We start from the raw sequence: 576716 nt of genomic DNA, 5'->3' as shown, positions 1-576716 counted from the left end.
CTGCCTCAGGGTTGCTCACTGGACCTGGAGGACAGGGCAGTGTCTGTGGATGTTTCAGAGGCAGGGGATAATGTCCCTGCCAGGTAAGCTGCCTCAGACATGTATTTCAGTGTTTGGTCATGATGGTATCATTCTCTCCCATCAATTTTCCCAGTAAATATAATGACATGTGGTTATTTTGTTGTATAAACCAACGCATTACTATACTGAAATCTCTTTTCTCCTCCACTTCCTGGCTGTAGTAATTCATATGGTTTTATTACAACCTGAATTTTAGCAAAAACTGGATATTTGACGATTTCTTGTAAAAAACAGTTCCAGACAGTTTGAGGCTAGTGTCATTGCAAGTACTGCCTAACCTGTGATCACTCTTGCACCCCATTTCCAGCTCTTTTCCCAGTAACCTTTCCTTTGTCAGTAGTCAGGTTTCTTCCAGGTGAAACATGAATCCCAGGCCTGATCCTGCAAAGACTTCAGTGAATGAGCATTTAGAGAGAATGTCTACCAGGCTGGCTTCTAAGAAGCAAGCTCCCTATAAAGACTGTAGGAATTTAGGAAGTAGGTTTGTTCATCAGCTGCACCAAGTTAACTTGATTTTTTGGAAGCTCATCAAAGTTTGTCTACTTATAACTTCTATTTTTTGCTGAGACATCTGGTAAGGGAGACGATCCTGCGTGTGGTTCAATCGAACACTAAACAAGCCATCATCATTAAGGATTATAAGGAAATTATCTGCACATGTGGTAATCTAAGGCAGCTGAAAGCGCTCCTGTAAGCAAGAGAAAGGCTTAGGTTCGGATGATGGAATTGCATACTGATGACAGTATATAGTAAAATAAATGTTAAGTAAAAGGTAGTGAATCTATTTTTTTTAACAAATAAAATAGTTCTTGCCACTTTGGGGAAAGCTGAACTGTTCCTTGTTTCCTGCCTGCATTGATGGGGGCTTGACTCAGGTCTGTTCTTGCACCTACCATCCCAAACAAACACCTGAGATACCCCAGGGGACCTCAGGTGGCAGTAGGAACCTGTAGCTGGGCACACAATAGGCCCTACAGGCAGTGGAGTGGGGCACCAGGGGCATGGGTGCATTGACTAGTCCGTAGGAGGAGGTCACACACCCAGCTTGTATTGTACATTTGGGTTCAAACTTAAACGGGAGAAGTGCAGGTTAGATATAAGGAAGAAGTTCTTCTCTTTGAGGGTGGTGAGGCACTGGAACAGGCTGCCCAGAGAAGTTGTGGTTGCCCCATCCCTGGCAGTGTTCAAGGCCAGGTTGGACAGAGCCTTGGTCACATGGTTTAGGGCGAGGTGTCCCTGCCCATGGCAGGGGGGTTGGAACTGAATGATCTTAAGGTCGTTTTTAACCCTAACTATTCTATGATTTTACGATCCACAAAACCAAGGTGTCCAAATCTGGAGCTGAATTTGTCCCTTTTCAATTCTTTCTGTGGCTTCACTGTATGACCAAGCTACAGTAATAATAGTGTCCTAGTTGCTGCCAGCAGACATTCTCCCAGTTCTCCTTTTTGTTTTTATCTTTCCCACCCACAGCAGGGCACTTGACCCTGCTCTCTTGCCTTGTGTTTATCTTGTAAGCTCTTTGTGGAGTTAATACAGACTATAAAAATAAAATACAAATACCTGTTACCACTCAGTCGTGGTTACAGCAGCCTTTGGTAACTGGTTTCCGTGCAGGCATGACACAAATTACAGCCTGATGTGAAAAGAGCTTAGGACTCAAGAATTTTTGGCTTGCCTGTAGCTTTATGTATGCATTTGATACTAACAGCTCAATGTGACAGTCACGTACAGCCTTCCCTCACCTCCTTCCCCATCGCTGGTGTGTTAGGAGAAATAATTCTCACTCTGTGGCTGCAAAAGATAACAAAAAAGTCTCAGTAATGCATGAACCAGGCACCCTCTCACCATTTCAAGCTCAGTTATGCTGACAAGCCATGACATTATGCTGCAGGGTGGTCTCGTGGGTGACCTGCAACACCACCTGCCATATGGACCACTGCTCCATCACACAATTTCATAAGGATGCTCACAGGCATGGTTTACAGGAGGCAGGAATTGTTAGTGTTCTGCCAGTTGTAATACCTGCTCAAGTGTGTATCAGTGATGCTTGGGGTTTCTTCTGCATGCTGGAGCCTGAAAGAAACAAGCTGTTTGCTGATTATAGGGATCTGAGCTACATGGATATTGTTCTCAGTTACGCAGTGTGTTTGATTACTAACATTTTGGAAATCACACACTGTTCTTCTGGCAAAACAGATTCTTTTCTGCAGTCTCACAGCATGAGCATTGTTGTCACTTGAAAATGACTTTTCCAAGATTGTGTTTTATACCATAGTTTTCTTCTTGCCTTAAATTAGCTTTCATCTGTGTTTTTCACAGATGCAGCTAGAGCGCATGCTGGAAAGCACCGACCAGGGCATCATTCTGCTGCTTTCGGTATTAAGCATGTTCCCGTTAACTGTAGCTGCTGCGATAGGCAGGAGCCCTGACTCTGGAGCAGGTTTCCACTGAGTTAGTGTCCCCACAAACCCAGAAAGTAATGACACCATGGGAGTTTACGGCTGAAGTGTATATAATAGGTATATATGAAGTACATGGGTACGAGGAAGTCTATATAATATGGTAAAGGAGGAAGTAAGACAACCTGAGTGAACATGGCAGAGAGTGTTCTTGGCACATGAGCAGCCTAACATTTTTGGTCAAGCGTTTTAAGTGGTTCAAGGTCATAGTGGGAAGGTTTGTAAAGCTGTGCAAGAAGATATTATCTCTGTGCAAGAAGTTGTTATCTCTTTGGACATATTGACCTTTTTTTGTGCCTGTGTAGCCACAGTGGCTAACAAGTGGGAAGAAGAGAATGGAAGTAGCTCCATAGGTGGAAACAGGGAGCTTTCTTCCCATGGGAAGGGCAGCAAAGAGGAGGTAGATGGGTGAAGAGAGCTGGTATCTGAGTAATGGCTGGAGGGTAATATTCAATATTATCCAGTTTTGGAGCCTCCTGGTTCAAAAGAGCTATGGAACAACTGGAGAAGGTCCAGCAGAAGGTTACCAGGATGGTCGGGATCTAAAGCACACAGCCCAGAAGGAGAGGTTGAAGGACCTGAGCTGGTTTACTCTGGAGAACATGAGGCTGATTTAACAGCTGCCTAATACTGCCTACAGCTGCCTTAAGGGCTACTCTGAAGACCTTGGAGTAAAATTCTTCCTTAGTAGTGTCAGACAATGAAAGAAGAGCCATGAGTTGTGGCCTGGAAGTTTTATGTGGAACATACAAGTTTTACAGGAGCAGTTATCCAGAGAGGCGAATACCCATTCCTGGAGATTTTCAAGACTTCGCTAGACAATGCAAGGCCTGATCCAGCTTTGATGACAGTCCTGCTCTGTGCAGGACATTGGACCAGAGTCCTCCAAAGGTCCCTTCCAGCCAACATGTCTGTAACTGCAGCCATGTTCTGCTTGCATCCAGCGCTTCAACATAACTTTGCTGACAAAACATGACCAGTATACAGCAGCACCTACTGCTCATGTAAGGTGTGATCTGCCTCATCATCCCATCCCAAAGGTTTAGGTGTTCTATCTCTTCTCTCAGATTATCTCCTACTGCTAAATAAATGAAGGGTAGGGAGCATGCCACCTTCACCACCCACTGCCCATCATGCTTTCCTGCAGCTGATTCTGACAGGGTTATGAACAAGCTCCACAGCCCACCAGCCACAGGACACACTGCACCTCGAGTGCCTCAGCTTGTCTGGGAGTCCTCAGGCTGTGAGCTGCATCTCCTGCCCACAGCTTCGGGGGAGCAGCCCAGGAGGACGGCTCTCCCCTCCCCAAATGACTGGTGAAGGAGGCATGGAAAGGGCAGCAAATGGGTAACTGCCTTGGGTTCGTGGTAAAGTTATCAGAGAGTGCAAGTGCTCAGCATCACTTCAACCCTGCAAAGAGCCTCTGGGAGGGAAAGGTGGGATGAACAGCGCAGTGTCCATCCCTCAACTCCTAATTGTTTCTGCTGTGAACAGGATTTGGCAAAAAGGAGCCAGGCAGCCAGACATGAGCTGTCACTGGCGATTTGGGAGAACCTAATTACCCGGTATCAAGGAAAAAACTACTGTTTATGGCATGCTGAATTACATGGGAAGCTGTTCAGCTTGATGGTAGAGTACGAGCCAGCCCAAAACATATCCAAGTGACAATTCAAACTCCAAATAGTGCTAGCTACTGGCTTTGCAACAGGCAGCTCTAATCTGACAGAGATATCAAACCTCTCATCTTCATAGCGTGAGCTCCCAAATCGAAGTTTGCTGTTCAGACAAGCTGTTCCCAGACACTCGCCTGCGTCAGCCCAAGCCAACAGTGAACCCCACCAAGTGTGGAGCTGAGGTAAAGCTCTGTTTTTAATGACTGAGCTCAGCCTTCAAGTGATGAAGGAGAAAATACAAGAACATGTGGGTGGGAGGTAACACTGATGAAGAGATGTTGGGATGCTGAAGCCTACAGGACCGCCTGAAGAAAGCTAGTGGGATATGAAGCCTCTGCAGCAGATGCAGATAGACAGGTGTAGGATAAACAATTAACCAGAGGAAAATTCTGTACATGAGTGTTGGCTGATTTGTCTTCTGAGTAGGGCTGGATCTTTGAGAGTACAAAGCAGCATGTACTGCTTATTGGGGAATGACAGTGCTTAGGCTATGTGCAGGACCCAAGCGTGCATGGCATGAATAGCAGATTTCCACAAGCCCCATCACCCTGAATAAAGAAACACCATCTCTCACATCAGCCAAGTATTTTTTGACTTTCAGGAAAGCCGAAGGGGGTGGGGAGAGAGGCTAGCAGCAGATATTGGTATTCAGGAGCAGAATTAGAATTTTAATCTATGTCTGCTACTCAGGAGGCAAAATTCTCGATATAAATGCTAAGTATTGCATGCTCTATTATGATGGCTGCATGAATATGCATTGTCGCTGCTGGCATGGGGAGTCTGTCTGGTCGTCCTTTGGCTTTGCCACGGTATGGGAGTGCAAAAACCAGTGGTAAGGAAGCCAGCCACAGACTCCACATGAGGAGGTCAGCAAGAGAAGGAGCCAAGGCTGGGATGGGGATAAAATAGAGTCAAAGTCATGTCTGGCTGAGATCTCCCAATGCAGGAGAGATTCCTGTGCTTCCCCTGCTCTGGAAAACATGAACCTAGGGCTCATCCCCTTCCTCTCCCCTGCCATGTGGCAGTGGGAACAAAAAGGATGAGCTGCTGGGGAAGCCAGATAGAAATGATCCCTAACAGGAGCGGAGGCTGGAGCTGCCGGGACTGGGGTCTCCGATCACTTGGAGATGTCTGTGCAACCCACCTGGGATTGTCTCTGAAAGATGGAGAAGCTGAGCAGCTGAGCAGACTTGTATCACTTCCAGTATTGCCCCTCTTACGTCTCCCCAACTCCCTTCACAAAGCTTTCCTGTGCTCGACACAAACATGTCTGCTGTGGCCATTCGCTGCTCTCACTCTACTGCCTCTCTTGTAGGACCTGCCCAGTGCCCTGCTCAGCGGTTGGACCCTGGCTCTTGGCTGTTTGTACAGTGCCAATTATATGACAGCATGGCTCTGGATCAATCCCTGGCTGATGCCATCAGGAGTATATATACTGATAATGAAGCAAAATGCTGCTCTGTCCCATCACTTACCATCTAAGGATCTTGTTATTACTTCTGCTCAAGGAGCATTATTTATGCAATAAATTATTGATGAAGGCAACTCTGTGAAAATCTGAAACTGTTGCCTGTCATTCTGCTGAATGCATAGTAGTATGTGGAGCATTTGCGGCAAAAACTGTGTCTCCCTGAGCTGAAGAAAGTGGGGGGGGGGGGAAATAGGCAGAGCCACTTTCTTTGGACAGCTGCAAAGGTACAGAAAATATTTTAGTTCTCCATAACGATGTTTGATTTTACTGGGAACTATAGACAGGTTAAGGAGTGTAGTGAGCTCCCAACAGCTATCACACTTAGCTTGCAATGAGTAGACAGCAGTGGATTAAAAATAGGATGATCCCTTCAAAGGTAGTGTTGAATCTGCATTGTCTTCAGCAGGTACAGGGAAGATTTTTACTTAGGGAATATGTAATAAATGGAATCTTGTTTGCATAGATACAAGAAAATAATCTGAGAGGGAAAGAAGTGTCTACTAATTAATTCAGCCCTGTCCCTTCTGGAAGCATGCACTCCAGGCTCCAAGGCAATTCACTGCACAGTGTTACTGTGAGCATGACTAATAGCACCGTGGGTGACTTTTTTCTTTAACACCTGCTTTCTTTTGTTCATTTGCTAGATTAAACAACTAATGACTCTTAAAATACTTCAGAGGCTGAACTCTGTATTTCGGATATGGGTTTGCCAGCAAAACTGTTATCTCTACAAAGCAACGTTCGCAGTGACTGGATCCACTAGGCTACTCAGATCCACTCAGAATGAGGCCAAGTGGTTGTGAGAGGCGCAATCCCTTGGCTGGAGGGATCTCCTTAACTGGCATGAGGTTTAGCTGAAGGAAGAAAAGGCTTCGCAGCACAGAGCGCTTAGCCAGCCTGTGCCTGCTGGCAACACATGCGCTTTACTGGTGATAAATTTACTCTCCTTCAGCCTGATTTCCTGCTGTCTGGCTCTGGAGGAGGAAACAGCTTAGGAAAAGGAAGGGAAATGGGAGCTGTGTTCCACGATTAGTCTCCAGCTCCTTTTGGGAACTTGTAACAGGGAAAAAGCCAAGGGCTGTCAGAAGGGAAAGATCTGTTCTGCTGGAGGAGGAGACCTGGCACCCACTTAGAAAGGCAGCTGTGGGTTGGGCAGCCTACACAAAGCGGGCTGCAGCACAACAAAAAAGGCAGCACTGTTCATTTACTCACGCTCCAGAATGTTTGTAACCAGGCAGCTAAATACATCTCTTCTCCTGCTGTGTTCATGACATGAGAGGCTGGAGTCGTGCCGGGAGGTGCTCGGCATGGCTGCGGGTGGTGGGAGCAGGGGTGATTGAGGTCTCTGCCTGTGCTCCCACCTGTGCTCCAGGTCAGGATGCTGATCCAGCATGGGAATTTTGGCAGTATTGAAAAGAGCAGGGTTTTAGGTTAGCAGATTGCTAGCTGTGGAGTCAAGGGTCCAGCTGCAGAAGGAGGTGGGCTCTGCAGACGAAACACCCTGCCAGCAGTACAAGACTTCCCAGGTGGCTGGGTTCAAGTTCTGGGAATAGTGCTGTGACCATTTAAGTAACAAATAGACAGCCCTGGTTTCTATATGACCTGGTGTGATCACACCTCCCAAAACTGGCCCAAGCAGTCATGGCTCAGGCTGCCCTGATGGCCAGGAGGGACAGCAAAGGAAGGAGGAGACCATGACTGTGTGAGGAGGTGACATGGCTCGGGCAGAGGGCACAGCTGTGGGAAGGAGACACAGCGCTTGCCTGGCTTCTCTACTTCTTCCATAGGAATTCCAATGTGGGATGGACTCTGCAACAGGATGAGCCTTGGGAAGGAGAAGAGGAGGTAAATGAGGACTTGAACAGGGGAAAAGTAGAAGAGGGATCAGGGAAAGAAGCAAGCCAAACAGATGGGGGAAGGAAGTGTCAGAAACAGGGAAAGATACACAAGATGAAAATCAGCCCAAATCAGGCAGCAAGGTTCAGAAGAGAGGAAAAGTGTGAATGAGTTGGCCACTCGCAGGTTAGAGTCTCCTGATGAGCACGTATTCGTATTGCCAAAGGGTCGAGACGACTGCAGCGGATCCAGGACTGCAGTGGGGACACTGGTCTGCACTCCCAGGTACCTGGGGACACGGCTGACCTGCCAGCCACTGCATGAAAGCTGCTCTCCACCTTCACCTCACAAGCCCCAGGAGGCCACAGGGGATATCCATCTCCGTAGAGGCTTCAGAGGAATTTCTGTCTTCCTGCCCCATCTACTGCCCAGGCAGATGGCAAACACCACCAGGCACCTCCGTCCTGGTCCCCTTTGCCGTCCTCTGCTGTTCAGGCAGGCCACACTAACACATTACACCTTTCTCAAGACCAGGGAATGGACGATCAGGATGTCTTAATCCAACTTTATAGCAAAAATCTTCATCCTTCAGGCCTGAGTGCTGTTCAGATAGATCTACTCTGGCCTGTAAGAAAGGAGTGATGGAGGTCTCCATTCTGGAGGTGGCAAGAGGACCACTTTTGTATATCCAGGAAAAATTGTCCCACATTGTACTTGGTATACAAAAGACCCATAGTTTAACCCGATCCATAACATTTTAAAAACATTTTTCCATACTTACATAGACTTTCCACAAGCTGCAAGCTATGCTTCTCTCAACAATGTATTTTAAGGCACCTGAAATTACCATAATTTGTTTTGTAGTGCAGAGAAAGCCCTGGGCTTATTTCCTGGCTTTTGTTTTCCTTCATTACTTAACAATAAGTATATCACTATACCCAGATGACTAAAAAGTAGCCAAATGGGTTTTCATTTTATTAAATAATGTAGCCAGGCTGCAAAAAGCACAACAGATTTAAGCCCAGTTGCTGTGATTTGCTGGAGCCAGGTGACAGGTCCACCCCAAGGTGCTAAGCTAATGCAAAGCTAGATTTTCTCGACTACTGGAATAATGAACTCGTGCTGGATTTAAGAAACTTATTATATTTCTAGACAAAATTGTCCAGAAGCGTGGGCTCACATTAACACACTTGGTAATGAATGATCTTTAAGCAAACCAAATAAAATGTTTCTCAGCAACGTTATGTTGTTTCTTCTACTCCCAGGGGTTGGAAAAGACGGGTTATGAATCAAAGCATGTAGAGAAGTTCAAGTGGGTCTTGAGGAAGTGTGTGAGTCCGCATAGCACAGTACAATGCCTGAACAGCAAAACTGCGTTTGTTAAAGTGTACCTTGGCTCTATGGACCTAATCCTGCTGCATCTGTGCTGTTGTAGCCATTGAATTTCCCAGAATATTCTGAAACTCACGGTATTAGAAGCTGAAAAATACGGAAAAGCTATATTCTAAACATATAGTTTGTCCCTGTGTTTGCCTGAAGTAAAACCAGTAGGAGAGTAGGATAACTGCAAACAAAACTGAACAGTATTTGGGCCACATTCATTTTTACTCAGTCATGACGGATTTGGCATTTTTATATAAAATGAATCTGTAATAGATTAATCTGATCCATATTTGGGAAAAAAGTTATTCCTGAAATTCTAATACTTGTCCAGAAACCAATGTGGAAACCGAGAGTGTAAAACCCTATTTCCAGCTGAGTAAAAATCTGTTAAGAAAATAAAGCATTCTGATTCAGTTACTCTTCACATCACAAGTTTGTCTCAAAGTCGTATCTTACACAGTTTGCAGAGTCAGGAGCAAGCTGAAAAATCTTCACGAAAAAAGTCTGTGTTGCAACAGGAAGAGTTCAGTGGGTCAGTGTGCATGTGGGGCAGCTCTAGAGCTTTTCGTTTGTTTCCTCTCACTCGGAGAACAAGTCTTTCAGGCAAAAACATGAGTAAGAACTGCAGCCTCAGAAGTTCATTAATCAGATTTAAGTCATAGTTTACAATCTATTAAAGAGAGCAAGTATTAGGTGAGATTCAAATTTTCACATTAAAATTCTTCAGTAAAATGCACTCTATTGTTCTATTTTAAGTGACACTTTGCATGGTACAGGATGCAAGCTTCCTTCTTGGGTTTTATACAAGTTGAAGAAGAATGGAGGAAAACAATCCTAATACTCTAATACTGGTCAAACTGACCCAAAGGCAGGCTCCACACCATTCTCCCTCCTCCTCTCCCTGTGCAGCAATCAGCGCGTGCTGGAGACTCTTCCAAAACCCATCCAAGCCTCGTCACAGCACTCTCAAATGTGGCCATACGTTATGAAGACACGAGGCAAGGGTTAGCCCTACCAACAAGAAAAGATGCTGTAGAATAATTGGTCAGTGCTACAGGTGACAAGCAAGGGGCTCATCCTGGGTGGGATCTGGTGGCTCTTCATTCTTCACTATATTTAACAGGATGCAATCTACCCCACACTCAGTCTGGTGGGGGTCAAATAATACTCAATCTCTGAAAGGTGTCTGAGGTCCTTGGAGGCATCAGAGAGCAGCCATGCTCAGAGACCAGACCTGAGTGCAGCACCTTGTCTTCTCATGCAGTATAGGGATGGCAACATCCTTGCATGTTTTTTAGAAGACCATCAAAGAGAAGCCTAAGTGGGTGCTGAATTTTACCAACATGACGCAGTACAACAAACTCCTCTTCGGAAGAGCATAAGTGGTTCCTGCTTGCACTATTGGCCTTGACAGTAATTAGTCTCATGTGATATTTCTCCACAATATCCTGTTGGATGTACAAAGCTATATCATTAAATAGGTCACTTTGTCGCTCTTCATTATAATCTTAATTTTATTAATCTACCCACATTATGTGCTTGGGTGTTTATTTGGCTTGAAGTCAGACATAAATGGTAATGTATGGGGACATCCTGCCCTTGATGGTGAGTGAACATGAAATGCAGCTAATGCCTGTTGAGGACCTGCCTCCAAAATATTTGGCACTAAGAAATATTCTGTACAAATGAGAGGTGACACTGATTGACAATGTCGTGCAATTTAGCCAATGACCCCAAAGCTTCCTTATTCCCTTTAGCTTTACACTGGGGATAGGGGACAATGTATTACATCTGCAAGAGGAAGGCACAGGATCATGGAATCATAGTATAGTTAGGGTTGGAAAGGACCTTAAGATCATCTAGTTTCAACCCCCTTGCATCATGCAGGGACACCTCACACTAGACCAGGTTGCTCAAGGCCTTGTCCAGGCATTTTGCCTTCGGCTGCAGGAGTTAGGGGCCATTCACCTCAGGAGAGTGTTGAGTAAAGCGGTTTAGTCCTGCTTCCTACCAAGCAAGAAAAAGCAGGGTTGGACCTGGTGCAACAAAATGTCCTCGTTAATTACTGTGTGGTGTACCAAACGGCCTGCTGTTGCAATAAAATATTTATAACTAATCATTTTGTTAAATGAAACATGTACTTTACAGCACCTTTTATAATTTACAAGCCATGTTCCAGTTAATTTTGCACATGGTGTTTCACAGTTTATTACCAGGTTCTACAAGGATGCATAATAAGTACTTACAAATAACCATCCATATTAAGGTGTAGTATTGCAAACAAAAGCAATTAAGCTCCTGGGAAGCTTAGCATTATTTGTTTGTAAACAAATATAAAGGTAGGACCTTTACCAAAGAAGGTCTGGGTTAGTGGAATGATATAGCAATAAACCTTGCAATGCATGAACATGTTATTGTGGAGCTACAGTAATGGAGTAATAAGGGTGTTTTAGCAGGGACTTTAATGAAGCTGGATTTTGCTGACAGATGATGTTCAAAGATACTGGTAGTGTCAAGCTGTACTTAATGATGCATTAGATGACCTGAGTGCTGGCATTAGCATTGAAATAATGGCTTATGATCCAAGTAAGGCATTCTCGGTGGATTATGGCCACATGAACATATCAGCACTTACCATTAAGTTGTCTATTTTGCAAATTAGCGACTAAAAGAAGACATTTGAGGGGTTTGTGCTGAAGTGAAACTTTTAATACCCGCCATTCATCTTGTTCTCAACAAGCCAGAGGTTGTGGATATAAGGAACTCTCAGAGATTTGTTCTAATCTAACCAGAGAGCAGAGGTGTTCCATTCTTAGTTCACTGACTTGATCACAGCAATGCAGAGTGCTAAGCCACCTCCTATTTGTTTCTGCTGTGCAAGCATAGAACAGCCATTACAACCATTTCCCATGGATGTCCGGTAGGTCAAACCTAGTCAGGATGAGGTTACTCGCTGGGCATCATCCTGCAATCAAAAGCAAGAGTAGGCTTAAAACAGCTAAACATCAACATTTTCATATTGCAGATGTAGTCTGAGGACATAACTTCAAATGTTTATTGAAGCATCTTCTGAGGAAGAATTATCCCTTGGTGAGAGCTAGCAAAATGGGGATCTTGCCCCTTTTATCACTGCCTGGCAGTGGTGTACAGGAACAAGCAGGGTGTACAGCGCTCAGACAGAGTAAGGCAGGAGGAAGCCTGGTCAGGTGCACCTGAGCAAGCCTCCCTTCCCAGCACAAAACCCAGTGCTCCCTGGGGAGGGATGGTGTGCGAAATTCCCCTCTGATGCACACAGACACCCTTTGTCTCTCCCAAGCTGCTGCATGCTGGCCCGGCCAGTCCATGCAGACCCCATAGTATGGGGACAAGGCACCTTGCCCCAGGGAGGCACCACCTGGGTCAAGCCAAGGAAGGGCTGGGATCTCCAGACACCCACCATCGGGGACATGATGTAGTCTTGGGCCCCAGTGCTGCAGGATGAGGCCTTTCCATGAATTAACTGTGAACGTGGCATTTTCTGTCTCACTCCAAATGCAGAAGGCTGGCACTGGCTCTGCTGGTTATTTGGAACCTGGCAATTCTGACATATCTGTAACTTTTACTGGTGCTCTGGGTTCAATTATGGCAAATTGCTGAGCAGCTTTGCGAAGCCAATGAGCGCCTTCAGCTCTCACTGGCTTAATCACTGGTTCTTTGGTAACCAACATCTACAACACGAATTAGCCATCTGCAAAATGCTGCTCTGCTCTATTTGTGCCAAATACCCACATCCTTATTTGAGATAAGGGACAGGGGAGAAAATGAGCCTGTGCATACAATTCTCTTGCAAAACATTTCTTGGCTGTTTTGTTTTTTAAGGCTGTGTCAATATTTGGCTCATGTCCTCTGCAGAGGTAAGCATTTATGTTTCAAATATAATGTAAACCAGGTGAGAAACGAAGGTCTTTAATGATGCTCAGCTTGAACACTGACAAATCTATTGTGAACTGTCACTGCATTTAACTTTCTTCTTTTTAGCCTATATTATCTTGGTCTGTCTGCAGGGTAACTGAAGTTGCCCCTGCAGTCTTGCTCTGGTTAGGAATACCCATCCTCGTTGCTCCAATTTTGATGTTGTTGCACCAGTTTCTTTGCCCTAAAAGGGAAGGCAGAACCACCAAAGAGACATGCAACCAAGCGAAAAATTCCTGGTTTCCTTTTCCATGCTGAAGCCAGCAGATGGTGCTTACTGCCTTTTGCTTCTCAGAGAAACCCTTCTCTACTCGCTAGTGTATTCATGGTATTTACCAGGGAACAGCTATAAGGCTGACAGATACTTGACGCTTTGCAGAGAGCTGAAGGATTGGGCTCTGAAAGCAAAACACATCCCACAGTGTTGGGAGCTTTAGGATTTCAAACCCCTACGAGTTTGGTTGTTTTCATGGACTGTTTTCTCAAAATGCTGCTTTGCTGCCATCATAATAACTTGGGGTTTTTTTCTTTAAAACTGGAAGATGGGAGGAGGAGAGCAAGTTGTACCATCTCCTGGGGCAGGTTTCAAAGTGGAGATTGCAGAAACAGGCTGTAAGAGGCAGCTTATGCCACTGGCACTGGGCTGCTGAGGCCCAGGGAGCCTGTTTGAGTAAGGATTATTTGCAGAAAATACTGAGTAGCATGTGCTTCCAGGAGGGATGCTCTGAGACTGCTTCAGCCTGGAGGACAAGGGTGATAAGCCCTCAGAAAAGTATCTTTCCAATCCACTCCCAGCACTAGTAGTGTTGTCAATCCTCATTGCTAAGGGGAAAAAGCTGTTGGGTTCCCATGTGTGCTTTGGGAGACCTTTATGCCTTGAAGAACTACAGCTGTTCTTTCTCCCAGTGAGACTTACCTGGGCTGGGAGGTGCACAGAGACTGGGTTACATGGATTAAAAAATATAAAAATAAAAAATGCATCAGAGCTGGTAATGAGCATTTGGTGATGGAAAGCGTGAGCAGCGGTGTGCTGACGATAAAAAGGCTCAGATATACATTTACACCATTCATTCCTGTGCAAAGAGCTTAACTTGTTCTTATTTATTTGCCTATATATTTCCTTTCTACAAACACAAAACCAGAACGGAAACTCAGCTGGCAGACTGCACCTTCCTGTGAGCACATCTTTTATTCAATATTATTCTCTTTCTCTTGCTCTTTGTAACTGAATTATTATGACTCCATTAAAGCAGTGACTTCTACCTCCAGCCACAAGTTGACAGCTTTAGTAATATGTAACAATTTTGCTTATCTTTCAAACCAGTAGGAATTTCTTTCAAGATAATGTGTGTCCAACCAGCTCTCCTGCTTCCTCACCACAGTGTCAGTGCTACCTGCATTTCCAGAAGTAGCCTGAGGGTTAAATTTTTCCTTGGACAATGGAAGCAGAAGCAGTATTGTCTTTCGGGGTTCTTGTTTTGATTTTGTGTTTTGCTTGTCTGTTTAGATTTGGGTTTTATGGATTACCTGCTGCAGAAGCACAGCTAGGTTTCCTACACGTGAGGGCCATTTCTAAACCCACCAAGGCTGGTCAGAAAAGGCAGCAGCCTTGCAGCTGAGCTGTGCTAATTTCCTGGCCAGTCTTACCAGCTTTGGCAGCTAACACAGGGGAGAAAGATTGGGAAGGAACCTGTGCTGCTCAGTACCCTACTCCTGCAGCCTGGACCTGCATCCTCAGGTTTTCTCCAAACAACATTTTTTTCCCCCTATCTCTATGTTTACACTGGAAACTTGGTGAAATCTCAGGAATACTAGTGTTTTCCTGAGGCTGCCAGCTAGTTCTTTTTATCTCACTGAAAATAATGCATGATAAAAATCTCTGATGATTAATATCTGTATCATTTGATCATATGTGGGTAGTGTGAATCAAAGATTTTCTAAATTGTATGGTAGAGGCATGTGTCTGGGCTTGGGCAGAGGAACCAGGTAGGGTCTGGCCCAGTTTGAATCCTAGTTGGGGAATTAGTGTTTTTCAAATACCTGGAGCTGACATCCATGGCATTAACTCTACATTAATCAAGATAATAACATAAAAGTAAACATATGGAGTAACTTTTTAGCTTTCAACTGTGTCCAGGATTTCCAAGCACCTTCCCTCTAATCTAAATTTCTATCAACCGTTTAAAAAATGGATATTGAAGACAAATGCTAAGTGGTTATGAGGTATTATCAGGCTTCCTAATTTTTGGTTTATGTCACGTGCAGGCTGACTAGTTAAGGACTTTTGCCCTTAAATAACCAATCTACAAGAAAAAGGCTTCCATACTGAGTTTACTTTCTGTCCTATTTCTGGGACCACGGTGCAAGCACGGGTCTTGTTAGTGAAAGCAAAAAGCGCTCAGCAACTCCGTGACCCCATTTTAGCCGTGCACAGGCAGCTGCCAGACACTGAGCTCGATGAGAGACGTGCAAATGTGCTTCTTTGCTTTGATGGATTGAAGACACAGGAAGGTCTCTAAAATCTGCTTTGCTCCTAAAGAAGTCATTTGCAGAGCTCCTATCGATTTCAGTAAGAGAAACCCTCTTTCAAGGGTAAGTAAATAAATCTATTTCACCAATACAGAGATCAGCAGTCACACAGCTTTGCGATGTGAAACGCTGAGCATCTCTAGCATCATGGTGAGCACCGTGCTGCCTTGCTGCAGTGTGCTTTATCACCGAGCCCAGACCTGCCCCCACCCAGGCTGCCTTCATCTGCCCGTAGGAGCAGAGCGAGAGGAGTCATGTCTCCTCCAGGTCACCTTGGGTTTCCATAGTGACTATTTCAATGTGATTGTCTTATCAATCAGAACCTCCTTTACTCTCATAAGCAAGCATAAAATCTCTTCTGGTTTCTATAGCAACCATCTTTAAACCCATACATTTATTTTCCTTAGGCTTAGCTGAATTGATGGAAATAGTGCAAATTAACTGCTGGGGCAATATTTCTTACATTTTATCCCTTAAGCTATCCTTTACTGTCATCCAGAACAACAGTTATGATGAGGCTACTGTCCTTTCGTATCAGTTACTTAGAGATCCTCTCTGTTGCCTAACCACATGAACAAGGCCTCATAAAAATGATCATTTTCGTGAGGAACATTGAAAACCTGAAATCTCTGGAGTTCAGTCTTTCCCTTTCCAATTCAGGCTCCTGTGTCATTCTGTCCCCAGGCACCTAGAAGAAAAAAATGGTGCCATTTTGTCAGCCCAAATCACTTCTTGTAGTAACATGCAAGAGCAGCACCTTCCCTCCAGTAACCCCAACACAAAGTACAGTTGTTACTTAACAGCTTAACTGTGAGTTAGTCCAATATTATTATCAGTGTAGTATGAAGAATGTGTGCAAGGATAATGGCTCATCTACACTGCAGACCCAATAAATGTCAAGATGTTTAGGGATTTTTTGAACCTAAATGGGGTAACTGCAGACAAGGCTGATACCACATTGTCTGTGGTTTCCTTTCACCTTTCAGTAGGCAGACACAAAGTTATCTAAAAGAGCTGGCCCTGGCACAACCACGACTGTGCTCTTACCTCATGATCTGACTATAAACATGCATTGCTTTTCAGTCTCAAAGTCCAGTTTTTCTGCTGTCTTGGTTTAACCTGGCAAGGAAGGGAGGGCTTCAGCTCCATCTGTGGTGCTGGTTTCTATCTGTCCTGGGCTTTTCTTATTCCTCTTCTTCTGTATCAGGAAAACAATTTTGGTTTTGGAGCAAGATGACAGAATTGTTTGTTTTTCTCTTAATATCTAAATTGTCTTAGAAACCTCTGGTTCCTCCAATGTTTTCATTATCTCCCCCTTGCCCAGAGCTGCGGGGGGGTGACACAAGGAATGTTTGTGCCTGTGCAATGGGATGAGCAGCACGTGCAGACACACCAGCAAAGCTGCAGTAAGTCCAACTTACTCCTTAGGAAGAGGGTTGCTAACAGACTGGAAGAAGGAAAGGTGAAATAATAGCCAGGGGGCTGGCGTTGTGGTCACAGAGTAGAGAAGAGCAAAAGAGCTCTGCATCAGTTAGTGGGCAACTCAGTAACTTTCATCGGGAGTTAGGAAATTTTACAGGTATGGGAGGAGGAATAAATTGAGATGATGGAAAGGAGATGAGCTAGCTACTTCTAAAATTAAAAAGAGGAAAATATAGTGACTCAGGATCATAATGCTGAATCACAAAAGGTGTTTGGTGCTGCAGGGGCTTGGCCCCCCACAGCCGCCCTGCTGTGCTGAGGGAGGTTTCGGTGTTTCTCCAGGGTGCACCATTGACTCATAGTTGAATCATAGAATCAGGGAATGGTTTGGGTTAGAAAGGACCTTAAAGATCATCCAGTTCCAACCCCCTGCCATGGGCAGGGACACCTTCCACTAGACCAGGTTGCTCCAAGCCCCGTCCAACCTGGCCTTGAACACTGCCAGGGATGGGGCAGCCACAGCTTCTCTGGGCAACCTGTTCCGGTGCCTCACTACCCTCATAGTAAAGAATTTCTTCCTAATATCTAATCTAAATCTCCCCTCTTTCAGTTTAAAGCCATTCCCCCTTGGACTGTCATTACATGCCCTTGTAAAAAGTCCCTCTCCAGATTTCTTGTAGCCCCTTTGGGTACTGGAAGGCTGCTCCAAGGTTTCCCTAGAGCCTTCTCTTCTCCAGGCTGAACAAGCCAACTCTCTCAGCCTGTCTTCATAAGAGAGATGCTCTAGTCCTCTGATCACTTCTATGAAGAAGTCCTTTGCAGAAACAGAAATTGTTTTCAAGGGGATCTTGGCTGGAGCTGTTCCTCATCCCTAAACTTTCAATCTCACAGTGGTTTCTGCCCAGATACCCCCCAGAGGAGCAGGGCTTTGGGCTCTGTGCAGGATCATGCCACATCACTGTATGCTACCAATGCTCTTTCAAACCTGCTTACAAACCTGCTGGGTACTGCTCAGAGAGTACCAGCTGACTCTGGGTCTGCAGGACACATGGCAGCAGGCAGAGATGAAGCCATGAAGGAAGATGCAGAGCGACACTAACCAGCAGGAAAAGCTGCTTTTTCAGGCTAATATTCACAGTAAAGGGTTGCTATTGATGGCTAAACTTTCCTGCGAAAACTCGTGTTAATAGATCTGGGCCCTGCATTTGACTTGGAACAATAAGAAACTCACACATGGAAACGGCTTAACATGAAGCTTTTCTTATCTAAAATTCAGGCAATGCACAGGCATGCTCAGAAGCCATACAGTACCAATCTTTTACCTTCACGTATCTGAAGAAGATGCTAAAATATTTTCTATGTCCTTGGTGAGGTCTGTAGAAGCTACTGATAAAACACACTGATTGTTTCTATGTAAAGTTGCTGAAATTGTCTCGTTTCCTAATATGCAGCTTATACACAATCTGTGCAAAACAAACATGTGCCCTTTGCTGGCATTAGAAGAACATTTACAAATCTGAAGTCAAATACTCAGGAACTGGGAAATGCCGGAGTTGAAGCTATCTCTGTATACCTCAGGTACTTTCAGTAAAACACCCTGCAGAAGCAGAGCGCTTCTTGCTTGACTTCCTGAGTCCCTCCCCAGGCAGGCTGAGATGTTCTTCCTTCTCTTTTGCCCATGGATTTGGGATGCTGAGGACCAGAGCTGCTGGGTTTTGACTTGCCCAAGCACCCTGCTGGCCTCTATGTACCCAATTTATGCTACTGTATATACACTTGCTCTTCTCCACCTAAAATTGAGGAGAAGGGCAGCTGGAGAGAAGGGGTGAGAGAGGTGTTTTGCTTTGTGATTTTCTTTCTGAGGCCAGTGGTCAGGCTCGTGTGAGGCCCATGAGAGCACAGTTCAATAAGGATGGCCGGAGTGCCCTAATTGGTTTGCATAAAGAGCACATTGCTTGTAAGGACTAAAAGCTTAATTCTCCTTGCCTCAGTTTTCAGAGCAAATTAAGTCTTTCTTTCCTTCTTTCCCCTGTGTGGCTGATACAGAGGAGCTCCACTGGCTGATACAGAGGAGCTCCACATGTTCCTGACTTCCCTGGGGCTTGCTCAGCGTGGCTGCAGTTCCCCCTCCCTCGGGAGCACGAGGGATGTGGGCTGTGCGTGTTTAACACCCCACTCTTTACACAGCACGCAGCTGCACATCTCTGTTGTCTACTCAGCAGCCGCCCCCAGGAACATGACTTTGTTATGTGTGCTGCTCCCACTCCCATTGCACTGTGTGGGACCAGAGCCCGCAGTGGGTGTTCCCTTGGGTGGGTGACTCAAGAGGCAGTAAGACCCAGCAGCAGGATATTCCCCCAGCTGTTTCCACTAGATGAACCCTGGAGGACAGCCAGTGAGGCAGACAGGTATTGGAATAGCAGACAGGGTTTGGAATACTGCTCACTGGGCTCTCCTGTCCCTGCTGGGTGGCCTCAGACCACTTGACTTCCAGGCCTCCTCTGAAGCATCTGAGCATCTCCCATACAACCAGGAGCAGCTTCTGTAGGAGGGACTGCAGCAATCACTGGATATTGGGTTATAACACAGCTGTCAACATTACTGTCTCCAGCCGTCATGTGAAGGGGGTGGGATGTGCTCTGAGCACAGGCAGGTCCTGCAAATGAGGTGGCGATGGTTGTCCTCTCCTGCGACTCCCACTAGTGCAGAGTGTCCACCCAGCAGTGGCTGCTTAAATGCAGCCTATAGACACCCCGATCCAAGTTCGTTCAAAGGGACTTTAAGTACTAAAACCCACCCAAACATCCTCTGGCCCCCATTGCAGTATTGGTGAGATACCTGAGATTTCAGTAAAGGTGAGGTAAGGACATGCCTTTTCCATGCTGTTCAACAGAAAAGAAAGCTGGGGCACAAAGGTGGGCATGAGGAGTGGCGATTTAAGTGGAAAGTTTGAGCTACTTTTCAGAGTCCAAACTTTCTTTGTCTTTTTGTTGTTGTTCTTTTGTTTTCCTTTAAAGACAGCTGAAGTGTGGGATTTTGAAACAGGAAAGCACTTATGTGAGTTCACCAATACTCATGGAGAGGCAGCACCACATAAAATCATCATAGAATCATAGAAACATAGAATGACAGAATGGTTTGGGTCGGAAGGGACCTTAAAGATCATCCAGTTCCAACCCCCTGCCATGAGCAGGGACACCTTCCACTAGAGCAGGTTGCTCCAAGCCCCGTCCAACCTGGCCTTGAACACTGCCAGCAATGGGACAGCCACAGCTTCTCTGGGTAACCTGTGCCAGCGCCTCAGCACCTTCACAGGGAAGAACTTCTGCCTAATGTCTAATCTAAATCTCCCCTCTGTCAGATTAAAGCCATGTAGATGCAGATTACTGATTTTTCAGCATCTTAAAACTAGCCCATCAAATTGATGATGGTACAACACACCTCTCCTATGGGGTAAAATCTTCAGGACCTCTGGTCCTTATGTGACACAGTGATCTGTCCTGTGGGAGAGCTCTGAGTTTCCCTCATAACAGGACTTGCTTTAATCCTTTTTAATTGTTTTGAGGTTGGGTTTTTTTTTCATTAAATGTGGATATTTAATTGATTCTGCCTTTTATGTTAAAGTTTTGAATGAAAGTAAACATTTGCTCAGAACACAAATACCCAGAGAATACTGGAGGTGAATGATAAAAATGACAAAGCCAGCATGTTATGGAGTACTAGTAAATAAACACCCTGTAAGCGTGATGATCAGTGGAGGAAGGCTTGGGGTCACTGCTTCTAACTCTAATGTCATCCCCTGTGTGTTCCTCTCCCAATAGACTCACATTCCACCGTTACTGAAAAATGGTTTTGCCATCACCATTTTTCTGCAGGTTCCTTCTACTCCTGGAGCCTGTTGGCTTCATAGCTGTAAACTTGTCCACCAGCATGTACACACCATGCAGAGCCGAGCTTGGCATCGTTTGTGCAGCTCCAGACAAACCGTGTGGAAGGAAGGAGGGAAAGCATATTCTCTCTGGTGAGCTGCTGCAGCCACACATCCCCTCTCTGGGTTTGCTAGACCCCTGCATGACACAGTGTGTGTCCATTAAAACAGCCCACACTGTGTTATCACAGACGGTAAATTACTGGTTAATCACACAGCCTGGATGTCCACCTCAGTCCGGAGCACAATGACAGCTCAGCTCAGCCCTCACTCCCTGCAAGCCGGTTCTACATGCAGCCAATGGTGATGGATGTGAGCGTGCCGACAGCACCAAGGACTATGCCCATGGGAATCCAGACCAGGACCCACCACAGTATGATACGGATTGTTCCTACCTAGATAAACTGTTTGAGAGGTTGTACGTATGCATGTGTCTGAGCAAACACGATAAGAGAAATTAAGGATTTAAATGAGCAAACTCCTGCCTGTGATTTGTAGTTATATTGAAATAAAAAGCCAAACCAAACAAATCAAAATCCCCTCTCCTCCCCCATGTTAATCTCTTTTCTCCTCTTGCACGTTCTCATAAATCTGTCCTTGGTATTGCAGCGGCTTGTTTTCAGCACTGCTAAGTTTGCCCCTGTGTAGCATTTCAAGTAAAGCAATTTAATGGCCCATTGGCTAAATGCTGACAAACCTACTTTGAATTCAGTAGGAGGTAATGGCTGAGCAAAATCTCAGCAAGGACTTTGGCATAGCATCCTGCGACACTCACATCCTTGCAGTTTTGTAGGAGCTATTTACCCACATGGGTCTGTTTCACGCTCTGCACGAGAACTATTTTAACATTTTGTTGCATTGAAACAGCATTATGAGGAAATTACTTTTCATTTGTTAGACTTTGCGCTTGGCCCTGAACAAAGTGTAGCCTCTTTGCAATGTGATGCAGTGACACGTTCATCTCTATTGACCTCTATCTGCATATTACTGCAAATTTTATGGGATGTTACAGACTCATTCTTTATTTTCCTGCAGATATGTATAAATAACACATAAACACAGTTGGATTGTTAAGTATGATCTTAGATAGCTCAGTTCAGACTGTGGAAATAGCCACAAAGTACACAGGCCTATAACTATCTGCTTTTCATTATGTGGAAAGCGATGTGATTAGGCCACTTAATTACCATTCCCCTGGCAGCACAGGAAACCTCATCTCTACCCTCCGCATGGTCCAGAGGTCACCAGCAGTGATCCCTTCTCAGATCACATGAAGTGCCATTCTACGGTACCATTTCTACTTCAGCATTGCTCGGATGTGTCTGATCCTCCCTGCAGCCTCAGTTCCTCAAAACAAGCAGCAGCACTGGGCACAGGTACCGTACATGCAGTCAGAGCTCCTTGATCAGAGAGTACCAGTGCCTCTGGCCCCTCTGTAGTCCGATCCCTCAATTCCCTTTCTAAATCTCTCTTTGGTAGATCCCTCTCCTCCCCTTTCTCTCGAGCAGGATCTAGAGAGGGATCACTGGCAGTCCAGTATCCTCATCTACGGAATTAGGGCTACTGGTTCTCTTCATCCACATGAATGAAGAACCAGGAGTCAAAGAGCACTCACAGCAATGCTTCGGAAGTCCCTCTTTCCTCTATAGCTTGTCTAAAACAGCAATGCTTTCCTTTGCTTGAGCTTTCTGTTATGATCCCACTTTCTGCTCTTCCTCAACCTAGCAGTTAACTGAAGACATCCTACCAGGTTTACCCTGAGCTTTGAGGCAAGTCCTCCTTGTGCACGTCTTCACAGAGTCACACTCCCCCAGGACCTCTGGCCAGGCTGAGCCCTGGGAGGTTTCCACTTGTGCCTGCTGGAAACACCCCTGGGTTCCCTAGGAAATACCAACAGACCCACTGCCCATTCACCTACTGCTAGAAGGAGAGACTTTGTCCTGAAAGTCACCGACTGAAGCAACCCAAAGCTTGGGAGAAGCCTATGCCTGAGGTCTGTGCACAGGCAGCAGCTTTTCTTTGTGCACTGGGCAAGGCCTCCCATGCCTCTGCTTTGCCTCCTCCAGCAAAACAAGTGATGGAAACACAATAGTGCACTTCAGGCAAGTCTTTGCCTTTCCTACAACAACCTGAGGAGCTGAAGGACGAAATTCAGCATGAGATACACTATCATAGAATGGTTAGGGGTGGAAAGGACCTTAAGATCATGCAGCTCCAACACCCCTGCCATGGGCAGGGACACCTCACACTATTAAGACTACAGTCTGATAAATGAATTTATAAGACTATATATTATATATGCAGCAAGTGTATTTGGTACTCCAGAGAGATTATCTTACTTGGCTCCATCATTTTCATCATGTACATTGATGAAGGTAAAACCTACTGCAAAAATGGGAGAAGCAGTAAATAAAGGAACATTTCACTGAGGGGCAAGATGCCGAAGTGTTAAAATGCATCATTTAAACTTTAAAGGTAGTCAGTCTATGCACTGATAGGCCATCAAAACATTTTAGATCAAACCTTTATGAGAGGTTATATAGTAGATAAAAGTAAATTTAAGATATTACCTTTTAAATTATTTTGTCCTTATCCTTTTGTAGTTCTAAACTTTTAGTGGCTTAAAATATTTAACAATTTGATTTAAAAAATAATTTCTTAGACTGTACATCATTTCAGTGTTTAGTTCCATTGAACCTTTAAAAAAAACCCATAATGGCAAAGTAATGTACAACAGTCCTGGTAAGTCTTAGGTATTTTATATAACTTAAAATCATCCAAGATTCAGAATTACAGAAAAAAATCTGAATTTCAGGCAATTTTACGTGTGTTGTGAGCTTATAAACTTGATTTTAAAGCCAGTGTTCATTCACAAGTCTTACGTCAGGAAGATAATGGCAGTTAAGGAATATTTACATATGTAACTACAGTTAATAATGACCCAACAAGGCAGTCTGAGTAAGTGCTTTTTGAGCATTTTCCTCTCACCTAATCATAAACATTTTTAGTAGGGATTTGACCTCCTTGTGTACTTCACACAGATTTCTGAATAAGAAATAAATGTTTGTATTTATTACAACACTTTTCTAGGATCTTTGAAAGAAGCAGAGTCCAAAGAACCTTGGAAAACAGCTGAAGAAAGCCATCCCTCAAAAATAAAAATACATTGAATACTCATGTAAATTCTCCTTATTAGCAATGTCACTATAGAAATCAAGTTGTAAAGACTTAGGTAAAATTGGGAATTTAAGAGAAATGCATAATAAGTAAATTCAATGACTTAACAGACACTATCCAAAATACTCCATCAGAATCATTTCAAAAGGTTGTTTTAGAGTGAAGACTCAAAACTTTGTACAACATTTTAGACAGTAAGGCCACTACACCCCCATGCCAGTAAGATTAAACTGGCCAGCAATCTATGCCTTGCACTGCTGAGTGTTCTTCTGGTCTGTGGCAGCATGAAGGAATCTGCTATCCTGAACATCCTCACCTCCCTATGCTGATGCTGGGATCAAAGTGAAAACATATGTGATTTTCACATGTGTGGGATAAAAGGTAAATTAGCCAAGAATTCATTACACTGGGGGAGGACAGAGGAGGTAAACTTGAATCCCTGATTTCTGCTTTCATTCCCTCCCCCTAGATACAAGCACTGTAAGAATATAAGCCACTTAATCATAAGAGATCGACCATTTACCACACCATTAGCTGCTATGAAAATAGTTAATGTTCCAGAAACCTGAGAGAGGCAAAAAAAGGAACAGACGAAAAGAAAATCTGTCTGTTCTCAGTACAGACTTCTTTTATGCAGGTTCATTAGAGGAAAATTAGAGCAGTACCTTCTATAGAGGTAACTGAGCACAACAATCCATCACTCCAGGGCCAGCACAGCTTCCTTTTGTAGATCCAGAACTACGTGTTCTGACAGAGTTCTCCTTTAAATGTCTGTACAAAATTTTCCTCTGATCAGGCTAAGCTTCCTGCTATGGCATCCTACTGATTTTGCAATGTAAGTTCAGATTTTTTATGGTGCTAGAACTGTAATTTCCATTTCAGCAATAATCTAAGCAAGCAATAGCCTGTTACAAAAATTTAATCTTTGATGCTGCCACTCTAACAGTACTAAACCAGAAATCCTCTTCTATACTCCAAACATGGTTTTGAAGTCTGGTTTGACTTCCTATACCTTAGCTCTAGGAAAAGGATAGGGAATAATTAAAGTATTCTTGGTGTTGCTGACTGTACACAACTGCCTGATGGATCAGCAGACGTAAAGAACAGGCAGCAGTTACAGGATCTACATTTTGATAATCCAGCTGTTTATACTCAATATAGAAAACTGGGCACTACTGTGGGAAGCTGCACACACTGTAGTATTGCTCCTGCCCTGACTGTGAGAAGACTTAACATGCTGCTAAAAGCACTGATTAGAAGAAAAATACTTGTTATGAGCAGGATTAACTGTCCCTAGAAAGCACCAGTCGCCCCACCTGTACTCCCTCTTCAACAGTCAAGTAGGACTAATTTCTCTTTTCTCCTTTTTGTTCTGTTGTTGCAGGCAAAATACTGCTGGTGCCACACTAACAGTTTAAAACAAACAGAACACAAACCTTTGCCTTTAGTGACACTGATCTTCCAGCATCTGGTGTCACATGCTTATGATACCTGGGGTCTATGCTCCAACATTATCAGTACACCCTCTGGAATATGCTTCCAAGAAAAATCCTTCCCCTCAGTACTTCAGGTGTCCAATCCCCTAGCGTAATCTGATGTCTAAAGCAGAGGATACAAGCAGTCTCTGTCAGCATCCTCCCCTACTCCAAGTACCTAAAAAAAAAAAAGCTTCTTCAACAGATGGAGATTTACTTGAGAGGAATTCTTGATTTTTTAGAACTTTCACCAAGGTCTAACCAGAGACACTTGCTCAGAAGAATGGGCTGAAATCTCATTTGCCATTTCAGTTCAGCCTGTAACAAAAGGCAGCAGAGCATGGCCTAAGTATTCAATCAGGTTTTAACATCTTCTTCTGAACTGCAGATTATTGTCTCTAAGATAAAGGGTTGTGTGTTACAAATTTCACCCTATGCCTTAACATCTGTGAAGTTTCCAGATTTTTTCAGGTTTGTACAACCCTTGGGGCAAAGAAAAGAAAAGCAGCATAACAGCTGAGTTACTTTCAATTCGCTGCACAACTGTTTTGTGCTAAGTGTGATAGTTTTAAGCCTTTTCACGATTCTCACGCACAGAACAAAAAGCCCGTAGTAAACTGTGAGAAGGGCAATACTTACACCAGAAGTACTGAAAATTATCAAACCCAACAAGCCAGGAGATACCAGTAAAATGAACTTTATTTTAAAGCTCATTAAAAAGCTTCACAATAACACTAACAGAATTAGCATTTCCTTCATTTTATGTACCCCACATGAAAAATGTATTTTTTAGCAAGAGATGAAACATAAGCGTTTCTGCATGCTACTAACACATTTCACCATCTTATTATCTGATAAGTGCTTGAACTGCAATAATCAAAAACCCTAAAACAGAGGATTTCTTCTGGAAAGTCCTTATGAATGGGACAGACACTGGCTTTTTATTGACATACCCAATTAGATGTCCAGACGAAAGAAAACTACCTTGGCATCTACAAATGCCTACGAAGGTTTCGATTACAACCTTTTGAAGGAGCAGTGTATATCAGAGCAAGGGCTTCTTTTCATCTTTAAGTGATGCAAATGGTTAAATACTGCACAGAAGCTTAGTATGAACTCACAATTCCACAGGAATCTGAAAGTTACCAAGGCAATTTTCCTTTTAGGATAGTCATGACCAACACTATTACTATTCTTCCTCCCTTAACACAACATATCCCAGACAAGTCTTAAGAAAAAAAATATAAATAGTTCCCAAAACAATGCATTCCCACCCCCCCATCACATACGACAGCAAAAATATCTTCTGTCATGGGATGAAATAACTTGCTGCAAGTGCAGTGGGTTAGTCCAAGTCCATGCTAATGGTGTTTTGATCACTCGGATGACATTCACCGTTTTGTTGAGGCATTTCGGAATTTTTGTCATCTTCTCCCATGTCTTCAGTTTTATAATCACCCCGGTCACTTAATGGGTTTTCTTCCTTAGGAGAGTCAACTTTTGGTTTTGGTTGTGTCACGATAGGCTCGCAGACATTGTTTAACTCCTAAAAGAAAGGGAAAAGATGTAGTCAGAATATATGTTAAAGGACTCATCAGCTTTACTAGCGTGAAGAGTCCTGTGCCCAAAAGACTTTAAAATTTGCTTCTGTATGTTTCCCAAGTCCAAACTATCAAGTACTTATTGTACCCTGAAATAAATCAGCTGGTCTACTTTCTGGAGATCTGTGGGCAAAGTTCTTCAACCCACTATTTTGGATTTCACATGGGGTTTTTTCAAGACTATTTTGTGCCTACCAGTAACACTCAAAACAACCCAAGTTTTTAAGGTGACTGGAAGACATAAAATGCCAATAAGCTCCACAGGTTTGTGTATTTTATAGTGCAGCTCTTCTACCAAATCTCTTTCTGTCCACACTAACCACCTTTTAAGAACACTGGAACAGTTAAGATGAAACTGGGGGAGAGGGACAGTTATTAGCCTAGCTTTTGCACTAGCCTCTAAAATTGGTCTCTTATGGTACTTACCTGTAGCTTTGCTTTAATTTCACTTGAATGCACAGCTGGATCCTGATCTAAGCTCTTCTTAGCCTGTGCACTCACAGCATTATTCATCCACTCTACCACTTCACTAACACACTTCTCTACTTTCATCATTTCCATTTCATCGATATGGATGTATTTCTCATCCTGCCCAAATACAAATGTTTTGTATTAGTTAATAATGTCAAATTTTCTGTCATCCAGTTATGCCAACAAGACTTGCCCAGTTATTTACAGCTTATAATCTTTATTTATTTTCAAAATAAATAGAAGTTGTCAACAAGCCAGATCTGTTGCAGCCCACAAGAAGAAATACAGATGTTAAAATAAAGCTTCCTTTGCCCAATAACCAAACAAGAAACCTAGTTCACAGAGGGAATAGAAGCTTCTCAAAATATAACATTCTTAACAGAGCTGATACAAAAACATCCCTTCTCCCCTGGAGTCTTACATGGGGGCCCAGGGTAGTCTGCTGTACACAGAAGGGAAACAGAGTTGTTCATCTGCATGTGCATTCCCTACAATCTCGCAATTACATAATTAGCTGGTATCAGGAGAAGAACCTACCCAGCAACACAGCCTATGATTTAATTCAGAATTCTAAATACGGATTCAAGTCTTAAATGTACTATTTTCAATGATGCTAGTTATTTAAAGACTATGTAATAGTGAATGTTAATATTTCAATACTGAATGACTTCACTTAACAATTTTGTAATCTATAGCTGTGAGGACATACTTGTTTCTGATGCAAGTCTCAATCTTGAACTGAATTGCCTCGAATTATGTGAGCTGCCTTATTACAATTCATTAAATTGAAACCCATGGGGTAAATTTTTAAAGCAGGAATGCTCATCAAAAAAGTAATCTTCAAATACCAATGGCAAAAAAACCCCAAACAAAAGCAAGCAAATAAAACCCATATATAATACAGCTGGATATTTCAGTTTATCCTGAGTAGCTTTTTTACCAATGCTTCTCATCATGGCACAAATCTTGTTCCCCAAAGAACTGGAAGAGAAGCACACTTATAAAAAAAGTCAATTAGCTTTTAACAGGTCAAGAATCACAGTTTAACCCTTGCTCTTTATAAGAATGTCCTTTTTAGCCTGAAAGCATCCAGAAGTATCAAGCCACTGAAGATACAACACACTGTGCAAGAGTTTTGAGTACTGGGAAACATTTGCCATGTTAAATTTGTGACCTATATAACAGTAGATTGCAGCTCATCTGAGAGGTGTATTTGAAGCCTCTGCCAGCTGGCAAGCCTCAGTGAAACTATGTGGTAAAAAGAAAGATACTTTGAGGCCACTTACTTTTTTCCTGAATTCCCCAGCTATTGTAGCATAATACTGGAGCCTGTGTCCCAATTCTTCTAACAGCTTCGGTCGTTCTTCTGCTTCCTGATAGCGCATTTCAATTGGAGTACCTAATTTCTAGAAAAAGCAATTCCTATGTGTTATGTGATTCATTAACAGCCATTAATGTTGTTTTGGGCAATGTTCTGGAAATTTTGCATTTTTGACATACTAACAGACCTACCTTTAAATCCTCTAATTTGTCCACGTACACCTGCTTAGCTTCATCCTCACCCTCTTCATACAGCCAGCCTTCTGTCTCTGTTAGGAGTGCAGAGAATCCCTGCAGATCCTATGCATCAATATAATTCAACAAGTCAAGCATAAAAATATGCACCAATTGACTGTAGTTTGTCTTGCAGTATCAAGACACTGGTAAATACATTAATTCTTAACCTCCTACATAAAAACTACATTTCTACTGCAGCTTTTGCCTAATTAAGTCACTTCAACTACACCAGCTTCTGAACTGAGAAACACATTTATGACACAGGTAGCATTTATAGCCTTTAGTCCTTGATTAGGCCAGTGCTTGGGGTGCAGCTCTAATTCATGTTTTTGGTTACGGATACAGCAACACAGCTTCCCCTTCTAATCACCAACTTTATTTGAAAACAAAACTTTACTCTATTTGTGACAAGATTTATTTTCAGGGCTGTGTACTATTTGCTAAGCCTGAAACTAATTCTGAATTGGTCCCAGCCATCATTCAAATGAGTTATGCTTTTCAACTCTTTCCAGGGTGGCTATAAGAAAGCGGAACCAAGGAATACAAAACAGATATTTGATACCATTATTTTCAGAGAAGCTCCTGAAGCCATAACCTACCTTTTCACAAACAAACTTTTCATATGGTCCAGACAACTTGTCCCTGAACTCATACACATATTCCTCCACTGCATTCTTTGCATCATTTCTTTCTTTCTCCAGTTTATCTTGCATAATCATCTTTCCCTGTATAACCACAGAAAATAACTTAATTAAAAATAAACACTATGTTCAAACAGCATTCTTCAGTGCCCATCTCCTGTAAACACAGTAATCTCCCAAAGGCCCTGGCTGACAGAACTGTTGGAATTCTCATTACTATGCAGTGGACTCATCTGAAGAAATAGGTTGCAGTTCTCTAGATCACAACAGCTTGAATCAATCTGTGATGTCATGCCATGGATCAGTGCTCTCATGTTACTGCCATAAACCGCACTTCAATCTTTTGATTGTCAGTTTTGTGTTAAAGTTGGACTGCATATTAGCTCATTGTAAATTATGTGTGTTCATGCTCCAGGGTTACAGTAAAAGATCAGAGCTTGCCTTCAGAAGCAGATGAATGGTTAATAACTGCAACCAAGAAAGCAGTCTAAATCACACTCTAACTCACCTCTGTTTCAATATACATATTGAGGAGATCTTTTCCTAACTGCCAAACCAAGTTAGCTTCAATAGGTAGTTCCACATTCTTCACTTTTATCTTGGGTTTTTTAGCTTCTGGGGGCTGATCACCTTTCTTCTCATTTGTCTGAGTTGGAGAGAAGAAAAATAAGATAATTTCCCTGACTTCCTTCTGATGTAGCAGCACCGATGGAAGAAACATTCACAGGAAGAACATGCAGAGATTTTCTGTCTTCTTTCAGAAACTTCCAAATACACTTGCAAGGCACTTTCAAGGAATTCCACCTCCTATCCTACTCTCCTTACAGTCTATTTCATGGGCAGTAAATACTGAGCTACAGGAAGGATGTTTCTCAGATATATAGTGTATTTGCAGGTTTTCCAGAAGTGTGCATCAATAGCTTAGCACTATACTAGTGATGCTGACAGTGGTAAAATCTTAACCCAAAACATTTCTCATCTTCTACAGATGAAAAGAGCAAACTACCAACAATATCATGCAGGTTTATGTTTTTCATATAGATTATTTCCTCTTCGGTTCGTGAATTCCTGATCCCAACTTCCTTCAGCAGGCTTAATAACCTTAGCCTTTAACAGCCGTTAAAGAAATTGAGATGTTTGCAACCAAAACAAATTAGCTGCATAAAGACAGGGAAGTGGGAGAGAGAGACTTCTTGCAGGAATTCTTTTGCAAACTCTGTACAAAAATCATCATGAGATGTATGTATTATTTTTCACAATAGAAAAGGTATAGAAATGAAAAAGGTTCCAAGCACCAAGTTGCTTACTTTTTCCTGGAATATGTTACTATTTTAAAAGCCACCATTATAGAGCATAACATTTTCAACAGAGTTAAAGGGTCACTCACTTTCTTGACATCTGGGATTTTGTTTTCTTCAGAGGGAAGTTCTGATGAAGGGGGAGACTGTGACGTTTGCTGACCATCAGTTTGTACCTGGGACTGTGTTCCAGCCTCACTGTTCTCTTGCTGGATATTTTTCTGAAATGAAAGCCCAGGCACAAAGGATGTAGAAGGCATGTGCACTTGTATTTAATAAAAATTATAGAGCACTTCACTTCTGGTGCACATACTGTACAAAGTGCCCTACAGAGCATTCTGTGCACACGCGGTAACACACACGCTTTAACTAACGGAGATAAGGACTAGGTGCAAGTTCAGAAGGACTTCTTAAAAATGCTACGAATGCCAGGCTTGGCAGCATGATACCTGTGTGCGTGTGTGCGCATGCTACCACTTTCTCTTACAAAAAGTGGCTTTTAGTTTATTGAGTCATAGCTTTTTAAGTTTCCCCCCCTCAGAAAACTATTAAAACATCAAGTACACAATAACAATGCTGCATTATTTCCCCAGTGCTCCCCTTCCCTTCAATGCTGTAGAGAACAATCATAGAATATCAGGTTGGAAAGGACCTCAAGAATCATCTTGTCCAACCTTTCTATGCAAAGCATGACCTAGACTAGACGTCCCAGCACCCTGTCCAGCTGAATCTTGAAAGTGTCCAATGTTGGGGCAATCCATCTCTCTCTTTCACAAAAAGTTTCAAAAAACTTACAAAGGACTGCACACAAACCCTTTTAACAGAGAGCATGGATGACCAACAATTCAAACCAAGCTCTCCTATATAGAATGGTCTAATAACTACAGCAGCTGTAAGCAACCCCACCCTCAAGCAACCCATCTGCTGCTATTTAGCACTCTGTCCAATAGCTGATTTTGAAATCCACACTTTCAAGATGCACAAGTTTTCTCCTGTTCTTATAAAGGCACTGTATTTCCTGAAAGCTATGCACACCTCAAAGTTAACCTCATTTAGAGGCTAACTTCTCCTTAGAAGAAGGTATTTTTCTTCCAAAGTATGTAACAGCAGAACACGCTTTCATCAGTAAGGACATTCACACACAAGTGAGGTCAACTTACATCACTTAAGGTTTCAATAGGCCTCTGGTCCTGAGATTCCACTTCAGTCTCAACACTGACATCTTCACTGTCTTCACTTTTAACTGGTTCTACCATGGACGCAGTAGACACACTGAAAATGCCATGAGTATTGACACGGACTTTCACTTTGACTTTAGACTTCTCTCCATCTTTCTGGGCTGCCACGTTCTGGATAACATACCTACCTAAATACAAAGGAATCAATACTCATACAGTGGAATTACATACGTAATATTACAGAGCCAGGAAAATACATCCCTTTTTCATAGGGGACACTTTCTAAATATTTGACACAGCCTCTGTGCCAATCTCATGGCCCCCAAAACAAGGATGACAGGGAAGGGCAACCAAAACTATGCTACTTTTCAGCCAACGTTACCTTACAAATCAAAAGGGAGAATTTTATTATAGGGTAGTTTTTCCTGACACTAGTAATACAGGGTAAATAAAAAAAGCTCACTCCCCCTTAGTCGTCTTGTCTATGATGCTATAGCAGGATGAAAGAAAACTACACAAACATTTAGTCCAATACCAATGTTAAGTGGTAAGTCTTTCTATTGCAAGTTACTGCCCAACATAGAGTATTTCTAGAAGTGCTCTTCGCAGCTTCTAACATCCATGAAAGTCTGCTATTACTTTTTACTTTAGGGCAGAATGTAATTATTTTGTAACTCTTGTAATACTTGAAAGTAGTATTATGAAACTCAGAAACAGACTGACAGCTAGTTTAACAGCAAAGAAGAATCGGATCTTCTTGACATTAAGAGCAGACATGTTTTTCCGGCCTACTACATGGTTATATGTCAATAACCAAAATGACCTGGAGATTATGATGCTCATATAGCCACAAAGTCCACCGATTTCATCACAGGCTGGAATTACACATGCTCACACATGTGTAATTCAATAGATCTAAACCACAAGCAGACAAGCTTTTACCTGCTTACTTTACAGGCTGAAGAATGTAATTCCCTCCCCCCCTTCTCTGGTAAATCCAAGAATACTGGAGTTTTGACTTGTCCTCCCTTTTGGCATTCTCATCAGAACTACTGCCTCACTCATTAGGGCTACTAACAATTCTGTTCTGAGCAAAGAGTTAATGTGTGAGCGAGCTGAAACCACTCTGATTCTCATTTCTGTTCTTACAAGTCTGCAGAACATTCTTGTTTGTTAAAGCCATATAAATTGAACACTCACAAATCCCACCATCAGTCTTTTATGGCAAGAGTTAACATGAGAGGAAGTCTCCTTTTTCTGTAACTACAAAATATTCAGGTGGTTTCTAAAGTCATATGGTATTTGAACTTTGTGACTCAGTGAGACAATCACATCATTTGCTTTGAAATAGAGAAAATAACTGATGCCTCCTGTCAGGATAATAGCTTTTGTTAACTTTGCAGTGCACTAGGCATTAGCTGAAATATTAGTAAATCAGATGGAGATGTTTTTGTGCTATATATTCTCCCATGTATTTTAAGAATATTTATAAAGCTTAACACCACAATTCTGGTGATGCTGCATTTTAAGTGCATTGTTAACCAACAAGACAACCATATTGTCAAACATTTAACCAAGATTTGTCAATTCTTCTACAACTCTGAGAAATAAAAAGTTGAGCTTTCTAACAAAACCTAGCAATTACTTGACAACTAGTAATAGCTTTATCTTAATTTTACATGCAAACATACAACATTTAATTGCATGCTTAGAACTCAAGAGCAATTATTTAATTTGCCTGTCTTTACAATCACAATCTTTTTCTAACTAACCACAAAGTAAACTCTTTGTAAGACTGTCAATGTTGTAATTTGTCAAAAAGGATGAAAGAGCTGCTTATAAACGTTACCTAGACAATTCAGATCAATGCTGTAGTCTTGCAGCTGCCACTATTTCAGGCTGCCTTGATAAAAACTTATTCAGCATTAAGTCAAACCCAGAAAGTATAAGAGAAAAACAACAAATAGTTACTCCAGACATGTTCAAATTTTTTACATGCAGGAGATTTTTCAAGCATTCCCAGCTTGCTTTAGTGATATGCAGAAAAGAAGCTAAAAAGTTATCTTTTGTAGTGATAGCCCCATTCTAGCACTGGGCATTCAGCTGTAGTTTCCCCCATTTCTTCACTGGACTGAAGCAACATATAAAGTCCAAATTCAGTTATCTGTTGTGGAAAGTTGAAAATTGAGTCCTTAAGACACAAGAAAACTAAATACATAAATCATATAACCATACTGTAACACACAGCAATTACAGGACTGATTTAAGACCAAACAATGTGAGACGACACCATTTCCTGGACAATTACTTACCAATTTTTGACTCAGGATATGGCACTCCATTAGGATCAGAATAAAAAGCTTCTAACTCAAATGGACCTTTCCTATAGAATGTAAGAACCTTGGAGAAAGGTGCTGCATGATTTCTGCTGAAGACCTCATGAACCCTATAATTAAGACGAATAACACTTTTAGCAGAATATTGGAACTGAAAAACTTTGATCTAGGGTCAGAACTCTTCAGAGAAACATCATATTTTGACACATTTATCTGTCTGAACAATTCCAAGAAGGATACTTCACTGCTGTATTGAAGGGAAAAAAAAAATACTGTTGTGTACTGTACTGGGAAATTGACCTATTCCATTAATTTTGAGTCTCAAAAGCAAGTTTAGATGTAGATGGCAATTCAGTGACAGACTATCAGTAGACCTCCAAAACCTTTTTCCTCCAAAGACATTCTGAGCTTAGAATAGCATAATTTAAATCATAATTTGCACCCTTCCTCAGTTCGTCTCAAAAGGCTAATTATAGGCCTGTTAATTCCATACTCATTTACTTCCTGTGGCTCAGCTGAGAACCCTGACACCAGATTATTATTCATTCCTTTGATTTGACAGAAAGACAACCAGCTTTATTTAGTGTTCTTCCTCTAGGGTCTGTCCGTTACTATACCAGTCTGATTCTAATTTCCAACTAAGTTTTGTCTCTTAACTATGGAAGGATCTCATCTAATAACCTAAATGTGACAAAATAAGAGCTTCACCTAGAATGTGAACTCACAGGTTAGTCTCAGAAGCATGTGACAGAATAATTAAGTTCTGCATCTACAAAGAAGACATAAAAAAGGGCCAAATTACAAAGAATATGAGAAAGGTATGAATAGGTCCCTCTAGAACAGATGACCTCTAGAACTCAGACCTCTTTACATCCTAGACAGCTGCTGCATTTCCTACAGGCATGGCATAGTTAATATAATAGCAGAGAGGTCTGAGTCTTAAGACACTGCAAGAAATTTCTCTTATGGAACCCTAAGAGTTAAATCCTCGAGTCTGTTTTTAGCCAGACAAATAGCATCCACGTAAGCTCACAATACTTCCATGGTGTACTATGTTGCTACTAAAACAAGAATCCAGATAGGTCTTAGGAACACCATGAGTAAAAAAGCCAGAAAGTAAAGTGGGATCAGGAGCCAGCAGTTGCTCTAGTTCGTTTCATATTCCAAAACCTGACAACCAGGTAAGGGCAATGCAAGACAAGATACTGGTTGGTAGCTCATTCAATCACTTGTTTTTTAATTTTTTTTAACATATGAAGAGTTATGGCTAAAATTTCAGTGCATGCCTTTACACATGCCTCTCCAATGTCAACAATCTCTAGTACATGGTCTATGGACTTTCAGCATCAGAATGCCAAGATCCTAATTTACATGCAACCAAGAACTTTACCCTTGAATTATGAAGGCCAAAAGCTTCACAGAACTGTAGTTTGAGCTACCTACCCTTCAGTGTCCTCTGCTTCCATGTTCCACAACAAAGATATTGGGAATGGCGTAGCATCTGTCACTGAGAATTCTCTCACTTTAAAAGCTGGAGAAAGAATTGCACACTAAACAAAGAACAGACATGCATTAAAGTTGGTTAACTGCTCTACTCCACCCACCCCCAAGACAACTAAGCATATTTAAAATCTGTTGACATTACTAAAACAGAGCTAGGCAAGTTGCTTGATTTCAATGGAGTATGGTAAGAAAACAGAAATCTCATGCAGAAGTGTTTATATTCTTTGGGTTAGTGGGACTTTTGGCCTTATTCTTACCTTAGCTTGTGAAAAAAAGGTAGCAGTCTAAATGAATACCAGGACTGGAAAGAATGGAAGTGCTGCATTAGTTAGTCCTAAAAGAAGTGGTGTTTATCTTACAGCTCCTGCTTCTTTCCCTAGAGATGACTGACTGATAGTGATGGAAAGCAATTAGTGGAATGGAGTAAAGAAACAAGTTAAAGAAGAGGGGGAAGTAAGAGAATAAGTAAAGGAGAAGAGGAAGAAGGTGAGTGGTTTGCTTGTAAAATACAGTTCACCAGTTGGAAACTGTAAAAATGAGGGGGAGATAGAATAAGTCTGTTTCACACAGATGGAAAGTTGGATACCAGAAAATGCAAACTTGCAGTGTTCTGGGCTCCCCATAGATATTTCTCATACAGTTTGTTGATTAAAAATGTCTCTTCCCTCAGCTTCACAGCAACTTAAATTTTACTCATTAAAGATCCCTAGATCCTGTGGACTATTTACAGAATACACCCAGTATCAGCACTTTCAGTAAAGTACTGCAACACAGAGGAGTACTCTGAACTTTTTAATCAGCATAGTCCCATAAAAAGACCCAGCACATACATCTGTTCCCTTGCACACTTTAGAACAGACCATTTCTGCCATTTCTCATAACTGCTTGGCTAAGTCTTCACAGAAGTGCCCTCAAGAAATCTACCTTTTAAGTTTACCAAGCATTGCCAGTACTATACCTGCAGAGCACAGCCCCTAGCTATGGCCTCATCTGCATTCAGAGTTGTACTGACATCCTTGCCAAAGAATTTAGCAATCCTCTCTTTGACAGCAGGAATGCGGGTTGCTCCTCCCACAATCTCTACAGCAGTTACATCTTCCACTTTCAGTTGTGTTTGTTCCATTAATGAAAGCAAAGGTATCTCTATCCTTTGCAGTAGGTCAGCACATAATTCTTCAAACTGTGACCTAAGGAAAGAATCAGAATTAACCAAAGAATGCCTGTCCCACCAAGATTTCCTGGTATTGTTTCCAAACTGATGCTGATCAGGCTTGTTAACTACACTGCAGAGAGACTTAAAGCTAAACCCCTATGAGTAGACTGAAGTGACAACCATGGACAAGGTAGTACACGAACTTACAGATGTTCCTATGCTGCTATCAATGTAGTTATGCAAGACAAAGGTATTTTTGGGAAAGGTACTATATATTTGCCTCACAGCAGATATTACAGGTAAGAAATCAGAAAACACTGATATTTCCTTTACAATGAAAAACTGTTGCCTAAATATTGGAAAGGAAAAAAAAAACCCCACCCTTTACTACCCTCTTGGTAGTAGTTACAGGACTAACAGTGACTACAAATTAAGTTGTCCCTGTGAGTGTGTCCAGTAGAGCCAGACACATACACACACACGTAGACTTCATTTACACTCAGACCATTATCAAGTCACCCCTCACTGTTTCTGTCCTCCATTTCTCTGCCAATATCCACAGTACAGTAAAAACAGTAAAAAGGAACAAAGCTTCAATTTTTGTTATCTTCAGAGCACTATGGGATTTAGGTTACCTACGCAGGAGGCCTAAATATGCAGCCAATCCCCTGGGTCTGGTTTGCATGCATCTATCCATGGTTTTAAGAATATATTAGTCTACAAAAAGAATCCAAGCTTCTTATGCATGCATTATTACACTGAAACATTGCTCAGGTAGCTGAGCATTACATTTCACAGCCTTAGTTATTTTAACATTACAAAAATGCCACAGCTATTCAGTAGTTGTGCTTAATTTTTCAGCACAGTAAGTTTCTTTCAAATATGGAAAGAAACACTTAAGAAATACAGCCACCAAAGCTTGTCTTGTACAGAACTCACCTGTTCATTTTTCCAGATACATCAGTATCATTCATGAAACACTCAATATTTAGGGGAATGTCTGTGCTATTTGAACTCATTAGTTTCTTCAGCTTCTCACATTCCTGATACAGACGAAGAAGAGCTCGAACTTTTGCTTTTGGATCCAGTTTGTACTTTGATTTTATTTCTGCACAGAAGTAATCTACCAGCTTTCCATCAAAGTTTCTTCCACCTAGGAAAGGGTCAAAAGCTGTGCCAAGCACCTGGTTTCAAAGAACACAATTATTTAGTCTTATACTCAGTAAAAATCAAATGCAGTCTTCCAACCTCAGCAAGTCTTTGCTTCAAAAAAGGTTGGGGACAAGTGCCATCTGCCAGTGCACAGGCTTTAAGCACTTCAATCAACCACAGCAGCCAAAAATTGCTTTTCACTTTTACAGTGGAAGTAAGACTAACTAGGTGACAATCCTAACCATCCAGTTTTAATCCATACACACATTCATTTAGAGAAAACTAAATTATAGCAGTTAGACTATATATCTTACATTGGTATATTGCAAAGAATTTACAGCCTCTATTTTAAACCATCTTAATGAAATGAAGAATACTGATAAAAATCTTCACCTTTTGACTTGTTACCCCTCCCCATGCATTAAATTATTTCAGAATTTTAAAACCAAGGCAGTTTTACAGGCTATTTTATTCTAACATCTGATAAACCCTTTCATTTTCATTTAATCTTATTACCTTTAGTTTACTCTTGTTGAATGCACAGGCTGATACTTGAAATGCAGAATGTCCCATATCAACAAACACAACTATCCGTGGCTTCTCTTCAGGAGCTGGAAGGTCTTGTTTATAAATTCCATAATTCAGAGCCACTGCAAGAAAAATAGCATATTATCCATGCAATCTCTAGTGAGTCTCCAATTGCATGCCATCGCATCCCTGTGAATATTAAGCTACAGGATCAAGAGCAGCAAGACAAATCCAGACACATACCTGCGCAAGGTCTTATTTCCACAGAACCTTTATTCCATTAATACATGTTTTAGAATCTGAGAAGTATAACATCCTTCCTCAGTCATGTATATGCTCTCTAAGTGTTTAAGCATGCAAAAATAAGCCACAAACTTTGATCTCTTTATTAACGGTTTTTTTTTTCTGCTTTGCATAGTAATCAAAACCAAGGCATCTTTACAACAAAACCCAAACTAAGCTTTGTATTTACAAGGAATACCTCCCAGGCATGAAGGTTTTATATGAGAATGGTATAAATGGTCAGCAGAGGTTACAAAAGGTAAGAACCTCAGCCTATACAGAATTAGCAGGGACAGACAGTTCATGAAGTGCATCAGAAGTATAAAACAGAAGCCAGTGGGGCATGAAAACACAGGTTGATGAAGTCATAAGACAGAACACAGCTTTGCAGCAGCATTCATTCTGGACGGATAGCAGTGTCAAAGCTAGGCAAGAAGCTGATGACATAACTGAAGATAAATAAAACCCTAGAGAGTCTTGGTTACATGGTTATGTAGGAAAGGCTGAGATTTTCACATGAGAGAGAACATGCAAGAATATACATTTGTGTAGACCAAAAAAATCCCAAGATGAAGATAACAGCCAGGATACTAGACAGATTATCAGGCAAGAGAACTAGAGCATTAGAGAAGATCATAAGGAAGGCTGGGAACACATGCTCTGAAGAGCAATGTTTTACAGTCAACACTGACATTCTCCCACTTCAGGAGACAGGGACACCAATTCCTCCTCTCACATCAAAAGCACTAGTTCCAGACCATGTGGAACAAGGACAGCCAAGTTTCACACTGATCAGAGACTTCGGATTTATGGATTCTGGTGTCTAACAAAGTTCCCCTGCAGTTGGTGCACTCATTCTTATCTGTGTGGATGCTTTGGGGTCTATAAAAACACAGTACTAGTGCACATTAATCCCTGCAACAAGCAGTCATTAAAAGGTGGTTAATTAAAAACAGAAACTATTCCACAAAATGTATCTGTTATATCCTTGAGATCTAGATTTGACTGAAATTGTGTATTGGTCTGTTCTTTCACATAAGATTTTTATTTCTGAGCAAACTGAATACATTGCCTTTGTTTCCAAGCTAAAAAATAAATTTATGAACTTCGTAAGTCTCAGCAGAATGTGCCTTTCATTAAAAACAAACAAACAACTGAGTATTTTTCTTTTATGCCCTACTGTACTTCAGGATCCCTTCCCCAGAGATATAATCAAAGATTCTTACATTTAAAATATCAGAAAAACTCAGATGGCACTCACTAGCCTTGCAAGGTAAAGAAAAGAAAATCAGAAATGCTACATGCTACACAGTAAAGAAAAGCTGCTGGTGCTGCTAAGGAGAGGAAAGAGCTATCTCCTTTTCTGATGGCTTGATATGCTCTGACAAACAAAAAGGAAGTGAAAATGCCTTTTTTTTGCAAGGCCTAGGCCTTTAATTGGCTTGTATCATGAGAGGTCATCTCTGAAGGATTACTTTTGCTTCAATACAGAAAGAGGTTGGAAAAGTACTTTTTGGGGACTGCTAAGGTCATAAACACCTTCTCCCCCAGTGCTAAACTAACTTCTTTTTTCTTTATGGATACAGTTTCTTCATAAACATTTTGAAAATGGAATTGAAAGGTTAAAAATAAAGGGCTGGATATGTTTACTTCCTCCCCCCTCTCCATAGTCACCCTAGAGATGTACAAGCCTGTAATTCAGAAGAATCCAGGCACATGAGACAAAGTGTACCTGCTGTGGGGTCCACACTTAACCCAGCTCAAGAATTCACACTACCACACGTTCTCTGTAGCACACTCTGCTATATAAACAAAAAATGAAGCTAAAGCTAAATTACAGAAACATGTAACTATGGCTTTTGCAATCATACTGTCAGATTTGCTCTTCATTAGGTGCAAATACAGCGTTCAATGCAGAGACCGTAATACTGATGAAACAACTATATTTACTAGAAATCCTATACATTACCATGTAGGTACTCATCTGAAACTGATTCTGAAAAAACATTTTAAGATACTACTCAAGCAATGCATATTTAAGATTGCTTTACTCCTAAAAAAAAAAATATAATACAAAATTCAAAAGCATAATTCCAGCTGATGTGCACCAAACATGCTCACACGGGACATTCTTCTGAAGTAAGCTTTTCCCTACTTATCTAGCTAATGTGGACAGTAGGAATAGAAAAGTAATTGTCTTCTGGCACAGATCTCTACTTCCCAAGCCTTGCCCCGGGAAACAAGTGCTGGTTACCATGCCATTTAAAAAACACAGCACAAATGCTCTCTCACTAAACGCAAATAGAAAGATGCAGGTAAAAATGCTTGTTTTAAGAAAGACCAAACAAACTCTTGGTTCTGTCAATGTGTTTTTAGAGTTCCGAACAGATTAGCATAGGAGATTAACTGCCTTTTGTGTGTGTGTGTGTGTGTTTTAAAACCACAACTATACTGACTGAAGCCTTGGAAATTACTAAGTGTTGATGCTTAATCAAGGAGCTTCCTTTAAGAGTGCCTAAATCCCACAACTGTACATCACAAGGTTTCTTTCATGAAATCTGGACAGTAAATGGACAAGTAGTCCAGATACACGTCGTGACTCCTAAATAAGTACTCAGTGAGACAACTATCAGTGCATCTTTATTTCTTCTCCCCCTTCACACAGAAGGCATTAAATAAAAGACTGTAAATTAACAGAAAAGCAACAAGCTTTTAGAATGTTCATCTCATGTCTGATCTTTCAAGTCAGTCCTGTTTCTTAAAGTAGCTAAATGCACCCCCCATCACACCTTTCATTTACAGAAACTGCTATTTTACCCTACTTACCTGCTGTCATGTCATTCATTAATCTAAGACAATTTAATCCAACAATCTGAGCTGCATCTAGAAGGGACCTCCTTTCAGCATCTGTGAAAAAAGATGGAACCTGAATAAAGAAAGAATGGGAAGTTATTTCCAGAAAATGAGACATCACACTATTTATTTGAAAGTATTAATTTAAACATTGTATCTATCTCTCCTCTTCAAGGAAGACACTTGATGACTGCAAGTCTTCTGACATGCAACTACTGTACTGAATTGAGACTTCAAATATTCTACTCAATCAAGCTGAGATGGAATTAGACAAGAGGAATATGTTGTTGAAAACTCGCTACAGATCTCTAGCACTGGGATTGGAAAGTGACCTCTGATATCCTCAGGGACAGAAACTACATACATTACAAGACACTTTTCAGGTATTGACTGGAGAACAATCTCTTTTAATAACAGAACTAAATATTCCTAGATGCAACATGAGACAGTCTTATTCAAAGAATCATTGAGAACCCAGAGACAGATGTAATTTTATACTCAGGCTTTGCAATGGAATGACTGTTCGGTATCTAAGGTAATTTTCTGTGCAGTCATAAATTGAAGAACAAATTAACTTACTGAGAGGATGAACATAAGCAGGACAGAAACTAAGGCTTTCAGCTGCCAGAGGGCAAACTTCAATAAGAAGAGGTGCCTTTTATAAGTAATTAGTGTGTTTAGTCATGGAAACAAACTGCAGCAGAAGGGTATGTACCTGGATCCCAGAAATGTTCTGGGTCTGAAAGTTCAAACATCTCCAAGAGAATAAGTTAATGAAGTGGGTCAGTGTCTGGAATACGGAAGCGGCCCTGGGATTTCTTTAAGCCAAAAGCTCTAAAGCTAGTTAGGATTAATCCCTTTCAAAGTGCTTATGCAGTGTTCTTTTTCAATCTACATGAATAGAAACTAAATGTGCTCAATAGCAGATGTTAAAAGACAATGTTCCTGTGCGCTACCATTACTTACAGAAATAACACAGTCTGTTACTGGCTTTTTCAGGTTACTCTCTGCTGTCTCCTTTAATTTAGTCAATAACATAGCTGAAATCTGTTCCACACTAAAAATATGCTCCTCGTCCATGTACATGACCTGGATAGAAGAAATAGGTAAAATAATTCCATTATTTCAACTGGAGGAAAAATTACTTATGTTTAATGTTGTTTGATACACCACTAATACTCTATCAACCATGACACGCTTAATTATTTCATTATAGAACTTCACTTTCCAATTTAATTTCCCAGTTGAGTGTCTAATAATTCCATGTTCAGATTTACAGCATTAAGAACTGTATCAAGTCTACAGACAAAGGAAATGGCTAGGAAGTGACTTAAAAAGTGGCACAAGTCTAAATTGTAACTAAAGCTAGACATGGTCACACAGCATTATGCCAAAGTAGTAGTAAAAATAGCTATCCATTTTCAAGCTGCTGCCAACTGCAAAAAAGTCCAGAATTTCTTGCTATTTTCCTGACATGTTAATGCTTCTGCTCAAATATGTGAAGAACCTCTGAAAGGAAGAACTACACCACAAAAGTTTACCTGTGCATGTAAAACAACTAAAAGCTTAAGGTGAAGCTCAGCAAAAAGGTCATTTGTTGCTCCCTTACCAAGAAATTATTTGAGTCACCATTTTAGTGTGTAATAGAATAAACAGCAATGATGAAGTGAAGGAATATGTTACAACTGACTCTTGAAAACAGCACTTGCCTTTTATTTACAACAGTCCAACTTGGGGAGAAAAAAAAAAAAACTCTGACCATTTCAGTTTTAATAGAAATTGTTCTCTAAATATCTCAGTATTACTGAATGTTACTTAAAACTTTTTACCAGTTAAATAGAAAAATTTTGATTTGTTCTCCAAATAGCCAGAGAACAAAGAAATACAAAGTAGCACTGTCTCCCAATACTAGACTTTCTCATACAGTAAAAGACTCCTACACGCGCTGTAATTAAAAGAAAACATTCATTTCTGTCTGAATTTACCTGTTAATTTCACAAGAGTATAGACAGCATAAGAAAAAACATCTCCTCTTTTGTAAAGCTTGACTACCCTTCCAGTCAATGGAATAACTGTATCATCTCTTCTGTAATCTATTTGTTACCTAGGCCTGATCTATACTGAAGTTTTGGGGCATCAGTTCAAGGTATGGAGAAAGGCAGCAAACTAAATTCACAGCCCTAAGCTAGGGTCTCCATTAGTGAAACAGCACTGCCCGTTATGCCAGCAAGGCTTCATTATCAGTATTTTCGTATACTTCTGTAAATGAATATGCTGTTATTTAACTGTACCTATTCCAGGAAAAGCTGATGTTGTATCAGCAAACTCCTTGAAATGTAAGCAATTTGTACCTGCAATGTGGTACAAACTGCTTTTGAACATCTGTTGCAAGTAACTTATACCAGGCAGTCCACTAAAGACAGACATGTCACTCATTTACAGCAATTATTCTGAAGAAAAGTTCCTGCTACTTTACAAGGAATTTGTAACCATGTAATTAGATTGTTGCAATGCATTCCACGCATGAGTGACAGAAAGGTTAATAGTTTGAAGTAAAACCATACGACCTCATAATTATCCTAGCAGTGTTTTTTCTGGTATGTTTTGAGATGGATGTGCAATTTGCCAACAGCAAAGCTCACATTTCAGCAATTACTTGCAAATGAACCTTAATTTGATAGTTAACATCTGCTAGTTCAAGATGAAGCTGTCTATTCATACAAAAGCTCTTCTTTAACAGAAAGGTTAAAGAAAACCTTTAGGGTAATTAAACAAAACCTGTAGTTTCATGAGTAGGTGCTGAAGTGTAAACTTTTAAATTTAGCTATAAAACCCCAAAATATATACTGCAAATTTACCTTTACTCCAACTCCACCATTCTTCATAGGAACCAAATCATAGCTCAACTTCTCTTTTTCCTTTTGAACAAAAGGATCATTAAATGCACGGCCATGGAATCTCTTGAAGTTAGAAACTGTGTTATGCGCATGAGTAATTTGCTGTAAAGAAAAACAGGAAATTTAGAAATCCACTGTTAATCAACCTGCAGCATTCAGTGCTGTTCTGTATGACCCCAAGCATCAGTCAAGTTTTAAGCCAACTGCTTGCTCACTTGTCACATGTTTATGCAACACCTGTAATTACTATCTGGTTCTTTGTATGAGCTCATTACTACAGAAGATTATACAAGTTGCAGACACAGATACTTATAGACCATTATATATTAATGATTATAAGGATTATAGAAGCATCTCTAAAACCTTGGAGTAATCAGGCACGCAGTAAGAGGATCTTTAGTATCTAGTACTATAGTTGCCCAATTTAAAATCATAGAATTGTTAAGGTTGGAAAAGACTTTTATGATCATTGAGTCCACCTGTTAACATAGCACTGCCAAGTCCACCACTAAACCATGTCCCTAAGCACCACATCTACATGTCTTTTAAATACCACCAGGGATGGCGATGCCACCACTGCCCTGGGCAGCCTATTCCAGTGCTTGACAACCCTTCTAGCGAAGAACTTTTTTACTAATATCCATCTAAACCTCCCCTGGAGCAACTTGAGGCCATTTCCTCTTGTCCCATCACCCATTACTTTGGAGACTGACACCCACCTTGACACAACCTCCTGTCAGGTGGAGAGCCAGAAGGTCACCCTGAACCTTCTTTTCTCCAGGGAAACAACCCTCAGCTGCTCCTCACAGGACTTTTTCCCCTAGACCCATCACCACCTTCGTTGCCCTTCTTTCGATACACTCGAGCACCTCAATGTCTGTCTTGTAGTGAGAGGCCCAAAACTAATACAGTATTCAAGGTACGGCCTCACCAGTGCTGAGTACAAGGGGACAATCACTTCCCTGGCCCTGCTGGCCACACGATTTCTGATACAGGCCAAGATGCTCCTGGCCTTCTTGGCTGCCTGGGCACAAGCTGGCTCATGTTCAGCCATCAATCAGCACTCCCAGCTCCTTTTCTGCCAAGCAGCTTTCCAGCCACTCTGCCCCAAGCCTGTAGCATTGCATGGAGTTGTTGTGGCCCAAGTGCAGGACCCGGCACTTTGCCTTGTTGAACCTCACACAGTTGGCCTTGGCCAATCGATCCAGCCTGTCCAGATCCCTCTGCAGAGCCTTCCTATCGTCTGGCAGATCAACACCCCCAGCCAACCTGGTGTCATCTGCAAATTTACTGAGGGTGCACTCGATCCCCTTGTCCAGATTGTTGACAAAGACAAAACAGAACTGGCCCAAATACCGAGCCCTGGGGAACACCACTATGACCAGATGCCATTTAATTGCATTTAACTGCATTCCCCACCACTCTTTGGGCTTGGCCATCCAGACAGATTTTTACCCAGCAAAGACTACACCCATCCAAGCCATGAGCAGCCAGTTTCTCCAGGAGAATGCTCTGGGAAATGGTGTGAAAGGCTTTATGCTAAAGTTGAGGTAGACAGCATCCACAGTCTTTCCCTCATGCACCAAACGGGTCACGTCATAAAAGGAGATGAGATTTGCCAAGCAGGACCTGCCTTACATAAATCCATGCTGACTGGGCCTGATCACCTGGTTGTCCCATACATGCTCTGTGATGGCACTCAAGACGATCTGCTCCATAACCTTTCCTGGCACCGAGGTCAGGCTGACAGGCCTGTAGTTGCCCAGATTCTCTTTCCAGCCCTTCTTGTAGATGGGCGTAACATCTGCTACCTCCAGTCCACTGGGTCCTCCCTGGTTAGCCAGGACTGATGATAAACAATGGAAAGTGGCTCAGTGAGCACTTTAGCCAGCTCCCTCAGTACCCTTGGGTGGATCCCATCTGGCCCTAATAGACTTGTGTGTGTCAAAGTGGTGTAGCAGGTCACTGACCACTTCCCCTTGGATTATGGGAGCTTCATTCTGCTCCCTGTCCCTGTCTTCCAGCTCAGGGGCTGGGTTCCCAGAGAGCAACTGGTATTACTATTAATAGTAATAATTACTGCCACATCACACCCTGTTCACCCACTGTAGCCACTGGCACTTCCCAGCAGCTTTTTCTTTGGGGGAGCAGGGGGACAGACACAGGGGATGGCAGGGCTTGGCCACAGTTGCTCCAGGACTGAGATCCCATCAGCTGCTCTAGCCTGAGCCACAGGCTCCAGGTGTCTCTCCTAGATTCCCAGAGGTCCTCCTAGTTCAGGAACACCCCCCGCCATGCACCTCACCAGAATGCTCTGCTGCCAACTGTACTGGCACCAGAGCTGCTTGCCCCAGCAGCTGCATGACAGAATTTAGACAGAATTCAGACAGAATTCAGACAGTTAAAGACAACAGCCAGCTTCACAAGTAGTTGCAATGCTTGTAAACTGGCACTCCAAGCCCAGCCACCTCATCCCATTACTTACATGGCAAACAACTGCTTTTGCAGTTACTAAGTTCCTAGCTAAGTCTCTCCATACATTTCAATATGCACTTTTTTCCCCCCTGAGCTACTTTTAAACCATGTCATTCCCCTGTTTATGTTCACCTAGCAGCTACTCAGATTCTTGCACCAGACTGAAGGCTTCAGTGCACTAACAGCAAGAAGCATGAGACTCTCTTTTGGCAACGATGTCGGCTTAAAGCATATACTTAAAAGTATATCCACAGAACCAGCTGACCTAGAGAAACATTCTTTATCAGGAATACAATGCAAAACAGAAATTAGACAACTAGCCTGGCCCAAAAGACATACTGCAAGTATCTCAGAGCAGAATGAATCCTATTCTATTGGAGAGAAACTACAGAAGTGCATTGTTCTCTCCAGAACAGATTTAGACAGGCACCAAGAGAATGCATGATAACTCAAACTATGAGCACACCCAGAGGAAGATTTCTAGCATTCACTACCCTCAAAGGAAAGCATCAGTTTCTTACTGCACACAAAATTTTCCATCATGGAATCAAAAAATTTGAGCTACATCCGATATTAGAAAGCTATGCGACTATGACAGTTCTCCAACAGAAAAGCACCCTGACAAAGGAGCAGGCCATACTCATACTATTCAAAAGTACTTTTGGAAAGTTCTTTGTGTGGAGAGGAAGATGTCACACCCGAATTCCCTACTGGGAATCATCCTTGGTCTAATTGGCAAACAGTGCTCAGCAATTGTTAGTAAGAGCATGAGTTAGTACAGGCCAAAAATCAGCCAGGAGCTATTCCAGTACTTTAATGCAATAGAGTATTTAGGTTCCTGTGTCCAAGATCATTTCCCGACATGGTTTCACTTATTTTTATAGCCACAACTTCAGAGTACTTCTATGCTACGTAATTCACAGCTGTATTGCTGAAGAACATAGAAACAAAAATTATTACCACGCAGTGGTCAGAGAAGCACAAACACTCTAGTAGCTTTTATAGCCTAATTTAGAATTAACCTCAGAGCCTTTTCTAAGAGAACAATCTTCAAATATTTTTAGATTAACTGTATGTCATTAAGTCTGTAGCATGTTTTGATATCTTCCTGCTTAGTCACAATAAAGCAAGCTGAGAATTACAGTCTATTAACTAACATACTGTTCTCAATCCAGACTTACCTAAAGGAAACAAATTCTTTGAAAATTCACTCCAACAGCAACTCCTCAAGTGATAAAGCAAGAGAGCACCTCTGAGTATTATGAGCTTTCTCACACAATCAGATTGTTGGAAGTCACCAGTCAAAATCTTTTTGTTTCCTTTTTTTTGGGGGAGGTGGTGTGTTGGGGTTGTTTTTTTTTATTCTTATTATTAGTTTTGCTTGTTTGTTGGGGGCTTGCCTTTTATTAACCAAGAAACTTGTTCAAATGAAAGGGATCATTTTACTCGTTTTAAGTAGTTATTACACCTTAGGACACTGAAAATATAATGCACTTGTCCATGTCAAGAAATTTCTACATTTACAAAAGAAACATTTGCATCTAAGGTGGTCAGCCAAACTGGACCAATTACAGCAAGAGAAATAAAATGATAAAAGACATCAGAACATTTAAGTATTACATTCCTTTCTTCGACTAAAAATACTTGGTTTCAACAGCTAGGACAACCAAGCATGAAAGAATCAATACAGTAACATCTTATAAAGGTTAGTCTGAAGACAACTGAAGTCAGAGGTCTTCATCGCTGCAAAGACATGCTTTTAAATTCAATTCAAGAGATAGACTCTACTTCACTTTCAGCTTACTTCACATTTTCAATGGCATTTACTAGAATAATCTAACGTTACCGGAACACACCCGAGAGTACATAGGATTCAGATCATTTGCTGTTTTGAGTAACAACTCATTTCAGCACACTGATGAATCATACTAGTTTCCAACTTGAACCTGGAAGCAGCCAAATAAACAAAACCAATGCTAAAATTAAATTTAAGAAAAAATATAGACACATGCATTGATTTTTATTATTACTCCAAATGTTAACCTGTAACCAAGAGTATGTGTGCTTGTGAAGACATAACCTATCTGCATTGCCTCGGCTGATCAAAATTAAGAGGGGAGCTATTACAGGGTGGGGGGGAAGTCTCTTTTAGTGCTCTCTCCATGGAAACCCACTGCAGTCCTTTTACTACAGAGATCCGCACAGGCCAGCGGGGGCTGCACGTTCGGCCTCCACCAGCAGCAGTTATGTAACAACCTACCACACAATACCTAAGGGTTTATTTAACCACTACACTTAGTTATTTCAAGACTTGTCAGAATTAAAATCCTTATAAGCTGAAAATACTACTTTAATAAAGAAGAGATTCAACCTTTCAGAGCACTTCAATAAGAGGGAAAAAAAAAACCAACCCACCACAAAAAGCAGAACTAAGGACTTACACCTTCAAAACCACAGGCATTTACCCTCCAGTGAAACCAAAGGTAGTAAGGTACCCAAGTAGCTTTAAACAGTCTGAGCCAAGACTCTCCCTTTGCATCTAATTTTAAGAAACTATACACAGCATTTAAAATGTTTTCCTTCAAGTACAAGGAAAATTCTACACACAACCATTAGGAAAAGCAACCCGATGACCTGAAGCTGTCAGAAAAGGAACGTGTTCAGCCGAAAAATATTACCGTAAGTGGAAGAGAGAGCAGTAATGATCTAACAAAACCATCCTGCATCTCTCTGGAGGAAGCATGGCAGCATAGTGCCGCATTTCTCAAGCAAAAGGCTTGACAAGGAGAATGAAGTTTTTTGGTTTAACTACAGCGAGCCAACTCTCTTTACACCCACTGGCACTTCAACAGTTTGCACTGGCCAATTCACTGTTGTGAACAAATGGCAGAAAACGACCTACCTGGTTTTTAGCCGAGACACCAATAGCTCTGTTTTTGGATCCAAACGAAACCACCGATCTGAAAAGAACAACAGGATAATTAACTCAGTACTGACAATAAACGTGGCTGAGGACTGTCATGGATACATTTTCTCAACTGCAAAGTCTTTCTGCTGAAGTGCCATTCTTCCAGCTTGTGCCAAAACGCTATGACAAGGATCTTATCCATCTTCAAGCCTTTGCTCGAATCTAAGATTTCTCACAAAGATTTGTGCAAACAGTTAAACATGAAGATAACAATTCAGAGCTCGTACCCAGACTAGGTCCTGCTCATCCGTGCTTGACTGCTCATAACTTCATAACCCACTCCTGCTTTGAGCCTGAGGCTTTCTCTACCCGACCTCACACTGCAGAACCGCTCCGGGGAAGTTGGAGCCCACACGAACACGGAGAGACAGAGCAGCGTGTGTGCTGTCCCCGTGTCCCGTTTACACCCGCCTGCCCGGCAGGGATCCGCCTCGCAACCGCCGGCTTTGCCGCACCACTATCGCATAAACCTTCCCGCCGCGGGCCACCCCCATATCCATGTCCGTGCCCGCAGGACACATTCCTGCCCCGACTCGGGGGGACGGAACCCCGCCGCCGAACACTGCCCCCCCTCCCCAACCCCCCCGCTTGGAAGCTTCCAGCATGTTCCAGCGCGGGTCCTCCGCCGGCCACGGACGGGCTGCCCCCCAGCCATGAGGGACCCAGCCGCCGCATCCCATCACGCCGCCCCCCGCCCCGCTCCTCACTCACGGCGTGCACCGGTCGCTGAACTCATTGGCCACAGTCTCGATGCCGCCGGCTCGCGCCACAGCGATGTAGCAGCTCTGGCAGCCCAGGTCAAAGCCCACCACGGCCATGGCCCTGCCGTGGGAAGGAGGCCCCTGTCCCGTCCCGCCCTGCCCCGGCTCGACTCGCTGCCGGCGCTGCTGCCGTCGGTACCGCGCGCAGGCGGGAGGGGCGGGAGCGGGGCCGGCGCCGCCGCTTTAAATATGACAATGAGACGAAGTTTCCAGAAACTGCGGCAACCACTCACCGGCTCCACGTGCGACTTCCGCTTCCGCCTTCGGCCGCCTTCTCGAACAATACCCGCCAATCGGAGCCGCCGACTCCCCGTGACGCGCTCCGTTGCCGTGGCGACCGCGGACGCCGCCGACGCCGCGAGGGGAGGAGGCGGGGCGGGGCTGCGCTGGCCCCAGGCAGAGCCGGCCGCCAGGGGCGGGGCCAGGCGGGAAGGGGGCGGGCGGTGGCCGTTAAACGGGTCCGCCGCGCGGTGAGGGGCGAGTCCCGGAGTTGCTCTCTCGGTGTGCTGCCTTGGTTGCCTCGCCTGTCCTTCCCAGCCCTTCTGCTCGCTGCCTCCTCTCCGCTGTTGCTCCCGAGGGGTGGGGGGGCTTTCCCCCCTCCGAGGGTTGCCCAAGAGCGGTCGCGGGGCCGGTCTGCCAGAGAGCTGGGGTCGTGCGGAGAGCCCTGCTGCTGCGGTCTGGCAGAAAAAGTGTTGGTCGGGAGGGTGGCAGGGACTGTGCGGGCGCTGAGGCCCCGTTGAAGTGCTGTGGATGGTGGTACGCGTCTGTAGCGCCTGCTCTACCGGCGGCGGGGCAGAACTAGCCCGGGTCTAGCCGCGGGTGGCGGGGGAGGGCTCAGCCCGGTTGAGCGGCACGGAGGAGGCAGCCCGCCAGCCGCGGACGGAGCGCGGTGGCAGCGGCTGCGTGAGGAAGCTGCTGGGGCGCAGGGGAAGTGCTGGGTGCTCCGCTGTCCTCCGCTGCCCAGCTCCACTGGTCAAGGAGCTGCGTTTTGTTGTGCCTACACGTGTGGCAGAGTAGAAGAGAAGCGGTTACCGGTGACAGTATCCACACTCCTGTAATACACTGGGGAATGGGCTGTAGAGCCGACTATCACGTTGTTACAGGTATCTCCCCACTGTGCTGTTGGGGTGCTCTTGGGGCTAGCAAAAAGTAACAGCACAGGTTAAATATATTCATGCTATAGATCACTTGCTCTCATTAAAAGGACTTTTAACTCTGTGTCCAGTGCCATAGTCTGCTGTAATATAAATGTCCTGTTGCCTTGTAGTTGTCTTTCCCTGTCTATTTAGTACTCCATCCCCTGCTACAGGCAGGCCTTAACCTCCTTCATTCCATACAGAGGCATGGCAGGTATAGATCTTGATTTTGCTTGTCAGTAGTACATTTGTTATATGCTGCCCTTCTGGTCGTGGCTGTTAGAGAGGGGAGAAATGGTTGCATTCAGAGTCCCAAATGTTCCTGTGTAGAACAGGCAAAATGTCAGTATTTTACCCCTACTTACTTCATAGGTACTGTGCTATAGCAATCTATCTCTCCTGAAGCTTCACTCCTGAGTTGGGTAACGTTTAGCTCTGTATTGGATCTTGACCCCTCCTGAGTATGTATGGGGAGAAGTTGGTTCCCTAAAATAATGCTTGCCTGTTTCAGAAGAGCTACATAGCTGAAAAATCCACTGGGATCAGTGTGTGACTAGCTGAGGATCCAACTTCTAACTTCAGAATGAGCTGATAGGTTGGCCAAGCACTAGCGTGTGTGTATGTTGATGAGGTTTCCTGTCCCTCCTCAACATGGTAAATAGTCCTGATAATACACTTCCCATTTTAAATGAGGAGGTAAACTTTAAAATATTGAGGTGCTTAAATATCCTGCTTTTTCCTGGGTGATAAGAAAATGCTGGAAATGCTTCTGCTGCCTTCGTGACCTAGTATTTTCAGTGATTGTTTAGAAAATCCTGTTGTGGCAAGTAATGAGCATACAGCATACCCACTAGTTTAAGTGTCACTGTAGATGATGAAAGTAGATACCAAACATTCCTTTTGCTTTTTCTGTTTCGCTGTACATTGTTTATCCTTGAATAGAAATAAGTAGAACTTGACTGTTTGCCCAGATTTGCAGCTGGTCTCTAAAGGGAGAAAAATGTTAAGCTCAGCAGTGAGTTTGGAAGTTACTCTGCTGGCACCATCTGTCTGATGGTGCCATACAGCGTTGTGCAGTGCAGTGGTGGAGCTTCCGTGAACTGGGATCCCAGCATAGGAGTAATTGTTTCTTCAGTGGCAAAGAGCAGAAGCACATATTGATAGTGACTTGCTACCTGTGAAGTCAATTCCCACTGTGGAACTGTAAGTGGTGTTGAGGGTTCGGGAAAAGTAAAAGGGAGAACTGGTGAGGAACATAATAGCGGTAAGATGCTTGCTTCAGATGGTCTCTAAGGTTGGGCCAGGGGCAGCTGAAACAGTGGTGAGGGTCCTTCTCGAAAAGTAGCTGGTGCTATGTGTTGCCAGCAGTTCTGTAAGCTGGAAATGCTGTGGATGCAGCCTGTGTGTCACCAGAAAGTGCTCTTGGAGGAATAAGTTTGACCGTTATGATGTAAGAACCCTGTTTTTCATCACTGATGAAAGCCAACAAACATAAGATCAACGAGCCATTTCAGCCAGCGGGGCATGCCGCAGTGGCAATGTTAAGTCCTGTGGCTGAGTGCTGGATCGAGGTGGATTGGGGGGTTCGCAGAGCCAGTAGAGCCTGAGCAAAAGCTAAGAGACCTGACAGGAGCCAGCAGTGAGGCTGAGCTGGCTTGGGCATTGCCAGGAGCAACTGCAGCAGATTTGAAGGGTCCTGGGGAGCACAAGCAACCAGGACATGGCACAGCAGTTGGCACAGGAGGATGCGCAGGGAGGGCCTTGCACCCTGCTTGTAGGCCCACAGCCCAGGGAAGTGCTCTGCCAAAATGGTGGTCACTCTCCTCACGGTTAAACCCAGGGTTTCTACAGAAAAAGCCCCTGAGATGTCTGAAGCTCTTACCCAGATGGAGCTGAAGGAAGGAGACTTCAGTATAGGAGGTAGATTGCAATGAGTGCCCAGCCCCTTCTGGAGAAAAGGAAGTACCTGCACAAGGTGTGCACAGGTTGATGACCTGTTGTGTCAGGTGGCCGAGTTGCAGGAACCAGTTAAAAGGCTGCACAGTAGTAGAGGGGCTGAGAGACAGACAGATACATGGTTTCAGAACCATGTTGGTGTGGCAGACACCACAGAGAATGAGGTACCTTGGACTCTGGTGACCCACAAAAGCAGGATTCCAGCTCAGTCCCCACTCTCCAGCATTACAACCAAAACCAGATATGAAGCTTTAACAGCAGTAGACACCCACAAGCAAGGTCTGCAGGGAGAAACTGTACCAGCATGATTAGTGCTCGTGGTGGGTGACTGTTAAGGGGCACTGAGGCATCCATCTCTCATCTGACAGGAGGCATGTGAAATGTGCTGCCTTTGGGAGCTAAGGTCCGAGATACTGTGAGAGGGTGCCACAACTTCTGAAGAGCATACACTACTATCCACTGCTGCTCCTTCACATGGGCATGAATGACGCCGCAAGCTGGAACTTGGGCAGAATCAAGGAAGACTACAAAGCCCTGGGGGTGCAAGCGAAAAGTATTGGTGCCCAAGTTATCTTTGTTCTGTTTTACCAGTGAGAGGAAAGGATGCAGCCAGAAATAGATGTATAATGCAAATCAGCTCTGGCTTTGTGGCTGGTGGTGCCAACCACCTCAAGCACATCTATAGCTGCAGTGGATCCTCTTGCACCTCTCCTGGGAAACCTGCATGCTCGATTACCTCTCTGAGTGGAGACGGGGTGTCTCTCCTTTCTGAACCAGAGATAGGCAGGGTTGCTTAAGGACAGTTAACTGGCTTGTATGGGTGGTGGGGAGACCCTGTAGCTATCTTCTGCTGAAGTTTACTTGTGTTGGAAAGCTTGTGAGCCCAGGAACTGCAAATACCAGTGTGCTGCCCTTAGTTTGTCACATCAGCCTTTACTGAATGGCCATGTGGATAAATATGCTGGTCCGGTGCAAAATTTATGTTAATGTTCTCCTTGGTAGCTGTCAACTAGTCTGGGATTTTAATGCTGCTGGGAAGAGGAAGGTTCTGCTGTTCCTGCTTTCTCATTGTTCAGTGGGATATTGGATCTTTACACATGGATACTCTATTTCAAGCTTTGTGTCTTGCAATGCACCAGCTATTGCAGCTTGTTGCCAGAATAAAATGATTGACCCATGTTTTCCAACTTTTTAAGGTTGTCTTGCGCAGTTAAGATGATTGTTGCTCAGTCTACTCAAGTTTTCTATTTAGATGTTTAGCTTATGGTAAATAAGGAGAAACCTTGGTGACAAAAATTTATCTGTTGTGGATTTTCCTTTACTCCTCAGCATGCACAGGGAGTTCAGCTATGTCAGTGCTATTACTGTCTGTGATAGTTCAGGGCTTCTTTAAACATGTCCGCATTCTGATTTCTGGAAATGAGCAATCTGGCCTTCATCAGTGCAAGCAGTGCTTTAAAATGGTAGCTGGTTAGGCCTTCAAATAATTTTTCCTATTTGTTTTGGATGTGCTATGTTGTGGCCTCTACCAGAGCGTTAATAAGGGTGTTAAGAAACTGAATTTCACATGGGAACAGGAGTTACCTCATCTGTTAAACCAGTCCTAATGTTGGTAAATTGTCATGGGGTGTGGAGGTAGAATGATATTAGTGTCCGTACAGGGAATATTACCATTGTAAGCCATGACCTAAGTGAACTAAAGAGGTGTGGAAGGCCAGTCATCACAGAACATAACATAGGAATCTATTGAGTACTTGGGATTTCTACTGTGTTGCTAGGGGCCCAAACAGAGATGTACAGGAGCTCTGCTGGGACAGCAGAGGCAGCACTCTTTGTATGTAATCATCATATTTTATTTATAACAGAAACCAGGAAAGCCCATCCCTGCATAGGCAGGCAACAACTAAACACTGCATTACAAGTAAATAGGTCTTTGTATCATTTCTCTGGGGACTTTATATATATTCTCACTTTCCATTTGTGGGTTGAGCTGTATTCCAGCCCATGCTATCATTCTAATCTATTTGGAGTTTGCCTGTGCCAGCTTTACTGCATCTGGCATTCCATAACCATGAGCAGTTGTCTCTTATGATAGTGCATGACAGACATGCTGGTCAGTCTAAGCTTCTGCATCATTTCTGTCTCTCCTCATTTGAGAAGGCCTTTAATGCAAACCTAATGAGATTATGGTTCATTTGTTCTTGGGTTCCAGGCTAAGTTTGCAAGGGTAAAGAGCATTTGAGATCGTTGCTTATTCCAAAGAAAGGCTGACATTCCTATCAAGTCATAGTTCTCTAGAAATATGAATTAGTTCACTAGATAGTTCCAGCAGTCTCACCCTTGCTGTACAATGCTGTACTGCAGTTCTTTTTTTTTCTTCTTTCTTCTACTCATTTTCATACCACTTTGTTACCACTGTATGATATTTATTTTCATGTATACAAACATCTTGTAAATCAAGTGAAAAATAGGATAGTAGTAAGGAAAATAATATGAAATGCCAAGTGTTTATTCAACTATATGAAACAACAGGTAACAGATTATGCTTGTAAAATAGCTGAATTTTGATTTGGCCTTTTTTTGGTTTCTTCTGTATAGGAAGTGTTAATGATAATGTTCAACAGTATTATCTTTGTTAACACGTTGATCTGCGTACTTACCCTGGAGAAAGAAACAATCCATGAAGAGGGTATGTCACCAGTGCAGTAGTGTAAGCAGTCTGAAGCATAGCAACTAATGGGCACTGCGTTCTAAAGGTCTCAAATCTGGGCTGTGCTGTTCGGAGCACCTCTACTGTGGGGAATATCCACTTTAAACAAAGTACGTGGCCTTTCTGGTCAGGCAAATAAACTTCACGTGACAGATTTTTGCATGCTTCCTGATAAAAGCCTCAGCACTTGGCAAATTCTAATGTGACTCTTCACAGCTCTGGCCATGTCTCAGCATACTTTAGCACATGGCATAACATCGATTTAAATCCCAGAGTAACCAAGGGAGTGATTCTTTGTCTTCCTGACACTATGAATAAAAATCTTAACCCAAAAGGAACTTTTTAATCCGAAACAAGGCTGCCTTTTTCCTGTTTGGGTTTTTTTAAATTTATTTATTTTCACACCTGTTACTAGATCTGTGTGCTCATAAAACATGAATTAAAATGGAGCAGGCTTTGCTTTTGAGGTTAAAGTGAATTCCTCAAAAATTCTGATTGTGAATGTTTGCGTGGATTGCTGGGAAACGACCATTACTGTCTGATGTTGATGAAGCATTCTTAGGATTTATTGAAACACAGATCTAAGACTGGAACTAAATAATGCAAAGGTGGAGAATGTAAGCTAAAAGTGACTGTCAATGTTATTGTAAAAATTATTAGTTCTATTCACTTAGATGTACAGATGTTTTCATTCTCTCACTTAAACAACTGCATTGTCCTATTGGAAAATGTGAAGACTTTAGGAACAGAACACTTACACTTTGTTTACTTTGTATTTAGTAAACTTAGTACAGCAAGGTAAGCTTACCATAAATGCTTTCAGATCCAAAATTATGGAATTCAGAAAAATTCAAATAATACTAAACCTTAAGTGTTCATGAATCTGAAATACTTGAGTGATTATGTATTTATAGTTCCCTCATAACCTTTTTTATTCCCCTGGTGCTTAAACACAAGAAGTGTTTTGAATAAGAAAAGAGTGGAAAACAAATTGAATGTAGGTGACCAGCTGCAAGGCACTGACTGGAAGTAGTGAAGAGTTGAAAACAGTTAAGTAAATATGGAATCAGATTGCATAATCTCTCTGATGCCTAAGTGCCATTAATAAAATAAATGCACTTGTAAAAGCAAAAAGATTGCAAAGCAAAGGAGTCAGTCTGGATTAAAAAAAAAAAAATTGGATTTTTGACTGGTTTGTGTATATAAAATCAAAGGAACTGAATGTTATTTTTAAGTGGAGAAATAAAAATGTATGTAAATGAAAATTGGGGAGGGGGGAATGGAGAAAACAAAGCCAAGTTACTACTGCTTGATCTGATAGCAAACCATCTGGCAATATGCTGCCAAGTCATTATGTATCATTTATATGACTCAGTGCTAATTAGATATGCACAGATTATGTAGACTCCTTGTGCTTTCAAGACTGGTAGAATGTTAAAAAAACCCCCAAACTTGCAATATTAGCATGACATGTACTTGTTAAGAATTTCTGACAATAATCCAGGCCATTTTTTCACTAGAAAATATCCCATGCACTGCAAAGACTTATTTTGACTTATTTAAAGAAAAAAACCAAAAAAAAAGAATCCTCCCGCCCCAATATTAATATCAGTTATCTTCTGTATAGACACTAAGAAATTAATTTCCTTCTTTTTCACTAACTTACTGAAAATATACTGACTAAGCAGTTAGGCCTGAACAGCGCAAAAATGTAACTAACTAGATAGATAAGCATACACTACAGGTTACATAAGCATGCTTTGAGAGAGTGTGTAATAAAACATCTTTTAAAAGTGTGTGTGCTGGTACTGTGCCCAGGCACACACAAATCCAACACTTGCATATTTTTTTTCTAAAAAGAAATGTATGTTATTTCTCTCTTTGCATTGTCACGAAGTCGACAGTTGCCACAAATGGAGTACTAGAAAAGCTTCCTTTGAGTGTTTGCAGCATGTCTGTAGTTAGAATATAGCACAGCTATAGTTAGAATAAATTGGCTTTTTAAACATATGACAACCTTAAACGTGCTGCCACAGAAATCTGTTAATAAAATGTATTTTGAGAATTTCAAACTTCAAGCTGTCTTCATGTGAAACCTACAAAAATCTGTCCATATAGATATTCTATCCATATAACTTACCTATATGAAGAGTTAAAAATCAACAGGCTGAGTAATTACTCCAGCTCCTTTTCCTCAAGGAATGTCTCAAAGGTGGTACGTACAAAACTATGGAAATGATTCTTTTGAGGAAAATAATATCATAATACTTATGATATAAGAAATATCATAAGTATTCTGGAAATTTAGGGCCTATGAAGGAAGCTTGTTTATTTGTTAGGCGACCGTAAGATTCAGTTATGAATATGGTGAAAACAAGGCAGCACAAACCCATAGTTGTCTAAAGGACTAACAAGCAGGAAGAAAGAAGTAATATTTGAATAGCTATCAGAACATTCCGCTACAGGGATATAGATCTTAACACAAGGCTACATTTTGTGATGTGGATACTTGTGCAAATGTAAGTGTGACTTGCTGTGTGTTTTTCTTGTATTGCTGTGTGTAGTTTCTTGTATTTACATTTATGGATGATTCAGAAGAGTTGAAGCTAACTCTAAGAGCTGGCAGTATGCTTTTTAGTGTGGAAAGCATGCTCTGCAAAGTGGTATAAATAATCCATTTATACCATAATCAGGTTTACTTATAGGCTTAGAATTACTTATACAAGAAAGGGGTATATGCTTATAAGAGCATTTTTTATTATTATTTTGGGCATAATAATGTAATATTCTTGTAGCAGAAAGATGAGAGCTGAGATCAGAAGAAAACTGAGATGTATGCTTTTAACAGTGACTGTCATTAATGAGCTCCTGGTAAACTTTTCCAATAAGATAAACTCGTTTGAATTCGTTATATTTACAAATGGTTGCCCTTCTAAAAAGTTACTGTCCTTTGAACATGGGCTAGATTCAGGGCTCCATGGATGAAAACTGCATTGTTGTGCTAGAGATTTTATTTCAGTAGTGTTATAGTAAAGTCCATGTACTGCTTGGGACAAGCTGAAGACTGGTCCCTATGAGAGGCCCCAACTGGGTGGGCCCCAAAAGTGTGAAACTAAAATAATGAGGACCTTAGGAAAATGCGGGTATATGTGTTCTGACAGCTTGTCTAAATTTACCTGGGCTGTGCTAGTATCTATTTTACAGAGAATTCAAGCTGGAAACAAAAAAGAGATGAGAAATATTTACCTACTTTGAATTTTACCACATCTGTTAATCTTACGTCTGAGCCAAGCCGTGGCACACAGGTATGATTACTAATAAGCATTACAGGAGTTTGTTGGGAGGTTTCTAGTTGTTGGTTGGTTTGGATTTGGGTTGGGTTTTTTTGTGGGGTTTTTTTTTGTTTTGGCTTTTCTTTCTTCTTCTTGGATCAATAAAGAAAAACAAGCTCATGTATAACTTCTGGACATTGGGTGGCACCATTGCCTCATGTAAGCTACCATATAGATGCCTCCTAGCTTAAGTATTACAGGGTTGGCTCAGCTCCCTTTTTGCCGTTGGCATAACTATATAAGGCAAGTCAAAAAGCAGAACTACTAGCCTTTTTTTTTTTATTTTTTTAGCTTGATTTTAAGTAATCATCTTGCTTTAAATGGTAGTGGATTTTTGGCCAGGAACTGATGTTGTTTAGTTTAAGGAACTGCTGTTTGATTTCAAGTGCTGATCTACAGATCTGCGAAGCTCTTAACTGAAATAGAAAGATACTCTTTACAGGCAAGCTGCCATTGCGTGCGTGTGCCCCAGCCAGCCTGTTGGGAAGCTCTGCACTAATGTAAAAAGCAGGAATAGCACCTGTGGGTTGTATTGTTTCTAATAAAACTTAAGTTTAAAGTTATCTTTTAATTAAGAGCTGATTTGCTCAGTGCCATGGCTGTTTAGACTCAGTCCATTGTGTCTTCTGGCTGGAACTAGGAAGGAGGCGATAGAGGAGGATACTTAGGATTGGTGGTGTTCTGTGTAAAGCTATGTAAAGAGTTATTGCTGTTCAGCAGCATAGCATACTGGGCATGTCCACAGTGCAGTTTGTCTTAAATGAAGGGGTTTGGTTTAGAACTTTATATTTTGGGGGTTTTGGTAATACTTTTCTTTATGATTTTGACATCAATCTCCTAAACTTCTTTTGACTTGTATTTCTTCTGTGTCATGTTCACTTGATGTTGCTGTATTTGAATGGTTCTGTACCACATGGGACATTCTGTGTTTGGTTTCTTTCTTTTTTTTTCCTATCTTTTCAGCCAGTGCTATTTGACTTTCTGTATCAACAGCAGAATGAAATAGTCCTAAGTGAGCAATTGCTGGTGGTCATAATCTAAAACTGCTTTGAGGCAAATACAGGCTGTGATGGGTGCACTTGCTGTGAAGTGGCTCCTAAGGGCCATTTCATAACTGAAAATTATGAAATTTTCTGGTTCCTACTGTCAGTTTTGCTCAAAAAGCTCCTCACCCAGTTAAGTGTCCCAGCCCTTGTTTCCCCTTCCCCTTGTTAGCAGGACAAAGCAGATGCCCACCTCTGAGATCAGGATGCAGAAGTGCTTTTCAGATACAATGAAAAACTGTTTTTATTGCACAGGGATGTTTTTGTGATTTTGTTCATGTCAGGGATTGGTTGTTAGGTGACTTTTTTCATGAGCAAGGATGGTTGGCAAGCTCAGAATTGAATCATTTTACTTTTAATGACTGACCTTTCTGCCAAATACTTTAAAATGCTGTTTTTCATTAAGTGGGGGGCCTCAACAGGCAGCAAATACCAACTTCTGTCCTTGGATATAGTTTATAAGCCCAAAGTTATAGATTGATTTGGTAGGTATGTGTCACAGAAGGGTCATGTCATTTGCTATTATTCTCCCTACCATCACAAAATAAGATACTAATTTAGCCTGGGAAGGACCTCTTGAGATCACCCGGTCTAATGTCCAGCTCAAAACAGGACTACCTCTGGAGGTGCTCAGGCTCCTATCTGGTAGATTTGGAATGTCTCCCAGGATTGAGTTTCTTCAGCCTCTCTGGACAAACTTGTCTCAGTGTCATTTACTGTGAGAATGAAGACCTTAGGCCCACTGTAGGAGAGGATCAGGTTTGAGATCGTCTTAGGAACCTGAATGTGCACAAGTCCATGGGACCTGATGAAATCCATCTGCAGGTCCTGAAGGAGCTGGCGAATGAAGTTGCTAAGCCACTGTCCATCGTATTTGAAAAATCCTGGCAGTCAGGTGAAGTTCCCGACAACTGGAAAAAGGGAAATATAACCCCATTTTCAAGAAGGAGAAAATGGAAGACCCAGGAAACTACAGACCAGTCTCACCTCTGTGCCTGGCAAAATCCTGGAGCAGATTATCTGGGAAAGCATGCTAGGGCGCATGAAAAACAACAAGGTGGTTTGTGGCAGCCAACATGGCTTCACTAAGGGGAAATCATGTGTGGCCAATTTGGTGGCCTTCTGTGATGGGGCTACAGAACTGATGGCTAGGGGCAAAGCAGCTGATGTCATCTACCTGGACTTGTGCAAAGCGTTTGACACTGTCCCACATGACATCCTTGTCTCTAAGTTGGAGAGACATCAATTTGATGGGTGGATCACCTTGTGAATAAAGAATTGGCCAGATGGCTGCACACAGAGAGTTGCAGTCAACGGCTCAATGTCCAACTGCAGATGGATAATGAGTGGTGTCCCTCAAGGGTCAGTGTTGGGACCGATCATGTTCAACATCAACATCATGTTAGTGACATGACAGTGGGATTGAGTGCGCCCTCAGCAAGTTTGCTGATGACACCAAGCTGTGTGGTTTGGTTGATACGCTGGAGGGAAGGGATGCCATCCAGAGGCACCTTGACACACTTGTGAGGTGGGCCAATGCCAACCTCATGGAGTTCAACTAAGCCAAGTGCAAGGTCCTATGCCTGGGTCAGGGCAATCCCAGGCACAGCTACAAGCTGGGCAGAAAAGACATTTAGAGCTGCCCTGAGGAGAAGGACTTGGTGGTGTTGGTTGATGAGAAACTGAACATGAGCCGGCTTCAGTGTGCGCTCACAGCCCAGAAACCAACCGTATCCTGCATCAAAAGAAGCGTGACCAGCAGGTCAAAGGAGGTGATTCTGCCCCTCTACTCTGCTGTCGTGAGACCCCACTTGGAGCACTGTGTGCAGTTCTGTTGTCCTCAACGTAAAAAGGACATGGAACTGTTGGAGCAAGTCCAGAGGAGGGCCACGAGGATGAGAAGGGGGCTGGAGCACCTCCCATATGAAGACAGTCTGAGAAAGTTGGGGCTGTTCAGCCTGGAGAAGAGAAGCTGCATGGAGACCTCATAGCAGCCTTCCAGTATCTGAAGGGGGCCTGCAAGGGTGCTGGGGAGGGACTCTTCCTTAGGTACTGTAGTGATAGCACAAGGGGTAATGGGTTCAAACTTAAACAGAGGAAGTTTAGGTTAGATATAAGGAAGAAGTTCTTTACGGTGAGGATGGTGAGGCACTGGAATGGGTTGCCCGAGGAAGTTGTGAATGCTCCATCCCTGGCAGCGTTCAAGGCCAGGTTGGATGGAGCCTTGGGTGACATGGTCTAGTGCAAGGTGTCCCTGCCCATGGCAGGGAGGTTGGAACTAGATGATCTTAAGGTCCTTTCCAACTCAAACGATTCTGTGATTCTATGAAATTGGCATGTCATAACAACTTTTGAGTTGGTTCCTGGACTGTCATATGCAGCTGTAATGAGGTAAAACAAAATATGTGGAAGCCATTTGTGAGATGTAGGACATCTTGAGGCAATAATCCCAACAGCTGATGTAGGTTAGTCAGTGCTTGAGTGAACATGTTATTTACAGTCCATCAAAACAGCAGAAAAGTTGAAGACATTCAGAGAACATTGTTTGACCACTCACTCCTAGTGTTCCTTGAGCAGTTCACCTTTTTTCCCTGCCACTATGACTTAGCACATAGTGGAGAAGGGCAGGTGATTCTCCACGCCACTGTTTCTTTGCTTGTAGGAATAGAAGCAAGGATAAGTAGTCAATAAGGCCACTAAGCTCTTTAAAATATACAGACGCATTCTATTCCTATATGGTTTTGCTCCATTAAATCCCTTGCTGTTCATCTACGCACTCTCAGTTGGCAAGGTAATATTTTCATAAATTGAAAAAAAGATGCTCTCAGGTAGTTTAGGACTAACATTTTGTATTTTCAAACAGCTGCACTTGCAAGGAAAATATGAAGAGCTCAGACATGCTTGGTAGAGGCAGTTCTGTGTCAGATGGAAGCAGTAGGAGACCAAACAGGAGAGAGTATCTGACAGTTCTTTTAGGCAAGCTGTTCATTTGACCAAAGGAGTGGGCAATATGCCCGTGGCTTATAATTGAGACTGAAAAGTGTTATTCTTGCTTCTCCTTGGCTGCAGTACAAAGATAGGAGCATAAATCATCTTCCTCTCCTCCCCTGACAGCCACAAGAAATCAGACTAATACATTTCCCCCCTAGTTCTAACCTGGCAGCTATTTGTCTGCATATACTGATTCTGAAAAGAGTTTATACGATAGCTTTTCAGGAGTGTTGTACTAAAAATACAAATAAAAATATAAAATTTATAAAATAAAAATACAAAAATAATTTATAACTGAACCTTCTTGTCAGTATCATATGGGATTAAATAATTTCAGTCAGTTCTGAACCTAGATAAATCTAGATAAAATGATTTGATTTTAAAAATAATCTCATGAAGTAAAACTGGAGACAAACACTGAGCTTCCAAAAGTAGAAAAGGAAAACTTTATCATTGCACGTAATTGAATCTGACAAAATACTAACATGAACTTAGGGATAATACGGTCCTTTCCACAGGACTCTGACAGTCCGAATTCCTTCTCTGATATCATCGGTTAGTACAGTAATTTTCAAGTAGACTGGATAATCTTGTAGTAAGTTTTTTTTGACAGGTTAGAGCTACTGTAGTTAAAACAAAGCTGAAAAGGAGGTACAATTTTAGGAGTGCAGAATGACTAAAGCCAACATGGTGACTTTGTGTAGAGAATACAGAGCTGTGGAAAACATCTGAGGACAATCTAAGATCTTGTCAGTGAAGGTTAATGTCTAACCAATGTGGCAAGAAAGAGTAAGAATCAGATTCTGCAACTTAACTACAATTCTGTGGGAAGGAGGGATAGAGTTACTGATTGAAGTCTAGGAAAAGAAGTGGGAAAGGTTTTAAGCAGGGTAGGAGGGAGAGAGAGGGAATTTAATTTCTAGATTCACCTTCCAAAGGATTCCAGATTCTGAATACCAAGCTTGCATCTCTCCCACAGACCTATTGATTTATTGCTACTGTGTGTTTTAAGCCACAAATTTAATAAATACGAACTTGACAAGGCTGCGCCTATAGGTTATATTCTTCATGCTACCTGAATAATAAGCATAACCATTTTAGACTTCCTTCAGAGCTGAAATTATCCGATCAGAAATTTCAAGGTGTGGTCTAGAAGGGAGACTGAAACACTGATGTCTAAGCATCTGTCTTAAGGCACTCTGTGGATCTGTGTCAAGTTCCACAGTTTGACAGGTCTCCTGTTTCTCATCTGTGGCTTAGTCTGTAATGGCTCAAAGATGTTAAAATACCTGTGTCCCCCTGTGCTACCCTGACTGTATACACTCTGCCTCTTGGACAATTTTATAAACCTCAGAAAATATGCTACCTAAGGTGTTTTCAGTGTTTCTGTGCCAGATGACACAGAGGAGCTGTTAGGCAGGCATTATTTGCCCTGTCTTTTATCTATCTTTACAGTCTTCTAAGAATTTGGGACTCATCACTTCATGCCCAGTGGGTTTCCAGGTCCTTTCTAAAGGGTGTGTAATCTAATAACAGCAGTCTCTACCATGAGAAATTGCTTGGTTGGACTCTGTCCCCAGGACTCTCTGCTACAGCCCCAGACTTGTTCTCCATAAAGCTTTGATTGACTGCCCTAAGACTTGCCTCAAGATGGAGTTTTCAAATTTCAATTAAGAGCAAGTACTCCCCCAGATTAACCCAGGAAGGAGGGAGACTAAACTCAGACTATGTTGTGGGCTACCACAGGGGTTGACTGGAGCGCTGATCTCCCTCAGTGGTTTGGTTGTCAGGCTTATAGCACGCATGTGCTCTGATAGTGCAGCTTTATCAATTCTTCTGAACAAGGAGGGGCAAGTCCCAGGCCAAGTGTCACTGACCGAGTCCTGTCTACAGGACTTCTCCTGGGAAGAGCTATTTAGAGTGGTCTGAGTGGACAAGGGAGTGTAGTTAAGAGCTGGGCAATGGGGTCTATGAGAGGTCCCATGCTCAAGCTCACTGCCTAGCATTTGAGAAATGTAGATTGGGTATTAGCTGGACAGTGTGTTGTTAATGGGATGGAACTATCATCAAATTACATTCTGGAGTAGCTGAAAGCTGAGAAACTCTGTTACCAGATGCATGTTGTGATTCAAAAAAGAATTGTGTGATTCTGAACCCATTTGGATTGGTTTTGCTGATTTCTGCAGGATTAGTCATTGCTTAAAGTTATGGCCCTGCTTACGTAACTTGTCAAGTAGGACAGAGAGGTCAAACGGCAGTAGCCTAAGGAGGAGCTGGAACAGAACTTGACTCCTGTGATTAACAAGCCTGTCTCTGCCGAAAGGGCTTCTCTGCGCCCTCCATTGAAAGAAACTGTACAAGTACACAGTCATTCTTGGATTAGTTAAACATTTTTCAAATGGCTAACACCACAAAGTAGTTCAGTCAAGTTCTTTAACTCAGAAATTGCCATTGTGTCTGGTTCATAATTTCCCTCTTCTCCCATACTAAAGTCCTTCTACAGGGACAGATGACCAAGCCATCAGAGTATCCCGAATCGCTGCTGGCTTCCTGCACACAAGAGCAAACCACCTCTGAACCATGTGCCAGCCTGGCTAGTCTCAAGTGTTGTCACCTGTCTCTGAGCTTCTCCCACTGTTCTCTTTTTCTCTGACATGGTAATCTGAGTATTTTGTTCTGAGCCAGAAAGTTTGCTTGTCCCTTGGTTGATGTAAAGGGATGGGTGAATAACACAGCCCAAATGGCACAGTTGGAATACAAGTAGGGTTCGTAGATATTGTGGAAGTTTATGCTTGGTAAAATATAAATACTTGCCATAACTTCAAGCTTATCCTTCCACTGGGACTCCAGATTCTTTGATTTCTTGTAGCCATTTGATTCATGAAAAAGGCTAAAATAGTGACACTGGGCCTATGAAAAGGTGTAAGGACTTACATTTACCATGCAAATAGTTCTGTTGATCTCTTAACTGCTTAAGCACGTAAAGTGTTTTCAGGACCAAAATCATAGGTGAAAATTTGTCCCCATTCCAGTCACTGACAATTTTCAGTTACTGAAACATTGCTTTGTTTCTTGCATCAAATTGTCAAGCTGAAGTAAATCAGCAAAGCTTCCACAAATCCATAAGAAAAAACAACCTCAGAAATTCTACAGGCCTCAATCCCACAATTTAGGATACCACACTAAATGTTATTAACTAAAATGTAGTAACTTGATACAAACCTGCAGTAATATGCATGCTATTATAAATACTTCAAAGGACATAGTCATTTATTTTAATTACTCTTTGTCCAGTAAGTCCAGGTTCACTTTTTATTCTGGAAAAAAATGCTGTTTTTTTTCTTTTTTCTTATGAAAATCTCACCTATGATGAATAATGAATTAAAAATGTTTAATTTTATTTAATATCTGTAAAAGACTCCCTACCAGGAAAAAATAAATTTGACCTGCATAACTTGATGTATCTGATAGAATTTCTTTGTATTTGCAGCCTCCTTTGTTAGTCTGAGAGGTGGGACCACAACAGTGCTACATGAGTTTTATTTGCAAATGGAAGATATGTATACTGTAAAGAAAGGAAGCTTGGTGGTGTTCCGAAACTCTGTGTTCCTTATCAGAAAGCTGATTATTTTCATCTTTTCGGAGATGGAAATTCTCAGTGGGGCAGTTAGAACAACAAACAAACACAATCTGAGTTCGTATGTACAATAGAATTCAAGATAAAGATTTATTTCCTCCTTCCTCCTCCCAGCCCTGAATATAGGATTATAGCGCTATTTTTCTTAACAGTTGGAGAACATTAGGTTTTGTGGTGGAGTTCCATATTTCTAGGGAGGTTGTTACAATGAAATTTCTCTTCTATTTGTGAGAAACCAAAACACTGATTACATCTCAGCAAAAGGTTGGAGGTTTGTTTTTTTCCTTACTGACTTGCTGCATAGGGAAACATTTGAACATGGGTGTATCTTAACCATTTTGAAAGTGAAAAGCCTTATGTTAATCCCAGCTGTTGTGCGCATGATCTTTGTGACGTGAATACTTCTGGAAACTAGCACAGAACAGGGAAATGGGAGAAAGGGCAGGAAACGCTGCTGAAACTTACAAAGGAAAACAAATGCAGATGTACATGTTAAACAGGAGGATTCATAGCTTTTATATTGTTATAGGCATAGAAATGGAAGGATAACTTAACACTTTTTGTTCCTGGTAATGAGCATGGACATAGAATCAGAGAGAGAAATGTAGCATAAAAGTTTTTATTTAATTTGCACTAGAATTATTTTTTTTGAGGCCAGTAACTTATTCGGTGATTCAGAATGTCAGCAACAAGCAGTTGTTCTCTGAGGCAAAAAACAAGCTGTGGTTGCTCACTCTCATCTCCTGTTTTTCCTCTCTTCAGCCCCCTGCAATATAAGGGAGGTAGCAAATACATAAAATAAGTCTAACACCCCAAGGCAGTCTGGCTGATCTATTTCTGTTGAGAAAGTTTTAAAGTGTGAAGTCTGCTACCAGGTTACAGTGATAATAAATGTGCTTGCCTGAACTTGGAGTGAGAATGATCATTTATCACTCTGAAAAGATTTCCATTCATTTTCAAAATCCCCTCTCTGGCATGCCTAAGGTACCCTACTGTATCCGCTTCATCTGTCAGGAAGAAATGCAGGAGATCTAAAAGCTGCAGAGCTTTGAGGAAAGGTTCAAGCTGGGTTCCATGCTCTTGGCCTTACTGGCTTAAAAATACAGGAAGTTTATGGCTGACCTGGACATTGCACTGTTTGTCTCTAGTGAGATCAGGGCGTACCGAATGGCTGGGCTGGTAGGAGGGCTCTGTGTGGAAAGTATTTGATGGGAAAATACAGACCTGGCTGGGATTCAAGTCTACGCATACCCAGTGTGTAAGGAATCGTTACCTATGGCACTGGCTATTATGCTAAGAATCAGTTTTAAGGGCAAAAAGGCATGCCTTACATGTTAAGTAAGGCCAAGAATTTGTTGCTATAGTTGAAATGTGAAGAATCTGTAATTATTAATACAGGTCTAATTGCTGTGGAAAGAGTGACAGTGCAGTGAAAATTTTATACAGACTGCTGGGTTTCTCCTCCTTTTCCTGGTCACCATTCTGTGGCTCCCTGGCATCTAGAGGTCGAGTTTCAGTCTGGGGTGTACCGGTGGATATCGCAGCCAGTTGTCAGACCTGCCCCATGCTTCACTGGGGCAGGTCTGACATTCCTGTGGATGGTTTCTTCTTCCTTGCTCCAGGATCCATGTGGGGTAATATTTTTCTTTGACAACAGGTTTTACGGTCTTGATCTTTCTTTGTTGGTATGCAGCAATATTATGTCCAAATTTCCTGTCTGTATTGTGACATTTATGCATGTTAGATACTACTTCTTTGTTCCCTAAAGCCAGTTTTGTGCAGCTCCCGGTCTGCACTTCTTTGTGGGTGATGTTCCCGACGGGTGAGTTATGTGTAGCTGTGGAGTCTTTGGTGCCAAGGCTGTGCCCCGCTCATGTCACACACCTGCACTCTGGCACCCTGTGTCTCCACTCCTGGTTGCACAGATTTCAACCTAGGAACCCTGTCCGCGGACTTTCTGTGAAGTTAATTTACCATTAAGAATTACAGACGTTATTGGTTTGGTAACAACTGCTGGATGATCGGTAACGGCGGCGTGGAGCTACGCTCGCCATGCCTGTTCGGGCTGGGCTGATCAGTCCGTGACCGTCCGGGGCTGCCTGAGCTCCGAGTGCCCGGGGACCGCCCGGCACCGGGGAGCCGCCGGTGCAGCTGCCGCCCGCCAGAGGGCGCCGCCGCGCCGCTCCGCCCCGTCCCTCCCCCCGGCGGTGGCGGCCGGTCGTGCCGGGCCCTGGCGGGGGGGCGGCACCGCCAGCAGCCGGAGGCCGCTCGCCCCGCTCCTGCGGCAGAGGCGGGCCGCCGGGCGCACCGAGTCCCGCTTCTTCGGACCCCGTCGTGCGCCTCGGCGGCCCGTGGCGACATGTCTCGGGAGCCCGGCTGCAAGCGCTGGCTCCTCGCTGCGTGCGCCCACCTCTTCTTCCTTCTCCCGCTGCTCCGCACCCGGGGTGAGTGGCCAGGGGCCGGGCCGGGCCGGGCCGCCATGGCGAGGCGAAGGGAGGAGACCCGGGGCGCTCGGCCCCTCCGCGGCGGTGATGAGGGGAGGAGGGCACGGGACGGAGCTGGAGAGCTGGGGGTGCGCCGGTGCCGCCGCTTCCTCACCCGTCCGTCCCGCCCCGTGGGGGAAGCGGGCGGGCAGGCGGCGGAGCCCCTTCGCCGAAGTTTGTTGGAGAGCCGGGCTGCAGCGCGGAGCGGGCGGCGCGGGCTCCCCTCAGCGGCCCCCGCTCACGGAGCCGGTGCTGGCAGCGCCCGGACCGCTCCCCGCCCTCCGGGCCCCCCTGCGGGTGGTGCGCGGGGAACAGGGCGGCCCTTCTGCCCCGGGCGGCGCGGGGCAGCCCTCGCTGTGGAACCCTCGGGAGACAGCCCCTCGGGTCAAGGGGATCTTCTCTGAACAGCCAGCTGAAGCCACTCGTGCTCGGGTTGGGATTAGCGCCTCGCTGGGCGGAGTTGCTGAGGGTGGGTGGAAAGGTAACACCGCCTGGGTAAAATGTCAGCGTAGAGAAAAAATACTGTATTACTGTGTCCTAGAGATGGTTCTAATGTGTCTGGCCAGGTGGGAGAAGATAAGGGTTAGTAGCGTGTTGGCAGTTGGATCGCTACAGGCTCTTGGAGTTAGGAGCTGTTGCCGTGAGTGTAGGAAACAGAAATAAATGTTTATATCTGTTCTATTTCTCATTATTTCTGTTCCTGAATGTTTCCATCTCTGTCAGTAGAGGCTTGTCAGTTCGTTCTGAGCCTTTGGATTTGATTCTCTTCCTCTGCTGTGGCTTGTGGATCAAAATCCTGCAGGGGAAACTTGGTACAAGTAAATCCTGATTCCAGGAAAGTAAAACTGTGATATTTTTATTTTTCTCATGTAAACCCCTTTTTATTTTACCTGTGCAGCTTGGGCTTTGGAGGAGATCTTATACTCCACTGCTCTTCCTAAAGCTGTGTTTCATTCCTTCTGGGGTGAGTAGTTTTGCTCCAGTGCTTCAGCAAGGTACTGTAGCACTGGTAACCTTGAACAGACTGTCATCACAGTCAGAGAATAGCAGCTTCAATTTTCCCTCTGTGTGTGTGTGTATGTGTATTTATTGTACATACATACCTACCTTCCCGCAGGTAGAAGGCAGCAATGGTGAAACTTGAGTTTTTGCTTGTGCAATTACCTCTTGTTTAGTACGTCTCAATTAATGCTGGTATACAGTTTGTTCACAGGACATTTATTGCAGTATCATGGCTTTCTTGTAGTTTTAAAAATATCTTTTTAAATTAAAGTCTTTTCTTTCCTAAATACCCCATGCTTTTGAGAGGACCAATCAGCCTTGCTCTTGGAAAACAGAAATAATTTGGATTACATTTTGCAGAACAAAATAGCTTGTCTGATGACAGTTAAGTCATTTCATACATTCTGGCTTGCAGGTGGCAGCTTGCAGAATGGGAGAATGTATTCAGATGATTTTGTTTGGTCTAAATTCTGGACAATCATAAGGGATAATGATGATACTTCTACTGCTTTTCTTTGCTTGCCTTTATAATAAAGATACTAGTGCACACAGCACTCGTTTAGACATTTCAGTGGTTTGCAGTGGTGATTTCAGCTGCCTTCTTCCCATATGTACCATTAGTGTAAAGAAATTTAGTAAAGAAATAAAATGAGTTGCCTTTATGACAAGCTTCAGATGCTGGAAATCTTGCATCACCCCCTCCACTTTCTCCTTTCCCCTTTCTTTAAATTGTAATTAGAAATATAAAGAAATTCTATTTTAAATATTTTGTCTGTTTGTACAACATAATCAGTGGCTTTTATTATTTGAAGTGGTTATTATTAGTCGGGGGTTTGCCATACGTAAGTCACAGAATCATCACTTTTTTGTAGCTCATTTAAACTGACCCACAGCCCAGTGAGGTGACTGGAATGACTCTGGGGTCAGTCAGCCTCAAATAAGACTGTAAAAGAGGAAGATAACAGAAGTGTTGCCTTTCTGCCTCAAATGGATTTCATCTGTGAAAGGGAAAGAATGAACTCCTCAGTTTTTAATATCCTTTGCACTCAAAGGGTGTAAATGTTTGGAAGTTCTTTACACTCAAATGGGTAGTACTGAAGAAAGGATTACATGTACATTTATAATGTGGTATTATATCACCATATATGTTTATACAGTATATTGTATTTTAATACTACAGTATTTACATCCATTTTCCTAATAGTTTGTTGGCACATATTCCTGCAGTTCTGCTGCTAAACAATGGTAATAAATGATTGAGTTTTACATTCTTGTGTTATAAGCAAGTCTATTTACTTGAGAAAAAGAAATAGCAATTGAAGCTGCTTATATTACATTCTCTGATAAAATTTCCAGATTTTAAATGGATCCAAAATGTTGTCTAGCTTTTTCAGTGGATTTTAGTTCTGCTTTCAAAAGAAATAAAGATAAGATTGATGAAGATAAAGAGCTTTATTTCTAAAATGTCTTTCCTTTTCCTACTTATCCTCAGTTCTTGAGCATTTAGCAAAAGGAGGGGAGGACTGGCAGTTGATACATTCAGCTTCTCTCTGCTTGTGCCAGATGATGTGAATAGCTGTGTGTGTTAGCAAACTTCAAAGTATGCAATGCATCAAATAATGAAATAACAAAAACAAAATTATGGGGTGCGTTTAAGACAGTGTCTTGCTGATTTTTTTCTGCTTTAGAAAGCTTTGTTTGCACGAAATCATGCAGTTAATCATTCTAGCCTTTTTGGTTACTGTGGTGCCTACGCAGTTCAAACTTCTACCAGCTAATCAGTTTCTTCTCTCAATATTTATTTTCTCTGTGCTCTGTGGTAAGTCAGTGGTCCCTTTGAGGTATGCTTGCACTGCATCAAAAAACTCTGAGGGACGAGAGGAAATTCTGCATTTAGCAAAGGTACCTCTAGCTCCAGAGATTGATGTGTGTCTTGGGGAATTCTGTTCTGAAAGAAATCTGTTGCAGTTGTCTGAATTAATGATGATGCTTGGACATGCAAAGTTACTGTCTTGTTATAGGAGCACCTAATAGCTCCTGGGCATAGGCCATCCTTGTTTGTGCATGTGCACTGTATGCGCAACAAAAAGATATGCTTGCCACAAAGAGTTTACTTTTCTACCTGCGTTGTACAACTGATCTGGTCACTAGCTGCATGTGCAGTTAGAATTTTTCTATCCGAGGTCCGGTCCTGGGCACACCTTTCTCTTGGGAGTGGATTGTGGGTGGATGAATTAATCTTAGAGATGTCCAGTTGTGCCCAGGCGCTGTATTTCCTGCCTATCCTGTGGCCCGTTTGTTGATTAGTTGTATGCCAGCCACATTTACCAGATTCTTCTGATGCCACCCTTTTGCAGGTAAATCCTTAAAAGAGGGTACTTATTTCCAGGCTGAGTGATCAGGTTGCTCAGACAGAACAGTCCTGGGCCATATGTTAATAAGACTTGAATTTACCCCACAAGTGCATCCCAGTTTACTTGTGAAGACTGCTTTACTTGTATCAAATTATGCGTGCATAACAGATGTACTAATAAGGTAGTAGAGGGGCCACAGCATATTTGTTACTAAAATAAATTCATACAGTCTGCCTTAGTGAAAAGCTTGGTTGCTGTTGAGTGAAGACTGGAGGCTTTTCTTGTAGTGTCTTCAGGGGTCTGCTAATCTGTTTAGCGAATGGTTCTTCAGTAGTTTAAAAATAGTTCTTGTCTTATTAAAATGTGCTAGGTGGAAAAAGTCTTCCTGGAATATTTTATGTAAAAGATAACAAGTTATTTTAATATGTTTATTTGTTGGAAAAGAAGGGGAGGCTGCATGTCTGAAATCACTGGAAGTAAGGATAGTGGTATATAGAAAGACTTCAGCGTTCATCAGGGATATTGGTTTGTTTAATAAATGATACGTGTGAGTGTTGAGGTTGCAGTCTATGTCAGGGCAGCTGCAACAAAAGTAATTTTTAGCCAGGCATGTTTGGCCTCCCACTGTCCTCAATGATACAGAAAGATTGATGTGGGAGGTGGTCCAGGACAGCTGGTTGATTTTCAAGGTTCATCTCCTACAAGCTCAAGAATGGTCCATCCCCATGTGCAGGAAGGCAAGCAAAGATGGCAGGAGGCTCACGTGCATGGACAAGGAGCTCCTGGCAAAACGCAGACATAAAAAGAAAGCATGCAAGAGATGGCAACAGGGTCTGGTCACCTCAAGAGTAATATGGAGAAACTGTCTTGAGAGTGCAGGTATGCTGTTAGGAAAGCCAGAGCCCACAGGAAGTTGAATCTGGGAAGGTATTTTACTTGTGATAAGCAAGAAAAAGGGCTTCTACAGGTGCATCAGCAGCAAAGGGAGACTAGAAAAGATGTGGGCCTGCTTCTGAATGTGGGGAGGGACTTGGTTAAAAGAAGGACAGGGAAAAGGGCAAGGAACTCAAAACCTTCTTTGCCTTGGTCTGTACTGCTAAGACCCACCTTCAGCAATTCCAGGCCCCTGAAACACAAGGGAAAGTCTGGAGCAAGGAAGAGTTACTCTCACTGGAGGAGGACCAGTTCAGGGGACATTAAAATAAACTGGACATACACAAGTCCACAGGACCTAATGGGAAGTACCCACGAGAGCTTGACAGTGTCAATGCAGGCCACTCTTGGTAATCTTTGAAAGGTCATGGCTGAGGGGGGTTCCTGAAGAATAGAAGAACGCTAATGTCACTCTTGTCTTCAAGGAGGGCAAGGAAGAGAATCTGGGAAAACTATAGGTTGGCCAGTGTCATCTCAATCCCTTGGAAGGTGACAGAGTTCTGGATACTATTACCAAACAAGGAAGGACAAGACAAACATATGAAAGGATAAGAAGGTGATTGGGAGACATCAGAATGTTTTTATGAAGGCTTGACTAATCCAAAGACTTCTGTGATGAGAGGACTGCTTCATGAATGTGGGGAAAGCAGTGGATGTTGTTTATCTCAACTTTAGCAAGGAGTTCAATACTGTATCCTGTAGTGTCATACACAAATTGATGAAGTATGGGCTTGATATGTGATCAGTGAGGTGAATAGGAAAATGACTTGCTAGGCTCATGGGCTCTGATCAGTGGCATGGTGTATTCTAGGGGTTGATAATGGCTGCAGTAGTGTTTAGTCTCTTCATTAATGGCCTGGACAGTGGGACAAAGTGAACCCTCAGCAAGTTTGCAGATGATATAAAATGGGTAGGAGGGGTTGATACATCAGCTGGTGGTGCTGCCATTCAGAGAGAACTTACTGGGCTGGGGAAAAGGGCAAACAGGAAACTTGGAAAACTAAGTTCAACGTAAGGAAATGCCAAGTCCTGCCCCTAGCAAGGAGTCACCCCATGCACCAGTGCACACTGGGGGCACACTGTCTGGAAAGCAGCTTTGCAGAGAAGGACCTGAGGGTACTGGTTGGCAACAAACTGACTGTGAACCAGCAGTGTGCCACTGTGGCAAAGATGGCCAGCAGCCTCCTGAGCTGCGTTAGGAAGAGTGTTTCCAGTGGGTCGAGAGACGTGGGTCCTTCCTGTCTGCTCAGCCCTGGTGAGACACATCTGGGGTGCTGTGTCCAGGTCTGGGTTCCCTGGTACAAAAGAGACATGGACATACTGGAGTGAGCCCAGCAAAGAACCATGAAGATAATTAAGGGGAGCACCTGATATATGAGCTGGGGCTGAAGGAGCTGGGACTGTTCAAGCTGGAGAAGAGAAGATTTGGGGAGGATTTTACCAACATGGGGGCAGTAAAGAAGACAGAGCCAGACCCTGTAGTGCCTGACAGCACATGAGGTAGTTGGTACAAATGGAAATACAGGAAACTCTGTTTAAACATAAGAAATAATTTATTTTTCTATTTTTTCTTTTAAGAGTGATTGAACACTGGAAGAGATTGCTTAGAAAGTTTGTGGAGTCTCTGTCCTAGGAAATACTCAAAACCTGACTAGACAAGGTCCTGAGCATCCTGCTCTGGTGGGGGTTGAACTAGATTATCTTCAGGAATCTTTTCCAACCTCAACAATTCTGCAGTTCTGTAATATGAAGATAAAGTAGGTTGTTAAAATAATCCCCTGAAGAGGAATTATCTGTGCTCTCAAAGACATAATATGCAATAGGTCGTTTTTTTTCCCCGGGTTATCTGAGTCTGGTATGATTTGTTTCAAGGATCATGTGCATTAATATTTTATAAATCTTAGAAGCAGTGTGGCACAGGTTTTTGAATGTTGCAGTGAGAGAGGCAGCATCTTTGAGCAACCCTGGTCTAGTGGGAGGCATCCCTGCGCATGGCAGGGGGATTAGAACCGGATGATCTTTATGGTCCTTTCCAACTGTAACCATTCTATAATCTCTTGTGAATCACAGTTGTTTCAGGTCTCTTGTGCTGTTGCACAGCTACGTATCAAAACCTGAAAGTTTGGAAAATTCTGCTTGTGTTCAGTTTTGCAAATAAGCTGAATTTATGAGGTAATATTTCTTCAGGTTAATACTATGTAATTAACACATTTGCTGTGGTAAACAGTGTTTTGTGTTGATCTTGTAATTAGGATTGTGTCAAGTAGATGATGAGGGTCTGGTTTGTGTAGGGGAAGATATTCCTTATTTGGAGCTGTAAGTCCTGTTACATTGGAAGAGGAGGAAAATGATCAGAACATGCTGTCAGCAAGGGATATGATAGGCAGATCGAGGTTTTCTCTATGCACTTTTGAAGTTCAAAACATTTATTTGAGGACAACATTGGGGGGAACACTCCTATTCATACTCTGTTTTCTTCTTCCTGTCTAAATGCCTTACTGAAATGTGACTATGGTCAACGTGAGTCTAGTGTTTTAGAATTTTGGGATGTCTGGATCTAGTGGTGTGATTTGAGATTCAAATTAGTCAGGACCTGAAATGTAATTGTGAAACTCAACTCCTAGACACTTGATGAAATTTGGTCTCCAGTTGAAAGAGCATAGGGATATAGCTAATGAGAGATGGAGCGTCACAGCCTTTGGACAATCTTGTCTTCTTGCTTTCCTGCATTCCAGGTTTCTAGCCTCTCAAAGGAATTGACAGTTGCTAGTAATTAACTTTAAATTATTACTGCTTGAGATTGCTTTCAAACTTGCAATGAGACACTTCACTGAATCTGTTGATTTTCTTCCTGCCCCAGTTTTTAAGAAACCCATCAACTTGACCATGATGAGTAGTATCTTCAGTTCCTTCCGAATTATAGCAACTTACTTGCATTTGCATCTCTTTAGTACCTTTAAGAAAAAGATTCCTTCTGAAGACCCTTAGCAAACCTTTCCTATGTTAAATGGAACTACTTTTACAAATGAGCAAGCTGAGTCAAATGGATTAGATGACTACATCAACAAGAAAAGACTCACAACCCAGAACCCTTTTATATGATTATTTTTCTAATACAAACCAGAAGTGTATGCAGAAGGTGATGTCAGTATAAAAGGTTTAAGATAATGCTCAGACTGTACAAATAGCTCTTTGGGGTCTCTGTTCTTTTTCTAGGTGTTTATTTTCTTACACATTAACAAGGTTGACTGTTGTTCAAAGATGGTATTCCAAGCATGTGACAGCCATCTTAAAGCTTGACAGAAATTTCTGTCAGGTGCTGTCAGTTTCTGTGGTTCCAAATGAAGCTTTGGTCCTCCAAATTTAAACCTAAAGATAGAGTCAAGTGTAGGTGTCCCTTTATGCTGTCGTCAAGTGAACTACTGGACTGAACAGATTTTATTGTTTTGTTTTGTTTTTTTAATGGGATTTATTTGTCTTGAAGCCAAGATAAATTGGCTTCACATCAAAGAGTGATCTTTTCAGCAGTGTATAGGAATAGAATTGTCAGGCAGCAAAAGTATAAATTCTGTAAGAACGGACTGCCTTATGTTCATAAAGATTATTACAAATATAGTAACATTGAATGTGAAAATATTCCTAAATTTTTTTTCTTTTGCTGCAGAACTTTGTCAAATGTGAAAATGAACTCCTATAAAATGAAAAAAGTCTGCTTTTTCTTTCAGCTTTTGCTGTAAGTGTAATTCCTGAAGGTGCAGAAGATGAGACTGAACTACCAGTGCTGCAGGTAATAAATTTTAATTGCCGGAGCTGGAACATTTTACAGACATTATAAAATCATCTAGAAGATACCAGAGCAGAAGGCTCAACATCTGTGACATTGATTATTTTGATAATTGACTTCAGTGGTACTATATGTCATATAATGTCTTTCTGTTCTGTGTACCATGAGAGAGACATTTAAAGGGACAAAAGTTGCGTGTAGCACTACTCTTCTAGTATTACTAGGATCTTAATTTATACCATGGATTCTTAGCATTGATAGAATAAACTTACACTTGGCATGTTTGATTTCTTTCCTATGCTAGATTTTCTGGCGTATGCTGACATTTGTGTGAAGAGAATTGGGTTTGAAGGGTTTTGTTGTGGAACAAAATTATAATTTAGAAAACAATTTATTTTCTTTTTTTCTAGGGTCAGCTGAAGAGTGCATTGGAAACTTGTAGTTAAAAAAGACCATGGCAATTTTGCCTTGCTTCTGCAAATTGATAGTGTTATTGCTGTTGAGAATAGGTTTTGAGTAGTTTTTATTAATTAAGATATGGGGTTTCCTTTCTTCTTGGTTTTGTTAAATATGTAATACATTGAGAGGAAAATGGCTGCTTCTCTGCTAAATCAGCATTATTACATTTTTCTGCCCAAGCCATGGCTCAAATAAAGCTTGCATATGAAATTTCAAACGAACAGATTAGAAACTAATGATCAGAAGTAGCCTCAGCGTTAAATAACATAATAGGTGTTAGGTGTGTATGCATGTGTGTCCTTCAACAGACTTCTAGCTAACTTTTTTTTTAATATATGTATATATGTGTAACAGATACGTATGTACGTATAGAAGAGGCTTAAGGGAGGAAAATAGAAGTCTGGAATGAATCAAGAGTTAGAATCTAAAAATGCCATTCAGATCCAGTGATCTCGCAACAAATGCAATAGAAGTATGGTCAGAGATACATGTTTCTAAACAATTTTTGGTTTTGATTATTGCTATATCTACAGTAATTTTCATAGATGAAAAAGACCTCTGTTGCAAACTGCTGATCTGCTGCAGTGTCTGGGAGACTACATAATGTGATTCTGTTTTCATTATTTGTAAGTTGCTGCTTGTCAAATTCCATTACTGTCTTAATCTAGCTGTTTAATGTTATGATTCCTATGTAGGATGTAATTGATGAAGGCTTTCCTCCTATTTGAGAGTTTCAAACCTTTTCTTAGATGAAATCAGAACTCTTAAGGCCAAAATACTTTTTTTTTCCTCTCTTCCCCCCCCCCCCACTCTCCCCCTTAACAGGGATGCAATAATGGGCAACAATTGTTTTGCCTTAATAAAGGTAACTGTAAAATACAGCTTGTTCATTACACTGTGTACCACAAAACACATACTTTTTTTTTAAACTAATTTTTGCAATTAATTTTTGCATAGAAAATTAATCTTCCCCTTTTTTGTATTATACAGATTAACTTTAAAATGTGTGTATATTATGCTGTAAGATGGCAGTACTGTGTATAGTCATCAAAATAACTTAGTCTTATGAGAATTTTTTTCAACTTTATTGATTTCAACCATATTTCATCAGCAAAAAAGGGTCATAAGCATGGATGCAGTGCAGTCACTCTTGAAAAGGTTTTGCAGATGAGTACCAAGGAAGTTGGAGCTTAGGCATTTCAGCGTACAAGTTCTGAACAGAGGAAGAGATCATCTGATGCAAGTAGGACTAAAAGGATTAGATGTATATGATATTTTAAAAAAGGGGGAAGGAAAAAATGTGTTTATAAATAGAAATTAAGTCACAAGGCTAGGAAAACTGCAAAAGAGCTTATTACTGAGGAGTGCCTTGTATGGCATTTCTATCTGAAGGTCTTAAAACACTTGAACCAAGATAAATCCCACAACATCCTTATTCAATTAGTAAAGATGATCTTGATTTTTACATGTGGAGAAAGCAAAGCACTGAGGTGCTGTTACCAGGGAGAAATTGGGCAAGAAATGAAGGCTCTGTTTTCCTTCCTGTGATTTTTGTAGGAAGCTATTTCTCCAGTTCTCTCTCTCTACCAGTAAGCAGTTCTTAAACAACACCTTTCCACCCAGCCTCAGTTACGTAGAAGCAATTGAGTATGCTTCTAGGATATTTTTGTGTGTGTCTTGGTTTCCTGGTTAACAATGCAGATGCAGTGTCATTGTTGTCTGTTCCTCAGCACTCTGCTGAAATTCCATCACAAATGTATGTAGATGATACCTGAGTAAATCCCAGTGAAATCATGTTATGTGCAACAACCTTTTCATACTTATTTGTCTTGATATGTTGATTCCTTTAGGAGTTGTGTTTCAATAGATGCTTGATAGTGGATCAAATGAGTAAGAGTGTGCTGGGGCTTTTTACACACTGTAGTATAAAGCTTCATATTCCAAACTTTGTGCTCCGGAGATACATGTGTATATATATATATATTTATGTATATATAAAGACATGGCATTCTCTTTTTTTTTTCTTTTTATTCTCTTACTGTATTGTCTAAGTAATAGTATATAAACATGTAGAATATCTGTTTCAATTCTTGATGATGAAAAGCTTTTTACGTTAGTTTTTATTAGTTTTTGAGTTAAAACCTCTGTGTATGCATTTACAATCTGGCGAATGCTTTGACTCCCTGTGCGTGTTTGTAGGAATATTTGAGGTTTTGTTTGTGTCCTTATTTTGCTTTTTCTCCTTTCTTCTAGAAGTCTAAAAAGAGTGGAACAATTAGTAAAATAAGCAGAGGTAAGTACTGTATAGTCTGTATTTGTTTTCAGTTGTGGCTGCCGTTTTAGTGTAAATAAAATATGGTTATGCTTTGAAAAGTGACTGTGTGAACAGTGCCTAAATGCTCAACAGCACTGTTAGTTAATTGCTGATTCCCAAATACTTCATTTTTTTTTCTTTGCTCATGTAGTCTCATCAAAAAGAAGCTTCTTGATCTTTATGTTTGCAATTCTTGTAGTTAACCAATTTTCTGAAAATGTGCACTTGCACTGTGAAACTGATTTATTGCTTTTTGTGGTCCACAATATTTTAAAATCAAATTTCATGATACTTAGTAGCTGTTCTTGTAGAAAAAATTAGTACGAAACTGAATTTTACCATACTACTGGGCTTTCATGGTACTTGTAATAACTAGTGTTACTATAAATTACTTGTAATAACTTGTACTAACTTTGTAATATCTAGAAGCAAGTACTTAAATATTTTATGTATATTTAATAAATTTTTACTGGACATATGAGAGAAATTATGAGAAAAAAATTCTTCAAGCTTCTGCCTTTTCTGAAAAGAAGTCTGATGCCCTTCCAGCAAAAAGTTTACAGACCTGAGATAAGGACTTGCAGTCTCTGCACTGTAGCCTAGGGCCACCTCTGCTTTACTATAGCAGCTCCAGTCTTAAAGCAACTTGGACTCTTATGGTACTTCTCATTCTTCTAAAACCTGGGCGCTTGGTTCTGCTTGTTCTTAAAGAGCCAGCTTAACCCCATCTCTGTTGTAGCAGTTCCTGAGTAGTTGTGTGTTCATTCTGACGTCAAAGCTGAACACCGAGAAGATTTGGCATACTTTTAGTGCAGTTGCTAGCAGAACTTTGAATGGTTCTGAGAAGATCTGGTTTTTGTTTGTTGGCTTTTTTGAACTCAGTTGCAAGCTATGGCCCTGACACAGATAAGGACTTTTGTGGAAAATAACGAAGTCCTTTGTCCCATTTATGTTCCATTTTACCATTGAAAGGTCAGGACCTGTCAATGGAAGCTTTATTACTTTGTTTCTCTGTTAACCCAACCTTTCCTGGTGTCAAAGACCATTTCCTCTTCGTGTTCTTTCATTTCTTTCTGTGCAATCTTATAGCCAGGTGTTGGTTACTGCTTTTATTGCTCCCAGCAGACCTGCTGTGTCTCAGTTCGTAAAACACCCAGGGAGGCATTGACAGACTTTTTTTTTTTTTTTGGCTTTTGACAATACTAGGTTTTCATCAGTTTCAATATGATCGCTTTACTTAGGAAGGTTATAGTTACGAATGCAGCAATCTAGAATTGTGGAATCAGAATGGTTTGAGTTGGAAGGGACCTTGAAGATCATCTAGTTCCAACCCCCTGCCATGGGCAGGGACACCTTCCTCTAGACAAGGTTGCTCAAAGCTCCATCCAGCCTGGCCTTGAACACTGCCAGGGATGGAGCATTCACAACTTCTCTGAGCAACTTGTTCCAGTCCTTCACCACCCTCACAGTAAAGAACTTCTTCCTAATATCCAATATAAATCTACCCTCTTTCAGTTTAAAACATTTCCCGTTGTCCTATTACTACATGCCCTTGTAAAAAGTCCCTCTCCAGCATTCTTTTAGGCCCCCTTTAGGTACTGGAAGCTACTCTAAGGTCTCCCCGGAGCCTTCTCAAGACAAGGGTGTAATGTGGGACAGTGTCAAAATTCTTTGCACAAGTCCAGGTGGATGTGACTTATAGAATGGTTTGGACTGGAAGGGACCTTATAGATCATGTAGTTCCAACTCCGCTGCTTATGCCACTGTCTTGTCATCTTTGTGGAAAGTTACCTTGCTTAATGTTTCCACAGGCAGCGTCACATCCATCCCCAGATGGTAGGCTACATTGCTGACCAACAATATTTTCAGGTTTTAGAACATTTGAATAATAAAAGCAAATCTTTTCTTGAAGTGAGGCACTGGCTATTTCAGGCTAGTGTACAATGATTTTGCTTTCTTTGGAAACTTAGTGAAATACTAAGCTTGGGAGTGCAAGTTCTCTAGATTTATCTGCAGTCTGTGGAAAGAGAGGGGCGCTTCCAGAGGACTGCTGAGATCCAAGGTAGGTTGAGTCATTCCTTCACGACAAGAGTATCTACTAGCTTTTGGCTGTGGGTTAAGGGGGTATTTGGTTAGGGGTTTTTCTTTTCTTTTTCTTTTTTAAATGAGTATGTTAAATGAGTGAAGAAGAATGAAGTAGTCTTGAGGATTATTTTTTTTTTCCTTTGATTCTTGCAAATACGGTGATGTTACACTTCCTCTGATCTGCAAATACCTGCAATATTCTGAAAGGATTAAAAGTACTTTTTGCAGTTACATCCTTTTAATGTCCCACCTGGCCTAGTTCTGCATTTCATCTAGGCTCTCTAGGAATTCGTGAGGGAAGTTTGGGTGGAAAGGTGAGAACAACATGCATGGTTTAAATAAGTTTTTTTTCTTCAGTATCAGAAGATACTGAAATGTGTAGGTGATGAACCTTTTTTGTAAGTGAGTGTTAAGATGCATCATGAGTTCTGAAGTGGTAAGCAACATACTTTATCTATTACAAAAGTATGAAAGGGTGTGCAGTTGATGGAGAGACAACTGGATACTATTATTTCTAATTTCAAGAAGCAAACAAGTGTACTAAAATTGTAGTGTGTTTGGATTTGATTTGGGATTGATTAAAGGGTTTTTTGGATGTTATTAAGTTTACTAAAATTCAGGAAATAGAAATACTGGAAATACTCAAACTGTGTTGATAGGGAGTGTTTGAATTTTAGAATGACTTTCAGTTCTTGTGCTGCAGGCCATAAACAGAAATAAGTCATTACAATGCTTATGGCATATATGATAAATAAGTATGCACACAGAGATGCGATTGTGTGTCTATGTATGTGTCTGTCTATATATATGCATACACTGCCTTTAATCCAGAAGGTTCCCGGTAACTTTATATAAACACAAATTATTCTTCCTAGAGTGAGAAAAGACATGTCTTTACTTTTAACTGTGGAAGCTTTATACTAGGCTATAATGATCTGCTCAAAATATAAGAGCTAAAAGATTCTGATCTAGAGTTTCAGGTTGATTTTATGGTTGGCATAAAAGGAGGGGAAGGCCTACAGAATATGCAAATGGCCTAATTTTTTTAAACTCAAATTGGAAACAGTTTTCTGACCTACACAGTAGAGTCTGGTTTGTGAGTTAAATCATCAGTGCTTCTGCAGTTTAGGTTTTGTCTGATTTTTTTCATTGTACAAATATTCCATTTAGCCTTAAACAAATGAATTTTATTTCCATTATTTCTTAGGAAAGAAGAACCCAAAGAAAAGAGGATCTAGATTTACGCACCATTGATAGAGCTGCAAAGATGTCAGTGGCATTCTATTACCAGTGGTTAGACTGCATCCTAGTTCTTTTAAAGTCATTGTTACAATTGTAATTTTTGTGAAGATGGTTTGGACCACGTCACACATGGTGAAAGCATATGAATCATCATGGAATTCTGTTTTTATCGTTGATACATGTTCTACCTTTTTAATGTTGTGTTCAAACACTCAGGGAGTCATAGACACGGTTCTAGATGCCCCCTGTTTCAGGAGACTCAGGCAATTAGGAAGCTCAGGAGTCATTTTCACTCTTCTTCAATTCTAGAACAATAGAAGGGAATGGGGAAAACCCACTCACAATGTACTTGCAACCTGGAAATTAAGAGAGTGGAAACCAAAACCTACATTCAGGCCCAAACTGCCTCATGGATGAGATTTGGGGTTTCTTGCATTCTAGGTGAACGCTTTAACCTCTGGGTAGTAGAGAAAGGCTATCAGGCATCATCATTATCATATGTTCTAGAACCACTTCTTTTTTTCCTGACATGTTTGTTTGATTTTTTTTTTATTAGTTTTCAGTTGACTAAACCAGCCTTTTGTAAAGGTAAATAAATTTTGCAAAAAACCCAACCCAAATCATACAGGTTGTTTATTCGTGCTGGTCATTATACTGCAATGCTTATCTTCCAAATAGCAATATTTCACCATTGCCATCTTTTGAACTGATTTAGTGAAAATTCCTAAGGAGGAGCATTTTGCATAGGATCTTCGTATACTTGCTAAAACACATTACTATTAATGGCTTGTTAAAGTAAATTAAGGTTCCATTCTGTTTAGCAATGAGCCATGGTTGTGGTAAGACTGAGGAAGTTTCAGCATTCCTATTTTTATTTTATTTTATTTTGTTTTGTTTCATTTTATTTTGGTTTATTTTATTTTAATTTTTAATGGAAATTGCAGTATCTTTCCAATCAATGAGCATTTGAGATTGTTGAAGATATTTTCCAGATGTGTAAATGTCTTAGGGAAACAAAAATAAAAGAAGACAACAATAGAAATAACATATCTGCATATCATAGTTCTTTTAGATATTAATCCTCCAAAAGACTCCATTCTTTGTCTTGCTTGGTTGACTACTTCGCAACCTGAGAAACAATGTAGGTGTTTAAAATTATGCCTATTTTCTGTTGAAATCTTAATACAGTGAATATTTCTTTTTATGAACTATTTTAAAGTGCCTATAGCAGAGGAAAGTATTTCTATTGGATTAAAGCAGTAACACCGAAGTAAGTGTTAGATTACTTCTAGAAAGTATTCTACTGTAGGATATCACAGCTGTTGTTAAATGTACCATAAATGAAACTGAGTGTAATTCAGATGCTTGCATTCTGTTAAATGTACTGATACTAAACCAGTAATTATATAGAGCAGTGTAGCTTTTGCTTTTTATCTCTGGGGAGATTTGCAGTGTTGTGTGTTTAGATTTAGCCCTTTGACTCTCGCTAGCATCAATGAAATGTAGTTTTAATTTTTGCCCTAATTTTAGTTTTCACACAGGAAATCTAGCATATAGCGTGCTATTCAGAAGCTTATATTGTGCATGGGTGTTTTTAAGCAGTTTGTTTGGTGGGGCAGAGCATGAAGGAACGCTGCGTAGGAAAAAAGTGAAATCAAAGCTGATAGCTATGTCAGTGCTTATGCCATCTCCTCAACTTTATCACCAGAAATCTCACACAATTTGACATCTTCAGAGCTTGTCTCGGTGACTAAGCAAGGGAAAATGAATTTCAAGGGAAAAATAGAAAAACATTTAACTGCAGCTTTGAGCTGTTGTAGGTCTAAATTAAGAAGTAACTGTTCAGAGGAACAAAGAAATGTAATAGATCCTCAGGTTTTGGACATGGTAATATTCTCATAATCCTAGCAAGAATATTTGTGGTTAAAGCTCTGTTTATTGCCACTGTTTTTCTTGTGATCCTACTTCGTGTGCTCAGTTTTACTCTTTTTCCTTGAGACTTTTTCCTTCTTTGGACATTTGTTTTCCATCTTTGTTCTACTGTTCTTCACTCGTTCTACTCCACTTGCCAAGTTTGCATTCTTAATATAGAGGTCAAAATACTGATCTTTTAGGTTGACTTGATCTATGATGCAAGAATATACTCTTTAAATATTGCATGATGTAAAACTTGAATTTATACTGTAGTGAAACTGCAGATTTAAAGTATTGAAATAATCTGCTGCCAGACAAGAAGCTTCATGTGCTTCCTCTAAGGTCCTGTGTCTTTGGGATGTTTGTCTTCACAGACGTTGCTTGTAGGAAAATCTGGCAGCTTTCACTCAGCCGTGACTCTAGTTCTCTACTGAACTTTCATGCTGGGCTGTCGTCAGTTTGACATCTGCTCTGTCTTACAGTTTGGTTTCAACGGAGTAGCAGAAGGTGTTCTTAGGAAGCTCTCCTAGAGGTTTTGTATCTTTATTTTCCTTTTCATATTTCATAATATTGCTAAAGATGGTGGTCTCGAAGTATTGCTTTTCTGAAGTTTGACTCCTACATCTTTTTTGTTACCTATATATTTTTTTTGGTGTGTACTTCATTCCTTCTCCGTGTTTTTTGACATTCTGAACCGATTCCACGTGACTTTAATTTCTTTCCTTTTCGTACTGACTTGTCTTGGAGTGATGTGATCTGTAGACATTAACTGAGCAGCCTTTTCTGTGCTGTCTCCTTGCTGAATTAACGAGAATCTGTTATCCCTTATGCCTGATATGACTGTCACCTCGAGTGACAGACTTAATGCAGTTCTTGATCCTCCTATTCTTTATTTATCTCCTTGAACACTGGACAACAGCACTGCTAACTTTTTTTGTTTCTTATGCAGTAATCGGTGGGTCATTGACTTGGACCTCTTCAATTACATTCTGAGTTTCCTCGTCTGCACACTTTCTGCATAGTATTTATAAAGTTTGACCTTTTCTGGCCAAACAAACAAACCGCAGTATTGCGCAGTTCTCATCTTATGCCTCGATTGCTGCTTAGTTATGGTCTTGGGTGGGTTATACAGCAGAGGTCAAACTTGTTTAGAATTTTTGAAGAGGCATGTGTCCTCATCCTTTCACCTTCTCATCCTCTGTTGTCCTCTGCTGTGTTCTCTTTCTGAATGGGGTCATATCTGCCTGTTTTTCTTAGCTTTCAAAGTGTTGAGGGATTATTCTGTATATTATGATCAAGAAAATTTGGCTATCGGCTTCATCACCTACTTGTATTTCTTAATAAGCACTTTCTCTATCCAAAAATGCTTGCAAAGCTACTTCATTATTTTCTTTTAAACTTCTCACCGTCTCCTGTCCCATTGAAAGTTCTTAACTGTGGCGCCTTTAAACACTGTAAACACACGTGAGATGTTGATGCTGTCCTGTCAGATAAAAGAGTATTACCTCATTCTTATGTGTGTTTCTCTCTATCTGATGTTTGTTTCTGGGTAGGGTTTTAAAGTCTTTATTGAGGAAACATCTTTTCTGTTTCATGTTTATGCCTCGCCTAGTGAGGGGAGATGCTGGTCTACGATTAACAGCTTTTAACTCTGGTAATAGGAGTGCTGGTGATTTGGAGGAAAAGCAACTTCATGAATATGGCGACTATTAACTGTGGGCATAAGATCTGCTGCCGATCTTCTAGTCGTGTCATGCTTTTTATATGTTAATCCTTAAAAGGGCCATTTTGGATTTATTTTTGTGATCAATTATGCCTTTTTACTATTTCATTAAATATTTGTAAAACTAAAGAAAAATTGCTATGTAATAGATTCCCCCCTTGACACCTGGGTTCTCACTAGCTTTGGAGAAAAAGTGAAAATAAGCTCTTCTGTCTTTAAATCTTCTTGTTTTCTGGTTTACAGAACTAAAAGAAATTGTATTTATCATCCAGAGTCAAAGTAATTCTTTTCATTCCAAGAGAGCAGAAGATCTAAAAAGAGATATTTTAAAACAGGCTGCAGATCTTGGAAAGGTATGTTTAGATAATACAGTTTGCACCTTGTTATGCATGCTTTTACTGCATTTTACTAGAAATATTGCTTTTTATTGTGCCTTTTTTCAAATCCATTTTATTCCTTTTGTTAACTGTCTTCTGTGTGATTATAAGAAAACTGTTTCAGTGGGTACTTACTGGTTGTGTGCTGTGATTTATCACTAATTTTAATTTTAACTGTCTACCTTTTTGTGTAACAGCTTTTTTTTGTTTGGGTGGCATTTGATAAATACAGTTTTGTGATATTATTGTAGTGTGTTTAGGAAAAAAAAAGAGATGCTTTAGGGAATGAAAACCATAATAATTTAAGTAATGGAATAGTTTTAGGTGAGTACTTCATTTTATTAGAGCTGATGAAACTTAAATGGCTTTAAGATGACAGAGGGGAGATTAGGATTAGACATTAGGAAAAAATTCTTTCCTATAAGGGTGGTGAGGCATTGGCAGAGGCTGCTCAGAGAAGCTGTGGCTGCCCCATCCCTGGCAGTGTTCAAGGCCAGGTTGGATGGGGCTTGAAGCAACCCAGTCTAGTGGAAGGTGTCCCTGCCCATGGCAGGGGGTTGGAACTGGATGAGCTTTAAGGTCCCTTCCAAGCCAAACCATTTTAGGATTCTGTGATTCTATGAAGGTGCTGCAGTGTAGGTTTTGTCAGAATTTCATTGCACAACTGTAGCATTGTAGCAGTAGAGGAGCACGTGTGTGGACATTAAAATCCTAACACAGGATTCCCTACTTCCTACAGCAAGGGTCTTCCACACCTTTCTTGCCTACATCTGTACCGGCTCCCTTCGTGGTGCAGTACCTTCCCTGACTACTTGTTCCTCTGCCACCTCCACTGCAGACTGAGCCCTGTGCCTCGCACCTGCTGGGTGGGCCATGCCGGCCTGGGAGCTGCTTGGAGTTGTAGAAGTCTGGTTTTGGCTTAACACTAATATATTTTACTTGTGAAACTTTAGCCTAGAGAGAAAAGGTTTTTAAGAGACTTAAATTGAAAGTCTTTATTGAAAGTTACATGTACATAAACAATGTTTTATTTTCTTTGTCTTTAATAAAAATCAGAAAAAAGTAAGAGGGGCATACATCCACTGATATGAAATAGCTTGCTGTGAGGTTATTGGACCCATTTTTCAATTCCAGGTTCTTTGTTGCAAAGTAAGAAGTCTGATTTAGATTGCCTTACGTATCTTGGTCTTGGAATGCCTAAATCAGATTCCTGGATGTTTTCGGCTTCATTTATCCAAGCTTATCAAACCTTTTGTAATTAAATCCATTCTAAATGCAGTTTTTAATCCTTTAATGAAATCAGTCATGTGAACAGCCTTTGTTCGGTGGAGTTCTGCTCTTTCAGAGTCCTCTTTGGGATTGAGACAAGTGTTCAGATACAATGTCTGCAGAGAGGATTATGACTTCAGTTGTTAAAAACAAAGATTTTAGTTGAGCTCTCTAATTGATGTTGCAGAATATGAATTATGAAAAGATCAGTAAGTGGAAGTATGAATAGTTTCAGCGAGGCAGGAGTATAGGAATGTTTTATAGGAGAGGGGTAAAACCTATTTTGTAATCGAAGAGTTGTACCTGTGAGTGTACTTCTGCCATGAGCAAACTGAACTGGCTTTTAAAAAGCCTAAATGCTGAAATGGTGATGCTTTTCCAATATTAAGAGGTACCTGTTGAACAACATTCAAAGCATCTCAGAGAAGCAGTGATGGAAATACAGCACACCAAAAATCTCATACCTGAAATCTGGGAACAGGGAAAAGCCATCAATGTACAGGAAAAAAATGAGCATAGCCAGAATGTTCTTGGTGTGTCTTGATTGTTTATGTCAACTCGCAGTTCCACTGTTGGCCACTGTGAGGCATGACCCTGTAATACTGGTTATGGAGAACGTACTGAGATCTCTGAAATCCTGCACACCAGCATTTGAAATTCATGTGGAATACATATGGAATTATTACTTGCAGGCAAAGGAAGTTAAATCCTTATGTTTTAAAGGACAACTGTTGTATAGAAGGAAAGGACTGGATCAACTGAATCATCAGGTTCACTTGCTTGTTCTTACAGGACCAAACAATAGATGTTTACAGCAAATTAGTGCTATCCATTACGGGGTTAAAAAAAACCAAATAAAACCAACCAACAAACCAAGAATGTAAGAATAAGATGTTAAGACTGATACCATGAAGTACTGGAAAATTAAATGAGCATCACATACTTCCATATGAAAAATAGATGATATGAAGTATGACCTCTGTTTTATAGAAGTGTTGTAACTATAATTTGCAGTGTTGTTACTATTAGGCTTACTCTGTTTTGAGCAAAATCCTGTATTTTGTATGATCTCATAGAAATGAAGCTCCACAAATTTAAACTATCCCTGCATATAAAGGGGTATATTGCTCTTTTGTGAGTTCAAGGACTGTTACTGTAGTGACTATTAATACTAGTTTGAAAGAAACAAATACAGTCAAAAGTATGAACTGTACATAGAAAACCGCTGTATTATGTTGCTTGAGTAAATATTTGCTTTAGTTAACATAGTCATTATATTTTCTTAATATGTAATTGACAAATTCTCTGTCAATCTTCCAGTTTCCAGTTAGACTAACGGATGACAGATGTTAGGAGCGTCCTATAGTTGTGTTCCTGTTTATTTAAAACTATTTTGCAAAATCCTGTTTCCAGCAGGCACAAAATGATTGGAAACCCATCTGGCTGATGCCAGTGGTCTGTACCTCAGAAGTTCAGTCTCTTTGTTATCTAAGAGGATCATGAATCCTACAGGAGGTTCTATTTTTCTGCTTCCAACACAAATTGACTAACTCAGTGTGCTAGCTGCTGCCATCTATAAGGTTGGAAAGCCTCTTGGTGCCTGTCTCAGCTTTATTTTATAATGTCATTAGATTCATGGCCTCAGTATCTGTTGCCAAAGTGCCAGTTGTTGTTGAGCATGGCATATGTAGTTTAAATATCTGTTATTTTAATTGCCTAGGCTGTGCTGATGGCAACATTGCACTATTGCAATAATATGGAAGATTTCTTTCTTAAAGTGTTGAAAAGGGGAAAAGAGTATATAATTAGTTGGCTTGAATTTTAATGTGTATCTGTTAAGCCATTGCCATGTTCCTGTCTGAAATGATCCGTCTCCAAATTGTTCCTGCTCATGTTTTGGCCATCTGTGAGAGACTCCTTTCGGGGAATTTGTACACTGTGTCTTTTTTTTTTTTTTTTTTTGCTCAGTTCACCAGTGGATTGTGCATTCCTTTCCTGGATGAATGAGTGTTTTCTGAAGTTCTTCCTAGCTCTACTTCCACATCTGATTTCAGATGCTGAAGTTAGCTGAAGTTCTGCTGTCCAAAAGCCTCTTTAAATATTCCTCTGATATTGTTTGATACTATTCCCACGGTGAATTCTGACATCCATATCTCACCTGAAAGAGATTTTAAAGTAGTATCAGGCTGTGATGGAAACAAGTCTCAAAATATATCTAGGCTTTTCTTGGGCTGTAGTAGTTCTTTCCTTACTTTATTCCTTGTTAGATGTATTCACAAATGAACAAGCGTACATTCCTCAACTTGACCTACAACAAGCTCTATAGCTAAAATTTTCCAGTGGTTCTTGGAGTAGATCTGAACTGTTCCCTTACTGTAAAACTCACATTCATGTTAATTATTTTGTGGTTATAAAACTTTGTGGAAGGATTGCTTGTTCACTGCAACTGAGTTGTTTTTGAACTGATTGGTGTATTAGGCTGAATATTCATAGACTTAATTTGCTTGAGACCTTTCAAAATTAATGCCATAAATGCAGTGCAATTCCATAATATAGCTGTTGCTTCAATTTTAGATTACTTACTCAAATTCTAGATTCTAGCCTGAAAACCCCATTTTCTCCTCTCCCTCCTATAATGGCTTCCCATGCCATGGAAGCTGTTTTCCAGCTGAGACTGACCAGATGATTCTTTTTGGATCTTGCAGTTTTAACAAGGTTTAACTGCTTATATGTAAGTGAAGAGCTGAGCTACATTCTGTCCTGCCCCTCCATCTCCATGACTACAAAAGTTTCTTTATGGCAAGGTTTTCCACAGTATCAATTCAACCCTATTTTTTTTTTTTTTTAATTGTATCAGGTATGTTTTATGCATAACTTTATTTTATTTTCCAGTCTTATTAGATCTAGTATCCTTTTTTTGTGTGTGTGCAAAATGTTCATGTGCCATCTGTTTCCTTCTTAGCAACAGCTTTCTTTTCTTCCGCAAGGATTTATTCATGTCAAATAAATCCTGTAGCCTCATGAAATGTGCTTATCATCTTAATTCTTAAAATGCTTATTCCTCAAGATCTACGAGCTTATCTTGCCAGGCAGTGGACAATTTTTGTTGACTTTATTTAAGAAAAATAAGGCTCTTAGGCATGCCTTCTCCATCAGCTTTCCATTGTTTTTTCCCTCTTTGTAGAACAAAGATCAGATGCAGTAGACTGTGTAAAGGTATCTTGCTGAGAGGGAAAGTCCTGCACTCCTCTGTGGTGAGAGCAGAGAGCATCTGGCACTCTATCAAAGAAGTGAAGTCTTTGCAGCGGGTCCCTCATGGACTAAAAAAAATTAATTAGGGAACATGGTACTACAGAGAAAGAGAGGGAGGAAGAAGTTCCAGCTGTTATCAGTGGCTGCCTGAAACCACACAAATCCTTGTCCAAATGTTTTGAGTATCATAGTACCCAGTATGTGGTGTTCTTGTAATGTTTTTTTCTGTTTGTATTGCTTGAGTCAGAGGATAGTACCAGTAACTACTAAAAGCCTTGTTTCATCTCTGGTCTATGAATAGAAAATTCTGGAAATGACATTTCTTTGTCCTTTTTCTCCCACTTAAATCAACATTTAGCATTTAGGTAACGAACACCTGAATATTGCCATACTAGTTGAATTTTCTCCTAAACTTGCATATTTGTACTTGGCATAATTTAGGTTTCTTGTTTAAAAGACAGAAAACAAATTGATGGATTAATTTAATATTTCAGACTTGCCCTCATTTTCAGATTTCTCTATGAATTTTGGTTGCACCTTCATTTTAATCCAACCTTTCTCTCTTCCCCCTTTGCTTTTGTATTGCCTGACTTCCATCTGTAACGTCATCCAAAACTGTCATATTTATAGGTATGTTCCTAATCTGTCCATAAAACTTCACTTCTGTTATGTGGGTAGAGCTTGCAGTACAAAAACCTTGTCTCTAATGAGTGTGTTCGTTTAAGTGCCCAGTGTATGAAGTTCATATTTCCCTTTCCTTATCTATGTTAACATCTGCATTTGTTTTCTGATGCATTACTTACTCTGCTTACATACATTGCCTGATATCAGCATGTTCTTGGTAATTTTCTTTCCTGTTGAGTTCATAGTTTGTCTTCATAATGCTTAATTTCTTCTAGGATTTGCATTTGAAAATGCAGCTGCTCGCTTTGGGGCCTCAATGTTTGGGTGCTCAACTTCTGAAATGCTTTTGAACTCTGATCTGTTGAAGGGTGATATGTCTTTAAGTTCTAAAAATCAAACCTTTTGAAAGTGTTTCAGGAAAAGTGTACAAAATTACTATTTAGTTTTGAAAATGTACTTCAGAGTAGTCTTGAATCACTTCAAGGTTATCTTACAGGACTTTACAGATTTGACTGACTTCTGTTTTATCTTTGCATTCCTCCAGCTGTTTTCTTGGCTTTCTGATTTGTTTGATCTCTGACTTTCTGATATGCCCTTGCTTCTCATTCTGCAAAGGTACCAGAATCCTTTTGGCAATTACTAGGCTTTATTATTAGCAAAATTGGTGTCTAGCCCATTAACTGTTGAAACTGTAAGAGTTACCTATGCTGTAATGCTAGAAGGTGAATAAGATCATCTTCCCATAATAGATATTCAGTAGATTTGAAGGAATGTGTAGAAATTGGCTAATTCAGCACTAATGAGATCCTCTAAATGTTTTACTAGTGATGAATAGGCTCTTCTTGGCCCTATCTTACACATCATACACTGCTGTTATATAGCTGCTTTCCCCAGTCAAATGTGGTAATTGCATTGCCTTTTAATGCAGATAATGGGACCTGTCACCTCACAGAGATGGCTTCTCATGTCAGGGCAAAATATATACATGAAATTGGGAAGTTTAAAGACCTTTAGGCAAAGGTGCCCCTCTCAGCCTCTTCTGCAGCAATCTTTGCATACATAATAGGATCTGAACAAAATCATTTTGCTAATGTATATTTTCATTAGAAAAGTAGAAGAAATTGATCTGAAGTTTCCTCTTCCACAGTGGCTGCTGTCTCTTATGTTAAAATTGCTCAGTCATCTTTGTATAGAGCGCCGTATTCACTGCTCTCGCATATACACGAGACTAGAATTTCTAAATCATCAGTTTTAAACCCTTAAAATCAGAACCTGTTGACAGTTTAATATGTTCTTGTAAGTTTTCATGATCATTTCTGCTAGTATTTCAAATACATCTACTAAATTTCTTGTCTTGTGGAAGCTTTTTTTTCTCCACTGCTGTCCCTCTGCCTTCTCTTCTTCCTTTTTTTCTTCCTTAGTTAGAAAACTTATTTTAGGTTTAGTTGGTAAGAGACTGTTGGGGGAAAGGGACCTGCTGCCCCATGTATCACTTTAAGTTAGCTAGGGAGATGGCTGCTTCAAACTCGCTGTCAGTCAAAGATACTCGTGATGTATTTGTCTGTTAATATAAAAATCTACTAAAAGATGGAAATCCTTAAAAGTTTCTGTGAGGTTAAGAATTTCTGTAGATAATTGCACTAAATAGAAGGATAATGAGCTTATATTGTTTCCATAGACTAAAGGAAGAGAAGAGCAGAAGACACAAGTAAATCATTGCCTGTGTGAGCGTATGACACATGGAATTTGCGAACCATCCAGTGTTAGTATAGACTTCATAGATTTTGAAAAGACAGTTTGCTAATACAAGAATCAGCCCCATAAATAGCTTCATTTCGTTGTTTGAAATCATGTCATAGAATCATAGACTGATTTGGGTTGCAAGGGATCTTAAAGATCATCTAATTTCACCCCCTGTCACAGGCAGGGACACCTTCTGCTAGACCATGTTGCTCAAAGCCTCATCCAGCCTGGCCTTGAACGCTGCCAGGGATGGGGCATCCACAGCTTTTACGAGCAACCTGTTCCAGGGTCTCGCCACCCTCATAGTGAAGAATTTCCTCCTAATGTCTAACATAAATCTACCCTCTTCTGGTTTAAAGCCGTAAGTTTTTTCTTTAGTTTTCATTGAGAAAGATTTTGCTTTTAAGTAAAAATTCACTTTACAAGCTGGTATTGTCAACCACAATACTAAAATCCTACCTTAAACACATTCTAAATAAAGAATCTTACTCAAATCAGTTTGCAACAAAATTATTATGGCTCACCACCAGTGCTTACTTTCATGAATAATAGCTGTGTACTGTATACCACATGTCTGTCTTTTGTATGATTGCTTTTATTTAGAATTCTTATGAACTGTGAGCTGTGAAGACAGTATTCCTCACTGCTTTTTATCCGCACAAGTGATAAGCAAACAAATGGCACTACTGCAATACATTGTTGTCCTTCTAGACTACTATCTCATTATATGTATCTCTGGTAGCATTTACCATAATAAGCACTCAAAGTTTTTCCATTTTTTTCTACATCTTTTTTGTCTTGTTACAAAATAGGATTATTACAGGTTTTGGATACAGAAATGTATTGTAGTAGAAAGCTTTCTTTTTGATGATGAAATAAATTATTGTGTAAGGATTAATATTCCAGCTAACTGCCTAAAAAGGTCACTTCTGATACAAATACTTATTGTAACTCTTACCAGGCCATGAGTCGTTGGATCTAGTGTGCAAGCACTCAGGAGACAGGGCTTGGTTATGCATTAAAATGTATTTTCTGTCAGCTAAGTTGTGTTCTGAGGATTTGAATATAATGTACTGTAGGAAAAAGGAATAAAATTACTTCCTGTTCATTAAAACTCTGACTATTTTTTTGCCTCTGAAGTTATAGTCAGGAACACTTCAAATCACTTTCTTAGGCAGCAGTTATTACCTCCATGTGATTGGATAAATGCTTCTATCTTTTCTTTAATGTAAGATTATTTGAGAACAGACTTGCACGCAGCATCTTGCTCTTGATTTATGAAAGTAGAGTACTGTTATGGCCGTTCTCTGAACCCTTTAAAACTGCATATAACATATTAGGAAAACTCTGTTGGTTTTTTAAAATGGTCTGAAAAAGTGATTAAATTATTTTAGTTAGAATAAATTTGACTTGTGTCATATGTAAAGTGTCGATATGTGCAAAAGCATATGGGCTTTGTAACTGTGGAAACAACAACTTCAAGATAAAATTACCCGTGTATACAGTACAGGGTATGAATGCATTTGTAGGAGAGTTTATGAGGTACGCAGATGCACTGTGTGAGTTATTTATCACTATGTTGAGTATCTAGCAATCCCTGGATGATCTATACTGCACATGCCTTTTCATTTCCAAAAGCTTTTTTTCAGGTGCTTTTTGCCTTTCTTTTGTCTTAATACTGAAGGTAAAATAAATAAAATTAATAGGTCAGCCCAGTTCCACTAGGTTCCGAGTGAAAATACATAAAACGAGAAAGAAAAAGCCACAGAGATCCTCCTGTATTTTTGAAGAGGTTATTTTACCTGTACAGTGTTTTTTAAGCACCTCCTTTATTAAGTCAGAATTGATGCATTTGTTAGAGATGAGTGGAAGTAAGGGGTATATGCAGGACATGTACATTCATGTTTTAGAGGAGGTTGGGTAGAGAAGGAGAGCAGGCATATGAGAATTTCAAAAAGAATACTTGCAAAAGTATCAGATTAGCTCAAGAAAGAGTGCTTTTTCTTTATCATCACTCCTTCGATCTGCACAAAGGAAAGAGATGGGGTGTTTTGTTAAAGAGGAGATACCTGGTGTATGGTACAGCTACTTAGATTATGTAATTTACTTCATACCTTTTGCCATGGGATAATGTTACTGGTAGCTAAAAGGAATCCAACTTCAGCCTTTAGAGTGATACAGACACTGAATATATTGTGGTTAACTACTGTTATCTCTGTCAGGCTCCTATTGTACATGAAATACGTGGCCACATACAGATACTGGCATAACCGCAGGGTTTGTATGCTTGTAAAAACAAATGTTCTTGTAAAGACAGAAGTTCGTGCTTTTATCTTCCTGTCTGCAATCTTGTAAACAAATGTATTTTTATGGTTTTACCATGAAGTGGGTACATTTTATTGAAATACCAGATGTTGAGCATACTGTTACTGAGATTTGCCACTTCTGCTAAAATCCTCTGGATGCCTTTGGTTTTACAATAAATCGAAACTAACCAAAAACATACTTGATAGATTGCTTGAACTAGAACCATGAAGCAGAACCACTAACATTTTAGATGCAGGTGAATATCCTGTTCCAAGTTAGAGTTTTGGAATTGTTTCATTTCAGTGTGGATCATTCACAATAGCATAAATAATTTTTAAACCAGTAGATTGTTATTTTTTGATTGGCTTAATGCACTTCTCAGAGACAGGTATTCTTTAGAGTACCATGTAGAGAATCATTTAGAAATGATTTCTTTAGTGTATCGCACTTTTAGCATGTATTATAAATTATGCAGTTTCGTTTATCAGAGGGTCATGTTTAAAGGGTGTTTTCTTAGCTACCCCAGAATGATAGCTTGTCTGCTAGACACTGGGATCTGCCATACCAGAGAGATTTCAAATCAAAAAAGAGAAAAGAAGTGTATGAAAAGCTTTTTACTCTGTAGGAAGCTGCTTTGAATTTTCAGGAAGAAAAGATGCGAACTCCTCATTTTGATTTTTGCATGAACCCATGGGGTTTTGTCATGGTGTTAGTGTGACAGGTCAAAGCTGAGTTCAGCAAAGTAAAGAGTGTCAGAACTTTCATATAAGGTCTGTGTAATGTGATTGTCCAATGGAAGCTTTTGTAGAATACCCTCCATTATTTGTAAGTTTTTCTTTACAGTGTGGGATTTTTATGATATGGAGAAGAAATGAGTATGCTATATTGCTTACTTGCTTACATGGGCCTATATGAAACATTTAGCTGGAAGTGTATTAGCTTTGTATCTAATAGAGAATTAGGAAATCATAAGTTGGAAGAAGCATTTTCCCTAAATTGCAGGCCACACTTGTTTCATCTCATCCAAAGTCACCTGTTCTGCAGGGCTGCTTGCTGGTGAAAAACCAAGGAAGAACCAAGTAATCATTCCAGAGTAAATTTTTTAGATTAGTTGGTGTTTAGGGAAAAAAAAGTATGTACAATTCAAGTTTAATGGGAATATTTTTATTTTTCTTAAAGGAATTACCTACAGTTCTGCTTATTCATCAGATGAACGGGCATGAAGGTGCATGGACAATATTACCATTAATGAGAGAGTAAGTCTAGCCAATGCCAGTTATTATCAGAAGTTTTTTGTAACCGAGAATATAAATATTAATTACTAAGACCTCTCTTTTCAGAAGCAAAGTTTTTGAATGAGAGTTGAAATCTTTGCACTTGCTTACTCCTGTTTTGGTTTTCCAAAGCAATTTTCTGTTAAATTTCATTATATCAGAGAAAGCTGTTTTAAATAAAAGAACAAAAATAATATAATGTAACTGAACAACTACCTTCTTCAAATCATCGTGGGGTTTAAAATTATTAGGGAAGTAAACTAGTCAAATACCATTTTTTAAATGTTTGTTTTTCTATATGGTCTCCACTTCTCACAGTGTAAGGTGTGAGGTATTTCAGAACTTTGACCTTTCAGATTACTTGGCTCAATGAAGTGGATAAATATTTTTTTCTTTTAAAAATAGATGTTGATACCTATTTGGTGTTTCTGTCTTTCACTGCTTACAGTGTTTTTGAGAGGTGGTATTCCCTCTGTAGTGAAAAGGTTTAGGTTTCAACATCTTTTTAGAAGCTTATATGGCCAGTTTTTATTTTAGCATGGGCAGAGAAGGCAGATAATCTCAAATACCTTTTCTTCTTAGTTTTTGCAGATGACTCCAAGGAAAGCATGCTCCATTTACATGGTAGTTTGTAGCAAACTGTCAGGAAACAGTGATTCTTGTTTCAGAAAGTGCTTAAGCTCCACAGTGCTGAAGGCTATCCTTTGCCTAAAACTTGCATCTGAAATTGATGCCAGAGGCTCTGGAGCCTCTTGAGGTTTCATGTAGTTAATATAATTTATTAGAGTTACTCAGAAGGATGTTTTTTTTTTTTTGGTTTGAGGTTTTTGCATCAGAGTAGTTGCAGGATAGGATGCTTTTCCATCTGCTTTCCATTGCTTTCTGTGTACGTAGAAACAGGAAAATAGGGCTTGTATAGTAGATATCTTTGAGATACATGTAAACTGCGAAAGGAAGCAAAAGGAGAATTAAAGTAAATGGAAAAACTGAAAAGATTATGTTCCAACTACCAATCATGTTCGGTTTTCCTTCTTAACTCCTGTTTCAATGACCTAGTAGTTTGTCTTCTGAATTATTTATGTCTCAGTGACAGGGTTTACAGTTACAGTTCTTAAAAGCTGGCAAAACTCAGAAGCAAAAATAGAAATGCTCATTTGTGTGATAAAGCAGAAGAAAGTCATTCAGGAATCAGAAGAGGATTCTTAAGCAGAGATTTCCATCTTGAGAATTCTAGAATATGGATTTCCTTGCCTACTGTTTCTCTTATCGCTTTTGGCAGAATGGAGACATGGCGTAGTTTAGAAGTATGTTGATGTTGTGAGACTTGTACTGTTTAGTTTTCTCAGTGGACAGAAGAGGAGGAAGGGAGATCAGCCCATTCTGCAGCACTGATGATGCTCAGAATTGTGAATTAAGATGCATTCTTGTCTGAAAACTACTTTCAGAGAATGGCTTTCCTCAGTTCTGTAGTTGTCAGCATTTTTAAGGAGGCCTCCAAACAGTTCTTAAGTTTTACTTCTTGAGCACATGTTAACTTGGACGAAACACTCTATTTCAGAAGGTGTAATCATAAGACATCAATGGATGTCGTATGATACACTATCCTTACTGTCTCCAGAAGACCCACTACATTTCTTCTCAGTAACCATGTTCATTAAGTACAGAAGAAATCTGGTTTTTTAAATTACTACCCCAAAACTGTTTTTTATGTGAGTATCTCCAATGGCTCCTTGCAATCTGAACTCCAGAGTTGTGTGATACAAGGTCTACATAGACTCTCTGCAGGCCTTAAATACTTTGCCTTGAAAATTGTTCTGTTTGTCCAACAATAGCTAGAGGGACAGATCATTCTTTTTGTGAACTTGTATCTGCTGTATTCACGAGATGCAGTAATTCTTTTTGTCAGGGTCATTCTAGTGTTTTTTTTCGTGCCCTTCACCCGCCTGCTTTTATGTAAATCCAGATACTTCTCTCCTGAGTTCTAGCTGAGAACAAAAGTGTGAGAGAGAAGCTTTCAGTCTTCACAGGGTACTTAATACTGTACATATATAAAAATGTACATATATATACATATATACTGTACATATACAAAAATAAACATATGTACATGTATATAAAAACATGATACCCTTTCTGTACTTGTTTGGTAAGTTTTAGAAGGAACAGCTAGGAATTGTCTTTCCCAGCTTATCATATCTTGTTTGCTTGCCTGAGTGGGCAAGAGTTGCCCAGATTTCAGTTTTGAGTACAAATCCATCTCACCAAACATCATCTCCCTGTCCTTCTTCCCCCAGCTTTTATTGCTGAGCATGATGTTGAATGGTATACCAGCTACTATGAAGAAAATTAACTTTATCGCAGTCAAAACCAGGCTGGAATAGGACTTATAATCACAGAATTGTTTAGGTTTGAAAAGTCCTTTAAGATCATGGAGTCCAACCATTAACCTAACACTGCCATGTCCACCACTAAATCATGTCACTAAGGGCCACATCTACATGTCTTTTAAATACCTCCAGGGATGGCGATTCCACCTCTTCCCTGGGCAGCCTGTTCCAGCACTTGATAACTCTCTTGATGAAGAAATTTTTCCTAATATCCAGTCTAAACCTCCCCTGGTGCAGCCTGAGGCCATTTCCTCTTGTCCTATCACTTGTTATGTGGGAGAAGAGACCAACTCCCTCCTCACTACAGCCTCTTTTTTCAGGTAGTTGTAAAGAGCAGTAAGGCCCCCCCTGAGCCTTCTCTTCTGCAGACTAAACAACCCCAGTTCCCTCAGCCGCTCCTCGTAAGACTTGTTCTCCAGACTCTTCACCACCTTCGTTGCCTGTCTCTGGACCTGCTCCAGCACCTCAATGCCTCTCTTGTAGTGAGGGGCCCAGAACTGAACACGGGATTCGGTCCAGCCTCACCAGTGCCCAGTACAGGGGGATGATCACTGCCCTGCTCCTGCTGACCAGTCTGTTTCTGATACTTGTACCAGATGAAAAAAGGACTGATCTAGTTTAGCCACTACCTGGTCCTTCTAGTATGTAATTGAGAGACCCGCAGAGGCAGGTACCACATGTTCTAGCGTACGTATTTCTCAGTAGGTTCAGGTTTTTTGTTGTTTGGTGGTTTTTTTTAGGCACATACCATTCCCTAAAACATAAAGGATCCTATCACCCTCTTTTACTTATTTTTGCTGACTTACATGTCTGCTGTTTATTTTCATTGCTGGTTTTGTAAGTAGACAAGTAGACAATGCTGGACAGGAAAAAATCTGCGATGTTCATAGGTGCTAATTTCTTATCCTTCTCAGATGATTTGTTTAATTAAATCAGTGTAAAAGCTATGCCAAGGAAACTGGATAAGTGAAGATTGGTTGGTTTGTTTTTTTCCATCAGGACGTAATGAATTAATAAGGCTTTGTTTTGATAAATAGTAGAAGGATTAAGCTTGGCGGAGTAGAAGAACAAGGAATGAGAATTTTCTGAAGGAGTCAGGAATCCTGCATTGAAATTAGTTAACTTTGAGGAAGGTAGAGGAGTAATTCTAAAGTAGTAGTAAAAGTTTCTGTTTCTGTGTAAATGAATAATTGATTGCAAAGTACTTATATTTAGGGAATGTGGGTTGAATCTATCATTCTCTTCATAAGCTGGTGTATTAATAAAATATTAATTTCTTTTGTTAGCTTCTCTGTTACCTATGGTAGGAACTCCTCATGGATTTTCTTCTGTGAAGAAGATACAAGAATACAAGTTGTAAAGCTGCTAGAAACACTTGGAAGATTTGATGGGTCTAAGGTGAAATAAAAATTTAGATATTTAACTTTCTTTTGAATGTGTTTGAATGGATTTTTAGATGAAATGTGAAATTATTTTAAGTACAAAATTATAAATACAGAATTTTAGAATTTTTAGTTACTGAACAGTTTCTGTGGTCCAGAATTTTATAAGACTGCCTGGATGGGTCAGAGCTCCAAACATTGGAAAAGATATATCCAAAAACTTACAATATGGGGTTAGATTTCTGTTGCTGGGTCTGAGAGTGAGCAAGGTATTTTAACATGAAGCAGTATGAGCACCTATTTAGCTGTTGAACTGTAAAAATAGAGCAGAGAAAAGATTCCTGCTGTGGATAGCCTGAAAATCACACAGTGTCAGTAAAAAGGTGAATATAGTCTGCTGTGTGGTCCACTCTCCTCATTTTCCTGTCTGTCATCAAGTTCTCATTATTATCAGAGAGAAGGACTGATGTTAATTTGACTGACTGTCTCTGTTTCTGAACTGTCTTGGTGATGAGACAGTTTTCTTTACCTGCTGGAAAAGAAACAGCACCAAAAGACTCCCAGAACAAAAGAAAAATACAGTCACCAAGGAACAAAGTAAATTTGGCAATGCAACCGAAATGAAAGGTGTTAATGTGTAAAATTCTCAGTGTTAAGAAAAAAAAATCAGTCCTTTGCCTGGAATAAAAGAAGCCAAAACCTTCTGTGTAAAATATATTTTGCCTCTTTATTGTTGCCTTGACTGAGTATTGAACTCTGCTTCAGGTCTCACTTTAGTGTTTTTACTTCTTTTGCAGGCACATGGCCTTCTTGTATTTTCTCACAATTCTTTTCTAAAATAGTAATGATAATGATAATTCAGAATTCCTACATTGTTTAACACTGTTTTCAAAATGGCTGACTGAATATATGCAGGCCTTTGAAATATCAATTTATTTCTGCTTCAGAAACACCTACTCCTAGTTGATGTTTTTAGAATAGAAACACGAAAATTTTTGTTCTGGATGCTGCTCTTATGCCAATTTTAATCTCTCTTTGCATTGCATATGAACTCTATTACAAATTATGTTCCTGCATTAAAAAGAAAATAAAATGTTTTGCTTTTATACATAGTAATTGTCATCTTAGTGTAACAGCCCATAACTGATTCCCGTAACAGCCCATATGCAGTAGTAGTCCATCCGTCAAAAAAAATTAAGATAAGTTAGACCAGAATGAGCACATTTATTATTCATTTTAAAATGTCGGCAGTCTGCATAATAGAATTGTGGTATACATTAATCACAGTAAAAAGTCTACAGTGGAGCATGCGAATAGTTGATCAATCTGCAGCTTTTTGATCTGGATATGTAGAGATTAGTAACAAAACTATTGAGACTGATCCCAATGTACTATTGAGTGAAAGCATGATAAGAGACCGTGGAGAAATGTTTAGAGAATGATCTGCTTTGACAACCGAGGACATTATTGACTGCAGTAAAACTGAAGAACAGTGAGGAATGTCTGATTTACGTAAAGACCTCAAGGCAAGCACTCAGATGGTGAGTTATATCTGAATACCAGGAAACATTTTTTTTTACCATGTGGGTGACTGAGCATTGTCACAGGTTGCCCAAAAAGGTTTTACAGTCTCCATTCTTGGAGGTAACTCACAAGCTGCCTGAACATTGTCTGGGGCAACCTGCTGTATAGGTGGCCCTGGTTGAATAGGGGAAGTTAGACCAGGTGATCCTCAGAGATCCCTTCCAACTTCAACCCCTCTGTGATTCTGTTTCAACAGCAGATGGATTCAACTTGTGCTTTCATAATGGAAGACAGCACCAAGATTAAACCGAATTGTATGTGCCACTCCTCTTCCTATCACCCTAACAGGATGATAGACAACAGCCACAAAGATATCCAGAATGAGTAAACCAAGCTGATGGGCAGTAATGACTTAGTAGCTGTTGATACCTAGTGGGTATAAAAGATCTGTCTAAAGAACAGTTTGTCTTTGAGAATCGTAAGAACTCATGTTGTAGCAAGATGCAATGAGGATGTGACAGATGAAGTCTTCTGTCTTCTTCGTCAGATGCAAGTCCTGAACAAATGAACTCGGTGCACTGTCTTGGTATTTGTAAGTGAATGCAAAAGAGAGTGAAAATCAACTTGATTAAAAGTTAGGTAAAGTCACCTCTGCTCTCTCTGAGATCTGGTGTTGAGTTTTGTTGCATCACATTCCTTTAGCTATTAGTTTAAAGTGTTCTAAAGACTTTGGAGTGCTCTTATTAAAGGTAGGTGATCTTTGCCATTTTTGAAGCAGCTATCCATAATGCAATAAATCACTTTTTTTTTTTATCCACCTTTTTGTCTATATGCCATTTGCTTACCACCATTCCTTAAGTTGTAGGTTCCTTTGCATATAACTAATTTAATCTTGTAAAGCCAGATTTTAGTAATTTAATTTTGTAAAGCAGGGATTGACTCGTCCTACATATCAGTGTTGCAAATAAACGATGTTATGACCAAATAAGCTTGGAGAGTATTGGCTGTCACCAGGAATGGCTTCACTGTGATTTGTGGCTTAATATTACCAGGAATAATATGATGCAAAAGCCTGAGGAGGGTGTATGTATGGGTTTAATTTTCTGTGTTTTATAGAGAAAGGAAAGCAAGGTTGGTTTGTTTGTTTGTTTGTTTGTTTTAATCCATAGACAAGCATCCCTGGCAGCTCCTGGAGGCTGTCCTTTTATTGCCTTTTGGGGAGCCAGGCTGAGTCCTGGCTGGAAGCAGAGGGGTTGCCAGGCTGAACGTCCTCTGGGGCAGCCACGTCTGCATGCTCCTGCCGGGCTCAGCCTGTTGGTTTTGGCTTTGGGTTTCTCTTAGTGCATGCAGACCTCTCTTCTGCTCTTTGCTGACTCTGCTGTGCTCTGTCCAAATCTCACTCATTTCTCCTCAGCGACTCTGGGAAGCTGTAAAATTTTGCTCAGTCTATATAGCAGCTTCTGCTTGAAGTTAGAAAGATGGGTACTGAGACACAAGGTCCTCTTGGGCTTAGGCTGGTTTTTGGACTGGATATTTCTACAGTACTTCTGCTTGAATATTTTCCCTTTTGTCTTGAATTTTGTGTAAATTATTTATTTCTCTCATGTGAAGTGTATAGAATGGTGTATATAGTGTATGAACTGTGCTAGTGCCTTGAAAGAATTTTCCATTGTTGCTGATAGCTGCCCCTTTAAAGGGGGGGGGAAATAAAATATGGCAGGGAGTATGGAGAAAAAGAATCTTTTGCGAAAGAACAGTTGACAGTTGCCCTAACTTCGAATCTGTTTAGTGATGAATTATTGGGAATTGATAAGTTGTCAGGAAAGAAGAAAATCCTGAATTACTCTCATAATGCAAAGAACTTCACATTTTAAAATGTAGGTGGTTTAGAATTCTGATTCATGGTTGTACTTCTGGCCCGAAAAGCAGTTTATATATATTTATATTTAAAATTATATAAATACACATATATATTCTTTTTTCCCTTCATTACAGTCTCTATTCTGCAAAAAAATTGGGGGTGTACTTGTTTTATATCCATTCTAAACAGAAAGATTAAGACAACTAACTGACAGTATTGTTAAAGTAGTAGTATTTAAGTCTGTTAATTATTTCAGAGATACCACAGTCAGTAGTAAATTCTTGCTGTTACTTAAACCCCTAATAATAATACTACTACTTAATTTTTTATGTTACAAATGCATACTTGAGACCTAACTGTTTTGAAGATCAAGGTGCTTAAACTGCATTTGCCTTTTAAGTTCCCTAGTGTAAAAGAGGTGAGACAGATGGGAATTCAAAATGTATATATATAAAGATCCTGAATGCAGTGCTTTTGAGTGTCTCATCTAGTCAGTAGTCAGTTTGGGCAGTCAGACATTGGAACAAGTTGCCTAGAGAGGTCGTGGAGTGTATTCAAAACATGACTGGACAGTCGGGCAATCTGCTCTGGCCAACCTGCTTCAGCATGGGGATTGGACCAGATAATCTCAAGAGGTCCCTTCCAACCTCGGCCCTTCTGGAATTCTGGGATTCAGTGCTCTTTGAACAGGTGGAATCTAGAGCATGTGCTGGAGTTTGAAAATACAGTGTGTATTTGAAGTCAGAGAATGCTTTTAGTTTAATTGCTTGCCAAGTACAATTTTTGTCTGGATTATTGTGAACAATATGCTTCCCTTGTTTTTATTTTCAGGTTTGCTTTATTCAGCATGAATGCAGTCATTATCTTCACTAAAAGGATGCTGTAGATCAACAAAATTGTTTCCTATATTCCTTTACAGGAGTGGTTTTTAGGTAAAGCACTGTATGATGAAGAATCTACAATAATTCACCATTATGCCTTTGCTGAAAATCCTACAGTCTTTAAATTTCCAGATTTTGCTGCTGGTTGGGCACTTAGTATTCCACTTGTTAACAAGTAAGAATTGAATTTTTAATAACTTCTTGTTTACTGATAGTAATTAAGAATGTTCAATTTACACATCTTTTCTAGATGCTAATCAATATTATTTTAATGAGTTATGATTTCATATGGATTATTTTCTATAAAAGATGAAGGTGTTCCTGCAGAACAGTTGAAGGTCTTATTGCTGATCATGTAGATATGCAAAGTCAAATTTTAATTTTGAGCTGTCTTTCAATTGAAGCTGCTGTTTGCAGTTCAGAGCCTACACTGAGCTGCTCCTGCTGCCACCTTTATTATAAGCAGCCATGCTGATACATGTAATTCTACATTAGTTCAAGGATCAAAGGTGCATAGCAAACCATTCAACCAGGCACAGCAATGTACAACTAGCTCTGGGTATGCCTGCATAAGTTCCCACTATAAACTTTCCCAGAAAATACTCCTTTGATAAAATTCCATTTCTTCCTTATTCTACACATTCCAATTATAATTACTATGAGTAAACACATAAGAATTCATTAGTAGACAAGGCTACAGAAATAGATTTCTGTATTATTGCTGTGCATGTGATTTGTTTTGCTTCACTCCGCCTGTCGAAAAGTTAACGTCATCAGCTGGTTAGCAGTTGTGCAACTACTAGTCGTTCAATTAATTCAGTACCATCTCTTGTCATTTTAAAATTCTCCACCGACAGCAGTTTTGTTCTTGGATCTTAAAGTGACTGCATTGCCCTCTAGAAGTGTTTCTCATGCTGTAGAGACAACCTAGATATTTATTTCAGATTAGATGCTTAGTTTTTAATTGAGATTTGAAAAGATCATAGATTTCAGAAGTTGAATGCATCTTGCTGTAGCAAGGATAGACGTTTTCACAAATTGAAGGTGCCTAAATACTCTTCTTTGGAATACACAAGAAGAGAATATTGTCTGAAGTTTACGATGCTGGTCAGTATTGAGCTTCAAACGCTCTGCTGCCTTTAATCTGTTGAAAATATTATGTCAGGCTCTTTATTTACTCTAGATGAGAATTTTCTTCTTAGGCAGGAAGAGTATATCAAAATGTGTGTGCTGAAAGCTAATATTAACATCATCACACTGTGATGAGATAAAAAAAAAAAAGGAAAAAAAAAACCCCAAATATAAGTTGCTTCTTGGGGCGTAAATACAGAAGTGTGATTTATTTTTTTCCCCTTCTAACATGGTCAGTATCACCAGCCACACTTTGCTGCATACACTAGTGATTGATTTTTTTTTTTTTTAATATGGGGAGTTTTAATAAATTTCTTCATCTTTAATTGTGTAGGCTTGCAAAGAAGTTGAAAAGTGAACCACTCAAGTCAGACTTTACAATAGATTTAAAGCATGAGGTAAGTAGTGGTGTGATGAAATGAAAAATGTCTCAAATCTGTATATTTGAATGATCATAAATGATAATGCAAATAACGGTTTTTTCTTAGACATTGCTAAAATGTTTGACTGCAATGGCATGTTTAATTTCTTTCTCTTCCTTTAGAATATTGTAGTGCTTTAAAGTTATATTTCAAGCATATAAGAATTCATGAATAAAAATGCATTCATATAGGAATACATACATGGTTGATACAGTAAGGTATCTTCTAAGGCTTGCTCTATAAAGGAGAGAGACTTCCAATGCATGAAGTTTAAGCTGACATGAATTCCTCAGATATTAGACAGCCTCACTCATTTTCTAAATCTTTTTTTTCCTAAACTCATTTCTAGACTCTTAAGAGCTAACTATGATGGAGTTTGGATTCAGTACTCTGAGGAACCTACCTGTTGTATGAGTAATCAAATCTGCAACTGACAGAAGTCTGATATATATATTTTTTTTGCCTCTGGTTTGCAACAGCTTTAATAGGTAGCCACTAGGTCTTTCAGAGGATGAGTTTACTAAAAGGAACATGAGAAGAAAGGAGGGGAGGGAATCAGCAAGAATATCAGCGCTACATTTTCTGAAGCTTCTTCATATCTTCTGCCGTCAAAATGTTTCTGCAGTGCAGGGTTTTGTGCTGTCACCAAAGTGAACTCCTAAGCCAGGGTGGAAGGGGAGAATGACTCTGCAATAAGCTTGCTGATTTTGGCCTGAAATTATGAGTGATATTGAATTTGTTTAAATTTTTTAAAGCTCCTGAAAGTCAGCTATAAATTGTGGTTCCAGCCCAGGGAGAAAAAAATAAAAATCACACCTTACTTAAAACTATGCCTGCTGTTCCAGGTCTTTATTTTGTAATGGTTATAAACCTCCTAATTTCCAACATAAATCTACAGTGTCTTTATAGAGTATAAATTGCTAGCATATTTAAATGAATTTGGGCTGGTGCCAACACTATTCTTTCACATAGTTTCCCCTCCTTGGGTGATGTATTTCTCAAAAGCAGTTGGACACCTCTCAGCTTTCATTTTGCTACATGAAACAAGCCAACAAGCTGTTTCTTTCCTCTCGTTAATTTGTCTAAATACAAAACCTTGCGCTTCACACTGTTAATCTTCTTACTGTAAATTACCTCAAAGTCACTTGTATATTCCCAGTATTGCAGTCTACCTCAGCACTGACAAAGCCTCTAAATATAGTGTCATATAAAAAAGAAATATCATTGGCAGACATTCCTTTTATGTGCCGCAGATTGCTTAATGAAAAACAATTGATCATTTGATTAGCAAAATGACTTCCATCCAGTTCTTATTCTGCTGGCAGTTCTTTGCATATGTTTCATTTCAAATTTATTGCTATTGATGACCTACTTCAGCTCTGTAGTTATTCTTTCTGTAGTCTTGAATGTCCCTAGAGACAGTTCCATTCCCCCTCATTTATTTTATAAATCACGAACTTATCCTCCTTAAATCATTTTTATCTCTACGTCCTTCTTGTGTGAGTCAAGATTGACAACAAATCAAATGATATAATCTGTGATCTTTAATGATTGTGTGTAGCTTTTAACTTTATAAAGGATGATAAATGCTTTAGGAAATGTTTTCCTTGACAGAGTCCTAATAACATGTGCTTCTAGTCTTTGGTATTTTATTCTGCTCTGTATCAGGGATTTTTCACCCTACTTCTTTCCAAATCCCTGTTTCTTATATCTATAACATTTATCTCACTTTAGAGCTGGAAGGCCTATCTTGCAAATATGGTAAAGGGTTTTTGTCATGCTGCTGCTCATTCGTAGTTTGTTTTTTAGACTTTTTGTAATTGCACAACGTATAGGAAATTCACTGATGCTTATTCAAAACTGGAAATGAATAATGGATTTTTGTGTATCTAACATTAGATTTGAACTAGGACTATTTTGGGGGGGGTTGGGGTTTTTTGTGGGGTTTTTTTTTTTTGGTTGGTTGGTTGGTTGGGTTTTTTAATTGTAAATACATTTCCATTGTTTTAGGAATAGTCTGTCATCCTGTCCTATAACCCAAAATGGCACTCTCACCTCTCTTCTGAAATATATGGAGCTTCACTCCGTTCTAAGGCTTTCTATTGAAGATTTCATTATTCAGTGGGAAATCATAGCCCATTATGGACTTTCATAAATAATTTATATTAAGTTACAATTGTTAAATACACTTTGTGCTGAAGGAGCATTGCTGCTTTGCAGGTTCATGTGATAGACATTAATTCTGAATAGCTGAATTCTGAAGTGATACAGGGACAACTGAGTAAGAGATCAGGAGTACAAGTAGCGTTCTTCTCTATCCTTCCAGTTGCAGGGAATGATGAGGGAGGAAATGGGAAGAGCCAGCGGATCAATATCTGGCGTCAAGCCTGGTGTCACCAGCAGAATTTTGGTGGTTTTGATCGTGGGTCAGTTTACATGACACCAGACCTGCTGGTGACAGACAGGGTACAGCTGTCCCAAAGGGGGAAAGGATCTTTGCACAGTTGGGATTTTCTGAGGATGCTGAGACCTAAATGAGATGGGCAGGAAAATAATCATCTGTAAGAAGTCTGTAGCTGGTTTGGTGAGTTGGGCTTGTTCAGACCATATTAAAGCTCTTGGTTTGCACTGAGTTGTTCCTGAACACTGGGGAGAAGGAAATATTATGCCCTCTTGATACTAGCTTAATGATCACATTATTTACTAAAAGAGGAGCTGAATTCTGGCCCTCAGGGGAAGATAATGGATGTGGTGTAAAGCTAACTGTTCCTAAGCAGGTATAAAACAGTGAAAAGGACACTAATTTCCATTGCCTTTAGTGTGCACTGAGTCTGGTCCCATATTCCAGTGAAGCACTTTTTTTTCCATGCAAGAGCCATTGGAAATATGTGTAAATAACATGGGAAACAGGAACTAGAACCCAAAACTGATTTTTCCCCCGTTTCCCCCTGTCCCATTCACCCTGTTCAGTAGAGTCAGGCTCCCCTTTGCCTCGCTGTCTTGTTAGTTCCATGAATCTTCTTACTTTTTGCACAGTAACTCAGTTTCATGAGTTACTGTGCAATATAGCGTGAAATAGTGTGAAATAAATTTTAAAACTTGCCTGTCTATAGAATTTCTTTTATAGCAAAAAAAAAATCTCATGTTGGCTCTAGAAATGGGAGCAAGATGTAAGATATGCAGCTAGATAATCAACTAAGGGACAAATCATTTACAGCATCCTATATTTTTCAGTTTTCCTGTTAAGTTTACCCTCTAATATGGTTTCTTTGTGTACCCTGAGAATTTTTATCCAGTTTCATTACTGATATAACTGTTCTCTTTTTTGATAGATTGCCTTGTATATTTGGCAGAAAGGGGAAGGACCACATCTTACTCCAGTGCCTGAGTTCTGCACATACGATGTGAACTCATATAAGGTTGATCATTGTGCAACAACATTCAGTAATTTTCTGCCACTTTGTGTAAGTACCATATTTTAAATACTTGCTTAGTTAAAGTAAAACTCTTACTAAAATGCATAAAACTTAACTTTAATAATCTCAAACCTTAAGAAAATATTTTTCAAGAAGTTAAAAAAAAGTTTGTTCTGGCATTTATCTATTTCTGGGTATGATTTCAGCCTTCTGTGGCACAGGATATTTAGTGGCAAACAAATACTGCATATGCCTTAATGGGTCTTTCTACCACAGTGTTTGATCCATGCGTGATTTATAAAGTATTTCTCTTTACATTTCTGTGAGATACTGAAATACAGATAATCTTTTTTTCACAGATGGGAATCTGAAAATTCTTGAGACTAAAGATAAAATGTGATACAGTATTCAGTGCATTAAAGTACAACCCATCTCTTCCACATCTAGGAAAATACATTTATGATATTATGGGTGAAGTGTTGTTAGAGGCCAAAAAGTGTTCCGTGCTTCCAGGAGAGGAAAATTCTAGGTGCCAAAAGGAAAACAAATGAAAGTGGTTAAAATATTTTGTTACGCTTGAGGAAATTCAAAGATTTTTAGTGTGTAGCATTTAAGCTTCTTTTTCTAAGTATGATACAGTTCAACATATTCTCATATTGATTAATTCCAAAGAAATTAAGAAAGCATTCTTTTTCAGATTAATCTTTCATAGTTCAACAAGTTCTACTACTCATTCTGTTTTCCCAATGAGTTCACATTAGAATACTACATCAATGGAAAAAGTATTTCAGTTATGTTATTTCAGGCATTTTAAACAACTAGTGACCTTTATTCAAGAAACAAAAATGTACTTTCAAGTCTATTACTAGTACATTATTTTACTTGTCATGCTATGCTATTAAAAGGTATTTTCTGTTTTATTATATGTATGGACAAACATACCCTATAAAATGTTACAGGTAGAACCTGCAGTTAAAATATTAATTTTTGTTCATTCTTATAGGGAGAGCCAGTGAAAAAAGAAGATGTTTTTGTTGCTGTAAAAACATGTCAGAAATTTCATGGTGACAGAAGTAAGTTGTTGATTGGTCAAGGTATTATTATGCAACATAATTTCTGAAATTAATATTTAAAAACCAAGCTGGTATATGCTGTCTCTGTAGCCCTTGGGACTAAATGTTTGCAAAACCCCGTGGGAAACATGAAAGTTTCAGAATTGTGAACACTGATTCTTTAGGTAGGTGTTTTGGTTTTTTTTTTGCTATTCACAGTTCTTCAAGGTTGCTGTGAAACATTTAAAATGAAAAGTTGTGGTCGTTTGATGTTTCAGCATTAGTGACATGTGACTAGTGGCAAAATTCTTGAATATCTAAATTAAAAATATGCATAAAATTAGCTTATATTGTTGTAAATTGGAGCTGTTGCAATAGTAATTAATATAGCAACTATTATCCTTCAGTGTGTTTCCCCCAGCTAATTGGTTCACTTTGGGTTCTTGTGCTAGCAGTGACAATTGTGCAGCTCTGTGGTGGCTGATTTAGAAATTTGAACAAGCTGAAAGGTCTCTCCTGTCCTCTTTCCTTTTCTCCTGCCCTCCTCTCTTCAGCAGAAGATGGAGCAGCTTATACTGTCATATTGCTTCTATCTGTTGGCAGCCTATGTAATTGGATGTGCACATGTGTTTTATAGTGCTTGGAATGGGAAATTTTGTCTCATGTAGAAATCTGGTCATCTGTACTACTTTATCCGAGCCATGGCCCAGATCAGGAGTCTCTCAAGTGTGCAGCACTAGTGTGTTTCACATGGCAATTGTAGTGTTATACCAGTAATGGTAGTCACCATGAAAATATGACTGTGGTATCCATGGTAAAAACAACAAACCAAAAAAGGCTAGCACAGCCCAAGAAGATACATCCAATAAGTATTAACTTCCTTCTCAGAGGCACAGAAAATAGAGACACAGATTGATACTCACCTTCAGGTAATACACAGTAAGGCTCAGCTAAATTGAGATAGGTACGGTGTCTATGTAACTTGGAAGGAAAAATTCCAAATCCACTGATTTAACAGAAGACACTCCACCTACTTGATGCCACCTACCGATCCATACTAGTTTACTGCTAGACATTTTGATAATAAGGAAATTCAGGAATGGATTTATTTCCAGGAATTTACGTGAGTTTCGTGTGCCCTTGAATACTCCAGATACGTAATATTGTCACCATTAGGCTTAGGGTTTGGGTTTGTTGTTTTTTTTTTTGCTGGGGTTTTTCTTCAAAGTAAGATTTATGGAATTTTTTTCTTAATGTTACTGCACTTGATGAAGGCACATTTCTAATATTTTAATCGCTTAATCATTAGGCTATCTTTAAAGTAGCTTTTGACAAAACAAAATTGACTGTCGTGTAATTGGAGTTCACTGAAGAGTTCTCCTTTCTGGATCCATGTTTATTTTCTTGCATCAAAATTAAAACCCAAAACCACCAAACCTAGAAAGTCAGAAAAGAACATAAGGCTTCAAAATGATAGCATAAACATGCTTCTAGAAACACTTGTTGAAGACTGAGGAAAATTCTTGAACTTTCCTCACAGCTTCCAGTGTTATGAAATAGAGGATAATCTTACCCAAGATTTTGACAGATTAATGGATGCCAGCTTCAGAGAGCTCTTTTTACCTGGTAAGTCATCTTTTATTGTATGCCAAAACCTACATTAGTGCAACATTAAGGCTTGGAATTCCATGTGCAAAAGCAGGTAAATTTTACTTCAGAATTTATTTCACATAGAACTCTCCTTACAGATACCATATATGGTTGTATAAGAAAATTTCAAGACTGCAAACATGGGTCAAGGTTCTAGAAGTAGCACAAAGAAAATATAATTAAGAACTCAGAGCTGTCCTTCTATAAACATCTCTGTAGTGTGGTATTAAAATTTCCATCTAATCACAGGTGTTAATACATATTGATAGATATTTGCATCAACAGCTAGTCTGAAATTTCATATAGTTTTTCTTTCTTTGGAACATATGAGTTGTTAGAAATTAAGAATTATTGTGGGATTCAGTTGACAATAGATATTAGTCTGGATGGTGACACTTCTGTCAAAACAAGCAAGGAAAAGAGAAAGATACTTTAGCTAGTAGCCCCTTGTTAGGCCATTTAACATAGGTGAGATTTGGGTCCTTGTTACCGTGAACTTTCTCATTTACACAAAGCAGGGGGATTCCACTGAAGAAATTGAGAGGCTCAGCCCATAACAGCAAATAGTTCTGTATGTTAAAGCACACTGCTGAGGCTGAGATCCTTGGTTGCAGGAAGGTGAAACAGCCTTTACATGCACGTCTCTTCTGCCAGGTGAAGGTTGGAAGTTCTGTGCTGGCGCCTTGTTTTCTGAAAGCTTTCTGGTTTTGTTCGTCTGAGAAACATTTTTTAATTAGAACATTTTCACAAAATAAGAAAACAATTTCCTGCCTACTTGTTCTCTTATTCTAGTTGGGGGAGGAGAGAGGAGGGAAGTCTACATGGCATTTTCTGCCAACTAATGCCTGATTATGCAATCTTACATGATGTAATGTGACTTTTTATTACATAGGAGGTAGAGTTAAAGCATTGTGAAATGCCTGGGTTTGCATTTCAAAACTCCACCATCATGTCGTATGAACGCATATTTTGTACATAATTACCTTTGAATTTTTTTATGCAAAAGTTAAGAGCAGTTTTACATTTCTTTAAAATATTTGAGAGCAATATTGGCCACTGCACAATGCAACAGAAGTGAAATTATATTTTTCCAAATATTAAAGCCTTTCCATTAGTGCATTGAGTTCTGATCACTCTGTCTTAACAGTTACCTTTCACTGTAGTGTTACCAAACTGACTGTTGATCAATCAAGAATTATAAATCCTTCAAGTCCCTGTGAGATCAGAGTAGAGGAAAGTGAGCAAATAGGTAGGCAGCAAACATCAAGTTAGGTGATGGATGATTCCAGCAAGGGGGTAAAATGAGTTGTTCATAAGCATCAAAGTTACATAGCAGCAAAGAGGAGTTATACAAATATTTCCTCCATTTCGAGAACTAGTGGGTTGCCCCTGGCTGGACCCCAGGTGCCCACCTCAGCTGGACAGGGGAAAGGAAATATAAGGAAAGGCTTATGGGTCAAGATAAGGACAGGGAGAGATCACTCAACAATTACTGTCATGGGCAAAACAGGCTTCACTTGAGGAAATTATTGCAAATCAAATCAGAGTAGGAAAATGAGAAAATAAACAGATCTTAAAAACACGTTCCCCCCACCCTTCCCTTCTTCCCAGACTTAACTTTATTCCCAATTTGTCTACCTCCTCAACCCCAGTGGTGCAGTGGACAGGGAATGGTGGTTGGGGACAGTTCATCACACGTTGTCTCTGCTGCTCCTCAGGGGAGGACTCCTCACACTCTTCCCCTGCTCCAGAGTGAGGTCCCTCCCATAGAGATAGTCCTGCAGTGAAATTCTCCAATATGTGTCCTTCCCATGGGGTGCAGTTCTTCAGGAACTGCTCCAGTGTGGGTCCCTTCCATGGGTGCAGTCCTTCAGGAATAGGCTGCTCCAGCGTGGGTACCTTCCATGGGTGCAGTCCTTCAGGAACAGACTGCTCCAGTGTGGGTCCTGTGCGGGGTCACCAGTCCTGCAGCAAACCTGCTCCAACGTGGGCTCCACTCTCCATGGGGCCACAGGTCCTGCCAGGAAGCTGCTCTAGCATGGGCTTCCCACGGGGTCACAGCCTCCTTCGGTCATTCCCCTGCTCCACTGTGGGATCCTGCATGGGCGGATATCTGCTCCATCATGGACCTCCACGGGCTGCAGGGCACAGCTGCCTCACCATGGTTCTGCACCACGGGCTGCAGGGGAATGAATCTCTGCTCCAGTGCCTGGAGCACCTCCTCCTCTCCTTCACTGACCTTGGTGTCTGCAGAGCTGCTGCTCTCACATACTCTCACTCCTCTCTCCAGCTGCAATTGTGCAGGACTTTTTTTTTTTCCCCTTCTTAAATATGCTGTCTCAGAGGCACTACCACAATCACTGATGGACTCAGCCTTGGCCAACAGCAGGTCTGTCTTGGAGCTGGCTGGCATTGGCTCTGTCAGACATAGGGGAAGCTCCCAGCAGCTTCTCACAGAAACCACCCCTGTAACCCCCCTGCTAGCAAAACCTTGCCACGCAAACTTAGTACAGCAGCAAACATCAAATTAGGTGATGGATGATTCCAGCAAGGGGGTGAAATGAGTTGTTCACAAGCATCAGAGTTACAGAGCAGCAAAGGGAAGTTACATAAATATTTCCTCCATTTCAAGAACTAGCTGCTACCAACAAGACCTACTGGATGGTTTCAAAGAACATAAAGCAGACAGTTAATGACAGTAGTTAATGACCGTTTCAGAGTAGTTGCTCATTTAAGTCCTTTTGTTCATTTTTAAAATGAACAAAAGATCATTATTTTAATCTGATAGTTCTCTTCCAAACACCCTGCAGAGGCTTTTGGCTTTTTTTTGTATTACCCATGATTTATTCACTTCTGGCTATAGTTTAAACATTCATAGAATCATTATTAGAATTTCTTATGATCAGTTTTGAATGTTCATGTGGAGTGGCAGTCTAATAAGAAGAGGATTGCTTTTGTAGAGAAACATTAAGCATTCTTCCTTTCGATAGAATCTCCATGGGATCAAAATTGACTGTATGATAAATGTCCTTCTGTGAGTGTGTCTCCAGAGACAGGTGCTTTTGAACATTAATACGGTGGTGTTGCCAGATATGATGTATATAACACAAGTGTAGTATTTCAAAAGGTGCATTTGGTCTGTTTCTGATTCAGAATACTTTATACACTCTACAGTGGATGTGCTCTTTTAAAAATGCAACAGTTTCAATACTGGAAGAATGATTGATCTCTGATAGTGTTCATGCTGATGTGTGCTATAAAGTCTACCATAGCAAGTGTAAAAGTAATGAATTCCTTCCTTTGGTTAGCATAAATGTAAACATCACAGTTTTGATGTAATACGAATAAAACTGTAATCATATTTTAAAAGAAAATTTATTACTATATGAATAAACCAACCCTGACTGGCTTTCATAAAAAATGTAAAATCGTTTCTCTCTAAATATTGTAGGAAGGAAAGAAGAATGAACATTTAAACTATGATGCTGTATTTGAAACATTTGAACAGCATATTCCATGCAAAGGAATATATCGGTTAACAAGGTGCATAAATGTTTTGATCAGGTACTTATTTTTATCAAGTTATGTGTGTGTTTAAATGTCAACAATTGTTTTGCAGTACCAGTTGTGAAGCAGACTTGGGAAAGAGAAGCTGCCCTTATTGAATACTACAGTGATTATGCAGACATCTCCATTCCTACTATAGATTTAGGCATACCTAATACTGACAGAGGTGAGCTATTGATTGTTGTCAGTTTTGCACAAATAATTGTCTGAAGATGATGAGTTTTATGGATGATACCTGTATTTCTTGTGTAGTATGAAGTTCAGAAATTCTGTATTTCTACGGCACGTTTGACCAGCCTAAACTAAAAAATGCTTTTGCCACACAGGAGATGGATGGAGAGTACAGTTCACCTGTGTAATAAGATTGTCCTTTTTAGTAGAAACCTAAGTATGCTGATATACACCAAGCAACAAAAATTGGTATTATTACTTGGAGTAAGAGTAATAACTCTTGAGTTATTGACGATCTTGAATAACATTATCACTAGCAGTGGAAGTCATAGATTTATTTCAAAAGACCTCAGACAGTGCCAACTGGTTACTGGGCATAAACTACAATGCCGTATGATATACAAATATTACATGCTTTATATTTATATATATTTATATATATTATATATATATTTAATATATATTTATTTTTATCTATATAATATCAAATATTATATTGATTTAAGCTCAAAACCTAAATGTTAAGATTGGAAGATCTTTTCATGAAAAAATAATGTTTTAATTTACTTTGTGTTTGAATAGAAAAAAGGCTATGGATGTGATGGCTTCCATGAGTTTATTAATTTTAGGGGTTTTTTTCTTCCATATGATCGCTTGCTCTTAGGTTTATAGTCTCTGCTACAGGCTATTATGCACCTGCTGAATTAGAAGTGTCCAAGCTGTGGCCTATTAGCTTTACCTGGCCCACTTGGTCAGTTGTTCTGATCTCTGGATTATTCGCAGCTTTCCAGCTGCCCTTTATTTTTTTATCCTCCACAGGGTCTGTTAGAGGCAGAGAGAGAACAGGCAGGGATTTCCATCTTCACATGTGCAGTGTGACTTGTGCAACCAGTGAGTGTTTTCAGGAGGTAGCAGACCTTCCAGGCATTTGTGGATCACCTGTAGAAGCTGTGCCCAGTAGTTCTGGTCACACCAGGGGGAAGGAACCTTCCATGTTTGGCCTTTGAGCATTGCTGTGGGGGGCAGTGGGCAACTGGCATTCTAAACTAAACAAATCGTGCTGAGTTTGCTCTAATACTATTTTTGTCCATCTTTCTTGTTGGAATATAATATAGAAATCTTGGTTTTAATTTTGTAAATATTCATATATCAGTCTGCATGGTTACAGTTTCACTAAATCAGTAAGTCCATTTCTTAAGCATAGAGTTACTGCATTTTCTCAAAAAATATTTTAACTGGAAGTAGCTTCAAATATAGTATCCTATCCTTATTTTTTAATGATTGTGTAGTAATTGTAATATTGATAGCAATAATTGCTTTAGATAATCAGCTGTAATATAGATGAATAAAGACTATTTGCAATTAGATTTTTCTGAGATCTAAAGAAGAGTCAGTAGAAGTCTGAAATTTCTTGTTTCTTTTGTCCTGCTCATCCTGAACAAGGGTGTTTTACTCCTAAATTCCCAGTAAAGGGTGTTTTACCTCTCAACTTCGTTATAGTCTTGTGATAAATGTTAAGGCCTTTCCTTTGAGGAAGTTACCAGGACCTGAGTTGCTGATGATGAGTACAGTAGATTAATGTAAACTTAAATATTTATATAAAAGCAATGGACCTGCCTGATGCATGATGAAATGCTATGAAAATATCTTGAAGTATTTTGCAGAACATGTTTTTATCAGTCTCCTCATTTTACTGTTTTACAGAATAAGAGTAGTAGTTTGATGAGTATTTGTTCAACATCTTAACAGGATAGCTGGAATAAAGCTTGTTTTTCAGGTTTCCATAATTCAAAGAATTTCCATGCTTCAGCATTCTTCAAAAATACATTCTTGCTTAGAAAGCAATGGTTGCATTGGAACAATTTGTACAAATACCACTCAGCACAACAAAGGATGTAATTTAAACTTGCATCTCAAATATTTTGCCAGTCGTTACCAAAATGTTTTGTATAGTGCAGCAGAATACTGATTTAATTCATGAAAAATGGTTTATTATAAAATCTCACTTTATTTAAATGTATATTCTGTTTTTTTCTCTTTCTTTAGGTCATTGTGGGAAAACATTTGCCATTTTGGAAAGGTTTTTGAATCATAGCTCTTCCAGAACTCCTTGGTTAGTCATAGTGGATGATGACACACTGATAAGGTATACACTGCAATACTTCAGGAATTACCACTGTTCATGTCAGTAGGAGTTTTAGCAATCTTCATCTCTTATGTATTTATGTTCTATTATGTAGCTTTATATTTCTTTAAAGAAAAAAATTGTAACTTTCCTTCAGCATTCCTTGACTGATATTAAAACTAATGTAAACTCGTAACTTGATAAAAACTATGCATATTAGTGTTATTATGCAACCATGTATTCTGAATATGATTACACATTGTGATTCTTCAGTATAGGTATGTCTGAACTGATTGGTTTTAGTCATTTGCTAATACACTTTCTAAGATGTATTCCTTACATAAATGTGCCACAAGAAAGGTTCCATAAGCTAGGGCCTGTGTCAGGCACACAGACCCGTGTCCAGGGACTTGCCTTTGTTAGAAATTTAGACCCTGTTCACATGAAAACTGACACTGCAGTGTAAGTGAAATAAGGCACAGCAGTCAACCAGCAGGATCACAGGGTCATGACCATAAGTGCTTCAGGACAGTACTTCACATTAAAGCATGTGACAGAAGAATAATTTGGAAGAGGCTGTAACTGTAGATAAATCAATAGTCATATAAGTAAATCTGCCTGTTTGCTTTTCAACTGCTGGGGAGAAAAGATCATTTGCAAAGATCTTACCATCGTTTGGAAAAAATAATTTCGTGTTTTCTCTGAGATGAGACTCAGTTTTGCTGATAAACTTTGCTTTCTTCAGAAAAATATTTTAAGCTAATTGGTTCGTCATTTGACCGAATTCAGCAACATAAGTTTCATTTCTGTTTTTTGTATAATTTCTGAATTTCTCGTATCATTTTTGTGCTGTTTCTAGAATGCATTTAGGCTAGCAGTGTCTGTTGCAAATTGAATGTCTAAATGGGGGGGGTTTAAATTGTTTTTTCATATTATAGTATCTTCAGGCTCCGAAAATTGCTCAGCTGTTATGACGCAAATGAACCGGTATTTCTTGGAGAGCGTTACGGTTACGGCTTGGGAACAGGAGGATATAGTTACATCACTGGCGGAGGAGGGTAATTTATTTAAACTCCTACTGAGATCTACATCAGTCCCTGCTTTGACTGCAAATATTTCAAATTACAACACAAAACAGTTTCAGCAGAAACAGTGATGTTTCCTGCTATAGTTAAAATGTAATGATGCTCCAAGACCCAAATGTCCTAACTAGTAAGAAGTTGTGCTGCTGGGAACAGATTTGTAGAGCAAAACAGTTGGTTTCAGAAGGGATAATTTTGGCTTGATTGGTCCTATAGGTAATTAAAACTAACTAAAATAAAGTAATTATTTTTCAGAAACTGCCTCTTGCACTACTTGTCGACACTGATTTCTCAAATTCTGAAATTTCAGATCTGTTGTACCAGAGGGCCGCATTTTGTCGTGCAGTTGTATCATTTATCAATATTTAGTGATTATAGTCATTTGGCTTCTCTAGTACTTACTGTCTTATATGTTTCATTTGCCTTTGTTTTTTTTAATCCAGGATGGTTTTCAGCAGAATAGCTGTTCAGAAACTACTTGCTAGTAAATGCCAGTGTTACAGCATGGATGCGCCTGATGATATGGTCCTTGGGATGTGTTTCAGTGGCTTAGGAATCCCGATAACACATAGTCCACTTTTCCATCAGGTCAGAGAGTTATTTTTACTAGTATTTAACGTATGTTTCATATTTCAAGTATGCACATAAAGCAGGACTCATAAATATTTCAAACTCATAAATAATGCAAACTCAATCAATGTATAATAACGATGACCAAGATGCTGCTCCTATACCTTATTTCTCTACAGAGCAAGCAAATAATATTCTCAAAGCATGGAGTACCATAATGCTTTAATAGTTTAAAAGGTATTTCAGTTACCCTAAGACTACATTTTGTAAAAAATGCAACCAGAAGTGGGTATTTTGAAAAAGAAATAGAATCAGGAGCCACATGCTTTGAATACTTGTGATATGTTCTCTAAGAAAAGAAAAAACCCTGCACCACAATACTTTTTTCTTCAGGTAATGGAGAACTGACTGTGAAATACTTCAGTAAATTTTTCTTTTCTACTTACCCATTTTTTCTGGTGATGCAGTGTTTAATATTCTGAAATATCTCATTAGTGAAAATATAAAATGTAAAATTATTCCCAGAATTGTTGCTTTTGTGGTGAATGCTGAAGAATGGTATAAATATGATAAATTGTCCTATGCTAGCACAGGAGAAAAAGAGGTCACAAAACATAATTTTCTTATGACTATATTCTCCAGTTTGGGAAAAATGGATTGGAATAGATTAGAATCTTGTTTCTGTCTTCCAGAATATTTGACAATCTAACTGCAGCATTACAATTGAAAATACAATGCCAGAGAGATTTGCTGCCTCATAAACCACTTTACCTTCCTCCCATGGCATTAAAGAGAAGAAGCACTTACCGTTTTTTCCCAACAGCACACTGTATTTTTAAAAATCAGCATTTAAGTCAGTGTGGTGTTCGATGATTTTCAGGTGTTCATCTAGTTTAAAAACTGGAAAGACCTGTGTATCTCGGCATGAACTGAGATGAAGATAATAGGCTACTTGAAAATTAGTAAATTGCCATGTAATTCAAAGCAGCTGTCAGTGGGGGGGAAGGTTTGCTATTTAAATTATCAGGTTTTCCTGTATTAGGATTCTCTTTCTGATTACATTTACTATTTAGAGAAACGGGAAGGCTGAGAAAGCACTATTGAATATTTTAGTTCCTTGTCCATATAAAAAAATCGTAGCTGTTTACTTTCCTGTTTTGCTCATCATCACTTACTACTTTCAGTATAGAAAGCAAGTAATGCATCTTATAAAATCAACAGAGTTATCGAATAATTTGTGCTGGCACAGGTGTTTGTTTAAAAAAACCCCAACACCTAACTAAAGGAGAGTCAGAAAGAACAGAAGTCATTTTACAGATATGTAGGAATGGCCCTTATACAACAAGACAAAGCACTTCCTTGTAATCCTTAACAGTGTGCATTTGCTACTGAATCACTTTGAAAGTGAAATCCTAGCAGTTTGATTTTCCACATAGAAAATTGCACTTGAATTATAGTTCATCTTTACTGTTGCTTACAACAAATTCTAATTTAACATACCTTGAACAAAAATTAACCTGGGGAGGGGGGGAACTACTGAATAAAAACTGAGTGGGCTTATTCTACAAATTCCACTATTAGGCAATAAATATTTTAAAAATGAGAAAAACAAAATTGGATATTCTGTCAACCAGAAAATTATTTTTTAAAGACTTGACTGAAATACTATGATGTACGGTGTTCCTTGAGGTACATGAATCCAAAATTGTACTGTGTATATCCTGTGAAGCAGAAGCAAAAATATCTTCATCCCTGGAGACATTCAAGGCCAGGCTGGATGTGTTTCTGAGCAACCTGGTCTAGTTGAAGATGTCCCTACTCATTGCAGGGGGGTTGGACTAGATGACCTTTGAAGGTCCCTTCCAACCCAAACTATACTATGATTCCATTTTACCAAGAACTACTACAGGTGGGGCTTTTTTATATATTGGTGCACTTACATGCTCTCAGAGGAAATGAAACATGCTTGGTGCATTAAGAAGTCAGCTGCATTGTGTAGCTATGTTGTAATTCTGTCTCTTTTGATATAACCTGATGAAGAATAACAATGCAGTTTTCTGGCACCACAGTGTTTCCTGTGTTTGGTAACCTTTCTCCATCATAAAACTTCATATATTTTGGCTGCTTACAGCCTTCTTAGGATCCTACAGTTGCACTGGCAGTGCTGGCAACTCTCATTAATAGGAGGAGCAAGACAATATTATTTAAAATCATTCTGTTGTTATGGAAACAAAACTGTATATTTAAAAAGATGCAATACAAACTATACTGTTTATCATTTGCTTTCATAGATGGTAGCGGTTTCATCCTGAGAAATAGGGCATGTTTAATGTCAGTGTACTTCATAACATGATGACTGCAGTGCGAGTTGAAGATCTAAACTAATGCCTATCAATTGATTTACTAGAATGATGTAAAAACCCCTTTCTTATCATCATGTATATTTTGTCAATGCCACATTGCTTTGTTGTGATAGGCACACCATTGGACAACAGTACTTTCTTGTTGTAAAATTATTCTTCATCACTGAGTACTAGTGGTTTTGGTTTATTCTTCCACCTTAGGCAAGGCCAATGGACTACCCAAAGGGCTACCTTTCTCACCAAATTCCAGTATCATTTCACAAGCATTGGAATATTGATCCAGTGAAGGTATATTTCACATGGCTGGCACCAAACACAGAAGAGTCACTTAATGGAAAGAAAGTTGGATATAATAGAGAGGATTTATAAGCAGTAGAATGTAAGTGTTGATTGATGTACTGCAGAGGAGACAGTCACTACTGTGATTTTTGTGGTGTTCTTGCGTTGTTCATCATCTGTTCATGACACAGAAGACAAGGTTTGTTCCTGTTTGTTACATTCCTTCAGAGCAATGGAAGAAGGCACCTAATTGACTCTTGGATTCTTTTGTCACACTTGGTTTCTTTTTAAAATGTCTTGGGGTTTTGTATACCAATGAGCTTGAAACATGTTTAAAATGTCTCATACAACTTTGTGTTTTGGTTTGGACTTCAAGTCAGGCAGCATCAATTTACATCTCCTTCCTTTGTTCTGTCACAAGCTGAACTTACATATTTGGGAGCCTAATACTGAATGTGTTAAGTATCTATTGAACATCACCTCTCATTGGCCTACAGAAAAAACACAGTGCTCAAAACTGTTCTGGAACAGCTTCTTTGGTGGTAGATCAGAGAGGAGACATGACTTTGTTTCAGTGACCAGGGGCTAGCTTGTGATTGTGTGAAGGCTGTGTTCCTTTATACTCATTTCAAATGGAAGTACTGACCTTTCCTGGGATAGGTGGACCAAGCATGAACCACTGTTTTAAGTTTATTAGCATTTGTGAGCAATGTCATGTTCAAAAGGGAGAAACAGGATTTCTTTAGTGGCCACGGGAGGTCACTGTGGCTCCTTTAGAAACCTAAGTCCCTGTATATCTGTTTGGCAAGTACAAATGTGACTCTAAAGGATTTTTGCAGAACTAACACTGCAGTATTTCTGATGTGTGCATTTCAATAGTATGTGGATGCCAGCTTTAAAAAGTTTGTAGTATTCCTAATTTATATCATCAAGGTAAGTAATTTCATGCATACATGTAGAGAGTGATTCATATTTAAAATGTTCTTGATTTTTTGTTTCTTTGAGTACTTCAGTTTTGTAAAAATATTTGTACAAAAACTGGCTTTAGTATGTTCTAAACTAATTTTTATATTGTAAAACTGCTCCTTTTAAGATGGACAGTATTTGGCACTTGTATGCTGTTATTTAACTTTGCTTGCTATATTGTAACCAAATACAGGGTCTTAAAGCCATACTGCTGAAGTAATTTGTGGTTTGTTTTCTTTTAGTAAGTTAAAACCTGATTCCACTCCAAAGTAATGCAGTACTTGCTCTTAAGTCGAAGTAGGGGAGCCACTGATTCCTGTGTTTCAGCAATTACTGAAGTTGTATAAACATTTGTTTGTGAATGTAGCTTGTGGAATTTTAAGCGTTTGAATAGGAAGCACATATTCGTAACAGATTCAGATTCTGATTAAATAGGAGCAATCCATGTTATGTCTTTTTATTTCCCACTACCAGTGCCTTAACAGTAGACATTTTACTGACACCAGGACTATGTTCTCCGGTACTGTGGGTGAATTGTTAATTATGTTTGCTGTTTAGAACTGTGAGAGCTGAAAGCTGAATAAAAGCATTCTTCTTTAACCTTTTGTGCCACCTTCCTCTTTGCAAACCAAGTACAGGATTATTTAGGCACTTATGTCATAATGTCATCACCTGAATAGTATTCTATGCTCTGTTCTACTAAGAGGCAGTTTAAACTTTTTTTTTTTTCATATTCCTTCCTGACCTGCTTATGGAATCATAGAACAACTAGGTTGGAAAAGACCTTTAAGATCATCAAGTCCAGCCTTTACCCCTGGACTGCCAAGTCCACCACTAAACCATATCACTAGATTAGGTTAATTTTCAAGTCTCTACTTTTATGCAAATGAAAAATGCTTTTGCAATGAACAGATGTGATTGGGAATCTTGATGCCGTCATAAAATACATGTCAATATCAAATTCTCCGAAGGTCTTGCAGCGTAGTCCAGTCACTTCCAGATTCGAACTGGTGATAGTTCACATGTGCTCTGGCCCTGTGGAAGCAGAATAGATCAGGCAAAACCAATCAGCTTTCGATCCATGCTGTGTTACACTTGTAGACTTCTGTCTTATTTAGAGATTGGGCGCCATCGACTCATTCATTGATTGCTTACTCGGACTTTAACTTCTGGCCTGACACATGTAATAGTAGCTGACTGAGATTCCATCTTTTCTTTTGCTGTTAGCTCTGGGTTTTACTGGATGATTCTGGAGGTATTAGTAAGCATTAGACTTCTGATTCCCATCTTCCTAGTGTTGAAAGCAGTGGAGCAATAATTTACTCAAGCATTCTGCCCCCAAAACTCTGACTTTTGGGTCATAACTAATGCTATGCAACCCTAGCAGCAACATGATAAAAGTAACCTTTATTCCATGAACTAAAAAAAATAAGATTGCTCTTTTCAAGCAGACAATTGCAGAGAGTTTCTGAAAACAAGATGTGAAGCCTTCTATATTAAATTCAGTTTTCGAAGACTCGGGAAGGCTGTTGTTATCTGAAATCTAAAGACAAAATTGCACATTAATGAGCCTCAACAGTACTCATGTTTCTAAGGAAAATCAAGGGGATTATAAATCATGTAATGTTAAAGCAAAGCAAGAGAAGGGGAATTCACAACTCACTTTTGTAACAGGCAGATTAAAATAGGACTGCAAAGTTGATATTCATTGACTACTTGAAGTTCTTGAAATTCCCTTTTCTGGGACATTCCAGAATTGTGGTGTGAAAAAGAAAATCTGTGGATTATTATTGACTGATTTTAATGTTTATAATATAGAAAATTGCCATGTATTAAGATACTTCTTTTGTGGAATTCTCTTGATAATTTGTTTGGTTGGTTATCTGCTTTCAGGAGCAAAAAATAAAATCTTGAAATACTTCAGCATAGCAAGATATGTAAATGACAAGTGATGAAGTATTTGGGTCCTGCATTTGATCACATGAGAGAATGAGGACTGTGAATCTATTCTTATTTCCTTACATCTGCAGATGGCCCAGGCATGGAGACACCCAAAAGGAACTGACGTTCTCTCTTCCTTGGTTAGCAATAAAAATGGTCAGGAGGCAGAGGTAGCTTGCCAGCTGGGTAACTTCCTTTTTGTGCAGGAAAACTACCCTAACAGCAGCTCTAATGACTGCTGACCGGAGGAAAGAGTCTGAATTACTTTATTTTCAGTTCCTTAATTTCGCATAGTTTAGGACTCTTTATTATCATGGCTGGAACTAAAATATGTTTTGGGAAGAGACCCAGGATGCTATTCCATAAGATGGTACAAAGCATTTTGACACTGTCACACATGACATCCTTGTCTCTAAACCGGAGAGGCATGAATTTGATGTGGATAAGGAATTGGCTGAAGGGTTGCACTCAAAGAGTTGTGGTAATGACTCCATGTCCAAGCAGAGACTGGTGACAAGTGGAGTTCCTGAGGGGTTGGTACCGGGACCAGTTCAACATCTTTGTTGGTGATAGGAACAGTGGGATTGATGCACCCTCAGCAAGTTTGCTGATGACACCAAGCTGCGTGATGTGGTCAACACACTGGAGGGAAGGGATCTCTTGTGAGATCCCACCTGCATCCAGCTATGGAGTCTCCAGCATAAGAAGGATATGGACCTGTTGGAGGGAGTCCAGAGAGGGGCCACGATGATGCTCTGAAGGCTGGAGCATCTCTCCTGTGAAGACAGACTGAGAGAGCTGGGCTTGTTCAGCCTGGAGAAGAGAGAAGGCTCCTGGGAGGCCTTACAGCAGCTTCTAGGGCCTAAAGAGGGCCTACAAGAAAGATGGACAGGCATGTTTTACAAGGGCGTATAGAAATAGGAGGAGGGGTAGCAGTTTTAAGGTGAAAAGAGGATAGGTTTAGATGCTGCATGGTAGTGTCTGTTACCTGCACCTCAAAAGCCTGGGACAATGGCAGGAAATACAGCATGTAACCCCCAGGAAGGAGGGAAACATTGTGTGACTGAAGACCCAGTGAGTTCCCTGATTGTCTTAAGGAGAGCTCTTACTGGTCCAGCTTCAAGTACATTAACTGTTACCTAGCTAGCAAGGTAGCAGAAGTGATACAGAATATAACTCAAACACAAGAAGTAACTGCCAGTGTCAGGTCAAGCTCAGTTAGAGCTCAGGAGGCATTCATAGCTCTGTGCTTTTTAAGGACAGGTGGTCATAAGTGCTGATGGGTGATGTTGGCCAATCCACCAGCCTTTTCTTCCAAAGACTTCTTGAGACTATTCATCTCGCTCATGCTTTGTTTGCAAGCTCTTTTCACTTGTGGTTAGAAACAAGTATGGCTCTGTTCATCAGGTTTATTTCCTTGAGGCAGTCCTTCACACAGAGCAGGCCTGGAGCTCTGTTCCAGGCGCGGTGTTTGGATTCAGCCTACTCTGTGCTCCTGTGGCCTCATTCTGCCCGTTCATGTAGCTCTGCTGAGAAGTTCCCAATTTCTTGTCCCAGCAAACAAGGTTAATAATTTGTCCTTTCCATTACAGTTTGTTCAGGCTACAGTTTTCCTGTTGATGGATTGTATGTTGACCAGAATGCTTCTGATCTTACAAATGCTAGTTCTGGAATGATTTTACACTTAATAAAAAGTGAAATACATTTTTAAACCAAATAAAATGTGGATAATAATCCCATAATTACCAGGTTATTATCTTCTTGTGAGGAGCAACGTCAAGTACAGAATGCCTGAAAAAGATTAGAAGTCCTAGCAGATTAAGACATGATTTTGTTTTACAAGAGCTGGCTTACCTCTATCATGCCTTGCCACTTGTTCACCTAAGTGGTATAATTAAAACTTCAACAAATGTTTGCTTTTGAAGCCTATAATTGTCCTGCCAGTCTTTCAAAAACTGATGAAGTATTTATTGCCCTTCCAGCATTGTCATAGGTGCTTATAGTGAGTGTTTTCATGACCTTTGTTAGCAATTAACCCACTTCATTCTTAAAATCTTTCTGGTTTCTCAAATGAATACCCTGGAGGGTCAATGGGTTACAGTGAAGAGGACAGAGAATGTAGAAAAGCAGAAAGGAAAGAGGTACTGAAGTTAAACTGTAAAAATGAAGTCTGTGCAGCTTTTATGTCCATATATGCAGCCATAAGCTCATAGATTTAGATACTGATCTCCATGTTGGAGTCAGCCTTGGCAAACCTTTCTGAGAAGTTTCTAGCGCACTCATCACTGTGAGGGAAAAAAGGATTGTAGATTTACCTTAATAATGGACAAGCCCATGCTGCATTTACTGCTTTGGTTCCTTGTGTATAAATGCGGTTGTTCTCCAGCCTCTGCAGAACCAGGACTCTGAGTGGGCTGGTTAACTCCGACCTTTACATCCACCTACCCACAGGCAAGATCCCCACATAGCTGAAATAACAGCCAGTTTAACCAACACAGCTAACACAGCTTATGGCTCCATGGGCAAACATAATGAAAGTGCTGCTCTTCTTGGAAAGCTGTATTCAAGCACTACAACTTTCCATGTGTTGAAAAATGCCAGATAGTACTGTGTAAGAGTCCAGCTGCAGGACTGAATAGATCCCAAGAAGCAATAACATGGCCTGGCTCATTGCATTGTCATTCCTTGTATCACATGTGAAAAGATATTGAACAGAAATATCAAATGCAGTGAGATGAGTCAGATTCTTACGGCCCTGGGAGCTGTTTGCTTGTCAGCACTCATTTAAATAGGAAATATCTCCCTTTCAGATTAAAAGGTAACATATTGCAGAACTTGCTCGATTTTATTTCTAAAGATAGGGAGAAACAATGTGAGGGGTGATAAGGATCTGTAAAAATATGGAGCAGATCTGTTTAGTGAAAGATTAAATAGGCTAGAAGTATCTGTTAGAAAAGGCACGAGAACTCCATCTAATGAATGACACGGGAAAAGTGAACAGGGAGTGATTTTTCGTTCTCTCATAACCAGGTACTGAGAGGTACACGGCAAACTTGTCAGGGTAGTTTCAATACAGGCACGTGTGTTTCTGTAGCACAAAACTGAACTGCAGAACCTGATGGCACAGGATGGGCAGAGGTTGGAAAGTGCACAGACTGTACAAAATCACAGCAGAAAGGTCCATAAATTCCTGAACAAACATTTGCCCAGACTCAGTGTGACTCTTCCTGTGTAATACTGGTATGAACAAAGTTCAATTCAAAGGGCGGGCTTGGGGTTTTTGGTTTCTACCAGTGGTGGTTATGGCTAGTGCTTCAGTTCCTGTGCCCACAGAGCATCAGAGTATCCTGTAGTTGTACAAGTCCAGAGCCACCTCAGAGGTTATCTCCTCTGCCATGACAGTGTCTGAGGACCCCAGACAAGAAAATGGTTGTGGACAATGGGCCACATATGCATGAAGTGCTGGTTCTCCACAACTTATGGGCCAAGAGACGTGCCAATGACAAAGACCCCATAGCTCAGGCTCCGCAGGGCACCCAGCCTAGCTCTTGTTGCTGAATATGGTTTTAGGATCCCGGAGAAACTGAGCAACTTTTCATACTGAGAAGTGAACGAGCTTTGGAGCTATGTCAATAGCATCAGACCTGTCTGTCAGTAGTCTTACAAAGAGGGGTGATCGCTCTGGGAGATGGTCTCAACAAGTTCTAAGCCCTGCATTACAAATTAGGGATTGATCTCAGAAGGACAGATGTGTGTCACAGCAGCCTCCTTTGAATTTCTGGACATCTTACTGCCTCAGTTACTGATGAAGGTGACCTCCTGGCAGCCACTGCTGCTGCTGGGCACATATTAAAAATGGTGGCAGATGTTCCTTAGCAAACATCTTCGTCAGTAGGATGCTCCTTCATCAATAGGATGCCATGAAGCTTTTCCTATGCTTATGACAGTTCCTTCAAACTAGGTGTTCAGATTACCTGTTTCATTCCCCTTGATATCACACCATCAAAACTGAGATCCTAGGTGCACTGTATCCCAAGAAAGCTCTGTCCATTTTGATCCACAGGGCCAAACCTCTTGCACATATTCCAGCAGTCACTTTGATAACCCTTCTAGGCCCCATCTTCATTCCAGACATCAGACACTTTGCCAGGCCAGAGGTATTGAGTAATCAGGTTGGGCTTTGCAAAGTTGTGCTGACCTTCCCTACAGGATGGCATAGTCTCCTCTCAGGTCTCTGATACTCTGGTAAGCACTGCCTGCATCCTTCAGATTATTTGGATGGCCATCTTAGGACCAAAGAAGCAGTAATTTACCAGTTCTTTGAAAGTTTTCTAAGACTTAGAGATCCAAGTCCCACCTTCCCCACTCCCTTTTTCTTCCCTGTGCTTTGCTACACCCTAGTTTTCTGGCTTTGCAGGGTGAAAGGAACAGACATTTTAGGCTACACATTTGATTGAGACCAAATGTTCTTGAACACCTTTATGCAAACAGCCACCTCGGTACAGCTCTGGCAAATTCAGCATCAGTGGACCTGTGCACCTACTACAGATAATGGTGGAGCAACACTTCCACCAGCTCCTGGTCTGGAAAGCACATGGGCCCCTAAGACCTGGATTTACATGTAAATTATTGTCATGGTTTAAGCTGAACCCAGGGCAGTTACCATTCATACAACTACAGTAATTCAGAAGCGGTATCTTCCTCTCAGGGTTGTGGTGTTTGCAGTGTATCAGTGTTCTCTGATACACTGCAATTCCTGCTGCCCCTTGGCTCTAAAGTTAGCAATTTATTACTAAAACCACAGTAAACAGCAGAGACATGAGCGAAGTAGCTGTGTGGGAACAGAGCCTTGAGCCAGTTTCCGTCCAAACCTTGCTGTCAGGGACTCGCTGCTTGAGAGCTGAAGCTGTTAGCAGAGAAATTTTTTGGTCTTTAGAATTTTCACTTGTGCACGGCAAAAGCTCTAGTTTTGTACATCCTGCAAAGTGCCTTTAACGCTGGACCTAGTGAACAGAGTCATGCCATTTCTCCTGACTTGAGAAGAGGAAGAAGATGGAGCCCAGCTCTAGCTGGGCTGAATACTTGCTCCAGGTGAGTATTTCACTGACTCCCCTCAGTATTAATCACACTCAGTTCCTGAGAAGATTGGAGCCAAGGCTGTACTCTGGTGAGCAGATCCCTCGTACCTTACTCCCCTCAGGGAGTGCCTGTCAGAGCGGTTTTTCAGGAGAACAGCACACTGCACAGGAGCTCAGTATCACAGAGTAGCCCAGGTGCATCTGGAGGCCACCTGGTCCAGCCCCCTGTGCAAGCAGGGCCACCTAGAGCCGGCTGCCCAGGACCATGTCCAGGCAGCTTGTATCTCCACGGATGGAGACACCACCACCTCTCTAGGCAGCCTGTGTTTGACCATCCTTGCTGTATAAAAGGTGTTCCCCTTGCTGCCCTCATCCTGCTGGAAATTAATGGGCAGTTACTGCTGTGACCTGCAGATTTTAAATCTTTTGCTTGTGAAGAAGAGTCTGTTTTCAGTTAACACTTTGCCCCCTTGCAAGGCTCATTGCCACTATCTAGCATCATGTCGTGGTTTGAGCCCAGCCAGTAACTCAGAACCACACAGCCGCTCGCTCACTCCCCCCCCACCTTCTTCCTCCCCCCGCTCCCGGAGGGATGGGGAGGAGAATGGGAAGAATGTAACTCCTACGGGTTGAGATAAGAGCAGTCCCGCAACTAAGGTATAACACAAAACCACTACTGCTACCGCCAATGATGATTAGTGAAATAACAAGGGGAGAGGATACAATTGCTCACCACCCGCTGACCGATACCCAGCCCGACCCGAGCAGTGATCAGGGCCTTCCGGGTAACTCCGCCCGGTTTATATACTGGGCATGACGTGCTGTGGTATGGAATACCCCTTTGGCTAGTTTGGGTCAGGTGTCCTGTCTCTGCTTCCTCCCGGCTTCCCCTCCTCCCTGGCAAAGCATGAGACTGAGAAAGTCCTTGGTTGGAATAAACATTACTTAGCAACTACTAAAAACATCGGTGTTATCAGCGTTGTTCCCAGGCTGAAAGTTAAAAAACACAGCACTGCACCAGCTACTAAGCAGGAGAAAAATGACTGCTATAGCTGAACCCAGGACAGTATCCACCCCTTATTCCATACCATTCACGTCATGCTCAGATCCCACATCTCTCAGCACACCATCACCCCTGTCCCATATATACACATATATATACACCCACACCCACACACAGAGAAAGATATCATTCCCTAGTCCATGGACCAATCCCTGTAAAATTACTGAACTCATCCAGTCCATGATGTCAGGCTCCATCTCTTGTAATAGTCTTTCAGGGCAGGAGGGACGGTAGGTAGTGTTGGGTTGTTGCCTGCTGATGATACCGCCAAACTCATCTGGTCACTGCTGAGCTCATCTGGTTTCCTCAAAATTCATTCTTTGTTGAGGTGATGATCGGAGGGAAGTCAGGGTCAATGGCTGGTGACCTGAAGATATCTAGCTGGTGGGCTATAAAAGTGTTATAGAGCAGGCAACAGCGTACAATTGAGTTCATTGGCTGTTTTCCCCCAAAATCAAATCCCCTTGAGGTACACATCGGACTTCCCCATCTTCCCGCATTACCCACCAAGTATATCCAGGTCCCTGAGCAAAAGCAACCCCACGAGTGGGTTGGCCTTTACCTGAAGCAGGAATAACCCAGACTGTCTTCCCCAACAAATTCTTTATGTGCACCACAGGAACTTTATCCCCCTCTACAGTACGTAAAAGTTCTGATTGGGCTGGGCCAGCCCTGTTGGCAGATCCCCTACTGTTGACCAACCAGGTGGCTTTTGGTAAATGTGTATCCCAGTGTTTGAAAGTCCCACCACCCATTGCTCTCAGTGTAGTTTTTAACAGCCCATTGTACCGTTCGATTTTCCCAGAGGCTGGTGCATGGTAGGGGATGTGGTATACCCACTCAATGCCATGCTCTTTGGCCCAAGTGTCTATGAGGTTGTTCCGGAAATGAGTCCCATTGTCTGACTCAATTCTCTCTGGGGTGCCGTGTCGCCACAAGACTTGTTTCTCAAGGCCCAGGATAGTGTTCCGGGCAGTGGCATGGGACACAGCGTATGTTTCCAGCCAGCCGGTGGTTGCTTCCACCATGGTAAGCACATAGCGCTTGCCCTGGCGGGTTGGTGGGAGTGTGATATAGTCAATCTGCCAGGCCTCCCTATATTTGTACTTCAGCCATCGTCCTCCATACCAGAGAGGCTTTAACCGCTTGGCTTGCTTAATTGCAGCACATGTTTCACATTCGTGAATAACCTGGGCAATAGTGTCCATCGTTAAGTCCACCCCTTGATCACGAGCCCATCTATATGTTGCATCTCTGCCTTGATGGCCTGAGGTGTCATGGGCCCACCGGGCTAAAAATAATTCACCCTTATGTTGCCAATCCAAGTCCATCTGAGCCACTTTAATCTTAGCAGCTTTATCCACTTGCTGGTTATTCTGGTGTTCCTCAGTGGCCCGACTCTTGGGTACATGAGCATCTACGTGGCGTACCTTCACCACCAGGTTCTGCACCCAAGCAGCGATATCTTGCCACAATGCAGCAGCCCAGATGGGTTTACTTCTGCGTTGCCAGTTGCTCTGCTTCCATTGCTGCAACCACCCCCAAAGGGCATTTGCCACCATCCATGAGTCAGTATAGAGATAAAGTACTGGCCATTTTTCTCTTTCAGCAATGTCCAAGGCCAGCTGGATGGCTTTCACCTCTGCAAATTGACTCGATTCACCCTCTCCCTCAGCAGTTTCTGCAACTTGTCGCAGGGGACTCCACACAGCTGCCTTCCATCTCCGATGCTTTCCCACAATACAGCAGGACCCATCAGTAAACAAGGCATATTGCTTTTCACTCTCTGACAGTTCATTATATGGTGGGGCCTCTTCAGCACGCGTCACCTCCTCTTCTGGTGACATCCCAAAATCTTTGCCCTCTGGCCAGTCCATGATGACTTCTAGAATTCCTGGACGACTGGGATTTCCTATTCGAGCTCGTTGTGTAATTAGTGCGGCCCACTTACTCCATGTAGCATCAGTTGCATGATGTGTAGAGGAGACCCTGCCTTTGAACATCCAGCCCAGCACAGGCAACCGGGGTGCCAGGAGGAGCTGCGCTTCAGTTCCAATCACTTCTGAGGCAGCTCGAACCCCTTCATAGCCTGCCAGTATCTCTTTTTCAGTGGGAGTGTAGCTGGCCTCGGATCCTTTATATCCCCGACTCCAAAAGCCAAGGGGTCGACCTCGAGTCTCCCCTGGAGCTTTCTGCCAGAGGCTCCAGGTAGGACCATTCTCCCCAGCTGCGGTATAGAGCACATTTTTCACATCTGGCCCGGCCCGGACTGGTCCAAGGGCTACTGCATGAACTATTTCTCGTTTAATTTGTTCAAAGGCTTGTTGTTGCTCAGGGCCCCATTTGAAATCATTCTTCTTCCGGGTCACGTGGTAGAGAGGGCTTACAATCAGACTGTAATTTGGGATGTGCATTCTCCAGAACCCCACAACACCTAAGAAAGCTTGTGTTTCTTTCTTGTTAGTTGGTGGAGACATTGCTGTTATCTTGTTGATCACGTCTGTGGGGATCTGGCGGCGTCCATCTTGCAATTTTATTCCCAAAAATTGAATCTCCTGTGCAGGTCCCTTGACCTTATTCTGTTTTATGGCAAAACCGGCCTTCAGCAGGATTTGGATTATTTTCCTCCCTTTCTCAAAAACTTCTTCCGCTGTATCACCCCACACGATGATGTCATCAATGTATTGCAGGTGTTCTGGAGCTTGCCCCTGTTCCAGTGCAGTCTGGATCAATCCATGGCAGATGGTAGGGCTGTGTTTCCACCCCTGGGGCAGTCGGTTCCAAGTGTAGTGGACGCCCCTCCAAGTGAAAGCAAACTGTGGCCTGCATTCTGCTGCCAAAGGGATTGAGAAAAATGCATTGGCAATGTCAATTGTGGCATACCACTTGGCTGCCTTTGTCTCCAGTTCATACTGAAGTTCTAACATGTCCGGTACGGCAGCACTCAATGGTGGTGTGACTTCGTTCAGGCCACGATAGTCTACTGTTAATCTCCACTCTCCATTAGACTTTTGCACTGGCCATATGGGGCTATTAAAGGGTGAGCGGGTCCTGCTGATCACTCCTTGGCTCTCCAGTCTGCGGATCAGCTTATGGATGGGAATCAAGGAGTCTCGGTTGGTGCGATATTGCCGCCGGTGCACTATTGTGGTCGCAATTGGCACTTGTTGTTCTTCGACCTTCAGCAGCCCCACAACAGAAGGATCCTCTGAGAGACCGGGTAAGGTGGACAGCTGCTTAATTTCCTCTGTCTCCAAGGCAGCGATACCAAAAGCCCATCTATACCCTTTTGGGTCTTTGAAATACCCTCTCCTGAGATAGTCTATGCCAAGGATGCATGGAGCCCCTGGACCAGTTACAATGGGGTGCTTTTGCCACTTCCTCCCAGTCAGGCTGATTTCAGCTTCCAGCATAGTTAACACTTGGGATCCTCCTGTCACTCCAGAAATAGAAATGGGTTTCACCCCTTGATACCTTGATGGCATCAGAGTACACTGTGCACCGGTATCTACTAGAGCCTTATACTTCTGTGGGACTGATGTGCCAGGCCATCTGATCCACACAGTCCAGTAAACCCGATTATCCCTCTCCTCCACCTGGCTGGAGGCAGGGCCCCTCTAATAGTGATCACAAAATTCTCCACTTCTGTCTTGTAGAAAGGGATTAGTATTCCCTATCACAGGAGCTGGAGTAAAATCAGCTCTTTCGCTCCATCTGGGAAACTGCTCGCCAGAGACTGGAGCAGCAGCTTTCCTGGGAGGATCATCCTTGACCATTGTTCTCCTCTTCAGTTCACGCACCCGTTGCTCCAGAGCTGAAGTAGGTTTTCCATCCCACTTTCTCATGTCTTCTCCATGATCCCGCAGGTAAAACCATAGGGTGGCCCGTGGCGTGTACCTCCTATATTTTCTTTCTTGAGCAGTAGGGCGCCTTCTGTTAATAGCTGAGACATGGGTTGGTACGCGTGGAGAGCTGGATAGATCGGATAAATCGTCTCTCAATTGTTTGAACTCCTGGGACAGTTTTTCCACAGCTGAAGTGATGGAAGGGGTGAGATTGTCTTCGAACTCTCGGAGTTGACGAATCAGGCAATCCACTGTTGGTGATATTCCGTCATTCCAGGTCATTGATGCCAATGTGTGGGCATATGATGATGGCGCACTCCGTGTAAGTTTCCGCCACATGGGTCGTGTACATTCGACTTCATCTGGGTCTACGGATGTGTTCCTGGAATCCGGCCTACGATAGATCATCTCTATAATGGCTGATTCCCTCAGGGACTGGATGCCTTTCTCTATCGTGGTCCAGTTGGCTGAGCGATTCGTAATATCGTCTTTGTAGGGAAACCTTTCCTTCACAGCTGCCAGGAGCCGCTTCCAAAGACTGAGGGCTCGCTTCTCTCTTGCAATCGCTTTGTCAATTCCTCCTTCCTTAGCAAGTGATCCCAGCTGCTTGGCTTCCCTACCTTCTAGTTTGTGACCGTCGGCCCCATTGTCCCAGCACCGGAGCAACCAGGTGACAATGTGCTCCCCTGGAAGACGGGTGAAATCTTTTCGCATATTCCGTAGTTCGGTTGAGGTTTATTGCAGTCTTCCAAGGGTTGCATTGCTTGTACAGAGAAGGTGTTTCACTGGCGGCACTGGGGAAGGGACTTCCTCCAACTCCCCACTCGCTCTGTGGCTTCCCTGACATTCCAGTGTGGAAGTGCACTCCACCTGCCAGCACGAAGGCAATCTGCTTGTAAAAGTGCACACTTCATTGTGTCAGTTATTTGCCGGTCAGATTAAGGCTTCTCCATGCCAGAGCCTCTCTACTGGTGCAAAGGATGGACAAAAAGTGTTTTCTGCTGAGGCTGAGGGTTCAAAGCATCTAAGGGATTGGTGCAGGCATATATCTCCCGTAATAAACAGAAATTGCTTCTGTGGTAAGAAAAAACCTCATACATTTCTTTGGCACTGCCCCAGTAGGACTGAAGAACCAGTTTGTACCTCCAAAGCACTTCAGGAGCAGCCAAACAGCTCAACATCAGCCCCACTGCTAAGTACAGAGCACACCAGGACCAGCAAGTGAGCTCTGAATCCCTCTTGCAAGGGGCTGCTCACTGGTGTTGGCTTCCCATGGTTCTGTGTCAGCCTTCAGAGGAGTTACTGATTGCTGGGTGCAAGGGCTGGGCTGAGCAGAGCGGAGTTTCTCACTGGGATTATTTAGAGGCATCATAACTCATGGATCTGATCTGTGGGTGATGGCTTGTAGAAGACAGTTGTATACTCAAGTACCTGCAAGTAAGAACCATCAGAACACCCTCAGTCAAGATGGCTTGGCAGTGTTAAGACATTTTAACTTAGACTTTACAACTTAGCCCTCCCCTGGGGTTTACAGACAAGATGTTTTCTCCACCTGCTGGTGGTGACAGTTATGTTCATCCCATCCAGAACCAAAGCTCTGCATTACCCAGGCGCATGGTGGTGACAGCATTACTTACAAGATGAGAAGTCATCTGAGAGGGAGCCTGGATGCCCATCTCTAAGCAGAAACCCTCTGTGCTGTTTGGAGCCTCTGGACTACACGGAGCAGCAGTGGCTGTTGAAGATGTTCCATTTTGCAGAGAGTACTTATACACCCAGAGGAGCAGTATATAGATCTCAGGTCTCCCTCTCTACTAGCTGAGTAGCTGATGGTCTGTTGAGATAAAGAAAGGTATGAGGTTCACACGCAGGTGTCAAGGCTGCAGTTGCCCATGTTTCCTAATGTTTAATGTTTAGCAACATTCTGGACATATTGCTGTGGACGAAGAGCATCTCTCTGCAGCAGAGGGTAATATACATCTCCTCTCACAATAGATGGAAGACCAAAGTAAATGCAGATGGGGTGTTCATTAGTGGATGTTGAGCTTTTACATCTCAGGCACTGTGAGTAGTGTTGCAAGGCTATCCTAATTCTGTTTGTTATTTATTTTTACATGCACCCTTTGTAACATATCTCATGGAATAGCTATTGCACGAACAGAAATAGCCTGCATTAGACAAATACAAATCACACTTGAGCTGACTGAGTCATCCCCCTCAGGGTACAATTAATTATTCAAGAAGTACATACCCAAATGTTACATAACAGCTCTCTTCCTACTAAAATTATCAAATCCGTTTAAAAATTTATTAAGGTATTCAAATATCTCTGTGAATTTCTAATTATTTTGAAGACAGTTTCAAAGCCAGTATAAAACATCCATGAGTAACTCAGCATACTGCTACCAGCTATGTGCTCACAGGCATGTAGAGCTCCCCAGGCAAAATCATACCGCAATCCCTGAATCCTTTATTATTCAACACTATATCGCTGCCCTCACAGCAACCAGTGAGCTCATGTTGTTGACTTCTGTGGGAGCTTGTCCTGGTTTTGGCTGGGATGGAGTTAATTTTCTCCCTAGTAGCTGGTGCAGTGCTGCATCCTGGCTTCAGTCTGAGAACAATGCTGATAACAAACTGATGTTTTTAGTTGTTGCTCAGTAGCACTTACCCTGATCAAGGACTTTTCAGTCTCATGCTCTGCCAGTGAGAAGGGGCACAAGAATCCGGGAGGAAGCAGAGACAAAGACACCTGACCCAAACTAGCCAAAGGGATATTCCATACCACAGCACATCATTTCCCATAGAAACTGGAGGGAGTCACCCAGAAGGGGATGTTTTGCTGCTTGGGATGGGCTAGGTATCAGTCAGCGGGTGGTGAGCAATTGTGTTGTGCATCACTTGTGGGGTTTTTTTGCTTTCATTTTTCCTTTATTTGTAGTTCCCTATTATTATAAATATTGTTATTGATTTTATTATTTCTATTATTATTATATTTTACTTAATTTCAATTATTAAACTGTTCTTATTTCAACCTGCATGTTTTACCTGCTTCCGATTCTCCTCCACATCCTGCCCAGGGAGGAGTGAGCAAGCATATGTGTGACATTTAGTTGTCAGCTGGGTTTAAGCCACGACAGAGCAGAACTGCCCCTGAGATCACCAACAGCCACAGCAAGACATCTCGGCTCCCTGGTACGCCCTGCCTGCAGCACCCCTTTCTGGAGCAAGCCTCATGCCTCAGGGCTCTCCGCACAGCTCCACTTCTGAGCAGCGGCATGCTTCCCCAGCAGCACCAGTCTGCAGCTGATCTAAAACTGTGGTCTGATTTCAAACAAAACCAGGGTAAAGCCTAAGTTTAAATCACTTTCCTGTGGGAGGCTAATGAATAGAAAATTATGAGTTTGCTTTTCCTAGCAGCAGGAAGCAGGAATTTTAACCAACAAGCTATTGAATAACAAACATTATCATCTTTGCTGGGCAAGTGTCTCAAATAATTTTCTTTATGAATAAGGAGATTTACTCACAGGCTGAAGAACATGACATTCTTTTACTTCTCTAATTATTTGTGAAGGGCTGTAGATCAGCCCTAGAAGTCCAGCACAGGGAAATACTCTGTAGAAACAACAGAGGTGGGTTAACCTGGTGGGGCTCCTTCACAGGCATGCTGCAAAGCTCTAGACATGTCATCACTTCTGCAGGGATAATTGCAAGTGTGTTGATTCCTCCTGAAACACTTTAAACTCTCACACCACTTGGCTCTCAGAACCGGTATTGCTTAACAAATCCCATGGCATGCAAGGTTCTTAGAAACTCTTTTTCATGAATTCTTAAATTTGACTTCCCACTCATCTCTATTTCTTTAAAGTGTTTTTCTTCCCTCCACAGCTTGTTTCTTTGCCTAATGAACCTACCATCCAAACAGAGATTCAGCAGAGAGTCTGAGGGCACCTTTGCCATTCTCCCATTCCAGCTAGGCGGGTGTGCCCTTGACATCAGCACAGCCCTCTTGTTTAAACCAAGGCTAACTGTGAAGTAGAAAATGCCCAGAGCACCTCGTAGTTATTCTCCTGCTCCTCCTATTTGCCATTTTTGCCACTCTTTTTTATGCATTTACATACCAGCATATTTTACTGCATTTTGCTCCCACAGAGGAGACAGTTGAAAAGGTGGGAGTTTTGAAGCCTGTTATAGAGCAATGCACAATTACTATTTTATCTCTAATTAATTCCTCTGCACCCAGTACCTGTGAATACTGCAGTGGTATCATTTCTCTGCAAAACTGGAAGAAAAACTCTCCATAGCCTGTGGGATTCCTTTTAACATACCTTTCCCAGGAAAGCAGGCTGTTTTGCTCTCTGCCATGACTAAGAGTCTCCAGCTCAGTGCACCAAGTGTCTAAATTCAGGAGTGCCAAGGACTGGACAACCCCATGGTTATTCTGCTCTCAGTGATAGCACTGCCCATGATGTCTTCAGTATATGAGGTATTCCTCCTCGTTGCTGGATATTTCACACCTCTCTGTTTGCTGTACACACCAAGCAGCATCAGGGGGATTTCAGACAGCCTTTACTGATTGACTTTTTTTACTTAATCCTGGAATTTCTAAAAATACCATCCAGCTTTATGCTTTACATGCTGCTCTCTGCTGCATTGTTAAACTCCCATGCTCTCCAGTAGGTGTCACACAGGTTAGCAAAGAGCTTGACATGTCAGTGAGCTCTTAGAGGACTTGACAATGGGATTTCAAACTGTGTTTAGTAAGAGGCAGTGCTATATTAAGGCAGTAATCAAACAACTTCAAAGTTCTTCCTAACTATGTTCACAGCAAGAAAAAGCTCTCTGATTGTGGTTCTTTTCATCTTTGGGAACTGCAACAAAACAACACCTCAGCAGCTCGCACTAGTGCTGAGACGAACAACAGCCAGGAGCCAGTCCTGCACTCACTTGTTGTGCTTCCTAAAGGTGAAATTAAATGATTCATTACTCACAAAAACTTAATGAGCCTCATAACCTACTTGTCAGGGCAGTCCTGATTAACTGATGCACAGAGTGCCCTGTTGGGTCCGCACAGCTTCAGTTCCGCACGTGATGCCAGAGCAGCTGTGGGCTTCCAGCAGAGAGAGGAACCATTCCCGCAGACATGGAAAGCCTCTCTCTCCACACTGAGAGGAAAAAAGGATGTTTCATCTTTGTTATTGAATGTAAGAAGTTCCATAGCCTCTTGCCAAAAACATTCTCTTTCATGAATCAGATTTGCTTTTCAGGTTCCGTGTCTTTGTACTTCCAAGTTTAATTGGAACTTACAGTTCTCCTACCGGGAGGTTCACATTTTGGACAGGGGAAGAATTTCATTTTCACCACTTCATTTGCTTCTCTCTACTTAAACAATAAAGGCATAAAAGTAATGCTGCAGATTTCTCTGGGACATTTACCCACTGTAAATGGGTGCTTTTGGGACTTTCTCACCACTACTAGAGCAGATCTCCTGAGAAGCAACAGGTACTCAAATGTGCCTGAAATTCCAGGGTTCAATTTCTTCTCACTATGGATATCGCTGTATTCAGCCTCAGGCTTTAAGGCTGGAAGGCACTAGTTACTGTCTAGTCCAATGTGCTGCAGAACGAAAGCTATATGCTGTACTGGGTAAACAGTTTGGGGGAAGAGTGAGGTGGGAAAGATGGGACCTTGCTGGAGGGAGGCATGGCAGTGTCCTTGGGAAGGGGTGAATGGCATGGACTTAGGGGGGCTGAGAGGTCTTGGAAAGCAGGGAAGGGAGAGGATATGTGTAGAGGAGATCTAGGACTTGCAGTGGGAAGGAAAGGAGACCCAGGCAAACACTGTGAGATCAACTGTTATAATAAGAGCTCTGTAAGAGCTAGCTAGGGAAAAAAACCCAAACCAGCACTGAAGGGACCAATTTATTTTATCTTTTATAAAGTAAAACCAATTATCTGCATATCTTGGTATGCCTGGCTTTCATTAACATTTGTAAGCCAAAATATTACTGTATAGATAAATATGGGTCTTTACTCCAAATCATCCTTGAATATTAGGAAACAATTACATAAACACAAGTATTCAAAGACTGATGCCATCTCAGTTACATTTTATCATGTCAGTTTCCACTGAAACCCTCTTTTTGTGATGATTTAGTAATGACTGTAAGCAAAATTTAATTCAAAACCAGGCCCAGTAATGGTTTGTCTCTAGTCAAGGGCTTTAAATAGTGCTCAGCCATAAAAGATCCTTCTCCTTCCCACCTGCAGATTTACAGACAGTCTCTATCTCCCTGTACGCTTTGGATCATCCCACAAAATGCCTTCTCAGATGATTTTCAAGGCCTGTGGTAATTTTTCCTGCAGGTACCTATTGCCCAGGGGTTCTTCATCTCCTTCTAGAACACTGCTCTGGACAAAGGTGATGAAACTCCACAGAGACTGAGACAATGTGAATCATCCCTCCCCTCCAAGGGTCCCTATGGGGTGCATGGTTTATATATGGAGTCTGTATGGGACTACTAGAAAAGCCACCTCCCTCTGCCAGCTCATGGAACATTCATCCATGGAGAGCAGCATCAGTGGGGTACATGAGGAAGAAGCTGGAGCAGCCACACAGCAGGTGTAGAGCGCCTGTTGGTTGAAGTGAGCAGGGCAGGACAGGAAAAATAAGTTTTGGGATTTTTTGCAAAACCCACATCACCTCAGGCCAGTTACTTTGTGCCTGGTGAGATGTGGGAGCTTCAGATGTCAACTGGTACCACGCTTTCATGACTGATAAAGTATAGGTAACTCCAAGGAAATTTGTGGATTGCAGCACATTTGCAAGTAAAGCCACAAGTATCAAAAGCTACACGCCTGAAGCCAAAAAAGGTTTAGTGAAATATAGGTCTTCATTTTATCTTAGTTTTCTGGCCACTGGACTAATCTGTAGCTTCAAAACACTATACATTTGGTTAAAGTAAATTTTGTTTCCACTCATGTATTATATACAGAAATACATAAATGCAGGTATACTGAGAGTCCTCAGTACTTGTTTGGTACATGTACATGCTCGTGTACATATATATGAGCAGGGGAATTGAACAACTCCTGCAAAAAAAACTTTTCAATAAGACTTTTTTTTTTATTAAACCCACATAGAGGCACTTTATAGCACAGATTCATTTTGGCTGACTAATATATTTCAAATATTGCTCCTTACATCAGCTCTGCCAGCTTTTCTTAGCTAATAAATTTGAGGTTTGGGAATTGAGACAAGCAGAATGTACGTAAATGAATACCTCTATGATATAAACAGTGTCAGCCACCAAGTCATAAAACTTAATGTATTGAAACCCATTAGTGGTAAATCTAGCTATATCTGGATGTTGGAAAGGAATAGATTAAAACATTTTAAAAGGCTAAGAAAAGGTAACTATTTCTCCTGATACTCAGATTCAAAGCCAAGAAGAATGGTTTGCCTAAAGAAAAAAAGAAGATGGATGGAAGTTGCAACAACAGCTGGGTGGAAGGCAGGGCTGCCCAGTGGTCTTGTCTCACCTGATTAATGTAAGGCTGTTTGCCATGTGAAGCAGCACTGTAACTGCCTTGTGGTCAATGGCAAGCTAAAAGCAGGCTCAGAGGCTGGCTTTGCTTTGAGGAGGTGGGTAGAACTCCATCAAAAATGTAACAAGCTCAAACCCATCCCCAGAGCTCGTATTTGAGGTCAGAAAGAGAGGTACTGTCTGTTCGGTTCATCTCTTTAAGGCTGTGCAAACTAACCTTTTTCCCAAATGGAAATTTCTGGGAATGTTTTATTTGAATAATCAGTTTCCAGCCTAACCAAGGTACCACGAATGAGCAGAGGATCAGAATCCCTCTCAAAACCTCCCCCATGCCTCTGGGTACCTCTGCAAGCTGGCTTCAGTCAAACTCCTTGGAGTTAATTTGAAATGAGCCTTTTATCAAGTAATTGAGAGCAGAATACCTGTGACCTGGTGAGTTTGGAGTCTTTTTTTCTCTCTGAATGCTGTTCAGGCTCTGGAGTTCGTCATGCATTCCCTCTTACGCTATGCAGCCTGGTATATCTTTCATGGGAATTAAATGGTTCTTCATTCCTTGGGTTTTCTGCCCATTTCAATAAACCTGAACAATAGCAAGAGAGTTCTGCTGATATCCTATTGTCGGCAAATTTTTCTACCTTATTTAAAAGTTCAAGCTGGTAAGTCTATGGAGATCTCTTAAAAAAAATTAAATTTCAGATTATACTTTTTTTATTCAAAATCAGAGTTGGTCAGAAAATGTTGATTAGAAAGGCAATTTTTTTTTTTTTTTTTTCTAAACAGTGTTTTCCTGGGGAAAAATTCAGTTTTGCATAGGTTTGAAGTGATTCACAGTGTTCTGTGAACTGTCATGAATAGTCTTGAGGCTGCAGGGTTCGAATAGTCCTGGCTTCTTTTCCCCTTCCTTTGCTCTCATGGGACAGAGTTTGTAGGAAACAGTATGTCCCATGTTCCAAAGTCTTGCTCACAGAGCACAGTCAGGTAATCATCTGCTCTGAGCTGCAGTGAAAAGTACCAAATGAGTTTAGTGATGATCAATTCAGCATGTCAGAACAAAGTACCCTGATTGTGCAAATGCTGAAGTGATTTATTTTGATATCCCTCAAAATGATGCACTTCTACTTTTGCCCTGGCATGGGGTGGAAAGCACAGGTTTAAGGCCAACATTTGCTGCATTCTTGATCTCCTGGGCTCAGCTCAGGTCTGTGGAGCAGCTCATGGGGGATTGTCACTGCACCATCTTCTCTCACCTTTGCAGTGCAGAATGGAGGGAATCGAAACCTCTGAAGGTCATAAGGCTTTTCCCAGTGCTCAGTTATCAAAGATCCTGTAACTTCTGTGGCTTCATAGTGAGAAGTGAGCTAATGACACCATGTACCTGGCAAAGTGATAAAATGCCTGTGCCTGGGAACGATGGCACTTGTACAGCTTGTACAATGGCTGAAGAAATGGCATGCAAGAAATTGTCTCTCTCAAGACCCTTATAGGGACCAGCCTTTCTCCTGCTCTATTGAGAGACTATTTGTCCTCAGTGTTCATCCAGAAAATGCAACAGAAACAGTTACTGGTTTTCAGCAAGCAGTTACCCAAACTGCAGTGCCTTGGGCATGGAAAACTGAACAGATTCGAGCCTTTGCTTTTTTAAAGCAGCACCCAAAAAGCTCCCTTCTGGAGCTTTCATCAGGATCATGTAAGTGGTACTTCTAGAGCTTTGCCTAGTGCTTTTTTCCTATTTTCTGTCTCTTGGTGGTGTGTGTTTGCTGTGTACTTTGCTCTGATATGCTGCTGAGAGCCACTCAGCTCACTGTCTCTGCATTATCGTTACATCCACAGTGGGAAAGCCCATGGCTGAATGAATCAATATCACATATGGCCTAATTTTAGGGAAGTAGATTTCATTAGCACAAGCCATCAGTGATACTGCGTCTTTCCATTGTTAGGCCAAATACATCTAAAATCATCATTGTCTACTGGCTGGGACTTAGCACGTGTGTTAACACTTTTCTAAAGCACCCAGAAAATTGAGCTGATCTAACTGTTATGAGCCAACCTGTCTCTCAGTAGCAAAATTCCCAACACCTGACCAAACAGATGGAAGTAAGGGGAAAGACTGAGTTTTGGACTGCAAAATGTGAAAGCTATTGTCCCGTGTCAGCATGATGCTTAGCAGTACTTAGTTCCATTAGGCTAATGAGGTCTCAGGGTTACACAGACTTCTTTGCAGGTGCTTAGGATTTGTGGCTCTGTTATTCTTTGCACAAAGTCATTACAACTGCCTTTAAAATGATGCATATTTGTTCACATGTTTCATGGGTTTCTCTTGCCCTGGAGTGGCATAGAGCAGTTTAGGTTTGCACCTTAGCCACCCTGGGTATGCAGACAGCAGACACAGCCTGCCCAGGGCCCTCGGAAGCCCTGTCCCTCCCAAGTCCTCAGCAAAACAGATGTATCTGAGAGGGGAGAATATCAAAAAATCTGAAGGGGGACCATCAGGAGGGAGCAGACTCGTGTGTGAGGTTGGCATTGATTACTGCATGCACCGTCCCTTGGGAAGTGTACTTAGGGGCCAGGGTTTCTTCCCACATGTGAGGCCTGGAAAGTATCAGGTGCTGCTCTCAAAGACCCCTCCAAACCATGCTATACAGCCATCAGTACAAGCCTGTTGGTCCACGCAGACGCCATGGGCCAGCACGGCACATCAAACCCAGGGCAAGCAGCCTATACACCTGGAGGGAATGGAGGTGGTCAGTACAAAAGCCAGGTACAAAGGTCTCATTTGAGATGAGGGAGATCACCATCGCATGGTCCTGTTGCAAACTGAAACCTGATTTGGAAAGGACCCTACCCGGAGTTCATACATCAACCAGCTTTGGCATCCAGCTGTGGTATCTCTCTGCCCACATTCCCTGCACCCCTTTGCCAGAGGAGCTGTAAAATTACTTGGAAGAGTCTCACAGGAGTTCATGTGCAGGGATTTCACTAGTAAGTGGCTGTAGCAGTACCCCAAAAGTTCTCACTAAGTCAACCCAAGCAACTTCCACATCCGGGGATCCAGATGGCTGTAAACTTAACAACGTCCATTGCCTGCAACAAGCTGTGCTATGGCTCTTCGCCCTTGTGTGTGGAGAGCAGACAGCCTATCCAAAAGGCAGAGGATGGGTGGAGAGAAAAAGAAGGTAGGAGAGCAATCATATCAATATCTTTCCTTCCGTAAGTGAGCAGCAAAAAGAGGAAATTAGTTTTCTGAACCACATTAAAGCATTATTCATGGAAGCCCAGGGCCTTTTTAACATGTAAAGCAGGAATGGCCTTTAAAATTTGTTTTTCTTTTTTAGAGAAGTCTGAAATTGCCTGATAATTGATTCTCGTATGTTCTGGAGAAAAAGAAATTCTGCAGATTACTCACATTTGACTTAATTTGAAATGTGCTGTCACTGGTATGATTGGTAATTATCCCTGTACTCAGTTACTCAAATTAGGATTCTATGACTTGATCAAAGGGGATAGCTGTATCAGGGAAAAGATGTTTATTTGGCTAAACCTGTGGTCTTATTCACATACAGACAACACTGTACAGTAGGTTTGACCTTTGACGGGGTGGGTTTGACTGTGCCACTGGTCCTGCCTTCTGGTGAAGGGAGTGAGGCTGGCTGCTCTCCCCTCTCAGCAAATGGAAAAAGGGCTGATGGTGCCATTTTCATAGGACCTGACTGGGAAAGGGGAATTCCGCTGCTCAAAGGTCTTGTCTTCTTCTTCACTTTACAGTCTCATGTCTTAATCTCATGTATCACCTTTCTTCCCTAATCCTGAAACAACATCCCAGAGAAAGGGAAAATAGGGAGAAACCAGGAAAAGAGCCCTGGAGGTGTTTCTCTTTCCCCGAGGAAAGGGGCAGTGTTTCCTCAGCAACAGGAAATAGAGAGATGTGCTGAAACAAAATAGGAGAGGAAAAAAAGGGAGAAATAATGAGTGGAAAAATTACACTGGGGCTAGGTTAACATAAGAGATGAAGACACAGATGCAGTTGGTGTGGTAATGAAGGGGAACCTGCTTTTTGTGGGGTAACCAGTGAGAAGGGGTGACCAGTGAGATGAAGAGGCAAAGGCAGGGAGCCAGGAGTGAAGATGCTGTAATTTTAGTGTCCTGTGAGATGTTGGAGCCCCAAATGCAACCCAGCAGCTCGTCTCCAATGTACCCAATTTACTTGGTGGTATAACCTAGCTGTGAGAGACCATTTGTGATTTTTCTTTTCTTTTCCCCTTTCCTGAATGTGTGAGATCACTTACTGCAGAGCTCTTTTAACAGCTGTGAAACCATAGGAATACAGTCTCACAAGAAATTTATCCACAGACGAAATCATGAGTCAACACTTGAAAGCAAAAATTTAAACAGAAGAAGGACTCTAGAAAGCAGGCGGCTTCCTATTTCCTGTAAGAAAGAGCAGGCCCATGACCATGTTATGTCTTGCCAACTCAAATGGTCCCATGGCAAAGTGATCACTTGCAGCTTCCAGGATGTCAGTGGGAAATGCACATGCTTAGCATCTTTGAAGATCACATCTTTAACAATATCAGATAACAAATGTTCCTACAAGTCTGTATAGTTGGTTCTTCACTGGGTTTTCTGTATGTTTTCTAATTTAAGCTGTCATAAATGAGAACTTGGCCTGGGGTTCTTCAACAAGAGTTCAAATAAAGAATAATATTTGACATAAAGTAGGACCAAAACCAGCTCACTTTCTCAGAGTAACTTGGCTATGGACTATTAAAAGAATCAGCACTCAGTGCTAATTAGGGGAAATCTCACAGAACTTGGCATGAAGAACACCTCCTTGTTAAGCAGTCTCAGTTAAAACACTTCCAGCAGCTATGCTATGAAGGTACAACACTAGGTAAAAAATACCGAAGAGCTAAACAAAGTATCCTACAGATCCAAATCTTACAAATCATTAGTTACATCCTCTTCTGGACAGCTTTCCATCTGTAAACAAATAAAACAACTCTATTTTGCTAAAACTGCTGCAAAGAATTATTTTACTTCAAAAAAAAAAAACACATGAGTAATCTGCTGAGACTGTTTGGTTATGTTCAGCAACTATTTCTGACTTTGCATGAATAAGCAATTACATCTAACCTTTCAAAATGTCTGGTGTAAACTGTGTGAAAATTAGTTTGACAGTTGAGACCAACTGAATTCAACACAATCATAGGCCACCACAAAAAACCTCTCATAATCTGTTACAGGACTACACAAAATTCTTGCAGGTGAACAAAGTCAGTGGTCTATTGGGGTGTTGTCCTGTCATGTATCCCTGCTTTATTACTGAGTGTAAAAACAAGCAAGGCATCATCATCCCTTCCATTTCTTTTGACTCTTGGCTGAGACAAAACTCAGCTAAAGCATAAGATGCTTCCAGACTGTTTCCCAGTAGCTCAGTTGCCCAATTTCACGTAAAGCGAATAATAATGGAAAGTCTATGAAAATAAGTTTAATATAGAGCAATGTTTGCAAACCATCTCATTAATCAGTCTCATGCTGGCTTGTCTGTAAGTGTCCCACAGGGCTGTGAACATCCATTCTCCAAAGCCTGGGGAAGCCCTCCAGCGTGGCCCCCCCATGAGCGCGGTCCCAGCCACTGCAAGGAAAGCAAACTCTGAGCTTGTTTTCTTAAATGTTTCATACTGCAATTAAATTGGGATCTTTCCTTTTCCCCATTTTCACACCTCCCTTTCCTTTTAAAATCGCCAATTGTACTTAGCAATGCCTTCTGGTACAGATCTCAAAGTACATGACAGAAACAAAATGAATTATTCCCCCAAGCCTTCTAGCCCTCAGAATACTCCATTAGGTGAGAGGAGAAGCTGGCTTACCCTCTGTTAACTAATGCATCTCCTGCATTATGTAAACAGTTGAGAAAGTCAATACAGCATTGATAAGGGATTGTTTGTAACCTGTTTGCTCAATTTTTTGCTTTATCCGATCATATTTTCTGATCCTGTCGAAGTGTGGTAAGCTTTTTGTTTAAGTTGCCCTTAACCTGAGTCTAGATTGCTCTCTCTTTTGTGACCTGTGCAATCCTTGAGTATAATAATGCCATTTCAGCCACACAGTGACGTATACCAGTGCCGAAATTGACCCCCATTTCTATACATAAATCAAACCAGACATAAACCTGCACCTAGCTCTTAGGAATTACTTTAAGCCCCCAAATAACCTCCCTGCCATTTAACATTCACAATTTATGTCCATTACTCCTTTTAAGTAAAAAAAGTCAACTAAATTAATTCTATTAATGGGTCTGTGTTTGTTAAACAATGTAGTAAATATACTTCCAAGGAATGATGTCAGTGCTTTTTCCCATTAGCTTTTTTTATTCTCTAGAAAGCACCTTTTTCCTCACTGGTTTCAGGCTGCCTCTCTCTCCACACTCTTGTTGGCTTTGGTACTGCCATTGTAACACAACCCAAGGGAGCTCTGGAAGACTTTGGTGTTGATACACACAGCCAGTATGCTCCTTCCTGGACTCTCAGTGTCTGCACTTCCAGTCAAATCTTTGCCTTTCATGCTTTGCTGCTCCCAGCTGGGTTTGTCAGACACAAACAGGTTCAGCACATGTCTCTCCTTTCTTTCTTTCTTTCCTTCTTCCCTTCCAGTTAGGAGGCTTTGAGGCAAAAGTTCGGCTCATACACGATTTCACTTCAGTTAAGAGCTGTTCTGCATCTGTCCTCAGAAATCACAAACCTTTTATCTCAAAGCAGGGCAGCCAAGAACTCAGGAAAAAACCCTTTCAGTAGATATATGTCACAGCTTTAATCGATTCCCTGTCATTTCAACAGGGTCTTTCAACAGCTTTGTGGACTCAGTGAGCTGATGAAAACTTCAGCTGCAAATAGAGCTTAGCATGGCTGTTGGACAGGACAGCTCTCCCCAACAATACATGCTGCATCATTGGGTTAGGCAGGATTAACAGAAATGACAGCATCCCATTTGTGTAAGTCTGACTATTGCATAGAAAAGCCACATTACTTCATTCAAGTGCAAGTTCAAGTTTGTATCTTGTACAAGATAGAATTCTGAGACATGGAGCAAAGCCCTGCTTATTTGTGTGATGTAAAGCTAATACTATATTTGTATTAGCCCAGCAGGTAAAACTGCAAAAATCCAATGAGTTTTCAGGTGCACCAATTCCTGAAATCATGAAAGGACAGAAAGAAGAGCCACTTCAGAGCCTAAACCAGGGTTTCTCTGCTCAAAATCTTCTTACTCTTACAATTCTACCAGCTGTCCCACAGGAACGTGGGTCAATATATTGTTCCTCAAACCTGCTTCATGGCAGCTTAGAAAGGTTCTAGATTCAAATAAGGTTGAAGCAAAAACCAGTGACACGTAATTTTTCTTGGAACGCAAACACAGCTTCTGAAGTTATATGTACCTAGAACTGCAGTTGTGAACCAGACATCTATAACAGTTGTGAAGCTAGAAGAGTTTGTTCCACCAAGTGGCTGCTTTGGCTTCCTGAGAGTCCAGGTGTGACAGTCTAGGATTTCCCATAAACCTTACCTCACTATAGAGCAGCCCACAAAATTCTTCTTTCACTTACATGATAAAACCCTCTCTCTTTTGTTTCAACCTCCTCTCCAAGGCCTGATTTAGCTCCGTTTTTAATGCTTTGGGGTGGGTTTTTTTTGTTTTACTTTATGCTCATACTTTCTGAATTCCAAGGTGGACTTCATATTCTTCACAGGCTCTCTTCATATTGAGGTGAATATTCACCTGCTTCAATAATATTCACCTACAGTCAAGAACTGCAGCTCTGTTCTTACAAGCTTTTAGCCCTTCCTTCAGATGCATGTTCCAAATGTTATTTGGATTTTTGACCTGAACAAATGTCAGGTTCTCTCCACATTCAAGACCTTGAGCCCATCTGCACACTTGGCTGAACTAAACAGGTCCTTTCATTTTTCATTGTCTGTTGGTCCAGTTTTGAAGAACGAGAGGCATTTTACAACATGTCCAGTAGCTAAGTAACAGACACGAAAGACCTCTGTACTCAGCCTGCTCCTGAATGAGTGAGTAGCAAAGGAGGAGGCTGGGGAAGAACTGGGCCACAGGAGTTGTTCTTTGTCTTTTTGCCGCTTGATCTCCATGGACTGTGTGCAGTTCTGGTGTCCTCAACATAAGAGGACATGGAGCTGTTGGAGCGAGTCCAGAGGAGGGCCACGAGGATGATAAGAGGGCTGGAGCACCTCCTGTATGAAGACAGGCTGAGAAGGTTGGAGCTGTTCAGCCTGAAGAAGAGAAGGCTGCGTGGAGACCTCAGAGCAGCCTTCCGGTATCTGAAGGGGGGCCTACAAGTCTGCTGGAGAGAGACTATTCATCAGGGACTGTAGTGACAGGACAAGAGATAATGGGTTTAAACTTCAACAGGGGAAGTTTAGATTAGATATAAGGAAGAAGTTCTTTACAGTGAGGGTGGTGAGACACTGGCACAGGCTGCCCAGAGAAGCTGCAGCTGCCCCATCCCTGGCAGTGTTCAAGGCCAGGTTGGACAGAGCCTTGGGTGACGTGGTTTAGTGTGAGGTGTCCCTGCCCATGGCAGGGGGTTGGAACTAGATTTAAAGTCCTTTCCAACCCAAACCAGTCTGTGATTCTGTGATTCTATATTATCTTTCTAGAGATTGGTAATAGCAATTGGACTATATATGCACGTTCCCATATGATTCAGTTATGTCTATCCCTTTTCCTGACATTTCCATCAGAAATGGTGTGACACAAGTACTGCAGCAGAGCCAGGACCAGCCCCAGGGGCAGCCACAGCCATTGCCCAGCAGGTCGTTTCCTCGGGACAGACTTACAGACATGCTGCCACAGATGTGCTCTCTGTCCCTGCCCCTACTAAATTCATGGGGAATGTATCCATCTCACTCAACATACACATCTATAGATACCTTGCAGAGCTACAGTTATGGGTGAGTGGCTTCTGTTTCTATCATGGTATTAAGAATACCCTTGGAGAGGGGAGAGAGACGACCAGGAGGTAGCCCCAGGTTTGAATGTCTGTGTGTACTGCTGAGAGGCCAGGGGACAGCAGCCAGGTCCATGCATGTCTGCTTTATTCCTTCCAGGGGTACTGAAAATGGAGGTTTATTTACAGCTTCCAGGTTATTCTGTGGAGTAGAGGCTGGCATGCCTTGTATACCTCAACAGAGAATTGTATCCCATCTTGTTACCACATGATGTACTGAAAGAAAGCTCATAGCTGTAAATTTACAAATGTTTTTCCAAGTATGGATTTTTCTGCCATGGCAAAAAATAGTGACAGGGACGCTCTGCTCCTTCAGTGTGTCCTCTAGGGCTGGGTAATGCAGTTTTATGGTGATTGACAACCTGGGGAATAATAATGCAACTGAAACACCACAAACATAAGATTTCTTGGTGAAAGAAGCACTGAAAAGAAACACAGATGAGAGGTCTTTTGACTGGGAGAATATTTTTTTATGGGAGCAGATATTTTTCTAACTGTATTTGCCAGGGATGTTCTTTACTGCATGAACGTGCCAAAAAAATTACTATCACTGTTAGACAGCTGTCACAGTGTTCAGATTTTGGATATTACAGTTTAGCATGACTTTTATTTTCATCTGTGCAAAATGGCTGGGTAACATTCTGCAGTAGTACAGCATAGAAATAATTCAGCTTCTCAGAGAGCTTTATAAATAAAAATAGAAATTATCTAACATCACTTTTTAATTTGAAGTAAGACCAGCTACCCACTTTTAAAATTCTTGGTTCTAATTTAGTGCATATTTTTCCTTGAGTCTGTCTGTCTTCATAAATGACAAATGCAGGATTTTTCCTCCAAGAGATATTGGGTTTGTATTGACATTGTCAAAACCGTTTTCTTTGATGACTTTTAATTAAATCAGCAGAATATGTCCTTCTGCCTTCTTTATTGCTGCAACTTCCTGCAGCATTTACTGTATGATATTAGAGGAAGAAAAAGAATTCTGTGGTAGAAATACAGGATTATTATCAGAAGACAGCAGTTCTCTTTGTGCTTTCTACAGCTTTCTACGCTTCAGAAATGCAGATACATATATACCAGTGTCACAAGGTAGTTTAAGTTGTAATTTTCTTTGCATAGATTTTTAGACCCTTAAATAGTGGGGACTTTATTCAGACAGAGCACTGCTTCCCATCTATTTTTGCAGGATGCCAATCTGATGCTACTCCTTTGATTTACCAAGTCATTAAATGCTGCAGATGCTAGCTGGTGTTAACAGTCATGCTCACATCACTCTACCAGAAGTGGTTCAAATGGTTATTGTCACCTGGAGGCTATTTTCTCCAGTGCTGAAAACATCAAAACGGATTGTGTAAGCACTCCGGGCTGCTTCATGGCAAAGTAGCCATAAATTAACTCGAATTGTCTTTGGCCTCAGAGGTCAGGAAGCATTGGGATAAGGTGAAAACTGCCAAAAGGCAAGCTAAATCATACCCTGCAATTATCTGACATTTACTATGTTTTAAAGTTACATTGAATAGAAAATACTTTTTAAGTCTTATGAACTGAAAGAGGAAAATAAAAGGTACAAGGTTGCTAGTAAGGGCAGAGGGGGGCAGTTGGAAACATTCTAGGCATGGTCCCTACCTAAATGTTTAACATTACTTTGATTTTAGTGGGATTGTTTTGGAGTACTATGGCAAAGGCAGGGTGGATGGTCATAAGTAAGCTATGGAAAGAGAAATCTGAGGAAGGAATAAAAATCAGCTGGATGAGGAGGGGCATAATTCCAGCTTGTGTAATGAACTGGCTTCAGAAACAGTGGGTCTGATAGCAAATAAATCTCTTGAGCTGGGTTTGGTGATTGAGAAAGTGAGCCAGCAATTGAAATTGCAGCTTGATATTCATGTTAGTTTTTAAATGGCTGCAGACATTATTTATTAGCAGACAGCCAACTTGTATTGCTCAGCTGCACTGAAGGCGAGCCAGCATGCCTGTCACGCGTGGCTCTGCTCTTGCTCAGCTCAGCTCAGCAAAAGGCTGCTGGGGGCTCGGGGTATCCTGAGTGTGTGCCTCCCCAATGGGAGTCCTGCCATGCTCTCAGAGGACTCACTGGCGTGAAACGAAAGGCCATGGAGCATACAGCAACTGTGGTGCCACAGCACAGATTGAATTTGTCACTGGAGGAAAAAGCAATGTGGAGGAAATGAGGACAGCTGCTGAAATCTACTCACTAGGTTCAGCACAGAAAAACACACCAACAAATGCTTTTTATGCTGTTAATAATGTTCCACTCTAAAAGCTTTTACAATTCTATTGCAAAAACATCAAATATCAATTTTTTTGTATAACGCACTTAGTGAGGTACATCATATATTTCCTGAGCAATTGGGGCTTATCATGCTGCAGTCTGCAAGCTCCTCATGCCAGTGCACAACTGATGGTAGGAAGATTTTCCTGCCAGATCCTCAGCCCAGTCTGTAGGATGTCTTGAAGCAGGAATAACCCCCTGCACATCTGCATCATCTTATCTACACTCAAATCCAGTCTGATGCTTGACTGACTCAGAAATAGCTCAGAAAAACCTTATTTCTGCATTAAATTGCGACACTTATTCCCCCAAATGTGAGATGCTCCTCTCCTCCTCCTCCTCCTTGTTCTTTTTCAAATTGGGAAATTGTCATCTTGGTTGCAGAGGGAATTTTCTGGTTTGCACATCTTTGTCCTAAAGATGAAAACTGATATATGTTCAGTTTGTGCTCTCATAAGTGTGCTCATCCCTTCTCTTTACGCTACATGCACATGCCCTCTGCAAGCTCTTTTTAGTAATCCATAACCCAAGCGGAAACCCTCCTTCACTCCTCAGACCCTGTTTCAGCCCATTTGCTCCCATGAATAACTCTCTTGTTAATGGCAGAGCATTCCCATCCCCATCAAGGAACAGATGGTTGGAGTTTATAACTATGTGATGAAAGCAAACTCTGTTTATGACAATGTGGAACTTTGATTCCTATCTTAGAGTGTGTTCTAACTACATTTTCTATTTGCAGCTATGTGTATGTTTCCATATTCAATTCTAAATTGGTTCTACCATCAATATTAAAATGTCATCTTTTCAGCTGCTCAGCTGGATTCAAGAACCCCACTTCTAGGGGCTGTCATGGACCAGTCTTGTGTTTTCAACTTATGACCATATATTATAATACAGAGAGACCAACATTACCCTAGTAATGCTTTGTTTAACTGACGTTAATATGACATGCAGGAAAATAGGAGTAATAGTACGATCTATTTGACCATAAGGAATTAATTACTAGAGCAAGATGCAGACCACACAAACCACTCCTGATCTCCTTTCTCTTTCTTCTTTCTGCTCAGTTTTTCATGAGCAATAGCATGCCTGCAGCTGAAGTCCAGCTGTCATGGGACCTTCCATGCTATTTGTAGGAGGTACGATTGATTTTAGGATCATAGAAGATTGGTCACTGCTGATCCTGTGTGTGGGACTGAGGCACCAAAACCCAATTTAAGGAGGTTTCAGGCAACTTTTGGTGTGATCCTTATGTTATTTGTAAAAAGAAATATTTTGCTTGTATTTTCAGGTAATCACTTTTATTTATCACAAAGCTTGGTTTCATTCAGCCCATTCCCAGAGGACAGTTGTGTTTAGTTTGTTATGCTATATATATGTACACACACACATATGTTATGTACATGTATGTATACGTATGTTATATACATGTATATACACGTCGTGGTTTGAGCCCAGCCAGTAACTCGGAACCATGCAGCTGCTCTCTCACTCCCCCCCTTCCTCCCCTCTCTGCTCCCAGAGGGATGGGGAGAAGAATCAGAAGAATGTAACTCCCACGGGTTGAGATAAGAGCAGTCCGGTAACTAAGGTATAATACAAAACCACTACTGCTACCACCAATAATAATAACAATAAGGGAAATAACAAGGGGAGAGGATACAATTGCTCACCACCCGCCGACCAATACCCAGCCCGACCCGAGCAGGGATCTGGCCCTTCCAGGTAGCTCCCCCCAGTTTATATACTGGGCATGACGTGCTGTGGTATGGAATACCCCTTTGGCCAGCTTGGGTCAGGTGTCCTGTTTCTGCTTCCTCCCAGCTTCCCCTCCTCCCTGGCAGAGCATGAGACCGAGAAAGTCCTTGGTCAGAGTAAACATTACTTAGCAACAACTAAAAGCATCGGTGTTATCAGCGTTGTTCCCAGGCTGGAAGTCAAAAACACAGCACTGCACCAGCTACTAAGAAGGAGAAAAAAGACTGCTATAGCTGAACCTGGGACAACACATATTGCTTTTCTTCCAATAACTCAGAGCAATTAATGTGCTTTCTATTTTGAACAAGAGATTTGAGAAAATGTCTACGACAGTTTTCCTTTAAAACTTCATTTTTTTACAAATATTGTTTTTACTCTTTTGCCAGCATACATTTCAATGACATTTTAAAAGTAAAAACTTTAGCAATACTTTGTTCTACTAAGTTGAAACTAAGTTTGTTTGGTTTTTTTTCCCAACATTTGAGAGGATTATGCATGAGACTTTGAACGTTAGATGCAGTCAATATACTGTCACAAAAAAAGGCATCAAAGGTGTAATATGAAATACCCCCACAAGCTTGTTTAAATGCAGAGAAAACCTTGCTCTTGAATGCCAAAACTGCTTTTGGTAGCAACAAAACAATGGCATTCACAAGTCCTAGGTAAAACACAACATTTTTAAGGAAGTATGAAAACAAGTGGAAGACTGTCAGCAAGTGTCCTCAAAGCACCTGCTTGCAGATTAGGTGCATTACAAGGACCTACACCTTGAAATCAGCAATTTGTAGGCTTCTCTCCAGTACAGTCTACTCTCCTATTGCCAATACAAAAAGCATATTCACTTAAAAAGTACTGATAGAAAAATGTGCATCAGAAAAATGCAGTGACTGTAGTTTCCTATAATATAAACTGAACACAGATGAACATTATACAAAGCATATAAGCAAGCAGAAGTATTTGTTCCTTTTTAAAGAAGGAAGGGATTTTTGGTTTCAAATTGATTTTACTCCATTATTCATCACAAAGCTTGTGCATGACATTTTTGCATCAGAAATTTAGGCTATTCAGCCAGTGGATTAAACCTCAAATTCATTCATGCACAAAGCCTTTAGGACCAGAATATTGAAAAGATTTCTTGAAGATAAAAGCTCACAACACAATGAGTATGTCCTGCTGCCAAGCTACGCACATTTCCAAAGAGAAGAGAGTTTCATGAGCAGCTCATGAAACTAGTTCTATGAGGAAGTTTTTCTTAGAGGATCATGGGTAGAATTTGACAAATATAGCTACCTTTTCTAAATGCACTTTCTTTGAGATAGAAAGTCACACTTTGTACAATAAAAAGGAATTGGTGTCAACCAAGATGAAAAATATAAAACTTCAATTCCAGGCTTTAATATCATTAAAGCCACAGTGAGCTTTGTGAGCTAGTACCAAGACAGTGAATCCTGGATTTTTGCAATAATGTGGTAATTGAGGATATTTTTTGCAAAATAAGAAATGTTGCTGAAGTGAAAGTAGTTGGTTATACCCACTATCGAACTTGTTGCTCTTCAAAATGCCCTGGCTGAAGTATTGGTGTGCAATTACTCATTCCACAGCTGGCTTTTTCTCTTAATTTTGGTGAAAAGAGTTTTAGCTTTCCAGGAGTCCTTAGCTGCTGTGTTCCATCCTTCCTCCTCTGAATTTTTCCTGATCTTCTATTAATTAAACATAAGTTACTATATGCTGGACCAGAGCCAGAAAACATCATATATGAACATCAGAGAATGTAAGGCAGTCAGTGGTATTTCTCTACTTTTATCCTATGACTTTTTTGCCTTTCATTGCTTCCAATGCAAAGTTCCTGCTGACCTTTGTTCAAGTAAAGCTATTTTGATGTACCCAGGTGAATGTTTAAAGTCAGGTGTAAAGGTTTATAAACACAAGCTGACCTTTACTTGGCTCTAGGAATGGACTTAGTAGGAAGGACTAGCCAGTTTGTGTGTGCATGAAGCTTTGAGGACACAGGTCTTGGCACTGAATAGAGATGGCAACAGTCAGGGAGGAAGACAGACAAAGAGTAGAGGTTGGAGCAATTATAAAATGGTGAACTTGCAGGACTCAGAAAGCTGTTCTGAATCTCTAAAGAGATTTTAGATCTAAAATTCAGAAGAGAAACAAACACTGTGGCTGACCAACTTATTACTGAATTTATTACTGAAATTTCTGCTGCACAAGCTTCCTGTATCATTCCCTAGCCAGAGCATTGCACTCTGTATTTATGCCACAGAGTTTAAGAATTTCACTGAGGCATCAAGGCTAAAATTGGCATTGGGAAGGCGTCTTAAGAGGCAGTTTATGCTACCTGTGGCCTGGGTTGGCTTGTGAAGATATTTTCCATTGATGTACTGAACTCCTTCTTCCTCAACTCTGTGTGTTCAGTACTGAGCTCTTACAACCCAGCTACTTGCAAAATGTAATACAGAAAAATGTATTGACAAAAAGTTTTTATGGTAAGTATCTAGGATTTCTCAGTCAAAACCCACTCTGTAATAGTGCAATGGTCTCTTTTACCCGTGTCCTCAGTGACTGATGGGATGAGAGGCATCAGTCATGCCAGGCTGACTGCATCTCTTTGACACCAGCAGCAGTCACAGTCTCTCCTGAAAACCATTCTCTTTTAATCTGGATGTATCAAAGCTGGAACTTTTATGTCTCAGCCACTAGAGAAATATTTTTTTCTAAGGATTTTACTCTCACCTCAGTTGTGTGTTTGATCCTCAATTGACAATTGCCGTGTCACCTGACGTGCTTGTTTGGTGGCAAAGAAAAATAGATGAATTTGTGCCCTCTCAAAGAGGGTTTTACCTGTTGCTAAACTTCCCCTCCACTGGCACACAGTGAGCCTTACAGGCTGAGAGTAAAACAAGTCACACTTCCCTGCCTGTACAGGACAGTCGCAGCTTGAGTAGAAGAGGAGACTGGGCTGAAGCAGCTGTACAGTGGAGTTGAGCTTCTGTTGGTGTCCAGCGAGACTGGTGCCTGCCTGACCAATATTAAAGCCCAAAAGTCTGTTGGTTTGATACTACATTATGTGCTGTGACAGCCATTCCCAGTAGCTCTCCATTGACAGACAGGTATTTATGGGTGTATCCCATCCTTGAAAACTTTCTGCCACTGGGATCTGTAGCCTAGATTATATGACACCTCCTCTCTTTCTGCCTAGCAGATATGTCTCTAGTTTCATCAAGTTTTATCCGCTTTCCACACCACAGAAATGGGTTAAAAGGCATGTGAATTAAATGCATTATATCTATTACAATAGTGCATGGCTTTTTTGAACCTCTTTTAAAATACTCTCAGATCTTCATCATATTTTGGTATTACAATCCCTTCCCTTAAGGGAACCTAGTTAACAGGCTGCAAGTCCCACCTAAATGGGTACCAGTTATTTCCACTGCATGTGGTAGACTGCATGGGTTGCCAGATGATTGTTATTTCTGGAGGCAGATGTTGGAGCAAACCATGGGAATCTTCAGAACATAATAGGGATTACTGATTGGTAGAAAGCTTTCTAGTTACGACATTCTTCTACTGAAGAATTTTTAATGCATTACAGTCTCCAAACACCTTGCCAAAATCCTAGGATAACTACATCTGAGAAACAGAGGACATGAATTGTGTAGCTGAGGAAAACTGTATTCTTTGCTAAAAATACTAGTTTTAAAATGAATAGGTCCAAATAATTATCCACTAAATTTCGGTGAATTTTCCTGTCTCTTCCAGAGCATGTCGTATAATAATATCCTTTTTAATACTGGACTGAATTATTGCAGCATGTTATTTAAGGGTCATACAGCCTGCTTTCAATTACAGCAGCCATTGCAGATGAATGAATAATTTTACCAGTGGTACGTTCCGTAATGAGGAAGTGAGATGTGAAGAGGAGGGGAAATGAGTTTCTCCTCGGAATTTTTATTACAGAGGATCCAGATCTTACTTCTGGGAGCTGCTCCTGAGGAAAACTAAACAACAAGCATTGGGACAAGCAGTGTACATAAAACTCTGTAAGAACCCAATATACTTGTCCATAAAATGACTTCAACTGTTCCTGAAATTAGAGGTGCCTACGCATGAACTATATGGGGAAGGGAACGGTTGTTTACTCATCCTAACGATCAGATTACTCTGACATATGAGTGATCATGAATAGAAAGTGATAAGCACAGGCATTAATCAAAACTACTTAATATTGTGGGAAACGTCCTGGAAACAGGAATTGCTGCTATTGCCACCTGTAGCTTCCATCCCTTCAAATCAGGCATGTGTAGAAACAGCTGTCATAATAAGTTTTAAGTACCCATGGCAAATCTAAACCTGACTGAGGTAAATAAAATAGCTAGTTCTGTTTATTATTGAAATTGCCAGCTGGGAAATTGGCCATAATCATTTGGAACTGCTACAGATTGTTTTCAAATTATGGGAGTGAACTGGGAGGTAACTGAACCAAAGGTTCAGCTGGAGAAAAAGTGAATAAGCGCATCTGGCTCAGTCTGTGGCAGTGGCACCCATGCACAGCCTGGCCATCACATGGGGATCCAGCTTAGGTTTAGTTTCAGTGGAAATCATTGGGAACAGCTATTTTCTCATACCAAATTACAGGACCCTTATCCGCCTTCTCATTTGATGTATTATCTTCTGATAATAGCTCTACAGTGTGTTTGCCCACTGGGTTAAGTCTTGATCATGCTGAGCTTGATCTTCACCATTTTTACAGAAATGTCTCTAAATACATAATTCCACCTTCACTGTTGATTTGCAGCATTTAAAATCACTTTTTCTGCTGCACAGTATACCTTGCAAGTCCTGTTGGCGGACAACACTCTCGGTGCCAGCAACTTAATCCCTACACAGCCCCACTTCTCAGCCTGCCTTTACCTCCCTCCCTGCTTTTACCTGTGTCCAAGTCACCACCTTCTCCACTCCTGGTGACTTCACACTTGCTACTGAAGGTAAAGGAGGGCAGGGATCTCATTAAGCTGTTTGGGCTGCAGTCAGATCCCACATCCGGGGAAGGGAGTTAGGTCAGCTAGCAGCATCTCTGGGGTGCCCAGTGGGCCACACTGCTTTAGTTACACCACGGCTTTTTGTCAAATACAACTAAGTAATTCTAGGACATGCTGTGAGAAGGCTTGCAGCTTGCTGCCAGCATTGGTCATGGCTGTTTGTATGGGACATTGGTAGTGAAGGTAACTTTTGGAGGACAATTGTTCCTCTCCTCTGGCTGGATATGAATATAGGACTTTCTGCCCTAATGTTTTTCCAAGGTATGAGTGGACTGGATCCATGTGAATATAGGTCTGTGCACTATATTGTAAACAATATAGGGGTTTTTTTCTGTTGCTTTATTGGGTGAATAAAGTGATTTGCACCAAATTTCCTGGACAGACTCTTATAATTTAAAGCAAGTGCTTTCTATGGACATTTTGAACTGATGTTCAAGACAAGTGACTCAAAAAGACTTTTGCCATTAAATTTTGGTATAAGTATACCTACAGAAAGTGAACAGAAAATGATCGTGAACTCAGTCAGAGCACATTTATTTAATAAAAGTATCTCCTGAAAAGATTCTGTGGTATTCATGCATTAAATATTTCTGAAGCTTGAAAGGAGATGTAATTGAAAGAGTGACATCAAAGACATTAACAGTCCCCACAAAGTCAGTTTGGAAAATGAAATTGAGATTTCTCAAAGTATTTGCTTGGAAAAAAGGTTATTTATATTTTCTCCCTTTTCTGGAAGACTACCGTATCATCTCATGATGTGATGAAGTTAATCATCTGATTGATAATGATTTTATTCTGTTTGGTTACTCTTTGCTAATGTCACTATTTCTGTGAACAACAGAGATATCTGCAGTCAGGAATATGGTATTTGTAGCAGTAAAGACTAATTTATCCTTGACTGATGTTGATCTCTGCTTTAACACTCCTTATTAGTGTGGGTGTTCATTACATTTCCACCTGTCATAAATTTTTGTCATCTCATAACAGAATTACAGATTCTGCTTTCTCAACTATCCGGCAGTCTACCATAACTCCATTTTGGATACTGGTTAGCTGACTAGTAAAATCTAAGGTAACAATTAACCTTTTTCTACTTTTTACTTATCTATTTTTATACTCCTGCATTTGCCTACACTTTACAACTTACTCCTATTATTTTTAAAGCTTTTATTGTTTGCTTTGATTGCCAGCAGCTCTCATGAGCAAGGCTGATGTGGCTTGGGCATTGCCAGGAGCAACCATGGGAGATTTAAAGAGCCCTGGGGAGCAGGAGCGACCTGGAGTGCAGTGAACAGGGCACACAAAAAGGGATCGAGAAAGTGCAGCAGTTTGTGCAGAAGGGCACATGAGAAGGGCCCTGCACCCTGCTTGTAGGCCCATAGCCCAGGGAAGTGCTCTGCCAGAATGGAGTCACTCTCTCGCAGTTAAAGTCAGGGTTTCTACAGAGGAAGCCTCTGAGATGTCTGAAGCTTCCACTAAATCAGAGCTGGTAAGGAAGGAGACTTCAGTATAGGAGGTAGATTGCAGTGAGTGCCCAGCCCCTTCTGGAGGAAAGGAAGTACCTGCACAAGGTGTGCACAGGTTGATGACCTGTTGTGTCTGGTGGCCGAGTTGCAGGAACCAGTTAAAAGGCTGCACAGTAGTAGAGGGGCTGAGAGACGAACAGATACGTGGTTTCAGAACCATGTTCGTGTGGCAGACACCACAGAGAATGAGGTACCTTGGACCCTGGTCTCCCACAAAAGCAGGATTCCAGCTCAGTCCCCACTCTCCAGCATTACAACCAAAACCAGATATATGGGAGCGGGCAGGTGTGGTCAGCAGGGAGCCTGAAAGATGTTTCTGGCAAACAAAGCATTTACTTCCTTTCTCAACCAGTGATATGGGCTCCCTCCTACCCCCGTTCTTACTGCTGCATTCAGAGGAGCTGCCCAATGCACCCAGTCATACTTGGCCGCACTTACTGCCAGCATCCAACAATGATGGGACTAGACAGCTTCAGAGAGACCCATATTTTTTGCTTCTAAGGCATGCAGCTGAGAGTGGCCAGAACATTAGTGCAATGTGTTCACATTACTGAAGTGACATGAACATTAAAATGATGTAGTGATTGAAAAGTACGTAACTGGTTGCAAAATGTGCCAATTTGATATCAATAGATCTTAAATGTGCATTTAAAATTGAGTGGTTTTGGGACTGAAGTGCCTTTTGGGTCACAGTACATGTTAAAGCGCTTCAAAAGGAATGTTCAAAAGGCTTCTAAATCAGTGTTTTCACCATAACAATTTTAATTTAATTTAGATTTGGGCTTGAACCAAAAACATTGCATCCAATTTTGCATGTCTTAAAGTTGAATCCTTTTCTGTTTGTTTGGACTTCAGTGGCCCTCTGACTGCTTGTATCATGTAGGAGCCTGGCCCCAAAAAAGTTGTCTTTGGCTAATTGTAGTGAGTTCTTTATTTTTAGTAAGTCTTAAGATTATTAAAATAGTATTGTTTTACTGAATAATCAAGTACTCCTAAGCAGAGACCAATTGTGCCTGTCTGTATTTAACTATCCTACCTGCAATGCAAAAATCATTATAGAACCATGTCACTGCAGAAGAAAGCATTTCTTATCCTATTGTCTTTTGTTTGTTTGTTCATTTTTTTATAATAGATTAGCTGTAATGCTAATTACTGTTAAGGAGCTAGTAAAAATTTCACATAAGAGACTGTCCTGTAGGAAGGTGGGACCTCATTTAAATCTTTCATTAGAAAGATTACTGTTTCTGTAGACATTTCTATCAGGAAAATCCAAATGACCTATTGTACGTGCAAATCTCCAGGTCTACCTTAGGTATTTTAAAACCCTGTTCTTATAATCCCATTTCTGCCTTCATTCAACTTTCCACTATGTGCCCATGAAACGATCAGTCCCCATCACACTGGACTCAGTGCCATCCTCCCTGCTTGAGTGGTACTGCTGACCACAGATCACCAGGGAAGATGTGCTGCAGGAGGAGAACAAGTCTCATGCACTCCTGAGCTATCATTCCTATAGAGCAGTGTGTGAGGTCTAGAGGATGCAAAGCTGTTTACTAAAAGAGAAGATGTTAAACTGTAGCTGCTTTGTTGTTTCACATATGAAAGCACATAGACTTTCAGTACATTAAGTATTTCTGTATTTTGACTTTGTTCTTGTGGCAAAAAATCAAATACAAAAATATTAGCATGCCTCACATAATAGAAATCTTGGAACAGTTGATCTCATGCAGTGGTATCTTCATTGGAATACTGAGGATATTTGTTAGGAATATGGCATCTGAGATCTAGAAAAAAACTTAAATAAGGCTGAATTAGATACAGACCTGCTTTTTCTGTCTGTCTTATTCCCACCTTTTCTTCTAATTTCAAATTGGGCAAGCTAGAACATATAAAAAACTGGTGTGCAAAGCTAGATTGACAGTGACAACTCGATCTTCTGCTTTTGTTGCCAAAACCAATAAGTAAATATTGAAAATAATGGAAAAGTAATAAAGCCCATGCCATAGGAAGTGTTGTGGCGATGGCAGGAACTCTACCAAAGATGTCTACACAAACACAGAGGTAGAGTCATTGGGATGAGACCAGAATCAGCTGCAGTGCAGACAAGGTAGGACATCAGAGGCACAACAGTGACACACCACCTGTGGGCCACAACACATGAAACTAATATTTGGCATATGCACATTTCTCAATAAACTTAATCATATGGGAAGTTTAAAGCATGTTGTTAAGGGCATTGTCCAAACGGCTCTCAGACAGGCTTGGAAGGAAGGGCTTTGGGGGAATTCTTTTCCTCCTGCAGCTCTTTGCTGCTACAAGCTTCCATTCTTCTGCATTATTGTTTGGCCACAGCCTATAGGTCCAGTGCAGACCGTGTGCAGACCCCCCAGCCTGACCTGCAGCCTTTGCTCTCAGACAAGAGAGCCAAACCAGTGGAAGTTTTAAAGAAGATCTGGTGCTGCTTGTTCAATTCATCTGCAATAAGTCATATTTGTCCCATTAAAGAGAGGTTGTAAAATCCCCTGAATTGGCAAAAGATTTGTTAACTATGTAATTGTCATCAGGAACTGGTCCATAGCAGACAATGAATGCTTTGCAAAATAATGAAAGAACAGTGGCAATATGGGATCTTTTGTGCAATGAATCATACCGGTATTGATCACTGCTGTAAATTATCATGCCTGCCATGCTTCTGGCATTTGCTCACTGATGTGCTCTGTTGGCAAAAACAGAATATTGATCACCCATTATCACAGAAATTTGCAGAAAATCTAATTGGTATAAAATGCAGCACTTGCTTGTGTTCAAAGCCATGAAAACCAGAAAGAGCACAAGCAGAATAAAGTGATTTGTTTCATGTATATCCAGGGTTTTTTCATACTAATTTAAAAGCCAAAATCATCCAACTGTAGAAACAAACTGAAAATAATTAAAAAGAGAAAAAAAAAAAATTGCAGCTTCTTACATACAAAAGAAGGTGCCGCTGAAGATGACTTAATATGAATTAATTTAAAAGTTTCCAGCTTTCTTCTCTTTTCTATCTCATGACAGAACTGTCTTCATAGGACTTTTTGGCACAGACTTAAATTTCAGGTCTGATAGATCCAAATCCCTTTTAAGTGCTAATAATTTTCTTTGAACTTCAAAGAGGACATGTCTACAAGAGGGCACTATATGAATTTATAGTAAAGCAAGAGGTAAAATCTATTGAAATTATAAACCAGTAAACAATGAAGTATTGTGATTAGCTTTTAAATGAGAAGTTAGTAGCCAAACAAATTTAAGAAATTATGTCACTACTTTGTTCATTTTATAATAAAATCCTTCCATCTTTCAGAATTTTGGGGCTAAATCCAACATAGATCTGGGGTTGTTACCAACATAGGCTACATTGGCTGCAACAGTCACTGTACCGCTGTACCTATGAAGCAAAAAAGGATCTTTGATGGGAACAAGAAACATGTTCCTTTTTGTGTTTCATTTTGTCATCATTTTGAATGTTGGAAACAATTACTATCGAGAGTATGCATAGCCATCTCCTTGTTGTAGAGCTATGTGTTTTGTGAAGTTATTACACTTTTTTTTTTTAAACGATTTGCCTACAGTAATTTTGAGTTCTTCATTATGTTGAATGCAGGAGGACTTTCAGAGCAACTATGCTGATTGAAGATCTTGCTATCTATCTTTTACAGAGTGATTTTTCTGGATGTTCAAAATTATTATTCTATTACTTCAAGCATGTTTATGTACAAAAAGAGTGGATACAACAACTATGACTCATGACTGAAGTGCTGATTAATTTACCAAAATCTAGCACAGTACACTGGGCATCTACACAGCCCAAGTGCACCTCTCAGTCCTATCACCGTATCTTGGTTAAATGGCAATAACGATGTTGCACAAGAACAATGAGATGCAAAGAAGCTCTGAACCATCACATTTAACTGAATATGAATTAGAGGGTCAGAGAAAAGAGCAGAGATGTGGAAAGGTCATCTTTACAGACTGCAAATAACCCTGCTGCAGTGGGCACACATCACACAGAGACTTCAGGGAGAAACGGCTGTTGGTTCAGAGGAGAGAGTCTTACATGGTGCAAGTTCAGGAGGATCATGAAATAGCATGCAGTTTTGTTTCATTTGCTCTTTCTCTCATGTGTTTGCATGATACGTTTGCACGTTTCTTGAGCAGAATCCAAGTGGAGTATAAAGGACTCTATGATAAGCTTCCTGATGCGGGAGAGATCCTCCAAGACAGAAAGAACACCACTAAAAAATATGAGAGAACATGGACTGCAATTTGGTAATGTTTAAATGGGTGACTGTGGTCTATTAGCACTAGATTCGATATATACTACATGCTTCATGAACTGAATGAAACCATGGTAGCACGCACAAATGAAGACATGGGAGTTTTGGTAGCACACAGACTGTAACAGAGCTGTGACTCAGAAAGACAAAATGCTCAACTTGACTAGACGTGTTTGTTTTTAAACATGAAAGTTGTTTCAAGCATGCTTTAAAATAACTTTTAGGTCTAACCTCTTATGGCATTATTGCAGTGATAAAACAGGAAATGAAAAGAAGCAGTAGATAATTCCAGTTTACCGATCAGAACATACTTTTTCGAGCTAAACATTTTTGAGGTATAGTAAAGAGCATGGCTCCTGTGAGACTTCTTTTTCCGCACACTTGAAGGTTGCTTCTTTAATAGACTTTGATGAAAACAGGGTTTTTCTTAATATTAAATATACTATTAGCCACTTTTTTCTTTATTTAAATATATATCTTGGTGCATTATCTTAATTTTTCTTTACTTTCTTGATTCAGGTTCTTCTCAGTTATGTGAGTTTTGTGGTTTCTGATCATGCCAGCTTTTATTTTGTAAGGCAGAAACAAGCATTACTAGAAGAAAAGACCAGTAGTTTTTCACACATAGAGCCTACAAGGGAAAAGGATGAAAAAATACCCAACCCCAAAACCCACAGTATTTCCAAAAGGTGGATTAGGAGTTTATGAGCAATATACAATATGACTGTTGGCTAAGTACTGATGATATGACTGATAAGTTCATTGGCAGGTTCTCACAGTAAAGCCAAGTGGTTGCAATAGTTAACGTTGGGCTAAAAATATTCCCTCGAATTCCGTTATAGCAGTGCTGATATGATTTACTATGACAGCACACACAGCTCTGGCATTCTGTGTGGGGTAAATGCAGGCATACTATCGAACTCCAGCCAAAGCGCAGTTGGAAAGCCTATTAGTGGGCACTTCTTGCTTTTCTTCTGCTTTTCAAGGATGAGCAAGAAATCTGCACCCCGACTGTTGTGTCCCTTATGTCTGCCTTCCTCCTTTTATTCTTTTTTTTAATTGCCTCTCATAACTATTACCTTTTGTATTTTCTACCTTCTCATCTTTGAGAAGTAGTGGGAAAGGAAGGCTTACTGCATTTTTCCTAAGCGGCAGGCTGTTAACTCATTCTTTTTTGAAGTTAGGCAGACTCTACAGGCTTTTTATTGTTAGTGCTTCTGCAGGGCTCATGCTCTGCTCCTAAGGTGGGTATATTCCTAGCTTACCTTCCCCTTCCTGTCTCACCACCCTTGCTTACATGTGATGCTCCCATGCTAGACTGCCCTACATACAAATAGGAAATATCCTGGGAAAAGCCTTTCCCCCATCTTTCTTTGTAAAATGCATAGAACATTTCTGAATGCTTTTGAGAAGCAATAAGTATTATTGTTTGTGTATAACTTTAGGACACAGACTGATCGTTTACCATTCAGTACATGCGTTATCTGTCTGATAGATGAGCATGATTTTCACATTAATCCATCAAAGATGGATTTGGTGTTATTCTCATTGAATAAGCTTACTACTGATGTCAAACAGTGCAGGGTCGGGAGGTACAGACTTGAAAGCATTCTGTAGCACTGTATTTGAGCTGAATAATCTACCCAGATTTATGAAGTTCAGTAAACAAATACCTTATAAAAACAAAAAGCAGGGGGCTCAGTCCTGCAAGGATTTGAGTACTTCAGTTTTGATCCACAGAGCACAGAAGTATGTACTTAGCTTTGAGTATGTGTTTATTCCCCAGGGTATTCTTATGCACTTTAAGCTAAATACCTGTTTAAGTGCTTTACTGGATTAAGGCCAGAGTATTTTCAGCATCTTTTAGGGTTGAGTTCTTACATAAGATGTTGATATCTCAAGGCATTTCACAAAAAGCACTGAAGACAATTCCTCAAAATAAGAAGATGAAATGCTACCATATGACAGACAATGATACTGTTCCCCTGAGTAGGTACAACATTCCCATCCATAAATAAGGCTCCTTATGTTCAAAATCAGTTTCAGAAAAAAAAAAAAAAGATCTATTTTTGCTCCATTTGCTACAAGATGCTCTGCTCCCGTAAACACTGAAATAAATGAGTCATATAAGAAAGGCAGGCTTTGAAGTAAGCTACAATGATGAACCTCCCTAGCTATAGGGGCTTTGTTTGTATTTTGTTTTCTCACGACTGGATGCAGAGCAATGTGATTTATCTCTTTACATGGAAAGAATTAAAACTACTAAAAAAATAAGCTAGAGACCATTTATAATAGAGGCAGTAAATTGTCTTGAGAGAAATAGCAAGGAGCTGTATGAAAGATATGGTCCTTCTCTGGAATGCTGAATTAACTAGTAGTAATGTTGTTAATACTGCACATATATCTCATTCTAAATAATTTCTTTATAGCCAAAAGACCCTATCTAATTTTTTTGTGTAAACATATATGGAGAATTAAAATTTATTTAAAGAAAGTTCTATAACATTTGCTCAAGAAAGACAAAACCAAAAATAAAATCTATAATTTCCTTGCCTAGAAAGCATCTCTCCACCCTCCTGGACTAGTTGCTTGCCAGTCTGAAATGTCGGGTTCACCTCAGGAGGCACCATGTGAGCCTTTGGGCAGGCCTGAGCACAGTCCCCTTTTCCAGTTGTGCCCTCTCCAGCTGCAGAGGATGTAATGTTCTAGAGAAGCTCCATTCTCTAGCCCCCAGAAACACTTTCAGGGATGGGGATCCACAACTTCTCTGAGCAAACTGTTCCAGTGCCTCACCACCCTCACAGTAAAGAATTTCTTCCTAATATCTAATCTAAATCCAGCCATTCCCTCTTGTCCTATCCCTACCTGCCCTTGTAAGAAGTCCCTCTCCAGATTTCTTGTAGGCCCCCTTTAGGTACTGGAAGGCTGCTCTAAGGTCTGCCCAGAGCCTCAGCCTCCACCATCACCAGTAGTATTCATACATTAATATTCTGTATGGTTGAAAGAACAGTGTACACATTTCTGAGTTGTCTCAACTGATTGGAGAAGTGGTCTGAAATCAAGAAGTTCTACAATAAGGATGAAAAATATCAAATGCAGAAATCCTAAATAAAGAGCCAGCAATGCACAAATGCTGAAAAAAAAAACCAAACCAAAAAAGACAAAAAAACCCAAAAAACTGCTGTTGCTGCAAAAATATGGAAATGAAGTTTTGGATTTCCAGAAAGTCTTGATATGAATTTCATATGGCATTGATCACATGACAGTTGGAAAATATGGGTCAGCTCAGGTCACCACACTTGGGGCAAATACAGGGCATTTGAAGAAAGTGCAAGACATAGTAAGTAGAATAGTCCAAAGTTTACCAAGTGTGGTCTATAAGAAAAAAAATCCAAAGAACTAGGATCATGTAGCCTAGAAAATAGTGGAATAAAGGCATTTTTATTTAGGTTGCAGTAAAAAAAAAGAGTATTGTGACTGTTTTTCAGTCTACCAAATCTAGAAGAAAAAGTAATGAGCAACCTGGTCTAGCGGGAGGTGTCCCTGCCCATGGCAGGGGTGTCGGAAGTAGAGGATCTTAAGGTTCTTTGCAACCCAAGCCATTCTGTGGTTCTATGAAATGAAGATATCAGGCAAATATGAGAAAAACCTTTAATTTTTTTTTAAGGCTAACAGAGAAGAAAGTATTAAAAGGCTTTTACAGGCTTTAAGAAAGATAGTAAAATCCCCAGCTCTGGATGATTTTGGCTTAGCAAAGTATCTCTCTGAAGAGATTCAATCTTGCTTGATTATCAGAGCATATAAAAGGTTCATTTTAGGTCCCTCTCATGCCACATTTCTTTGATTTTTATGATTTCATAAAGCAATGATAATTAAAACACTAGCTTTTTGCAATGATCTGCCAGACAATCTAGTCCTAAATCGCATTCCCTTTGGTGTCCTTTTCTCAGCAATACAGAATTTAAACAAGTGCTGACCTAGTTTACATATTCAGCATGGTGTGCTTTCACCTATTTTAAAGATGAATGTTTTTAATGACTTGCTATTAAATTCTGTCAACGTAATTCCAACTTCTCAGTTTAAATAAGGATAATACTTTCTATTAGTATTTTTAACATCTCTGACTGTAATTTCCAAAGCAGGAACATTTTCACAATACCTCTGGCATTACTAAAATGAGATCCTGGTTAATCCTGACGGCTGTAAGTACATGTTCCTGTTTTACAGTGACTGCTGATGTTTCTCTGCTCTCTCTCTCTCTTTCTCCCTCCTATCCTCAGACACTCATCTCTGCCTTGAGACATTTATGCCTCCTCTGCTGCCAGGTACTTTATTACCTTGTTTGTTAAAACCTGAATATTTTTAATATTGTGGTTAGACAGTAGCTATGTAAAGAAAATTATCACTGCCAAGAAGGAGCAGACTAACATTCAGCCATTGCTTTAGATGCTAGCAGAACAGTGTGCTGGCTAACAGTGGCAATTTATTCTCTTGCATTTATTTTTTTCCCCAGAAAGGGGTTCCTAGAGGTTCTCTTTTCTCAATTGACAGATAATTTTAAATCTAACATTTAGTTCAGTTCATTGATTGCCAGTGAAATCATTCATTGCAATAAATTATACATTAAAGTTTACATTCACATTTCCCTCGATGGGGATTTATACACATAGTGCATGCACCTAGTGCAGTGATTGATGTGCAAAATGACAACTGATTTAGCTAGCTGCGTAGTGGCCTTCCCTTCTGCATTTAAACTAATGTACATTTCAGAAAACAATTTTATTACGTGTCACATATTTTATAAACGTGTGATATTCCTCCAACACAACACCATTTTGGATGTAAGATGACTTCATGCTAGGAAATGAGTCAATTTTTCTTTCAGGATTCTTGAAAAGTAGAGATTGTGCCACAAACATTGTGGACAGCATGACAAAATGTCTAGTCTGATGCTATATCTACAAAATGGGCCATATTTTGATGAGTACTTTTCTTGTTTTCTCTCTCTTTTATGAGAATACTCGTTGAACAATGCAGCTTTGGGATTTGAAGTGAACTGTAATGAACTGAACTGAGAGTCATCCTAAGTATAAGAGCAAACTGAGGAAAAAGATAATAAGGGATAACAGAATGGAACATATTTTTTTAGAATATATTTTTATGGGAAAGGTATGAAAACTTCCTGACCACACACAGTCACACTGGTGTTGACAATGCCACAGTCTCAGATATTAACTAGCTTAATGACTTTAAGCATCTTGTGTTTATTCTAAGCCAGTTGTTTTCCTCTAAGATGCTTTTCATCATTTGTTCTAACAGGTTTTAAAATCTTCCTTTTCATTAATATTTACCACATGTTAGGAGAGAAAAATTAAACGAAACTTTTTAGTTAGGATTGCATTTACTTTTCCTGGTCTCTTAAGTTTGCTATACAGTCATCCATGTCTCCATAATAATTAAAAAGCTCAAAACATACATATTGCTTTTTCTAGTGTAATAGACACATTCAAGTAACAAAAATTTCCAGTGGCTCTGGAAATAGAGCCAGGGATTCAATCTGAGCCACTCTCAGAAGAACTCAGGGTGGAGGTTTCAGGTAAGCATGGTGCCTCCAGGAGTACTGGAGAGTATCCAGGACTGGGCTTATCGTGATGGCCTCTTGCAGTCTGCTCCCACACGAGCCTCAGCTCAATGTAAACAGTGTGCAGGGTATAAGAAGACCTGACATACAGATAGGCTGACAGGAAACATACACTGATTGCAGGAAGATGGTGAGCATCTACTAATAGCAGCAGAATTTGACCGTAGATGGTTCCCTGTTTCCCCTGCATGGTTCCAAATCCTGCACAGGAAACTTGTTTTGGTCCTGGAGTTCTTTTAGAAGGTAGTATATTCTCCTTCTAGAAGCTTGGAATGTTTTCAGCATTTATATATGTATTTCATTGTGTTATTAAAGTTCTGTATCCTTTTTTCTATAAGCCAGCTAGCTCTCAAATGGAATCGCTCTGAACCTCTTCATCAAACAGAATTTCAGAAGACCAGAAGTGAGTACAGCTGACAGCTGTATCACCAGGGGCCAAGGCAAATAAGTGTCTGAACACAAAAAAACAATGGCCTTTTTTTAATCAAAGTGTGCTTTTTTTTTTTTTTTTTTTTTTTTATCTGAGAGATTTACATCCAAGGATCAAGTGTGGGGCCGGAACCATTATGGAGAAAAGCAGAGAGCTCATTGACTAGAAAAGCAGAGAGCTCATTGACTAGAAAAGCAGAGAGCTCATTCACCTCCAGATTTCACTGTCACGAACATAGACACTTCAGGGTTTCCTGCACTGCCTGCAACAGGTAATCTTGCTCCTTTTCAGTTATATTTTTATCACTTTTTTCACTACAAAAAGTACTAACTACGGAGTCTATGTTGAAAAGGGTTGCATGTATATGTTGTCTTACTGCACCACAAGAAAGCACCCACAGAAGTGCCACACAGCATTGCACTGGGTATTAGCTTTGAGTAATTTCTGAAGAGAAAAATGTTAGCGTTGCATCACTTCATCAGACTTCCTTTCCCCATTTGAGTTGTTAGTTTGAAGCTTTTGAGAACATCTTTTTACCAATTTAATACATGCTGGTTGTGCAACCAGGGATTTCTTTGGAAAAGGTGACTGATTTTAGATATAAAATGGAAATAAGTAGTCTTGCTAACTTTAGTGAGTATGATGTGGCATTCTCAAGCCAACAAGGACAGCACTCCAGAATGCCACCAGACTTTCAGTAGCTAATTAAATTACTAAACTAGTTCAGAATGGAGGAGAAAGAAATCATTAAACCTTTGAGATTTTAATAAAAGCAGACAATGCAAGCTTTGTTTTACATAAGCACACATGAAGAGACATAGAGAATTTAAGCTGGCAAACTGACACATCCAAAGAAATTTCAGTGTCTCTTAATGTTAAGTTAGACAAATGGCCCGTACACATCAGCAGCCATTTACTGTGGTAAATAGACTACTTTTCTAAAGAAACTGAGAGGAAAATACAAACATTGAAATGTGTATTATTAACACAAATTATAGCTGCCATCAAATACAGTTTTACTAGAAAAAAACATGTTTAATGATTTCCTCGCTATGTAAATGTTTGTCAAAGGCTTGTGCAGTTAGGAAAACAACACGATACATGAAGAGGGAAAGTATTTTCCTGGGAGGAGTGACAAGCAGATGATTTTACATATAGTGATTTTGAATTACTGCTTTTCTGAGGCTCAAATAGAACAACAACTTTGAAAAGAGCCAGAGACTTGCTTGGAGCTAGGGAATTGTCACAGCTTTTCCTGCAAACCACCTAACAATCCCCTGCTGATAACCTTTTCATTGGAACATTCACATCTTGTTTGATAGATGCAAGAAACAGCTACAAACAACCTTCTGGACTCATTTCGTATACTGCAAATGACAAATTAACAGAAGGACAAGAGGCCAATTTACATATAATGGATATGGGGTTGAGCTTTTTGTCTGTGTTTCTAGAAGTCAAACCAAAGACCCTACACAAGATATTCTGTATAACTGCCCAACTTCATAGACTTGACTCTGACTTCCAAAGACTTTAAAGACCTCATCTATGAATTTATCTATTTTCAAGCCAGACACAAGTCTCCAGGTACCTAATGTCAAAACTAATAGCTCTTCCTTATATTCATTATGAGGCCATTGTCACTGAGGAAATGGAAAAGAAAAATAATATTACAAGAATGCAGTGTGCAATAGATCTACTTTATCCAGTAAATGACTGCCAGCCTTCTCAGTGCTGGATATACCTTCTCAACTTCCAATCTCCTTCTGTACCTCCTCTGCAAGGGCTGTACTTCCTGTCACATCTCCTCTTCAATCTTCTTTTTCTCATCTTAATGGTTGAGGAATAGACTTTGCTGGGTGGAGCATTCTTCATTTGGGTTGAGTGGTGAAGTTTTTGCTAGCTTTTATGTAGAAGGAACTTGAAGTACAGGTGATTTGAGTGCTCATCTGAAAGCAAATAAACCAGTTTTTTGTTCCCAGGGTTGTTTATATACTTTATCCAATGCCTCTTGTAGCACAGAGTTCTGAGGACAAGGATGACAAGACTGATTGTCTCAAGTGTTAGATACACATGCATGCTATTTCTCTTGCTTTTGCTTTCATTTCGCTATCAAGAAGACTGGATTTCTAGCTTTCTAGCAGACATGAAGGTTACCGTTTGCAAAGTAAATTAAACAGTTATGAAAGAATGCAATGGTCTATATTCCTCACAGTCACAATTTTGTCCTGAGCTACCTAGGAGTTTCCTGATTCTCAGACACAGAAAAGTATTCAAGCACCTAACAGTCCAAGAATCATTCCAGGCACACAGCTTGGATGCCATCACCCTGTTAAAACCGGACTTAATGAGTAAGGTTTTACTGGCATAGTTGTGGGCCATTCTGTATTACTTGGTCTCTGTTTGAGTACATGACTGGGGGCTGTTTAGTCTGCTAGTAAAGACATAGTTGGGAACTGCTTTCCACCTGGCCTGCTAAGATCTGTAGCCTTGTGATTCAACATCCTTTTGAGAGCAACAGATGTCAACCTCTGCAAGCTGAAAGGCAGAGTAGAGGCCTTCTCCTTCCTTTCTCCTGCCAAATTATCTGTCGCACGAAACAATATCAATGCCCCTCTTTCCTGCTTTAGACAGGTTCTCAAAGGAAAAGCCTTGTGCAGTTCAGTGCAGGACTGTTTACAAGTATCTTTCTACAGGATATCACAAGCTTGATAAATGGAGATGCTTCAATGCACCTGAAATAAAGTACTCACAGACTAGAAGGCCCAGGGGCTGAAATCTTCTACTCTCTGCATATTTTTTTTTTTTTTTTTTTTGGAAGCTGCACGCTAAGCACATTGACTTTGAGTCTGAATTAGTGAGCTCAATGTATTAGGAGCTGGGAATTGTTATCTGAGGGAGTCCAAATTTCCACAAAACTCACATAAAGCATTAATTATAGGTGTCTGTATCTCACTGTGGAAGTACAAGATTTACATGTTAAGTGCTGTACTGTATAATTTCTGGCCCTAAGTGTTAGAGCATTGTCATTTAAATGCTCTCATAAATACGTGCTTCCTTGAAAAGAACCAGAAATATTTCCTTGACAAATGTCTGAGACCAGTACTGATACTTAGATTCTGTAAAGTTCGTATATTCAACACAAACCAACATCCTTCATCAGATATATAAATGTAATACATCAGATAGAGCTCTGGGTAGTTGAAATCTAAAAGCAAAATAATATGATCCTCGCTAGAGTCAACTGCAAAGTTTGCGTTGATTACCTGTTGTGTTCATCTGGTAATCAATTTAGCCTAATGATTAATTTTTAATTGTAAACTCAGTTGGTCCAGTGTTATGTCTTTAATTTATTTCCTTCAAAAACCTATTTGCTTTCTCATTCTTTTTATTAAAATGCAGGAAAACCTAAATCAACCCAGCTTGTGCTGCTTTAGTCAAGTCACAAGATGGAGCATAAATTCTAAAGACAGGTAACCTCTCATAAAAAAATCCAAATAACTGCCCATGAGGTTCTGTTTCCAAATGGAATGTGAGTTCCCAAGAGTCTCTTTGTAGTTGTTAAAAATAAACTACTCTTCTTACCACAGAGACAGTTTGAAATATTTTTGTCAAAGTTTTATTTCCATTTTGCAGTGCCTGGGGGCTTTGTGCATTATGCACAGTTTCTCAGCAACTTCAGCTGTTTTCAGATTACTATAATTTTAAAACATTTAAATGTGTTTCATTTGCAGTCAATTACATTTTAAATCTAAGCATGTGGTTCTATTGTGTTAAGTCCTTCCATAATTCTTCAAATATTTCTTTGAGTTAATGTCACAAACGTTTTCACTTATTACCATATTCCATAAAAATATTCCAAGTGTCATCAATTGTATTTCACCTCCTGCTCCAACTCAGAAAATCCATATATAATATTTCATGTCTCTTCTTATTTCAACAAATGTCAGCAGTAATGCATGCATATTGCTTTTTTTTTAATAATATTTCTATTTTTAATTTTCATTACATGTCTTCCTGGTAGTAAACCAAACAGCTTATACAATATTTGGAGAAGCAGCACTATGATTCATATTGCATGTTTTTAACCTGAACACAGCAATCATATAAAAATCCCAACTTTCATCAAAGCAATTCAGCCAGATGAAAAAGTTTCATTTTCCCTGTGTAGTGAACAGCATCTTCTTCACATTTGGTTCGGAATTCACTGTACCCAACCTTAGCACAGTAGTTTAAACTCTTTTACCTTACCGTAAGCACTGTAACACTGGGCTCACCCTATTCTCTGACTCTTTGTGGTTTTCTTCTGGCTTCTTGCACAGTATAATGCACTGAATAAGGCACAAAACTTCTTGCTCAGCAGCAGGTACGAGGGAGGAGTTTTCTCCCTTAACAGTCACAGACCAGCTTTCAAACAAATCTATCGTAACACCAGTGTGTCTGGAATATTTCTAGCAGTCTTCTTTTGTGTTACCCAGCAAGTAACTGCTTTCCTGACCTGCTAGCTCTCTGGTTGTCAGTAAACCTATGCTTGCATATATTGAAGCATTCACTGAATACTACTTTACAGGTTCTCCCTGGCAAAGCAGGTGCACAAGCAGATCCCCAGACTGGAGCTGCAGCACTAGCTACGGCAGACCTGGAAAGCTGCTCATGGGCACTCTCTGGCTCAGCACAGCAGTTTTGTGAGCTATGTATTGTGCTGGAAAAGGCACTGCAAGCCTGGCTGGTTTCCAGCCACCGCCTCCTTCATTGAGGAAATAGACATTTGCAGTGCCTTTTACAAGAACACTTCTACAAGACTCTACCTAATCAGTTCTGACTAGGAGTGAAGGATGACATGACTCTCAGCATGGGTTTGACAGAGCAGGTTGCAGCTTTACTTGCTTATATGCTACATAAAATTAAAAGATACATTTTTTAAAATCCCATCTTGGATATGTGGCATCACCACCTAGTTAGGAACTCACAAATCACAGAATCATAGAACGGTTTGGAAAGGACCTTAAAGCTCATACAGTTCCAACCCCCTGCCATGGGCAGGGTCACCCTCCACTAGACCAGGTTGCTCCAAGCCCCATCCAGCCTGGCCTTGAACACTACCAGGGATGGTTCTTACCTCTGGGCAAGCTGTTCCAGTGCCTTACTACCCTCACAGTGAAGAATTTCCTCCTTATATCCAGTCTAAATCTACCCTCTTTCAGTATAAAGCCATTCCCTCTTGTCTTGTCACTACATGCCCTTGAGGGTCAGCAGAATCTGTACATCTCCACTGACTTTTCAAGGCTTGGATTCCCCAGTTATTTTGCAAATTATCCCAGGTCACATCCCAGAACCTGCTCACACTTCCTGCTGAGGGCTGGGCTTTGGCTGTCCACCAGCACATCCCCCTCTAGCAAACTGAAGGCCGAGCTATATACAGTCTCAATAATGTTATGAAAGAACAACCTTTTGTGGATGTAAACTCTTTCTGCCTTTCTTGGTCTGTGGAAATACTAACAACCAGGTAGCTCGTTAATTACTTCCTCCTGCCAGCTGACCCCTGCCTGGAGCTCTGAAACTACAACATAATTCCAGGATGCACCAGTGCCACCCCATCTGTTTCCCCCCTACTTGCTGAACAGTCAGCTTCCCATAAAAGCCATTCCTCATCCATATTTGTTATTTGTACAATGAAGTAAAGTCAATGGCATACCTGGGAAAGTCCTCATCCACCCTGCAATACCTGAGCAAGCTCAAATTTCACCCAGAAAATGGACAGTTCCCAGCTTTGCCAGCATTCCTCTGCTGCTTTGCAGGTTGCCACATTCTGTCTCACACTGTACAAATTCTTTTTTCTTTTTTTATTAACTCATAGCTAACAAAGACTGGATAAAAAAGCATGTGAGGGGTCTTGCTCCCTTTCTTGTTTGATAATCCTTGATCTCCACACCAGAGGAAGATTTTACAGTGAATTCTGGCAGGAACTGCTTGTCCTTTCTGTCCCCTTCCTACTCCTGCCTGAACGTTCCCTCTACCTCTCTTGCTTCTGCTTGGCAGACCAGCACTGCACTTCACAGGCATCCTTGTCCTTCAGCCTAGGAGAGGAGTTACCACGCTAAAGCTACCAAGCTTTCATGCAGCTCAGGTGCTACAAGCTCTGTCCTGGCTGCGTGTGGGGTAAAACAAGTCATCAGGAGGTCTGAGGCCAATGTCATCCTGTGACCTAGCTGTGCTCCTGGTCCAGCCCATCTTGCAGTGAAGCAGGACACTGGGGAGACACTGTCATCTCCTGTAAAGCCACAAAGGAGAACCCGGAGCTTGCAATGCTACATGGCTTAGCAAGTCGCATTAAAGATTATGAGAACATTTAGTTTTCAGCACAACCTGAAACAGAGGTGAATCACTGGTTATTTTAGCAGGTGAGTAAATGGGTATGGTTGATTATCCCTAGGAAGCACCTCAGAAACAAGAAACGATTGAGAGCAATAAGGTGTGCAGACAATACTCATAAATAAAATAGCAGAACAAAAGGAGCACATATAGATTAGCTGACACACCCCCTACAGATTTATGAAAGCACCAGAATGGCAGAACAAGAAAATGCTGACCCTCTCTATGTACCAGAAAACCAAGGAGTCTTACACACTATCTCCATGCAGTTGCCTTTCATAGCAAGGTGTTACCCTACACACAGTTAGTGCTTTATCATGCTAAAAATTACAAATACCTTCTTTCAGTGAGATGTAGGAATGCTTGTGAATATCAACTGATTCCTGCATGTATTTGCTGCACTGAAAAGTCCTGCAGGTTGTCTGTGTCTCTCACGCAGAGGAGGTCCCCATGCCCAGCTCACCCTGCTCCTGGCTATAATCACTGGCCATGGATTCCACTCTCTCTTGTCATTGCAGCAGTTGAATAAGCCAACCACTGTTAGCTGGAATGGGCCACGCTGCCAGCCTGGACTTCCAACTGCAGTGCCAACTGCACTTCTGCTAGGCACAGCTTGGAAATGTTTACCGGTGGGGGCGAGGAAAGGGCTGACAACAGCCACATGAATCATTCACTGTGAAAAGCACAAGCACTGCTTTAATTCCTCCTTTCAGGGGAAGAGACAGCTGTAATTCCTCAAGCTGTATTTTTACACAGTTCTGGTGACTTTTTATGCATATGGCTGCCACAAACATTACTGCAAAGATCTATATTTGATATTGAAAATTCAGGGATTGGGATTATCACAGGGATTGGGATTATCACAAAGACCTTGTGGGTCTGTCTCTTGTTCTTGGCAGGGACAGCATTTTATGCATTTTCAGGCATATGGGTGCACTAGTGCCAGGTAATTTACCTTTTAAAGAAGCCAGTGTTTAAATTCAGTTTGATTAGATTAATTAACCAACAGTTTAAAAGGAGCTTGCCTTGGATTTGTGTTTCACTGACAGATACAAGCTGTCTTCTAAGTGCTGGGTACCCTATAACCCACCAAGGAGGCTGCTGCCAGACTCCTGCTTGATAGCCAGGACCCCACCCCAAGGAGATGCCTTGCCCTGGGAGAACTGGAAGGAAACCTCAGGTACCTGGTAAAAGCAGAATAGCTCCAGCTATCCATGTCCTGCAGCCCTGGAAGGTCTGAAAGCCTCAGCCCATACAGGAGCACTTGGTAGCTGTGAGGCACCATTGTGGGGGAGCCTTGCAGGAAGCCTGTCCTTCTGAAGGAGACTGGTGGGGGTGGGAGATGGAGGACTCACTTTTATATCCTCTTGCTCTCATTTTTAACTGAAGGCAAAAACAGTTTGGTGGTGTTTTTTTTTTTAATTCTTTCCATGAATTGAGGTTTAAAATCCTATGACAAGACAACCAATGAAGGTAGCTACTTCGGTATTCAAGGAAGCCAGGGGTTCACTTGCTCCCTTGCCTGATGTTACAAAGGCTTTATCTAGAAATTGTATTGGCTTTCATGGAAACAGTGACTTAGTAATCTGACTGTCTGTGGCTGGTGAGCAGAAAAGCACATAGAACTCCTGAAAGCAACAAATGAGAATTAATCTTTTCTTCCTCAGAAATCACTCATATATGTGCCGTTTCCAGCACTGTTTTATTCTACATTCCCGTTTACTTTCAGCAGTCCTGTGTTTTGGGTTTCAAACAACTAATAACTAGATAAATACAACTACAACTGAATGAAGCAACAAACAGTTTTAAGGGGACATTGCTCAGGCTATAGTGAAGCTTGAGAATAAGTCACTCTCCCTGCACATGGGGAGTTATTAAAATGGTAAACTACGACACTGCAGATAAAATAGTGCCATAACGTGCCTCAGGCAGTCTTGTAATATCTAAGCAAGAGAAGTACCTGAGGAGAGCACTCCGGAATGTGTCTTTTGCAAGGAGAGCTTACCTGATAGCGCACCTATTAACTCAGAAAACTCCATAGTGTGAATGTTGACATGTAGGATTTTAACTACAGGTAAAACACGCTTTCTTGTGAAAGGCTACAGCTCCCTGGGAAAATAATTATGAGGAGTTGCCTGCAAGTCTTCATACTGAAAGTGCTGGACGAAGTTAAGCTGAATCACTGTGTAGCTGATATAAATTTGAGAAAAAAAGTCAGCAGTTGCAAATCAACATTTTTGATGCTTTTCCTTTAAAACCTCTCACCAGTCCTAGTCACATCACAAGGACACAACAAACAATGTTATGTGAGAAAACACACTGAGAAATCAAAGTTAAATGAGAAAAAAAGAGACCAAAATCAATTGGCTCTGGTAACCTAGAAAACCCACAGAAGACAACGTCCTGCCCACACTGCTATTCCTGCCATGGTTATAGGCTCCACAGTGCTGCCTGCATCACAAATGCTTTTCTTATTTGGGATTCCCCACAGCTTGGCAGCAGAGAATGGAGGAAACATCTGTTTTCTATTTTTAAAAGATTGAAACAGGAATAGAAAAAATTTCTCCCTGTGACAGTTCAGCCACTTTCCTGATGCCAGTTTTAATTAGCCAACAAACAGCATATTATTAGAAACATACAGCTGTTCCTCACAGTCTGATGAAAACCAGCAGTGCCCTAAATCCAGCAACATTCAAACATTACTAGATGGATGCCAAAATGTTAGGGGAATGGCTTAAAGTCATAAGATTTCATTTTCGTTTTTGAAAATCTCATCTTGAAGGTTCATTTCCTCAAAAGGAATCTCATATTTGCTTCAGGGATTCAGTATGAAATGCCTAACATTCACAGCAGACATCCTACCTTCTCTTTACCAAGGGTCTTCCTCAACATCTCCTCTTATCCTCCTGAGCACTCTCTTACACTTGTACCTCGAGGGACACATCACAGTTCATTGTCTGCAAACAGTTCATTGCCAGGCCCTCGTCAACCAACTCCTGCTAGAGCAACACACAGCATTTATGGCAGTCTCCTCCCTGGTCCTTGCTTTTGCTCATCCTGTCTTGCAGATGAGCTCAGTTCTGCCACACTCTCTCTGTGCCTGGGAGCAGTGGCAAAAACACTGTCTTCTTGACACTCTAAGTAATGGATGCTCTTTTTTCTGGATTCCTGTTCTTCACCTCCAATTGGCTCATTTTTTACATCTGCCTTTTCCAGTTTAGGACATTGCCTCATTACAACCATCTTTCTCCTCTGTGCTAGCAGTAGGTAGGACTGAGGTCCTAGTTGCTGAGCCTCACAGAGGCACCCTGCAATCTAGATGGCCCATCAAGTGGGGAAAGGTTTCCTCTGTGTTCCTGTGGGCTGACTTCAGCCCACACCTTTCCGTCATATCCAGGATTTAGTTTAAGAACTGCTGATCTCAAAAATTCATGTTTCTGTGTTTCTGGATACAGTCCTGTGTTGCTATTTTACATCCCACTCTGAACGCTAGCTCTTAGGATGCAAAGGCAGAGGTCTTTTCAGTCCTCAGTAGACTTTTTACATTATTCCCTGGCTACCTGTGGCTTTGAAAAGGGTACATGGAATCAAGAGAAATGTTGGTAGCCATGAGAAACTGGCCACACAAAGAAAAAACACCTAGAAGGTCTGCGTTCTCTACAGAAGTCCTCTGTACACAATTTATTTCACCCATGCAGAGACCAGCATTTAGCCTGAATGTATCTACCTAGCACTATATGCAGTGCTTAAAATGCAACTAAATACATGGCTCAAATCATTTATATTCAGGATCTTCTACACTGAGGTGTAAGCCAGACTCCTACATCAGGAGAGCAAAATCAGCCATGACTGTTAGTAGGTAATTGTCATTACCTCGGATAATAGGTAGTTGTCATTTTCGTCATCAGTATGATGACATGAAAGCAGAGGCATAAAAGTCTCCTAGTGATTTCATCAGTCTCACCTGTGCCATAGGCAAGGCATTACCTCTGCAACTCCTGTGAAGGCCTCAAGAAGGTCCCCCATTTGTGATCTGTAGCACAGTCCCAAGGAAGAGTGAGAAGCAGGATGGCTCTGCTCCTTAGAAGCTAGTAACCTGCAGCTGATTTCATCTCAGTCCTCTGAGTAAACAGCTTGCTGAGTACATGCAAGGAATGGGATGTTAAGAACCTACAAGGACATTTGCCAATGCTATTTCACTTTTTCATGTGATCCCCACATAATTCTGCATGGCTACTATTCTCAGATGTACTTTTAATTTCCATTGCTGAATCTGAGTGCCATCCACCTCTTCTTTTGGGCTAGGAACTGCCATCCGTGGACAGTATATAGAAAACAGAAACAGAGTCAGTGCTGAGCAAGACATACATGTAATTTTACTGTGGTGGACAAGAGCCTTTAGACCTTTTCCACCAACTTCAACTTCAATCACCTTCCATGTTGCAATGTAGGCAAATTTGTACATTTGCATCTGCTTCAAACGTGACCCAAAATTACCTTGTCAGAAATCACTCATGGATCTAGTGAAATTAAAATCCAGCTCAAAAGACAGATAACCACAGGTACAAGCAAAAATTTTGAGGAAGGAAATGTGAATCAGAGAGATTTTTCCTGTGTGGACAAGTCCTCACAGCCTTCACGTAACTGCGTAAAAGCAGTATAGAAATATGAGGAGAATGACTGATCAGAGATCACAGAGGGTCTTGCCCTCTCTTCTTAAATGTGTTTACAAATGTACATGTTCCAGTATAGCAGCTTCAGAAATATCATAGGGCACAGTTATGCCTGGGGAAAACATCTGTTGTATAAAATGGATATTAATTACAGGCTGTTTAGGCTTCCCTAGGTGCGTACTCTAAAATTCCTAGAACAGATATATGAGTCCACTCCAAAAGAGTGGGAAACATCACTTGATTATAAATACTGTTAATCACCTGAAGGCAAGTTAACCTTCAAAAAGCGCGCTTAGTGTTTAGTGTGAATAAACTGATACTGTATAAAAAGATGGTATCTTACTGCCCTCTAAAGGCTGGCAGAAACAGCTCGGTTTTTTGCATTTATTCCCCAAAAAACCTCCCCAACAGGCCACTGAGACACAAGGTCATCCAGCCAGAAGGAAACCTCACACAATCATCCTCACATGCCAAGACCTCTGGAAAGTAATTATACAGCATCCCGGGCATGCTGGAGAAACAAACCTGGCATGCTACTGACTGGAAAAAAGGTTCTTCAAATCAGAGCCATAACTTTGTAATTAATGCTAATTAGACAAACTGTGTCTAAAACATTAGGGGTTTTTAGACTGAAATTTCAACAGCCGAATAAGATTTATCAGCCCAAATCATAAAGCCCAGGAGGATCTTCTGATGGAGCTGAGAGAACAGGTATCTTTAACAGTGGCTTCAGGCTTTATATCACTGTGTAGAGATTCTATGTGTGACAAATCTAACGGTAAAATATTTAAATCCAGACTTTTAACTCTTTTCTTTTAATGATGAACTGCTTTTCACAGGATCTATAGGACCTCTTCAGTGAGTAGGAAGTGTCAGGAAGGGATTTACATTCCAGACCTTAGTGATAGTACCAATGCAGGAGTTGTTCAGTCTGGCAATAAAAGACCCCAGCTATTGTAAATGTGATGATCAATCATATTCAGAGTGTCATACAACTACTGAGCACAAATTATAGTGTGACTCACTTCTTAGCCAGGAAAAAGAATAGCCAGGTAAAGGATCCATTCATTTAAAAAGAGAGTTCAGGGATGTTGTTTTCCTGTGGAGCAATGTGGATGAAGGGTCTGTCACCCTAGTAAATGCAGGAACCCTAAAGCAAGCACAACTGAGTAATAACTTAGACATTGGTGTGTTATTAGCATTATTCTCAGACTAAAGCTAAAACACAGTACTGCATCAGCTACTAGGAACAAAATTAACTTTATCTCAGCTGAAACCAGCACAAATCCCAAGTCTTTCTTTTCCAGCTAGAAAAAACACATTGACGGAAAAGAATGGTTATGAAAACTTAGATCTGTGCACAAGTAAATATTTTTGTGTATGTTTTAGTGTGTGTCTTCATTGAAAGGGCATCCAGAAATTTAAAGATTTCTGCTTTCCATTTTCCAAAAATGTTTGTTAATTATAAGTGTTTATGATTCGGCTTGGCTGTTTTGTTTCATCTCTTCCTTGTTACGGAACTTAGCTTTCAGTAATATTTCAGTGATTTTGAGGCTAAATAAAGTAAACTGGTCTTTCTGCTCTCACAGTGACCTGGGAGCAGTAATAATAGGATCAAAAACCGTATTCTGTTATCATTGGAAATGTGCCTTAATTATGTGTGTTACAACAGCACCAAGCAGTATTGATTCAACAAGGGGCTTTCATTAGATCAGTTTTAACCAGTGCTGAAATCTCTGGATCTGTCTTATTGCAAAGGAGAGTTTTTCCACAAGTTAGACATTTGCAGAGAATGTTTCAGGTTTTCTGTTTTAAACGAAACTGTCCTTACAACCACAGTAACTGAAAGAGACATCATTCCTTGCCTGCACTACCAAGTTTGCAATCAATTTATAGACTTGTTTCATTAAAGCCCATTGAATAACAGTGACACATTTGAGAACTGTGCCCACGTTGCATGAACCTAGCTGATCCTCAGTAACACATGACAAGGTTTGGTCAATTTTTGCTGCTCAGAAATTTCTGGTGTGAAATGGGGGAAATCTTGTAGTAAATAGAGGAGCAACTCCAACACAGAGAGACACTTGAATATTGGATTTTATCACAGACTGAATAAAAAACTGCTTTTATGGCATTCTTGTTTTGAAAAAGAAGCTTCTACTTTTATCTATATCTATTTGTCTGACAGAGTGCTGTCCGTAGGGTAGTAAATCAGAAGTCTTACAGACCTGCTCCACATAAGACTGCAGACATTGATGAGAATGAATGTTGATACCAAGCAGATGACACCATTGTTTGTGTGTCAGCGTTACTGGAAAGTGTGTCAGGAACAACTGCAGGCATCAGAGCAGCAAATGCATTATGCTTGATAAAAGAGCAAATTAAGACAAGTTAAAATGAATTTAGAGATTCAAAGAGAAAACTAAAAGATCAAGCCCTTTCTGCATGGATAATAGCTGGTTTCTTGTCTGTGAGGGCAATTAAGTGAATGCTGAGAGTGAAGAGAGACTTAGGATTCATTTTCAGCTCTGCTACTCCACATGCACTCTTTCAAAGCTTCAAGGGAAGCGAGAGGTCACGGACACACTCAGTTCTTTGTAGCAAGAGAATGGTAGAGATATCTCACTTAAAAGGCAAGGCATATATTGATGAGATTTCCAAAAGTAATAGAATTTGGATCTCAAGCCTGAGTTTGGAATCAACTATGTATTTCCTCTCCTATCATCACGTATCAATCTCAATTCCTTGCATCGTGTAAAAAGCATTATTATTAGGACAGTGTTAGAGTAAAACATACTCAGTTTTTAAAAAGATCACCATTTAGCTGAATTTCTGTTCCTTCCATCATTGCTGGTACTCTATAGCCCTTAATTGTCCATAAGTCTCATAGAAATTGGGTTACTTCACTTTGTTTCTGTCATTTGTCCCTATGATTTTATCCCATATGTTTAATTTTAATCTAGTATATATCCCATAGGAGTCTCATGTGTCTACAGTCAGCATGTCTGCCTTTGCAAGGTAGGTCTATAGACATTTCTACATCTTCAACTATGATTATAATCAAATTTGCTTTGTCAAATTTGAACTTCACTTTTCAAAGACATGCTAATGAGTAAAAACAGAATCAGCTCTGTACGATACAGAGAACTTTCCTGGTTTATTTGGTTTGGGGGTTTTTGTAGTTTTAGCATTCTTTCATTAGTTTTTCTTGGCCATAAAAGCTCCTATAAACCTTGTGAAATGGGAAAAGTGTTTTTGTAAATGGACATATGCTCTATATGTGTAACGGAACAATAGAGCAGATTTCCTGGAAATGTGCTGCAGAAAACCAGTCATTTGTGTTGTGCGCCAATAGAGGAAATAAAAACTATTTTCTTGCTTTGAACATCTTGTCTAAATGGGTGATTTACAAGGCTATAAATCTGGGACCAACTTTGCAGATTCGTACCAAGATGTGACTTGCCAACTGCTCAAAGATTTAACTGTAATTGTGTGCAATAAGTGTTCTTAGTAGTTTTACCTCTCTGGTGTGTAAGTGGACACTTCCCTATTGCCCAGCTGCCTTTGCCATGAGAAGTGGCTTTCTACATGCTCCAGCTGGAAGTTTTTTCTTCACATGACTCTTCTAATTCCCCCATCTAGGAGCACCCAAATACCACTTCTCTGTCCATCCATGGCCATGCTGCAGGGTTCTGATACTTAATGCTCACACCTTAGAGAAATCAGCCTACCAGGAAAGTACTTTAATAAGTTTCTTTCTGGCCAGCAATGTGTTCTGCAGATGATGGCAAAGAGAGAAGAAAAAACGCCAGAAAGTTCAAGCTGTGTCTTCTAAATTTCAGTGTTGGGAAACCATTTGTAGCTGACACTGTAATGCAAGAGGCAGAAATAAAATTACATACAATGCTCTTTAAAGTGAAAAATGAACATACTCTGTTGCACGCTGTGGTTGCAGTTTTATCAGGCCTTTCTAATTTGAAACTTATTCTACTACAGAGGAAATGTCTTCTCATATTTTCTCAGAAGTCTTGCTGATGGAAGACATTTCATTTGGTTGTGTCTGCCAAAAGGGGTAATTTCCATGCCCGTTTGCCTCCTTGTGGGCTTCTCATTGTGATGGAATAAATGACTGTGAGAATGGTGCAGATTAAGAGAACTGTGGTGAGTACTGCAACATCTGTAAGTATATAGAAACAAAATCTGGTTGTGGGATGTGCTCCTCCAGCTAATATACACTGAGTCACTAACAGTCAGCAGAGGATCCACAAGCCTGACAAGTCTGAGGTTTTCAATGTAATCGAATACTTTCTTTTCTTCAGTGAACGAGGGAATTACACCATGTTGGTCAGCAAAGAAAACTGACAGCGTCTCTGAATGCTCCAGGCAGACTCCAGTGGTGAGATTCCTGTAGAATCCCATCCTCTGCTGTGGACAGTGGGTAACCATGGCATATCTGTATGGGAAATCTTTCAAAGTGGGTGCACGAACTCCTGCTCATAAGTAGAGGTACTTACGCTCAGTAAGGGTTTTTACCAGTAAAGTAAGAAATTCTTATTCTATGATGATTTCAAGAGTTGTAAGAGTCTCAGATATGTTGGTATATGTGCAGAAGCACATATGCATTTGGTGGTGATCACACTGCCATTCTTCTCTGCCTTACTGATCTCCATGCCTACTCTCAATCCAAAAGAGCAATGAGGAACTCAGATCTATGAGAACAATCTCCTTCTTTGGCTAACAAATTATCCCTATTTTGGAGCCTTATTCCATCTGCATCACATTTGACTTCTTCTGTGACTCTGAAGTATGTTGGGTGAGAAAATAATGTGTCAATGCCACTGTCATTTCCTGCCTTGTATCCTCCCTCCCTATCTGCCTCCAAGTGAAGTTCTTACATCTCTTTCACTTTTCTTCTTTCTGGATATTTCAAATAATCCTCCTGTGCCTCTTTCCTTTTTCATTAACATCACCCCTCAGCTACCATCTTTGGATGTGGTCATTTGTGTTTATGACTTTCCACATTGCACCTTTCTTGTTCACCGTTCACCTACGTTCCACTCCTAGCTCCAAACTACTCTGTGGTGTACTGATTACCACAAAGACTGATATTCTCCATCTATTAAAAAAAAAAGTCTAAGCTTTATAAATTTTAACTTTTTCTCTCAAATCTTACATGATTTACACAATTGTCTATACATTTACCTGGTCCAGTAATGATATATTATTTATAACTTTCCATGCTTTTGCCTGAAATTTGAGATTACCAAATGTATTAATTTAATGAAACTGGTGTAAACTTTATAGTTTTACTGAGTCACTTTCTGACTTTCAGTCTTGTCCTAGAACACTTCCATTATCGTGTAGATTTTCACTGTAGACAATTTGTAGCTGTCCATGCTATACCATGTACTGCAGTATGAGTTTCTCCACTACATTAATCATTCCACTTTAGAATTCAGTTCTCTTTATAAGCACACCTTCTAACATTTTGCATCAACATTAGAATTCTCTCTCTATTTCTCTTTCTCTTTCTGCCATGGTTATAGTCTGGTACACTACCGATATTCAATTTACATGAGATTTCTTAATTTCAGTTTATACTTGCTACTTATAATCTGCAGAAAAGACAATAAAAACAATCCATTTTGGTTCCATCCCATATAAGAAAACGCATGTACTGTTCTGGTTAGCATTAATGTTCTGGTTTTCATTAAAAGCTGATAGATAATCTAAAGTACAGCTGACAGAAGTTAACACTTCTTATAAGAGATAATAGTGAGTGGGCAAGTAACTTTGATATGGTTCATGGAAAGACCAATTATCTGGATTTATCAGACAAATTCTAACTTAATACTAATGTCCTTATTACTATCCTTAAACTATTTTACACTTCTAAGGCTTTTCATTGCATACATGTATTTACTATAATTGTAGAGATATGTGGAATTTCAAATACACTCAGGGAACTCCTTTACTTTACCACAACTTTTTGCATGCATACCAGAGCACAGCAGAGCAATGAAATGTGAAATGCACTTGTTAGTGCCATGTTGCAGCTTTATAAAGTTGCTGGAAAATGGTAACTACATTTCTGGAAACTTTTGGAAAGTCTGTTTGTTTTCATCCCCCTCAGGAACAAAAGAAAAAAAGAAAGTCTTCCCATCAAGATAAACACTAAAAAAAAAAAAAAAAAAAAATCTTGAAATGCTTTATTGTTGATCCCTTCTAAAATATTAAAATATTTCTTCCTGCCTGCTGATGAAGAGTCGTAAACCCAGAAGATTCAGCTCAAAGTATTACAGCTCTGGGACAGTTCTTCAGATGGACTGCCAAGTTGTGGTACCCCAAAAGCCCTTCACTTAAATCCCAGAAAACAAGGACAATGTCTTGGCAAGCAAGAGGCAACTTCAGATGCTGTGTTCACTCTCCTCTGCACTAAAATAAAAAAATCAAAGCATCCAATTTCTCAGTGGAGTGTAGTGTCTTGAACAAATCCGCATTCTCCAGTGGAAACTGCTTCTCAGATGTTTCAATTTGTATATCTAAATTTATACATACATCAAGTACATGTTCTGCTTCAGTTATTGTAGCTTATGGACAGTAGGATATTAAACTTGATTTATATTTTACTTACATTTGCTTTTATTACATGTAAAGCACTGCAGTGCTAGGAAGTGCAGCATAGTGTCCTAGAGCCTGCCAGATAAGTGAGCCTTACTAAGGTTATTTGGGGGGGGTCCTCTAGACATGGAATCCCTTTCTAAAAAGAGGTCTCAGAATGACACTCCATCTGATCAGACATACTGGGTAGGTCATATGTAAGACATTCACACAAGAATTCCTTTTCCCAGGTCTCCACCAATACCCAGAAGGTTCCAGCTGCATGGAAACAGAACTAGAATGTTCTGCTGTTAATTTAAAGTCTGTTCTACTTCCTTCAAGTAACATTAGCCTCCTCTAAGTAGAGTTCCCTTTGCTTTCCAGCATAAAGCTGTTTTACAAACAGAGGCCCAAATACACTTGGCACAGTGCTACACTACCAAGTGTGGGCTTTCTTCATCCAGTGACTGCAGAAAATGTTGACCCACTATAGATGTTTATTAGGTGATTTATTAGTATGTAGTGAATGCTGTGAGCATTTTGCTCCAAGGCCCACTTCAGTGTGGAATTCATCTGACAAAATACATGTCCGTATGTGTCTGTAAACCAGTCATCTCATACGGGTCATATGAACAGCACACAGAACGTTTACTTCTCTCCTCTGAAGAGAGCTTGGGATGTTAGCTGAGATGTGCCTCTTGCACTGTAAATGTTTACAATTCGGTGAGTTGAATGCTATTTGGGTTTGTCATTCCTATTGCTTAATGCCTGTCAGCCCCAGGCCAACTCTCTAAAGATCACTGGTTGTGCAGCCAGCGCTGGGGTAATGAGCACCCACCAAACATGCTGATGTTACCAAAGCAGGAATTTCAGGATTATTGATTCTTAAAGATGACTGACAACTCCTTATTTCATTTTGCCAGCTCCAGTCATACAGTCATCTCTATATAGCTGAATACTTGTTAATATGATAAATTCTCAAAGATCTGTCTGGATCACCAAAGGAAAATATTTAAGAGAGGCCAGTCCTAAAACTTGGCAATGAAGTTTGCTGGCCTTCAGCTAGCTTGTTCAAGCAGTCAAGTAAATTTACTTTCCAAACAGGCCAAAGGGAGGCCAATGTTCTCGCAGCTAATCCCAGGAGGGCCCTCAAGCTTGAGCCTGGGATTTAAACGATAAGGACAGGCGACAAAGCTGGGGCTTCACAGGCAAGGTAACACACCCAACATATTACACCCAATGTGTAATGTCATGGAATGTGCCCAAAGACCTTCCCAGGCTCTGACCCTTTGTCAGCTGCACCCAGACGTAAGGTCTGATTTTTGACAGTTGCAACACTGGCCAGTTAATTTAACAATGTCAGCATCAGTTACCAACTACTTTTAGGTCACTTGTACACAACCAGATCCATTCTCGTCCAGATGAAGTTTACAGCAAGTGTACAAACGTGAAGAAAATGTGAGTATCTTGACAGTTTATTAAATTATTACATGAGTCCTGGAGTATATACAATGAACAAAATCAATATGCATCCAAACGTGTGATCACTGTTTTAACAGTATATAGCGCAGCATTTGCTTTTGAAATTCATGTTTTGATCATGCTGGTCTTCCAGTATAGCCAGATGTGCACAGATGCAGGCAGTTTTATATGCAATACACAGAGATTTAGTTTTGCTCCCTACCACGGAAAAATAAGTAAGCAGAGAACAAGTCTGTCTAATACGACATATCACCTGATGTGGAAAGGTGTTATGTCATCATGAAACTGCACCTTACTGTTTTAAAAGCTTAAGTAAAGCATCTTTTTATTTTGTTCCCTTTTTCCTTTCTTTTTTTGATGCTAAGCTACCATGAAAACCAATTGCAAAATTATGCCAGTAGCTGTGCACATGGCAATCCTTTCATAGATCATGGGTACTTTCTTTTTCCAAGCTGTTTTCCATGTTTTCGAGCTATTTTCCATGTGTTTTCCATGTTCTTTATATAGTAGGATGGCCTTTTTACTGGAATTTGACTTGGAGAGCTTTCAATACAGCTTCCTTCAAATTCCTGTGGGAACTAGTCTAACCTTCATCGAGTCATGAAGAAGGAAGACATTCACATATATTAAATTGTCAGGTATAATGACTGGTGTTTTTTTAAATAGAGCTGCTGTTAATGAAAAAAAAAATCAATCATCAGCCCTATACCTCAGATAAATTCTTACAGGATTAAAGTATGTATACAAAGCTAGCATGTATGAAGTCTACATAAGAAAATAGGGACAGCTCCAAAGGTAGGAATTCATATACCAGACTTCACTTAAGATAAATCTTTATGAATCCCCTAAGTGCACAGTATTTGAGTTCAGCTCTTCCTTCTGACTGGATGGTGTATGCCTTTTATTTTACAGTTGCTAATGACATCTCAAACTGCCTTCCATCCAAAAGTGGTTAGCAGTCTGCAGGAACAATGGTCATGTGAATGGCTTGTATCATTTGAAGAGTGGGCAGAGAGCTAGAACCAATTTTATATAAATAAAATATACATGCCATCAATTTTCATCTGAGTCAGCCATTGCAATGTACGTTAGCGTAAGTGTGCCAAGAAAGATGGCTAGTGATGCTTCACGCTTAATAAAATTCAAAATAATATACCTGTAGCCTGGAACAGTATTGGCTTTTCTCCACAGCTTCCAGTGCTTTCTATTTTGTACCTTATTTTTCATACCTTATGATCTTCTATTCCAAATGCATAATCAAGAAATGGGACACAACACATGCTGAGAACAGACACATACAGAATATCCTCAAAGAAGTCACTAGAAAGTTCTGGTGGAAAATATTGAATCCAACTTCAGTGGTATTACACCAGGCATTAATTTAGTAGCGTGCTTAAAATGGCAGAAGGGGATAAATATGGGATTATAAAACATTTGCACTTCTAAGAATTTAATAAATCATGATTATCCTGTCTTTCTTACCTTACCTGTACTGGATTTCTGCAACACAATTGAATTCAGACAGTATCAAGGAAAGCATTCTTTGGACTATGCAGAATTCAGAAACTGTGAGTACATTATCACCCCTATTCTGCCATTTTTGAATAACTGATTGCTTTTTGGACATCACTGAACAACCAGCCTTCCAAATGAAGGAAAATGGCATCTAAAAAATGAAGGAAATGGCATCTAAACTTCAGCTCTTTGAAATGTCATCCAATCACTATTCCACATATTCCAGTAGCTCAAGACAGATGTGCTTCATGAATTTTACCTTCTCCTTGGAAGAGATCAAATCAAATGCTCCTGCCTTTGCAGTAACAGTCAGTCTTTTATGAGATAGAAATCTTAAAATATTTTCACTTGGCATTTTAACATCAAATATTGCTTGTCATCGTTCTTCACCTTTTTGTCATTTTTCTCATCCATTGACTGAAAGGTTTCTGTCTCCTCTATTTGAAAGTAGTTCATCAGTTCTTAGATAGTATTATTTTAGTTTCATATTGGTATTGTTCGGTAACCAAGTAGCTTTCTCTTCTATCTTTGTTTTCCTCCAAGTTCTTTTCTTTCTGTAGGACTTGCAAACATCTTCATGAAGCAATCTCTCTTGTCAACTCCCCATGCTTACCACATCTGGATCAAAATTTGGATTTCAGTTTGTCATAGGCGTCTTACATGCTAGGACTAGCTTTACTACCTTTCTGTTAAAACTAAAGCACATTCCTGAAGTTGTAAAACTGTTTAGAATCACATCTCTTTTCTCAGAATGCCTACAGGGACCTCACGATCTAAACTGGAAACCCTTGGATACAAACAGCAGACACCTAGCATCTCCTTTTAGAAAACTGAAAGAGTACTTTGGTACTTGGACAATTTCCCACACAGATACCACTGTGACAACTGGAACAGAAAATTCCATGTAAGGCAGAGCTTGCAGGATGCGGGAGGGAGACATGAAGTCTTATAAGCATTCTTCATGACTCTCATCAAGTAAACCAGCACCTGAAAAATATAATCTTAGATTCTTATAAAAGCTAGCAGCTGGTTTTAGTAATGTCCAGGGAAATAAATTAGTTGGGTTTGCTAGCAGAAAATTAAGGTTTTGCTGCTAGCTCATTGGCTCAGGGCAAAGAAGATGAAGAACTTTGTGTCTTCAGTGATTCACTGACTCTGCTGTTTCAGCCAAGCTCATGGCAGGCAGCTGCTGGCATCAGAGCTGGCACCGCAGCCTTTGACCCAGGCTCCAGAGAGTGAGTGCTGAAGCAATGGATGGAGCAGGCAGGAGCTGAAATACCTGTCCACCCTAACCAAGTCCCATGGGAAAGAGTCTGAAGAAGGTCATAGCATGTGTGGAAAACCTACAGTAACCATACTGAGAATGTGAAGTTTTTAATAAACACACTTTTTTCTGAGTTGTTCAATTCAGCATATTTCTTGATTATTCAAAGAATCCATTGCCTATAAATAAAATGCATTAATACACTAGTATCAAAAGCGATTATTTGTGCTATCTTTTGCTACTAGTAACTTAAAAAATCTTTTTCTTTTTCCTCTGTAGTTTCTGTAAAATCCAAACTTACTTTAAATTTCAAAGCAATTTAACTAAATCTAATCTTGCATTCTTCTCTCATTTACATTTGCACATCTTCCTTACACTTGCATATTGTGTTATGAAGCATGATAAAACATCTTGTTATCTAACCACATTTTAATTCATGAAGATCAATGATAAACAATTCACTTGAGACTCTTTCCAAAAAGATCTGTACTCAAATGCCCCTTATTAAAATTTTGCAAGTTTCACTTGATAAATGAAAACATCTTTTTCTGTGAAGATAAGAATTCGCCATTTGTTTATTCTGTTAGACCAAGCCGCTTTTAAAGGTGTGACATCCTGAATCAAATATAACCTTGCCAAAGTTGAACCTCACAGTGTTTCAAATGACTGTCTAAAAAATATCACAGTCCTCTGCCAACATAAATCTTGAGAGCTGCTTCTTGTTCTCATGACTTTCATGGGTTTAGCAAATTTCTTTCACTTTAGTTTCTCAATGAAAAAGAAATGGGTTATTGTGAATGAATGTTTATTCTAAGTATAACTTAAAATATATAGATATACATTGCAATTAAACGTAAAATCTCCACCTAGTGGTCTCTATTTCTTCTGGTATGCAGATTACATGTAAGAAATGTCAATGTATTAGTCTATTATTGCTGAAATGGCTCGTGAACTAGACCACAGAGACAAAATCACAACAAAGAAAAGGGCATAATTTACTGTATTTGACATCTACAGTCATGTTCAAAACTAGGTAAATTTGGGCTAATTTTGTAAGAAATATATAAAGGAAGGTCAAAAAAAAAAAAAAAAAGACTCCCTCGTGCAAAACTATTACACAATACATGAATGAAAATACTTATTGTTATTCAGGGGTTTTGATGGCAATCATATTAAGGCCTTAACTAATACAAGCTTCTTGGAATATGATGTGCTCATTATATTGTAAGTAAAAGAAGTATCAAAACAAGGCAACAAACCCCATTTGAATGTTTATGACCCTCAGTCCTCAACACAGGATTTGTCTCAATGTATAAAGCCTCATCAGGACAGTAGTGCTATTGTCAAGGAAGTATTATTTATAATTAATTGAATTATTGTATGTACAGTCACATAGCACATTTTGACAATTGTCACGATCACTGGTTTCAACAGAATAAGAAAAAGGCTTACTGTATTATTTCTGCCTGGTGATCAGATGATGAGCACCAGGGTGCTTTTTAAACTCCACTAAACCCTGGGACTTGCAATCTGATCACGAAGCAGAAAAAATATAGTATGCCTGTATCTCAACCCGCAGGTGTTTTTTTCTTGTTGAATCCATTCCTCACCCAGACTGGGTTTTCCCTTTGCAGGAAACCTGAGCAAAACCTTTTCTTGCTGTTAAAATGAAACATATTGGTATAAAGTAATAACTCACATTTCTATTTTTTTTTTTTTTATTTATATATATTCAGCTATATCTCCTATACTACGCAGGACAAGAAAAGCAGAATCTGAAGGAGGATCATGTTCATCAATAAAAATTCTACAGGTTAAAAGAAATACAAAATGCTCCTTGGTGTTAAACCATGTGGTATCTTACCAGTGAGGAACAGGGATTCCCTGCAGTGAACTGTATCAATCAAAGTGAGAGCAAAACCAAAAAAAGCTAAATTGGACCATGTAAGATTTCTGTCTGGATAGCAATTTCCAGAGCCTTTACTCAAACAAAATTCCATCTTTCTCTTTTACTTTGTAATTTTCTTGTTTTTAATTAAAACTAAGGACAGTTTTACTTAACTAACTACTTAGTCTTATGTAGGTTTTTTTTGCACTTACAACAATAGCACATCTTGTTACGGCTTGGAAAAATTAAACAGGGTCCTGGTTAATTTTAAGTTGTGTAACTTCCAACACAACTAGAAAAATAAAAAGCCAAGTAGTCATACTGAAACATGAAATTAACATTCCATATTATATTGAATCATTAAGTACTTATTCTAACATATATTCTACTTTACAGGTTTCTTCATGGAAATCAAGTGTGCTTGCTGCCTGCAAATACCTTTTCCTCATTAAAAGATTTGGGGGAATTGTAAGCTTTCTAAAATCCACATTTAAATTATAGGCTTTGAGCTATTACATGCCTGTAACCTGTGAGTGTGCTGCACCTTTCCTCCCAAACATGAGGCAGGATGTCATGCAGAATCAAAGCTAGGAGGACAGAAAGATATCCAGCAAGAGGGAGCTGCATGTAGTTCTTAGGGCAGCATCAAGAGGAGGGGAGAAACTTATTCCAAGACTTTCCATGTTTTACAACAGACAACGGTATGGCAGAAAACCAAGGTCTTCCTCTGTCCCACTGCCCATCAGGGTCCCTCCTTTCTGGGCATGTGAGTGCCCAGCTTCACCTGGGTTGTCTGGGGCCAATTCTATATTTTTCAGCTGCTTTGGCTCACATACTATATTAGGGGGTATCTTATGTTCCCTGTACAGCCTATAGAAAGATAGCTAGGACAGGATCTCTGTGCTTTGAAGGCGAACCAGCCTCTCCTAGTCGCTGTCTGTGGAACTCAGGCACCTACTTTAAGATCTGAGACTACCACTTCCCCTGGGGAGAAGTGTGTATGCATTAGGCTCATCTGCATGTAAAGTAGTCACACCGCATCCGGGTTTTGGTTGCCTCATTATCTGGTATGACATGCTTAGGCAGAAACATCAAACACGTGCAGAAAGTGTACAAGTGGAAAAAAAAAGGGAAAGCTTGAAGGGGAAGGGGAGCTGTCAGTGAGTGGAGTGACATGAGTGGCTGAAACAGATGATGTGCCATGGTATGGAATACCCTTTTGGCCAGTTTGGGTCAGGTGTCCTATCTCTGCTTCCTCCCGGCTTTCCCTCCTCCCTGGCAGAGCACGAGACTGAAAAGTCCTTGGTCGGAGTAAACATTACTTAGCAACAGCTAAAAACATCGGTGCTATCAGTGTTGTTCCCAGGCTGAAAGTCAAAAACACAGCACTGCACCAGCTACTAAGAAGGAGAAAAATGGCTGCTATAGCTGAACCCAGGACAAAAACTCATTCACTAATACTGATATTCAGCATTGAATTTACTGTGGGATTTTTTTTTTTTGTATTTTTTTTATTCTTTGTTTTCCCATATTCTACCTATATTAAATGTGAAAACTTCACATATATGTAGTTATCTTTGATTCATTTCACCTCTCAGCAATTATTGCATTCATAAATTATAGAGAGACCCTCAGGCAACCAGGTTCCCAAATTAAATACCTCAACTGAATTAGTTATGATGAGTCAAAGCTAAAATGATCCATGTTTAGCAATGGCCAAACATCAGTGCCTATACCGGCTGGCTTCAAAGTGACTTATAGATAAAATCAGAGCAAAGAAATATTGGATGAACAGGAGTAATGATAAAAGCTAATTTTCCTGCTATGAAAATTTTTAGTAAGATGTCATGTCTCCTTACCTATAAAAAGGAGGATATCTGAGTGGAAGGTGCAGGGGGGTTGGATCTACATGATCTTCAAGATCCCTTCCAACCCAAACCATTCTATGATTCTATGATGAAGTACACATACAGAGTAATATTCTGTTCCTTTTTGTAGACCTCCCTAAGTGTTGAAGGGTAACCATATGATCCATGTGTCATAAGCCATTACAATAAGGACAAAATTTAGGTGATTGGTTCAGTTGCCCACAGGTCAGATGTCTAGTGCTATTTGACATCCCTACAGCATCCTCACTCGCGAAATTCTTTGGTCTTTCATGGGTCCTGTGTTGTGTCTGCCTGACCACATGGATATCTCAGATACCACAGGACATGCTGAATAGTACAAGATGGAGTATTAGTCCAGAGAGCCATTCAGCAAACCAAAAGCTAGTCCAGGTTGACATAAGCCTCTCTCCTGATCCCAGTAACTGTGCTCACCACTGGCTTATTCAGTTGCCTGTGTACAAGAGTCTGATGCCATTGGAGATGCCCTCAGGTATCTATCCCACCTGGCTGTCACCTGCTAATCCATAAGGCCACAGGTCTCTTGTAGGTCTTGTGTCTTATCAGACAGCTCTACATGGACATCTCAAATGAGTGTCTCCAGGGCATCTCAGATGGTTTTTGATGGATAACTTAGTAAATCATACAGCAGCTGTGCCAGAGTAACTTCCTTGTAGATTCTTTTTGAAGTTGCATTACAGCTCTTTGTTTCATTATTCACAGAACTAAATGCAGCATGTATCAATATTCTAGTCCATAAGCCAACACAGAAACAAGACGGTAATTGTAAGACAGGACATTGTTTTGAAACATGGATGGAGACATGCTCTGCTGCTATATAAATCTTGACCAGCAAGAGAAAGTGTAGTTATTTCAATCTGAGAGTACATTAACAGTGACAGATATGGTACTGACAATGTAATAGTACCACCTGCCTGCCTGTCAAAATGATTGTCTTATATACGTTTCCAACTGAGAACATGCAGTACAGGAACAATATAAGACAGACATAATGTCACAACCCCCCGCACCCTCCCCCTTCCTCCCTCCCTCCCTCCCTCCAAAATCTTACTGGGCTAGAATTAACCAGAACAAAATGATTTCAATAATCATTCATTTTTTCCAGAAAACTTGCTGACAGGATGACAGGCATTTTATTTCATGGGATAGACAGTATATAATCGAAAAGAGGGTTTTAAAGTTTAAAATCTCAGAGAAAAAAATGCCTCTTGGCTCAGATCAGGACAAGAGCCAAACCAAATCCTCAAATAAAATTTGAAATTCTTGTCAAAAAGTATCTCCCCTTTGTCTTTCTAGAAGTGAAACAGACAAGGCAGCTGGGAATAGCCAAGGCAGGAACATTTACTAGATTCTTTGGAAATACAGGAATCCCTGATAGTAGATTAGGTATCAAAGGCATGCCTATTCTAGGACCAAAGATCTGGAGTTCACAAATTGAGATTTAACCTTTTCGTGTAATGGGTATAAGCACTCTCATCGTCTTATTCATAGGATCATAGATTCCTGGATTGCTTTGGAAGGGACCTACAAAGGTCATCTAGTCCAACCCCCTTGCAATGAGAAGGGACATCTTCAACTAGATCAGGTTGTTCAGAGCCCAATTCAACCTGTCCTTGAATGTTTCCAGGGATGGGGCATCTACCACCTCTCTGGGCTACCTTGATACAGCCATAGCAATAACACATTTGTGTTGGTCGTAAGGCCTGGATAGATGCTACACACACATTGTCACATCTGTCAGAGGCTCCCTGAAGTTCTGTTTCTGGTACTTTTCGCAAATGCAGAGGTTATTGCTCACCTATTCTATTGGGGCTTTCAAATTCAAGCTCTCCTTACCCATCTTACCAGACTAATATGTTCTTCCTAAACTGTATTTGGAATCCTCGGTACCAGTTATTTTTCCCCTTTCACCAGTTATTTCGAAGGTATACTGCAATCCAAATGCTTTTTATCTAAGCAGATGACTTGGCAATTTTGTTATTTTTCTTTCTGGTTCATCTGTGATGTTTCCTTTTTCTAAGTCAGAATCAAAATATATATTTTGTATACTGCCTTGCCATTGTCATGAACCAGTTTCAGGTTATGCCAACTGCATCGGATGAACAGAATGGATTTTGTTTTTCATGCTATTAGAGCATCATTGACAAGATTTCAGTTCCCATCCCTCTTCCCTCCTTCACTCACCTTTCTCCAAAATACCATCTGTTCACACATTGTATCAAATCTCTTGAAATGCTATTGCCCAAAAGGTGAGGTAAAAATGATACACTTCAGCTCAAGTATGCCACTGCCTACACTGAGCATCTACTGCAATGGATTCACTCAACATTGCAGGTTTCTGTAGGTGTTCTTGCCTCTTTGAGGTGGCTACAGTTGGCTTTGATTATGCCAGGAGTTTCTCCTCCTGTTTGAATCAGAGCTGATCAAATAACCTATTCCTTTGGCTTCTTTTCATTTTCCATTATAGCCAAATGTGCAAAATAATGAAATTTTGTCACTGTTTCTAGCCTTATTGGGTTTTCTAATCCTCCAGCTCATGCACTACCGACACTGTACTTGTAGACTGAAGGTTCATTGGCACGATGCAGAATGAAGCTCTGCTTTCAGACACTTCAGGAAATGCTTACTGAATATATTCAGTACACAAAGTGTCCTTTCATGGCTCTATAACTATTAGGATTTTTATTGAGTTGAATACTTTTAAGGCTTTCAGTGCCAGTACTGGTTTTTCTTGCATGCATGTAATATTATACAAACCTTTTCCTTTTACGGATATTTAATATAATATTTCCCTGATGGTAGTGTATGTCCTGGGCGGCCAGCAAGTCCCATTGAATCATGCAATGTCACAGACAGGAGAAGGGCTCTATTTCTCCATTATTTGTTTTCAGTGTTCATTGTAATTGTTACTGGCATTTCCTCAGAATCTGTTTGGGTAGTCACATACACCCATTGTTGTCCTGTTCTTTTTCGCATTACAGCAGAACAGAAGTCACAATTCTGTACGTTTCTGTTCACATGTGTCGCCAGTCACCAGCCTTGTACCTCTACACCCTGTGCTTTCTTCTTGGCACATGACATGAGCAAAGTAGTTGCCCCATGGCACTATATATGAACATTTTTCAGTGCTCTGCATCTCTCTTGCCTCATGTAAAGCAGTCTACATCTGCTGCAAGTACACCCCATCTGCCCTTGACTATATCTTTCTCCTTCTGTGATCCTCTGTCACTCATGGGGTGGGAAGGAGGAACCTACCTGCGCACTAAACATCCCTCTGTCTCGTTTGGATTCAGTGTCATAAAGCGTTACTTTTTCCTTCACAGTGTGTCACAGATACATGACAGTTAACACCAGGTGCCTCTGAACTACAATCCCTGAGCTGAGGCAAAGGGCTTTAAGAGTGTCACACTTTCACACTTAATGCCAGCCAGTATATATACACAAATGTCTTCTACCTCTCTAAATAATTAAAATGTCATTCTTCATGAGAAATCTTCAGGAATATTTTTTTCTTTCTGATTTTAGAATCACTTCCAAATAATTATATTTGCTTATTCTGTGCATATAAGCATCTTCTTCAACATGTGAAATGTTCTTTCTACCTTCATTTCCAAAGAGCTCATAATATACTCTTTTCTCCACTTCTACTTCTTACTACTTCTTGAAATATAGAACTTCAACAAGCTACTGTTCACATACTTACCAGCAGATTTTCTTTTCCTTTTCTTTTCTTTTTTCTTTTTTCTTTTCTTTTCTTTTCTTTTTCTTTTTTCTTTTCTTTTCTTTTCTTTTCTTTTCTTTTCTTTTCTTTTCTTTTCTTTTCTTTTCTTTTCTTTTCTTTTCTTTTCTTTTCTTTTCTTTTTTTTTCCTTTCTTTTCTTTTCTTCTTTCCTTTTTTCTTTTCTTTTTTCTTTCCTCTTTTCTTTTCTTTTCTTTTCCTTTTCTTTTCTCTTTTCTTTTCTTTTCTTTTCTTTTCTTTTCTTTTCTTTTCTTTTCTTTTCTTTTCTTTTTTCTTTTCTTTTTTTCTTTTTTTCTTTTCTTTTTTCCTTTTCCTTTCCTTTCCTTTCCTTTCCTTTCCTTTCCTTTCCTTTCCTTTCCTTTCCTTTCCTTTCCTTTCCTTTCCTTTCCTTTCCTTTCCTTTCCTTTCCTTTCCTTTCCTTTCCTTTCTTTTTTCTTCTCTCTCCTCTCTTCCAGTTCCCCCAACTCCCTTCCTCTCCCCTCCCCTTTTCTTCCCTTTTCCTTTCCCTTCCCCCCCCCCCCTTTTTTTTTTAAACCAAGAAAACTAGTAAGTGCTTCTGTTATTTTTGAATTAGATATTTCAAAATTTGAGGACTTCCAAATGATCCCACCATATCCTGTCCAGCAGTTGTTCCCAAATCCTCAAGCCAATAGAAATCTGCAACCAAATTTATACTTGCTGTGGCCAAATCCTACCTTATTGCAAGCTTATGCTGCAATAGTGTGACACTGGGTTTGGGTGATTAACTCTTTAAAAACATGAGACCTATTATTATTTCTCTTCTCTTTGTTCAAGTTAGCCAAGCCCACAAACTCTGCTTTCTGACTGCATGTTAACTTCACGCAGCAAAGATTTTATCTTGCATGACTTCAGATGCTTACAGTGCAGATGTCTATGACCTAGTCACTTTGTTCTCTCTTTATAGTCAGTGAGTTGTGCAATTCACCTGATTCTAAAAAAGACATCCAAAGAAGCCTAATGAATCATGTCCCAGAAATATCTGTTGAATTCATTGATGGTAAAGACAGCCAAGGCATTACTTTTAGCTTGCTCCTGGCTGAAACGCTGCCACTGCAGCATCTGTACCCCGAGCAGTGCCCAGACACTGCTGTATCCTCTCTCCAGTGTTAGCTGCCTCTGTGCCAAATATTGCAGTGATTCAATATTCTGCTGTCTACAAGAGCCACCGTGCTGGCCACAGCCAGGGAGCTTGATCCTGGATCGTTGCATGCTCATGGGAGCCCTGTTCAGCAACACTTCCACTCTTAGATCCTGACACAAGCTTTCACTCTCCCATTTGCGACCAGAGGCCTCATAGCCCCATAGTACCTGAATTCTGATGCTGCAAACATGGGGTTAAATTATTTTTGAATACGAGCCAGGGTTTGGCTAAACATACAAAAGTATATTATATATAAAGGATTTCATTGCTATTTTTTCAGTAAACTGTAAAATCTAAGTCTTAAATAGGTGCTGATTGTCTAATGAGGGCGTATTTGTTCTTCTTTGGAGTTTCTGATGTTAAATACCATGGACAGTACAAAAATTACGTGGTGCTGTGGATCAAAATTTTACCATGCCATATCATGGGGTTTATTGCCATGCTGCCTATATATGCATCAGTCCCATTGTTGATGTAGTCCTGGCCAGCAAACCTTCTCCAGTGTGGGCTCCTCTCTCTATGGGGCCATATGTCCTGCCAGGAGCCTGCTCCAGTGCTCTTCTGGGCATCTCTGTGCTCTGGTGTGAGGTCCTTACAGGCTGCAGGTGGACATCTGCTCCAGTGTGGACCTGCATGGGCTGCAGGGGCATAGCCTGCCTCACCATGGTCTGCAACACAGACTGCAGGGGAACGAATCTCTGCTCTGGCACCTGGAGCACCTCCTCCTCTCCTTATTCACTGGCCTTGTTGTCTGCAGAGCTGCTGCCCTCACATATTCTCACTCCTCTCTTTCTGCTGCTATTGTTATCCCAGAGGTACTACCACAGTCACTGACGGGCTCAGCCTTGGCCAGTGGTGGGTCCATATTGTAGCTGGCTGGCACTGGCTCTATCAGACACAGGAAGCTTCCAGCAGCTTCTCACAGAAGCCACTCCTGTACCAAAACCTTGCCATACAAACCCAGTGCACAGGTGCTGGGATCTTGACATAAACAGCTCCTGCAGTGGCTCTTAGCTGCTTACTAGAGTACTCCAGTCCATGGAGTTGCCTGTTAAAAGCCTTGCTCTGCAACATAGCACAGTGCAATGTAAATCCAAGTTGCACAGCTTGCTCTGCACATGTTCTTCCATCGGTAGTTTAGGATGTATATTTATACAGAACTGAGGAAGCCAGTCTGAAATGAAAATACGCCTCAGATTGGTTTCTCACTTTGCTGGGGAATATGCTGTTCTTTCTGTGCTATGTGAGAGTCCTGCAGGTGGTTTCTGCTTCAGATTTTCTGCAGCATTTCTAGTCAGGAGACCAGATCTCTGTGGAATCACAAGCCCATCCATACTGTGCATTAACTGTGTTTCTATAGTAACTTCTTACAACTTATTCACATCTCACTGTGTAAAAGATGGGAACATGTGATATGTGAGCAGGCTGTGTGACACTAGACAATTTTGAGGACCTGTTTCTAACATAAAATTGGTATCTATGTACTACAGATATATTAATGTAAGACAACAAAATAGTGGCAGAGAATGAAACAGAGAAGTGGTGGGGAGAAAGGGAAGAGAGGAAAGAAAAACAAATGCCATTTGTTTTGAATCTTGTTTCTCCACAGGCATGAACCTGCTAGCCTCCATCATCACCATCATGTTTTCATAGGTCACCATGCTATGTTCTGTTCAAAAAACCACCCTTCAGACATCAGAGGTAAGGAGTCATGTAGGCAGGGATGTTGCTGTTGTCAATCAATATATTTTTAATAGCATTCACTGATGACATCTGCTGGATTTCAATCTTTGTCATTAAAATCCTTTCTTTATTCCAGGTGGAAATCCCAGGCAATGCTCTGTGTGTGTGATTTCTTTTGTTAAAAATTCAATTAAACTAAACCAATTCTGCCAGAGGAATTCTAGTTAACCGCTGGTGAAGGGTAAGTATTGCCCAAAATATTTGACTTCTTCTACATTCAGAAATTGAGCTTTGAAGTACATGCAAACAATCTTCAATCCATGTATGCAGGTGAGGACCAGAAGAGGCTACCCGGTGAAGAGGCTCTCTGCTACCATCTGAGAAATCCCATGGTAATATGTGTGAGTAAGTCCGTAAGTTTGATCATCATTAAAACAAAACTACAACAGGAGAGTCTTTAAGCAACCCAGACACCACATATATAGATGAAGGCAATGGTTTCCAGGGGTCTTGAGGAGGCTACAGGCCCTCCTGCGCATGTAGGACCGCACACGCTCTCTCCCGCCAGCCTGCGGAGCAGCTGGACAATATCACAGTTCTCCACCACTGTGCTGGTTATGTCCAGCCCTGCTAACCTTGCAGCTGCTGACAGATAACATAGCAATGAAGGTATCCTCCTTTCCCGTTATAATAGAAAATTGATACCTCATGTTTGTAGAAAACTGGGTAAATAATTCTCCATAATACAAAATACATTAAAGAAATGTAGTAAATTGTCAATGGCTTTATTATAAAACCTATTTAGCCTCATTGTGAGCACTGAATTCCATTTGTGTAACCAGGAGAAAAGTGATTACATGTAGATTGTTAAAAATAAAGCATGGCCATCATAAGGGGGTTCAGAAGATGTATGGCTGTGGGGTTCGTGATGGTGAAACTCATGATGGTGAGGCTCTATACACAGCCAGCTCATGGCCCTCTGAGCAAGTCACTTCACCTCTCTGTATTCCAGGTTCCCCTCTGTAAAATAATAACAATAGCTTTTGTAAGGCATTTTGAAACCTACTGATGAAAACTGCCATGTGAAAAATAGGTATGGGATTTGGCTTTCTGTTAAATACTATCCTAAAGAGAGATTATTGTGGCAAAAGCCCAGCTGGCAACTAAGTACCACACAGCTGCTTGCCCACTGGCCCCATCCCCCAAAGTGGGAATCAGAATCCCGTGGGTTGGAATAAGAACAGTTTAATAATGGAAGTAAAATATAATAGTAATAGAATAGAAAACAACAATAATAAAAACAACAATAATAGGAAATAGAGAGGGAAAGGAATAACTCCTCTCCCCAAAAAACTCCAAGACTTGCAGAAAACAATTGCTCACCACCCACAGACTGCTGCTCATCCCTGAGCAGCGATTGGCCCCTCCAGGCCAACTCCCCCCAGTTTCTATACTGGGCATGATGTGCTGTGGTATGGAATATCCCTTTGGCCAGCTTGGGTCAGGTGTCCTGTCCCTGCTTCCTCCTGGCTTCTTGTGCCCCTCCTCACTGGCAGAGCATGAGAGACTGAAAAGTCCTTGATCAGGGTAAGCGCTACTGAGCAACAACTAAAACATCCATGTGTTATTAACATTATTGTCACACTACCTCCAAAACACAGCACTGTACCAGTGGGAAGAAAATTAACTCTATCCCAGCCGAAACCAGGTCAGAGATGGACTTCAGCTCATGTTTAGTGTTTTTATTACATTCCAAGAGATAAAGACAGCCTCTGGTGAAAAGCCCCTTTTTTTCCCCTTCTCATGAACACCCATGGGGAACTCAATGAAGACCACAGTAAGCAACACTGAGTTCAAACCCCCTTCTTGTAAAAAATTACTATGGTAGCATTCTGCAAAAAATGATAGAAAGTGACATGACATAAAGTAAAACAAAGGACACAAAGTAAAATATTTGTTTAGCATTCCTACAACAGAGTATACAAAGTTATCTTACCTTTTCTCCTAGACACTATCCCTTCCTGCATAGTGCTATTTGTTCTGCCAATACACAGTGCCTTGACCTCCGTTCTCCATACTCTCACAACCAGTTTCTTTAAGCAGCAGTTGACACAGTCACGGGACAGTCATTGAAAGAGGGCAATTTTCATATTGGTGAAAAATCCTTGGCCACTTCAGTCATGCAGACAGATAATCCCCTCACCCATAGCTCTTCATCTATGCTTGGATTTACTTTTAAAAATAAAAGTAGTTCTTGAGGACAGTTTTAACTTTTATCTGCCAATGTAAAAGTGGTTGTTTCTCAGCAAGATAACAGGACTTAACTGTCTTACAGCTGCATTGACCTCTTTGAGATTCATATGTAGACTCTTTTTGGCCATTGCCATCTCTGTATTCATCTTCCTGGAAATTAAAATAGCAACTGTTGCACTCATCAGGGAGATTTGTATTGCAGGTTGAAGCACAGGCAGACTGTCTACTGGGGCTAAAACCAGCAATATTTTTCTACCATTCACCCGCTTTCCCAGATAGTCAGTGTACCTGTATTTGCTAGCTATAGTCTTTATATATACAGATTAAGGGAAAGGACTTTTGTCTCATTTAGTCTGTGCTACCAATTTCAGGATATATCCTTGTGGAGAGGTGTTTCTCCCAGGGTTGGAAGTCCTTGGTGGGATTTGGCTAGAACATTCTATGCGACATGTAAATCTATATTAATCTTGTAAGATTTAAGTAATACGTGAGCTCTGCAGAGTGGTGAATGTCTCTTTGTGCACATAAAGTCACTACTCAGAACTGCAAGACCTGAGCAGTGTTATTACAACATTTTTAAGGTACTAAAAATCAAGAGAAACTTCCTGTGTAAGCAGCAGAGCCCAGACTGAAATAAAAATTAAATAAGGAAGGCCTCAGAACAACCCTTGAAAGCCATCAATTCAGTTTTCATTGCATCAGATTTTACGAAGCAGAGGCATCCGGGCAGCATGGGTAAGCACGTGCCTGGGGGAGCATTTATGGGACTGAGGCACTTGCAAAGAAGAACAAGCCCCTGTTATTAGTTATGTTTTCATAACCACCTTAGCTGTATTTTGACTTTATTGCATATGAGCTGCCTACCTGTTATAAATAGAAGAATCAAGCTCTTAGAATAAGACTAAAGTGAAACTTTCAGCAAACTTTTACCTTTTTTTTAATGTATTTAATAATGAAAGCTCCAGAAAATATTTTGGAAGCTCCAGTTCATAAGTTATTCTGAAGTGTCATCAAATAAAAGGGGTTTGGAGCAGTGAGGAAGATCAAGAAAAGGAGGAAAACTACCAAGTGTATGAGCACATCACTAAAAATAAGGAAAAGCCTGAGGAGTTAACATTTCTCAGCTGAGATGACAAAACTGAGTATGTGCTTCAGGCCACCCAGACTGTGAAATACGGTGGATATATTTGAGCCACCAAGAAGGCAGAAAGTCAAGTCCTGTAATAAGGTCATTGTATTGTGGCAATGAGCCCAACTGTGAGGTTTTGACCCAGATGTTCACACAGCACACACCTCAGCATGGGACTCTGAAGAAATCTAGATTTCCATTTAGGTATCAGAAGATGCTCTCAGTTAGTGACCCAGTCAACCTACTTTCCAGTACTGAGCAACCCACTGGGGGCCTTAACATGATAGACACTGTCCTGCTTGGCCTGAATGGTGCCTGGAGCCTCCTGGGTTCAGGATGTGCCCAGTGACTGCAGAGCAGGAGTCCAGGGGCAGAGGAGCTGCAGCAGCTTGCTGGTTCATATCGGTGGTTTCCCTGCTCATAGCTGTGGAGGTGAAATAGGTTCTGCTGTTGTAGGTGCTATAGGAAGCAAACTTCCTCAGACACAGCAGGACTTTGGATACACACAGGCTATTACAATTCATGGGGATGCCAGGGAAGGAGCAAAGCAGCCCCACTGCAGAAGGGGTGGTCACATGTTAGAGCAGAAGTCAGAGGGCAGCACCCCAGCGAGGCTGCTCTGCCACCGAAAATACCTGTTTCCCCTTCAAACAGAGGTGCTGCCAGCTACCCAGTGTCCAGATTTCATCTGAATACCCTGGAGAGGCAATTTCTTCCCCTGCACCCTCTCCTGACCATACCAACTGCTGCACCTCTGTAGTCCATGTGCATTGCACCAGATAAACAGTAGGGATAGAAAGGGAAACTGGTTTTGAATACACCTCTCTGGGCACTTCTTTAGGCTAATGTAGACAAAAGTTGTCATGTTTTCTTCTCCTTGACAAAATCTTTATTTTCAGTGGTTCTTTCTCTTGAAGTTTGAGATAAAGTAGAACTTGATCTTTATCCAGCCTTGACTGTCCACCCAAATTTGACTTAAAAAGACTAAAGGATACTTTTCCACATTTACTAGTAATCCCTTCCAACATATTATTATTTAAAGTATGTAATTTATTAAAATAAACAAATTAATTCAAATTTTTCTGGGTTTCCACTTGCAGCAATTGAATTGCCTATGAATATGAAAGAAGAAAAAAGCTTTGCTTTTTCTGACTAAAATGTCTCAAACATACAAGTCTTATTGTTAATCCTTCAAAGCTATTTGCTTTCTGCAATGCTGCTGTTCTTCTTCTATAAGTTGTGAACTTTGATGGCCTTGTCCTCCTCTGATACGATGTAAGAAATGCAAGACAAATTGTTAAAAACTAAAAAAGACAAAATTATACACAGAATCATAGATTACAGAATCACAGAACTGCAGAAAAATTGAGGTTGGAAAGCACCTCTGGTGATCATCTTGTCTAACATTCGAGCTCAACCTGGATCATCTAGAGCAGGTCTTCCAGGATTATATCTGTCTTGGTTTTGAATACCTCCCAAGGATGCAGACTCCACAAAATCTCTGGGTTGCTTCTCCCAGCATTTGATCACTATACAGTAAAGAATTTTTTTTCTTATATTTAAACAGAACTTCCTGTCTTTAAATCTGTGCCCATGGTCTCCTGTCTTGTCATCAGCTGCCACAAGGGAAAGTCTGTCTTTGTCTTCTTTACTCCCCCACAAACAGTTATTTACATGTGTTGGTAAGATCCTCCTTGAGCTTTCTCTTCTCCAGGCTGAAGAGTCCCACATCTCTCAACCTCTCTTTGTATGTCAGGCGCTCCAGTCCCTGGATGATCTTCATGGATATCTTCCTCAGTCACACTTCAGTATGTTCACATCTCTACTCTGTTGGGGAGCCCAGACATGGACCCACCACTCCAGATGTGTCTCACCAGGACCAAGCAGACAGGAAGGATCACCTCCCTTGACTTGCTGGAAACACTCTTCCTAATGCAGCCCAAGAGGCTTTGGTCTTTTTTACTACAAAGGCACATTGCTGGCTCATGATCCACTTGTTCTCCACCAGGACCCCCAAGTCTTTCAGGGTTGCCTTCTAGCTGGAGGGTCCCCAGCGTGCACTGGTGCATGGGGTGATGCCTCCCCAGGGCCAGGGTTTGGCTTTTCCCTCTGTTGAACCTTGTGAAGTCCCTGCCAGACCATTTCTCCAGCCTGTTGAGGTCCCTCTGAATGACAGCACAACCAGCTGGTGCATCAACCTCTCCTCCCTGTTTTGTATCCTCCACAAACTCCATCCCATCATCCAGGTCTTTAATGAAGATGGTAAACAGTGTTGGCTTCAGTATCGACTCCTGGAGTACTTCACTAGTGACTGGCCTCCAGCTGAACTGTATGTCTCAGTCTGGCAGCTCAGTTGTCAATCCGCCTTACTGTCCATTTACCTAGTTCATATTTCATCAGTAGAACAGTGTCAAAAGACTTAGTATGATTAAGATAATCAGCATTCACTGCTCTCCCTGCATCCACCAAGGCAGTCATCTCACTGTGGAAGGCTATCAAGTTGGTCAAGTGTGATTTCTCTTTGGTACAAACATGCTGATGGCTCCCAGTCATCTATTTGTCCTTCACATATGCATGGAAATGGTTTCCAGGATTATTTGCTCCATCACCTTCCTAAGGATCAAGGTGAAGCTGACTGACCTGTGGTTCCTAGGATTCTCTTTCTTGACCTTCCTGAATATAGGGGTGACATTTTCTTTCTTCCAGTCCTCAGGAACATTTCCTCGTATGACAACACATTTTCTTAGCATATAAAATATTGGTGGGGAGGGGGGAGTGAGAGGTTTAAAATATTTGTGGCTTGCTTGTTTGTATTTTCTCCTCTGACAACTGCAATTCTTTATAGATTTATAAATTGACCAATTTATTATTATTATTATTTTTGAAGAGCAAGATGAGAACAAACAACTTCACCTGAACAAATACTGCTTATAGAATTGCCCACTATGAAAAACTAAAAGGTAAGTTGCCTTTGTACTGCATTAAACATCTTTACTCTGTGCTAGGTACTAGGATCTGTTTAACAAGCAAATACGAAAAACCTAACAGTTGGCTTTACAACATAATTTTTTGACAGAACACAGTGATGAGTAAAATCATTTCTTGTCCCTCAGAGCTAGTATATGATCAGTAACAAATGAAACACAGGAGTAGAAACAGAAGGTGAATAGTGAAAATCCCAAGTGCAGTTCAATTATCTGCAATGCAGAGAAGTTTTTTAAGGTCATGAGCCTGACGGCTGCAAAGAACATTCCCCAGTACCTTTTATCAGTGAATGACTGATCAACAAATGCCTCAGCCTTGGAAATCCTAACAGGAGACACTCTAAGTCAGAACTAAATCTTTTAAATGGCAATCTTTTATATTACCTCCCTACTCAAAAGAAAAGATGAAATAAATCAGACAGGACTGGCTGCAGTGATATTAAACTATGTCCAGAGGATGATGTTTTTTAAAACAGGAATTCTAAAACTCTTGCAGAAACCCATTTTATTCAGTATTTTCAATGTTTAGTGTTTTACAGTATGTGCCCCTAGGATAGCTCTAAAATGCTGTGCATTATTCATTGTTTGTCCAGGATAAAAACACTTAGTTTTCCTACTCTGAACAAAGGTTGTTCAGGAGGCACACTGTCATACCAACAAAGGTCCCCTCAGGACAATCCATGAATAATGGAACAGAAAGCAAAGTTAGTCACCTTCCTGTCTGCATAAATCTATAAAAAGTACTTCAATATGATAGATGACGGTGTTGGTGGATTGAATGTTGAACTACGTATCTGCATTCAAGCACAGAGATGCCTTAAATTATCTATCAAAAGAGAGACTCTAAATTCTAAAAAAGGGCTGCTCAAAAACATATTCATGGCTTGGGCTGCCTTGTCCTATTATTCTACTGTTTAGAAATCAATAATATCAACAGTTTGTGAAAGGTCAAACAAGATGATGTGTTCATTAGCATGAGTATTTCAATGCTATCTGTTCTGCAGCCTAAAAATGTAAGAAAAACAAAGCACTGAAATACCAATCGCATGGAAGGTAAAATGTTGTAATGCTGGCTGTGCACACTAGGTGAAAATTAATTTTTAATGTAATGTCTTTGTTTATAATTTGACTCTCGCTAACAAAAAAAGCTAAGGTGCAAGGAGTGCAAGTACCTCCTACGTGATATCCCTCCTTCCTTGAAGGCTAGAAAACCCCAAAAACACTGTGGGAATTTTCTGCCCTCTGAAACCAGAGTTTCAGGGATTGCAACCAGCTCTGCACTTCTTGAAGCACAGTGTAATTGTAATGCTTTCATCACCTTATTGCAAGAGAAGCCAGAAAACTAAAGTTAAGAGTTTAATGTGAAAAAGGAAGATGTTCTCCTCTTTCAAGGTTCATTATTCTCCTTTTTATGCTCCCTGCTGTTTGCTGTCCTTTCTCCATCTGCATTTGATTCCTGTATTATTTTTCAGCTCTGTTTGGTGTGCACTGATAATAACATCAAGTAACTGACTGAAATGCTGCTTTTCAGAGGCTGACGTTTTAGTTACTTTTGCTTTGCTCCTGCTACCACACATAGAAAGGGGCAAGAGCATGACAATGGAGGAATTGGAGAGGAAATAATCTCGTTTGTAAAGGTTCACCAAGCAGCACAGCACAAAGGAACTAACAAGATGTTTGTGGCAGCTCTTCAGCTCTTTAATCACTTCTCTAACATGGGAGAGACTCACTGCAAGGGAAAACGTATCTCAAGAAAGCAGTTCACTTGTGCTACAGGTATTTCTGCCCTTCAGTGATAGCACAATTAAAATAACAGCAGTCCTTGGGTTTTATTTCCACTTAATAATAATGTCTTACATACACTCCGAGGGACCACACCTTTAAGGCTGTTTCAAGCATCTCCATGTTTACTGCTGTATACCCCTTGAGAGGCCCTCTGGCACTAAAAATGTGCCATGAGGGTTTGTGGCATCCATAACAAGTCCCTGCTGATCTTGGCCCTGACTCAGACTTCCCCCATCACACCCTGGGATGCCACCATACAGCTCTAGGTGAGGAGCTGCTCCTGCTGCAGTCTCTCAGCACCCACATTGATCCCAGTGGTCCTGATGTGACATACCCATGAAACTGAGAAACGGGAGAGAGGAGAGCTGGGTTTCAAACAGCTCCAGGCACTGGACGAAGCACCATCTGTCATTCTGCAATGCCAGGTGCATAGAATAGCTGAGGAGTCATGTCACCAAAGCTGACACCAGTCACGTATTTAGGGTCAGGCATTTCCCAGTGCTTTGGGAGCATGGCTGAGGGTTATCTGAGGGCTACTAGGCAAACAGGAGAGGCAGGGAATTTATTCGTTAGGGAGATGGCATAAGCAGTGTAACAAGGTTGCAGACACAACCCATAAGGCTTTAACGTTTTTATATCAGTCAGCAGCAGTTGGTCATGCAGCAAGGAGAGTTCACACTGTACCTATTTAAAGGGTAGCAGAGCTGTGGCTGCAGCATAATATCCCTAAGGACCTCCCAAGTACAAGGTAGCTTTGCTATATCTGACATCTCCCCACAGGACTGTGCTGGCCAGAAAAACTCCAGTGACCCAAGAACAGCTTGCTGTCTGTCTTTTCAACACAAGCAGTATTAAATTTAAACCATTGGAGGCATTTGGATTATGAACAACACCAAGAGGCAAGATGAAACTAAACCGTACGCGCGCAGATTTTAGACACAGCATATACAGGTGGTCCAATATACAATTTAAGTACAAAAGAGTTATAGAACACTGTACTTATCAGTATCTATTGTGACAGCAAAAACCATTAATGCCATAAATCTTATAAATCACCCATATATAACCATTAAGGATCCAATTCTCTTTTCACCCTAACAGATACTGAGAGGATTATGTCAGCATAAAGTGCTCTTTGCCAGGTCATGCAAATGTTTTCTGACACTTCTATCTATTACAAAATACTTAAAGCGAATGAATCCCCCAGCTTCACTTTTGTATGTTGGGTGATCCTTGCTGACATACAGTCTCCTAGATGAATAGAATGATGTGGGGCAGGGCTCTTTACCTGTGAGAGTCTATGAGAAATCCAAAAGGGACACAGACCCAGAAGTGTGGCTCTTGATGGCACAAGCAGAAGTGCTTTAACTGAAATATCTGTGGCATTTCCGTTACCTCCTTGAATCAGTTGTGCACTTTGGGTAAGAAAACATACAAACAAGGAAATGTCCTTCTATTGCTGACTACTGTAAAACTGGCCTTCAGCTCTCCAAAATCAACTCCACTCAGGATGAAAGAAATGTTAGCGCAGCACAAGAATATCCAAACACAGAAGCTGAGATCACACATTCAACAATTCTCCATTGCTTCATACCTACTGAGGAGTTTGTAGTCTTGTTTGAGGGCATAAAACCTCTGCTCTGATATCCTGGGGTCTTTTAATACCACTTGTGTAAATCAGCTTTGGGCACATAGAGAACATTGTAAAGGATCAAGAGAAGTTGCCTGAGAAGTTTAGTTCCAGCCCTACAAATGTTGGAGCTCTGCCACCAAGTAGATTTGCTGGAACAGTTTTACTGAACCTTCTCCACATACATGCACTCAGATCATCTGATCAGCATACAGCTGCAGCAGATGGGCTCTGCCATCAGAAAAAAGTGTCCTGAAGGAATATTGGCAAGGTGCTTCCTTGCACCATATCTCCACTTCTCTCTGCTGAAATGCAGTTTCCCCTTCTTGCCTCCACGCCAGCCTGGTGCTAAGCCAGGTTTTTTTGCAGGGCTGCCTCTCAGCCATATTGGTACCCTGGTTCAGCTCACTGAATAAACAGATTAAAAACAGCATTGCTGCAAGGGTGAGGTCAGGAATCAGCAACCGGTGATGGGGGAAAGTGTGGTGCCACTTTTAGTGGCTGACAATATTTAAATCAGCTTAAACAGCTCATGAGACCACAGTTGGCGACTGTGGCGCTCCTTAGAGCTGCACTAACAGGAGCTTCATTATTTGCTTTACTACTTGCAATTAAGGGAGAAAGGAGGGCCATGGACAAAGGCTGTTTTCCCCTCAATCTGGTGATAACAAATGGCTTAAAAAGCATGAAGAAATAAAGAAGAGATATATTTAATGTGAAAATACTAAAAAACATTTTTCTCCTACATTCTTCTTCATCTCTACATCTGGAAGACATTACTAATGACTTTTTTAACACAAAACTTTTTTTTTTTAAGAAAACAATTAAAGTATTCCTCTGCTATATCACAATTAAAACTGAGCAGTCATATAAGATCCCTGGAAAAAGACAGAAAAATGTTTCTGTCATCATGTCAATCTAGTGAAATGCAAATAGTAAATAAGCAACCACATATAAATAAGGTTCCTTTCAGTATTAACATTTAAAGTTTATATTAGCTACACAGTAAGCAGGAAATTTTTATGAAATATGAGGTTTTATTGACAATGTCTGTTTGAAAGCAGATATGTATTACAGTACGTATTGTTCATCAATATTTGTAATTACAATTGCAAATGAAGAGACAGCTAATAGAATCCTTCAAAAGGCAGGTATATACTTCTGGGCTTCTACTAAAGCACAAATCATTGTATGCACAGTTCAGCTTTGAAGCCTTACCATAAAAGATACGAAAAGATTTAGGACAAGTTTCAAAAAGCATATTGGCTTCCTTTCAAAACAGCACAGAAAGTTGCATCTTATGACTTTTTTTTAATGTTATTTTAATTTAGTTAGCGTATGGAAGTTTTTGGGTTTTCTTAGATTACATTCAGCTTTTGAGAAATCATGGAATTATTTGCTAAGCTGCCATAAGCAAGCAGTTAATTTCCTTCTAATTTATGAAGTGAATAATCAAGGCAATTGTAAAAATTTTGTTTCCAAACCCAAGTTCTCTGTCACTGTGGGTGGGCAGAAAAAGTTCTTTAGAAAAGTGGACTAGAACTGGGTCAGGATATTCTGTGAGCCAGCATCTTGGTATCTCAAAGAAATATTGCTTGTGGTTCCAGAAAGCAGAAACCAACAAGAAATAAAATGGTGGTGGGGGGGGGGGGGGGGGAAGTGTCACCATTTCCACAAATACTTTAACTATAAATATCCTTAAAGTTATACTGTCACCAGTAAACAGTTCATAATCTAACATAAAAGGACTTTTAGTCTTACTATTCCGGGACACAAAAAACCCCACACTGGTAAATTTAGCTATTTGGGTTCAGCTTTGGGTTCAGCTTTGAACTATGTAGACTTTCTGGCACCACTGACTGAAATCCTGTTAGAATTGACTCATCCTTCATTTTCCTGAGAGTGCTAAATTGAGCATATTTATGTTTGGACCTTTTAGACCCAGACCTTGCTCTAAATATACGTAAAATGCCAGATTGTTATAATGCTGAGACCCTCAAACCACACATTATATATATTTGCCTAAGCTCCTCCTGCAATTAGGAAGATTTATGAATAACACAGAGTGGTATATCTCTTAATTACTAATTCGCTCAAAGTATTGTATGTATTTCACAAGTTTTCAGTGCCCAGAAATATGTTGTTGCATGGCATGTTTGTGTGCTACCTTCAGGTTTAAAAAGCAAGTATTTTGTGTACAGAAAACTATATTCCTGTTTTCTATCTGAGCTCTGAAATATCCCTTGGTTAGTCAAAGTGCTAGCCTTGGCTTTTTGGTAGCAAAAAGCTGAACCAATCACACCAGAAAGTTGTATTATGCAACAAGGCTAGCACCTGGCAATCTGTATGGAAGCCAAGTGACAGGTAAACGCAAACAAATTTTGACAGAAAACAGCATGCCAAATACTTGGGCTGCCATAGGAATCACTATCTCATGATTTTGTTAATCCAGCAGTGACCATATGAAATCTGACTAAATATATACCTTAACTGGCTCCTTTAGAGCATGTGGTTCTGCGCAGATCCATACTAACTGCGCATTAAATCCATGGCTCTGCATGCAATTTGGCTGTGAGATCTACAGAGCTAAGGGCAACAGTGGCACCCCCACCCCAAACACTCATCCAGTTGTGAACTGTGGTTGTGGTTATACAAGCAGCTGACTTTATCACGATTTACCAAAGTGGAATGTCTTTCCCTCATTGCTTCCTCACTCCTCTTTCCCTGCCCCTCTTCAATGCCCAGCTATGTGGCTCTTCACTCCTTCTGCATTAGCTCTGGCATTTGTCTGACCTTTTCTGGAACCCACCAGAAAATTACTTTTTTTTTTTTTTTGGTGGACTAGTTTTCTCTCAGGTTGGTGAATTAAATGAGCTTGTGCAGAGCTCAGTGAGTGAGGAGAATAACGGGCGACAAAAGAGAGTCGTCTTTGTTTTGGCAGCAGCAAACAACTAAATCAGTTCACCCTGAATGTAAAACTGAATGTCGGTCTTCAGTGAATTCTACTTCTTAATCCTTTGAGACAGGTACTAGATGCACTTGCAAACACCTTTGATGGTTCTACTGCGATCAGGCACCACAGAATACCCCAAAATTGGTTCCAAATTTCTACTCAAAATGGAAAATTATATTGATACAGTGGTAAATATGTTGTCAAATGGACTTGAATACAAAGGAGTATTAAAAAGACAGACCTTGAAAGAATACCATTAACCAAAAGCAATGGATGAAAAATTGTAATAATGTAATTATTTCTGACAGCAGAAGCATTTTTCCTTATCATTAAGACAGAGGGCATAAATTGGGCATTAAATTATATGTTTATACAGGAATATTATTGTACCTTACGTACTGTATAAATTTATGTATTAATTCTGCACTCACTCATATTGCTAAGTATCTGAAATGATGCTTCTGAAATTGGTGAAATTACTCGAATTTTTAGTCATATAAATTAAAACTTAACCTGGAGTTAAGTACTTGCTTCTTAAGGGCTTAGCTCTGGACAAACTAAATTAAACAATATTCCTTGTGCTAAAGATTCAGATGCTTCACCCTTTCTCCCCACTCCCTCCCATTTTCATCAGGCAGACAGACATTAAGCTAGTAGTCGCTTGAAAAGAGAACAACAGTGGACTACAATGGAACCTTTACACACCACTGAGCAAACTCGCACTAAAATCAAACCCAAAATGAGCATTAGGACTTCTAAAACCTGGAAATGACTACCAGAGAATTTTGCCAAGCAAGTCCTTGCCAGAAAAGGGGAAATTCAGCTGTCTAAACACAGGTGTCTAGCGCCATTTGAGAAGTCTACATATAGTCTCTGGGAGAGCAGGCAACTCCATGGGTCCCCAAGCACGTCTGCCAACCCCACAGATGACTTCACTGTCCCAAGGCTTCTCAAACGACACCAGGCATCTGTGCTGAGGCAGCTGAATCCCACCCAGAGTGTCTACTATGCAATTAAGGACAACTTAAAATTCTTCTTCAAGGAGGCTCTGGAATGAAAAAGGTAGCTATTGCTAAATATTAGTTTTATCCCATAAACAAAACATGTTTAAAGGAAGCTGCCCTACCTTCTTGATTAGAAAAACCTCATCACTTTTAATGTATTTAAACGTACTTCTGAGTTTTTAGGTTTGTATTTTCTGTCACTAGCCTTAAAAACTATGACTCCTATGACAAAGATTGTATTGCATAAGAAAACAGAGCCTTTGATAATAACCAGTTCCACTTTAGGATGGTGACGCACTAAGCATTTATGTGAAATGAGCATAAGCAACAGAGAGCATGAAATTATTACATCATATGGTGAGTTCAGGTACAGAATTAAATGACATCAGAACGGCAGCCTATAAACTTCTGCTGCATGTTTGGGTCTGAAGGAAGAAGAAACAGGAATTTGTGACAACTTCCAAGCCTAGAGGTCCAGGAAATGTGTACAGTCCTGCCTCTCCCCTGAGTAGGGAATATAACAACAGTGCTCAGTCTGGTATTGTAGTCCCTGTTAAACAACCATTATTACTCCAGTAAGGCTTATTTCCCAACCAACTATGACCTTATTCACAATTGCTCTGAATCAAATCATGCTATTAGAGAAGTTGCTTGTGGAAACTGTCACAAAACATCACCTTTTTGCACCCCTTTGCACTAGTAAAAATGACAAAGAAAGGCAAGAAGCCACACAGAACTGCGCTGCATGCTTGAGCCTTTTAGAGGGCTCAAACTGTTACAGTTCTATTTATTTAGATTTTGGCAACAAATTTCCACCTTTTGGTCCCCCTGCCAGAAAAAGCAGTATAGTTAGATGCATAGCACACAGAATTTGTGGAAGGCATCTGAAGGGTCTGTACGCATCTGAAGGGTGATGAAGAAAAGTACCTCAGGACAGTGCCTCCCTCCATGAATTGATGAAGGCCGTTATCAAATGCATTTCTTCCATTATCCCCAAAAAGATGAATCTCCATGTGGCATGTTTTGCGGGTGGTATTTTGTAGTCATCAAATATACCCCCACAATGCACTTCTGGCTGATGCCAAAGTCAGCTCCACCATCACCTCCCATTCAATCTGTCCACACTTAGCCCAACTAACAGAAACAGGCAGAGGTCAGTTCACAAATCTGATGACTTAGAGTTGTCAAAGTCCTGCCTGAAATCTCATTGTTGAAATAAGACACTTCTGGACTAAAGACTCTGCAAAGGAAATGCAAATTTTTGAAATGAAAGATCTATTCCAGTCACTGGAAATAACTGAGATGGTATTTAAGAATGTCATTTCTATGATCCTGGACTTCAGTGAATGGAAACAGGATTTTCTTGGATTGTTCTAAATTAAAAGAAATGGGCAAGCTCTGCCTAATATAAAATTATGTAATTTTAGACATTTATACTTTACTTAAAAACAGTTCTCAATGTCAGAAGAGAAAGGAGGTGTCAGCTCTTAGCAATAACAATTTTCTCTTTTATCCCTCTGCTAGTGTAACATTTGTTAACATAGGAAAAAGAGTTTGCAAAATCACATATTTGACAGAACTTGTCACAACTGAGCAAAAAGAGTTGACCTTTGGGTGTTACCAAAGTGTAAATAAATGTAATGCAACAGCTGAAGAGCACCTGTGCTCTGCATACTTTGAAAAAACACCAGAATCAAGCTGAAAGGTGCTAAATGTCTTCCCCCTGTTGTCGCATAAAATAATTTGAATTTGATAATTTTGAAAATTTTCTGAAGGTTTCCTTGTCCTTCATTGTCAGTAGGCCATCAGCTGAAGAAGGGGGAAGAAGCAGAAAAGCTGGGGGCTTCAAGCCATGTTACCTGCTGTGAGAGTTGCTCACTTCTGAAAGACACTGCAACAACATTTTGCTCTTAGGTGTACCAAAATGACCAAACTAGGAAAACTATGATTTTTCCAGACATACATTTCAAGCATGTTTCCTTGTTTCCTTGGAAACAGAAACGAAGAAATCAAAGGAACCTAAACTACCATAGTGCATCACTCTCTTTTTGTTAGGGTACAAAATTCCTCCCCATTAAAAGTCGTGCTATAAAATTTCTGTCATGTGTGGATTCTGAATATCTGTTAAGTCACCAAAATAGGCATTTTTAAAGCCAAAAGATGCAGAGATAAAATGTTTAAAACCCCCAACTTCGTACTGTAAAAATAGTGAGCTTTATGGAACGCTTCCAGACAACTTGCGTGATCTTTAAAAGCATGCTGGCCATCTTATTAAATGACAGCCTAGCTCCCAGCCCTTTAGCCAGCACGCACACCTTGTGAGTAATCATTTCAGGCTGGAAATTCAACCTTCGCTATCCTTGTAAGAACACAGGTATTCTAATTTACTTGCAAGGGACTTAAGTACCATTACTTACTATTATGAAGAACTGCCACTAATACTAGATAAATAATAGAAAATAAGAACAAAAGAGTTCAGATACTCCATTCCCTTCCTCTTCCATGCAGTGACCTTTCTTGCACAGATTCCCATTCAATATTTCACCCATATAAGCTTGTCTCCTTTACAACAATCTTCAACTTTCCACTACATACCCCACACAGTACTTTTCCCACACAGTGTCCCCCCATAATACCTTCTTTACCTTCTTTCCTTCACTTTCAGTATATTTTTATTCCTTTTCTTCCTCTGCACACTCTTTTTCTCCGCCCACCTGTCTCCCTTCACACCCTCCCTATCATTCCAATTTTTCCCCAAACCAGTCTCCTGTCCCCCTGAGTTTGTTTCAGTGCACTGTTTCCCCACTTCTAACAGCTCTCCAACAGTCTTTCCCTTAATTTCACTCTCTTTCTTGAAGCGCACACACCAATACCCTATAGTCCTTCATCACTACACAATCCTTTAACATTGTGTTCTTGTTAATTCATTCACAGATTCATAGAATGGTTTGGGTTGGAAGGGACCTTAAAGATCATCCAGTTCCAACCCGCCTGCCACGAGCAGGGACACCTTCCACTAGACCAGGTTGCTCCAAGCCCTGTCCAGCCTGGCCTTGAACACTGCCAGGGATGGGGCAGCCACAGCTTCTCTGGGCAACCTCTTCCAGTGCCTCACCACCCTCATAGAGAAGAGTTTCTTCCTTATATCTAATTCACTTTTTCTCCTTCAGCCTAGATTGCTTTTGCCTCCTAGCAGCCTGTTTTAGCAAAGTTTTGATCCACAGTATAACAGATTACTGAACAGATTACTTGATAGCTGAAATGTTAAAATAATCACCTCTTTCTCTTTAATTATCACATATTTTCTGTATTCATAAAAAGAGCTGATTGTGTTTTGTGGGCAGGATAGCAAAAAAACCCAAACAAGTGGATGATGCCCATCTGTATTTCAGAAATGAGATTTCCTAAGTGAACAATGAAAATAATATCTAAAATAAGACCATCCTAACACCATCTGAAATTATTCTAATATACAAAAAAGAGCTAAACTCATGAACATCCAGCTATATCCCTCCAATAACTTTTAAAACATTCTTGGTGTGAAAAAACTCATGGGGGGGTGGGGTGGGTGGGGGAACTTGAGCGACACAGTTAATGCTGACCCTTTTCCAGTCACTAACACATCACAACTTGATAGTCAACTCCCTGTTTGTGTCTACTTCTAGTATTTGTCAAATATGAGACACACGATATAATGGGTTTCATTCTCTTTTTAATGAAGTCAAGTATTTCAAAGAGTATTCGATAAATAAAGCGTTATGTTAGCACAGCCCACTCTTTCCACACCCAAAGGATGGGTGGGATAGAGTTGCCTTTTAAATGAACCACTGGTTCTCAAAACGGATTTCGACACACATTAGAAAACCAGACTGTGGCTTTAAGAGCAATCCCAGTTAAATGTAATTACAAATCTAGCTGCCCTGAGGACGAGGGGGCTCACCCAATCCTTTCTAAGTCACGATTTCCCCTCTGCTCCTCTTTTTCCCCTGAACAAAGGGTAGAAATTTTGTCGCAGCATGCACAATCACAATCAGTCCTGCAGTGGCTCAGCTGCATTGGTTAGTGCACTCTAGGGAATAAGCCAAGATTTAATTTCTTGCCCACACTACTCACTCTCATAGATGAATATTGTGTGTATAACCTTTAAATTCTTGGATCTCAGCAGTGCTTGTAAGTTGTATGTGTAGAGACTTAATTGGTGTTCTCATGCAACCTTACACCTCTTCACAATTCCAAGATGCTTTCAAGAGCTTAGTCTCAACCTACAAGATGGCACAGCTTGCAAAGACATCATAGGTGCTAGAGGTAATGACACTGCTTTTCTTATATTCTCCTCAGAATACCCTTCCATTTGTGCTAATTATACCTTATCTTCATTAATTAATTGTTATAAAGGTCAAAGTCTACAATGAAGATGCTGAGTTTTCTCATAAAATTATCCCCAAGATACAGGTCTGGGGAGATAAAAGCTCCAGACCAAAACTATTGACTTTCCATGCAGAATAGGGGGATGCAGTAAGGAATACCATAAAACTTTAATCAGGAAAAGGGAATAGAAAACACAAACCCACAGTAAGGGGAATGGTGGTTCTCGGGTGCAAGTATTTACCACACAGTTTTCCTACAGAACATCAAAGGTGAGATTTTAGGGAAGGCTGACGTGCTGAATTAGTTGACAGTGTATAAACACTGTCTTTTACCTTCTCACTCTCAACGCTCTGACATCAACCCAAAATATTTAAGAGCTTGCCCTGCAGACTGCCGAGCAGCACTAAAGGGCAAGCAGAGGTCTATTACCCCATCTCCCCTAATGGATCTGTGCTGCCTGGCAGTAATGCGCTGCACAGATGGTGTATGGATGATGCATAGACAACAATAGCTCCTCGATTTCATCACCCTGTGACACCCTGTTAGATACATCTCTGCTGGACAAAGAATTCCCATTCATAATTACTCTCCGAGATTCAAGAGTTTTAATTTCAAAACTAATTGCTATGAGTTATATGAATATATGTTTTATGTCACACTGTAATTTAGTTGCCACAGAGGTGTCTAACTGCAATATACCATACGGTTTAAAATGGATCACAAACTAACATGAGTCATATATGATCTGGAATCAGTTGGAAATGATGGGGGGCTTATGTGATTATTTTGTTATTCTGTCCTTCTCTCTGTCAGCACATGCCTGCAACAAATTTTGAAGCCTTTGCCGGTTTGACAAGTTGAGTGGAAAATGGGGATATAAGCCTCAAAGATACGATATTCTTTGACATTTCATGAGAATTCAGAAAGAAGTGGAAGAGACACCCCAATTAGTCTCTCCACTAATTAATGTTGCCACTAATTTCAGTTTTACTTGAGCCTCTTACTAATTTGGAAAGACTAATGATACGTCTCTGACTGGCAGCTCTGCACATAGAAGCCAGCCCAGCATACATGCAGGAGGAAAAAAGCTATAGGTAACTTTGGCAGGAGAGAGATGCAGAAGCTCAGTGGAAGGATACAGGGAGAAAGAACAACCCTCCCTAGGCAACCGGGCCTCCTCCACCATTCTCTTTAAGAAACAGTATGTTACTCATAGGAAAAAGACACCGAGCTGCTTTTACAAGCCTGTTCTCCCAAAGCTGAGTAGAAATTATTACGTCTTAGTATTTTTAATTCCCAAGCCAATACATTCACCCTTAAAACAGCCTTCTCGCAACTTGTCTGTATTCCTAGCAGTATTCCTCAGTATTTTTAAAAATTATCTAAAACATGACCAGCGAGAAATAAGAGGATCCCAAAGAAGTTGTAGCTGCCCCATCATTGGAGTTGTTCAAGGCCAGGTTGAATGGCGCTTTGATCAACCTGGTCTAGTGGAAGGTGTCCCTGCCTGCGCCAGAGGGGTTGGAACTAGATGAGCTTTAAGGTCCTCTCCAACCCAAATAATTCTGTGATTCTATGAATGAATTAACAGGAACACTATGTTGAAGGAGTGTGTAGTGATGCAGGACTATAGGGCATTGGTGTATGCACTTCATGGCAGAGAATGAATGGGTTCAAGTCTGGTTGACTTTTTTCACACATACTGTCACCTTGCAAGTTGCCTGACACAGCAGTCTTAGAACGCACCTTGTATCAGTTCCACACTGGCTCCCGCAATGTGCAGCTAGTGCATGCAGTCACACCTGGACCCATGTTCCTGCTCCTTTTGAACACCCAGCAGAGCTCTCACTGCAGCTTCCCCTGATTTCTGATTTCATTTAGCCCTTCTGACTCATTTTACACCCACATCCCAACTAGAATTTCAGCTGAAGACCTCGCTGCTGTCAGGTACTACCGGCACTGCACGTTTCCCTGAAAATCCCCCGTTTTACACCCTTGGATACGGCCCATTTCCCTGTTTCACACACCGAGAATCTCCCTTCCGAGAGGGGTTATGTGACCGGGGACACTTGCTGCTCGCAGGGAGCGGCGCTGGGATCGTGTAACGCCGCGCCGAGGTCGTTTCCGAGCACTCGCCCTTGCCGGGGACGCGTCCCCGGCCGGCTCGTTCTGCCCGCGGCCACTGCCGGCGCTGGCAGCGGGGTCCCGGAGCCCCGCAGCCGGAGCCTGCCCCGCCGGCCGCGCCCTCGCCCCGCAGCGCAGAGGCCTCCTGCCACCCTCTCCCCGCAGAGCGGCAAGATCCCGGCCGGCCCTGCCGGGGCTCCTCCGCTCTCCCGCCACTACGCCTTAGTCGCTCCATGTCTCTCTGACAGACAGAACGCAGCCGCGCCCGACCCGGCCCACCGCACCCTTCGCCTCCCGGGACGTCCCGGCGGGGAGGAGCCGCCCGCCCCGCTCCGCCCCACGCAGGGAGCTCCGGGCGGAGCGGCGCGATTTCGCTGCCGACCGAGTCTGCCCGGAGCCGCCTCCATCGCCCCGCTCCCCCCGCGGCAGCCGCGGCAGACCCAGGTGAGAGCGGGGCGGTGCCAGGCGCCGCTGGGGGAGGGCCCGGCCGGCTGCGGCCGCTCCCGATCGCGAAGGAGGGGTCGGGCGGAGGGAGGCCGGGCTCAACTTGACAGGAGGGAGGGAGCGAGGGAAGGACGCGCCGGTGGCTGCGCTCGCCGGGCGCGGGTAAGTGAGTGAGGGAGCGGGCGGGTGGCGGCCGGCTTGGAGAGGGGAGGGGAGCGGGCGGCCGAGGCGCCGCACGTCCCCGGCGGATGGCGGGCGGCTGGAGCGGGGAGGCGGCGCTCGGCCGCGCCCTGGTAACGAGGAGAGGCGGGGACACCGGGCGAGCCCCGGCTCCGCTCCGGGGGCTTGCGGCGGCGTCTGTTCCCTCGCGGCCCGGAAGAAAGTTTGGGGGATGCCGGTGAGGTGGGCGCTGCCCCTGCCCCTCCGCCGCAGAGCCCGGTCTCCAGCCGGCGGTCCCCGCGCTGCCGCCGCCGCCTTCGCTCAGCACCCCGTCGCAGACAAAGCCGCCGCCCCACCTGCCGCCCCGGCCCCGCCGCGGGGCCGCCGAGAGGCACCGGGCCGGCTGCGCTGCCGGCGACGGGCCTGGGGCGAGACGGGGCCCGCTGGGAGCCGGCAAACTTATTTTTAGATGTGCCTCCCATCACAATGCGTTTTAAAATTAGCACAGTTCTTATTTAAGGAGTGGGAAAGAAAGTGGTTCTGGAGGCCTCGTGGTGTTTGTTGGGGGTTTAAGCTATTTTTTTTAGGTAAAAAAAAATTGTTTCAGTGATGTAGGCAACTGTGAGGTAGTTAATATCCACAGATGCACACGGGATGCTTTTACTGTATCTTCCTTAAGGTCACCCCTTAAGCACATGAACAAAGATACTCGTGGCTTTGTCCTCCACAGTGTGTTTTCAGCTTGAGACACAAGGTCTAATGTACAGGCACACCTGATTCATGCCATACTTCTTATAGGGTGACTCGAGCTTTTTTGGTCTGGTGTTTCCTTCCTTTTCTGTCGTGTCACTTCTCTCTGGAACACCTGCAACATGTGGGTGATGCAGGTTGAAGGAGTGTCAAGCAGCTGCAAGGATCAGTACTGGCTATTATTTTGTAAATGAATCTTTTGGTTTTGTTTTAGCTGCTGTATCGGCTGATACATTATTTTATATGTATATTGTATCGGTTGTATCAATGGTCTTGTCATGATTTCTCACAAAGCAGAATTCTGGTTTTTATTTTAAACCCACTACAAATGTATGGGAAACTTGTGTAAATGAAAAAGGAAAAGTGTATCTCCAATAGGGAAAGGAATTTTAAGAAAAAAAGCATCAAATCACAGAGTATTTCAAAGTGGAAAGGTCCTCTGGATGTCATCTAGTCCTGCCCAAAGCAAGTCCAGTTGGATAAGGTTCCTCAGACTTTGTTGAGGTGAGTTTTGAGCATCATCGAGGGTGGAGATTCCGCGGTCTCTGTGGTTGTGGTGGTGCCAGTGTCTGCCTGCCTTTGTGGTGTATTTCTTTTCTTAATCTACTGGCAATTTCCTATGTTGCAATTTGTTTGCATTTCCTCACGTCCTGCCGCTCTGAACCTCACATCCATCCGTGGGTGACTGTAGTCATGAGCATCTGTAGTTCTAGAAGCTAGCAGAAGCCATGCTAGTGTTTTGGACCAAAGGGCTGATTGCTTCATGACACTGCTCTAAGCATAATTGCTAAATTTTATTCTTATAAATTGGAAAATTATTCCTCCTGAGCATTTGCTTAACATTTCCTATTTACTTGAATGTGGTTAATAGCAGATTAGCATATTAAATTAAAATGCGTAAACACCTTATGAACAATATTTGGTTTTTTATTTTTAAAATCAAATAAATGTCAAATAATTTACCCGTCACTGTTTGCCCACTGGCCTTGTGTTCCTTAACCTGAATTTGGGAGTTTGCTCCCAACTTTTTCTAGAGTCCTTTCTCCATTAACAGTGTCAGATAGTCTCTTGGAATGACAAAGAGCCTACTCATTTTAATAGACGGAAAGCTTTTTGGCTTTAATCTTGAAATAGATTTTCCTTGGGAAGGGATGTGCCTCAAACAATACAGTACAACCTGTTATTACTGGGAAGTTGCCTTTGTACTGTACAGGCATTGTTTAATGCTCTGGAGAAGCCTTGCTGATATTTATGATGCTGTTGATGTGGTAAATGATGTGGGCATCTTTTTTTTTTTTTTTCAGGAGGGGAAAAAAAAATGGTTTTAGGCTGTGCAGAATAAAAATTTGCATGTTCTCCATCACGACACATGACTGCCAAAATCCCTTGTTTGTTAATTTATGTAAATTCTTGGATGTTGCTGATATTTTAAAAGCAGGAGAAGATCTTTGTAATGTGATTCATAGTATGTCACTTTCGGGCTTGTCTGGGTAGAATTTCAAAACATTCGTATGATGCTGCTTAATAGCAAATGCTTCTGAATAGCTCAGGCTTTCCATTAGAGCCATATCAAATAATTTATTAGAAGCCTTTTGAATGGCTGGCTGCACTGAATTTGATGATATTTGCAATCATTTGATAAATAATTTAACTTGCTTCTCCAGATAGCATCTGCCATTGCGTCATGATGGGAACACCTCACAGTTATGCTCATTTGCTTGTGTTAATTGTAGTGAGCTTCCACTCAGGAAGAAATCAAATGTATGGGGGGGGGGGGTGTTGTTGGTTTTTATTATTTTATTTAGTCCTGTAATGCCTGTGTGAGTCTTGGATAATCTTGACATGTATAAACCTCTTCTGCAGGCTCACTGAACTCTAGGTTATATATCTGAGATTTTAAATTTCACCACCACTAATATTCCAGAGTTTTTAAAATGATATTTTCTATTTCAAAAATGAACTATGGTTTTTCTCAGTGTGTATTAATCTCCTGTTAGCATGTCATTATGGTAAAATAAATAAACTAATGACACATTACATTTTCACGTGATGAAACTTCTTTTTGGGCGGGTATAAGGCTTTATTTGATTTGACAGTATTTGAGAATGATTTACGTAGTTGCTAAAACAGTTTATTTTGGACTGTTAAGATCAAAATCTTGGAAGGGGAGATCATCATAAGTCCGCAAGCAGACCACTATAGCAGTGATTCATATAATAAATTGCAGTTTGAATTTGGACAAGAACATGAAACTGGGAATGCACTTGTTAGACTCATGAATGGTTTGCTTATTGTAGTGTGTACAGAAATGCTGTCACTAGCTTTATTGTTATTGTTATAGGACAGAATTTCATAATGCAGCTCATTCGCTTTCAGTTTTATGGCCTGGAGGACTGAATGTTGGAACGACTGTACTAAATTAAACCTGGGGTCTGTGACAATGAGTAATGCCAGATGCTTCAGAGGGAATTGTAAGAACAAATGTAAGATAATTTGCATCCCACGTTCAAGGTGAATCCAGTGCTTTGTAGTTTGAAATTGGCTTAAAACCCAAATAATGTTTAATAGCTTCTTCAAATGCTAATATGCATGATTATGATAATTTTGGACATACTTGTTTCTGATACAAGTACTCGGTCTAGATCTGCGGCTGATTTAGGGGGCAGCTAGTTTATGCAGGGATTTTGTTTGCTTGCTTGATGCCAGACTGTTTACACACTCAGCCCAAATTCACTGAGTATTTTCCACCAGATTCAACGATTAGGGTGAATGTGACATTCGGAGAAAAAGAGGTGCTCCTGCCCACATGCTTATACTTTGAACTGCAGTGGTGACAACACTCATCTGTGTGTGAAACCTTCCCAGTTGCAGATTCCTGTTCTATTTATGTTGGAGCAAGGTCTGGAACAGAAACATGCTTCTCAGAGAATCCCATTATCACCAGTTTGTAGGATGGTCTGGGGTGTGTATCTCTCAGCTTCTCCTGTGGAGACCGTGCCCATGCGTGCCCGTGCTTGTTAGTTAGGTCTTTTATTTTGAACTTGGGAAACGTGAAGTTTGTGTTCTAAGGGCTGTCCTAGTGAATGTTTAAGTATTTTATATATAAACAGCATCAACAAACAACAGAGAAGTCTGAAATGACCCTCTAGGCTGATGCATACTTACTTGAGTCTCCTGAGCTGTGGGCTTGAGGTGGAAGCGGAAGGAAAAAAAAGAGGTTGTTATAGTACAGCCTATTTCTGAATATTGCTCAATTCCTGAATCAGTCTCATCTTGATTGTGGGATGCTTATCACCTCATGTTTATTCTCAGCGTCCCTTTCTGAATACTATTAGATTCCTGATGTTGATGGCTTCTGGTAAAAATAAGTTGTGTGAATATGTATTTATGAGAATTTCAAAATAACACCTGGTAGAATGGTACTAGTCAGTATTATTCAATGAATACCTGTGAACCTAAGCATAGATTTTGTTATGGTATTGCTTAGGAATTTCTGCTGGGTTTTTTCTGAGCTTTATAGTCTTTGCATGGTGCTCTGGAGGGGGTTTTGAAAGGTTTACAGTTTGCTGGTGAAATTCCATAGTAGTTTCCACGAGCTCCTGACAGACTCCACGCTACATTTGAGGATTTACGTGTTTGAACTTTGAAATTGCACAGAGTGCTGTTCCAAATCAGCGCTCCTTCAACTTTTGTGTGAGGTGGATGGCTTTACGTTTCTTTTTTCTGGAAAGAAATCCATGACTTGCATAGATACACCAGATTGGCGCTGAAAGGAATGCTGTGGCTCCTGCTCGAGGATTACCTCCTCCTAGACTAGAAATCAGTCAGCTGCTGTGCTAATCCCATGGCAACTCCACCAGTTTAAGTGATTGGTTGCTAATGTTTGGACTGATGTAGCATCCAAACCTGCTTTCCACAGAACACTTCGTGTTTGCGGCACAACCACTCGTTCTGTTCTCTGCTAGCAGCATCAGTGCTGCAAGCATCCATGGCAGGAGACTGCTATAGATGGCAGTGTCAGGCTGGAGAAACGATGGGAGAATTTTTGGTTACTGCAGTCACAGGAGGTGAGAACTAAATTTAAAACTTCAGTTTTTGTCCCTGGCAATTGAAGTTTTCTTTCCCAATATAGCCTTAGTAAAAATCATGGCTTTTATTGACTTTCTGTTATACTATCCATGTCAGCCAAGAAATCTCCTCAGATATTTTAGGCAAATATCTAAAAGCATAGCAGTAAAAACATAGTACATGTTCACTCTCATACTGAAGACTCAATTCTTGAATGTTTGTACTTAACACCCCCCCTCCTTCCGCCCCCCCTTCCCCCCAGGATTCTCTGAAATGCCTCGTCATATTTTTAAATGAGCAGGGAGAAAGCATGTAATAATGCAAATAAGGTTACTAATGCCTATAAAATATTAGCCCATGCTTCATGGTAGAGCATTTTGGTTTATTGTAGTTATGTAAGAGCGCAGATAATTAGAGTACTTTGAAAGGAATTTAAATACAAGTGTCAGTCATCATTGTAAATGAGTGATTGTTGGGATGTGGATTTATTTTATTCTTCGCATCATAGTACATGGTTTGTCTTGGAGCAGAAATTGCAAAGCCTCCAGACCAGGCCGTGACAAGGTGTACAAACCTGGTATAGGATTCCATGCCAAAGCACCTCTCTGGAGCAAGATTGGAATTTTTCTGTATGCTACACAATGAAGGAAAGGGAAGACATTTAGCGGTGCTATAGGATATTGCTGTCTTATAGAATCATAGAATAGTTAGGGTTGGAAAGGACCTTAAGATCAGGTAGTTCCAACCCCCTGCCCTTGGGCAGGGACACCTCACACTAGACCATGTCACCCAAAGCTCTGTCGAACCTGGCCTTGAACGCTGCCAGGGATTTAGGCAGGATTCTTATTTAGGTAGGAATCGGTTTTCAAAGATAGGCTCTTTGCACAATAGATCACTGAAAAAGAATCTGTCTCAGCCTGTGGAAGGCTTTATTTGGGATCAGAACACCTGTATTCATTCACTGCAGGACTTTCACTGTGATCATCATATATGTACCTGACAAGTTGTAAAAAACCAATACAGTGGAGTTAGTTTGCTTTATTTTTCTAAAGGATGAAATCAGTTTCTACATTCTTTTTATTGCTTAGCGTTTTCTTTCAGATGTCCTTACTAAAAATCTAATCCTATGCAAAAGCAAAAAAAATTTGAATAAATGCTATTGTTCTTTGGAAAAAAAAAATCTATGTACTTTTGTACTTATTATAAAGAAAATACAAACTGATCCATCCAGAAAGCAAGCTGTTTTTCTCTAATGGTACAAGCAGGATTACTTGTTGAGAGTGACAACCTTACTGCTGTTGGGCGAAAGCGTGACTTTAACCCCTCTGCATGTGGTGAAATACCATGAATGATCCTGCAGTTACTGTTGGCACTGAGGGTGGAATGACAGACAAGAAGTAACATACAATTGTTTTTAATTGTACTATAGCAGTGTAGACTGTTCTTAAGTGCGTAATTCCATGCACTGCTGTTTAACAAGTAATTTTAACAGACTTCACAGAATACATCAATATTGTGGGGGTTTGGTTTTTTTCCCCCCAGTATGGTAAGTTTTGAAACGAGTTAGAAGGAAAGCTGTATGCATTACCTTAATCAGAATTTTTTATGTAATTGTTTAATGGATCCTGGTTAGTCTGTTGATACTGTTTCAACTTTATTGTTATTAAATTAACATTTTTAGTACCTTAAAATTCTACATTTTATATACATAAAGTTCCATGCATTGCTCATTTGAGATATTTTTAGCAATGCATATTCTGAGAGAGATGTTGTCGTGACTATTCAAAGTTATATTAGATAATCTTTCTCAGAAGATTTAGAAATAGAATAGCACAATCTGCATCTTTCATATTATATTTGCCTATTGCTTCTGTCTCCTGATTAAATGTGAGCATCATTCACAGCAAGCCTGTCCTCCTGTGAAGTCTGCTGCTAGTAAAACTCATTTTCTTACAAATTTTTATCTTATGGTTAATCTCATTGTTATGATCAATGGTTTTAGTACGTTGAAGGCATGGTATAGTTTGTCTCCGTGTGTGCTCTGCTAATGTGCAATATAATGTGAATCCATACTGGAGCTGTTTGTCAGAAGCTTGTTCTTCACTTGGCCATCTGTTTCCCTAAAGCATGTAGCAATTTAACTACCTTTGAGGTCACTATCCTGTCAAAAATCAGTAATATCTGCCAAGCGGTTGAAACTGTTGGGAGGGGAAAAGAGAGATGTTCGCAGACCTTGTGATCACATAAGCTTCTTAGCTTTAGCAAAGCAGACCTGAAATCTGTATTTTAATTATTCTGCAGCACTTGGAATTCTGATGCTCTCCTTAAAGAGATACATCTCAAAAAAGAAAATTGCATGCATATGAGAAGTTTAAAACATGTGCCAAAACGAGATAATATTTCTTGGAATGCCTAGTGTCAACAGGAGGCTCGTAAAAATACTGGTTTATTTTTAATAAAATATCAGACCCACATATTAAAACTTATTTATTTTTCATAAATTCTAAGTTTTTGTGGATAATTTGAAAGCAGTATTAGCTACAATTTATTCAGGCAAGACATTTCTATGAGTGTGTGTCTTAGAGCTTAATGTCCTGAATGTCTTTGCAAGACTTTGCACAAGGAGTGTGGAGTCACAAGTGGGATTGGGGCACCTGTTAGAAAGAATGGCTTTAACATATACTGGAACTATAAAGCTCCTGCTCCTCCTGTTAAAAATACTTGTGGAGTCACATACTCCAACACAATGTTTAGCTCAGTTTAAGTAGGGATGGTTTTTATATGTTGTTTCAGTTCTGGCCTGTTGCAGTGTCATTTGTCTGGAAGTCTTACTAGAGAACTCATCTTGAAATTAGTCCATACCATGTGAATAGGAAATCGTCCCATAACAAATGGTAATCAATATCCTGTTTCTTTTAGTTGCAGAAAGAAGAATAGAAACCTGTTTTCTGACAACAATAATTAATCACAATTAAACCTTGCAGCACTCAGAAGGATGCTGTTGGTAATTGACATGTTGTATGTTCTCAACAGTTTAGCCTTACTGTATAAACCAGAGGTGAGAAATGAAATCCTGAAGAGAAAGATTAAAGAAAAAACAAAGATTGCAAAAATAAACTCATTTCTAAATTGAGGAAAATTAACAGATTGATGTGAAGGCATTGGAGGGGGTGAGATTTGGGTGGAGATAAGGTGAATGAGGAGCATAATCAAGGATAGAGGGCGAGAAGTCACATTTACAGAAGAGAAATGAGGGCAGATAAAGCTGCCTGAAAATCAGCAGTGTCCCAGCTGAAGTACAGCATATAACTCTGTGTCTACTGATTTGAATACACTCTTTAAAATTATCTGTGATATTCTATTTGGGCAGAGAAGAGATTCAGAGCAGCCCTGCAGAGAAGGACTTGGGGGTGTTGGTTGATGAGAAACTTAATATGAGCTAGCAGTGTGTGCTCGCAGCCCAGAAAGCCAACCGTATCCTGGGCTGCATCAAAAGAAGCGTGACCAGCAGGTCAAAGGAGGTGATCCTGCCCCTCTATTCTGCTCTCGTGAGACCTCACTTGGAGCACTGTGTACAGTTCTGGTGTCCTCAACATAAAAAGGACATGGAGCTGTTGGAGCAAGTCCAGAGAAGCACCACAAGGATGATAAGGGGGCTAGAGCACCTCCCATATGAAGACAGTCTGAGAAAGTTGGGGCTGTTCAGCCTGGAGAAGAGAAGGCTGCGTGGAGATGTCATAGCAGCCTTCCAGTGTCTGAAGGGGGCCTACAAGGATGCTGAGGAGGGACTCTTCATTAGGAACTGTAGTGACAGGACAAGGGGTAATGGGTTCAAACTTAAACAGAGGAAGTTCAGGTTAGATATAAGGAAGTTCTTTGCAGTGAGGGTGGTGAGGCACTGGAATGGGTTGCCCAAAGAATTTGTGAATGCTCCATCCTTGGCGGTGTTCAAGGCCAGGTTGAACAGAGCCTTGGGCGACATGGTTTAGTGTGAGGTGTCCCTGCCCATGGCAGGGGGGTTGGAACTAGACGATCTTAAGGTCCTTTCCAAACCTAACTATTCTATGATTTCATGTCAGGCTGACTTTGAATAGCTTCTTACATTTCATTGCGCTACTTGTTAGCTGTAACTAATTTGCTAGTCTTGAATCACTCAGGACTGATGCTTTACTCTTCTCAAAGTTTGTCTATTGAGAAGTAGGAAACGTTTTAAGTCCAGGCAAGTGAGTGTCAGAATGATGGAAAAATTTTGTATGGCTTACTTGCCTTGTTCAGAGACAACACTGGAAAGTGTAACAAGGACTTTCTGTCATCACACAGGCTCAGGAAAGTCATGTTTCAGTATTATTTCTTGCCCAGTCTAACTGTGGCAAGCAAATGGACTATGGTCATTTACAGTAGTCTCATGAGAATACTAGCAGGTGCACTTCAGAACAAAAATATTTGGTTTACGTTGCTCTTGCAGTTCATAAAATGCTTACTAATGTCATCTTGGAAGATAAACATACATAATTTGTTTCCTCTTTTTGTATACTTACAGTATCTTGTATACTAGATAAAAACCACTGCTACCATAAAAGGAAGATAGAACAGCTACCTATATATTTAGCCCTGCCTGTTTTTTGGGTCAGATTGAATGTTTCTGAAAGGAGAAGGGAAGGACAATTACCCTCAAAGAAGGTATGATCTAGCTGGAGCAGCTTCTGAGGTGTAACAAGGAGGAGATGGGGAGAGAGCCAGAAGCCGCAGTGCAGATAAAGGTTGGGAGATGGAGAAGTGTGGGTCTGCCTCCAGCAGAAGCCAGTCCTCAGTGGCTACTTCTGTATCACAAGTACAGGATCTGGAGATGATGCTAACCTGACCTCAGTCTGGAACAGCTCTATCACAGAGAGAATGAAATCAGATCCAAGAGCTAGCTGGCTGCTGAACAGTATGGACAGTTGGGGTTTGATGCTTGGGCTTGCACCTCATCCATCCTTTTGTTTTCCAGTGTGGACATGACTCAGAGTAATGGGGAAATAAAAAGTTGGGTTTTAGGGAGCTAAAGCTGCACAAGCTTATGCAAATACCAATTTGCCATTGACACTTAGAAGAAGTTGTTCTAAATGATGTATTTGTCCTTGGAGGAGACTATGTGGGTATTTTTCTCCCTAGGAAGCAGCTGAAGATTGGTGGGTTGGAAATGAGGTTCAGAGGAAAGAACAGTTCCTGCATGGACATAGTTATGGGTTAGATTTGGTTTTGAGCTTTTTAAATAGTGTAAATTGGCAACAAACCAGCTTGCCCTCTTCTTGTGCGCAATAATATTGCTTAAGGTTCCTATTTTTGTATAAAATACAACTTTAGAGACCAAAAGCTGTAGTTTGAGGAGGTTCTTTTCCTCTTCTTCTCTCACTCTCTTTATTTATTTTTTTTTAATGGTCACACATAAAAACGGAAACATAACTGTTCCATCTGAAGTCTGCATTTGGTTTCAGTTGCAATGCTAATGCAATTTACAGAAATATGAGGCCAAGAGGAACAGTCAAGAACATGTTATCTTTGACAGATTGAACAGTGTGCAAAGTTCTGTGTAAATACACATATTTAATATGATGACATTGGCTTTTGCCAGCTTTCCACTGAATTTTTGAGTGAATTTACAATTCAAATTTATAAACATATTTAAAGAGTTTGGGTTTGTGGTTTGTTTTTTTGTATGTGTGTGGTTTTGTTTTTTTTTTTTTTTTAAATTGTGCTGTTAATTATAAAAATGGAAAATACTAAGATTCCCTTAGTTCCTATGGTCAAAATTATTAGTGGAGGGAAAGACATGGGAAGGGAAGGTTGCTGTAGCTGCCTTTTTTCATTGTAAAAATTGTAAAAGTAATTCCTGTGCTGTCTTTTTCCTATCACTACTTTTCTTCTTCCTTGTAAGCATTGCCATGGAGTCTTTTTTTTCCTTAATTCACATGCTAATACCTTGCTTTGAGGTATATTGTAGCAGTATGTAAGATTGTGCTATTCACAAATGAGTCTCCATTCTTTGAACAGTCTGATAATGTTCCCCATCCCTTGGGAGAATCCACGGGCTGCCTCCAGGACTCTAGAAATTTTGTGAGTGGTGGAAGTCTGATGGTACTTAGGCCCCTGAATCCATCTGAGAAACAGCAGTATCCAAATGATGTCTGAAGCAATTTGTAATGTTATGAGACTGCTTCTCATTTCTGCTACTATTAAAAGATGAAGGAAAGGAGGAAATGGCTTAGCTGGTTTTCTGTTGTTTTCAAAGATTTAAATATATTGCATAGGTGGTTTGTGTTTTGTTTTGTTTTGTTTTCCCTGGGAGATGGGGAAGAATAGACATAACCTTAATATGCCACGTAAGCCATATTCAAGCACTGTTGTGGCAGGTACTTCTTTATATACACTTTGTGGGGCTGTGGAATTATTACAGTAGCAGTTATAGTAGGTTAAAATTATAGATAAGCATTTTCTTATCTCATAAAAACTGTTTGAAAAAGAGTGCAAAAGGCAGTTGTTTAACTGCTACCTGTGATAGAGTACTGTGACACCGTGCTGGGTGAAAAGTTAACATCACTATGCTTGCAGATTACTTTGCCTACAGTAAATTACAGAAGATTCTGAATAAATTTGTGTTGTGTGAAATTCAGTGTTGACACATATTAAGATCTACTTCTTCAATAAAAGGAGTAAAATACATATACACCATCGAGACATCAAAGTAAATATTTCTCTGTGTTGGTGGTTTACTAGATAATATAGCCCTGAAGTTCTTTTTCTTCTCACCCAACTGTATGAATTAGTTGTCAGCAAAGATGTGAGGATCTCTGTTTACATACAACCATTTGCTGTCCAGAAAGGGAGCAGAAATAGAAGTCAGAGACTGGCAACAATGATAAATAGCCTTTGGAAAACCTTCCATATAAAGCAAGATTGAGAAGATTGGCACTTTTCAACTTTTTCCACTTAGAACTATATGTGGAATACTAGTCCTTATGAGGAAAGGGAACTGTGTGTTCTGTCTACCCTTTTTGACAGAAGATTAAAGGCAGTGTAATAAAGTAAAAAAACCTCAAGTAGGCAAGGAGTTCTTTTTAGATGGTGTATCATTAGCTTATGTAATTAACAGAAAAAATATCTGAGCAGTGAAAAGATGCTGATATTTCTGCAACCAAAGACTAGATACTTAAATGAAATAGATGCATGCACTATATAAATTACTTAAGTATTTTTGAAGTCCTTGCTGCTTTAAATCCTTGTGCTTCAAAACATAAGCAAATTAGGTGGAACAACTAAAAAGACGCTTTCCCTTTCTAGAATTGTCCACTGACAGATTTCTTGCACCTTCTGTCAAACCATCTGCTACAGGCTAATAAACAGACAGCATGCTGGATTAGATGAAGCACTCGTATGAGCTATTTTGATAGTTCCCATGTTCCTTTCAGTGGGAATGCTATCATTAATGAAGCTTAGAGTTAAATTTTTGAGGGTGGGGGCAGGCAAAGTGTTCTTGCTATGAGCTTCCACGCTGCAGGATGCTGTTGACAGAGAGGGGTGATGAACCCACATCACTCTCTTTGAAGCATGCTTCAATGTTTTCTTATAAGCCTTCATTTAGCAGAAGAACATCTCAGTAACCTCTGTCATGTGGCCATAGGAATACTGAATTGAGAGGAGTGCAGACTGTGCCTGTTTTGTGCTGTGGGGATCTGTGTAATTCCAGACACCATACATCATTCCGTAGTACAAAGCAGGCATTGGTGCTGGAGCTACAGCCTTGCTAGAAAAATTACCAGCTTCATTTTGGAATGTACCTGAGATCTCTGTCTCTGAGGAGGCACCCCCATCACCTCTTAGAGTTTCTTCGTATTGTGGCTCTGGCCATGATACCACACAAATACTGTTTTCTGCCAGTGGCAGATGCAGAAGTTGTGTTTGGAACTTGAGTTGATACAGACTATCGTATTAACATATGCCCTTTTGAAGTATTCTTAAGTATACTTAGGAGTATTTGTGAGGGATCCAATTTTACTTTGTAACTTAATTATTATTGCATTTGTCAGGAATAGAAAAGGTTAATGATGCAAGTTGGTCACTGTTCAGTGATTCCTGTGATTTCTGTTGAAGCAGGAACTGCTTATAAGCATCATAGGTCCAGTATCAACAACAGTAGGGTGGAAGTGACTGGTGTCTCAGTGTGTTACCATCAGAGTTGTCAGCACTGCTGGTGGCTTTCCAGTCTCTAGACCTGCTTGTGATCAAAGCAAAAGCATGTCATTGAACACTGGCTGGCTGTTCTAAAGACAGAAGAGCAGTGATGCAAAAGCCACTCTTTTCCTGCAATACAGTAGCTGTGGGTTTGCCTGCTAAACCAGTGTCATAGGCATTTGGACTGGGTCTGTGTTTGCCCATCAAGACTTCTTGCTGTAATCTTTTGCTAAATTACATTTTCTTTCTTATAGACAATAATATTCAATCCATCATTATATTGGAACAGTCCGTGCATTATTGCCTACGTGCATTGCATTAATAACCAAACTTTGGAGCTAATTAGTTTTTCGCACAATCTGATATTCAGCCTGTTGTCTTTGATGTATTTCATGAACTTTCCTAATGCAGTAAGTTGTATGTAGATAGCACACGAACTGAAAAAAGAGCTTGGGTATTACTGATAGAGCAACCTATTTCAGTCCATGTTTTCTATTATGGCATAACTTGAGTCACTTCATGTTTTCAGTGTGCCTGCTTTAAATAAACTGACCAACTTAGTTTCCACAGCTCTCAAAAAGGGCTCATCTCCCAGAGTTGTGCATAAATACGTGGAAGTTAAAAGTAGATTTGGGGACTTCCTGTACTTCATGTTACTGGGTTATGATCTCCATTTTGTAACTGAAAGGGCTCTGACATCTCTGTACTAAATACTTTTATTCTTTTATCTCTGGGGATGTCAATTAAACCCAGAAACTAAAGTTGATAATCATGGGCATTCTGGTGACTAACTAGTGCGTAATATTGTATAATGCAATTCTGCAGGGAGTTTCCTTAATTATTACGCAAAATATAACCAAATAATCTAAGACCGAGCTGGTCAATTTTTTTTTTTTTTTTTTTTTTAATCTCTCTCTGCCTCTCTATTTACCAGCTTACATGCTTTAAAACTATTGGAGTTTCCTGAAGCCTGTCCAAATTCTGTCAGTATTTGTGAGGAGGGTCTTAACTAGGTTTTCTGCCCCAAGCAGGACCACATAATGGGTAACTGTAGTTTCATCCATGTGAAACCTCTATCTCCCTCAGGTGACACCTGGGGACCAGGATTTGCTGCAGCATCTCAAGCACCACAAGATGCTTGTGTGTGGGCAATGAAATCAAACCCCTGCTACCATATGAGATGCTGTAAAACTGTCTCAACATCTCACAGCTACAAAAGCCTATTAATTTCTGAAATAAGTCTTCAGAAATATCATGAGAAAAAAATATTAAGGTCAGACATTTTATGGCATTAGATGCTTTTAATGAGACTAGGAACATCATTAAATGAAGTTTCAGGTACAGGCTGCTATACTGTCATTCTTGTGAATTTGTATCCTCACTGCTGCTGGATGGAGCAATCCCACTCAACATCACCGGGCGCATTAAGCTTTAGTAGCAATTTGGGCTGGATCCAGTCTACCATTACAAGTAATCTTTTAGCTCGAAAACATCTTAAAATTTGGAGTGTAGACATATCTATCTTTGAATAGATAGTGTTGCTATTTTTAATTGTTTGAACTGTTTTATTTTGATTTAACTTCCATTTAATCTTACCAGTCAGAACCAAGAGGTAATGCATCCAGTAACCATCTGGCCTTTTCTTTTTTGTTTTCAATGTAAAAGACTCAAAAACTGTTTGTATGTTTAATGTATACAGTGCAGATTGTAGTGTGACAGAAAGGTGGGTGTGTTGTTAATCTAAACTTTTTTTATAAAAATCAAGAATAAATCCAATGTTACTTGCTTAATTCGACCTCACACTTCTTGAATATCAGCTCTGGAATACTGCACTACAATTTCAACAAAAGAATGCTAGTAGTGAATCTTCATCATGCTACGTAGGATTCAGAAAGCCCTGTGGATTTTGTTTCTGGTCAGGTGGAAAAATGCATGAGATGGGATAATAAGCCTTTCCACCATAGTTTTCTTTAATACTCATCATAGGAGTCTGACCGCTTAAACAAAGAGATTGTTGAGACTTAGCTGGTGGTCAAGGTGAAAGATAACAAACATAACATTTTTTACAGAACAGTCTCAAAAGGCTCAAGTTTGTTCACGGAAAGATTTTCAAGTAGCAGTTTATTTTATTTGTTGTTATTTTAAATAAGCATTTTATTCTCTAAAGAAGTATTTTCCATAGTTTTAATTAACCCAACCCAACCCAATTTTATGACAAGGCTTAAAAATAAGATCTCATTTTAGGATGCTGATAGTTTTCAGTATTCCCAGCAGAAATTTGTTAGTATTATCAGTTCCTGTGGTTATGCTTTAATAAAAAATTCCTGCTTATTTGCTTAAATAATTACCATTATAATTTAATTAGGAAGTATAATTTGTGTAGGTAGGTTTATACTGTTCTCCTTTTGGATCAAAGGTAGAATAGGAGTCTAAACAATTGCAAATTCAAGCTTTGAAACCTTATTGTCTTAATTTTATGCCATAAAAAGTCGATTACTGCAAGATGTATTTTAGTCATGCCCTGTTTGTGGAGTTGTTCATAGCTTGTATTTAGGAAAGTGGCTGAAGTCTGAGGAAGAATCATAGAATCATAGACTGGTTTGGGTTGGAAGGGACCTTGAAGATCATCTAGTTACAACCCCTCTGCCATGGGCAGGGACACCTTCCAGTAGACCTGGTTCCTCAAAGCACCATCCAACCTGGTCTTCAGGGGCCAGGGCACTGGTCTTCAGGGATGGGGCATCTACACCTTCTCTGGGCAACCAGTTCCAGTGTCTCAGCACCCTCACAGTAAAGAATTTCTTCTTAGTATCTAATCCAAATCTACCCTCTTTCTGTTTAAAACCATAACCCCTTGTCCTGTCACTACATGCCCTTGTAAAAAGTTCCTCTCCAGCTTTCTTGTAGGCCCTCTTTAGGTATTGGAAGGCTGCTTTAAGGTCTTTCCGGAGCTTTCTCCAAGTTGACCAAGTACAGCTCTCAGCCTGTCTTCATTGTAGAGGTGCTCCAGTCTCCAATCTTCTGATCATTTTTGTGGCCCTTCTCTGGGCTTGCTCCAACAGGTCCATGTCCTTCTACAGCAAGTCCAGACAAAGGCCATAAAAACGAAAAAACCCTTTCTCCTCTGTGTAGTATCCATCTTAGGCTTGGTACCAAACATCAAGAGCAGATCTGAACATATGTGCTGCCCATCTTCTTCATGTAAAGAGGACAGCATGCACACAAGTGCTAGTTTAGTTATATTGATAAACTTCCAGTGGTGTTTCTACAGAAATGTCATGGGAGACATTCTCATGTTAGTATATATGCTTTTTCTCCTCTGATACTACTTTTGAAGCCTCTCTGAGGGACACTGTAACAGCTGCAAAGCGTTGGGGTTCATGTAGAAGCTTCTAGAACAGGCTGCAGTACCCCCCTGTTGCCATGGTTAGCTTTGTGTGATGTTTGCCAGGTGAGCTTGGCTGGCTGTGGGACCATCTCTTCAAACCATCGTAGTCACAGCAAAGGACCATAGGTTTGGTTTATTTGTCCTTTGTGAAATAATTTCAAATTGTACTGCAATCTAAGAGTACTACACTTCATCACTGGGGTTGTAATCTATGTTTCTGCATAGCACAAATTGTGTGGCTTATACATTGTGTAAGAATTAGCTCCTGAGGTCATTTGGTGTATGTGCTAGCTAGCATATTAATGCAGAAATTGAATTAAGAGCATGTTTTGCCTCGTGTGGAAGGCGGCCGGGATCGTCCAGTTCCTCAGCGACCTGTGAAGAGACCATTGAAAGTTAGTGACTTAGCCAGAATTTGAGCAGGAGCAAAGAAACTGAAGCAGGAGGAGTTGCAGTGTGTTCAGTGTGTTACTGAATTGTAAGTGTAATCCTAGTGCCCTCTGTTGCTGGTGGAGCAGCTTATGTTGTCTCAAAGAAGTGCAGATGTACTGAAGGCTGGTAATTTCATATCTATGTGTGGAGAATTATGGTTAACTGTATTGTGAGTGTGTGCATCCGTGGGGCTGACTCAAAATACAATATAGAGGTGTGGTGACCTCGTCACTGATGAGTGGGAGAAAGTATTCTGAAAAGTGTAACTACATGCATTTTTCCAGTGGTATTTGAAGCTGCATTGGTTTTAGGTGGGAGATTAGCATCGTCCCTTACCAGGAGCTTAACATTTTCCTGTGTTAGAGCCTGGTTGTCAGGGAGCAGCAGGTTGCTCTGCAAGGGAGACTGCTGGCAGCAGAGGATGACACAAAGTGTGTCTCCCACACAACCTGAACAAGAAGAGTGGAGCAGTGTGGTGACAGTATCCAGGGACAGCCAACAGCCCCATTTGCCAGACATGTTGTCATGAAGTAGGTCCAAGGTCAAGTCAGCTGGGTTTTGGAAAGTGGACCGTTTCCCAGTTTGTGTGGAACAGTTATTGCATTCAGACATTAAATTCCGTTATAATTTTGCTGGAGGTAATTCAAAGCTACATATTTATACTTAGCAGTAAAAGAGGAACTAGCTAGTTCTTAGACAACTTACCATCTCAGTATTGCTAAGCAAGTGAAAGTTTATTGATATTGTGGAAACTATGTATGGTTCATGGTGTAAAAAGAGAGACGTGTGTGCTCATGGTGTAATAAGTAGAAGATCAAGTAATTCAACAGCTAAATCTAATATTAGTTTACAGATTCACTGATTAAGGCTAGGAAGTGAAGAATAGTGTTGCCATGGTGAAGTCTATATGATAAAGAACAAGAAGAACGAGCTAGTGAATAATTGATACATGTCTAAGATTAGAAACGATCATTTACAGTGTGCTCTTTGATATTCGTGCATGCTTTTTGCTTTAAAAAACCTCAGAGAATCACATTAGCATAGACCAAGACAGGTTTTTTGCATAAACTTTTAAGCAAAGTACCAATGGCTTATGTGTGCAAGAATACACAAATAGTCCTAGATGTCCTACGGGATCTGGAATTAAGGAACAGTATTTACAAGTGTCCTGATAAGCTTAAAGCCAGGCTTTTTCAAAACAGATAAAAATCTAACTGTTGTTGCAGAGGTATCTCTGAGTAAAGTATGGAAAGCTATTTTCTAGGATAAACACTGTAGATTTGCTGGAGCAAAGAACTGCAGGCATCATGCCTTTATAAACAGTTTTGCTTAATAAATGTGTCATTTATTTTTATGAATGTATAATGGAAATCAGTGAACATACACAGTAGTTGTAAATACAGTCCAGCTGCCCTGTAGCAAACTTTACTTGTCATAAATTCCTTTTTAGCAATCCCAGTAGCAAGAGCTATTATTCATTATTAATTAGCCCCATTAAAGTAAATCAAATAGATGCAGTTGGCTTGCATGCAACAATCCTGAGGTTGCGGTGCTGTCTTTTCTGCTTGCAAGCTGAATGAAATTATTTAGGGGGAAAAAAAAAAGACTGATATGAAGTAATTGTGTTTGATTTAGGAAAAAAAGAAAAAAATCCCTCTTTTAATGTTTCAAATTTGCAAACCATCTTGTAGTAAATGCCCCATTAAAGCAAACATGTCTTCATGTTCTCTAGAGTAAGTTAAGTTATAACCAAGTTATGACCATGATAGAACTTTAAAAAGGACAAATCAGAACAAATAAAAACCAATTCAATAGTTGGTGTGGAATAGTGATGGCAAATATCAAGGGGCAGAATTGAGAGATGCCTTAAAGAGGGATGGCAAATATCAGCATCAGGATCAGTTTTAGTTAATTTACTGCCTAGAGTAAGTAGGGAGCAGCATACAGCACGTAAAAAAAGTTCAGATTTGTATTGCATGATGAGGCACTTGATTTCCTTCATTAACTTATAAAGCTGAACCGGCTTCCTGTGCATTTTTCTGCATAAAAATAGGCAATCAGCCACTAATGATTATAAATGGCTCAAGTTGTGCAAGCTGAGAGGAAAAGGAGAGGGGTTACCTTTGTTAAACATAGAAGGGCTATATGATCATAGCAGTACTAGATACATATAAAAGCAATTAGAATTTTTGTCAGCTGGTTTGTAGTATGCCTAAATATCCCTGTTTCCCACAGATAGACATATTCGAAGATTGTGGTTTCAGACTTAGTTTTTGTTGTCTGTCCAAGAACTGAATCAAATGTAAAACTTGTATTGGTGTTTTATACATTAATGGTTTTACACAGACCAACCATGCTCTGTGTAGAAGAAACTGTATTCAAAACTTGTATGTTTTTCATACTTGTATTATATGCATGGTGCTTTAACAAGTGGATTCGTACTGAGCAGGAGTGAGGCTTTGTGTTGTGTCTGAAGCAACGATCCATGTGTATGTAATAGTAATACTTTGTGGAGTCCTCTTCAGAAAGATCTGTATGTAATTGCTTGGTGGAGTAGTTGTGTTTGTTCCTGCATTTTTCAGTGAATGTTACATTAGATTTTAGAAAACAGACTTATTAGTTGCAAAAAAGCGTAGGGTTTTCCAGTACATTGAAGTTCTCTGATATAAATGTCATTGGGGAATGTGAACTTTATAAATGTACTGTTGAGAAAACTTGTGATGTTTATTTTTGAGAGAGGGGGTTCTAGCTGGGCAGTTAAAATAGAAGTGAAAATCATACAGATCAAAAGCTGATAACTGTAATTGACCTCAAAATTGAAAAGCATTTAATCTTTTAGCATGGCCCCATCATTAATGGGAGACTCTTCAGTGAATGGCAGCTGTTGTCTGGTCCTTGCCTTCCTGTTCATCCGTTTGAAATGAAAGCTAGAGGACTGTGAAGGTTTCCATCTGGACATTGGTCATGGTGTTGGCAGCAGAGGGCACTTCCTGTGGCTGGTCCTACACTCTGTTGTGAAGCTCTGCTGAGTGAAGCTGATGTAGGCTGGGTTTTGAGGTATACTGGTCAGTTAAAATTGTGTTATAATATTATACACAGCAAAGGAAAGCTGTGTTGTTGCATAAACACTAGACAGTTATTTTCCTTAATCAGCTTTAAAGAAATCTTTGAAGTGACATCTTGGGAAAAATGCCAGCATCAAAGCCTGTCTGTTTATCTGTACACATCTCCAACAAAGGCAAAGGGGGTATCTTCTTTTTAATAAATTAGTGAAGAGTGAAGCCTGTGTTTCAGCTATGTGGTATTTGCTGGTTTTCTGTTATATTTGCATGGAATGTAAATTTCTTTTTCTATGCTTTGTTTCCCATATAGGTTGCTAAGCATCAGTAAGTGAATTCTGTATATGTGACTGTCTATGATTTGGATACAGGAGAACATTAACATTGAAGTTAATTGAAGCATTGGTTAATGTTTGTTTACATTACTTCCTTATAAGTGGTTTCTTGCAGAAAAGCAGATAGTGCTGAGTATTGCAAAGCACAGATGCTCTCAAGTTTCTCTCTCAAAACTTGAAACTGTATTATGTAGTTTTTCCACCTGTTCTTTTAATAGAGTGATAAACATTTGTCAGAGGCTTCAGTGTCAGAGGTAAACAGATCCGGTTCTTCCTCTGATCAGCCTGGAGAAGAAGAATGCATCAAGGAGTCTGCACATTATTAATACTTTTGAGGAAAGGTTATTTAGTCAAGATAGATGTTCATCATGTATTGTTGGCAGAAGTTTTGAGTAAAGTGTTATCTGCTTAATTCTGAAGCAGTTCGCTGGCAGCATGATTAACAGTGGTTTATTGTAAAACTGGAGAAAGCAATACTGATTGCAAATATAAAGGCATCCTTACAAATGTTTTCTGAATTGCTTAGTTTTCCTAAATGAAGTAATCTTTAAAAGAATTTTGCAACTGAAGGTCTTTTTTTTTAATTTATTCTTTTGGAAGTTTTCATTATTTCATTTTTAAAATAGTTACATACATAACAGCTAGAAAGCGCTATTGCTAAAGGTCATTCAGAACACCATTGTCACCAAGTCTGGGCACCTGGAGTTTGATTTTGGGTTGGGGTTTTTGGTTTTTTTTTTGGCAGATTGCTCATATTCAGAAACTTTTGCTCTCAGAGTTCAAATTTCTCATTTTACATTAGGATTGGTATTTCTTCTTTTGTCCTTTTTTTTGGCACTAAATATTTTAATAAGTATGTGGGCAGCAAACCGATTGGTATTCCAAGCTAAAAAAGTTACTTACATGCTACTTCCGTTAGTCTTCACTCTGAAGACCTTTATGTATAAGGGCGTAACAGATGGATAAGTCAACTGTAAGTCAAGGGGAGGCCTTGCTTGGTTGTTATTTAGATTTATTACTAATTTTTCTTTCTTATCTAAAATAATAATTACTTGAGAAGGAAAAAGAAGAGAGTAATGCTGTACAACAGAATTTGTCTATTAATTAGACAAAGCCAATTTAAACTTAAATAAAAAGATGGCTGATTTTATAACATGAGAAGAAGGTACTGGTTGCAGTGAGTGTTTTCTTTGTTTTTTTTTTCTTCCTTAAGCTACTTGGCGGGGGGAAAAAGATTTTGCAGATCGTGATAGGAAAAAGGTCTCTGGAAAAGAGATTTCTGTTCTACCATTTTTGATACCTGTCTTTCAATTTGTTCTTCCTGCTTGTGCTTGCAAGAAAAGCTGGAAAAGTTCAGGTCTAAATCTTGTTTGGGATGTTTTGTAGACTGCATAAGAGTTTATTGAAAGTTGCAGTGTCTGGGTCAGTGAAGTTGCTTGCATATCTGACTAATCAAAACAGAGTGGGGAGGAAGATCAGAAAAAGGAAAACTATATAATGCAATGCCAGTTTAGAGGTCAAACTTGATTAAAACTAGCAAAACAAAAGAGTAGTTCCTATCTGAAAACTGTTGCAGCCAGCCACATTACACAAGCCCGCATCAGATTTTTGGCCCCAATTAAAAATCTGAGTTTTTTTAATAAGAGGATTAGTTTTCATATTTTTGTTGAAGTGGACCTCCACTCTTGCTGTAGTCACCAAACCAACACTTGATGCACCATTAGAGATGTTTGCAGTAGGACAGCAAGCCACAGAACTCTTCGGAGAATGAGGCACTGTCCTGCTGGTGGCAAGTGCAGTACCCCACCACCATTTACCTTTGTTTTTAGCCATGTATAGAAAACTGCTTGCCCTTTTAAGCAGTTAAGTGCTTTCCCCTTATTACTTTGACTCCCAAGGAGGCCACGCTTATGTGATCACTTTCACCAGGAGGAAATCAGTGCTGATGCTGGAAAATAAGATCCACTCATCCAACGTCCTGCTCTGTCCTGCCAGTTCTCCTGTTGGCTATGCTCAAGTCTTCCCAACAAAAGTTAATGTGAAGTAGAGGGAGGGTTGGAGGTTTTTGTTTGTGGTTTGTTTGGGTTTTTTTAATCCTCTGTCTCAGATGTTAGGGCTTTTTAAAATACCGTCTGATTCTTTTCACTTTTGATATCCTCGACAAATACAAGTTATTCAAGACCGATGGGCAGTTTTATGTAAACTGCTGGTTTTGGAAAGTTATTTTATAAAATAGAGACATGAGAGCTTAAAACTGGAATGGGATGGCAGTTATTTATATTAATTTTCAAAGTTTTCATCAATATGGAGCTCTCCAGAAAGCCAGAATAGAGCTATTGGTGACCACGGTGGGAGGCAATAATCCATGTACTGCCACCCTTGCGTGCAAACGAGGTTGATCCTGGCCTTCACTCACCAATTTTTAATAGTTGAGGTGTTTATTTGTATAACTTAATTTACCAGTAGAAAAGAAGATAAAGTAAATGTTTTCAGGACCACAGGATGTTTATTAGCTAACTGCCTTTGCTAATAGTAATCAGGTTGTGTAGGTATACAGCCAGTTGGTAAGGTGAACATTTTATCTCAAATCAGGTTAATGTAAAAGAAAAATGTAACTTTTTGTATGTTTGGTGTGAAACAATCTGGCAAGTTGAGCTCTAGGGATTATATGATAACAAATGAGAGAACAGTGCCTTCCCAGTTTATCAGTCTGCTTTAGAGCATGAGAGATGCAATTCAGACCCTTCAATTTAGTAAACTGTGCATTTACTTACTGTGTAAAGCAACCAGTTACCAGAAAAGGCTCCTGTATAAGAAACTGATATGTTGGGATATGTGTTGGAGTATAGATAAAGACTAATACTAATTGTCTTTGAGACCACATGCTGCTTTTCTGAGCTGTTTGCACCAATTCAGAGCTGCAGACTGCTGGGGCCTGGCCAGGCCAAACCAAATGAGAAGTGCAGTTAGTTGGGTAGATACAGGGAATTGATACAGCGCTGCCCCTTCTGGCACCCAAATGTTGCGCTGCACAGCAGTAGCAGGTCTGAAGCGAGCGTGGATGTTCTGGTGTGGCCTTGCACTCCATGGACTGCCTGAGAGCATCCCTGCTGCATGGGAGGTAGTTTCTCCCTCCACGTTAAATACTTTAAAAAATTAAAACCACAAGTTCTATATGAATGTAAATGGATAACTTCCCGGGCAAAGCTTATTCTCACTGCGTAGTTAATCAGCTTCTGGGCAAGCACAGGAAGGGAAGGACTTTCAAATTGGGGAGGGTGGGGATATCATGAAATGGAATAGATTTTATGCACAATAGAGTGATACATGCCCAAATACTTTTGTTGGTTTTTTTTTTTTTCTCATTCACTAATGTCTGAAGTACTGGTTTCCTTGATTCTTTCACAGAGTATTTATTTATAAATCTCCAAAATAATGTATTTCATCTTGTAATTGTGCCTACCTTTAACCAGCACAAAGTTAGTAAATGAAATTAATAAAGTTAATTTCATTCCTAAAACTCAGTTAAAAGTAATTTTAATGTTTGCTGTCTCTTTTTTTTTCCAATTTAACATCTCAACATAAAATACTAATACTGAACCTTTCTCTGTAAGTATTGAAAATATCCAGCTGTTTTACGAGTAACTTTTTTTAACAAGACTTTTTTTGTAAGTGAAGATTCTTTCAGTATTCAATGGAAAGGGAAGATTACTGCGAAAAGAGCAAAGTATTTACATGATCCTCTGCAGAGATGAACGTGTTCTCTGCATGAATTATTTCTCTTAATAATCATTATCATATTATGATCTCAGAATTAATTACAACTTTAGGAAGTATTTTAGCTGCCTTTGATTCATTCTTCTATGTTGTTTGTTACCTTCTTTTCTTACTAAGTTACATTTCTCATGAAGAAAAGCAGTATTTCCCCTTGCATTCCCTCTTCCTGCATCCCTTTTTTTTCTTTTTTCCCTCACTTTTAGTTGCAAAATGTGACTGGTGCAGTTGCTGTTTTGAACCCCACCCTTAGGGTTGCTAGGCAGAGGAACTTCATTGCGTAAGTAACCTGTTAACTGAACAGGCTACTGCAGCCCTAACCAGCCATCTAATGAACAGCCAAGTCTTAGAGGAAATAACTTCTACCATTTACTGTTTGGAACCAGACCTTTTAAACATGGAAAAAATGAAGCAGTAAATTTGTTTTAAAATAACAAAACAGCTAAAGAGAAAGAAATCTTTGCCAGCAGGAACTAGTGTAAAGCATGAATATCAATATCTGAAAATAACTGTTGAAATAGTAACTCCTGAAAACGAAGGTTAATATCATGCACTGCAAATGCTTGATTGCTTTTTTGGTTTGTTGTTTTGTTTTGGGTTGGGGCTTTTTTTCAGTTTTGAGGTTTAGGGATGTGGATTCAGTTGGGTCCACCTCTGGCATTTAGGCTGGTTACTGAGTGACCTCAAATGAACTGCACAGATTTCATGAGGTAGTTTCTGTTTTGTTCTGTGCAATAAATATTTGACTGTAATAATTCAGATCGTGACATGCCAAATCGAACTGATTTCTTCATCCATGTTAAGCAGTAAAATATAACTTTACCCAAAGTAGAAGTGTGTGTGTAAATACCTGAAATAAGGTTTGTAATGCTTTCTGACAAATAGTACTACAGATTCGGTTGGCAAAAGCTTGTGTGCATTTCAGCATGTTCTGGAAATTATTATCTGTCCATCAGTCTTTATTAGCACTGTCTTAAAGTTGATAAAGACGGAAAAAATAGGAGAGAATTCTGAAGCTGCACGAGTGAAGGAATAGAAGCAGAAAGCAGAGCCTGGATGTGCGTTGGGATAGTGGGTATGAATTTCAGGTGGGCAGACAGGTTGCTGGGGAAAAAAACACCTAAGCAGGTACAAAACTATACAGAGCTTAAAGGTGCAAAGTTGAGAGACAGTGTTAGGAGTAGGTTTGCAATAGCTGGTGACATTTCTGAGACTAAATTTTTCCCTTGGCGTTAAACTCAAGGTCAGCTAAGAAAAGCTCTTCTGTTGGTTCTTTGGATTCTGGTCAGTGTCAGCTTTGGGGTTTAGCTGTAGGTAGATAAAGTGGGCAGTTACTCCACCATTTGGCTGGTGGAAGCAGTAGACAGCTCAGTAAGGACCTGCTTTCGTCCTGCCTTTCCTTTGCCTGTAGCTTTTCCTGAGCAGTGGTTCAAGGACTGCAAGATGACCAGGCAGCAGGTCTTTGCCTCCTGTTGCACAGCTGGACATAGGCTGCTTTCTGCTGTTCTCACCCACTGAGGGGCCAGAAAGGACAAGGCAGCCCTGGGTGGCTTTTCTCAGAAGCAGTCTGTAACACCGTTATCTTCCACAGCACCATGAGAGCATGCCTGCTTCCTCATCTCAGCCTTACCGCTTCCCCTTCCTCCTTCCTCTCCACTCCCCACTGCAACTTCACATCTGCTGTTAACAGTGCTTTGCAAAGCAGCTGCCGGGCTTGCTGGGCTAAGGGCCTTTGCTTCTGGAAATTACACCATCTGGCCATATTCCAGAATGCAGTATATGGCGTTTATATTTAGATCACCATGTATCTGGCATCTGGACCTTATTTATCTGTGTGCTTGATGAGATGTGGTTTGAGCACTTTCTTTTGTGGATGATACTCTATGTAATGTTCTCAGTTGTCACAGTGAAAGATGTTCTGTAGAAATAATTGTTCTTTCTGTAGAGCTGCCACTTCTGTTGGCTGCATGTGAGATGCCTTTTATTACTGGTATCTGTTAGAAATATTAGACAACAGAGAGGGCTGGTAAAGAACATTTTGCCCTTGTAATTAGATCAGTTCTGACCACCTGCAAATATGGGCTAGTGCATGACAGGTCCAGCAGTGGTGAGTATTCTGATATTATATTGTGGTATATCTCAAGTTTCTCTCAGTAAGGCTGGGTTGTGGGGTGGGGTGGTTCTTTTGTTTTATATAAAGGAATCTTTGTCATAGTTGAAGGAACCCTAACCATTCTATGAAATAAATGGTGCTCTTAAATGAGTACGCAAAGTAACATACTGCAGGAAGGCCAACAGAGGGTGCTGAAGTGATGCAGCTTTTACATTCACTAGCTTATTTTGTTTTCTGGAGAACAATTTTAGCAAACCTCCGTATTTGGGGATGTCTTACTGTACAGCTGTGGAGTTAGTGCATTGTTTGTGATTTTAATGGCATAATTTTCATACTTTTAAATATTATTTTGTGGTATGAAGATTATTTCAGAATTGCCCGTTCAGTGATAACATGTACAAGAACAATGTGTACCTACTTAGGCCATTTATTAATTTTTTGTTACCTCTGAAAAGAGATACAAATGAAAATCCTGATTTTTCAGAAGAAAAAGTTGGGCATGGTGGAAGTACCACTGATCTCTGTGACTTACACATGTTGCATTGCACATATTGTGAGACTGATTGAACAAAGTACTGATATTTGAAAGTCATGGTTTGGTGTAAATAATACCTGCGTAGAAATAACGTACTTACCAAGAAACGTCTTGAGGAGGATTGTTAAAAAGTTAGATGATAGCATATGACAAATCATTGTGCAATATTTCACAGTTTAATGATATCCATAATGGACTTTATTTCAGGTTCCTCACTTTTATCCTTGTTTTCAGGGTCTGGTTTATGCTCTGGTTATAGAGGAGGCTTTGCCCTTTATGTACAGGACTGAAAGGGAAGTGTGTCTACACATGGTTGTAATGTTTGGCTGGAGACTGCTTGATTCAGCTTGCTCCTGTTCTTTAAAGTAATGTATGTCCACGAAAGTCAGTATTTACAGTGTTGCCTGAGAGTCTATTATGGAAAACACTCTCTTCCTCTCCTCCTGACCCTCCTCCTCTCCTGAAAGCAAAGGGTAGTGACTTCAGGCTACCAGAGCTTGGAGAATGCAATTTATCACATGAATATGCAAAGCCAGGCAATTGCTTTTAAAATGCACTCTCGTTACTGCACAGATGTGATGCGTGACAGACTAAATCCACTCCATTGTATTGATGATGATAACAGGAAGTATTCCATGTTCTTGGGATTTTCTTTGATGAGTTTAAAACTTAATAACCCATTTTTGTCCTGAAATCGTGTACGTCTTCTGATGGCATCTTGCAGTCAAGAATTGACTTCTCAGCAGGAAAATGAGGAACTAGAGTTTCATGAACCCTTCAGATCTACTGTCTGCCACTTGTCATTTACCAAAACCCAAAAGTGTCTGAACAAGGGGACCTTATCTTTAAAATGCGTCTGGAGCCTGGCATACAAAAAACCACCCATAGTTACAGAAAGTGTGAAGGAGCAGATCTGAGCTGTGACTGCCCAGTCTATCTCAGTGATTTTTGACTCAGATGCCACAGTTTGATAGTTCTGTTAATGTTCAGGAAACCTGAACTCTTGCATAAACAAGCAAGAAGAGAATTGTCCAGACTTACCGTAGCATTTCTTAAAGTGTGGGTAGAACTACTGTTGTGTTTTTATGGAAAACAGCTGCAAAGGGCTATCCAGAAGGAAGAAAGCACTGAAGAAAGAGAAACAAAAATACATACGCTTTTAATAATACACGGTGAAGTGGTGAATTTGGTTCCTGTTATGAAGACAAGGGTGGGGAGACAAATCAGGGTTGAAAAACACCACCTTATGAGAGAGCAGAAAACTGAGTATCATTTGCTAATATCAACTCAGTTGATCTTTTAAGTGCCCTGTCAAACATTTCATGGGGCTGAACAGGTTAAGTAATATTGGAGTTGGAGTGTCCTGTTTGCTGCTGTGTGTCTGGAGTATTCAGATTCAAGTATGCTGTTCATAAGGCTGCTCTGACAGCACTGTGTCTGTCCAGACAGATTGTGACTCTGCCCTTGGAGGTATTCAGTGCTTTGTTGAACAATGCCCTGAGCAATTACATCTCATATTCAAGTTAGCAAACAAGGTGTCTTACTGATGTCACAGGTCTGTGTAGCATCATCATTCCCTGAGCTCACAGAGAACATTCAAACTGTCCTCATAGTAACAAAATTCAAGTTGGATATTATAATCCAGCATTATGGGCCTCTGGGCATTATCCATCATGGGACAGTGCTCTCCCTCCCAAGTGCAGTACCCACTTCTGCTGCCAGTGGTTTTGAACACAGACATGATTTGAACACAGATATGGTGCAGGTGGTAGTCTCAGTTTCAGAACCTTTGTGGATGTTAGGATCTACTTAAAACCTGGAGCTTCTTTTCCATCACCATGTTTTGAAACAGCACTCAAACCTAGGACACACTAACAGTAACATAGCGTCATATGATGAACGTGTTGCTCAGAGGAGAAGCATGCGAGAGAACTTCATGATCCTTTGGTACCGTGACCAGGGAATCCCAGACATAAACCTGATATACAATAAGAACCGGGCTTTTGGTCCTGCAGTCCGAAAGCCATCTCTGGTGGGATTTTGGTTGGGTCAGAAGATTTCACCTGGAAGATTTCTAGGTGAGGAAATGTTGCAGTGCTCGCTTTATGCCACTTACATATATCATAAGAGCAAGTGTACATAGCCTGTCTCAAAGAATGGTTATGGCTGAATAACTTCTGGTTTTGAGCCTGAAGCTGTTACTAGACTGAATTAAAAAAATCATGTTTCCTGTTCTAATAGGGACCTTGCAGTTATACCTGAATAGTAAAAGTAGATTCCTACTCTCAGCATTTTTGTTTTCCAGAGGCACCACTGTTTACTGCTGCTTAAGGAATTGCAGCATAATTCAGTTTCCACTGTGGCTTATAGTTTCTAACCAGAAATCTACAAAAAATAAAAAAAAAGGTCTAGTTCATATTGTCAATGTAAAGACAAGTTGTAATTTAAAAAATTTACAGCATTTGTATATAAAATTTTCCCACTTGTTTTATGTCTCTATCCAAGAGTGCATATTCCTGGTAAGAAAGTACGCAGTGATTCTTTTAACAGCATCTATTATGAAATCTTTGGTAGATAAATACAATTTTTAAGGTCATGCTTTAAGACTTGGAGTTTGCTTAATCTTTTGTTTAATCTGGGAGCAGCAATATATAATGTTGCCCAGGTGACCAAAGGTTAAAATGACTGTTATTTTCCCTAGGTAGCTGTGATGGCTCACAATGCAAAACAGTGATCTCCAGGAAACAAGCAAGATAGCATCCAGACTGCTTGCAGTTAACTCATCTCTGCCTGAACTAGAAAAATATTTGTGAAGATTACATTGCAAAATTAAAGAATTAAGAGAGATCACTGCTGGAAACTGTCACTTTAGGGAAAGGTAAGATTTTGCATAAATTACCTAGTTATTACAGAATTATGTAAGATTTTTCTGTTAGAATAATAGTAAATTTTATATATGAATGTATTTATTGACTGAATGTGGCAACTGTTATCCTTTTCTATTAAATAGTTAAAAGTCTTTTGCATAGGTGAAAAAGATAAAACAGGCATATTGGGATTTGGAAGCTCATGTTTAGGTAGTTCTTACTGAAGAGGATTGTGTCCATGAATTTAAAAATTTGGCAGTGACAGGTTTTGGCTTGTTATGGCTTCAGTTTAAATATTACTTACAAAGCTGTATTAAGATCACCACATATGACATGAGATTGTGCACATGCTTTACTACAAGTATTTATGGACTCTTTGTCTTAATGTTAGTTAAAGCTGGAAAACCAATACCAGAAGCTGAAGAAAGTTGTGGGTTTTAACTACTCTGATACAGTGCAAGTGTTTAGCTAAAGCCTTCCAGGGACTGAAATTCCTTACAGAAGCAGTTGGCTATATTTGGTTTTGTAAATGCTGAAATGTGTTTGAAAAAAGATGAATAAGCATTTCGCATATTTACTAAATAAGTATTTGAAATATAGCTGCAATTGCTACCGTGCATTTATATCTCAAGGGGGAAAAATAGAGAGCAACAGAAGTAGAAATTCAGCAGTGTCCCTCTCTTGAACAAAACAAAACCTTTTTTCCCTACTAAAAAGGTTGGATGGATTTTAACCTATCATTGTTACGCTGTAGTTAGTCCCTATGTCATATAAAAATAAGATTTCTTGCAGACAATTAGTTTTGCCCTGTAACTGGCTGTAAGATGCACCACGCTATATTGTTAGCAGTATTTCTCATAGAGTACTGGCTTCCATAGTGCTCCCACTTCTACTCCACTGAAGAATTAAATATTTCTTTTGATTTTAAAGAGCAGTATATACAGCCCCTTGATAGGGCCACAGACTTTTCAATCTGAGTAGTTATTTTTATGTTCTTTGCTGTTTGCTTAAATACAGATTTTTCTGTTTCAGCTTTTCTGGATTTCTGGATGATGGTTTTCAGTACATGGGAACAATTATTATACTACTATTTATTATTCAGTGCCTATTTTATTTTGATATATTCTTTTTTTTTTTTTTTTTTTAATCCAAGACAGTGCAGGTCAAAACAAGTAGAAGGATGTATTTATGCTGCAGAGCACAGAGATATGTGAATGTGTGATACATATTCTTATTATGAAGATGGTGATTGCCTAGAGATAAGTTGTTCTGTGCAGCAGGGCTGTGTACATGCATGCTGACATGAAAAGGGCTCCATAGGGCTGAGTCTGTAAGTTCAGTTTGACTTGTGGTAGGGCTCTAGGACACATCTCTGCAGCAGCATGTGACATTTAAACCTGGTGTATCATTGGAACATGCTGAAATTCCTATGTCAGTCACTGAAGGGTGTAAGGGAGACATGTAACCCATATAAAATAATGCAGCCACAGGAGCCTAGAGCACGGTCGCTACTGCTCTAGACACAAGACTGAGCACGTATCATTGTGCCACGTGAGCCAGGAGGGAATGCGTGATGACGCTGGTCTGGAAAAGTACAAGTATATGCAATTACAGGCTTTAAGCTGGGAAGTGAGAGCTGTTTCCTAGATTACCCTTGTGACTGTAATTCTAGGACCTCCAGTGTCCTGGTTAAGCAAACTCATAAAATATTAGATTTGACCACTTTGGACTAATTCACCTGTTCTACTGTGCCTTTGAACAACTGATTATACTAATGCTTCTCCTTCGCAAAACAGTTTAAGGAGATCCAATCTCTCAACAGTTAAGCTAATGGCTTCTGAATGAAAATGGTATCTCATGGCAGCAGGCTTCCTTCTCCAATGAATACAAACTTGGCATATTAGCAGGTGTCTTGTAAATGTCCTTGAACTCAGAGCAGGATATACATGAATATGCAAATAGATTCATGGACCTTTATTTTCTAAAAGGGAGATGAGACCAACTGACATGATGTGCTCTTATGAAATCTCTTGCCTTTTACAGTTTGATTTAGTTCCACTTAACTAGGAAAGTGTTATTTTTTATTTACACTGGTGGTGTGTCAGGAAAATTAGCAGTACTAAAGTCTGATGACTGTGGGACCTATTATCTTCCACAGATCCTCTTAGGTTTTGGAGGGCGACATTGCTGACACCAGCAAGACAATGCTATCTGTTGCTACTCATAAACATAACTGCCTTATTTCCTTTTATTTATTCTACTGCTGCACTATAAATTTATGTTCTTTGATTTATTTGATGTGATGACATCTTAATAGTGTATTTGTCCAGCTCTAAATTGAACTCAGTCAATTCTGTGCCTTGGGCTTTTGGAAGTAACGAATGAAAACTCTCTATTTAGGTTCACCAAGGCATGTGACAAGCTATCTAGTGGCAATCTAGGAATGCAATTAAATGTGTTTAATTCTGCACTTCATTTACTAGGTTAGAGTTCTAAAATTTTGTAAGGTAGAAACCTCACAGGACATGAAAACTCAACCATTTTATTTTATCTCAGTGCTTTGACTTCATTTTTCAAAGTGAGAAACTCCATCATTTCTTCACTTAGTTAATTGTGAAGCCTGTGTAGCCTTATGAAGGTCCTAATTTTTACTTAAGTTGTGATAGCAAGCATTAATTTATTGACTGTGAAAGAAAAGTGGAGATCCCAACAGCTATGTGTTCAGAAAGTTGTTCTCCATTTCAGTCTCCCTTTTTGGAGAGAATTAAGCCTGGCTGTGTGGAAAAGTCCCACTCTATAATTGCCTAAACTATGTACATATGTACATGGATTATAGTACTTCACAAGATAGTGGATGAGATATTTAAACAGGTTGGACTGATACAGGGGAATAAATGAGAGCTAAGTGCCCAAGAACTGAGCTGGAGCATGAATAGACCAGTAGGAAGAACTAAAAATAGATTTGTTTTGTTATTTTTAGGAATTCCTGCTGCTTTCATAAAAATCACTGAACTTCAAAGGTCATGCTCAGTACCTTTCAAACATTCATTTTAATCTAGTGCAGGGATCCAAATGAAGACTGACACTTGGAATTTGGGGGAGGCAGTATAATTTTTTCGTAATTAAAAATATCAATGTTCTAGCTTGAAATCTGTCCTGGGAAGCAGATCAGCATCATTCATCATGTTGTAGCCAAGAGTACTCATATTGACTTGTAGACGGTAATAACTTTTTTATGGCTGATAAGCATCATTTAATATTGCCTAAGAGTAGTGGATTTTGGTTTTCTTTTCATGTTAAGGTACTGTAATAGTTCATGAAAGAAGTTTGTCAATATTAATCCCAGAATCTTTATAGTGATGTGTGAGTGTTTAAATAATTTCTTTGTTGCTTGTACCTTTTTACTTCCTTAAAAAAGGTGGGGGGTAAGGAGCAGAGGAGAAAAAGTGGGAGACCTGCATCTGATATTAAAGAAAATATTTTTTGTGTAGGAGTGCGTAGCATGAAAGACATGACAAAATAGGCAGCAATTCCTACTGAAACAGCAAATCCTTTAAAAAAAATCACAAGATGAACAACCACATCACAGAAAGTATGCCACTATTTCCAAAGTAAATATTTTACCAAATAGAATTTTGATACAAGGAACATGATGTACAAGGAACAGGATGTGATACATACCCAGTACAACATTTTAAACACATTTTAAACTTCCTGGCTTTTCCCTTGCTTATATTTAGATAAAGCTGAAATGGTTCCACTCAATGGTATTTGCTTTGATTAAAACAGATAACATTTTTCCCATGTAGGTGGCTGATTTGGGGGCTTTTTTAAGGTATAAGCAATTTTTCCTTGTATGTGTTTCTCCATATAGTACAATAAGGGAAAAGCTTTCATTCTCCATTCCACCCCTGTAAAGAACTGAGCTAAAAAGTCCAAAGATACAGATATACTACTTTTTCTCTCAGTGCTGATGTGCTATTTTGGAATATGAGCTGACCTACTTTCTATGTTTCCAGAAAGTGACATGAAAAATCTTAGCTCAGGTTGCAGAAAGATTTGGATTTATTTTCGAGTGGATTTTTGTACATGCTTTCACACAGATATGCACACACACATGTTGGCTAATGTGGGGATTGAGGTATACTAGCAAATCAAGCGTGCCAATTTTGGTACAATTTGAAGAATAATAGCAGCAGAGATCTGCTGCTAGACACGTGCCTTTAGAGGATTTGACAGGAAGACGTTTCCAGTCTAGCTACATGATGACAGAGAAAGCTTTCTGTTCCCAATTTTGAATAAATTTGATACCTAAGTAGAAACAGCCAAAATTCTTGTAAGAATCTCATTATTATATTTTTTTTCTAGTTTCTTCAGCATTGTCTTAGAGACTGGAAGATAAACCTTCTTTCAATAATTTTCTTTAACTTCCTATTCAGCACTCTGACCACCAAAGAATGTTCAGCCCGTTCATTTGCCATTCCCAATTAAAATAATGATACATGGAACTTGGGAATTGTATGAACAAATTAGGAGAGAACAAATAAAGAGAGATGAAGACCTACTAGGGCCCTCTGCTTAGGGCAGCGAAAACCCCATCAGTCTTGATAACCCTGCGCTCACATGTGGGCTCCTCCCCAGCAGAGCAGCTCTTTTTGATATTTTTAATTACGAAAAAATTATACTGCTTCCCCCAAATTCCAAGTGTCAGTCTTCATTTGGATCCCTGCACTAGATTAAAATGAATGTTTGAAAGGTACTGAGCATTGATAGCATGACCTTTGAAGTTCAGTGATTTTTATGAAAGCAGCAGGAATTCCTAAAAATAACAAAACAAATCTATTTTTAGTTCTTCCTACTGGTCTATTCATGCTCCAGCTCAGTTCTTGGGCACTTAGCTCTCATTTATTCCCCTGTATCAGTCCAACCTGTTTAAATCCTTTTTGGTTTATTGTGCTTCACTCACGATGACCATAGTGCAGGAGGTCTTAGTGTGGCATTCCTCTCATCTAACCTGTAGGAGCATAGAAAGGTTAAGTATCTGTAAGTCTCGGTAAAAGTCTGCAGTTAAGGGAAAAAGACAGTTTCCTCTATCCTCAGTTAGGGGAAACGTTCCTGTTCTCTTTTCCATAAGAAGCAGCTGTGTCCTGATTGTCATAGTTGAGAAGCATATCTGGAAATCTCATTTCTGCTGAAATGTGATCTAAACTTAACCCATTTCTCTGTGTGTTCCAATCTGTGTAAGAACCAATGGGATCTCAGGTTATTTAGGTCCTGTTGGGACCCCCTATTAGTTTCCACCCTCCCCAAATTACTTATTACACTTGCATGCTATGCTGAAAGAGCTGTTGCCCTCATACTCTGCTCTTTGGAGTCAAGATTTGGAAGGATAGCCCCAAATAATTTTCTCCACCTAAGAAAGATAGAAATTATGTGAACAGTAGTGTAAACACCCATGAGTAGGTCTGATCCTTGCTATCATACTTTTTCACTTTTTGCTGAAAATTGTTCTCAGATACAGTTGCTTTATCAGCTAAATTTACAGCGCTAACATGACAGTAGTACTTAATACAAAAAATATAAGGGTAATGATTCCTAACACAAATTGATTGAAGGACTTACCTTACTGATACATGTGTTCCTGAAAATAATTGGTTTGTATAGTATTACCGCTTTTTCTTGGATGTTTGCGTAATTCCAGAAGTGTTCAGGAATGTATTTTTCATCTTTGCCTGACCTAGAGACTGGTAACAACTTGACTTCCCAGAGATAAGCCAGATCATGGTATTCTGTGCTATCAATCACAGGCATTAGTTCTTCAAATTCCTTTTTAAACTAATCTGAAATGTCAGGAAATTATAGTTTATTCGAGCTGCATGAGGGCTGCACAGTGTTTGAATATCTTTGAATCTAGATTAATTTCAGGATAATCATCCTGGGTCTTTAAAGACTTAAATGCCCTACAGTTCAGCTGAAAAACTTATTGCTCCTGAATATTTTGCCACTCATCTTAATTTGGGATTATAAAGCCTGAAACTGATCTTGCCAGAAACAGGAGGAGAATGGTGTTCATGCACCTCCCTGGACTGTGGAATGAATTACTGGAAGAGTTCAGTGGGAGTCTTGCTATGTTTTGGGAGTGTTGCAGGACTTATCTCCCGTGGCAAGTTTTTTTCTCTCTAACTAAGCTCTTAATTGACTTTGCACGAAATAAATTCCCCAATTTTGAAGCCCTGTATAGAGATAACAGTAGAAGACAGTAAGGAGTGAAAGGGGGTTTTCTTTTCTTGAGAGAGTAGATATTTGTCGATTAATGTTCGCAGTCACTGGGCAAACAGGTGTCTTAAAAATGTACTTGTTACAGTGAGCATCTGACAAACTAGGTTATTGCACAGTTTCTAACACTAACACTACATTTTCTCAGTTGTTTTCATACGTGTTACTAGTCAGAATAAGGTTGTGTCCTCTTGGTTCAACATTAGCCAGTTGCACAGCTGACACTCAGAAAAGTAACTCCTTTTCTGTTCTGTTGTTGCAAGAGTGATCTTTATTTCTTATATTCATTGTGTACAATAGTATATTTTTTTTTTGGTGTTTATCTGGTGAGCCTTGGGCCTTTGCAGCTGTGCGCAGGGACACACTTTCAGCAACACAATGCCTAAAGGGAGCATCTGTTAAACACATGATGTTTTTTGTCATTTCGCTTGTATTACGGTGCTTGCAAAGGAAACACAATTGCTCTTTTCTGCTAATACTGTTTTGAATTCATCTACTATCATTCTTGCAAAGTAACTATTGTCAAATTAGTCTAAATTGTAGTTAACTCAGGCCAGCACATAGTCACAAAGAATCTCATGGAATTTGTTAAATGTTTTTCTAATTTGTTCTTGTTCTGTTGTATTAATAACAGTTGTGAGCACTGAGGGTCCTAATCTGAATAATCATAGGGAAATTAAATAATCAGTATACATCTGTACAATTTTATTAACCACATTAAAAGAAGATAAATAAATATAGATATAAAATGCATAGGCACATTCTCTTAAATCTAACATTGGTATGCAGGCTATATAAGTTATGTCTGGTTTGTAGCAGAGTAATACAGCATGATGTTTTTCTACTTCTGTCCAAGAACAATGTTTCAGGCATGATTTGGATGCCATCTTGTCACGCAGCTGATGCTTTAAAAAGTCAGGGGAAAATAATTGGTGAAATTGGTAGCTTTTAATATCATTGTTTTCAAAGGTGGTGCTTCTTAACTAGTTAGGTTCTCACACATCTTCGGAAAATGAGGTAAAGAGAACCCCAAAATATCTCTGGCTTCAGATAAGTCTGTACAGGGAATCTAATTCTTCTTTTCATGTTTTGTGGGTTTTTTCTCCTTTCTCAGTCTCTAAGCTCCTGGAATTTTTTACTTACCTTAAAGCTTGCTTTAGGGGTCAGCCCCTGTGTGTGTTTGCCAAGCACTGCTTGCTGTTGCTCAAGGCAGCACTTTGTGTCAGTTACTTGCAGTTGGCCACTGCTTCCTGTGGTTTGGAGACCCTGAGTTTCCTCACATCCTTTCCTTTTCCCTATGTTGTTTGTATGCATACTGGCTGTCATCCTTTATCTCTGTGTGTAGGGAAAAATCAAATTCGCATTTAATATTCAGGTAGCTTTTCCTTTCCTTGCTTTCTGTCTTTCTTTCCATGACAATGTATGAGGACCTCCACACTGGTCCTAAATGCTAAATCCGCATTTATGAACTTGTGTAGAGAAACTTTCTCTCAGCTGCTTTCATTTTACGCAGGCAGTACTGTGCTTACTGCAGATGGGAGAAGAAGAGGGGGAGGTATGCAGAGAGAGAGAGAGAGGTTCGATTTGCAATTTGGAGTTCAAATTCAGGAGCACTAGCAAAGCATGAGTAATCACTTTGACTAATTAAGGTGCAGTTGATAAGAGATGTTACAGAACACTGTGGTAAGCCTATACACAGAAAAATGCTTATTTTATGCAAAGCATCCTAATGCATGGCAGTGTTAGATGCAATAAGTAGACCTTATCGTTACTGTTCAAATGCAGAATAAGTATTTATAGTAAAACTACAGAAGTTTAATACTGTGCAATTAAACATGTACAAATCAGGTGTGTTGTGTCTGTATCTGAAGGTTTTAAAAATAATTTACACATCCATGCTTTATGACTCTATAGCAATGTGATGCTGGTTCGTGTATACTGTTGACTTCTGTAGCAGAAGCTGAAACTCATGTCCTCAGGGTTCTGCCTCCATTGGGCACTCCAAGTAGCTGGTAAGGATGTGTTCTGCTGTTTCTAGAGTTCTGGCCGTCATTTTCCTATTCATTGGTCTCACACTTTTATAAGTACTTCTGAGAAAGCTGAAGTACAGCCAAGGATATAGAGAGCAAATTGATTATTTCCCTAATACGAGAGAGAATAAAGTTAAGTCAAAGTGTACATAAATCTGTATGTTACACTTCCCACAAAAGGGGATGCACTGAAAGCATGCCAGGCAAATAACTTTAAACCAGCTTCTGTATGCCAAACATCAAAAACATGCACGTGGTTCTGACTCCTCTGCTAGTGTGGCAGCTAGGAAGGAGGATGATTTGCTGACTGATGGAGATGGAATGCATTTGCCATCTTAGATGAACATTTAAGATACTTTTGTAAAGACTGCTTTTGTCTCTGGGGAAAACTGAAGGATAGGCTCACACCTTGCCTTTTATGTGCTCCTTTGGCCCATACTGTTACTTTTATAGATACCTTTAATATCACTAGATGAAACTGAGAGAACTAGTTTAAAGAACCAGTTGAATAAAACTAGGTTATGTTCTCTCTCTGATAGGGATCCATCTACATTTATTGTACTGTCACCAGAACTCTAGAATTATCCCAGGTAAATGTGGCTTTCCTATTCGCTGCAACATGCCATGCTTGAAAATGAAGTGGGGCTTCTAGGGAGAGTATGGGCAAGCTGGAAAGCTACAGGCATATAATCAAGCATATTCTGAGATGATACTGAACAATAAAAATTTCTATGCTCCAATTCCATTAATAGTAGTTACAAGTACATGTTTTTCTGAAAACAGTATGATTTGTACATCTGAATTTAGGTGTGGCAAAATTCAGATTCATCTGTCTGGGGACTCCAGCAAAGCACTTTACATGTTTGTCTTAAATGAAAAACTAAGATTCAAGCTACTCCTGGTTGTCTGGATTACTACACTTTGGAAAATGAGCAGGTATCAGTGTTGAGGATCTAGGGAACAGTTTGCTCCAACATGAGGGTAGAGATGAAGCTTAGGCTAATAGGAGGGTGGGCAGTAGTGCTTTCTGCTGTTATCATAGAATCATAGAATAGTAAGGGTTGGAAAGGACCTTAAGATCATCTAGTTCCAACCCCCTGCCATGGGCAGGGACACCTTGCCCTAAACCATGTGGTCCAAGGCTCTGTCCAACCTGGCCTTAAACACCGCCAGGGATGGAGCATCCACAACCTCCCTGGGCAACCCATTCCAGTGCTTCACCACCCTCACTGTAAAGAACTTCTTCCTTATATCTAATCTAAACTTCCCCTGTTTAAGTTTGAAGCCATTACCCCTTGTCCTACCACTACAGTCCCTAAGGAAGAGTCCCTCCCCAGCATCCTTATAGACCCCCTTCAGATACTGGAAGGCTGCTATGAGGTCTCCACGCAGCCTTCTCTTCTCCAGGCTGAACAGCCCCAACTTTTTCAGCCTGTCTTCATACGGGAGGTGCTCCAGCCCTCTTATCATCCTCGTGGCCCTCCTCTAGACTCGCTCCAACAGCTCCATGTCCTTTTTATGTTGAGGACACCAGAACTGTTCTGGATCTCAGTCCCACTATAGGCAGCAGGGTTCTCCATTTGAGAAAAGAAAATCATATTCTTGGGAGGCTCAAAAGATTATGTTTTTTTAATCCCAAAACTACGAGCAAGTTAGAACTCCTTGGATGACATATAGGATCATGACAGCCTTGATTCAGAACTTAAATAGTGCTGGAGAGAAGGCAGTCTTGATTCCTAAGATTTGGGCACATAGATTTCACTTGGATCCAAACTGAAGTGGAAGTTGAATGATCTGAATCTCCCCTTTATTTGGTAATAGATGATACAAAATGTAGAAGTAGTATCTAGAGTCAAAGCAGGAAACACCTATTAAAGAGTTAAATATTGTTACGAGGTTCAAAGACCAGTGATGTTGTTACTTACTTTTTGTTTGTGTGGGTGATGATTGAGAACAATCAGCCATTGGAATAATCCCCCAGGGAAATGGTGGACTCCCCAACAGTGGGACACTTTTAGGATTTGCTGGACAGGGTGCCGGGACATCTTGCCTAGGTCATGTTTTGCCCAGAAAGCTTGGAGCAGATGGTCCTTGAAGTCCCTTCCAACCTGGTATTCTATGATTCCACGATAACACTCTCCAGGTACTACCTCAGGGGTTCGAGATCACATGCTTGTATCAAGTTGTAACACACAGCCTGTTAAGACCTGAAGCATGAATATTGAGGGAGGATGTGATGGAAGTGACTGTGCATTAAGGAGAGTCTGATATTATAGGAGAATGTGGAGGGTGGGAAAAGATGAGAAATGAAATCTTCATAAGGACTCAAGAGGACTGCAGAGTTGAATTTTCTTTCCTGCCCTCTTTTCAGTCTGGTACTTATTTCAAGGTGTTTTCATTTTTCTTTAGGTTTGCCTTTTTTTTTTTTTTTCCCTTGCAATGTAGGAAAGACATGGGAAACCTAATTTAGGTCTGTTCCATTACACTGCATAGGACAGATTTACTGAAGGATGAGATAAGTTTTGGCTGCCTTTCTTGTTTCCTCTTCATTAACAGAATTTTGTGTATCACCAGCAATGCAGAGTCTTGGGCAAGGGACTACTTCTACCGTAGGACAGCCTGATCTGTCTGTGTGACATCTCATCCAGCACTGAATCAATGCAACTTTAATATGTTGGAATTTTTAGAAGTCAATGTTATTAAAAGGCCACATACATATTTGCTCCTCAAGGAAAAGCAGAATTTTCATTATCCTTGTGTTTTCATGAAAAGGAAAGGAAGAAGACTGGATTTCCTGAATCTCCATGATCACTTTGGACAGTGACCTCTCTTAACAGCAAGTGTAGAATAAACTCTTTGTAATTCGTGGAAACTTTTATTAAAATGAACCTCTCTAAAAAGTACTTTCAAGCTCCAAAAGTTTTCAATTTTTTTTTCTATATATGTAACACTTTTTTTGTTTTTTCACAGAAACTGAAATGCTTTTTTATTATCTCACGGATATGTGCTAACAAAATCTAATTTATGTAAAATAATCAACACATAGTAGTGGTTTTAAATAGAAAAGTGTCTCTAAAATCTGTAACCTTCATATTCATACCCTGCTTGTGGTATTCACTTTCTACACAGAATGCAGTAGGAAAAATGGGGACATTTGCCATGTTTTATTCAGGACTAATACTGCACCCTATTAAGTAAAATCCCTGCATAGCCTCTAGGTCTTTCTCTTACCACTGTACCCAGAGCATAGGCCTACTGCCACAGATTGCAGTGGAATAATAGCAAGCATGATTTTGTAATTGCAGTTGTTACCGTTGTGCAGATTCTGTCAAGTTCCACCGTCAGCCTTTGATCTTTGGAGGATGCTGAGCCTCTGGGCTGCCACTCGAGCAAAGCTGCATGTCCTGACAACTCTGAGGCTGTATGCAAGGAGCCCTGTTGCCTGGCTGTGCCTCTACACTCTACCTGGCCAGAAAATGCCTGTTTCCAGGGTTTGCACTGCTTTTCTGTTGGAGAAGGATTGGCTTTCACATCCTTGGGAAGATAAGGCTCTGACAGATATCATGTAATGGGAACATCAGCGTGAAGTGAAATTACTACAAATGTACATTAGCATATGAATTATTCTGCTTATGAAATGCTGTGACATAAGTCAGCTTCCTCTCTTAATATGGGAAGTGCACATTATGCATCAAACAGTAAGGGACTAATATTATCTTAGAAGCAGATTACAGCTTTAACCATATATTTTCTTTGTTGTTAGTAAACAAGAACATGACTACAAATTAAAGGTGCTTATCTTCTTTCAGCTGAAAGACAGTGCAGTTGAAACACTCAGACAAATCTCTTGTCAATATTCGTCGACTAAGATCAGCATACCAGCACAGAAAAGCAACACTGGAAAAGCTGTATTCACTTCTTCATGATTCATCTGTTTGTTTTTGTGGGAGGCAAGGACTTGTCAGGGCTGGAAGCTTATTTCTCTTTTCCGTTACTGTAATTCAATGTTATCTGTCACAAATTAAAACTGTGAATGTAGTGCAGGGTATGACTAGCATCTAATACTCTGATTTAGCTTGTCTTAAGGTCAGGTATAGCCTGGCAACTAAGTCCTAATTGCACTGTTGTATGAGTCAAGTGTTTGCTACAAGGGTAGAAATTAATGTGAACCTAAAATTCTCTCTTGCTATCTTTGGGAGTATGACCATGACTGGTTATTTGTTGACCTTTTCCTCTTATACATGCTTCTGAAAAATGATGCTTGATGAAAGATACATTTTTTTGATCCTAAGGCTATATCGAATCCAGGCTCTTATAATAGCATTAGACTGGAAGAAATGGGTTAATCCAAGCAGAGAATGTGTCAGGTGTTCACATCTATGGATTAAGACAACCAGGTTATTCCAGAAAATTAAACAAATAATTTTAGAGTAACAGCTGAAGTGTTTGAACAGCTGTATATTTTTCTCAGATTTTGATTCCCTGTTTTCTCTTGCATTGTTTAACTTTCTCATTTGAAATGCAAATCAGAAGAGATTAGAAACTTCATAGCACAGAGAAGTTTGCAGATTTCTGACTGTTCTGCTATGTGTAGCAGATGAAACCCAGGTAATGAATTCTTACAGGGGAAAAAAAAAAACCAAGAAAAAGTTTTCTAAATGAGTATGTGCTGTTAAACAGTCTACTCTGAGCAAACAGGTGCCCAGGAGTACTCAACTTGGTTGTTATCAACTTGTTTTCTTTTATCACATTTGACACCTGTAAAGGTAACCTAGGTTTTTGCCATGGTTTGCTGTGCAGCCTCCCAAAATGGGGGCTAATGCAACAAAGAAGGAGGCTCCATGGACTACAGGCAAGCAGCATGAGGCTTTATTGATTGATTGATTGGGTTGTGCTGATTTTAAAATGTTAGTAAAGCTCAAACCTTCCTTTCCTGCCATTGCAGTTCCTCCAACATACATGGCTAAGACACTTCATCCTTCCTTGGAGGTACTACGTACCATTCTTCTCTGGTACATATAGCATGGTGGGAAGGTCCGTGAATCAATATACACTGATATGTATATTGATTCATATACCAAACCAGACAGGAATTCATCATGGTATTGGGGTTTTTTTCTTCCATAATACAGACTTTCTGAGCCAGCCTGCGCTGGCTGATGCACTGAGAACACTTTTTAGGAAACCTTTTCTTATTTCTACTGTTGATAAGCACAAATATTTCCTCACCTAAATTGAGATTGACAGCTCTAATGCAGTCATAATAACACATGGCTTAATGCACATGAAATATAACAAGATTTGCTGCTGTATTATTAAACAAAAAGCTAATGATAATTCCTCTTGTGAGAAAACTTAATTTTCTGTGGCCTGGGCTATACTAATTTTGTAGCCTCAAATCTGTATTTCTGCAGTAGAGAGTATTATTTAAACACAAATCAGTTATGAAACATCAATTTCCTTTGGCTTTTATTTACCAAACTTTAATAAAAAGAAATAGTAATAGAAACTGCAGACACTACAACTGGGTAGTCTGCTGGAGGGACGGGGTATGGTGTTCTGATTTAGCCTTTGACCATAATGCATAATCCCAATACTGAGCTTTCCAAATTGTAAGAAAGTACTGAACTACACAGAACTTACCTGAGAAGCCTGAAGCCTTATAAACCTTTGCCAGCCTGAAAATTTAGCCAAATTATAATTCCCATGCTTTGTTTTTCGTCATTTGAGTGCTTTCATGATTCAGTTCTGAATGTAAGACAATTACTTTCTTGTAGTAATCTCTTCTGAAGGCTCTTGTGTACACCATTGGCATCAATAATTACTCTTTTGTCTTCTATGCTCAAACTACTGTGATAGAGTAATGACACTTTTTTTAGCAACTATGTTGATTAGTCCTATTGTGTTGTAATCTTGGTGTTTTACTCAATTCTTAATTATCATTTTAATCACACTTTCAGATAAAAGGATTGGTGAAGTTTAATTCCTTAAACTATGCTATATCCTTCTTAAAAAAAAAAAAAAAAAGAAAGGAAATATTTCATTCTCCACTCTTTATTGTAATTTTTGATGATGTACTTACATTTCCAGAATACTCCAACCATTTGATTCTAGATTTCCTTCTGGATTCCTGGATGTATATGATAGCAACCTTGTGATTAATTGCATAGAAGTTAACAAGTTTATTTCCACCCATCATGCTTACTTTTTTTTTTTTTTCCTCCCTCTACCCTGGTTTTATTTCCATCTATAAAGGTGCAAAGCTTCTGCCTCTAAGCAGAAAAGAGAAGGTCTGGGGGGAATCTTGTTGCTGCAAATTCGGTGGAGAACTGAGTGTTCTTTTCCTTTCTTCCTGTGCTGAATCATAAAATCTTTTCTGAATGTTCAGCACATCTGCTTTATTTCTTTGGTCTTATAATTAATAATAATCTCTTCTAAGTCCCTGTTGCTCCCTCATTTCCAGTTTTGTTCTTTGCATTGTCCTGTAACTTACTCTGTAGTCATCTCACTTGGGAGTAGACATAATTTTTTACACATATGTCTCAAAGATGAGAAAATGACCAACAGGAAATACATAAACTAAATCACTAGAAGAGTTAGGCTGTGAAAATGGCACTTAGGCACCTCACTCCAACAACTTTCGGACACCAGGACCTTCAGCTTCTGTTCTACTGCTGCATATTCCTTTAACAGCTTAAGATTTTCAGTTTTCAGGACAAGTATTCCCCTGTCTTGATTTTTAGCTTTGAAAGAATTTTCAGTTATGTGCTCTCGAGCAGATCCTACAAAAGGCAATTTAGTGATGAGATGTTGTGACAGATGTTTTTCATCTGTCCTCTTCTAGATTTCCACCTGAAGGCCACTCAAGGGTAAACTGTTCTTAGATTCTGTGTACTGCTGCTGGATCAGGACATGTGCCCTTGGCAGGTCTCCCCACATCTGAAAGTGTGATCACTATTACATCTTTGAGTATCCCAGCGGCGATTTCTCCTGTTGGAAATGTTCCACTTGGCATGAATATTCATTGGGCTGGAGAAGGTAAGATTGTATAGTACAGCAATTGTATCACTCAGCTAGAATACGGGACAGTCACTTTCAAGTCACTCTTCTAATGAATATTTAATTATTTATATGTGTTGGAGTAGTTTCAGCAGGAAAAGTTAAGAGCTGTTTCCAGAATATCCTGTGGTTTGGTGGTTAGCAAAATTACTGAAGATGTTGCAGTTTTATTTAAATCTCTGTCAAATTTCAGCTTAAAGCTCCTCAAATGTCAATTCGTTCATTTGGTATTTATTTCTTCGCCTTCACACATGGTTCGAATATATTTATATTTGCTCAGATTTAAGCACTTTCTGTTGTTTTGAAAAGCTTTTGATTCATTTACTTTGGTTTAGATGGACTGTCAGGAACGGACTGAATATTTTTGTGTTGGTTCAGTCAAAGCTGAAAAAGCAAGTGGGGTTGGAAGAGAAGGGGAAGCAAGGAAAGCTTCTCAGTCCTGTTTGGGATTTTTATTATTAACTGGCAGGGGGAGAAGGGTGATATCCACAGGTTCTACAGATTTGAAGGACATGAAAGAAGTATTTTGGCCTCCAATGATGAAGACCAGTGCCTAGAGGAATTTCTAAAACGTACCAGAGCAATTTAGATGTAAAATTCCCTTGGTTATAGCCTAATTCCCACCCCCTAACCTATTTCAGAGTCCAGTGGGATTTTCAAAAGGTTATTTCAGCATATAAACAGAGCTCATAATCCTTTGAATACTCAGCAAGACCAGAAATCAGTTTGCTATCTACAGTTAGTGTTAACTTGGTTTAAAACACTTTAATTTAAATCATCAGTTTGTTCTGAATGTGAGGTATGATTTCTCAGTCCAATGTATTTAAGATTAGATTCTGACATTCATAATTTCAGCTCCCAGCCAAATGCAATCAGATTTCCAGCGGAAGACAAAATCCAGTAAACTATTTGCATCCTTCTGCATTTCTAACCCCCAAAAATATGTGTTAAGTTACATAATTTCTCCTCTTCCCTTCCAAAAGCATGTAGGTGAACCATTTATTTCTTGTCAACAATAATAAAGTTTGTACTGAATTTAATGCAAAAACTGTATTTGAAGCAGCCAACCTCTTGATCATTACAACAACCATACAGTGTACCCTATCTTTAGGAAATTAATTAAAGCATTCATGGTTTAAGTGTTTTAAATGATTCAGAGAAATCAAGTTCTATCTTCAGGTGTTAAAATCAGTTTGCCCTGGGTATCCATGGTTTAAACATTAGTTACTCTCACTCTGAATTACCACCCTGCTTATTCCCTTTGCCATATTAAAAAGTTACTGTTATTTAACAGCAAAATCTATGTAATTAGAAGATTTTTTTAGTTCTTTAATTTACTAATGCATTTTTATCTCATTTATGGTAGGATTAAAGTAAGAAAATTAGCAGGTTCTTAGAAAATGTTAGGATTTGTCCTTTCTTCTTTCTGAACATTTGAGAAAGTAAGATCGTATCCTTGGTAGGCCCAAAAGATTTCAATGGGATAACTGGAACAAAACAAGAACAGTACCTTGGCTTTTAGTTAAATTGAAAATTTACAGACTGACTGAATACACATATTTAAATGACCTATTTTTATTAGTCAGCAGTTACCTAAAGAGAAAATGAGTCATGTTGGCAGAAATTTGATTCTCACCCCAGTAGGAAAGAACATTACTGCTTCTTGAGGAAAGAAACCCCAAAGTGATAGATGTGGCCATAAAAACCATTGTGCTTTGAATGTTTTGAACTATTTATCAGTCTTTGAAATGTGACGTTGTCAAAGGACAGGACTAAAAACCCAGATATACCATTCAGATTGTACGTTTCCCCAGACAGGTCCGTAGGCTGGGGACTGGGTTGGGTTTTTGTTGTTTGTTTGTTGGTTGGTTGGTTTGTTGGTTTTTGTTTTTGGTTTGGTTTGGTTTGGTTTGGTTTGGTTTTAGCTTGCCAAGTTAATGAACTATTGATGAACTGATTGGAGAAGTGCTGTTGGTATAATATAAACCACATTAGCCCTGGACAGTGCCTCATACTAAAGTGTGTTTTCCCCTTTGCACAGATTGTGCTGCTGAGCTCAGGTTTGTTAAACTTCCTAATTACCTGAAAAGGTTCAAAGGAATGATTTCAGCATGCCTCCTCCCTGTGCTGTTTCACTGGTGCAAGGAGGGGCGATGCAGTAACTCTACACCTGTCCAGCAGACGCCTATCAACTTGCTCAACTTCCACAACAAGTGCCGAGTTGAGCATGAAAACATCCGAGATTACTTGGGTCTGCAACCACTAGTCCCAGTGCTTCTGGCTGTTCAGGCTGGATTTGAGCTGGGGTGGCTTTGACAGTTAGCACTCAATAATGGCAGTTGATGACAGCAACTTGTACTCTAGGACCAAGAGTAAACTGAATTCCTATAAGACTCATTACAAATCAACAAGACGGAGAAGTCTACCACCAGACATCCTGCTAGAAAATGATTTGAAAGGAAAGTTTCAAAGAAATATTAGAAACGTAGAGCCTATACATCCAAGGCGCTCTAAGAAAAGACCTTCTATATTTTCAGGTAGGAAATGCTATGTTAATAGTATGTTCATGCAATATGTTTTAACCTGTTTGTTAATACTTGAAGGATTCAGTAGCTGATTCCAGTCAGAATTTATTCTGTTTTAAAACCTAAGGCAGTCTTCACAGATAGATTTAGTCAAGTACCATTTATGTTAAATTATGTCAGCCATTAGAGTTAAGGTGATGGAACTGAAAAGAGAGACTTTCTTCATATGGCTGATTTCATGTTGCTTGCTTGTTGGGATTTTGGTTTTTTTTTTTTTTTAATACTTAGCATTTAAAGAAAACCAGTTGTTTCTCTACAGCTTTAAGCTGCATTTTGCTTAACCCTACTTATAAGCAATGCAGTCAATAGCTGCAGTGTATCTCTCTTGCTTCTCTAATACTGCATCTCATTGCTTTTCTGAGGGAGAGTGGTTTGGGGATACACAGACTGCTTCAGTATAGCTGATCTTTTTTGTGTGTAGCCAGAAATTAACATCATTAAACAGTCAAATGCATGCTTTGAATTCCTGGCTTGCACTGGAGCCTGTAATGTCTGGAGTTAATAATTCATTTTAACTCTCTAGTTGTTAGGAAGTGGGAACAAGGTGTAAGAGTGGATTTCAGTTAAGCTAATGACAAGTCTGGGTATTTTTTATTTTTTTTTTTTTATTATTACTATTATTTGAAATATACCTAAAAATAGGCAACAGATTAGCATGAGGACAAAGGATTTGTTGCAAAACAATCATGTCATCTTTACTAAGAAGACTTAAAAGGTTTTAGGGGGGGAGGATCAATACCAGCTTATCCCTACTGAAATTGAAGATGTATTTCTATGAGGCAATCAGAGGAAATGAAATCCTTTATAGAAACAAAAATATACTGTTTTTTAAATTTATGCATCTCCATTTCCAGATAAAGATGAGGATTTTTAAATTTCATGAGGGAAATAGTACAATCATACAGATCTTCGAAGAGCTATAAAGTATATTCAAAAGTGTTATTATTTAAATATTAATATTATATTCCTTAATGACAGCTAAACTTACATGGGTACCTTCTCATGAGCTGAAACACTGCTGAAGGAATGGGAGTACGATGTTAAAAGATGACACAGGGGAGCACTTTTAGTGTGGGATTTAGAGCTTCCATTGTACCTTTGTTAGGGTATTTGAAATATTTCAGCACCTTAGGAAATAAAGCTTTTTTCCTCCTTCCTATTCTACTTCCCCAGCTTGAAAGAATGCAAAAAGCCTTATCAGATCTGAAGTTGGGTGACTCAGACATGCCCAAGTGCTTCCCAGTGCCTGAACAGGCTCTTCCTGAGCTGATGTGGTCTGTTGGTGACTGTCAAAGCACATTATTTTGGGCAGGACAGACCCTCTGTATCTTACTCTTTTTCAGTTGCTGCTTTTTGTCTTCTAGCTACCTTTTCTGCTTCTTAATTACTCCTGTGCTTGGTGGTTGTTTCCTCCTGTAACTTTTCACTTTTTTTCCCTATACATCAACATTTTTGTTAGAACACCCCCCCCCCCACATTAAATAGCCTTGTGTTTAGTCTCCAACACACATACTCTGTTGTGCACACACAGATTTCTCCTTTATTCTGTGATCATTATTTTTTTAATTTATTTATCATACTGTTCTTCTTTCTCTCTCTTTTCTTTCCACCCTCCCAAATTACTACACTAACAGTAATACTCCGTCATTTGTGCTGTGTCAGGTATGAGCACTTTAATGTAGTTTGTGTGTCTGGAATGCTGCCATTATGCTTATGAAATCCACTGCAGCTGTGTTACTGTACACTCAAGGGCACTTAACTCAAAGGTAATGCAAATTGCTTGCTATAAGCAGTTGATGGAGCATGATGGAAAGATGGGTGTAGACTTTCATTTGGTAGGTCAGCAGTATACATGGGAGAAGCTTTACTTGATTTGCTTATGAAAACAGGTTAACAAAGTAAGCTTGAAGTCCGCTAGACCATTGTCTTTGTGCTGTAAATGTAGGTGAAAATGGAAACAACTGTGTCATAAAATCATGGAATGGTTTGGGTTGGAAGGGACCTCTAAAGATCATATAGTCTAACCCCCCTAGTGTGGTCAGGGATATCTTTCACTAGGTGAAGTTGCTCAAAGCCCCATTCAACTGGACCTTGAACACAGATAGATATTAAATATATATATATTTTTTTAAATATATTTTTTATATATATTTATATATACTTGCTCTGCAGTCTTTCAGATCACTGCTGAAGCCCTCTTAAGAATGTGGTAATTCATACTTCCTTGTTTCAGCATAGTCATCTACTAATATAAATATTTTAAATCTCTGTCATTTTGACTCCTCCACCTTCTAATCCTCTTATCTCTGCTTAGTCTTTTATATCACCATGACCCTGTCTTAGTTTTAGGACATGCTTGCAATTTAGTCTGAAGTCAGGTACATATTGTTTTCTTTCCTTTTATTCCATCTTAAAGAGCTTAACGAATAAAGTAGTGAATAGTGACACGTCAAGGCGTCTAGGTGCAAGGATATAGGCTGGTTCACACATTGGGGCTCTTGTTTCAGGTGGTGCAGACTGAGGGAAGCATGTTGCATGCAACAGGCTTGTTTTCCAATTTCCTCTTAATTGTGAGAGCTAGAAGGTCACTCTGAAAATGAAAGCAACACCTGAGAGAAGTGTGACATGACTGACTGTCTTGTCATCATGAAGTTAGTCATTCACGTATCCCTAGGCAGGACAATCCAAACAATGGTATCACTGGGTTATTGTGTTCATTCCCACATGGAAAGGGGAGGACAGAAACTATGACTGTGAGGAGAAACCATGGCATTGCCAAAGGGATACACTGCACAGAGACACCTTCTTCTTTCAACAAAGCACTTTGTTTCTTCTTGTTCTTTAAGTTCAAAATGTTTAGAGCTGTTGTATACTTCAGGACATTGTTAATATCCTCTGTTGGTACCTAAATTTTCAGGTTTACCACTTCATAGTTATGCCTTTTTTCTTTTTTCTTTTTTCTTTTTTTTTAAACACACAGGCACAACTGATCATAATCAACATTATAGAGCCACTTATTATCAGTTAGAGAGAGAGGTTCATCACCTTCATTAGTTGAGTTTGTAGACATCTGCTGACATGCTCTCGGCTCAGCATACCATCATAACTGTGTCTGAACCCTAGCCTGGCAGGACCATAAAAAAGTGAATAGTGACTTGTCTTAACCTGAAGATAAACCTGTGACTTGTAATGAGAAAAGAAAGAAGTGTAAAAAGCCAGAGTGTGCAACAAAGGGGCCTTAGGAGGCCATGTCTTTACAGAGGTACCTTGGAAAGGTAAATTGAACTAAAAATTAAAATGGATTAGCTAAACATTATTAAATGTCTATGCTGACTCATGTTCAGAAACATAACAGCCTGAAGAAAATTAGTCTGTATTTATTAATTTTAATCTAGGGAAGCGTATGGTGAGTTTTCACTCATTTCTCTTTGGGAGAAGGCTGCTGATGTTGTTTGAACTTCCTCTTTATACATGGCAAAAATACGTGAAGTTTTGTCTGGGATTGTTAATTTTCTGAAGAAAGCAGAATAAACAATACAAAAATTACGAAGGTCAAAATACTCAAAAATAGTGTAATAGTGTAGTTCTACTTGGAAGCCATTCGTGAGCTGGGGATGCTTGTTTAAGTACCATTGAAAATCCATTTCTACTACTGTCACTAGTATCTTGCGTGATATTTTTCCTCTCCTCCTTCATTTTCATATGGAGGTAGCCTGTATTATCATTGAAGAATGCTTGTTGACTGATGTCAGTTTTGAAGGAAATGGGGTTGAGGAAAATACTTTGGATTTTCTGCCTCCCAGGACCAGGCACACCCCAATTTCATGGCCGTATGCCTATGGCTCAGGTGCTGTCTTCACAGCCAAAATAAGCTCTATGCGTTCTGTGGGACAACAGGTTACCTCTACTTTTGTAAAAGCATTGTGGTATCGCTGTGAGTTAACAAACATCAGTGTGGTTAACAGTACTATATATAGCTGCTAAAAGTAAGAATGAAGGTTGTCAGTCTGTGATTTTACAATAGAAGAGCTAGTGTTCTGTAACAAATTCACTGCTTTTTTTTTTTTTTTTTTTTCCAGTGAAAATACTGTCACAGTTAGAAGTCTTGAGGTACTCACTCAAAGCATTTCTGGAGTTCAGACCAGCATACAGTCTAGCAAAGTCACTTTCTAAAATAAGTAAGTTGATTTGACATCATGTTTGCATGTAAATTAAAATACTGAAACTTATAAAAGAAAGAAGGGTTTTACATATAAGGAAAATATTTAAAAGTTCTTCAGCAGTGATACGAATAAATTATTTAATTTTTCATGAGACATGGGGATAAAACATCCAGTATGTATGATTTTTTTTTTTTTTTTTTCTTTTGACTGGCTGCATTAATTGGGAAAGACTTGCCAAATCTAATTACTTTTAATAAGGATGCTTAAAATTATGGGTACAGAATGTGTCTCGATTCAAATGAGTTATAACGATCTGCGTTCAGTATTTTAATTTGGTGAAGATTTGAATATTCTACCTCCTCTCTGAATAAATTGTACTGCATGGTAATAACATATGCTTGTAATCTGCATAGGATAATTGCTGTTCACTTATGGTACCACTAGTGTCACCCTGTGCATTGAAGTGTGGTAGAATTGCTTGTATTGGTACTATATTTTACCAGTATCATCCACTGACAGCGAAAGGGAAGGCAAGACTGTCATGTCCCAAAGTTCTCTTCCCCTCCTGACTTAGAATCATAGAATCATAGAATAATTAGGGTTGGAAAGGACCTTAAGATCATCTAGTTCCAACCCCCCTGCCATGGGCAGGGACACCTTGCACTAAACCATGTCACCCAAGGCTCTGTCCAACCTGGCCTTGAACACCGCCAGGGATGGAGCATCCACAACCTCCCTGGGCAACCTATTCCAGTGCCTCACCACCCTCACTGTGAAGAACTTCTTCCTTATATCTAATCTAAACTTCCCCTGTGTAAGTTTGAACTCTTTACGCCTTGTCCTACCACTACAGTCCCTAAGACTTGCAAAAATTGGCTTGATTTCCCTTTAATACTGCTAGTAAGACCTTCTGCTGATTGAAAATGCAGGGGGAGAGGAGTGTTGTGGGTTTTTTGTTTGCTGTTTATATTGGAAACTGGCATTAGTTCTGTATGTTTTATTGAGACTTATGTTAAGATAAGCAACCATGCTGTAAAACTGGTGATTGACTGTGTCCACCCATTGATCTAGGTTAGTGGCCACTGTTTTATTAATAGAAGTTATCAAATCGATGATGTCTTGCTTTGGACTTCCTTCTGTATTTTTATGCTTACATATTTCTACATATATTACTTAATATACCTTAGCAAGTGTCATTTTCTTCAGAAAGGATGGGTCAATGATTCAGAGGAAGGCTCTGGATACTGCATTTTGAAGTCTGATGTAATATATGCATGTTCTCAAACTTGTTTTCTTCTTGGGTTCACTGGTATTTTATGGACTGTAAAGATTAATTTCCAGGCAGGATGCTACCTCACCTTTAAATTGTATTTGGGAAATAAAGGAAGCTCTCTATGTCTATTGGAGAGTGACTTGAATGAGATGAGGAGGAATATAGGGAGGAAGGTGGGGTTAAGATAGGGAAGGCCTCGTCTGCTGTTTCGGCTTGGATTTTTGTTTTCTGACTTACTTGTTTGTTTTAAAAACTCTTCAGTTATCTCCTAGATTTAGATGGCCACCATCAGTTACAGATGTTAAAACTCTGCTTTAAAGCAGGCTCCAGTGTTCAAGTGAACAAAATCCATTGTACGCACAGTAATATACTACAAATCTTACGATGTCTAAGGGTTTATAGTATTTTCACTGTACTGAAAGACCTTGTGAAACAGTTGCAGCACTTGCTTCCTGATTTCAGCACAAGTTTCTCTGTGTGCTGCCATAGTACTAGCACATGAAAAAGAATCTGTTTTAGTAACATGGTTTGCCACTTTGACCCTTTGGCTCTCTGCTATGTCATATCTAGAGGATAATGATTAAAGTGTAGAGTGAAATCTCAAAACTTGTGCTGAGTGCTTGCCTCCTGGGAAACATGACAGGCTCTTTCTTTTGCATGGTTATGTAATTTTCAACAAGGAGCACTGAATTAATATTCAACACTGGTTGTATCTCAGAAAAAAGGTATGTTAATATTAAATATATTGAATTTTAAAATAGAAAATTAGAGCCCTAGGAAATGTTAGCAAAATAAGAAACATATAAAAATGCTTTAAAAGATTTAAGAACAAGCCAGTCACTCTTTACACCAAATGGTAGTAGCCTTAATTCCATTTCATGTGCAGTAAATCCATAAGGGTTTGGTGACATTATTTTTAAGTAAATCTTTCTTTGGCCGTCATGAGACAATAGAATATTTCATTCTCTTTATCTGATTTAGCATGCACCTTAAAGAGCAGACTCGCCATAAAAATATGCCCATCTTTGGCCCGTAAAGAATCATTTTAGTGCTAATGGTTTGGAAAGATTGTCCATAATAATTATTTTTTTTTCATAGAGAAATACATATTTCATTACATGGAAGATAAACATTACTTTTAAAGCCTTACAGTAGTGCATCTGCTGCAATCAAAAGCTTATCAACCAAGTAAAGTTTTTTTAAAAAAGCAGACTTAAAGGTGATTATTTATTAAAAGGCTATTAAAAAGGTTATTAAAAGGCTTCGATTTAACCTTCTTCCTGATGTATATTTTGTTCCTCTTCTGAAATGCAATCTTCACATAAGCTAATGTAGTTAATGACATTAAAATATGTTCTCTTGCAGTCATATGAGTCTATGCACTGCATAAAAATCACTCAAAATATATTTCTGCTATAGTGCTTGTTTATTTGTAGATACTTTTGAAGACCTGTTGGGTGCATTTGGTGGATAAGTATTTTCCTTTCAGCTATTTATACTTTCCCTAGCCTTTAATAGGCGCATACTGTATCCTAGTTAAATCACCTGATAGTCTTGAAATCTCTGAAATAAATATTCTCAATGTTTTCTTCATTTTCATTTCTTTGCTGTACCTGAATTTAAACAGTTAGCTGGAGGATTTTTTGGTACTGCTTCTCATGATGAAAGATGCCCTGATAGTGAAAGGAAATCCTTGAAATACTTCTGGTAAATCAGCTGTAAGCGGATAGATACTGAGTTAATATATTTAAGTTTTCGTTAAAGAACAAATTTCATCAACTGTATCTCTCATTATTTCTCTTTATTGCTACTAATTATGAGTGGTTAATTTGGAATGTGATTTTTATGAATTTTGGGGATTGGATCTTCAATTAGTAAGTTGACACAAGGAGCTCAGGACATTATTATTTTCAGGTTTTCTGGGCAGTTGAAACTGCACAGTGCTTCACAAGGTGGCATCAATTTAAATTCTTCTTGCACAGGCTATACTAGTGTCTAGCTGCTACACAATGCTGGAATGCAGTTTTATAATCAGATACAATTTTGAACACCCAACAAGCGTCTATTCCTGCTTTTTAATCATATACTTAAGTTACACTTAAAATTTCTTAAGAAATCTTTCCCATCTGTTACTTGAAGACATTACTGTTTCCAGGAAGTATTTTCTTAGATAAGCAATGTATATTGTGTGTAATACAATATAGTTGCTCCTATTCCAAGGCCCTGGCTGTGTAGTGGGGCTTTTTGTTTATTTGTTTGGTTTAGAACTGCCTGAGGGTGTTCCTGTGACTTTCTGTGGGTTTTTGCTCTGGTTTTGGAGTTATTGTTTCTGCAATTTCATGGTGGCTGATGGCAACGTGCTTTAGTTGCAGAACTCATTACTGTGCATCCCTATGCTCACTTTGCTGTGAATTATCTGCTCTTCCTAATAACCCTTTCTGCAGTCATTTGTGATGCAAACAATAAAGGGCTGGCAAAATAATTTGTAATCTTAATATTTAGTCTGCATAATGGTAAGGAAAGGGGCAATCAGTAAGTATCATCTTTCTTATTGTAACCTCAGTTGTTCTGTATTTCCAATTGTGTTTAGGTTCTTTAAACCAGTCAACCTCTTGCCAGCCTGTCTGTTCTCTCCTGTTCCTTGTATGCAAGTCAGAGAAATCCTTCTCTAGCAAAGTTGCTCCACTTCCCCCTTTTTGCCTGGACCAGCCTGCAGCCTCCCTAACAATTCTCAGGCACAGCTCAGAATTTGGCAAGAGCTGAGGAATCACGAGAGAATTGTATGCTGCCATCCTCATTTAGATAATGTTGCACTGTATGCTTGTAGGCTGTTTCATGCCATCTTCCATGACCAGAGAACAGCCCAGGTTTTGATATAGGCATGGCATTCATGATCTAATGTAATTGAATCGCCAGTCTGTCCAGGAAGACATGACTTTAATAACTATAAAGGTCAATAAAATTCAGTACCAGTTCGCTCAATGAGTCACCTTAAGGTACTTCTGAGAGGACTTGTTCAGATATATCATGGACAGTTATTGAGTCCTGTATGGAGAATCATTCAAGCATTATATTTCCACTAGATGCTGAGGCTCTACTCCAAAGTAAAAAGGTCTAGTGTGCAGCAGAGGTTTTACTATCACACAAAGATGCCAGTGTGAAAGAATACCAGAAGCTAAATTCAGCTCATAACATGGAATTTCAGGGTCTGAAGAGAAATAAAGCATATGTGTACAAGTCCAATTCTAAATCCATTCTGGAACTAGAATATCAGCAGTTCTCTCTTTAGAAGCTAAAATAATTTGTCATGCTAAATGTTATGGTATTCTTAAGGAAGAGTAGTGTTACAGTTTGGTCTTCACCTTGTTTCAGTGTTAAGAATACTTCTGCATAATCTATTGTTATAGTTTGATTCCTCCAACTTGAAAGCTCATCCTAAAAGAGGTCTTAGTGACTGTGCAAACTTCACTCAGTAGCAGGAAGAATGATGGTGATGGAAATGGAAAAGGCCAAGTCAATGCCTCTTTTCCTCAGTCTTTACCTCCAGGAGGCCTCAGGAATCACAGGTCCCAGAGCCCAGTAGGAAGGCCTGAAGTAAGGCAGACTTATCACTGGTACAGGGATAAGAGGTTAGGGGACATTTTAAAGAAACTGGATATACATGAGTCCGTGGGACCTGGTAGGATGCAACCACAAGTGCTGAGGAAGCTGACTGAGGTCCCTGCCAAGCCAGTCCTGATAGTATTTGGAAGCTCGTGGCAACTGAGGGAAGTTCCTGAGGACTAGAAGAACGCAGAAGTGTCCTCTTTCTTCAAGAAGGGCAAGAAAGAGGATCCGCAGAACTATGGGTGGTCTCCCTCACCATAATGCCTGGGAAAGTGATGGAGCAAATAATAAGTAATCCTGTAACCCATTTGCAAACATAGGAGAAGTAGATGACTGGATACATGCAGTAGTCACTATGTTTGTCTGAAAGAGAAATCATGCTTTACCAACACAATAGCCTTCTAAAACAAGATAACCAGCTTGGTGGATGCTGGGAGAACAAAGGATGCTGTTTATCTCAACTTTAGAAAGGCTTCTGACAGTACCTTCTGCAACATCCTCATAGACAAAATGATGAAATACAACCTCAGAACTGTAATCGGTGGATTTAGTTTTAAGATTCTGTATATATTTTTTCCTTTATGCCATTTTCAATCTGGTTCTCTTTGTGTCATATATGGAATAGGTAATGTAGGGTTCAATATCAGGTTAATATTGTAATGTACTAATGAAACCACAGAAACAAATAGGAGTTGCAGTTGTTGCTTTTTAATGATAGTATACAGCCTGTTGTCCACACAGACTGAAATCTAAGATTATTTTGATCTCATTGTATATTACTGAGAATTAATAATGTTGTGTATATAAGCATATGTGAAATGTTATATTTGTGTCTCATAGACTAAACCTGACTCTGTAATACCTATTTTAGCATTTGCAAATAGTTAACCTGCATCTAGCATTACCCATATTAGCTCTGCCAGAAGGTTTTTCTGTTTAGTCTGACTAAACTGAATTACTGTATATGGACCAGAAATAAAGACATTCTGTGGCCTGACCTATGCAAGGAGTCAGACTGATTATCACTGTCCATTCTGGCTTTTAAGATCTTCAAGCTCACTGTTTGGCCGTGCTTCCTTTGATTAAGCCTAGAATGTAGCTATTCCTGCAACAGCCAAAGTTTACTAATGACACAGCCAGAAAAGTGGCTTGGAAGAATGTTGTTACTGTAAAATGCAGTAACTGTTACAGATATTTGTAAGTGTATATGAGCAGTTGGGAAAGTTATTTAACCACATAATAGCTGTGAAAAGTGTATCTTCGGTTTTTAAACGTTCCTTTTTTTTTTTTTCCTTTTTTTTTTTTTTTTTTTTTTCCAGGTTTAGAAACATTCTTTTCCTTTGCTTCTTTTCCCCACCTGAACAGCATCCGTTGTGTTGACCATGGTGATCAGATGCTCCTTCAGGGAGCACAATCTCGTTCATAGAATCATAGAACCACCAAATTGTTCGTGTTGGAAGGGACATTAAAGATCATCTAGTTCCAACCCCCCTGCACCTTCCACTAGACCAGGTTGTTCAAAGCCCCATTCATCAATTGAAGGTAATGCTGTAGCCTCAACCATATTCCCAAAAACACACACACACGACCCAAATCAAATTTCTGCCCCTAGCCAGTGCCACCATAAGGAGACCAGATTGAAATTATGGGACAAAGAGAGAGGATGGAAGAACTTCACAGCTTTTCCAACTGTAGCACAATCTTATATTAGCTGAAATCAAACATAAAAACACACCCTGGGTCAAATCTGCTGTATTATCAGAAAAGGAAGAAGTATCCTTATATTCTTGGACAAGTTTCCATCTTACAGAGGATTCTGTCTGTGCTGAAGCTGGTTTTAGTTCACTGAATTAGTCAGTAGCTGGTGGTGACCTCCGTTGATCTGTGGAAGGGTTCAGGCAAGGTTTGTCATTAGTGCTCTGAGGCGGGAGTATACTGTGTCACTAAGCATCAGCACCCGGCTGAGCATGAGTTCCAGTTCCACACCCAGAACTGCAGTCCAGCACCACTTGCAGCTCCACTGCAAGATTTCAAATCAGGTGAATCCCAGTTGTTATTTTTATGATCACCACTCCCTTTTGAATTAGATTGTTATAAAGTTTAACTGGGTTTTCTCCAGATCTGAGCATCATATTCAAATACTTTTATTCAAGTATTCTGTTTCCAGGGGTTGTTTTCAGGTGTATGTCCTGTATTTCAGATTTCATTTCATGGCTGAGAAGCCGTGAAAAAGAAAGAACCTCTTCTCCTGTTCTAATTTGTGAAAGAGAAAACATGTGAGAGGATGAAATCTACTCATTTTAATAACTAAAAAAAAAAAAAAAAAGTTTAGATTTTTCAAAGCCTTTAATGATGCAGTGGACAAACAAGTTCTAGGAGTTTGATAGTGAACCGGATTAAGCACTTAATAATCTACTGTTGGATATCCAACTGTTGGATATCTCAGGAGCTAAATACCTTTGAAAATCTAGCCTGTGGAGACTCAAAAACATTAATCATTTTAAGTACTGGCTCTACTAGGAAATAATTCAATTTTAAAAGCAACTTCTGTGCTTTCTTCCTTGGCTGCTAAGCCCAGTATAGTGGGTTTTTTTGTTGTTTTTTTTTTTTTTTTTAATAAAAAAGCAGATTCTAAGGGGGTTTTTGTACATTTATTTTCTAAATTGCAGTTTCCATTCAAATGTAGGATGAGAGAAACCTTGAGTAACATTACCATCTTAATCAAGATGGTCATTTGCCTTTTTTCAACTTAAGCAGGGAGCTGTGTTAGACCGTGTAGCTCTCTTTAGGTTAGCAGGAAGGGATGGGCTCTGAACGATACAAAAGGCCCAGTTACAAAGACTGCATGTATATTTAACTTGGCTTCTGTGAGGACATTGGTACTTCTATAGGGAGACAGCAACTTGGAGGGTGCTGGAACTTTATTAATCACAGTCACAGAATGGTTTGGGTTGGAAGGGACCTTGAAGAAACCTGGTTCTACCGCACTCCCACAATAGGCAGGGATACCTTCCACTAAACCAGGTTGCTCAAAGCCCTGTCCAACCTGTGTTGGGGGGCGGGGGAGAACCAGCAAAGAAAACCTCACTTTCTGAAATAGAGATCTCTCCTGCCACAGGTTACTTCAAAAGGTGAAACAATACATCCTTATAGATAACTTTTTAATTAAAATTAAAAAGTTTTGCTTCAGAAAAGATTTTGCAAGTCAGAACAAGTGTTCTTATGTAAGAACAGTTATATACTCTTTTTAAGTGTTACCTCCTATCTAGCCAGCATCTAACCACGCTGTTGTGCTAGTAAGGATATTACACAGTAAACCCCATATGCTGTGTCTCACCCATGCTTGCCTAGGAGGTTTATATGGAAAAGGATTTACATAAAACACAAGGCATTTCACTTTCAGCAACTGATTAGGATTGAGATGTTTAGTGGCATCAGTTCTTCATAGAATGGAGAAAATAATTTTGAGTAATAACAGGAGAGCACTAAGGCAGAAACCATATCCAAAGAGTCATCTGTACATAATGAGGAGGAACGTGAGGGAAGAAGAACCACAAGAAACAGAAATTTGACCTAATTTTCCTGACACTACCTCACTGCAGTCATTTATGTAAAGTTGCTGTAAAGCAGCCAGTGGTTTGAGTTATGAAGATTTTTCCTGATAGCTACTTATGTTTACTTTGGGTAAAAAGAAATATTTTCAGAAGGACAAAGGGCGTGGTGATTGACAGCCTAGCTATTAAAGATATCAAGTGAGCTAGGAAGCGTATGTTCATGTGCATGCCCTGTTTATAAACTGCAGTCAGGGAAAGAAAAATATTTCCTTTGGTCTACCACCTGGCATGGCTTCTTAGGTAATCCTGAATTTTGAGGCATTGCTTCTTCTCACTTTGGAACAAAAAAGAACTTTTAGAAGTTGTAGGTGTTATCCAGCTGAGTCATTAGGTCCCTGGTCTAACTGGAGCACTAGTCTGAGCTACCTGAACCTGAATGTTGGATCTTTCTGTTAGCATTTCTAAGTAAAATGAGAAAAAAAAGCTCTTTTTACTGTAATGAGCCAGGGCTCCAGCTATGCCAAGCACATCACTCGCAGCAAGGGCCTCCTCTTAAGGATGTATATTCTTGTTTGAGATAGTACATGGCAGTATGTGTCAGGGATGTAGGAAAAGTCGATGCAGTGATTCATACAATTTGATACTACTACATCATTTGAGAGTGGTAAAAACTTGAGAGTGGTTGTTAGCTGTCTGAGACCAGCTAATCCTGGCTGTACTAAGTTTCGCTGTTTCAGCCAGGAAACTCTTATGCAGGTGTTGCAAGAGGTAGCATTTTTTGGATTAATTCAGAGTGAACGCTGTATGCGTAAGACCCATCTGAGGGAACTGTGAGGGTGTTTCTGTTACATGGGCACGTGTGTGCCAGCTCAGACCCGATACCTGGCTGGTCTGACAGCATCTCTCTGATAGCGGGCAGAGCGCGATACCTGATAGGAAGGTGTAAGAGGCAGCAAATGTAGTATAGTCTGATCCCATGTCCTTCTCATCTTGATCTTTACTAGGTGGAAGTTGGTTGAAACCCTTCCAATGTTAATTCTCATTTTATGAGAAATAAAAAAATCAGCTTCTCTTCTAAGGTTGATGTTGCTAGTGGAGCAAAGGGATATAAGCAGAAAGATACCTTTCTACAGAGTAATGAAAACGTTGAGGTGTGAGTATCCAAATAGGTCAGCCAGAAAGGAAGAAGTGTTAATAATTAAAGATAAAACTAGAGAATGGAAAGGAAAGTTAAAAAAAGAACAAGTAAGCAAGTAGCTTATCAGAAGAGCATCTTATTTAAAGTCAGGGAAAGCTTTAAGAGCTGCTATGGCAGAATTAAGAGAAAGAAAATATATCTGTAAATGTATTTGAGATTCAGGAAAACATTTGTGTTAAAAATCACTCTGCAGGAAGTGCATGCATTGGGATAAAAAATGTATTAGTATTTGAGAGCAAATTGGAGGTACTGCACTGAGAATTCCTCCTCATAATTAGGTGATCAATGAAAACATCATATACATGGACCATGTTAAGGTGGAAATGAATATTTTGAATGTGTCCTTCTACAAAGGAGACAACATCAGGAAAACTAAAGCATGTGATGTGGGTTGTGTTTGAGTCAGAGATGGTTTTTGACATCAGCTTGCCACTCCAAGTAGGTACAACCATATCCTTGTCTGCTTCCCATCTCAGGCACCTTTCCAAGGAGTCAGGAGCTTTTTCTTTCCCAAGGCAGGTTCCCAGCTGGCTGCCTCTTGCATGCCTGGGGAAGGAGAGGAGAGGGGGCTTTTCCCCAGCTCCATGGCCCTGGGAGAAGTGGAGGAGATCTGTGCCTGAACTTCAGGGTGTGCTTGCTAATGGCGAGCGCAAGAATGAAGAGAAGATGAGGAGTCTTACGATCTCAGCTACAGTAACATACAGTAACTGTTTGCCATCCATAGAGACCCTGTGGAAACAATCAGGTTGCTTTGAGCAACCTGGTCTAGTGGAAGGTGTCCCTGCCCGTGGCAGGAACTTGGACTAGGTGATCTTTAAAGGCCCCTTCCAACCCAAACCATTCTGTGATTCTATGAATATCTAGTGATGGGCATGCTCCAACCCTTCCCCTTCCTGGCTTCCACTTCTTTGCCCTCACTCAGAGCTTGCTGTGAGGAGGGTAGAAGAGATACAACTGCATCGCAGGGAGGTGGAGGGGAAGTGGCAGAGGCCCTGATTTCGACATAATTCTGGCCCTAAATTTTTGAGTATTTGGGGGTCCAGTCGTGCATTATGTGAGGAAATTTCATAGCTTGAGGAAAACAGGGACAGCCAGAACTCCTGTGTTCCCGCTGTCCTAAGCTATGTGTGGCCTGGTACCAATCTATCATAATAGATATTGCAACCTTTTAATTTTATTCTATTAAAATCTATTTAATAGGCTTCCATTAGAATTTTTATATAATTGCACCCAAATTGCCTGATATTATTTCTATGCTCCTGTCTTCCATTCCGACACGGTTTATAATGTAAACATGTATTCCCTATGCATTATTTATTGTTCTGCCGCTTCTGCTTGTTTTGCTTTTCGTCACTAGGTGGCAATATCTTAACAGTCAGTTACAAACACAAGGCAAAACGGTGCAGCAAAACTATTGAGACATAAACTAAGAAGGATTTCTGTTGCTTTATTTACAGTTTATCACATTAAATTAGGTTTGTTTAATGAAATCTTATTTTGTAAAGTGCTTTCTGTCACTTGGTACTTTTAATTTGGGACCCTAGCAAGATGTTTATTTTACCTTGTTAAATTATGGGGCATTATAGGTACATAGAGTTGAGTTGATTTAGTTAACAATTTTGATTTTAACAGAGAACATCAGTAAAGCAAGGTACAAGCTGGTTTGTTAATGTTTGCCTTGAACTGTTTTGTGTTATGCAAGCTGTAATAAGAAAAGCAAAAAAACCTTGTAAATATTTTAACATGAGGAAAGAAGTACACAAACTCAACAAATGCCAAGTTGAAGAACATAAACTGCCTACATATAAATACAGTGGGGTTTTCTGCTTAAATGTAAAAATACTACTCCTTCTTTGTTGCTGGCTTCCACGTGGACTTGTCGCTTCACAAATAATAGACACATCATTTTTTAAAATGTTTCTTTTTTTCCCCCTGAAACCAAAGGCGTCAAATCCGATACCTAAGGAAAGGTGACTAAGAGAATGCCCTCAACTGCTTCGGAAGGTTGTGGATCTAATGTAGGTCTTCCGTCATATCTGCCAGTCTCTGTGAGTTGCTCACATACCTTCAGGTATCTATAATCACATTTATATTTAGGCACCTGAATACCATTCAGCTATGACCAGTATCTGTCTGAAAGCAAACACAGTCTTTCAAGAGTACATCATAAAGAGGTTTTAAGTAGTTTTATTAAATAAGGGAATGTGAAATCATGAATGCATTGCAATATATCTCATGATGTGATAATATAATAGATCCTTTTTATTTTCAAATGTTAGGTGTGTTCTGTACTGAAGTCAATTAATCTGTGAATCATTCATTGTAGGGTTTTGCCCAAAAGGACTAGGTTGTATCAAAACCACAGAGATCCTAATAAGCAGCCCTTACTTGTTCCTTGCGGGATAAACTCCAGACAGCTAAACATTCATCTAAACTGTACCAGTGTAAATCCATGATGATTCTATGAAAATTAGAAATGGGAATAATTCAGTATACAGCACTACCTAGCTAAAAGAACATAGCATTTGACCCAAATTAAGGAGGAAAAGCTGTATGACTTGGTGAAGCCGTACAGAATCAAAACCAAAGAAGTTACAACTTCCAGCAGTTCAGAAAAGTCACTTTTGGCTTTGAGATCTGTGTCCACATCACTACCTGGAAGCTGTGGCGAGCTGGGCAGGAGAATAATGATTGACACCTCGCAAAGGTAGAAGCAATGTGTTAAGTGCAAGCTGGGCAAATAAAAAGTTGTGTTTTGTGTAGGTTTTTTGCTAGATTAGAGTTGAAGTCCTCCCATCTTGCAGGATGACACTGTAGGAGAAACTGATTTATAAACGTGTTTCACTGCAGGCCTAGGAGAGGCTTTGTATTGTTAGCAGGTATTTGTGTGCTCATAAATACAATCACTGTGGTTTACTGATGGAGTTTGAATAAAGTACTTAAAGGCCAAAAATATAATCACCTGCTACATAAGTTTAAAGACTTATTCTGATAGCAACAAATACGGAACACAGTGTTCTAGTTTCTGCAACTAGAAGGCAATCTGTGTGTGAGCACTAGGAAGGAAATAATGTGTACAAATTTTGAATCTGTAGTTTATTCTTGCTTTGTTCCTGTTGTCATCCCTTGGAGAATGTCATCCCTTCGGCTACTCCTTGCATTTAGCCTCAGATTCTGAAGAGTTCAGATTGCAAAATCCAAATAGGTCCTTTCACACCAAACTAAAACAAGCCCTGAAAGTCTGTGCAAGGACTGTGCTATATTCATATCTCCATGTGCTTTTTTAAGGATTCCTGCAAGCATTGCTCAAAATGTAGAGGACTAAACTGCCTGTATGGCTGTTATAAATAGTAGTGACTAAACATGTAAATAAAATGGGTGCCTATGCTACTAAATATTACATCTTTGGTACTTTAAATACAGTACCTGATTTACAGAAGTAGTTACTCTAAGTATCATGTGTCGACAGTGGAGAGAAATAGGCTGCTTTGGAAAATAATTGTGCTCTATACTGGAACTCTTGGGAACTCTTTGAGTCATGCTGAAGGCACTCACCTCCCAGCACAGGCATCTAAGCTGAATGCCTCAAGATAGATATTGTGAATACCTTCAGCTGTATGTATTTTTGTTATTCTTTTATTGAGTGAAAGTTTTGGAAGTCTATTTTTCATGTTTTGCAATGAAAATAGCTGTTCAGGCAGTGTTCTGCTCATGAGAACATTTCTGACCATGCTGCTAAACAGCTTCTCCCAACCTGTTTTTTCCAAATTCGAGGAATGGAAACTCCAGACTGTTTGGCCACTGAAGGCTATAAGCCAGGTACCCAAGGCTCCTGGATATCTGCTACTATGATCTCAGAAAGCAGATGAGAGAACAGAAGGTGCGCGGCATGTCACGAATATGGATTTTGATTTACATACAAATGTTTATAATTTAAACAATGCTTCTATCATCATGGTAATCAGCTGGTGCTTCATCATGGTAGACTTATGAAAAGCCTTATGTTACAGATCTGATTTCCATAGTGAAAAACATGTTACATTGTCATTAATTTATCGTAAACTCTCATGTAGTGATAGCATTAAAAGAAACCCACTATATTTGTAAATATGTAAGGCTGTAATATCCATCATTAGAAAGCTTACTTACGCTGACGGATTTGATATGCTTATGCCTGTCTTTCACAACTTGAAATATGTAATTAAATTCTTAATATCATTAAGTCAACAAGAATTGAAGTGGAAGCTGTGTAACTTCTTAGTCTTGTCAGCCTCAAGTTCAGAGCACTAGATTAGAATGCTGCTGTTTCTGTCATTTCAGTGTGTTATACCTGTTTTAGGAGTGCTTCCAAAATGTGAGCAAAACCATAATATGTCCTATTTGAGCAATTTTAGTCTGGCAAATATTTAAATTAAGCTTAGCATTTAGAAGGTTTTTATTATTTTATTATTATTTAATCATAGGAATTAATAAGATTTTAAGTGGTAATGCTTTTAATTTTGAAGAAGCTGTTAGAGCAAAAGTTAAATTCAGAGGCATGTATGTTCTGGGTGGTACTTTGTAAAGCAGAACTGATAATGGAGGACTATCAGCACTGAGGTAAATTTTATTGATGGAATTGAATACTGTGTTGTGAACACCGGTGTTTAAGTAGTGGGGCAGTTTTTCCTCTTGTAGCTTAAGAGACTGCTCTGTGGACTGAAAGCAGTTCCTTACTGTGTACCTCTCCTTAGTACAATTGTGACATCAGTAAGCATAATATCAAAGTTGTATTCTGTATGAAGTCTTTCAAATGATGACAAAAATATGCAAACTATGAGTGGTAGCATTTTTCTTTAGTATGCTTTGTCTTAAGACATCCGTTAAGTTATTCAATATTTTAGTACAACAGCCAGTGGAAGTGCACAATAGGTAAAAAGTGATCTTCAGAAAGAATGCTAAAAAGTGAAAGCAGTGAGATTGTGCATCATAAATTAATGTTGTGATGCAATGTTAAAAAAAGACTACTCTACATGAAATGGAATTATTTTTGTGCCAAATCCCTTCGGAGAAAGTCATTTAAATGGTGCTAGGGGATCTGCCACTCCTAGAAAGAAGGCTGAATGTAGCTATAGCTGCCTTAATGTTAGGCCACAGGAAGTGCAAATAGGCATTGGGTGATACTTTAACATCCCAGACATAAACTCTACTTACAGTAGTCAAATCCAGATGTCCTTGGATGTGATAGCCCATGTATTTCTTCACCAAATGATCACAAAGCCAAGAAGAGATTGTGCTGGTTAGACTCAATAACTGGTAAAGACCAAGAAGGACCAGTGACAGGAACATTACTGGATCATCTTTGTACGAAGTGATTTGGTGTCGTGGTTTAAGCCCAGCTGATGACTCAGAACCACGCAGCTGCTCGCTGGAACAGAGGTAGGATGAATAATGCAAATGAAACAAAGATCAATTGTGAGGTGAAAAAAACCCTCAAAGATCTTCAAAAACCAGATAACTTACCATTTATTATAATGGAAGAGTGGGCATATGAAGTTGCTTGGGTAATAAAATTCCTGTTAAATATATCAAAAGAGACATTTGGCCTTGTAAATATAAACCAGAGAATTTATGGGGGAAAAATAATCTATGTCAACAGAGAGGCTTGTTGACCTCAGCCATACTCAAGGCTTTGAAACAAAATTCAGTGGGAGATTATATTTAAGGGTGTGGATTTAATTGGAAATTGGATAAAATCCAATACATATTTAGGAAAGACAACTATTTGCAAATTAATCTTATATTTTTAACAAGAGAATTGTGATAAAATTGATACATCAATCATCTTCAGAAAAGCATCTGATGTAGCACCACAGGGAAATTTATTGCTTAAATCCTTGAACATAGGAGTTAATGCAGCCTCTGTGAGGATGAATAAGGACTTCCAAACCTACCTGGCATTGTCTCTGCCAAAAAATCAATTAGTGGGATGGTAGGAAGTCATCAGTCTTGGGGCTTGCCAAATTTTGTATTAAATTTATCTTTCATTATAAAAAGTTGGAGTGTGCTGGTTAAAATAGGATGGTACAATGAGAAGGCATTGGCGGGTGGGGGAGGCAAGGATTGGGGGGGTCTCAGAAAAGAAATTGGGGGCCCAGAGTGACAGCGATGGGATGATATTTAACAGTGTAGGGAGGAAGATCTGATCAGACTTCTTTGATAGCCTGTGAGATCAAACCTCAGATACTCTGAACATTTCTGGCAGCCCATGTGCATGAAAGGGTGTAAACTGGTTTTGAGTCAACTTTTAAGAATTGAAAGAAGGTTTATAAAGTGAGTTTCTACAACAGCCTTCCATTAGTGAGGACACAAAACCTTATCTCTAGATGAGGTATGTTTACAGAAGACATTTAGCATATTTTCAGTGAGAACCACAGGAGTTTGGTCTCAATGACCCTTGTATTCCTCAGTTTCCAATACAAACATCAAATACTCTGCATACTGAAACTAAAAATAATGTGCAAATATAATTGCTGACAAAGTCTTTAGAAGAATCAGCAGCAGACAAGCTCTGTTTTGGCTTAGATACTGTAATTATGATATTCTGCATGAAATTTATTCCACTAAGTGAGAAAAGAAGTACTGTTATTCCCAGGCAATAGTGTCTGGAAGGATGATGCCAAGAATGTATGAAACATAAAATATTTGGGAAACTGATTCATCTTATTTTTCTTCATTACCATAAATATGCATAGTGATGTACTGTGATATGAAATAAAACCTTAGGAATATGGAAATTGAAGCTATTAATTAAGTATTTTATAGAAAATACAGAGATTACAAGCAGTGAGTTGCTTCTGTCTGATTTTTGTATGTGAATTCCTTACGTGAATTCAGTTCCTTGTTAAAAAAACATTATTCAAGATAAAAACAACATCACACTGAGAATTTTCTGTGACTCCTTCAGAGGTGAATACCAGGCAGTGAGCTCTCTGGTTTATTTGCCATTATGAATTCAGCTTGCTGTCTCTCATCTTTGTTAAGGAGGGAAAAAAAAGTCAAGAGAAAAAATGACAACACATTTTTCAGTAGCAGTGAAAGAAAAGCAGAAGCAGCCAGGCTGATGCCTGTGTTTTCAGTGCTCTGGAAGCGCTTCTCTTGTGCAACTGGGCTGAGGGAGAGACTTTTTTTCTTCCCAGCGTCACTGCAATCAGATCTATGGGTGCAGCTCTGCTTTACCGCAGCATGATGCAGTTGTCTACAGTTCAGCGTGCTCCTCTTGGAAACAGGCGGAAGGAGAGCAGCTGACCAGAGTATGCAGAGGATGTTCGTTAGAGGGTGTTTTTTTCCTAAAGCTAAACAGTACGTGTGAAATTCCTCCAGCTGCAGAAGAAACGGTTTCAGTGGGGCTTCAAGTTGATAGTTGGTTCGTGAGAGGCGGTGCATAAGCTCCGGCTGTCAGCTTCTGGTGGAAAGAAAGCTTCAGACAGGCGGACTGCATGTTATTAAAAGCACAGCTCAGACACCCTTTGGGAAGATCCTCTAACTGTGCTTTATGGAACAAGTGCTGTGGTGCTGCATATGCCTTAACCAACCAGAAGAAATTTGCCGCTTGTGGAATGGAATAAATGAAAATACCTACTGAGAGGGCAAGGGAATAAAATACTCTGCAGATAGAATTAAGTACAAGCCCCGGAGGAAGAGCAAAGGACAAAAGTCTCATGGTGTGTTTTTGTTGTTGTTGAGCTGCCTTTTTTTCCATGAGCTTACCTACCATTAACGGAAGAAGTGGCTCTGCGGAGACTTCATTTCCTCCTCTGACCCCTCGTTTACATCACTAACTGGTGACAGTCACATCTACATACATAGTACCTGCTACTTCAGCTGCTCAGAATTATAGAAGCCTCTTTGTATGCAGCAGACATGGCTAGCCAGCAGGATTCAGGCTTCTTTGAAATCAGTATCAAATATTTACTGAAATCCTGGAGCAATAGTGAGTAGCAGAAGATCTTTTCATATTACGCATTGCTTGGTAAATAGCTAGGATAACCTAAAGGATAAAATCTTATATTTCTGTGTGTTTGTGTTATATAAACCAAATAGTTTTTTGCTTTTGTCAGCTCTAAAAATCAGAATGTCAGAGATTTAAATAGGTTTCATTAACTGCAAAGGCTGTAATGAGATTATACTAGATTTTGCTTGATTGAATCCTGAAGTTAGGCTGTTTTCTGGCTCTCTCTAATAGTACATTGCAGGGAGTGCATTCCAAACAGCGTTTCCTGCCTACATGTTTATTTGATTTGTTCAGGCTCTATCTAAATATTTTTAAAAATGCTATTTAATCACCAGGGTGTGGCATTGCTCAAAAGTTGATTTTTTTATTAATTGTTCACCGAGGACAGAAATATAATGAGCATACTCTGGGTCTGAAAGTTGTTATTTTAATGTGATGAAAAGCAAAACATCAGTTACTTATAGCTGCACTTCCCACCCTATGCTTATATGCTTATGCAATATTTCCATCCAGTAAGAATCCATCTGTTTATCTAATCCAGGCTGGGTTTTGCAGAATGTAAACAAATAGCATTTTAGTCTTCCTTGGACTTTTTGGAATTGCTGTTCCTGGTTTCCATTGCTGTTTAAATCAGTCACTCTTCAGATTTTTAGCAATATTATGTAACGAAAATTTCTGAATAAAATTAGTGCTTGCAAATATATTCAGATTAGGTAAGGCAATGGGTTGACTCTGGCAGAAATTTGCTTTTTGATTTAAAATACATGACCAGTATATTCCTTTCCTATAGAAGCTTGTATGAAGAGTGCTCAATCTCTATAATTAACTGTTTTTAAAAGATAGAACACAATGTCTCTGGAAAAATCCAACTTGGCTATGTATGCAGTAAGGTTCTGATCATCCTACTATCTATAATTTAGTAACTTCTGCGTAACAGACTAGTTTTTTAAAATTACATGGTATGTAAAATTGCAAAATCTGCTTAATACAAAGCATGTATTTGAATACCTGGGAAGAAATTAAAATAACACTATATTAGATGTGTGACACACAAGACATCGTTGTTAAATGATTTCCATAGAAACTGTATTTTTCCAGGTCATTTGTAACCTCAGTAACACTGTAGTGCTTGGTTGAATCTGTTTTTCTACCAAAAGTGTGAAGCCACCAGGGAATAATACTATTACCTAAACAGTATTGCTTACCTGCCCTCCTTCCAAAATATTTAGTGCATATTTATTCAAATCAGTGACCCCAAAAGAACTGGAGGAGAATTTCATAGTTCAGTTACCTTTTTGGACTAATGTTAATCAAATACTGAGAAGTGTGGATTGTGACAACACATGTTTATTACAACCTAGTCACAGTTCATGTCAGAAGAAAAACAAGTCACTTCATGGTGCAGAAATCAAATCAGTTCTGGCATGATTTTTGTGATAGACTACTGTAACTTTAAGACTAAGTAAAACTAGCACTAAACCTGACTACTACATTAATTATGGAATTAAATATAACATTCTAATCTTTTCTTTTTCGTCTACATTGAAGTATATTGAAAGTACTTCAAAACAGCTAAGATGTTTCTAATCTGAAATCAGAAGTCCTTAAGTGAAACTCGGTTTTAGAGAAATGGAAATAGTATGCTATAATTGCTATTTCTGACATTATTTTAGCTGATAAGCAGGCTTTCTACTGTATTTGAAAAAACATTAAGAGGAAATAAAATAAATTGATCCAGGTTGACTTGGACTTGTTGCCAATAATTTTATTTTTTATTTCCAGTCTAGAAGGCTGTGTTCATAAATCTGTACATACCCTTTCTAGCTGAAAAAAACCCAGTTTGATAAGAAGACAGTAGGGAGTTCAAAAGACCTAGGGCTTTCTTCAGCTCTGCTATGTGATGGGTGGAGCAGAGGTAAACAGTTCCCTTGCTTGAGAAACTGCTGGGAAGCTTGCACATGCATGCATAGGAACATGTTTTTCAGAAAATAGGTGCTGTGTCTGCATACCCAAAAGCAGGAGTAAGCTATAAATTATGCCGGGGCATTTACCTTGTAGAAAGAGGTCTAACATACTGTTTTAAAAGAAAAATAACATTGAGTCCCACAGTATATGTTTTGTTTAAATAGTAGTAGTGTAGAGGTGCTGTCCTTGTATGTTTCTGTAAATTGTCTCTTTAAAACGGTAGCTGTAAATAGGATTTATCCTTCCTGGCCTTTACAGTCCCACCAAACCCAGGCCTTTCTATTGATCTGTGTTTTGGCTTACACAGGGCATCATCCTTTATTAATAGATTGCCAACGGCACCCATTGTCTATATCATACCAGGAAATATACCCAGTTACTCTACTTGGGATGACAATTTTCTCTGATTTTACTATCATCTAAGGTGTTTAATAAATTGGCATTCTTGACATGCTGTCACAGAGCACTTGCAGAGGTGTTGGCCTAGCATGTTGCTTAGATTTTTAAGGTAGACAACCAGCTAAGGAGGCAGGCAATTTATAGGCGCTGGAGTCAGTTCATTTTAAGTACCTGTTAAGTATTGTAGTCAGGATGATGCAGTCAGTGGAGTGTTCTCAGTGAGCATGCACCCTTATTCCTAGGGGACAAAAAAGCCAAGTCACAGTCTGGCCTTTGAATCATCTCTCTAAACTGAGAGACCTCAAAATACTCCTTTGTGCAGCTCCCAAAACAGACTTTTGCTCTGCACATGTCTATAAGATACTGTGCAAGTCATGCAGTTCTGGAAAATATTCCCGTAATGTGTTAGAGATGGGATCAGAATTGGGATTCTCTAGTATTTTTGATCAATGCTGCATTAGTGAACAACTGCAAATTGTGCATTAGTCAAGAACTGTATTAATCATTTGCATTATTTCTTTTTAAAATTACTGCTAAAGTGGTCATGGTGAGTAGTGCTCATCTGGCCCACTAAGGTCAGTTAGATTATGAGAATAAAATAGAGCTCAGCAAAAGTAGGACAAATAAGAGTCTTTTCTTCAGATTTGTTATGGAAATACTGCAAAATACTTTTTGTAAATAAATATTTGTAATTCATTTGAAGAATAATGTATTAATACAAATGTTAAGAATTTTAATCTGCTCTTTCCCTTCACTATTTTTACTTTTTGAATGAATCAGATATTTAGATTTATTCTGATTTTTTTAATGCATTTTTAAATTCACAGTTTAAAAACCAATCTGTATAGAAGGTTAAAAACCAAGCTACAAGAAGCTGGAGTACCATCAGTATAAACTGCAGGGAATTCTATAATAAATTCCTTTTTTTTGCGGTTTCTAGATCAGATCAGCAATTAAGTTTGTTGGAGGAAAGGATTCTGTGGAAGAATCCAGGAGGCACAGGTAGATGGCTCACTTGTGCTCTCACAAGTCAGCTCTTACAAGGGCTGGTAGAAAGTGCATTTCGTCGTCTCCAGTTACTAGAGATAGATTTTTAAGGTGTCTTTTTGTGTAATTGAGAGAGCACATTTTAGATAGTGAACATTTTACTTAATTTGCCAGTTCTCATATAATGGACTTATCTTCAGGGCCTTATCTTAAGGATTACAACACTTGTTTATCTACTTTTGAATGGCAAGTTGTGGGGGTTTTTTCTATGGCCTTGTATTTAATTCAGACTTGGAATAAGGTTTTTTTGGTATTAGGACTTTAGAACTCTTTTGCATCACCCATACTTCCCTGTCTTCTTCCACAGTAGCCACCTTCCACATCAAAATCCTCATATCATCCTCTTCTTCACCTTTGTGCTGTACAAAGCCCATTGCTCAATCCTCCTACTACACACTGGCCTCTTTTCTGTGCTCCTGCACGCCCAGTCCCTGTAGCAGTGGCTGGTGTTTACTAGTGGTGGTAACATCAGAGACAGCTTAATCCTGCGGGTACACAGGCACCCACATCAGCTATTGCTGATGTTGCTCCAACACAGCAGCATCCCACAATGGTCCCTGGAGGACCTCTGGTTCCTCTGGGGCTTGCTGATCACGTACAGAGCTGAACACAGTGCTAGCATCAAAACAAGTTGTGTTGTCAGAAGAGCATCATCAGGAATCAGAGAAACTTCTCAGTGGCCCATGTGAAGCCTGAGGGGTTGCTGGCTGCCAAGTGGTCAGCCATATTCTGTTCTGCTCTTGAAGACATGTTTCTACTGTCACGTGCAGAAATAAGCGAAGGACATTTAATCTTTCATTTAATGAATGTAATATATTTAGCAATAAAATTCAGCCTTTTTACAGAGAATATTCATGAAGTCCTGTGTCCATGAGCAAGACAAAGGGAAGGCCTTGGGCAATCTCTTAGGTAAAAGTCTGCATTATGTCCAAGTTCTGTGGAGCACTTGTTTGATACTCTAGTAAGATTTTTTTGTGCAGGAAGATGATAACAGCTGTTTTGCAGGGGGTCACTTATCTGCAGGCAAGTATAGACCTGTTTAAAGCTGGACATGCTAAGCACACCATGCTATCAGACTTAGTGATTGTAGCAAGATAGCAATGAAGGAAAGAGGCTCCTTTGTGTTTCTCAGTGCCCACTTAAACATTTAACACATTCCCTGAACAAGAAGAACTTGCCCTTCCCTCCTTCCCTGCCATCTCTCTTGCTCTGGCATTCCTACTCTTGCAGGCCCAAAGTGAGCTGATTCAAGAGGTGGATGTGCTGCAAACTCACCCTGCAGGGAAGGGATCAGTTCTTTCCTGAAGCAAGTGGGTGGCCTGCAGCTGGGGAAGGGACAGGGCATATGTCTGTGGTAAGCGCGCGAGCAGACTGGTACTGACAGAGAAACTGCAGCCTGCGCTGGGGCTATGCTTGGACCTGCTCCTCTTGCCTGCTGCTGAGGGCTCACCCTAACACACTTGCGGAAAGCCAGACAATTCCACAGCCTCAGCCTTTGGGGAGCCCTTGGACAGAGGTTAGCATCTGCTTAGGCTTTGGCGTATCCATCTGCCTTGGATGCTGTTGATTCAAGCTGTCTTGCTACATGAAGGGAATTGATTGCTCTATCCATTGAGCCTGAAATTAGGGTGCTTAGTGTATCTTCAGCTCTAAGTAGTCTGTGATTGTCAGCAGAAAAGTGACTTGCTTGATAGTGGTGATTGTTATCTTCTAGGACAGTTTTCTTTATATTTGTCTGCAGATATGATCCTCTTCTCCACAGAGCTGTGTAGGAAATACAGAGCAGTGTTTGGACTGCTTGTGTTCTGGTGGTACCCATTTTAGAACTTGCATTTTGACATGGTTCCTTGTAGAAGTGAGGGGAAGTCGAAGTTTTATGACCTAAGATCTCTTAAAAGAGAATTTTTATTTATTTTTATGTTTGCTACTCTGTTCAGGACGTTCCAGAATTGTTTCTACCATATTAGGAGGAAAAAAGGATGAGAGAATCAGAAATGCTCTATTGCAAAATTCAGTTTATTTACAGAATGAGTTTGCTTGTCATTACAACTTTTGAATTATAGTAGTAGAAGTCTACAAATAGCTTGAATGCAATCTTAGTACATAAATTTTTGTCCTAATCTCAAAACATAAGATAGTCTGTAAATTGGGCATAAACTAGACATAGATAATCACTGGTAGATATTCCATAAAGGTTCCAATAATTTTACACATGGTAAAACCAAAACTCTTCTGTTATACTATTAGTATCCGCTCTGAGTGATTAATTTGTGAGGTCCTTGATTTTATCAAATTACCAGCAGTTTGTTTTTTTTCTAATATAGCTAGCTACTGTTCAAAATGATCAGGGAAGGAATTAACACTTCTTGTCATTTCCTCTATGCATATGATATACTGTTGAATAAGCTGTAGTATCTTATTTTTATATATGTATATATATAAACTGTAAATATATAAAAGGGAATATATGTAAGTATAAAGGAAGTGATAATATACAAGTTACCTTAGGTGTATAAAATATACAAAAATATTCAAAGCTTAGTAATAGAGGATATAAGCAAAATTGCTACTTAACATTCCTTTTGTATTTTATTCATTTTTGATGGACTCCTTTCATTAATAGTTTAAACCCTCTTCTCTATATGGACTTGTGGATGGTAGGAAGCAGGCTTCACACCTCCAGAATTATGATTGCATGTGCTTAACCAGCTTTATTTTCTGTATTCATTCCTGAGTTTCTGAGCACTTACCAATGTAAGTGCTCCAACACTTGCTATGAGTTGGTAGCCCTGGAGACTGAATTCCTGTGGGTGTTCAGCCCAGGATGGGCACATGTGGCATTGCAGTAGCTGTGCCTGGGAGGGACAGTGCCCATGCTCCTGTCCCTTCTCTCCCATCCTAATTACTTACAGAGTTACTATCCTGTTAAACTTTCTAAAATGGTGTAGGCGCTGGTGTCAGCATAAGGAAGGGGTCAAGATCACACAATTAGGAGAGGGAAGCTGATTCCTGCTATTAGACTGGTGGAACTGTATAGTAAGTCATATTTACTTCCTTAATAGTGACTCCTGTATCTGTGCCTGCTGCTAAATATCAGAGCTAGTTCCTTCTCCAGGCCAATCTAGCTTTTGCACCCCTCAAGTTGTTGCTATTGTTGTTTCCATGGTAAATTCAGACCGCAGAATAATTTCACAGAGGTAGGTAGCTGAATTGTTTGTGGCTTGGTAATTTTTTATTCACTGGAGTTACCTAAACTAGAGGTGAATCAATTGTCCATAGAAAGAAAATCCCTTCTCCTGTAATATCCTTTGTCTACTGCATCAGCTAAAAGGAACACTAAATTCATAGCAGCTCTTCCAGGCAGATATTATAAGTTCTTGTACTGTTTATATTTTTTAAGAATGTAAATGGAAAGCTGTTCAATGGTATGACAAAGCAGGGCAAGACATCGGCCAACCGGCTCATCAACCTGCTGAGAGCTCGAAACGAGGAATGACAGTGGAGGGAGATTATGACCCATGGTGCAGTTAGATCATAATCTCCTTCTAAACTCCCGAAAGAAGAGTTTCTTTTGTTTCATTAATGATAAAGGGCTGAACGAGGTCAGTATGGATCCATTGCTGAATGGGGCAGGGGATTTAGTGGTGGCCTGAGGTACTGAGTGCCGCCTTTGCCTCGGTCTTCACCAGCAAGGTACCTCTGGCCTGTCTGCCAGGTGCTGGAGTGCCCCTTGATATGGCACGGGTAAGGTAGAACTTGTGCAAGCCCACAGTGCAGGAGCACAGACTCTCTTCCTTCCAGTAACTGTTGAGAAGCTTGACAATTCCATACATATTTATGGTTTTTTATATATTGCAAATTGTAGTCACATTCAAAACTGAGAGCTAGTGAAGTTTTTCTGTTCCCAGAAGACAGCAGAGCTTGCTAAAACAAGTGTCTGAGTGAAACACGTCTGAGAAACACTGGCTTCCTAGTTTGCTCTCAGCCAAGTAGCAGTGGTTTCACTGACTTGTCGAATGCTGCTTGCTTTCTCCTCTGCATGAAATACAGGGATCACCAGTACAAAGAGACCAACAATATTGATGTTTGTGCATAACATCAAGGTCACTGATGCAACTGGTATTACAGAGCTGCCAGGGAGATTCAGCTCTGTCACGTCCCAGAAAGGAGATTTGGAGGAGCTTTTTAGGCCACTGGTTTGAAGAAAAGTCTGAGTGTTGTTTTGTAAATACTGTGGGATCACTGTAGTGACAGGTATCACGTGTCTCCAAGGGAATGTGTGGCTGATAGAGAGCTTAATTAGGTGACTGAAGCCTTAGAGAAGTTTCACACACACAAGAAAGGGGACCCTTTGAGAGACATGCTATACAATCTTTATCCTGAATACTTTCTATGCTTTCGGAAATCCACTGTCACCAAATGAAGCACTAATCCATACAAGTAGAGAGGCTGTTGTGGTTTTCACTAGTCACTGAGGGGGCCAGAAATTGTGACTTGTGTATGGCCAAAATGTAAAGATATTAGAAGGATTGGCGTTAGAAAAGGACTGATCAAAAGAATGTAACAGATCTTGACTGTTACAGTTCTTGATTTCAGTTATAAGTGTGAAGTTGCAGATGGTTTTAGTTTTATTTTGAAAGGCTTGACTTTGAAAGACTCATTTACATTCCTTTGAATCCTTAAGTAATCAGTAATACCTGTCTCAGCACAGGAGTCTGCCAAAGGTATTGTTTTGTGGGAATTCTCCTATAATTAGGTGATCTTTATACTAACATTTTTTCCTAGTCTCTAGCTATCTAGCTCTCCTCTGTGTGTAACTTTGAAGAGACTGAACTCGTATGTGGAGTAAATGAAGCTTCGAAGGGTGTCCATTTATCAATTTGTTTGTTTTGATACTGATTCCCTTGAATAACTTTCATTGAACAGAATATACACAAGTATCTTTTTTACTGCATTTCTGGTTGTCATTTATGAATGTCTTTAAATGTCTGGATGAATTTGGCTTTTTTAGTCAGAAGGACACCTGGATAGAGTTCTAGCCAAAGTTCTTCCTTGAAAAGTGTGCAGAGTAGGTTTCTGCATATACTCACGGTAATATGTTGTTGTGTGTTATCAGAATGAGGTTTATTCTGTGCGCATTACAGAGTAGTCACATGTTGAAAGTAGTCTAAGCTACCTGACATCAGGTTTTGCAATTAATTCCCGTGTAACTGGAATTATTTTTAGTTTGCTTTCCAATGGAAGCAAAGCTTATACAGTCTGTATGCCTTTTTGGAACATGTTGACCAAATTAAGAACAATTCAGAGAAGGGCAGAATTCTTAAAGATACCTAAGTTTCTACGGAATTTGTAAAATTACACTCTTAGGTAGTGAAGAGGGAAGTCTGTCTATCTGTTGAAAAAATGGCAGCTTCCTGCCTTCTTAGACCTAAGGAAATTCTAGCTGTGGCAGCCTTTGTAAATACCCCAGCTGTGAAACAAGCTTCAGTCACACCTTTGAGAGGGTTGCACCTAAAACTTACAGAGTTGCTTATTTCAAAATACATTCACAAGATGCAAATTGACATTCATTCATTCAGATGCAAGAAAACTGCTGCAAATACCTTGCTTGCAATGGCCTCCATTATAATAATATTCATACAGGTCTTCCCATCTGGGAGGTTTACAGACTTAAATTCTTTCAGCATTATTACATGAATATGAAAGATGGAAGTATTGTTTCTTTATTGTTATTACTAGGCAACTTGAAACAGAAATTAACTGAGAAACACAAGATTACACATGAAGCCTGTGTTAGAGCTGGAAATGAAGCCCTGTCTTCTATTCCTTTACTGGAAGAACCTTTTTTCCTTCACATTCTTGGTAGCCAGATGATACATTGTGAATCATGACTCAACCAGTTATTATTTATAATGGCACTTTTAATTGGTGGTAAGTAGTAACTTTAAAATGGAAATGTTTTTGGATTATTTTAAATTCCATGTTGCTACTGATGCCTTAGATGAGGAGAAAATTACTTAGCTATAATTCTTTTTCTTTGAAGGCAGATGTTAGAAACAAATAACCTCACCACACCCTTTACCTGTGTGCCATCTAAACCAAAGCTAGGTGGTTAGTTTGATTTTTGTTCTATTACTCACAGACAGGAGAATGTGGTAGAGCAATGTATGTATTCTTTAATGGGATGAGTGCTTGATCAAAAGCAGTAACTCTCTGGGAACAAAATTTGGACAGGATTGCTTTTGAAATACAAGTCATTGGGGAGTGTAGTAAATTACGCAAAGTCTCAGCTTATCCATAATGAATCTGTAACATTTGTGTCATAAAATTGAAGATGGAAATATTTTTGAAGGGAAAGTGAAATTAAAAATTTTGATTGCCTTTACTCATTTGTCTGTCATGTATTCAAGCAGTAAGGGACAGGACAGGTAGAAGTGCACGTTACAGGGTGCTGCAGACTTCTGTGGCAAGTGAAATCACTGGATCATTGGAATTACTATTTTAATGAACTTTAAAAACGAAATTGTTGGTATGTACAGGTTGGAATTTTATAAAAAGATAGAAAAAAGTAGCATGTTTGTTAATGATGATGTGCGTGTATTGCTGCGCCTACTCCTTTATGTAAACACCCTCTTTTCTGTTGCCAGCAATTTTTCCTGAGATGGGGCCAAAGGCATCTGGAAAGGGATGGATGAAGGGGGAGGGATGGGAGGAGGGACGCGACAGGGCTGAGGTGGCTGGAAGGATGAGATGAGCAATTGTTGGGAGGCAAGGGGAACAGTGCATGGGAGTCTGGGTCTGGAATGGGGAGTCTGAAGTGGGGAGAACACAGCCATGAGGAGACACCAGATTGCAGAGATGGAGTAAAGTAGAGCAGATGGGGAGATGGGGGAGGTGAGAGACAGAGAAATCCCCTCTCAAGCATGGAATGCAGTGCAGGAGTCCTGATTTCCACTCTACATCCTTGTTTTATACCAGATACCTCCAGCAAAGTGTATGCCTTCCTTTGCTTTAGTGCCTGGGTTAGGTGACAGAAATGTGTCCAGGTGAGGAGAGGAGTGAGTGACAAGTGACTTGCGTGTTAGGATAACTGGGTCAATGGTTCATGTGGCATCAGATGAATCATACGTCCACTGTATTACCTTGCTTCTAAAAGCCTGAGTCCAATGGGGTAATGCAGGACACGATGGAAAGCACACAGATATACAAAGACATACTCTTACCAAATTATTATTCGTTTTATTATTTCTTGTAATGCAGTAGCAGATAACTTCCTCATGCATTTCTCCTCCAACACAGCAGGTAGTATATAAGTCAATAATAAAAGCAAGTCTGTCCCAGCATCTCCCAAGGGAGTATGTCAAACAGATCTCGGGGCTTTTGGCAGAGGTCTCAGCTGAATGAAGAAACAGACTGTGTATTTGGGTATTAGTGAATACTTGAGTGTCACTCAGCATACTTTTAAGCATAATAGCTTTATGAGCAATTTATTAAAAACTTACATGAGGCACTTTAAAGAAAATATCCTTTCTGAAGGTTTGTTGTCGCATTAGACTGAGCTAAGCAGCTAGGCACTGCAGGGATGGACTCTAGGCTTTATTTTATTTTATGTACTCATTAGGGATTTGGAAGGAGGTAAATAGCAAGTTGATGACATTTGTGATCATCCTTACATTAAAGTAGATAAGTATCAGCAAAAGAAAAGGGGAGGGGGGAGGAGGGAAGAAATAAGGGGTTATTTAGAGTAAAAATCTGAAAATGTACCTGCTGTGGGAATCTGTAAATATCTTCCAAGATAGAATTTATTTTCGAAACATGAAAAACAGGATAGGCTACATTTTGAAACTGTAGCGTAAGGGCCAGCTCTTCACTGGAAGGAGAAGCATAGGCTTGACTGTTCTGCAGCTGCAGTGAGAGAAGGTCCATGCACATGCATAGCTGCACCTTGGCCAGTTCCCAGCATTGTTTTTCCCAAAGTGGAAATCCCAGAGAGCTCTGAGAGTAGTAGTTAGAACAAGGGACTTTTCATTTATTTGAGGACAAGCAGTAGTCCTTCAAGAAGTAAAATGGAAGCATCACCCTACTGGCAAGTTCATGACCTGTTTAAATTTATCATGTGCTTATGATATTAATAGGTACTTAGAATGGCTGTCTGCCTAATATTAATACCGTTCTTTCTAGTTCACCATGAAGCCTATTATTACTTTATGCAGTCATTTTCTTGTTACAAAAAGAAATCTATTCCTGCAAAGTAATGAGATAGTTTCTGCAAAGTTGCTGCCACTGATTTTAATCAAGCATTTTTCTCAATTATGAACAAAAGGATGTATAATATTAGTCAGATCTTCTTGCACAGCAAGCACATATCCCAAATACTTGCATACCAAATTTCAACCTTATTGGTAAATTCTTCTAAGCCTGCCCAACTGGGATGTCATACATTTTAAAGATTACATTTATATTATGACAACATCCTCAGGGCATGACTTTTTGTTATAAAGTTTTCATTTTTTTATAATTTAAATCCAGAATTGACATTTCAAGTTGATACAGTTCACAATTATTATTTGGACATGTTTACCTACTTTATATAATTAGAGTTTGAAATGTTTGTCTGGAAGATTAGAATCTATACATTATACTGAAAATTATCTTCAGTCATTAAACTTCTTATGACACAAATGTTCAGTGTGATCAATAGCAATCTTTTTCAGTCTCTTTTTTTTTTCTGTTTTGAATCATACACATCATATCCCTTGCGGGTTCAAATTATAGCTATGGTTTTCCATAAACTGTACAGGAACTGGCATAGTGTCATGAAATTCAGATAAATATCTGCGTTGATAATTTAAGTAAGATATATTAAGCAGCATCTTCAGAAGGCTGAGGATTGTCTTGAGGCCTTCTCACTGAAGACATGAGAGTGTTTAACTGTTTACATAAGTGGGATTGGAGTTAGGCTGATTTCATGTGTGTTTTTGAAAAACCCGCAAACTGTATTTTAAAATTACTCTATTAGGATATTCCACATAAAGTTTTAAGCTATACTTTTTTCAGGAAAGGAAAATTATCTTTTTACAGTATCAGAAAATCAAAATACAAGGTAATTTTTTTAAAAAACAACACAATACAATTTTCATCACTCCTTACGCCTGATGTTTGTAATTTCATCTATTGTAACTCACTTCTATGGCATCATCTTTTCTGAAATAATACAATATTACCCTATAGGTTTCAGCATGTTAGGTTTCTTATCCAGCTTTATCTTTAAGGATATATTTTAAACTAATTAATGAAGTATGTTGCATTTATGGTAGAGTTGGACAGCTGTCACAGAATACCTCATTTGGTTGGTTCTGTCTGTGCTTTCCTGTCAATCAGGGCAAAGTAACTCAGAAGAGCTTGTGCTTACTGAGTAGCTAAGATGGCCAGGGGCATACGGGCTTTTGTACTTAAGTCAAACGTTGTGAGCCAGGGTGTGCAGCTCACAGGCATGCCTGAGATCTGCCTAAACACATGAACCAGGTAATCGTGTTTCTTTCAAGAGTGACATTTCTCTTTAGTCCTTCCACTTCTTGAGCTATGTTTTGTTGTCTGTCATGTGTCAAATCTGATGCTCAAATGCTCATCTGCCCAGCAGGTAAAATCTACTGAAGTGGGCCCATGCACAAAGTGCCGAGTCCTCAAGTTTTCACTGTGTTTCCACCTAAAGAGAGGGTAGGAGACAGTTACCCTGGGTCTAGCTGCAGGAGAGAGCATCCATCCCTGTGGTTTTGGTTAAGTGCCTAGTATATCTGAGAGCTATATTTAACATATACTATTTCAAAGACCTAGGGTCTTTGAAATAATCTGATTAACTGTAATCCCAGAGTGAAAGCGTCTTGGAAATGCCGAGTCCCCACAATGGCAATGGTCGGTTGAGAACTGACTGTAAATTTCAGTGCCTCTTTCTGTGTATACCTGAAAAGAAATGTCAATGCTGGTGTTTAAATTCTTAATTTATTAACAGTCCTATGTACCATTTAAAGTACTTGAAGTTTGTGCTTCATACAGTTTTGTACATTCTTCCCTACTGAAAAAGCCATTCATTATCATTGAGTTGCCATGGAGTCCTGATCACATGGACCTGGGAATAATAACCTATTATGCTAATATAGCTTGTCATTGTGTTTGATGTGATGTCCCATAACAACAGCTGATGCTTGTAACTAATACAATTTATGGTAAGATCACAGTTTATGGAACAGCGTGGCCAAACATTGCCTACCCTCTTTTCTTTGAATTACATTTTTGATTCCATATATATTTACAAAATCATTTATACATTTTTTAGGTCAGTATAGTTCTGTTTTAATTTCTTTCTGCAGTGAGAATCAGGGAATTTTAACAGAACAATTCTGGCCTATTTGCTTACTGCTAGAAACATATGTTTTAATTCTGAGCTCCCCTGCCCCCTTGGAGCCTCAACTTTGTGTTATAAAGTTCCCTTTGGGACAGAGGCAGGACAATTATTGGATTTGGTGAACTTCTCAGATGCCACAAGAGAAGAATGAAGGCAATTATGTCTAATAGTTGGAATACATAATTCTGTAATGCATAAAACATTGCCACAACCTTTCTTACACACCCAAGTGTGAAACTGAATTTTAGTTCAGATTGTGCTGCTGTAGAAGGAACAGGCCTTGAGTGTTTGTATTGATTCAGCTTTATTCTTTAGCAGGTGATCAGGCATTTGTTGGGGATCTGTAACATGCACTAAGGTGTGGTTTTAGCCTTTTCCAGATTCTCAGGACAGTTCACCTTCACATGCATGTGAACATACTTCCAGTAATAGCATTTCAGCCATGGTTCTTATGTGCTCCTCAGACAGTGGAACATGGCTTCCATGGAGCATATCACTGCACCTCCAGAGAGCTTCACTTTTCTACGCAGGCATTCTCTTAAGGCAAAACACTGGTTTGTATGGTTAGCACTTCTACTTTATAAGGCATATTTATAAATTATTCTGGCAATGTACTTTTTCTTTAAAATATTCCTCGAAAATTGAATCATCCCAATAAGCTGCCTCTACTTCCATGACCTCCCGAAGTGTATTCTACAAAACAACCTTTAAAATCAGCTTCTGTTTTGGCAAAGCATATTTGATGAGCAAACCATCATGGCAGGGAATTATTACATAAATTACAAAGATACTCTGATCACACAAGTTATATTTGTACCTGAGTGTACAAAGAGAAATCAAGTACTGATAGGCATTCAGTCTTCTGCTGCTTGACACTATCAAGATTAGAAATGGAAGAATCCTTCTTAGAATGTCTGTACTGCACTTTACCAATGAAAGATTGTTCTCAGCAATGTTTTCTACTAATGTATTCAGCAAGTCATAAATTATACAACCAGAAAAAACATTGTGTCATCCAATCTGTTCTCCTCATAGCGCAGGCTTTATGCCTTCTCTGAATTAATTTCTGTTTGAACCAAAGCATGTCTTAAAAAATCTTAATTTAACCTTACCACTAATGGAAGAATCAGCACCAGCCTGAATAGCATTCTGGTAGTTAATTTCCTTCCTTTTGTGTTTACCTTCTTTAATGCATTTGTCTAGTTAAAAATTCCAGACACTGGATGTTTCTGAATGAAGAGATGTCTGTTAGCAAATTTCTGTTCCTCATATTCATATTTAGCAGGCATGGAATTCATCTCTCCTAACTGTCAGGTGTTTGTATGACACCTGACATAGTCATGCCTGGCTTTCCTGATAGCCAGTGGAGACAAATACGCACTTTAGGGTACAGTTCAGATGAGCTGCTGTAGACATGTTTAGTAGGAGGTAATGAACCACACCTTGGAAGTGCCTGAATGCTTGTGTTGTCATAAAAGACAATTTGGGTTGGGTGGCTCCATGTAAATACATTTCGCAAATAGGGTTGTAGGTGCAATAGGTGCAAATTCCTGTCATTAGAGGATATGATTAAAAGACTGTGTAACTTTCTCATGGTCAAACTAAACTAAGTTTTAAGGCAAATTTTCCAGTCATTATGTAGTTGCTTTTTCTGAATGTCCTCTAGTTCATCAGCATCTTTCTCAAGTTGCAGACACCAGAACAGGACTGAGCATCCAGCAGGGGTTGCAGAGACACTGGCAGTGATGCAGTAGAGCTTTCCTGCTTTTGCTTTTGTTTATCCTGCTTGAAAAGGCTCTCCATAGCTCTTCAGGTCACAAGAATAGCAGCCTGTTTTCAATATATTAGTCATCCTGTTCTCAGGCCTTTTTTCATCACCAGTGCTTCCCAGGAATAGAAAGCATTATTCTGTTTGTGTGGTGAGTGTTCTTTGACTCTGGCTATGCACTTCTCCGTAGGTTAGAATTAATATCTAACATATTCTTTGCTTTCATTTAGTTTTCAAAATGCTGTTCAAAGTAGAAGGACCTTTTTACTTTTTTTTTTTCTGTCTACTACTCTTAATTTATGTTTTGCCTGTAAACCTTATAGAAATATTTTTATTTTATGTCATTAATAGTGAGGGTAAATCGTACAGGACCAAGAACTGGTCTCTGTACCTCCACTAGAAATACATTCATTAGAGGATGACTCACCCTTAACCCATGCTAAGAAGTATCTGTTAACTAGCTTTTAATCTATTTTTGTTGTGAACATTGTTTTTTAGGTTCTCATTTTACAGTTTGGTAAGATACCAATCCAACTGCCAAACAGAAATATAAGACTACACATTTAACCTCGTTAACCAAATTTATAATCTCTTAAAAAGATACAGTTAGTTTAATAAAATCTACTTTCTATAAACCTATGCTTATGGCGTTACACCAATTATACTTTGGTTCTTTATTAATCAAATGCAGCCATTCCTGGATGAATATCAAGCCAGCTGTGTTGTGGTTGCCTGGATTGTCCTTGCTGACACTTTAAGATAAGATCACTTTAACCTGATACAATACTGGTTTTGTCAGGAATACTGAATTTTCCTTTGAATATCTGATAAAAGAAATACTTTTATTATTTTCAGATGTAATTAGGCTCTCCAGTTTTTCTAAGATATTATTTTGTTTTCTCCATGTTTAAACTGTTTGTTTGGAAAATCCAATGTTAACCTTAGGATTCTTTCTTTATTTTATAACTAAATTATGCAGAGTTCTAACTCTATAGGTACATGTTCCTCTCCAAATTTAATAACATATTTCTGGCAGTCACTTATTCCAAAACATTTAGACATTTCAACATATGGAAGTAGTTTTTTGTCATGGCCCACTGATCAGCATGAGAGCAATGTCCTGTCCATGCTGTGTTTGGTATTGGCAACTGTCTGGTCATGCAGAAGGTCCCTTGAACGGCAGCTAAATTCCGTAGGCTTCACTCATATGCTCAAGTGAAAATTTTTCAATCGGCGGCTGTACTCAAGCTAAACTTTCAAAAACCTTCACTGAGCTCATGTGGATAGCAGAACTCATTGCCTTGTCCCTGCTGGTTCAGAGTCACTATGAGAAATATTTATGTCCTGCAGTCTGAGTCTAGCAAAGCTGCAAATATTTACATTTGCATTTAGGTTTGTGGCTAAGAAACAAGTGAATTCCACTTTCAAAGAAGAAGTTGTTAATGTAATGTTAATAAAGGGTTATTAGATACTACAGCCTCATAATGGTTGGTGGCTAATGAAAGGTGACACAGTGTGTGTTGGGTTGTCTTTAAGCAAAGAGGCCAAATAGTGTTTAATTGAATATAAAAGATATAAACACAAAAAGTGTTTAATTGAATATAAAAGACAATGTTGTGAGTGTGCTGCTGCAGCCAGTAATAAATAATAAGAATCATGATTCAATCAGACATAGAGTAGGGGATTGATAACCATAATTATTAATGCAGATCTTTTAGCTGCAAAAATTTTTCTCATTTTTCTTTGTATAGATGTTACTTTCTATACTTCAATGTAGAGGGAAACATGAATGAATGTCCGACTTATCCTCATGTTAGTCTTTATTCACAGAAATCTCTTCTGTGGTTTTATCACAGAAAGATTCGTAAAATTTTGTAAGTCTTCTTGATCTGTGAAGGTTTAACTTGCCGGTTCACAGTGCCAGCTTGCGGCTTGGTTTGCTCCTGGTATTGTTCCATTTTCCACCCACACAAGCAAGGGTATGAATCCTAGCCAGCAGCAGCTGAAATGCACCACAATGCAGTTCAATCTCTACAAAATGCTCTTCAAGTGTCTACAGACTTAAGAAAGTCATCTCTTACAACCTTGGATGCATATCTTTGTTGTCAGTTCTCCTTCAGTAATCTCTGACAAGTGATATGTACCTCTAGAAAGTGATTTATTCTGTCTTAAGATAAGAATCTAAGAAGGGTATGATGAATCACCTAGGAATGTCAGATATAGATGGCTACATTATATTTGATATTTGGCCTGTAGATGTCTAATTTTGAACCTTCCTCTAAAAGGCAGCCATCGCGTAGATCAGGTGCATCATAAGATGAGGTCAAGGAAGCAACTACAGTTTTAAAGATTTTTCTTCAATATAGTGCTACACTTTGAATCATAGAATCAGCTAGGTTCGAAAAGACTTTTAAGATCAAGTCCAACTGTTACCCTAGGACTCCCAAGTCCACCACTAAACCATGTCACTAAGGCCTCGTCTACATAATTTTTGAACACTTCCAGGGAAAGTGTTCGAAAGATTCCACCATTTCTGTGGGCAGCCTGTTCCAATACCTGGTCACTCTCTCGGTGAAGAAATGTTTCCTAATATCCAGTCTAAACCTTCCTTGGCCCAGCTTGAGGCCACATCACATCATATTTATTATGGCATGAAATAAGCAAAACTCTTTAGGAAATCAATGCTTAGACATTGAACAGCATTAGGTCAGTAGGACTGTTCTGACTATACAATTTCAGAGGGAAATGAGCTACAGTCTGTTTCTTTTTGTGCATCAGTAATAAAATACTTCTTATCTTTGCACAAGTGCATTACAGCATGCTCAGGTCTTCATTCGGATGTGTACATTGCACAGAAGTCATGTCATCCATAAATGATTTGCAGTTTTCATTCCAGTGAAACATGTGAGTTCTAACAGCATGAACTAACATTTGTCACTGGTTTGGAAGGGCAAGTGTGGACAGACAACAAAAATTCAGGGAGGTTTCCAGTTTTAAATTCTGAAGTAGCTATTGAAATTGGAAGAGGACACAGATGCAAGATTTTAATGTCTTTCTATACTAAAAAATAGTTTAATAATTTTTTTTTTATTCCATCTGGACTCTGGCAGTCTTATTGTAAAACATTTAGGGAGAAAAGGAAACGTATACTCTCTCTAAGAGAAGATGTGTAGGTGTCATGGTTTAACCCCAGCCAGCAACTAAGCCTCACTCAGCCAGTCCCTCACTCCCCCCAAACTCTTCCCCAGTGGAGATGGGGAAGAGAATTGGTAGCCTAAAAGTTAGCAAACTCGTGGGTTGGGATAAAGACAGCTTAATAAGTAAAGCAAAAACTGTACAGAAGCAAAGCAAACCAAGGAATTAATTCACCGCTTCTCATCACCAAGCAGGTGTTCAGCCATCCCAGGACAGCAGGGCTCCATCATACGTAATGGTTGCTTGGGAAGACAACTGGCATTTCAAATGCCCCCCGCTTCCTTCTTCTTCCCCAGCTTTACATGCTGAGCATGACACCTTTGGTCAGTTGGGGTCACCTGTCCTGGATGTGTCCCAACTTCTTGTGCACCCCCAGCCTGCTCACTGGTGGGGTGATGTGAGGAGCAGAAAAGGCTTTGGCTCTGTGTAAGCACTGCTCAGTGGTAACTAAAACATCCCTGAATTATCAGCACTGTTTTCAGCACAGATCCAAAACACAGCCCCATACCAGCTACTATGAAGAAAATTAACTCTACTCAGCCAAAACCAGCATAGTAGGGAAGGAAGATGTGGGTCACATCCTCTCTGTTTGCTGGTCCCTCTTTTGGAAGTAACTATTACTTCTCTTTTGGGACCCTTTTAGCCTTGTGCTTCCTCGGCACTTTTCCAAGTTCCCTAAAAATAATTCTTTTGCTAACACCCATCAACCACAAAATGACAGGAATATCTTCATCTCCCTGTCTCCGAGAAGGAAAGCAAACCCAAGAAAACATCTGTCTAAAAATCTTATAGGAAGCTATTTTCTGATCGAATGAAACCAAAGTGCAGGGTAGCTTTTTCCTTAGTACATAAAAAAGTGTAAAAGAGTATGAATATCTTTACTTAAAATAAAATACTTTTTAAGTAAGTATGCTATTTGAGCCCACAGAAATTCTGTTTCAGAAATAAACCTTTTCAATGTTGTAATTTAAAAAAAAAAAATTTAATCTACTCATCTGAAAATGATGATCTGAATATCTTTCCACCTTTATTTGGAGTTTTTTACTTTTGGAATAACTTAAAAAGATAACAAAACTTTTGAAGTTATATAGGAAAGATACCGAGATTTTGAAAATATATCGTTAATCTCAAGTCAGCCTTCAAAGAGGCAGCATATCATTACCATATAAAAAACAGAAACTGAGAAGTATTTTTGTTTGATTTGGATCATTTCAGAAGCACTCGCTTTAGTGAGAAGTCACCCCCAAACGGGCCACTTAAATGGCAGTTGACAATTGTTTTGAGATTGTCCACAAGATTCACTGTGTTATTTAGCTTTTTTTCAGACTTTAATCTCATAGTAAACCAAGTAAATTCTAAAATCAGCACAGCTAAAAGTCTTTGTTACACTTTTAGATTCCCACATATCTTTTGAATAGTGGTATAGGTAAACAAGAAAGTAATGGTCTAGAGCAAAAGAAGCAGAAAAATAAATGGCGAGGAAAGAAAATGGACAGGAAGAAGAATTGGTTTTCTGCCTCACTCAGATGTCTTGCAAGGACCTGAGATAAGAACGTAGCGAATGTTGTTAAGCTGCTCAACCTCTGCCCTGCAACTTAGAAGAGAGAGGGAAAGTCTGCGTCTTAAGGGATCATAGTTACTAGGAGCATTGGTAAGTCAGTGAAAAGGACTTTAGAAAGTGGATGGACTTATATGACAGGATTTCCTGTTGGTTTGTTTGTTTTAGCAGTCATCATTCTTGAATCCCCCTGCATATGGAGATGAGGTCTCTTGCAAGAGGAGACAATGTGTTCTACCTATGGCTTTCCTCTATGAGGTCTCATATCAATTACCTCTCTCTTGCACAGAATTGCAGTGCAAGTGGTATTTTAGCATCTATCAGACCTACTGAATGGCCATATACTTACTTTCATGGATGCTGCATTTTGTTTCTAGCCTGCAGAGGACTGGATCTGATTGTTAAGAAGTTATCGTATATGGGACTTGTTCTGAGGCTCCATTCTGTTCCTTGAGTTCACACAGAATTTACAGTCTCTTGCTGTGGTAAAAGGAATAGAAATTTTGAAGGATTGCCCAACCAAGTCTGCAGGGATTGGAACTTTCTTCTGTAGTTCAAGTATTCTGATAACAGTGGAATAAGTATATCCAAGCCTGGCAACAGCATTTTTTCACTAAGTCTTCAGACAGAAATAATTTAAAATATTGGTCTTCTCTCAGTTAAATCTGTGACCAAGTCCTGGAATGCCTTTATCACTGAAGATATCCCCTTCCTTTCTCTTCCCTATGGCCTTTTACACAAATGACTCTCCTGAGGCATGTCTCTTTAAAGAAATGGAGGAATCTGAAATTTATAAATTTAAAATAAATTTATATATAAGTATTATATATTATGAATATTATATCTTATGAATATAATATAAATTGAAATTTATAAAAGTTTATATATTTTCTCCCTTACAGTTTCTGCATAATCAAGTAGTTTGAAGATTTCCATTTGGAAGACCTTAGGTCATCTCTCATCACCTTTTTTTGGAAATTCTCTGAAATCTGTTATTCCCTCATGTTCAGAATGAGCCATTTTTCTTCAGAATCTTGAAGTTCTTTTATACTTTTCCCTGCTGACCTCATGGCCTCTTCCATTTGATCTCCGAGAGTAGGTAGTACTTCCTTTGGTATAGGGATTTACATGCTATGCCCAGACTTTGGTTTTGCACAGAATTACTGCATTTTATCTTTGTGGCATTGCAGACGATCTACCTAATTGGTAGACCAAAGTTACTCTTCTTGAAGAATCCTGTATTTGGATTAAATAGGCTTTTGAAAGACAGGATCAGTTGGGAGAATTTTATGTCAAGTTCTTGTGTCAAGACAGCTGCACAGAATGACCTAGTGTCTTCTCCCAGTAGTTGCTTGAGCAACAGTTTTAGAGAGAGTCTTCAGAGATTTCTGATACGTGTAGGTTTGCAGACAACTTTGTTCTGCTAGGAGAGGAGCCTTTTGCTATATAGACTCTCTCTTGTGTTCTTACTCTATGTATGTGCCTGTATCTACAATCTGTGTCTACATGCTGCAGTCAGCGAGTGAATTTTTCACTACAAATAATTCCCTCACCTGCTAATGAGCCTTATCAAAATAGAGGAAGCCTTGCAGCAGTACGTTTAGTTAAGTATATTATCAAAGCTCCACAGTTGATACTCTCTGCCTGGGACGTACATATCCAAAGGGTTATTACAGATCTCTCCATCCTTAGGAGAATGCATGCCAACCTCAGTACAGTTAGAGGTGTAAATGGTTTCCAGCACTAGAGAAGGTAATCTATGTCTGCAGTGCTGTTGCTTTTGGCAGATTAATACAGCAAGTTTTATATGGAGCTTAGAAATTGCTATAAGCCATACAATCAGTTTTTCTTACATTTATTTTAATTATATTTATATAATTATTATATATATTATATTTAATTATATTTTTTCTTACATTTATTTTAAATTTTATTTAGGTAAGCATGCCATTGAGAAGAGGGGAGAAGTATCTTAAAAAGGGTATATTTACTTCCTGGTTTATTAACTCTTTTAATAAAAAATGGAAAATAAGCAGTAAACAAAACATGTAGGCAAATACTCATTCCTGTGAAGAGTATTCCTTGTGAAGAGTAAGGCCAGCACCAGTACCACCATGCCTTACATATTTACTTTCCAAATAGCCTGAATGTGGGACTCAGATGTGCACGGAATTCTTTCTGGTCTTTCATTTTTGACTGTAAATCCTCCTAAGAAAGGATCAGAAACACAAAAAGATCAGACATCAATAGCATTAATGGCTCACCATAAGGTCCTGTACTTTAAATAGATTTCCTATCACATATATTGCATGTCATTACTATTATGTTTTATTGGATAACTTTATGCTTTTATGGTTATTTTTTGTTGAATCATGCAAATGAACTGTGAAAGTAATGCTTACATTAAAATAGTGCTGCTACTGCATCTTAACTAATATGCTGGAATAACATTTTCCTTGGGAATCTTACAGTTTCTTTCATCAAGATAAAAACGGGTCTGCTAGGCTTTTAGTTCGTTTCTTCCAGCAGAAGTTTACTTTGAATTTTTTCTCTTTGTCTGTCAAGTTCAAACTAATTTGGAATGTTTTCCTTCTAAGGGCGAAAAAGCCACCTTTTGGTAACCTTGGCACATGTATCATATCCCTGTAAATTAAATTCTTCAGGCTTTTTTTAATAATGTGTTTTCTTTCTAATATTATAGTTGCAGTTTTAAAACAAAGCAGATTTTCTTAAGACTTATTTCAGCAACTGTATAATTATCCTGAAGGATATGTGGTTTCTCACTGACTCTTGGCATAGGAAAAGAAGAGATACTGCGTTGGTTTTATCGCAAGGAATTTGAACTGTATGTACTGCTGGCCAAAAGAGCTTAATTGCAAAGGAAAACCCATCCTATGCTGTCTCTGTGCTTTGCATTTCCATACTTATTGTTTTCAGTTGGAATTGTATAATATGTGTGTTTGATATGCATGGGTTTTTTATGTCGAACTCCATTATACCGTCTCATGTTCTTGGCGTGCCTGAAGTAGTTTCGCTAATCTGTCAGCATAGTATGTACTTGTGGATAAATATAGACATGCAGCCACTCTGTGAGTGGTCATCATCATATGCTGAAGCTAAAAATTGCCCCTTTGGTTATGGAAAGGCTGATCTGATCCGGAGGCCTGCACTAACTCACACATTGTAGGTCTTCAGCACTTGTCTATTAAAAAACAAAACCTGAAAACTGAAAGAAATGTCTGCCTCAGTGCTGAAAAATTTATAGTGAAGTTTGAAACGGGATTATGAAGCAACTAATTTCCTTTTTGATTTTAGTTAGAAAAGGATTCTAACTTTTCTAACTGAAGGAGTGGAACATTTCAGGTATTCACAGGCTCATGGATATTACAGTAGCATGTTGGAGAAAATCCAGTGTGATCGGCTTTATAAAGGGGCTCGGTAGGTATGAAAATAATGCAAATACATGTTTTGGTTTGTGTTATTAGATTGTTTATGTTTGCTAAAGTGTATATTTGACACAGCTAACTAAAAACCAATAGTCTCCATTTCTTCTGCTTAAGGATACTGAAAATTCAGTAATTGTGTTTGGATGAAGTTGTATCCAGTATAGCATAGACTCTTGGCTTGTGCATTGTGATTGTTCTGTTGTTTTGCTTTATCTTAGAGCTTTAAGAAAATTACCTGAAGTGTAAATCATAGCAGAGACTCTCTTATGATAGCTGAATTTTGTACTCATCCCCATTACCAGCTCAGTGACTGTGAGTGTTTGTGTGTTAAAACTACTGTGCTTTTTAACAACTGTTTCTCTGATTGGGGAAAGGATCAATACAGGAAAAACTTTGGCAGTGATTTTAGTTTGGTAATCGTTTCTGTAGCAATAGTTTATGGTTGTGTTGACAACTATATGTGATATTGTATTACTACTTCCATATTTACTTCTTGGTTTTTATTTTTTAAAAATACATTGAGAAAATCCTGTGGTTATAGCCTGAACTAAATTAAAATATTCTGTAGGAAAAGAGTATTGTTTAAATGCAGCTTATTGTGGATACATTAAGAAAGTAGGGAACATGTATTGGAAAAAAGAAAATGGGTTATTTGAGGAAAGTAGCCCTCAGACAGAATGTCACCTAAAAATGATGCAGACATCTCATAGTTGCTCCAGCATAGTTAATCTTTTTACAGATTTTCCTAGGCTAGGAGCTTTAAATATTTATACAACTTTCTAAAGCTGACCTATAGATTCCCTGCTATTGCAGGGCCCTCAGGCATCAGGGTTACCATGGTCTCCTGCATGTGCGTCACCATTCTCCTTCGGAATGAGCTACTTTACCCTGCGTGAAGGGTTTAGTTTAATGAAGTACTTGTGTGGTGACCGGTACCCTACAATATGTTAGGAGTTCACACTAAAGGTTGCAGTGGTCCATTCTGGTGCTTCTCTTTGTAGAACATTATTATTTTGAAATCAGGTAGTAAAAACTTAATTTGCCAATTAAATCAATATTTAGAACTGAGTATAACTTCTTCCTGCCACCCCACCCTCCCCAGATATCTCCTGCATAAATCCATACAAACTGTATGTGGTGACTTCTCACGTCAAAATTATGCCCTTTATTTAATGGGACAGAATTTCACTGGCATAGCTGGCAGAAATGGACACATCCTTTTGAAGGCCCGCATTATAGTGTATCAACATAGAGGGACCAATCATGGATGACATTAATGCAGCTGGTTTTTAAATATTGAGTCCGTGATTTCCAGTTTTATGTCCCACAGGCAAACTGGGTTTTATGAGCTTTGTAGGGCTCTCAGTCTAGGAAAAAGAACTATATGCTGTTAAAGCTCGTACATCATCAGTATGGATGTCAGTGATAGTCTAGTCACTGGGCCAGATTTTTGCAATGCAAATATCAAGCATATGCAAATGCTTGAGATAATGGAACTGAGAAGATGCGTTAGAAAGCCAAACCTGTGTATAATAGTTCACGACCAACTCATGATCCACTCAGAACCCTCACACTGCTGGCAATATTAACTTCCACACTGAAGATGCTTAACTGGAGTTAGCAGCTATAAAATGATCTTTTGAAAATTCAAACTACATCAATATCATATGTCAGTCAGTTCTGTAACTGCTGTAATTGCTATAGCAATGAGAGATATTAACCCCAAGGATATTATTTTTCTTTATCTGAGGAAAAGGCTGTACAGTTCGATATTTCAAAGAAGAACGAGAATAAAAATATTGGGTGCACTGAGAAATCTCACAAATAATTGCATTTCTCCATTACAGTGTGCACATAAGTGATTTTTCAGTTAGATGTCTGGGAAAAAAAGGAAAATTATATGAGCCTACATCACAAACCTAACAAACAGCATTGTTCTTAAAAGGCTTCCTACTAACAATGACTGTGTTTTTGAGATTTCCAGTCTCGAAATCCTGGCTGAATGCTACAATGACTGAGGTAGAGTGTGGCAGCTCCCAGGTAGTTTGACTAGGGTTTCTTAAACATAATTCTGTAAGGATGTGAGGCATGCATGATCTCCCTGCCTTCCTTCCTTCCACTCCTGCGTGTCCCTTCATAGTAGATTGTGAACTTAGTAGCCAGTTTAAACTGAAATTGCCAGAGGAACAGAAGGCAAGTTTGCATTTGATTAGGTTGCTCCAGATTCCCTCAGGAGGGAGCGTGGGCTGGCTGCACTAGCCAGAGAGGCAGGCAGCCCAGCACGGGTGTGCTTTGCTTGGCAGAGGCTGGCTGGCGGGCAGCCGGCCTGCCCAGCCCCGAGTGCAGGACTGGGAATGGAGCTAGGAAACGATGGAGGGAGCTGGGGGTGATGACAGGGGAAAGGACAGGGCTTTTGCTGCACAAAGAACACAAATTCATAAGAAAATTGGGCTCATGGCTCACAAAAAAAGGTTTTCCCTAACTCAGCACTTGGCAATCGAACTGATTTCACGGATAGATGTGAGCCAATCAAAACAGCATATTTGGCAAATATATTAGTGATTGTAAAAGTATTGTCTGACTCCTTCCTAAAGCTATTTGTGGAGAAATTTCCATTACCTAGTATATTTGATAGTTCATGTAAATTTTCATCTGATCCTTTGCATCCCACTGTCTTCATGCTTAAACTTTAGGAGAACCTAGGTGATGACACTTATACTCTTCTCTGGTCACTCTTTTTTCGGTACTTTGAAGTAGATTTTGACTCAGAACAACAATATATTTTTAGAAACAGTAATGTAGAAATGTAGTTCTGTTCTGTAGACTCGGTTTTATCCAAAGACTCATAATGCCAACGAGACTTCTTGATTATGCTTTTGCCCTCAAAAATCAAGTGACACTTTGCAGGAAACAGGTCTAGCACAAAACATTTATCGGAGTGGAAGAAGTGGTGCTGCTGTGCTAAATGCTGATGGTATACCTTGTCAACCAGGATAGTTATTTTCAAAGCATTGATGTGTTACACTTGAAGAATAATAGCTACGTGAACAAAAGAATTTCTATCTTGCATTATGATCATATATTGGACTTCTAAACTTTGATTTTTCTAAAGGAAAACATGTTCTCTTTTGTGCATCTTTTTTATTTTTCAGTAATACTCTGGATTGCAATACTATGGGGAAATGCTATAAAGGTATTAGTTCACAACATTTTCCACGGTTTGTGTTGCATTAAAGCACCTCTGTCCCAATCACCAACAGTTCTTATGGGTGTTGCAACACTTACATTGCATTCAGGGTGATTAATGGCTGGTCTTTGCAGTGTTACTTAATTTGCTACTTTTAAAAGTCTTTGGCAAAGCCAACAGAGAGTGCTACCGGTACCTGCCTGAAGGCCAGATGTGAATTTTATTGCCAATAAGAGCTAAACCTGAGGATTTTCTTTTGGAAATTTTTTGCACAGAATGGTAATATTTGAATTAATGAGGTTTTGTTTCACAGTACTTAAGTTTATTTTTAGTTGAGTTTCCCAGAATTACACTAAGTAGAGCTAAGCCTAGTACAGAGAATCTTGATACTGATTATGGGTAATTCACAGAGTGAGAGGGTAATTTAGGTCGGAAGGGACCTGTGGAGGATTAGAGAACTAGAGAAGGTTTCTCAGGGCCTTGTGCAGTCAAGTTCTGAGTATCTCCAAGAGTGGAATTTCTACTCTTGGAGAGTAGAATATCTGTGGAAATCTGTGGAATATCTATGGAATATCTGTGGAATATCTGTGGAAAACCTATACCAGTGTTTAATCACTTGCTCACAATGGGATTTTTTTCCATGTATCGAATTGGAATTTCCTGCATTCCAACTAGTGTCTGTTGCCTCTTGTCCCATCACTGTACTCAAAGAAAAGTCTGGCTCCATCTTTGCTATACTCCATTAGGAAGCTGAAGGCTGCCGTAAGATCTCCCCTTAGCCTTCTCTTCTTAAGGTTGAACCAGTCCAGCACTCTCAGCCTATACTCAAGCAAGCATGCAAGCTTCTGACCATCTTCATCATCCTCCATTGGCCTTGCTCCAGAACAGGATTGTCATTCTTGTATGGGGGAGCCCAAAAGTGGGCTCAGTACACCACGCACAAGTGCCAAATGGGACAGTAGGGTTTGGTACTTTAAGGAAAACTAATACAGAATGAGCACTTTATGGCCATGGAAAACATTTTGTGTCTGACTCTTCATGTAAGATTTATACTGGTGAAATGTCATTGTTTTTAAAGGAGTCATTCTTGATTGATGTCGCTATAAATGAGAGGAAAATCAGGCCCTTTACATCTCAGCTTAGTCAAAAGACCAGACACCTGACTTTTGCAAAGACAAGTCAGTGTGAATAGCAATAAAGAATAAGGTTGTTACTTGACAACTGAGCTGCAGATGTGGCCTGTAAGACAAAGGAAAAGAAATGAAGATGTGATTCAGAATTAGGTGTCAGCAAGTCTTACCATGTAAAAAAAGAGTATTCAGTGTGCACTGCATAGTAAACACTACTTAATTTGGATACATAGGATTTCATCTTCGATTTCTTCTTCCAGTCTAGCTTTTACCTATAACTATACCAAGGAAATGGTATTTATGTGTTATGTATTTCTTTGATTATCAACTAGTCTCCAGTTTTGCTTTGACAGTATAGTAGGCCATTGGGATGCTCTGGGAAAGTTAAGATGTGTTGAATTACCCAAAAGTAAATGTGCCTTTTCTACATTTCAGCTTCTCCAGTTGGTAACGGATATATTAAGCCGCCTGTCCCACCTGTTTCTGGTACACAGAGAGAAAAAGGACCTCCAGCCATGTTGCCTATTAACGTTGACCCAGACAGTAAACCAGGCGAATATGTCCTCAAGAGCTTATTTGTAAACTTTACTACTCTGGCTGAACGCAAGATTCGCATCATCATGGCAGAACCTCTTGTGAGTAAAAAAAAAACTCTTAAGTATATAGGTACTTTGCTTTGAATTTATTTTTAAATCAGGCTGCTTGCCGTGCAATGAAGGATATTTTGCTTGTAATCTGCATTGGAGTTTGATAGTGTTTCCCAAACTGTAAGATACGCTACTATGGCAATTAGAAGGTTGTGGGAGAGGACAGAGGAGTGCAAGATATGCTAAAGGGGTGACGCGAAAATGGATGACTATTTTATTTCTGTTTGCAATATGGACACGTGTTAATGTGATTGAGAGCAAAAGAGATGTCAGCCAACATAGATTTCACAGCTGGGAGAGCAGTTACTTCAGTCAAAACAGATTAGAAAATGCTGAAATGTGATAAAAACAGTATTTCTGAACATTACCAGTTTTCAGCTGAAACATGAAAATTAATAGCACTGCTGCTTCCTGTTTTAGTTCTGACAGTAGTAGATTTCATAATCTAACAAAGTTCTGTAGCATCTGTTTTCCAGACTTGGAAAGCATGCACCATTTGAAAAAGGAGCTACATTATAAGGTCTTGCACAGTCAGTGGCAGACCCATCGTTATTTATATTTTAGGCAATTTTAACATACAAGTACGTCCGTTGCAAATTGTCTTCTGTAACTGCACTTCTGTGAGTCTGCTATTTTAACTTGAGACTATGTTTTCTATACATTCTTGTTATTTTGAATACGAAAGAATAGTTCTGTAACCTATGTTTTATTTCTGACAAGGTAAAAATAAAAAGGTAAAAATAAGCAGGAACCCATATTTCTGAGCTGTAAGGGAATTTTAAATAAAAACTTACAACATTTCTGTTATAAAGCACAATATAGAATACTTAGTTAAGTTCCCCATTTTCAGGTCTGGATATTCTGAACAGTAAAATTAAGATTGTCTTGATTCTGATGGCATCTGTTTAGCTTTATGTCTTGATTTAGATTCAGAAGCATTTGATGCTTGGAAAATTTTTCCAGACTTTCCACTGAAATATTAGGTAGATGCAAGATGACAGAAATATCTTACAGAATTTGGAAATAACACAAAAAAAGCTAACAGGAAGGAATATTTTGACAAGAATCCATTTTTTTACTTCTTTCATGAGTCCCCTCCAAATAACAAAAAGTAGAATAAACTAACAGTCATAAAACAGGTCCTTTAAAAAAAACAATGCCAACAGTTATTTATTACCATCCAGTCATCATGTGATGCATGTTCAACATCTTCAAAATTTTAAGACAAAATGTGTTGTAAAATTACTTAGCAAGGTCAGGGAAACAACAGAAAGACCAGTACTGATAATGGAATTTCCTTGCAGCACCTCTGTTACTCTTAAATCCTAGCCTCTGCATTTTCATGTTGTATTTCAGACATAGATATGAACTAGTGACCCTGATTTATTCCCATTTCACCTTGTGTTAAGATAATTTTGAGTTGCTGTGTGTTGATACATTTTTTTTGTCACTTTGTGAAACTATGAATATCTGAATGTTGATCTTATCTTATTCCAGATATTGTTTAGTGAAATTTTATTTGGTAAATTCAACTTAGAATGTAAAAATATGACAAGAGACTGGAATGACACCTTCTTCTTTTCAACATTTTCAGAACGTATTTCTTACAGCGGTCTAACCATGAGACAGTAATTCAGTGACATACATCTTACTAATACTAATAGGACTTACAAGTCATGGCATGCTGCTATTTGAGGGTGACTGTGACAAATGTGTAAGCAGAATTATGAAGACATTCCGTCAAGATAATCTTGAAATAATTAGGTTGTAATGAAAGAAATGACAAGGGAAAATGGCAAAAATTATTCTGGAATAATGCCTAAGAATTTAAGTCCACCCTTTTTGTGGGGCAGCTGTTGGATGTTTAGCAGCTTTGTTCCCACATTTCTATTCATAGAATCATAGAATCATAGAATAGTAAGGGTTGGAAAGGACCTTAAGATCATCTAGTTCCAACCCCTCTGACTAGAATTGTGACCAGGAAGTCCCAGGGATTTGCGAGACAAAGATTATAAATTGATGGTGCAGAGACACCTTTTATCACAATAGGTAGTCAAATGGTGAGCTCTTTGAAGATTCTGTTCTAATTAAACTCAAACATACTTCAAAGAAAATGAAATTTGAAAAGCGCTCTAACACTGAGATGTTTCTAGTTTGAATTCTTTAACTCGTTACAAGATATGACAGTTTAATTTTATAATGAGTGATGAATACTTAAGATATCTTTTAGAGAAGCTAAAATGATCTGTTTATAATATAATGGCTTTTTCCTCTCTTTTATCACATAGTCTAGCTCACATTCATACTCTAAAGTTACTACGACATTAATTTAAAGACTTACTGATGTATTTTTAACCTGGCTATTCCTTTTCATGCACACCTTTTGCCTGCTTATTCTTTCTGATTAACATTACTGCTGTTTTTATGATTTTTTCTCTCAATTTCTTTGGGTTGCATAAGCCTTTTTGGTATATCCATCTCTTTCTTTTGTGATGTACACAGAGCCCAACTGTAAATTACAGAGTTCCGACAGCTATGGTGGAAAACCAGGTTTGTGTCCTTCCATGAGTTGCAGATGCTAGCAGCGCACAAAAAACTTACTATTTTCTGAAGCAGCAGTGAAGGGTAGAGCACCCACGCCCTCCTGCAGCCCCGTGAAATCTCGGCTGGGATAGCAAGATGCTAGCAGCACAGAAAGCAGAGGGCAATGTCACCTACTCCTCCTGCCGCCTTGGCTGTCAACCAAATGTGATTTGACATGCTGGTTACTGAATCTGGCAGCAATCAACATAAAATGTTCATTGCCCAGTTAATATATGTTCTAGTCATGAATCTAATGTCCACTATCCACTACTAAGTCTTTAACAAGTAAGAATGGAAAACTTTGTTTCCAGATGTGATTTTTTTTTTTTTCCACTTTCTTTGGAGAATATTTTATTTGAAAATTTGGGAGGGTTTTTTTTACCTTATTGGTGTCTCTGAAATATGATAAACATTTCAATAATTACACCAAGTTCACAATTATGTGGCTAATTTTTATTGATTAAACTACTGTACCTAGATTGTGAAATTATATTGATCAAAATTAAAGGTGTTTGATGGCAGAATTAATTAAAAAGGATCTTCCAGTTTATAAAATTAAATTCACATAAATGAAATGTAAATGATTTCTTCCTGATAACCTTCAATTTCCTGCTTCGTTTCTGTAAATAATTGTTCTCCTTTATAATGAATGTTAAGAATTTTTCCTGAAGATGTTTTTTCACAGCTGATTGCATTCACATTTAATTTTTATCAATTTATGTTGTAAATCTTCACTGCATTGCTTCACTTATGAACACAATTTGATATTTTATTACCACTGATTTTTCTTTTTTTCAAGCAGTGCTGACCTTAAAATGAAGCTAGAATGGGAAATCCAGGGAAATGTATTTGCCAGTTGAAATGATAAAGTATGTTTATGTACCTTAGCACTGTAAGGAAAAAAACCCAGAAAATATTTTCCTTTTTTGGACTGTTGATTATCACTTAGGGTAATAATTCATCCTGTGCATGCTGATCAGGCTGATCTTTAAATACGGCTTTCAGCAGTACTTACACACAGCTGTAGACATTGATAAAACATGGTGTGCTACAGGCTTTGACAGTGGTTAATGGTTAATTTAGCTGTTGGTAAACTTTCATTATGCTTTTCTCCTGCAAGCATCTTCTTTTTCTGAGCTTGTCTAAATTCAGGATCTCTCTGAATCGTAGAATCATAGAATACTGAACTCAAGAACAGAATTTACGTATTACAGGAGTAGGACTATAAGCATATTCATGTATTCTGCCTATAACTTTCTCCTTTTATAAGGTAGGTTTTATATCACCTTTGGAAAAAACCTGAAAGCAGTGATGTGGTTGATAGTAGTGTATTTATTACTTCAATGTCATTAGAAGCTCAATGACATTAAAATATAGACCTATTTCAAACCAGGGTTGGTGATAATAATGAAGCAGGTGGTTAGGTGAAAAGGGCAAGAATAATATAAGTTTGGTTTTTCAAAGCCTGACCAACCAACATGAATAGCAGCACTGCTGTCTGATTAGCTTTAATGTAGACTTCACTTTCTTTACGCAAGAGAAGAAATATGTTAAGGACAGAATTGAAAGAAAAGGAAGTTGAAGGTTTTTTGTTTTCTGAGGGTTGGGCTGTGATAACTAGTAAGATTTATGTAGGCTATAATAATACCAAGCAGTTTTATCCCACAGCTGTAATGTAAAATTTTCTGGTTTACATGGTCTAAAATTCCAGCTGCATCACATGAGGAATGACTCCTTTTTTGTCATCTATAATGAGACACATTAGCATTACACATTTTTTTACCTTTGAAGTCCTTTTGAATAGTTTGTCATACTTGGGTGCTTCAGACCCCTGTTTATTCACAGTGCACAGACAAGTTACTATAAGGAACAAGTAATTTCATGGAAGAGAAGAAAGGCAAATTGCCTTGTTCTGTTCTAACTATCTGCTCAGTATATGTCCAGATAAACTGAAAAGAAGACAACTTTATTTGAGTAACTTCATGCAAGTATATATTGAAAATGCTGGTTTTTTCCCATACAAAAAGTATCCTCCCTAGGACCTGCCTCTATAAATGCTACAAAGATGTCAGATTCCCATTGTCATCTGTCCCTATCCACCTCTGTGTCACTCAAGGATTATGTTACTCATCCTTAGTGTAATTCTTTGAGTCCATTAGTGGTTTTGGTAGCCAAAATTCTGTAAAGCACATGGACAGTCCATCCTAACGCTAAGGAGCTCATAGTTTAGAATATAACTCCATATGTGACATATCTTAACTCTTCATTTCTACAGTATTCTTTATTTAGTATTTAAATGAGATAAATAATATAAATAAATATCACCCATGAAATAAGCAATCTCTACTCATGTACTCAAAGGATGTGATGAAAAAAAACCAGGAAAAATCAAGCTTCTATACTGAAGATGGAGACCATCAAATATAGCAAAACCAACTCAAATGACATAAAGAGCTTTCACTTCCCCTTCCACTCATCGCCTCAGAAATAATATCCTCCTCTAATTATCTCAGTACATATCTCAGGCTGAGTCATGTAGCAGAAGCCAAGCATTTGAACAGTATGGAGTGGTAGTCCTTCTAGGTGGCTAATACTGAACTCAGGCCAGTTACCTTCCTGAAAGACCTAGAAAGGTTTGTGTGACTGAAGCAGTGGCCACAGATGAGATATCTTCTGTGTTGTCAGAGGGATGTATCATAGAATTTAAACCCACGAGCTGAGGGAAGAATATGGATGGCACAGTTGGGAAAAGAGAGGAAGAGACAAATGTAGGATTTCAGAAGTAATTGTGCGGAGTGCAGGAGGATGGAGGCAAGCTGCAGGGTGCTCAGATCCCAGCATCCGTATGCAACTGAGGGAAAAAGTTCATTCCATTTTAGCAACCAGGAAGGAAAAGGACACATTTTTTTGCATAGCCATTGGTATAGGCATTCGCAGCTAGATACAGGTCCATAAAAACACACATTTCAGAGCCAGGCAGTGCCAACAGGAGCTTTCTCAGTGATCGCAGGGTTTCTGTAGCTGGGTGTGTGGGCAGAATGCTGTTTGAGGCTCATTCCAATGGCAAAACTCTCCAGGATGCTCACTGTCCCTGGGTTTTACTACTGCTTAGATGTAGTTGGAGGATAGTTAATGGTGCATATGATGGTTCAAATCACTAAGAGGATTTAACATCGGAAGACAGATTCAATCCAAGGTCACCGAGGCTGTCACACTGTATCACGTGTTGGATGATACTTGCAAATATAGCAGAGAACCTACCACATGCCCTAGTCACATTTTTGTGTCATTTAAGGATATTGTTTTTTACCACTGTCCAGAAAATGAAAGTCATACTACAGTCATCTCAGGCCAGTATTACAACTGGCCTGTCATCACAAAGGACAGAAAGAAAATATAATATATACTTTGGTAGCTTTCTTGCCGGATAAATAGCAATTAATTAAAGAGGTATCTGCCTGTATTTTTGCAACAGCTTCATCCTTTGCATGCTTTCAGAGTCATGTTTGAAGTCAATGAGGTACTACTTCATCAGGATTGCTGCATGTTTTTAAGTTTAAATTTATGTGCTCTTTGCTGGCCTGAGTCTGGCATGGTACAGTTTACACGTCATACAGCTTGAATTATGCCATATTTGACCTTGCATATCTGGTGGCATGACAAATATGAGAAAAACTTAAATACTTCACGTAGCTACTTTCCCAGTTTGGAAATCCACTCAATAAGGTCTTGTTTCCTGAGCTGGGCATGTAGCATGCATGGAAGTTATGGCTTTCATGGCCATCGTACTTGTGGCAGAACAGTGAAGGCTGACGTTAGTTTTGCAGGGCCCTCTGGCATCCTCCTTGAAAGGCTGTCAGATTAGTACCAGTAACCAGGAGGAGAAGGCTCCAGATCAAGTTACCTGGGAACATGTCTGCTATGGTACAGTAACAGCTTTTGGGTTAAATACAAGAAAACCCCAAATAAAGGAAGTTTAAAAAAAACTACTGACAGTCATCAGAATTTCTTGAGTTCACATTAAAAATATACCTTGCCTCATCTCTTGGTCTGTTGTATGAAAACAGATGCATAGTTGATGTCAGTAAGCAGCTACCTGATGTTAAAGCAGCAGTGGCTGCGAAATAGCTGACCATTACCCAGGTCAGTAGTTGTCGTTTATTACCCCTGGCTGTGTGAGGCTTAAGAGAAATGTTGTTCCTGTTTACAGAGCTCTCGATGTGCCTGGAGCAGCCTGGCAATTACAACTCTACATTTATTCAAATCAACTGATAAGGGCTTCCTATAGCTTTGATTAAATTAGCTTACATTACTCTGAATGGGTAACCTATGGTCAGGGCCCTGAGGACACTAGTAAGCCTTAATGGCTCCTGTGAGTCTCACCCACCCCTGCCCACAGCCCAGGACCCCATTCCAGGTGCTGAGCCCTCAGTCCCTGCTGCAGCAACACCTCAGCAGGGCTGGTCTCCAGTTCCCCACAGCCCTCCACAGCCATGGGCCCTTCTGAGCCAGGCCCAGCAAAGCCACATCAGCACTTCAGCAGCTCTCCTCACCATAACTGAATCAAGTCCTGCTTAGTGCTTCCCTTGGAGATTAAGATTCTGGGAAAAGAGTGGGATCATGGGCAGTTCTGTACCAGAAACAACTGTGAGCTGCACTCATTAAGCTGTGTCCCACTATTTGGTAGCTGGTAAGATATCTGTCCTGCCTAGTCATAGGTTATTCCGGATGTCCACATCGACAGAGGCATTCATTTGCTTCACTGCTGTACATCATCAATGCTGTACATTTAGCAGAGGTCTGTTGCCAGCCTTGTATGTTTATTCCCAAGGCTTGCAAATGTGGGAAACTTGCCCACCTTGCCCTTCCTGTTTTTATAGCATTTTAACAGTTAGGCATAAATGTACTAAAATAAGGAACCTCATCCACTGCTTGGAACATTGAGGTCCCCTAAATCCTCGTAGCTCTGCCATGGGCAGGAGGTATGACTGAAGGTGAGGGCAGTGCTCTCGTAACTCAAAGAACATGGTCAACTCAAGAGGGAAGCAGTACACGCCCCATTCCCTGCAGGATAAAAAAGCTTCCTGCATTTTTCTACCACATCCTTCTTACACAGAAGAAACAACTGCTCATCATAAATCAGTTGGTGAAAAACCCTGCATACAGGATTAAAGTGTCAGTTAACTTCTCTGTTTAGGAAACAAAGATGTACCAAATGGCATGGGTACATCAAGGGCAGGGAAAAACATCCTGTCACCCTCTTCGCCAGATCTCAAAAGTAATGTCAGATATGGAAAGGAGGGAGCAGTACTGCTCAAGTTACACACTTTTGACTGTAGTGACTTTGTCTCCTAAATCTGTTTAATTCACTGCTGGATCTTTCAGGATTTCTATTTCACAGAAGTCTGCTGTCAAAAAACCTTCTCTTCATGAAAGTGATTATTTATATGCATACGCCTGAATTATTTTATTTTTTAATGCATATAATGGCTGTTGAAGAGTTCCTAGCTGAACCACCTTGGTAAACAGCTAAAACAGGATAGCAGTTTCATGCAAAGGTCTTACTGTGGATGTGGATATCTAGATCTCCACAGTCTATTGTTCTTAGAATGCTAAAAATAAGTTATGTACAAATCACTGGATCAAATGCTTTTTAAGAGCATCATGTTTATTCCAGTCCCACGGACTCATACATGGAAGATCTTGGACTCTCATGCTACATCTCATGACAGCACTCTTAACTAAAGTCTTATACAAAGTATCATTAATTATTAGAGTATGACTCCAGAAATCCTTCTTCCTGGCTTCATGTTGAGAGCAATATGGAAACAGTGGTTTTTGTGGAGTATAGCTTGTTCTGGGTGTCTGTCTTTTGAGCATATTCTTGTTCGTATTACATAGAGACATTTTTATGAAAGTGCATTTCAGTACAAACAACAGAGAAAGAAATCTGTATTTACTTCAATAATTTTTGAGAAGTAAATCCTATATATCTTACTCACCTTGACAAAAATGCATATGAGCAAAAAAACCACAAACCCTGTTGTTTTTTGTGTCTTGCTGCAGTCAGACTCTGCAATGTAATAGCCATGTTGTTTTCCAGCTCCACAACAGCTGATTACTGCTGCTTCTTATAACAGGTTTAACAATGACTGACTTAAAATGGTTTGTCTTTTTTGAATATTCAAATTTAAAATTAAAAATACCTGTTTAGTCAATAACTCTTTTAGGAGTGTAAATCACCAAATCTCTAACACTTTATCTGTATGATCTTCTTACATTGGAATTTTTTAAGTCAGAATCAGTCAGTTTTACTAATACAGGTCTATGATGGAATTATGGTGTCAACATTAAGTGCCCACAGTTTCTGTCTAGATGCTCTTTTTAAATTTGATTGTAAAATTAATCTCTTTTTCTGTACAATGCAGTACTGAAGTAATTAACATTGGGGAAACCAAGGTAAAACATTATGATCCTAGCCTGTCTTACAATTTGCATGTGTTCAGACAGAGGGTTTTGATGTGTTCATTAAATTGCAATTTTAAAAAGGTATTCCCATTAACACAAAGCTCTGGAAATAAACAGCCAATGAAATTTCCTTTCTCACTTATACTAAAGCCCACTTTCAGTAAAGTCATCCTTAGAACTCTTTTCACCTTTCCAGATTTTACAAAAGCATGTATTTAAAATATTTCTTTCAGAACTGGTCCACTGGTAGCTATCAGCTTATTTGGGCTTAAAGTACCTTAGTAAAGTTGTTTTGGTTTTGTTGTTTTGGGGGGGTTTTGCAGTTACCCATGTATCTGTAAGAGCACATAACCTTTGTTTAAAGTTTGTGACTGTTTATTATCAACACAGAGTTGAAAGCATGTCTGCGAATTTTTTTACCATTCAGGTAAGAATGTCACAGTTCTTGAGTTGTTTGCTCAAGGAAAGTAAAAGAAAGAAAACTTTCATGTTTGTACCATGTACAATTAGCATTGCATTTTTACTTAATTTTCAAAAGTTACATGAAGTTCATCAGAGTTTTCTTTAACATTTTTAGTCTATAATTTTGTCTTATGCAGAGCTGTGTTTCCTTGAAGCTGTATTATCCTATCTTTTTTATTATGTTAGCCTTTAGAATTTCCTTTTGATGTATGCTTTGAATTTCAAAGTTTAATAAAGGAAATTCCCTTTTCTGTGTATTTTACTATCTGTGTACCGTTGTCACTGATGCAGTCTCTTAAAAGAGGTATGTAGCTGCTAATTGATGCTGAGCAGAGCAACAAGAGAAATCAAAGGTTCTGTTGTCATCTACCGAACTGCTATGAGGACCTGCTGAGTTGTGAAGAAAAATTATGAAAACAGGGCACTAATTGCCTGTTTCAGAGAAATTCTAGGTGGGAGGCATTTGGGAGACTGTCTGAGTCAACAGATCGTGCTTTTGAGTCAAAAAGCTTGGTGCTTTTTGCTTAATTGCTTAGGTATAGATTAACTAGGCTTTCTGTGGTGGTGGTGGTGATTCCCAAATAGTACAAAGGTAAACAAGAGATGAAAAGTTTTTGCCAAGAAGTTCAGACCTATTTTCAGTATAACAGCTTTTTTATGGGACTGAGGACTGTTGTATCCATTTTTGAGAGGGATAAACAGGAGTAAATACTTGCAACTTGTTCTGCATGATCCTGCTCAGTGCAGAATCAGCATAGATCCATTCTGGGAGGGAGAAGGCAGGAGCACATAGTCGAAGTGGAAGCCAGGACCAGACAGACAAACTGTCCCTTTCAGAGGCAACTGGCTGGTAGCTCATCTGCATCTGAAGGGGAGATGCTCCTCTGTGGAGTAAAGTTTCGCATGTCCAGCCTTCAGAAGCAAACTGGCATCATGGCGTTTTCTCCTGGGTGACACAGAAAATGGTTTACACAGCACGCATGCGCAAGATTGACAGTGAGATGTTTTCCAATCTTTGTATGTACAGAATAACCTACAGCAAAATTAAAAATTTAGCATGTTTGATCCAGCTATTTTTGGAGCAGACCTTTTCCTATAAAACACCACTTTCCTTTCCTGCTGAAAAGAATATAGGACAAAGATGATCAATTTGGTGGCCGGGGAGGAAGGCTGACTTGATTCATTGTAAGCAGGAAAGAATCACACTTGGGGATTTTTTGGTTCTTAAGGTTGTGCTTACATGCATTTTGTATATACTGTAGCTGTAGTAGTTGAATGTGGTCTACGGCTACTTCATTATTGTAAAAAGATCTATTCTTCTGCTGTTTCTTTTTGGTAACTCTTCCATTCCAGAAGACTACTCAGTTGAGATGAGTAGCTGCTTTTTAGCATGCAGTGCAAAAGTTACACTTTGTATCAAAATATCCTTTCATCCTCCATGCTCTTATAAAAAGATGGGTTTTCTCTCAGTAAGTAATACAGTACCCTGTCATGGTTCAGTAGGAATAACTTGCCTAATGGTTGCTGAGGTTACAAATAACTTTAAGGGGCATTATATGTCCTGGTGACATACTGAAGCTTAATAGGCACTATGACATCCTTTTGTTTTCTCATTGCCCTGAACACTCAGTTCTGTGACAGGTGGTCGAGAAAAGCTATTCCTGTGTAAATTTACCCAGTTATATTTGTGTAGCAGCCCTGGAAAAGCATTAATATATTAACCGTTAAAAGTAGGTGACTGTCAGTCCTTGGAGAAATGTTTTAGTGTACGTACGTGAATAGAGGGTTTGACTATTATATTATTTTTTAGATAAATTATAAATATCATATGTAGTTGATATATTCAAATGTGGTAAAATATATATTTGCCATTGCATATGCAAGATATTCTGTTTTATTATATTCTATTAATATTTTCACAACAGCAATGAAGCAGAGAAAGGAAATTAGTTTCTAAGAGAGCATTTTGTTTTGTAAGCATTGGCAATACAGAAAGTTGAGATAGTTTTATTGAAAAACAATAGCTTCAAATATTAAATGCAAAATTGTCTTTGCTGATCTTTACTGCTTATCTCTAACATGTATTCATATCATGGGAGTTGCCAGCGTGAACAAATACAGAGTTTTGAACACATACAATTGAAGGCAGCACTTCAAACAAAAAATAAGGATGTTTAACTTAGTGATTAAAAATGGAAATGTTATTATTGAGAGTCCTTTCTTCTAAAATGTTCTGATGTTTTTTATAGCCCAGAAAGCTATGGGCTCTTTCAGATTAATCAAAACTTTCTTTATTCATATTTTGTGGTTGTAGTCTTTGGCTTCAAATTCAGCCTACCTATTCATCCAAGATTTGGAAGATATTTCTGTAGAATGTCTCAGAGACTCAAACAGAGTCAAGTGATAATATAAAAGGGCCTCTTTGCCATTTCTGAATTGGGTGGGCAAGAAAATAAATAAAAATAAAATAGTGCCTTGAGGCTGGAAAACATTTTTAAGATTTTTTTTGTTTAACTTTTAAGTGTATCTCCAGGGTAAATAGGCTGCTACGGAATCTATTACTCAGAGGCAATTTCACTTTATTATAACTTTTAACCTTGCCTTTGCCAGTTCTGAACCTTTTGAAAATGTCTACCATGAGTATAAATGTATTTTATATAGTAGGTGCCATAGCAACAATGTTGAAAGTACTCCATAAAATGAAATCGTAAGATTTGTAAGGATATTAGAACAAAGTGGTATAGAATAGGCAGGTTGCTTACAGCAGATGAGATTATCTATCGCATAAACTAAATATGCTGTTTTCAAAGGACACTTGAAGCACCTGCATGTAGCTGAGCTGTCTTTGAATTTACTCAGCACTGTCTTCCTGGCATGGTCACTGGTTAACCTCATCATGCAAGCAATCATCCTTTTATATTGTAGGAGCTCTTAGACACCAAAAAGCATATTTGTATCTGGCCTTTCATCTTTATTCAGTTCATTATCTATTCAGTACTCATCATTAATAATAAAGTAAACAGCAATCACTTCTACCTTGAGTTTTCTCAGATCTCGATGCCCCAAATAGAATTTTCTGTGGCTATTGCCATTCATTGCAGGGCACTCTGCTTCCAGAAGGGGGGTATGTGCAGAGACACTTGGCTTCACGGGGTCCAGCTGGGACTGAGCAGTTGCTGCAGGCAGAGTCAGTGGCCACCCTCTTGGAAAGAGCCGAGTCAAAAGCAGCAAGAGCAGCAACCCGAACAGGGGGACAGAGAAGAGGCAGAGACAGCTGCAGCAGCAGCTGCTGCCTGGCAAGAGCATGAGGAGAGGGGAAGTGGCAGGAACAGCAGTAGGTGTGGGATGGGGTGAAGGGAGTTAAAAGACCTTAGTTAAAGCCCTTGACTGGAGACATTGAGAAGCTGTGTCAGCAGAACCTTTCCTGGCTTTTGGTAGGTGTCCTTGGCTGGTCTCCATCCCAGATCTGCCTTCTGCTGCGACCAAGTCTGTTGCGTGGTCTGTGAACAGTTTCTTTAGGTTAATGTACCATGGTTTGGGAAGTTCTGGTCTAGTCACCTGTGAGAGGGCGAGAGTTGAGTTGTATTGCCTTGTGAAAAGGGAGGGATCTTCGCTAACTCAGAAGCACAGCCTCTGGGGAACATCATCATCGGAAACTGAAGTATTTTAAGGTGTGTGTGCTTCCAGAGATAGGTAACAGCTGATTAGGACTTTTTTAGGATTGCAGTTCCAAATTTGGTTTCCCACGGGATGTTTTGTCTTGTTTAGTTGTGTCCACCTTACAGATAAGCATGTGACAAGGAATCCCACACCTCATTTCTGCATCAAACACTGAATGCACTTCTGCAGGATTTTAGATACTACTCTGAAAGTTAAGCATTGCAGTGTCAGGCATGGGAACACAAAGCTGCTCCATGCCAAAGCCCTTTTTATTGAAACAGACCTTAAGAAACTTCTCTGTGGTAACACAAGTCTTCTGTGACAGAATCAGAAGTTTAATTGAAAAAAAAAAAAAAACGAGAAAAAGGTTATGCTTTGAGTTTGGTTTTTTTCTAAACTGCACTAATTCTCAGTACATTGATTTGTCCAGGGCCCATGAAAACTTAAAAATCTTTTCCCTTTTAAATAAGTTGAATATTACTTCCGAAAGATTATCTGCTGTCCTTTCCAGTGTGCAGCAATAGACAAAAGAAGCGTTGTCCTCCCATGAGACACAGCTAGGTAGGGTAGCACAGAGTTACTGATTGAGGAGGAGGACTGTGGGTGGGGTAGCGTCCTGTGTCTATTTCTGGGCTACAGGGTTTTACTGTGTCTGTTCATTACCAATTATCTGTCATAAAGTTCTAATTAATAGTTGTCATGCCCTTAATGTAACCTGGAGGAGTCACTTTAGACATTACAGATAACAATGAAAAGTATCAATGACTGTCCTGGATAAATCAGAGACTCAGAAGAAAGCATTTTGTTGATTTTTCTATTTGGTAGGTAGTCAGGGGATACTGCGGTCACCCTGCAGCCAGCCTCCTTGCCAGCTGGCGTTACGAGTGGATCAGCATAATTAATTTCAAAATCAGTCAGTAGATTATACTGGGCAACATTTTCTCCAAAGAAAAGCATTGAATAGTAGAAATCTTCAGACTGCCACAAGTCTCTCCGTTCCATTATTTTAGCAGCTTTACAGATTTCTTTGTTTTGCATCTCACATTCCCTGGCAGTGATGGTATTTTGCCTGATAAATTAACAGATGATGAGTGTAACAGTTTGCTGAAAGCTGAACAGAAAATCTCATGCTAAGCTGGTGGGAGAGCCCCAATCTTACAGCTGTAGAAGAAAGATGCATGATTTACAGAAGAATAAGGCACTGGCTCATTTCAGACACCAGCAACAGTAGTACAATTCAATGCAGAATTGTGATTGTGATGGTGACATGTTTTTCAGACTGTCATCTGCCTTCGTGCATTGCTTATTTTCATTGTGGTTTAGGAGATTCATGTTTTCTATAGTGTTGTGTATATCTACAATACTGCACTGTGTACTTCCACATGACTCAGTAATTGAACCTGCTTGGCAAAAAAAGCCATGTAGGTGAAGTTCACACATGGGGAATCTCTCTGAGTTGGCTATCCCAGATACTCTGAGAAGGCATCCTGAAAATTTGCTTCCATTACATTTTTTTCTTTTCGAGTAATAGTTTTTCCACAGTTATGTTCCTTTAAAATGAACTCTATGGTATCTGATTCTTCTAAAACTACCTTTCTTTCGGTATGCACTGCTTGGTGCACTATATCTATTCGTATGTTTGTATCGCCTGGTAGTATTATAACAAGAAGGAATACCATGTAGCTAAATGGAGCTCCTTGGTTATGTATTAGAGGAAATATCAGGTGCTTTTTAGGATTTTGAAAGAATTTATCGTCAGTATGAATACCAAGTAACTTGGGTGTAATAAATGGTTAATCCTTTTCTTTCTTGGAAAGACACTAAAGACACCCTGTCAGTATTAGTTCATATGTATGCACAGGTCTACCTTTGCTTATGAAACAAACAGTATCTCCAACATGAAATTAATTAGGAGGCAAATTATGTTAGTAAATATCTAACAGAAAAAAAAACAGAGTTGATAGAATGTATCATAATCTTGATCCTAAGAAATACATTTTAATATGTTTTCTTTTAGGAGAAGCCACTGACCAAATCTCTGCAACGAGGAGAAGACCCCCAGTTTGATCAAGTAAGACACTTGAAATGATATTACTTCCATTCCTCAGACTAAAAAACAAATACTTGGAAGGCAGTCTAGTGCCCTATACTATTGTCACACACTACAAAAGCAATATCTTTCAATGTACTTTAGTAGAATGATGACTGCTTTGCTTAATCATTCTTGGTTTTAAATTAAGAGGATTTTTCTACTGTTGTCAATATTTTTTTGCCCTTTTTGTGTATTAAGCACATGTACTATTTCCTGGCTGTTTCGCCTGATGGAGGTTTCAAAGCAAACTTTGTGTCTTTTCAGAATATCTGGTTTTTTGAAACAAGTGAAACGGTACAAATATAAAAATAAACCCAACAGCAATATACACACTTTCTAATGATGGTATAAAAGAAGTAATGTGTCAGCAGTCTTTCTCAGGAAAAAAAAAATCTAGAAAAAATTCCTACGTAACTAACCTACATAAGGTACCATCTTGATTAACTTAACTTTGGGAGAGGAGATAGGTACGAGTAGGACTTCGGATCTTCAAATGAATTTAGCATATTTATTGAATTTTCTGGGACATTGCACCAGAAGCAAAGATGCCTTGTGAGACACCACTGGCCTGCACAAAGGCTCACTTCATAATTTTAGCTTGACCAAGTGAGGCTCTCTAGGTTATTCTGTAGCTGCTTTCTGGGGAGAGGTAGCCTGCTCAAAGGGCTGTTCAGAGCAGGAGGCAAATGGTAGGACTTCTGCATCGTACTGGGGAGCTCCCTGCCCATCTCACTGACCACAGAGAAACCCCACAGGGGAGACAGCTGCTGTAGGCTAAAGGAGGCTGCTTTGTGAGTACTCCCTACCTGCCTAATGAAATTTTTTGTGGTATTCTAACCTTAATTTTATATATTTTTTTTCCTTCCTGTGGGAAGAGTGTCACACACAAATGGGAAAGAAAAACAAATTAAGCCACCCATATGCAAACCTTGTGATAATGTTCCTGCAGTATATTAAACAAACACGTAATGGGTGGCCGTGGTTTGATTAAATATTCATGGTTAAGCACATTGTGGTCCCTTAAAGGGAAGAATTAGAAGAGTTATGCTTCTCCTAGTTATTGGTAAGTAGATATAAAATGGAACAAGTAAGATCAATTAATGAGAACAGCAAATGCTTCCTAGAATGAAACAACTGTGTATTACTACTGTGGCAATTTACCCTGAATGCTGGAGGGTGTAAGATGCAGGCAAAAAACAAAGGCAAATTTTGTTATACACAGTATTTGTATACATTTCTAACTGTGTATCTAGAGTCCTATCTATATATAGAGTTGGTAGAAAAGTATAGAGCTGAGATTGCTTTAGACGTCTTGTCAGAAAACCTCATTTTCAGTTCCATGAAATTTTACAAACAAGGTATTCAGATTGAAATTTTTAGACTGCCTGCCTGCCTCAGCCTGAGTTGTTGGGAATGTTTTCCTTTTCAGGTTTCACATTGGTTTCTGCTTGAACAGCACGATCATTTTGAGATGTTGTAGTGCTCCTGGGATTGATGTACACCTGTGATTGGGAGATGGGACCTGAACCTGTCTGATGAGCTTGTTTTCAAGAACACGGTTCATACTTACCAAAATAATTTCAGTTTAGCTAAACTGTAGTTACATTTTCATTCCAATATTTGCAATATGCAGTAGAGATTTTATAAAACTTAGCTAGAGTAGAGACAGGAAGATAGAGCAAAAAGTCTTTCTTTACTTGATGTTTCACTTGGTAGGTTAGGTTAGTACCACTCAATATTATAAAGTTGTTTTGCAAATGATAACATGTCAGTATTATAAATCTCTCACAAAAGTATGGATAATTTTGCTCTTATTAAAAATGAAGGTCTTAAAAATTAAAAAAAAAAAAAATCGAAAATGTGGTCTACCTGGAAAACTCTGAAAATCATTATTCCACATGATACTAAAAGCCAAGTAAGAGGGCATGTGCTTTTAAGTCAACCCATTTAAGTTTTATTTTTTGAAGTTAATTCAAATATTTAAAGGGATGAAGGAAGACCAGGTTAATAATCCCTTGCTTCTGCCTTCCAGGTAAGGTGTGGATAGGTTTGGTTCCTGGACAGACATAAAGTCATCTAGCAAAGCCAGAAAAGGCCGAACATGACATTCCTGACATTTTTACTACAGAAATGAAGGAGAAAAGAGGGAGAATCCCCATGAAGAAACATTTTCAAGGGCTGTCTAATAATTTTGACTTCCAATCTTAAGGAATCAGAAGTGGCACATTCTCAAAGGAACCTAATTTTCTCTTTTTGACTTTATCAGAATTATCTCTGTTCAATTTGAATGAAATTGATAGGAGATGCTGAAGTGACCAGGTCACTACTCATTTAAAATATCTGATGCACTTCTCACTGTAAATTAAAAAGCAGCAAAAGTAACCCATGACTTGATTTAAAATTTGCTTTTTGCAAGTCAACTTCAGAGGTGGAGAAAACAGCCCCAAAGCCCCCTTTGCAGTAGCTTTCAATGAGCAGAATGGAACTTTAGCTACCCAGAGTAATCAGCATAAAGTTTGACATTGAAACCCCTGAACCATTGAAAATGATTTTGAAAGCATTGCTTGCTTTCCCTAAGCAGCTTTACCTCTGGCTCTCTGAGAAAAAGAATTTTTTCCTGCCCATTCTCAAACATCATTATAAGAATGCTGGTTGTGATGGTGGCAATGGATCCAATGCCTAGGGACCTGACTGTGCTCAGGCAGAGCTGTTTCCTTCTGTGTGGATGTAGTGTCAGTGCCTCCTGTTAGGCAGACACTATTGTCCTGTAGGCTCTGGCTGGTTGCCAATTGCATCACCCTCCTCAAACTCATAATAGTATCTTGAGCAATGAATGAAGTAATCTTACTTCTCCTCACTTGCAGAATGTCTCACCATTAGCCTGGATTCCTCACACTGACTGTGTTTTCCTTTTTAGGTGTGCATGTATATAAAGAAAAGAAATTCAGGAAATCATAGAGTTTCTTCATACGGTTTTACATATCTTTATAGTATATTTAAAATAATTTTTTAATAAGTTCTTGATTAGGCAAAACTCTAGTTGCCTGCTGGCAAAGAGCATTACTGCTCCAACGTTAGCATGGTCTGTGTCCCCAACTACAGAAATGTTATTAAACATTGTACTACTGAACTATGACTTAAGCTTCCTATTACAGGAAACCATAAAATTACAGTACATGAAAAGATCAAAAGCTAGGGTGAAAAAACCCATAATTATCCAAGAGGCTTATCCTCACCCAAGGAAACATTTTTATTAGTCTTTTCTCAGCCCCTACTGAAGTATCTTCTGTTCTTACCATAGTATATAAATGTTCCGAGAACTAGCACTGGAGGCAGAAAAAGGGCACTGTGTAATCTTGGACCAACAGCAGACATTTTTCCATATGAAAATACAAAATGAATGTAATGTTTGGGCCATGGAAGTGAAAAACTAACAGCAAGGCTTAGTTTTCATCTGAAACTGTTTGTATGAAGTGCCTGTTGCAAGAATTTCAGCATAAACTGCACAAAACTTTGTGCTCATTTTAATTATACTACTCTCTTCTTAGAAATGCGCTAGGTTGGAGAATATAGATTGGAAAACAAAAATATTTAATGTTTTATATACTTTTAGGAGATAGAAATAAAAATAGGTCAAGCAAAAAAAGGAAAATAAAAATTAATAATAATTAGAAATGTGGAAAATAAAAATATAAGTAAGACACTAAGCAACATACTAACGATTAAGGGTCTCTTTTTCATAACAGCCTAAATGTGGTCAGTGACCTACGGATAATTATTCCCATCCAATATTATATTTGCTATATTCAGTAAGTGAATAATGGTACCATCAACATTGCAGTAGCACTGCAGCTGGCCCCTGTTGCGTTTTCCCTTTTCCTGTGTTTTATGCATTATCCTTCCTCACTAGCAGAAGGGTAGAGGAAGTCTAAGAAATGATGGTGATGGGGTCACAGAACAACCCTTGGCTCCTGATTAGAGGTTTGGGTTCAAGGAGTGTGCAAAGAAGTAAATCTGAAGGCAAAATTGAAGTTAACACATTCAGAACTGAGCTTGCTGCACACCAGAAATAAATGGGATTTCATGTAAATTATTATCCTGGCAGTAAAATAGCTAAAAACATTGCTAACTTATAAGCAAGCTAGGTGAAGTTACACATCTACAAAACTATGATTTAAAAAAATCCTGGTTTTTTACTCACAAAACCAGGATCATAAATGAGAACTAGTGAGCCCAACTTAATAGTTACCAGTTATAACCATTCCCAAGGAGATTTAACTTCATACCACTTTTCATAAAAATCTCCCCCTTCCCACAGTCTAGAGTATTTTGAATCGTTACCTTTGTTTCCTTAATTCCATGTATTGCATATGAAATCTCAGTCTTACTGTGGTCCATGAGAGTTTTGCTGTTGATATCAAGAACCAAGGATTTCATTGCAGCTGTTATTTTCCTTGAATCTGTGTTGTTTGTAGTTATGGGGCTTTGTTATAGACATGCATGAAGTGGAAAAAACACTGAATGAAAGAAAGACATTGTGTTGGCTATGGGTATCCTAAATACAGTGAAGTTTGTCAAATTCTGTTTTCAGTAGCATTGATTGATAGAAAGTGTAAAATCTCACTCCTAAAGTCCATTATTTGGAATCTATACAATAATTTGAGGACACAATATGCAGATTCTGTCTTCAGAATCTGTGCAAATAACAGAGTTACAAAAAATAAGCCAACACTAGAAAATGAAGTACTGCAATTCTGCACTATTAAAATGGCAATAAAATGCACATGTAACATAAATACTGATATATATGGTATGTGAAAAAATGCAGAGCTAAGGAATTAATGATACTGCTGGAAATTGAATGCAGTTTTGAATATATTTGCTGTTAAAGCACCTAGAAATTAATACGTGAAATAAAAAAAGTAATGAGCATTTATCTGCTGTTAGTTGAGACATTTCTTATATTTGTATTTTGACAATGTAACAAGACTTTTATGAAAATATATAAACTGTAGCAAAATACCTGGTCAGAATTTCTTTAAATTTACTCTTACATATTAGTCCAAAATAAATATTAAGCATTTACATAAAGTATATTTAATGTTCTGTGAACACAAGTTTTAAACAGCTCCCTACTTGTGCAGCTTTCTTATCCTTAAGCTATACAGTAGGTAGTTCATTTATGATGGAAAAACATGATCATTTGTCTGACAAGGACATATTTGTACATCTGTGCACTCCCTTTCAGGAGCAGCACAGAGCTAGAATTCATCTCACTCCTGGACTTACTTCCAGTAAATGAAAGGTTTGAGTAACCAACACGCTGGCTAGACTTCCCTCCCTTCCTGTTCCCTGAGAGCCAGGTCTTTGCCCAGTCCACCCTTCCTTCCTGTCTTAAAAGTGCAATGACAGAAAGATTAAAAAAAAAGCTATATTGACCTTTTATCCCTACTAAAGACACACACTGTAAATTCAGCAGAGAAAATATGGCTTGAGGAGGTTTAACAGGAGTCACTTTGACTTTTTGTGGTTAATGAGATTGTGTATCTGGGATTTAGAGAACAGCATTGATAAATATGTCAGTGAACATGCAGGAAGCCCGATAAAAACTTTTACTTTACAGTTAAATATAGTGACTCTTAAAAGGTATTTGGGTCTATTTGGGGACATACTTCTTCATAGGGCCTGTTGTGATAAGACAAGGGGTAATAGTTTTAAACTAGAAGAAGGTAGAGTCAGACTAGGTATAAGGAAGAAATTTTTTATTGTGAGGCACTGGAACAGGTTGCTCAGAGAAGTTGTGGGTGTCTCATCCCTGGAAACATTCAAGGTCAGGTTGGATGAGATTTTGAGCAACCTGGTCTAGTGGAAGATATCCCTGCTCATTGCAGGGGGGTTGGAACTAGATGACCTTTAAAGGTCCCTTCTAACCCTAAGTATTCTATGATTCTATGATTCTGCGATTCTATTCTAGTCTTCCCAGCAAACCCTTTTTCACTGCATCTCATAATTAACAACTGGCATTGTGCCAGCTTCAGGAAAACTTGGAAAACAATAGAGACGTGATTGAAATGTCTAAGTGTCCTGAGCTGGTAGTGAATTATTTGCACTGACACTAGGTGATTCATGTGTTTTAAGTATTTATCTGAAGTCTTACGCTTGAAGGGGTTGGTAGAATTGAGCCTGGGCTGGTGTAGTAATTCTTCATGAAAGGCCTCGTGACACTACTGTAAGCAGTGCCTTCATGCCATCTTCCACAGCAACTTGTTTCATATTTCAGACAATAAATTATATTAGAAACACTGGATTGAAAGCTTTCCTAAAATAGTAATTTTATAGAAACTTTTATTTTTACAGGGACAGTTCTTAAAGCTTTCTAATGCTCCATGTTTAATTATAGTCCATAATACCTGAACAATAATACTTTATCCTCAAAGTGTCTCATTAACTCTAGACCACAACATCACTGAGAATTACTTAGATTCTGAAGCTGAAAAACTGCAAAAGAGATCAGAGTTATTGATCTAAACTAACTGTCATCCACAAAAGTTCTCATTTAAGGCTTTAGTAGCCCTTGGGAATTGTACGTAAGGTGCTTAGTCTCCCAGTTTTGCTGTTGTCTTAGTCACAGAGTTCACACAAGTTTGGTCTTACATGAGACATTAAACTCAACTGTTGTTCCAGAAGCACTGAAATGTGCTGGTTTAAATTTAAGCAGGTGGATAAACCTGCAAAGTTAATGACATAATCAGTGTACTTAACATGAAGTAAATACTTCAGCACTTTGCTCCTTCTACTGAGCACTTTGCAGGGTTAAGCCTTGCATGATCTTGAGGTGGTCACAAATCTCCAGATCAGTAATTTACTCCTATTAGAAATAGCTGTTTTCTGTTTTCTTAGAATGTACATAAATGCCGAAGCTGTGAGCATTCAGTTGCAATACATATATAATCCTCTTTTATAATACAGGGGTGTTTTTTTTCAACCTAGCTTTTGATCTTTTCATGTTTTGCAGCTTTATGGTTTCCTGTAATAGGAAGTTTAAGTCATAGTTCAGTAGTTACATGTTCAGTAACATTTCAGTAATTGGTGACACTGATGATATTGAATGAGCAGTAATCTTATTTTCCACTATTCCACTAGAGCTGTAATCAGGAACTTTTAAGGAATGATTGTAAACTATTTTTTACTTATTTTTGCACATAAAGACACAGGAAACTGTAAATATTTTCCTACATATAAAAGAGAGATCTAAGTTGTCAGGTGTGTGAGCCTAATAGTAAGATGAATGCACTGTGCATTGGTTAAGATTACTGCAGAGTTTCAGGAGGGGCATCTAGCAGCCAGATACAACTCACAAAGACAGTACCTCTGATTCATCACTTTTTCTTTCCTTATAATGTGCTCAAACTCAATTCAACGTTGTGTAGCAAATCAAAATAAACCCCTTGAAAAACTAGATAGTTTTCTGGTGTGTTGTAAGATGCAACACACATGCATTTTAGTAACATCAATGGAAAGACACTGTTGACATACAGCCCATTACTGTATTTCTGCTCACGTTTCATATAATCATAGAATGATAGAATCTTTTAGGTTGGAAAAGACTAAGATCGTTGAGTCAAGCCACAAACCCAACACTGCCAAGTCCGCCACTAAACCCTAAGCACCAAGTCTGTATGTGTTTTAAATATGGGAAATGCAGAATACCAAGTCACTGCTTGTAGCATGGGTCTCAAAAATGAGATGAAAGCGGGAAAGAACATGTCTAACCATTGAATTAGTACATTTTTTTTAAAGAGGAGGAGGGGAGACTTGAACACCAGCTGATTTGTTGATTTATTGTATTTTTCCCATAGGTTATAAGCTCAATGAGCTCACTTTCCGAATATTGTCTGCCCTCTATCCTGCGCACTTTGTTTGATTGGTATAAAAGACAGAATGGCATAGAAGATGAATCTCATGAGTATAGACCAAGAACAAGCACTAAATCTAAAAGGTACGATTTTGATTATGCATGCATACATTGTTGACACATTCTAACATAAAATGTATTATATTTTGCCCATCAGCTTTTGTGAGGTTACAGTTGCTTGAAAGTTGTTGTCATGTTTTTCTGCTTGTTCCTGGAACTCTTCTCTCAGCTTCTAGATGGACAGAGTAAGTGAAATCACTAAAGCTCTTAATGTTTACAAGAATTATACTAAATTTACACAAGCAAAAATCTCACTGAAATCAGCGGCAGCTGCTTCAAACAGACTGCAGAACTGTCCCTTTAACATTTGATTTTATGAAAAGTATTGTATATTTCATATTATCTTCTCAGTAAACTTTGAAACTGTAATCAGGTGATCCAAATGGATATTTTTTATATTTGCTAAAGCTACTCGCCTCAGACTTTTATGCCTCCATGGTGTTCTGCACAAGGAATGCATTTGAACGTTTGACAAGTGATGGTAAAGTTATAAAAAAACCTAGTGGAACAGTTTTAAAAAGAGAATGCAATTTGGTTATGAATTCTCCATCAGTACTTTTAAGGCATTTCTCAAAATCCATCACAAGTCTAAATATGTATTTGATGGCACAAAATAATTTATTATGTTTTTCTCTAAAGTGTAATTGAGAACTAAGTGGTGCCATAAGCAAGAAAATTGACATGAAATCCATTTGTTAGAATATAGAATCCAAAATTTTCCTTGTTCTTGTTTTGGTTTTTTTTTCTTGAAAAAGTTTTGTGTTGATCATAAACTGGAAAAAAGAGGGAGGAAATGGAGAGTGACATTTAAACAGCTGAAGGAAGGTAAAAGTAACAGGATTAGTCTGTTTATCTCAGATTTTAAGAGCATATCAATGCATTACTTTCTGAAATACTGGACTGGGGTTTAAAAAGTAGAACATAATCTCCTGCCATCTGCATTTGTATGATTGAAGAAAGCATATAGCATGAATTATGGCACATCTCCTAAATATTGTGTTTCTTGGTTTGATTTTGCAGTGATGAACAGCAGAGGGACTATTTAATGGAGAGAAGAGATCTGGCTATTGATTTTATTTTTTCTTTAGTATTAATAGAAGTTTTAAAACAGGTATGGAGTTCTTAAACTGTCCATTAACTAATAAATGATGGAAATTACCAATAAAACCAGATTTTAGGATTCTTCTTTCTATTTCTATCTATCTGTAAGAGTCTAATAAAAATGAGATACATCCTGCATGCTTGTTCATTGCTGTCTTTCTTGCACCTGTGTGATACATAGTATTCTGTGTTCATACAGACTTCGCTCTGCCAAGTCTTTGGAGCTAAAGTATTTAGTTTTAAATGGCTGGCTTATTTTCACCGTTTCGTGAGCTAGATTCTATTTCTTCTGATACCATATTTCTGTATAGAAGGTACTCATGAGTAATACTAGCACTAAGGTGTGCAGGTAGAAGTGTAATATATGTGTATTCATTATGTTTTATTTCGTATTTTCAGATTCCACTTCATCCTGTAATAGACAGTTTGGTAAATGATATTATTAACTTGGCTTTCAAGCACTTTAAATACAAAGAAGGGTAAGGCTATTTCTCATACAAAAAATCTATGAAAAAAATATTATTTTCTTAATTTTTCAACAGCAGTGGTTTAAACAGCATGCTTTCTCAGCCAAGAATTCTTTCTTCTGTCTTACTAGGTACCTTGGTCCTAACACTGGAAATATGCATATTGTTGCGGATTTGTATGCAGAAGTAATAGGTGTTCTAGCGCAAGCAAAGTAAGGAAAATTCAATATCATATTTCCCCCATAAATCTGAAAATTTCTGCTTGCTTAGTATGTGGATATTTGGATTTTCTCACTTTCTTAAAAGATAGTTTAGGAATAAATAATTTCAGCTTATTGGCAGTCTATTCATCTAGGTGTTGTAGAGCATAGAACTCTAGGGAACGATAGGCTTTCTGTATCTAGTTTGGTAATACCGAATAAATTCAACTTGACTACAGCAACATTATTTTTCTTATCTCAGCAATGACGTCTGTGGAAATCCCAAAGGGCTGAATAGAGCTATTTTAGTTATTCCTTTTCCATATGCTACTTTTTCTCTTAGCTGGGCAAACCTAAAAATGGCCATCCTACAACACAACATTTTTAAGTCTCTCTGCAGTTATTTCAGTTCAGAACTTAATGTATCTGCTTCTGAATCCTTCATCCTACACTTCTTAGAGCAGATGACATAAAATGGTTCAGAGAGTCACAGAACGGTATGGGTTGGAAGGGACCTTAAAGCTCATCTAGTTCCAACCCCCTGCCATGGGCAGGGACACTTTCCACTAGACCAGCTTGCTCAAAGCGCCATCCAACCTGGCCTTGTTTGTGCTTCAGGCCATAATTTTGAATCTGGAAGCAGACAGATTCAGAAACTCATGTACCCAATATGACATCTCATAATACACATACACCACAAACTAAGCAGAGGGTGAAATTTACTGCCTCAACATGGTGATCTCTGTCTCCTGACTTATTGATGTTGTTAAGTATGCTCTATAAAACCAATCTGTTTAGCTTGATGTAGCCAAAACATTCTGAGTTCCTGGAAATCGTAGAACTTTCACAGACTTCAGCTAAGGACTTACCTGGGTTTCTAAATTGGCTGGGTCAAAGGGAAAAGGGGGAGTGACATCTGGATCAAGTGGACTATCAAAGGCCAAATATAACTTCTCCATAAATACTGCTTTTTTTCTTCAGTTCTGAAGGGCCTTGCTAAGATGTTACTACCACTAAAGGGTTTCTTCCTGCCAACCTGTTTCTTTCAACTCTCGTGTGTTCTCTATGAGAGGCAGTAACAAAAGGTTGTTACATGCTACACCTGCCCATGAAAATGACATTATTTTCATTTCATCTCAAAAAGGATGGGAGGTCCTGTTAGATGATCTTCCTGTATGTGATTTTTATGGACAGTCTCAAAAGACACCTCCAATAGATTTTTGGGCAGATCAAAAATGGTCACAGACCCTTCCATCCCAAGTTGTAGTTAATGCTTAAGTGTTACTTTAATTGCTATTAGGAAAAAAAAAAAATGAAGGGATGAACAGCCTATGTGAGTATTTTCATGGTTATCATTCAAGCATTTTCTTTAGAAAACATTGCATATACTTGCAAGAAAACTATCTTTCATCTTGGATTTTTGAAAAACATGTGAGGGGGTTATTCTAATGATATCGTTAGCTCTTATGTAAAAGAGGGGTGTGGTAAAAAAACAATTTGAAAGCTGCAGTTATCTAAAGGGACTAAGATCAGGCTGTATATTTCATGTTCTTTTGTGAGTTTATTAGACATGAAAGATAAATAAAAATAAATCTGTTCACATACTGACTGAAATGGTATTTTACAACCAAAATTGAATCTTCTGTAGGTTTATGCCCATTTATATACCTTATCATGCATTTCAAACATTAATGTGTACTTTTTTTGTAACTAACCAATGTGAATTCATAGATTTCCTGCAGTAAAGAAGAAATTTATGGCAGAGTTAAAAGAGTTACGGCATAAAGAACAAAGCCCATATGTAGTTCAAAGCATTATCAGTCTTATAATGGGAATGAAATTCTTTCGCATTAAGATGTATCCTGTGGAGGACTTTGAAGCTTCTCTTCAGTTTATGCAGGTAAAATTCTTCAGAATATAACTGCGGTTGCCAGACCTTCTAGAAAAGGCTTACCCTTCATCTTTCCTGTAATACTCCAAGAGATTTTCCATGTGTCATTTCAACATAAATGTATGTGCAGCTACTTTCTGCTTGTTCTGAAGCTCGGCACCCCAGTCTCCAATCTCTGGAGTGTATTGTTCCTTACCAACTTTTCGTCAGCTGTATACCCCTAGTCCCTACATCCTGTCCTCCAACAAGAAGAGTTTTGGCCCCAGACCTTCTACCCTGGCATTCCACAGCTGTTTCTTGCTCTGTGTTGCTGTCTAGCCGTCTCTCCCTAGCTGCACACTGCCTCCAAAGTGAGTCTTCCACCATTAATATAGATGTCAGAGAGGAGAGGAAGTTCTGATGGAACAAAACACAGAAGAAGAAGCAAAGAACTGAGGCAAAAGCTGGATGGAATTTCCCTTGGATGTATTGTTGCCTTCCAGCATACCTTCACCCCACTTCCTTCAGGGTACATTCTGTAGCCACCCAGTTTGAGAGTACAGATCATATTGATTACCATGAATGCTTTAAATTAATAGATTACATCATTTTGTAAAAGGAAAGAAAATATTTTGTGTTTCAACTTTTTAAAAGTCCACATTCTTGCTGGTAATGTACAATGGCTTGTATTCCTATCAGCAGGTTTATTTAGCTTAACCTTTCTATTCTGTTGTTTTTTCTTGGGATCACTCTCATGGCTACATGGTTTGTAGCCACTCATCCAGTAAAATACATATTTTGCATACACGTCCACGTAAAGATCAGCTCATGAATGGTATCAGTGGAGTAAAAAATCAATGTTAGATGCCCACAAGTAAGGATTTGAAATTAGAATACAAATACACATGCGTACAGACACACAAAGGCATTTCTCTAAGCTCTGAATAGGAAGCACATGCTATTTCATTTTTGCAATGTGTTTTAAACCATATTTAACAACATACTTAAAATATTTTTAACAACACTGAAACAGCTAATTTTTCTTCTTAACTTACACTTCATTACATGAACATATCTTAGTATGTGTTGACTTAATATAAGTTATTTAGAGTTGACAAGATATCAAAGTAATGTGTGTTCAGTGCAGAACTAGTATGAGTGAGTGACTTTGTGGCACAGCTTTATGGCACAGCACTGCTGAGATCCACTGTTCACTGCTATTGAAATCAGTGGTAAAATTGGAAAAAAAATCAAAATTTGGGATGCAGATGATCTCTATCTTCTCTATCTTCTCTGACTACAGTATCTCTTCACAAAATTAATTCTTACAAATACAAGAATGCATCATAAGGTGCACTGTGTATGTAGGAAAACCAGGTTTGCTCAGTTTGGTGAAATGCAGCTTGATTCTTTGGGTGATTAGGCTGTTTGAGTATCTACATACAGTGCTTCAGCTATAAGCTGTCACACCAGCTCTGCTCTAGTAGAGAGAGACACTTCCAAAGGGTGAACTAGTCTCAGGAGCGAGCTCCAGAAAAGCATATCTTCCACCACAGAGTGCAGAAGCAGCTATGCTGTGCCTTTGCACAGTAATCTCAACTGTGCAGCCTAAATGGCTGGAGTAACTGAAGCCATGTGATGCAGAATCCTGATTGCAGCAGGGAAAAATTATGCATGGTCTAAAGTGTAAGCTGCTCTGCATACATGTGCAGGAAAAAAGGTCAGTGGGGATCTTCCTTGTAAAGTCAGTGGCTGTTCGGGCCTTGGACCTAGAGAGGAAGAAATAACTGGAGCATCATGAATTGTCATCCTCAGAGAAGTTGTTCAGAAACACACAAGTGGGTGGATGCTTGTCTCCCCTCCCTCACTTCCTGAGCAGCACAGCTGTGTGGATACTAGTTTGCTGCATGTTTAGAACAAAAGTACATTTTTACTTTCTTTCTCAATCCCCAATTGTAGGCTGGAAATTGTGGTGGTTTGCACCACAGGTCTCTTCCATCACATAGTACAGTTCTATATTGACCCTTAATCTGCAACAGATCCTACCAGTGAAATTTATCCCATAATATTTATAGTAAGATTGTTACTTGCCTTGAGTATCTTACCAGAAAAGTACATTCTTTTTCTGGCCTCTCAGAGCATTATGTAAAGCAGTCCATGTGGGCTGTTGCTCCTGCTCCTGAAGGTATACACAGGGAATGCATGAGATCAGCCCCGAGTCCAACTCCCTTGCCACACCCAAAATACCACCAGGCACAGCTGGAATCAGTGGGGAGTTTCTGGATTATCCTGGTTAGAATAACAGATCCTTGATCTTAATTTATGTCCAGCTTCATGTTTGCTGCAAAATGCAGATTTAGCAGTTAACAGACAAATGTTTTCTGTGGGATTTGCATGATAAAAATAGTCACTGACACTTGATGTGCATTCAGCAAACATTTAGAGGTCTTTATTCCAGCTGACACGAAATTTATATTTCTTGGTTTATTTTATTTCAGGAATGTGCACATTATTTCCTTGAAGTTAAAGACAAAGATATCAAGCATGCACTGGCAGGACTGTTTGTTGAAATTCTTGTCCCCGTAGCTGCTGTGAGTTTATTTCTCAGCTTGTTTACATAATTGCTTTAAATTAGGTAAAACAGCTTGTGAAATAGTGTTTTATTAACATGAATTTTTCTTTCAGGCTGTTAAAAATGAAGTGAATGTCCCCTGCCTGAGGAACTTTGTTGAAAGCCTGTATGATACAACACTTGAACTTTCCTCGCGAAAGAAGCACTCGTTGGTTAGTAACCCCAAGAAGCAGAGGCTAAAATTCTTTGTCAGAAATATCTCTCAGCAAGACCCTTGGGAGATTGCAAAACTTTTTTCTGCATTCAGCTTTATAGCCAATACGTTGCTATTTGAAGGGAAGATTATTGTGTTTGCAGAAAATAACCATATTTATTTTGTTCAGAATATGATCTAAATTAGTCTGACTCAAACAGATGTTTTCAGCTTCTGGTTCTGTGATTATTAAATAGTTAGGTTTTCTCATACTTGTTATGTGTAAACATTAGGAGCAGAGGAGAAAGAATAGAGTTCACTTCTTGTCAAGCGAGAACAAATGAGGCGTGTGGGAACAGCTCTTTCATGGGTCTTAAATAATACATTGTAGGAATGAAAAAATGTATAACGCATGCCCTTTTAAATCTGTAACTTGGCTACTGTGCAGCTCCCTATTTCATTTTTTTCTTGTGAGATGAACAGTGTATTTTTGGAAGCATGAGTTGATCTGAATTAAATGAGGATCTGAGTCAGTTTGATGCTGGCCGCCTTAAGCAGTCTGTCTCTCCAACTGGGTCAGCACACATCAGCAATGTGATGTTAGCTAATTCGTTTTGAAGTCTTGAACCTTTTAAGTAAAGAAAGTTGTCATTTGTCCTCCCTCGTTCTATGGGAAAGTCAAAAAGAATTGCCTGTTCCCAGTGCTCTCAGCAAATGCTGGTCACTAGTGCTAGTGAATCTGCTGGGAGGACTGCAGGAGTGTGCTTGAGCTCTCTGCCACCATTACACCAGTTCTGGGGGAGAGCTAGCGCATCCTGATCCAGTTTGAGTTAGTGGGAGTCTTGGGGTGGATTTCTGGTTTCCACACTCCGCTTGTGTCTGTGTGGCTCTATTCCTCTGCCTAGTTGATAAAACATTGTTGAAATTGCAGCAGGGTAAGAGCTTTGCTGTACAGTTTTTACACTAAATAGAACTTCCCCAAACTGGTGGCTGTACTTGCCAAAGTCAATACTATGTGCTTGAGAAAGGATTGCACAGCTGTGGCTTTGCATTTGATTGCTTGTCTACACATACCACACTGGAGGCTACATAGTTAAAAGTGACAAAATAGAACAGATTCTTGTGAGGGTGTGATTAGAAATACAAACATTGTGAGGAGGAGGAGGAGGGGAAAGGTAAACAGTTGACAGAAATAGCTGCAGTGCATATTTCCAGGCTTCCAGGAAGAAAGCACACTCTTTAGAGTCTGAGGACCTTCTTTTCCAAGATCAGTGATGTGTGAATTGGTGCACTCACTGTACAGGCAGGATGAGGGCATTCATTGTGCCTCATTTTCTATCTAAAAGTCATTGAGGTTCTCTTGGTAGTAAATGGAGGTAATTAAGAAACTCCAGAAGGTGGTTTGTATCTTCTTAGGGCTTTTCTTTAGAATGGGTTGTAACACTCCTGGGATGTTACTAAACTCTGTGATCCTGTCAAGTACTCAACTATTATAGTCATAATGTTAATATGGTGAGAAAGTCTTCCATGAGAAGGCTTCAGTTATCCTCTCCCATATGTATTTTGGACAAGAAGATTACAAAAAATAAAAAAATAATTTACATTTACCATTTGCTCAAGAACCTAGGTCTAACCTAGCTATAGACAATTTGTGTTCTATATTACTGGAACAGAAGTTGTGCTTTGTGGTGTATTTATGCTTTTGAGCTGTGACTGAAGTTACAATTTTAGGGTTAATTTTGAGAATCATTGGTCTTTAAGATAAAGTTACCTTATTTTTTACTAATAACTTTGAAGCCCTGATTAACATGACAATTGAAACCGAAAAGTCTTGCTGCAATAGCAGTCAGTTTCAAAATTAATAGGTGCATTTTAGCTTTTTTTTTTAGTGTGATATTTACAAGATAAGTGTCAAAGTGAGTGTTAACAAAGAGACCAGGTACCAGTATTTGAACTTATGTGTTCTGCCTTTTTCACTTTGCAAGAAGCAACTACCAGCAGATCCAAGAACTGCCTGTATTTTAAGACAATTCTTTAAGGTGTTTGAAATGTCTGTCATTAAATATTGTGACTGCAGATTTTGAGGAGTAATAGGCATCTGGGCATTCACAAGTCCAAACAATCTCTGTGGGTCTTGTTGTTATTATGATAAAGTTTAGTTATTTCCATGCTATCATTTCTCAGTTAACTGACAGAACTTAGCCCTGTGAGTCTGAAAAACTGTGGCCCATCTTTGGATTATTATACTGCTATGAGAAGGCATTTGGTTGTTTTTAGTTCATCCATAAAACATATCTGTAACAGCTTTAGAGAAAGTTCTTTTTCAGATTGTACTACTTAACAATGTGTTTGTGTTGGCTAACATGTATTCTACAAAATAGAGGAGTTAGAGTCTTAAGTTTACAGTAGCTCTATTAATTAACTTTTATGTTGTGTAGACATGCAAATAATATGGTGTCAACATCCATTTTCTGTTTAGGCTTTGTACCCTTTGGTAACATGCCTGCTTTGTGTCAGTCAGAAGCAGTTCTTTTTAAACAGATGGCATATTTTCCTCAACAACTGCCTATCCAATCTCAAGGTTAGTATCTTCTAGTTTTAATATTGTATTAAAACTTCAGTATGCACTACTGATCTGTTGCAAATCCATTTTAGGTAAATGTGCAGGATTATTGCTATTATTGGATTCCATACATAATTTTATTCTCAACAGTACAAATTGTTTAGGTATGCAGATTTTTTCAATAACAAAAATGTATTCTTTTGCCTAGTTTGAGTTTCTACTGTTTTTTTAAATCAAACCAAACCTGAGTCAAACATCTGTGAAACAGGAAAGATTTGGCTTGAGTGGCATACCAAAACTGACCCAATATTAACTTGCTTTTTTTCACAAAGGCATTCACAAAGCAAGCACTTGTTATTACTTTATCAGACCGGAACTAGTTGCAGGACACTGACTCCATTGCCTCTGTCTTAATGAAAGAATTTGTATTGCGTCACTTCGTATCTATTCTACTGTTAGAATATATCTTTGAAATACTCATAGTCTGTCTGAAGATTTCTTTCCAGCTGTACCTGAATTACTTTTCTGAAGATGTTTAGAACCATTTTTTGCAGAGAAATTCAGAAAATAAACATTGTTATTGCAACTAATTTTATGGGGGTTTATGAGGTTATACAAGCTTTAGAAAAGGTGGCTACAGTTGTAAGGTCCCTGAAGAGCCAGCTGAGAATATAGTTTTTTTCTGAAAATTAGGGAGATCCCGACAAATTATTTGAAACCATTAGAGAAAACGTAAGTTTGTCCTACCTTACCAATTGAAAATCAAATTGGATTCACCTTGCCACCTATAATTCATTGATGTATACTTTGGTTAATAGGGCTTATAGATTAATGTGGTGGCACATTCAATCTTTAGTTTGGGGAGAAGGTAAGGTAGCTGAATATGTGGCTAAATTAGGAACATGGTTAGTTACGCCTTCTCAGTACAGAGGAAGAGAAATTCTTCCATTAGAAGGATAATTGTCCACACCAGGACAGGACGTGGGACTCCATGATATTGTGTGGACTCCCATGAACTCCATAATGGATCAGGTTTCTCAAGAGCTTCCACACCCCATAAAGCACAAACTCCTTCCCAAAACCATTAAGGTCAAGCATACGCTGGGAAAGCTAAAAGGCTTCTAATCATATTTCTGATTTTAATATAAACTGGCAAATCTCTGATCTTAGAGAAACAAACTTTTCTCTTGAATTAATAAAGGGGACTCCTGCTAGGAAATGGAAATGTTTGACCCTGGCCAAATCCTGCCCAAAAGACATTTAATACTACCCTGTTGAAAGCAATGTAGAAGTTAGTAATTATCCTGGTTTTGAAATTGAACATTTATCATTAACTAAATTTTATTTACAAAAAAATATTCAAGCCAGGAATTCCATATAGGAAAGAGTCAAAGCACCATGTTTCATCTAGGGGCAGTTTTTTTCAGCAACAATTCTTTGTCTCCAAACCACATGGGACAAGGAGAAAGCTCCAGTACAATTTGACCTGAGAGTTCAAAACTTACTATACTAAAAATGCATCAAGCAATGTCTTGGGCATGAATCCATGGGTACCAACACATTATCTTTTCAGCCTAAATAGACCAGACCTAACACCATGTTACTGGAAAACAGAAATGAAGGAATTAAAGAAAATGAGCCTCACTCCTGGCAGTCCAGTTGCTCCTCTGCCAGTCAGAGAAGAGGTGGATGCATTGAAAAAGCCATTTCTAGAAGAGCAACAACAACAGATGAAAGCCAGCAGCACTTATCAATCAAGAAACAGAGCAGATCCTGGCAGAGCTCTGTTGCCAACTGCTCCCATGTTCAAAAGGCCCACATCAACTTTGACAAATTCTTCAGCACCAAGTGAGTTGGGCACTGCCTGCAGTGGTAAAGGAATCACATCCAATGCCAATACCTCCTGTTGGGAAAGTGAAGATGTCAGATATATTAGGCCAAATACTCCTTGTCCTAATAGGATTACTGGCTGGGTTTTTCTTGTTGACAAAAATCCTTAAAATGCTAAAGAGGCTCCATTGTTTGTGGACTTCTCGGAGTTTTCCAAAGTACTCAGTGTTTTCCAAAGTACTGGGCCCCCAATCACCGTGCACTTACACAGATCTTGCCCGTGGACATGCCCATAATTTCCCTGGATGTTTCTCAGCCTCTTTAATCACCTTCCTCTTAATCCTGCTTCTGCTGTGCAGCTTGCTATTTCTGATTGAAAACTGGCCTGCTATTTTTGGGAAGCTCCAATGATATCAGTCTCAGGCCTTATCTCCTCTATCTTTTCTTAACTGCCCTTGCAGCTGAATTATCTATATTGCTGGAATATTTGGACTTTTGCTTATAGGGGTGATATCCTCTTTTACCACGCAAGCTCTCTTTAACTGAATTAGCCACAGTGTCTGCTGTTTTCTTGATAGCTTTGGGGTAAGAATAAACTTTGATAAACCTGTTGAAGAAATCAAACTCTTAGGACTGAAATTTAAGAAGACTGACATGATGATACCTGATGAAAAATAGATTGAAAGTAAACAGGTAATAAAACAAATTTATTGTAACAAATGTTATTTTAAAATCCTGCAAAGATTAATAGGTCATGTAAATTTGGCATTCCTTTTACTGCTTATTCTAATCATGTGCTACAACCATTGTACGCTGCTTTAATAAACAAAAAGGATTTTCAATTTTCTGTTTCATATAAAGCTTTATTGTATAAAATGTATTGTCAAGGAATTAAATGGAAACTGCAACCCAAGAACAGTGTTCCTATTCCTGAGCTTGTGGCAGATGGCATGTTGAAAGTTGGACCCATATTGCGTATCATCAGCAGATTTTCTTCCTTCCATTTTGCAGGACCTAGACCAAAACACATTCAAGATGGTATTGGTTGCAGTTTCATTGATCAAACCATGGTCTTTGATCTGTGACTCAATATTTGTCTGCAGACGAAAATTCAGCTCTTTGTCATGGAGATTTGCACTATGGGCCACGCAAATCTTGTTTCCGGTCAAAGTGTACTGGACTCCTTCAAAGTTTAACCCAGTGAATGGCCCAACATACGGCAAACCATCTGAATGGACTGCATGTACTTGCACCCTAGTCAGAAAGCCCTTAAAACTGCCACAGAAAATTGCGTATGACCAAAGAGACCCAAAGACAATCTTGTGCTAGTTCAAAAGTTTCCAAAAATAAACAGCAATCCAGACAGATAATCCAATTCATTATAGCTGATCCCAGATGCCAGGTTAATTAAGCCAGCCTATTTATTTATCTTCACACCAGATCTCCACCACAGGGAAACAGCTTTTGAATTGACAGAATCAACTGAAGATGCAGTTTTGGTTTTAGAGTCAAATTGAGGTGGTTTTCGAATAAAGATTTTAAATTGTAGCCTGTATCTAATTTAACTAACTTGGTACTTGGGGTTACTGACAACTTCAGTAATAGCAGGAGAGTTAAGTCAGATGCATAAGCATTCCTGCAGCTAGAGGAATGGAGTACTGGGCAGCTGTGAGGCTGTATCTTGTTGTAGTGTCATTGTGAAAACTCTGAACCATGACATCCATTAAGTACAGAACTTCCTTTTTAATTTGTACCTGAAGTTTATTCTTGTGTTATATATTTCTCTAGAATAAGGACCCAAAAATGGCTCGAGTTGCACTGGAATCTCTGTACAGACTACTGTGGGTTTACATGATCAGAATTAAATGTGAAAGCAACACAGCTACCCAAAGGTAAGATGCTGTATTTGTAATGCTAATCAGGCCTGGTAAAATGGACGTTGCCAATGCAGTTTTATAGTTCTCCTGAGTTCCTTTGAATTGCACCTATTCCTGTTGTGAAATAAAAACCTCAACTGTCCACAGGAAAATATTCACTTTTGTGTCAGTTTTTCTCTCACCTATTAAGATTACTGTATAAAGTGTTTCTTCTCTTGGAAGAACTAAAAATCACTCTTTGCCTTATTAAAGTTAGAAATACTTTTGTAATGCCATGTCATTGACTGATTTATTGCTTCTTATAATGTAGTTATGAAATAAAATAATTACACTGAATTTGTAGCAAAGAATCAGAGTAAGATATCGCATTACATTTTCATTTCAAAGGAAATACATTCTAGTCTTTCTAAATGGAGTAGGATATCCAACTTATGTTTCATGTTTAGTGAAGGTCTGTGAGGTCCAGAAATGTCTGATGCTTGTTTTCCTTCTTTTACAGTCGACTTATTACTATTGTCACAACACTTTTCCCAAAAGGGTCTCGTGGTGTTGTGCCAAGAGATATGCCTCTAAACATATTTGTGAAGATAATACAGTTTATTGCACAGGTATGGGAGAACCATGCATACGTCTTTGCAATTAATGAATTACTTGTTTTCCCAGTTTCAAATTAACAAGTAAACTTCTATTGTCTGAATTTTTTGCAACCCCATTCTCAGTATCTTTCATCTAGGCAACGATAAAATTACCGAATGAGCTGGGGCAGACTTCTTTTGAACAACAGATTTTGATTAACTTCATTCCATTGAAAATGGATTTAAAAAATGCTTTCACTTCAACCCAAATGTATTTTTGACAGTTTGTTAAATTGCCAGTATGTCAGAAAATGCATTTGTTGATAGGCTCTGTCAATAAAGTTCAAAATAATAAGCTATATTTTGTCCTGATACTGAATCATTCCTACTATAGAGATAATGAGTTGTACTGCTCTTAAAGCAGTAAGTCAAAGGAAAACCAAGTTAAGCATGTAGCTAACATGTTCAGTTTTCATCAGCTCAAATGCAATTTGCTAAAATAAACTAACATTCAGTGCTGGAATTTTCATCTCCTTTATTACTTAAATTCAGAAAATATTCCCATTGAGCAAAAAACTTACGCACATACTTAAAGTCTCTGAATAGGAATGAATTAAACAGATGCTTAAAATCTTCCCTGAGCTGTGCCATCTGTGAACAAGATCCTTTTATGTAAAATACTATGTTAGTACAATAATTACTACAGTTTAAATGAAATAATTAAAAGCTTTATTTCCAAAATGGATCATTTTCTATTTCAGTGCTATAAATTCTTGAATTTGTCAAGTTCCAGCAGTGTTGGAAGCTTAGATCTGATAACATGTTCTGCATACTTCTGAAAATCTGTTTTTCAATACATTTAAATACATCCTGATTAAACTGGTTTTCGACATTCCGTTACGTGAAAGCAAAAAAGTAGCAGAAGTGAGCAGCTTAATGATTTTCAATATTTTTACTATTTTAGGAACGGTTAGATTTTGCAATGAAAGAAATTATCTTTGACTTCCTTTGTGTCGGAAAACCAGCAAAAGCTTTCAGTCTCAACCCTGAGGTATGACGTGCATCTGCATTTTTTTATGTTAATATATATTGTATTGTGCTACCTTTCCTTTCTAGTTTCATTCTAAGCATGCCTTCACTGATATTCAGACCAAATCTTGAGCTTGACTTATTGGTAAAATACATCTGTGAACTTTGATCTGTGAAATGTCACATTGTTTATGCCTAACTTGTGTTTATGCCTAAACTTCTGTTTCCTAAAGTGAATATTATTAAATGTAGTGCAAACGCATAAAAGAAAAAGAAAACTATTGATCGCTTTCTCCTTATCACTCTGTTGTTGTTATATGCAATGCCTTAAACTATTTTAATATAAAAATAAATTTTATGTAACAATTTCAATGTTTTTTAAAACATTTTTGCTGAAATAGAGCATATGATTCAAGGAGAATTGAAGATGACAAAAAAACCCAAGCTAAGCTTCTAAGCTTCTAAGTCCACTAATAAATGGACCAGTAAAGCTCCACTAGTGTTAGTGTCATGAGTCAGTTTCGTAGTGCTTTCCTTACAGAAAACAATCAGAAATTAGAAAAACTTTCCAAAAATAAAAATAAATGATAAAATAATGGAAAAGTATCTTGACAATAATGTATTTGCTTATAATTTTGAAAACATTTTCATTTGAAAATCAGGAATAAACATATGAAAAATAAAAAACATTTGTGATAATCTCATCAAATATGTCCCTATTACTCTTGCAGTATTAAACAGCCGTATCTATTCACTAAGATGTTAAAATAGATTGAGTTACCTCACAAAAATTGTATTTAATACAAACAATATTTGGAAAAGTAGATTAAGCTTTTTACTGCCAAAAGCAGCAGAAGTGAAAGGCAAGCTTTACTTTGAGCACAGCTTTCACCTGTCTTCAGCAAAGTGAAGAAAAATGAAACAGAATCCTTGAGCAGGCAGGCTCCACCACGTTCTGGGTCAGTCACATGCAGTATTGACTGAGGAATGTCCTGCAAAGGACGTTGTGTATTAGCATTGCATGAAGCCAGGCTTGTAGGGAATGGACATAGGCCTTAGCTTCTTGATGAATTAACATCTGAAATGCTACTGTTTCTCAACAGCAATGTAAGTCTGACAGCAATGAAATAATAGGGTCACTTTTTGATGTATGTAGGCTTTAGCATTCTAAAAAAAAATACCTATAATCTACGTAAATGCATCTTTCGGAGATTGTCAGTAGGACAGCCTCTGAATACGTTCCTGGGAAATTGAAAACATTCTGATCTTTTGTTCATTGTAATGCAAAGTCTGCAAGTTTTCCTCTGGTGAATTCCCAGAAGGAATTCAAGTGACTTAGCCTCATCTTTCCGGTGTTCTCACATTGCAGTTTTGGCACTGAACACTATGCTAGACTTTTCACTCAGTATGGTCAACCCTGGCCCTTTTTGAGACAGTTACTGATCTTTCTTCACAACAGACCATGTAGGACATTTGTGTTTAACTGAAGGTCCAGTTAAGGTGCATTACTAAACTCCAGGTCATATTCATGTGTTTTATCCTGAAGATAAAAAGATAATGTACTAATCAAAATAGTTGAAAATAGTTTTAAGAGGGGAGAGCATATGTGCTCATAGTGCAGATATGAATTCACTCTTTATTTCATAGATGTTTTTTGTAAAATATATCAATCTATTCAATGTAGAGGAGATACAGGAAAATAATGCTGGCAGGTGCATAACTCAGAATTTCAAAGTGATTGAAGAATATGAGTAGGATATGATTATTTTATTATGATACTCATTCATCTTCTGAACTTTCCAGAGAATGAATATTGGTCTGAGAGCTTTCTTGGTAATTGCTGATAGCTTACAGCAAAAAGACGGTGAACCTCCAATGCCAGTGACTGGAGCTGTCCTTCCCTCTGGAAACACTCTCAGAGTGAAGAAGACATATTTGAGCAAAACTCTTACAGAAGAGGAAGCTAAAATGATAGGTCAGTAAGAGAATGGGCAATATAGAAGCTTGGATAAGAATGAATGTGAAAAAGTCCTCAGTACCTGAGCAGAATAATTTACTATTGTTTAGTATTCAATTGATGTATTTATGGTAAACATTTACTTTATTGGGCATTGTAATGAAATATATGGTTTAGTTTGACAAATACTGCTTTTTTTTTTTAATTGTTTCAGGAAAAGCTGTGCTCTGCAAGTGGTAGCAACCCTTTGTTCTAGAGGGGGGTTAAGTAGAATCATAGAATCATAGAATCATAGAATCACAGAATCATAGAATCATAGAATCATAGAATCATAGAATAGTAAGGGTTGGAAAGGACCTTAAGATCATCTAGTTCCAACCCCCCTGCCATGGGCAGGGACACCTTGCCCTAAACCATGTGGCCCAAGGCTCTGTCCAACCTGGCCTTGAACACCGCCAGGGATGGAGCATCCACAACCTCCCTGGGCAATCCATTCCAGTGCTTCACCACCCTCACAGTAAAGAACTTCTTCCTTATATCTAATTTCACCTTCCCCTGTTTAAGTTTGAAGCCATTACCCCTTGTCCTACCACTACAGTCCCTAAGGAAGAGTCCCTCCCCAGCATCACAGTACGCAGATAAAGAATTAGCTTCTTTCAGTGCTGAATAGCTGTGTTTATTCATGCATATTCATCTTATTAGAAACAGTGCCTGTGCTCAGAAAATGTACCAGCCTTGAAAAACAGCAAAGATTTCTTTTATATCCTCATTTTAATTGCGCTGTCTCATACAAACTGAAACTCCCAAAGTGGCAGAAACTTTTAAATGTAAAATAGAGCTGAACTGAAGGGCCTAAGTCAAAAGCACCATTACGTTTGGCTTCCTTTGTAGTCAATGTAGAGAGAGAATCCTGGGTTGCAGGTGAAAAGCTCCTTTATCATGTCCTGAAGGTGCCAGGTTTTGCTGGCAAAAAGGAAAACTTAGCTACTCAGCACTTCATTAGGTCCTCAAACTTCCGTGAAAGAAACAAAGCCTACATATTTCTACACCAGTGACAAACACCTGTGTTGTACTGTTGCTACATCATTGTAGTAATATCAAAATATATCAAAAAATAATCAGTGTAAGACCCACTGCTGTTGAAATGTACAACAGATGTAGCATTTAGTGCTGTCACTAATTCATTTTGATTATTCCTCATGCATTTGATAATAAAGGTTTGAACTGTTGAATTATTAAGTTTTATTAGCTATTTCTTCACTATTTTATGATACAATATTCTAGTTTCCCTGTATAACATTTAAGATTAAGATAGGCAGTTTCTATATTTTCTTTTGCCTTCTACACTGTCATTGAACTTTTGATCATAATAGATTTGAAAATTGACATGATTTTTAAATTCTAAGCTTACATTGTCTTTATCAAACAGGAAAAGAATTGACTAGAGAATAGATGACTAAAAATGTATTGTTCAATGTTAATATATAAATTTTCATTATGAAAATTAAAATTTTAGCCTTTCATGAATACAGAAAAAGAGTTAACTAAGTTTTAAACTATTTGATGTCCATCAGCTGCTGTAAAGCTGTATGTCTAATATCATTTTTCACATAAAACATCATGCCAGTAATTTCCATACCAGATTAGTTTTAGGAGAGCTCATTCAGATTCCTTTTTTCTCTTTGCATGTAGTTTTTAAACCTCACTACTGGATGAGAACTTCTACTTCTGCCATAAAAAGTCGCAAAGTATATTGTATAACTTCACTAACTGTGTGGCTTCATTTGACTATGTAGAGACGTATTTTGACTAGGTATTTTTTAACTTTTTCTCCAGGAAAAATATGTGTATCTGTATATCACTGGGGCTATTTTTACATACAATAGCATTCTTTCTGGAGAGGGCAACATATTCTGTCTCTGAATCAAGTTATCGTTACTAATGGAATATGCTATCTCATGAGGAAAACATTTTTTCTTAGTTTATGCAGCACAGCATGAGTAAACACCTTTCTTTTTCAAAATATGCGTATCTATAAATAGTCCAAATTATACAAAAATGCGTATTATTGCAGGTATGTCATTATATTATTCTCAAGTAAGAAAAGCCGTGGACAACATACTCAGACACCTTGACAAGGAAGTCGGTCGCTGCATGATGCTAACCAACATACAGATGCTTAACAAGGAACCTGAAGACATGATTACGTGAGTGCTCAAGAACATTAAATCCCATAAAATATTGAGATGTAATTTCAGAGCTTTTTATGTATTCCTGACTATCCTGAGTCATCAGAACAATAGACAAGAAACGGGAAGTTTTAGCTTAGTGTATACGTTGAAAAACTGTTCATGACAAGTTGATTGTACTTGCAGTGTTTGGAATTGGACTGATGCTCTCAATGTATCCGAAGTTATGTGTGAATCCCATGAATGTTTAGATGGTAGAAGTTGAAAGCCCAAAGTGGAAAATCTGTCAGCCTATGCTCAAAACACTGTTTCAGGGTATATTTGCATTACTGAAGTTCAAAATAAATTCAGCAAATTCTGTAAATCACTATTAATAGTAATATTTCAAAATTTCCATTCATGCCTGTAATCAAAATCAAATCTTAATTAAAAAACCAAGTCATGTTGTGATAAGAGTCTTGGATTTAAGCAATACCCCACTGAAACAGAATCAAGCCAGAACATCTCAAGCAGTGTTGAATAGCAGCATTTTACACCAAAATTATTAGTAAGGGAAGTTTTCTGAAGCGAGTTCTAGTGAGGTGGACATCTAGTAGACTTTAGAGACACAGAGACATTATTTGGCAAGTGCAGAGCACAGATTGCAGAAAGCCCAGCTATAAGGAGACCTTGGATATCTTTCCTGTTATAGAGGGGTGGACATGGTAGTTATGCCAAAAGAAAAAAAACCCTGGAAAAAAAGTTCAAGGTATAGGTCAAGGTACAATGAAAAGGACATTGGTCTCTTTGAGAATGTTTTTTTTTTCCATATACTGTCAAAAAAAAAAAAAAAAGACACCTTGCTAAAAATACTGTGAATAGTAGATAGAGTGCAATGACTATCTAAATTCAATTACCTTTTACAGCTGATATTATCTTTATGTGTTAATGTCATTTCTCCGCTCGTTTGTTGCTGTGACTACGTAGACGTACTTGTAAGCTCTTTGTGTCTTTAGCATTGTCTTTATTTATATTAAATGCTAATATTACTATGTGATAATATTTCATATTTTTCTTGTAGTACTACCCAGTATACTGCTCAGTACCCACGATCAGTTTTCGTAATTGTTTTGGGTCTCCTGGCTTTTGCAAGAGGGAAAATAAGCTTTGAAACTCACATTTTATTCCCAAAAGATAATTGCATAGTAAAACCTTGATCACTTAGATAAGAAGTGTACTTATAGCTATAAATGTCCTTTCTATGGTTCTCCGCATCACCAAAGTGGTGTTTATTTTTAAGGTCAGTTAATAAATAGACGTTTCAGGAAGTCGTATGGTTTGGTAGTAACTTTTGTCAGAGACATAAAGATTTTAAGGTTGGAAGATTTAGACATGTAAGTTACTGTATTTTTGTGTTGTATTTTATATCCAGATGAGCTGTAATTTAATATATACTTGTAATTTAATATAGACTTAATATATATACTTATATATATTAAGTATATATATACTTATTATATATATACTTATATATATACTTATATATACACACTATTAAGTATATATATAAGTATATATACTTATATATATGTATATATAAGTATATATATACTTATATATACTTAATATATACTTGAAAGGAAAAACACATTAGAACACATTTTTACTTGATCTTCCAAGGAAAAATATATCTGGGATGCTTAATTTTCAGTGGATCTAAGGTCATGTGAAAACAGCTAAATCATTAGCTGTTACTATCAAGATTTAAAATGGTCCTTTTAAAAACTGCATTGTGCATGATAACTGGAAAAGCCAATATATTGGGTTTATGTAGTGCTTATCACTTTATTCACAAACCTTCATGCTTCACTAGAGTTCCATATTAACTTTTAGTTCTTATGGGCTTTAATACATAGATACCACACTACATTTATCTATATTTTAAAGTTACAGCTTTTTTCATATTTACATATAGTTGATGTTATTGTATAAACTGAATATCATAATGATGTTTTTAATAACAAATAAAGTAAGAATCAGAGGGAAATAGCTAGGAATTGAAAGTCATAACATTTTAAAGTATAGAGATTCTGGATTTTTCTTTGACAGTGTTAGCAATGCTTCTGTATTTAATGACCGATCCTTTAAGAATTTATTGTTGAAATAGGTGCCACTCTGGAGTGTCTTACTAAAATCCTAACTAAGGAGCATCCTTTGTATCCTCCACTGGGATATGCATTTCAATACTAGTTATAATTACTTTCCAATGTAGTCAAAGTAGGGCATCCATTTTCCTAACATGCAAACCCGTTCTTGCAAGTGCTTCAAAGATTTTTGTTGACAATACCTAACTAAAATCTGCTGGTATGAAAGCACAAGCTTCCAGGTTAGGGCAGCTGTTGGTCTATTCATCCAGAGCTCATCCTGTTGGATCCTGAGTCGGCCAGAGATGACTGCAGAGCCCTGTGAGGCCCCCCCTTGCCAGACGCTTCACATGCTGAGCCTGGTAGCTCAGATAAATTGAGAACTTGAGCCTCAGATTTGAATCTTCTGCTAGTCTTCTGAGCAGCTGATAACCCAAAGAACACCCACAGATTTTATATTTATAAATAATTACTTCATTTTCCTTCAGAAAAGTTTCCTCCTAGACTATTATTTTACATGTCTCCATTTTAAAGGCACGAACTATTTACCCTTACTGTGGACTGATAGTAAGGAAACTCTGCAAAATTCACTTTCCATTTCAAGTCAGCAAGGAAGACTCATTAGTTTGCCTGCAGATAAAATTTTAAATGGCACTTTACTACTTACAACTATAAAATACAATATTTTGCACTAGTTATAAATTGAACTCATTTTTGCATTAGCAATAATAGTTCAAAAGAATTTGTTTATAACCAAATTCTTGGATTAGATGTATTTTACTCTTTCTTCAAGTCAGTTGCTGGCTTTCTTTCAAGTTCCATCTGCTAGGATAAAGATACAGTGAGACAGAGATAATTGATTATGAAAATAGTTTCCCCTCATTGTACAATTTAAGTTAGTAGATTAAAATCATATCATCATTCTATTAATGTAACTGATATCCAAGCTGATACATGGTGTTAAGAGAAAGAACAGTATTCATCGCAAAATTTACTTCAATCTTTTAATTAAGTAAGCCTAATGTCAGTTTATGCCTTTTCTACACCCGTTGTTTCAGTGAATGTTCAGTATTACTCCATGAATCTGATCTTAGACTTGTGAGATGGTATTGCATTCAGGCTTTCTCTGTGATTGAACACAGAAGTAAGGTATCCAAATGCAATGTCCTCAGTTGGGTGGAGAAGCAGAGTAATGTAGTGAGCAGGGCATTGGACTGGGGTGCAGGAAAACTAGGTTATTTTTGTGTTTTGCCACTGAAATTCAGTGTGGTGTTAAGTAGTTCGCATTGCTTCTCAGTGTGTCTCTTCCTCCTCATTCTTTCCTGGTTTGATCAGAGTCATATTAAAGCAGGAACAACCTTTCTCTGCATGTTTATAGTAGGGTCCCTAAATAGGACCTTGCTCTTTTGATCCTTTCAAAGCATATTACAGGCTAATAATTAATAATATTGTGGGAAAGACTGTACGGTTTAAAATGCTATTATGCTTTGATTATTTCCTCTATACTCAATCAGCAAATAATAGATCATTGAGTTAAAAATGAGCAAATAGAAAAACCCCAAACATTTTGAAGTCTGTCTAGAGGACTTTTAATCTGTATTCTTACCAAAAACTGGAAAAAAGTCAGAAAAGAACTGCATCTGTTGTGAAAATAATCAGCAGCTGAAATTTGAGCTACTTTTACAAGATTTAAGCACTCCCAACCTAGATTTTTGGTTCATGCTGAACTTTAGATTCAACCACTTTCCCAGGCTGTTAGGGAACAATTGAGCCATTCCACAGATTAGAGCTGTCTTGGGGCTACTGAAACATGTTCGAGCTGATGATGTTTGCTAAAGTGCTGCTATCTCAGGCAGGGATTGACAGAAACTCTCTTCCCATACCTACCTCTAAATTTTGCTTCTTTTTCAGTCTAATAATGTGTGGTGTGCAGTTCCCACAGATCTTTGTCCTGTTGAGGGCAACTGTCTGGACCTTCAGCCTTATTATTTAGGCTTCTTACATATCTGCTATTTGCTTTATACAACTTGTGTAATATAGCTGCACTGTGATGGGGAACACCCCGACTCATTCGCTCATCCGAAGCTTGCATCATGCAAATGCTGATCTTGATGAAGGAATCCTCCTACGTTATAACTCCATCTTGACATATCTGCCAGTTTCTCTCTGAAAGAAATAAATTAATCAGTAATAAATGTCAATATCAAAACCGTTCAGTTAATGGAAACATTTATTCATGTTTCTTTATTCCATTTATAGTGTCTAGCTTTCTGTTCCGATGTTCTTAGTAGGCCTCTGGCACTCCATTATGTCCAGCTCTTTTCTGAAAAACCGTAGGTGGATCATTTAACACAATTATTTGTTAAGCTTAGTCAAAATTCTGTTTAATTTTTTTCAGAGGTGAAAGAAAGCCCAAAATTGATTTGTTCAGAACGTGTGTTGCTGCTATTCCTCGGTTGCTTCCTGATGGAATGTCAAAACTTGAGTTGATCGACTTGCTGGCAAGGTAAACCGTTCAAACATTAGATGACTGCTCAGTGTGAACAGAATGAAAAACTGGGCTGCAGAATGTATAACTGTTTCTTAGACAATCATATGCTTATAAAAAGTAATATGCTATTAATGAATAAGACATAGAAGTCCTAGCATCTTTTTACAGTCATTGTGTTTACATTATAGACTCTTCATTTTATAAGAGAGTAGATGCATCATCCAGAACTCTTTTCCATCAGTATGTAGATTACATGATATTCACTATTGTTCACGATCTTCACCATTTATTACCTTTTATTAACCATCACAGCATTCTAGTTAACAGGAAAGAATATCTCTTCTGTCTAGTGGAAGAATATTGAGATACTTGTTTAGTTTCGATTTACGATTCTCATGTGTCTGTTTGGTAAAACAGAATGTGCTAGATGTTGTATATTTCAAAAAAAATTTTTAACTTATAATAATGATTTAAATTTTATTTTTAATATTATCATACATAAAATAAAGGATAAGTTTAAGTGTCATACCCTCCCTGCTTGGGGTCCATTGAATTTATCTAGATAGACTTTATTTCACAGAACAAGATAGTTTACAGTGCATGACTGCTAAAACAGTTAGTTTTCAGGACATCGAATTATTGACTTATTGCAAATAGTCATGATAACAGGTACTGGTCAGTAGAGAAAAGTCTGTTACATTTCAGTTGTGGTATCCAAGTAAAAGATTACAGCATGTCATTTATGTTAGTGGATTGTGGTAGTAAATTGAGCCAGGAGGCCCTTGCAGCATATTGCTTACAGGTAACTGTGTCGAAGCAATCTTTGCCACTCCGTTCTTGCTTCTGAAACGTGAGGAATGACAGATGTGGGAGCCAGAGGGTTACATTCAATAGCATTTTTTGCTGCTCTATCACTAGCTCTTTAGTGATGTGCTAAAACAGTGAAACAATTTATTCTGCTAGTAGTAAAAAGTGCAAACAGCCAAACAAGCCATAACTGCAGTCAGGAGTAGGTGTGCTGTGGAGTGTGGCCACCTTGATTTCCTTGTGTTTACATCCTCTGCTATAAATCACTTGAGGGTTGTTTTAAATCTTTACATTATCAAATTATAAAGATACCATATTAAATAGTTACATCAATTCTGCTTGAGGGGAATGAAAAAGGACATGTTTACCTTTAATCCACTATTTTAACTAGCTTTCTATCGTTAGTAATGGCCTTAACTGATCTGTTAGAAAGCACATATCCATTCTGGTCACTGCTCTTCAATCACAGAAGATTTTCCAGGTCAAACCTGTCACTACTCTGAAAAATGTTTGGAGACCAATGTGACTTCCTCATAAATAAGTGCTTCCCTCCTTAAGTCTCACAACTGTCAATATAACCACTGGTCTATCTTTATTTTGTCATCAAACTTCACGCAGAAAAGGTCAATTGTGATTCTTCAGCCACAACCGGTTTGCAAGCATTTCTTGAGTAATTTCCGTGCTGGGACAACGCAAGCAGTAGGTCTGCTGGGTTGTCTGGTTTTGGCTGTGAAAAGTGAGACATCAAGAGGAGCTGAGGACAGCATCTCTAGAGCAACTTTGGAAGCAATTACATGCTCAGCCTTCCTCCAACAAGGGGACCTTTGGGAAGCTGTTTTCATCTCCCACATGTACTCGTGATACAGCATCCTTGAGACTTTGATACTGTTGTAAATCAGATTCTCAAATGTAAGCAGGGGAAATATAATTTAGGTAAAAGTAAGTGAATGCATATTAGGTTGGAAAGCAGTTAATAGACAGTTAATGGTTCAGGAGACTTATAGCAAGGTGTTGAAATACTGGGTGGGTCTCAGTATTGCAGACCAGGATCACAAACTGAACACACACAAACCAGTGATGTTCCTAAGGCAAACCTTATTCACATGTGAAAATAGGAATAAGTCTAAAATACTTTTAAAAAAGCTTTTCTGGTCTAATCAGTATCAAGGATGCCTGATTTGGAGAACAATGTCCAAGCTGGGGCATCATGCTTGAAGAAGAGACTGGCCAGAGAATAAGGGAAAGGAGGATCTTGAAAGAATTAGGTCTATTTAGTCTGGGACAGTGTGGACTGAAAACACTCTACAAAAATATAGCTAATAAACTGTTCAAGGAATTTATACCTGACCTAATCCTAATGTAAGTCTCCACACTACCTCAGCGCCAGTGCTGCTTCTACATTCTCTATACTATCCCGTGTTTATTTGGGTCCAGATTGACTACTACTCCCCATTATGAACAAGTAGTCCCAGGAGGTAAGTCTTTGCTGTTCTAGAAAACACTGCATTACAGTACTATGTGTTTTCTGGGTCAGAGACTAGAATCAATACAAGGATAAAAAACTCTGAAAAGGTGAGATTTCAGTTCCTCTCTGGTTCTGAAAAGAATCCCTGTTTGGCCAGGGATTTGTGGGGGGCTGTGTTGTTGGATGGAAAGCCATTAAATATTTTCTTTTCACTAAAGATAAAATAACATCTTTGGGTTAATGGGTTCTTTTATTCATAGTTTGGTTTGAATTTTTCATCCTCACAACAGATGTGTCTTCTGGTATTTTCCAGAAGGACTCTGTAACTCAGCAGCTAAACACTCTTCCAGGACACCTGTATTCAAATTATAAGCTGTAAAGCAGATGTCAAGTATATACTGTACCTTTTACCCTTTCACTGCCCACTGAAACCATTCATTACAAATTCCCAAGTAGGTCTTAAATTTAACTGACTTGACTTAAATTGCAGACAAACAAACTAACATTTACTTGCTTCCTCAAGCTGCCTGTCATACAGTGGTAATACATAGATACATCCTTATGCTCAATTTGAATTTCATTTCGTTTGATAATGCCATTGCACAGTAATTTGGACTTAGAGACATATCTCTTTTGTTTCCTCTTTTCTGTTATTACTTTGTATCATTGTGGCATTCATTTCATGGATGACTTAATCATAATCTCAGGGGTTTTACTTGTTTTTCTGGCTTTGGCATTCCAAATAGAGACCAAAACGGTCTTTTCTTAGCACAACAAAATACTGTGTTTTCAAATTTATATAGAAAGTCATGTGGTTATTAAAGCGTAACAGTTATTTTTGGAGTCATATTCACCAGGGGTGAAGTTTCATGGCAGTTGCTTTGGTTGGACTTAAATGAAATGTCGCCTGCCTCCCAATTAGGCAGCTATAATGAACCAAATTTTTTATGAGCTGCATCTCATCATACACTTCCAACTGAATGGAATTTGGTTCCACTCCATCTGGCTGTTTTGAGTTTTTTTCTCCTAGCTTTCTCTTAATTTCTTTATAAAGCATCCTCATTTTCAACTCTGTAGATTAAATGTAGATAAAATACTTTGAAAATGAGTTCTAACACACTACAGAAAATTACAGTCTCATGCGTAATTAAAACAAAATACATCAGAAAGGCAATGAACCAAAAATTGCAGAACACACTAATCTGAATTTACTTTATTCTGCCAAGCTACCAACACAGAACTGGTTTGATAATTTTTGTGTCAAAAGAAAGTATAATGAATTTTTATGTTGAAAAGAACTTCAACACAATGCAAATATGGAAGGAAATATAATTTGAAAATGGGATCGAAAATTGCACCATCTTTCAGAAGGACTTTGGGGGTGTCTGATGTTTTTAAACGTATGGAAAGTCCTGAGGCTGTTTTTACCATTTCCCTATCCTTAGTTGTTTAAAACACAAAGCAGGTTTTTAATTCAAATTCTTATTTTTATTTCTTTTTAATATTTTATTCCAATAATTGTGATTTGCTTCTTGGCTAAAGATTAATTTTAACTCTTAGGCAGCTGAGGTGTTGTGATTCTTTTATTTTTATATTGAAAGTAAACAAATAAATACATAAATTATGAAATTATATATTAACCTGCAAACCTTTTGCTATCATAACTACTTAGAAGCTATTTAATAAAAAAGTAAATCAAAAGTATACTTGGTTCAGGGAGACAGCAAAGCTGCTAAATTTATGTACTTTAAAGATAGCATCTTCTAGGTGTGGAACAGAGACTTCTTTTGGACCCATGAATATATTCAGGCAGTGTTGTATCAAGAATTACAGTATAAAACCAGGTTAAGGTTGTTAATTGTGGTCAGAAATAATGAAACCACGGTAGCATTACTGAAATTTACATTGTCATTGGGAATTTTCCATCAGTGTTAAGTTACCGAGAAACATATGCTCCTTTCCACAATAAGCACTCCTTAGATTTTTATTACCTGACATTTATTTTACTTACAGGCTGTCTATACATATGGATGATGAACTTCGACACATTGCACAGAATTCTCTTCAGGGTCTACTTGTTGACTTTGTTGACTGGCGGGAGGATGTGCTCTTTGGTTTTACTAATTTTCTGCTACGTGAAGTGAATGATATGCATCATACCCTTCTTGATACTTCACTGAAGTTGCTGCTACAGTTGCTTACACAATGGAAGCTTGTAATACACACTCCGGGAAAAGCTTCTGAACAGGCAAAAACCAGATCTGCAGAGGTATGAAATCAAGAGATCTGTGTCCTAACATTTACGCTAATTGAAGGCAGAAATTATGCTCCTTAGTACTGCTGTGGTTTATGTATTTTGTATTTACTCACCTGAGAAGAATTCACTATGTCTAATTTTTTAAGGTAATTAGTTCAGATGTCTTTTGAGGACAGCCATGTCCTTGTGTAACACAGCAGATGTTACTGTTGTTGAGAACATAAGAGAATGCGTGTCAAACTGAAATATGCACATCAACAAAAGCAGATAAAATGAAATATGTGTATGTAGATGTCGCAGAAGGACATGTTCCCAGGACTGAAACTGATTAATAATGCTAGTAGGAATGCTGGGAAGACTGAAGTGGATCTTCCCTTCCTGTAGCCATTTCATTTGTTTGATTCAAAAACATCAAAGAATCTGATTGTTTCTACAGCCTGCTGTCTCCATGCGTTACAAACATTCCTGGGAACTGAACAGCTTTGCTCCTGCTCCTCCCATCTGCACTGTCCCAGAGATATTTTCATTATGAGAGATGATTTTCAGGCTTCTCAATCTCCTAACCCAGTCGCATTGGATACGTTTTCCTTTGGGCAAGCATGATGTCTGCTTTATATCACAGAGGACCATTAATTAATATGTAATAATAGTATTACAAAAAATGTAGAAAAGATAAATACTCACATACTTTTCAGTAAATATTGTACACTTTACTGGTGGGGCTCAGATTATAGAGGCCACCTACCTAAGGTGTTGACTGCTACAGGATCAAAGGACCTATGGACCTGTTATCTGGAGTAGAAAAGGTGTGAACTCTTCACTGTCTGACTTAGCTATTCATTCTTATAGTGGAGAATGGAACAAAGCAGGTAGTTGAATTGCAAATTAAAGGGAGGGCAAAAGGACTATACTCATGTATTGGATTTGTAGAACAAGATAACTTAAGCAACAAAATTTGATTCTTTGAGGGAATGCTGTCAATCTCCTACTTCAGCATTTACATGGCTTCTGCATTTTGTTTCTTTATACTGTCCTAGTTAAATAGAATATTTCTTGGAGACCCAGTTTTCAAAAACCATCACTCCATTTTTCTCCCCTTGTGCTGTTCTACAGTTGATACAAAATGGATCCAGCCACAGGATACAATCTGAAAGAAGCCCCTATTCTAATGTACTACATGCAGTTGAAGGATTTGCCCTGGTTCTGCTGTGTAGCTTCCAGATCGCTACACGTAAACTAGCAGTTTTAATCCTCAGAGAGATCCGTGCTTTATTCCTGGCCCTTGGCCAGGCAGAGGTATGATTTCCTTTTCTGGAACTTTGAATTAAAATTCTCTAAAGATAAAGCTCAAAACTGCTATTACAGTTGCTTTTAACATAATAGTTGCAGTGCAGCAGGTACGCACATAGTTTATAAAAAAACATTTGGTCTGAGCTTACCATTTCTGTTTGCCTTAATGCTGCAAACCTTTCTGTATACTGAACAATGTCACATTAATAACGTGTGCTAAACAAGAATTTGAAGGGAAACATGTACAGCAACTTAATATTTCCTCTTGGCATGATGTGAATATAAAAGACACTGTAAAACCTGTTTTCTACTGCATGGATCATTTTTGTGTTAGGATTATAAACTTGTACTGGAAATGAAACTTATTCCTGTAGCGTGCCATTTTGTAAAAAAAAAAAACACAGCATAAGAGACGTTTAAGATTATTCACATACATTTTTCTTGTATAGTAATGACCTCTAAGTCTTCTTTAGGGATATAGAAATACAGAGAGTCATGTTGTGTGTTGGCAGACACAGCTCAGTGAGCCATCTAAATGCCTAAGAACACAAATACATGTCTTCATGGCAAAGGAATGCTTTAATAAACAGTAAGCTAATTTTTCAGTCTTTTGATACCAGCTATCCAAAGTCATATGGGATTTTCTGATATGTGCTTTTGTTCAGTAAGCAGTGAGCTATAGCCACAAATTACCTTTATTTCAAACCACAGCCTGGATTTGGTTCTGAGATTCATGTGACAAAGACAAAATGCACCCATCATTACCAATGATTTTTTTCAGGCATTTTAAATTAATGTTAAAATTTTTAGGTGGTTCTGTTTCATGTATCAGAAAAATAAGAAAGGAAATAATTTGGTCGGGAGAGAGGTTAACTTGTGTTCTCTGTCTTATGCAGGATGATGACAGGCCCATGATCGATGTCATGGATCAGTTGAGTTCTTCTATTCTTGAAAGTTTTATTCATGTGGCTGTTTCAGATTCAGTAAGTATTAGTTTGCTATTACTGCTAGTGTTTACATAGCATGCGGACATAATATCAGACATGAAAAACTAAAAATGAAGCTGCTAGAAATCAAAGAAATCATACAGCTTTAAGACTTCCAGCCATCTACCCGAGAGCTCTAAGGCTCCACAATGTCCCAGACAATCTGTTTGATGAAAATAATCATACTGTACTACATATAGAAAAAATGTTATAACTGAATTTATAATCAAAGCTACCTAGATTCTGGACATGTGAACTGCATCCAAAAGAGCCATTAAAAAAGTCTTACTGCCACCACTATTTGAAACTTGGGGTGCTTGGAAGTCACTCACTATCATCTGTTCCAGAAGGGAATAAGCTTTAGCTCCCTCGCCTGCTCAGAAGTGGCCCTGCCTGCAAACCTAACCCTAAACTCTAGAGCAGTTCACAGCTGAGGTGAATCTCTGCTTTCACTCTTCTCATGGGCCTGATGAAGCAGAGAGGCAGTAAGCATTTTGAATAAAGAAGTATCAGCAGAGGAACTGATACACAGGGCAACTTCTTTTGCATACTATTTTAGAGATTAGTGCCCTTTTCCAGAGAGCAGAAACTATCAGTTTTGGGCACTTTTCAGCCTGATTAAGTTTAAAACAACAATCAGTCCTTGCCACATGAGTGTTCTTTCCAGGAGTAGGAAGGGCACGTGAAACTGGTGATGAAGTCAGGCCACTGTGCAGCTGAAAATGATAAAGTTGAGGGATCAGAAACTGAGCAAGCAAGAGAAAATCTGACTCTGCAACCCAGGAATTAGGAAATTCATCTGAAATAGCAAAACCTGGGTTTGTTACAGTTTCTGTAGGTGAAGGTTTGGATTTTGTGCTTTAATTCTATGCATTAATAATATAGCAAAGCAAATGTGTTGCCTGTGTACCTGATTTCTGACAAGTACAGCAGGTAGGGGTAATTTAGTGATTACTTTCACAACAGTGGATGCAAGATGCAGGCACCTATTGCTTTCTATTTGAGGTCTGATAAGTGAATAATAAGGATGCAAAAATACATGTGTTTTAAGTTTTCATTTCACGAAGTTGTTTTCTTAGGACAAAATTTAAGTTACAGTAGAGAAATGGTTCGTTGATAAGAGAACCCTACTTGTCACTGAAGGTAGCAGGATTTTAAGTGGATTAAAACTGCTTAAGTGCCTGCTTTAGCCTCTTAATTCCTTATAAACATATTCAAACACCTTGATGAATTCTGAAGAATAGTTATTAATAGCATTGGCATTTATCATACTGCCATAGCATGTAGGTGTCTTAATCATGGGCTAAGGCTCTGTCCAGCTGTTCAGACAATGAACATAAGGACAGTCTATACCTATTACAGGCTGCAGCATCATATAAGAGACAGTGCCTGGGTGGTGGCAGCAAGTAGAATAGAAAGTAACAGACTATGTTGGTCTATTGGTCATCATAATCATTAGTTACTGTAGAAAGTTATTGTGCCTATCACAGTAAATAGGAGCTATAATGAAGAACCAGAGGGGAAATAATGAGGTAGCTCTTATCACTATTTGTAAAAAGCTTCTCCTGAGTGAAAGGGTGATGTGACGGGAAGCATAAAAGTGTTGGTCTAAAAAATCCAACAGAAGTTGGCCATGAAGCTTGAAAATATAGACAAGTACTGAGGGGGAACATGGCAGGAAATAAATGACTGTAACTTTGGTTTTTTGTCTTCTCTCTCCATAGACAACAATCCCATTAACACACAGCGTGGATTTGCAGTGGCTGGTGGAGTGGAATGCCGTCCTAGTAAACAGCCATTATGATGTGAAAAGTCCTTCCCATGTCTGGATATTTGCACAGTCTGTAAAAGACCCATGGGTTCTCTGCCTCTTCAGTTTTCTTAGGCAGGAGAATTTACCGAAACATTGTCCTACAGCTCTCAGTTATGCGTGGCCATACGCTTTCACAAGGCTACAGTTGATAATGCCTCTTGTGGATCCAAAGTAAGTGGCAATCTGCATTTAATTTTCATTTTGATGGGTTGTGTGATTTTAATACAAGGTTTTTTTAGTCTCATGTTTCAGTATCAGTCCATAAATCCTGCAAGGTACTACGCAGACATTCAGTTTTAAGTTTCATGATTGCAACTTGTAAGGTGGAAAACTCTAGTTTTCTACCTTCATTGATTTTTCCCATGTTGAATTGCAGTTGGTGGATATGTAGCATGTTTTATTCCCTTTTAAAATGTTTTAAAATACTGTTTAATTAAGATTGGGGAATGATTTTAATGATTTTAATTTATTTTTAAATTCTAGTATTCCTGTTAATGCAAAGAAAACAAGTACAGCAACCAGTGGAGACAACTATGTTACTTTGTGGAGAAACTACCTTATTCTCTGTTTTGGAGTAGCGAAGCCTAGTATTATGAGTCCAGGACACTTGCGTGCTTCAACACCAGAGATCATGGCTACCACTCCTGATGGAACAGTGAACTACGATAATAAGGTAACGCATCCTGTTTCAAACAAATTATTCATTTAGGAGAGTTCTAAACTGCATCTGCATGCAAAATCTTATCCTGTTGAAGTGTTTCAGTTGGGGAAATTTTTTGATATGCTCAAACTGCTTAAGGCACATAATTAGCTACTAAAATATATGATAACATGTACTGACATTATGTGTCAACAAATATTGGCAAAAGCCATGGCATTTTCAAAATACTACCTTTTTTTTGCATTCTGAGTGATGTATATTCAAAATAGAGAAGTCCTGGACATATGTGTTGAAGTTAACTTTAGTTGATCATCTCCTTTCTTTCCTTGTAGAGCACTCCAATCTGTCAATTTATAACATTATTGAGCAATAAATCAGATTTCTGAATAAACATTTTGTGCCTGTTAAACATGAGGGAATAATTATATGAAATACAGTTTCAAGTAGTAGCAACCTGAGAGGAGCAATAGCTCCGCATATGCAATGACTGGAATATTTTAATGAAACAACAAGTAAATTACAATCATCTGAATGAAAACAAAGAGATTTCCCAGATTTATGTATTTGTTAGTCTTTATTGAGATGATTGTGATGTAGCAGATATCTAGCTAGACTGGTATATTGATATCCATAATAGTAAAATAATTTCAGCACAATTTTAAAATACATATTAATTCTTGGACAATGGGGGGGTTTTTTTGTTTAAAAAATATGTATTTACTTAATATTGACAATGCTGACAAATGTCAATAATTTCTTCATATATTTTAGGCTATTGGAACTCCATCTGTTGGAGTCTTACTGAAGCAGCTAGTGCCTTTGATGAGACTTGAAAGCATAGAAATAACAGAATCACTTGTATTAGGATTTGGAAGAACAAATTCCCTTGTTTTCAGGTATTTCCCCACTTACCGTATTCTCCATTATTTGCCTCTAATCTAAATGTGTTATTTTTGATGTAATTTAAATATACTTAAATTTGTATTTATTTGTGCTTTAGACATATGGGTTTGTGTATTGAATAAAATATTGATGCTTTCCAGAGGACACTAGATTTTGTCTACAAAGATTATTTTATTTTTTTTATTTAGGGAATTAGTAGAAGAACTTCACCCACTAATGAAAGAAGCCCTAGAAAGAAGACCAGAGGTTAGTTGGAGAAGTTAAATGTAATAGCTTGTTTAAACTGAAAAAATCGATTTAGAAGTAGTAATTCTGTCTCTTTGGAATACAAAGATACTCTTTTGTACTAAGTAAAGAGTTAAGATCTGTGTGCTACAAAAATTTTATTAATTGTGTATAAGAACATAACTTAAAATAATTCCATTAAAACCTAGTGTAATTTAAATTCTATGAGTGATATAAAATGTGCAGTATAGAAATCCATTCTGAGGAAAAAAATCCAGTTAAACAGGGAACCTCCTCAGGTATCTGGAAAAATTACCTTGCAGCACAGCTGGGCTGCAAGCACGTTTCACACCAGTGTTCAGACGTGCTTTTTATTTGCAGGGTATCAAGGTCATCTATTTCAACTTCAACTGGCTACATTTTTTCATTCTAAATACAATAGGTTAACTGACAAATTCATCAGTGTTTTCACTTTCATTGTAGTACTCTCTTTTGTTATAATAGAAAGTAGTGCTAGATGGGATCTCAACAGATCATCCAATTGGTCCAAGGAAGGATGAACTAGTCTTCTGTCATTTCTGATAGACCTTGTCTTAAACACCTTTGGTGATAGGCTCTGTAGCCTCAAGTAAGCAGTTTAGTTACAGGATGTGTCTATGCAATTAAATGGAGAAGCCATGGAGAGAGCTTCAGCACTGGACCCGAGTTGCCGTTCTGCTCAGTTTTCCCTCCCTGGCTCAGTTTTGGACCATTCCAGCTGGCTCCAAGACAGAAATCTGAGATGGCTCTGGAGGTAGCTCACTCCCAGGAGCAAGCTCAGAAGGCACCAAGCCACCAGACAGAGTCTTCCAAACTACCCCAGCTGCTTTTGCTCTGATATGCTTCCCCTCATCCTCTACATATCTCCCTGTGTGCAGCAGCCTATGGGCCAAGTTGCTGCAGCAAAACCCTCAGGTTAGAGCAGGCAGTTTGTGGTAAGAAAACAGGCAGTCATAATGCCTTGGGCCAGAGAAGCATTGCGTGAGTCCTGCTAGGCAGCGTGGACAGACCCAGTCTTAAGATCTTCTGGAGCAGTGTGAATATGAGGCAGCCTGCATTACTTGCCTTTAGGGCAAGTCCCTGTCTCTGTTTACCAGTGTAAACACAGGCATTGTGTCCATGCAGCCAAGAAGTCTGCACAGTTGCGTACAGAAAGTGATGTTGTTGGTTTAATACTGTCCTCTACCCAGGCTTGTTTACCTGGTTCTCAAGCAGTTTCAAACTGTGTGTTCACTGTTCTGTCCTCCACAGCGGTTTCAATAAGGTATCATCATGGTAACCTGGTGTGCTGTCCCCATCTGCCAAGTCTTTGGTGCAGAAGCCATGCAGAGAATGGTGGTCAAGAAGTTAAATCATGAATAGGTGGACATAGGTTCTCAGCTAAACAAAAATTAAGGCACTTGGTGGGTGCATCACTCATGCTAAGTTTTATGTGGACAATTCTTAATAGTTCTGGCAAACATCCACTAGCATTTCCACTCTGTGTTGCTTCACACCTCAGTTCACTCGTGTGCCTTCCATCCCTGTGAAAGTCATTGATTTGAAGGTCACTTCTTTTGATACTGGGCAGAAGTGGATTAATACACATTAATGCAGCCTCTTGCCTCTGCATTTCCCTTTGCACCTAAGTCGAAGACAACTTAGACTTGAAAGGCTTTTTCTGGAGATATACATATCCATTCAACCCTCAGGAAAGGAATCAAGAGAATATAGAGGTTTACAGTATGCTGTAAGAGCAAATTTAGCACATGGAAATGTTGGTAGAGGAATACAGGAACAAGAGACTGCAATTTTAATTCCTGTATTCCTCCTGATATGAAGAAACTGGGCCACCTTCCTGCAAGCAGCACCACCAGTAAACCCAGGAGTGACTGTATGGATCATGTAGCTCTAGAGAGCATGGCAGGCCTCCATGTCAGCAGGCAGGTATCCAACACATCAGAAATAACATCCTTGAACTGACATATGCTATGACTAGAAAGAGGATTACCAGCACAGCCAAGAACCACAGGGGTAAACCAAAATGGACATTACGCAAGATCCGCCATGTGGGCACTGACACACAGCTTGCCATATCGCCTCTGACACCGTTCCAGGAGTCAGCTCTGCCTGTTGAATACTGCGTTACAATAAAACTGCTTTTTTCTCTACATGTGCTTCCTGGAACGTTAAAGGTGTAAAGGGAGAAAACCAGGGCTTTGAATAGGACAAATCAAATGGCATAATGATTTGAATAAAAGCTTTGGCTAGGACGCTGCAGACTGCCAGTCAGAATACCAGCGAAAGTATCGTTTTCTTCTCGCAGACATCTGCTACCAGCCATAGGCAGAGCCAGAGCACTAGATGAGATAAGCCTTTGATCTGACTCAGTATTGCCATTCTTACTTTCTGAAAAGGAAAATCTGAGCTTTCTCTGAGCTTTTCTTGTTCTGGCAGCAAATTAAGTGCAATAACAGTTTTTTGACCTTCTCACATTTTTTTTGGCTTAGTGGAGATGCAAGATACAAACAAGTCAGTTTAGCCCTTCAGCAAAGAACAGGCCTTGTTGCATCCGCATCTTTGAAAGCAAAGTAAAGGACAGAAAGGACAGATTTCTAGAAGACAATAAGATACAATGAAACAGTTGACAAAAGTGCAGTGCTATTCTATGAGAGGAGTATGGTAACTGTGTATACAACCACTGCAGTCAGCACATCCAAGAGTGTACTAGAGCAGCATCTGCTAGGAGATAACTTGAATGTAGCTGCAATACCACCAAGTTCAAGAACGGCTAATCTAAAATATTTTCCTGGAGTCTGCGTAATTGTTCTGTGCTTTACAATGCTTCTGGCACCCAAACTAGATGGTGTTAACCTAACATGAATGTCTCTGCTACTTGATGATAGCATGGGGTTTGGCACAGGAACCGAATATTAATTATTTTATATTCAGTATTTCATTATTTCATTTCCACATTTTCAATGAGGACTAAGGTAGCTGTTGAAAGTTTGTTCAAGAATAGTTACAAAGACAAGAATTTGAGAATATTTATTTCTGTGTCAATGTATAAGCACAGTGTTATGATGAAATACCAAAAGCAGTCAAGTTCTTTCATGAAGAAAATACTTGAACTGGAATTCTTAAATCTCACTACTGGACTGAGATTTCTGAAGTTACTAGTTTTTTATGCATGCACTTATACGTGTGAAAAAATGTTTGTTCTTTTAAATTCCAAGAACAAGAAACGTCGAGAACGCCGAGATCTACTGAGACTGCAGTTACTGAGAATATTTGAACTACTTGCTGATGCTGGTGTTATAAGTGACAGGTAGGACTATCACTCATCATAAGTATTGATCTCTAAGTGAAAGAATTTTCAGTGTTTGCAACACTGGGTTTATGTCAGTATGTCGTTTGAAGAATTGTATAATCGATAAATCAGATATGGAGATTTTTATGCATTTCTTCAGAAAGCTGTAGTATAACTACACTGTTACTTTATATTAATGTACAACTTTCCTTTATGCTAGTACAAACGGAGCCTTAGAAAGAGATACATTAGCGCTTGGAGCCTTGTTCTTAGAGTATGTTGATCTAACTCGCATGCTTCTGGAGGCTGAAAATGATAAAGAAGTCGAAATCCTTAAGGACATGAGAGCACATTTCAGTGCAATGATTGCCAACTTGATTCAGTGTGTTCCAGGTATGCTGCTAAATTATCTCAACTTACTATAAAATTGCATTTAATATATATTGAAGTAATTTTTTATTTCTTCTTTTTCTCTGTGCTTTTTTCACTGCTTGTGAAATGTGGTGTGACAAATGTAAAGGGGAATGTGGACAAAAATGTGTTCAAAAGCCTATTAAGAGTCAAATAAAAACCAGTAAAGCTTGATGAAGCTTGTAATTTTCATGTACAAGAATCACCTTTTTAGAAGCTGGGCAAAGAAATTTTCTGTGACCTCTAGGGTCTCCAGATTTCTTTGACATAAGGCCTTATTTTCTTCCCTTTGACTTTATTGCCAGACTCTTCATAAACTCAGACAGGCCGTGAAGAATATAGGTAGGTGCAGAAAATGTACAATATTCAGTATAGTGAAAAACATGCCCGAGGCATTGAGACTGTATCCCATGTTATGTCACTCCAATTGTATAGCAAAGATTTCTCCAACTCATTTCATGCTTTTTATATATTGCAAGATCACTTCAGAAATGTAACGTAATTCCATTAGCACAAAATAAAAAATAAAGTCTGCTTTGAAGGCCTCCATGTAATTACTGGAAGATAAGTTCTGGAGATACTCAGTCTATGTAAATCTACTATCTCCAGATCATTTATGACAGGACATAGCAGCACTGGTAGCAACAAATACAAAGGAATTCAAAAGAGGAAAAATAAGGGAATAAATAATGTACAAATGCTTTCATGTAGGTTTCCAAAGTGCAAATTTTGTCAAAGTTGCTTTCTGCTATAAGATACATAAAAATTATATAGCAGTTGAACAACATAAGGAAAACAGGGCATCCCTACTGTTCTCATTTAAGACAGTAAAAAAAAATTCCTTTGAACTAAGTTGGCATCAAGTTCTTAGTTGTTGATATCAAACAAAATACTGAATTTCTTTATTTCTTTTCTAAATGATGAACATTAACAATACAGAATTTTTCTAGTAGTTACTTTGCCATGAGTATTTGCAAAGGCTTTCCTCTTTGCATCCATTCTCATGTTATACCAGGCATCTGACCAAATGACTGCATGTTGTATGCGTTTTCTACAATGAAATAGCCATGTTTTGAGAGAATACAATAATAAATGAATCATTTCAATAATTCACAGGTGTATTTTTTGCTAACAAGACAGCTTTAAAATATATCAATAACTAACAAAGCCATAACATTTAACTCCTAGCAAACAAACATTTATTGTGTCAACATCTATCATCCTTAGCCACTGCTCATATTGATTTGAATTAGTATCATCTAGTTAGAATTTGTCAGCTTCCAGCACAGTTCCTAGGAGTAAAATAATTGGCCAGTAGCAGTTTGCCGGTCTCTTTAATAAATGTACTACCGCCTCTGCCATCATGTTTTGCTTAGGGGAATTAAAACAATTGTTTAAAAGATTTTTTTTTACTCCACATGGTTAAGAATTCGTAGATATTTTTCATTTGCTCACTTAATTTAGCTGCTCAGAAAATATACCACATCTCTGTGATAAGAAGTTACCAAGTTTTTTTATTTCTTTATTTCTACTTATAATTGTATTAGAATAAGATATATGTATTTTTTAAGCTTGCATTTAAAGGATTGGAAAAAACAGTAAAGGTTTGCCAATAAAGGAATGCAAAAGGCAGTGAAAAGCCTGATTCTGTAATTACTTTCCTGCATGCTGTTTCTAAGGTCAAATGTACATGTTTGTAGAACTACACATTAATTCAGAACTGAAGGTTCTTAGAAATAAGATGCATCTTATTCATTTCATTAGATTTTTAAAAGGAGCTTAGATACTTTTGGAATAAGTGTGTATTAAATATTTCAGAAAAACTCCCTTTTTGTAGAAATTGGAAATTCATGTCACCATCTCTGCCACATAGATGTTCATTTAACATTAACAAATCACAACTATTTCTATTTCTGTTCACTTAGTTCACCACAGGAGATTTCTCTTCCCTCAGCAGAGCTTGAGGCATCACCTGTTCATCTTATTCAGCCAGTGGGCAGGACCTTTCAGTATTATGTTCACACCGCTGGACCGTTACAGTGATAGAAATCACCAGATTACAAGATACCAGTATTGTGCATTAAAGGTATTAAAGTTTCATTGTCAAAAGCAGTAACAGCAATTTTCCAGTCAAAATACAAGTAATTGTGGGGTTTATTTCCTTTTATTTCACAGAAATTTGAATTGGTATACTTGATGCGAACTTGTGTATGTACAGTGCTATCACAGAATACATCAGTTTAAGCCACTGAAGTTACGCATTTTTTTCTTTGTAGACACTTTTCAAGACTAATTATTTTAAAAACCAGGAAAATAATAGCTTACATACTTGTTATAAGCTGTATCACTTATGCAGTTTAAATAGTTTAAATTTTTGTAGAAAAATACTATTGAAACATCTGTGCTATGTGTAGAAAAATACTATTGAAACATTATTGGTTTTGTAGCTTGATTTTTGAAGACTGGCTAAAATGATGAAAGGTATCTTGAAGAATGGGAAAACTGGGCTTCATTCCAAAATCCTTATATTGAGCATTATCTTGAATCCAGCAACATTTATAGCAACATAATTACAGAATTCTAGCAAAATCCACAGTTACCATTTTCACCATAGTTCTCTTCAAAAGAAAACCAAGTGGCAACATGATCTATTGTGAGGTGTCCCTGCCCATGGCAGGGGGGTTGGAACTAGATGATCTTGAGGTCCTTTCCAACCCTAACTATTCTATGATTCTATGATTCTATGATTCTTTTTAGCCTGGATCTGGGCTCAAGTAATTCCGAAGGGTTAATTCATATTACTTTTTTGTGTCACTAAAGTTTCTTGTGTTTTTAGGCCATGTCAGCTGTGCTCTGCTGTGGACCTGTGTTTGATAATGTTGGTCTTTCCCCTGACGGGTATCTTTACAAATGGCTTGATAATATTCTGGCTTGTCAAGATTTACGTGTAAGTACTCACCAAAATGCAACTCTGATGAATAATTTGACTCTGTGTACCAGGTGAGTGAAGAGTGTGTGACTCTACAAACTATGTACACATTCTATTTTCAGCAGGAAACAACAGCTTTATGCAAGGTTCTAATACAAAAATATAATTAATTTAAAAGCATTTAAACAGTAAAAGAATAACTATTCCTGAAATTATAACGTAGGTAAATAATAAGATAAAAAATTGCATTATGGCTCAGTGTTGCTTGCAAGAGAAATTCAGGCTTATCCTCTGCTGATAAAGAAAGCTTAAAAATGGCTCAAGCTGAAAAATATTTGTATTTCTAGTTGGTGTATTTTAACCCAAGTTTCTGTGGAATAAGAATGTAAAATCCCTTCCTGCTTGGTAACATAGATGCTGGTGGAACAAATCTGAGTGAAAGTTGAATGGGTAGATCTTCCAAAGAAGTCAAGAGGATAAATGATTCAGGAAAGGAAGATTTTATTTTATTTTTCTTTTTAAAAGCAATCAGGTAATAAAAGTAATAGATTATTGCTGTAATTTTCTCTTCCATTTATGTGAAGATAGGTTTTGACTTTGTAACTACCCAGTCATATTTATAGCTGATTGGACTATGTCTTTAGTTAAGGAGGAGTAGATTGGTGATTTACAGCAGGTAGATACAGAACAATGATCTTTCCCTTTGTGGTATCTTCCACTTTGACTTGCTGTTCTCCCTAGAAGTCTCATACCAGCACAGGTGATTGTGATTGCTAAAAAAATGCCGACAGCAAAACCTAAAGGCTTGTGGAGCAGCTGGAGGATACATGCTGTAGAAATGGCAATTGATTATGGTAACAAAGGTCGGACAAATTAGAAGAAGGGATAGCTACAGAGAAAATTTTCAGAAAATAGATAAGACTTTGGAATGTTGGTAGCGATGGAGCTATAAAGATATGTGTAAGTGATATGTATAACTGAAATTCTTATGGATGTGGGAAGGAAACACACAGAACAATAGAAAGGAAAAGATACACTTTTCCTCCGGACATGTTTTCATTATCATCAACAAATATTATATCACCATGTCTAATTGATCACTGCTGGGGACAAAAATTACTTTTTTTTAACTTTTGCCTGGAAATGCAAAATTTGGGTATGATTGGTGAAATTTGTTTCACCAAAGCTAATCACTGTAATTCATGATTAATCGTTGTAATGAAGGTCTGTAAGTACACTACCTTGCCTATGCAACCAGTTCAGATTAAGATGAAAGGGATCCTACCTGGGCTATTAACATTAAATATCATTTGCAGTCTTTAAAGTAGTTACCTACACTTGGTGATAGAATATTAGCAGGCATTAGTGTTTGGTGTTCAGTACTCTACTGAAGGAACACAAAGGCACAGTCCACACCTTAGTAGTGCAGTGTTTGTAGTGATGGCGGTACCAGGATTAAGTGATACAAGGTCCATAGGGAGAGGTGATAGATTGTTTGATGTAGTTGAATTAAACATACAAGTTTTCATAACCTCAGGCTTGCAAAAGGTATTGTTGTTTGTCTGCCTTGCTTCAGTGTTAGTCAAAAGAAGGATAAACATGAAAGTGCGTCACTTTATGAAACTCACATGAAGTGGAAAGTAAACATTTAACAAATCAGTTAACCAATACAAATGGAAGCTGCCTAAGAACACCTGTCAAGTATCATAGATTTTCCAAAGATTCTGCTTTTTTCCATGCTTAATTTCAGAAGCCTCCTTTGAAAATATGTTTCATTCATGTAGCCTTTGTACATATAATTTTCTTTCAAGTAAGGGGTATGGAAAACCGAGTCACATTTCAATTCCATTATCCCTAAAAATAATTTATTAAAAATTTTCTGATTTCATTTTGCTTATTTTGGATACTTCATTGTCCCCTTGTTTTGCCTATGTCACTCACAATTGTAGGCAATGAACATACCTGATCTCACCAGTTATGTTTTGACATGTATTTATTTGCTCAGGTTCATCAGCTTGGCTGTGAAGTTGTAGTCCTATTGCTAGAACTGAATCCTGATCAAATCAATCTCTTCAACTGGGCTATAGATCGATGTTACACTGGATCATACCAGCTTGCCTCTGGATGTTTCAAAGCCATTGCAACTGTGTGTGGAAGCAGGTATTAATTAGTCTATTAATCTACACTTTCAAAAGTAAAAAACCGTGGAGGTTTCAGCTTGTGTTGTTGGTTTTCAGCAGTCTTTTTTTTTTCCCTCGGATAGCGTCACTTATGCCACTGTGTCCTAAAAATTAACCTTTCCCACAACTACAGTAAAAATTGAGAGTATGACCTGCATGATTGATTTTGAAGGAAAAGTTTAATTTCTAGCAAGTTGGGATTTTTATTAATATCTGAAAGCTGTTAATGGTTTTTCCTCTATTGTATTTCAACCTGTATAGTGAGGCCACTGCTTAAACTACATGTGAAATGAGCAGTAATGCATCTCACTGCTGATGTCTGTCTGTCTTCAAAGAAGCTGCTACCCTTAATTTCCTTTTTCTTATTATTTTTTGAACTTAATGGGAGGACAGAGAGACAGGTGTAGAGGATAGATTGCAGATAGCAGTTGTAATTGCCTGGAATGTCCCAGGCCACACATGTATTTGCCATATTTTTGACACTAAAATCATAGAATCGTAGAATTATAGAATGGAAAGGACCTTAAGATCATCTAGTTCCAACCCGCCTGCCATGGGCAGGGACACCTTGCGCTAAACCATGTTGCCCAAGGCTCTGTCCAACCTGGCCTTGAGCACCGCCATAGATGGAGCATTCACAACTTCCTTGGGCAACCCATTCCAGTGTCTCACCACCCTCACTGTAAAGAACTTTTTCCTATATCTAATCTAAACTTCCCCTGTTTAAGTGTGAACCCATTACCCCTTGTTCTACCACTACAGTCCCTAAGGAAGAGTCCCTCCCCAGCATCCTTATAGGCCCCCTTCAGATACTGAAAGGCTGCTGTGGGGTCTCCACGCAGCCTTCTCTTCTCCAGGCTGAACAGCCCCAACTTTCTCAGCCTGTCTTCATACGGGAGGTGCTCCAGCCCTCTTATCATCTTTTGGTGCAGCCCAGGATACGGTTGGCTTTCTGGGCCGCGACTGCAAAATGTCCAAATAGGAATTCTGTAGCAATCCAGGAGCATAGTAGCTCACATATAGGGTGAGAAAATGATAGTTCAGGATTGAATCAGGTGCATTTACAAATGATGATGAGAAAGCAGAAATTTATTTAGTAAAAATCCAAATATTGTGACATGTGAATTGCTTTTCTGTCAATATTCTAATTAAGTTAACACTTTAATATGTTTACCCTAACAATTAATGTTGACTGTATAGATAGTGGACTTCTTGAAGCCGTATTTCTTGTTTACACTTTGAAAACAATTTTGATAAAACTGTCTAACATCCGTGAATGTTCATGTTAGAGATAGTGTCTTTTTTCCAAAGGGACTCTTTTACTAGCAGCTTGGCTTAAGAAGTACTTTACCCTGGAAATTTTCATGTTACCCATCTTCTCTCAGGTGTTGGCCTGTTCTGTAAGCAGTTCATGTTATAAGTTAAAATGAATTGACAGTTATAGACACAGGTATTGCATTTCTCACTGTAGGTAACTCAGTGCATTCCTAAGTATTAGTCTAAAGGAATTATAAATAATCCTTTCTTTCTTCCCATTCATCAGAGGGCCTTTGATCACGCAGCATGTATTCATAGGAGCTCCCTTTCCCATATTCTGGTGGTAGAACAGAGAAAAGAAAGATGTCATTCTCTTTAGACCATATTACAGAGTAAATCAGAGGAGTATAATATGCATTACTCACCAACGTTCACAAAAATGTACTGTTTATTCTTCTAGGAACTATCCTTTTGATATAGTGACGCTTTTAAACTTGGTGCTGTTCAAAGCATCTGACACCAACAGAGAAATTTATGAAATTTCCATGCAACTTATGCAGGCATGTATCAGCTACTTTTTTTCGTCCTATCTTCGGGGGTTTTTTTGTGAACTTCTTATAAAGTACTGTTAATTTGCTTTTTAGTTTTATTTTGATAATAAACAGTCAGTTTTGTCTTGGCTATAAATTCTTACAGGAATATTTATATAAAAATGAATGGAAAAATAATAGTTACAGTATCTTTCAAATTTGGAGAGTATACTCTGAAGCATATAGATCATTCTCTGATATCTAAACTTGAAATGCTGACGTTTCCTGAGTTAATGAATTTCTGTCTCATTGCATTATTTTTTTCTCCTTTATAGATCCTTGAATCAAAGCTTTTTGTTTATTCAAAAAAGGTAGCTGAGCAAAGACCAGGCAGTCTCTTGTATGGTACACATGGTCCATTGCCACCTCTTTACAGTGTCTCACTTGCCCTTCTTTCATATGAACTAGCAAGGATGTATCCTGAACTCACCCTTCCACTTTTTTCAGGTACCTATATCTATTTGACTATAACTATATCTATTTTACATTATTGTACAAATGGTACACTGCTAAAACATTTCCATCTGTGAACAGCAATTCTGTTTATAAATTTAGCTTGACCTGTTTTTATTCTGGTTCAGGTCAAATCAAATTTAATAATGCAATATATATTTCCTAGAGGTACTGATATAAAGTACAGAATAGCTATTTAAAAACCCTGTTTGGGGACACTATGCCGCTTGTGTCGTCTTAGGGTAACTTTGAAATCACAAGGGCCCTGAGCAAGTTAAAGTGACATTGGCGAACTCTACTATAATGTATTCCTGTGTTAAGCACAATAATCTTTCTTATACATACATTTATATAGATGATACTTGGGAGGATGGAGTTCTTCATTTTGTATGAACATGACTTCAACTTTAGGAAGATTGATTGCCTGTGTCTGGTTTTACTAATGATTCAGATCACTCTGAATGCATGATCTGTATCTTCAGTTATTTGCCACTTCTGCAAGTCTTAGTATCATTTTCATTTTATCAGAAATACGTTTTGTCAGGATTAAAGAGAAAAATGTTAAAGAATCAGACCTGCAGGAGCACCATTAAGAATATGCCCAGTCTGAGACCGTTCCTGGGAACAACGACACTTTGGGGTGTATCTGTCTGTTTTAATCCATCTAATGTGTTGCTGTAGTTCTTAAATAACAGAATGCAATGTCTGCAATCATGGGAATTCTTACTGGCTCTTAAAATCCCATTCTGTTATTTTTACTGGGTCTGAGAAAGGGTAAAGGAACAATACATCATCCATTTCATGAACAATACGTCATGAACAATACATCACAGTGCCCAAGATACCATGAGTGGTAAATAACTGGTGTAGGGAAATTCTGATGGCTCATTTATCTTAAAAAAAAGCAAATGTTCATTATTGCTGTTACCATCTATTCATGTTGCTGTAGAGGCTGTGTCGTTTAAAAGAACTCAAATACACAGCCCAGATCAGAGCTGCTTCCTATAGATGTAGAATCATAAAGAGAGAAAACAGTGTATGTCTTGAAGATTTTTAAAAACAGGCTGTGAGGAAAGAAAAGGAATGTTAACTGTTCTGATTTTACAGAAGAATTCCGGTAAAGAGAGCTAATGTGGTTCACCTGGCAGGAAGCCTGTCACTGTATTTCTTACCCAGATTTTACAGATGTCTTTCCCTTACAGTGCCAGTTCATTTTTATAAACTGTATAAAGTTCTTTATACAAGCACCCTTGGACTGGCAGCCAACTACACATTTTATAGGCCTCCCTACAGGAAATAAGACTCCTAATATATGCAAGGTGTTTTTGTAAACTCAGTATAGTAAGTACCTTAAGATTTAAACTATAGCTTAGAAACGTGGAGGCTGATGGGGCACTTGTAATTCTGCAGAACACTTTTGTATGTTTATTGTAATTCTCCAAAAGCTCTTGAAATTCTAGAATAACTGACAGTAACTGAATTATCCTTTTTTTTCTTTATTGACATCTGTTTCACTTAATACCTAATATGGGAACAGTAACAAGGGGTGACGTTCTGTTTCTAAGCCCAGAGTATGTTAGTTATTTTAGACAGAAGACCTGACCAATTGCTTGCTATTATTGAACGTTAAATTAATGTTTCTCTTCAGGAAGCTCAAGTATATGCTTTTGTGTGCTTGTGGTTTGCAAGATAAAAACCATCAGGTGGCCTAACAAACGTCAGAAATCTGATTTAAATTGTGTGTTTAAAGTTTCCTTCATAAACTAATATGCTGACCTTTTCAACGTTTACAATTTTAGAGGTAAGCCAGCGATTTCCAACAACGCATCCAAATGGAAGACAGATCATGCTTACCTATCTGCTACCATGGCTTCATAATATTGAACTTGTAGACAACAGGCTGCTGCTCCCTGGTTCAAGCCCTACTACTCCAGAAGATGAACTGAAAGACAAAGATGGGGAAATAGCAGTCACAAATGGACTAAAAGGCAATGGCTGGGGCTCTCCTGAGGCCACCTCACTGGTTCTTAATAATCTCATGTATATGACAGCCAAGGTAAAAAAGCAAAACAAAGAAACCAACCTGTAAAACAATGTCTGAAATATTCCAACTTAGGTTTCTTAAGCAAAAGGTATTTAGGTTTCTTCCCTCTGATACCAGAAATTTTGCATGGGAACATTCTGTACTAATGAGGCACAACCTTGTTTTTGAAGAAGTTCGTTCACTTTTAAGGACAATGCTAAAACTGTTCTATTTCAAAACCTGAACAGTGTTTCACCCTTTTTCTTAAAAGAATCCCAAACTACTTAATAGTGAGAGCATGAAGGATTACTTATAGAGGAACTAAGTTCAGTTCCCTCCTTTATCACCTCGTGGCTTAATGTCTAAGGCAGCAGATGAAAGCTTATTTGGGGATGAGAATAAGCACCTGGAATTTGTCCTACTGAAGTTCTTCTACTTTCTAGGAAACACTTAAATATTCTGTAAGAGAGCAGAAAGGAAAAAAGGAGTATAAATCTTTAAGGTGCTAGTTAAAGCATTCTTTTGTGAAAGGGAAGATATTTTACATCCAAGGTCCTGATGAAGGACCAGGAATTGCTTTTTTCCAATTACTTTTTCATGTAAAATTCCTAAGCAGCTGGTGGAGAAGGTACTGGGAATACATCTTTTTCTTCTCTTTGCCGCGTACTAGTGTGCCGTGCCTGATCTGGCACTGCTTTTGCCAGATTCAGTACATATGTCTAAGTGGCTAAATACATAAACTGCAGGAAGCAATACCTGGTACCTCTGTCATATGGGACAGAATGGTTCACATTTCCTAACTTGCTCAGGGTTCATCCTCTCTCAAACAGAATGTGTGTATCCATGCTACATAGCAGTAGATTCTGGATCTTGCCTCATATTGAGGCCCTATAGGTAAAACATCATTATTATTTTGTGTGCATTTTGTCATATGAGCATGTCTCATACAGTAATGTGGGGGCTGTACTTCAGCCCACCAGAATGCTTTTTTGATACTTGTTGCATATCCAGGGCATGATACTAGCTCATGAATTACCTGAAGGTATGGAATATCTAGGATATTGTTAGCAGAATTTTATGGGTTCAAAACAGCTGTGACGCGCTTTCACTTTTACTGCCTGTCAGCAGCAGTCAGAGTAATTTGCTTCCAAAACCACACAAATTTTTTGTTCCAGAGTGAACAAATACACTTTCTTCAAACCATATCGATTGACCTAGCATTGAGGCTGTCTGTGTGATAGAGGGATTGGCACTTGGAAGTGCCAGTGTAGACGACAGCAGATGTAGATGCCAGCGACAGTGTAGATGTAGCTTTTTTTGTGATTTAAGACTGTGGATCTGAACCTAATTACTTCTAAATAGAATGTATTCTGTGGAGTCTGTCAGATAGCTTTTAAAAATACTGGTTTGTCACTTTTTACAGCATTTTAGTCTTGGTTTTGCTGAGAAAATGCTCTCAAAGAGCATGCCTTAGTTTGGAGTTCTGCATATTTCAAGAAATGTGTGTCTATGATCCTTTGCAGTATGGAGATGAAATTCCTGGACCAGAGATGGAAAATGTCTGGAATGCTTTGGCCAACAATGAAAAATGGAGTAACAACCTTAGGATAACACTGCAGTTTCTCATTAGTTTGTGTGGTGTTAGTAGTGATACCATCCTTCTACCTTATGTAAGTGTTTGCACTTTATTTTATTTACTATTGGTTGCACAGGTTTTAATGAAGAAAACCTCTATCACCTGCAGAAAATTAATTTGTGTTTCAAAAAAGAGAAGTACCAACATATTCCCTCGCATACTGTACAAAATTACATCATGGGAATAAATGAGCCAGGAAACTGAAATTCAGGAAAGGAGCTGAGTAGTGGGAATATCAGTCTCCACGAGCAGAGCACACCTCATTTCAAGCAAGAGATGGGCTCCTTTCAAGCAAAGAGCAACTTTGCATGTCTGTGTAAGGGGCCAGTAACAGGGACTGGCCATAAATTGCCAGAATGAATAGGAAAAAAACTAGAACTATTTTTTCATGTCAGAATTGCATAAAAATACGCAATCTCTATATCTTTACAATTTTATTAAAAAGACAGTGACTGTTCAGAGGTTAACTTGCATGAAAAAAGAAGCAAAAATATTAAATGCTTATAATTTTTCTCAGTTATTAATTAGCTACATTCTTTCCTCCTTTAGCAGACTAAGGCTGTCTGTGGTTCATCTCAAGAGACGTAAGATAGCTAACCATTATAAGCTCCTTACCATACCAACTTTTGCCTTTGCATGGCTGTCAAGAATTATATAACTGTTCCTGCAATGTGCAAGTCAAACTGTGCAGGATATTATTATTATTCAAGTTAAAATAAAATCAGGGCTGTCTGAGAAAAGCAAGATAGTTCCATTCCCAAGTTCCTTATTGCTCAGTTGTTGGGTGAAACAGAATCTAAATTTAGTAAATTTTCCAGTACAATTACCATATGCTTTTTTATTAGTTAGTCTCTTTCTATTGATTTCCCTGAAATAAATTTGAAACTAGTATTAATGTGATGAAACTTACATAAAAAGTCTCATAAACATACTTCACTTACATTTGCTGCAATAATGCTTTTCTTCAAGTCTTTAGGATGACTGCTATGCGTAGTAGAATAAAGAAAATGTAGAAGCTCATAAAAATATTCAAGATGTTGTACCATAGAAATTTTTTGTGTTGTACCATTTGAAAGTGGAGTTGGTGTAAGAATAAGCTCAAGATTTATATGAGAGGACAAAAGGGTTGATCCCAAATGTCTTGAGGGTAATTAAGATCTTTCCATCAATTGTGAGAGTGACAGAAGCTCTCCATTCAGTGTTGACCGTGCTTTGAGTAGGAGGTTAAATGAGAGTCCTCCCAGGTTCTTTCTAACCTGACTGAGCCTGCAAGCTATGGCAGACTTGGGATCAGGCCCAAAGGTAGACTCCATCAGGAGGAGCTGAGTTGGCAGAGAACAAATGGAAATCACAGAGATAAAAGGCAAAATGAGTGTTGCATTTCTCACAGCTAACAAAATGAATAGGGGCAGTTTTCTAAGAGGAAGGAGTAGTTCTGTGCTGAGTATGTGCCTCACTCCTGAATCTGTAGCCTGATATTGGAAATACCTGATAACCCTGTCACCTCTTGCCCAGGAGCCCCTCACGTACCAGTTCTTCCCATCCAGATACTTGCCAAACCAGAGGCTTCAACACATCCTTTTTCCAAAACTGTTGATGTCCCACAGCTCTGAACAGCCTACCTCAAACCCACTTTTTACCCATAGCAGTCTCCTTCTTTGTTCAAATTCTTTCCAAACTCAATGCCTTGGCTCTCACAGCCCTGTCCTCCTACAGGACAATACGGTCCTCTAACTCCACAAAGACAGCAGTCTGGTTTAGCATCACCAGCTTCATCTGCTCAGCATCTGCTATTTTGCCTGCAGGACTTTTCTGCTTATCCTCCCAGGCTTCTAGTGGCTGTTAACAAGACAATCAGGATTTCATTGGTGGTTACAGCTGAGAAGGTTCCTGTGTTTTCTGCCACCCTGTTAGTCTGTGTTTTGTAATGCTGAGTTAAAAGTCTGATTCACAGATTTTGCAAAATCTGAAAAAGTTTTCTGTAGGAAGCCTGACTGTGCTTATGAGTCACCCTTAACTGATAGCTTTGTCTGGAGCAGGAAAATACACCAGGCTCATCATTCTCATCTGCTCAGTGGTTTGATAATGCCCTAGAGTTTACAGATAAGAAATCATACCTAACTCTGCTGACTACACAGACTACTGATACCATAAACATGTATCTTCCATTATCATGTAGATAACACATACACATTAAGAAATAAAGATAATTCATACAGTTTATCAGCACTGTTCCAACTCACCTGGGCTCAAAAGATCATGCATTTGCAAGATTGCCACTCTACTGGTCTCATTTTGGAGCCCTCTGTGCCTCATGGCAGTCACCAGCTGCTTCATGCCTTCAGCCATCTGTTCTGCCTATGTGGGTCGAAGCTAAAAGCATGCCTGACTTTTTTTTTATTATTATGTATTTATAATCAGCTAAATTCATTGCTTAGTCTCTTATGTTTTCTTTAAGCATTTTTTCCCAGTGCCTCAGTGCAAAATGCTGAGCTGTCCTTTCTTTCACATACATACTGAAAGATTTCTTAGAATATTTACGGTCCAGAAACCTCTTCAGCAAAGACTTCGTGGAGGGGACATGACCTCTTCTGGAGTGAAGGAAGCTGGAAGTGGCACTGTGAGCCCAATTAGAAATGAGCCCTGGAAAGGAGTTGGATTTGTGTCTGGAAGGTCTCTGGAAGTTTTTTTGTACAGTAGAGTGTAAGAGACTTCGAATATGTACATTTTCTCTACTTTAAGCAAAAGAAAAGGAGAGAAAAAAAAGAGGGAAAGAGAAGCAGTCAGGAAGTTATTTTAACAAAAGTATTTAAGAGTATAAGAATAGCAATACTTGGTGAGGCCAACAGGCAGTTCAATCCAGTGTATCAGCTCCACTATAACCATCTGTTTAGGGACATCTTTAAAAACAAGAAAGCAAGCAGAGAGGGATGCTTCCCCATATGGTTTCCCAGCTTCAGCAGTTTATGAATCAAAAGGTTTTGAGCCATACTGAATCTATGCTTTTAATAGCCATCAGGGGTTTTTTCTGCAAGAATTCAGACTAATTCGATCTCAGTATCTCAACAGCCCTCATTGCTGCAGTGCATACAATAAAGTTTGAGGTCTTGTTAAAAGATTTGTAAAAATTCCCAGAATTTCTGTGAATGATACTCTCGGATTTTTCAAACCAGGATTCAAGAAGTTTGTATACATAATCACTCTGCCTTTTTTCCATGTTCTTTTACTTTGGTTACAGATCTAAGTAGCTACTCAGAGCCTGGCTTATTCTATTCTGGCTACCTCTTTCACATCAACTGTATCTGGAAATATACACATGAAGTTTTGGGTGGATCTAGCTTTCTAGATGAGAAATTTGCTCCATTCAAGAGAGTAAAATACATCATGTGGAAATCGCATACTGAAACTATAAATCCCTGAGTGTAATTCAGAGTTAATGCTGATATCCTTAAATGATAGGTACAAAATTAGGTGGGTTTTATATTTGTGTGTTATATAGTTATACACATAAACAGCTCATTTGTGGATGGTAAGCAATAACTTTGGCATAATTAGATCACAGATTCACATTGCTGGAGAAAATACCTTGATATCAAAGTGAGCGGTTTTATTTCGATATGAACAAAATGGATGCAGTTGTGTGGTTGTATTGACCCAGAGTAACATTTGCCTTCTGGCTCTTTTCAGTAGTGTAGTGTAACATGTGTTGGTTTCTTCAGAAGTGTACTTTGAACTTAACTGTTATTTTCTTCTCTAGATAAAAAAGGTTGCAATATATCTATGTCGCAACAACACTATTCAGACAATGGAAGAGCTTCTTTTTGAGCTGCAGCAAACAGACCCAGTGAACCCAATAGTTCAGCATTGTGATAATCCTCCATTTTACCGTTTTGCTGCCAGTAACAAAGCCTCAGCTGCAGCTTCTGGTATGACCTAAATATACTTTTCATTTATGCTTTCCTGCTCTTTTGAGTCTTCATCTCTTAAGAAAAAAAAACAAACTCTTACTTTTGTACCCATTCAAATCTGTGTATATATAAAGCGTAAGTTTCAGGGCCCTGTTGCACATCTAAATTACAGTCCTTTTTGATTCCTAATGTTGTATGTACTTTGTAAACATATGCTTTATTCTCTCAACTATTTTAATAGGATATTACCAGTGTTTGGTGAACTCACATGGGGTGGTTCTTTTACCACTAGTTTCTCAGAACAAGAAGTCATCATCAATGCTGTGATCATAGCAGATACACCAAAGCAGCAGTTCCCTGAAAACAGAGAGCTTCGGCTGTGTGGCAATTCTGTTTTCAGAGCCTAATGATGTTTCCAAGCTGCAGTAGTCAAAGACGCTTAAGAGACCAACCCCAATTTAACCTTATCAGTGTTTTGCCAAATTCTTGAAAAGCAATAGTTTATGTCACCTGAGAATGAGCTTAGTTTAAGGAGTGGAAGAGCATCATTATGTTAATTAACCCCTCAAAGCATGTAAACTTTGTGTCATTAGTTCTCATTTGTAGAGGTAATAGTGTTCATTCATATGTGCAAATACTTGCAGGATGATCACTTTGACTGCGGCTGCTAAGAAAATTTAAGTTATGGGCTTTTTTTGCTTTGTAAATACTGTCTGCTGCATGTAACAAGTGTTCTTATTGACATCTCATATACAGGAACCACCTCTAGCAGCAACACTGTTGTAGCTGGCCAAGATAGTTTTCCTGATGTAGAGGAGAACAGAATGGTGAAAGAGACTGATGAAAGGTTTGTGGTTTGTTTGAATTGTCTTTTTTTTCCCAAAATGTATGTGTTTTCCTAGGCTAAGGGTGAGATGTTGGGCAAAGTTCCACATTGTTTTGTGAGGAACTCTGATGCTCAGACTGATCCTAAGCAGCATTATCCCAGTAAAACCATCTTAAAATAACCATATATAAAAGTTAAAAAAAAAAAAAAACTATTCATGTAGTTCTAGTTCCTGATGTTGTTTAATAATAAATTGCAGAGGAACATTTTTTAAATACATTGAATGAATTGTGCTAAGTACATTATGGTTTCGTAGGAACTATCTGCAAAGAAAGAAAATCAAGAGTGTGTACCAAGTAATGACTACTAAAATCTTTATGAAAAATCAGGTTTGATCATACCTTTTGATTTCATGGACAGTGAGTAAAATTTAGGATTAAAATTAAGCCTTACAGAAGAAAGCTATGTCAAATATTTTGCTTAGAAGTCATACATACATACAATTTCAACTTTTGCTACTTATGGTACATACTGACAAATGATGAATGAGTAAATGCAAAACTTAAGGGCCATCAGATCCCTGAGCACATACAGAGGGATAGATATATATATATTCTCTTGCTCAAACCCAACAAAGGAGATCACCAGTAAAAGTTAGCTTATCATGGATCTGTGGCAGATTTGAGGACAGCTAAGAACAGTGTGTTCTGTCTCTTGTATCCCTTAACTCATCTGCTAGATTTGCTCTGGCAATTGCTGGATTTTCCTACTGAAGGGTGATCTGCTGCAGCTTTTGCTGTTTGGTACCCGTACAGGCTTGACTTTGGACTATTCAGTCAGTTACTGCATTAGCAAGTTGCCAGAATTTTACCCATGAACAGGGACTGTGACAAAATACTAGCTGTGAACAGTTTATATCTCAGTTCAGCCTTAGCACAGTTTCTTACTTCAAGAAAATCACACCTTTGCAGCATGAGAATTTTCCATCTGCTAAATTTTAAAAGCTTGTAACACTGGAGCACACCATTAGAACTTCTCAGAAACTGGTTGCAAAAAATCTTTTGTGGAAAGGAAGAGCCTTACAGTCACATTGCTGTCTACTCCAGTATAAAAGTACATGCTTGAGGAAATGCTTTTTGTGTAGAGTAAGCAGTCAGATGTTCAATGTCAGTCTGTGTTTTTAATGAAGATTTTTCTTATATTCGAAGGTTCAGTAATGTAATCAGAGCACATACCCGACTAGAATCAAGGTACAGTAATAGCTCCGGAGGATCTTATGATGATGACAAAAGTAAGTTCTATTATTCAATTTGATGAAATTTCCGGTGTTTTGGTATGAGAGGAAAACATGACTGGTGGAGGCTTTCTGTGTAAGTTCTGTATAAACAGTAATGTAGCATCACCATATGGAGAGTGTCCTTATTTTACCTTCATACCTCATTTAATTTCCTTCGTTTAATCTGACCTCAGTCAAGCCTATTTAAAGGCCAAGAGAACTTCACAGAGGGCAGCAGCAGAGAATCTTCCAGACAGTAACACCTTGAACCTTTCATATATGGCAAGGTGAAAGACTTCCAAGACCACTACAGCGAGTACTTTGAATTGTGCCCTTCACTAGTATTTCCCTCCAAATCAAGTGCTGTTATATGAGCCTGAGGAAGAGATTCAGGAGTTTCCAAAAATGAGGTCTTGTTTCCTCTTTAGCTCTTCTCTGCTGCCTGCAGTTTCTGGCTGCACTGTGCAAACCTGTGTTTGAGGGGAGAGTGAAATAGGGCTCCTGAGCATGCTTATTGTTCTTTATGTATTTCTGCTAAACAGACTATGAGTGGACACTTGATGCTCAGCACAGATTCCAAAGAAAACCAAGATACTTCTCTCAAATATTGAAAGACAGTGTAAATTTTCAGGGTTTGATGGTTGGACTTTGTTTCTGGAGTGAATTGTACAGAAGCCAATCTACAGATTTTAGTTAGGCCCTAACCAAATGTGAAAAAGGCAAGACCTATTTATTGACTTTCATCTCTGGCTTAATAGAGCCTGGTCAAACAATATAGAGGCCATAATGTCTTGTGCTGGTGCTACAAACACCATTTTGGGGCAGTATTTTGACATAAAAAGTAAAGATTTTACATATTCTTTAATCCAAGTAGATTTTTGGCAATACTTTCCTGAAAAATATGGGAACACTGTACAATACAACAGGATAATTTAAAGTATTTAGACAACAATTTTTCATAATTACAAAGAACAATATTTACAATATATTATCTATGTACATACTGCAGTATTTAAATATACTAAAAAGTGTGCAACATATTAAATTCAGTAGTGTTCAGCACACTTGTCTTGTTTTCCTTATGCCTTTGCAGTGCTGCAGCTACTAAAAATTCTTCAGCAGATGTCAATTGGAGCACCAGCGCTAATCTGATCTGCATGAACAGTCTTTCAAAACAGAACAATGTTTTTATTGTCAGAACATTCTTCACAAGTAGCTGGTTTTGACAAGAGCTTAGAGTAATAAAAGGTTAAAAAGTACTGACATTTTATTTGCTCTTTGGAATGTCTCCTCAAGCCGGTGCCCAAATGTTTTTCCTGTCTATACCTGCAAGCTTTATAGTACTGTGAATATTTATGCAAGGTTTGCTTTTCACAGGAGTTCCTTATGCAAATATATGAATACCAAGAAGTAAAATAAATAGAACTCTAAAAAGAAAAAGTAATTCTTATACCATTTGTCATTCCACAAGATAAATAATGCAATTTCAATTAAGAAAGAGCAACTTATTCCCTCTGGCAGGCAGCAGAAGGAGTTGGTGGTATGGCTTCTCTCTTCTCTCCAGTCTACTTGAGCATACATAAATTGCTGAGGATATAAATAGGGAACACAACTCTACAGCACAGAAACTCTTTTGTTCAGGCAAAGATTCCATGTTAAGGTGCAAAATGCTTCTTTTTTTTCTCAGTCTGCATATAAACCTGTGAAAACATGAGTGTGTAGCTCAGTCTTAGTATGGACTTCAAGAAGCAGTTTTATGTGAAACATTTAATTGGTAGTTTTTATGTGAAAAGCATCTGTCAAACATTATCTGGTTAGTCCTTAGAAGATATATATGTGAAAATGCTATACTTTGCTACATTATTAAGTCAGTTTATTCTTTATCTGTAATTAATAAATCATCCTCAAGAGGATGAGAGAAATAAGTAGAGGTATAAATCATAAAGATCTAAAGTGCTCCTTGGAAGACTAACACTGAAGAATGGGAATGATAAAATTGGCATTTAAGTAATAATTGGAGGAGCAGCTTCTTCATCGAAAGGCTCCTGAAGATCTGGAAACCTGGAGATGATTTGCCAAAACCAAGAGTGATGTGCTTTAGAAGACATTAGCTCTGATACTTTTGTAGGAATCAAACCACTTTTGTTTCCTGTGGCAAAGCCGACAAGCATCAGGTGCAGGCTGTTAAAAAAAAGGACAGTGCTGAGATTTTCAAACCTACCTAAATGCAGAGGTGTAATAAAAATTAAAAATAATGCTCTCATTAAAAAATCACAAAGGGCAGTGTTTGGATAAATGTCAAGAACAGGCCTGGAAAGGATACTTTCCATGGCAGTGTATCACAGACTGTCAGACCGGAGAAATAAAAACTGGCCAACAGGAAAATAGGGAAGAATGAGAGAAAACAGAATAGGGGAGAGATGATAAAAGCTGAGAGAAGACAGAAAGTGGTGGAAGTAACTTACTTGACCCACATGATTGCAGATAAACAGGTGGAAAAAAACCCCTATTGGTCATTAACATACAGCAGCTGTCATACTGAAGCAAAGTCAAATTAATCTTTAAGAAATTCAAGAGATAATTCATCCCTGTTGAAAGAAAATTACCCTGAAGATGGTTTTTGCATTCCTTATGCCTCTTTCCTAATTCGAGACATTTAACTTCTGCCTTTGTAGCATCACTCAGCAGGGCACTGGTGAGGAGTTGCAAGAATGTGTCGCTGCTACATGACTCCTTGCAGCAGATGGCTTCTGACAGCAGCTTTGTTGGCTGAACTTTTCTCTCATTTTTGAAGAGAAAGTCTGTTGCTTGGTGCTTTGTGATCTGGATCCAAAGCTACGAAGTGACAGCAGGGATTCAGCTGCGGCTCCTACCATTCAGTGCTGTCTGCCTGGAATCTCTTTAATTTCCAGCAGCATGAAAGAGGGATTAAAAATGTATCACTTGTTACTGAACACAGGATTTGCAAACCTCGTGTCATTTTATCATGTTATCCAAACAGCTGAGCTGATACGTTAGCATAAACTCTGTTTTACTATTTCTCAAAAATGGGTAACCAGTCTTGTTTTTTACGCACTCTGTTTTAATGCCTTTCCATACAGATGATCCCGTTTCTCCATATACAAGCTGGTTATTGAATATTGTTGAAACCAAACAACCACATCCCTTGCCCATGCCTTACAATGGAGGATGTTGGGCACCACTTGTGGACTACCTCCCAGAAACTATCACACCCCGGGGACCCCTTCATAGGTGAGCAGTTTCTCTTTCTGACATTTCAAACAGTGAGATGCTTCCTCTTACTAGTTGACCAGCACCAGTCCAACTGTCCCACCACTCAGAACATCATACCTTCGATTTCTGCTGATTTCCAGTGCTAAAATCAACATGCATTGAAGGCTTGCAGTTCTACCAGATTTCTACCAGAAAGCCTATTTACAATGCAGGAAATCACTTTCTGATAAGAACTGAAGAAACAACTAGAAAAAAAGGAAAATTTCTCTTTCCCAAGCCTCTGTGGCTGTTATTCATAGCACTTTTCCCCCCTTGATCTTTTATTCTAGCTAGGCTATGCATATTCTGAAATTCCTCTTCTACATAATTTGTACTGACAGTGATGGTGTTCTTTTCAGTAATGAGTACTTACCTGCTTAATGCTTTAACTCAGGTGCTTCAGTATTAATCATATTGTAAAGAAATGCTACAAATTTGAAAATGTAGAGATTGTTTAATTCTTCAGAAATAGCTGTCATGTTACTGTTTTCCCATCTCCAAGAGATTTCAAACTGACACTGTGATATTTCTTTTCAAGGTGCAATATTGCTGTCATCTTCATGACTGAGATGGTAGTGGATCACAGTGTGAGAGAAGATTGGGCCCTTCATCTCCCTTTATTACTACATGCTCTCTTTTTAGGTAAGACCAACAGAACAAGAAATAAAGTATAAATGTAATCCTGTCCTTCCAGTTTTGTTTTGCTGAAGCTGTAAAGTTGTGTTTCTTAAAGGTTTTTAATTATAATTTCCTTAAAAAAAAAGAGCCTGAGGCAGTTACAGTCTGTGAATTAATCTCAGAACTTCGAAACTTTTGAGCATTTTCACCAATTTCACCCAAATTTGTGAGGTGGGTAGAAATTTGAAGATGATTGTCTTTCTAAAAGATCTCTATAAAAAACCTGTACCTGGCCCCCACCCCTGCAAGAAAGTCCCATGAAACTCAGCCTTTGTACAATCTGGTTTGTGCTGGGCAGTCAGCACATGCTTTAGACCTGGAATATACACAAGTGCTGCCTCTTACCTTTGAAAAAATACTGTGTAAGAGAGCCAAGACACATACTGCAGAGATAGCGAAGGAAGGACACAGACTGCTGGAAAGCAAGCTCCATTAATTTCACTGCTATTGGAATACTTTATTGTTCCTGTCTTCCCTTATATACCTGAGCATAGAGGCACTGCTTTTTCCGCATTGATGTGTCTGTTCTTGACCATAACACAGTCAACTGGAGGATGATGCCTTCCTTATCCTGCCACTTAACATTATGAAAAGCAAGTGGCCTTATTTTTTAGCACACAAAAGTGTCTAGCATTATAAAGCCATTCCCTAACTTGCATGTTGATAAAGAAAAGTTTTCACAAATAAACACAGCCAGACTCTTGCGAAATAAATGTAGTATAACTACAGATTACAGTCCACTTTTCATTCAGTCACCATAGTTACCAGTAAGTCTATTCACTGACACTCTGGAAAGAGTCTGTTGTTCAGCAGACAAAAGAGATTAAGTTGGAAGGTTACAGCGTAGTGCTAGAATATGTGATATACTTCAGTATACAGTTGAAGAAGATACCTTATTCTCCTTTGCTGCTACTCCTTTACCAACTGTTCTGTTTGAAATCTTTTGATGAAATAGGAGTTTCTTTTGCAAATGCACACTCATTATGCACAAAGAGGTAGACAGGTTGGCCATGGTTCTTTTGGAGGAGGCTATGAGCAGACAAGACCAAGAATCACAGAACCTTCAAAGACCTGCCCATAGGAGCCAAAGACACGTTGTTGAGACTGTGGCAGTATGAGCAGCTTCATTTTTGCAGGCCAGAAAAAAACAGTGTGATTGGAGTGTATTAGAAAACACTCTTGACTTGAAAGACCTGTTGGCTGCTGCCACTTAGAGCCACTTTTTAAAGAGGAATGTATTCTGAGAGGAGCTAAACCAGAAAATAATTTTTCAGCACTGAAACTGCCCCTGAACAGAAGAAAGTATTTTTAAATATCCTGGAAGATGCCGAAAGAGAATTGAAAAGACATTACTGCCACAGTGTAGTGTATTTCACAAACATCTGTTTCCTTTATATTTGTAATTTGTGAATTGTTCAGGTTGTGTTAAAATATTACAAACAGCAGTAATGGTAACCAGATCAGAGTATTTCAGCGCTAGACCTTCCGGTTCAGTTCTGCACCCTAAGCTAGTAGGTAATGTATCATGTTACTCACTGGTAGCTGAAGTTCAAGGGATTTTGTCTCTCAGTTCCTTTAATAAATCAGTATCTTCCTTTAACTGTTTGGACATGTTGTAAAACTGATGTCTGTGCAAGAAAGCCAGATACTGAGATAAGCAATGTAATTACAACCACCATCAAGAATTTCTCATCTTTAGAGGTTTTCCAGTCCTGTCAAATTAACACTGCAGTGAGACACTGCATAAAGTTTTATTGCTGCACATTGTTTTGTACCTCCTGTATGGGACCTCAGTCTGGAAACTAAATATACACATTTAAGTAAAAACACTAGTACTTATGTCTGGAAATACTACATCTTTTGTTTGTTTGCACTGTTGCCGTGAACTGCCTTGGAATTTTTGCTATTTCTGGAATGTGAACTTGTTTATTATTATTTCATATTCAGTGATTGCTGTAACCTTTTATTTTAGGTCTTGACCATTACCGCCCTGAGGTCTTTGAACACAGTAAAAAATTACTGCTTCACCTTTTGATTGCATTATCTTGCAATAGCAACTATCAAGCCATTGCATCAGTGCTTCTTCAGACCAGAGAGATGAACGAGATCAAGACTCTGACAGTACAACCAGCATACTTACCTGAATATCTTTATACCGGTAATAAAGCAAAAGAAGAAAATAACATTGCATTATACTGTGAGGTTTTTGAAAGTAGGAAGTCAAGGTTACTTTCCTAAAATATCACAGTTTGATAAAGTAGTAAAGTGGCAAATATTAAAGGTCCCATTAATATTAATTCCATGCGAACTACCCTAGAGATGCACCCAGATTATTATTATATAACTTTTCATGATAGTGAAAAAGCTATCTGCTGGGAGGCGAAATATATAATGTAGAATTTTAAACATTAATACAGCTAATAACTTCCTAACTTCCCCCTCAGGGAGCCAGGACTACTTTAAATGAGGCAATCACTCCTCAACTTTCAAAAGAAAGGGACAAATAATTCCAACACAGGAATAGCAGCAAGAATATGCAGCTCAGATTTTTCATTATTAAGTTAAATTTCACATTATATACACCCTCCTTTATATCACAGATAGGTACACTTCATTTCTGTCCTGAAATCTGTTTCCACATTAGGAGCCTTACTTCGGACCTCAGCTGGGGTTGGTATTCTGTTAACTTTTAGCAATTTACCTGTTTTTAAGGGGTTGGTTGGGAACAATTTGTAGAAAGCTGCTAGCTAGATTGACTATTGTCAGGTAATATTACGAAAATCAAGCATACTGTTGAGATTTGAAGGAATCACGGAACCAATGTAGAGTTAGGGAGGTAGGATTAGTTGTTTGGGAGAGGGTAAGTTTACAATACAGTGAGAAATGAAATTATCAAATCAGTGGCATTTCTGTGGTTCTTTAGGAATTTAACCAGAAGTAATAAACAGTTTAGCTTTATAAAGAATATCATTATTATTAATGAGCCACAAAAAAAAAAAAATAAAAAAAATTAAAGTAATGAGAAGAAGGAGTAGCTAGTTCAGATTAATGAATTAGTTTGGCCATGAAGGTTTCATTCTAAATAATGTCTATGCAAAATTGCCTCGTACATGAATTTCCTGTCTTGAATTGTGTAGATCTCTTTTCCAGCACGTCTGTGAGTTAGTAAATACAGAATAAAATTCTTGCACTAGAATTATATTACTGCTTTTCTGCCAAAATGAAAAACTCTTTTCACTCCTGTGTCTGAAAAATGCTATTGGTACCCTGTGTCTGGGCCTCTGAAGTCCAAGAAGTTACTAGAACTTTTTATTTGTACTCTTTTTTGAGCAACTGATAGTAAGAGTGAGAGTGTCGGTGAGTAGCCATAGCAGAAGTTCCTAACTGAAAATACTTTGGTTCAGTTTTGTTCCACATAATTTCAGGCAACTAAATTAGGTCTTCTGACCTGCAGTGGATTTTGTCAGTAGGGAGGCCCCTCCTGCTTCCAGTCTTCTTGCAAGGCTGATTTTTCTGTTATAGATATAGCCTAAGACGACAAGCAGTCTAACCTTAAGAAAACTGGTCTTAGTTTTTAATTTCGGATCTTAAGTTGTGTGGCAAGCTTTTGATCCAGCAGAACTCTTACTCAGATGTTTAATCTTAATGCTGAAAATATTTAGTATGAGTAGTCCAATATTTACAGTTAGTAAAGGTGTTGAACAGAAGCCTTAAGCATTTGTGTGTTGATTGTCATTACATTTGTAAAATTAAGACATCATCATTGTCCTAAAAATTTCTACCCTGCAGAAGCTTTTTACTCATCAGACTAGCCCAGAGAAGTGAGCTGAACTTTACATGCACTTAAGCCAACTCCAAAATTCACTTTACAGAAAGTCATACTTCTGAATGTAAAATACCCTGCAACGTTTGTTTTCTCAAGTACTGTAGCCCTTGTGCAGTAAAAAAAAAAAATAAATCTTGACTTTGATATTTTTCATTTAATATTGAATTCTGCATGTTTAGAACCACAGTACCATTTTCACTCCCATTGGCGTTTGACTCTTGTTGTGTTTTGCACATGTGTTCTTCCCCATGTTTCCCAGTAGAAGGTTTCTGCTGCTGACTCTGAAAAGAGCTGCTTGGCAGATACTTTAGTCTGCAATGCTGGCTTAACAGTGCATTCCATCTTTATCTCCCCCCTTTTGGCTGGCAGGTGGCTTTGACTTTCTGCGGGAATACCAGTCATCTCCAGTGCCAGACTCCGGCTTGAGCTCCAGCTCCACCTCCTCCAGTATCAGTCTGGGAGGCAGCAGTGGAAATCTCCCACAGATTACACAAGAGGTTGAGGACATGGATACTGCTGCTGAAACAGATGAGAAAGCAAACAAATTAATTGAGTTTCTGACGACCAGGTAATGGAGATAAGCAGAGGATACGTTTGTAGTTGATGCTGTCATGTCTTCTCTACAATTATCCGTAGCAACTTAAAAACTCAAAGGAAAATGACCAAACTTTTATAGTAATTACAGACTCCCATTCCTCTTTTATTGATACTTATAGAAGTAGATAGGTACTTACAAGCACTACACTGTCAGGAACAGCAGAAAAAAATCTTGTCTGATGGGAATAAAATGTTTAATTGACTGATAGTACTATGTTTGACAATGAGCTAATGGAAGAACACAGTTTTATTATTATAAAACTAGATATGAAGTGTACAGGGCATAGTGAAAGGCCATGGTGAAAGCAGTATTAACTACTGACTACAGCCAGCAGATCCTAGGCATGTTCAATTGAAAACCATGGATTTGTTTCTGCTGCTCTCTAAATGGTATAACTTATATTTTAAATGAGAGCTTTTGTAAAATACGGTGTAGGACTATTTATTTTCTTGTATTTTGCTTATAAAAGATTCTGTTCAGTTGCATGTTTTCCAGGCAGTGGTCCTGGAAGTATCTAATTGCCTTTACAGTTTATATATTTTAACTGATTACATTTCTTTCAGATAACTCAAAGAAATTTTGCACTTTGTTATGTGTTTCTTTAAGGGCATTTGGTCCACTTTGGTGCCATGAAGATATCACACCCAAAAATCAGAACACCAAGAGTGCTGAACAGCTCACTAATTTTCTGCGTCATGTTGTATCTGTATTTAAGGACTCCAAGTCAGGTAGTAAATTTTTTCCTTTCATAACTAAAAAAATATTCCCTCAAGGTCACACTGAATGTTTATCCTGTGACTCAGTAGATCTGCTTATGCAGAAGGACAACGTGTTGTATGTCTTAACAATGATGTATGACATATGAAAGAACTGCTTAAAAAAATCATGTTAGACTGTACTGTGGCTGAATGTTAAGTCAAACATTTCTTCAAAGCTGTTGGTAGAAAGCCTTTTAATTGATTCTACCAGATAAGAGCTCCTCTGTTTCCGGTTGGTAAAATACATCACAATTTCTAAGTAAATGTACTTTGTTAAATTTCTTCTGGCAGTAAAAGTTTAGTTTTAATTTATTACAGTTTTAAAGCTTAGGAAATGTAAAGTTTGTATTTTCAAAACCAACACAGTCACTAATTAAATATCTTCCAAGATCAAAGCAGAATACAGCATCGGTATTTAAGATCTTATCCAAAGCCTTCTGAGGCTAATATAAAGAATCCTGCTTCAGCATGGCTTTAGGTTTGGGAGTGTTCAGAAGTTACTGTGTTGCTGCCAGCAAGAATAGTGGATGGCTTGAAAGTTTGTCCAGGAGTTGTAAAAAAAATGAAATCAGATTAATAATTTCAGGTTTTTGCTGACAAACAGTTGCAGACCCAGAATTTTGGTTTTGCAGTTTATTTTCTTACATTCTGTGTGAAATAAACATAAGCAGTGAGAAGTTCTCTCAAACACAGACATTGCTGTCTCTCTTTTTCTCACAGGGTTTGCAGGATATGCTACAGTGCATATCCTCCCCACAGAGTTGGTTCGGGCTGTTTATGACCCACAGTAAAGTCTGTCATTAACAAAAAAAAAAAAAAAATAATTGGCATACTATTCTTTGCTTAGGTTTTCATTTGGAGCAGCATCTGAGTGAAGTTGCTTTGCAAACAGCTCTTTCAAGCTCTTCAAGACATTATGCAGGTCGCTCTTTCCAGATATTCAGGGCCCTGAAGCAGCCCCTTTCTGCACATGCGTTGTCTGACCTCCTATCAAGATTGGTAGAAGTTATTGGAGAGCATGGAGATGAGATTCAGGTAGGAATGTGCACATAAGCTTCTTAGTACTGTTGATTTACTGTATACTTACTTTAAAATTACCGTTTTAATAAAGTGTTCTGGAGTCAAGTGTTGCAAAGTAGAATGTGGCCTTAGAAAAGGTTACCTCTGAGTTCACTGAATCCATATGTACCTTATCAAAGCCTTTGTCAGGCTGTTACAATCTTATAGCTCTGAAGAGAACAACTATAAAACATCTAGTAAACGTCACTCAAAATTAAATCTTCGTGATGACCATTTTTTCGATTTTCACATCATTAATTTGTCCTTAAGGAACCCATCATCCTATCTTCTGATGTGATCTGACAACATGACACTACCTCATTTCTCAAATGTTAACATCTGTTGGAATAAAGAAATCCACACCATCCATAATAGTACAAAACTTACATTGACCCGATTTGACCCACTCCTCTCTTAGTGAACTATGATGTTCACTTGGTTCAGCTAAACAGACTGAAATTTTACAATCGGAGACGATTTGTTGCAAGATTCAAGACTTAATAAAGAGAACTACTAGCTCTTAAAAAGAAATAGACTGACGTCATCTCCCTATATTACTCACGTAATGAAACTGCCACAAGGTGACAGTAATATTCTGTCACAACTGCTTGTGCAGAATTTAAATCGGTGACCTACAAGTCAGAGGTTCTGTATGCCATTACCAGTCCCCTGATGAGATATGTGCCCTTCTTGCGTGCCTGCATAGATCATTCAGAGGCAGAAAATAAAACACATTTGTAGTGACATTTTAATGTTCAGGGCAGTGGCATTGATGTGAATGTTGTTTTTTCAGGAGAAATTATGGGGTTTCAATAGGTGCCTATTCCTTTTATGTACTGAAGGTTTTAAAATGTTCATCATTTTGAATGTTTTTGTTGAAATGCTTAACCTCATGCATTGATAGGGGTATGTAATGGAGGCACTACTTACTTTGGAAGCTGCTGTGGATAATCTGTCTGACTGTTTGAAGAACAGTGATCTTTTGACGGTGTTATCACGGTAAGAGCCTGTTCCCCTAACTGTGTCTTTTCTTTCAATGTTTCATGATATTAAGTGTGCCGTTCTGCAGTCTGACAGCCAAAATTGTTTTCAGTTCTACTACTGCCCCATTATGTGCACATTGCCACAAGTCTCTTCACAGCTCTGTATCTCTTATCCCCATTTTGTTCTTACCTGCCTAGGCTGTAAGCTGTCCTGCTCTGGTTTGGTGCAGGGCCACATGAACCTCACTTCGGTCATGTCTGTGACACTTATGGGAAAAAAAAAATGACAGGCTGCAGTAGACAGTGTGATGTTTTACTTTTCCTATTTAAATATTTATTTACAGTTTGATAAATACTGAACTTGTGTCCAATATGTACAAGTTTCAAGCTGTGTATTCACACATTGCAGTGTATGTTATATATTTTGGTTTCAGTTCATCTTCACCAGATTTAACATCAAGCACCAAACTGACTGCAAACCGGAAGAGCACGGGACAGCTGAATGTAAATCCTGCAAGTGGTAACACAGCCACTGCTGAACGAAGCAGGCACCAAAGGAGCTTCTCTGTACCCAAAAAGTTTGGAGATGTGGACAAGTCCTCAGACCCACCACGCAGTGCCACACTAGACAGAATTCAGGCATGCACCCAACAAGGCCTGTCCTCTAAAACAAGAAGTTCATCTTCCCTAAAGGACAGTCTCACTGACCCATCTCATATTAACAATCCAACCAACCTACTGGCCACCATCTTCTGGGTTGCTGTGGCTTTGATGGAATCAGATTTTGAGTTTGAATATCTAATGGCATTGCGGTTACTGAATAAACTTCTGGCTCACTTGCCGCTAGATAAAGCTGAAAACCGGGAGAAGTTAGAGAAGCTACAAGGACAGCTGAAGTGGGCAGACTTCTCAGGGCTTCAGCAGCTACTCCTGAAAGGATTCACCTCTCTTACTACCACTGATCTCACACTGCAGCTCTTTAGTTTGCTAACACCAGTGTCTCGAATATCCATGGTGGATTCCTCTCAAGCTATAGGTAAAACCAGTATACTTCCCTCTCTTTCAGTTTCTATTGCTATGACATTTGATGACAGACCTCATTAGGCTATCTGAACAAAACCAGAAATGGCACTTTTTCTTTGTCTTCTTATATAACATACTGTACTTCTGCTTTGAGCTGGCTGGGCTTCTTGGAGATTTCGTAACAATATAACATGTTTCTGAAAAGCCAGTCTATTGCACAACAAGGTTTTGGAGGAGTGCAGTCATGTATTATTTAACAGTTCATTTCTAGGGCTTAAGAGCATATAGTTTAAGTGCTGACAAAGTAAACATGCAAGGAGATACTGTTGAATGTTCTAGAACCTATTTTGACCAGTGTATCCATTGAATCATTTTCAGAATATTTCAAATTACTTAATTTTAAATTAGTGCTTCATGGGATTTTCCCTAGAAATATAAATATTAAAAACTCTTGTGCACTTTTTAGATAAACTCTAATAGCACATTAGTGAGTGAGGAGAAAGGCCTGGACTATGGGGAGATAAGGTAACATTTTGAAATTCCCAATTATGTAGACCACCTTATTGACCCAGTTATTGACCACTTCTTAATTATATTTCTTGAAGAGAGCTTCTGTATTGTTCCAGATTTTTACTCTTCTGTTTCAGTCAGAAACATAGATATTAAGACAACTGTGCAGGCTTCACAATTAAGTCATAACAAGCTTAGGCACAGAGTAAGGGAATGAATGCCGTGAACAGTCTGCCCATCTCTAACTGTTTGGTGCCTGTGTTCCAGACTTTGGTTGGGCAATTCACACATGGGCTGTGATGCAGGTATCTTTTCTTTTCCCTGAGTATAGAGGAAGCCTAGGGAAATTACGCTCCCAACTTAGACAACTTGTTTATTCTGTAGAACAAGAGGGAATGAATGTTTATAAAGTCATTTTCATAGATTAGATTCTTTCTTTTAAAAAAACAAATCATGTCTGGATCTATCTCTTGGCTTCTGAGCTCTAAGCTCCCAGTTGAACTAGAGCAGCTTTTGTTATGGCTCCCAGTTACAGTTGCTGCCTGTATTTCATCAACTATCTTAAGCTATGAGCTGGTGCAGAAAAGCTGAATCCCAGCTCCAGACAAAGCCCTTACACTAATGACAGCAGCTGGCACTTGGTGCAGGAGCCACTTCCTAGCTTCAGAAACACCCATTTAAGTAGTCTCATTTGACCAGTTATAGCAGAATTTTGATTCATTATTATTATTATTAACTTGAACAGTATAAAACACTGGAAGCTGTGCCTGGCAGCCTGACCAAAACAATAGTTCATTTATCAATACTCACCAAATTTCTTTTTGTGTTTTAGCAGCAGTAAAAGAAATGCCACCAGTTAATACTGTCAGTAAGCCAGTTAAGTGGAAAAGATAAATATATTCACTAACAGGAATAAATTATCTACTTTTGTGAGATATTTTATACTGTAAATACCTTTTTTTTTTTTGTAGTAATATTTGTATGAATAGGTTCATGTTTCATAACAGTACTATTGCCTAAATGATATACTGGATTTTCAAACTAAGGCCCCTTTAAGACAAATGTGGCATGGCCGGTGGCATGACCAACTGGACAGTCTGTGTGGGTTTACAGCTAGTGTAACATTGTGACTTCCCACAAAACACCAACTTAAAGATCACTGTGGCTCTTGCTGTCCAAAATATGCATTTTGTTCTGTATTTTTCTTCTTCTAGGATTTCCACTGAATGTTTTATGTCTTCTGCCCCATTTAATTCAGCATTTTGACAACCCAAACCAGTTTTGTAAAGATATAGCTGAAAGGATTGCTCAGGTATCAAATTACTTATTGTTTTGTACATCCTCAAACCCATAAATGCAGTTGCCTGGTTCTTAATGTGTTTTGACATTTATATTTAATTAGGTTTGTTTGGAGGAGAAGAACCCCAAGCTATCAAACCTTGCACATGTCATGACCCTTTATAAAACACACAGCTATACAAGAGACTGTGCTACTTGGGTAAATGTGGTTTGCCGTTATCTTCACGAAGCATTTGCTGACATTACTCTAAGTATGGTTACATATTTGGCTGAGGTAAGTTTTCAGAAACTCTTTATTGGTTAACTCTTCTGTTGCCTAACAACCCGCAGAGCTGAAATCTGCCTGCAGATAACTGAGGCTCTCTGTAACTGTTATTTACATTATAATTAAGAATAAAAAGCAGAAATTAATAGAAAGAAAGGGAATTATGTAAGAAATCAGTATTGAACACTAAAACAAAAGCTAACAAAGGTCTGCAGGGCTGATACATCTTAAAGCAGCTTCACTCACCAGCCGGTCAGATTTTTCTCTGTGAAAAAGAGAGAAACTGGACATTTATTTAGATCTTCCAGAGCAAAATAAGAGAAGGACTAATTCCAGAACGGGTTTAGCAGCATAAATAAGATATCATCTGCTACTTAAGGACCTGATTCTTCATACAAATTTTTATGCATTTTTCTAACACAGAATGGGATCATCTTGCTGCCCAGGTTTTCCCCTATGCTCATCACTTAGTCTTGACATTTCTCATGTGTGGAATATAGAGCTGATGCAGTGGTGTTACTGAGGATCCAAGGCTCAGTTCTGCTCTTTAGCTTAGTGCCACTTTATCTTCTGCCTCCTGTGCCAGATCAGTATCAGGACACCATTTTCTTGTAGAGTTATCAGATTTATTGCTTCACTTCTCTGCTGTAGTGAGATGCTTTCAGTCTCCCTTCTCATCCAGGGAGAAGACAGTTCTGTGTTCACGGAATCACAGAATCACAGAATCATTTAGCTTGGAATAGACCCTTAAGATCATCAAGTCCACCTAGCACTGCCATGTCCACCGCTAAACCATGTCCCTAAGCACCACATCTACACATCTTTTAGATACCTCCAGGGATGATGACTCCACCACTTCCCTGGGCAGCCTGTTCCAATGCTTCACAACCCTTTTGGTGAAGAAATTTTTCCTGACATCCAAGCTGAACCTCCCCTACTGCAACTTAAGGCCATTTCCTCCCACCCTATCACTTGCTACTTTGGAAAAGAGACCAATACCCACATCAGTAGGAAATTCACTATCTTCTTTAGAGCAGCATTGGGGTTTGGAGTAGATTTGTTCTCCCCTCTGCCAAGGATCTACAAAAACTCTGCAGGCATCTCTGATACTGGCTATCCACGTATTTTCAAGACCTGAGAAGCCACTTTGTGCTCCCACAGTCACTTAAGACTTCAGAGCAAAATTGGCCCTGCTGTGTCAAGCTGCAATTCCTTACCTTGTTTGCACATGGAGGCTCTAAGTAAACAATAATATCGGATCTTAACTGATGGTGAAGTCATCTCTCCTGTAGGAGACTAAAACAGGACCTTGAAGTTTTTCTGTGTTTTCAAACTTAGAGACTGAAGAACTATTAGCTCTTTAAACATGACCCTGAATCCTCTGGAGTCAAGTGTCTCCTTCACTGTAGAATCTTGTAATCCTAATAAACAAATGCTGTAATGAATAAGGTTTAAACTCTTTCTCCTCTGCTATTCTAGCGTTAGAAAAGTGTTTCCCTTCAGTAGTCTTCCTAGAGTTACTAGTGCTTCAGCACCTCCATTGCATGTGGTCTTGCTCCTTTCAAAACAGGTTTAGACATGCATCTGGAGACTCTTTCTTTGCACTTCCCCCTTGTGTAGATCAGTACCATGCTACTATATTAACATCAAGTCAGGCGGTGTTTTACTGTAATTAAGGCACATTCCTCACATAGCACCATCACAGAAGGATGACAAAGTAGCAAGCACTACTTCCTTTCTCTGTATTTACATTGACTGCAGCTCTGTTGAGTCATGTCTGGGGAATATTTGTATGGGCATAGAGTAGTTGCCAGTCTGGAGGAGGAGCAAAAGACAAATGTTTGCAGCCTGAAAAACATTTTTCCAGTATTCAGAATGTCTCCCCTTTTCTTCTTAGTTAATCCCCAAACTAGGATAAATAGTGTGCTTCTGCCTCCTGTAAACCAGTTGTGGGATACACTGTCAATAGGTAAAGCCAAATGGGTTAACAGCTCCACTGGGCAATCTGCAGTTGAATGCTATAGCCATTGGTTACAGAGCCTCGGGGTTAACAATCCTGGCTGAGTCCCTAGTGCTGGGGCCTGAGGGAAATTGTGAGACATGCAGTGCTTAAGAATAACAAAGGAAATTTGTGTTGAAACAGTGACCCCTCCGAACACACAGGTATACCTTCAGAAGGGGACTTTCTGCCACAAGACTATGAGAACAAATGCTTTGGCAGAAGGTAAAGCTTCAATTATTGCCATTTGGAGAGAAATTTGTATATAACTTACTTGATGGCATGTAATTGGTTATCAGCTAGGGCTATGATCCTGGCATTTCAACTGTGTTCTTAACCAAACCTTACAGTGACAAGCTGTGCTCCTTACTCGGTTTTACATATTCAGCTCCATCCATGAAAAATCATCATTTCTTCTAGAAAAATATTTGTGAATCTTGGTCTACAGATGAGGAAAAATCACTGCTTAATAGTGTAGTAGACCTTTGACCCTCCACTGCCAAAATCAACATATAAACACATTACATTTTATGTTAGATTTTTTGCGTATAAATTTTTAAAAATCAACTTTGTACCATGAGAACACAAGCATTCTAGAAGCATATCTGAATTGACATGGATCACATGTTTAACTCATGTTTCATTAAGTCCAGGGTCATGCTTGGACAGCAGAAGGGACAAAAAAACACATAGTGCATATTAATGTGCTCATGGTAGATGTTTCCTCCTCCTTCCTGTTAGATAGAGGATTGCTTGTGATAGAAGCATGACCATTCATAACCTGTTCAAAACCAAGGAATCACTAGAGATTAAAACATCTGTATTGCAAGAGGAAGCATGTCCTAGGTCAGGCATTATCCCACTAACAGCTCCTCTATCAGACATGGCTTATGAAATACCTTCTTTATTTCACCAGTGGACACAGAAAACATTTGCTTGACTGACCAACATAACCTAAGAGCTGAGTATCTCTTCTCACCTGCTGCCAGATTTGAAGGGGCAAAGGGAAGTGTCCCCTGTGCTAGCACCCCAGCAGCCGCACCAGCACCAGCAGCAGGCAGCCCAGGCAGCCCTTCAAGGAGCAGGCTCTGCTCTCCACCTAGTCCTGAGTTACTTGCTGCTTCGGGAAGGGACCAAATGTTTCTAATGGAGTGTGGATCCCTAAACCCAGATAAGACCAAGATAGTTACCACACACTAACAAGAGAGAAATCCACAATTCTTCAAAGCAGCTTATATGGACCAGAGTCAAAAAAAAAAAAAAAAAAACCCCAAAAAAAAACTACTGAGAACAGTTGTGATTTCTTCTTAGAAATACAGTGAAAACTCTGTGTCCTGGAACTCACTGATCCAAATGATGTGTTACCACAACACCATCTTGCTGCTATTTTTGTTACTTCTGGCAGCAAAAGGATTCTTATTGTACTAAATGCATTTTAAGTTGCTGTTCTTTTTTAAACTGAAATACCCTTTCTTGCCACAAAGTCATGGTGTATTTTAAGTACACACTTGGACTATCAACCACCACATATACTCATCTGAACAAGTGAAAATTGGCACAGTCCACAAAAGTTTAGAGTTTGAGGGCCAAGAGCTGTTTAAGTCAAAGAATTCTGTCAAAAACAAATTTATACAAACTAGAATGAAATTAGAAACTCTCAGAGATAAAGTTCCTAGAACAGCTTTCTAAACAGCAATAGAGACAGAATTCCCATTTCCCAAGAATTTGTTTTCATACCACAAAAATGAATTCTCTGATGCAGTAGCCTCTTTTAGAGAACAAAAAAATTTGTTTCCTTCAGATGGCTTCTTCCAACCCTTTATTCCTACACTAAAATGATATTGTAGCTGATGTGCTGGATCTTATAAACTGTTTACGAGGAAGGAATCAAACCTTCCCTCGCAAGATCCTAACAGAAGGCAAAAAAAGTCTATAACCTTGTTTTGAAGAAGAATTGCAAAGCACATTTTATCTCTCAGTAAAGGTATCCATGGGCTGAAACAGGTTACCATGTAGTACCTTTAATTTAAAAATTCTTGCTGTCTCTTTGTAGAGGAATAGATAAAGTGTAGTGAGTTCTATCTCTTGTGCTGTTAATGGAATTTGCCTACTTCGTTTTATGAATCACTAATTATTACTCGCTTTTACTGCTGAAATAAATCAGAAGATTTTTAGTGGAGCGAGATAGGTGTGTGTCCTACCTCACCATTTCATTTTGGCTGGCATGAAGCGTTCTCATTCAATAAAAAGAGGAGCCTTGTCATTCAGGCCAGAGAGGGCATCTAAAGAATTTCTAGGCTCCGCTTGGTTAAACAGTTGAAGTTTTGCTCTGATGGAAGACATGAGGCAGCATAGAGTAATTTTTTCTAGATCCTAGTATCTCTAGTAACCAATGTGAGAGGAACTTTTTTGTCAGCCTGAATGGAAGGATAGAGTCTAGACTTGAGCCTTTGGTAACCTCCAGCAATAATATTTGATTGCCTCTGAAATTTGTGGGGTAGGACAGTACCTGTCACCAATGACAGAATGTGCTACCTTCCCGGAAATTTTCAGCTGAGGTATTTCACACACATATGCAAACATAGCATGGCTGGCTGTACACCGCCTGAATTACTGTCATGTATATATATGAGCACAGTTGTATTTCCAAGGTTCATTGTGGTATTCCAGGATCTACACTCAGGTGTTCCAAAATTCTGGGATTTAGATCAAGCCCTTCTTTGTATTAGCCTCTAGTAAGAGAGCCCAAGGAATCCATCTCCTCCTTAACAGAAAATATTTCCTTGGCAATTGCAGCCAGTGAGCACTGGCAGTGAGGTATATTTGGATAAATATCTATTGATGTCTGAATAGTAGTAGTTTTGTTTCTTCAGCATGTTTTCTTTTTTCTCACTGACTTTCAGCAACAAAAAAGATACTCCCCTGTTTTTATTGGATGTGCTTTGCCAATTACAGTGTAAATTTTAGCTACCAGTTTACTCAATGGCTGAGTGTGTTTGCTGGATAAGTTACGGCAGGTGTATATAAAATGTACATTTCATTATCAAAACAAGCTAGCATTTGGCTCCCAACTTAAAGCTCTTTATTTCACACTTGTATCATCCTCACTTGAAAAATTATTGTAAAATGGCATTGCAAAGTCAGTGAGTGAAGAGACATGAACAGTGCAAATAGTATTCATGAAACTAGTAGCTTTTAACATAACAAGAAATGTCTCAAAATTTAGTTATTTTCACTTTTTTTTTAACAGCTACTAGAAAAGGGTCTTCCTAGTATGCAGCAGTCCCTCTTACAGATGATCTACAGTCTTCTTAGTTATATGGACCTGTCAGCTATTCCTGTGAAACAGTTTAACATGGAGGTGCTAAAAACCATTGAAAAATACGTACAGGTAAATACCTTATCTTCTTTATATTAACATAAGAACTTAGCAATATTTACTATCATAAGTTGATAGAATTTAAGACTAGCAGGGAGGACTGCGACTGTCTGGTGTGGTATCTAGTTTATAAACATCCTGATGCCTCGTAGACTGCGTGTCCCCAGGTAAGATGCCCAGCTGTGCATTCACTGTGAGAAGGGCATCATCAAGCTTGCTCCCACATGACATTGGGAGCAAGCTTAATACCAGGCAAAGCCTAACTGACCACTCTTTAATTATTAGCATGAGAGAGATGTGGCATAAGCCCTTCCTTCAGAGACTTCTGCACCTAATTCTTGGCAAGTGGAAAATAAATACTTCTACTAGGAATTCACACCTGTAAAGAGCCTGTGTCAAGTCAACTTTCTTGCTAAATGGGGATTCTGCAATGGCCCTTAGATTTATTAGTACATTTTAAGGCATTCCAATAGAAGATCTTAAATCCTTTGCCATGTTGGCCTTTCACTCAGGTCTCCCAGGTTGCAGGCCAGTTCCCTAACTGTGACACCTTCGGCAAGTCTTGGTCTCTGCTGTTGAAATTAGTCTGCAAGGACATACCTTGTCACTGTCCAAGAGAGAGAAAGAATAGCAATATTCCAATTCCACATTTTTATTATGTGGCAAAGAACTTTAAAATGTAAATAATCTTGAATGCATGTGAATCTTTCTTTCCGTTTGCTGATTAAATATACCTATTTCTAGAGCATTCACTGGAGAGAAGCCTTGAATATCCTGAAGTTGGTAGTGTCTCGTTCTGCCAGTTTAGTTTTACCATCCTATCAACACAGTGACCTTTCAAAAATGGAAATACATCGAGTGTGGAACAGTGCCTCCAAGGAGCTACCAGGGAAGACTTTAGAGTTTCATTTTGATATTTCAGAGGTACTATTTTTAATTCTGCTACTTAACACCTTAATTCTATTATTTGATAGTCCTTAAATGTGTTTTAGAATTCAGAAAATTAGGAAAGGAAAATTATAAAACTAAAAGTCTTTTAAATTCTTTTTGATTCACAGTGACATATTTAACGACCCTTGCTGGAGGGCTTTTTCTGGATTTTTACTAGATTTTTTTTTTTTTTTTTTGTGAAGGAATTATTAGTTGTATTAGTTTTAAAGCATCTCAGATGCAGTGTGTTGGGTCGGATTAGATGACCTTTGCAGGTCCCTTCCAACACATAGCATTCTGTGGTATTTAAAATTATCTGGGGGAAAGCTGTGTTGCAGTTACATGGCAACTGTACATGTAACTGTGCGGTTACAGTTGACAACTGTAATATATAATTATACTATATGTATTAAAATCCCCCTCCAAGCATTTTATACTTGGATGCCAATGTTCTCTGTAACTGGTTAACACAGAAGTATGTCCATTAAGGGATTACTGCCTGACTTCTGACCAAACTCTTACAGCAGTCTTTGTCCTGCAAACCCTGTACACCTTTTAACTAAATAGAACTGAATGGTCCTATTGACTTTAATGGGCAACTCACTTTATTTATTATTATGAACTTGCAGGACTGTTTGCAGAATTATAGACTATTTCATATAGATGATAGTGAGACTTTGAGGTTAAAAGGACATATGAACATAAAAAGGCACCGTATACTATTTGTGTAGAGAGTTTCTTCTTGCTGTTTCATGTAGGTATAGTTCTAGAAAATCCTGAGTATCCTACTGTCTATCCAAGAAGGCGTTTTAATGTTCATTGGAACAGGGCCAGAGTGTTCAGCACAGTTAGGAAAAAACCCATTAAAACACACCTGCAAGAAAGGTGGATTTGAAATAAATTTAATAAGCTTTCTGGGTTTTTTCTGATTCTTATGTTAGAGACTAGTTTGAAGCTTTTAATGAACATAATAAGCACTAGGTAAGTATGAACTATGTAAATTGTTACTCAGACATTCACAGTGGAAAATAACATGCATATCAAGTGACATGAAATGTGGTGCAGCCCTTGTTTTACCCCTGTATATGATCTTCAGAGTAATCTTTTCCTGCAACTGAAGCAGTATGGCCCATTATAAGTTCATCCTGGAGCATAGTACTAGCGAATAATTACTCTCTGTTTAAGACTCCAATTATTGGGAGACGATATGATGAGCTGCAAAGTTCCTCTGGACGAGATGGTAAACCCAGGGCAATGGCTGTAACCCGAAGCACTTCTTCAACCTCATCAGGGTCTAACTCCAATGTCCTTGTTCCTGTGAGCTGGAAGAGACCCCAGTACTCTCAGGTAAACTCTTTGTTGATTAACAAGTAGCACTCAGAGCAGCTGAATTAATGCACACTTCCATTCTTAAATGCTTGTGCCCTCTGTGGCCTGCACAGTGCTCCTGGCTGGCTGGGGCAGTGGCAGCACAGCATCTGATCTCTGTATGTTGAATGTCTTTCCTGGACTCAGAAATGGACCAAGTTAAGTCTGTCTTCTATCCTGGGTTTTATTTTCAACCTGCAGGAAATGCATCTCTTTAAGACCTCTAAGTCTAGGTTAGATTTAGCTAAGAATGACAGGTGAGTTCAGATATTAGCAAGGAGAGCAGTTAGACAGCATGTGCAACTTTCTAAGTGTTATTTTCTCGGGAAATCAGGTAAAAAGAATTCCTTCGAACAATCTTCCTAAAAACGATGTTTGACTACCTTATTGGTTTTGATTATCTGTCAGTTAAAATAAAACCAGGCAGAATAAAGGTATTTATTGTTCTTTTTTTTTTTTTTAAATATAGCAAATTATATAGCAGTGACTCAGGCCCAATTCTGCAAAAAATAATTATGCATGTGGTTAATTTTAAGCTTCTGAACTGTCCTTTTGAAGTGATGCATATGATCCAATGTTTCCTTATTATGCTCAATAGAATTAATAGGCTAATTTAAAAATAATAAACACCAAAATCATTAACAGCTATTTTTATGTTTCCTTGTATGCATAGCTGCTCTGAAAGCAATGCTTTGAGCACTTAATAACTAATTCTTTCGTTGCTTCCTCCTAATTAAAATTTGTTAATGTATGTTTCTAGCCACCGGGAGAATGGGTGGATAAAAAAAATGCTCACTTGAGATACATCTTGTTTTCTAGAAAAGGACAAAGGAAAAGCTGGTGCATGTTCTTTCTCTATGTGGTCAGGAAGTTGGGCTGAGTAAAAACCCTTCAGTAAGTAGCCTTGTATTGTCCGTTTCTTTGTTTCATTGTGTCCTAAACTTGAAAAGTGAAGAACTTTGTTTCCTAGAGCTGCTGACCTGATTTGCATAGTTTCATGACACATTGCTGTCATTGTCATTTGTACTGGCCCACGCTGCATTTCTCAGCGTATAGACCAGTGAGTGAACGGCCCTTTTCGCTTAGAGACAATTTACTTACAGAGCTACATACAGTTTTGCTGTGAGAGATCTGTGATGCTGTAGGTTTTACTTTTGCCGTCTCAGTGGGTAGAGAGTAATGACGTCTGGTATTACCCATATAGAGCCTTTATAAAGTAAAAAAACAAATTACAGAAATAAAAGGGGGGAGAGGGGAGATGTGTCATTTCTGCATTACACAGTAGGTCTGATGTTGCTCTTTAAAAATTAATATTATCTAGTGCCAGGAAATGACCAATAGATCATCCAATGTAGGAAGCGCTTAAAATAGTTATAAAGTATTTTCTACAGAGAAAGGAAAATTTCTGATTGTTTTTTCGTATGTTGCATGTCACTTGTATTATGGTAAACAGGTCTTTTGTTTCTGCAAGACAGGGATATTTCAATTTTTACAACGAAATTGCAGCTATAATGATTTTTAGTAGGAAAGGACAAAATATAGCTTGTTGTGTTTCCTAATCTTGACATGTTTTTGAACATCATTTTTAACTAGAGATTTTTTTTTATGAACTTACTGTCTCATCCCCTTGACAGTATTTTCTCTGCAAAGTTCTCTGAATTTTGTTCCTATAAATGTATACAAACATCCAGGCAACATCAGTCTGCAGCCATTAGGAGGTAGCCGTAATGTTCTTGGACGTGTTCCTACAGTATGAAGTTGTTTCTTTGTACAAGTTTAATCTGAAGGCACCTGTCCAACATAAATAATAGTGTTCTAAAAATACTCAGTGAAGGAATTAGGTGTGTACTGGAAATACAGTCTTCTGAATAACCAATTACAGCTTTTAGGAAGAAACAACCAGAGGGAACAGTTTGTTACAAGAGAAATCCTTTGAATTGTAGGTAATTTTTTCTTCCTGTGGTGATTTGGATCTGATTGAGCACCAGACGAGCTTGGTGTCTTCAGAAGACGGAACAAGGGAGCAGGAGAACATGGATGATTCAAACAGTGAACAACAATTCAGAGTCTTTAGGGACTTTGATTTCCTTGATGTTGAGCTGGAAGATGGAGAGGTACAGTACATTTTCTCTGAAATAGTTTTTTTATTAAAACAGATATTCTTTCTACTAAACACTATACTCTTCTTGTAACATAAAACTTTATAACTATAAAATTAATTTTGAGTTCAGATTACTTATAATGTTCACTTAGTGTTTATTTCAGTAGCATAACAGTTAAGAGGGTACCACACCCTTCCTTTCTGAATCTAGTTTAGGAAACACTGCAAAACTGTTACTGGAAGATAAAGCCTCTGTTTTAGTACCTTTTCAGTGAATTTACTTTTAAGTGAATTTATTTAAATACAATTTTTAAAGGTCTAAATTGTTAACAAAAATAAGTTTGCTGGTTAAAAACCCATAAGTTAAATTGTTCCAGACCTGTTGGTTAATGAGTAAGCCTCCAAAACATGAATTCAAGCCTTCGGGCTGTTGTTACTCTTGGAACTTATGATGAAATCACTAACACTTAGAGAGATGTACCTTCCACTCTGCTTAGGTGTCTGTGATTTCATCATTTTGTACAGGAGCTAAACAGAACCCTGACGGCCCAGATCAAGTTTTGACAGGTGAAGCCTGACAGCTCACCTTGACCTGAAACTGATAAAGGGAAAAAGTTGGAGAACTCATTTTGGGGGGCTATACCCTTTAACCTTGCTTATACTACACTTGGAGTATTATTTTCTTTTTGGGAGGGAAAAGCCAAAAATCAATATCCGTTACTAAACGATTTTGTTGCTATTTAAATGTTCAGAAATTGTTAGCTCTTTTGAAGTACTTAAGGTGCAGATGTTCAGCAAACCAACAGTTTAAATAAATTGTCTTGTCATAATCTGGACTGGATTCTAACATGAATTCTCTCAGGCATCACTCTTAGCCCTGAGAAGAACATGTTTACAAGAAGAAATAATCAGTTGTCTCCCTGGTTCAATTACAGAAGTAAAATAATTATAAGGTAAACAGACCCCTTAGGTATGATCTCATGTACATCCGAATTTTAATTTTTTTTCCAATGAAGAGAAAGGATGAAGAAATGGAAAGAGATGTCACAGAGTCCTTAATTTCCAAGTTAGGATTCACTGTATCACAACAGTATTTTTTGGCTCGCAGCTGCCCATGACTTTACTAAGAAAAAAGCAGTTGGCATCAATGGTTGAAAGTACATTAGCCAAATATTACAAAGGAGCTTTATAATTTATAATTTATAATTGTGCACAACAATTCCTATCAAAATGATTTTACCTTCATGGACTGTGACCCTGCAAAGATTTGACTTATAGCTGTGGCTAACTTCAAGACAGGCCTAAATTAATCAATACAATGATTGTCTTAAGTTGGTTGTGGAACAGACACTAAGTTTCTCTAGTTTTATGTGAAGTAAAATGAAAAGTGTAGTCTTTTACTTTATACAGGTTTTAAGTTGCCATGGATCTGAGAACTTGTATTCAAAGGTCTAGTCCAGACTGACTACTGCTTTAAATAAGTAGATACTTTAGTCAAATTCAAACCCACTGTAAGAGTTTACTTCTGTAATGACCAAGTTAAAATTACATCATTTACATCAGGTCAGAATTCGATATATTCATAAACATGAATAAAACAGTGTTATAAAACTTAAGCTATTAAGGGCACAATCTTTCAAAAAATACCTTCTGATTCAAACAGGCCAGTGATGCTTGTATCATCCCCAGATCACAAGATGTACTTGTTTGAAATTTCATAAACACGTGAAAGCAAGTAATGGTTATTTTCGAACTTAAAAGATAGACTGAAGGCTTGAAGTTTCTGTAATAATATTACTTACAATTGTAGGCAAATGTTTTTCTATGATGTCTTTAAAACAGTAATTTTACATAGATTCTTTCTATTTGTTTTTCTATCTGTTATATCTGCTACCCAGGAACTTCAGGTAAGAATGCTACTTGAACTCAGATGTGCCAGCATATGTTATGCCTTCTTGCAAATTTGTATTATAGAATAACATCATAGTTTTTGTTGTTGCCTTCCCCCTCTTCAGTGTGTGCATAGGTGGGTGGGTGTGTGTGTGCTTGCAATTCTGACAGGTGCTTCATTTTTTGTCTTGTATTAGAAATATTTTTGAGGTCCTTTTCAAAAATTCTGCTTCATGTCAAGTTTGGTTTTGGTGTGTTCAACAGTCTTCACAAATTTGAAAGTATCTTACTACTAGTACCAGCATTTTTCAAATTGAGCCATTTCTCCCTATGGTATCTTTGTGCACAAATAATATGTAGAAATAAAAGAACATTATTATTTATAATATAGTAAAGTTTGTGCCATTTGTTTCCATGGGCAAATTATGTATCATTTCCAGCTTTTCAGTCATGGTATATTGGCTCCTTTTAGCATCTTGCTAAAGCTGGTACCTGAGACCTCTTCAGAAAGTTTACATCACTGCCTACCAGCCTGAATTTAGTTGAATAAATTAATTCATGCAGCTTAATTTAATTCAGCTGTATACTCCTACCAACTTTGCTGGACTCATTTACCCTGTGAAGAAAACTGAAAAGGTGCATCAGAGGTTGCTAGTTTGGGACCTAAACTTGCAGTTTATCAATATATAGAAAGAAATAAAATGATAGACAACTGTAATAAGTTGTATGAATGAAACCAAAATCAGCAAAACCAGTATTTTGCATATTTGTCTCTGACAGTTTGTACATCATTTATTATGCAAACATAACCCCTAAAAAATATTTTGTCTCAAAACGCCCATGCTGTAAAAGACACAGCCATATGAAGCTAATGCCTTACTACGCAGTTCCACAGTACTTTTGCCAATACCCTACAACATATGTGCTACTCCATTAACTTTGTATGCTTTGTCAATACATTAAGGATAAAAACTTGTGTGAACAAAGTTTTGCATGATTCTTACTGTCTCTATGGGGGAGCAGTGCTGCTCTCCCTTACGTAGGGTTACTTTCTTTTTTACTGCCATTTCTGTATTTCTTCCCTGGGTTGTTTTAACATTTAAAGTGACTTGCAAGAGCACGTCTGCTCCTTTACCAGAGGGTGGTAATTGTGGAAAGTTTTATGTGGTACCTGCTCACTGCTGGCCAGACACATTTAGAATATGTGACAGTTTTCTGTTGAATTGATGTTTGTTATTGGTGGCTTTTCGTGGCTTTTCAGATAGGAGATAGCTTTGCTCTCATTGTACAACCACTCAAGTACATCTTCTTGTAAACTGTGAAAGAAATATTGCTTAACAGACTATAAGAACAATGACCCCACCTTCATAGACATGTGGTGACCTCTTGTTTAAATTCAGTATGATTCTGGGTGCCCCTGTAGCAAGCTTACGCTAACCCAAATACTATGGGTATTTGCATTATACTGCGTTTCAGCTCTCTTTACCTTTTCCCTCACTTTTAATTCACTCCCCATTCTAACTGCATGCCCTGGAAGTGTCCCATTTCATTTTTTATTTTTTTTTAGCTGGCTTCCTTCTTTAAGACATAGCAGAATAAAACTGCAACAAGACATATTCCCATAGACATGGGCTGGAAAATTTACCAAAAGCTGTATGAAGCATCATGAGGATCAGAGAGTGATGACAGTCATCTTTGCTTGCTTGCTTATTATGTCATTTTGTCACTTGTTAGTTCAGTAACTGAAGTGTTTGTGTAGGGTGTCTCATTGCTTCATATGTCTCAAGCCTGTGTGTGGAATGATGGACAACCAAAGAATTTGTTAAATTAAATGATTGGGAACTGAACAGTCATTTTTATTATTTAAAGAGACCTAATTTCTTATATCTTAGATCTCTTCTGTTCTTTTCCCACACAAAACAACTCTGTCATCTCAGTCCCAAGATGAAAACAGGGTTCTTCCAATAATGTGTCTGGCTTCGTAACAATTTCATGTTCATTTGCTCTTGAATATAGTATATTCCTTAGTTCTAAATGTTCTTGTGGATTAGAGTTCTTGCATTTCTGAATTGTCTTTTTCCTTATATTTTTCCTCATATTTGTTCATGAACAGTGAACTTTAAGTGTCATGAAACTGAACTTTTCCTCTATCTAATCATATTCCACAGTCCATTGCATTAAAGGGCAGTGATGCAAAATAAAATCTATTTGCAAGTTTGTTGATTGGTAAGGAGGTAAAATTGCAATTGAATTAATTGCACTTTATGTAGTTTGGTCCCCATTCATTAAATGTCTGAGTAGTCCTGAACGGGGATTGCTCAAGTGTTTAAAACTACAGATCTTCTTAAGGGACTTTTCTGAACTGATACCTTTTTCTCTGTGATTGCACATAATTTCAATCTGCATAAATCCAGGAGATACGCATAATCAGTGATTTGATAATAATACTTATGATTTTTGTCACATGCATATTTAAAAAATCACTATCAACTTGAATTTTTAGCAATTGGTTTGCTTGTTTAAGAGTGTTGCATCTTACAATCTTGTTTAAAACAGTCAGCCCTGAACCTTAAAAAGAAACATTTTTCTCCATAAATTTCCTTCCCACATTGGTGTAAGTTGAGGGCTTTCACCTAGGTGAAGTACCCAAAACTGCAACTGGATACTTTAGGGTAGACTCTTCTTTCTGCGTAAGGCCCCTTTGGCCTCTGCGGGTCCATGACGGGAGCAGTTGTGGAGACGTTCCTGCATTTGGCAGAGAGGAACCTGACTAGCTTGAAGAAGGGAGCAAGAGAACTAGCACAATTAGGGAGAAGGGATACAGTCCGCTGGAAAATACATAAAGTAGACAAACGGAAAAATGGTGGAAAACTAATTGTCATTTTTATACATGAAGGAAATCAAGTGATCTTTGTATCAGTTCTCCAGCCTCACAAATAGTTATGCCAGTTGCTTAATGCACTTGGCTTTATGTAACTGTGCATGGGATCAGAACTGAAAGTTAATATAAAATGTTTGGTCCATTTGACTGTGTCCTTTTTAAAACATGAAATCTCAGGCAATGCTAATCAAGTTTTTCTCAATGTATAGTTTCAAATAATTCGAATAAATTCAAGTTACAAGAATAAGCAATATGGGCCTAGAATAAACGTTTTAAAAGGTGTGCTGCTTTAGCTATTCCATTTTGTGTGTAAATACAGGGTTAATTCAAATCTACTCGTCATTATGATTATGTGTATAATGCAGAGAACCTAAAATCTTTAACATAGGTTTTGCAATTGAACCATTACTATGATCTGTGCTCCTAATACTTTTAAACATCATGGAAAAATCCTTTAAAATTGCTTCTAAACTTTTCATTTGTCTGTCATTGCCCTACTGGTATTGAGGTGTGTGTATATGTGGACTTACAAAACCAAATTCTTAAATCAGCAAATGCATGAAAAACATCTAATACTGAAAAGACTGAATCCGCATTTAACTTGTCATTTCCATGCTTCTGCTCTTATCTCCAGGTGAACAAACAAAATAATGTTTATATCAAGTTCGTATTATATTTTTACATACAAATATTTCGTGAGCTAACTTTGATCTGATGATATTAGTGGTTTGTATATTATGAGTTTCAGATCAAGGAAGCTGACCCTATATCTGATTTCAGGGTGAGAGCATGGACAACTTCAACTGGGGAGTGCGCAGACGGTCCCTGGATAGCCTGGACAAGTGCGACATGCAGCTGCTGGAAGAGAGCCAGCTCTCCGGGAGCACGCCCAGCCTCAACAAAATGAACCATGAGGACTCAGATGAGTCATCAGAGGAGGAGGACCTGACCACCAGCCAAATCCTGGAGAACTCAGACCTAGTAAGTTGCAAACTTGCATTTTAAGAAAATACAGGGTTGTGGTTTTAAATAGCCTGGGCTTTTAGTTTCCTCTCCTGCAGGTGCAGTGTAATCAGCTGAAATTAGGGGGTGGCACTCAACGCAGTGTTTTGTCGCTGCTTGATTTTCCCTTATTTGCAAATGTAAACAGGAATTTTAATGCAAAGTTCGAAACACAAGAAACATCAGATCTGATTATTTGGCCTTTTTTCCCACAAATTACTATGTGACAACTTTGCACAATTGGCCAATAGTAAATCTTTCCGATGTTATCTAATACTTAAAGAAATAGGACAAGGCTCCAGTTTGGTAAACTGTGTCACATTTTCATTGTTCACCTCTGGGACATTTGCATACAATTTTTATGAGAAACATTGAAAGGGTTATAATACGTCTGCATGTTAACTAAGAGAGCCACCATCACTGCCCTTTTAGACAATGTCTGTTTTGCAGTGTGTGGTAGGGTAGCTATATACTCAGTTCTGTGCTTTTTTTGTCTTTTAAACAGATTATAACTCTTTCCCCATCTGAGGATACAAATCATATTGACTCACTTTCTACATCGTGTGACACAACATCAGCAGACCCTCATCATTTTAATATAGGAACATCCAGCTTTGATGTGTCTTTGCCTGACATGAATAATCTCCAAGTGTCTGAAGGATCTAAGGTGAATACATTTTTACTTTCTTTTCCAATTAGACTGTATTCTAAATAACACTTTTACAAGTTTGTTTTACTTGTTTACACTTTCATAAAGGGTTTGATCTGTGAAAGCAAGTATATTCTGACTTCCTGTTTGGCATAGTACAATACATTCATATGCTCATGCACATTCATACCCTTTCCTTTCTACTTATACTTTCTTCATTAAAATATTTTATTTAGTGTTTCTTAAGTATGTTGCACTACATATGCAGCAAGATACTACAAGCTCATTGGAAGACAAATTCATGAACTGGCTGCAAGTTACAACCCTGAGGGAATAGACTTTTGTTCCTTCATGCTGATTTAAATGAATGATATGCTAACTCTTGTGGTGGGTGTATGCATGTATTCTCTAAGATGTTTTTGTATGTGGGGACCTATTGTACAGTTATGTGCACTGGATTCAGTTGTTGCCTTTCGGCAGACATTTAGAAATTTTAAATCCATGACCACAAAATTAAGCAATCCGGGGCGGGGGGGGGGGGGGCAGGGGAGGCAGGATTTGCAAGGATACAACAACCATATTCAGCACAGTTTGCTGCAGACAGTTGTATCAGAAAATGAACTTAGAGTAAGGTTGGTAAGTGATTTATCAATGTGGGGATGGTTTCTTTAATTTCCTGTTTGGTAATACTTGTCTGTGGGAGATGAGGTGAACCTACTCCTCTCAATGTCTCTCCAGAAATATAATCTGGGGTGGGATGTGTGTGTGGGTTAGTGGCTTTATGACACTGTTGCTTTACCAGTAAAACTTTCTCTGTCATATCTGAATTGGGTGACTTCTGCAGAAAGGGCATGTGATGATGCAGAATGGGGGTGGGGAAAAAAATATGTCTTGTGTAATCAACAGCTTTCATTCCCATTCCTGCTCTTGGTCCCTTCCAAATGCAGCCGCACACAAAAATTATACAGTATTGCTAGCACTGCATATAACAAAAGTAATGAAAACTTCTGGTAAAGGAGTCATAGAAAAGGAGATGGGAATTGTGCTGAATATTGAACAAATTGTTTGTGTCAGAAGCCTCCCCAGGAGTAAGAAAGAACAGGAGAAGGGAAATGTGAGTAAGGATAGGAAAGGAGGGGAACTTGTCAAAATAATCGTTGCGGAAAAGGTAAACTCATTATCATTTGTCAAAACAACTGTTGTTAGACAAGTTACCATGTAACAACCATAAGCAGAAGTTGGCAGAATTTCAGTTCAGGAAGCTGCAGTCAGAACAGATATGTTTGCAGGTGGTGACTGCAGCTAATCTCATGCATCCAGCTGCAGTAGCTATTGCTATGCACATTAAGAATTGCAAATCATAGTTCATGAGTTTCATATACGCCTGTGGGTTTAGAATCTTTACTGTGAAATTTTCTTTAATGTCCAAATACCCATGTGCCAGTGTTCATCAGAAAATGAAAAGCTTTGGAAAAAGTAAATCAGTGAAGAATGTAAAACCACAGGAATTTCTTGTGGGACTGACTGGCAAATTCAGTTAGTCCTGATGCAGGTTTGATATTGGTGAAGTACATAACCCAAGTTGACAAGGATTTGCCAGTGTTACAAAGATGTTCGAATTTATAAGCTTTATAGAGAATGCCGCCTTACTGTTTTTTGCCTCGAGGATATTTTCTTCTAGTATGCATACTTCTGCATTTTTACTCAAAACTAATTGGAGTCAGTATAAACTAAGTTAAAATGCCAGGTTTTGTATGTATTTTAAGGAAGAAGTCATCCAATTTCTAGTCAAAAAAAACTTGAATCTTGCACCTAAATAATTTTTATTTAATTTGATAAAACAAAATCTGAGCTCTTCCCTGTTTCTCTTTTCCTCTGAGTTCTTATTTTCAGAGCTGATGGTATGTCAGCAATGCAGAGGAGAATTTTTGTTACTTCTTTAGTGCTGCAGAAAAATGTTTAGTTGTTGCATCGTAAGCAAAACCAAAAATATCGCCTCAACTTTTAAATAGATTCAGTGAATGAGAGCAACAGGCTGGTTAGGTAGAATCATAGAATCTAGTCCTCAAGTGTTTCAGGGCCAAAATCCAGGTGTTACTGTTAACAGCACAAAATTAGTTAAACTTATTTTCTGTTAAAGGTAGTAATTACAATAATTAAGATAGTATTTATAAGGGATTATAAGGCAGTGATGGTAATGCTATGAGGGATACAAATATTTAGATTATGCTATTTTATATATTTTCACCCATTTCTGGAAGTGTACTCCAATCCTACCAAAAAGCCAAAAGATTAAAACTGAAACAAAATTGATTCAGACTAAAAATGCAAGAGAAACTGGAAAGTTTCAAAAAGAAATCAAGAGCTTTAGGTGCTAATGGATGAAAAAGGAAGGAAATAGTAGAAACATAATCCTTTTAATGGCCTGTAGAATGCTTCGAATTACTCTTGAATGGAAGTTATTATGTAAATGACATGCTAAAAGTAATTCTTAATTCTAAACATGGATATAGTCTTCCAGGCAGTGGGGACTTTTTCAATATTTTTGAGACCTTTTAACACACTCTTGGACACTATAAAGTGGTAAGTGACAAGGACAGCCTGACAGTAACAAGAACCCTATTGTTTTTCCTGAAAAAATGCTTCCCTGTTTCGTTGCCACATGCATTGAAATCTGAAATTCTTTGCTAGACAAATTAAGTTGAAGAAATTCCTAAAAACTAATACTGATCCAAGACAGCAAATTAAGCAAATACAGTGTTTTTGAAGTGTAATTTGATTCATGTAATTTATAATCTGTGGCTTTATACCTGTTTAATTTAACATGTTATCAGGTGGGGTTTTTTCATTAAATGCTTTATTAGTGGAATTAACATTTTGATTTGCTGTTTTCTAAGACATTGCCATTCACTCCCCTAGGTTGAAGCTGTACATGAAGAACACGATACAGCAGTCCATGAGGATGACCTTTCGGGGTCTACAAATGAACTCCCTGGAGCATTTGAGTGCAGTGATAGCCTTAGTCTGGATATGACAGAGACTGAAGAGAAAGTTGACAGGCTGGAACAATTTGCTCTTGCCAGGTACTTGTATATGCTGTTATTTGTAAAAGTTCTTTTACACTGTACAATAAAGTGTTCACGATGTGTCAGTTAATGGAATGGCTATTTTGGCTACAGAAGTTATAAAATTGTCATGAGCTTAGAGCAGTGAGAAGACAATGTCCTAATTACCTGCGTAATTATCACACAATTAAAAAAACCCCCAAGATTTTCCTTCTAGGATAAACAAGATATGGTTTTTACACACATCTATGCAGTTAGTCATTATATATGTAATATAATCAAAAGAAAAAAATAGGATTTTTAAAGATTCAGAGTAATGGAAATACTGCTTAGTTAACTGTTTGACAGATCATCCTTCTGATTTCTTATGGGTCATGAGGAAGTCACAATATTGTCAAAAATCCTGTCTGTATATTCTTGAGGCTGCTGGTGAGTGTGGATGGACTACAGCATATATTGCAACAAGGCACCAAGATTTTTCCGTGCATTATGGAGATCTTTCAGATTTTGGATGCTGAGTTAGGCTGCAGTTAATGGGTGTTTATGGAAAGGAATGAGGATATATAAAGAAGCTTGGTCTTTGTCTATGTGCCACACATTTCAGAATCACAGTTCCTGTTCTTGGGAGCCATAGAAAGTATTTCTCCATCTCAAAGGGTAATAATGCAAGATCAAGTAGCTTAGTACCCTTTAAAAATGGAGGTCAGCTGGTCTCACTGACCATGGACTGCCAAAATAATGCTCTGTCCTAAGAACAGTGTGGAGGAGGGATGGATATTCTCCAATCCATTACACTGGAGGGAAACCAAGCAAGTCAGTGTATATAATATTTGTACATGCCAAGATTCTTTTCAGTACTTCTGTACGTTATTAAACCAATTTTTCCTAGAAAAGGAATTTTTCTTCATGGGCTTTACCCTCCTATGAGGTTTCAGCCTTCTTCCAAATGGTGATACAATAAAACAATTTAAGTATTCTGGGTTGGAGAAAGATAGATAATGGCTCGAAGATAGGGATTTGTATTTGGAGGTTTTTATTATTGCGGCCAACACTTTGCCAACCTTCAAAAGTCATTTGAAAGTTTATGAATATTTTTAGAAATGTGCTGTAATTAGTCTTGTGATTGTATCTCTCTGTCGTAGCCTACTTTATCTGCCACCTTCCTGATATTCTCCTTTCATCACAGCTTGGCTTTTTTTTTTCTCCTTCAGTTTTGGAGATGTTGATCGAAATGCGTCCCCTCCTCCCTCACCGTTTTTTTCTGCCATCCTTGCTGCATTTCAGCCAGCAGCATGTGATGATGCAGAGGAAGCCTGGCGTAGTCATATTAACCAGCTCATGTGCGACTCCGATGGTTCCTGTGCAGTTTATACATTTCATGTGTTCTCTTCCCTGTTTAAGGTGAGAAAATAAGTTGAAGATACACAATCAAAATGTTTAGATTGTGTGTGGCTGTTAGGATGGTTCTTGATAGTAGTACCAGTAATGAACTACTAGATATGTAACCACTGTAATTTTGCATGCTGCAGAATTGCCATACTAGATTTTTATGCAGAACTGTTTCCTATGACCAGTTTTGTCATAAAAAGTAGTACATATCTCATACTTGCAGGTTTGGAGATAACGTTATAAAATATGGATCCACTTTAAAGAGTATTTTCTTTAGCACTTTACAAGCAGCCTGAAACACTAACTGCAAGAGACAGGAAAGAGCCTCTTCATCTCAAACTATTGTATCTGGTCTTTCATCTCAAACCGTTGAAATTTGTCCATGCCCATGTAAATGTCAACATTATTAAATATTGTGTACCAAATATCCAGCTGCCATCATGTAACATAAATTCCAGAGACTGAGTCTGAAGATTAGAAATACATTTTTCCTTTCTAAAACTGCATGCTCACAAAGATAAGAATCTTGCAAAAAGATAAGGAAAAAAAGAGTCAAATGTACAAGCTGTTCTAAGGAATGACTGCCCTTTTTTATGTGTGATTAGTTTTAAAACCTTTTTAAATTGTTTCTCCTGCCTTATGTGGAGCAGCTGCAGGATGCGTAGCTTGCTGCAGCAGTGAACAAAGCAGCCAGGTAACTTCATGCAAAGTTTAAGAACCCGTGATCTCAGAGTACACGATTTTTTATTAGCAGTGGGTACCCTACTAATAATTATACAATCTTGAGACCTTTTTATATCTTTAAGACTATCCTTATAAGAAAGAAGCATCATACAGTAAGAATCTCTTTTCCATCCTGTTTCTTCTGTGCTCCACCAGAGTTCATTGCATGTCTTCTCTAGCTGGGCATTGTGTCCTCCTTTAAACATTGCACCACTGTAATGTTTGGGTGCCTTATAGGCATCCTTTTAAACACTGGTAAATAGCCATTTGGAAGGAAAAAAAATAGTGTTGATTTGAGTGCATGACAGTTCAATTTTGAAAATTGGTTCTGTGTTTCTTCATGATGTGTATTTCAGCTTTTCTGCCTTATTGCAGTCCTAGAGGTTAATAGCTCTGTGTAAGTGTTCTGAGAGTTATTTGTCCTTTTTGTTCTCTTTGAAGAGGTGAAAGAGAACTAGTGCCACACTTCTGAAAACCAAATAAATAATGCTGTGTAATGCAGGACCTAAACATTACCTGTAAAGTACCTGTTTTAACTTGCACAAACTACATTTGCTATTGTGCTTGCCCTATATTCAGAAGATGGCCTACTCATTTTCTGCAGTTGATACTAAAGGAGAAAGCTACAATAGTGCTCTCAAAAAAAAAAAAAAAATTCAATAGCAGTAATAAAAATAATTTTTTAAAAAGTGTTAATGGTATCAGCAAACCAGAATTTTCTACCTGAAGTCACAGTCATATTTTTAGTTTATAAAATATCTTTGTTCTCTTCTGGGTTAAAAGATAGGAGTATTATTTCCCTAGATTTTTTCATAAAATCCCAGTTTATCTGGAATTATATTGTGTTTGCACCATCAAATTTGCTACTCATCTGCTAACTTAAAAGACTTCTGACTCTCACCAACAGGAAGTTTCAGAAACAAGCCCAATATGTGCTAGGCTTGCAACGCAAAGTACTGCCAAAATATTTAACTGTGAAACAAAATCATTGTTTGGAAGAGCTTGTCAACTCAATACTTGGTGAAGTGAAAGAAGTGCATTTTCCAGGGCACCTACATTTCAGTCTGCATCAAGTTAATGGTATCTTGGATCTTTGCCCACAACACGTTAAACTTGTTTATAATTCCTGAAATTACTGAAGTACTTTTCCTGTAAACGTGTCATAGCTCAGAAATCTTTGGATTATCTTTACATCTGCCTCTTTGTATTTCATCAAATCAAATGTCTGCCAGCAGACCAGCCAGTTCCAAGACAAGTAGATTTGAGAGCTAGCAAATAGTTTCCACAACCAAGCCCTTTTATTGCAAGAAGTTCTATTCCCAGAAGAGGATACCTGAGGTTAAGAAGAAAACATTTGAGAATATTTTGTTATTATTTACATTGACACAGCAACTATATGCAGGCATACACCTATGCATAATATGCTGGCGGTTGGCATCATTATTCATACTAGTCCCATTTCATAAAATATACACTGTGTTTGGACTTTGCTTGAAAGATTTCAGCACTGTAATCTGCACCCAAAAGGACATAGCTAAGATGATAACTTACTGTAGAACTAATAGTCCATGTAATTACAAGATATATTTAGTGAAGTACTATATATACATAGATACCAAAGTAGTCTCTCGCTCTTTTACATTTTAATGCTTTTAAAACACTGTTCAAGACTTATCTTCTTAGCCATAGATTGATTGTTGCTTTTAGGAATATCTGAAAAGGAAAGCAGTAAAGGAAGAATATGTTTTCTTGAATCTTAACAGTGGACTGGTCAGCTTTTGATGAAGCCGTGACTGAAATGCTTTGAGGAAGTTATTTTCATGAAATAAACTAGAACTGTTAAAACACATGACTAGATATGTGCTGGAAGGGACCTGTTTATGTTCCTTATCTTGCCTAGGATAGGATCAACTATAACTTTCATGCTGGTCAAATGTTTCTTAACTTTTTTTCTCTAGACTGTTCTTAACCTTTAGACTCAGGTGGAACTTCACAGCGTTCCTAGGCAATGTAGCCCAATGCTTAAACTCACCTTAATTGCTTGAAAAAGTCTCTTTCTGTGTTTTATGCCCATTGCTTCTTGCTCTATACACAGTCCTACTTACTCTCTTCTTTGCAGTTTGAAGACCATTACCATGACTTCACCTATCCCAAACTTCTTTTATTTAACCCCAGTTCTTTCAGCCTTTCTATAAGCCACCTTGTTTTAACTTCTCACTGTTGCTATAGACTCTCTTCAGTAGTCTGTTTATTACTTGAAAAGCAAGAGCAGGTTCTGTATTTCAGCCTAAGTTTTTAGCAGCACTGACTATAAGAGGATTACCTATTTTGTAGAAGGTATTCCTGTTGAAAAACTTCTCTCTACTAACTGCTGTACATTTCCCACTTGTGACCCAACCTAGTGTGCAGATACTGTTCTGCAAAATTTTGCTCCGTAGTTATTCTCCATCCCGAACCTGCTCTGTGGACTGTTTCATCCTAGGTGTCCAACTTTGTCTTTCTTTTCATGCACCACTTCTCCAGTTTATCAAGATCAGTCTGAATTCTAATCCAGACTTCCAAGGAGTTTGCAGACCCTGCAGCTCAACCATCCATGCACTTAATAAGCATGAAGCATATTCCATTATTCAGTATTTTCATTAATGACTTGCTTAGTACCTGACACAGTCCCCAGTGGGATCCTACTCCATTTATCCTTGCAATAGGATAGTGAGCTGCTGATAATTAACTTCATGATATGGTTTTGCACACCTAGTTACCTCTAGACTAGGATTCTCTGCCTTATTTCTAAGATAGTAAATTAATTAATATATAACATATCAATTGCTTTTCCTCCTAAAATAAAAAATTTTAGCCCTTCATGAAAATTAAAGTTTCATATGATTTTTTCCAACCAAATCAGTACTGCATATTATTTATATCTTATATGTTCTCCCATTTCCTGAAATTTATGTTTAATTCTTTTGCTCTTGGGTTTGGGTTTGGAGTTTTTTTGAGATAAGCAGTTTGCTCAAGTTGTTACAACACCCTGGATTCTGTGAGTTCTCAAAGATACTTGTTATGGTTCGATGTCCAGTTGGAAGCCTGTAACAAGTGGTGTCCCTCAGGGATCGGTGTTGGGACCAGTCCTGTTCAACATCTTTGTCGGCGACATGGACAGTGGGATTGAGTGCGCCCTCAGCAAGTTTGCCGACGACACCAAGCTGTGTGGTTCGGTTGATACGCTGGAGGGAAGGGATGCCATCCAGAGGGACCTTGACACGCTTGTGAGGTGGGCCGATGCCAACCTTATGAAGTTTAACCAAGCCAAGTGTAAGGTCCTACACCTGGGTCGGGGCAATCCCAGGCACTGCTACAGGCTGGGCAGAGAAGAGATTCAGAGCAACCCTGCAGAAAAGGACTTGGGGGTGTTGGTTGACGAGAAGCTTAACATGAGCCGGCAGTGTGCGCTTGCAGCCCAGAAAGCCAACCGTATCCTGGGCTGCATCAAAAGAAGCGTGACCAGCAGGTCGAAGGAGGTGATCCTGCCCCTCTACTCTGCTCTTGTGAGACCTCACTTGGAGTACTGTGTACAGTTCTGGTGTCCTCAACATAAAAAGGACATGGAGCTATTGGAGTGAGTCCAGAGGAGGGCCACGAGGATGATAAGAGGGCTGGAGCACCTCCCATATGAAGACAGGCTGAGAGAGCTGGGGCTGTTCAGCCTGGAGAAGAGAAGGCTGCGTGGTGACCTCATAGCAGCCTTCCAGTATCTGAAGGGGGTCTACAAGGATGCTGGGGAGGGACTCTTCCTTAGGGACTGTAGTGGCAGGACAAGGGGTAATGGGTTCAAACTTAAACAGGGGAAGTTTAGATTAGATATAAGGAAGAAGTTCTTTACAGTGAGGGTGGTGAAGCACTGGAATGGGTTGCCCAGGGAGGTTGTGGATGCTCCATCCCTGGCGGTGTTCAAGGCCAGGTTGGACAGAGCCTTGGACCACGTGGTTTAGGGCAAGGTGTCCCTGCCCATGGCAGGGGGGTTGGAACTAGATGATCTTAAGGTCCTTTCCAACCCTTACGATTCTATGATTCTATGATTCTATGGTTCCTAGACCTCTTTAGCCAGTATTATAATATCATAGCATGTTTTCCTTAATCTGCAAAGATGTAAAAATATCCCAAGCCATTACTAGCAAGATCTGTTCTCACTTGAGTTTTCATAGATACCTCAGTTACCTGTACACTGGTGCTCTTTCTTGGAGCAATAAGGCAAAAGAAGACGTTAAACACATTGGTCTTTTCAGTAGCGTCTGTTAGTAGCTGTTTCTCTCCATTGTGATTCCTTGGCCTTCCTCTTCATTATTTCTACTTTGCTTCTTGACATTCTTCCTTTCTCTTACTGGTTTATTTGGCATATTGTGCCTACATTGCCATGCTATTGTTGGTATCCAAGTTAGTAATTTAACACAGTTTCACTTTCTGTTCTTTATTGCATGAGTATTTGCCTGAGTAAAATATCTGTGATGTAGCCAGGTGTATGTCTTAATACACCTTTCAGTGTATAGAATCTTTCAGTGGTATAGAATGTGCTTCTGCCATCTTTTTTTTTTCCTAAAGAATGGCTACCTCTTGTTATCTCCTTTCCCCATGAAGTTATTTCTAATGGGCTCCTTCCTGCAAATTCTGAATTCACTGAAGTCAGTTGTATTACTTCTGTAATCTGTTTCCTTCACTGCCTCAGAACTCAATTACTCTTCCTGAGGAGGGCAACCTAAGCAGGTTACCCAGAGAGCCTGAGGAATCTCTGACCATAGAGCTTTCAAGACTGCTAGACAAAACCATGCTGACTTGATATAGTGTTGGCAATAACCCTGCTTTGAGTTGAAGGTTGGATCAGATGTTCTCCAGATGTTCCTTTCAACCAACATCTCTCGGATTCTGTTCCACAATCTGTCTTTCTAAATTTCCTTCTATTTTCACATTCGCAGCTAGCTCTTTTCTGTTGGTTAGGATCAAATCTAGATCTCTTTCCTTTGCCAGAAGAATTGTCAGGAAGTTTCATGAAGGCTCGGACTGTATTTTTGTTTTCAGAAGACATTATAGTAGTAAATCTCCAACTGTCACCAAGCCCTATGATTCAGATGATTCTGCTAGTTGCTCATAAAAATAATAGTTTACCTGTTTTGTTGGTAATTAGTACAAGCCCTTTACCTCTACTACAGACTCAGTGCAGCCAAGAATCTGAACCATGTGCTGAGTGACATGTATAGTGCTTTGTTTCTGTGTTGAAGTAAGATCATAGAAACACATAGTAAGACAAGTATCAGTCTATCTGATTTCAAGTATGTTCACATGGTCAGTTCAGATGCTTTAGAGAGAAATTCACAAATAAGCACTTATGAAATTGGTCTGTAGAGGAAGTTTATCATTAACCATTTTATAAACTATTGATAGTGTTTACCTTACCTACAATATGAGGGCTTATGTAGCTTTTTTAAAAAAATCATGCAATCCAACAGCTTCCATTACCAATAAAGTCTGAATTCAGTTATTACTTGATTTTAGGTACTTAACTTCAGTGCTCCAGTGTAGGAACAGTAACAGGCTATTTATATGTCTGTCATCCAGACTGGTATTTGGGAAGCACTTCTCTTCACTGAGGCATGCTTATGGTAATGCAGGTCCTAACCTCAGAGAAACGCCTATGGTAATGTGGAATGAATCATACAAAAATGCTGCATACTTTTACTTTTTTAAATATTTTCATGTTACTCCCATCTGCTGAGCAGTTGGCCTTAGTGAGATGTATTTTGGCAGTGAAACCTACTGTGTATTTATCAATATCATTATTTCAGTTCCTGCAAGACTAATATATTGGTTTTATTTATTATTCATTTTATATATTAGTCACTGAAAAGAAACTATCATCACTAGAATGTTTCTTGAAAACTTTACTGGATTAGAACTCGAAACACCAAAAAAAAAAAAATCTTCTGAAAAGAATAATTCCCGGATGCAATGTAGTATTTCTGGAGTCCTCCCAAGAAGCAGAAAAATTTTAGTAAGAAGGTTTTTCCCACAGGGGAAAACAAAAGGGTTTTTCTGATTTTTCCATGCTGCTGTTTGGCATTAGGATGTCCATTATATTATCTGATTAGCCACTTGACATGGAATACTAATAAAACAATGCCCGGAATGGGCAAAAAACATCATGTGCTGATCAACTCTGTTAACTCTGTATAGCCAAGAAAGAAAAGCTACCTGTGGATAAAAGGGTTTATAAAGGTTGAATCATCCCTATAAGAAAGAATGTATTTCAGCAGTAAATTATTATGAATTGTGTAATTAGTTTTGTAGTTGCCCAGCTGTACGCTGTCTCTGGCATAATAACTATTATTCAGAATCCTTGAGCAGACGTTCAGTTCTCTACAGGGAGATGGTCTCTTTTGCACATGTTACTGTGTGGAGAGAAAAAAAGCATGCCATTTGCTTGCAAAGTAAAGAAGCTTGTGCTTGAGTGAAGAATACAATAAACTGTATTTTCCTTTCCAGAATATTCAGAAAAGATTCTGCTTCCTAACCTGCGATGCAGCTAGTTACTTGGGAGACAACCTGCGAGGAATAGGCTCCAAGTTTGTGAGGTCTTCTCAGATGTTAACATCATGTTCAGAATGTCCCACCCTTTTTGTAGATGCAGAAACAGTGAGTATATTTCTTTTCAAAAGGCATGTGCTTATTGCAGTGTGTTATTTTACTGGCTCTTTCACTTCTGGGCAACGCCTGAGCATATATGTCAAAAAGATACTCACCTCCTATCTCTAATTTTATATCATATTTTAACCATATTTCCATTAATTTTCTATATTATTTTATTAGGTAGGTACTGGCAGATGGGCAATATAGAATCATAGAATCATAGAACAGTTATGATGTGTTAAGCCTTTGTGCCAGAAAACAATAAAAAACAGGTGCCTGCTTGACCCAGCTGGCTCCACAAATGAAAAAAGAAGCTATTTTTTACGTAGTTCAGCATGAGAGATGGTAATTTGTTTAATGGTTTCATTTGAGTCAACTGTGATGTGAGCTGGATGATAAAAATAAATATTAGATAATGAATGAGATGACCCTTCCCACTGTTTTTATACTGGCCCACTTTTATGCAACAGCATCAGGACAGTGTGGCCTAACACAAAAGTAGGAACTTGCAAAGTGTGATCTTTGGTGTGACTGTGGAAGACTGCTGTGACTGTGGAAGAGCTGTGCCTTACAGCATTAGAGAGCTGTGGAGATTAACTAGTTAGGCTTTGTGCAGTATTTTGTTGTCCTCTGCAAAGGTGTTAAGCACATAACACAATTTCAATTCCACATTATCATTAGTGCAACTTTTGCTATTGAGTTTTCAGTATAGTATTCTATTTATGTATAATTTTGCATAAATATAAATACTTTTCAGCATTAGTATCTGTAAATCTAAGTATTCTTTTGCAAGATCTTTACTATACTTTCTGCTCTGTTAATATTTTTATTCTTTTAAAGTGATATTACTAGACCTTTTGATTTCATTTCTTCAGCTGCTCTCTTGTGGCCTTCTTGAAAAGCTGAAGTTCAGTGTTTTAGAACTACAGGAGTACCTGGACACATACAACAACAGGAAAGAAGCAACGCTCTCGGTATGCTGGATTATGTTTTGTACATGTGTATACTTGTTTTGTACGTCTGTATGCTATGCCAGGAGACTGCAGATACACTCAGTTCTGGTTAAACTAATATTCAATAAAAAAACATGTTTCAGATACTGGGTTAATGAAATGTTTCTTCCTGAACATATGAACCAGAACTAAAAAAAATAGCTATTGTATCCCTTAATTTTAGAAACATGGGCATCTTTAATATTCCAGGTCTCTCCTTTCTCCTATTCAGTAATTAATTCATTTTCTTGATTTATGCAATTCAGCTACCAGCAGAAATTGGAAGTACACTTTTTAAATTACCGTCAAAGCAAATTGTCACAGTCTGTGTGAATAAAAAGTGCAACTGCAAATTTTTGTTTGTTAATATGCTGTGCTGTGGAACTAGGATTTTGCTTACTTTTCTTCAAATCAAACCATATGTTGTATTCATATCTTCTTTTAATTTCTCTCTCAAAACAGTGGCTTGCAAACTGCAAGGCAACATTTGCTGGGGGCTCACGAGATGGAGTTATTACCTGCCAGCCAGGGGACTCAGAAGAGAAGGTAATGAATAAGCAGTATTATTTCTCTTCTGTAAAGTAACGTGTGCTAGATCTTGTTCTCAGACCCAGAAGAGCCTGCTGTACTTCCTCCTTGTCTCTCTCCTGGGCTTGGGCATAATCCAGTTTTCACACTTAACGCTCAAAGATACTGTTGCCTTAGCCCTGGCCACAGTAAATGGGAAGTGTTCAGAGGCAATACTGCTGCCTTCCTAGTCTAGACAAGGAAGCAGAGCTAACTCTGTCTGGGTTGCGCGTGCTCTCCCTTTTAGAAAGATCTTTCAGCAGCAGTTGCCCACAGCACAGAGTCTCTGAAAATCACCTCTGGAGTACTGCATTTCCACATTATACCCATTTTATCTACGGCTGTTACAGACTCGGTCTGCCCAACAGCAAGATTTGCCTGGCTGAAATACACTTAGATTAGTAGTTATGAAATAATGATTGTAAAATGGCCAGTGAAATAATTTATGCTGTAGATAAGTACTTATAGCTAAGGCAAAATACCACTTTTGAACGAGTTTTACATGCACATGTGCCTATATATGTACATAAGTATATATATTCAGTGTGTTGATTCTAGTTAACAGATCAATCTTTTCAGAAGTCAGCACCATCAGCAAACATTTCTATTACGTAATATATTAAGTATAAGAAACAGCTGGTATCTTAGTGGCATAGAATGAATTGAGAAATGTTATTTTGTGGGGTTTTTTGTGGAGTTTTTTTTTCTTTTGTAGATAAAAGAATAGAGGGATGGGGAAGAGAGGAGGCTGGAAAGAATTAGCCAAAATCAGGAAGCAGCAACAGCATGTAGAAAAAAGTGACATCTCCTCTTTCCATGTATTTTAACTTACAAAAGTTAATGGTGACATTTTCAGAACACACAACTGACTGTTGTAACCATTTTTTTTCAAATACTTTGTTTTATTCTTATGTTGGTTTCAGTTTGTCTTCTCCCCCAGTTCACTTTATTTTCTTCTGGTTTTATCTTAACCTCTCTTTCCCACTTCTATGTATTTGTCTTCCTATCTTTGAACTTCCCTGATTTTTATTTTCTATGCCATTTCCCAAGAATCCCAAGCCCTTGCCACCCCTGCATTTGGGTTTCCTTGACCTTATTAGCAAATCTAATTTGCTAATAAGTCCTGTGGTGCAATCACAGGCAGTGGGAAAACTGTTCAATCTTCCCTCGCCTGTCATTGGCACCAGCAAAAGTGACAGGCACCTTCCAGTGCATTTAAATAAGATACTGTCTCTTCTGTAATAGTAATTGTGTACAGGGAAGTTACAAGTGAGCTATTCTCAAACCTGAAAAAGAGAGACCTGGAATACATGCTACTACTTCTCTTGCAAGTACATCAGGAGAGAGAGATAAAGTATGCATAGGGAGTTGTAACTATTGGAATGTGCATGCTGATCATCTACATTTTCTTTTTTGAAAAAGTAGAGGAGAAAGAGTGCTGAAGAGAAGAAATAAACTGTGAATTGAGCTCAAATAGCTGGCCTAAATGCATCTAAAAGTTAGTAAATGTCATGTTCCACTTGTGTGGGGTTTTTTCAGCTAGGTGTTCTCTGTTTCAGAATTAAATGTGTGTTTTGTGAAGCCACAGTTAGTATTTTTACTGCTTATCAAATAGACTGAAAAGAGAAGTTTCTCACTCCTTCAGGAGTCCCTGGTTTCTCCCCATCATTGTTCCTTCAGCCCAAAATGCATTATTCCTTGGAAGTTGACAGGACCCTTCTCATTCATCTCTCAGTTGAAGAAGCGCTTCCCAACAAATAATCTGTTTATTCAACAAAAGGGTAATGGGAGGAAGAGTCCAGGGAAACTGATGAGTGTGATTAGGAAGGGACAAGGAAAAATTACTCCTAGACTGTCAAGTATTTGTTTTCTTACATTTCCTATCCTCTTCTCCCTCAACCTGAAAGCTAAAGAATCTAATAATTATAGGAAAAAACATTTGTCTTACAGTGATAGTCACAAGGGAACCTGCCTAAACTCATTGAGGATTAGACTAGGGCCTGAAATCCTGCTGAAGACTTCTGGCCTAAAAAAAATTGCTCAGCTAAGCATAAAACCTGGCTGCTTCTGGAAAAGGTTTGTAAATAATTGTAAGGAGAAAAAAGCAACGCCTTGCTCTACCAAAGGCAGAAATCTTAGATTCTCAGAACTCCCCACTTGGTAAAAAAGTTGAAGTGAAAATAGTCCCCTCTACAGACAAGACATAAGACCAAATTCAGCATTAGCACAAGCAGTTGCGTCACAAGTGCCTGCCGATGCTGGTTACTAACTTGGCACCAGTTTCTCTAATCAGATCTCATTTCAAAATAATTGCACATGATTTGTTGACTATTGTTACTGTTACTAAAAATGGGCAAAGGCAGAAATTGCTTATTCTGACATTGAAGAAGCTTGAAATAGAAGTTGTCTAGGTCAGCTGCTAGAGCTAGCAACTTTCCTGAAATTGGGTGAAAGCTTCATGTCCCAGAATGTCTTCTCCTCTCCCCCTGCTCCTTATTCTTGCAACAGATTACATGATTTGGATGTGTCTCTGATTTGTAAGCTTTGATGCTACATTGAGCAACAGAGTCTCAAGGACGTAGGAGTCAATTGATAGACAAAAGATTAACTGGACAACATATTGTAACAGACATTGTGCTGTCTGTCCAAGTGTAACAGTCTCAGATGAGAACAGCTATCAGTACACTCTTCAATCTTCCTAAAAAAGGCTTTTTTGAATCTAGTCAAAGACTGGTTTTATTTGGGTTTTTTTTTTTTCCTCTGGAAAAGAGACACATAGAAGGTCCTTTTATTCTTGTCAATTAGCACTGCTAATTCAAATAAGTATTTATCTCCCAATGAGACATTCAGTTTACTCTGTAAGTCCAAAGTCAGTATACACCTTCCTTAAACCTTGCTCATCCCAAAGCCCACCACAAGCTAATGGATGTGGGCTTTGCAAACTCAGATTGTTGGTGGATATTTAAAACATGCTGCACACCATAAAAATTTGCCCCCAAAAATCAGAAGGTAGCTGTTGCTATGATTTTCCCTGTGGCTAAAGATTCAATTACTCTAGGCTGCCAATAAGACCAGAGGTGTGCTTATTGGGACCATAGTCATCTGAAGTTCAGTCGAGTTACAGTAAAGCTCGAGATACAGTGAGTCTCATTGTTAAGTTAGACATTCTTAATAACCAATTATCTGACTGCTGTTTGACAGATCCATGGATTGACAATGAGGTAAAATTGGCTCAGGTAGGCAGCTTTCCTGAATGAGGAATACAGCTGTGTGATAGGTTTCCCCAAACAGAATAGTTTTTACTATCCTTCAAGTCCAGTGGATATTTAAGAATACACAGCATATGCTAAATCTCTCTTTTTTTCTCTGATATATATAAACATTTTTATAAATACCCACTTTCCTAGACTGTGGGAAAAGCTTTTGTCTGCTGGCATGTCAAACCAAATAGAATGCCTTAATAAGATGCACTTTAAATTAATAACCCCTTGAACGCAGCAGTTACTTTGTTACGGTGGGACTCTGCCGTGCCAATAAATGACTGAAGACTGTGTAGCCATCAAACTGTTGATGTCTTAAGAAATGATTATGTAACTCTCATCTCTTTTTCTGTATGTAAAAATTATTTCTTGAAAAAAAGCAAGAAGGCCAATGATCTAAAGATTAGTGCTTTGCTGTCTTCCTTGTCTGCTAGTAGTACAGAACAGTAATTCTCTGTCTCAAAAAAAACCTAAATCAGAGTGTTGCTGCATCCTCCTTAGGTGCAGCATTTACTAGCTGCATAAAGGACCATCCAGGTGATCTGCTCTAAACATTTGGTATTTTCAGCTGCCAAAACCACTAATTGTGTAGTGTCTATCAGCTAATCTAAACCAGTACTTCCCTTACTATAGGAATTAAACTAGAAATTGAGAACAAGAGTGAAGGCTAGGGTAATTCTACCGGAGCCCTTGCTGCTTGGGACTAAAAGAATTGTCACTTAGTCCAATAATTAGTGTCTTTTCAACATCCAAGGAATATTTAATTTTATGCTGAAAGAGAGAGGAAGATAAGTTAAAATCATGAAATTGTAGAGCAATATGGAGTTGAGCATCAGTATAGTTTAGGGAGATTTTGTATCCAGTACATTTTCTTTCTGTGAAGAAGAGTTTTTCATGTAATGTGAAACCCCTTCCCCACCCCTTTTTTTGGCTTGCCACGGTTTTGGAAGCAGTACAGAGAAGACAGTGTTTTCTGGGAAAAAAAGACCATGGAATTCACTTATTTGCTGCTTCTCCCCTCCCTTCCCCCTCCAGCCTCCCATGCCTTCTTTAACGTAAATTCCATGGCAAATTAGAAATTATATGTGGATTGAAATCTTTTTGAAAGTCCAAATGAAACTTGGTGGCATGCTAAACTTCAGAAGAGCTGAAGACAAACAAGATTTGGAAAACACAAGCCAGCACACCTGTGAATTTATTAGAGCACAGTGATCTGTCTGCTCTTGTCCTCTTATCTTGAATTTAGCTTTACAAAGCTTAATTTATGTGAATTGCATGGAAGCCAAGACAGAAAGGGGCTTTTTCAAGAGTACTAAATAGAAGAATAAAACTATTCAAGCAATGTAAAAGGCATGAAATTAAACATCACAAGAGCTTCAAGCTTAGTTTGTCATGGTTTTACAGAAGAGTAAGGCAGGATTTGGGACAATACTTTACATACATTTTTTAATAGTAAGGCCCATGGAAAGAAACCAGACTGAAATACTTTGTCAGGCTATACAAAGTCAGCATTATATCACATTTCTGTGTTTGTTGCCTTTGTACTGATGGTAAGATAAATAATTTTAAGAAGAATTCCAAATGTTTTGTAACATTATGTGCATATGCACTGACATCAGGTTGTAACTGGGCTGATGTCACCGTGTTTGTTAGTTACAGCATTTACTGAGTGGGATAAATCAGAACTAATAAATCTGAAGATCTGAGGATATTTAGACTGGAATTTACCATTAGAATGAAAGCTTGATTTTATTAAGAATGCTGTGCATGTTGTATGTGATATTTCCAACCAGTTACCAGGTTGAGGCAAGCATTGCTAATACTGCTGACAAGTTATGCTATTAAAGACGGGCTGTGCTTCCTATTGCATGCATTTCACTGACACTATACTTTCTTTCCTTTCCTTTTCTCCTGTGCCATGCTTGCTGTGTAGCAAATGGAATCTCTTGCAGTAAGTTGAAGTTCTTTCATATTCTTTGTCCATCTGTAGATGGACTAATACACCCCAGTTTTACTGTTTTACTTCTAAGCATGTTTTCCTTTTTCATTATAATTTTCCTGTAGAATATGTGGTTCTACATGCAGTGACTACAATAATTTACTAATGTGTGTTTCGTGAAATCTAAAAAAACTCTGCCAAAATTCTGACACCTTCATATGTTTTAAGTGGTCATTTACATAATTTTTTTTAAAATCGAGCATTTGAATGCATATCATATGCTGAAGTGGAAGATAACTTTTTTTATTATTTTAAAATTCATAATTTTCAATTTGGCCTAATGAAAATCTACAATTTAAAGTTGACAGTTACAGTTTAAATTGGTTTTGTTTGTATGTTGATGAATATTTTCACTAGTATTGGTTTCTAATACTTACTCAGGAAGAACAAAGATGGAGTTGCTCGATATAAAAACTAAATACTGAGTCAAACTTGAGTCTTTGATTTGACCTTAGTTTGTTTTCATTCAGGTTAGCAACCAGAAGGGTGAAACAATTATTATTCTGTAAGGACTGAAAAAAAATCATGAGTTACATGCCAAGCTATCATAAGATTTTTATTTTTTTATGTTGTGCCATGTCCTGGTTTTCAATTAATTTTTAACTCCCTGACAGCTTCAAGTACATGTGTATGTAACTGCGAAGTAGTGTTGCTGGTCCTCCAAAATTCGAATAGAGTGAATTGGATCCGTGTTGGAGAACCTGAGGCTGTGTCCCAGCTAAAAAAGGACCAGGGAGCAAGTGTGTGTCCCTGGGCTGGTATTAGGGGTGAACAATTAGCACCTTCTCTGCCTGGGGTGCCAGCCAGCCCCTGACATGCAGAGCATGGTTGGAGGAAGTCAGAAGCCAGAACCATTTCCAGGAGGTTGTATCTAAACAGTCACTCTTTATTTTGAGAGGAGAACGATCAGCCACATAAATGGGAGCATGGCAGTGCTCCATGGCCTCAGTTACAGAGAATGGCCACTGGGCAGGTTTATTTAACAGGCAGCATTCTCTCAGCCACCAATAGGTTTTGTTCCTGCCCATGAGTCAGTTCTGTCCCAGCAGGTTGTACAGCCATTCCCTCCCTTTTTTCCCCACCATGGATCTTCTGGGCCTTCCTTCACTTCATGTGGGTCTTTGCTGTCATATCAAGTGTGATGGGATGTCATCTGGGACTGGAACACTCCAACCCTGACCACCAATAGCAAACATAAAACATACCAACTCAGAAACCAGAAACAGTTTATCACTACAGCACAGAACGCAGACCAGGCAAATTTGCAGTGCTGAGCTATGCTGCTGTGGCAGAACAAGGCTGAGGTGCGAGCAGCCCTGTCTGCCAGGCCTTCAGCAGGACAAACCCTGCCAGATTGACACCCCATGGCTTGGCACTCTCCCCTTGCTCCCACTCTCCTCTATAAATCTCCTTCAGAAGGAGACTACCTCTGCTTGATTTTGGCAGTGCCCTTGGATGACTGTTCATAGATGGGTGATTGGTGTCCACTCCTCCCTGACAAACAAAGCTGAAATTTGCCAAAAAACATCTCCTTGACCTCAGCCGCTCAGCCTTGTCTGGCTGGTACAGAAATTTTGGAACTGGAAATGCATAAGGATACAGTTCTAATTTTGGCTTATTAATAAAAACCCTGGCACTTAAATATTGAACCATATGTAAAGAAGCACTTCATTCAAATTAACATTTATAATGTTTTTAAAGTACTTTCAAAGTATTTGTGCTTGCATTTGCAGAGACCCCAGTTCAGCAAGTAGCTGAAGTACGTGCTGGTAGCTAAGCATGTATGAAGTGCTTTAAGGAAGCAAAGACATTAATTGCTGCTGCTTTTTTTCTGTCGTGTTTGGCATGCAATTGTGCTTGCAGAAGTTTCACTTCTTCTGTAATTTGCCAAAGATCAAATATGCCTCCCTTCCCCATCATGATCCAGCTGTGGAACTACCAGATTCCCCCTCCTGACAGGCACACGGATACCAGGGTCATAAACATCTTAACTTGACAGACATGCCCACCACATGTTACTTCAATGTGTCCAACACCTTTTGTGTGGCACTGTGCATTTCACTGGAAGAAACAAGTTAATATTCATAGAACAGTATCTACTTAATCTGGGAGAATACATTGTAGAAGCCAGAGGTCCTCTTACACATTAAACTCCATCCATTAGTTGTACGGTTTCTTTAAGATGGTGGAAAATCCGTGAACTGACGTTTAAGTTGCAGAGCTGGCACTTCCTACTTACCACTCCTGGCTGGCTTCATTGCCTCTCTCCCTCTTCCCTTAGAGAAAGCAGGCAGGAGCTCTGACCCTCTTAGACAACTACTTCATTGCTTCTCTCTTGGATTTCCATCCTCTCAGAAATGGTCATTGGCCATTTGTGAAGTTTTAAAGAGTTTTGTGTTTCATGCAGCAAAGTAATTTCCCCCATATTCTGCCTCTGCTTTCCAGCTGCAGATCGGAGACAGTGAAGCTAACCTATATGAACTGCTTTGAGATTGATGCTGACGTGTGCTACATGAGAGCTAGCCATCATAATTTTGATTTTCAATGTCATATATGACTTAACTGCAGAAGAATGTTTTCTGAAACAGTATGTGATCATACTCCAGTAAAATAACGTTTTCTGAGAACTGAACTATCTCTATGTGTTTTATTAGTTATTGAAAATTAGTATAACTTGCTGATCTTTATAATTATTTCTTCTACAAATCTTTCCTTAGCAATTGGAACTGTGTCAGAGATTATATAAACTGCACTTCCAGCTGCTGTTGCTTTTTCAGTCCTACTGTAAACTTATCGGACAAGTGCATGAAGTCAGTTCCATGCCAGAGGTACGTAACAAACTAAAAAGTCTTACAGTGAAAATACCACTTTACTTTCATGTTCTTATTTTTCTTTCTATGGACTTACACCAAAGATTACACTATTTCACCCTGAATTTAAGTTTGCAGACAAAACCCTTCAATACATCAGCATCTGCATTAAAATATAGTCATGAGGCTGTATTTTTTGTAATTGTACTTTCAGAGACTGTGTTCTTTTATACATTCAGTCTTCAAAAGTCATTTTGGTCAGTGGTAACAAACTAGTATGGTACATGAAATCTTAATTTCACTCACACTTTACATGCAGTGAGGACTTACTTATACTATGTGAACATCTTCACTGGTTTATTTTTATTTTAAATGAGGCCTTAATTTTTAGAGAAAATGAACCTTCTTTACACATATAGAAAATATCCTTTTCCTAGGTCATGACTGATTTTCTCTGAACTTTGTGGGGACACTTAGACTAGGAGCATTTGTTAGCATGGAAATAACAAAATAATTGGGTAAATTAATCTTAATCTGGATGCAAAATTAAGGTTTTTGCTGGAATAATGTGTTGTAATTTCCAGCCATATAAACCGTCTCTATTGCATGTGCATTATACTAGAAACATCAGCAGCAGTTTTTGACAAACAGCTATTAAATGGTTTTGCATCCTTTCAAACCTGAGCAAACAAAGGTGTGTAGTGTAGAACTACTTTCTATTTTGACTGCAAGCATACTGCCTGTTCTTATTCTCTAGATAAATACATCGAAATCATTTTAATGTTTCCATTACACATGGAATATTAAATCTATTTAAAAAATATAACTAAATACCTTAATGTCATCTTTATAATGCTGTGATTTTTACAGCTTTCCTCTTTACATATTTTTGACACAGCACACTATCGCTTTTGACCCAAATAGCTGTTTGTTTTTAGATAAATCTATGTATCTTTCTTTAAAATAAACACTTGACAAGAACCATACTGTTAGTCAAGTTTATTTTCAGCAATTGCATAAAATATGTAATACTTTGAAATATATTTGAGGTGATTAAGTTGAATGAGCATCATCTAAGGAAAGATTTAACTTGCCATTCCATATGTATGTTTCTCCTGGTAAAGTGTATATATTTTAAACTATTGAGAAGAAGTTATTGTACTTTGCTTGTAGCTGAAAACAAATTTGAAGCTATAAATGTATTTTATGACAGATTCAAGTAGCTTAGAGAGTCTCTCTAAATGGAAATGGTTTGTTTTATCAGATATGCTGTAGCATTACAAAGAGTTCAAATATTTATTGTATCTTAAGGCACTGTTCTGAAGGCTGGCTCATTGTGACTGTGCTGTTCACTTTTAAGAGAAGACAGGACAGGAGGCATCTTAAAGTAGTCTTACATTTTAGAAATATTTTGTGTTCCTTATAAGAGAATTGATTTCAGTAACTGTATTTCACAGTTATGATTTTTATAAATAATGCAGCCTGTGAAACTGCAGAACAATAATATGAGGAATAGCTGTTTTACCAGGAAATTCACATATTTTGCTGGAGCCATAAGCTGTTGCTGAAAGAAAGTTCTATCTTAGTTCATGTGACAGTGGTTATTTTTAGCATGTATGAGCATGAAAACTTTATAAATTAACTGTTAACTTACTTATGAGTCTTGTGCCATGTGAACTTTTAAGTCTGATAGAGGGTTATACAATTCCTGTCCATCTGTTAATCATGTCAGATGCTGCATGTATTTTGTAAATAAATAACAACATCATTGCTAGAAGTCTGTTTTCTTAAACTATGGTACGAAAAAAAGTAGCTGGGGTGAAAAATAAAAGATTGTTTAGATGTACTCTTGCATTTTAGCAAGCCAAAAAAACAGCACAGGGTTAAAGGAAGCACAAAGCTTAAAAATCTGTAGTTCACATCTTCCCTATATTGTACAGAGCTCAGAGGTCAAGAAATGCCCTTGTGTTAAAACAGGATCTTTTCCATAATGTGTACATCCAATGTAGTAGTAAGAATAAGCTTGAAATATCTACTCCCTTTGGTGCCTGAGGAGAATGAAAATACCCATCTCTCATCTTTCTCCTTGGAACAGCTGTTAAATATGTCAAGAGAACTGAGTGAGTTGAAGAAAAACCTTAAGGATGCTACTGCTGCAATTGCAGCTGAGCCTCTGACAATGGAATCTGAGCCCACATTCAATTCTACAGAAGCAGCTATTCAATCCATGCTGGAGTGCTTGAAAAACAATGAACTTGTTAAAGCCGTCCGACAAATAAGAGAATGCAGGCAAGTTTTACTACATGGCTCATATTAGGCTTTCATGTTATTAGAAAAGTATCCATTTATTAGCTTCCTAACTTTATACTAAATGTAATGTGCTGAGTCAGCATAATTAATTGAATACGTTTCAACAAGGTACATGGGGGCATTGACATTACTAACTTTTGCAGTGGTGTGCCACAAGTAACGGTATCAAATCAGTAATACAAACATGTATGCTTGCAACAATTAAGATATTTAATTACACTGAGTAGATCAAAAGTACTTCTGTGAGGCTTTTAAGAATCTTTTTACAGACCTAATTCCTTACAGGTGAATGTCATTGGCATCAGCTAACATCCAGCCAGTTCCACTTACTTGAATGAGTTTTCTTAAGCTTTCTGGGTTTTAGATAATAGGAATTGCGCTTTTATGTGATTTCAGTGCTTGATAACAGACTGAGTAACAAATGAGTAGCATAAACCAGTAAGTTGCTTTTGGCTTATAAGCATGTGAGTCAGTTCTCCTTTTAGAGATCTCTATCACCTGGTTTCCATCTGTGCTGTGCTAATAAACCCATAATGATACACACATTCTCTTCCTGTTCGATTGCAGGATTTTGTGGCCCAATGATATCTTTGGAAGTAGCTCTGACGATGAAGTCCAGACACTGCTGAACATTTACTTCAGACACCAAACCTTGGGTCAGACGGGCACCTATGCACTGGTGGGCTCCAACCAGAGCCTGACAGAAATCTGTACCAAATTAATGGAACTGAATATAGAGATCCGCGACATGATCCGCAGAGCTCAGAGTTACCGGGTCATCAATACTTTTCTCCCAGACTCCAGCATTTCTGGCACAAGTCTCTGACAGGACTCTTGTGTCCTCTTTCAAGCTGGGAGTGCTGCCCTGTTGGAGTGAGGTGGCTCAATGTCTTCTCAGCCTTACAAAGGTTTGGTCAAACTGTACTCACTCTTGTTACATTTAGGATTTCTTCTAAAAAGACATGGGCTGAACTTCAAATGTGTAGCAATACTGTAAGGACAAAGGTAGCATAGAGCATCTGGAACAACATCCTTTGTTCTGTGTTGCACAAAAATCAGTTAGCATTTCACTGAGCAACTGCAACTCACTACTGAAGAAGTGACTTCCATTGCATACCAAAGCCTACTACACTGAACAATACTTCCTTTATAGCAAATTAATTTTAGGTTGGCAAAAGTGCAATGTTTCCTTCACTAAATAATATTTTTTTGTTTTAAAAAAAAAAATGTACATTTTTTTCCTTTTTTCTCTTATTTGGTTGAGTGAAAGATGGGCAGAATGAAGCTGGCCACAGAATCTTACAAACTTGTTGGTCAAAAGCTGAGAGCCTGTGTATATGAAACAAATTGTAAATGGACTACAGTTTAATGTACACTGTAATTTGAATATGATTACTGTATCTTAAAACAACAAGCTGCTATGAAGTACATTTCCTAATGTTACTAGGCTACTGTCTCTGAAGGTACTAGATCATATTGCAGAGGTCTGTTCTTAGGCCCCCCCGAGCAACATGAATGGTCTTGATAGATTTTCTTTTTTTGTTGTTTTTTTTAAAGGACCTTGGCTGCTTTTTACTAGAGGGTTGCTTTTATGAATATATTTATACTATTAAAGGATGGTTGATCTAATTTAACTTGCCATTTTGTAGGAGAAAGTCCCATCACAGAGTCAAATCTTTTGAACTGTTATGCATGCATATTTTTATTTAACATAAATTTTTGAGTATAGAAAGTAAAAATATTAACGTGAAATGCAAGTTCTCATCTTAAGTTTCTTTAAAGAGATGTCTTATTTTATTTGTAATGTATATATAAAAGTCATACCTGTATGGTTTTTTTCTTACATTTAACTGCTGTCCAGTGTTAAATGTATGCATGTAAATCTGTTGCACATCTGAGACACTTTTATTCTGACAACTATGTAACTTATTCACTCTGTAAATACACTTACCGTTTTTGTGAAGTAACTTTGGTTGATATTTGGATCAGTACATCCATTTAACTAAAATATAAAAGTCACATATAATCACAACAGAGTATGTGCTTGTTGTGAAGATTGTGTTCTTGTCTGAATCTATACTGCTGCAGATGGTATCCACGGTCAGCAGCCCCAAGACACCTTTTCCATCACTTACAGTGAAACTATTTGTTACACTGAAATATACCAGTGAGAAATGTAAGGGGTTTATTGTCAGTCTGTAGTTGCAACTCAACCAGGAAGAGGACCCTGACTAAAGCAGTTTCATAACAAAAAAAATCCAAAATAGAGGTGAAGTTTTGTTTCTGTTAAAAACATCAGTAATGCTCCTGTTCATTTTAGATTTTGGTGGGTATTTTTCTTATGCTAAAGGCAAAGGAAAAGTTGTCTAGCCTGATATATCAGCCTCAGCTCCAAGAATACAGTAAAGCCATCTCTCCCTCACCCCTTTTTCATTTTCAAAACACTTCCACCATTTTATGTGAATCTTGAAAAGTACTTGTATTGGTACAAGGGGGTGGAATCAACTTCGTTTACAGGTTTCCTGATTTTGCAGTCCACAGGGCTCTGCAGCACAGTTGTAGTTGCAGGACAAAAATAAATGCGAGGCAAATCACACAATTATTTTTCTGAGTAATATAATCTGCAATGGTTAAAGTCATCTTCAAATTCCAGTGTGTATTTCACTTTTGAAAGCTATTCAGATCTGTAACTGGGGTGGTCTGCAAAAATTTGTAGTGGTTGGTGAAAGCTGAGACCTGCTCTACCACTTTGCAAAATTCTATATATTTTACAGATCATAGTCACAGGAAAATTCAGTTGGGAAGGGACTCGAGGTCACATAGCCCAGTCTCCCCTTTGAAGCAGGGTCAACCATAAGATCAGACCAGGTTACTCAGGCCTTTATCCAGCTGGGTCTTGAAAAAGTTCAAGGATGGAGAATGCACAGCCTCCCTGGACAACCTGTTCTACTTGAGTGTTGTCATGGTGGAAAAGCTTTTCCTTTATTCAGTCTGAATCCATCTAGTTTTATCTGTGTTCTCTCAGGCAGCTACCATGAGCCACATTGGGCCTGGCTCCATCTTTCCTGAATAACCATAACCTGGCAAGCTACTGTTAGGTCCCCCTTCAGTGCTTCAGCCTGGGTATGCCCAGTTCCCTCAACATCTCCTCACAGAGCAAGTGCTCCAGCCCTGTGACCAGCTTTGGTGGTCTCCACTGGACTCCTTACAGTTGATCAACATCCATCTCATATAGAGAGCCCAAAACTGGATATAGTAATCTATCCTGATGTGGTCTAGTAAGTGCTGAGTAAAGGGTGCTGAGTAAAGGGGGACATTTGCTTCTGCTGCCCCAACTTCCTTTCATACAGCCAAGGATGTTGCTGCTGCCCTTTTCCTGCCACAGCCCACTACTGGCTCCACACCCAGCTCGCTGACAACCAAATGCCAAGGGCAATTTCCAGCAAGCTGCTCCCCTGCCAGCAGTCCCCTGCCTGTGCTACTGCAAAGGGTGCTCCCCAAGCACAGGTAGGAATTTCCTCTTGACCCTACTGAATATAACAAGGCTCTTGTTGGCCCATCCCTTCAGGCTGCTGAGACCTCTCCAAAGGGAAGTACTGCCCTCGGATGTATCAGCTGGTCCCCCCAGTTTGATGTCACCTACAAACTTTACAAGTTTGTCATGCCTCTTCCATATCACTGGTAAAGATGTGGAACAGGACAGACTACCTGCTGTACATCCCTCATTACTGTCCTGGAGGAGGAATACAATCTATTAAGCAACTTGATTCCATTTTTCCTTCACTGAGTATGTAGACCTCCAGAGGCTCCTTCCACCCTAAAGCAGTCTATGATTCCTCACAGATACAACAAAAGCTGTCATGTAGCCATCTAGCTTTCTGAGCATCATTTCCAAACTTCGGTCAGAGCAGAAATCAGTATATTCCCAACAAAGCCTCTCAAAAGCCCTAGGGCAATATGAACTGCAGTAATACCCCACTGTGCTTCTACAACACTGGGACTTTAATTAGGATTCCCCCAACCACATTTTGTCTCCATGAAAGCACATTCAGTTGCTCCCTCCAGTTACATTCAAGCCACCTATGCTGGAGGTACATCATATGACTAGAAAACTTCTGAGGAACAAAGCAGTATTGAATTGGGGGCAGCAGGACTTGTTCTACCTCTTTTAGGACACATTAAGCTAGAGAATTTGTTACACTCTATCACAGATAGCCCAGCTCAAAAAGCTCCTCCCCTCCTCACTTGGAGGATGTGTGGAACATACACCCTTCCCTTGTATGTTACAGGCATAATCTTCTGGCATATAGTTTTTGATCAAACTGATTTTTAATATACATTTGACAGAGGCAGTGGGAAGAGACACAGATTCATTTACCCCAGACATTATGCTGCAGAACATTTGCATCTTCCACATTAGTTCAGTTTGAGTGACTGAAGGAAAAAAAGTCACTGTCACAGTTTTAATCTTAGCACTTCCTAAAGGCAGACTAAAAACAAAACCTATTTTCTTTAGGAAATAAAATAGGTTCTGTTTCCTTCCAGATATACTTTCCTGTTTCATCCCAGCAAGATGAAATTAAGGGATAGCACACTTCTACTGAACTTTATTCACAGCATATATACAATTAAGTTACGTATTTTATAAATAGTACAAAAGTCTTTATCCATTATCCAATGCCAAGTCAAAAGCCTAAAGTCAAAACATTGTAAGAGGCTGACAAAGAGCAAAGCAGAACAGAAGAGGGAGGGCAGACAGATCAGACAATGTATTTGAAGCTGTAAGTGCTATCACAGGACAGCCTCTTGCCTTTGCAGCGGCCACAGAGTTCTTGGCGATGAGGTCTCCTGAGATCAATATGTCTTTTCTTCTGAGGGCAGGAACAACGCGTCTTTGAACAGGTCTTAGGAAACAAGACATTCTATTGGTAGTAGATCAAAGGTGCTCACTTCATGTTAGAGTGATATTTTGTTTTCCTTAATCAAACACATTTGGGCTGATACACTTAAAAGAGCTCGTGGTAAAAACCCTATGCAGTTAAGCTGTAAGAGCCTTCTCAGCTATAAGCACACAACCCTACCCTTCATGTAGCTAGGCATAGTATTGCATGAACTATTCATGTAAGCCATCTGCAGCAGAGGGAGTCCTACCCCCTTACACCTTTCCCAAATAACATTTCCTCGCACTTTGATGAAAGCAAGTTCTCTTCCAGAGAAAGTTAGTATCTGATTCAGCAATTGTAAACTATCAGAGTTTATGACATACTCTCAGTTTTACCAGGATACTGACATCTGCAACTCACCTGGCACTGGATTGCTTCCACACGATAGGGATTGAAGGCCTTTTGGCATTTGCGACATAGCTGCTTGAAGTACACCTGAAAAAAGCACGTCCTCGGTTACTACAGAGACTTAGTCAGGGTGTTCAATACCTAAATTTGTGCCAAAGCATCCAATTTGTCACAGATTTGGTGCCATTGTTACAAGTCTCAGGGGCAAGGAATGACTCGTTAACTACCTTGTTGCTTCCAGAAATGCACCACACGTAAGCACTCTCCCATCTGGTCTTGCATTCTTTGCAATGGAAATAGCCATACTTCTGCTCCAAAAACTGCAACGGGAAAGTTCATGAGCGGCTTCCAGCACCACAAGAACATCCAACCCAGTCCTCGTTACACCACCTCTTTTCACAGGCAGGAGGCTCCCTGCTGCAAGGAGACTGCTAGGGAGTACCAGCCCGGCCGGGAATGTGCGACCTGAGCTGGAAGCCCGGCTAGGAGCCGCTGTGCCCTTTCCTAGGGACAGGTTTCCCTCGGCCCTGCTTTGCGGCTTGCCCCCCGCCTCTTGCCCGGAGCGGGCTGCCCCAGCCCGGGCCCCGGAGCCTCGCTGCGCACCTGGAAGACAGCCCGCCGTCTGCGGAACACCGCCTCCGTGCTCGGCAGCGCGGCCTCTGCCTGCCCCTCCTGCTGCTGCCTGCTCTCATCCTCCGCCGCCTGCGCCTCGGGGGTCGTCCCAGCCGCCGCCTCCTTCTCCTGGGGTGCGGCGGCCTCCGGCAGCGTGAAGAGGCGCCGGTCCGGCACGGGCGAGTAGAGGGCAAGGCGCCCCAGGGAGCGGCGCGTCGCGGGGCTCAGCGGGCGGCCGGCGGGCAGCGTGCGCGGCCCCAGCGAGCACTGCACCGCGGCGTCGGCCCGCAGGCTCACCTGCACGCCCGCCTCCCGGGTGCTGGCTCGGCGCAGCCGCGGCGCCAGCCCCGGGCTCACCTGCGATAGCAGGGCCTGGAGCTGGGCCCGGCGGCAGCTGTCCAGGTAGTCGGAGGGCACAGGGGTGAGGGGCCCCCCGAGGAAGGGGCTGATGCCGCCGCTCTTGCCCTGCTTCCAGCTGGGCTGCTTCACCGCCGCGTCCCCGTTGCGGCTCGGAGTGAGGCTGCTCCTGAAGCTGGGGAATGTGCTGAAGGGGGGATAGACAAAGCTCTCCATGATCATAACCACAGAAAAGTCAGCTCTGGATCTCCCCATGCCCTGCCTTTTATCTTATCTGGAGAGCTGCTGCTAATTGTTGCTAATTGATGGGGAAATTGGCCCCAGCCCGGCAGAGGGCTGATGGTAAAGGGAGGGTTGCAGACTTGTCCTCACTGCTTCCTCTAGAACTGGGCGCAAATAGGAGTCGATGGGCCTCCAGGAATGCAGTGTGGAAGCCTGGGCACGCAGGCCATGATGGGACCTGTGCCACCAGATTGGATGGGATGTCCCATCATCACCTCGCCAAGGTCTCTGTGAGGCGAAGGGCTGCACAGAGCTGGCCTGCAGCTGTGCACTGCGCACACAGGCAGGCTTGTGCTGCTGATGGAGGCATCTACCTCCGATTTCAGGTGGGAAACAGCCATGGGGTTAGACACTGCAATAACAAGTCCAGGGTTGAGTAAAGTCTCGGTTGCTTACGTAGCTGTACATTCATGAAGATCTTGACAGAGCTGTAGAAGCCCTGAGACATAATCAGTGCTCAAAAAGAAGCGCATCTCTGCAAGACACTGCAAGGATGAACAGATGTAATTCAGCACAGCTGGGACAACCACAGCTGTGATGGGGAGGGGAAGCCTGCCTGCTCCCAACTCCTTCTCTTTATGGTCTTAAAAGAAGAAAAGGGGGAGGTTGGGAAACTAACAAAGCCCAGATAAACTCCAACAACTGAGCAAAGAATGCAGGCACTTAATCTGCTGCTGGCTTTTCCCATGATTTTATTCTCTGCTGATGATCATGACAGCACATATTCTCTTTTCAAAGCCCAGAGTGGCGGAGATGGACATTTAGCTGATAGGCTATAGCAGTGTTATATATCAGGCAACAGCATATAATTGAGTTCATTGGCTGTTTTTACCCAAATTTAAATCCCCTTGAGGTACACACCAAACTTCTGCATCTTCCTGCATTACCCACCAAGTGCACCCAGTCCCTGAGCAAAAGCAACCCCATAAGTGGGTTTGCTTTGCTTGAAGCAGGAATAACCCAGACTGTCTTCCCCAGCAAATTCTTTATGTGCACCACAGGAACTTTATCCCCTTCTACAGTACATAAAAGTTCTGATTGGGCTGGACCAGCCCTGTTGGCAGATCCCCTGGTGCTGACCAACCAGGTGGCTTTTGCTAAATGTGTATCCCAATGTTTGAAGGTCCCACCACCCATTGCTCTCAGTGTAGCTTTTGGCAGTAGTCCACTGTACCATTCGATTTTCCCAGAGGGTGGTACATGGTAGGGGATGCAATACACCCACTCAATGCCATGCTCTTTGGCCCAAGTGTCTATAAGGTTATTCCGGAAATGAGCCCCAATTCTATCTGGCGTGCCATGGCATCTCTGCCTTGATGGCCTGAAGTGTCAGGCCCACCGGGCTAAAAATAATTCACCCTTATGTTGCCAATCTAAGTCCATCTGAGCCACTTCAATCTTAGCAGCTTTATCCACCTGTTGGTTGTTCTGGTGTTCCTAGTGGCCCGACTCTTGAGTACATGAGCATCTACGTGGCGTACCTTCACCACCAGGTTCTGCACCCGGGCAGCGATATCTTGCTACAGTGCAGCAGCCCAGATGGGTTTACTTCTGCATTTCCAGTTGCTCTGCTTCCATTGCTGCAACCACCCCCACAGGGCATTTGCCACCATCCGTGAGTCAGTATAGAAATAAAGTATTGCCCTCTGGCCAGTTGATGACTTCTAGAATTCCTGGGCGACTGGGATTTCCTATTCGAGCTTGTTGTGTAATTAGTGCAGCCCACTTACTCCATGTAGCATCGGTTGCATGATGTGTAAAGGAGACCCTGCCTTTGAACATCCAGCCCAGCACAGGCAACCGGGGTGCCAGGAGGAGCTGTGCTTCAGTGCCAACCACTTCTGAAGCAGCCTGAACCCCTTCACAGGCTGCCAGTATCTCTTTTTCAGTGGGAGTATAGCTGGCCTCGGATCCTCTGTATCCCTGACTCCAAAAGCCGAGGGGTCGACCTCGAGCATCCCCTGGAGCTTTCCGCCAGAGGCTCCAGGTAGGACCATTCTCCCTGGCTGCGGTGTAGAGCACATTTTTTACATCTGGCCCGGTCTGGACTGGTCCAAGGGCTACTGCATGAACTGTCTCTCGTTTAATTTGTTCAAAGGCTTGTTGTTGCTCAGGGCCCCATTTGAAATCATTCTTCTTCTGAGTCACGTGATAGAGAGGGCTTACAATCAGACTGTAATTTGGGATGTGCATTCTCCAGAACCCCATAACACCTAAGAAAGCTTGTGTTTCTTTCTTGTTAGTTGGTGGAGACATTGCTGTTATCTTGTTGATCACATCTGTGGGGATCTGGTGACGTCCATCTTGCAATTTTATTCCCAAAAACTGGATCTCCTGTGCAGGTCCCTTGACCTTACTCTGTTTTATGGCAGAATTTGCCTTCAGAAGGATTGGATTATTTTCATCCCTTTCTCAAAAACTTCTGCTGCTGTATCACTATATGTTGGGTGCCAAAAAGGACTGTCATGGTTTAGACCCAGCTGGTAACTCAGAATCATGCAGCCGTTCGCTCACACACCCCTTTTCCTCCCCCCCTGGGTGGGACAGTGAGGAGAATTGAAAGAATGTAAACCCCACGGGTTGAGGTAAGAACAGTTTAATAACTAAAAGTACAGTATAATACTACTGCTAATAATAAAGATAGTAATAATGATAATGGAAATAACAAGTGGAAAGAATATAAAACTGAAAGAGAAAAGGGGAAAAAAGTAAACACAAGAGATGCACGATACAATTGCTCACCACCCATCGACCGACACCCAGCCCAACCCGAGCAGCGATCAGTCCCTTCCGGTAACTCCCTCCAGTTTACATACAAGGCATGACATGCTGTGGTATGGAATACCCCTTTGAGTAGTTTGGGTCAGGTGTCTTGTCTCTGCTTCCTCCCGGCTTCTTGTGCCCCTCCTCACTGGCAGAGCATGAGGCTGAAAAGTCCTTGATCAGAGTACGCACTACTGAGGAACAACTAAAACATCCATATGTTATCAGTATTGCTCCCAGACCAAAGCCAAAACAGCACTGCACCAGCTACCAGAAAGGAGAAGAAAATAACTGCTACAGCTGAAACCAGGATAAGCTTGTACACTGCTCCAAAGGGAAAACAGTTATACCAGGAAAAGTGGCTTAATACCTGTATAATGAAATAAATTTTAGCACTACAAGCACTTACATATTAGACTAACAGTTCTTCTTCCATAATCACATTTAGTTCAATTCTAAGGTAATATAGTTAAAATCATGCAATTAAATCATCCAAGCTGTGTATGTGAGTCTTTCGAAACTGCAGAATCCCCAAATCCCTGGACCTGCTGTGAAGTAATTTGTTACTCCTCACCACCTTTATGAAAGTGTTGCTTTATAAATGTTCAGTGGGCCAACAAAATAGGGGCTACAGAAGAGCTGGTAGGGGTGATGTCTTTAAAAGTTCACAGTGTACTTGCAAAATATCCTTTCAAGTGTCTGAAATAAATCAAGTGCATTGGGAGGGCTACGGACATTAAAATGGAAGCTGCATGCCATCATTCAAGACAGTGGTTTGAATGCTTTGGGAAGAAGCAGTCACTGCAGGATTAGAAGTTCAGTAAGTATATTGGAAGGAGGAGGGACATGGAAAAATTATTGTTTGAAGAGACCCTGAAGCAGGTGACAGATGAGTATGTGGTGTGATAAAACTGTGTAACAAGGACTGGTACAGAGAGGTAGGAGTAAACGCCTTCACAGCACAAGAGCAGAGGAACATCCCCGTAAAATGAAAGATGGCCAACTCAAAATTGGTGGCAGGAAGAATTTTCCACCCAACTTGAAGTTATTTTATGGACTCACTGCTGAGGCCAAGAATTTATCAAGAGTCAAATCAAGAAGGGCCACGTATGTGGAAGAAAATATTATCTTCCTTTATTGTAATATTGGAAAGCATAATTATTTCCTAATAAGCCCTCTTAATATATGTGGTCAAGACTTCCACAGCAGCGAAATTCCACCACAGTAGTGCATCTCGCTGCAAGGCTCCTGGAGCCTTTTTCTGGGACGCTGGTGTTAGCTGCTGTTAAGCAGGAGGATGGAATGGGTCCACCCTGCGTGCGATACCTCATCTCTCACGTCTATAGGGACGAGTGTCCCTTGGCTCGGCACGCTCCCTGCCCCCACTGTGGTGCAGCGCGCACGGACGGACCCCGCTCTCCCTCGGCCGCGGCTGCCCCGCCCCACACAGGGCGCGTGGGGCCGCCATGACACCGCCTCCTTCCCGTGACGGAGTGGCCGGGGCAGGCGGGTGCGCGCAGTGCGCAGGCGCGCGGAGCTGTGTTGGCGCCAAGCTTTGAGCGGGGTCCCGGTGGCGTTGCGCGTGCCGCTGTCCCTGCGGGGTAGTGCCGCCCTCCCCGCGTGTGAGGCGATGCCGCCGCGCCGCCCGACGGGCCGGACGGAGGTAAACGGCCCGCGGGTGGCTCTGCCCGGGGCCTGCCCCTGCGCGGGGTGTCCCTGCGGATCCCGTCCCGCCGGCGGGTCCCTCCCGCTGCCGCCCTTCTCCGCACGGCCTGCGCGGGGTTTGCGGTTACCGGCCCGCCGGGGGTCCCGTGGAGGGTGGGGGGAAGGGAGCAGGTGTCGCCCTGTGAGGCCCCTCTGCGCTGCGGAGTGACTTGGTGGCGCCTGCACAGGCAGCGCCCCGCGTGTGGTGGGTGCCCGGCAGGACCCGTCCCTGACGGGAAGCGGCGTGGGCGGTGCGCCTCGGCTTCTAAAATGTGCTTCTGAGGCAGTTTTGCACTTCTTGACTTGCTTTAGGGTAGTCTTTTCCCCTTCTTTAAGTGCCTGTCACTCCCATGGTTTTGGTGAGGCAGTGTGTAGATCAGCCATCGCGGCGGAAACTGATTTTGCCGTGTAAACAATACAAATGTTAAGATAAGCAGGGAAGTTTCTACGGCAATCTTACTTGTACCTGGTTTTTAATAGAACTGTGAAATTGACAATGCTTCCTCCCCTTGAAAGCATCTTTAAATCACATTCTTGGCACGTAAGTTGTAATGGTTGTAACAGTTTATATGTACTAGTATATATTGTATCCTAACATTTAGTAGTGTGGATTTTTTCTTTATTATTAAAATACCTCAAGAGTGTCCTCCTGCCCATTCCATCTCGATTTTGTCCTGTATTTGCTAAGTGTTTTTATTATCTCTGGTATGATGCCTTATGCTTTTCTGGTCTGTTGTTTACATACCGTGTTTGTCCCATTGCAGTGTTTGAGCACATGCATCACAGTCTTAAAGCTAAACAGGCTGGGTTATGACACACCTGCTACAGGAAAGCAGGCTTAAGACTTGCAGCCCCACAGCGTTAGAATAGCACTATGTGGAAGTCTTTTCTCATTTCTTCTCAGGTTTTTCAACAGCTGTTCCAGTAATGTTACGGATAAGACAATGGCTTGCAAACCTGTGGAAAGACTGACTTTCTTTGAAATATTTAAGGCACATTGCAGTGAATCAGGTACAATTACTCTACAGTAAATAATTTTTATTAGGGTTGCTTTCTGGACATTGGTATTTTATCTTCTGTATGTTCCATAGAAAAGCATTATGCAACTTGTTAGCTGCTCTTCTTGCCCCAAATCTGTATTTGCTAATACCTGCTTTTTTATATATCTCTTTATATTTTTCTTTTAAGCTTTTTTTCATACTGTGTGCTCAGTTATTTTTCTTTTTTTTTTTTTTTTTTGTACTTGCATTTGAGCTGTGGCCTCCTTATGTACCTGCATGCAGACCAGGTTTAGTCTTGCCAAATGCACCTCTAGTAGTATGATTTATTAATGTTAAAAGGAACCTTAACTTGACAGTTTAACTGAAATAAGAGATAAAGTAAAACCCGGAAGTATACCTTTGATTTTAAACAAACTGGGTATTTATCTGCTCTTTGGTTAGTTTTGTTAATGGTCTGAGAATTTGGGTAGGCATTCTTTTATACTTTGTGGGTATCAGACTTCAAAGCTATCTAGAAACAAACAGAAGCATGACAGAAGGAGCAATGCGTTTTGCTGCTAGCACTTAAATGCCTAATGTATTTTCATAGCCTGCATAGAGGATCCTTTTTTCCTTTTCACATAGTTTTCTGTATGTTTTTCTTCATAGACTTAGGGCCTATCAGTCTCAACTGGTTTGAAGAACTCTGTGCAGAAGCACCCCCATATGAGCCTAAATTGCTAGGAGAACTTGATGGTCACCTTGGCTGGCTTGATCAAACATCTTTTAAAACTCCCAGGGTGAAACCCTCTACATGCAGTCAGCTGGCATCAACTCCTCCGATTTTTAAAGAACAAATATTGCCGCCTTATTCTTCTCCTGGAAAGGAAGTGGATCAGAAAAAAATAGAAGCAAGTGAGTAATTTTTATTTATTGTTTTGAAGTGGCACTTAATGGTGGCTTGTGCCTTCCATAAGCAAGAGACTTTTTTTTTTTTGTTTTACCTTTTGTTGTTGTAGCTGATGATTATTAATGTAATAGATAATGCTACTGCAGAAATAGTGTAACTAAAACGCTTATCTTAGTAGGCTTCTGAAAACCGCCTATGAAAACATAGAATTAATCTTGACAACTAATTCAGCCTTACAATAAACCGGTAATGTATATGCAAAGTTCTCTGTAGAAGAGATATTGGCGTGGTCCTAATAGAACCACAGAATGGTTTGAAAGGGACCTTAAAGCTCATCCAGTTCCAACCCCCCTGCCGTGGGCAGGGACACCTCCTTCCCCTAGACCAGGTTGCTCCAAGCCCCGTCCAACCTGGCCTTGAACACTGCCAGGGATGGGGCAGCCACAGGTTTTCTGGGCAATTGCTCCAGTGCTTCACCACTCTTACAGTAAAGAACTACTTCCTAATATCTGATTTAAATCTCAGTTTAAAACCATTACTTCTTGTCCTTTCACTACATGCCCTGAATACTGTTAATATAAGGAGATACGGACTTATTAGTGTAACCTGTTGACTGAGAGTCAGAGTGACTTTTTTTTTTTTATCAGTCTGATTTTTTGTTCTATGCAAAATCTCTGAAAATATTTTGAAGAGAATGATGCTTATCACGCCGAAGTATGAGGCGATCTGTGGGACACACTTTCACCTTTTTTTAGAGACATTTAGAAGCACTGAGCTCTTTGAACTGGGAAAACTCTGTCATGGAAAGAAGTTGTGCTTTTCCATTTAGAAACAAGGAATTTTACCGCTTTGAGTGGTATTACTTCTCGTTGCTTTCATGACATGCGTGGGATTTGGAAATAAAGTGCATGTTACTGCCCCTTTTTGATGTACCTGAAAGCCATAGTTATTCTCCTTGGACAGAGGGAAGATTCTTTTCAATGGAGAATGGATGCAAGATTATATAGAAGAATCTTTTCTATGGAAGAATATCTAACCCCATTCCTGTAATATCTGATTTGTACATCAACTGTGTCTGTGCCTTCCTAACAATATGATAAGCTTTTCTAAACAGGTTATAGACAAACACAACTTTATTACCAAAATTGTTCTTCGATCCTTAAGCAAAGTCTTTAAAGGTCTAGAACTGTGCTACTGTTCAAATATACTTTATGACATTGCTTCCATAGAATATTGTTACCCTGTTTGTTTTTCTGAAGTTTACTGCTGATCTGCTGCTCAACTTTTTCTCAGCTGAGAACATGTTTCTTATAATTATTTGAACTCCTACAGTGTTAAGTCCCTTGTGAATTCTTGGTAGTGTGCAATCCTGTCATTCTTCTGTTTCAAAATGGTTACTTTTGCTCTGTGTCTGTGCATGTGGACATTTGTATCTACTTCCGTAAGGAAGGGAAGATGAAGTTTACCTGTGACTGGCCTCAGATCCTCTCCTAGTTTTCTTGATTAAAGCCAAGTAGCTTGTGTGCATAGGTTTTCTTCTTGTGAAAACAAGAAGCTTTTGGATTTCACCTTGGTATGGTACTGAGATGCAGCCATGCTGTGCATATGGGCTCGAACTCAAAAGCACGGAGAAATGCAGAAAGCTAGGTGTAATTTCTGTTACAGAAGTTTGGAAATTTCTGAGTATGAATTCTTTTGAGTAGTGGCTTGTTGATGTGAGAGGCTTGCTGTTCAGAGCATTCTGCTGCTTTGATGGGCACACTCACTTTTGCCTGGAGATGCTTAGCATATAAATAGCTACTGCTACCAGTGACAGTGCCTCCACTAACAGTTTCTGGCAGAATTTTTGCTTTATGCTGCTAATTCAAATCAGTGTCTTAAGTAAATGTGAGAGAAATTTTGTGCAAATGCATGTTTGCATGTATTGAGTTTCTCCTAAGAATAACTTCTGCAGTGACAAGAAAGGCACAATACGGTATATTAAAGCTGACATGGAATATGTGACTTGAATAATATTAAGGAAATGTACCGAAACATGTATATATATGTATATTTATTCACATATATCAAGTGAATAAAGTGACATAATGAGGTTTTTTTGGCTGTGAATTTGAAATGTGTTTAGCATTTTTTGGATATGGAATTTGAACATGCTTAAAACATTGGAGGAGAAAGTGTTGGGTTTTGGGGGTTTTGCTTTGTTTTTAACTAAAAATCAGATGTTGTGTTTTTTTCAATTTTTTTTTTTAAGCTTGTCTTTAAACTTCAAAATTGAAACTGTTACCTGTAGTTTCACAAAGCTGTGTTGTTATATCCTGTGTTGTAGGCAGAGAGAATTTGACAAGTCCAAGTATCACAAGAAGAAAAATAATAGATCAAGAAAATGAAATACTTGCTTCTCCTCCTGGTACCTGTCACAACTGCCTTGCTGCTAGGTATGCTAAGTATGCCAACACAAATATAAAATAAAAGGGATTTTACTCAAAAGCAGTGTTAAAGCCACCGTATTTGACTGGCAGACTTTTTCAGAGCAGCGAATAATCTTTTATGTCTGGTGTATTTGATACCTACAAGTTTCTAAGTAAACTGAAAACAAAACACAAGCTAATTTTGAAAATTTCGGTGCTTTCAGGTGTTCTTCCTTTCTGTTTTTCCACTCCGTCACAGCTGTCACATGGCATTTGTTGATATTATTTCAGCTTTCAAAATCCTCAAGATCCAGTGCAAGAAAGAGGAGCAGTGATATATCATGTGCTTCTCAAGTAGTACTTTGTAAAGCTATTTATAATATTTACTGAGGTTTTTTTAGTCATAGCCTCAATTTCTACATTTAAATGTGTATATTTCAGATAAATCCAATCAAAGTACTCATATCGATTATAAGAACAGTTTAGTTATTTAAATTAATTAAGCCAATTTCCGTAGTTTCATACAGAATATTAACAAATGCATGGGTATACTGAAATCTATTATATTTCTATTGGCCAGACAAATCATCACTGAAAATGAATGTATTTCAGAAAAGAAGCATTTCGCTGTTTGTAATAAACTTATGGTAAGGTTTAAAATACTGACTGCCAGTTAGGAGAAATCTACATTTTATTTAGTCAGGCAAATAGCCATGGGTGGAAGTGATAATGTATGTAATGTCTAAAATATTTAACTATTTTCAGAAATTGAGAAGTTAAATTAATATTTGGTTTTGTTTTCCAGTCCAGCTATTTTAAGGAATACTTACAGAACACCAGAGAGAAATAATATTCCTGGTTTGTATTTTCACTTTTTGGTTTTACAAAATATCTAATATCTGTAGATAAAAAAAACGTTATGTCATCAGTATTATTTAATGTCCTTATTAAATATTTTCTTTTAGGACCATATGGGAGCTTGTTTTGCACACCCAAACTTTTGGAGGTATATACTTTATTCCTGCATTTTGTTTTCCTTTTATGGAGTAGTACATTTGGAATTCTTCATAGAAATAAAAATTGTTAAATATATTTCTAGGTCAGAACTCCAAAACGTATTTCTGAAAGTCTGGGAGCAGAAGTGGATCCAGATATGTCCTGGTCAAGTTCTTTAGCCACACCTCCTACACTTGGTGCAACAGTGATAATAGGTATTTCTAAAAACTAAGAGTTGCTAAAGAAGTTCTCGTTTTGACACTGGAAGCTCACTTAGTGTGAACTGATTTGTTTTGTTTTTTAATTAAAAAGGACAAAACTCTTGCAGTGATGCTAAGTGAGTGACATTAAATAATGCAGCCCTAAAAGGAGAAATGACGTTAAGTGTGTTGTTGCTTTTCAAAAGTTTTATTCCTTTGCATAAGGGATTAGGGAATATAAATTTAAAAATAATATAGCAAAGCATAGGAAGAGGATTAGATAATGATTGCTTTGCGCTATCACAAAACTAGATACTAGTAAGGTTGTCATGTGAATATGTTTATGAAGTCTAAGGAGGTAGCTCATTGAGTAAACTTTCCAGCAGCAGTGGTGGCTTCAGTGTTTTTAACCTTTCTCACAGTGCCTACCATCATATCAGTGCAGTGAGGCAGACTGAGATACCGATCCAATATTTCCTGGGTTATTTGGACAGAGTAATTCCTGGACCTCATTTACTGTGCGGCTGTGCAAACAGCTCTGCCAGTATAACTGTGAGAGTGGGTGGGTGATAGCTGTTTAAGCAGTAACTAACAGTGATGCTAAACATCAAGCCGCAACCTAAGGTGTTGCTCTAAATGGGATTTCATTAGCATATGATAAGCAAAATGAAATTTGACTGTATGATTTGTTGATGAAAACTCTTGAGAAAGGAAAACTCTTGGGAGGGAGGGGGTAGTGCTGTTCACGGGGCTATTGGGTTGTGCCATTTTGCGTGTTCATTCATTCAGAATGATGTGACCTGAAGAGAAAGGCTGGGGGAAGTACCCATAGCTTAATGGTGGTGCCCTCGAGACCAGTTGTTTGAGCTCTCGTTCTCCCACTTCTTGGGTGAGCCTAGTATTTTACAGTAGTGATGCCCACTCTCCGCCATCTGACACCTGTGAAAGGAAAGAGTGAGTCATTTGGCTGCTACATGGAACCTAGTTGCCATGTCTATAAAACAAGCTATTTGAATATACTCCTCGTTAGGCATCTTAAAAATAGGGTTTATTTTCTCCTTTGTAATCTAGGTGATTACTGCTTTTGTGGGAGGAAATGGAAACCAACAAATTCTTGACAGAGGCTTCATGGTCTTATCCAGATCCTTCGACAGAAAAAAAGAGTAGTGCCATGAATAACTGCTTGAAAGGGGAATGGCAGTGATGGTGGTTTCAGAGGAGTAACTGGTCTACCCACATAGCAAAAACCACAACCTGTGATTTAGGGTGTTTTGTGCTGTTATGAAACTGGTTTTGTCTCCTAAGCTCACTTGTAGGACTTTTTAGTTAGAACTTTTAGTTTTTAGTAGTTTTCTGTTTACAGATTTCAGTTGCATTTAAAATAATCCAATGAAAACCCTCCCAAAACACAATTGTATTTGAACACAGCAAATCATTTGGGAGCCAATTAATTGACTTGTCTGTCTGTCTTCTAAAGCTAGAGAGAATGATTCTATTTCTGGAGCAAAGCAACAGGATGAAAGAGCTGATATAGTAAGTAGTTTTAAGAGCCATGCTGTTCTTTAATTTCAGTTAAGCTATTCAGTTACATGTTTACATTCCTTGAGCCAGGAATTAAAAATTCTGTCATTTTCATTCTAGGCTTTCCTATCTAGCTATTTTTAAAAGTTACTGCTCACAAAACTAAACTTGCAAAACCTGGCTGTAGACTGTGTTCTCACAAATATACCCACTTTGAGGAATACTTTAGCTGTGTTTTTAAAAAAGCAAACCAAAACCACTCGGATTCAGCAGCAGTGGGAGTCATTAAAAAAGAAATCAAACCTAGTAATTGCAATATGCTACTTATCTGAGAGTGGGTTTGTTTGGGTTTTTTTTCCTGTTTTGACAGATCCTTGGGAGTTACTGTTTGGCAATAGCTTCTTGTGCTTAACCACTATACCAGGAGTCGAAATTGAGTATTAATTTCAGTCTTTTGAGGGTGTTAGGGAGAGTTCTTGCATAATTATAATTTTATTCTATGTATATGAAAGCTGAGTGATTATTCAGACTGAAAACAGGATGGTACTAACAAGATTCAATTACAAATTTATGTTTGATTCTTAAGTACCTGAAACTTCACAGTTAACAAACTGTTACAAGTTAAAATAAGCAGAAAGTCTTTCTGCTTCCTCATGTCTTTTTTCCTTTTTGAGAGGCTAGCTTACAGTAAACTGCTGAACCCATTCACCACCCTTAAATTGACTGTAGAATGGAACCTGATTTGAATTGAAAATGGGAATTATCTGCTTATTTATTTTCAAGTCTACCTGTCAAAATGTTACCTTTCATTTTAAGAGATGTGGAATTATTCAGATACTGCAGTAAATGTTTGGAGTTGCATGTTTTACTGTTAAAGTGACAATTCCTAGTATGTAATATAACAGCTTATGTCTTTGGTTTACAGATTTTGCACAACTTTTCTTCCAACCATGATAAATGTCCTGGGACAAGTGATGCAAGTATACTGTCTGTACCAGAGACAGTAAAGCTAAATGCTGAAGATGACATCAAAGATTTTGGTATGCATTGGTGGTTTTCTCCTAACTATACTGAGAAGCAAGGTTGAGGGTAAAGTTCCATTGTATAGCTTGAGCTGATCTTACCTGATTTCCCTGCCAACTGTGTACTCCCCCTTCCTGAATAGATTCAACTTTGTAAAACTAATCTAGCCTTAAAAAGGGAATCAGTTTCTGCTGAGTCGGTTAATTAGATCAGCTTACCTTGCCACTGGATGGCAACCAGATTAGTAAGTGAAGGCGTGAGGCTATGGGAGAGCTTAGAGGGAAGAATGGTGCAGGCTCAAGGGGGAGCAAGACTACTACTTCTAGCTGTTGAAAGATTTAGCTTTATGATGAAGTTTCACCCCAATACTCATTATTCAGTGGTAAGGTTGTTTTTGATCTTGCTATATGTCTTCTTCATTTACTTTACCTATGAGTAGTTCAAAATGTGACAAATCCTTTAGGAAAAAGAAATGTTAACTTTTTTAAAAGAATGCAGAAAATACTCAGCTGGGGGAAAAAAAAGTTTTCGTTCTGTGTCCTTGCATCATGTAAGTGAATAGTGAAAAAGTCCCCTTCATTGTGAGCTAGCTTTTTGATTTAATTTGGTGGCAGAAGGAAGAAATATGTTCAGCATGCATGAGTATAAAAGGGTTCTGTAGAGATCGACACAGGCTAGACAAGACAGTATATCCTTAGGATTGTATGTCTCCTTCTCTTCTGAATTGATTGGACTACCCTAAAAACATTGTTTGGTGATACTTAGAAGACTTGTGAAAGAATCAGTTTAGAATTTGATGAGGGCAGCTGTGAATGCTGGGATCAGGATGCATTGTTGCTTGCAGAGCGTTATATACTGGTATTTTTATATTGTAGGTTCAAATGTGCTGAGAAAAATGTGGTTGGTAGTAACCTGTAGTCAGTAAAATACTTCTAGAATGTAAGGGCAAATTCATGTCCTGTTCTGTATTCCAAACTGGCTTATTGTATCACATACTACAGTAGAGAAAGCTAGTTAAAACAGCCTCTGAGTAAAAATGAAAGGAAGAAACCCATTTCTCTTAAGTGTAAAATAACTTTTGCAGTATCTTTTTTTTTTTCCTGTGTCTTCCCTTTTTGGTAATAGTTAATTTGGCATTTGAACATGCAACGTAAAAATAAGGATAGCTCAAACCTCCATGTTTGTAGCTTTCAAATGTTGTTTTTCTCTGGAATAGTGTTGTACGATCGTGAAATGCAATCAGTTTTATTAGGTATGCATTTTGTTTCAGTCAAAGAAAATAAGAGAGATCATAATACTGATTTGAATATCTACATGATTTCAAGGATATGGTGAGATTATTTATATTGTGCCAATTGTGTCATTAATAGCAGTGAGACTGAATATATGCACTCAGTCCAAAGTACAGGAACTGCAAAATATTTCAAAGATTCTTTTACTGGATTTTTTTATTTTTAGTTGTAATAATTTGGGGGAGAGGAAAGCTTTTTATCTGTTTACATTTAGTGTAACTATGGACTGCAAGTTCTATACTGTCAGGTGTTACACTTCAGAATTTTACAGAAGGAACTAAATTTGCATATAGTCGTTAAGCATATTCATTTATAACCCAATAATTAATTCCTAAGGTTCATGTCCCTCGTTTAAGCAAGTCTAAAACTGCTTATTGTAATACTAAGCATTAGGCATCTGGCCCTTGTATCAGAATTCACAGCTTTGCTGTAGGTATATACCTACGGATTCAGAGTTAAGGTTCTTCAAATCTATAGATTGAAGAAGCTATTTAAATTGAAAACTAATGTGAAACATGAAACTCTGTAATGCTTTTAGATACTTTACCCTGGCCTGTTGCCCAAAAATTCAGATTTAAATTCTTTGATTCAAAAAACCAAAATGGCATCATTCATTCCAGTTTATAACCCTGATCAGAGTAAATGGTCTATCTTTAACTTCAGTGTCTGGAACTATTCATGCAGTAGGAGAAATAGGTTCAATACCCTCTGCTAAAAAAGATTCCAACCTGAAATAGAGTGATATATTCTAACAGTCGGTCAATACATTACTCCAGAGCAGAACCATCTAAAGTTTAAGCCTCTTTTTCTCTGAGTATTGTATTACTTAGCCAGAAGAAGAGGCACGTACTGAGAAAACAGGAGAATTCTGTCGTGCAGTTCTTGTTTGGGGGGGTTGTCATTTCACTGACTCTCCAGTGAGTTTAGAAGTCAAAATGATCTTCTCTAATTTTTGGGGTTTTTTTTCCCCTGCCTTCAGGTTATTCAGTTCCGTACATTTGAGAAAGTAATATTTTTATTTGGTATAAATAAGCTTGTAAGGCCATCTACAAAGTAGAGTTTAGGTTATTTTCCCTCCACCACGTATTATTTCTGTACAGAAACAAAAAAGTTCTTGTTATGTTTCTAGTATCTGTGCCAATCATGTGGAACTTTTTAAAAGCTTCCTGATCAGTTAAAAAAATGAGAATCTTTTCTAAATCTTTCTAAATCCTATGCTAGTCTATATCAAAGCAAAAGATAGTTTAATGAAATAATCCTTAAATAACAGTTTAATTAACTGACAGTTATAGACAAAACCAGGCAGCTTCTTAAAATTGTTTTGTGCCTACCAGCGGGTCTAAATTTTGGAAGGAAAAATATAGACATTTGTCTTGTAAAATTTACTACTCATTTTCCTGTCTATAGGGGGGAAAAAAATCCTTTTGACAGTTAGGGTTCATCTTGGAAACCTGCTTAAGCACCAAAGCCCTCAGGAGGCCAGGGCATCTGCGTGTATGTCTTTTGCCTCCTGCTTCCTCTAACAGCTGCTGTTGGAGAATAACCTACTTTTAAGACATGTAGATTTATCTTTCCAAACTTGCTCTGGAGTAGAGGTAATTACCATAAAATTGAAAGCTGTATTTACCTATAAAAACCTGAAGCTGTTCCTAAGTTATTTCCCCAAACTTAATTTTTACTGCTTTTACTCTCCCCATCTTCTCTAAACTATCTAGAGTCAGAGATGTTAAATGGCTTATTTGGCGAGATGAATAGCTTTGAGGATACGTTCAGCATGCCTGCGAAGTCCAGTGGAACTCTTCTGCCATTGCCACATGCTCTGGATACAATAGAGAAATGTGAAATAACTACTGATACAGCACAAGGAGGGAGAGATGTTCCCTCTGAGCAGCCTAATAGAAGAAAGACTAGCATGTCACAGGAAGTGGAAACATCTAGCTGGACTGAAAAAAGCCGCTCTATTGAACTAAAGGATTCTTTACTCCAAAACACAGATGGAGATACAGGGGATGGTAAAGATGGCTGTTTAATAGGACATGACAAGGAACTGGAGTCACTTAGGATCGCAGGAGATGTGCAGGATTATAGAACATGTAAGTCATCTGAGAATGAGAAGGCTGTGAGAGAAATGCAATCTTCATCAAGCCAGTGGTCTCAACTGAACTTATCTGATCTTGATGTAACTCACTTGGAAATGTCCAGATGTAACTCTCCACCTTCTGACTTATGTAGAGAGACAAATTTAGAAGACGAGACAGTACTACTGACCAAGGATGATGCTGTGGAAACATCTTTACTGAATACTTCAGACTTGATAAAAGCACAAAAGCTGTTGAGTGTCAATTTATCAGAAAAGTGCTGTGAAGTGAAAAATTCTGAAAACAACCCAACATCAGAAATAACTCCAGTAAAATCTGTGTCTCTGAGTGGTCAAGATCCAAAGTTAGTAAAAGGATGCGCAGCTGAGAAGGTTTCCAAAATGAGCTTCTTAAACTGTAATTCTTTATTAATTGAAAGTACAAATGTCACAGAGTATTCTGTAGTCTACAATGGCAGCTTTTCCAAGCATTTAAAAGCAACTTCTAAATCTGTCATAACTGATGTTCTGTCTCACCCACTTGTATGTAGTGCTACATCTCCAGATAATGGCAGTGACCTACATTTAATAAATAATGAAAATACTCTTAGAGAGTCTGGCTTGAAAAGCCTGAATATATTATCCAGCTTAAGAAGGAGATCCAAGAGATTCATTTATGCAATAAATAATACTTTACTGTATCAAGAAGAAAAAATAGAGAAAGAAGTAACCTCTGAATCACCTATTCATCCTGTATTACCACATTCAGAATCTGATTCGTATGAATTTAAAGGCTGTCATGTGGCCAGTGTTGATGAGCAAGGTATATTGTTAAGCTTTTCATAATTTGTGGAGGCTTCTTTGTTTATTAAGAACATCTTATTTAAATGTTTCAGATAAAATCATCTAAAATCTTGTGTTTGTGATAAAGTAGTTCTGCAGCTGGGAATCATTATATAGAACTGGTCCATTTAGAATAATAGTGACAGAATAGCATTATTTTCACGTAGGCTGGTGCTAACTTCCTGTTTTATTCTCAGCTTAGTTTCTGGAATAGAAACTTCTAATTTGAACCATTATTCTGATTGACAAGCTTTATTATCTTTGTCAATGCTGTTTAGATATCCATAGTATCATCCTGACTGAGTTGATAACTTCTGAGAGATCATAAAGAATGATCAAGTTGTATCGTTATTTTTGTAAAATTAGACTGTACATCTGTTTCTTTCAGAAGCACAAAATATTAAAAAAAACATTATATAATGGAAGAAGCACATACTCCTATTTTTAAAAGCTGTTATCACTAGAAGAGTTACTTTAATATTAGGAGTTGAAGTGCATCTCTTTGAAGTCTGAAATAAAACCTTAGTTGAGACACAAGGAATGGAAGCGCATCTCTTCAAATTTCACTAGCACTAAAAATTGGGGCTTTATTATTAATAGCAGTTAACTGCCCACTTGTTTCTGGCTATTAGAACATGAGTAGATTAAACAGATCTCCAGTCTTGTCAAGGTATTCACATTTGAAAACAAAAGTGATGTTTATGGTACCAGTTTTAAGCATAAGTTTTAAGCAATGATCTGATTTTGCATTTATTTGAATAAATAAGAACTACTTTATTAACACGTTTCTTTTTCTGTAATGTCTTCTCTTGTAGACTGCTTGCTTCTTGCTGAGAGAAAGTGTTTGCAATCAAATATCAAGGAAAATAAATTTGGCACTTGTACTTTAAAAATGGATATAATGGATAACTCATCTGGTAATCCCTTCAACGATAGGCTGGAGCAACAAGGCCTTAGAGACTTAGGGGAAAATGCAAGAGAGGATCAACCTCCTACATCATGGAAAGAAGACATAACAAATTCTTTAAATAGTGAAATAACTTCAAATATAAAACGTAAAGTTCTAGCTTCAGCATGCCTAATGGCAAGAAAGCAGTCCAAATTGTTCCCTAAAGGCTGTTGCTTAGAGAAAGGCAAGAAAGATAAGTACATGGGTGCTAATGTGAACAGTGGAGGTTCTGTACCTCAGAGCCTGAAAGAAGAACTTGCATGGTCTTCCCCCAAAGATAATGAACACTTGATTGATACACGTCATGGCACTACATGTGTTACAGACAGTAGTTTCAATAATACTTTGAGTCAGATCAACATTGGCATAAACAGAGTCAGTAGTGATTGTTGTAAGAAAATACCAACTGATGAAAGGCTTGCTACAGACCAGTGGTCAGTAGCTGGCTGTAGAGAAGTACTTGGACCTTTGGGAATAAACTGCTCAGAAAATTATAGTACTGGATTAAAACAAGGGGAGAAAACAGATGCAGCTGCCTCTTCAGAAGTTACAGACAACAATGAAAAGCCAAAGTCAGCTGAAAACAGTGAAAGCCCTCAAGCAGCTGTTTTCAATAATGTAGCTGTAGAGATTGCTAAAGAATCCATAGATTGTATAGATGATAATTCTTTAAATGAACTGATTTCTGAAGAAGATAAACAAGTAGCACCTATGTATTCCAGCAAAAAGCCAAATGAGAACCTAAAGTATAAAGGGAAATCATCAGGAAGTCTTAACGCATGCAATTTGAATCTGGGCTTTGGTGGCTTTCAGACTGCTTCCAATAAGCAGATTAAATTCTCTGAATTCAGTATTGCAAAAGGCAGAATGCTATTCAAAGATATTGAAAATGAATGCTTTGAAGCCTATTCTATGGAAAGAGCCAGAAACTTGTCAAATCAAGATAAAAAGGAGAGTATGTTTTTCTCAGATTCAGAAAGCAAGTTCGCCAGTAGTTTATCTGATTCTCTAGATTCACAGACAAGTTTCCTTAAGCCCAGATGTACACGGTTTACTCCACACAAGGTTGGCTTGTGTAAAAGCTTTCCTAGAAGCCCACAATCCTTGCAAGAAACAAATCAAATGTTGACAGCAAGCCAAGAAGCTGAAATTGCTGAACTTTCTAGTATCCTGGAAGAAACAGGTAGTCAGTTTGAATTTACACAGTTTAGAAAGCAAAGTAACATGATACAAAGTCATGCCTTTCAACAGTTTGGAAGTGGAGAAACATGTGGAACAAAAAATGTGGAAAATAACTCAGAAACAAGGAAACATGCTGATTTTTGTAGTACTTTAAAATCTGAAAATCAAGTAAAAACTGATAAGTATTTTATGAAGCAGGAAGACACAAACGAAGACTCTGATGTAGTGGAATACGAAAAAGAAAATGCAGTGGTTTTTCATAAAACTGACAAAAAGGTTACTTTTGCTAACTTAGACAGAAATGAAAGTAGAATATCTGATGAGAGCTTTCCAATAGCTAAAGGGGACAGCTTTTCGCATTTTGTAGGCTTTACTTCAGCTGGAGGTAAAAAAATAAATATTTCTAAGGCAGCTTTGAACAGATCTGCAAAGCTCTTCAGGGACTTGGATGATGATAACTATTTGTTTAAATCTTCTGAAAGTAGTACTAGATGTCACAGTTCAAATGGTCATATGTCTTCTAACTGGAATTTTGCCAGATGCCTGGGAAAAGAAAATGAAGGAAAAATGGTTTGCGTTTCAGATTTCAAAAGCATAGATGCCATTTCCCACTCAAGTTCTGTTTCCCACCATGCACAGGAAAAAAATGAGGAAAATAATAGTACACTGTTTAAGGAAAATGTGGAAAATGAGACAAAAAGATCAATAAAGGATACTGAAAATGCTAGTTTCAGTAGTACTAACACTATCATCAGCAGTGTATCGTTCATTAAAAACCATAACCAGAATCATAAAACTTCCAAACAATTTTTGAATCAAGGAGATCACCAAATTGAAGGCAGTTTGCAAGAAGACTCATTAGATGTAACATGTGTGGGAGATGCTATTACAAGTGCAGAAGAACAAAGTTTAAGTATAGCAGATGAAATTAAAAACCTGTCTCCTAATCAGAAAGGAGAAGACAGAAAGGAAGATGAATGCTTGTCACCAAAATGTCAAAGTCCAGCTGGTAGTAATAGATCCATTTCTGACACAGCTTTGGATCATTCTCTACACTTGATCAATGTACAATGTGGAGAAAGAGATGTAAATGTTTTGGAGAACGCTGACAAATTAAAGACAAATTGTAAAAATATGGAAGAAGACACCACCCATGATAAGAACCTGTTAGTTAATGAAAGCAGAATAAAAGTAGGTTCTTACCGTCACCAAATACCTGTTGAGCAAGAGGTAGATGTTGAAAAAAATGAAGTGAAAGGGAGTTATCTGACTGGATTTCATACTGCCAGTGGCAAAAAAATAACAATTGCTGATGGATTTTTAGCTAAAGCTGAACAGTTTTTTGCAGAAAATGTTGATGTACAAAAGGAACATAATGACTATTTTGAGAACCCCATAAAGAAAAGGAAATGTGGTAAAAACTGTGTCAAAGACTGGGATTTACATACTGAAAGCACTGTTCAATGTGACCCAGATAAACTTAATTTTAATAAAAAGCTTGTTCCTGAAGAACCTGGAAGTCAATTTAAACAGGCAGTAGAGAGCAGTCCCATTAAACAGGCTGTGCTGCTTGATGCTGTTAAAGTAGATATGTTCGTTAAGCTGGGCGAAAGAAGTTCGCTAACTTCATATACATGTGAAAAAGCTGATGTCGGTCCTGAAAAGTCGGAGTTGGAATCCCTTCCTGGGCAGCAGAGGGATGCTTTGAATAGAACTTGTTTGTCTGAAGATGAAAAACTGTTTGTAGAGAGAGAGATGGAATACTCGCCAAAAAAAAGGAATGATTCAGAAAACATGCATGATTCTCCTGTGCACTCTGTTGCATCTCTGAATTTAATGAAGCTATCAAATGACATTGAAGATAATTCTGTGCATGGAGGTACAAAAGATACTTTATTTGCTGAGGATAGAAACAGTATATCTGATCAATCCCTCCTCTTAACTTCAAAAAGTAACTGCTCTTATTCGAACTGCGACAGTACGGAATTTGACTTAGAACATTTAAACGAACTTTGTGCTGATGCAAGTGGCTTCATGGACACCATAGTTAATGCTTGTCAAAACCAGTCACTAATCAGTCTTCCTGAAGATGAAACTAATTTAGCCAGCTTAAAAGAAACAGCACTTAATGTTGAGAATCAAAAGGGTGATCTGAAACAAATTGTGTTTAGTACAGCAAAGGGTAAAGCAGTTTCTGTTTCGGAAGGTGCATTAGCAAGAGTCACAGAAATGTTTGAAGATAACTACAGTGAATCTGTGAAATATGAGACTAACTTGAGAACCAATCAAACAAAAATTGCTGGAAATTCATCTTTCATCATTCATGCCGAGTGCCCTAATTCCTCTAAGTTTTTAAATGCTGCGGGAAGTGAAGAGATTAATTCAGCCACATCCCATTTTATTAACGTAAATGCAAGTGCTAGTGGAAGTCATCACCAAGATACAAACACATCTGCAGATGCAAAGCCTGTTTCAAATTCTCAGATGCGATGCTTTGAACAGAATAGTAAGCTTTTAGGGCAGTTGCCTCTTCCAGATAAGCATATAAAGGAGTCAGATTCTTCTACAGGCAATCTTGGATTTTTCAGTACAGCAAGTGGTAAACCTGTACAACTATCAGAAGAGTCACTCAGGAAAGCCCGGCAGCTCTTTTCTGAAATGGAAGAGACTCATTCATCTAATGTACAAGAAACATTTTTAGTTGAGGAATGTGTTGAAAAGTCAGAAATGCATACTGAAGTAGTTCCTAGGAAAATGCAGATATTGTTACCAAAAGGGGAAGAAAATGCCAGCACTGAATTGATTTCAGGTCCTGCTTTTGGGTTCAGCACTGCAAGTGGAAAGCAGGTAAAAGTCTCTAAAAATGCCTATCAAAAAGCAAAGGCAATTTTAAAAGAATGTGATGACTTTTTGAGCAGTGGGCTTTGCATTACAGATCAACTTAGTTCAATTAAAGAGAGTGGTCAGCATGTAGAATCTGTAACTGATAAATTGATCTCAGAATCCAAAATTGAAAAAAGCTGCAATGAAGACTTTGATGTAGAAAGCATCTACCTTGAGGAAATGAAGTCTTTTCCAAGCACTCACCATGTTGAAATGCCTGAGTATGTATCACATAGTAAGAAAAACAAGCAGTTAACATTTAAAAATAACTTTCAGCAAGAGGCGACTAGGGCTTTTGGAAAAGGTCAGCTGAACCTGGGCACAAAAACTGAGTCTGAAGCAGTTTCATGCAGTGTTACTGCTAAAGCAGAAAGGAATATTAATCTTCTCCAAACTCCAAAAAGTTACTTGGAAGTGGAGGCTGTAGAAAGTGCAAGAGCTTTTATGGAAGACGATCTTTCCAATTCTGGAGCACAAATTAATGCTGCACAGTCCTTCAGTTGCAGACTGGATAAAAACTTTCAAAGTAAGACCTTTGGGAAGAGGCACTTTGAAGAAGAAAACTCACTTGGTAGGTCTTTGTCTTATATATGTTCAATTCCATATTTCCACACCGTGGGTTGTTTGAGGGTTGTTTTTAAATGACATTTATTTTTAGGTCATACAGAAGTTGAAGTTCTTTCTCTAGGTGTCAATGACAAAAATTATTGTTGCAGGCAGAGTTCATCCACTTGCTGCAGTTCATCCACTCTTTAGAGCCTTAAATGCACACTGCAAGCTGAATTTGTCAGTAATTTTGAAGGTGTGCAGTTTTTGCTGGTTTATCATAAAGTTATGGAAGAAAGCTACTGCTCCTTTGCTCTCTGAGCAGACTTCATTTTTTTTTTCTTTACACAAATCTAGTGGCTTTTCATTGAAAAATGAGCAGCAGTATTTCCGTTGTCACCTTTTTGTGCCTTGTAGGTGAGGACATGGTTTTCACTTGTATTGAGATTGCCAGTCTGATATGGAAAATAGTTGTTCATCTAAAAGCACAGTTTACCATCTAAAAGTGATCTGTCTCAGGGCTGAAGTGTTGGTACTTAATGCTTGCACAGTCACCCAGACCTGTTCAGGGACCTGGGCTGGCTGAAAACTCTTTATGGAATTGTAGAGTTGCTGCCCAGCTGCACCAGTTCAGGTACGAAGGTTGGGCAGGCCAGTGTGGCAAAGTGAGCAGGTGTGAAAAGGCAGATAGGTCTCTCTCAGCCCAACTTGAAACAGCTGTGCCACAGTTGAACCATATCCTTAGTTACAGCTTCTGTAAAAGATGTGTTACACAATTTTTTAGAATTCTGGCTGGACTCTGATTGTTTGAAGCATAAAAAAGATGCTGTGAGCTGTGCTGCTGGAGTCCACTGCAGTGCGCTTTGGGGCAGACTGTCTTGAGTATGTTTGATAACATAAGGCTCACAAATTTTTATTTGGATGGAGCAGACTTACTGACCACAAAGGATTCTGCAAGAGACTTCATTACATGGAGTCTTGAAATTATTCTCAGTAACACATACGCAGTCATTCTGTACAGAAGAAACTTTTGCACCTTACAGTGAAGTAGCTCTGTGTTCAAAAAGGCTGCTTAATAGAGATGTGCGATCTTGCTGCTCTGAGTTCTTTAATGTTTATTTAGCAATTATAATGAAGTTATACAGTATTGGTTAGAAACTGAGCTTAAAAGGAGCATCACTTTTAAAAAAATCTGTGGTTTTATTCTAGGAGAACCTCCAATTAAAAGACAGCTACTGCTTGAGTTTAACAAAACGAATTCCCCCAGATCTTTGAAAGCTTCAAAAAGCACCCCTGATGGTAAGTTTAGTCTTCTTGTGTTCTAAGCAGTAATCTCATACTGGTTATTATCTTTAGAATTCTTCAATTTCCAATAAATTTAGGTAGAAGATTGCTTAGCTACTGCTTTTATCAGTATAGTCATGGAAATCCAGGGAAGCTGAATTGCTGAATTGAAAATCACATGATTAATGGTATGCCTTCTTGTGTAGAATCTAAATATATTACAGTATACTACTTCTGCAAGAACTCTGGTTTAATTTCCAGCTCAGTAGGAATTTATCCAGTTTCTCACAATCCTAAATCTCACAAATTCTAGTCTCAGAAGGAAGAATATATTTTATTGATCTGTAATTGCTCAGTTAAAAACCATATCTACAGGAAAATGAGAAGTTATTGGTAATTTCATCATATAATAATTTGTGAACAAGATATTTACTGATAGGTGTCTTCATTACAGATGCTTTTAATATTTTAAGCCAGTAATATGGAGGCGTATGAAAGTGAAATCAAGGTTTTAAAGTTTGAGTTGATGCTTTATATGAAGCTAGTTAGTGAGTAGGATATTTGGATAATGTGATTTTGGCTACAGGCTTTGGTTATGGGATATGCTGTGCTCTTTAAGGAACTTGTTGTTTCTAAGCACTGCGTGCTCTTACCTAGAATTCAATAGCAGGATTCATCAAATATGTAGGTTCAACCAGTATATTGGTTCCTGGGTGCTGTCCTAAATCTGTTCTAAGCATAAACCCCTTGATCTAAAGTTTTAAATGGAATTAGTGTCTGCCAGAGAATAATTTTATACCCTTCATATGTAAATATTATCCTACTGTGCAGCAGGATCTGTTTGGTGCAACAACTGAAAACAATTCTGATCTCCAGCCCAAAGGCATTGCATTGAAATGAGTTTCAATTCCAGGCAGACATGATTTAGTTATGTTGATAATTCCAAGATAAGCATGCCCTTCAATGATGGAAGGAGGATTTTGTGCAAATGGGCCCTTTTCTGTTGTAACTTTAAAAGTACAAAAAGAGAGTTGCTAGAAGAGCTGTAAATTGAATGGTAGCCTACCTGGAATTAAATAAATGATAAACATTTCCCTTTCATGAGCCTAAAAACATCTTTCAGGCTCACAAATAGTAATTGTGGAGAGTGCAGCATTGTAGTCACTTATCCTTTATATCTGTCTATAACTAAAGATGTTTTATACAAAGATTTTTTGGTAGGGGTGGGGGAAGAAAAAAGCTGTCAAGAAAGTTTCCACAGTGGATTTATGTATTTATAACATTAATATAGAAAAAATATGTGCTGTAAATATCCATGAAATGTGCCATTACAGACTTTTTTTCTAATTATCTTACAGGCATTTTCAAAGACAGAAGAAAATTTATATACCATGTTCCTTTAAAACCCGTAACTTGTCAACCCTTTGGGTGAGAAATTTGTAATATATTTTACAGTTTTTCTAATGCGGTTTCTTAAAACCTTGGAAGCCCTAGTATCCTTTTAAAAATATATGGTAATAATTTGTTACCCAACTTTATAAAACACTTATAATCTTTCTTCAAACTGAACAAGTTACCATTACACATTGGTGCAGTAGACCAGTGAGATGCTGAACAAGTTTTACGCTTGCATTTCTTTTTTCTCAGTAGATAGAAATTAAGTATTTGGTTTTTAAAATATCAAAGACTGATATCTTGTCATTTTATTGATGTAGTGTTGAATGTTGTATTACTAAATTAAGACTATAAAAATCCCAACAAAGATTTTTGTCAAGAAGCTGAAACCTGTATGTTTAAATGTTTTCATCTTTGTAGGGCTACAAAAGAACGACAGGAAGTCAGGAATCCTACCCTTACTCTACCAGATCAGGACTTTAAAGGATTCAAATCTAAACCTGCCATTTTTCAGCACTGTGCAATGAGGCAGTCTTCAAATGGTGCTTCAGGGGTTTCTACTCCATGTAAGGCCTCAACAAAAGAAAGTGAAGAATCAAGAAGATTGCACAAATCTTGCAAAAATGCTAAAACTTTTATTCCACCCTTCAAAACCAAGCTGACGTTTTCGACAGGTGAACAGTGCAGTAGCAAAGGGTGTGACTCACCAATCAGCAAAGATACGACTGAAGAGATGGAATTAAATCAGATCACAACTGAACAAAATATTGCTGAACCTCAAGATCACCAGTCTTGCCTCCAGCATGCAGCAGACACTGACCTAGAAAATGGCAATTTAGGTATTTTTTCAGATTTTGATCACTTAACTATGGAGAATACTAATCATCAGAATTGAGCCTTTGAGGGGTTTTCGTATTCCATCAGGCTTCTTTTTTAAATAAAAAGAAGCTTCTCTTTAAGCTTCTTTTTTGGGGGAGGGGAGGAAAATTAGGAAGTAATTACTTTCCTAATATTTTCTACTGCACTCCTAATAAATCATATGCAACTCTTCTCCAAAGTTAATTAAGAACATGAAAAATCTGCTTTCACCCAGTGCTTCAGGAACAAGATATCTTATGCTTCATTTGATATTTGGTTTTATAGTGTGACTGTATATCTTAATATGTACTGTAAAAAAGGGTTTGCTGGGTTTATTATTTTTTTCTTTGCAGCTTTGGTCAAGATGATGACGAATCTCCGTTGTGCCAGAGATCTGCAGGAAATGAGAATTAAAAAGAAATGTAGGCAACATATTAGCTCCCAGCCAGGCAGTCTTTATGTCATTAAAACATCTGCAAGGAACAGAATCTCTCTGAAAACTGCAGTAGAAGAGAAATCTCCTAGTTTTTATTCTGCTGAAGAGGTATATTGGTATCTTTTTACTATATGTCCCTCCTGGGATCTGTTCCTTAAGCAAAGAAAAACTCAGTAGCTTTTGAATAGATACATTCTTCAGTTTTGAGATGAATATTTACAGTAACTGTTAGACCAGTTGCTACAGTATTTAAGCAGCTTTGCATATCCACAGTCTTAAAGACTTTTCCGAATAATAAAGGTCATAAATATGTCTCTGTAGTGTTATGATCGAACAAGAGAAGCATCAAACAAGGAAAAAAATCTAGCAATGATAGTTGTTATTGACTTTTAACCCATATGAAGAGCTTTTTTTGAGATAAAGTTAAAATTTAAGCTTAGCTAAGTCTATATCAAAAGCCTTTTGCTTTTGGTACAGTGAAGGTACAAACCTCGTGAATTTTTTTAAACACTATAAAGGACATTGTGATGCTGTTCTGATAAAATAATTGCCGGGAATTCCTACATTCTCCTCAGATTACATATGAAATGACATATTTTATCTGAATTTATGACATTAGATATTAAAAACTCTCAGCTGAATTCTTACTGTTTTGTCATTATTTTGTCTTTTTCATCTAATTTTTTGCAGCTTTACACATATGGTGTTTCAAAACATTGCATACAAGTTAACAGCACAAATGCAGAATCATTCCAGTTTCTCATCAAAGACTTCTTCAGTAAGGAGTATATATTAGCTGGAAATGGGATGCGGCTTGCTGATGGAGGATGGCTAATACCTACAGATGAGGGAAAAGCTGGAAAAAAGGAGTTTTACAGGTACTGCTACTTCGGAACTTGAGACAAGTGTGCTATTTATTAATTATCCCCTAGAATAAAATTCAACACAGTGATCTTTTAAAGCCTCTGAATACTTTTAGTGTGCATTTTCAATACATATCTGCTAGTGTAAATAAAGATATTGTAGGATTGTAAATTTACTGTGTAGACTAATGTTAGAGATCTTCGCTGACCATTAAAGAAAGCATACAAAGTCAATTTAGAAAATTTCTGGGAATTCTCCAACAGTATAAACAGTCCAGAAAAATATTACTATTTTCTGTTAATTCAGCACTTTACCATTTTGTTTAATTAGCATTTATAGGTTTTGATTTCCTCCACCTCAGGTAGAAAAGGATTTATTTACCTTGGCTTCAGAGTTTCTTGCTGAGAATGAAGGTTGATTGTGGAGGTACTAAGGGCTTCTTTCGCAGGACAGGGCTGAAAACATATTTTTTAAATACAGTTTTTTAAAAGCTGACCTATGATTTGAAGGAAGCCAAGACTTCAGTAGTAAAACTCACTGATTCATTCAGGCTTTCTTTTGAGTATATTTAAAAAGCAAAAAAACTCACCCAGAGTGCACAAACAACTCTTGTTCTTGCAACTCTTCCTGCTCCAGTTTATCAATCGCTTCCTAAATTTGGTGTGCTCCATGCCATCATCTGTGTTGTTAATGAAGACATTAAACAACATTGGTCCCTGTACTGAGGTGCTCCTAGGTAGTGCCTACCTGCTGGCCTGTCAGTCACTATTATTTATGCTCAGTGGTCCAGCTAGTTTTCCACTGACCTTATCTACTTATCCAGTCCATATCTTAGCAATGTCGTGATAAAGAGACTGTAAGAAATTGTCAAAGTCCTTGTTAACATATGCAATATCCACTGCCCTCCCCTTGCCAATGGCACCAGTTACTTCATCACAGAAATCAATTGGGCTGGTGAGGCATAATTTGTTCTTAGTAAATCCATGTTGGCCATTCCCAATAACCCTCTTGTATTAATTGTTTAGAAATGGCTTCTAAGAATTCTTGCCTTCTGCTCTGGAAGTCTCAAATCTCTCTGACAGTAAAACCAAGTTTGGCTCAGAGCAGTCCTTAAAATTGGTTGTGTTTTTTTCTAAAGAGTTTAAGACAGAGCTGGTCCTCTCACAGTTGCATTTTGCACCCTGTGGCATCACATGCCCCAGCTGTTCCAAGGACAGCTATGGGATGTGTAGGCATATGCATATATGTAGTCACTCAGAGGCAGATTATGCAGAACTTGATCTAACTTGTTACTTGTCTGTTTCCTCCGCATTTGGCATGTACTTTTTGCTATTAGTGATACCGTCCCTCATTCTACATTTTCCTCCAGTGGTGACTTAATTGTTGAATGTTTTGGGGATATACCTTTGCTAGGTGGAATGTAATGCAAAGTACTTGTGGTAGGTGCATAAAAGACTGTCTGAGATGTTCATCCATGTGCAGTTATGGTGCAGGGCCTCTTGCCTACATGTCAGTCCTGGAGTTGCATGTGTTTTAGAAAGCATGCTGGTCATTCTTTTCTCATATGAAATTGATGTTTCTAGGCTGACAGCACTGCTACACAAATTAATAGGAAAGAGGAGGTTTGAGGTTGTTTTTGACTAGAAGCAGTAACTAGATGTCTGTGAACAAGGCATCCAACTCTGGATCAGTGTGTTTGCAGTCTGCTGCTTAGGCACATTGGGGGTAATCTAGATTAATTTCACACAATTTTTCTGTGAATGGGAAAGGTATTAAAGTATTTGCACAAAATAGCTCATGCCCAGGTGTGCCAAATATTGGCCTTTTTAGGCAGTCCAGCTTCTTATTCCAGAGACAGCTTGTCTTATTAGTAATTTTCAGTTGTGCTCCAGGTTCTGTGGTCAGGCCAGCAGGTACATGGCTTCCCCCACATTCATTTTTCAGAAACAGAAGAGAGAAACTACCAAAACTGCTAAATATCCTATATCCTATAGGTATGGTGGCTTTGGTGTCAGAACCTGTGCTGGGCGGCAGTGTCGGTCTGACCCTGAATAATAGGTAGCCTCTGGAGCAGTTTGTAGAGGCCGTTCTCCAAGAGGTTGCTTTCAGCTCTTGTATGTTTTCTGGATTGGTTATATGTTAAGCATATGGTTGAGAATGAATACCCACTGGTTGGCCAGGTGAATCAATCTTTTTATCTCTTGAAGTGTATTAACTGGATCTCCATCAACTAGAAAATATATGTCATAATTTAGTCATCTGTATTTAGGATCTTGAACTGAATTCTGTCTTTAACTCCTGTATTACATTGTCCTTCACAGAAGATTACAGAGTGTCTCCTAAAGTTTCAGACTGTTTTGCTGTCTTCTAATGTCGTAATAATTAATTATTGGTCATGCCTGCTCTTTGACTTTTCAGTTTTTAAATTGTTTCTTTTCCTCACCCAACTGCCATACAGTTCCTTAAAATCTTGAGGCTTTCTGAAAAGCCGGAAATTGACTTTTTGATAGGACTTAACTTGTGTTCTAATCACTCTGATGGCTCAGCTATTTGAACCTTGGTCTAATTCTTTCTCTTCCTCCTTTAATGAAATGGCCTTACTAGTGACTGAGGGAACTGAAAAAATAGATGTTTCCATCTTGGTCTCAACACAGAATGAAAGTCCATTTCCAGTGGTCACTCAGTGGAGAGAAGAAAGTTCTTCAGTAGGAGCTAAAAGTTCTTTGAAATGTGTTGTCCACATGTTCTTAAAAAAAGAAACAAAAATAAAACACCCAAACCATAACTAGAAACTATGAAGTAGAGGGGGGTGGATTGTAATGAACTCGACAAACAAGCAGGGGAAATTCCAGGGCTAAAAGGGAATAGAGCACACCTCTGTCCCTCTCTACGTGCATGAAGTGGACAGATCATGCCCCTGGAGCTACTGCAAGGGTCAAAAGTCTGCATTTCAAGAAAGCAGGCATGTATGCGCGCACATGCTGCCAAAGCATATGAGGACAAAACTGCAGTATTCAGACAATAACCAGACCAGACTATGGAATGTAACCTTTCTCTTTTCACTCTAATAAATATTCCTTTGTTAATGTAGCCTATATACATACACTGAATACAATGCCAGGGAAAAATAAGCAAGTGAAAACATAGTGTGTTTCAGATTAATTTATTAACAATTTATCTGCAGAGCTCTCTGTGACACTCCTGGTGTGGATCCCAAGCTAATAACAGAGGCCTGGGTTTACAATCACTATAGGTGGATTGTATGGAAATTGGCGGCCATGGAAGTCTCTTTTCCACATGAATTTGCTAACAGATGTTTGACGCCAGAAACAGTGCTGTTGCAGTTGAAATATAGGTACGTGTTTAGCAATGTATTTGGAGTTACAATCTGTGATACTGTGTGCTTTCCCGGTCATAATACTATAGATTAAGCACCTTTACCTTGCATTTGCTGTTTTATCAGAATGCTTATATTGTTAAACTTATACATAGCAGTATTAAAAATGTTATTTTCAAAAATCTACATAACATTTGCTTCGCTACAGCGGTACTTAATCATGTCAATTGATTAAACTATAGTTTGCTACAATTGTTTATAAGGAAAAACAATGTGAAGGATTTTGTTTGCTCTAACAAAGCATCATGAATTCTTTTTTGTAGGTATGATTTAGAAGTTGATAAAAGTAAACGATCAGCAATCAAAAAAATAACAGAAAGAGATGATGCAGCAGGTAAAACACTTGTACTGTGTATCTCTAAAATCATATCGCTAAACACCGTTGTATCTCCTAGCGGTAGCAATAAGAATGTGGAAAGTAAAAAAGCAGCAGCAATAATTGAAGTTACTGATGGCTGGTATGGGATTAGAGCTCTTCTGGATCCACCTCTCAAAGCTTTCTTACATAGAAGAAGGCTGGCTGTTGGTCAGAAGATCATAGTGCATGGAGCAGAACTTGTTGGCTCTCAGAATGGATGTACACCACTGGAAGCCCCAGATTCTCTTATGTTAAAGGTAAAACAAAGTATTAGTTCAGCTTGACAGGATCTGACCAAGAGATGTGATAGATGCTGTGTAACTGAGCCATGTTTTATAAATGGAGAAAGTTTTCTCAGGGCTTTATAAACACACAAAGTTTTCTCGAAGTTTAATAACCTGATTTGTAAGACATGACACCAGGTAGCTGATGCTATTCAATAGAATGGAAAGACAAGTTTAAAATATTAAATTCTGCCAAGTTTTGATGCATGTTTTGAAAGTTCCAGCTCTTTAATTTGGCAATATGGAAATTGGGGGAAGAATGGGGGAGAAGAAACAGATCATGAGAGGGTGGGCTTGGGCAGGGGTGTCTTGACTTGTGTGAGGATGATTACAGTGCTGAGTGAAGTTTCAGCATAAAAATTTTGCTCTTCTGATATAAAACAGTGGCTTGTCTCATAGATGCTCATTTCCTAGAGAATTTTAACTCATCAAATTTTTAGTTCCTGTTTAAAATGCGTTCTTCAATGTGAAAAGAAACCTTGAAATTAAAATGTGGTATGTTCAGGTGCAAAAATGGGATATTCTTAGTGAGGTCAGTGTGAAAATAGTCTTTCCTCTAGTTATAATAAGTTGGATATCTTTTTGACCTACTGGTGACAGTTTATTATTCAACATTTGACTTACTCAGATTTCAGCGAACAGCACTCGCTGTGCACGATGGCATGCAAAACTAGGATTTCACCCGGATCCCAGGCCTTTCCCTTTGCCTTTGTCATCGCTTTACAGTGAGGGTGGTGCAGTGGGCTGTATTGATGTAGTTGTTCAAAGAACTTACCCTATTCAGGTATGGTATTTTATTAATCTAACAGGTTCTATGAGATAAAAACCATATTAGTTAATTGCTATATTATTCCTCAAATCAGACATTATATGGAGAGCTAAAAAATTTGAGAGAAAGTGCCATTATGTGTAAAATAAAGAGGAGTGGTTCCTGCAGTGTGTGTGTGTATTCAGTATTTCAGGACTCGAGCATCCTGCTTTAAGAAGAATTTGAGTTTGTGCTCAGTATCTCTGGTTGGTTTTGCTTTCAGCTTCAAAAAGCCAGAAATAATTGAACTTCAGTTTTGTAATCTAAAAAGCACAGTGCTTTAGACAATTTCAACTCCCAAGTAGAAGTGAAACCCAATTTTTTTCTATTATTAATATGCATAGCCCTGTAAAAAGTTAGATATTTATAACCATTAGTAAGGTTACTTTTTCTTACATGTAGCCGGCTATATTGTGTAAGATCTCTTACTTAAAAATGTTACTGAAAATACAATGTGATTATGGCCTAAAATAGAATTAAGATCTTTTGAATACCACTTGATACGCAGACCTTTTCAGTATGGTCAGACTTCACTCTAACTACTTGTTTTATAACAATACCAGCTACAAAAAGAAACATTTTTAAATTAGTAATCAATCCTCTTAATGTTAACAGTTTCATCAGGATACAACTTTCAGATTTTGTTAACTTTTCTCAAATCATGTTAAACTTGGCATGTATATATAAGGGGGGGGTTATTATTTTCTTTCTGAAGTGTTGGTTGATGTAGAATGAATTCTGCAAAGGTAATAGCAGTATTTGGTTTGGATCATTACTTTATCATAAATAAATACCATTACTTTAATGGAGGAAGTTGCAGCACTTACTATGTGAACTGCCTGATAGAACTATCATTTATTTGGTACCAGAAAGGGTACTAATCTGTAACCTCGTCAATAGTAAATGGCTTCAAGGCTGGGGAGGAAAGTGGTGCTTTGTATCTCACTATATCAAGAGATTCATGTGCTGATGTTTTATTTGTTTGGGCTTTTTTAAACACTGAGACTCTTGCTCGAACATAACAAAACAATAGGAAGATGTAGCTGTGTCTCTTACCTCAAGAGTCAAGGAGTGTAGGAATCACAGTAACCCTAATTAAAGGTGTCAAACTGTGAATACTGCATTAAATGCATGGCATGCAGAGCCTGTTTAAGCAATTCACCGCCTCATAAGGATTAGTCCTTCAGTGCTTTCTCATCCTGCTCTCACTGGAGCTCACCTGATGCTGTTGCTTAGCTAATTTAATTCACAAAACCAGGAGCAACTAACTCATAGTAATAATACAAAAAATGCAACCAAACAAACCTAGCCAAAAAAAAAAAACCCGCAACAAACTGCTGTCTGTCAAATTAACAAACTGAATGTGGTCTGATGAGATCAGATATGTGCTAAAGCCAGTACAAAGGAGAAGATGGGACTGTGCAGCAAAGAGGAAGGTAAGGGACTGCTTTCAACAGCACTGACTTCTTTGTTTGGCTCACCTATTCCTTCAAATTAGGCAAGGTTGTGAACAAGGCTGCAATCCTGTGGAACCATTTCAGGCAGAAAAAGTTTAAGACTATCTGCAGAAGAACGTCATAGTTCTTTTACAGCATCTAACATAGCATGTTAAAACAGACAGTACAGTTGGTGTGGAAACACAAATTGGGTAGAGGGTAGAATGCACTTCTGGTGTATTTTTATGCACTGAGTTTGATGGTTTGTACCTTAATGTATCTGCCAGTGGGATCCAGCTATCTTCTAAATTACATCATTGATACCTATTACTATAAGCTGTGGTTGCTTCAGCTGTTGAATCATGCAGTTTTGATTACTCATTCATTCTGTCTGTATGTCTTTAAAGTGAAGATTTACCAGCCAATGCTGTGGGGTTTTGCCTTCTACCTATTGCACTGAAGGAACTTATGACCTACTGCCTGTTCATTTTTTAAAGCATTTTTACTTAACAGTGAATATTAGAAGGAAGTTAAATGAAGTTAAAATTTTTAAAAGTCCGGGTGGTTTTTTTTTGAATCTTCTTATTTCAGTGGATGGAGAAGACATCAGCTGGTTCATATGTATTTCGTAACAGCCGAGCTGAAGAAAGGGAAGCTGCCAAGCATGCAGAGGATCAACAAAAGAAACTGGAAGCTCTGTTTGCAAAAATCCAAGCAGAATATGAAAAGCATGAAGGTAAAGTTGTCATTATTTCAGAACATGTATCAAGAACACAAAAACTTTGGTGTTTACAGAAGAGTTTGAAGAATCTGGCAAAACTTCTGTGGTGATAGAGAAGCGGAGATAGGGTGTTGGGTTGGTTTGTTGTTTTTGTTTTTGTGTTGTATTGTTTTAGGTTTTTTACTTCCTACTTATCAAGACCTTTCAGTACAAAACAGTTACATACTTATTTGCTTAGGCTTGCAGCTCTCTGGGAAACTTCCTGAATGTGTTGGTAGCCAGGCCACTAAAAAATTGCTATTGAGATGATGCTCACGGAAGTGCTACGAAATTGTAGAACTGTTAATTCCATTCTCTTCAAAGACCTGATACCGTAATATTTCACCCAGAGATGGGCACTGTTAGGCTGTATCTCAGTAGACCTGAACACCCAAGACTGAGCATCTTGCCTCACAAACATTGTGAGACTGTGAAGATACTGAGGTCACTAAACACTAAACAGGACAGGAACCCTGGTGACACAGGACATGGAGAAGGCTGAGGTACTGAATGCCTTTTTCATCTCAGTCTTAACAAGCAATACCAGCCTTCAGCAATCCCAGGCCCTGGAGACCAGAGGAAAGTCTGAAACAAGAACAACATACCCTTGGTGGAAGAGGATCAAGTTAGAGAATGCTTACATAAACTGGACATATATAAGTCTGTTGGTGATGGGATGAACCCACAAGTGCTGAAGGAGCTAGCTGATGTCTTTGTGAGGCTGCTCTGATCATGGTGATTGGTAGAGGTGCCTGAAGACTGGAGGAAGGCAAATGTGTCTCCTGTCTTCAAAAAGGACAGGAAGAAGGACCCAGAAAACTAACCACAAGCCAGCCAGCCTTACCTTGATACCCGAGCAGGTGATGGAACAACTAATCCTGGAAACCATTTCCAGGCACATAAAGGACAATAACGTGATAGGGAGTAGTCAACATGGATTCACCAAGGGGAAGCCATGTTTGACCAACCTAACAACCTTCTGTGATGAAATGACTGGCTTGGGTAGATATCAGGCAAGAGCAGTGCATACTGTCTGCCTCGACTTCAGTAAGGCTTTTGGCACTGTCTTCCTTACAATCCTCATAAAGATGCTGATGAAGCATGAGCTGGATGAGCAGTTAGGTGGATTGAAGACTGGCTGAACAGTTGGACCCAGAGGGTGGTGATCAGTGGCATAAAGTCTGTTCGGAGGCCAGTAACTACCGGTGTACTCCACGGATCAATGCTGGATCCAGTCCTGTTTTAACATCTGCATTAATGATCTGGACAGTGGGGCAGAGTGTACTCTCAGCAGGTTTGTGATGATACAAAATTAGGACTGATACAATAGAGGACTGTGTTGCCATCCAGAGGGACCTCATCAGGCTGGAGAAATGGGCTGACAAGAACATTGTGAAGTTCAACAAAGGGAAGTGCAAATCTTGCACCTGGGGAGGAACAGTCCCATGCACTAATACATGCTTGAGGCCACCCACCTGGAAAGTAGCTTTCTGGAAGAAGTCCTGGGGGTCCTGGTGACAAGTTGAAGAGTGTTGCCAGAAGGCTGCTGTAAGTCCTGCAACTGGCTGCTGATTGCTGCAGCTTCATGAAGCTCACTGCTGCAACAGAAAGTGTTTGCTTCCGCTTAGGTTTGACTCGGCTAAACTGGAATGAGGAAGGAAGGGTATTAAGATTCTTGCCACACTGATTATGGATTCCAACTGCCTTGATACTCTGGTCTGTGTTTTTGGGAGGAGTGTTTGTTGGTTTTGGTTCAGTGGAGTTCTGTGGGTGGGGTGCTCCTTTTTTTGTTGTTGTTGGTTTGTATTATTGTTGTTTTTTTTCCCAGGAACAGATAGGATTCCGTCACTAACAGTAGCCTGTGCAGTGCAAATTTCACATGGTCACATCTACAACCCAGATAGCCTCTCCCTTGCCATAAATCTTTCTCATGGTGATCTGTAACACCAAGTTCTCTAACTGCTTTCTCAGCACCTGGAGTCCCTCATAAGTAACAATCCTAGATCTTGGTGTCTTTGAGGCTTTTCTGCTGTATAAGAGGAATGGGAAGTGACAGACATACAGAAAATACGGTCTACTATTGATTAAGTTTCATGGCAGGCAGCCCATCAAGTCTACCACCCTCTCCTAAGTGCAGACACTGATACTGGCTTCCCCAAAGTTTGTGTAAATATTCTGATCTATGTTGTATTCAAATGAATTAGATTTTTTTATTCTTCTGCTTGCATTTTCCTAATGTATATACACACATATATCAGTTCCTATATAGAAGTGGTTTGTATTTTTATTTTGGCAAGACCTAAGTACTGCCATGCTTCTTACATAATTATTTCTTCTTTCACTTTTAAAGTGTATTGGTTGCACTCAACATAATGGTGCTTTTTCAACAGAGAGAACTAGCAGAACACCGAGATCACGCGTAGTCACAAGACAGCAAATCCGTAATTTGCAAGATGGTGCAGAACTTTATGAAGCAATTCAGAATGCGTCTGATCCTGATTGTATGGAGGTAACTGTAGATTCTACTGGGCTAATTTGGAAGTGCTTGTGGCATAATTTACAATTTAGTACCTCCTGCTAAAATCAACCATGAAATTACTATTTATTTTTGCTGCCTTTTGAGATTTTCTATAGCATGTCTAGTGCTAAATAACATGAGATTAAAAAAAAATGAATTGAAATAGATTAATAATATCTTGGATTACAGAACAGAATGCTATTTTCTCTTGACATAAAAATCCAGGATATAGCACAATTAAAAGTTAAAGTTACTTGTATTTCTTTGTCTTCTATATATGAAAATTAAATGCATCTCCTAAGTCTGGACTTTCACATGCATATTCTTGCATGCTGCTCACTGAAGTGTTTGATTGTATTGTCATTGTTCTCCTCATTCCCTGTTCCACTTCAATCACAACTTCTAAGTGCTTATGCCTTTATTAATGAAGGTGCAGGTGATTAGTCCCTGCCACTTGTTAAAAATTAAATACATACCTTGTCTTTTACAAGTCAGGATCCTTGACTGTCATAAAGCCGTATGATCTGTGACTTTATCTGATACAATGTTAAGCATATCTGTGGTGCTACATGTAAAGGCATCTGGATCTTGAAGGCTTGGTCAGAAAGGTAACACTCCTGATGCATTTTAGTGCAGGTCACTGTATTAGCTCAAAGATAGCAGCCTACTGAGAGGTGCAGCTCTTCTTTTCTTCTGACAGACTGTTTTTCTATTATTTCTTCTTTCTTATGAAACAGAAAAGCATGCCAGTTATATTAAATATTCACTTTAGTTACGTGCTCTTAAGCAGGCTTCTCACTGTCTGTCACATACAAACCGTGTGTTATGTAATACTTCAACAACAGAGCACCAGCTGAGTACCATTCAAGACTGGTGACTCCTGTTCTGTTAACATACCTTATGTCAAGTCCTAGTAGTGTATCCATTGAACAGTAAATTGCTTGTAACAGACGAACACTTAGAGGCTATCTAAAAATCTTGACATGATTTTTTAATTAACAAAAGATACCAAATACATTTTTCTCTTGGTTATAGGGATATCTCAGTGAAGACCAACTAAAAGCTTTGAATGCTTACAGGCAGTTAATGAGTGATAGAAAGCAAACTCAGATACAGGAAGAATTCAAGAAGGCTTTAGAGTCAGCAGCACAGGAAGAAAATGGTTGTTCCAGAAGAGATGTGTCTACTGTATGGAAATTATGTGTGGTAGACTACAGAAAGCAAGAAAACCATAAAGGTTAGTGCTTGGAAAATTATAAATAAGTTTTATCTAAACATGGTAACTGGCCAACATAGGTGGATTTGAAGAGTTTACCAACAGTATTCTAGCTTGTGTGTTAATACAACACACAACAGTTTTATTTGGGTTTTGGTTTAGGGCTTTTAGGTGGGAGGGAATGTTGTGGATTTATTTTGATTAAAAGCCTTCAAATCAGTATTGCATAGCTGATACATCTTAATCTGGTATTGTCAGGGGTGATACTGAGTATCTGGCGTCCACTGCTAGATGTTTGTTCGTTGTTGAAGGAAGGCAGTCGGTACAGAATCTACCAGCTGTCAACATCACAGTCCAAAGCAAGATCAGACTTGACTAATATACAGTTAACAGCAACAAAGAAAACTCAGTATCTACAACTACCAGTAAGTGGTTTAAGTGCATAAAGATGTATCATTAAAATGTATCAGAGTCTTATAAAGTGTATTGTGTAAATACTTTAAAATGTTGTGTTTCTTCAGGTATCACAGGAGATGCTGGCACAGATTTTCTTTCCAAGGCAGGCTCTAAACTTCACCAGTTTGTCAGATCCTTCTTTTCAGCCACCATGTGCTGAGGTTGATTTAGTTGGAGTTGTCGTTTCTGTTAGCAGAACAGGTATGTTTTGGACCACATTGATGTCACCCCATTGAATAAGTAGTAAATTTTTTATTTCAAAAGTCAAAATGATCTTGGTGTTGTACCTGCATCTCAGGCCTGTGAAAACTTGCTAATATAGCTCATCACTGTGATATGCTGGCAGATAATTCTATTTTCCTAAAGAAAAACTGTCCTCACGTATTAGCTCAGGAAGAATTTAGTAAGGGAGGATCTAAGCTCAGGAGAGGTTTTTTTGTTTCTTTTTTTCCACAAATGGTGGATGTAAGTTCTCACATCTGTGTTCAGCATCTGCAGAAGTATTGTCCTGCTGGTGAGCTCTCTCTTTTGTGTACGGTGTCATGGAATGCAGGCACTGGAGCTCATGGGTAGGCACAGGTGAATACTCTTCTACACTCTTCCAAATAAAAAGGAAAAGCACCATAGGAGTATTGGTTTTTAAACACTGGAACACAGACTTTGGGTTGTTTTCTGTAATCAGTAAGGAGATAGTGTAGAATATGAATGAAGCATGAAACATCTGTTTACCATGCAAATAGGCTGTCATGTTACATTTATCAATTCTCTTTCAAGATGTGTGTGATGTTTTTGTAGTTACAAATTGTAGTAATCAGCCTTTACTTACAGATTTAAAGGTTTAATTCAGACTTTTTTTCTTGCTTTAAGGTTTCACTACTATGGTGTACTTATCTGATGAAAGCTATAATTTAGTGGCAGTAAAGATCTGGACAGATCTCAGACACTTTGCTATTGAAGATATAGTTGTCTGCTGCGCGGTCATTTCTGCAAGCAACCTTCAGTGGCAGTCGGAATTCAGATCAGAAATTCCTGTGCTGTTGGCTGGAGATCTTTCTGTATTCTCAAGCAGTCCAAAGGAAAGCTATCTTCTAGAGAAAGTTAATGGACTGAGAAGTACGATAGAGGTAAATCTTTGTATTTTTAGTTTAATTTTACTTTTAACTACTGCTGTGTTACATTCTTCACCAAAAGTCTATTAGTACTAATAAATCTTTAAACCAAGTAAGGCACATAATGTTGATTTTGAGACGGGGAATTTGATTCTCGGAGACAGAGTAGGGTGTTAATGCACTTTGCCTGCATATTCCTGACTCTACATATCACCTATTGAATGTCTTTTGATTTTGTTTTCATTTGTTGGTTGGATTTTTAATTCAGCTCAACCTACACTGTCTTTAGCATGTGCCATAGAATCTTCTCTGGCTAGCAAAAAATATTGTACCTGTCAATAGGGAATCTGTCATCGATAGTTTGGCTCTAGCCTTTTAGAAGTTGGAATTTACTGTCTTGCTCAGTGAATATATTCAGTATTGAATTGTTGATTTAATTTATTATTTCAGTTTTCTAGCTGTGCTAAATAGCATGTCCTGGTCATGTATTCCCACTTCTTCTTGAAAAAGAAGTTTAAATGCAAAAGGATTTTTTTCTTGTTAACAATAAATGGAGGGTATGATATTACCCTCCACAGAAAGTGTAGCAGTCTTAAAAGTTGTTGGTTTGATATAAACTTCTAGTGGGATTATGATGAGAAAACAAAGTCCTCAGTACCCTGTGAGCATACAGTAGTTACACAGTTTGAAAAACAACTATTCTGCATTGTAAACTGTTCTCCTTTATAGAATGTGGCCTCCTTTTGCTCTGATGCAGAAAGTAAATTAATGAATCTGCTACGAAGAAATCTCTTGCTTACACCCAGTTTAACTAAAAGATGTGGCTTGGAATGCCCCTCTCCTTCCTGCAACTCAGCTCTTTATGCAGAGGATAAAAGTTTGGTAAGCTTCTGGTAACTAATACTGTGTTTATATGGACAGTACATACAGTAACGATATAAGTAAGTTTTACAGTGATAGCTGTGGGGAATGGTCTCACTTCTCAGTCTGCTCTACACATTCTCTTCAGCGCAGTGCAAGATGATTACAAGCTTTAGCTGTGTGTGGGTTTAAGATTATGCCCCAAAAGGAATTGTGAGATTATTCTTCCTCCAAATGGTACATGGAAACCTCCCCTTGTGGCCTGCGTTTTCACAGAATACTTTAAACATTCTGAATTTTATATGAGTAAAATGAATCATCCTTTCCCTATAGATGGTTTATCACTTCCTTGGTCCCACTGTGAAGATTCTGACAGGGAAAAATCTTGATCTGTAGATTTTTCTTTCATGGTGTTCTGCAGTTCCTGTCCTTGTTTAGAGAATTTACCTCCTGGTCATCTTTTCCTAGATACTGGTCACTACTTCCAGGATTTAAAAGGGGAGAGGTATCACCTAGTAAATATTTACATTTTATATCAGTCTTGACAAAGATTGGGTTAAATAGTACTCAAGTTTCCCATGAAGGCTGCTGGTGACAAGTTGTTCATGATGTACTGAGTGCAGTCAGAACAAAAATCTTTCTTGCCCCTAGTTGTGAGGGAGGTGGAAACACCCCGGTGTGGTATCAATTCCTAGGGACTAAATTTAAGCTTATAAGGCATTCTTCTCCAATTCAGAGGGAGTGCTAATACCTAGTTCTGAAGGTTTAGTTTAGATCTGTTTATTAAATATATTAACAGAATTAAAACAAATGAGATGTTAAAGGTATTCTCAAGTTAAGCATGTGTCTGAACGATTTATTGCGCAGCATCTATCGTGTATTGTTATCTCAAGTTTTTTGGTCTATATTCTATCCCTTTCTTTCTTCAAACTTTTTTCCTCATTTTTCCCTACTTAACAAGCTGTTGAGGATATATCCAATGCAGTAGAACACTTAACTCCTTTTTTATGAGTGCTTTGATTTCCTACCACCTGGCAGAGAAAAATTCCCATACATTTAGCTTAGATCTCAGAAACAGAATGTAAGTGAGCTGTCTTAACGTACATGTCAACAGTGACCTATCAAGCATCAGTACTTGAAAGAATAATATTAGGCACCATCAGAAGGTATCAAACTAAACTTAAGTTTGACATGAATGGTGATATAGGGAGAAAAACCTGGCACAAAAATGCTGTTTTATGGAAGTAATTGAGGAAGCTAATGAAATAGGACATTCTAATCAACATAAAACATATTTTTTTTTAACTAGATCTCTTCTAAAACTGAAATAAAGCATCCAAGCCCTCTGTCAACTAGCACACCGAATATGAAACTTGTCACACGAGGGTCAGCAAAAACACCTTCACCTGCTACAATTAATGATGACCATCCCAAAATCAGCAAGAAGAGAAAAGCCATGGACTTCCTCAGTTGCATACCTGCCCCTCCACCACTGACACCAATGTATTCAGTAATTTCTCCATCTTTAAAAAAAGCATTTCAGCCACCACGAAGTTTGGGTTTACAGCGTAGCAATTCATCAAAAGAAACAAATCAGAATATTGGTCATGTCACCCCCTGTAGAAAGTTGAGAGAAACTGTCCATCTTCCTGAGAACGACCTGGTTGCTGATGAAGAACTTGCATTGATTAATACACAAGCACTCATGAATAATTTACCAGAAGAAAAGAAGATTGAGTATGCAAATGAAAACAGCAATACAATAGCTACTAATTTATCTGACAATCTTTCACCCAAAAATAGTTCCAGGTCTACTAGGCAAGCAAATAACTCAACAAAAGGCAGTTCTGAAGTAGCTGAGGCTCTTCAGAGGGACACAGAAGAACCTGACGACTTGTTACCAGCCCATAGAATGCCACAAAGACAAAACCCCTGAAAATGCTACTAAATGCACATGTACAGTATTGTATATATTTCAAATTCAATTTATTTTTACACTTTGTACATTAAATCCTGATAGTACTTAATAAAGCTGTATTACAAAAACAAGACTCATGAAATGACATTTCATCTGCAAAACAATTTGGAGTTGAGTAATTATACATTTCTCACATAAACATGTATTGTACAATAGCATCAGTGTGGCTGAAGGTCTCATGACATTTTCGAAGCCATTGCTTTGATTCTGATGTATTCTTAAATTACAGCAGGATCTTTGTTTCAGTCTAAAGCGATCAGTTTTGTTACAATAGTTCTTTGGCTGTCAGAAGTGGCACAGGGCAAAACAATTCTCTTAGGTTTATTGTTACCAAACATTATACTTTAATTCTGAAATACTGCTCTGCAATTGTGGCACAGTTCTTGTACTTTTCGCTTCAAACTTTCCATATAGTGCTAAAATAGGTTTAGAAAACAGGTATAATTATTTGATTCATAGCAAAATGCCATACAAAGTTAATAATGATAGATCCTTGGTCAGCATTTCTGAGCTACTCCTTAAAGAAGCACTTGAGGCCATAGTAGTCAGATGTTTGATTTCATCACTTCTGCTGGGAGTGAGTGAGTACTTGAATTCATGACTTTGTTCTCATTAAGTTAAACTTCTCAAAACTGGAGTTTCTCCACTGGAGAGGGAAACAGTCCTGCTAGACTGGCTGCCAAGTCCACGTTTTAGTTTGTTGTCAGGCTGCCCTTTGCCTGTGCTTCCCACCACGCACAAGTTAAAGGAGGGAGGATGTTTCAGATCCAGGACCACCAGCTCCCACTCGACTACCTCTCAGGAGTCCTGTGCCACTCACTTGGCTCAAGTGCCAAGCTGGGAGCAGCTCCTGTTGCCAAGCTTGGCACTTGTAGCAGGACTGGAGAACTGACACAAGCTTGCTGATAGTTCTGCAAACCTCTGTGCAACATTGCAGAGCCAGGTTCCCTAGACCCTAAGTCACAATTATTTACAGTGATGATATTACTTCTTTAAATGCAGCTTGAGTAGAAAATGCAATTCTTGTCATACATCTACTCTGTCCTGAAGAGAGCTTGGCTTTTGCCTAGAAACAGCAGATTTCTTTACACCTCATACTCTCGTCTGCTAAGTTGCTAGATGAATAGCATCTCTACCTGTATTTCTTAACAAGCAATGTGAGCTGTCTTCATTTCCCACTGCAAAAAAACTCACTGCTGCCCTGTTCTATAAGCACTGCCTAATAATCCACACCCACTTCAAAAAATAATTCCCATCCCAAATGCTGCATTTCAAAAATGCTTTGTGAGGCTTCTTGATGCAGGCATAATCAGCAGAATTTAACTATGGATAAAATCCCGGCAGAATAACTTCTCACTCATCCATCAGACCGTGGCTTCTCAGCACTCAGCAGAACAAATCATTGATTTCTTCCCTTTGAAGAACTTTTTTTTCCTCTTTCTTAAGTAATTATTTTGTACTTCTGAGTTAGTTTGGGTATTTGGTAGACTTGTGCTTCAACTACTCGGATCTGCTCCTGTAGCTCTGTTCCTTCTTAGAAGCTAACAGGCACTAGCCTAATACTAATGTTTCCTTTTAGAAGCATCTGTATATGGACTCATCTCAGGACCCGGTGAATCCTATGGCAAGATAAAGGGCTCTGTTTGGTGTGTTAAAGTTTCACCTCCAGGATGGTGAAGCTGTTTGGCTGTACTAGAGCTAAGGTAAGAAATACCAGCAGTATCCGGACAGCAGAGACGAGAATAGGGAACAGCATCAAATCTCACTAAAATCTGGTAGAGCTGCCTTTTCCACCATTCACTTTGCATCTCTTTAAAATTGCAGTAATGCTCTAGGCAAGGTGGAGTGGGAAGATATAGATACAAAAGGTTATACAGCCAGACAGTATTAAAATGGCAATATTAAAAAGTATTAAAATGGCAAGAAATGACAACTGTGTGGAGAAGGAATTGGCCACATGGCCTGTAAGAAAGAAGGAATTAACTTAGGAATATTGTTATCTATTAGGGACAGAGAGTGATGCAGAAAACCAAAACCAAACAAAAACCATGTGGCACAGCCACTAAATGTCACTGTAAGCTTGAATGGATTTTTGTGAAGGAAGTGGGATGAAAGGGAGTACAGTTTGTACTGGGGATAGTGCTCTTAGATTGGTCATGCAGAGCTGTGAGATCATAATCCAGAGGCATTAAAATATTTCCAAGAAATAAAAGTAATTTAGAAATACAGTAGAAAAATACAAGAATAAAAAACAGTTTAGAAAAAAGATGTACAACTAGAGACTTTTATACCCTGATAATTAAAACCCACCGGGGAATCCACCTCTTCACTTAAATGGCATATTGCTTGTATGCGCCACGAGGCCTCCTGTTTGAGAAGGCTGGAGGGGGGCAGGAATGGGCACCCATGCCATAAGCTGCGTTTGGTCCATGGGACCTTCTCTCATCTCGACGTGGTTTTTCGGACTGAAGAACACTGTGGAAGGTAACATTGTGCTCGTATTGTTCCTTCATCTGTTGTATCTTTTGTCGAGGGACATGATGAGTATTTCTTCTGTAAAGTCAACATTAACAGAAGATACAAGTATTTAGCTGCCCATGTGTTAGAGGTTATCTGAAGCTTGCTACAGTTCCTGACACATTCAGGATAATGGTTCACATACCCGCTGACCTATTTCTAGCCCTTTTTTGTCAAACTGTTGTATGCTTCCACACACTTCTTGAAAATATTATGTGACAGCTGAAAAAGGTACCACAAGTATTTTTGTGGGTAGCCAGGACATAAGTTAGACAAATGCTTTGAAATGAGAGTGCCATGTAGAAGACCTCTATACTATATAGTGTGTATATTATATATAGTGTGTATATAGTTTTGCTGGGGTTTAGTGCTAATGGCTTGATAGCCTCAGGGTGAGCTTTTGTACATCTGGAGAAATGCAGGGAAGGGCTGTAGATACCCCAGGCACTGACTTAAAATCACCGTGTATAGGGGTCACAATAATGTTGTTGCTTTGTCTGAGCACAAGAGGGTTAAAATCATACCTGATGTGGCTCAGGCTCCAGTGTAAATGACATGTTTGAGAGGGAGGGGAGCTCAAACATGCAGGGCTTTCTGGATAGCCCAGAAACAGCTGCAATCTTTCAACACATTAGTAAGAACTGTTTTTTCCAAAGACCACTAGGAATTTCTGCTTGTCTGTGAGTTTGCAAACTCTGAATATCTTTGGTATTGCCAGTTAGCTCTGAAAGGCACAATTTGTAATTAAGGCCTTGCAGCCTGCACCCAGTAACCAGCACAAACTGCACTGCTGGTGAGGACTCAGTGTGGGACCACAGCGAAAGCAATAATCAGCTGTCCCTGAATCATTCACCAGAGCTGCTCCAGACTGAGAATATCTGGATTAGCATCATGGCGCTGCTGTAAAAAAACAACTTGCTTTGTATGATTAATAAAACAAAAAACCAAGCTACCAAGTAGCTCAGCCTATAATTAGTGATTACTAATAAAATCTGCCTCTGCAGCAATGCCCTCCAAATGCTCCCAGCTGGTGCCGCTGAAGCAAGAGCCGACACTTGCAGTTGAATGCTAAGGCTGTTAAGTGCCCTCACCTGCCTTCAGCCACAAGCCATTGGCTGCCACCTGCCATGTCCTGCCTCACCCTGGAGCCACAAGCACTGTGCAGGGCCACTACCCTCTGCCATTTATCACACACAAAAAGGAGCAGAACTAGTTTTTGACTGGAGTTCCTAGCTAGTACAAACCAAGTAAATCAGTTGAAATGAAGTACCCATGCCCTGTTTTCTTGCAGTAATAAGTAAGTTAACATGTATTAGCTTCTGTATCCAGTAGATAGGAGTGCACTATTCACTCTAACATACTTTACATCAGGTTGGTTAAAGGCTAGGAAATTAGCCTGCATGGATTTTTTTTTCAGTGATGCAACCATTAACCCTGCAGCCACTATAGCAGGACTAACACACTTAGAGCCGTATTTGGCTCCCTCTGTATCATACCACATCACGCAGCATTGATAAATTCATTGTATCCCTTCTCTGTGTGTGCATGTTAAGATCTTTAGAAAGATCCCCTAGAGCTCCATTTATTGCCCACACTTAAGCACTATCCCACCATGCTACAGCAAGACCATATTTGTTATGGTTACATTTTTTTAAGAACACAAGTCTGAGTATTGTCTGTAGTGCTTAGACATCCTTTTGTGCCAAAAGAGAGCGAGTGCTGCTCAAAATACAGAATGAAAATTAGGGTTCCTGCCCCAAGAAGCTTGCAGTATAAATACACACTTCAGGGGGGTGCTTTTTCTACTGTCTGGCTCACTTCACAGACAGGCTTTTTCAGGGCTGAATTCACTACAGACCTAGTACTGAGTAACAGACATTTTCCAGAACAATCCTTCTGTTGTCATTTGCTAGATTACTTTTTAGCGTATATGAAGAGGAAGAGGGCTGACATTTCTCAGACCACATAAATAAAATGAGAAGCTGTCTGCTATATCAAAAAGATGTACCTTGTCAGTTCTTGAACATTGAACTTCCAGGGTGTATCTGGTTCTTGGAATATAACTTCATATCCGTTTTCACGTGCCTGAAGAAGGACACAGAAGTTTTAGATGCATGGCTGCCAAGCTCGGGAATAGCCAATCTTTCAGATCCCCAGAGATTTTATCTAGGAGATGTATCATATGTACCAGGAGCCAGAAAGAGGAAGATAACAACTGCTATCAAGGTGCTGCTCTGAGGCCCTGCTAGTTCATTTCCTTCCAACCAAAGGGTTTGGGTCTCCCAGCAAAACTTGCCTCAGCCTTGCCCCAGTCCCTGTCCCCCACAGCAATGGCATCCTGGCACTTGAACTCTCTGGAAGCCACTGATGGTTCAAGAGCTGCAGGTTGGCCATGCAGGCTGGAGCTTCTGGAGAGTGAGGTCAGCATCTACCAGACATGCTATTTCCAGCCACTGAGTCTACAGGCCTCAGGTATTTTCAAGGTAGAGCAACGTAACATGTTGCTTTATATTTATGTACACATACACAAATACATGTATATATATTTAATACAGGGTTTGATTGCTTTTGTCTTGATTTGGCAGAAAGGTGTCAGGGAAATCTGTTGACCTTTTTATACTTTGCCCATGTCTGGCTATGCTCTCATGTGCTTCTGAGTCACCCACAAGCACTCACAACTGCTGCTGAGGTGACATGCCCAGGCTCTCCAGCACCACTAGAAATTCCTGCCTCTTTTGTGCTCCCATACAAGCAATACTTAGACCCAAATTTCTTAACTGACAAGACCATAACCCAAGAATAGAAATGCGAGCAGACAGGCCACATTATAAAACTGTACTAAAATATTGCCATCTCATCTCTGACAGAACTCCTGACAAGAGATACCAATGCATCTTCAGAGGCTCTTTATGGTGTATTTCTTTTTTGCAAGTCATAAACTAAAATTGTAAGTCATATCTTGTTGTATTTGTCAATAGATAGACAGGTTGGGAACTGTTGAGGAAGGGGATGACATCCTGATTGCCAAGAAGAGGGCAAGTTCAAAAGACTGTTGATCTTTTCAAGTAATTTTGCATTCACTGAGCTATGTAGCTGACGAGATAAAACAGCTACACTGGCACTTCTTCCCCTATTTCATCACAATATCAATCCTTAACTATAATCAGAGAACTAAGGGAAAATGGAAGTAATTGTTCTTAGCCATGTTAAGAACCATTTCAGTCAGATCACCTCACAAATGTCATAGCTGAGCATATAAAAGCAATAAATCAGAGCTTTCCCTACCATCATCACATACGGCTTCATTTCCCAAGCATGGATGTTGGTATTATCAATAATAACCGGGCTTTTCCCATTCTTCATTGCTTTGCGTGCTGTAATGTAACACATTAAGTAAAGCTAAAATGTATTCAGTAACAGGCTGAGCCAGGACTCCCTACCACAGCATCCTTTCTTTGCCCACCACTAGCACCCTTGGTTCCCCACCATTTGGTGCGGCTGTCACCCAAATGGGAGCAGCAGTTGTGCCCCTCAGGTGCTCTCCTAGAGGAGGTCCTGCAGCCACTGGCTCTGCTCAGTGGTACGAGCTGAAGCTCTCATAGAACATACTTAGCAGTATCATAGCACTATGTATTTAAAACAGCTAAAAATGTCTGTTATTTGCTAAAGATCCCTGCTACATGATCTGAAATGATGTTTTCCATTGCTAGAATTGAGTTCAGAGCACAGGCACAAAACTGCATTGCATTCTTCTCACTGAAGTAAGTAGAGACCTGGATTGCTTCATTCTCAAACTTTTAATTAGGTTTGCAAGTTTTCCTCCTGGCTATCACTAATTCACTCCCTGCAACACGCCTTTCCAAGTCAGGATGGACATCTAAGAAGTTACAGCCCCAAGGTTGTGGTGCATACAGCTGTAGTGAGCCACTGCTGGGCTGGTTATCTGCAGGCCAGCTGCTGGTACCTAATAGTCACTGGTTTACTTATTAAAACAACATCTATCAATCACCAACAATTTTATCATTTATAAGTCAGAAGAAATAAACTCAGAAGTGGTAAATGTATTTTCCTAATCGGTACCCCATGAACTGCAGTATGACACCACTTCCAGATATTTTATTTTGGGGGCTAACTTTAAAGACAGACTGAAAAGCAAAACTGTTCTCTGAAACCCCTGGATCGAGTTCAGTCACCTCTCTTTTGGTTCCATTTGTGTGCATCCTCTAGGAAGTCAGGCTCAAACACGTATACACCATTTTCAATAAAGAAGTCATCAGTACTAAGAACTACAGCACTGGGATAGTCACGTTTCAGTTGTCTGAAACAAAAAAACAAGATGAAAGAAGGATTAGTATAGGCCAACGCACAGCTTTCACAGAGCCCATCATTAACTCAAACACTTTGTGAATGCTCTGCAGATATGCACAGTGATTCATTTGTTAAATCCCAGCTTAAAGGATCTGACAGTAATGTCATCAGTAGGTGGACACATTGAAGGAAAAGAATGAAGCTTAAAGGTGCGGCCCTGATTTCTTTAATTCAGCAGGGAAATCTACACCAGACTCACAACATGCAAGTCTTTAGTCATATTAACACATTCAGTTTTCTTTCTGAGTTATCCAAGAAGGTTTGATTGTAAACACAAAAAAAGCCAAACCAAACCTGCTAATCCCATGGAAGTTGATCTCAAAAGACAATTTGACAATAAGAGTTTTGCTATAGAGAGATTTCTGAAGATAACCAGGAGGAATGATCTGTCATTTAGTAAAGATGGTCTATATTGCCACTGTTCTGGCTGGTTGGGATTTTTGGGTTTGGTTTGTTGTTTTTTGATTTTGTATTTATTTTTGCAACAAAGCACATAGCACTTTTTATTTATTTATTTATTTAAATTTGCAAACATGTAAGTGAGTGATTGGTCAATATTTCTTATTATTTGTTGCAACTTTATGTTTTTTTCTGCTTTTCACTTGTCCCTGTTTTACTTAATCCTCCTCTTGTAGAGTTAAGTCATTTTTATTTATTTTCAGCATTTAAGCAGGTTTTATAAACAAGTCTGAGCTGCCTGGATTGACAACCCCTCTTCTCTTCACACTGGTGTGCATCCCACAGCGATGCTCATTCAGCGCTGGGATACCCAGGGATGGCAGACGCATGTCCTTCTGCAAGTTGACCAGCTGCCTCATGGACCATGACCGGCTTTAGGAGGTGGAAGTGCTGGTTCATGTTCTGGTTTGAATAAGAAGCATTCCTCTGCCAGTCCTTAGAGCGCATAAAAAAAAAAATCTTAGTGCAAAATTATGTCCCCATTTTTGTGAGGGACATAATTCAGACTGGTGTCCAGATTCTTCAATGAAAAAAAGAAAGAGTTTTCTGGAATGAAATCAGGGAGATTTTATCTGCATGAAATCAGGGAGAGCCCATGGCATAATCTCACCACCTGCTGTCTTCCTAAGGCCCAAAACATCTCCGGAAAAGAAAGTAAGGCCAACTGAGAAATCTTGTGGCTCTCAGACATGAATGCTGCTGCCCTGCTATCTCACACTACATGTGGTCTCCAGTCCCAGGGACTCATTTCAGCTTCCCTGATAAACTTCTTCTTTTCAATCCCCATAAGCTGCAAAACAACTATTTCACAATGTCTTATCTAAGTGAACAACAGCAAGGGAAAAGGTGCCTCTAGATTATCAGCGAAAAAACAGACACAGACAGAAAAGTCTTAATTCCAGCCCTGCCCCAACTATTTACTTGCCAATTTTACCCTAATCTGCCTGCCAGCAACAGCTCTTCACTAGGACTGCACGTCACAGCCAAATAAAGGTCAGCTGCTGACTTTGTTCCACCTCCACTATAACTTCTACCATCTGCTGAGTAATTAATACCATTTTGTGGTAGCAACCACAAGGCTCATGGCTGATGGGACTGGGCTGTAGCCACTGTTACATATCATTTAGCACCCACATATTATCTTGTAGCTCCAAAGAGAGGTTCTACTCACATAATCACTGCTGGGCAACCAGATCTAACAAAAGTCATGTTGCAAAATGTTAGCAAACAGTCAAATTATTTTTACTTTACTTTTGGTCCCGGGCAAAGAATTCTTGCCACAAAAAGCATGGGAGCACCTGACGCTCACCTGGTTCCTCCTGTGCAGATGAACTGATGTGTTCAGCTCTCACTGCAATTCAGCACCTCACCTTTCCCTCTGCTTTACCCATCTGCATTGCAACCTCTTCTCTAAAAACCTGGCTGTGCTAAAATATGTGTTGGCCTTTAGCTACCAAGAGGCACATAGAATTGTACACATTAATAAAAGATCTCAAGGAGGTTTTTTTCTTGCCCAGTGTTACCTTTAAAAATGTTCTCAACCAGTGCAACTTTAAACAATTATTTTCTTAGCATACACCTTAATGAATTTTTAACAAATATATACAGGATTTCATGAGAACTTTGATATTAATCCTTAAGCAATCTAAATGGCATGTGATTATCTATAAACTCAGTCTACTGTCCTCCTATCACTGGTAATTAAAGCAGATAAAACTTGTGCTTCAAAGGAGAAAAAATAGGGCACAAAATGTGCTAACAGCCATGAATTACTGTCACATTTGCTATATTCATACCAAACAAACTCCTGCTAACAGCAACATAAGAAAACAGTAAGTGGGAAAAAGGTGGTTTACCTTCTGCTTATTTTGCTGGTTTTCACTTTTAGCTCTCTAAAACACCCAAACTGACACTGATCACTTTCTCTAATCACCTATTTCCTGTGAAGGTTTTTCTGTCCCTTATACTTTCAAAGGGCCCCCAAACCTGCTTAGTATGTTCCTTCAGAAATAAGCTTTCTACGACCTACACAGGCCCACAAGTGGGTTGAGAAGAAGGGGTTTACATAATCACAATGGGCTTCTAATCCCTGTATGCAACAAATGCACCTGTATTATAGCAAAATATACCCCAGCTGTGCAAAATGGGAGGATTTGTGCCCAGTTTATTAATTATTACATTGTGAGCAGCACTGTAAAAAGAAAATTACCCACTGCCGTTAGATCCATAAAGTGTAAAGCATACTAAGGAGGAAAAGCAAAATGAAATCTCTTTGCAAGATCAAAGGGTATATATGAGCTAAGTTTGCATTTCTTAAAAAAAGCTATTGAACTCAAAGGGCTGAGCTGTGATAAGCAGGATCTGTGAAAGGTTCAGTATTACTCTGCCTACTTGGGACATTTAATTGCACAGCATCACAGCTCTCTATCTTGCAGTAAAGACGAAGCAGGATATGCTCTGTATCTTGCTAAAGAATAGTTTGCTGCTGTTTCAGAAAATGCAAAGGATAAGAGAAGACGGACAGTCCCTTTTTACAAGGAGTCACATGGAAAAGACAAGGGGTAATAGGCACAAGTTACTCCTGGGGAGATTCTGACCAGACACAAGAGGAAAAAATTTCACAATGAGATCAGCCATTGGAATAATCTCCTTAGGGAAGTGGTGGATTCTCCAACTTTGGACTCTTTTAAGATTCAGCTGGACAGGGCACTGGGACATCTAGTCTAGGTAATGCTTTGCCTTAAGAGGTTGGACCAGATGATCCCTTGGAAGGGACCCTTCCAAGCTGGTATTCTATGATTCTATACAGCTGTGTTTCTGTTTGACCAAAGCAGCACTGTAACAACTGCCCCAGTGAGTAGACTGGCTGGTTTAGTGTCTCCTGCATTATTCAGCTGATGATCTGTTCCCATGCTTTATACCATTTTAAAGTCCCCTTTTTCTAAAGAGCATCTTCAGTGCTTTCAAACAATCATTTCTGATTTTAACTGTATGTATAGACAAAAAAAAATTATTCAGGATTTCAATTAGCTGGGTGCATTAGAGTACTTGGGAGAAGTCTCCATGATCACTAGCAATATCATTGGAGAGGAAAAAAATCCATAATAGTACTCCATAGGCTGTCAGAAAATTTGGGAATTAACTGATTTCTGATTTGAGCCTGGTAAGCAGATTAGAAGGAACATTTGCAGTGCTCAGAAGGCAACAGAATGGTTTGTTGGCTAGATCTCTGAGCCAATGAATTCTCAGTCTACTTCCAATGTAACTGAGATCTAAACATATAGGTACTGACACCACATGCAACCGCTTGCTCTGGTCACTTTTCCCAATGTAAAGCATTTCTGTGGCATTTGAAAGCCTTTAGTTTCAGCAGAAAATGAGAACTATGAGATCTGGAGCACCAGCACTAAAATACTGCTGTGTTTCAACAACAGTCTGGTGAGGACTTTGCCCTGCTCTGCCAACAGGTCTGTTGGCAGAGCACCCACATGCCTGGGTGTCTCACCTACGGTGGGTAAAGCAGTGGACATACTTTGCATGGGATCAGGCTGCATGTCACATTTGGTAAATACATTCAGGAGAATCACCTGTTAATGTTTATATTGTGTTGCCTGGCACTGCAGAGCTGAACGCATACGAATCACAGAATCATAGAATCATTTGGGTTGGAAGGGACCTTAAAGCTCATGTAGTTCCATCTGCCTGCCATGGGCAGGGACACCTTCCTCCAAAGCCCTCTCCAACGTGGCCCTGAACACTGCCAGGCATGGGGCATCCACAACTTCTCTGGACAACCTGTTTTTTTTGCTTTTGCAAATGAACAATCACCTTCCTCCTCCTCCAATGGGATCTTGCACTGCGCTTTGCTGCAGTATTGTGCAAACATCGCGTTGCTCAGCACGTTGTGTTTACCAACACCAAAAGGTACACAACGTGGGAATAGCAAATCTCAGAATTTTGGTGGCACAGTCCTTCCATAATCCGGGTAGAGTTAATGGAGAGGTAATAAATGCTGTTTTTACAGCTGCCCATTGACCTGTGGACTGCTGAGCGGCTAAATGCAATGATACCATTAATGGGGGCTAGAAACAGAAAAAGTTCCTCAAACGTTCATTTCACAAGGGACTAAAACAATACTTACAACTGGTTTTGTAAATCTGTCGTTAATAATTAATCTTGTCTTTTGACCAAAAAACCCATAGGTGAGCCAGTTATTTGCACTGCTTGAGAATATGGCCCCAAACCATTACAGTCTGTACTAAGAGGAGACCCAACCCCTCTGAAGGAGAAGGGCCTGCACTTACACAACCTCTTTAGGGAGAACATGTTTGGGTGCCAGTAAAAATGCTGCACTTGGCTGTTCATTAAAGAACTTGGTCTTGCCCAAGTCCTATGAGGCAGAAAGCATGGTGTGACAGGAAGGACTGTCCTGACAAGAGGAAACTGGAGATTAACCCAGAGTATCACACACCTTCCGCAGCGGAGCCCTTCCTTCAGCAGCCCATGATCCCAGTATGTGTTCCTCAACCGAGCAGAGGAAGAAGACAGCGAATGTTCCTCTTTTGTTGGAGAGTGGGTGGGTGACACCAGAAGCTGTGAGATACCGGACTGTGAGATCTTGCGACACCAGCTTACGGCTACGCTGTACCAGCCCCACTGCGCTGCTGTCTCCCAGCACTCCCCTCTGGGGTTTTCCACCTATTTTTAATCAGTCTTAGAGCTGTTGGGGAGGGGACTGGCCTGCCCGCTTTATACACCCGATGACTCTGACCAGGAGTGCTGGACATCATGAAAACAGAAGTCAGAGTTGTCAGTTTTCAGTCAGAGAGAGGAAGTGCTTTAATGTGTTTGCGATTAACGACAAAAAGCCGAAACCAAACAAACCAAACAAAACTTACCAACACAAAAAAGCAATAGTCTGGCACTTACTTAGAGAAGAAACAACTACCCCGGAGTGGGTGATTAGTCCACCTTATTATAAACATCCCTTCTGGTACTGCTCACTCCAAACAACAACATTCACAGTCCTACAGGCAGCACATCCCCAAGTAGTTACAGGCAGCTGGAGCAAAAAAGCTCTGAGCGGTTCCTGGAGGCAGAAAAGGTTTCCAAGCAGCTGTGCTTATGAGTCGGGGGTCCTGCGAGGCTCCCACCTCCCCCCTGAGCCAGAACCAGCTCTGAACAGGCGCCTCACTCGCCTTCCCGTGGTTTATGACGGTGCCTCCCCGTTCTCCGCTCCAGCGGCGCTCCCTCGGCACCGCACCGGGGGACCCCGCGGTGCCGCTCCCGGCACACGCACCCTACAGCGGGGCCCGCCAGGGGCCGAGCCGCGATGGAAGCCGAAGAAGGAGAAAGGCGAAGGGCTGCGGAGCCGCCGCCTTACCTGGCCAGGGTGCTCTTCCCGGCGCCCGGCAGCCCCCGCAGCAGCACCAGCCGCCCGGCGAACCTGCTCCGCCGCGGCTGCAGGCTGAGGCCCCCCAGGGCCCGCAGCAGCCGCTCATCCATCCCCGGCAGCGAGCGGGGCGGGAGCAGCAGGGCACGGCCCGGCCCGGCCCGCAGCGGCGGGGAAGAGGAGGAAGCCCGGGCAGCCGCTCCGGCGCCCGGCCCCGGCGATCATTCCCCGGGCCCCAGCTGCGGCTTGTGTCGTGCGCTGACGGGGCGGTGGGGGAAACCCGCGTCCCTCGGTGGAGGGGGACGTGGGATCCGTCCCAGGCTCCCGAGACCTTCCCCGTTCGAAAACGAAAGCTGCCTTAAGGAGAAGTATACCGGAAAGAAAGGACATTGGCTGCTCATACAGCAAAACCGTGCACTTACGGCATTGGCCTTCTACCCGGAACATTAGCCCAAGATACCATCTTTCATTACTTAAAAATCAAGATTAACTACCAGATTCTCAAAGGTGGGAGAACACAAGCCAGTGCTGAAAGCATTCACTCCCCTGTGCTCCCCACGTGTACTGGGCATCCCAGAAAGGGGATCATCAAAGCACTTCAGAGGGGTGGAGCTATCTACGGCATGCCAGATATAGATGCAGGGTTTTATTCTTCCTTTCCCCTTCGCCCCCCCAACAGTGATGGAGCTATTGGAGTCCACCCCACCACAAAAAGCAGGCAAGGATTCCAAGCAGCTATAGCCAAACAACTGCCCTGCACCAATGACCCTGTGCATCACGCTCACTCCATCAACTCCACTTTTTTCAAATATATTATCACATGAGAAACTATAGGGAGTTTAATAAGATTTATTTCCCCTATACAAAACCTGATCTGCTTTAAGTTGATCACCACACAAGCCAAAGAAATTACAGTTTCAGTAAACCCAAGAACAGTTGGTGTGCTATCACACTCTCCCTTTCAGAGCCACATGCAGTATCAACCCCAGCTTGGTTAGAAGGTGGCCTCAGGCATGCCACAGGGACACACCACCACCAAACTACAACACTGAAGCTTTAGGGTCTGAAGTTTGCTAATAGTGCATACATCAGAGACAGCTTAGTTCTCTGGATGTGGCACCACATCCAGCTAGCACCAATGCTAGCTGAAGCGAGTGGGGAAAAATAGTGGCAGGAAGGAAGGTACATAAACTTGAAAATTCAAAGATACGCAAAGGGGTTTAAAGTAAACTTAAACTGGCAACACCCTCCTAAGAGATGAAACACCTTTTTGTCCATACAAAAACACTGGGAGATTTTTAAAATTCCTTTTATTTTAAGCAATATCTGGAAGGTCAGTATTCAGTAACAGAAAATATAGGCATTCAGATTTTTCTCTCAATAAATAGAAGTAGGAAGAAAATATTAACCCTTAAGTGACATTTTCTTGAAATCAAACTAACTTTGCTGCTGCCAGCGGGACATCAGGTAAGTCTGAAGCTGTGGCTATGGCCAGCATGAATTACCTTCCTTCTCCCTGTGACATTTTGTATAACATTCTGCTCGTAGAAGAGCAGCACATTTCCAACCAAGGAAAGTAAAAATCACACAAGTACATGAGAAATGCATGAAAAAAGTGCAGCTGGTACATTTTGCTAATGGTACAACCTTAATTTAGAACTACAAACATCTTTAACTGCTTACACTTACACGCAGGATTTAAATGGAGAGTGGGGACACATCAGCAATTCAGAGCTAAGTAGAGCTTCAGCATGACTGTAGTTGGGTACCAGCTCTTCAGCTATTGCACAACAAAAAGGGTGCAGAAAAAGAGGAGGAAGAGCAGGTGAATGAACAGATGGATCAATATTCCTGATCTGGAGGCTGTGGAAATGGAAAATACTAATTTTGGTAAGTACACACAACCTAAGCTTCCTTGCTTCTCCTCTTCTCATTGATCTTTTCTCATGTTTTTCACCATGAAGTGATAGTTATCTTTTCTGTCACTCTTTCTCACTCCAAAGTAATTTCCGGCCTTATGCAGGTCTCAGAATTGACAGAGGTTGCTCTTTCTGATTAGTTATTTAACTAGGTGTAATTTCATTTGTCCTTTCACCTCCCTCCATTCTCCATTGCCTGTCTCACCTTCTTTATTTGCTATTTCAGCAAATTAAATTGGGATTAAATTCATCATCTATCTAGTTTAGCTTGCTCTACACATATAAATATTTCCAGCTTTCCTGATATCTGTGGGGGCCTTACATTGACATTTCCATGAGGAAAATTTCAGCTTTTACTGTCAGGGGTTCATTCATTTCTGCTGCTCATCTCCCCCTGGAAATCAATACTCCACTCATGTTATTGGGACAATTTCCTCAGTAACAGAAGTGCTACTAGTAAGGTTACTGTTCTAGTTGAGGAACAAACACCATGCTTAATTTTGAAGGAAAACCACAATATTAAAGAAAAAAAAAAAAAAAAAAGGAAACAACTGCTTCAGGCTTAAATCGTAAGAATTTAAGTAAAAAATGGTAAAAGCAATACCACGAACAGAAATATCAAATCACTCATTACTTATAGGGCTTATCAACCTACCACAATCCATACGCGTCTTTCCTCCAGTGTGTTTGAATCAGATCTATAGTGAAATTTTCTCCTTACTTGTATAGTCCCAAATGAGTCTAGTTGAAGGGAAGCATTAAGCCTGGTTTCAGAAGAAAAAGTGGTAAGTTGTGCACCTCTGGGTGAAAGAATAGGAGTGAGTGATGAAAACATTCCACCTGAGGTTATAAATAGACTGGGATGTGATTATGAGTGGCAGGATGAAAGGCAAAAGTAGGGTAAGACACATAACAGGCACCTTTCCCTGCAGGTAGGCATCACTACCAGTTCATGTGCCAGTTGATGTGGCAACTGTGGATCTTGGATCCTGATACAAGTGAATTAAATACCAGAGCCTGAAGCTCACACTTCATGCTGACAGACATCTGCTTTCTGCTTACTGGTCTCTTATCTCAATCTCTTTGCACCGCACTTGAAGATGTACTAAGAAGGTATAAATCCCAAAGGGTTTCAGAAAGTGACCTTTTGGCACACACAAAGTTATCTCAATTTTGATTTTTAATATGTGGACAGAGAGCTTGCTGTCGGGGGGCTGTGGAGAAGTTGGCCAAAGATTCATGCCAAGAATCTACAGTGGATTCTTCCTTCCAGGTTACTCTTCACATTTAAAATCCTTGGTGGCCAACTGATGTCCTTCCATGGCGCAATCAAAGAGAGAAGTTTCTGAAATAAAAAAAAAAAAGCAGAGATTCTGCTGAAATACCACAACAGCACAGACTGCAGAAAGACTTTAATGGTTGCAAATCCAACCCTCAGACTGAGTTCACCTGTCTGATACTTTTAAAAGTCTCTTTCTTATACTCAGTTGTTGGTTATTTCTTTAAAAAGTTAAAAAGAATGGAGAGGAAGCAGATGATGGAAAGCAACAGGAAAATAAACGCAAGAATGGAAATGAAGAGAAGAAAACTTGGATGTCAAAACTAGGGACAGTAAGGATGTAGCAATCTCAAGGCTGAAAAATAAAGAGAAGAGTAACAGTGGATTTTTTTCCCCTACATGTCACAAGCACTATATAATTAATAGCTGTTCAACCAATACCACCATAGCATAGCTACATCCCATAATTGTTTTGTTGTGTGCAAATCTTTCCCATTACATTTACTTGGGACCTCACGGGCCTCCAAGTTATGCAGTTCATGGAAACCACCAGCAGAGCCTGATGGTTACTCTTGTCTGAGAGCTCCAGAAACACCATTCTGGGCAGCTCTTACCCACCCTGGTAGTTATACTATCTGCTTAAGTAAATTGTAGGCCAAGTTTTCCTGGTAAGCATTGCCAAAAGACAGTTCTTCCTGTCCCAGCTGTATGTTTCTGCTCCTTTGCATGTGTCCTGCTGATCGCATGGCTCAAGGAAAAGTTGTTTCAGCTCGCTGGTCCAGACTGAAAACTTTCTGGATGCCTTCATGCATTGGATGATAGAGCTGAACTGCCTCAGCCTGGCTGCTGAAGTAATGGGAATAGCACAACCATTTAAATAAAACTACCCTTACAGAACGTGAATACAGAAGCATGATCATTTGACTAACAGATTAAGTTACACTTGGCCAGTAATGCTTAGTTTATTTTCCAATCTAAAGGGACTGAAGTGATCATATTAGGTCTCCATTATTTTCCATGACTTTAAAAGCTCTTGGAAAGAATGCCTCAGCTTTTTTACTTTTTTCCCCTCCCTGACATTTGATGAAATCAAATCCATTTCAACATTTATAGTTGTTCACTGGAGCAGCTTTACAACCACTCTGGGACATCATTCTTGGCAAGTCTGCTTTAATCAGCAACCAGAAGAGAATGATTTTGTGGTGAGGAAAGACAACCTTATCCCTCAAAATCAGGGGCACCATTGACCAGAAAAACACACCTGCCTTTTACAGCACTCACACGCACAGACTTCAGAGGACTGCTAGAATACCCACGTGAGGTTTGGCCAGAGGTCTGCATCACCTAGTATCCTGTGCCTGACAGTGAGCACGAGTCAACTGAAAACCCTAAGAGATGCTTTTTGCTTTTCACATATTTCTTTTTTTTTTTTTTGATTATTCTAACATCCTAATATTTATCATAGAATCACAGACTGGTTTGGGTTAGGAGGGACCTTAAGGATCATCTAGTTCAAATCCTGCCCTGCCACAGGCAGGGACGCCTTCCACTAGACCAGATTGCTCAAAGCCCCATCCAACCTGACCTTGAACACTGCCAGGGATGGGGCAGCCACAGCTTCTCTGAGAATCTTTGTATAAGATTAAAAAGAGTCTTTCATCTAAAGGTATGGTTGCACGATACATGGTCCCAGCTATCAGGGCTGACTGCACATCTGCAGCAGCACTGCCCCGTCTGCTCCCTGGCCCCAGAGCTTTGGCACTGAGTTGGACCTTACAGAGTCTTATCTAAATTTGCCAGCCCAGCAGAAAACTATTCATTTGTTTCCTGTGAGGTTAGCAAGTTAAATCATAGCCTTCACGCCAGCCAGCAAGCGCCAGAGCTGAAAACTGGCACAGGGCTGGGAGGAAGAGTATTTCCCACTGTCTGTGGCAGCGAGCCACCACACCAGCTTGGCCTGAGGCAAAACCACAGCTCTAGAGCAGCCTAAATCTATCCAGCCTCTGGTGTCTCATCATCTTCCTCCAACAGCCTTCAGGACTTTCCCTGACTCATTTCAGATGGTGAACTAAAAAAACAAAACAAACAAAAAAACCCCAAACAAAACTCCCACCAAACCCCCTAACTTCCCTCCTCAGTCCAACACAAAGCCCTAGCCAGCTTAGCGTTCCCAAGTCAAAGGCTTTGCTGAGCACCAAAGCTGCTGCAAGGAGGTTGGTACCAGGGCAATCAACCCTTACACAGGCTTCATCTGCCAGCAGGAACCTCCAGCTTAACCACCCCACCTCAGCACAGATCTTCATTGCCAAGTCCTTCTGCACAGAGCATGCAATACCTTTTTTTAAAAAGCAAAAAAAAAAAAATAAATGACTGGGAGTCTTTTCCCGTAGCAAAGTACACACTGCTTTAATTCTAGGTTCCCTAGAACTAACATAAGCCAGCGGAATAGAGTATTAGACTGCAACATCACATAATAAACTGGGGTTTAATGATGTTTTGTTACAGGCCAGCAGTCAGCGGCTGGCTCACAAACACACAGGACATACCAACACAGCACACAAAGGAAAGAAAATTCCAGGTTAATCAGAGTTTTCCTCAGGGAAGAGACCAGAGCTCTCCACGTTTGTTTCTTTAGCATACAAACATTTTAATAAACCTGGATAATTCTGGGCAGTAGCTTCGGTTACAAATCCACACTGAGACAGCTAGTGAGTATCACAAGCAAAATCCCTGCCTGTGGAGCATTCACATTTGCATTATTATAAATGAGTAACTTATAATAATTTGTGGCTGACAGAGGGCAAAGTATTTGGTGAAAATATTTTTTAATTTGCTTACCAAATATTTTGGTGTTTGACTATGTAAAAGGACAATATCGCTACCAGATGTTCTTGATGTTGTTAATGATCGGTGCTGACAGCAACTTGTGAGATCAGTGCTGTTGGTACTATGTGGTTCAGAGAGTTCCCTCACCTTCCTACATCCATAGTTGGTACAGGCTAATCAGCAAGTGACCTCCAATGTCGTTTTTGTCATTAATGATATAAAAATGCATATAATTAAATCAACCCCCAGTCAAGAGGTTTCAATTCCAACTGAAACTATTCGACTACTTCACTTCTGTCATGAACCTCTACTCTGAAAATTAAGCAGCCTTCTAAAAAGTCAACTTCTGCTTTTGTAATTGTCCCAGCACAGCACATGTCCACCTCTGACTCCTCCTCCAGCCACTGACTCATGCTCAGGTCAGGCACAGCACACTGGGTGACACAGACCCCTGGCCAAACCTCACATGGATGATACTCCAGCAGTCCTGTGATGTCTGCATGGGAATAATTTAACCCTCAGGATTTTTTTTATTTTTTTTCTGGCTCAATTTGCTCATGGTGCAAGTTATTCTGTTTCCACATACCTCAGTCTATTTTAAACCTATGGATTAACCCATTTTCCACTTGGAACAAACCACTAATGGAAAATAATACAGAAGTTAAGCAGGCATTTTCCTGCTGGATCCAGAAGTCCTTCCTTCTTATCACAATCTACCCAGAATCTCTCTTATAAGCAAACTGGAGACATTTTGCCAAGTTTCCAAAAACTCACAAGACAAGCATGAACATAATAGCAATACTTTCCAATATTCAGTAGCACACTTTGTCATACCAAATGAAAACATGTATGAAAAATTAACACTTCAATATATGGAGTCGTATTGCAACCTCCTGCTCCTGATTCTCAACTGAAAAGCAGAACTGTCACTTTGTCATAACTTGGTGAAATACTGTTTTATTGCTCATACAGTGCTCTTCACAATTAGACCCTTTATGGAGTCAGCATTGCTCGCTACACTGAAGAGATGAGAAAAATAGGACTGAGATGACATGACTCACAGCAGATTGCCACAGTAATCAAACTAGGAATAAAGCCCAGCTCTTAGGCACCCTAGACTGCTGCTTTCACTTCATCAGGCAGGTTTTAGATTTGGGAGAAAAATGGCTTTAATAACAATGCTGCCTTCTCTTTTCCCCATTCAGGCTTAAAATAAATCCCAAGAACCAAGACAACCCTCAACCCTAACTTGAAGAAAAAAATCAAGTAAGTTGGGTGATACTAAAGATATCTTAAAAATTATAACGAACAATGTTCTGTGGATGTTTGGTCAAATATAATACAAGAATGAAACACATTCCCAAGTGGGACTGATTACCTTTTCCATCATGCAGAATTTAATATGGTCAGTCATGACTGATGAGTCACAGCATCCACACAGCCAGTGGTAGCGCAGGCCATGGTGTTCTCCTCTATCATCCCTTGAAACAGTGCCACTTCCACTTCTGCAAGTGTTTCAGAAGAGTCTTGATTCTCTTGGTGATTTTTATTTAGATCTTCAAGACTAATAAAATCGTCTGAAAAATAAACCAATTATAAACTGCAGTCAAAGACACCTGAAATTATCTTATGTAGTCTGTCATTTATATCATGTCAGGATAGAGTATTTCTAGAACAAGCTTTTACTTAATCTGAATACTCTTGATTTTGCCTTCTAAATGGCCTACAAAATAAACTAAATCTTTCAGGTTTCTCTGATGGAGGGGGAGATTAAGAGCAAACGTTTGTGTGTTTTCCTACTCTTAAGTTTCTTTTCAGCTCTCGAAGAGCATCCTTTTCTCTTTTTTAAGACAAAGAAACTCCTCTCCTGTTTTAGATAGCAAATCATATCAGCTTCCAGGGAGCTACTACTGTGTATTTCTAATCTTCTATTATGGAATTTGTAAAATTATACTATGCTAATGTGGAAATCATGGAAAATGACAGCCAGCAACCTTATCCCATAACGTCCACACTGCAGGAATTAATGCAAGCAGAATTCCAAAGCTTCCCATGGACCCTGATATCTCCTGCTGCTTGAGTGTGTGACCTCCTGGTTGGGGAGCAGCTCTGTGGAAAGGGACCTGACGGTCTTGGTGGACATCAAGCTCAGTATGAGTGAACAGTGTGCTGCTGTGGTAAAGCCAACAGGATGCTGGGTTACATCAACAAGGGCATCAGCAGCAGGGATAAATATGTCGTTATCCCACTCCACTCTGCTTGTCAGACCACACCTGGAATACTGTGTTCAGTCTTGGTCCCTGCTATACCAAAAAGATGTGGACAGGCTGGAGAGGGTCCAGATTGGGGCCACAAAGATAATCAACAGACTGGGAAGCTGTATGAGGAAAGGCTGAGAAAACTGGGTTTGTTCAGCCTTGAGAAAAGAAGGCTCAGGGGAGACCTTATCACCATGTTCCAGTATTTAAAAGGTGGCTACAAAATCGACAGAGACCCCCTTTTTACAATGAGTCACGTGAAACAGACAAGGGGCAATGGGTACAAGTTAGTCCAGGGAGATTCCAATTGAACACAAGATTAAATTTTTCCACAATTAGAACAATCAGCTACTGTAATAATCTCCCATGGGAAGTGGTGGATTCCCCAGGGTTGGGCACTTTTAAGATTCAACTGGGCAGGGTGCTGGGCCATCTTGTCTAGACAGTGCTTTTGCCAAGAAAGGTTGGACCAGATGACCCTTGAGGTCCCTGCCAACATAGGATTCTATGATTATCAAGCTGGCAATTTTTAGTGACCATTAAATTTAATTAAGTTGAAGATGCTTAAGCTTTCAGAGAAATAAAGTCTAAAGAAAGACTTCTTCATGCTAAACATCCTTCTGATCTGGAATAGGTAAACTTGAGCTAAGTATTGGATTAATTCTGTACGGGAAACTTTAAAAGGCAAGGAATTTCAGCACTTGCATCACAGCGACCACAGCTCTGCCATACTATGTACCCAGTTAATGGAGGCATGAACTAATTTGTCACATCCTAAAGCTTTTGCACAAAGAGGAGTGTTATCACTCATTTGTGCTGAAAACCTTCAACACACTCCAGCATTAACTATTTTCTCTTCTGAACAAGAAGTATTTTATACAGTTCTTGTATCACAGAATACACTTACCAGCCAAGGCATTTCTATCCTGCAACCCACTTGTTTTCTGTTTTTCCTAAAATAGATAATAATTCAGAGAAAAAAAGAAAGTATGTGACAAGAGATTTTGTTATTTTGGTAAAGAACAAGGTCCATGCTCTGTTTTGTAATTACTATTTCATTGTATTTACAGGATTTTCCTTATGTCCACTAACAGACATTACCGTGCTCCTTAAATAAAAACCAACCTTCACAAAGCAACAGTCACAGTGGGAACTAACTTGTAAGTTACCACTTTCTACCTAGACAAGGAGAATTGATTTGCCATCAGTCACTCAGAATTACTTCTCTGCTACAACTCTTTGTAGAAGTAGCCATGAAGAAACTACAGGTAGTGGAGAACAAAACTTGCTCAGATGATGGGAGAAAACTGTACAAAGAAACAGCTGAATAATGGTAGGTTGTAGTTAATGAACATAGGCCAGGTCAGGACACAAGTATCAAGGAAAATGTTGTGAGTTTTTTTCCTCCTTCAACTACTTTGTGTACCTTTATGAAGCTGCTCTTTCAAAACCTGAATCCTACCATGGCCTCGAGCTGGTTCTGAAAATATTCAGAAGAGTACATAAAACATCCACCTCCTGATTGTGTATTAAAAACCAAAGCAAATTTACTAGCAAAGAACATAATCTTGCTTATGAACTGAAGAATTCCTCTTTACACCTGGAATATTGGAAAGCTTTCCAAAATCTCCTAAAATTCGTACCTCCACAGAGGTCTTCCACAGTAAATAGATCATCTTTGAAACTTTCCAGTCAAGAGGAACTACATAATCATCTGGCAACAAGGATTCTGCAGAAGAAAATATTTTGTGCAGTTGAGTGTTCAGATCTCTCCATAGCCAAAATATATCACTGAAATACAATTTTTGCACACATTATATATAGACCTAAAAAAAAAAAACAAACCCCAAAACAAAAAAGGAGACATTTAAATGGGCCAGCAACAAAGTCAGACTTTAGGTTTTCCAGAATCTAAGGCGAGTGCATGAGAGGAGTAGGAGGGGAAAGAAGATTTGGGTTTGGTTTCTTTTTTCAAGCAAAGACTTTGCTACCATACTTTCATTTCCCCAATATACTCACTTGAAACTGGGTGCAAACAAAAAAACCAGAAAGCTTTCAGCCCATAAATTAAGCAAAATGTAACTTAAGTAACAACCTTTACATTTTAAAATGTTTAAGTATAGGAATTTGTGCAATATCACTAATGAAATTACTTTCTAAAACGTTCTAACACTGTTTAAGAAGGTGAAAAGAGATTCTTTGTAGGAAAACAGTCTAAAATATATTCTACTTTTATATGAGAATGATATAAGCAAGTCAGTCAACTAAATCTTTCACTTATAAATAACCAAAGATATTTACCAAAAATTTTCCCTCCAAAATCATAATAAAAAATTACTGCAATTGCCAGTGTTGTAAAATACTACAGCTCAAATGTGTACATGAATAAATAGTATATAATAGGCCACAAAAAAGAACTTTTGAAACTGTAGGAAAATTATAGTCAAATGAGAATGTGGCCAGCCTTCTGCAGACAGCAGGCACATTTTTGATGGAAAAAGCCCCAACAAACAGCTGGCAGGGCTTCAGAGAGGTATTGGGGTGGGTTTGTATTTCTTAAAGGTTATTTCCAAAGGAAACTCACCTAAACACCAGAGAATATCACCTGTTGCTGACTTGGAGAAGAACAACATTTGGTTCACTAACCTACTGAGTGTTTCTGAAAGCCTGTTCAACTCCCTCCTCCAGAAGATCCCTGTTTTCAAGTCATGGCCAGCTCCCTCTAAGATGATAAAATTTAAGATCACAGCTATGAAGACTCACCAAGTTTGGAGGAGAAAAATGTTTTGTATGTAATAGTGGAGGACATGAGCAGAACTTCTCTGCTCTGTTTCAGCTCTTCATGTCCAGGTCTTTGGTGTGTGGTGCCAGGTTTAGATAAAGCAGCTTTGTAGGTCCTTTAGGGACCAAGCCGAATAATGCTGCCAGTGGTTAGCATCACCGTTCTGCAGGCAGCATTTTCTAATAAAATAATAGCAGATACATAGCAGACTGATATATATATATTTTTATATATATATATTTTTATATATATATTTATATATATTATATATATGTTTTATATATTTTATATATTTTTTATATATATTTATATATATTTATATATAAAATAAAAAAATATATATTTTTTTATATATATATTTTTATATATATAGCAGATATATAGCAGACTTTTTTATAATAGCAGACTTTTATAATAAAAACAAGGAATCCCGAGGCCAGTTTGGGCAGATAACCAGACACAAGCTGCTCCTCAGTTGTCATCTTAAAAATGCTTATAAGAAACTACATGCTTAACTTTAACTTTGACTGAAACAAATAGGTGTAAAGGTCTATGTGCTGAAAAAAAGTCTGTGTTTTTTAATCCTATTTGTTCACCAAATCAAAGTTATTGTTTCTCCACTGACTAAATTTGGACCAAAGAAGTTGCAGAACTTTATGCACAGGAAGTCCATGTGGTAGTGTGATTTCCAAACAAATGTCTGTTCTTCTTGCTGGCTCCAGCTCTGTAGGGTTACACTAGCCTGTAGTAAATTCAGAAATCAGTGTTGCCACACACAACTCCTTTGAGGACTAATCGTCATTCTTCTAACTGCTAACTTACAATGGTCAAACTGAAAGTACAAAAATATGTCAGCTGGAGCTCTGGAAGGCGAGTATGTAACACTGTGGCACTTAAGCATGCAAAAATAAACAGACGGATGGAGCACCTCTCCTATGAAAAAAGGCTGAGAGAACTGGGCTTGTTCAGGCTGGAGAAGAGAAGGGTCCGAGAAGACCTTATTGCAGCCTTTCAGGTCTTAAAAGGGGTGTATAAGAAAAATGGGGAGAGACTTAGCAGGGCCTGTTATGATAAGACAAGGGGTAATGGTTTTAAACTAAAGCATTACTAAATAAAGAAAATGGGATAATACTATATTAATGTTGTGGTTTAAGCATTAACCAGGTGGAATATAAAACATGCAACCTTTATACAAGAGCACACAGTTTGCACCATGTTTTCATTTAGTTCTGTGATCAACACAGTAAAGTCTTACTCAGTAGGGTGTATTAAAACATCAGCAGGAGCTTAATCCTTCAGATTTAGAGTCAGTAAGTTTTTGTAACTAAAAAGACTGCAAATACAAGGCCAAACCAAACAGCGCCTTTGACAGAGACTGAATTTTACATTAAAAACAAAATAATAGCTAAAGCAGCAATAACTCCTTTCAATAGGATTAATATTTGATTAATTTTTACCTACAATAAAGTATTTAATCATGTCAGGGGTTGTTTGTTTTCTGGTTTTAGGGGGGTGTTGGTTTTTGATTGTGGCTTTGGGGGGTTGTGGGGTTTTTTGGGTTTAGAGTTTTTGTTTTGGTTTGGTTTTTTACATAGGAGTAGTAAGAAGAGCATTACCCAGTGGAAGACCTGGAGAACCAAAGAGCTGCACAAGTTGAAAAGCAAATCCTAATGATAAGGGAAGTCCCAGAAAACTACATGTCGTATTCCCATCTTGATTATCTTTGAGTTGTGAGGCCTCTGCTGGCTCAGGGTCACCTGCTTCCTGCGCATTGTCTCTGCAGCTTGACAGCATACTGGAATCTTCTGAATATTCAGAAACAACTTTCACAGACGACAAAATATCCGGTTGGCTATTTGTAACCTCTGAAGAAACTTGTTCGCTCTCGCCCTCTTTTTTATCAACTACCTGTTGTTGCTTTAGAGTTCTAGCTTGCTCCTGCATCCTGGAAACTACACAAACTCTGCAGGAATATTTTGGCATAGAAGAAGACTGTCCTGAGTGAAAGCAGGAAATATGATGTAACAGAGTATCTGAGTCTGGGGTGGGTAAGGAATGAGTTGCCTCGGTGCCACTGTAAGGTGCAGAATATTCCTGCAATGCATGGTCCTGTTCACATTCCTCTCTGCAGTTCTTGCATAGAAAGCTCTTTTTCCCCACTTCCAAAACACTTTTCTGGGGAACATCATCTTTTATTGAGACTCCCTTCCCTCCATCTGTACTACCAGCAATCTGTCTTGGTAGATTAAACTTTGGTGCCAATTTGACAATTCTTCTGTATCTTTTTCTCTTTGATGCAGTTGGTGCAGCATCATTTCTTGGAACATTTACTTCACATGAACACTGCATGAAGGTGGCCCTGGCTTCCACAAGGGAATCAAAGTGCACTTCACCAGCTGCAGATGCTGACAGACCATTACTTGTTACATTGCCAGCCTCCTCAGTTACTGTTACCTGACTGTTTTCCTTCACCAATCCTTCATTTGACCAATAGCAGTTTAGTTGTTTCGAATTGTTCAGATGAGTCTGTTTAGGTTTTCTCATTCTGGGGGGTCTTTGTTCAGCTACAAATTTATTCTCAGACCAAGGAGAGAGAGAAATTTGTGTATCAAAGCACAGCTGCAATTCCTCAGTCGGTAATTGGAAATTAATTGGAAAAAAAGCCCAGGCATTAGAGCTATTCTCTTTTGCTTTTAATGCAGGTGTGTCCCTTGTGTTATTATCAGGCACATTAACATGTATATTTGAATTGTGACACTGTAAGATTTCTTTTCTTTCACCATTTAAACTTAACGGCTTAGCTTCCATATCAGGTTCAGATGTACTTTGATGTGATCCAAGTTTGTTTTCTATGCTTAACAGCAGCGTGTTACAGTCTTCAGAGATGGCGTCTGTTTCCTGGATAGAATTTTTCTCATTGCTTATTTTTAGGAAACTGCTTCTGCAAAGATTTTCTATGTGCCTTTCATTTGTTTCCTCATCATCTACTGCATTTTTTGTCAGGTTTTCTGTAGAAAAAGGTTTTAGACCTATTAGAAGTGAACTGTCACTTTCCACAGGCAATTTATTTTTCAATGTACTGTTGGTCATTGTTGAGACCTCAGACAGAGTGATGGGAAACCTTTCTCTTGAAACCCCTGCAGGTTCCTTCAGGCTTTCATCATCACCATTAGGCTGTTCTTCACAAACTGTTACTGAATCGTCTGGACCTTCACTGAATGATTTGCTGTTTTCTTCTTCCAAATAATCCTCTTCACTTCCTGATGTGTCCTGGTCATCTGGAATTGGATGATGAGCTGCTCCACCTAACGTTTTCTTTGTGATTTCTGTATGATTACCTTTAATTTTTTTGTTTCTTTTTCTCTTTCCCCTCTGCTTTGCTTTTGTAAACAGGTGCCCATGGTTCTTCTTTAAAATTGTCTCCCTATGTAAAAATAATAATAATAAAAATTTAGAAAGCAAAATAAATGTCAGTAATAATGTATTCATTGTGTCCAATTTGAAGAAGAGGTACTTTATATGTTAATATGATGATCAAACACAGAACATCTGCTTTTTTAAATACATAAAATCTCAAATAAAACTTTCTATTTATTAAACAAATGTACACCTTACAATTCAGAACACTCCTGAACATTTTAAAACAATTTAAAAACATAGCTGCCATCTCATTAACTTAGCTTTATAAAAAGTATCACAAATCACTGCAAGATCAAACAACATATTTCTGGATGTCTTTTTAACTGATGTTTGAGTAATAGATACTAAAGAGCAACTGCTATTCTGAAATTTCATTAAATGTCATGCTGAGCAGAAAGGTACTAAATGGAGAATGTAGTAAGCAAATTTCATCCATTAAGATTAAATGGATTATACTTATCTAAGTTGGACTCAAATTCAAAACATACTAACCAAAAATCTGAATAATGTAAGGGTACAGTGACTACAGTAACAGGTATTTACTGCTCAGTATATTATGTGTCACTGCATATGTATTTGGAAAAAATATTTCATATTTTACTAGCAACAAAATAATACACTACTGAAAATTTAACACAGTTGTAGGTAGTTATTTACAATTAGTTTTGCATCTCTCTTCAGAACATCTGATTTTTCATCTGCATTTCTCATCAAATTTAACAGATAGTAGCCCTAATGGTGACTTCTCTGAAATCTTAATGGTAGCCCATCAGCCAGCTAACTCTGAAACGAACAGATGTAAGAGAGACTTAGTACAAAAATCTAACTTCTCCCTACGAAACTCTCCAGAGAGAAATGAGATTTTCAAAGCTAAGTTTGACTGATAAATCTTCGTATCAAAGATCTGTTACTTTTCTGTAATTCTCTGCTTTTCTGTAACCCTTTGTTCAGGACAGTACTTCACACAACACAGTAAAGCAAACAAAGCAGTAGCTAGAAGAATTATAAGGTAAAATTGAACGTGGGTTCAGAAGAGTAAATTCTCTGAAGTTTTCAGAAGCATAAAACCCCCTTACCAGTGAAATAGAAAATAAATGTCCCATTTTTAGTTGTTTTTAATGGGGTGGGAAATAAAAGATCAGATCTGTACACCATTTCCAAGAATACTTTAGTATTGTACCTAGAGGACGTTGTGCTGCTGTGTAACAACTCCACAGGAATGACAACCAAGTTACCAAAGTCAGCGCTGGCACAGGAAAGGAATGGGCTTCTCCGGTCTTGGTGTCATTATTGTATCTACACTGTTGCTTATCACTCACTTTTCACAGATGTGAATTTGCTCTGCTACTGATGGATGTGAACTTGTCTAATACTCATTCAAGATGTTTCTAGTGCCTAACTCCTGACACATCTGACAACACTTTCAGGACAATGCTGACAGAAACTCTTATGCTAGGATGCCACACCAAAAGGTATTGTAGAACTCAGCACATTCAATTCCTCTCCTCGCCATTAATTCTGAACCAAGAAGGAAAACCACACTGGACAGGATTCACTTCAGAATGCAAGAACAGCAGATATACATCCACCAAATAATATGAGAACAACCACCCAGATAATCCAGTGAAATTAACAGCTATTATTGCATTGAAATTATTGCATGTCAAAATAATAACGAATGCAAATGTTGGTCCAGGTTGATGATGTAGTGACATTCAAAAGTTCATAACAAATACAACAGTTATGTCACTTCTTTGCTTTGGAGACACGGATGTTTTACAGCAATTCAGCAAAATTAGTTTTCTAAAGGTTTGGATTTCTTAAAGACAGGACTAAAGCAAAAAGGAAAGTGATGAGCTACTAAATGCAGAATAAGAAAATTTATTCTTCTTCACTTTTCCAAGCAACTTCTGTTTTCCAACTGACTCTAGGAAAATACTACCCCAAACAAACACTGTAATGAACCATGATGGCATAGATAAAAATTTCCTTCTTGGGGTATTCCCAGTATCATACTAAGGTTTGTGCATTTAATAAAGCAATTTTCCCACTAGTTTTCTTTTTTTTTTTTATCATGTTCCTCCTCTTTTAGACCACCTACATGCCTTTTGAAGAGTTTTCCTTATTGTAAAACCATATGGCACACAAACACTGAGAAAATTCAAGAACCAGCATGGAGATAGACTTGTCTTCTTTACAGGGGCATTTGCTAGTCAGTTGTTTTCAAACACATACAACACAGTCAAATGGGTCAAGAAGAAAGGTACCAGCTTCAGTCGATATTTAAATTTTGCTGTATATTTTACAAAATGAAAAATAAAAAAAGTGAATTTTAAAAAATTCTTAGTAATGAACAGGCCTGAAAAAAATTTAATAGTATTTTTGTTAATATAGGAATTCCCTTTCTGTACAACACTTCAGTTTTTCTCAGCCTACTGTTTAGACAATATTAAAAGCTTTTTGCCATAACTCTGTTACCTGTGACTTCAAGTTTGTAACTTACTGCTCAAAATAGCACTGTCCAGCTTGAGAGTCAGTGCTCAGACGGCACTCTTTAATGGAGAAACAAATGCACTTTCACAATTGCTGAGGCAGAATGTGCAAAGTAAATAATCTAAAGAAGGTAGTCACATTTCGCTGGAAAATGGTAAAACCAGAAAAGTTATTTATTTGCAGTTGTACAAACTTCAGCTCTAGCATACACCTAAGCTAATGTCTGCTTCTATCAAAAAATGCCTACAGTCATTGACGCAATGAAATACATAAAAGAATCATAGAATTATTTCAGTTGGAAAGACCTTAGAGATAATTGAGTCCAACCATTAACATAGCACTGCCAAGTCACCACTAACCATGTCCCTCAGCACCACATCTACACGTCTTTTAAATACCTCCAGGGACGGTGACTTAACCACTTCCCCGGGCAGCCTGTTCCAGTGCTTGAGAACCCTTTCAGTGAAGAAATTTTTCCTAACATCCAATTCCTAATGTCCAAACAAAAAAGAGGAACCAACAAATTTAAAAAGCAATTCTATATGACATTAAACAATGAGGTACATGCTCTCTCAGAAATTTATGTTATCATTAATCTCCAAAGTCTCTGGAGTGGGTTTTCAACACCAAAATTATAGTAGAACTGCTTACACAAACCAGCTTTTACTGGGACAGACTTCACCTTCTCCACCTGGTAAGTCCAAGTGCATTGCTGAATTCCTTGTGACCTAACTTTACTTCAGCAACAAACAGAAAATGAAGTTACAATTTTGGAATTCCAAAAAAAAGTCATGGTGCCAGCCATGCTGTATATCTTGCCTTTAATACTGAAATAGGTAATAAAGATCCAGTTCCTCAAAACCAAATGGAATATTGGTATTAGGTGATCAAGCAAATGAAAAAAAAAAAACCCAACCAAACCCAACAAAACGCATGCAAAATAAGTTGTCATTGGGCTTCCTGAAAGGTGAAATTCCATTAGACAGCTGAGCATCCAGCTCAGCACTTTACTGTTCCTGAAGAAACAGTCCTTGTCACCCTTCCCTATTTTGTTCCAGATGTTGCCCGTGCACTTCCATTACCTGTCTTTTGCTGACTCTATCACCTCCTTGTGGTGGATTTACCTGCCTGAGCCAGCATCAAAAGAAAGCAAGTACATGCTTTGTTGTTGAGCTGATTTAACTTACCAGAGCAAGAAGTAGAATGTCCAGCTAAGACAAAGGAAGTGGCGGGTGGGAGCAAGGTGACTACTTTCAAGAGCAACACATTAGGTTGTCTCACAGCCCATTTTAAGGAAATTCACCATAAGTGATCCATAAGAAACATTTGCACATTACAGTGTTGCAAATTAATGCTCCCCAACGCAAGCAGCCTACTAATTAGATTCTATCTGAAGTAACCCAGTATTTATTATTCTTTTGTCACTCAACAGCATTGCCAGTAGTGGAGACATTTAAGTACTGCCTTCATGAAATAGGCTAATTATCACAATGCTTGAAGAACTACTCCAATCTTTATCATTTCTATAGGATTGATGTCTATACAGCTCCGTGCAATGTATAATGAGCCACCAGACTGCTGCTCAGTTATAGGCCAGACACAAGAGACATGAATCGAGAGAACAGAGAATAGCATACAATTGGTTTGATCAGAGCATGCCTTTAGATTCTGTTCATTTAATGAACAATACAGCAAAGTGCAACCACTTTACTTTTCAAAATAAAAACAAAACAAACAAAAAAAAACCATGTCCAAGTAAAACACCCAACCAACCAACAAAACCCTCACCAAAATACCCAAGTTCCTGAGGTGCTTGTAACAGCAGTTCAGTTTCAAGTGACAGTCCGTTCATTCCACAAGAAGTTTCAGGTGGGGTGATCTAACTGATCATCAAAGTCATAAATGTCTTTTGACTGAAAGATCCAATCTCCTATTTCAGCTCCTTAGCCAGACAATATGCTGATTGACACTAAGGAAATAAATCCTGAATACACTGACTGATATACACGTACATATTCACTGAATATGCTTGCGGCCAGTATCAAACATCTACTTCCCGAACAAGTGAAACAACTCAAAAGCTGCTTTCAACCTCATTCAGATGCCACAAATCTCTCTCACCTGACACAGTTCAAAATTCTAACCAGAAAAAAGAAGGAAAATAAAAAAAAAGATCAGCACTAGAGGTACTGATGGATGCTGACAGAAAAACCACCATTTTCTGTTTGACTGGATTTCTCTGCACCATTAAATATCGCTCAACACTAAAAAGCAGGTTAAGAAGGAAAAAAAAAAAAAGGACAAAGTGAAATGCTACAATTGATGTGAATACATCTCGAGGCTATGTACTTACAATACAGAGAAGAAACTGCAGGTTTATCATCAGCTTTCTCACCCACGAAGGCTCATAGAATCAATCCTCATTTAAGTTCTCTGTGTCAATGTTCAGTCTTTTGAAGAGAACATCATGGACACACATGCCAATGTTATGCACTGGAAGTACAGTATGACTCATCTTGTCAAGTTTGATGATATCAGTTCTATTACTTGGATGGTACCAGCTCAAGCGTGAAGACAACCTTATTGAAATTAATTCAGGCTAGACATGAAATACGCTGCTTTGCAAAGTAGTTTGGAGAACGAAGAACTATAGTCTAACTTGCACTAATTAATAAAGTTTGTTGTGACCTGCTCTGCAGCAACGCTCCCTAATTTTCTATTGATATAAAGACATTTCTATATGAGATTTTAAGGAACACTTTCAAAAATCCCAGGATACAAAAATCCCACCTTCCCAGACAATGATCAGTCTCAGTTTTTCACTAACTTCTAGACAAACTACAGCACTACTACTGCATATGTGGGTATGAAGCAAAGGATATGAATTAAAGTGGTCTAAATCAACAAAATTGTAGCAAAGACATGTAATTAAGCATCCACTGAAGCACAGACTATAATTCTGGGAGCAAAAGTACAACTTTCAAAAACACAAGATGATGTTGCAAACTTAATGAGGCTAAGAAAACAAAAAAGAACGAATTAAAATGAATGGTATGACAGAAAATATTACTTTCAGCAGAACAAGAAAAACATTCAAAAGGATAGCCTGGGGTGGCGGGAGGGGGAGAGAAATATATATATTCAGTTTTTAAATCAGCATCACTTTGAACTGAAGCATTAAAAAAAAGAGAGAATAAGGTGCAGCTCTCCACACAAGTTTATAGTTCAGGAAGAAAAAGAAAGGGGGAGATGGATCCAGAGTTATGAAGACAATTGTAACTGAGCACAAAGGACACAGATCAGACGGATGAGAAAGATGCCATTCAAGAATAAGAGGAAAATGGGGGGAAAATTAAAAAGGAAAACAGTAAATACACAGTATCAGTAGCTATTAAGTAACCAGCATCTAACCTAGATTACAACAACTTTAAAATTCAAATACTTGTAATAGCAGACAATGTTGCTATTCAGAACATCTGCTCCAGGTATTGCACTCATTCTCAAATGCTATATGAAATAGAGAGTTGCACAGCATTCAATTATAACGTACATTCTCTGGAAGGTATTACATCTTTTCAACAAACCTCAGTCACATTTTGTCATACTGGTACCCAACTTTTACTTACTATTATGGCATATTACTCCTTGGCGTTAACTCATTTCCCCTTTAAACATCTTTCACCAAAACGACTGAAAATACACAAGTGACGTAATGAATTACCCCTTAAAGATTATTACTTTTTACAAAACAGCCCTATATTATTCCTTGAGTGTTTGAGATGAACAGATGCAGAAAACTGTCTTTCAATTCTGATATATAGCATCAACAGAATTCTGTCTTTGGACAGAAAATAAAAGGCTACTCTAGATAAAAAATTCTGGCATATGTTAGTGCTTAAGTCTAGAAAGACAATACAACTTACAAGAGACAAGTGGTAACGGACACTGTCTGAGGAAGAAAAAGGGGCATCAGCTAAAGGTGTTGTCAGGAGCTTGTAAGCAACTCTGCCAATATAGCTATGAAACAAAATAACCAAAACAAACAGTACAGCCAGTTTTGCTGTTACAGTTAATGCCAGAAACTTAGTGCCCATCTGAGAGTAAGAAGAGAATCATGAACTGCTGTATTAATTCAAGCCTGCATCTGACACCCTGAAACCAGGCAGCAATTCTGTTAGTGATTTCAGAGTCTGCTCTGATAGAGAAGAGCTAACTCTTCCGATATTCTGGACACTGCTCTCACTATATCCATTAGAAAAGAATAATTTATGTCAGAAAGGGCCTCTGGAGATCATATGGTCCAGCCCCTGATCAAAGCAATACCAACTGAGATCTCATTCCTCAGCACCTTTCCCAGACAAGTTCTGAATACTCCAACAATGGAGAATACCCAACCTAGTATCTGATTGGAATTTCCTGTGTTGCAACCTCTACCTATTGCTGCTCATCTAAGAGGAGCCTGGCTCCATCTTTATGCACTCCCACTATGTAAGTGAAGAAAGTGTTAAGCTGTCTTAGCTTTTCTTCTTAAGGCTGAACAATCTGTTTCTCCCAGCTTCTCCTTGTGTTTCAGGTGCTCCAAGCCCTGACCACCCTCAGCTCAACTCACTCCAATATGTCACGTCTTCCATGCACCAGTGAGCCCAAAGCTTGACATTCTCAAAGGCAACACAAACTAATGAGGCAATAAACAAAACTTATTTAATCTCTTTACGAGCTCAGTTCCCTACAGACCAGCAGAAAGTTAAACCATAGTTAAATATCTTTGCTCACAATAAAACCTCTCCTCAAGACCTAGGGCCAAAAAGGGCAGCATTATGAACATAATCTAAATATTCATTATTATAAACAAGAACTCAGTCTAGACTGCTGGAACAAAACAGAAACAGAATGAAACACAATGCTCTGGATCTTATATATATGGAAGAATATGTACATGCACACACAGAATTCCATTTATACTCCTATATATAATGCAATTTTGCTGCATAGCCATAAGCACGGTCTTCTAACTGTATTTTTCATAAAGTGAAAATAGTTTTGAAACGTTATCAGGTATACTTCATTGAATATTTAGTGCATGTACCAAACAGCTGCAAAGAGCTACAGATGAAGCTCAAATATGTATACCTGTGTTGCTTCAGGTAAAAGATCTGATGTCTACTTATGTTCTCAACATCCCTGTGAAGGAGCGTATTCACCTTACAAGCAATACAGGAAAACTATTGGGAAAAATGCTAAATGGGGAGAAAGTAATATAGTCAATCCACTCTTAAGTCAAGTTCATGAGTTTTCAGAAACTCTTCATGGTTAAGAGAAAGATGTGGGATAAGCTGTTCAGTAACTTCTTGTAGATTACTATAACCTACAGTATAGATTACTAAAAGCTGTGGCTGATGAATAAAGAAATAAAAAAAAAATTAGAAGTATAATGAATAAGTAACAGCCAAACTGCATTATAGGCCCATGAGTAAGACTTGTTTGTAAATGATAAAATAAACCCCCTTGAAATAAGCAAATGTTTATTCAGTCAGCTAAAGTAGCACTTCTTGTCTGTTAGCCATTTAAGAGATTAAAAAACATCCACTAAAGAATTCATGCTTTTTTAAATCCGTAGAGTTAGACAACATGCAAGCATTTAAAATATTTTTCTACCATGTTTCCATAAAATCTTAGAATATTTAAGAGTTAGTATCAGGAAAATACTTTAAAGGGACACGCTGGATGAGCCACACTATTATAAAGCAGTTGCCCTGATAGCAATTTGAGGGACCACAAACAAAAAATTGAATTTGATTAATAACCCAAAAGATAAAAATATTTAACAACACTAAAAAGACTGCAAGTACAACAAAAAAATACTCCATGGATACAATATTCTGACTTGGTATAACATGGTATTGTTACAACAGCACATATATATCAGTAAGGTGTACATGAAATGGTCAAGGACAGCCTGCCAGCTTGAGAAATGAAGCAGCAGCATTATCAGCTAAAAGGAAACTGCAAAGACCCATTCCAGGTGCAATACTTCAATGTTTTTATTATTCTTCAGCTAGAATGACATTGACAGGCTATCTCAAGCTAAAAACACCACTTGCCGCTTCTCTGTTACTACAGAAATAAGTTAAACAAATTTGCGATGATCTGACCTTGACGAACCCTGTTTCTCACTCTTTATCTTCTAAATATTTAAATGACCAGCTATGCTTTCACATATTTTTCTGTGAACTCTAAAAAAGATGATTAACAACTAATTTCAAGCAATGAGCCTATTAAAAAAAACAAAAACCAAATTAATTGACATACAAGTAGGAAATTATCACACCTAGGAGATTATTACTAAAGAGCTTTAATCTCTGCTCTTGCTTTTATTTCAAAAGGATGAGAGCCTAGAACACCCAAATGAGAAAGCATCACTGCAGAAACACTGAAATGAAATATTTCCACATCTCATCTATGTGAAATATCTGATCGCTCTTGAGTACTTAATTTCAAATTCATGAACTGCATTTCAACATATGCCTTCTTACTGCTCTCTACTGGGAACTGTAATACATATCTCTGTTCTTTTGCATGGAAAACTCTCAATTCTCAACATGGGCCTTGTCACCTCATCTCCACCATGTACCAGCAAAGGAAAAATATTTCTTCCTGAAAACTCAGCTGCTAGGAGGAAGCAGCAGTTAAAACTACAGGTATAACAGATCAATATAAAAATACTAAAGTAATTATTTTTCTAATTCACTAAAAATTAATCCAAATGTCCAGCTCAAAGAAGAAAATACTGATACAGTCTAAATTCCATCAGGGAAGATAGACACAAACCACTCAAACATAAATGTTATGGACCCCATCTCAGCCTAGTTTTCAGTTCTATTAGCAGAGAAACACTACCATTTCTGCAGAAGGTTTCAAAAGATAGGTAACAAAAGATGAAATGTTGGTTTTCCTCTTAAAAGACAAAACACTTAAGAAAAATTATGCAGTATGGCAAACTAGATTAAACGAACCTAAAGAGGACATGAGTACAAGAACAGAAGACAGAATTCCTCATAGGACCTCATTTAACATCACACATTAAAAAGCATATACAAAAAAGTGTTACATTAAGTTGTTGTAGTTTAATCCCAGCCAGCAACTAAGCCCCACGCAGCTGCTTGCTCACTTCCCCCTGGGTGGGATGGGGGACAGAATCAGAAAATTAAAAGTAAGAAAACTCATGGGTTGAGATAAAGACCATTTAATAGGTAAAGCAAAAGCCATGCATAAGCAAAGCAAAGCAAGGAATTCATTCACCACTTCTCATCAGCAGGCAGGTGTCTCCATCTCCAGACAGCAGGGCTCCATCGCGTGTAACGGCTACTTCGGAAGACAAATGCCATCACTCCAAACATGTCCCGTTTCCCTTCCTTCTTCTTCCCCCTAGTTTATATGCTGAGCATGATACTACACAGTATGGGCTATCCCTTAGGTCAGCTGTTCTGCCTGTGTCTTCTCCCAACTCCTTGTGCACCCCCAGCCCACTGGCTGGAGGAGTGGTGTGAAGAGCAGAAAAGGCCTTGGCTCTGTGTAAGCACTGCCCAGCAATAATGAAAACATCCCTGAATTATCAACATTGTTTCCAGCACAAATCCAAAACATTGCCCCATACCAGCTACTGTGAAGAAAATTAACTCTACCACAGCCAAACCCAGCACAATAGGTCTTCTATGGTTTGGTTTTGGAGTGGTGGGGTTTTTTTGTTTTGTTTAATTTTGCTTGTTTCCATTTTCTTTTTCCTTTTCCATACAAAAGAAAAATAAGAAAATCAAGTCATCCATCAAAGACAAGGCTGATGAAAACTTTTGATAATTCAGGAAGTAAACTAGTTAAACAGAAGCAGCAGTTTAGACAAAGCAGTGAAACTAGAACTGTTTTTTTCCTGTAGCAGTATCTAAGCTTATATAGCTGATGCTAACTGGACAGCTATATGAACCAAATTATGTATGTCCTGCAAATTTATTCTCATTCAAATTTCATGGTGCGACAAATAGGATGTTTAAACTACAGCTGAGTATCTTAACTACACTGTTCAAATTTACCTACCAAACATCTTACTGGTTTGAAGTATGCAGCAGATATGAATGCAAATTCTAGCAACATTCAGGTTCTATGTATTAGTTGCATTAAAAAAAAGTAATTCTGATGTCATTTCATGAAGTATGATGAACTAGCTAGCAATCTACTAAAAATCTAAAACAACAGGATACCTTCATTCTAGGTGCATTATCATCATCAAAGGTGATCAAAAATCTATGCCAGACAAAATTTTTAGACCCCCTGTCTAACTGAACAGTGAGTTCTTACACTTCTGGTACACACTTTTTGACAAAATAAGTAATTTTCCTTCTTTGTGAGGAAGCAGGACAAATCCAAATACCTGCAATAGGTATTTCACATCATTTTATTATTTTTACATATAAACACTGTAGTGTAAAAAACTTCTGAGATGTATGTATGACCATGACTGTCATATCCACATGAAATATTAATATACCATGAAATAAAAATAGGTTACACAGACAGTAATTCCACTATGTTTCCATCTACCATGTCACTGTACTTACCTTGGAATACGGCTTTATAGATTAAGCAGTTTACAAGAAATGTTTGATACAGTGCCAAGTTGCAAAGCAAAGCATTAATTTTTTGTTATGTGTCCTTTGCAAACTGCAAGCCTATTATCGACAACATGCTCTGCATATCAAAAATACTCACCATCCAATAATTTATTAAAGACAACACAAGAAAGTGCTGCACCATTTTAAAATAGTATGAATTTTTATATATTTAAATACAGATTTCAGTTAAAGAGAACTTAAATATCAATTAGATATTGCTGAAAAAAAATCATCTATTTCCTTTAAAAATTGAAGATGGAAGGTATCAACAGATATCATAACATCAACTTTCAATAATCAGCCCTTTTTTGTCATACTTTAACACACTGTATTCCATAAAGCCGCAATAAATTTTACCACTTTATTATGGCTTAAAGTAATATAGAGTAAATAAAATGAGTCTTTCTAAAACCTTTTTATCTTCCACTTGAAATATGCTTGCAGGTTTAAATGTAAAAACTTTGGGATAATTAAAGTACTACTGATCATTTACAGTGATTACCATGACTCTTCCGAGACACGGAAAGAGATAACCACGAGAACTAAAATACAGTCAAGTAATTGGTATGAACAACAGAAAATGAGGGAAGACGATCGATATAGTAGGAAAGTTTTTTTTTTACATATAGACATAATTCAATATATTAACAATTCATGCACTACTGAAGCATTTTGAATTATTACGCAAATAATTAAAACAATTACCAAAATGTGAAACTGCATACTTCAACTTTTAGAGTTAACAGAAGTGCTTCTGAAAATGTTATTGCAGATATACATTAAATTGTACAAACTTAATTTGCACAACAGGTGCAAATAGAAAAGATATTTCATTATATACCTGGATTTTCAACTTTCATGGTATTCAGACTTTAAAGATGAAGTAATTTTTAGGGCCTGTTAAAAAATTGTCTGTAAGTAAAAGAAATTATGCTGGCTTTGGAATTTTCAAAATTCTGATTACTATTACACCAAGTTAGTAATAGAAAACCATGAAAATTCTTTTACTATGTACTCATGTTCTTCACAAACCTTCCTATTCAGGATTTACTCAGTGTATAAGGAAATCAAATGCAGTTAAGACCTGAAGATAAGTTATTTCAGGTAGCAGGTTAGTAATAATGCTCATCTGCATAAAATCCTACTATCATGAAAATAATAAAACTGTGGCACTGAGCTACTAAAACAACATTGAAGAGAAATAAGTTTTATTCATCCAACAGGCTGTTAGAAAGCAAGCAAAGTGTAAACTTACGTCATTATTTTAAGAGAAAAAGGGCATTAAATTAGTCTATCTCCATGCTGGCTTATTGTTATGTGCTGATCAGACTACACTGGCTGTGCCGAAACTGGGAACGTAACATGGTTTTACAGAATTATATGCACTATTTATATTGAATTGATGCATTGCAACTGTGGACTAGGATTTGACAGCCTAATGCTTTAATACTTCATTTTTATTTTAAATGAAAGAAATCGAACTAGAAAAACATAGCTCTGAAATTTTGAGGGTTTAGTGATAAAATTTAGGGGGGTTTAGTCAGCACAAAAAAGTTGGTGTGCAACCACCATCATAGTTTATATACTACCACTCAGAACAAATATAAAAGTAGTTCAGGTTGTACAGTTTAAGACTGCTGAATACTGTATTGGCAAAATGTTGCTTCAGTTGCCAGATGAGCTTGAGACAAAAACCAACCCTAAACCAAATACCACAACTGAACAGAAAATACATGCCAAAATTATGCTGATTGGTAATACATGCAAAAGAGAACAAAAGAACACTCCGGGACATAATTGTTTGCAAAAATATCTCCTAAAAGATAAGAAGACTAAATGACAATCATTAAAATTCGTTATTACATAAATCACCTCTTGTTCTGGGGCTTCAATTCTCTTTTAAAAGAAGATATCTAATATGACCTCTTTAAAAAAACTGCCCAACAGTTACTTTATGTATGACATCATCATTGTCTCAGGTTTATGAAGAAAGACTCTGCTATGTCATACTATATTAAATATTTTATCAAAATCAAACTTATTACAACTATAATAAATATAGTTTTTAAAAAAACATTAAAAGTACAATTTTATTTTCAAGCAAGTCCATTAAAGGAACAACCTCCAGAGGAAAATGGTGTTGAAATGGGCCTATTTAAAACACAGAAGATCCACTACCTTATTGGAGGTGATGATGTGTTTTAGAAGGGCAAGTAACAGGTTTTTATTAACTGACTGCAATGGTTATCTGCTACTGGAAATACTGAAAGAATTCCGTAAGTCTGTATTGCCTCCCCACCTATGTCGTCGCTGAAGAGGTGGCCTTTGAGTGTTTTTGTGGGGAGGCACCACTGAATTCATGACAATAGGTATGGATATCTGATATTCATATCGTTCCAACATCTGAGCAATCTTCTCACGAGTGACCCCATGTTTATTCCTCCTACAAAAATAAAAATTTAAATAAATTGTTTGGTATGTTTATATGTCTATAGTCTTTAAGAAAAAGAAAGAAAACCTTTAATTTCACATTCTTTCTTTTTGCTTTTCATATTTGAAACTTCACTTTTATTACACTGTACCTTCATTCTCTCAGTATTCAACTTGTGTTAAGATTTGATTTTAACAATTCACTACTGCATATATTAAATAACAGAAAAAACTACAGTCATTCTTCATACAGAAATGTGATGTTATTCTCCAGGAGTATGTACCTAAATAACCCTAGAAAGACTTTGTTTTCTATTTATTCATCAGGTTTTACATGATATACTAGCTATGTGAGTAGAGGGATGGATAATATTATAGAGCAATACTTGTGAAGGCAATGTTCAAACTAGCTACTTCAGTGAGAACTTGACCTATTAAGAACCTGAGGCATTAGACATTAAATTAGAATGTATCCATCTCCTTAGTATTTAAGGAATAGGACCTTAAGATCCATGTTAGCAGAAAATTTTGGTCTCTGCCATAAAGAAAGCCACGAGGCTCATGCACACACTGAATGTCAGAGAATTGCTAGCACTGTAACAGAACTGAATCTAAAAGAACAGATATAAACATAAAAAAAAGTTTTGATAGTGTAGACAAGCATTTATCATAACCCAATACATTCCTACCACCAAGAAACCTTGTCCAAGCTGAATTATTTCCAAGTCATACCAATAGGGAATGTAAGCCTGCATCTTTGCTCTTTCTGCCAACGACAGAAAAGGCTTGGGCTTCCTTACCAACTTGCTCAGTTTTGTAGAGGAGAAATCAATACTGGGAGCAAACAGACTATACTGGAAAGAGAATACTCTACACAGAAATAGTTTAAAAGACTGATTCCCTCCTTTCTTTCTATCTCCCCTCCTCCCCCTCCAACCCCCTGCGAGTTTCTGGCAAGAAAAGGCTTAAAGTAGAGCACTTCTGCCAGACACTCTTCCCTAAGACATCAGACGCTAGAGTGTCGTCCAGGGGCAGCAGCATGTTGAACTTATCAGTTAAAGTCTCAACAGTTTTGATCTTATTCACAAATATAAACAAGGTTAATGGTAGAAGAAAAAGCCAATCTCCTACAAATACAGAGATCCTATAAAGCACTTGACTCTCATGACAGAAAAAAACAAAACAAAACACAAAACCCCCAAAAACCAAACAAAACCAACCAAACAAAAAAGAGAAAGTCTGAGTCCTTTCATGTCCTTCCCTTCATGGAAGCATAGTGTTACTCAATGTTTTCCATATCTTAGTGCTCCTAGAAAAAGATTACAGCTCGAGTGCTCTAGGCATAAAGCGCACACTCATCCACAACTGGACTTGTGTATAAACACTTCATAAATGAGCAAGTACTTTTCCTTAAAGAACAAGGCAGGATAGTAAAATCACCAAAAGCAAAATCACATCAAGCATAGAAATTAATTTTAAAAATGAAACAAATCTGCTGTATAGAGTCACTTAATACTGGGATCTCCTCCTCAGGCATGTCTTCACTCATACTTTGGAGGCTTGGCTATGCTGAAAGAGCATAAAGCCATCTATCCTTAACCAATCAGACGTACCAGCAAAAGCTCCTAACAGTTGGTTATGCTTTGGAAGCTAGTCTTGCTTGGAGGAACACAATCTTCTGATAAAAGCAAAGTTATGTCACTATTAAATCCTTCTACCCTAGAAAAATCTTACATACCAATACACTGGCAAAGTAATCGTGCATAGACATGACTACTTAAAAGAATCAGCACAAGTTTCATGAAGTCAGTATCAACTTGCAGTTCTATGATCGTACTGAAGGAGAAAGGATTATATTAAGCATGTTTGTGTTTCACTTCTGTGTGAAGTCACACAGCAGGTAACTTGAAAATTAAAACCACATCCAACATACAGATTTTACACTGGATACCTGTTATTCCCCTAAACATATAGAATCAAACGTATAGCATGTTATTTTAAAAAGTTCTAGTTCCCAACTGACCAGCTACTCAGAAAGATACAAACATGACATAAGAGATTTCTTTCATCCAACACCAATTAAACACTTAACAAAATTTAAAAAAACCCTCTCTTCTACCAGTGATTTTGCTTCTCATTTGTTCTCTCATCTGCAGTTTTCCAGATTTCCTAAAGATGGGATCAAAGTACAAAATCCTTTATAAAAATGTATAAAGAAGTTTTGAGCACTACTGCAAGACATGTCTGTGGAGTCAAAATGTTTTTACAAAAGTCCTGTGCACAAAACTAAACTAAAAGCAAAATCACTCATGAGTGACTCTGAAGATGATCTGTACCTCACAGGCACACTGAAGAATAAGATACTGATACCTAGTTCATGCTAAAATGTGTCACGTTCTTGACATCAAGAATTCACCCAGTGTTGACCTAGAAAGCCTTTTCACAGATTTCTCACACTAAGCAGTGGCACAAACAACCCTAACAAGCAGTATCTAGAAATGCACCTGACTTCTAGAATATAGACAGATCACTTGACAAAAGTTACAAACATTCTAGGCAGCACCATTAAAATCAAATAAATGAGAAGACTATATCTAAAATATAAAAAAAGTCTTTTGCTAATTAAAGTAGGAGGTAGTGTATTTTTCATTCCAACTACCAGAAACAGAATCTTAAGTGATCCTGTTTAGAAGGGAATTTGAACATACAACTGCAGACAACTAATCAAATTATCCAAATTTATTATTAGCATAGTAATTTTGCCCAGGCACTACACAAAATGCTGAGCTTAAAATTCCTAAGGGGAATCCCAAAATTACAATATCATCTCTATCATTATCTATCTCCTAAACACGCAAATGTGGGGGGGAGGGCACGGGACATGACACAAAACATCCCAAACCTTAGAAATTGAGCCCTTTCCCCAAGCTACCGAAATTGAAACAAATGAAAGCTCCCATCACCACCTTTCCTAAACTCTCAGAAAATAAAGTTTCCAGACAATGGGCCTCTATTCAAGTATTTAAAGCAACTGGAGCTGCTAAAACATTTCTAGGAACCTTGTAGGAATTGGTAGCAGCCTGTCACAGTTCTAGGGTTTTCCTTTGGTTTTGGGAAAGATACAAACTTTACTCCTACAACAAATGACTGGATGATAAAATTCAATAGTAACAACACTTCATGTTTATCCTGTTAGCTGTTAAGACATGTGAAAGCATGAATTTTCCTGGAAAATGATTCTATCTCATATAATCGATATCTCACACTGAACATTTTAAAAACAGGTGATTACCAAGACAGCTTCCTAACTTGGCTGTGCTGCACCCCAAACTAGAAAAACTTAGTAGAGTACATCCTACAGAGAAAGGACTTCACCTCTAAGTTACTGGTAGCTTAGGAGCAAAAGGTGAAAACTTTATTTATAAACACAAAGTATAAGTCAGAAATTTAAGTTTTGTACACACATACTTTGTGCACTGTAGGGACTACTTTACAAACCTAAAACACTTATAAGCCAAGTTAAGTTGGAAGCATATAAAATGACAATCAGAGAACTCTTTGTAATCAACCACGCAGATATTACATCTCAAACAATGAAATTTCCTCTCGGTTGGTTTGATACCTCATAGATTCCTAAAGTAGATATATCTCAGACAAGAGACATTAACCAGGAATAGTAAGCAGCTTCCCAGCCACTCACACAACCCAGAAGTCCAATGACCTGTGTCCAACAGTGCTAAGTCAGATACTCTGAAGACTGAGGACAATTTCACAAAATTTTGCAGTAAAATTATCTAAAATATGAGCCTTCTTTTTAACCTTTACTGATTAGTAACAGACTGTTATTCTTTGAAACTGAGACATCTATAAAAGCAGACAAAACAAAGAACTTATATTGAAACACTCCTTGCAAAAGGAGACTTTTTGTCTTCTACCTATTTCTTGACATCAGTGCTCTGTAGCAACAAATTTCTAAGAATAATTATTGATTATAATAGTAGCAATTCTTACAGGGGTCAATCGTTTTCCTACTCATGTTCAATGAAATTTTAATATTGACTTTTGGGGCCAACAAGACAAGACCTCTATTTCTTTGTCTGTTTGTTTATCCATAACACTTCCATTTAAAGATAGATCTCAAAAAGCTATTTAAATAAAATACATTTTATACTAGTAGTTGAGTATTTAAAAAACATAAGATACTGAATAAAGTATAAAGTACTATACACATGCATATTTATCTTTCTATCTTGATATATAATTACAATGATTTCTGTAATATAAACCTTACTTTTCTAATTCTTCAGGATCAAACTTCCACCAAGTATCTGGTTCATGGAACTCCACTCTGTATCCCTTTTCTAGAGCCTGTAGCAAGCAAAGAAAAATTCATGATATGTGTATCATGATTACATAACATGTAACAAAAAGTTTATAGACCAATACAATAAACGGATGTAGTTAACTCTGCAGTGGTAGCATGCTAAATTTCACGTACCCCCAACCTATCTTAGCATTCCAGGCTAAGCAGATGAGGTCAAGCCAATCTTTGCACTGGCCTGAATTATTGCCATACCAATCACTGATCATTATCAATAAGCTGTCTATTTTTAGAAACTTGACTAAGGAAAATGTTTCTGGACAAAACAGACCAACTTACACATGTAAAGGTAAGTTTGAAAACTTGTCACAGATGGTAAAACCACACAACAAAACCTACCACTTCCACATATGGCTTCATTTCCCAGGCTTGAGTATTAGTGTTGTCTATTATAATTGGAGATTTTCCCTGCTCCATCGCTTGCTTTGCTGCAATGGAAAATAGTGCAAGTTAATAAACAACTATGTAACTCGAATAAAATGGTAAATGTAAGTAAACAGTTCCAGATGTTTTCTGCACTAATCTAGTCTGACTAAAGCACACTGTTCTAAGAGAAGGAATAAAAGCACTGAAAGGCAGAGACAAGAATGGAAAGAAGTAGAAACAAGAAGAGCATAAACAGGTGGTGCTGAATTGGTGCAAAGGGGTAAATGGGAAGCGTAGAAGTCAAAGCAACACAACAAAACTGCTCAAAGTTTTGCTGATCCTGGCATGAAACCGTATCCTGGTTCCAGCTTTACCAGCCCTGCTGGGTAACACATGTTACATTCATAACTGAGTCCTGTGGTTAGGTATTGCAGTCCTTCTCCAACAAAATGCTAAGAAATAGGTGATTTTCACAGAAAGGCATCACATATCTGAAATATTTTTGAGATCCATTAAAAAAGAAAAAATTAGTCATGCTGTCCCCACTTGAATAATGTTTGAACTCACTGGCAAGTTTCTAGCAAATCCCAAACAGGACAGAAGTTTCAGGAATGATAAGCAGCTTCCAAGTTCTACAAAACAGCAACTGATAGGAAGGCACATCCAAATTAGCATCTTTACTGATGGAAAGGCAAATAGAGCACAGCCACCGTGCATTTTGTTTGGCAGGACACTTATGCAGTTAGCATGCTTTTAAGTTTGGGCCAGAAAGATACTGCTTCTTACTCAGCAGAACTACCCTAGAGGTTACAATGCAGAGAGGAGATTGGTTGGAGGACCACAGGTAACAAAACATGCGAATCTGCTGGCTACCTGAGATTCATCAGCTCCACAGCACAGAAAACATTTTAACGTTACCCTGATGCCTAAAGTGGTATTTCTTCGTAAGACCAAGACTTTAGTCTTGATAAATCAGTTAAGCATCTCCCTCACACCTAAACCTAACTCTGATCTTGAGATCAAACATTCTTCTAAATCCTGTACACAGTTAGTCCAGAAAGCATTCCCGAAAGACTCCTAACTTACATTACTAGGATTTGTCCCTAAAAACCCCTGCATTGCACAACCAGGTTTTTTGGGCACATCTAGAGAGCATGATGATGACATTCAGCTTCTACATAATGCTTCACAGGAGACTTATCCATAGAAGTGAAAAACTCAAGTTCTATACCCTTATCAGCTTGATATCCATCTCCATTTTATACAAACCTGGACAGCAGTTTAGCTCTTCTTACCAGCAGCTCAGGAACTCCTGCAGAGGAGGGTACCTGAGTATCCCGCTTTTGGGACAAATGGACTACTTCAATTTTCATAGTTTTAACTTCCTTCACCTTTTTATTTCGAAAGCAAGACCTCTGCCATTCTTTGCTGAAAGGGACACAACTTATACATGTTTTGCTTTTAGAAAAGAACTACTTTGTGCATGAATCAGTAAATTAGGTTCTTTTTGCAGCCTGAAACTAAGCCAGATGGAGAAGCAGATTTCCAACTTGTATTTGAGTATCAAATTCCTGAAGAAGATTCCTCAACTCCACCTACAACTATTCAGAAGTAGGGCTTTTATAAAGTCTATTCCTCGGCTTCTTTGTGCCTCAGATAATCAGCAAAGCCATAACTTTAATTCCTTATCTATTTCACAGAAGCATTGTGAAGATGAATTCCATAAAAAAAATAACTAACACAATTGCTCTGATGCTACACATTGTAGCCGGGGGGGGGGTGGGGTGGTGGAGTTAGTTCTAAGCAGTACCACCAATGTGAGCCACAAACACCGCAAGAATTTCACATTTCAAAATTCTTGCAGAAAAAGAGCAAGGATTCAGTCCTTACATTATGGTTGCAAAACAAACCTCAAAACTCTGAACCTCAGGAAATACCTGAATTAAGGCTGGGTGTGTAGTAATTATAGGGCATACAATTACCATACTGTCCTTAAAACTCATTTGGGCACTACTGCCCTCCATGTACTCCCAGCTCTTTCAGCATGTGATGGACTCGTTCTGTAGTTGAATAGGGGGTACGCATCAGACCATGAGCATGACCCAAACATTCGTCTATGATTCTTTTTTCTTTTAGTAATTGTGAGATAAATAATGAGTAAATTGGGATGACTGCAAAGGGAGAAAGATCATTGTTTGGTAATGTTTCTGAACATCATCCTACCTCTTTCCAAGTGGCCACTACTTTGCATGATCTTCATTTTCTTGCTGCCCAATTAAAAAAGTTCCAGGTATCATTTACAGAAGTGATATGAATTCATATTAATAGGAAAACAGTGAAAACACATTCCGAATATAATGTTTAATTATTACTATATACCCTGAAGAAAATATCTGAATTGCTAAATCTGGCATCTAAAACAGGAAGATGTTTTTAGCAACTGTGCCTTAGCTTGCCAATAATTCAGAATATAATACCACTACTGCTCACAGGAAAGTTAAGATGATGAACTAGATGAAAGAATTGAAATATTTGAAACTCAAAATACTAAAATAACACTCATACAAAAAAAGTTTCGAGGAGAATGAATAATGTTCCATTAAACAAAGCTAAAATAGTATGCATTAAATGAAAAGCAAGATCCATAATGAGTAGGAAGATTAAAAAAAACATACATTGAATACCTGCCCATTTAGTGAACACTGATCAATCTGTGCACTGAATGAAGCAGGGATCTGAAGGAAGAAAAACCCTAAGTTATTGAAGAGAAGTAGGGATTTATCTTGATGGAAGTCAATCCATACAATGGAAAGAAATTAAATTAAATGAATAGGCTGGAAAGTAGCTTTGTAGATGGAAGGGAGGAAAAAAGCAAAGTTAAAGTATGTTCCAAGAGAGCACTAAGAATTGATAGAAAAAGCTATTCAAAAAGGAAAAATATATTAACATGGCACAAATGATATTTCTGAAACCCAAATCTAGAAAAGAAGACTCATAGGCTGACAGAAACAAGAGGAAAATCCTGAAATATGCATTTCAGAAAGATTCATAAAGATAGCAAGAAAATAGCCAATTCTGTAATGAAGATAATGGGACCATCATTAATCTGCAAAAGCCTGTGAAGCAAGATTACATTACAGCTATAACCCACTTACATATTCTACCATTTTGTTTTAACTTTGGATCTAAGTGCTAAGTGTGCTCATGTAGCACCTTAAATAAAGCTTTGTTTAAAAGTAAAAGGCCATTAATTAATTTTACTAGTCACTGTCAAAACCAAACCAAACAAAAAGAATTAAAAAAGCAGATAAACCCAACTTGACCCATCAAGTCACCAGTGTTAAAAACATATCAAAAGACAGCCAAAAGTTCCAGTAGAAGCAGCAGGATGAACTAAAATTGGAAACACGAAAGCCACAAAAGTGAATTTAAAGGGCCTAAACCCCTGAAAGAGTGACACTGATTTCACGATTGAAATCACAGTGGCAAATTAATTCTAGGATTACCTAATGCTTGTGCACTTAACCTTATAACCTTCACATTAAATGTGTATGTGTTTTAAGTATTAAGGGTATGTAACTCACTATCTTACTAACATTTGAGAGTTTGAAATTCTGTTCATCTAAAATATTTTTTTTCCCTAATGGGTCTGACTTGTAACTATTTTTTTTTCCCCTCATACTTACTGTATTATAGATTCACTCCCTCCCCAAAAATGGGGTGGGGGGAGAGAGATAACTTTATCTGAATAATTTTCTCATTTGTGAAGAAAGTAAATTTTTGCCTTCTCCTTAATTCTGATATGATTATGAGCTCTAGCTGAATATGTTGTCATGTGAATTTAAAATATATATATCTCTATATATCTATATATACCTTATATAGCCAATATAATCTATATGAAACTTTAATCTAGACCTACTCATCAGAATCCCAACTATCAGGATTACCATTCCCTTGCAGTTCATATTTCATGTATTTCAAAAATCCGTACACAAATGAAATCAAGATCTTCTTAAGTACTTCAAGTCAAAGAGCTCTATCTAGTCAAAGCAGGAGGCAGGAATAGAATGTAACTTCAACCCAAAGTTATTCTGGCAAACGTTTCAGAGGGGGTGTTCTATACAGCACGGCACAGCTGTTCTTGTTCTTGCTATCAAAATCACTGAATAACTAAATTATATACTGTTCTGGTTATCAAAACCACTGTGTAACTAACTGGTGTGGAACTAAAGAGGTCTTAAGATCAAGTCAGAAACAGCCAGAAGTCATTACCAAGTGAGAACTGTCCAGTCGGCTTATAACTGTGAAGTGTTGAGCCCTCTCACCTGTAAACTGCTACTTTATCAACTCTTCTGCTCTTAGGCTCCTACTGGGAACTTCAAAGTGTTTACTATTGCTGCACTTCATCCTCAGAAGTGTTCTTTATAACTGATATTCTAATGACTGTTCTAAAAATTTCCTTCACTGTTCATACAGAAATGTTCCCTGATGTATCATCAATTTTGCATTAGGACGAGAAGGGGAGGAAAGGGGAGAACATTTTTTTCCCTTGGCCCTCCGTATCTTTTGATGCAAAGAAGTAGTCCTCTAGACAGGCAGGAAGCTTCTGCTTGAGCCAGTGCAGCACACAGAGTAATGTGCATGCACAGACAATAGATTTGTTCAGTTTGTCCACTCCTTGAAAGCAGACCAACCAGATTATGAGACACTTAGAGAACTGCTACAGAAAGGGCAAGAATCTGTCTGCTACCCTTCCTACCCCAATCTTCTTCCTTACCAATTAAACCCAACCTTTGGACACTGCTAGGTATTAAGGAAGATGACTATTCAAGCTGTTAATTTACACAAGTGAACTAAAATCTTCCTCAGAAAAACTCTTCCATAAATTTTGGATGAAGGTCAGATTAGGAAAGATACTGGAAAAAAAATAGGATACTCTGCTGTTGGCAGAATTTAAAAGGTTAAATTCTGCCATCAAGATACTGTATCAAACGTAACAAATCAGCAGGTCATAGCAGAAAGAAAAGAGATTTTCTATTTTTATCTCTGAGCCTTCTGTAAGTTCAAAACTCAATGTATATGTATATATACACACATTAATTAAAACAGAAGGAATACTTTCAATATATACATCTATATACCCTATACTAAAATATATATATCTCCTTTCCATATAGACTGTAAACATACACGCACGTTATGCTACACTTATATCTTATACGTATAAGCATAATTTAATAGGATTCCTTTTATGCATTCACACCTCTCTTCTGGTTCCAGTCATGGGCATCACCAAGCTGAGCAGCATTATATGTATATCCATCTTGCTGACGAAAATAATCATCGGTGCTGAACACAATGCCATCATGACTTTGACCAAGCAGAACACTGTTAAACAAAGGAAAACACAAAAATATTTTAACTTCTATTTTTCAGAGAGATGAAAATAGACCCATGTCAAGAAAACCTCACAGAATATTTTCTCAAAACCACTTAATTTTTAGGGGTGAGAGGACACACAACACAGACAAACCAAAGCAAAATGAATTTGTAAAAAAATGGATAAAATGCAGAAATTCAAGAATTTAAGATTTAGAATCCATGAAGATAAGAAAGAGAAAAAGATTGCAACAAAATTTTCATGTTTACCCAGTCTTTCAGGCCTGTCATTTCCAAACACCACATATATTTCACTGGCTAAAAGTTTACTTAATTTGTAGGTCAGAGTAAGTTGCATTACATTCTGCTTCTTGCACAGCTGACATTAAAGATTACAGGAGAAATGTAAGTATGCTTTACAAACAAGAAAAGACACTGTGGAAAAGCCAACGAGGGTAAAAAGGGGAACTCTGAGGAACACATCTGCAATGCTTACTATTAATGGTTTTTTTTTTACTCTATATTGTAACATGCTTATTAATCACAGAAGTTTTTGAAATGGGTGATGTAGGAATAGTACAAGAATCCATTAAACTTTTCTAGAATTCTGTATTTGTGTTGTCATGAAATGCCACAGTCAAACCTAGAAGCAACACAGAGCTGACTTCTGGATTTAACTAAAATTCAACCTAAGTGTTACCCAGGCACACCAACAAATATCTGTAAGTCAGAGAAACCGCTTATAGCAAAGTTACAAAGAGTAACTATAGGCTGACTGATCAGTAACATCAGAATCTCTGTCAAATCAAATCCACATTAATCCATCCCAATAAGCACCCCTGAGTCTGCCAAATGTAAACTTTTATTTTCAGAAAGTCCTTGGAAATTGGGGGTTAAAGGAAAATCTTGTAAAACTGAGACAAAAGTACAATTCTGTTTCAAGTCTGACCTACATAATAAGTCTAAGTGTGATTACAAAACCTCCTTGATTATTTTTTGGTTTAGACAGTAAATTTAAATTTGAAAATATAAAGCAGCCAGTTAGCGTTACAGAGCATTTGTAGCCCATTACAACAGTCACATATCACGGTACTATGGAAATTTAGGCAACTGTTCCAGCTAAGAAATGGGCAATATACCCAAAGGCTACAAAACCCAACATGCATCAGAAGTATGTGGGATTGCACAATTGCTGAGGTGGCAGGAACAGAAAAGAACTGGCCAAATCCCAAATAATGTTGGGGAAGAAATGTCTGTTAGTTTGAAGCTACCAAGCTTTCCTATGTATCTGCAGGAGAGCTACTTAAGTTTAATTCCTACACAAGGAATTTGCTGTGTTCTGCCACCTGCCACTAACAGATCTTTATGGATCATAGTTTAATGACTACAACACTGTATTGCATATTAACTTACATTCCTACACATTCATTGTCCACAACTATGTTGTTGGTTACTTTTGCTTTTAAAATACAGAGATCTGTAACAACAAAATTCAGATTACTGAGGACCAGAAGAAACTACTAATGCAACTGTCAAGTAACACGATCAAGGCTGCATATAAGCTGGTTTTGACTTCTTGCTCTTTCTCCCTTTTCCTGAGTATTAAGGTTACCTCAGGGCAATCAGCAATGCTATTTCAGAAAGCAGAGCATGATACACCAAAAATATGGCCACTTCTTTTGGACATTGTTCAATAATTATTTTTGTTAGAGCCTAGTCTTTATTAATAGTCTATTACACTGGTTTAGGGGAGCGCAGAGGGATTCAAAGCCTATTTTTGTTCCAAGTAGATAAAATGGCACCAGTAAAGCATATACCACACACAACAGCATTTTTTCATATCTGTTCCTCTCTGGTATGACATATTTAACATGAATTCAAATTCATTAAGTTACTTGGCCATGATTTCACACATGGCCCAATTTTCTTAAAGTGTGCTACATTTGTCAACAAATAATGCTACAAAAACTGGATCCATCTTCCACATTCACTTTTTGTGTGTTGAATGCATCTACACTTCTGGAAGAGTAAGGAACCATCTGCCTTAATAAAAGAGATTCTTCTCCTAGCTGAGTAGACAGACACAGCCCTGCAGCTCCTGAGAACCCAACCGTCAGGCTTCTGCAGGAATATATATATGAACTGATGAATCAACACTAATGGGACTAATGGGGCACTCATGTTTATTTCTAGGAACTGACTCTGTTTGCTCAGTGTTCTGGAGAATAATCCACTTACTCAAATCTATTCTATCTTCCGAACATCATCAGTAGCAATAAAGAAACACAATGACAAGAGTTAGGGAATCCTGCAAACCATCAGTAGAGTTTATTCTTGAAATGTTTTGTTATTATTCCTCAAAGTTCAGAATACACCACAATTTATTTATGAACCTATATAACTGATATAACAGATTTAATAAACTATGTTTGTAAGAATAATTCTAAAGCTACAGAATTTAGGAAGGCAAAGTGACTACCAAAGAGGCCAGAGTAACAGAACCCTTACCCTATACACAACGTACAAGATACCACAAAGTAATGATTTTATGAACTGGAGCTTCAAGTATTACAGCAGTGATCATAGCCTGTATCTAAATTGTGAAATCATAAAACATAACATTTTAAAATAAAAGCCTGACAATTACTCTTTTCAGAATTCATAGTAATTAAACTTGCAAAATTTAATACACACACTTATCAACATCGTATGGAATGATTTGCATACTTCTAACATGTATTTGGAAATAAAATGTATCCCAGGCTCATGAATTAGGAAACAAAAATAACAGGAAGCACATCTATGCAAAGAAAGCATCCTTACTATCTAAACCCACAAAAAGATGATATTCCACTTTTGAGCGGTGAAGAAAAGAAGATATATACATTTCTAATGAGAGTCACATTACAGATTAGTCAGTGTCAACATGTGCACACGCCTGAAATGAGTAGAATTATCCAGCTGCTGTAATCCAGCTTCTTCACCATAAATATTCCCTGCAATTGAACACCCACGTTTGAACATACAACCGTGCAATTAAAGCAGATAAGAAAATTAAAGCAGCTCACCTACTTTTTCCAGACATGCTGTCTGATCTAATAGAAGATATTAGCCCAAGATACAGAGCTCAACTTGAAACCAAAATACTCATATTTAATAGTCAGCAAACCGACACACATTTTTTTCAGTGCATACATGTGCACACACACACAAATCCTGCCTTAATTTTATTTCAAAACTAAAATGGTCCCCCAACCCGCATCCTAGTTAGCCTACTTCGACAGATGATTTGATAATAAAGATCTCTCAATCTAACAATTCACCTGTTTAAAATAGCTAACATATCACAGATGATAAAAGAAAAAGCCAGTAACTAAATATTCTAAAATCTGTAGCATTACTAAGCTATCTACATGCTACTTTGAAAACATGGCTTGTAACACTGTTCAAAGAAATACATAATTAGAAACAACATCACACAATCGTTTCTACATTCAGCTATAAATACCAACTCTTCAACTCTTCTGTTCAAAAGATAGAGCTCTCAGGAAAATGGTCTCAGATACAGATGACTCTTAGTATAGTCCTGACAATGGATTTAATTCAAAATGTACTTTTGATGACACCAATGACACCAATATTTGTTCTTTCAACTTCATTAAGCTCCTTTTTATACAAATTCATGTTCAGATATTTATGGAGGAATGGGAAATTGCAATTGCTGCCAAGTTCAGTAGCAAAATACCCTAAAAATCCCAAGTCTGTTTTCTTATAACTTTTTCCAGCATTGAAGATCATATTATCATTTACTTCTAATTGTAGCAGACCTTTGTCACTTGGACTACAGATATCATTGCTGGGTATCTGTCTAGCCAAATTGTTTTAGACAATTGTAAACTAAATGGTCACACTTCTAAAATCAAAGGAGAAATACAGCATTTTTATCATGTTTCATTATTCCAAGCATCTCTCTGAGAAGTTTTGGATTGAGGAAGTGAAACCTGGCAAAGTACATGTGTTTGGTTTTCCTGCAAGACTTTTTTGTAAACCTGCCCAAGCTGTAGAACTTTGAAATGTCACGTGCATGGAAAATAAAGTCCTCATTTTTGTACAAAATAGAACAGAAAATAGAAAGATTCTCACTGCAGTAAACCCATTCCCAAACAGAGCATTCTGGCAGTGGCAGGAAGCCAATTCAGAACCGGTACCGCACCATTCTAAGAATGAGTTTTTTTCCAAACACAATCTTAAGAATGGCCAGAGAAGGAACAAAATTGGCCTAAAATAGGAAGGACATGGGAAGTATAGTGGCATAAATATTGGAACTAGCAACTTGGCGCTGGCAGCAGAGCTAACAAATAGGGACATGGCAAAGAGTGAAGTGCATGGAAGAAATTGGTACAAAAAAGATGCGAATTAGATCCCATCAGCAACTGAAACAGGGACAAGATGAATCTGGGAAGAAAGGGGATGGAGAAGAAGGATCTGAGAAATCAGCTTAGAATTTAGGAGCAGATGTGGAGTGAGTAAGCACAAACCAAAAGCCGTGGTCGGATAGGAATAGGAAAACAAAACTGGAGAAATAGGAACTCAAATAAGCTGTGATTATCTAGATCTGGTGAACGCGGGAAATAAATCAAGTTGATGAGAGGAGCTCCCCAGTGACCAGGAAACCGCTAATGTTATGCTCATACTTGGGGTAAGTAAAGACAAGGACCCAAGGAACTAAAGGCTGCTCAACCTCACGTAATGTCAGTTCTGGACAGTCAATGGACTGCATCCTCTCTGAATCTATTTCCGAACATGTGAAGGAAATTAAGGTAATCAGGAAGAGCCAATGTGGGTTTTGCAACAGACAAATCATTCTTTACTGACTGAAATGCACTCTCTGATGAAACAACTGCCTTTGTAGATGAGAACAGTGATGAACGTAGCACAGTCTGAGATTATCAAGGCTTCTGACATCATCTCCCAGTCAGTAACAAGCAGAGTACAGCAAGGGATGACAGCAGGACTAACTTTTTCATTATCTTCATCATTAACCTGGATGATGAGGCAAAGAACTTGCAGATGACACCAAATTTGTAGTGATGCCCTACGTACCTAATAGTAGGGCTTCCATCCAGAAGGCTACTGAGAAACTTGAATACCAGGCTAAGCAAAACATCATGAAGCTCAACAAGGAGAAGAGCAAAGCTCTGCAACTGGTGAAAAAGAAACCTAAGCATCAATACAGGAGGGAAAACGCTGGTTGAGCAGTCCTGCTGAAAAGAATTTGTGTATTACAGTGGACATCAAACTGGAGATGAGCAACTGGTGTGCTCATCTAAAGAGCAAACTACACAGTGGGTTTTATTACAGAAAATTGGCCAGTAAATCAATGGAAAGTATCATCTACACTCTACCTGGCTCGTATGTCGTCAGTTCCAAAATACTGCATCCAGTTTGGGGCTTCCCAGTCATGCTGGGAAAAGACATGCTGAAAACCATGAAAGGACTGAACACATACCTATCAAGAAGGTTAAGGGCATACAAACTTACGGAGAGGTTAATATCATCTGGGCTTGTTTAGCCTGGCAGCGAAGACAGTAAAAGATCATTTGATAATTGGCCTATTACAGTAAATAAGCCCATACCTGCACCTGAAGGGAAGTGAGGAGCCAGATTCTACCAGGTAACAGCACATGTTACAACATAGGAGAACACACAAAGTCTGGCTTGAGAACTTTCAGTCTGGAGATTAGGAAGAACTTCCTTACTAGGAGGACAGTACTGCACCAGAAAAGTTTGCAGAGACTGTGGTGTCTCTGTACTTGCGGGGTTTTCAAGATCAGGCTAGACAAAGACACAGCTGATCTGATCCAGCGATGGTGACAGACCTGCTCCAGGCAGAACGAAGGACCAACTGACTTCCACAAGCCTCTTCCAAAAAACATGCCTGAGATTCCACGCAGCTGGGATGGAAGAGTTGAAACAAAACACTGTTCTTTAGTGGAAGATTCAGGACAGACATGGCTCAAATTTGGGAGCAGGAGGAAAAGTGCCTGCACTTACAAGCCCTTACTTTGCACAACATGCAGACAAGATTCCTGGGTCCTACTACTGCTCTGCTGTCATTTCATACTTGGGAAACCTGCTTGCAAGATGCATCTCATTCCCTTCTAGCACTGATCTACACAGATGATGTAAATTTTCTGCTTTTCCTTAACAGTTATTTTGATAGCACAAGCAGTAGAGGTTTGTCTGCAGGTGCTAAAGATGCAAAGCCTGCCAAGATACCTGTGGGTACTAATATGACTTTAGAAGACTATTTGTTGTCCTACTCTAGACTGCAGAGTTCTAGGACGTTAAACAGAAAAACATCTTCAACGTTATTAAGAACAAGACTTAATAATACTTATATTTTCCCAATAGGAAGCCATCAATTCTGGGATTCCCCCCAAAAAAAGATACCCAAGATGCTGAGACATGATTTCATTGGAATTAACAATTGCAACCAAGCACTGAACATACAGAACTGCGTATAATTGAATACACTGAAAAACAAGTCCCATGCAGTTCAAATTCAGCACCTAAATTTGGAGACTATTCTTGACCTCGATCTCATAGTTCTCACTTTCCCATCTGTTAAATAAAATCAGTAATTTAATCTCACTAGCAAGAGATGAAAAAAGCATTAATATGTTCATAAAAACCTGAAGACATTTAGAATCTTTTAGAGAATACAAGTAATATATTTGGAGAAAGATTCAGAGAGAATTCAGCACACCAAACATGGAAAACAGATTATTTTATATCTTCACATTAAGCATCATTCAATTTCTGCACTGAATGAGGAAGCATTTTTTCCACAGGACTGTGGTTGGTATTTTTAATTTTCTATATTGCTGTCATGTATTAAAGGAGTTACTGCAATAATATCCACATAGGCACATGCAGCTTTAAAAATGTACATTTGCAAAACAGAGCAATCAGTAACTAGAAAATATTATAGTTAAAATTATACAATCTCGTAAGCTAGAAATTTCTAATAGGTGTTCTTCTATGTTACAGAGATCACGGTGTCCTAAATATCAGAAAAAAACCCCCACAAACAGCAAGGCTACTCCTTTATACAAAAAACAAGGAAGAACGTGATTGTTGTACCTACTTCATAGATTCTTAGCATACAATAGAAGACAATCACAGAAGACATCCCATTTGTGATGTACAGTTTCTGGATGAAGCTCTATCAGTAAGCATGATATAGTATAGCACTCACTGTCTGTGCTCTATGGCACCTTACGTGCTTTTTAAACTAAAAAACAATGAAAATCCAAGTTGGAGGCAGTACCCGCTTTTAACCCAGCCAGACTTCAACAGTATATTTTTAAGGAAAAATAATACCTTTCTTATGTGTTGTTCACAAATAACCAGAGAATCTGACAGACCACAGTATGAAAAACAGGGGATGAGATTATGATCAGCTTTATCAACACACTGAAAACACAAAGTATTTCCAGAGTAGTAAAATTCTTCTAATTGTCTTTGAAGATTTTTGAATGGGCATAAAAAAGTAATTCTGGTTCAGTCAAATTAATGCTGTTAGATTTGATGGAAGATTTTTTATATGAAGAGATTTACTAATTAAAAAAAAAAAAAAAGGCAGACATCACATACTAGCACACCTGAAAGTTTCAGAATAAAAGATTATGCAATTTAACAGGTACAGAACATCTTAAATTCCACACAAACCAGCTCCTGTTCATCAAAACTCTAAAGAAAACCAAAACCCTAAGCAAATATCATTAATGCTTATCGGCATTTTTTATTACAAATTAAGAATTACTGCCTAATCTACAAATACCAAAGTTTGCCAAGTGCTTCCAGATACTTTTTTTTTTTTTTAAATTCTTAAAATTTTTTTATGTGAATAAGCTTCTCGAGATTTCAGTCTTTACTTACCGAGAAAGTGTTGTTTTCCCTGAACCAGGCAGGCCTCTTAAAATGAGGAGCAATTTCTGTGAACAACTAGACCTTTCTTCAGTTAACTGCAACGAAGAAAAACTGTGCATTCCTTCTGTATCGGCAGCTTTTGGATCCTTCCAACACTCTTCTCTGGTTTCACAGAAACCATTATTTTGCAGTCCATTCTGGTCATTATTTCCATTTCTGAAGACCTGAGTAGTACGGGCATCAGTATGACCTGCACCATTGATACTCTGATCAAGCAATGGACCATGACTGTTAATATCACTATCTCCGTCGTAACCACGATAATTTTTATAAGAAAGGTAACCATTCTGAGAAGGGAGAACATTAGGTTTTTGTGGCGGGGAATGAAGTATCTGAAAATGTGATTGATGGTTGAATCTAGGAGGAAAAGATCCCTGAGGTATTACGAAGGACTCTGCTGATTGCCAAGCAGGTCTGAATTCAGACACTGAATAGTTCCAATATTTAGAATCCTCTTGTCTATCAAAGGTATTTTCAGTTTTCCAGCCACTTGTTTCCACGACAAACTGCTGCTTGTTGCTTGTTTTCTCACTGCTCTGTTCCTCAAAGAAACACTGTCCATTCCCATAAAATGGTTGTGGGCTGCCCAACAACATGTGTTGATGATGCTCTTGTGACATCTGACTACAGTCATATGGAGACCATTGTTCCTGAGAAGTTTCAGTTTCTTTCTCCTGAAAATTGGTATCTAAATTTTCATTTTCCAGCTGGTGAATTTCTTTATAGAACTGGTCCAGTTCATCATCTATTTCTGGTACAGCAGAAGAAACAGTCTGCATCTTCTTTGCCTCCTTCCTTATAGCTCTGTTTTCATGCAATCCATTCTGGTCTCCCTCACTGCTTTCATTACAACTGTCAGATTTGTCCTGTTTGTTACTTCCGGCAGGCCTGTAAATTGGTCCGATAAATTCTTTGCTTGTAAAAAAATCTTCATCTGATGCATTTCTATTTACTGAGAATGATGTACTGCTATTTTTAATTTTATCTTCACCAGTATTATTTGTAATAAAAGGGCCTTTTTCTTCAGCTTTAGTGTCATTTATTGATGCAAACTGAGGATTTACAGTTTCCAAATGAACCAGGTTATTTTCGGGGAGCACTTTATTCAGTGTCCCCAAGACATGTGTAGGTATTTTCTCTTGCTTCTGCATTTCATGTTGCCCTTGGTTATCTGAGGCATCTGCTGGTATCAAGTCATTCGATGTTGTTTCAGTATCCACTTCTTCCTGAATACCTTGGTTATCACCAGCAGAGAGGTTCTCATAGGCCTCTTCTGTTGACTTCATTTTTTTAGAACATGGTTCAATAACGATTTCGTCCTGACACTCCAAGAGAGTTACTCTACTTTCGGCATGAAGCATCTTAGAAAACAAATAACATAAATCAGCATGCACATTTTAAAAGTAAAATATAAAAAAGCAGAAGTTATTCAGGCCTATGACAAGCATCCTCAGACCCTCCACAGTACAACTAAAACATACTCAACTAGAAGAAAAGCAGACAGCATCAACTGGGAGTACTGTTTAAGCAAAACTGCCACATTATTGAACATCGTTAGTAAATACCTGCATTAGTGCTGGACCAGTCCAGCAGTCACATTTTATGATATACATTATATAGTTTACAAGTCACTTTTAAATGTGAACATTTGAAAAATTAATTGCATCAACCACCTTCGTCCTCTACCAACCTATGTTAATCCATCAAGTGTTATAAATCTTTTACAAGATAAACATGTGACAATTTCCAACGCACGAACTGGTACTTGACATCACTGCTAACATGACCAACAATAATGAAAATACTTCGGTTACAAGGATTCCCTTTGACTGAACAAACTGAACTCAACTAATTCATTTAACACCACTCAGATAGTGGATGGCATTTATAATTTGGTAGAAGTCAAGTAAGACTTAAAATTACATCTACAGTCTGTTATAATGTTTCTGGGTTTAGAACAAGTAAAGACCTTTGTTAGGGACCTTTGTTAGGGACTTTTTTTCTAAAAAAACACACAAAAAAAAGCAATCCCTGCCCCAAACAGACAGCATTCTGAGAATGAGCCAAGAAGCTCCAGAAAGATTCAGAGACAAGAGCAATTAAAAATAAAGCAAGATGGCACTGACTACTGTGACATGCGGTCATGCCGTTAGCCATCTATTAGAATTACTTGGATTTTCCTTTATATTCCAGAGGTCTAGACAGAATGCAATAAAAACCAAGTCATTTTATTATGAATCAAGTGCCAAGTATTTTATTCAGCAAATTACACCTCCCCCCCCCACCCAAATACAGCACCTAACAAGAAAGTATTTTTCCTACTAGAGGGTTTATTCTACTTTCTGAGAACATTCCAACTTTCTAGGAGTAAATATTGGGGGGGGGGGGGGAAGTCTCATGCCTTTCATTCTGGGCAAGAAATAAAGGAGTTTTTTCTCTTTATCTGGAAAGGATCTGTAGGTAGTATTAAGGAAAGAGTTCTAAGTAACATTTATCATCTCATGCTTAATTGCAAAACCGGTAAGGTGCTACTCTAGGCATTTTCTCACCTACTATCCAAAGAAAGAGAATCTTGCCATCCCCAGTCTCAAAATGTCTAGACCAAGGAGATTTTACTGTTTGCATTTGACCTCACCACTTGGAAGACAGCAGTAATGTCAGAAGGGGGAGAAACATGGCCATGTAACTAACCCTCTTCCTTAGAATTGGTGGCACAATGTTGTGTGTATAGTTTCTCTCATCTTTTCAAGATACACATATTTCATGTGTATCATTTCTCAGTTCCATCTTTTTGAGAAGTAGAGAGCGAGTATGACACTATATGAATCATGGACCTTATTCTACATCTATCAAAAAAGGTTACTCTACCTCCACTCAAAAACAGGACGGGGGGGGGGGAGGGGCGGGGAGAGAACAAGAAAGAAGTTGCTTTATTAGCTTCTATGTCCTCATCTGTCTTCTGGGATGGTGTCTGTGCAAAGCCCGTAGCCTGATGTGGAATGAAAACAGAGCATGTGAACACTTGCCACATGACAGTATTTCTAATGAGGGAAGATGCTGCTCTGACTGTCCAGCACAGGAATATCCTTTTTTGGTAACCTTGAGACTTTCTCTGACTACCCTTTGGGACAGTGAAGTTGCACGTGAAAGCATCTGCACCTGTATTGCTGAGGAGGATTGATCAAATATGTACCAAAAAAGTCCAATCTATGTGACAGCCTTGCCTCTTGAATGGGATAGTCTGTCACTTTTCTATAAAGAACTATTTGTAAGCATTTGCACCTGAGCTGGCATATGTGGTTCACCAGCCTGGCACCTGCAACACCAAACTACCACTTTAACTAACCTGCCAAACATTCAGACGACTCAACCAAGTAAGTCAGGGCCTCAAGCTCCACCTGTACAATAAATTTCCAAATGGAAAAAGAAGGCATATGTGGCAGCACATACAGATGGGGGAACCGACTGATTTTGCTTGCATGACCACATCTTCGCGGGCACGGAGGTGACAAAGCATGTAGGCCAGCGTCCCCCACAGAGCCAGGCCACCCCTAGCAGGCTGGCGGCGGTGCAGAGGCGCCGCGGCCGCCGGCCCCGGTTCTCGGTAGGTGTGCCAGCCCCTCTCCCTTCCTTCCCCCCCGCAGTGTAAGGCACCCATCTCCCCACCCCACGCACACTCCCCTCAGCCCGGTGCCGACGACCCACAGCCTGAGCAACCGTCCCCACGCTGCCCGCTTCCCCGCCCGGCCACGGTCCCTCTTTGCCACCCAGCAGTAGTGATAGCGACGGGGAAAAGCGCCTTCCCGGCCCCGCTGAACAGAGGCCACAGCCCCATACGGGTGAGGAGACCAACCTCAAGGCCGGGCCACCCGCCCGTCTTCCGCCGCCTGGGCGAGCCGCGCACTCCCGGCAGGCCGGGGGAGGGGAGCGCCAGCGAGCCCTTGCCCTCAAGACAGCAGCACCACCTCCTCCACCCCTTCACCCCGCAACCCTTGGCTGTTATGGGGCTTGTAGTTCTGCCCGGCTGGGCGGCGAACTGCAACTACCGGCATCCCCCGCCGGGGCGGGGCGGTTTATTCTTCTGCACGCCCGGCGCTCAGCGGTCGCAGCTGTGGTTTTTAGGCCGTTTCAAGCTATTTCGGGAGCGGTTCTCAGCGTGCAACCTTTTGAAGGCAGGAGCTGTCTCCGTGGTTTCCCAGCGACGGGGGCTGCTGTTTGCCCTGCGCCGCACTGATCGGCGAAGCTAGATTCCCCAGCTCAGTACTGAAGCATCTGGAGGTTTGCTTTTGGGGAAAGGTAGAGTCTCGGCCGCTGAAGACGCGGGGCAGAAGCGCCAGCCAGCAGCCATTCCTCGCTGCGCCTCTCAGCTCTCCTGCCGGGGCCCAGTGCTGTGCCCACAATGCGTTTTGGTGCTGATGTCTGTGGTATCGCCTGCTTTCGTGAAACTAACTGATGGTTGGTTTTAATTAATGAAATAAACCTCGCAGGCTTATTTTGCCCAGACATTAGGCCTGCCCACATTAATTTGAATAATACGTATTCTTTTGGCTATAGCCTCAAGGGAGAACACTCACTATAATGGGTTATATAGGTCTGTGTACTAGATTAACTTACTCTGACCACTATGTTGAGGAGAAAATACTTCTATAATGTTCTGGGGATCAGAACGTTTATTTTACTTTAAGTGATATTCTGATTTTTGTCTAAGAGCAACAAAGAAAGATTTTAGCAACATTATGAAGTTCCAATGAGGACTGTCCCCAGTGTAAAAACTGCCCAAGTTTCCTACATGTGTGTTGTACTTACATGAACTCGCAACTTTTCCTTGCAGCAGAAATAGGGTATCTTTTTTTCCATTATGTGACTGCATTCTTTTTTCAAATCTTGTGGCATTATGCGAAGCAAACCACATTTTTCCTAAGAAACAGTCTTGTAACAGTACACAAAACAGCTTCTGTAAGTGATGTGCCCATTCTAAATACCTGCAACATTGATGCTTTCAGATAGCCTGAATAAATTATGAATATTTTAGAGTTTATATAATTTATAAAATCTCTGAAAATAGTTTATGTGCTATAAGTGGTAAAAAGAAAACAGTGATTGTTAAAATCCATGCCAGGTATTCCTTCCAATTACCTCTGTGACCAAAGCAGTCTTCTTTCCTGGGCTGGATGATAGCTTTGCTCCATTAGAAGGTACGTGCCTTTGGTAGCATTTTAATTTAAATCAGAAGTGAACTTTGAAAGTGAATCTCCTGATTCTTCCCATTCACTGCACTTTGTTAAGATTAGCACTCTTCCAATGTAAAAACTGCTGAAATGCATATCGTATGAATGCCGCAGTTGTAGCGTCAAATAGTCAAATACTTCTCTGTATTGATTTGCACGTAACAGTGCCGCACAAGTTACGAGGACGTTGCCTGCATCACAACCAGATCTGGGGAATCAGCGTGCAGCTGCTTCTGAAGGAATAAGGGTGGCATAACCGCGTACCTCTATTCCAGACTGGCAAAACAGTGTGTGAGTTCTCCTGGAAGACAGGAGCAGTCCTGTGGTCAGATATTACTTACTGTGGCTTTGGGGCCTGGATTTTGTACCATATTGTGGAATTCACAGTCAAATTCTAAAGCTATTTTGAAGTAAAATAAAATTCAGAAGAAACCGATCATTTCTGCTATAAGGAGTTCTTTCAGGAAGGAAAATAGGAAATGGCATAAAAACCTGACCTTTGCTACTAAGGAAAACACAGAGACACAAGATACACAAAGGAGAATATTATTGCAGATTGGTGAAATATTTCTAACACAAGTATTTTCTGAAATACAAAGGGCTACACCGCTTTTTCTTCTAGCCTTTTTGATGAGATCTAAAGATAATAAGACTAGTCCTTAATTTTAATAATAAAATTGTTCTGCAACCATGATTCCTGACTTCTTGGAGAACTCTTTTCTAATAGTAATACTAGTGAATGACACCGAAGATAACCATTTGGAGAGAATAAGAGTGTGCTACACATGGACCTTTTGAAGGTAGTATCTGGAGATCAAAGCTCTCAAGTGCTTCATGTTGTGTAACCAGTAATTGTCTCGGATGTATTTCATTTTGGGAATTCTCCCTGTACTTGTGTACCTAATTAAAAAAGCCACATGTTACAGCTGACAATACTCTAATGTCTTTTTTTTAACCTCATTGAGGGTAATCAAATACACTTTCCCTGATGACACTACTACAGCTGCTACAGATGCCATATGTGAAGACATTGTACTTACTAGAGACAAAGCTACAAACAATTCCCCCAGAATCCTCAGGTTACACTAGATGATAAAAGAAGTTCCATCAGAAACATCGTTGGGAGAAACAGATAGTGTATGTAGCGTCCAAGGGGCTGAACGGTGTCACAGTGAGCATATTTACAAAGGAGTATTAACAGATCATGGGGATTTTTTTGCAGAGGAGTCTGAATTTTATAACTTCATTTTTTTTAATATGTTTATAAATTTGCTTAGAACTCTACCATGTACCTATACTATATGTCAACCAAATCATGCTTCTCATAACATACAAAACTCCTCTATGATTTTAGTGGAAACTTCTCATAGAAGAAAAAATACGAGAGTTTAGTAGTGGTATTTGCATGAGTAATGGGTCTTGTATCACTTCCTACTGATAATGTTTTTTTTAACTCCTTCCCTTCCTTCTATTGGATTCAGGGTGTTTTCTTCCTTCTGGTTTTTATCACTTTCCTCTTTCCTGCAGCAGACTGATGTGCTGCCTTTATCTTGTCCTGCAAGGCTGGAACACAGCACCACACATACATTCCCTGCAGAGAGAGAGGTATGCTGTTTGGGTACACTGTAATGGCAGCAGGAAGAGGAATATTCTTCAGATTTCTTGAATTGCCCGTTCCTATTTCATAAAAGGGGAAGCACTGAATGTTTCTCATAAAAACATTGTACTATTTTGTGTAAGGAAAGATTTCTATTAAATTAACTTCTAGAAACATTTTAGATAAAACTTCCCAAAATAACTGAGCATGAAGAAGGTAGCTGGCATGAAAACTATTAACCCAAAAAATTTAATGTTGGCAAAACAACAAATGGCTGTATTCTGCCTTTTAATAGAAAAGATTAGGCAAATTTTAGACAGAATGATGAGACTCCATCTGTAATAACACGGAAAAAAAAAGATAAATACCCAGTGGGCACTACTTGGGATTGGCTTTTACAATTAAGGGTTAATATGGAATGATAGTTCAAATCATTTAGATCTTGTGCCTTGATCTTGTTATCAGACTTGACATAGTGGAGTACTCTTTCTTCTCATAACACTGTTCTTCTAGTAACACTTTAGTTAGACATCTTGAACTCCATTTGAATTCAAGAGGACCAAGTTGCATACTGATATTTAATCATGCCTCTTTCTAAAGGATAATCATCTTGGTTCTTAGTTTGTCTTGACACTCTGTATTTCACTAAATCTTGCTTGAAAAGGTGAGGCTTCAAGATGATTTAGAAAATAGGAAATATTCCTAGTTTGTCATTTAAATATTGTTATTTGATTCCCTTCTACTATAGGATGAGCTCTCTTGGAGATAAAAATAGTGGAGAGAAAATATAAGATCTAATTAGTTTACTTCAGAAGCTTTTGAAACATTGGATTTAATGTTTTTCAGCTGAAATCTGCATGACATATAGATTTTTTTATTTACAGTAAAGCACCTGTTCTGTGAGTTAGGTCTCAAGCAAAACAGAACTAGAAGTATGGTAAGATTACACTTTTAAGGTAGAGTGCTTTAGAAAATAAAACAACTGCTGGCATGTGGCAAAGCTGAGCTTATAGGTTGTGAAATATTAGGGGAAAGCAGACCAAGAAAACATGATTCTGAACAATTTTTGTGTTTCAAAGTAGAGCATGGGGACTTTCTGGAAATCAACACTCAAGGTGAAGGTCCAGGCACTGCTTAGTCTGCAAAACTATCTAAATAGCAGTTCACATTTACATAAAAATAGAGTAGACTGAGTGTAAAGTGTTCAATAGACTTAAATTCAATGGGACATTAAAATAAGTAGCTTTAGCTAGAGAACAGACAGTGGAATGGTAAAACAAAAAGTGTTGAGTAGAAGAAAAAGAGCGTCAGATAGAGCAACTTAAAAATGCCCAAGATTTTATACAGCACTTTAAGTATTTAGTGCTTAATATACTAATTACTGTGTAAGTGAGAGGAAAAGAGAGATGGTATGTATTATAGAAGTTCAGTGCAACATGCTTACTTATGGCAATGTTGACATCCCTACTCTTTGTGGAATATTTGTCATTTTAACTACTCAGTTGTTACCCAAAATTACTTTCATTTGAATACTTGAAGTTTAACAACTGAGATGCTCGCCTTTCAGGTACAACTTATGGTAAGAAGTTCTTAAATATTTTTCCCATTTTGTTAAACTAATAGCATTGCTTAAGAATATTTAGGTTATGTACTCTCCTCTCCCACCTCTTATCCTACATCTCAATTAAGAATGGAGAGCATTTAAATCAATTAAAGGTAACTCAGAGGAGAAACTAATTTAATTCACTGACAAACTGAGCTAATCACCAGGGAAAGAAAGACTGCTAGTACAGACTCCCCAAATACTAATTCGCTACTGTTGTACCTGTCAGCAAGGCACCAAGGGAAGAACAATCCCCCCCAGCCCCCCTAGACTACTGTGGTTTTTTAGATGCTGGCTGCCATAGGTAGGATATTTTAGTGTTAAGTTGTAGGAATACAGTGTGTAAATAGCTGGAGTGGTCAGTGGTCAGCAAGAAGATTCCATGACATTTAGCAACAAAGCAGCTGTTAAGCCACACTGGAATGGAAAAAGACAACGATCCACACAAAACAAAACAACCAACCACAAACTTATTAGCAGCCTTAAAGGTCTGTGTATTAATGCTCTCTAGCTTCCTCCTATTAGACAGCAAGATGGTTAGATTTGCTTAGAGTGTAAAGGATTCACTCGTTGATAGCAAAATAAACATCACTTCCTGACTGCAGGAAAGAGATTCTGATTCAGAACATTACCAATCTGAATGATGTTTTTTGCTCCTGTGGCTACTGTAACGTGAAACATTTTATTGCTCTCTTCCTATACATGACTCCAAAAAGGCACTGACCTCTTTAAGATCCTATCTGAAGAAAAGAAGTCAGAGAGAAAGATACATCTACAGCTGACTTGAGATGGCATATTTTGGGAGGGGGTAATAGTGTTTTAGTAGAAAGACTTACTTTAGTAGGTCATTTAATCTTACTAGTGTCCCACTGTAGCTGTTAACTATTTAATGAAGAGAGCAGGTAAGTAGGTGGAGTAAAAAGGCTTCCTACAGTCCTCACCCTGAAAAGTAACATAATATAATCTTCAGTTTGTTGGGGGGTTTGGGGATTTATTTTTGGTGAAATATATAGTACTTAATGACTCTTGCCTTTTTGTTAGAAAACAACCATAAGACAGAAGCAGATAAGTATTTTTGGTAAAGTCTTCTTAGCAACAAGATTAAAGCAGTACTTATTAAACTTTAGTATGAATATTGCACGTGTATTTAAAGCTAGTAGCTTCTGAGCATCACCGTCTTATTCAGCTGTTTGATTTTTGTTTACAAGGAGATGGTGTTGGAAACAGCACTGACAGAGACAGTAAGAGTCTAAAAATTCCAGTCATCTTAAGTCACTGTTTCCATGTGACTTCCTTGCAAATTATTTAAGAGACATGTAAGATACTAAAATTAGTTGCGAAGTTAACTCATGTTCATAATAATCTCAGCCATTTACCTGAAGAGCCAACACAAATAAATGAAGTACTTTTTTCTTTCTCTGAGACAAATCACTACACCTGCAAGTCAAACGTGTATATAGGCACTAACTCTCCCTCCTACAGGGCAAAAACCCATTTGGCGTGAAGAACTCACTATATAAATGACATGTATTTTATTTGAATTGTTTTTCTAGTAAAAAGGCTGGAGCACCTCTCCTGTGAAGACAGGCTGAGGGAGTTGAGCTTCTTCAGCCTGGAGAAGAGAAGACCTTAGAGAAGGTTTCCAGTACCTAAATGGGGCCTACAAGAAAGCTGGAGAGGGACTTTTTACAAGGGCATGTAGTGACAAGAGGGGGGATGGCTTTAAACTGACAGAGGGGAGATTTAGATTAGATATTAGGAAGATATTCTTTACTATGAGGGTGGTGAGACACTGAAACAGGTTGCCCAGATAAGTTGTGGCTGCCCCACCCCTGGAAGTGTTCAAGGCCAGGTTGGCCGGGGCTTGGAGCAACCTGGTCTAGTGGAAAGTGTCCATGCCCATGGCAGGGGGTTTGAAACTAGGTGATTTCTAAGCTCCCTTCCAACCCAACCTTTCTATGTTTCTAAAATATTTTTGATGCGATTGTTCAAGAGTCATAAGAGAAACAAACAGAAGGCAAAAGTGCTTATACCTATGCTGGAAACAAAAGTATCTTTTTCACAGACCTGCTATAGTAAGGAAGAGAATTTAGATAAGCGTGGTGGAAAAAAATTGCACCCTTCTATTTCTCAAACTTTTTCAACGTTTACTTTTCTGTTCAGCCTTTATTTTTCCCAAACCATCTATAAAAGGAAACAAAAGCTACTTTAGGATTCAGTTAAGTGTTTTGGAATTTCTCTTGGGTAATTCATGTAATGTTAGAAATGTAACTTGCAGTTTGCATTCAAATAAAAAACCCCATCAGTTGGCTTCCATTG

The 576716-nt window shown here is 39.1% G+C and overlaps 7 protein-coding genes across 22 annotated transcripts; 3 read left to right on the top strand and 4 right to left on the bottom strand.

The window, feature by feature from the left end:
* Positions 1-26069: 26069 nt before the first annotated feature.
* On the bottom strand, positions 26070-51210 carry HSPH1 (heat shock protein family H (Hsp110) member 1). Its single transcript, XM_030477061.2, has 18 exons — positions 50993-51210; positions 50216-50273; positions 44800-44940; positions 42908-43030; positions 41915-42014; positions 38795-38928; positions 38066-38310; positions 36932-37160; positions 35914-36020; positions 34447-34580; positions 32117-32322; positions 31046-31177; positions 30167-30304; positions 29617-29742; positions 28973-29080; positions 28747-28866; positions 27416-27577; positions 26070-26934 (listed from the first exon to the last, which is right to left on the bottom strand). Exons 1-18 carry the CDS (start codon positions 51097-51099, stop codon positions 26734-26736), a joined length of 2571 nt encoding a protein of 856 aa, XP_030332921.1. The 5' UTR covers positions 51100-51210; the 3' UTR covers positions 26070-26733.
* An 18879-nt stretch (positions 51211-70089) lies between these two features.
* B3GLCT (beta 3-glucosyltransferase) lies at positions 70090-126415 on the top strand. The gene is made up of 15 exons (XM_030476876.1): positions 70090-70291; positions 78345-78406; positions 81116-81155; positions 88384-88493; positions 98892-98968; positions 102660-102771; positions 107060-107196; positions 108487-108550; positions 111907-112038; positions 112994-113063; positions 118312-118425; positions 120477-120576; positions 121494-121613; positions 122081-122225; positions 124772-126415. The coding sequence occupies exons 1-15, from the start codon at positions 70207-70209 to the stop codon at positions 124937-124939; spliced, it is 1536 nt and encodes a 511-aa protein (XP_030332736.1). The 5' UTR covers positions 70090-70206; the 3' UTR covers positions 124940-126415.
* Positions 126416-228121: 101706 nt separating this feature from the next.
* On the top strand, positions 228122-460238 carry FRY (FRY microtubule binding protein). 13 transcript variants are annotated; one of them, XM_030475558.1, is made up of 66 exons: positions 228122-228268; positions 257794-257970; positions 273110-273303; positions 279989-280087; positions 326229-326428; positions 341631-341684; positions 349565-349704; positions 350701-350791; positions 351181-351260; positions 351380-351460; positions 353180-353348; positions 355817-355909; positions 356004-356102; positions 358563-358664; positions 362265-362368; positions 362853-362961; positions 363893-363979; positions 365761-365932; positions 367989-368121; positions 372625-372732; positions 377003-377258; positions 378360-378542; positions 379433-379519; positions 381247-381506; positions 381819-382008; positions 382768-382892; positions 383088-383145; positions 386379-386470; positions 386673-386845; positions 388789-388949; positions 389700-389810; positions 391798-391952; positions 393690-393789; positions 394095-394266; positions 396072-396328; positions 397819-397965; positions 401689-401857; positions 402596-402686; positions 403874-403956; positions 407043-407193; positions 407753-407856; positions 409865-410050; positions 412088-412286; positions 412923-413044; positions 413922-414109; positions 415038-415132; positions 415551-416152; positions 417864-417961; positions 418052-418222; positions 423463-423603; positions 424336-424515; positions 425707-425868; positions 426709-426783; positions 427833-428003; positions 429889-429897; positions 433542-433742; positions 434269-434430; positions 437332-437495; positions 438689-438878; positions 446121-446270; positions 447140-447238; positions 447719-447802; positions 453017-453034; positions 455800-455910; positions 457988-458181; positions 458770-460238. In XM_030475558.1, the coding sequence occupies exons 3-66, from the start codon at positions 273279-273281 to the stop codon at positions 459026-459028; spliced, it is 9102 nt and encodes a 3033-aa protein (XP_030331418.1). In that variant the 5' UTR covers positions 228122-228268; positions 257794-257970; positions 273110-273278; the 3' UTR covers positions 459029-460238. The 13 variants fall into 13 exon arrangements, with proteins under 13 accessions (XP_030331418.1, XP_030331431.1, XP_030331432.1 ...); XM_030475566.1 differs by lacking the exon at positions 228122-228268 and adding an exon at positions 228351-228430; XM_030475567.1 differs by lacking the exon at positions 228122-228268 and adding an exon at positions 228581-229681.
* Positions 460239-462789: 2551 nt separating this feature from the next.
* ZAR1L (zygote arrest 1 like) lies at positions 462790-464678 on the bottom strand. Its single transcript, XM_030475576.1, has 4 exons — positions 464097-464678; positions 463721-463813; positions 463506-463580; positions 462790-463106 (listed from the first exon to the last, which is right to left on the bottom strand). Exons 1-4 carry the CDS (start codon positions 464676-464678, stop codon positions 462963-462965), a joined length of 894 nt encoding a protein of 297 aa, XP_030331436.1. The 3' UTR covers positions 462790-462962.
* A 4397-nt stretch (positions 464679-469075) lies between these two features.
* BRCA2 (BRCA2 DNA repair associated) lies at positions 469076-507110 on the top strand. The gene is made up of 27 exons (XM_030475606.1): positions 469076-469170; positions 470116-470222; positions 470861-471106; positions 473428-473536; positions 474315-474367; positions 474475-474515; positions 474609-474720; positions 476183-476238; positions 477152-477266; positions 480257-481441; positions 482277-487046; positions 488231-488320; positions 489664-489733; positions 490121-490539; positions 490912-491102; positions 491685-491872; positions 495043-495213; positions 495519-495870; positions 496526-496681; positions 498733-498877; positions 501292-501410; positions 502455-502656; positions 502894-503060; positions 503157-503292; positions 503959-504215; positions 504930-505082; positions 506371-507110. Exons 2-27 carry the CDS (start codon positions 470156-470158, stop codon positions 506995-506997), a joined length of 10197 nt encoding a protein of 3398 aa, XP_030331466.1. The 5' UTR covers positions 469076-469170; positions 470116-470155; the 3' UTR covers positions 506998-507110.
* Positions 507031-520307, bottom strand: N4BP2L1 (NEDD4 binding protein 2 like 1). The gene is made up of 5 exons (XM_030475610.1): positions 519767-520307; positions 513750-513874; positions 512842-512930; positions 511565-511641; positions 507031-509592 (listed from the first exon to the last, which is right to left on the bottom strand). Exons 1-5 carry the CDS (start codon positions 519886-519888, stop codon positions 509370-509372), a joined length of 636 nt encoding a protein of 211 aa, XP_030331470.1. The 5' UTR covers positions 519889-520307; the 3' UTR covers positions 507031-509369.
* A 1540-nt stretch (positions 520308-521847) lies between these two features.
* N4BP2L2 (NEDD4 binding protein 2 like 2) lies at positions 521848-569963 on the bottom strand. Of its 4 annotated transcripts, none has more exons than XM_030475607.1 (11): positions 569823-569963; positions 565919-567330; positions 557859-557983; positions 552566-552654; positions 552137-552213; positions 547715-547858; positions 532456-534263; positions 529701-529786; positions 528965-529010; positions 527178-527376; positions 522955-523039 (listed from the first exon to the last, which is right to left on the bottom strand). In XM_030475607.1, exons 2-10 carry the CDS (start codon positions 567328-567330, stop codon positions 527210-527212), a joined length of 3954 nt encoding a protein of 1317 aa, XP_030331467.1. In that variant the 5' UTR covers positions 569823-569963; the 3' UTR covers positions 522955-523039; positions 527178-527209. The 4 variants fall into 4 exon arrangements, 3 of the variants coding, with proteins under 3 accessions (XP_030331467.1, XP_030331468.1, XP_030331469.1); XM_030475608.1 differs by lacking the exon at positions 569823-569963 and adding an exon at positions 569316-569514; XR_003989919.1 differs by lacking the exon at positions 529701-529786 and having other exon boundaries at positions 521848-523039; positions 569823-569962.
* Between the last annotated feature and the right edge of the window lie 6753 nt (positions 569964-576716).

This window comes from Strigops habroptila, chromosome 2 (assembly GCF_004027225.2).
Source record: "Strigops habroptila isolate Jane chromosome 2, bStrHab1.2.pri, whole genome shotgun sequence".
Classification (NCBI taxonomy): Eukaryota; Metazoa; Chordata; class Aves; order Psittaciformes; family Psittacidae; genus Strigops; species Strigops habroptila.
Note: the sequence above shows the minus strand (reverse complement) of the source record. Positions and strands in the feature narration are given on the sequence as shown.

Excerpts from the sequence above, each read along its gene's own strand:
- N4BP2L2 (XM_030475607.1), bottom strand. The coding sequence starts at position 567,330 with ATGCTTCATGCCGAAAGTAGAGTAACTCTCTTGGAGTGTCAGGACGAA. Across the intron at positions 534,264-547,714 it reads CCTCTTCAGCGACGACATAG|GGAGACAATTTTAAAGAAGA; the intron begins GTGGGGAGGCAA and ends ATTTTTACATAG. Across the intron at positions 529,787-532,455 it reads TTCTCCAGGTCTTCCACTGG|AATCCTTGTTGCCAGATGAT; the intron begins GTAATGCTCTTC and ends TTTCTTCTGCAG.
- HSPH1 (XM_030477061.2), bottom strand. The coding sequence starts at position 51,099 with ATGGCCGTGGTGGGCTTTGACCTGGGCTGCCAGAGCTGCTACATCGCT. Across the intron at positions 50,274-50,992 it reads TTCAGCGACCGGTGCACGCC|ATCGGTGGTTTCGTTTGGAT; the intron begins GTGAGTGAGGAG and ends TGTTCTTTTCAG. Across the intron at positions 38,311-38,794 it reads TCAACAAGAGTAAACTAAAG|GTGCTTGGCACAGCTTTTGA; the intron begins GTAATAAGATTA and ends CTTTGAAACCAG.
- BRCA2 (XM_030475606.1), top strand. The coding sequence starts at position 470,156 with ATGGCTTGCAAACCTGTGGAAAGACTGACTTTCTTTGAAATATTTAAG. Across the intron at positions 474,368-474,474 it reads AGAGAGAAATAATATTCCTG|GACCATATGGGAGCTTGTTT; the intron begins GTTTGTATTTTC and ends ATTTTCTTTTAG. Across the intron at positions 487,047-488,230 it reads TGAAGAAGAAAACTCACTTG|GAGAACCTCCAATTAAAAGA; the intron begins GTAGGTCTTTGT and ends GTTTTATTCTAG.
- ZAR1L (XM_030475576.1), bottom strand. The coding sequence starts at position 464,678 with ATGGAGAGCTTTGTCTATCCCCCCTTCAGCACATTCCCCAGCTTCAGG. Across the intron at positions 463,581-463,720 it reads GCATTTCTGGAAGCAACAAG|GTGTACTTCAAGCAGCTATG; the intron begins GTAGTTAACGAG and ends TGCTTTTTTCAG. Across the intron at positions 463,107-463,505 it reads TGGAAGCAATCCAGTGCCAG|ACCTGTTCAAAGACGCGTTG; the intron begins GTGAGTTGCAGA and ends TTGTTTCCTAAG.
- FRY (XM_030475532.1), top strand. The coding sequence starts at position 275,657 with ATGGCAGTTGATGACAGCAACTTGTACTCTAGGACCAAGAGTAAACTG. Across the intron at positions 362,962-363,892 it reads TAATACAGTTTATTGCACAG|GAACGGTTAGATTTTGCAAT; the intron begins GTATGGGAGAAC and ends TTACTATTTTAG. Across the intron at positions 424,516-425,706 it reads TTCATTTTGATATTTCAGAG|ACTCCAATTATTGGGAGACG; the intron begins GTACTATTTTTA and ends TCTCTGTTTAAG.
- B3GLCT (XM_030476876.1), top strand. The coding sequence starts at position 70,207 with ATGTCTCGGGAGCCCGGCTGCAAGCGCTGGCTCCTCGCTGCGTGCGCC. Across the intron at positions 112,039-112,993 it reads GTAATTTTCTGCCACTTTGT|GGAGAGCCAGTGAAAAAAGA; the intron begins GTAAGTACCATA and ends TCATTCTTATAG. Across the intron at positions 121,614-122,080 it reads TACATCACTGGCGGAGGAGG|GATGGTTTTCAGCAGAATAG; the intron begins GTAATTTATTTA and ends TTTTTAATCCAG.
- N4BP2L1 (XM_030475610.1), bottom strand. The coding sequence starts at position 519,888 with ATGGATGAGCGGCTGCTGCGGGCCCTGGGGGGCCTCAGCCTGCAGCCG. Across the intron at positions 513,875-519,766 it reads GGGAAGAGCACCCTGGCCAG|ACAACTGAAACGTGACTATC; the intron begins GTAAGGCGGCGG and ends TTTTTGTTTCAG. Across the intron at positions 509,593-511,564 it reads AATGTTCAAGAACTGACAAG|AAGAAATACTCATCATGTCC; the intron begins GTACATCTTTTT and ends TTGACTTTACAG.